The following is a 576,716-nucleotide window of genomic DNA, read 5'->3' on the forward strand; positions in this document are numbered from 1 at the left end:
TTAAAAATGTGGAGGCACTACCTCCTTGGCCGAAAGTTCACACTCATGTCAAACCATAGTGGGCTCAAATATTTGTTTGGGCAACCAAAGTTGATTGTTAGGCAAGCTAGATGGCTGGCCACACTCAACGAACTTGACTTCGATATTAAATATATAAAGGGCAAGGAAAACAAGGTAGTTGATGCCTTGAGCAGGAGAATCCAAGTTAATTACTTGGCAAGTGTAAGCTCATATGCAACAAATCTGGAAAAAAAGGATCGAAAGCACTAGTGAACAGACATCAGAACAAAACATACCAAAAAGTAAAGGAAAGGTTACGACAAGGCGGTGAGGATGGAGAATACCACCTCACTGAGGACAACTTAGTCAGATTCAAAGGCAAAATCTATGTGCCTAACAGTGATGAGGTAAAAAAGACTGATAATGAGATAATTACATGTTAAACCCTATTTAGGCCACCCGAGGTATCAAAAGACCCTTACAAGCATTAAAAGATACTACCACTGGCCAAATCTAAAGAAGGAAGTAGCAGACTTTGTGGAAAAATGCATGGAATGCCAACAAGTAAAGGTTGAATGCAAGCACCCGGCAGGATTGTTACAGCCTATCCCTATTCTGGAATGGAAGTGGGAAGTAATCTCTATGGATTTCATTACAGGATTGCCCAAAACAGCTAAGTAGCACGATGCAATCATGGTAGTGGTGGATAAGATTAGCAAGGTAGCTCACTTCGTGGCAGTCAAATCCACCAATTTTGTTAGTGATATAGCACAAATTTTCATAAAAGAGATTGTGAAGCTACATGGCATCCCCAAGAAAATTGTGTCAAATAGAGATGCTAGATTTACTTCTAGGTTTTTGAAGGAACTGTTTGCAGGTTTGGGAACAAAATTAGCATTCAATACTGCCTATCATCCACAAACAGACGGTAAAACAGAGAGGACCAACGGATGCATTGACCCAAGAAATGGGAAGAATATCTTCCACTTGTGGAATTTGAATACAACAATGGGCACCAAGAATCCATAAAGATGAGCCCCTTTGAAGCATTATATGGCAGGAGATGTAGTACTTATATTAGTTGGAGTGATCCAGTTAACAAGGTCCATGTAGGACCTGATATGCTTAAAGATATGGAACAACAAGTTCAGATCATAAGGCAAAATCTGAAAGTGGCACAGGATAGACAGAAAAGCTATGCAGATAAGCATAGGGTTCACAAAGAGTTCCAAGTTGGAGAACATGTTTATCTGAGAATTAAGCCCAAGAAGAGTTCCCTAAGGATGGGGACGTGTGCCAAGTTGGCACCACGGTATTGTGGACCACTTGAAATCCTTAAAAGGGTAAGACTGGTAGCATATAGACTGGCTTTACGTCTATCAGTTAGAGCTCATGATGTTTTCCATTTTTCTTTACTTAAAAAGTATATACAAGATTCTAATCATGTGATTGATTGGTTTTTGCTACAGGTGGAACCTGTAGGAGAGTTCCAACCAGAGCCAATGCGCATTTTAGACCGGAGGAGTCTCATGTTCTAGAACTGAGCCATAAAGCAAGTCAAGGTACAGCAGAAGCACTTTGGGTTAGAGGAGGCCACATGGGAAATGGTTGATGCCATGAAAGTTGATTATCCCTTCTTGTTTGATGGTTAAAGGAAATATGTGTAATTATAAATATTGTATTGAGTTGTGTGTATAAAGCTCCATAAAACAATATGTGTTGCAATTTGACGCTATGTTGCATATGGGAAATTGAACATTGAGGGTGGCATTCCCTCAAGGGGGAGGGATTTGTGACAACCCCACCCAAAGTCCTCGTATAAGTTTCATTGTAAATGTATTGTAAATATTTTGCAACATTTAAAATAAAAAAGGGGACTAATTCAAGGGACACATATTCCAGAGCTGGGGAGGTGGTCGTTTGCTTGGGACGTAATGGTTTCTTGTGCAAAAAAGAAACCTGAAACGCAGGACATCCATTAAAGGTTTCTTGGTGCATGAATTGATGAAGGAGCTCCTGAAATTAAATGAGATGCAAGAGGAAGTATGCAGGCCCATGTTTCTTGAGAAGCAACCACAAGAAAAATGATAAAAATTTTATGGAGGGACTGTGCATTGTAGGCCAGCAAGGACACAGTAGTAATAGTGGACGAGGGAGAGACCAAGAAAATCTAGAGACATAGGATTGAACAGACACATTCGAAAGAGATGAGATGAGGAGATACAGAGATAGATGAAGAGTGGTAATGAGAAGAGGACTCGGCAAGAGCTTCCAACAAGCAGCGTTGAAGAGAAGAGAAGAGAAGGGGATTGGCTCTCGATCCCTGGAGGTTGTGGGTTGAGTTGCTAGTCTTTGGAGCCCTGTAACAGCTTGGGGTCCCTGGAGGTTGTGGGTTGAGATAGGATCCCTAGAGCCCTGTAACAGCTTGGGTCCCTGGAGGCTATGGGTTGAGACAGAGGTCTTTGGAGCCCTGTAATAGCTTGGGTCCCTGGAGGTTGTGGGTTGGGATGGAATATCTAGAGCCCTATAAGATCTTGGGTCCCCTAGAGGTTGTGGGTTCAAATAGCAGACTCTGGAGCCTTGTAACAACTTGGGAAGAGCCCATCATGGAGTCGTAGCAGAGGAAGATCATAATGAAGACTTGTGGTTACCGTCCTAATGGAACAATGGATTTTGGACTCCCTAGAAGGGGGTGAATCAATGTGTGTACACTTGGGGGTGAGGTTGGGCACCTCTGGAGTTCTAGTGTTGACCAAGCAAGTAGTTGTCAATTGGTGGGATTAACGAAAGAAGCCCTCTAGAGTCCCTGATTCAGTGGCAGTTGGTGTGCTAGTCCCAGAAGCAAGCAATCCCCCCCAGACTCAGGAATTTGGCTCAGGGGCGACGACTGCGAGTAAGTGCGGTTGTAGTTGTCTACAGTTGGGTGGAGAGTCCTTGTCCCAGACTCAGTTTCCCAACAAGTACAAATATAAGTATCTGTGTATGTCGTTTATCTTCTAATGAATCAAGTCGAAGTATTATAGATGATGATTTTGGATTCAGGGACTTCACTTTGTTGATTATGCTTGCATATGTGGTACATCTCTATGGGGATAAGTTATTGATATGTATATACATATATGTGTTGATCATATAGATGCATGTGTGTGTGAAAGTTGAAAGCAAGAATGCGTTAAATGATTGCTAATGGTAGTCACATAAAATCTGATGCATAATAGGCATAACAACCTGCATGATAACAAAGGGTAAGCCACCACGCCAAGTTGACCCTGGACCTACATAAATGTTTAATAGTGTGGAAAGCACCACATAAATAACTTATTACAAAACTTGTTACGTGTCATGACCGAACTATGAGAGGTTGGATTACTTGAAAAATAGTGGGTTCTGAAACCCCTTATATTAATATGAAGATTACATGGAAGATCCTCTGCATAGTAGGGTTTATATTCGCTTATATGTCATTTGTGCCATGTTACAAGTTGTGTTGCATGGAAAACAATGCATTAATGATAAGGGGAGTTGTCCCCTGGAACCAGTTCAGTCGCCAGCTTTGCCTGAATGTTCTTCAGCCTGGCATTTTAGCAGGTTGGATACCTATTGTTGGCGTTGTAGGGTGGTTGTCGAGGCACCCGAAGGCTTCGTGTAGTGCCATGGAGCTGCGTGCAGGCTCGACACAGGGTCTAATATCGTCAGTGTGTGGTGGGAGATATAGGAACCTCTTAGGAGTCTGCACCAAGCCCGTGGTAGGTAAGCCACGCAGGAGCACATATGTTGCCTTGGGTGTCATTCCCTCCTAGTGGGAAGGAAAGACTCGCGGGCCAGGAACCGATTGGAGAATCTATCACCCAAGATTAGAAGGGATAATGTCGTAGAAAACCCTGAGCAACCAAGGACATCATCATGAAACTATGAAGCACGTCTGGGAGTCTATAATATTCATGAAATAGAGCCATAGTCAGCAAGACTGGCTCAAGGAAGCCTGTGCGGCGGCAAAGCGGGTAGTCGGGGAGGTTGCAGAGATCTCTGTCTAAGACACTGCGCGATGTAGATCGAGATCCCTTGACCGAGTCATGGCAGAAATGAGGAGGAAGGCCTTGTTGCAGTATAGAGGAGTGAGGCCATGAACCTATAGGAAAAGTATGGGCTAACCTTATCCTTTGGTTAGTGAAAACCCTAGTCAATGGAGGGTTCTGATTGGTCGAACCAGATTCCCCCTCACGTGATTGGTCAGAATGACGGGGCATAAAATTCGTAGAGCCGAAAATTCGAAGCTCTAGAGCGTTGTGGAATGATTTCTTAAAGGGCTCCAGGTTCGAGGGTTCCCGTTTACTAAGTAAAACCAAGTGCAAACCTAGTTGTTGAGGAATCCCTCATTCTCCTTAAACTGGACATATGACGACTCATCGTTAGAGTGGAAATTACATCAACATGATGTCTTGAAGGACACGTGGCAATCACTTTGGGACTTTTGGGTACCCAAGGGAGCCACACACAGTGACACTTGTGATCAGTGGTTGTCATTGATGTCAACCCAAGCAGCATCAAGCACTACCCTGATCTTGCAAAGGCATTTTTACTTGACAAATTACTCTATTTATGAGTCAAGAATCTTCTAGATGGATTCTACTCTTCGAGATGTTTCCATTGATATATGGCATGCCAAGTAATTCTTCACGGTTTGAGAGATATTCATGTTTGACATTAGTAACCTAGTTAGTGGGCTAAAAACCTATGGGATTGTGGCATGACGCTCATAATTGGTTGTGGTAATTGAATAGTCAATAATTAATAAATATTTTTTTCTCCTAAAATCCCTCCAACGTTCACTTGTTGAGGACTCTCTCAACTCAAGACATTCATATAAATAATGACCCTCATATTCTCCTCTAGTAGGAATTTTGTGACTTCAAACCGGTCATCGTGGAATTTTCGCTATAAATTTGTTTCTGCGAAGCTTTAGAAGCTGAGATTAAAACCCATTTGAGCTGAAATCTTGATGAACCCCGTGACCGAATTTCAGATATTGGTTCGCTATATTTTAGGAGATAAGATCTGAGCAAGTTAGGGTTTTTGCAGGCTCCTTAATTCCATGTCAAACAAGCGACGTTGGGAAACTCGTCATAACTTTCTCTCTAAGCATTGGATTCAAATTTTGTAAATAGTCACAGAAAGAGGATGGACTATAGTTTTTTGAGTAGCGATTTCAGGGCTGAAGGTTGCAACAGTGACATGGGGAACTTCGTACAAGTTCGCTCTACTAAACCGGTCTATAATTCGGTCATCGTGGGAGATTGGTCATAACTCTTTCTTGAGGAATCCAATCATGATCAGACCTATGGGGTTGGAAGGAAGACTCAGAGGGATACCATGAAATGAAATTTCAGACCCTGGAGATCCGAAATTACATAGATACAACAGATTCAATGTCGAGCTCCTAGAAGGCAAGAAAATGCATGCTTTCAAGGATCACTGTAGTAAGGACTACACATCAATAGTCAAGGGTAAGTCTCCTACTGCAAGGTATCTATGATTATTGTTTACATTTGAAATATGAGTATCATCTCTGACATATGTTTTTTCAAGACGATGTAAGTACATACAAGGTCTCGGTTATATCTCTATGTCTCTATATGTCACAATTAGTTTTGATACCACATTTCGAATGCCCTATTCTTGATACTAAACATTTGATGCTACATATTCTTGATGCTACACCAAGTCTGCTAAATATATATGATGTTGTAAGTTCATGTTACTTTTCTTGTCATAGTTGATAGAATGGTCTTTGTTGTTGTACTTAGAACTTGGTTCATCACAAGTCTAGGGTATGTAATCAGTTTTTATTGTATATATACTTAGGTCAGTTTTGGATATAGTCTTGCATAGAGTCCAGGCCTATATCAAGAGTGGGATTCTTTGTCTACTGTTGCAACAAGTCAAGAACAAAAGTGACAAGCACACTTCAAGTACGCAATGTAATTTTAATTTACATTTATTCATTATTATGCACTTACATGTGTTTTGCAGGTAGAGGTAAGTTGAAGGGTATTTTGTTTTGTTTTGGGATTAGTTTCACCAGGCAAATTTTGCATGCAAGTAGAAGAAGATTCAAGTACAACTTCAAGCAAGAATTCAAGAGAAAAAGTATCAAATCAAAGGAATAATTGCAGTGGGACATCCTTTGAATACATGATAACCATTTGTATATTGTGAAGAAGTGTCAAGGCCAAGAGTCATCATTGTAGAGTTGTAAAAGAGTCATTTGTAAAAGTGTCATCATTGGAAGATTCATTATTGTAAAAGAGTCAGTCTGCCTAGATTCGAAAAGGCATTATTGGGAGGTATAGGATCCTCTGTTGGGATGATGTCATGGTTGGGTTGCAAGTCATAGTGTGATTGGGTGTTCGGTCAAAATCATTGTAAATCATATTGTATCATGGATCGTTGTCCCTGGTAGGAGAATCCACACTCTTGTCTCATTTCAGTCATTATAGGGTGGCAGGGAGGTACTAGGTTGGTGCATGAAGCCGCCTACAAGTTGGAGCCTGTGAACACTTCAGGTTAGTAGGTTGGTCTAGGATGTTGGGGCATCCATTCAATTGGCTACTGAAGAAACCAGGGCATTAGGGCATCCTTCTAGTGGGAGTTAGAGAAGAATGTTTTTCTAGAATTCTAGGAAGTTGTTGCTTTCATTTCAGTTGGGGTTGAAGATTAAAGAATTTATTAGAAAAGCGTTCGGTGGTTTTTGACCCGGAGGGGGTTTTCCACCTAAAATTCTTGTGTCTATTGTGTTCTTTTATTTACTGTTATTACTGCATAAACATTAATAATAATTGAAGATTAACTAATGCTTTGAAAAGATTTAAAAGTGCTAATTGCTAAGGAATACTGATTCACCCCCCCCCCCCCCCTCAGTGTTTCCAACAATTGGTATCAGAGCTTGGTTCCTTCAATAGCAGTCTAACAACTGGAAGGAGATCATGGAGTATACTAAGAATAAAGTTCCTTTGTTCAATGGAAATAACTATGCACTTAGTGGAATAATGCGGGTTCATTTGCTAGTGCAAGGATACGAAGTATGGGAAATCGTTGATAAAGTCTTCACACCAAGGATGAACAAGGTAAGAAAAATATGGTAATTGATGCAAAGGCTAAAGATCTTGTTATCAGTGGGCTTATCGAATCTATTTATCTTAAGGTATTGAGTTGCAAAACTGCTAGCGAGGTATGGGGCAAGCTTGAAAATAAATATGCAGGTGACTCAAAGGTGAAAGAAGCAAAGCTTCAAATTTTCAGGGCAAAATTTGAGCAACTCAAAATGAGGGAAGATGAAGATATTGTTGCATACTTTCAGTGTGTTGATGAAACAACAAATACATTGGAAGGTTTGGGAGAACTAGTTGAAACAAATTTTTTTTTTTTTTCTGAAAGATCCTCAAAACCTTTCCAGCAAGATTTAACCGTAAGGTATTTGTCTTGGAAGATAGATCAAATCTGACCAATCTCAGCATAGATGAATTGCATGGAATTCTTACGGCATATGAAATGAGGATTGAAGAAGAGGATGACACATCTCACTTAGAAACAACATTTTCCGCATCCAAGAAGAATAGTAAGGACAAGCAGACTCCGAAAGAAAAAACTTGCAATTGTAAGGATGAGGAAAAGGAAGAAGATGAAGAAGAATTCTCAAATAAAGAGTTTTCCTACTTCACGCGGAAAATGAGAACAGGTACGGGAAAATTCAAAGGTAAACTTCCATTAATATGTTTTGATTGTGGTGAATGTTATCACCCCAAGAAACTCTCCTAGGTTGTATATCAGAGATGCTCGGGAACATTACAAACTCAACATAAAATGTTGGATAAATGGTGGATGAATGAAAGAAATGCTGCATATTCAAGCCAGATAACCACTTCTACTATGCTTAACCCCAGACATGGGTGAACACCCCCAGACTACAAGGCTTTTAACCACCAATTACTCACAATTTTAAGAAAAATGTGATGATGGAGAAGACTAACCACACCAGTAGATGCACAGGACCATGTGATGGCTGGCTGCAACGAGTTAAAAGATCTGTAAATTTGTTCCCTAATACATAGATAGGATGACAGCTCTCTGGCATTAAACAAACAGAAACCTGCAAACAAATTCAACGATACATTCTAAATCCTAACACAGAGGTGGGATGACAGCCCCTCTAATGCTAAACGTTAACAACACATGAATAAATGCAAACAGGCACAACCTGGAACAAGAAGAAGAAGTGGAAAGTGAGCAATTAACAACAAAAGAAGCTTGCTTTAGCTGAAAATGAAGGCTCGACACTACAGGTATCATAGTAGTTACAATATCCAGAAGTTGAACCTTACAGCAAAATAACACTCATCAATCTATTACCTTCTGTTTCTGGGTATATATAGAGGTTATTTACAAAATTGCTCTGTTAGGCAATGCGTGGAGGTGTCTTAATGGACCACCAACCACATTTACAATCAAACATGGGCCTCTGCTGCAATTCTGAGTGTTTTAATGGATGATCTAAACCTTCTCTGGCATTTTGTGGTCCTTCTTGGGCAGATGTAGTAAAATATGAATGAAACCATACCCTTTGATTGCTTTTAACTGCTTGAGGCAGTCCTGTTTGTCCTTCGATCATCCTGTCTTTAATTGTAGTAGCTGAGAATTTAATGTGTAGGTCGCCGGATCATGGCCTTCTTCCTTTTTCGGCAATAGAAAGCAATCGGGAGCATGGAGACTTCATGGTAGATGAGGAGCAAGACAAAGACTGATAACAACCGTTGGATCGTAGAGATCAATGGCGGAGATCGCTGGCGGGAGGAATCGGGAAGAAACAGGCGGAGTGAATATGAGCCGTTGGATGGCAGAGATCAACGGTGGAGATTTGATCAGAGAGGCTATCGGGCGGGTAGGCAAAAAGGAGGATCGAGGGCCATCCGATCGCGACATGGACGATCGGACGGTTGACGGGCGACGGAGGTAATCAACAATTAATGGGTGGGGGACCGTACCGGAAGAGTGGTAAGTGGTTTCCCCGCACCTCTTTCTGGCGTCGGGCGGTTTACATACATGAAGGCGTGATCCAACATATTTGTGACACGTGGCAATCCAAAACCACTGCCCCCGCGGGTTATCGCGTGCGCGGGTCGCGCGATCGGGGAATGCGTCAGCCGTCGAATCTGCGATGGACGGACGGATGATAAGGAAGGAGCGCGAGGTTTAACGCGCGGGTTGGGGTGACGAGGACCGTAAGATCCTGGCAATCAACGGTGGAGATTTCAAAAGTGACAGAGGGTTAATAATGGCGCGGGTTCATGATTTTATTATATGTGTGCGGTTGTATAATCCATGGATTCATAGTTTTAGCTCTGCGCCCGGGACCAAAGAACAAGGTTATGGGGAATTTATACAGAAAAAACAAAGGCAGCAGGGTCATGGGTTTCAGAAGGTTTAAACAGAATTTTAAAGGAGGAACGCAGATAACAGAGGATGTGAAGATAACCAAAAATAGAAGGGGAAGAAGCCTAAAAGAAACGTTGCAAGCTCCCTATCCTGCAATAACACATGACCGAGTTGAAATTTGATCATCCAAATGCCTAAACCTGTAGCAGAGCTAACATTGGCTCCTTCTGGGGATGAGATCCTCCCTGTGAGGTCTTAAGAACTTGCAGACCACTGCCTTCATGCAAAATCAGCCTTAAAAAACTATGCCTAGTATCCATTAGGCATGGAGTCAACTAAGCCTACCATAGAAAACCGGTAAAATAACATAATTACAATCACTAAGGCTTGAGAGCCTTAAACATCATAAATATTCAAAAATTGGCCAACTGATGGGCCATCAAAATTGTTGCCTGTCATCTGGTTCATCATAGATCAGCAAGACAAGATTTATTTGATCATCTACCTCAAACAATTTAGGACATTTGAGCTTAAGAGGTAGATATTGATCAAATTTCATTTCCCCTCTGTGTATTTTCCTCCTTGGATGTTCTTCATGGGAGCCTGTGTACACCTGTTGAATAATCATTGCTGCTGTGTACTTATCTTTATCATCTGTGGCCTGCACAATTAATATGAATGGTGCACCAATATGTTCATGTGTAGGGGACACAGAGACATTATCTGCTCTTGAATTTTTCTTTGAACAATCCTCATCCAAGGAGGAGTCCCAAAACTGTACATTTTCTTCCTCTGTCATTTGATAAGCTGCCTTTTCAATCTGAGTGAAGGCCACCTGAGCAGGTTTCAGAATATCAAGATTGAGATGATCAACTTCAACCTTGAGCATTGAATTTTGTTCTGCCTCAGTGTTTCAGCGGCAACTTTGAGGGATTGTTATTTGAGCAAACAGAGAAGCAAAAGATGATGGGGAGCTTTCCTCTCCCTCTTTAATCACTGGATTGGGGAGAAAAGCAGGCTGGAACAATGGCAGATCTGCATAGCCAAGTGAAGATGTGCTGGCCTTAGGCTCAAACTCTTGGAGGAAGGGATCTGTTGTTGGCTTCCACTGCTCGTCAACTTGTTGCTCTGCAGCTACAAAAAATTGCTGAGCAGTGCCTTTGGATAATGCTTCTTCAAAAGCAGCCCTTGTTAGGAAAGGTGCACCTTCCAAAACATGAACCTCCTCCTCATGTTGCACCTCTTCCATGACTATATTTTGACAAAGGGTCTTCACCCTTTGATCTTTGTTTACATATCTGTTTCTTTGCAAAATCTGCAAATGTTCATGTGCTCCTTTACATGGATATGGAGTTGGAAAAGAAAAGGAACAATGAGCTCCTACTTCATCAAAATGCTGCTCAACCTTTAGCTTGGAAACTTCAGAGGCCAAAAACTCTATCATCCTGGTTAATTCATTAATCTCAGGCTCATAGGATGATGAGGATTCACCTCCCTGACTTCTACTTTCAACATCACCTTCAAGTCTCTCTGCAGCAATGATGTTTTCTTCTACTTCAAAGGCTGCAGCGTGCATATCAGCCAAAGAAGTGCATCTTTTTTCTCTTAACAGTAGGCAGAATTGAGAATTGAAGGTATTAGCATAAGTAAGCATAGCAGAAGTAAGGGTGGGTCTTACTTCAGCTGGCATTCTGCTGTATATATGATTAAATCTGATGTTGAAATCAAACAGCAGCTCACCATCTTCTCTCTGCAAGTTCCCAAATTCATCATGATAAAAGAGCAGATATTTATTATTTCCCCAGTGCTTTAAAAATACATCATCTAGGGCCTCAATGTCTGCAATAGACCTAGGGGTAAATCTCTAAACCATTTTCTATCTTCCCCATCTAGGCTTTGAACAAAAACCCTCATCCAGACACCCTCTTCATTGATATCTAGGTTATCAGCATAGCTGTAAAAGGACTCTAAATGTTCCTTAGTTGATATTCCTTCTGCACCAGTAAACTTAGGCATGAATTCTTGATAATCTCCTACAGGCGTGACATTCAAAGGGGTAGGAAAGACTATGGGTCCATAACTAGCAACAACTATTCTTTCAATCTTTGTAAGGGCTTGCTGGTTTTCCATGACTGAGGCAGAGTAACAGAATACTGGTGGACTGAGTGGAATGAATCAATGAATGGAATGGAAAAAACAGAGGAATACGATGGACAGCATGGAAAACTTCTTTCTTTGAGCTGGAATCTGAGAGGGAAATGAATGACTAAGGAGCTGTATGAATCTTTGAAGGTATTTCTACACTGGCAGAGATATATAAAAATTCTTTAAGGCTTACCTGACCCTGCTGCTCCTTTCTGCAAAGTCGTTCTTCTATTTAACGGTCTTCTCAGGATCAAGCATTGGTTAGTTGCTGATTTTTGAAGATATCTCTGAACATACCTCACCAACTGCGCCAGAACTTCAATGTGGAGTCGCCAAACAGATGATTACAACCAGAAACTGTGTTCAAACCTTGTCTGTCATCAAAGCTTGAAGCTGTGTCGTTCTCCCAGGGAAGCTGAGCTTCGATTCTCCTTTCCCCGGCAACGACGCCAATTAATGTTATCACCCCAAGAAACTCTCCTAGGTTGTATATCAGAGATGCTCGGGAACATTACAAACTCAACATAAAATGTTGGATAAATGGTGGATGAATGAAAGAAATGCTGCATATTCAAGCTAGATAACCACTTCTACTATGCTTAACCCCAGACATAGGTGAACACCCCCAGACTACAAGGCTTTTAACCACCAATTACTCACAGTTTTAAGAAAAATGTGATGATGGAGAAGACTGACCACACCAATAGATGCATAGGACCCTGTGATGGCTGGCTGCAACCAGTTAAAAGGTCTATAAATCTGTTCCCCAATACACAGACATGATGACAACTCTCTGGCATTAAACAAACAGAAACCTGCAAACAAATTCAACGATACATGCTAAATGCTAACACAGAGGTGGGATGACAGCCCCTCTAATGCTAAACGTTAACAACACATGAATAAATGCAAACAGGCACAGCCTGGAACAAGAAGAAGAAGTGGAAAGTGTGCAATTAACAGCAAAAGAAGCTTGCATTAGCTGAAAATGAAGGCTAGACGCTGCAGGTATCATAGCAGTTACAATCTCCAGAAGTTGAACCTTACAGCAAAATAACACTCATCGACCTATTACCTTCTGTTTCTGGGTATATATAGAGGTTATTTACAAAATTGCTCTGCTAGGCAATGCGTGGAGGTGTCTTAATGGACCACCAACCACATTTACAATCAGACATGGGCCTCTGTTGCAATTTTGAGTGTTTTAATGGATGATCTAAACCTTCTCTGGCGTTCTGTGGTCCTTCTCGGGCAAATGCAGTAAAATATGAATGAAACCATACCCTTTGACCGCTTTTAACTGCTTGAGGCAGTCTTGTTTGTCCTTCGATCATCTTGTCTTTAATTGCAGCAGCTGAGAATTTAATGTGTAGGTCGTCGGATCATGGCCTTCTTCCTTTTTCGGCAACAGAAAGCAATCGGGAGCATGGAGACTTCATGGCGGACGAGGAGCAAGACAAAGACTGATAACAACCGTTGGATCGTAGAGATCAATGGCGAAGATTGCTGGCGGGAGGAATCGGGAAGAAACAGGCGGAGTGAATATGAGCCATTGGATGGCAAAGATCAACGGCGGAGATTTGATCAGAGAGGCTATCGGGTGGGTAGGCAGAGGTAATCAACAGTTAACGGGCGGGGGACCGTATCAGAAGGGCGGTAAGCGGTTTCCCCCACCGCTTTCCGGCATCGGGCGGTTTACCTACATGAAGGCGCGATCCAACAGATTCGTGACACGTGGCAGTCAAAAACCACCGCCTCCGTGGGTTATTGCGTGCGCAGGTCACGCGACTGGGGAATGCGTCAGCCGTTGGATCTGCGATGGACGGACGGATGATAAGGAAGGAGGGCGAGGTTTAACGCGCGGGTTGGGGCAACGAGGACTGTTAGATCCTGGCGATCAACGGTGGAGATTTCAAAAGCGACAGAGGGTTAATAATGGCGCGGGTTCATGATTTTATTATATGTGCGCGGTTGTATAATCCATGGATTCATAGTTTTAGCTCTGCGCCTGGGACCAAAGAACAGGGTTATGGAGAATTTATACAGAAAAAACAAAGGCAGCGGGGTCATGGGTTTCGGAAGGTTTAAACAGAGTTTTAAAGGAGGAACACAGATAACAGAGGATGTGAGGATAAGCGAAAATAGAAGGGGAAGAAGCCTAAAAGAAATGTTACAAGCTCCCTTTCCTGCAATAACACATGGCTGAGTTGAAATTTGATCATCCAAACGCCTAAACCTATAGTAGAGCTAACAGTGAGGTTGGGCATTTTGCAGCCAAATGTCCTCACAAAAATGATGTTGTTACGAAAGGAAAGAAAAGTCCTAGGAAATTCAAAAAATAAGAAAAGAAGAAATGGTTTAAGAAAAGTTTCTTCTCCAAAAAAGATAGCTCCTCATCCGAAGGAGACAGTGGTAATGAAGAAGAATTCAAAGAAAGAGTATTGTTTATTGCCAAGCACAATAAGCAAGAGGCACCTGGCGAAGAAGGAGACGAAGAAGAAGAAATGACTGAGGTTGAATTTTAAAACGAAGTAATTAGGGTTATCAAAGAGCTCAAGGTCGAGAAGAAGCACGTCAACACTCTTAAAGATGAATTAAAAACAGAAAGGGAACAGGTCCTAAATCTTAAAATCAAGGTTGAAGAATACAAATGAATTTGAAGAATCGCTAAGGAAATAATTAAAGGAAAACAACAAGGAAATAGAAGCATTGGAAGCTAAAATCGTTTTTTTACGAAAGGAAGTAAAAAGTGGACAAACTCTTGAAAACTTTGCCAACAACTCAAAGACTTTGGATGAACTCATCAACAACCAACGATCATGCAGTGACAAGACTGGTCTTGGTTACAAAGAAAAATTCGAAAAGGAGTCAAGTCCTTCTATGACAACTAAAGAAGATGGATATGGAAAATCTACCAAGCAGGTAGATCTCCCAACTAGAACAAGAGGTCAAGGTTCGCAGGATGAAACTTGGAAGACAATTCCTCGAAGAAGATTTCCTCTCAGGTATCAACCTATCTTTTATGGTCATTGTTATTCATGTGGAAAGTTTAGACATAGAGCTATAGAACGTCACATGTATGTTTGGAATGAATATAATTACAAGAGATCCTTCAGAAATGGATATTCCAGAACTCAGCATAATATCAACAAATTTGATCATTTGAGAGATGATGTCAAATGTTACAAATGTAACAATTTTGGACATAAGGCTAGGGATTGTGAAGTTCCAGACATGTACAACTATTATTGGCAAAACCCTAGAAGAAAATTTGCAGGATCACGAGATAGACACCAAACGAAATCTCTATGAATAACATCGAATGTTACAAATGTCATAACTATGGACACATAGCTCGTAACTACAAGTACAAGATGGAATCAACCATGAATGAAAGGCTTGATGATGAGAATAAGAAGGTTTGGAAAGGAAAACAGGTACACGATGAACAAGTACAAGATGAGCAAGAAAAGCAAGAAGGCAATAAGGTCCCAACAGTTATGCTTTCATGATTCGTAACGGATTGTGAGGAATCAACAACTGCTTCAGTTAATGACTCAAGTCAAGATGGCTCGTTAGATGACTCACTATTTTGAACAATCTGGCATGTTGACTCCTTAATGTTTGTAGAGGAGGAGTCTATGCAACAGTATATGGCACAAGTCTACGATTCACAGGAAGGTAGTTTGAACAAGATGGCAGTTTCATTATAGGTTAAGAGGAGCAAAAAAGTTGAAGGATTACAGGTTATCAGGAACAAGGCAAGATTAGTCTGCAAAGGATATGCATAGGTTGAAGGAATCAATTTTGAATAAAGATTTTCTCTCGTTGCCATAATGGAAGCTATCAAGATGTTTCTTGCTTATGCTTGCTCGAGAAAAATCAAGGTCTACCAAATGGATGTTAAGTCAACTTTTCTAAATGGTGAATTGGAGGAAGAAGTTTACGTTGAAAAATTCGAAGGTTTTCTGCTCTCTGACAAAGAAAACTACATTTGCAGATTAAAGAATGCACTATATGGTCTCAATCAAGCTCCTAAGGCTTGGTATGCTTGTCTTGATAGGTATCTACATCAACAAGGATTCAAGAAAGGAAGTGTTGACAACAATCTCTATGTGAAAGTGGATCAAGATAACCTAATGATTATCAAGGTATATGTGGATGATATAATCTTTGGAAGCAATGATGACAGATTAAGTAAAGACTTTGCAGCAAAAATGCAAAGTGAGTTTGAAATGTCTATGCTTGGTGAGCTTACATACTTTTTGGGGCTTAAGATTTCTCAGCATGATAAAGGAATATTCATATATCAAACCAAGTACATCAAGGAAATGCTCAAAAAATTCCAGATGGAAGATTGCAAGTTAAGATTAGAAGTTTCGTCAAAGGATGTGGACCAAATGTTGTATAGATCCATGACTGGTAGTCTCCTATATGTGACAGCCTCCCAACCTGATGTGATGCAGGCAGTTGGACAAGTAGCAAGATTCCAAGCAGCACCAAAAGAATCTCATATTATTGTTGTCAAAAGAATTCTTTGATATCTTAAGGGCATAACGGAATATGGTTTATGGTATTGCAAAGAAAATGATCAGGTTATCCAAGCTTATACAGCTGCAGGTTGGGCATGAAGTGTTGATGATCGTAAGAGTACCAGTGGAGCAACATCCTATCTAGGTGGTTGTCTTGTTTCATGGTTAAGTAAAAAGCAGTCTTCAATCTCGTTATCCACAATAGAAGAAGAATATATCGCGGTAGTAGCTTGTTGTACACAAGTTCTCTGGATAAAGCAAACTTTGCAAGATCTTCAAGTCAAGTTTGATGAGCCTATTCCCATATTTTGTGATAACCCCTGCGCCATAAGTGTCTCCAAGAATCCTGTGTGCATTCCAAAACGAAGAACCTTCCAATTAAATATCATTTCGTTAAAGAGCAGGTCGCCAAAAAGAATATCAAGCTTAAATATGTTGGCACAAAGGAACAAATTGCTGACATCTTTACCAAACCATTACCTCATGAAGCATTTGAGTATCTTTGCCAAAATCTTGGGATTCTCCCAAGTTTTCATTAGACTCTTTCTCTTATCTACTCGAGTGGAAAGGGGGAGTGGAGGTGTGTACAGGTCCGTAGGATGACTATTTGTCAGGGGGAGTTACCCTTTGCCATTGATGACAAGGGGGAGAGAAGGTAGTAGGAAGAGGTGTCATGATCGCAGGGGGAGTACTTATGTTGCCATCAATGCCAAAGGGGGAAATTGTTGATCAATGGTTGTCATTGATGTCAATCCAAGCAGCATCAGGGCTACCCTGATCTTGTAAGAGCATTTTGACTTGACAACTTACTCTATTTTGAGTCAAGGATCTTCTATATGGATTCTAATCGTCGAGATGTTTCCGTTGATATATTGCGTGCCAAGTAATTCTTCACAGTTTGAGAGATATTCATGTTTGAAGTTAATAACCCTAGTTAGTGGGCTAAAACCCTATGGGGTTGTGGCATGACACTCATAATTGGTTGTTGTCATTGAATAGTCAGAAATTTAATAAATATTTTTTGCTCATAAAATCCCCCAAACGTTCACTTGTTGAGGACCCTCTCAACTCAAGACATTCATATAAATAATCACCCTCATATCCTCCTCTAGTAGGGATTTTGTGGCTTCAAACAGGCCATTGTGGCATTTTCGCTATAACTTTTTTTTTTTTGCAAAGCTTTAGATGCTGAAACTAAAACTCATTTGAGCTGAAATCTTGATGAAACTCGTGACCGAATTTAAGATCTTGGTTCACTATATTTTCGGGTTTTTGTAGGCTCCCGAATTCCATGTCAAACAAGCGACATTGGGAAAATCGTCATAACTTTCTATCTAAGAATTGGATTCAAATTTCGTAAATAGTCACAGAAGAGGACAAACTGTAGTTTGTTGAGTAGCATTTTCAGGTTCGAAGGTCACAACAGTGACATGTGGAACTTCGTACAAGTTCGCTTTACTAAACCAGTCTATAATCAGGTCATTGTGGGAGATTGGGCATAACTCTTTCTTGAAGAATCCAATCTTGATCAGAGCTGTGGGGTTGGAAAGAGGACTCAGAGGGCTACCACAAGATGAAATTCCAGAACCTGGAGATCTGAAATTACATAGATACAACAGATTCAATATCAAGCTCCTAGAAGGCAAGAAAAAGCATGCATTCAAGGATCACTGCAGTAAGGACCACACATCAACAATCAAGGGTAAGTCTCCTACAACAAGGTATGTATGATTAGTGTTTAGATTTGAAATATGAGTATCATCTCTGACATATGTTTTTGCAGGACAACGTAAGTACATATAGGGTCTCGGTTATATCTCTATCTCTATATGTCACAATTAGTTTTCATACCACATTTCGGATGTCCTATTCTTGATACTACACATTTGATGCTACATATTCTTGATGCTACACCAAGTCTACTCAATCTATGTGATGGTGTAAGTTCATGTCACTTGTCTTGTCATAGTTGATAGAATGGTCTCCTTTGTTGTACTTAGAACTTGGTCCATCACAAGTCTAGGGTTTGTCATCAGTTTTTATTGTATATAACTTTAGGTCAGTTTTGGATATAGTCTTGCATAGAGTCCAGGCCTATATCAAGAGCGGGAGTCTTTGTCTATTGTTGCAACAAGTCAAGAACAAAAGTGACAAGCACATTTCAGGGACACATCGTAATTTGTATTTGTATTTATTCATTATTATGCACTTACATGTGTTTGCAGACAGAGGTAAGTTGAAGAGTATTTTGTTTTGTTTTGGGATTGGTTTCACCGAGCAAATTTTGCATGCAGGTAGAAGAAGATTCAAGTACAACTTCAAGCAAGAATTCAAGAGCAGAAGTATCAAATCAAAGGAAGCATTGCAGTGGGACATCCTTTGAAGGCATGACAGCCATCTGTATATTGTGAAGAAGTGTCAAGGCCAAGAGTCATCATTGTAACGTTGTAAAAGTGTCATCATTGGAAGAGTCATTATTGTAAAAGAGTCAGTCTACCTAGAGTCGAAAAGGCATTATTGGGAGGTATATGAGTCTCTGTTGGGATGATGTCATGGTTGGGTTGCAAGTCATAGTGTGATTGGATGTTTGGTCAAAATCATTGTAAATCATATTGTATTGTGGATTTTTGTCCCTAGTACAGGAATCCACACTCTTGTCTCATTTCAGCCATTATAGGGTAACAGGGAGGTGCTAGGCTGGTGCATGAAGTCGCCTGAAGGTTGGAGTCTGTGAACACTTCAGGGTGGTAGGTTGGTCTAGGATGTTGGGGCATCCATTCAGTTGACTACTAAAGAAACCAGGGCGTTGGGGCGTCCTTCTAGTGGGAGCTGGAGAAGAATGCTTTTCTAGAATTCTAGGAAGTTTTTGCTTTCATTTCAATTGGGTCTGAAGATTAAAGTATTTATTAGAAAAGCATTCAATGGTTTTTGACCCGGAGGGGGTTTTCCACCTAAAATTCTTGTGTCTATTGCGTTACTTTATTTATTGTTATTACTGCATAAACATTAATAATAATTGAATATTAACTAATGCTCTGAAAATATTTAAAAGTGCTAATTGCTAAGGAATGTTGATTCACCCCCCCTCTCAGTATTTCCAACAACTTGGACCTCTCGCAGGTTGACACGTGGTGTGGATGACATCGACATGACATCACCCGGGCAATGATTAGACCCCGGAGGTCAGAAACCTTGTAAACGCATGGTTGATTGTACTGGGGAACCACAAGTACCAGGGATTGTCAGTTGACGATGAACTGGTTGACAGAGAACTTCTCTGTCACTTGGGGCCATTAACTCGAAAGTAGTCAGATATAGGTGTTGGGGTTGTGGGACCCACAAGAGCAATGACAGATAGCATCTGGAGTGTCACGTGGCATCCTGGAACACCGAAAGCCTATAACCATCACGAAAAACAATATTGGAAGGTCAGATTCCGGGGGGGTGTCTTAAGTTGAGAGTTGAGACGTCATGAGGGCCCCCGAAGTTGCGACACGTCAACCAAAAGATCGAAATTCCAGAGGGGACTCTGAATTGCAATCTCAAGGTGCATTGGGGTCCCGAAGCCCTACCAAATTAGTCAGTGGAGAATTATTTATTATTATTACCCAATCCCTCAAATGTGAAACGAAGGGGTCAGATATGTTACATAAGTCCTACAACCTTGGATTGCAACTTTGACCTGCAATTCTCGACCCTTGCTGCAAAAACCCTAGTTCACACGTGTGGCTAGAAGATGGATGAATTTGTCTCCTTTCTCCTTCGCTTGACTTATCTTCTCTTCCTTGTCAATTCGATTTGTAAAGGAGACCTTTCTTGACCCAAAACTCAGCGCTTGATGATGACTGCAATATTTATATTTCTGTTGGAGTAGATGATGCCCTATTCCTCTCACACGCGTGAACAATTTGAGCCCAAAAACAGTCCAAAACTTCATTTCTCCTTGTCCTCTTCTTTGCCAAGAATCTTAGCTTCTTTTTCATCGTCTATCCTTTCTTGATTGATTGGTAAGTGCTTTCCAAGTGAGGTTGAGGTCACTTATATATAGGCTTCTTCCAGAGCCCTAATGAGATGACTTGTCCTCTTTTAGTAGGCCGATGTCTCCTTGAAGGATGATTTGTTGCTTGTATGATTGACAAGGTCTGGGAGGGTCTTTGAGTCTAAATCTGACTCAAATAAAAAATTTCTTTACAATATGTAATATGCCCAAAAGGGTCTTGCATACATGACAATGATTCAATTGACTTGTAGACTCCATAACAAGCCCTAAGAGCACTCAATGGGTGTTTGTCCTATAAATCAAATAAACTTGAGCATGAAACCCATGCCTCAAGAATGACAACAATAATACTATTTTTCTTTTTACATCAAATACATAAAATCATGATTACATATGTCATTATGAAGACCAAACCTAGCTACATATTTCAACAATCGGCTGCACTGGTTTTCCCTTCAGGTTTTTTCCGAGAACGTTAGTCTAAAAATATTAGTGTCATTTTTATTGTGTGTGCATCTATTTTCTCAGTTCTAACATTTTATTTAGCTTCCGCAGAATTTAATTGTGAAGAATTGCAATGTAATTTATTAGTTATTTGCCATAATAAATAAACTGCATAATTAATCAATTAGAAAAATAAATTTCAGTTACAGCAATTTAAGGAATTTTCACAAACACCCCTACTCTATGATAATCTCTTGATGCTCAAACTAATGAAGAATTTAATCATCCATGAGCATGCCAAAGAGACACATTGCCAATTCATCAAACAATATGTAGAGAATGGAATTATTAAATTAGTGTTATTTCACCAAAGACCAAATTGCAAGCATTTTCACCCAATCTTGGGATACTGAAAAGAAGTGTCAAATTTCAATGTAAACCTGTAATAGTTAGTTAAAAGACCATCAAGGAAAGGTATTAAAGTTGATGTCAAATTATAATGACCAATAATATTTCATACAGTTATTAATAAAATCAATTCCATTTTAAATTATTTTTAGCTTTAAGCTTTACTCCACTTTAATGTGTCATCATTTTTTCTATGGAATTGAATATGTACTTCTCTCATTCCTAGATAATGCAGCCTTTCTACTCAATATGGTAGAATTGTATGGAGAGTGGCAAGCAGTAATAAGGGTATGAATCAGCCAGTTACCGATTATCCTAGATTTAAAAAAATAAGGGTATGAATCAGAAGTATGCCTTTCGCCTTTCTCCTCGTGTTTTTCTATCATTCACAAATTCCAGGGAAAAATCTCCCCCCCACTGCACCAAATGAAAGATGATTGTAGGCCAGTGGGGTGGGGAAAAGTCGGGTCAAAGGTTATTTACCAATCGGCTGATCCAACCTCCTGGATGTCAACTCTTTACATATTTCATTACAAACCTGAAAGAGTCGAGCCAGAGGTAACGCTCAAGGATAGAAATTTTTGTTTCCACTTAACTGATAAAGGACTTCGTAGATAGAAGGGTAATGTAAAGCTTGTGTAAGACATGTGAAAGACAATCTCCAGAATGCTTTGTTTATTTGTAAAGATACCATGACAACATTTCTAAATTTAGATTTCAACCTTACAATATACTTAAACCATTAACTTCATTGACATTTTCCAATTTCATAAGATGCAGCCATGACATTACAAATGTTGATTTTCCTTCCTTTTATGCACACTCTTGTTTTTCTTGTTTTTGCAGAAAGAGGAGTGTGCATACTAAATCTACAATCTGAACCTTAATTTTAATATCTCTTGCCATCCATATACCTGGTAGCATAGCATTGCCATTACAATTCATTTTAAAACATGAATTGAAAGGTTAAGATTTGAAACCATTCAAGCAATTGACACTAATGTCATATACCTCTTTGATGCTCGCAGTTATGCCCAGTGGAACCTCAGCAACGTTTCTCAAAGGAACTTCAATCAAGCAAAGGGCTTTAAAAAATAGCAGTAGCTAACTACATCTGAAACTAAGGGAAAGATCCCTTGTCAAATGCTGGTAATTTTTTTCTGGAATATCACAATTCACATATAACATACACAGACAAACAGAAAGCTTTCGTTGCTATATTTATCATTTACTTTCATGTTCTTGATGACTGAATTGCTGGTAATTCCATGCCATAACTGTCTGAATTGTCTCCAAGGATCTCAGCGCGTATCCTCATAAGCAGCCTTCCAAGGTGATTCATACCTTCTCCTTCTCGACCACCTCCCCAGAAGAGGTCATGAGGAGAAGCTTCAACTAGAACAGATCCCGCAGTTGAAACTAAAAACGAAGACAAATGGGAATAGGTGGAAAACTTGGACTTTAAAGCCCTGTACATAATATCAACCTTAACAGAGCCCCAATTGTGCCGTACCTGCATCACTAAATGAAAAATGCTGTTAAAGAAACATAGTAAAAACCATAAGAAATCAAAAAGTAACATCATAGATGGAACAAGTTTACAAAGCAAAGTGGAGCTGTCATCAGGAACAGAGACCCACTAAACAAATCCTTTATATAAAATGTGGAAAACTTAGATTCCAGATTGCTGTCTGTATCTTTACAAAACTGAAACATAGCAGGATAAACCTTTCAATAAGGAAATTTTGTTCACAAATTCTCTCATGAACAATCAAGTCATATGGCGTTGTCCTTGTGGGACTACGGTATTTACTTCTATGTTTCTTCTCTTACGCAAACCACTTATTCAAAAAGTAAGTCCTTATTTAAAACAAGTAATAAAGCAATCTAATCTCTTCTTTTGTGTCTTCAACAAATAAAGCAATCTCTTTTCTTGTTTCTCTAACTAATAAAGCGATCTAATCTCTTTTTTTATTTCTGCAGAGCACTACGGATGCACTGGGCATTGAAGCCAAAATGATTTTATAACATCATAAATTACAACAAAGCATGATAACCCTGTATACACACAATGTACAACAAATATGGGTGTGGAGTATAACTCTCCCAAAATTATAATAATGATTAATTGCACAACTCTTTAAATATTAGGAGAAGAAATTCAAAGAACCTACTACATCCTAGTAGGATGATCATAAATCAATGTGTAAAAATAACTCTATTGACCTCTTATATTTACTAGTTCTCATTCATTGCCCATGTAAGGCCACTCCTAGAGTGAGCTACCATTTACATATCAATTTTACCCTAGTATACCTCATTAGGAATCTAGGATAATTACCTATATGACATAGTGCCCCATTTTGAAAATAGTAGATGATTTTATACAGGATGAAACCAAGTAATAGGATCTTCTTAGAATTTTGCTTTTTCGTTTCTGTTGTTAATTATCAATACCGTCCCTAATAGATTCTTTCCGATGTCAATTTTTAATATTATGGAGTTGCATCATCTTTTTCTTTGATTTTAAGCATTGTAATAACTTCACCAATATTTTTTGTAGCTATTGATCCTTGATAATAGCTTGTTACATGATCGTTCTTTGCTCTCACATTCCATGAATGTTAGTGACTTTGCCCTAGGCTCCCTTGGAAGTGTTGATGTGCACCTCCTCTTCAATGTGCAACTCCCCCCCATTTTAACACTATCTTGGTAATGAGGATGTTGGTATCGTTTCACAATTGTAGAATTTTATTTTTTGTCTTCTCACTTATCTTTAATCTTTTTTTCTAACTTCTTAACTCGTTCTATCTTCCGCACCCTAGGTCCCCTTGCAAGTGTTGATGTGCACCTCGTTTTCAATGTTAAGGTATTTCAGGTAAACTTGACTTGGTCATAGAGTCAATTTACCATTGGCAGTTTTCAGGCTCCATGTTTTGATAACCCATGATTTTTCCCAAGGAATTTTTATGTAATGTAGCCCAATGTTACTTGGGAGCGGGAGCGGGGAGCGGGAGCAGAAGCGGGAGCGGGAGCGACCATTTTCAGAAGCTCCCGGTTTGGGAGCGAATCCGGGAGCGATTTTTTAAAAATATATATATATTTTATATTTTTTAATTTTTGATACATATATGTCAACAAAAACATGTAGAATGATGAAATAGACATAAAAAACATAAAAAAACATAAATTGATCATTGAACCATATCACATCAATCATCTAGAAATTATAATCGTCATCAACCATGTCCACAAGTTAGTAAAATACATATTACAACTGCAACATATTGAGTCTTATAAATCATGATTCATCAAATTCAATATTAAAGTTTCAACTTCAAGCTTTCAGAATTGAAAATTCAATAACATTTATCATCATTGATCACCAAAGTTGTACTTGTAAGCCAAGTTTAACCATTACAAGAAGTAATATCGAAGATATTTCTAAGTCCTAACTTCTAACTGTTAACATGATATGAAATGTAAAAAATTTATAAAATGAAACATGAATAATGAGATGAAATGAAACAACTTTAGTCTTTCACAAAGCATCATATTCATAATTCATAATCATTACCAATGAGTTATAATTGCCAAGGCCCAACTTCAAACTTCAAATTTTCATTGTCACAGTGATATAATGTTTACAAAAAATATCATAATGTCATAATGATATGAAAGAGTCAAGAGTCAAGAGTCAAGGACTCAAAACTCAACAGTTATGAAAACTAAAGTCTAATAGAAACTACAAAAGACAAGTAAACTGTAAATCTACAAGTGGCCCTTGCCACGAGAGTCTCCAGGAGTATAAGTAGGTCGTGGTGGTCTTCTAGGAGTCTCCCGCACAGACCGACGACCAGAACTAGAGCCTCCACGCGAGGGTGTCGATGCCGATGGAGGTGGCGACAGCAATGGAACAAGACTCGGGCCCCGAGCACTGCTACTGGATGGTGGAGGTGGAGGTGGCATGGCTGCTGCAGCTGCTTCATTTTCATCCCTTACAAGCTCCTCTTCTAGTTCTTCAATATGTACAATGCCATCCTCCAAATTGTCGTCCTCAGGGTGATTGTCCCAAATTTTATATGTGGGATCTTCATTAGCCCGATCACAGTAATGGCTCAACAACCTCAAGTTGTAGTGGACATAAACCAAGCTTTCTGCTCGGTTTTCATTGAGTCTGTTTCTTTTCACATTATGTATATAACTGTAGGTGCTCCAACACCTCTCTGCAGAAGAAGAATTTACAACCTGTGAAAGAACTTTTTTTGCCAATTTTGGCAAAAGTCCGTGGCCGCCATATGTTTCCCACCATGTGAGAGTATCAAATTTATCTCTGTCGTCCATTGCATGGAAGTTACCATACAAACCAATGCCACTGAGGTATTTGCCTATTTCAAGGCGCACAGCTGCACATTCCTCCCTGTCAGGTATCAATTTTTCTAATGCTTCCAAATATCCTCTAGTTACCTCTTGATCTAAGTGGGGTTTGGTCCTAACCCCACCCCCTGCTGCAGGTTTGCCCAACCAAGATGAAGAGTAGTATTTTGGCGTAAGGATATACGCCAAGCAATGTAGTGGAACATTAAGCTTATTCCACCGTTCACACACACAATCATGAATTAGTTTGTACAAGTTGGGATCTTTATTATGAACAATATCTTTTATTTGCCCCAACATGGTATCCATTTGCTCATACACCTCGCCAATCACTGGTTTGTCTGTATCTGCAAACCGAATCATGTGATAAATTGGCTTGGTGAAATCCAATACCTGCCTCACACTTGTCCAAAACTGCCCATCAAGAGCGGCCTCCTCCACCATTTCAAAACCTCCCATGTCAGTTGCGTTTGTAGCCCTTTCCTTTAATACCTGCCAATGTGGACTTGATACCATGCTAGCTAATGCCTCTCTTACCTTCACAAGGCGCCTGAAGGTGAGGTAATAGCTACCAAATTTTGTCTTCGCAATCTTCAGCAACACCAATCTCGAGTGATTGCGGAAAAGGCCATGGGTATTGCTATGATTTGTAATAAATTTTATCATTTGTTTGCCTTTCTTGTACAAATCACCAATCCATTTGTATTGTGCATTTTTGTTTTTGACAATATCATGCAACAAAAGGTTCAATGTGTAAACCAAACATCCAGACCAAAATATGTTGGGGTATTTATCCTCAATAATTGCTCCCGCTGCCTTACAATTAGCAGCATTATCAGTGATGACTTGGATGACAATGTATGGGCCAATACGCTCAATTGTTTCAAGTAATGCTTCTGCAATGTTGATAGCGGTCTTGAACTTGTCTGAGTAATCATGTGCAACTAGAAAGATGGGACCACTAACAGACACAGCAAGAACACTTATCAATGGCTTGCCTTTTACATTTGTCCATCCATCAGATACAATGGACACCCCATAGTCAGTCCAAGAACTTGTCATTTTATTCAAAGAATGTGATATTTTTGCTTTTTCATGATCAAGGCCAACGGTTCTTGCCTTGTCATAACCAGGGCTCTTGTATCATTTAGGGGCATCATTTATGGCAGAAACCATTTCGTTCCAATAAGGTGAGCGTAGAACATTGAATGGTATCCCACATGCATAGAGAAACCTGTAAACTTTTGAATCCACATCATTCCTACACCCCTCATCAAGGAAATCTGATATGGTTCTACGGCGTAAAGATGATGACCCTGTGCCTCCATGTCCATATCCACTGCCTTGGGAGGATGCTGAAGGAGTTCTTTGTGAGCTTGGTTCAAAGAAACCCCTTGATCTTTTTGTTCTGTATTGGGCTTCCTCCTCTTCCTTTATGTATTTGGCTCTATCTGCTGTTGACACCGCTGCACAAGTTTTGATTCCTATTTGTTTCTCTCCATCCCATGGCCTTTTCCCGCAGAGGTGTCTTCTAGCACGGGTGTATGAACCTGTGTAATCAGTGTTGCAATGGGGGCAATGAAATTTAGTGGTTCCACCCCCTCTCCCTGTTTCAGCCCTTTGAACATATTTCCACAGTGGAGTTTGGTCTTGTTTAGTTTTTTGAGGGTCATGTTCACCCTCCTCCACCTCCTCCTCACTGGGGTTTTCACCCATTTGACTTCCTCCGGCTTCTTCATCCACCTCTTCAGTTTCAGGCCCCCTCCATTTCCTACTCTCCACCACCATAATAACCATAAAAGGGACCAGGAAGAGGAAAATGCCAATAAATATCCCCAGGTCCATGGTGTTTGATGTTTGTAGGGTTTGAGTCTTGAATCTGCAAATTAATTTAGTTTATTGGGATTAATTCATTTAATTTAATTTAAATACATGATCTTTAAACTCAAACAGCTAAATTAAACTAACCAAATTAACTACCTAACCAGCTAAACTAACTAAATGATTAAGTTACTTATCTCTGCAGGCTTGCTCCTCGCTCCTTGGCACTTGCTCCTCGCTCCTCAGCTCTGGCTCCTTGCTCCTCAGCTCTTGCTCCTTGCTCCTTTGCTCTTGCTCCAGCTCTCAATCTCTTGCTCAATGAAGTTGAAATGAAATTTTTTTGGCCCATTGGGCTTATAAAATAAAAGAAATTTTCTAAATTTTTTTGAAATTTCGGGTCCGGCGGATTTTTTTTCCGCCGACCCGCTCCCGGCTCGGTTGAAATCGCTCTCGGAGCGATTTTTAATGCCCGGGAGCGATCAGGGAGCGATCGCTCCCCGATCGCTCCCGGGCATTAAAAATCGCTCCGGGAGCTCGGGAGCGATCGCTCCCTAAGTCGCTCCCTGACAGACCAGGGAGCACAAATTTTTTTAAGGGAGAGCGCTCCCGAAAATCGCTCCCGTCCGGGAGTGATTTTCGGAGCGCGCTCCCGAGCCGCTCCCGCCCGGAGCGCAGTTCGGGAGCGGGTTCGAGGGGGGGGGGGGGGGGGGCGCTCCCCCGCAACATAGATGTAGCCTATTTAAAAGTGTGAAGACTCTATTGTAATTTTCCTTTGGTCCAGGAATAGTAGATCCATTATTCAACTGGTTTTCCTGCAAGGGTTTACATGGTAAATATATTGTGTCCATGTTGTTAATGTTTATGTGTTTATGATGTATTTAATTCTCTCTTATTTCTACTAGTAACTAGTATCAGAGTCATGGTTATTGCGATAGAAAATATGTGTGAAGAAAATTACTTGTTGATTGTTGCATGAAAAGAAATATTTGTGGCAGAATCCACCTAGTGATCGAGGTGAAGAGGGAGCAAATACCATGCAAGGAAAGATCATGAGTTTTGACTCAAGAGGAGCATTTGATATTCATTGTTGAACTTCACATGGGTCAGCAAAGGAAGTGTACAAAAGTAGACTTGCTGGCATTGTTACTGCAAATTTAAATAAGAGGGATATGAGGTCAAGTTGAAGCTGCAAAACAAGAGCAAGAGCAACAAGCAGGGGTGTGAAAATGCACCTTGAATTCCAAGATTTAGAGCCTAATGAAATGTTGTTGCTAAGAAACCAAGAGTTGAGAAAACTGGTTTAGTGGGTTGTTGGGATGGATCTGTCGGATATCGTGTGGATCTGGAAAGTGCAAATGGTGTTGGAACTGTTAGAAAATCAAAAGGCAAAAAATATTTTTTTACTTTCATGATAATTTGTGATAATTTTAAATTATGTTGTCTTCTTTAATCTTCTCTTCATCAAGCAACTATCAAATCAAAAGGAACATGAAGATCACATGAACAATAGAACACCATACGTTGGCTCTCAGCCAGGGCAAAACCTATTTTCTAGGGGAAATCCCAATCAAACTCTTCTTCTATTATAGAACCAAATCAAAATGACACAACCAGTACTTGATAAGGACTTCCACCATACACCAAGTCAGCCCTCAGAAATATCTTCTTTCAAAAGAGTCAAAGTCTTTCTTCAAAGTCTTCTTTCAGATGTATCCTTTGCAGAGTCAAAGTCTTCCTTCAAAGTTTTTCCAAGAGTCACAGTCTTCCTTAAAAGAGTCAATGTCTTCTCCTTCTGAAGAGTCAAAGTCTTTCCTTTTGATGGTTAGTTTAACAAGTCAAGGTCTTCCTTCAAAGAATCAAAGTCAACGAGTCAAAGAGCCTTTCTGCAACTTGACAAAAATTTTGGCTTCCCACTTCGGGTATGCAACTCGGCCTGCAGTTTTCAGTCCTGCAATTCGCACAAATCCCAAGAAAATTTCTCATGTGTGAGATAGATTAGGTCAGAATTAGGGTTTTTTCTTTCTTGCTTGGATTCTTCTCCTTTCTTCTAGTCTTCGCTCTTGATTTCCTTTTGTTTTGGGTGCAAATCAAACTTAGAGTGATTGATGCCATAATAGGTCGAGTTCTCCTCTAATATATTCTCATCTTGAGTGATCGGATGGGCTTCTTTTGGGCCGACTTCACTAGCAGGGATGACTTGGTGTTGGGAGTCCAAAAATGACACTTTAAAAAAGAAATTAAATATTTCTTACTTGGTACAATGTGCCCATAAGGGTCTTGTTGCACACTTTTTTTCAAAGGAAGCAGATATGCCAAAAAAAAATCAAAGGATCAGTTCATCAATCATCAGTTTATTGAGTCATTGTAAAAATGTAAATGATGCTAGTAAGACCGTGTATGTATGTAACAACCTAGGTAAGCATATTATTTTAGCAAGAGTTTCATCCTAGGAGGTTTTTCGTCTCATTGACTCATCTGTGTTTCTAAACATGGATGGTCGGCAGAGTTTTTCCCTCCAACCTCACCCCAAAGCACAGATGGAATTCTTCGTCAATGTCTTAGGTGAGTCCTATTGTTTTAGTCGAGTCTTATGTAAAAGTGGTTTGAGAATAAATTAAGCTAATTGGCTAAATTACTTTATTACAAATCACTTGGTCCACTAGATCATATTGTGTCGCAGAATTAGGTGTGTAATTTGAGGGTCTATACCGAATGGGTGTTCCCCCTTTGAAAATTGAATTGTAATTATCTTATATAAAAAATATTTTAGTGCATGGTCCCTCGTACTTGGACACCATGACTAAAATATTAGAAGGTGGAAACAATTATTAATCCCCTCAAGTGTCAATTAATTAAATTTTCTGGCAAAAATTATATTAAAATCCTAAGCCAAAAATTTAATTAATTAAAGTCAAAATTAAAGTCTTAAAGAAATTAAATTCTCCAATGTTGGAATTTCTAAGTCTAACTGTTAGAAATCCTTCCTGTACTTTCTGATTTATTTCTTCCTACTTGTTCTGTTAATTAACAAGTTATTTACCATGTAAACACTGAAAATAAATACAAGTACAAACTCAACACATACAGAGCATCAATTGAAGGAAAAAAACAAGCAACAAGTGACATCGTTATTTTTGGACTAATGTCCCCGGAAAAACCCAACTCAAGAAAACCGGTGCAGCTATCTGAGGGTTTTATTATTAAGCAGTTTCAGAATACAATTTGGGTGCCAGAATTGGCTCATCCAACAGAGAATTCCCTCGGCAGTAGTACCTCTCAGTCAGAGACAGGTATCAGCCCCAATCTGCCCCACGAAATCTTCCAGCATCAACCTCTAAGGTCTGCGTCAGCCTATCTGGCCCAACGTTATCCTTTCTGGGCTCCGCATCAGCCTCTGGAGCCTCTGTGCCTCTCACAATGGCCCTCCGCAGGCTCTACACAGCTCCTGGCTGCCTCTACGTGGCCTCTAGCTGGCTCTATGTCAACCCTCTCCCGACTTTTGCATTGATGCTCCCAGTACTATCTCTGCCTCTCTGCTACCGCATTCACTGCCCCTTAGCTGCAACTTTGATCACTCCTTCGATTTCTTCAGCAAGCCATGTCCCTGAAAATCGAATTCTTGATCAACTTGCTGTGTTCTCCAAGTGACCCTCAAGCCTCCTCTTATATTTTTCTCGTTGACATTTCAGTGGTCGAGATTAAGTCCCTAATCAACGTATAAGATTAGATCTGCCTTGATCCATGACTTTTGGACCATTCTAACTCAATTTTATATTAATTCACATTAATATTTTATTTTCCCTAAGTTTAGACTTAGGGACTCCCTTAAAAATATCAATTATTTTAATATCTCCCAAATTGGTTAGATTTTGCCCAAACCATTTCTGGGTATTGGAGATCTCATGTGCTTTTAGCCTGTCCACCAATTTTCGTGTCTAGATCACATCCGATGCCCCAAATCAACACTCCCTCTTAGCGAGGATTGTGCTCTAGTAATACTCCTCACTAAGCATCACCCTAATCATCCGACATCGCTCCCTATGCTGATGCTAGGCTTGTTGCCCAACATCCTCTGCATTGATGCATCATGTACTACTACCCATGGCCCTGCCACTACCACTGCTGCATATGTATGACAACTCCCTTTGCATTTGTGTTGCTTCCCATGACCCTGTCACTGCCATTGCTGCATCTGCACTGCAACCCCTCTCATCATGTTGCATCGTGCTGCCCATAGCACTACCACTACTAACTGCAGCACTACAACTCAGTTACTGGGACATAAGTAACTGATCTCCCAACTCTGGCATTTCCGTTAGGCTAGAAACACTCCCGATGCTGAAGCTCCCTCTGTCATTGAAAAGTGCTCCCTCTCTGACCTCTGCGCTGTTGCAACAACTCTGTGCATCTCGTACCGCTGCCTCATGCTATCTTGGGACTCCTGTACTGTAGCTCCCTCTGTCGCTCCATCCGCATTCGTCTCTACCGACATCCGCTAGTCCTGCTACTCCTCTTCGTAGCAAGGTATAATCCAAGAAGTTGGGTACCTCGAGGATCCTGCCCCTCATTGCTTGTAGTCTGTTTGACTACAGCTCGATGTCTCCCCACTTCCTCTCAAGTGGCGTATGAGCACTCATGGCACAGTCATTATCTGTCTCCACTTCTTTCTCCGCTCTTGCTGGCGCTACCTTGGTCTTAGAAGCCTCTCCCTTGCTCTTCTTCTTCGGACGCTGGCTCGCATAGTGAACCAGTTCCCCACAGTGGAAGCATTTGACCTCGGAGAGGTCCTTTCGTTTCTCTTGCTTTCCCTCAGATGCTAGGGCAACATTTTCCTCTTCCTCCTTCTTGGTTCTAACCCCCTTGCCGCTGCTTCCTGCCTTGGTTAGCCTTTTGATCTCTTCTTGATGAAGAGCCGCTCACAGTTCCTCCCAATCTGGAAGGGTCGACTTGTCCAGTATGCTTTGGACAAATACCTCCCAATCCTCTAAGATTGCATTTAATGCAGTCCTCACCATCATCTCCTCATTCGACGTGGCCCCTATGGAAGTCAGCTAATCCCGGATCTCCTTCAATCGACCAAGGAAGGTGTCTATCTATTCTCCCTTCCGCATCTGGTATGACCGCATCTGATTTTCTAGTAGCATCTTCTTCTGCATGGAAGTATGCTGATACAATTTTGTCAAGGCCTCCCACATCGCATTTATCATGTCCTTTTCGGCAATATGTGGTACTACATGGTCCTTGACTCAGTCAAGGATGATGCTCTTGGCCCTCGCCATTGCCTCCTGGTACTTTTCGTTCTTAGCCGGGTCAACTGGGATTGCTATCGTGTTCAAGGCAAAGTGCTTGAGATGATTCATGTCTAGAACGGACAAGATCCTGGACTTCCAAACTATGAAGTTTTAGGCTCTATCTAGTCTGTCCTGATCTCTTACCCCATTCACTACCATTTCGTTGCTCCTCTTTCGACTCTTCCGAGTCTCTCTACTTCCCTCCAGGAAGTTCTCGGTGTGATTCCCTCTGAGCCTCGATTTCCCTCCTGGAAACCCCTCTGCTAATGTCGAGATGCCCCCACTCCGATCGTTAGTGCAGCTGCACCACTGATCTAGATTTCTTGGCTAGAAATCCTCGGCAGCAACTCCCTGGTCTTGTCTTGTTAGGTACTGTTCTGACCACAGTACCCCACCAGCTTCACTCCACAACTTACCCACAGCCTCCTATGCCCCAGCAAACAGAAGGTTAGAGCCTCTAAGCTCTATGCAATCCCGACACCAGCAAAATCCACACCTCCTGGCCATGGGTGTCAATCCTTCCCCACTGAGAAAGATGACCGGGCACTGTGTAGGTTAGGTCTGCCTCTCTCTTCCACTGTGCTGATCCTCTTTCCGGCTCGAACTGATGACGCAGACACTGTGTCACCCCTTCCTTGTTGTTTTTCCACTAGGAACAACTTCTGTCACTCGGGACAACTATTTCTGCTGTTGATGCTATGCTCGGCCGATGCCCTTAGTTATCCTATGATCTGCAACCATGCTCTGATACCATGTTGGAATTTCTAAGTCTAACTATTAGAAATCCTTCATGTACTTTCTGATTTATTTCTTCCTACTTGTTTTGTTAATTAACAAGTTATTCACCATGTAAATACTGAAAATAAATACAAGTACAGTCTCAACACACACAGATCATCAACTGAAGGAAAGAAACGAGCACACAAGTGACACCGATATTTTTGGACTAATATCCTCGGAAAAACCCAATGCGGGAAAACTGGTGCAACTATCTGAGGGTTTTATTATTAAGCAATTTCAGAATACAATCTGGATGCCAGAAATGGCTCACCCAACAGAGAATTCCCTCGGCAGTAGTACCTCTTAGTCAGAGACAGATATCGGCCCCAATCTGCCCCACGAAATCTCCCAGCGGCAACCTCTAGTTTCTGCGTCAGCCTCTCTGGCCTCTGCGTCTCCCATGCTGGCCCTCCTCAAGCTCTGCATAGCTCCTCGCTGCCTCTACGTGGCCTCTCGTTGCTTTTGCGTGGCCTCTCGTTGCTTCTGCGTGGCCTCTAGCTGGGTCTACGTCAACCCTCTCCCGGCTTCTGCGCTGATGCTCCCGGTACTATCTCTGCCTCTCTACTACTACATTCACTGCCCCTCAGCTGCAACTCTAATCACTCCTTCGATTTCCTCAGCAAGCCCTGCCCCAAAAAATCGAATTCTTGATCAACTCGCTGTGTTCTCCAAGTGACCCTCAAGCCTCCTCTTGTGCTTTTCTCGTTGACATTTCAATGGCCGAGATTAAGTCCCTAATCAACGGCTAAGATTAGATTTGCTTTGATCCATGACTTTTGGATCATTCTAACTCAGTTTTATATTAATTCACATTAATATTTTATTTTCCCTAAGTTTAGACTTAGGGACTCCATTAAAAATATTAATTATTTTAATATCTCCCAAACTAGTTAGATTCTGCCCAAACCATTTCTGGGTATTGGAGATCTCATGTGCTTTAGCCTCTCCACCAATTTTCGTGGCTAGATGCATCCGATGCTACCCCAAATCAACATCCACGTGGAAACATTCGTGGGTATCAAAGAAATTAATTTTTGGAGGTCCCCCACCAAGGAAATATTAAAAATTTCAAGAAAAATTGGACCCTTGGACCATGTTGGTTAAGTCAAAGTCGATTTTTTGAGGAAATTGACTCAAAATAATTAATTTTGAGCTAATAAAAAATGGGTTAAATGAGAAATTCGAAAATTCCTCAAAAACAGTGGAGATTAAGAGATGATCAAATATTTTTCGACACCCGATATTATTTTGACAAGGATCAAGCCAATTTTTTCCACTTTGAGGATTTATTTATAAATTAAGAGTCATTTGTGTCTTAATCCATTAGATGTTTGGCTAAGAAAATTCTGCAGAAAAATTGATGTAACCCTACTGTGCCGCTAGGAACATTATTTGAATCATCATAAAGACTTTGGGGTGCAGTTCATAGTGTTTGTTGTCTACTGATTTGTGGTACGTGCTAGGTATGGGCATTCCTATATTTTGCTTAAATATTTTTTGAAATTTGTTTTTCATTAGATGGGGGTAAGATCATTCTATTGGTAGATTTTGGGTTTATCTTAGTTGATCTGATTCACCATATGTCTAAACAAGCTTTCTTGAAGAAAATATATAGTGTTTGTGTTAATTTGGGGTAGCATTAGATGTGCTCTAGGCCTCAGATTTTGCAGGGAGGCTTGGGCACATGTATTCCAAAGAACCCTTAAAGCGTTTTCGGAATTCCACCTAGAAACAATTTTATTAAAATAATAATTTTTTTTTAACGGGCCCCTAAGTCTAAACTTCGGAAATTAAAAATATTAATGGGTATTAATCTAATTGTGGGTGTAACTTCTAGAAGAAGACGAGGATCAATCTAAAATGATTTTAGCCATTGATTAGATTTTAATCTAGGTCATTGAATGTCAATGAGAAGATTATTTAAGGAAGCTTGAGGGTCATTTGGAAAACACACTTAGAGATCAAAAGATCGAATTTCTGAAGTGAGAAGTTCTCAGGAGGAAATTCTGATTGAGTAGATTTCTTGCAGTGAGGGGCAGTGAGTATCTGGAAGAAGGAAGTTTTCCTGGGCCGAAGAGTACGAGGCAAAGAGAGGGCAGAACGACATCCAAATAGAGGCATATATTGACCCACGCAGAGCTGACGCGGTGGCAGCGCAGGCCTTAGAGGGAAATCGAATTCCTGTTGAGGAAATCGAGTTTCAGTAGCTAGGAGTCAGGGTGTGATATTGGGAGGCAAAGATTCGGATTTTTCAGCCAGTAGAGGGTCTAGATAAGGAGTAACATGATACCCAACAGGGGTGACGCAGGAACTACGTGGGAGTGATGCAGTTCTGCGTAGAGGGTACGTAGAGGCTCTAGTTCAGTGCGATCAGACTTAGATTCTCCTAGTGACAGGGTGAGAGCACTTCACCATTCGTTTTGTTCAGTTTCTCTCTGTATTGGATTGCTAGTTGAGCATCTAAGAATTGCACTCAAATTTACTATTGCATAATAATAAAACCCTCAGATCTGCGGCACCAGTTTTTCCGCATTGGGTTTTTTCGGGGACATTTGTCCAAAAACAATGATGTCATTTGTGTTGTATTTTCTTCTTGCTCAGTGTCTTGCTTCTGCATAGTATTTAATTAAGTGAAGGTTGCAATATATATGTTTCGATATTTGCCATAGGAAACTGCAAATAATTTGGTTGATTAATTTAACAAATAGAAGAAACATTATCAATTGCTGCAGTAGGGATTCCAGTTGAGGAATTTTCAAAGTTTGCAGGGGCTCCAATTTCACAAGTTGTGGACGTAGGCTCACCTTGTTTGGACTCTGAATCATAATTTTAAAAATCGGTCGGCATGAACCGAAAACCGATCAAACCGGTCGGTTCAATAGGCAACCAGGTCGAATCGGGCAAAAAACCCAGTTTAAGGGCTGAATTCACCAAAAATACACAAAAACTGGACCATATCGTCTAGTTTATGGTCAAACCGACTAGTTCCATCATAAACCGGGCGGTTTATTGCCAGGCCAGCTACAAACCCCACAAAATGCAGTTTTGTGAGTTTTGACGTTGCTTCGAGGGAAATTTGGGGTTATTTTCCTCCAAAAATAGCTCCTCCAAGAAAAGCATGCCTACCCTCTCATTTGCGTGATACATCTCAACCCTAGGAATGTTGGCAATTAATGGTAATGCAAAATTCTTAAAGCAAAAGTGATATTTCCTTTATTTTTCATTTTCATCCTTTTAGTTAAATTTTTAACATTACCATGAAATGGCTCAGGATGTTTGAGAGTGGTTTCGACCTCATTGGATTTCATATGGAGAAACTAGAATTTTAGATTTCACTCAAAATTCAACAGACTTAATGGTTTTCAGGATTTCATGGTTTGGGGGTTTGCAATGTTTCCATTTGATTCTATCATGCATGAGGGTATGAGATTGGCATTTGATCAAGAGCATGAAGCCCTTTAAGAACCTTGATGTTGGTGGCATTGATTGTTGAACTTTGTTGATGTTGGTGGTATTGATTGTTGAACTCCTCTACCATGGCCTTAACAAGAATGTACCCTTCACTCAAAGGAAAACAACTGGTTAGGCATGCTAATCTTTTTCTACCACATTATAAGGTTGAGGAGATGAACCCTTCACTCAAACCAAAATCATTGATTAGGCATGTTAAATTTTTCAATTTCTATCATGTTTGAAGGTTGAGAAATCCAAGTCTAAAGACTTTGAGCTAGATGATGTTTATGTATCTCTTGTTGATGATCCCATTTCTAGTAGTGTTGAATCAATGATGAGTTTCATGAGTGACCATGTTGATCAGTGATTTGTAGTTTTGATGTCTATTTTTGCTACTACTACTACTACTACTACTACTACTACTAAAGTTGTAGAGGAGTTTTAGGAGTCCTCAAACTCTGAGCCATATTATTTATGTAGCTCATGTTGATGATCCCTTCTCTAGTAGTGGTGATGAGTTTGATCATGATGAGGAGTGATCATGTTGTTGATCACTGATATGTAGACTTGTAGTAGGTCAGTGGCCCCATAGCTTAGAGCATTATTTTCGGACTCTAGAGGTCATTTAGAGCCTCATTGATTATGTATTTTGTTGTTGATATGTATTGCACTCGGTGCCATTTTGATATATTCACCTTTATATGGTATATAGATAAGCAAACCTTGCATATTTAATCTTTTGGTTTGGAATCATGGTTTTAAATCTTAAAAATAGTTTTTTGATTAAAAATTAATTATTTCATGTATTTTTTTAAATATCGGTTCATTTAGTTCTAACCAATCTTGGTTTGAAACCTGTTTTATGAGGTGCACCGGTCCAATCACCAATTTCGGTTTTTAAAACTATGCTCCAAATATTTATATGGTTTATTTAATTTCTCTAAGGATGTAGCTTGCATTAATTCTTAGAAATACACTTAGCCATTTATAAAAAAAATTCTAAAAAAAAAAAATTCTCAAATTTTTTTCAAAAGCCTTGTATATTTGTACATTTGTAAATTATTTTTTCTAACTGGGGTTTTGGTGTTTCAAGATTGTTTGTATATACTGGGGTTTTGGGCATTTATAAATTTATTTTTGCAGGCGTGATCAAGCAAGAACAGTTGGAATAGAGCTAGATCTAGGTCCTTGAGGGTAAGATCTAGTCTCTAAAAAATTTTGCAAGGTCAGCCGTTGAATAATTTGCAATAAAATTCAGATCTTAAACAAATTAAATTTTTCAAAGCTGGGGTTTCACGTTGTTTAGGCTCCTAAGCCTAGATCAACCCTCTCCAAGGCCAATGTCCTCCTCTCAATCCTCTGTGTCATCCTTTTAACCCCCTGCGTCATCGTTTTTCAGCCCTTGAAGGCTGGTCATGAGCACTAGGGCCCTCGGCCTCCCTTTCTAACGCAGCTGCAAGCCTTAAGGGCTTGTTTGCCCTAGGCAGTAGCCTCCTAAGGCCTTGCGACCTCCTCTTTAGGCTGGACGGAAGCCCTTAGGTTTAGCCATGGGCCTTTCTTGAGCCTATCCTCCTCCTCTTCTGGGCCCTTCCTTGGCCTCTTGGCACTAGCCGCTACCCCTTTCAGCCTTTTCCTCTCTTCTTTGGCCCTCTTCCTAGCCCTAGCTTGCTCTCCTTCATCCTTAGTTAGCCTCTGATTTTTTCTAGGATTGAATACTTGGAGGTTTTGCAGAGAAATTGGCCCAAAAATTTGTGTTTTCAAGTGGCATCATCATTGGAAAATTTTGGGCAAAGTTGGAAAGTGATATTCAAGGCCTAAGGCCTAAGGGTTTGATCTTCTAACCCTTCTTACCTCACTGTTTTTCTTCAGCAAGTAAACTAATTCATAGCAGTGGTAAAATTTCATTTAATTTAGCCTAAAATCTATTCATAAGTTGTTTGACACATTAAGGAGTTAATTGCATGAGTTGGGCATTCTTCATTTGGCATAAATTCACAAGTATTGGTGACTGTCATCTCTGCATAATTGAATAATCAGATCTGATATACACTGAATATTGCATTATAAGAGCGCTAAAATTCATAAATTTACATTGGCAAGTCATTAGGTAGCTCATTGGTCATTTTATCTTTCATATTACTTGGCAATTTCTTGGTTTGAAATGATTTGTCCACTGCTGCCCTAAGGTTAATAAGTGCTAACAATTCTGAAGTGCTACTGCAATTATTGTTTATTTGGAATCTAACATTTATTTGTCTTGTGTTAGCTATAAGAATTGTCAAACTTTGCACTTGAATCACTCACATATGCTCTAAATCCTCTAATCTTGTTGATGGTCTAAGTTGGTATTTTGGTTCAAGCATTGTTGAGAAGTTATTTGTGCTCTAAATTAAGAATTTCATGCATCTTAAGAAGTTTTGGTAATTCTATTGTCTATGTTGAGCAATCTGGGTATCTTAAGTTTTGTTTGAGCATATTTGGCATTTTCTAAGAGCAAAACTGTGGCATAATATTGTTGATTGAATATCTTAAGTGATTGGCATCTTGTGGATTTGACATTGGCACTAAGTTAATTGGCAATTTCTTGGTTGCCAGATTGAATTTGATTTATAAGTACTATTGTCTTTAAAAAATCATCATAACTTAAGTACTTAAACCTTAAGCAATCTTAACTAAGAATCTCACTCATTAGCATTGCATAAACATTCTAGGCTTAACTTGCACTAATAATTTACCTCCAAGCATAAGCTTGGTTGATAGACTCCTAGGACAACCCTTTCTCATTTAGCTTGAGGGATTCATCCCTTTTAGTGGTTAACACAGTGGCCTTGCAGTCATCAAAGCCACAATTTCTGTAGCGTTGGAGGCATTGGGTGGTTGGAACACAGAGGGACGTATCGTTGACTAAGTCTCTGCGTGCTTCCCGTTGGCTTCCTTCCCACAACCTACTCGAAAGACTGGTCTCAAAACAGTTAAGGGGGAGGTTCTCATATAATTTAAAAGTAACCAAGATCCTTGCATTACAAATAGATCTTAGGACTTGCATAGTGTTGTCGCACAGATTGTCCAGGCAGCGCGACAACGCTCAGACCGGAGGATGTCACCCTGATCCCCGATCCCTCCGTTTAAGCCGTCTCCCTGAAGCAGGCTAAGGGGGGTAGACCCTATGGAAAAAAGGAAGACCAACTGGGAACCAGTTGGCTTGGGAAATGCAGCAGGGGGAAACAAGCACTTGATTAGATTTTTAAATGCTTAAGACCAGTGCCTTATGGAGTTAATGAAAACCAAGTAATTAATTAGTTGCTGCTGCTTATGAAGTAATTTAACGGTCGCTTGAAAATATTTACAAAATATCAAACATGTAACGACCATTATATAATCCAATCAATGATTAATTTTACGAGATGCAAGATATTCAAAAGATGCACAAAATTCTAGCAATTAAATTTCAAAAGATCAAATACTTTAAGCAACCACGAAATTTAAATGCTAACCAGCTTCAAATAGTTAATCTCCAGATATAAACATTTAAGCACATTTAACTATACCACAACAGAAAAAAGACTTTAAAAGGAATTTCCAATTTTTAATTAGTCTTTTTTCAAAACTTTTTAATTTTTAAATATTTTTGTTATTATCTTTTTTATTTTTTCATTAAAATATAAACTAGATTCTAAAATAAAACAAGACTAAACAAAAAAAAACTAAGGATTAAACTTTCTATGCTTTTTTGGGATTTTTTAATTATATTAAATTTCTAAATTTAAATTCTAAATTAAATAAAACTCAAAATTATTAAAATCTAATTCTAAAATCAAATCCTAAACTAAACTAGGACCAAAATCTAATAAAACAAAATCTAAGTATATAACAAAATGAAAATCTAATTAAAAAAAAAAAAAACAAAGTCCTAAACTAAACTATGCACTAAACTAAAAATAAAACTTAAATCTAATCTAAATCTAATGCTAATTTTATAAAATTCAAAACTAAAAAAATAAAAAATCGAATTTTTTTATTTTTTTTAGATTTGTGAATATTAAAAACACACTTCATAAAAAAAAGAAATACGCTATCCTACCCTAATCGAAATATATATGAAACAAGCGAAGTGTATTGTTGGTTTACTGCAGGTTTGGCATATGAGGCAGCGTGGAGAGCTTCAATGGCGGAAAGTGAGGGTTGAGCCGCACGCAGGCAGAAGTGATTGGACGACCAGCAGATGGGCAGCGAACGTGTGACGGAGTAACAGTTCAAATGGACGCGGATTTTGATTGATAAAACGCAGGTTTAGGAGCCACGACGGAATGGGAACCAGCGCAGATCTGGAGATGGCGTGGGGCAGAAAGGATGGTTGCGTGAAGGAAATAAGGGATGGACTTAATCGAACACCACACAGGTGGAGAAGATGACTGCGTGGAGGGGAGCTGAGGTTTTCGGATGAGGAAGAGAGGGAAGACCTGGCAGCGTAGAGGATTTTTGAAGGCAAGAAAAACTGTAATTTCCTTGCAGGTGGATGCTGGGCGGCGAGCAGAGGCTGCGGGTGCTGGACAGCACTGCGTGAGGGGTAAATGAGAGTGAAGGCAGCGCTGGGGTGTGACGACTGCGCAGGGAGATTGAGACTGATAGCAATGGTGTTTGCGTGAGGAAGAAGGGAGCAGCGGGGCTAACGGACAGCGTTGGAGCAGTCACGTGGATGGAGGATACACAGAGAAAGGAAGAGATGCAGCGTGAAACCCCACCAGGCAGCCAATCGATCTAAAAAATCGATCAAAAATTTCACCAGAACTTAAAATTATTTTCCAGAAATCTTAAAAAAACTTTTAAACCGCTCTGCTTCAGATTTCTCAATGAAAACTTTCGAATGACAGTTCCCAGATTTAAAATATTCCAAAAAAAACTTGGACTGCAGGAATAATGCCTCTGCAAGAGATGACTCTAAGGCCAGATCTTACCCTCCAGGGCCTAGATCTGGCTTCAAAATCAAATTTCGACTTCAGATCTGCAACCTGCAACCTAAAAACAAACAGCCAGAACCCGAATATGCAAAAAATAAATGAAGCCCTAGAAACCCTAAAAACCAGCTAAATAATTACAGTAATTACAAACTGAAGGCTCTAAGCAGCCAGATTTATCATTATGCCACAGAAATATTTTCAGAATTTAAATTTAACGTGAGATGCTTCAGAAAACCCTTCATGCATTCAAAGAAAAATTCAAATGATAAGCCCGGGATCAAAACTGGTTGGGCTCTTTAGAAAATGCAATCCGAGAGTTGGCTGGTTCAGCCGAGAACTTCCCCGAACGCCTGGTAATCTCAAAAAAAGGATTTCTTGCACAACTTAATTCAACCATTAACAAAGAGGGAGAAAACGATACTAAAATCCAAATCTAATGGAGATACCTACCATCATATTCAGAAATTTAACTACCATTCAAACCCTAGCGATTAAACAAGATACCTGCATTTAAAATCACTCTTCATAAAGCTATCGTCCATGGCTGAAATTAAAAATCATGCACAGAAATAAAACATCTTACAGCATTTGCGGAAGAGTAACACCAACAAGATTTCAACCCCAAAGTCTTTCTTTATTGCACAAAAAATGACTACAAGAGAGCTTTCTTTAGCCAAGACTCACAGATCGAATGATCTCAAATGACCCCTGACACCCTATTTAAAGGAAAATTTCCAACGGCTAGTTCGAGTGATCCATGTCAAAGTGATCTCAACCGTCGATGAGGATCAAAATCTCTTTTAATCTCATCCGTCGAAATTTCAAATGCATTTTAATATATTAAAAAATTGAAATTTTGCATTTATTTCCTCAAAACTTTGACTTATTATTATTTTATTTTTCAAATTTTTATTTATTTTTTAATTTATTTTTAAATGTTATTTTATTTTATTTTTATTTTTTTAGTTAGTTTTTTATTTTTTAATATTTTTATTGGACCCTCGAACCTAGCCTTTGGAAAAATCTCCTAGGACCTAAGACTTATGAGAGGATAAAACATCTTCTAACCCTCAAGACACTTTACATCATGACTTTTACAATTTTACATCTCAAGGGGGGAAACCCATTTGACATAGACCCTCATAGACTACCCAGTCTTGCGACACAAATATAATCTAGCAGATCAAGCAATTTGTAATAACCTAACCAAATAATTAGGATTATTTCCAAATTACTTTTACATAGACTCAAAGCACACTAGGATTCCCCTAAGATTCTAATGACAAAATCCATTCCGACTTTGGGGTTAGGCTAAAGGAAAACTCTGTCGACCATGGGTCGGTGAGACAAAAAACCTTCTGGAACGTAGATCATCACTAGAAGATTAGGTTTACCTAGGAAAATACATACATGACACAGATCTGCTAAGATTATTTACAATTTACACATGCAGACTAGGTTTACAACATAACATGATTGGGCTGATGATAATAGTCGAATGGCATGGACATATCGATCAAGCGCTATCCCTTTCGTGAAAAGGGGTGTACTGCTATGGGTAGTTGACACGTAATGGTCAACATCTGGCTCTACTTGGGGACACGTTGCTGCATTGTAGGAATGTGAGAATCCAGAATCTGCACCCACACAACACACCACAAAACATAAGTAGCGTCCATCCAAAAATCATCATATAGCATTAAGCACAGGAAAGATATAAGCTTTTCATTTATTAAATATCTAGTAACATGAAAAGTAAATCTAATCCTAAAACAGAAATGAAAATGCTGAAAAAAACAAGGAGTAGGGTTAGAAATACAGAGGATGTCCCATGGCATCAGATGTGTTCAATATAGTGTATACTGAGCATTTGCCTGCTTTCAGGCAAATCTGTCGGCTGCTTATCGGATGTGCCACGTCCAATTCTGCATACGGTAGGACTTTTTCCTATCCGAAAATCAAGTTGCTCGCGGACATCTGATGTGTCAAATCGCCTTCTCGTTCTCTTTTTTTTTGCGTTTTTTCTTTGTGGCAGGCTGTATCACTGATGACGTGGAACTTTCTGCTTCAAAGCTCTCAGATGAAGTATGTAAGATATGCATGACATGTCTTTCTTCATTTCGCATCTAATCTTTATCGTTTTTAATTTTATCTGGATCACCTTCAATTAACCACTTTTCAATCGAACCAATGACCTCCTCATAATAAGATGGAGCTTGTTGCAGCAGATAAGGAGGCTTCTGATCTGTTGACGTTTCCTGGTTTCTTTCATCCTCTGACCGCTGTTGAAATTTTTGTACCTGTATTGTAATGGCATCCATCTGGCTAGAGTGTTCAAGCTTCATAGCACTGATTTCCTTGGCATGGTCTTCTTCCATATCTTTTATTACTTTATCGTTCTTTTCCTTTATGGTCATCAAGCAATGTTGCATAGAGTTTATCTCTTTCTTATGATTTGCTTGCACGGTAGCCAACTGATTATTATGATCGAATGTCATGATAGTCATTTCTTCATCCATAGTTAATAACTTGTTTTGCATAGAATTAATTTCCCTATCATGATTAGCTTTCATGGTTTCCATTTCCTTATCTCGCTTTTCCAGGTGGGTGTATAAAGTTCTCATATTGTTGGCGTAATCAGTTACAAATTTTTCTTGATTGATCTCCATATTTTTTACCAGCCGCATTAGTTCTTCTATAATTTGCTTCTGATTTTCCCTTTCATTGTCGACACTGATTTTACAATTTGTCCCTGCTTTTCCACTATCATAGATTTGATCTGGAATGGTACAAGTGGATGGCACATTCTAATATGAAGAATTGTCTTGAAATCTTTCATCGACAGTTGGACCCTTCATACGATTACTTTCATTCTGTTGCACCATTTTAGGGGCACAAGGCGAGCTACCTTGATAACCATATCTATCTTTAAAAGCATTGACAATGTCTTGTAAAGAAGTAAAAGAATCTTCAGGACAATTATTAAACCAATTCAAAGCATCACCCTCTAAAGAAAGGACAAATAGATGCATTTTGACATCTTCATGATCATACTGAGGAGATCTACAATATATGATCATTATACGAGTAAACTTGCATAAATGCTTTCTAACAGCGACTGAATCACCACCCGAGAACAAAGGTAATTTAGAAATGGCCACTTTCGGAATATCATGGAGAAAATCAGTAAAATGACATGGGGTAAACGAATAATCCATGATGAATAATGAGGGACCAAATGGATGATAGAAAGAGATCTCTGCTCAAGAAAATCAAGAGATGAAAGAAGTGGAGTCGCCACTTGAACATGAATCTAACTCTAGGATCCAAAAAGCAACAAACAAGCAGATATGAGGGAGGCTTCTTGTCTGGGAAAAAATAAATGAAAAGAAATGGAGTCGCCACCCAAACAAGAAACAAACTGAAGAGTAGGTGCTAAAGGTACGATTAAACAATATGACAAAAGATAAGGTGATGAAAAGATCAAATGACGCCAAAGAATGTTGGCCGTTTGACAGGCTAATGAGTGGCGGAAAAGATGAGATGATGCCAAAAAATGTTGACTTTGTCGGCTCAAATGAGAGATGAGAAAGATGAAAGATGAATATCGAATAAACCAAGGACAGAAAAAACTCTATCCCTGGCAGCGATGCCAAAAAATGTTGTCGCACAGATTGTCCAGGCAACGCGACAACGCTTAGATTGGGCGCTGTCACCCTGATCCCCGATCCCTCCGTTTAAGCCGTCTCCCTGAAGCAAGCTAAAGGGGGTAGACCCTATGGGAAAAAGGAAGATCAACTGGGAACCAGCTGGCTTGCGAGACGCAGCAGGGGGGAACAAGCACTTGATTAGATTTTTAAATGCTTAAGACCAGTGCCTTATGGAGTTAATGAAAACCAAGTAATTAATTAGTTGCTGCTGCTTATGAAGTAATTTAACGATCGCTTGAAAATATTTACAAAATATCAAACATGTAAGGAGCATTATATAATCCAAGCAATGATTAATTTTACAAGATGCAAGATATTCAAAAGATGCACAAACTTCTAGCAATTAAATTTCAAAAGATCAAATATTTTAAGAAACCACGAAATTTAAATGCTAACCAACTTCAAATAGTTAATCTCCAGATATAAACATTTAAGCACATTTAACTATACCACAATAGAAAAAAGACTTTAAAAGGAATTTCCAATTTTTAATTAGTCTTTTTTCAAAGCTTTTTAATTTGTAAATATTTTTATTATTATTTTTTTAAATATAAACTAGATTCTAAAATAAAACAAGATAAACAAAAAAAAAACTAAGGATTAAACTTTCTATGCTTTTTGGGGATTTTTTAATTATATTAAATTTCTAAATTTAAATTCTAAACTAAATAAAACTCAAAATTATTAAAATCTGATTCTAAAATGAAATCCTAAACTAAAGTAGGACCAATATCTAATAAAACAAAATCTAAGTATATAACAAAATGAAAATCTAATAAAAAAAATAAAAATCAAAGCCCTAAACTAAACTATGCACTAAAATAAAAATAAAACTTAAATCTAATATGAATCTAACGCTAATTTTATAAAATACAAAACTAAAAAAATAAAAAATCGATTTTTTTTTTGAATATTAAAAACACACTTCATAAAAAAAAGAAATACGCTATCCTACCCTAATCGAAATATATATATAAAACAAGCGAAGTGTATTGTTGTTTTACTGCAGGTTTGGCATATGAGGTAGAGTGGAGAGCTTCAATGATAGAAAGTGAGGGTTGAGCCGCACGTAGGCAGAAGTGCTTGGACGACTAACGGATGGGCAGCGGACGCGTGAGGGAGTAACAATTGAAATGGACGCGGATTTTGATTGATAACACGCAGGTTTAGGAGCCACGACAGAATGGGAACCAGCGCAGATCTGGAGATGGCGTGGGGCAGAAAGGATGGTTGCGTGAAGGAATGATCTAAAAATCACCCTTGAGTGATCTCAGTTAAAGATTTATTGAATGAAGGTATTACAGACTCGTGCTAGTGTGTGTATGTTATTTTAGGCAACGGATCAATCAGATTGCAAAATACACAGACACTGGAAAATGGAAAAACAACAAGAGAAACACAGTAAGCAAATGCAAGAACACAACAATTAATAAGGAGTTCACCCTATCCTCCAGGGCTATGTCTCCGATTCAACTTTCATGGCGGCCTTCTTTTATTGTGTCTTTAAAGCAGAGAATTACAATAAGGAGCTCAATTTGAGTCTCCAAAACAGAAATGATGCTTGGCAGGGTGGTTCTTGGATCCCCCAAGGTGCACAGACTCTTTTCCTTTCCAAACCTTGACCTCTCTGGTCTTTAATGGAAGGAGCCCAATGTGGTGCTCAATTCCCGACAGATCCTCTCAAGGATTGCTTGAACTTCTCAAGCTTTCTGTCTACTCGATGCTGGCTTATGCTGCAGGTTAGCTCGGCTCTCTGTCTTTCTGCTTCTTGCTTTATTGTCTCTTTTGTCTCTGTTTCCTTCTTTCTCCTCTCTTCTATCTCTATTCTTTGTGTGTTCATGGCTTAAAGCCAATCTGTCTCATGACTGCTCACTTCCTCTTCCGCCCCCGTCGGATCGCCTGTTGCTGCTCGCTTGGAGTTCCCTGTCTCTGCGTCTTCATCAATGGCTCACAGGGAGTGGCCACTTGTCCTCTTACGAACGACGCCAACTCTTCCTCAATGGTTCGGTTTTCTTCGATTACACAGTGGAACGAGTCATCTGCCAACTCAACCGTCAAACTGGACGTCAAACTTCTTTGTGTCGCGGCTTAATTCCCCATCAAATTTGGTTCCTCTATAGGGTGCAATCTCCACCGTCAGATCTAGAACCCCCAGATCCTACGACATTCACTCATTTCACGCGATTGACTTGCTCGACCGTTAGCGCGCGATGAGCGGCGGTTTTCTTTCTCCTTCGCTTGCCACGCGTCGGGCACTGAATGGAATCGCTCACTTTTCTCCAAATCCACTTACCGCCCGAGGGTGCCCCTGATATACTGCCGATTTTGGAGCGCGGGACCCGCCTTTCGCCTTAGCGCTTTCCCCACGGTTTTCCTGGCTTCCATGCGACCGAATGCTTCGGGGCTTTTCCTTCTCGAGGGGTTTTTCCCAGCAATGCATGATTCGCGCTTTAGAAATGGCCTCCGTTTCCCAATCTGGGCTTCCCAAGTGCCAGTTCTACCTCCTACGCGGTCTCCATGGGCCTCGGTCAGCGCGCTTTGACCGAGGTCCTCGTCATTCCTTGCTGGCTGCAAACTGCCATTGTCCAGAGGTCTTCCTGATCACTTTGTGCTCATAATTCAAAGTCTGTCCTGTTTTGATACAGCCATGGCTCTGTAATAATCTTCATGGATCCAATTCGGATCACGGCCTTCCCACTGAAGAAGCTTTTGGACCACCAAAAGTTGGTTTTCAAGCATCGACTAAGTGAGGGTACAACTGTCTCACTTGTCCAATCTCTATCCACTTTGCACTGCTCGGCTTTGAACCTTTGAGCCCAATTCTGAGGTACTCAACATCTCCCCTGCGCGTCGTCCTCACCTTCCTATCCAGAACTGTGTCTTCCTGCAATTCATTAAGATATTCAGGTAGCAGGTCATCAATAGAAGGCAATTGACTCTGCTCTTCGGGATCCTCAATCAGTGAGGGTTCAAACAATCTCAAGCAATTTGCATTTACGACTGAGTAGATGTGCATGTAAGCTGGCAGATCAAGGCGAAAAGCATTCTCACCAATCTTCTCAAGTATCCTGAAAGGTCCATACCTGATGGGCTTTAGCTTTTTACCTTCACCTTGCATCCTGTCCTTGCTGATGTACAGCCAGACTTGGTCACCAACTTGGAAACTATGCTCCATCCGATGCTTGTCATGCCTTGCCTTGTATTTGGCTTGGCTCTTTTCTAGCTATTCCCGTACTGCCTGGTGGATCACCTGGATCTGTTCAATGAACCTAGTTGCCCTATCCACATCACTGTGTCCCTCGACTGTGGTGTCTTTACCAAATACAAAATCCAAAGGAGACCTTGGTGTGAAACCAAAACAGGTGTCAAAAGGAGATCTTTGTGTAGAAGAATGTTTTTCTCTGTTGTAAGCATGCTGCACATAACACAAGTGTTCATCCCAAAGCTTAGGATGTTTGCTGCAATATCCTCTGAGTAATTGGATCACTGTCCTGTTAACTACTTCAGTCTGGCCATCAGTTTGTGGATGAAAAGTTGTGCTCTTCTTCAGTTTGGTGTCCATCAGTTCCCACAAACTTGACCAAAACTTCCCCACAAATCGAGTGTCTCGATCAGATAAAATGGAAGTGGGTAATCCAAAATGAACCCATACATGTTCAAAAAATAGTTTTGCAGTTTGTTCAGCTGTAATCTGTTTATTACAAGGTATCAAAATACACATTTTGTTGAACCTATCCACAACAACATATAGATAATCATGACCTTTCCTAGATTTAGGCAGTCCTCCAACAAAATCCATGGAAACACTTTCCCAAGGGTGAGAAGGAACTAGTAATGGAGTGTACAAGCCTAGTTTTCTATTGCTGGGCTTGCTTTTAGCACACATAGTACACCCTCTTACATATCTAGAAACTGTCTCATTCATTTTTGGCCAATAACAAAATCTTTGCCGCTGTGCAACTATTTTATTTATCCCAAAGTGACCTGATATCAGAGAAGTGTGTGCTTCTCGAATGATCTTTACTCTTTCAGTTTGTGGAATGCATAACTTCCCACAATGGTATAAGAGTCGGTCCTTTACATGATAGTCTAATTCTTCTACTCTTCTGCCTTCACTTAAAGTTGCATATACATCTTTAAAGTCTATATCTTGAGCATATTGTTCAATGTAACTCTCATGTAACAAGGAATTATGATTAACTATAGTAGATGCACTTATAATGGGTCTAGATAGCATGTCTGCAACTTTATTATGTATGCGCTTTTTATATCTGATGACTAAATGAAACTGTTGTAGAAACCCATCCATCTATAGTGTCTTGATTGCTGCAACTTAGTTTGGGAGTGTAGGTATTGAAGTGGTTGATGATCAGTATGTATTACTGTCTCTTTTCCCATTAAGTAATGTTTCCACTTTTTCACACTCTGTACTAATGCATACAATTCTTGATCATATGTAGGATAGTTAACTACTGCAAAATTAAATGTCTCAGAATGATAACATATGTGTTTACCGTGTTGTGTCAACACTGCTCCCATGGCACAATCACTGGCATCTGTTTGGATCTCAAATGGTCTCTGAAGATTAGGCAGTGCTAGTACAGGCATTGTACTAATCTTTTCCTTCAAGGTGTCAAAGGCTTTCTGTTGTTTGCCTCCCCACTGAAACGTGTTTCTCAATCCTATTAAAGCATGTAAGGGAGCTGCAGTTAAGAAAAAGTTAGAAATGAACTTCCTCCAAAATTGTGCCGCCCCTAAGAAGCTTCTAATTTCTGTAGCAGATTTGGGTTTAGGCCAGTTCACAATGACTACCACTTTAGAGGGATCTATCTTCAATTCACCACCCCCTTCTATATGACCCAAATAATTCAGAGATGTTTTGCCAATTTCACATTTTGAGAGTTTAACATAAAGTTTTTCTCTTTTCAAAACATCTAGTGTCTGCTTAACATGCTTTAAGTGTCCTTCCCATGTTTTGCTAAATATCAGAATGTCATCCAGATACACAATAACAAAATCATCAAAAAAACCTCAATGAAATGTGCCTTACCAGCAACACATCTATGTCCTGGTGCCCATGGCCCCTGACATGTGAAGCACAATCGTTTCTTCTTCAGCTCCCTCTTGACATCATCGTCAATCTGCACTCGTCTTGGATTCCCCTTTGGAGGTGGAATCCTCACATCCTTCCCCTTAGACTGGAAACTTTGTCTCTGAGGGTAAGGTGTCTGGGTCCTGGGTAAGACATCCTGTAGGTCCCAGGTCCTGCTGATAGCATCTTGAAGGGTGGTCGGTCTAGCGGATCTTACTAGACACCGAAGTGGCTCTGCTAACCCCTCAACATACATATAGATCCTCCGTGCTGTGGATAGATCTGGGACCATCGCTGAGACCCTCAAGAAATCTGCAATGTAGGTCTCTGGGCTCCCTGTCTGTTTGAGCCTTGTTAGCTCAACAAAATGCTGCTCTGGATCCCTCCGATCAAATCGCTCCATCAATCTCCTCGTGAACTCGGCATATGTCGTCACCATGGAGTGTCCTAGTGTAACCATCCCATGAAACCACCAACCCTGGGCCCCACCATCCAAATGCAATGTCGCCACCTTGATGGCCTCTGTCTCCGACATCTGGTTAAGCTGGAAATAAATGTCCAGCTTCTCCACCCAAGACTTTGCCAAACTGTTTGATAAGCCATCAAATGTAGGCAAGTGGAATCTACTCGTTGCACGGTGGGTGTCACCATCATGATAATGTTGGTACCCTCTGTGATGGTCGCGGGGTCTACTATCCTGCTGGAGCTTAACAAAATCACGGAATGAGAGGGCTTCCTTGAACTCCTGCCCATAGGCCTGGTACTTTGCAAAATAATCAACCATGTGTCCAGGCTCTGCCTCCTGCTGGGCTACGGCCCCCATGTCTGCTCCTAAGAAACTGGGCATGGTAGAGCGTGTAGGGGCATGTGAGGCCACCTGCTGTGCAGTATCACGCTGGGCTAGCAAATGGTGGGATGCACCCGATCCCTCACAAACCTGGAAAACCCGTGGGCTCTCACGCTGTCTGGCCTCTACTGCCGTGAATCTCTGCTCCATCACCTCAATCTGTCTTGACAGATCCTGCACTGATTTGAGGAGCATATCCACAAATCTCTTCCCATCATCATCTGCCATTGGAGCCTCCTGCTCTCCGTCCACCACCGGCTTCTCCTATTCTGTGTCCACCACCGGAACACAGTCTCCCTCTCCGTAGGTATTCTCCAACCTACGCCCAGCGTCTCTGTATCTCTGTAGTGACCCATCATTAATATAGAGAGCATGAGAATATTAGCATGCATACGATGCACGCATATGATAGCTACATATGCATGTATCGCATGCACTGCACTAGTAGCTATATTCTAAATTACCTAAAATATTAAATATCTTGACACCCCTTCATATAGAAAAGTCGCATTCACTCATTAACACATATTACTTAATGCCTCATGATTAATGAGCGATTACCAATGATATTAAGTTTAAAAGTATAAAGTAAAAGGGTTATAAAGAAAATAAATGTAAAGAATTATGTAAATTCTTAAAAATCAGGTTATATAATTATCTATTTGAGCAATTTTTAAATAGAGTATGTGAATGAATTATTAAAGAGATAAATTAAATCAAAATAAAGCCCCTATGTATGAACTTAGGACTTTTTAATTAAACATATAAAAATCTTAATCAAAGTGAAATGGCACATGTCAAAATATCCTTAAGAAAAGATACGACTCTGCATGTTGGGAGGTGTCGTTGAGAAGGGAAGCGGTGGGCTCATAGGTGGAGAGAGCAACCACCGCTAATAAATGGTACATAAGGAGAGGCCGAAAGGGAGGAGGGGGGTCCGTGTTCTTTGCCTGAGAGGCTATTTGCTGTGAGTGGGAAAAACTGATTCGGGTGCTGTTGGAGGAGGAAGGAGAAATTTATACATACTGGTTATGATTCGGAACTATTGAGCCTTGCTTGTTTTGGAAGTTTCTGGGCACGGGGGAACGGTATGCATCGGTTGAGAAGCATACTGGATCGAGTATCTAGGTATATTTGGTTTGGCTGGGTGGTTTTCGTCATTCGGTAATGAGAGCGCTGGAGCAGTTCTGAAGCACCCTCACCGCAACAGCCGTAGCAGGCCAGGTAAGTACTTCATCAAATCAATAATACCATTTCAAACAGTTCAGTAATCTTTACAGTTTCACAGTTCAGTAATCTTTACAGTTTCACAGTTCAGTAATGGCTCTTTATTTAGTACGGCCACTACACATGGTATCAGAGCGTTCGTTCAAACCCTGCGACCTCAGAGGCCCTACGCAATTTTGTGGTTGCTTCGATTCACTGCACAAATAGTCATCTTTTGTAAATACAGTGAATTTCGATCCCGAGAGCCGTGGTTTATTGTCCCGAGAATAGTTCCGTGAAAGTAATATCCATTTGCCGGATGATTGTTTCGATTCACAGCATAAATGATCATTTTCAAGTAAATTTGGTGAATTTAGAGCCCGAGGGTTGCGCTTTGTTATCTTCATGAGCATTCCGTGTCAATTTCCCAGAAGATTGTTTCGATTCTCAGCATACGTAACAATTTTCAATAACACATTGGTGAATTTTGCGACCGAGACCTGCAGCTCTGTTAAATTAATGTCAGTTTGCTTGAAGATTGTTTCGATTCTTTGCATACGTTATTATCCTCAGGGCTAAGTTGCAGGAAACGTGGCCCTAGGGGGATTTTCTCCAGGGGAAACGAAACGAAACGCGTTTCCCCGTACCGTACGGCCTGGAAACGCATTTCCGGCCGTACGGCCACGTTTCCCAAAACGGAAACGTGGCCGTACGGCCGGAAACGCGTTTCCAGGCCGTACGGGCCACGTTTCCCCCAAAAAAACATTTGTTTTTAAATTTTTTTTTTTCTAATGTAGATCTCTTACATTTGTTTGCCCTAGTGTTGATATGCAGTTCATGGTAATGTTAAATTCTTAAAGTAAAAGTGATATTCTCCTTTATTTTTCATTTTCATCCTTTTACTTAAATTTTTAACATTACCATGAAATGACTCAGGATGTTTGAGAGTGGTTTCGCCGTCATTGGATTTCATATGGAGAAAGTAGAATTTTAGATCTTACTCAAAATCCAGCAAACTTATCTGTTTTTCAGGATTTCAGGATTGGGGGGATTTCAATGTTTCCATTGGATTTTATCATGTACTAGGGTATGGAACTTGTATTTAATCGAGAGAACAAAGCCCTCTATGCAGGGGAGACTCCCAATAATCAAGAGAATGTAGGGTACTAGGGTATGAAACTTGCATTTAATCAAGAGCACTAAGGTCATTCGACTATGTAGGAGGAGACTCCCAATCAACCACGAGACAAAAAATTAGAAATTTCTCGTGGCTGATTTTGGATATTTCTATTTTCATTATGTGATTATTCATGAGTAAATGTGATGTAAATTTAGATACTTATAGTCTATGCATTGACAATTGACAATTTTATCATAATGTAATAAATTAGAATGTATCATATATGCTTTATGATTGCACATATTTCTTAAATTCCATATATATATATATCTATATATATATATATATATATATATATATTCGCGTTTCCCCGTTTCCAAAATTTGGGGAGGTCGCGTTTCGTTTCGCTTCCCGTTTCGGAAACTCGTTTCCGTTTCCCCGTTTTGTGCAACTTAGCCTCAGGGACATATTGGCGAATATCAAGGATTTCTGGCAAAGGTTATGGTTCGTGTTGGAATGCCGTTGAAGATCTTTGAATCAATGTCAATTGAAGGAGTCAATAGTTAGAATCCCATCAACCGACATAGCCGGTTTATGCGCAGTCGTTTCCGGCTTACTCTCATGGCAAGTGAAAGGAACATCATTCGCTTCCTACGCCCGTGACAGTTCAATTGTTTATCGGAATTCAATTCTATTCGTCGAGGTTTTCTTTCTTTCTTTCAATGATTCTTCTCTAACAATTATCTGTTTCTCGAGTTAAATGTAATGTAATTAGTATCGGAAAAGGAGGCTTTAGATATTTGAAGTTTGAACGGTTCGTTATTTACATATTCTGTTTACCATGATAAACCTTAGAATTCAGCCCGATTAGATATTAAAGCGCTGGATAAGGTTTTCATGGCCAGTGACAGATGGACGGCCAACAATTTTCTATCACCGTCCTCGAGAGAGAACATCTTAACATGCCAACACGTTAAAACCCCAACAATGGTGATGAAGGAGGTTCTGGTAGGATTGCACACAGAACGGGCGTGCGTGCGTGCTTTAAGAATGGCGAGAAACAAGGTTTCAGCGAGAACCGAAATCGGGATGCAAATCTTTAGGGCGTATATGCTATTTTGAAGGTGTCTGTCTTATATTTTTCGAAATGTTACCTGCCAACTGCCTCCGTTTGGACTCTTATGGAGGAAGAGGACTCCAGTACCCTGCCCTTTCTTCGTCAGACTCTAAATATTATGGATTGCCCTTGAAATTGAATAAATTTTTCCGGAGAAAGCGTTTTCTTGTTTTGTATATACGGCATTTTAACCTCCGGACGTTGAAATCCAACCGTTACCAGTCGGGAATCAGTTACCCACAATATAAGTGCTACTATGAGGATGCCGAGGACTATGTTGATGACGAGGGCACCGGATCGAATTTAAGTGGGGTCTTCATCTTTATAATTTTTACAGTTGATTGTTTTGGACTGACATGGCTGCTGCTTGCCTTATCTTCTTCGTCCTTGGTCTGGCTCCTGGTATCGTTCTCGGAGGATCCACACTGGCCTTTTGCCCGTGCCCTTCTCTACCTGAAGTGGCCTTTGTATGGCCGGAAAAATGCATGGCTGCTGACTTTGGGTCATCTGAAACTCCCGTCTTTCACCCTTCCAGGGTTAGTGAGGTATGTATTCGTGCATTTTCATTTGCCTTGTGGGCATAATTTATACCAGTCTTTACTGAGAAACGTTGGTTAGAGCACACTGTTCGTTTCTGAATTCTAGACATTAACCATATGTACTCTTCTATCCCCTGCAAATACTGGTTTTATTGTGGATTGATGCACTCATAGTCTATAGATTTTAGATCGTGTTAGTTTTATTAATGAATGTTGTATTTCATCGACAATGATTTCCCTGTCATAAAGGGTGGCACCGTTGTGACATAGCGATGGTTAGTGACACATGATTCTGTTGTATCTAGAGATACATGCTTCAAATTAGTCATCTTCATTCTCATAGAGCAATATAAGGGGTTCATTTTAGTTGTTCCCTTGTTCCTATGCCTTATCATATTGAAAGATACAGATAGTATGAGGTAATAGCTATCTCTTCTTGATTCACCTATGTTTCTGTAATTTCTCAGTGGGTACATCCAGATTTTACCATCTTTTGTCTGGGTTATTTGTAGCTTCACATTGCATTCTGTAAGTGTGGTTTGAACTATATTTAGACTGAATTTGCAGACTTATAAGTGTATTGAAGGACATGGTGAACTAGCTACTGCGGGTCTACTTTTAGTCTCCTGGAAAATTAATTCACCTGGTTTAGGGTCATTTTGGACAACCTTTTTAAACAGGTGAATTTGTTAAGATTGAGGTCTGTTAGCCTTGTATCAATTTGACATGCTTAATAAATTTCTACCTTGCTAAATTAAAGTACTCCATTTGGCAGACTTCTAGAGAAAGATTCATCAATTGAAAAGGGAGACATGCCTTATGGTTGCAAAATTAATGAGTTAAATTAAAAATATTGCGTATACTCCATAAAATAGATAAAACATAAAAAGGTCAAACATTTTCCATAAAATTATTATTATTATTTACAGTGTATAATATTTCGAAGGCAATACAGATTTGCCAAGGATTTAATGTTGCTGCAATAATATGGTTTTTAAAAGTATACTTTGTTACTCTTTTTTTCAGGTTAAAATTAGTTGGACTGAATCAAACTTTATGGACTTATCATAAAAGAGTGTTCACATAATAAGCTGGACAAATTCTAATTGAACTTAATATCTTAATCTGCTGGATGTGGTAAGCCACCCCTTACTAAGTACAATATAAATCAGGTAAAGTTATTTTCTTTAAACTAGCTAGAAGAGAGGAATAATTAGAAAAAGTAAAATGGAATTGTCATTGACCGTTAAAGGGATGACATTTAGAACCAGCAGAGGGCAAACACAGCATACCTTATAACCCCAAGAAAATTAATTAGAGTGGCTTGATATACATGTTGAGTTTCTTTTTTAGCTTAAAAAAAATAAAAAAATAAAATAAATAAATAAATAAATATTGTGATTTTCAGAAGCTTTTTGCTGACAAAACTCTTCAAATTTCAAATAGAGTTCTGATCCCCCAGAATATTGTTCAAGCCTGCCAAAGCAGCAACCCTCTACTGGGGATTGAAACTTCCAGTTTATCTTGTCAGTCATACAAATCTTTCAAGGATCCAGTAGATGAAATCCAGGAGAGATTACAGCTTCTGAGTCTTAACGAGATGCATAAGTGTAGTGTAAGTGAGAGACAGGAGATAAGCCCTTTTGAAACAAAGGACAAAACTGTCCCAGGTGAAGAATGCCGTGATTTGGTCCTATACGAAGGCTCTTTTGATCCATTGAAAAAGAGGAAGATTCGGCCAAGAGTGGTTTTGGATTCAGAAACAATGAGAGTTTGGAATTTGTTGATGGGAAAGAGAGTGATTGAAGCAAACAATACAGATGATCCAGAAGACAAAGAAAGACACTGGGAAATGGAAAGGCACATTTTTAAAGAACGGGCTCAAAATTTCATAATTTGCATGCCTCAAGTACAAGGAGATCGTCAATTTTCACAGTGGAAAGGATCAGTCGTGGACTCTGTTGTTGGGGCATTCCTAACTCAAAATGTATCTGATCATCTTTCAAGTTCAGCATTTATATCGCTTGCTTTACGGTTCCCTCATATTGAAAACACTGAAGTTGCTCCATATGATGGCAAGGAATTGGAGAGATTCAAGCCAAAGGACGCATTTTGCCGGACTGCAAATGAAATGATATCAATTGGCGATGAAGTAAACCATGAACACTGTTCTACCTATTATGATGTAAGCCATGGCGTGGATTGCCACAACAGGGCCTTGTCATATCCAAAAGCGGGGCCTTTGGATGGAGCCAAAATTAGCGTTGGTTTTCTTGACAAATACTGTGTTGATTATGGTGGATATAATGATTCTTCAGAATCCATTATATATGATTTCCTTGAGAATTTTTCTCAAGAGGGGTGTCATACTGATGCCATCAAGGAACGAGGGATGAACAATGTTCTTGCAGGGAGAATAAAACGGTTTGTTGAGATGCTTCACACAGACGTTGGCAGCATTGACCTAGAGTGGTTGAAGGATCTTCCACTTGATCATGCAAACTGGCCTTTCCTGCCGTTAATGATATGGACTCCTTGATGCTGTGAATTCCTTGATGATATGGACTTCCTGATGATGATAATATGGACGAGATTAACTCCTTGAAGAGTTGAACAAAGAGGAGTTGACGTATTCTCTAGAGATAAGTACTTTCTTGAATATTTTGATATTATGCTTTTAATTATTATTAGTCTCTTGTAATTGTAAATTTTGCTTGGATGGATTCGTTTTTATTATTATTTATGCTCCAATAACAAACAATTGGTAATGATGTTTATATTCTTACAACTTCTAGATATTCATTTTAAATGTTTAGTCACCCTCCTTTATAATTACTAGGGGACTCACTCCTCTGTACCTGTCAACCACGTAGATATCCCTCTTTGATAATTGAGTTTGTATAAAGTTCTTCTATGAGACCTTTCTTCAAGTTAGTATGAAAACTTCTGTAGGTGTTTTCTTAAATAGTTTTTACTTCAGAAAATATATATATTCAGTAGACAATTAAACCTCTAAAGAGTCACATATAATATCTTCCTTACTCAAAATTACCCCAGCTGTTATACATAATTTAGCCATATTATTATCACAATACCACAGTAAAAGATGTAGGATTCCCTCCTGTATATTCTCTTAATTTCTGGTAAATTTCTGAGTTGTGTGAAGGTTACAGTGATCCCCTTTTTGCACATCGGTTGTTATCTGTAAGCTGTAGTTCGTGTATCATGGCATTGCTTGAAACGAAAATGGAAACAAAGGCTGATAAAGATAATCTTTGTTACAAAACCATATTGGTTCCTATTGTGTTTTAAACTGTTTGAGTCCTTAAACAATTTCAAAGGCCAGTCATTTAACCCTGTTAAAGCTACTGGAATATGGATGGGGTTTGAAAAAAAAAAAATTACCAGATATATCTAATGTTATGATAGATGAAGCAAAATCACCAATTTCATATTTCTTGATCTGCCTTTGTCAAAGGTGGCTTTGTTTGAAAGAAAGTAGAATCAGCTCCCCAAATTACAAAATTTGCGAAATATGGTGTTGTGTAACTTGTCCAGAGTTGACATATGCCTTCATAGGAGTGTGCCAAAACATGAAGTTTTCTATCTGGTTAGCAGGCCTACCACAAAAAAGTCTATCTTATCTGAAGTAAAGTCATGAACAAGTACAATCATAGGTGCTGCTGACGATATTCTCGAACCAAATAACATTCTAATCTACTTGCACTGTGATCCAATTATTTATACCAAGTCCAGAGATGTAAATTATACAAAATTGAGAATAGGAATTGTGCTTAAATCGCAGGAGTCAGGTTATTATTTTTCTAGGGTTCTTGATATTGTAGAGCACAGTGGACTGGCATTAATTTTTTTTGTAGCAGGACATGATTATGTGCTTATCTGGTCAACTGACATTGACAAGTGTCTGATGCTCCTAGAGATATTGTCAGTAAAATAAAAAGTAGGCTTCTCAAGAACGTGCAAACCTTGTTGGCCTTCCAATGGTCATGTTTGCAACGATTGCCATATTTTGGAATGTTGATGGAAGCGCATGTTCTGCAAATTTTGATGGTTATTCTGTTTCACCGGACTGGTTAGTCCTTTTTCCTCTGTATCAGGTTCAGATTGTGACAGAGGTGTGGGTTCGAAGAATGTCATATCTATATCTATCGATATTCAAATATTTTTCAAGGACGTTAAAGCCATATCATGCCCTTTTTATTCTGCATTTTAATATTTTGCAACACAGTGGTCAGATATATAATAGAAGGTTAATATCAGGAATATTAGGATGCAAACAGGTTTTATTTCCATTTTTGATTTGTTGCATTCAGACAATCTAAAGTGACGTGTCTCAGCTTTCAATTGAACTCTGATGAACAGTTTTTCCACTATACTTCCAGTTAAATGATAACAGAACCAGACAATTGAGCTCAAGCGGTTATATATACCATTCACAATTATTCAACAAGGAATACACTGCTATTAAACGCCATGTGATGAGGAACTAACTCAGAATTGCAAACAACCATTAACTCATTCATATAGAGGCATATAAATAACTGGTATAATGCATAGAACTTAAGTTCGGACCCTGGAATGTGCGCTGGCAAAAGATCTGGAAACAGTAGTTCACTTGGCATGAATATCAACTCCTTGGTAGTGAAACAGTCTATAGGAACGGATACTACGCAACATTCAGACCTAATTTAGCAATAAGATAAGTGATGAATACAACCTGAGCAAAGGTTCCATGAGCATAAATTCAACCTATAGGGCCAAGGTGTTGAAAGAGTACTACCATTTAAACATAGAGCAGTGTTCGGTGTATTATTGTTAAAGGAAATGTTGAGTACAAAATATGTTCCCAAAATGTGTTGCATACCATACTTTGAGCTAGGTATTTCAAACAATTTATACATAAAAGAACACAACAAATAACAGTATTGTTAAAAATAAGGAATTGAGATTTGTCTTTACTAATGACTGTCGGTATGATGCATTTTGTTACCAAGTAAGACAATAACCCAGTTAGTTGTTACTGGAACAAACACATACAGATCAATGAATGTTTGGAACATAACGATATGTGCTCGTAAGATCAAATATCAAGTGTCAGTTAGCAATCTAAAGTCATGAGTTTTATGCACAAACAATACACGAAAGAATGATTATAGTGTAATATGAAAGCTAATGACATGAATAGATTATGGCAAGGTATGTTATACTTTAGATGACATGTATGAAATATACATAAGCTATGTGTTTTTGAAAATAGTAATGCACATGTTATAAATGCATGGACAAGTGTTTATGATTGCAGATAAAATCCGTTACCAATGACCACGTGATGACAGAAACTTCAGAACAATTAAGGCTCAAAAAGATTCCATGATAGGGTATTAACCCTGATTCTACTGGGAGGGGTGGAGGTGTTGCCCACCGTTTATCCTCCGAACCCTGGAGTCATGGGAGGACTGTGCGAGTCACGCTCCCCTAGACGTGTGATGATGACTGCCAGATGCCTACTAGGGATCAGGTCGGTATAGCCAACGCTGTCACCCTTGGAGTTTATGAATGGTAAGGTCAGTATAACTGACGCCATGGCATACTCCAGTAGAGGACGGATAGGATGGGAGCGGAAGAGATTAGGAAGGATAGGATGATGTAGTGATAGCCTGGGGGGCCTGATGAAGTAAGACATGATCATTAAGTTATAAACCTAAAAGTATTCAAAACGCCAATTTTATAGTGTTCTCTCATTAAGTAAAAATTTAACCTCAATACGCAAATCCGAACAAGAATGTACTAATCACTATTATAAGTATTGAACTCTAACTTCGGGACGAAGTTTTCTGAAGGAGGGGTGTATGTAGTGACCCATCATTAATATAGAGAGCACGAGAATATTAGCATGCATACGATGCACGCATATGATAGCTACATATGCATGTATCGCATGCACTGCACTAGTAGCTATATTCTAAATTACCTAAAATATTAAATATCCTGACACCCCTTCATATAGAAAAGTCGCATTCACTCATTAACACATATTACTTAATGCCTCATGATTAATGAGCGATTACCAATGATATTAAGTTTAAAAGTATAAAGTAAAAGGGTTATAAAGAAAATAAATGTAAAGAATTATGTAAATTCTTAAAAATCAGGTTATATAATTATCTATTTGAGCAATTTTTAAATAAAGTATGTGAATGAATTATTAAAGAGATAAATTAAATCAAAATAAAGCCCCTATGTATGAACTTAGGACTCTTTAATTAAACATATAAAAATCTTAATTAAAGTGAAATGGCACATGTCAAAATATCCTTAAGAAAAGATACGACTCTGCATGTTGAGAGGTGTCGTTGAGAAGGGAAGCGGTGGGCTCATAGGTGGAGAGAGCAACCACCGCTAATAAATGGTACATAAGGAGAGGCCGAAAGGGAGGAGGGGGGGTCCGTGTTCTTTGCCTGAGAGGCTATTTGCTGTGAGTGGGAAAAACTGATTCGGGTGCTGTTGGAGGAGGAAGGAGAAATTTATACATACTGGTTATGATTCGGAACTATTGAGCCTTGCTTGTTTTGGAAGTTCCTGGGCACGGGGGAACGATATGCATCGGTTGAGAAGCATACTGGATCGAGTATCTAGGTATATTCGGTTTGGCTGGGTGGTTTTGGTCATTCGGTAATGAGAGCGCTGGAGCAGTTCTGAAGCACCCTCACCGCAACAGCCGTAGCAGGCCAGGTAAGTACTTCATCAAATCAATAATACCATTTCAAACAGTTCAGTAATCTTTACAGTTTCACAGTTCAGTAATGGCTCTTTATTTAGTACGGCCACTACAATCTCCGACCTCTATAACAGATATAGGGTTTCTCCCCCGGTGTCATAGATTGCTAGCTCCACAGGTTGAGCTAGATCTATGCTCTGATACCACTGTAATATCCCTTATCAGGAATATACCCCAAACACAAGCAAACTCCAACCAAAGATGGACTGGGAGGGCATTTACCAGATATGTCGCCTCTAAAAAGAGGACGAGATCCAGAGGCTACCTGGCCCTCTCCAGGCTCTGTCTAAGAGTATAATAGAAACACGCAAGTGGTATAATAGCCGAGAATGCTCACAGAGATACAAGTAACAATGGTACTATATATATCAAATAAACCATAAACAAATACACAAGAAATGCAGAAAGAATGCTAAGCCATTTTATTATATTGAGTAATAAAATGAGTACAGGAGGTGATCAGGAAGATGGCACCTCTACTTGCACAAGGCAAGTAAAGAAATACACTCAGAATAGCAAAGGAATGGCCCCTCTCTGATCTGCGTCCAAGCTGCTGGGAAAACTGCTGCTGCTAGAAATCAAACGAGGATTTGGGACTACTCCCGTCCTCGGAAAAAGCTAAAACTCTGGAATCGGACTCTATTCAAGAAATCCAAAAAAACCTAGAAAGCTTTTCTGGACTGGCCAACCCCCAAAAATCACCCCCTTGGGGTTCTGTGCAGTTCCTCATTGCTCTGTGCTGCCACTGAATATAACCCTCCGAAACTCAGCCCGGAACTCTGCCAAACTCCTCCAATATGCAAGAGCTAATCTCTTGCTCAATCCCTTGGCTCAAATCCTCCACAAACCCTCAATCCAGACTGCTCCCAAAAAAAACTACGTCCTTCTCCCAGTGCTGCACAGTCGTCCAGATCACTGATAAAACCACTGCTGAAATGCTAAAGATATTGTTGCTGAAATGCCAACGAAAATACCTTGCCCGAGCAGGCACTCGAAGTCCCCCGGGGCTAAGGGTGAGATCTCCGAACCAATGTGGAAAAAGTCGAAGTCAGGATTAATTCGGCAAGGGTCCAAAAGTTGAAAAACTCGGCAAAGTCGGGAGTTTTTCGAAAAAGTCAGCAAAAAGTCAGCAAAATTAAAAAAGCACAAAATTATTCATTTTTTTTAATTTTTTTAACATCTAGAGTATCCACAACATCAAATAAATGCATTTCCACATAAACATGTAAAGAAAGCTAATATATAATATGTATATGAAGTCTAGTGCCACATCACATATCAAAATAGTGAATCAACTCCTGAATTTTGAGTCCTGTCTGAGTCTCAACTCTCAAGAGTCAAAATATCAACAAAAAATATAATAAATGTACATCATGAGTCATCTAAAAGTCATCAAGTAATCACTAATCAGTCACTGAGATCCTCTTCCCCTTTTACGGGAATAGGGAATGGCTTTGCCTTTTCCTCTAGAGGAAGAAGACCCTGCCCCTGGGGATACAAAATGAAATGGACTCAATCGTCCTCTAGAAGCTGATGGAAGAGGTGGCCTCTGTGCTACGCTGCCGCTGCTGCTACCCACCCTAGATGGTGTCACCTCCTCCTCAGCATCCTCATCCAGCTCTGCTACTGCCTCCTGACCCTGATGTTGCTCTGCCTCCTCCTCCTCTATCTCTGGCTCTCCCTCCTCTACAACTGCTACATCCTCTAGATCCACACCTAACCAATCCGGGATCGTGTCCAAGATTGGCCTCTCAGTCTCGACTCTCCATGCAACGGTGGTATCAATATTGTCCAATGAGATGGCTTCCACATCAGTAGGTTTCTGAAGCTGTCTCACCCACAATCGAAGATTGTAGTAGACATAGAACATGTCATTGAGGCGTTGGGATTCCAATCTGTATTAGGGTCATAGATTGTAAATTAGTACTTAGAAAATTTAAATATTAAAATTAATCAAACGAATTCAAAAAATTTAATTTGAAATCTTTTTAGTTTTTACCTGTTGCGCTTTTTGGAGTGTATTTTGTCAAATACACTCCAGTTGCGCTCACAACCAAAGGAACTGCATATTTGGCTGAGCACTCGAATGGCAAGCTTTTGGAGATGGGGTACTCTGGCACCATAGCTTGTCCACCAAGCATCTACAAGTTAAAAGAAAAATGAGAAACATAAAAAAAAACATTGAAATTCTAAACTTGAAAGTTTGAAACAAACTGAAGCTTACCTGGCATTTTAGTCGTCCTATTCTTAATAGCCATGTTAAAACCAAATGTGCCACCTCCCATCCTATAGACCTCCATTTCTTTAGAAATCTCCTCACGTTCTTGCTCAGATGACACCATCCTCTCGACACAAGTGAAGAATCCATCCATCACCTCGGCATCAAATCTGAAACTACAAGCATAAGAAAATGCAGGGTTGAGGTAGACACCTGCAGCATGAATGGGGCGATGGAGGGTATTGTTCCATCGCTGATCAATCACTCTCCATATGACCTGTTGTTTCTCTAACCCCTCGTCTCCCTTCTCTGCATAATAAGCACGGATGGCTTCTTTGGCCCTATCCATGGCCTCATATAAGTAGCCCATTGCGGGCTTCTCTCCATCAACCAACCGAAGAACCTTTACCAAAGGTTCTGAAATGGCACACACCTCCTCTACTCCTGCCCAAAAGCTCTGATCATATGAAACTAGTCTGCATATGCCCTCTCCCTCCGGTTTGCGGCTAATAGATAAAGAACGCCAATCTGCTGAGAGAAACATGCTCTTCACCTCCCACATAGAATTCAACAGAGGCTGAAGAGATATGAAAGTAGTGGCAAATCGTGTAATGGCAAGCCGCACCAACTCTTTGTTGTTGGTGAATTTTCTTATCAAGCTAAGCACAGATGAATGACTATAAATAAATTTTGTTATGCTCTTGGATGATTCAACAATATCCCTCACAGTAGGAATTTTACCTATATCCTCCAACATCAAGTCAATGCAATGAGCAGCACAAGGTGTCCAAAACAAGTTAGAATACCTCTCCATAAGCATCTTGCCAGCTGCAACATAATTTGCAGCGTTGTTCGTTATGACTTAGACAACATTGCTTGGGCCTACTTCCTGGATGAAGAGGTCCAACAACTCACATAATAAACGTGCATCTTTAATTTGTGCAGATGCATCAACAGATTTCATAAACATTGTCCCCTTGGGACAACTAACCAAGAAGTTGAGAAGGGTCCTACCCTTCTGGTCAGTCCAACCATCTGACATGACTGTGCATCCAGTGTGCTCCCATGATGCCCTAAACTCTGCCAATCTAGCAGTGCACTCAGTCTTTTCATCTTGAAGAAGAGGGCCTCTCAATTCTGCAAAGGTGGGGGCTTTGTACCCCGGGCCAACGACAGCAACAGCATCAAACATAGGCTGGTAGAATGGGTTTGTCTTGGAAATGTTGAAAGGAACATCACTCCATAGAAGACACCTACTGACCAACTTGTCAGCTTCTGCCTTTTCCTTTTTTTTCATTGATGATCTGATCCCAGGTTTTGAACCAGTTGTTGTTCTAGGAACAAAAAAAGATGAGATAGAAGGATGAGTACCCATGGGTGAGGAAGGTGATGCTGCTGTAGAAGCATTGCGACTCTCAATTCCCCCCACTCTTAAGCCCCCTACAAGTTGTTTTGTTATTGCTGCCCTGGTGTCTTTTCCCTCCTCTTTATCCATCAATGATTGAATGGCCCGTCGGATGATTTTTGGAGTTGTGTTTTTGCAAAGTTCAACATTTTGCCTCGAAATTTGTCCCAAATGGAATTTTAATCTGTTGATGCCTCCTGACATATGCTTGCCACACAACTTGCAAGTCAAATACATTCTATTGACCCCCCCAGTTTCGGGTGTAGCATCAGGCTCACCAAACTCCCACATAGAATACAAAATCCTCGGCATTTTGTTTTAAACTTTGAGCTGGAATTTAAAGTTTAAACATGGGCACAAAAAAAATTGAAACAACTTCAATTAGCAATGATCCATCAAAAACTAAAATAGTAGCAAATTAGCAATGAAAAGAATGCAAAGAAAGTGGTACTGTCACTGTGATTTCAATTTTCAGCCCTTGTGTATATATTTTTTATTTATTTTGTGAATATATATTTGGGATTTTACTTCACTGTTTTCGCATTTTCTTTGAATGGAAAGAATGCATGAAAGTGGTACTGTCACTGTGATTTCAATTTTCAGCCCTTGTGTATATATTTTTTATTTATTTTGTGAATATATATTTGGGATTTTACTTCACTGTTTGCTTGCAGATTTGAAGGGTAGGGCGTAGATCTCTTAAACAAGTTTTTACAGGTGGATATGGCCTCATAAGAAGAGAAACAAATTAATTTTTTAAAGGGCAAGCCCTCCTCCTCCTTTGTGGCCTAAGTTATCAATTTTTTTTGGGAATTTTTGAGGGCTGCAGACCTTTCCTAGTCTCTCTACGAAGCCACAAGCCTTCTAAGGCTACCCTCTGCTACTATAATGTTTTTTAAATTTTTTGCAATTTTTAATTTTTTTTTTGAGGTTATTAACTTTGACATGCCACTATCTTCACCACTGAACTATGAACCCATTGACAATAATCCAACTGTGTTTTAACTTTTTTTTAAATACTTCCATTTCAGGCTTCTAGTACTTTTTCAATTAGTTGTGGGTTCAAAACTGGTTATTTAACTGCCATGATCAGTTCTGTCTAATTAAACAGATAAACACTACTATTATGAGCCAACCGATAGCCAAAGCAGTGAGAAAAGTCTTGCAGAGATGGAGGGCTGTCCAAATTATTTGGACAGAGCATTGATGCCCTAGTTAGGGTTGTTTCCAGCTCATAGAATCAGCCTAAAAGATCTGCTCCTGAGACCTGGTTTAGTGGTCTATACTTATGCAAAAGAGAGAGCCGAGACCCTACAAGTGGAGACATAAATCTTTGTGGTAGACTTGGTAACCTTAGGGTATTTGCACAGGTGCACCGTGAGCAGAAGACGACAGATTGGTGGGTTGATCATGCAAGGAAATGTATGAGGTAAATTTTATGGTGAACCGTGAGACCACAGGCTCTTTCAGAAATACGTAAGTTTCCAACGAAAATTTTCAAAGTTCCAAACCCACAAAATTGAGAAATCAAAAGCAATAAATATTAAATATTAAACAGGAAAGATTTATTATTTAACATTGGATCTACGCTACCGGCAATGTTGAACTGGAAGTTGGAACTTGGAACAGTTATCCAACGGCAGATTGTTCAAACTTCAACGGTCAACCTTGGCAAATGCAGCAACGCTATCAATGATTCAATCCGGCTCCTCTCCACGCTTGCACGATGCAAACCCTTGTTCTCTCAGTTCTCCAAACGCAATGAAAAACGCACAAACCAAATCGCAAAAACTAAACCGAGTTATAACCATTTGCGGCATTTTATCAGCGAAAAAAATTTCACGCCGATTTTTTCGATCGACTCGCGATTTAATCGGGAGTATTTCGAAAAAATCGCGATTTTTTCGTTTATGAAAAAATCGCCAAAAAATCGGCCGATTTAATCCTTTCGCTGAAAAAATCGCATTTTTAGGAATAAATCCCGATTTTTTCGGGACTTTTTCCACACTGAGTCCGAACGGAGACACTCAATACACTAAACAGTGCTGCAGACTAGCTAAACAGCCAGTGTGCTCTAAGCCAAAATGACAATCACAAATGCACATAACCGAATGATCAAAATGAGGGGGTTCCTCTCTCTTTTATAGCTTCTGCCTCTCTCAATCCCAATGCTTACCTTCTCTTGCGTGATTCCCCTTTTGCCACATGTTCCTCCCCTCCTGTGCAGTCCCTCCATGTGTCTGCATGGGCTCCATTTCTGCGTCCCCCTTTTGGCCCCCTTGGCTCTCCCTTTAAGTCACAACGTTGTGCTACTAGGGAGTGACTTTTATTCTAAAAATGAGTTATGTCCCCCTTTCTCACTTTTTTATTTACAAAATAACTATAGAAGGCAAAATTTGGCAAAATCGAATATTCCAATTAGCTGGGGCTAATTAAGAATATTACAGTCTCCCCCAGCAAAATGTTGCTTGTCCTTAAGCAACTGAAGTGATGGATGCTGTAAGATCTTCTCATTCTCCCAAGTGGCATCCTCATCCGGCAAATTCTTCCACCTCACCAAGAATTCCCGGACCGTCCTGCTCCGCAGTTGCCTCTCCCTGGTATCAATGATAGCCTCTGGCTGCAATACCAAATGCCCCTCATCATCCATAGGTGGTAGCTCATCTGTCACTGTTACCTGCTGCCCCAATGCCTTTTTCAGGCATGATACATGAAAAATGTTATGAATCTTGCTGCCTTGGGGTAGCTCCAACTCATATGCAACCTGTCCAATCCCGCGTATCACCCTGTATGGCCCATAAAAGCAGGGCTTGAGCTTTTCAGCCCCCTTCTGCTTCAGTGACGACTGTCAATATGGTTGTAATCGTAGGTAGACCATGTCCCCCACCTCGAACTGCCTCTCTACCCGACCCCTGTCGACATACAGCTTTTGCTGGTTCTACGTTGTAGCCATGTTATTCTTGAGAGCTCGGAGAATATCCTGACTCTCTTGGATCCAAATCTTGGCTCTAGGAGCCTTGCTGTCACCAAACATCACGTCAACAAAAGATAAAGGATGATACCCATATAAGGCATAGAATGGTGACATACCAATGGATATGTGATGTGAAGTATTGTAGCAATACTCCCTCAGATGCAGCCACTTCAGCCATGCTTGCTGCTGCCCACTGACATAGTTACGCAAGTAGCCCTCCAGCCACTTGTTAACTATCTCTATCTGCCCATATGTCTGTGGGTGATAACTGGTACTCGGAGCCAACTCCGTCCCCACCAACCGGAAAATCTCCTGCCAAAACTACCCATGAAACGGCTGTCCCTGTCACTGACGATGGTCTTAGGAAGACCATGTAGCCTAAAGATCTCCCTGAAGAATAGCTCGGCCACCTGTGCTGCTGTGTAGTGTGCGGATATGCAAAGAAATGCGTGTACTTTGTTAGTCAGTCAACGACGACAAAGATACAATCCTTGCCCTGTAATGTGGGCAATCCTGTGATGAATTCCATCAAAATGCTCTCCCATTTCCCCTCCGCAATGGGTAGCGGCTGCAATAAACCCGCGGGATGGCTCATCTCTCCCTTGTTCCGTTGGCAAACATTGCACTCCCTGATATGCCAGAGTACGTCCTCCTTGATGCCCTTCCAGGAGAACCTCTCTCTAATGGCCCTGTAGGTTTTGGTAAACCCCTGATGGCCTACCGATAGTGAATCATGTGATGCCTGGAGTATCTTCTTCTTGAGCTGAGACCCCTCAGTCAAGAAGATCTGATCCCTATAATAGATGATTTCATCGATCACCCTGACCTGTCATCTGCCACCTGCCCGTCCAGAATCTCACATGCAAACCTGTCCTTGGAGTACTCTACTAAGAGTCGAGCCCTCCAGTCTGTATCCAAGCTCATAAGAGACAACGTGGCTGGTCTACATGAAAGGGCATCTGCTACCACGTTGTTCTTACCCTTGACATACTCAATGTCAAAGTCATATGCTTGGATCTTACTGATCCACTTCTGTTGCCTCTCCTGCAACTGCTTCTGCTCCAAAAAGAACTTGAGGCTGTTGTGATCAGTCCTCACCTTAAACCTGTTCCCCACCAAATACTGTCGATACTTAGCCAATGCATGCATGATGGCCAGCATCTCCTTGTCGTATATAGAATACAACTTCTCGTGCGGAAGGAGCTTCCGGCTCTCAAAGGCTATAGGGTGACCTCCCTACATCAATACTGCGCCGATCCCCTCTCCCGACACATCACACTCCAAAACAAATGGCTGCGTAAAATCTAGCAATGCAAGCACTGGGCAGCTGCTCATAACCTCCTTGAGCCTGCCAAAGGCTCGCTGCGCTGTATCCGACCAACTGAATGCCCCCTTCCTCGTCAAATCTTTCAGGGGTGCAGCAAGCTGTGAGAAACCTTTGACGAACTTCCAGTAGTAAGTACAAATGCCAATGAATCCTCGAAATTCCGTCACGTTTCTCGGCTCCAGCCAATCTCTGATGGCCCTAATATTCTCCTCGTGGACCCTTACTCCGTCCACTCCAATGATGTGTCCCAAGTATAACATCTCCGTCAACCCGAACTCACATTTGGAGACCTTGGCATAGAATTACTGCTTCTCCAAGATGCGTAATACTATCTCAATATGCTGGAGATGCTCCTCCCACGTCCTGCTGTAAATGAGTATATCATCAAAGAACACCAACATAAACTTCCTCAAGTGACTACGGAAGATGTGATTCATGCAAGACTGGAATGTAGCTGGGCCGTTGGTTAGCCCGAAGGGCATCACCAAAAACTCAAAGTGCCCATAGTGACATCTGAAGGCGGTCTTGGGAATGTCCTGCTCCCTCATGCGAACCTAATGGTACCCTGATCTCAAATCAATCTTTGAGAAGAACCGTACTCCTCTCAACTCATCCATCCTGGGTATGGGGTACCTGTTCTTCAGTCTCCTCTTGTTCAGGGCCTTGTAGTCAATGTAGATCCTCAATGTACCGTCCTTCTTCTTCACCAAGACCATAGAAGAAGCAAAAGGACTCATACTCGGTCAGATGTGCCCAAGAGCCAGCAACTCCTGAATGGCCCGCTCTATCTCGTCTCGATAGGCCTTAGGATGCCTATAGGGGGTAGTAATCACTGCCTATATGCCCTGCTCAAGCTCAATAGTGTGCTAAAACCCCCAGTCCGGTGGTTGACCCGGCGGAATCTCCCCAAATACTATGGCATACTAGTCAAGGATGGCCTGTATCTCCGGGTGCATTGTCTGCCCTGTAGTCCCTACCTCCGATGCACGCAACTCTACTGCCCACTCTATGTCTCCCTTCCGGAAAACTGCCTCCATCCGATGAGCTGAAACAATCTGAGGCGGATACGTATGTTGTCCCCGTATTTTCTCATGCCTCCCTGTCTTCTCATCATCCCACTCCATCTCTAGGGTCTTCCAATCCGTCGTGACCTTCCCTCGAGTGATGAGCCATTGAACACCCAGTATCATGTTGGTGTCCGGAATATCGACCACGAAAAAGTGGTCAGTCAATGTGTAGGTGCCCATCATCACTGAAAGCTCTGGAACATATCGAGCACATGTCATGGTCTAATCTCCTGGGACCAAGACTAAAAACCCATCGAAGCTCTCTGTCTGTATGCCTCTCTGCTCAACCATCTGTGCATCGATGAAGTTGTGGGTCGCCCCACTGTCAACCAAAACTGACACTCGCTAGCCACGTACCGTCCCTCGTATGTGTAGCGTCAGATAATTGGGAACTCCTCGCAATGCGACAAGGGCCCCTCCAGTGGGTGCAAAAGATGCACCACCTGCTGCTGGCGGTGGCGGTGACAAAGGTCCCTTTCCATCATGGCTATCTCCTGCCTCCACATCATCCTCATCATCCTCTTCTCCACTGCTCTCGGAGAAAACCTCAATGAAATGTGCCTTGCCAGCAGCACATCTATGTCCTGGTGCCCATGGCTCCTGACATGTGAAGCACAACCGCTTCTTCTTCAGCTCCCTCTTGACATCATCGTCAATCTGCACTCGTCCTGGATTCCCCTTTGGAGGTGGAATCCTCACATCCTTCCCCTTAGACTGGAAAGTCTGTCTCTGGGGGTAAGGTGTCCGGGTCCTGGGTAAGACATCCTGTAGGTCCTGGGTCCTGCTGATAGCATCCTGAAGGGTGGTCGGTCTAGCGGATCTGACTAGACCCCGAAGTGGCTCTGCTAACCCCTCAACATACATATAGATCCTTCGTGCCGTGGATAGATCTGGCACCATCACTAAGACCCTCAAGAAATCTGCAATGTAGGTTGTTAGGCTCCTTGTCTATTTGAGCCTTGTTAACTCAACAAAATGCTGCTTTGGATCCCTCCGATCAAATTGCTCCATCAATCTCTTGGTGAACTCGGCATATGTCGTCACCATGGAGTGTCCTAGTGTAACCATCCCATGAAACCACCAATCCTGGGCCTCACCATCCAAATGCAATGTCGCCACCTTGATGGCCTCTGTCTCCGAAATCTGGTTAAGCTGGAAATAAATGTCCAGCTTCTCCACCCAAGACTTTGCCGAACTGTTTGATGAGCCATCAAACGTATGCAAGTGGAATCTGCTCGCTGCACGGTGGGTGTCACCATCATGATAATGTCGATACCCTCTGTGATGGTCATGGGGTCTACTATCCCACTGAAGCTAAACAAAATCACAGAATGATAGGGCTTCCCTGAACTCCTGCCCATAGACCTGGTACTCTGCAAAATAATCACCCATGTGTCCAGGCTTTGCCTCCTGCTGGGCTACGGCCCCCGTGTCTGCTCCTAAGAAAGTGGGCATGGTAGAGCGTGTAGGGGCATGTGAGGCCACCTGCTGCGCAATATCACACTGCTCTGGCAAATGGTGGGATGCACCCAATCCCTCACCAACCTGGAAAACCCGTGGGCTCTCACGCTGTCTGGCCTCTACTGTCGTGAATCTTTGCCCCATCACCTCAATCTGCCTCGACAAATCCTGCACTGATTTGAGGAGCATATCCACAAATCTCTTCCCGTCATCATCTGCCATTGGAGCCTCCTGCTCTACATCCACCACCGGAACACAGTCTCCCTCTCCGTAGGTATTTTCCAACCTACGCCCAACGTCTTTGTATCTCCGACCTCTGTAACAGATATAGGGTTTCTCCCCCGGTATCATAGATTGCTAGTTCCATAGGCTGAGCCAGATCTATGCTCTGATACCACTGTAATATCCCTTATCAGGAATATACCCCAAACACAAGCAAACTCCAACCAGAGATGGACTGGGAGGGCATTTACCAGATATGTCGCCTCTAAAAAGAGGACGAGATCCGGAGGCTACTTGGCCCTTTCCAGGCTTTGTCTAAGAGTATAATAGAAACACACAAGTGCTATAATAGCCGAGAATGCTGACAAAGATACAAGTAACAATGGTACTATATATATCAAATAAACCATAAACAGATACACAAGAAATGCAGAGAGAATGCTAAGCCATTTTATTATACTGAGTAATAAAATGAGTACAGGAGGTGATCAGGAAGATGGCACCTCTACTTGCACAAGGCAAGTGAAGAAATACACCCAGAATAGCAAAGGAATGGCCCCTCTCTGATCTGCGCTGCCGCTGCTGCTAGAAATCAAACAAGGATTTGGGACTGCTCCCGTCCTCAGAAAAAGTTGAAACTCTGGAATCGGACTCTACTCAAGAAACCCAGAAAGCTTTTCTGGAATGGCCGACCCCTGAAAATCACCCCATTGGGGTTCCGTGCAGTTCCTCACTGCTCTGCGCTGCCACTAAATAGAACCCTCCGAAACTCAGCCCAAAACTCTGCCAAACTCCTCCAATATGCAAGAGTTGATCTCTTGCTCAATCCCTCGGTTCAAATCTTCCACAAACCCTCAATCCAGACTGCTCCCAAAAAGAACTGTGTCCCTCTCCCAATGTTGCGAAGTCCTCCAAAACACTGATAAAACCACAGTTGAGATGCTGAAGATACTGCTACTGAAATGCCAACGAAAATACCTTGCCCGAGCAGGCACTCGAAGTCCCCCGGGGCTAAGGGTGAGATCTCCGAACGAAGACACTCAATGCACTAAACAGTGCTGCAGACTAGCTAAACAGCCAATGTGCTCTAAGCCAAAACGACTATCACAAATGCACATAACCAAATGATCAAAATGAGGGGGCTTCTCTCTCTTTTATAGCTTTTGCCTCTCTCAATCCCAATGCTCACCTTCTCCTGCGTGATTCCCCTTTTGCCACGTGTTCCTCTCCTCATGCGCAGTCCCTCCATGTGTCTGCGTGGGCTCCATTTCTGCGTCCCCTTTTTGGCCCCCTTGGCTCTCCCTTTAAGTCACAACGTTGTGCTACTAGGAAGTGACTTTTATTCTAAAAGTGAGTTATGTCCCCCTTTCTCACTTTTTTATTTACAAAATAACTATAGAAGGCAAAATTTGGCAAAATCAAATATTCCAATTAGCTAGGACTAATTAGGAATATTACACCTTATCCTTTGCTCTCTCACTAATCCTTTCATCTTGTTCATCCACACCATTAACACCTAGACGTTTAAGTTGGTTTCGTATTTGGGTGGCGACTCCACTTATTCATCCATTCACAAAAGCTTATACTAGATGATATCTTGGTAGCTTGCTTAACCCCACTCTCAAAGCTTGATTGAACAAATTACATTCTAGTAAGCATTCATTTTTCTCAGACAAGGAGCTCTCCTTGATATCCATCTACCTGATCCTTGACTAACTTTTTGGTTTTTTGCCTTTTGGATCTTAGAGCTAGATTCATATTCAAGTGGCAACTCCACTTCTTCCATTTCTTACAAGAATTTCTGCTAGAAGCTCGCTTCTTGTGGATCTCTTGTTTTTTTTGAACAAGGATCTCTCTCTCTGACATCCATTAGCTTCCTTTTCCCCTTAAGAAAGTCATCATGGATGACTTGTCCGACCCTTGTCGTTTTACTAACACTTGAGGCTATCCTCATGACCTTTCAAAAAAAGAATATGAGATTAAGAAATTAACAGAAATCGTTAAAATTTGTGAGATGAGCAAAGAAATCAATTCGCTGATATAGAGAATCGCATGAAGAAATTGCAAGAAAATGAGATGCAGTATGAAAATGATCAAGAAGTGTCATTTTGTAGACCTTGTGACCACTTTCATGATGAATCCACTTGTGTCATCGCAATCCTAATCCAAGATAGTGGAAGAACAGGAACAAGTGATCAAGGGGATCTTATATGGAAATTAATTCAAAGGCTTCGAGACATGCAATTCAGTCAAGCTCAGTTGATAAGAACTATGGAGCTTAATCAAGAGAAATTGTTAGCAGATCACTCCAAGGAAATGAAACCTTTCCACGTCAGGTGAATGGTTATTGAGAAAAGGCATGATGAAGAGCCAAGTTCCATAAAGAAAAATCATAAGAAAGATATAAGCTCTATTTAGGACAGGGAAGCCAATCTTCAAAACAAATTATTAGCCATAGAAGAGCAGCATGTTGAGTATCTAACAACCATGGAAATCAATCATTCTAATAAGATGGCCACCATGCAAAGTTATTTGGTCACCATGGAAGCAAATCACAAGGAAGAAATTGATTCTATTCAAGCGAATCATAATAAAGTAATAAAGGACATGGAAATCGGTTTTCAAAGCAGGTTGACAACTATGGAAGAAAAACATGATGAGGAGCTAAAGGTCATGAAAATTAATCACTCCAATCAGGTAGCTACCATTGAGGAAAAGTGTGCTCAAGAGATGTCCAATATGTAAAATCATTTGATTGCCATGAAAGCGGATAATGACAAAGTAATACAAGATATGGAAGATGGTTAGATATGCCTTCAGAATAAGTTGTTGATCATGGAGGAAAACCATGCCAAAGAAATCAAAGCTATAAAGGTTGAACGCTCTAACCAGATGGATACCATCATAATTGAAAAGACCAATCTTCAAAATAAGTTGCAAATGATGGAAAAGATACAGGTTTCGGGACTTCAACTCACACTGAAAGATCTAAGGGGGAAGCACAAAGGGTTTTTCATGACTCATAGGTCTCCTAGTCCTCGAGAGCAGTTCTCATCTCATTGCGAAAAGGTCACTTGCCCCATTCAAGACAAGTCAGCTGGGATTACCATGGTTGAAAAGGAAAATTGGAAAGATCAAGCCTATGTGTCTCCATTTACAAAATATATCCAAAATAGAATTGAGCGTGCCTCAAATTTTTCATCCAAGCAGTTTCAAGATCAAGAAAGAAAATCTACGTTAGTCCCATTATTAGCGTCACTGCCTGCCGGAGACAAAAATAAAAAGCAAAAAAGAAGAAGCAAGAGGTTTGATGCATCCGATGACCGAGAGCAACTCGATATTCAAATAAGTCAAAGTCCTAGTATTTTCAGACTTCAACATGGCACATCAGAGAAGCAACCCACCAACCTGCCCAAAAGTCAGCAGATGCTCAGTATACACTATGTTGAAGACATCTGATGCCATGGGGCATATTTGTATAGTATCTCTGACCCTACACCTTTTTATGCCATTAATTAGTTTTATTTCACGCATTTAAGTTATATGTTCTTTATATTCCAGTTTGTTAGAGTAGATTTTTCTATTCTAGTGGGATTTAGTATATATGCATGATGATTTCTATTTTTAATAAATACCTATTTGATGCACTTCTATTTTCTTGGATGCAGGATTTTGGGTTCTCACGTTACTTCATGGAAGCGACGTGTCCCCATATGGAGCCAAATGTTGCACACTTTTTGTAGAAGGAAGCAGATATGCCAAAAAGAAATCAAAGGATCGGTTCATCGGTCGTCAGTTTATTGAGTCATTGTAAACCCATTATGCAAATTTATAATGAAAATGATGCTAGTAAGGTCGTGTATGTATGTAACAACCTATGTAAGCCTATTATTTTAGCAAGAGTTTCATCCTAGGAGGTTTATCGTCTCACTGACTCGTTTTTGTTTCTAAACACGGATAATCAGCTGTTGAAATTTGATGACTACAAAAAAGTTTTCAACAATCCCAACCCGGTTTTAATTTCACCTTATCACTCTCATTCAGTTAAATTCCCTTTCCCATAAACATACATTCAACATATAGAATTCTGGAAATGAAATTTTCAAATTAAAACACATGGCACTGTCAACACATGCTCAAAATAAATATGGAAGTAACTAGGCCAGCAACACACATAAAAATACACAGATTTTTGGTCAACTTAAACCCAGGCAAAACCCCTTCAATCTTCTCCGTGGAAAACCTATTAGAGAACTCTTCAAATTTATTTATCTTTCAAGTTTAGGAAAAATACATTTGCACACAAAACAAAGCAGCAAAATACAACTTATCTATTTATCCCAAAACTCTTTGAAAACCATGCCCACTTTGCCTCAATTTTCGTGCCCACTTGAAGCTGAAAATATCTACTGTACGGATACGACTGTAAGGATTTAAAAAAAAATCAAAAACTTTTCTCAAACGGCATGTAGCTCACAGCATTCAATGTTGTTCGTACTATACTTTCTGATGTCTTCTAAACCTTGATTTCCATGCCCAAATTTGCCCAAAAATCACTCCTTCAGCGTGTTGCAACAAATTTCTCCTTTAGAACGTTTCTCCAGCTCTCAACCTCCTTTCTCCAATCTACTCATGAAGAATGAATGCAATCTCTCTTTTCTTTTCCCCTTTTGTTTCCCTAAATGACTTTTGGGCAACCCTAAGATCTAATGGCTCAGATTCATTTAGATTAAGGGAAGAGAATAAATGTGCATTTAAATCTCACTTTCTATTTTTTAACTCATCCATTAAATAAAGTACCCACATTGTACTTTATATCTAAAGTCACTTTTCACTCTATAATTTGTCATTGACTTTACCACTTATAAAGTCACTTTCACTTTATAAAGTCACACTTAGGAAAATAATTATTTTGGATATTTTTCCCTAGGTAGAAACTAACCCATGGGAGACCACTTATCGAAGGTATATTAAAAATCAACACTCCCTCTTACCGAGGAAAGTGTTTCTCACCACACCCATTTTGTCCCTGAAATGGACATGCTTGCCTGTTGGCAAGGACTTCGTGAGAACATCGACCGCTTGCTCATTTGTTGATATATACTCCAACTTCACTACCCCTTCTAAACATTGTCCCTGATGAAATGATATCTGATGTCAATGTGTTTTGACCTGTCATGAAACACTAGATTCTCTATGAGTTTAATTAACAATTTAACTCTGATTATCGCAGTGAATAATCATCGGTCTCAACTCCGGATCAAATAGGCCATACAACAACTTGTGAAGCCAAATGCCCTCACAACTAGCCTGGCTAGCAGCCATATACTCAACCCAGAAGAGCTCAAAGTAACTGACTTTTTCTTTCAAATGAACCATGACACAACTGTCGAACCCAATCCGAAGCAACAACCTAAAGTGCTTTTCCTGTCAAAAGCACAGCCTACCCAATCTGAATCTATGTAACCTGCCAACCTCACTCCATCTCCCCGCCTACAGTCCAGACCATAATCAACAGTCCCCTACACGTAGCGAAGAATGTGCTTTACAGCTACCCAGTGCACCTTCTTGGGCTCAACCATGAACTGGCTAAGTGTGTTCACTGTAAAGCATATATCTGGCCTAGTGTTGACCATATACATCAAGGACCCAATAAGCTGCCTATACAATGTGGGATCCACCAAACTAGAATCTGAAGCATGAAGATCCTTCCAGTTGGTGACCATAGGTGTAGACATGGGTCTACAGTCTACCATGTGAAATTTGCTCAACACATCCACAGCATATTGCCCCTGCCCTAGAAAGATATGCCCCTCCTCCTGCTACAACTCAAGCCCCAAAAAATAATGCATCAGCCCAATGTCCTTCATCTTGAAGTCCATAGCAAGATCCTCCTTGCAACCACTAATCAGTCTCTTTACCCCAGTAATGAACAAGTCATCAACATACAACACAAGAATGAGCAGATCATCCCCTACAACAATGTAGAATAGGTTCAGATCTGCATCACTCTTCGTGAAACCCATCTGCTGCAAGTAAGTATCAATCCTTGAATACCAAGCACTCGGAGCTTGATTAAGTCCATAGAGTGCTTGCCTCAATCTGCATACATGGGTCTCCCACCCAAGTACCTCAAAGCCCTGTGGCTGCTCAACATACACCTCCTCCTCTATAACTCCATTCAGAAATGTGGTCTTCACATCCATTTGATGGATCTGCCAACCCATTTCTGCAGCAATAGAAATAATGCACCGGATAGAAGTATACCCAGCTACGGGAGCGAAAATCTCATCATAGTCAACTCCCTCTATCTATGAGAACCCTCTAGCCACAAACCTCGCCTTGAACTTCTCAATGCTGCCATCCGCAGCATGCTTGATCTTGTAGAGCCACCTGGAAGTCACAACTGACTTGCCCTCAGGCCTAGGCACCACTTCCTAGACATTGTTCTTAATGATAGAGGCATACTCCTCCACCATAGCCTCTCTCCATACCTCCTGGCTAGCAACCTCCTCATAGCTAGTAGGCTCAAAGTCAACAATGCTGGTAGCCTTAGCTACATAACCGCAAAACCGCTCAGGTGGCACACTCTCCCTATTCACCCTCTTCGGAGGACCAACAGACTTCGCTTCCTTCAAGGTGTATTGAAGCCAATTGGGCCTCCTCTTCCCTGAAGAAGCTTCCCCATAGCGAACCTCATCCTCTGCCCCCCAGTCTAGTGAACCTGAAGGTCTGCCAACTGACCCTGGTTTGCCTGTACCAACGCCTGTCCTTAAAAAACCTGTACCAACACCTGTGCCTATGTTAGCTGAAGTGCCATGTGAACTATGTACCAGTGGACTCCTGTTAAATTTGGACAACTAGGTCCAAACTCCATGTTCTGATGCTCAGATTAAGAGGCTAATATTTTTGTTGGATTCCTCTTTCTGAGAGGTGTAAAATCCATATAAAAATAGTCTTAATCCGATGAGCAGAACTTATATTTTGAATTTATTATTCTTAATAAATTATATGTGCAAGGTCAGCCAGTTTTGTAATGTAGGCTCACATGCCCAACAGATGTGTCACACACCCTCATTGATGGATATATATACAGGAAAAGTTGGAGAGAATTTGAACACAACACAACTCACATCTTCCTCTCTCATCCCAAAAGTACGAGCTACCTGGAGGACGAATTTCAGCCACACGTGGGAAGGACGAAGAGGATTTTTCTGCTGCTAGGGTTTCTGCTGCTAGGGTTTCGCAGAAGTTTGACCAGCGTTGACTTTGGTCAACGCTTGGTCCAAACAAGCTGAAAACTTGTGGGAGGTTCGATTTTTGAAGGCCGTACTACCTGGCACAAAAATCGAGGTCAAAGGGTTGACCGTTTTGCTACTGCATTGACTTTTAGCTTGCTGCCCCTGCGTTGACTTTTCAGGACAGCGTTGACTTTCGTAGAACTGACTTGGGTTGACTCATCTACTGGTTGGAGGGTTGTTGTGACACATGCTGGGCTGGCTGACCAAAGGAGACTTTGCTGGTTGAAGCATCCTGTTGACCGCCGAAACGAACACATACATTTTTCTTGTTTCTGATTTGTCTTCTGTAAGATCTGCTTATATGTTCTATCTGCATTTTGCTTATCTACTTGTATGATTGCTGTGAGAAAAGTGAAATTGCTCTTAGCATAGAACATCTACAAAACTTTACATGGTATCAGAGCTGAGGTGAAGACAAACTCTATCTATAGCAATCATCATCGAAGGAAATGGATTCCTCTAAGCTTGAATTCAGGGAGAATGACAAGCTGACTGGAAGTGATGACTTCCATGCCTGGAAGATGTTATTAGATCTCAAATTAGAAGATCATGATCTCCTAGATCATGTGACAGAGAAGATTCAAGAACCTCCATCAAATGCCTCTGCTGCTGTTAAACACAAGTATAAGAAGGGAGAAATCAGAGCAAAGATGTTGATCAGGGAATCCATAAATAAGAGTCTGGTTGCCTACGTGTCTATTCATCATCTTCGTTTTGGTATAAATAGATGAGGATTTTTTATCATTTTGGACATGTATTCTTGATGTGATCTCCTCTCCACGTCTTGGGTTTTGAGAAGGAGAGTCACAAAAGGAATACGCTGCCCTAGTTTGATGATGCCCTAAGCCGCAGTCTCATAGGAACAAAGAACAGCCGCAGTAGAGTCATAGATCAGTGGGCCGAAGAGATCCAACGTATATGAAGCCAAGCCGCACTCTGGTATATAGAACAACTGAAAAGAATTACACGCAGTCAATGAAGGTCACGTATACGCTGGAGCTAATATGCCGGTCACAACTCTAATGCACAGGTCATGTCACATATATATATTCATATACGCTGAAATACGTTCTGAAGAAACATGTGGAGACCACGCACTTGGAACGCTGTCATATATCACAATCATATAATACGGGGAATGAAGATATTTATTGGAATGCAGTCAGGATGGAGGCAAAGATGCGTAGACACATATATATCACGCAAGCCCTAGATCTGGCAGCGTGGTTTATGCTGTAGCACGTAGACATATAATACGCTCTTCGAAATCCTCATTTGTATATACGCATAGCATCACGCAGCTCATACGTTGTAATGGAGGCAATATATACGCACAACATTACACTGTCCATACACTATAATGAAGGCAATACGCACAGCATTACGTTGTCCATGGAAACCTTTATACACAGTTAATGAAGCCACAGTAAGACCCTATGTGCATTCATGGAGAACGCAGTCATGAACTAATATGCGGTTCTAAGCCGCCCTAATCAAAGTCAATGGATGCCTTTATATTGTCGTACATAGAGGATCACATACGCCGTTCATCAAGGAGAATATACGCTGGGCAGTCATGCGTTGAGCAGTCATACGCTGGGCAGTCAACGCTGAACAGTCTGGTATATACACAACACAGTCATGAACTGATTCGTTGTTTTAAGCAGCCGTAAGACAACGATGTCTGAGTTAATGTTCTGCCTGTACTGTGAAGGATTGAACATAATAAGGCGTGACCGTAATAATACGACTGAAGGAATTGTTCTGAGCATAGACTTGATCTAGTTATGAAGGTATCTCGGGTTCGACGCGGGGCCTGAGGAGCTGATGTGAGTCCAGCAAAATGGTCTCCACGATTTGGGTGGACGTCGAGATTTGGTCTCACGTCAAGTTCAGATCCAAATATTTCAGAGATTGGAACTGACAGGAGTGGTTAAAAGATTGCTTTAGCCTTATTGAGATATCAGCGACATTGGTTCTGAGATATATCAGCCAACGGCTCTATGACCATGGCCATCGAATGGCATTCATATAAAACATGGAGAGCCGACCAATCTGATAGCACATGGAGCACATGAAAGAATCCATATGATACAACTATGATTTGATCTTAGGCAATGATGCGCATCAAGTTCATGGATGATCATATAGGAAAGTTCGATATTTAGATGTAAGCAACCATCGGTTCTAGAAATAGACACCTATGGAGAAAGTATTGGCACATAAAGGACCGATCTTTGAATGTATATCGCATAGGTATAGAGCCGCAGGTTTAACATATGCATGACAAGAGGACGCAGTCTCGACATATCTGGAAATGAAGCGACACAGTCTCGGATACTCCTGATTTGTTTGGAGAGCAGTTATTGGATGAATGTCCGTCCACTATAATAATCAGCCAAGGGAATGAAGCTGCATGCAAGATAGTGAAGCCACAGTCAGGTTGTCAAAGCCGCAGTAAGGGTAACGATGTCATATCACAGTCATGGAATGTATGCATAATATATACGCTGTCTAACATATACTCTGTCATAAGCAAATTATCTATACATGATGTATGTGTAACGTACTGATATAAGCTTCAGAAGCATGGATACTATACATGATATACGCAGACATAAAGACAGTTGTCAAAGGTAAATGATATTTGCATCATGGACAGCACAATGTTGCATGAACCATGGGCAGCATCATGATGAATGCAGGCATGGGCAGCATGAAGCATGATGAGATCATGGACATGGGCAACATGAGATCATGGAAATGAAGGGCAGCATGATGATGGATAAGATCATGGACATGAGCAATGTGATTAGTGAAGTATGGTGCAGTATGAGTGGTACAGCAAGAGAACCAGATGCAGCATGATGATAGGTGAATGAGTCACCTTAGAGAATCAGTTGAAGCAGAATGTCTTCAACTGATCTCATTGTTATAGAAGATGATCTATGCTTAGATCTAGACAAGTTAAAGTCTTGACTTCTGTTGTAATTGTACTATCTCTCTCTCTCTCTCTAGGAAAGAGGCCATCATGGCTCAGGGACACCCTCGAAGATGCTGAGGGTCATGCTGCCCCAAGGGGAACATTCCGAGAAAGCAAGAAGCCGTGTAGATACCAAGGGTATCTAGCTGCCATGAGTACTATTATACAATCTGAACCTGGATCTTTTGAGGAAGCCATCAAGCATCAAGTCTGGAAGGATGCTATGCATGAAGAATATGAGGCTATTATGAAGAATGATGTCTGGGATGTGGTCCCGAGACCGAAGGACAAATCTGTTGTCACCGCTAAATGGCTCTACAAGATTAAACATGGATCTGATGGGAGTGTTGAAAAGTTTAAGGCAAGATTTGTTGCCCGTGGCTTCTCTCAAAAGAAAGGAATTGACTATGACGATATATTTGCACCTGTGGCTCGATATACCACCATCCGATCCATCATAGCCCTTGCTGCTACGCAAGGATGGAGTCTTCATCAGATGGATGTCAAGACCGCTTTTCTGCATGGTGCAATAAAGGAAGAGGTGTATGTAGAACAACCTCTGGGATTTGAAGTTCAAGATCGAGACACTTATGTCTGCAGGTTGAAGAAACCCCTCTATGGGTTAAAGCAAGCACCCAGAGCTTGGTATGAGAGGATGGATAGTTACTTGATGAAGCTGGGCTTCACTCGAAGCAATGCTGATCCAAACCTTTACTTTAAGGTTGAGGAAGGAAAGCCTCTCATTCTAGTGCTGTATGTGGACGACCTCTTCCTGACAGGTGATGACCCTCTCATTCATCAATGTAAGAGGGAGCTTGTTGCTGAGTTCGAGATGAAAGACCTAGGACTGATGCACTATTTCCTAGGCCTGGAGGTCTGGCAGAGACCTGGAGAGATTTTCCTTTCTCAAGGAAAGTATATTGTGAAGCTTCTGGAAAGATTTGGGATGGTGGACTGTAAGTCCGTGTCGACATCAATGGAACTCAACTTTAAGAAGTTGAGTGGCAGCGCTGCAGGGCCTATCTTGGCCAATCCTACTGAGTATCGTCAACTCATAGGAGCTTTGATGTTCTTAGTGAACACCCGTCCGGACATATGTTTTGCAGTGAATACTTTGAGTCAACAGATGGTTGAGCCTCATCATTTTCACTGGGTTGGTGCCAAGAATCTTTTGAGATATCTTCGGGGCACGATAAACCATGGGCTGAGATACACTGCCGGGAGTGTGATACTCCGGGGATATACTGATGCCGATTGGGCTGGCAGTGTGGTGGATCGTAAGAGCACATCTGGATGCTGTTTCAATCTTGGTTCTGCTTCGATCTCATGGATGAGCAGGAAGGAGAAGTCGGTGGCTTTGAGCACCGCGGAGGCCGAATACATTGCTGCTAGTATGGCCTGTTGTGAAGCAGTTTGGTTGAGGAAGCTCTTTAGTGAGCTGTTCCAACATGTGCTAGATACCACTGTAATACTCTGTGATAATCAGAGTGGGATTCGTATGACTGAGAATCCTGTGTTCCACGACCGATCCAAGCATATTGATATCAGGTACCACTTTATCCGGGATATGGTACAGCGAGGCGCCGTAAGGCTCGATCATATAGGAACTGATGAGCAGGTCGCGGATATTCTCACTAAGCCCCTAGGGAAGGTCAAGTTCCTAACCTTCCGTGAGTGTCTTGGTGTCGTGGAAAGACCCTATGATGTGGGTCCTGTTGGACGATGAGCTCTGGGAGCTCTGGGGGGCTTTGGGGATAGCTTCTCGGAGCTATAAGCACTCATAATGCTTCTGCCCCACCCTTGTGATTATTGAGCTGGTTCGCCACTCATTTAATCTGTGCCCCGTATGCATCCTACCCATTGAGTTCAGGGCTCATGGGAAGTACCTCTCATTTGGCCAATGAGGTGTGGAAAAGCTAGAGACTATTAGCAAAGACTGATGGACGCATCAGAGATTGCCGTACTCTCTATCTAGGATGGCATGGTCCAACCACTTGATCTGGGATCAAGATTTGTGAGGTCTGGGACCTCTGGACTGATTATGTCAGTCAGGGAATGATGTCTTTGTGACTGACCCACTTCTGTTCTGAAATAAAGAAGCCAGCAAAGCAAGTTTCGGCGGGATGACTCACGATGTTAATTGCACTAATAGATGGAGTTCTCCCTAGTTGAGAGGGAGTGTTAAATTTGGACAACTAGGTCCAAACTCCATGTTCTGATGCTCAGATTAAGAGGCTAATATTTTTGTTGGATTCCTCTTTCTGAGAGGTGTAAAATCCATATAAAAATAGTCTTAATCCGATGAGCAGAACTTATATTTTGAATTTATTATTCTTAATAAATTATATGTGCAAGGTCAGCCAGTTTTGTAATGTAGGCTCACATGCCCAACAGATGTGTCACACACCCTCATTGATGGATATATATACAGGAAAAGTTGGAGAGAATTTGAACACAACACAACTCACATCTTCCTCTCTCATCCCAAAAGTACGAGCTACCTGGAGGACGAATTTCAGCCACACGTGGGAAGGACGAAGAGGATTTTTCTGCTGCTAGGGTTTCTGCTGCTAGGGTTTCGCAGAAGTTTGACCAGCGTTGACTTTGGTCAACGCTTGGTCCAAACAAGCTGAAAACTTGTGGGAGGTTCGATTTTTGAAGGCCGTACTACCTGGCACAAAAATCGAGGTCAAAGGGTTGACCGTTTTTCTACTGCATTGACTTTTAGCTTGCTGCCCCTGCGTTGACTTTTCAGGACAGCGTTGACTTTCGTAGAACTGACTTGGGTTGACTCATCTACTGGTTGGAGGGTTGTTGTGACACATGCTGGGCTGGCTGACCAAAGGAGACTTTGCTGGTTGAAGCATCCTGTTGACCGCCGAAACGAACACATACATTTTTCTTGTTTCTGATTTGTCTTCTGTAAGATCTGCTTATATGTTCTATCTGCATTTTGCTTATCTACTTGTATGATTGCTGTGAGAAAAGTGAAATTGCTCTTAGCATAGAACATCTACAAAACTTTACAACTCCCTAAAGAAGTGCTCGGTGAGCTTGTCACTGGTGCCCCAAATGTCACTGACACTGAAGTAGCTCATGTACCAGTCAATCCAGAACCCCGAGGTCCTGCTCCTTGTCTTGACCTCCCTGCTGAGGAGAAGTCTGTGACTCTTTCTCATCATAATCTCGTGATCTCTGATAGGCCCTCTCCTCCTCGAACTTCACATCCCTCCTAATCACCACTCTCCGTTTAGAAGGAACGAAGATCTGATAGGCCTTCGAAGTCTCGTTGTAACCCATAAAGATACCCTTCTCTGCCATGGGTTCCAGCTTCGTCCTCTGTTCCTTGCGGATATAAGAATATGTGAGACATCCAAAGATACGAAGATGTTCCACATGAGGCTTCTCTTCAGTGAAAGCCTCCTCCAGAGTCATATTCCCAATACTCTGTGAGGACTCCTATTCTGAAGATAAACAGCAGTATTGCAGGCCTCAGCCCACAAAAACAAAGGCAACCGCTAATCATGAATCATTGCTCTAGCAACCCCAACAATAGCTTTGTTCTTCCTTTTAGACACCCCATTCTGCTGGGGGTTGTAAGGAACCGTGAACTCTCTCCCAATGCCCTCTTGTGCATTGAAGTCAAAAAACCCACCATCGGTGTACTCACCACCATTGTCTGACCTCAAGATCTGAATCTTCCTGCCTGTTTGCTTTTCCATAAGAGATTTGAACTCTTTAAAGCGACTTAAGACCTCACCCTTGGTCTTCAAGAAATATATCCAAGTCCTCCTAGAGTAGTCATCAATGAATATAACATAATACTCATAACCACCTGTTGACCACTACGTGTCAACGGCCCATAGCAGTACACCCCCTTTTTTTCGCAAAAGGGATAACACCTGATCGATCTGTTCGTGCCGTCCAGCTATCATCATCAGCTTGATCATCATCTTATAACGTAAACCTAGTCTGCATGTGTATAATGTAAATAATCTCGGCAGATCCATATCGTGTATGTAATTACCTAGGTAAACCTACTTTTCTGGTGACGACCTACATTCCAAGAGGTTTTTTGTCTCACCGATCCATTCTCGGATGGTCGACAGAGTTTTCCTTCAGCCTTACCCCAAAGCCGGAAGGGATTTTGTCACTGGGATCTTAAGGGAGTCCTAGTGTTCTAGATTGAGTCTATGTAAAAGTGATTTGGGAATAATCCTAACTATTTGGTTAGGTTATTTTATTACAAATTGCGTGATCTACTAGATTATATTTGTGTCGCGAAACTATGTAGTCTATGAGGGTCTTTTGTAAATGGGTTTTCCCCCCTTGAGATGTAAAAAATGTAAAATTCATGATGTAAAGTGTCTTGAGCGTTAGAAAAATAATTGATCCCCTCATAAGTTAATTAATTAAATTTTCTGGCCAAAAGTAATTAAAATCCCAAGCCAGAAATTTGATTAATTCTGGGTCCTAGGTAAATTTAAATTCTCCAAAGGCAAAATTCGTTGGTCCTTAAAAAATTAAAGTTTAAGGGGTCCAGGGACTAAAGTAAATTAATTATTTTGCTAAATTTTAAGCCTTTGGTCCCTGGGGTTAAGTCAAAGTCAAAATTTTGAGGAAATTAATTCAAAATTTTAATTTTTGAATTAATTAAAATTCATTTAATTGAAAATTTCGAATTTCCTCAATAATTTAAAATTTCGACGAATGAGATTAAAAGAAATTTTAATCCTCATCAACAGTTGAGATTTCTTTGACAAGGATCACTCGAAGTAGCCGTTGGAGGATTTATCTTTAAATAGGAGGTCATTTGTCAGTCAGTTCATCCGATCTTTGAATCGTGTACTAAACGAAAAGCTCTCTTGTAATCTTTTTTATGAACAATAGAGAAAGACTTTGGGGTTAATTTCTGTTGGTGTTACTCTTCGTGGAAATACTATAATATGTGTCATTTTCATGCATAAATTTCTTTTTAGCCATTGATGATAGCTTTCTGAAGAGTGATTCGAGTATAGGTATTTTGCTCAGTCGCTGGAGTTTGAATGATAATTTAAGTTTTGAATATAATAGCAGGTATCTCTATTAAATCTGAATTTTATTATCGTTTTCTCGCTCTATGTTGATGGGTAAATTGAGTTTTGCAGGAAATGCTTGATTATTAGATCATCGGGTGTTCGGGGAAGTTCTCGGCTGAACCAGCCAACTCCCGATCAGTGTTTTCTGAAGAGCCCAGCTTAAATTTGATCCCAGGCTTATCATAAGATATTTTTTTTGGGTGATGCATGAAGGGTTTTGAGCTCATTACCTCCTTTAAAAAAAAAATTGTGCTAAATCATTAGATCTAGCTGTTGAGAGCCTCAGATCATGAGATCCGGGAGCGGAGTCGGACTCACACTCCCTAGATCTAATAGATCTTCCATTTATGTACATAGATCTGTAAAATTATTTTCAGTTTTCTGACTTAGGTTTCTTTGGGTCATTGTATATATCGTTTGGGTGTTTTTCCTGTTTATCACAGCTACAGATCTGAAGAAAATTGTGCAAAGTCCAGATCTAGGCCTTGGAGGGTAAGATCTAGATCTCTTGGGTTCAGCAACATCATTTTTTACAGGGATCATATCCAAATTTTGCAGTCCAAGGGTTTAAATTTAGTCATTTTCATATTTGGAAATTTCGTGTAGTTTCATTAGCAAATCTGAAGCAAGTGGATTCCATTAAAAAAAACTTAATCTGGAGAAATTTTCAGGGGTTTCACTGATAAATCTAAGCATTAAAACATATTGGTGTGAAATTCGTTTTTTTGATGCAGTTCCTTTGCTGCCTGGGGTTTTCTGGAAAAATTTTGAAACTTCCTTTTATTTTTCATCTGAGTTTGGGTTTTTTTTTAATTTCTTTTAGGGATCTGGAAAATTTTGGGTTTCTGCCTGAGCTCTTTCCATCATTTTGTTTGTTCCTTCATGCAGCCACCAACATTGCCCTTCCATCCACGCAGTCATACCCACATCCATCTACGAATACACGATCCCTCACGCAGCTCCTTTCATCGCACTTCATATCGCTCCTTCCTTCATCTCGCTACCTATGTTGCTCCGTCCAGCCTCCTTCACCCGCAGCTCCTCTGCGTATTCATTTCCCTGCCTTCATCCCTCTAACACTGCACCCGCCAACCTGTTTTCATAACCCTCACTCGACCTCCATAACCCTCACATATCCCTATCAGTGTTGTTAAAATCGCGATTTTTTCGTCCGCCCGATTAAATCGCGATTTTTACACCAAAAAATCGCCAACTTTTTTTTATAGCGATTTTTTCGGAAAAAATCGCGATTTTTTCCAAAAAATCGCGATTTTTAATGAAAAAATTGTGGAGGGCGCGGGCAGCGGGCTTTTATATGGCAAATTCGATTTTTTTTTAATTCATTGTGCTGTCGCCGCGCGGAGGAGGAGGAGAAGAGGTGAGGGAGAGGAGCTGAAGGGTTTCCGTCGGATTTGGGAGCGAATCCAAGCGTTTTTAGGAGGAATCCAAGACAAGATCACCAATTTGTCCATAAAAAAGGTATGTAGATTAATTTTTTTTTGTTTTGCTTCTATAAAAACTTTGTTTTTCATTGTTTTTAAAGAATTTTTTGAAATTTTTCATTGATTTGGGATGGGTAATTTGTTATGACTATGAGAACCAATTTTTTATTTTTATTTTCTCATTTTTTTTAAACATTGTTTATTTTTTTTGAATTTTCATTGTTTTTTGGCATTTGGTTGGGTAACTTGGGTTTAGAAATTGGGATTTTGGAAATAATTAACTTGTAATTTTGTAAATGCTAAATTGTAATTTGTATTTTGTAATCCTAAATTCCTATTTCCTAATCCTTATTTTTCCATAGGTTTGCAAATTCAAAAACAAACATGCCAAGGAAATTGGATCCTTTCTGGGAATATGGTGACCCTAAAACTCCGAATGATAGACAAAACTTGTATTGCAAGTTGTGTGGAAAGGAAATATTCGGGGGGGTGTACAGGTTGAAGTTCCACCTTGCACAAATCCCTGGACATGATGTGGGGCCCTGTCTAAATACAAATGCTGAAATTATCCAAAAAGCCATGAGAGCATTGGGAGAATTAGAGCACACTAGAGAGGCCAAAGAAGAACTCAAAAGGCAACTAAAAAGGTCAGCTGAAGGAAGTGGGCCAAGTGGCACTGGTTCTACTGCAGCGTCAGTCAATCCGATAGCTGCATCATCATATTTTGTTCCTCGAACCACACCTGGTTCACAACCAACTATTGGTTCAATGCTAAAAAGAACTGAAAAAGAACAAGCTGACAAGTTGATGACAAAATTTCTCCTCTGGAGTGATATTCCTTTCAGCATTGTAAGGAATAATCCATTTTTCCAACCTACTGTTGATGCTATTGCCAGTGTTGGCCCGGGGTACAAAATCCCTTCTCTTCATGATTTCAGAGGCCGGCTTCTTCAAGATGAAAAGCGTGACTGCACCCAAAGATTGGAGGATTTTAGGGCATCATGGGCACAAACAGGATGCACTGTTATGTCAGATGGTTGGACTAACCAAAAGGGGAGAACCCTTATAAACTTCTTGGTTAGTTGTCCCAAGGGGACTATGTTTATCAAATCTATTGATGCAACTCATCAAATCAAAGATGCAAGAACTTTATGTGATTTGCTGGATGTGTTTATTTTGGAGGTGGGTGCAGAAAATGTTGTCCAAGTCATAACGGACAATGCTACAAATTATGTTGCTGCTGGTAGAATGCTTATGGACAGGCATCCTACTTTATTTTGGACACCTTGTGCTGCCCATTGTATTGATTTGATGTTAGAGGACATAGGGAAAATTCCCTTTGTCAAAGAGGTTGTTGACTCATAAAAAAGCATCACAAAATTTATTTACAACCACACATCTGTGCTTAGCTTGATGAGAAAATGCACCAACAACAAAGAGTTGGTGCGCCCCGCCATTACACGGTTTGCGACGAGTTTCATATCTCTTCAATCCCTCTTGAATTCTATGTGGGATTTGAAGAGAATGTTTCTTTCAGAGAAGTGGCGTGATTCGCCAATGAGCCGCAAACCAGAAGGAGAAGCTGTGTGCAGACTAGTTTCATACCAGGAAGACTTCTGGGCGGGAGTGCAGGAGATGTGCGCTGTTACTGAACCTTTGGTAAAGGTTCTTCGGTTGGTTGATGGTGAGAAGCCCGCAATGGGCTATTTGTATGAAGCCATGGATAGGGCCAAAGAAGCCATTCGGTCCTACTATGATGATAAGGGAGATGATGGGTTTCAGAGACAACTCCTTCTATGGGCAGTCATTGATGAGCGATGGAACAACACACTCCATCGTCCCATTCATGCTGCTGGGCTTTTCCTGAACCCTGCATTTTCTTATGCATGTGGGTTTAATTTTGATGTTGAGGTCGTGGAAGGATTATTAACCTGTGTCCAGAAGATGGTGAGAACTCCAGAAGAACGTATGGAGGTCTCTAGACAAATTGAGCAATATAAGTTGTCAGGTGGCACATTTGGCTTTGAGATGGCTGTCATTGATAGGACGATTAAAATGCCAGGTATTTTTTAGTTTGTACTTTGTAACTTTGTTTCAAATTTCATTATCTCTTCAAATTCCATTTTTTTCTTATGTTTATTTAAAATTTTATTTGTAATTTTGTTGTAGACGCATGGTGGAAGATGTATGGTGTCAGAGTACCCCTTTTGCAAAAGCTTGCCATACGCGTCCTCAGCCAAACATGCAGCTCCTCGGGATGTGAGCGCAATTGGAGTGTATTTGAAAAAATACACAACAAGAAGCGCAATAGGTTAACACTTAAACATTTAAAATATTGCAAATTTCCAAATAAATTTTTGAATTCATTAAAGTTTTAAACAATATTTTTTTTATAATATTAATTATTAATTATTATTTCATGAACTTTGTACAGGTTGGAGTCCCATAGACTTAATGACATGGTCTATGTCTACTACAATCTTCGATTGTGGGTGAGACAACTAGAGAAGACACCTGATACGGAAGCCATCTCATTGGATGGGATTGACACCACTGCTGAATGGAGGGTTGAGACCGAGAGGCCTCTCATGGATGCCACTGAGGATTGGTTAGTGCAGGATGAGGGGGAGGAGGAGGGGGAGGAGGAGGAGGAGGAGGAGCAGGAGCAGGAGCAGGAGCAAGAGGAGGAGCAGGTGGAGGAGGAGGAGCAGGAGGAGGAGGTGACACCGCCTACCCGGGCTACCACTACCACCAGTAGAGGACGTGGTCTCCGTCCACCTCAGCCTCCTGTAGCTGCTACTACTAGTTCTTCAGCTTCTAGAGCACGTCAGACTCCACTGCCATTTCCACCAGCACAGGCACCAGCTTCTACATCTAGAGGGAAAGAGAAAGTTGTGCCATTTTCTCGCAAGAGGGGCAGAGGAAATCAATAGGATTAGACTTTCATTTTATTGTATATGACATTATGACATGATGAGATACATTATCATATTTTTTGTTGATATTTTGAGGCTGAGTTGGGACTCAGGACTTACTATTCAGGACATGATTCAATGTTATGTGTGATTTTAGCGCTAGAAATGATATTAAACATCTTATATATTAGTTTTTTTATCATATTTATGTGTCAATGTATTTATTTTATGTTGTAGATGGTTTAGATATTAAAAAAATTGAAAAAAAATGAATATTTTTGTGCCAAACGCTTTTTTCCCGCTTTTAACGATTTTTTCCGCTTTTTTCCCGACGCCGATTAAATCCCGCTCGCGCTTTGTGCAACATTGATCCCTATACCCTCATCACTACTAACCCACAACGTGCTGCCTCCTCTATGTTACCCTGCCTGCAGTCCATCCTTCTCAGCGATCCACACACCAACCTCACTACCCTTCCTCATTTCTTCTCCCGCTGGCCATTCTCTGCTCTCTGTGCTGTTTCGATCCCTTATCTGCAGCCATATGCTTCATCCTCACTCTCCACGCTGCTCCACCTGCAAACACACTCAAGATGGCATCTCTTTGTCCTGATCTGCGCTGCCTTCTCCATTGTTTCGCTACCAAGAAACCCTCGACGTCATCCTTGCTCCTTGCCCCTTCCATCGTGTTTTCCTCAACCTGCACCTGCACACGACAAACAAAAGGCTCTTGATTTTTTTTACTTATGTATGCATTAGTCACTTTTAGGGTTAGTTCCATGTATGTGTCAGTAGGTTGTATAATTTTTCTTTAGTTTCGATTTTGTTTTGGTTCTCATTTTTTTTTTAATTTGATTTTGTTTTATTATATTTTGATTTTATTTGTTCTCATTTCATTTTTTGTAATGTATGACTTTTGTTTTTAAAAAAAAACTTTAAAATCTAAAATATTTAAAAATCATAAAATTTAGTTTTTTTAAAAAACCCTAAAAGTTAAAAAATCTAAGAACATTAAAAAATTTCTAAACATTTAAAATCATAAAAAATTTTAATAAAATTCTAAAAGATTTGAAAAATATAAAAATCTTAAGAAACAATAAAACATTAAAAAAATTCTAAAAATCTTAAATTTTATGATTCTTGGATGGTCAAGGGGTGATAAATCATATTGACTGTTGGAAAAGGTTAATTAATCCTAGATCTGGGCAGTTGATGAAAATCATTTTAAATCTAGAATATCTTGCGCATTTGTATTGATTATTCATGGCTGTTATTATTCGTCACATATTGGAAAATTGTTCTGGATAGCTTGTTTTACTTAATCTGCGGTTAATTGAATATAAAGGAACTGGTCTATAATTGTTGCTATCTTGTGGTCGTGTCTCGGTTGCATTAGCATTTAATCTATTCATTTAAGTTAATCGAGTTTCATTTACTTTCGTCAAAATTGTCCATCATTAAAATCTCCTAGAGTCTCTTTCTTCATAGGTTATTTCATCCATTTTCCTAGGGACTACCCCCCTTGACTTATCTAGGAGAGAGTCTAAACGGAGTAAGGATTTAATAGTGACAACCCTTACTCTGACACTCTGTGCGACAACATTTTTAGCGCCGCTACCGGGGAACTTTTATTCTCGGCGTTTCAACGACATTTCCTCATCATTCTTCTCATTTCTCATCTTTTCATTTCAACCGACAACGACAACATTTTTTGGCGCCGTTGTTGGGCATAGAGTTTTTCTGTCCTTGGTTTCTCGACATCATTTTAATCATCTCATATTTTCTGTCATTCATTAGCCTGTCAAGCGGCACAACATTTCCTGGCGTCATTTGATCTTTTCATCGCCTATCTTTTGTCATCTCATTAATCGTTTCCTCTGCACCTTTAGCACCTGGACATTTCGGTTTGTTTCTTGTTTGGGTGGCGACTCCACTTCTTTCATTTTTTACAAGAATTTCTACTATAAGCTTACTTCTTGTGGATCTCTTGATTTTCTTAAGCAGAGGTCTCTCTCTATCATCCATTTGGTCTCTCATTATTCCTTCAAGCAAGTCATCATGGATGATTCGTTTACCCCGTGTCATTTTACTGATTTTCTCCATGATATTCTAGAAGTGGCCATTCATAAATTGCCTTCGTTCTCAGGTGGTGATTCAGTTGTTGTTATAAAGCATCTGCGCAGGGTTTCTCATACACTAATCAAATATTGTAGTTCTCCCTAGCATAATCATGAAGATGTCAAAATGCATCTATTTGCCTTTTCTTTAGAGGGTGATGCTTTGAATTGGTTTAATAATTGTCCTGAAGATTCATTCGCTTCTTTACAAGACATTGTCAATGCTTTTACAGATAGATATGGTGATCAAGGTGGCTCGCCTTGTGCCCCTAAAATTATGCAACAGAATGAAAGTGATCTTGTGAAGGATCCAGCTGTCGATGGAAGATTTCAAGACAATTCTCCATATCAGAATGTGCCATCCACTTGTACCGTTGCAAGTCAAATCCATGATAGTGGAAAAACAGGGACAAGTTGTCAAATCAGTGTCGACAATGAAAGGGAAAATGATAAGCAAATTATAGAAGAACTAATGCGACTAGTAAAAAATATGGAGCTTAATCAAGAAAAATTTGTAACTGATTACGTCAAGGATATAAGAACTTTATACACTCACCTAGAAAAACGTGATAAGGAGATGGAAATCATGAAAATTAAGCACTTTGATCACGTAACCAACATGCAGAGTCAGCATGCTAAGGAAACGGAAACCATGAAAGCTAATTATGACAGGGAAATTAATTCTATGCAAAACAAGTTATTAGCCCTAGAGGAAAATATGACGATCATGGAATTCAATCATTCAAATCAAGTGACTGCCATGGAAGCAAGCTATCAGGAAGAAATAAGTTCGATTCAGAACACGTTGTCAACTATGGATGAAGAAATGACCATCATGAGATTCGATTATAATAATCAACAGGGAAATCATAAGAAAGAGATAAACTATATGCAAAATTGTTTCATGGGCATGAAAGCAAAGAATGAAAAAGTAATAAAAGATGTGGAAGCTGGTCAGATATGTCTTCAGAATAAGTTATTGACCATGGAGGAAAACCATGACAAGGAAGTCAGTGCTATGAAGGTTGAACACTCTAGCTAGATGGATGCCATAACAATACAGGTACAAAAATTTCAGCATCGGTCAGAGGATGAAAGAAACAAGGAGATGTCAATGGATCAGAAGCCTCCTTATCTGTTGCAACAAGCTCCATCTTATAATGAGAAGGTCATTTGTTCCATTGAAAAGTGGTTAATTGAAGGTGACCCGGATAAAATTGAAGTGGATAAGAATCAGGTTGACGCTCACATGGTTAATCCACCAGTCATAGAAGATCAAGTTATAACCCATGACACCTGTGAGACAGATCTATTATTCTAGACAGCACAGATGCAGAATGAAGAGAGGCATGTCATGCATATCTTACATACTTCATCTGAGAGTTTTGAAAAAGAATGTTCCACGTCATCAGTGATACAACCTGCCATAAAGAAAAGACACAAGAGAAAGAGAATGAGAAAGCGATTTGATGCATCAGATGGCTGCGAGCAGCTTGATTTTTGAATAGGAAAAATTCCTACCGTATGCAGAATTGGACATGGCACATCCGAGAAACAGCCGACGGATTTGCCTGAAAGCAAGCAAATGCTCAATATGCACTATATTGAACGCATCGATGCCATGGGGCATCTTTGTATTGTATTTCTAACATTATGCCCTCTTATTTCAGTGTTTCATTTTGTAGTTAGATTTGGTTTTTCATGTTGTTAGACTAGTTAATAAATGAAGAGCTTATGTCTTTCCTGTACTTAATGTTATATGATGATTTTTGGATGGACGTTACTTATGTTTTGTTGTGCGTTGCATGGATGCAGATTCTGGATTCTCATATTCCTCCAGTGCAGCAACGTGTCCCCAAGTAGAGCCAGATGTTGACCACTACGTGTCAACGACCCATAACAGTACACCCCCCTTTTTTTCGCAAAAGGGATCACGCCTAATCAATGTGTTCGTGCCGTCCAACTATCATCATCAGCATGATCATCATCTTATAATGTAAACCCAGTCTGCATGTGTATAATGTAAATAATCTCAGCAGATCTGTGTCGTGTATGTAATTACCTAGGTAAACCTACTTTTCTGGTGACGATCTACATTCCAAGAGGTTTTTTGTCTCACTGATCCATTCTCAAATGGTTGACAGAGTTTTCCTTCAGCCTTACTCCAAAGCCGAAATGGATTTTGTCACTGGGATCTTAGGGGAGTCCTAGTGTTCTAGATCGAGTCTATGTAAAAGTGATTTGGGAATAATCTTAACTATTTGGTTAGGTTATTTTATTATAAATTGCTTGATCTGCTAGATTATATTTGTGTCGCGGAACTAGGTAGTCTGTGAGGGTCTTTTGTAAATGGGTTTTTCCCCCTTGAGATGTAAAAAATGTAAAATTCATGATGTAAAGTGCCTTGAGCGTTAGAAAAATAATTTATCCCCTCATAGGTTAATTAATTAATTTTTCTGACCAAAAGTATCCTAAGCCAAAAATTTGATTAATTCTAGGTCCTAGGTAAATTTAAATTCTCCAAAGGCAAAATTCGTTGGTCCTTAAAAAATTAAAGTTTAAGAGGTCTAGGGACTAAGGTAAATTAATTATTTTGCTAAATTTTAAGCCTTTGGTCCCTGGGGTTAAGTCAAAGTCAAAATTTTGAGGAAATTAATTCAAAATTTTAATTTTTGAATTAATTAAAATTCATTTAATTGAAAAATTCGAATTTCCTCAATAATTTAAAATTTCGACGGATGAGATTAAAAGAAATTTTAATCCTCATCAACAGTCGAGATTGCTTTGACGAGGATCACTCGAACTAGCCATTGGAGGATTTATCTTTAAATAGGAGGTCATTTGTCAGTGAATTCATCCGATCTTTGGATCGTGTACTAAGCGAAAAGCTCTCTTGTAATCTTTTTTATGAGCAATAGAGAAAGACTTTGGAGTTAATTTCTGTTGGTGTTACTCTTCGTGGAAATACTATAAGATGTGTCATTTTCATGCATAGATTTATTTTTAGCCATTGATGATAGCTTTCTGAAGAGTGATTTGAGTACAAGTATCTTGCTCAGTCGTTGGGGTTTGAATGATAATTTAAGTTTTGAATATAATAGCAGGTATCTCTATTAAATCTGAATTTTATTATCGTTTTCTCGCTCTATGTTGATGGTTAAATTGAGTTTTGCAGGAAATCCTTGATCATTAGATCATCGGGAGTTCAAGGAGGTTCTCGACTAAACTAGCCAACTCCCGATCAGTGTTTTCTGAAGAGCTCAGCTTAAATTTGATCCTAGGCTTACTATAAGATATTTTTTGGGGGTGATGCATGAAGGGTTTTGAGCTCAGTACCTCCTTTAAAATTCAAAAAAAGTTAATTTTTTCTGTGCTAAATCGTTAGATATCGCTGTTGAGAGCCTTAGATCATCAGATCTGGGAGCGGAGTCAAACTCACACTCCCTAGATCTGATAGATCTGCCATTTATGTACATAGATCTGTAAAATTATTTTCAGTTTTCTGACTTGGGTTTTTTGGGTCATTGTATATATCGTTTGGGTGTTTTCCTGTTTCTTGTAGCTGCAGATCTGAAGAAGAAAATTGTGCAGAGTCCAGATCTAGGCCTTGGAAGGTAAGATCTGGATCTCTAGGGTTTAGCAGCATCATTTTTTGCAGGGATCATATCCAAATTTTGCAGTCCAAGGGTTTAAATTTATTCATTTTCAGATCTGGAAATTTCGTGAAGGTTTCATTAACAAATCTGAAGCAAGTGGATTCCATAAAAAAAAAAAAAAATCTGGAGAAATTTTCAGGGGTTTCACTAATAAATCTAAGCATTAAAACATATTGGTGTGAAATTCGTTTTCCGGATGTAGTTCCTTTGCTACCTAGGGTTTTCTGGAAAAATTTCGAAACTTTCTTTTTATTTTTCATCTCAGTTTGGGTTTTTTTTTAATTTTTTTTAGGGATCTGGAAAATTTTGGGTTTCTGCCTGAGCTCTTTCCATCATTCCGTCTGTTCCTTCACGTAGCCATCAACATTGGCCTTCCATCCATGCAGTCATACCCACATCCATCTACGAATATGCGATCCCTCACGCAACTCCTTTCATCGCACTTCATATCGCTCCTTCCTTCATCCTGCTGCCCTGTAGCTGCCTACATTGCTCCGTCCAGCCTCCTTCTTCACCTGTAGCTCCTCTACGTATTCATTTCGCTGCCTTCATCCCTCAAACGCTGCACCCGCAAACTTGTTTTCATAACCCTCACTGGACCTCCATAACCCTCACATATCCCTATACCCTCATCGCTGCTAACCCGCAACGTGCTACCTCCTCTACGTTACCCTGCCTGCAATCCATCCTTCTCAGCGATCCGCATGCCAGCCTCACCACCCTTCCTCATTTCTTCTCCCACTGGCCATTCTCTACTCTCTGCGTTGTTTCGATCCCTTATCTGTAGCCATATGCTTCATCCTCACTCTCCACACTGCTCCACCTGCAAACACACTCAAGACTACATCTCTCTGTCCTGATTTGCGCTGCCTCCTCCATCGCTTCACTACCAAGAAACCCTCGACGTCATCCCTGCTCCTTGCCCCTTCTGTCGTGTTTTCCTCAACCTGCACCTGCACATGACAAACAAAAGGCTCTCAATTTTTTTTACTATATGTGTTAGTCTCTTTTAGGGTTAGTTCTATGTATGCATTAATAGGTTGTATAATTTTTCTTTAGTTTCGATTTTGTTTTGGTTCTCATTTCTTTTTTAATTTGATTTTGTTTTATTATATTTTGATTTTATTTGTTCTCATTTCATTTTTTTTAATGTATGACTTTTGTTTAAAAAAAAAAAAAAAAACTTAAAAATCTAAAATATTTAAAAATCATAAAATTTAGTTTTTTTAAAAAATCATAAAAATCTAAAAACATTAAAAAAATTCTAAACATTAAAAATCATAAAAAAATTTATAAAAATCTAAAAGATTTGAAAATATAAAAATCTTAAAAAACAAAATCTTAAGAAACATTTAAACATTAAAAAATTTCTAAAAATCTTAAATTTTATGATTCTTCTATGGTCAAGGTGCGATAAATCATATTGACTGTTGGAAAAGGTTAATTAATCCTAGATCTGGGCAGCTGATGAAAATCATTTTAAATATAGAATATCTTGCGCGTTGTATTGATTATTCATGACTGTCATTATTCGTCACATATTGGAAAATTGTTATGGATAGCTTGTTTTACTTAATCTGCGGTTAATTGAATATAAAGGCACTGGTCTATAATTGTTTCTATCTTGTGGTCGTGTCTTGGTTGCATTAGCATTTAATCTATTCATTTAAGTTAATCGAGATTCGTTTACTTTCGTCAAAATTGTCCATCATTAAAATCTCCTAGAGTCTGTTTTCTTCACAGGTTATTTCATCCATTTTCCTAGGGACTACCCCTCTTGACTTATCTAGGAGAGAGTCTAAACGAAGGATTTAAGAGTGACAGCCCTTACTCTGAGCGTTATCGCAGTGCCTAGACACTCTATGCGACAACACCACCCAAAGACACATGAGACATACGACCACTAACATCAATTTGAATCAAGTCTAGTATACCTATAGATCTATTGTCGTTCGCTGGGATGGTAACTTGGTGCAACTGCCCAAAGCACACCCTCTGCAGAACTCATAATGCTCGACACTTAAATCAGGAACTCCAATAGTGATCTTCCTCAGTACTCTCAGAGCTCCATGATGCATATGCGTCGTCGTCTGGTGCTATAAATCGCACAAGTCTCTACTATTGGTGGTACTAGTGTGTGTTGGCATTATGATACAAGTGTTGTCCTTGATGGCAACTCACTCAGAAGCAGGTGCAAGTGATGGCAACTTAATCAGAGGACAGATCTTAGTACAACCGGACAAGAAAGAGATATACGCAGGTTCATTAAAGAAAATCAGCGTATACACGCAGGTTGGTTTCAGTAAAAGCGCGTACATGTGAAAACGTACCTTTGGTCTGTGGCGGTTAGTCCTTGGAAGTTGTGCCTATGGTTTTGGACCATGGTGTCTCGACAGACGTGTCAATCCCTAGTTTTGAAGTTGATGGTATTGTGTTACTATGGTTTTGGACCGTGGTATTGTGAAGGGCCTAAGGCTATATAAGGAGAAGATCATTAGGCAAAGTGATGCAAGCAAGGTGTGTCTGATGAAGTGAGAAGATCTGGTATTGTTGGTTATCTGTTCGAGACGCTTGGCAAGGGTCGGATCTGACAGCGAAGGTATAAGTAATTATTTCTAGATCTGCACGCGGGTTGCCTTTGGAGAAAGCGCGTATACACGCGGTTTTGGTATAGCGAAGTAGCGTATGCATAATAAGATTTGATATTTCAGGTTGCTGTTGATTCTGGTGGTTGTTGCAGAGTTCTGGGCTCTGGTTTGTGTTCTGTGTTCTTGATGACAGGGTTTCAGTGATTCAGTATTGGGTGATTTAGAGAATTATGATGCAAGTATAAGTTGATGATTGTATTACAGCAGTGTTTGTTTTGTACTCATGGATCCAGTCTGAAAATTGATGAAACGTGGTCCCTGTAGGAAAGAAGGTTGTAGCCTTCTGTAGGGTCAGCACCTACGTACTAGTAAATGGATCGGCTAGTACAAGAGCTGAGGGGGTTGTAGCTCCCTTCTAGAAGTAGTTGGAAAACGAGAGAGGGTTGTAGCCCTCTGCAGGTTGTAGCCTGCATACTGGTAAAGGACTGCACCAGTACATTGTAAAAGAAGTTTCTTATTAAAGAAGAAAGAGACGAATTGCAGCAGGTGGTTTTCACCCACATTGGGTTTCCACCTTATATCATGGTGTTCATGTGTGTGGCTTTTATGTGATGATCTGTTCTGTTATACTGCACCTGTTTACTGTCAATGTGGTTAATAATGTTCTGATGCATTTACTGAAGATAAGCTAACTGAATCATAAGATTTCTGGATATACGTTAGTTGCTTTAGACACAATAGCGTGTACACGCGGGTTCACTTAACTGAAGTAGCGTATATGTTTCTGAGCATGAAATTTGAAAAGTTTTATTGATCTGATGATACTGATTCACCCCCCTCTCAGTATTATTTCCAACAATTGGTATCAGAGCAGGTCCTTCAGAGGAAGCTTGATCGCTTGAAGGAAAAGATCCATCAGAATGGCTAATCCAGAAAGAGAGGCACACATCAGGCCACCAGTCTTTGACGGGAACAATTTTACCCACTGGAAGATAAGAACCACTGCATATCTACAATCACTTGGAGCAGAAGTTTGGGGAATCGTAGAAGGAGGATACAAATTCCCATCAGCAACTCCTACAGATCCAGCAGAGAAAAAGCAATATGAGCTCAATGCCAAAGTTGTTACTGTCTTATTGAGTAGTTTGACACAATCAGAATTTATGAAGGTCATGCATTTCAAATCAGCTAAGGAAATATGGGACAAAATCGTTACAAGCTACGAAGGAGATGATCAGGTAAAAAGAGCAAAGCTTCAAACTCTCAGAATCCGGTATGAAAATCTTAAGATGCATAGTAATGAAAGCATAGCTAATTATTTCCTGCGTATGGATGAGATTGTAAATTGTATGAGGGATCTGGGTGAAGAATTTAAGGAAGTTGTCTTAGTTGAAAAGGTTTTGAGATCTTTGTCTTCTAAATTTGATTCCAAAGTGTTTGCCATAGAAGAAAAAGAGAACGTGCAGAAAATCACCATGTCACAGCTTCACGGGATCTTAACTGCTTTTGAAATGCGAATAGAGGTACCATCGGAAGCCGCATTCGAAGCATCAGAGGAAGAAGATGAGGTAAATTTTGTCAAGAATCTTGAACGGGGAACTGGACGGTTCAAAGGTAAGCTACCTTTCAAATGCTTTTTATGTAGTAGAGTTGGTCACTATGCTGCTAGATGCCCTCATAACAAAGGAAAGATATCTGAAGAAGATGGTAGAAGCTATTATACCCATATTAAAAGTTCATTCAATGATAGTGAAGATATTAGAAGTCTCATGGCACATGAAAAGAAGAATGCTTCATCCAATAATAGCGAAGATATTAAAAGTCTCATGGCACATGAAAAGAAGAATGCAGAAACTGAAGAAGTTACCAAATTAAACGAACAATTGGAGACAGAAACCAGGGTAAGGGAGCAATTGCAGGATATAGTAAAGGATCAGAGCATAACTATTCAAACACTTGAATCAAAGATCCTCTCTCTAAAAGAAGATCTTAAAAAATCAAGAGAACAGAACAGAGAAGCTCTTGAAGATCAAGAACATGAAGTGATCAAACTAAAGTGACAAGTGGAAGAAGGAAGAAAAGCTGAAGAAGACCTAAGGAATCAGTATCTGGAAAAGGAAGAACAACATCAAGTTGAGGTAAATATCTTGAAAGGTAAATTAGAAGAAAAGGATAAGCTTTTACGATTTCAAGATAGTACTAAAGTCTTGGACGATATTCTTAATAGTCAAAGGTCTCCTGCTATCAAAACTGGTCTTGGTTTTCATGAATATGTTGAAGGTAAATCTAGTTCACAAGGTGAGGCAAGAAACTCTAATGAGAAATCTGAAATGCTGAACAAGGAACAACCAAGGAAAGAAATTCCTCAAGGAAGATCCTTTACTCCTAACTATGGAAGTGATAGACGATTTATTTCCTCCTCTGAATAATGTTGAATGTTATGTATGTCATAATCTTGGACATGTTGCAGCCAGATGTAGAAGTAGAATGGTTCAAGACCATTACAAAAGATCATCGCATCCCAGGTATTTCAGAGGATATTGCTTTGCCTGCAATGAATATGGACACAAAGCAATTGATTGCAATAGAAGGAACGTGAAATATGTAAGATGTTATACATGCAACAAATATGGGCATAAAGCAAGGGAATGCAGGAGCAGATTTCAAAATTCAAAACAAGAGGACCATACATCATCACAGTTCCAGGAATTGAAGAAGACAGAATTAGAGACAGAAAGGTGTGGCATAACTCAGTCAGCTGACACAACAGACACAGAGGAATCTGAAAGTGATGAATTTCAGTATTCCATCTTGCATACGCTGATATAATGAAGACAAGTCGCGTATATACACGATTTACAGGCTGCAAAGTCGCGTATATGTAGAAAGGGCAGCAGAACAGACCCAGGAAATGTTTCAGTCATGGTTGGCTCAGGCTCAGGGGGAGCATAAAGGGCAGCAAAACAGACTCAGGAAATGGTCATGGTTGGCTCACGCTCAGGGGGAGCATATACTTCAAATAATTCATTGTTGGCATTATGGTTAGAAGTTGCTGATGAAACTAAATGATACATCTTGTTGTTTGATCAAAGGAATGGTATTGCAGGCTTATGCGTATGGTACAGATCATATATGATAAATGATAGTTATTGCTGGTCTTAGAACCTGCATCTGCTCAGGGGGAGCATGGATGGATTGATACAACTTGGCATATACAAAGGAGAGCCAAATCAGAAACTTCAGCATGTACTCAGGGGGAGTATGGACAGCAGAAGGTATACCAAAGAAGAGAATATCTTGGTCCGCCCTTTGCCCTTGATGTCAAAGGGGGAGAGTGACTTGGTGTGGTGGTTGCCATCAAGTCCAAAGGGGGAGATTGTTGGCATTATGATACAAGTGTTGTCCTTGATGGCAACTCACTCAGAAGCAGGTACAAGTGATGGCAACTTAATCAGAGGACAGATCTTAGTACAGCAGGACAAGAAAGAGATATACGCAGGTTCATTAAGGAAAATCAGCGTATACACGCAGGTTGGTTTCAGTAAAAGCGCGTACATGTGAAAACGTACCTTTGGTCCGTGGCGGTTAGTCCTTGGAAGTTGTGCCTATGGTTTTGGACCATGGTGTCTCGACAGACGTGTCGATCCCTAGTTTTGAAGTTGATGGTATTGTGTTACTATGGTTTTGGACCGTGGTATTGTGAAGGGCCTAAGGCTATATAAGGAGAAGATCATTAGGCAAAGTGATGCAAGCAAGGTGTGTCTGACGAAGTGAGAAGATCTGGTATTGCTGGTTATCTGTTCGGGACGCTTGGCAAGGGTCGGATCTGACAACGAAGGTATAAGTAATTATTTCTAGATCTGCACGCGGGTTGCCTTTGGAGAAAGCGCGTATACACGCGGTTTTGGTATAGCGAAGTAGCGTATGCATAATAAGATTTGATATTTCAGGTTGCTGTTGATTTTGGTGGTTGTTGCAGAGTTCTGGGCTCTGGTTTGTGTTCTGTGTTCTTGATGACAGGGTTTCAGTGATTCAGTATTGGGTGATTTAGAGAATTATGATGCAAGTATAAGTTGATGATTGTATTGCAGCAGTGTTTGTTTTGTACTCATGGATCCAGTCTGAAAATTGATGAAATGTGGTCCCTGTAGGAAAGAAGGTTGTAGCCTTCTGTAGGGTCAGCACCTACATACTAGTAAATGGATCGGCTAGTACAAGAGCTGAGGGGTTGTAGCTCCCTTCTAGAAGTAGTTGGAAAACAAGAGAGGGTTGTAGCCCTTTACAGGTTGTAGCCTGTGTACTGGTAAAGGACTGCACCAGTACATTGTAAAAGAAGTTTCTTATTAAAGAAGAAAGAGACGAATTGCAGCAGGTGGTTTTCACCCACATTGGGTTTCCACCTTATATCATGGTGTTCATGTGTGTGGCTTTTATGTGATGATCTGTTCTGTTATACTGCACCTGTTTACTGTCAATGTGGTTAATAATGTTCTGATGCATTTACTGAAGATAAGCTAACTGAATCATAAGATTTCTGGATATACGCTAGTTGCTTTAGACACAGTAGCGTGTACACGCGGGTTCACTTAACTGAAGTAGCGTATATGTTTCTGAGCATGAAATTTGAAAAGTTTTATTGATCTGATGATACTGATTCACCCCCCCTCTCAGTCTTATTTCCAACAATTGGTATCAGAGCAGGTCCTTCAGAGGAAGCTTGATCGCTTGAAGGAAAAGATCCATCAGAATGGCTAATCCAGAAAGAGAGGCACACATCAGGCCACCAATCTTTGCCGGGAACAATTTTACCCACTGGAAGATAAGAACCACTGCATATCTACAATCACTTGGAGCAGAAGTTTGGGGAATCGTAGAAGGAGGATACAAATTCCCATCAGCAACTCCTACAGATCCAGCAGAGAAAAAGCAATATGAGCTCAATGCCAAAGCTGTTACTGTCTTATTGAGTAGTTTGACACAATCAGAATTTATGAAGGTCATGCATTTCAAATCAGCTAAGGAAATATGGGACAAAATCGTTACAAGCTACGAAGGAGATGATCAGGTAAAAAGAGCAAAGCTTCAAACTCTCAGAATCCGGTATGAAAATCTTCAGATGCATAGTAATGAAAGCATAGCTAATTATTTCCTGCGTATGGATGAGATTGTAAATTGTATGAGGGATCTGGGTGAAGAATTTAAGGAAGTTGTCTTAGTTGAAAAGGTTTTGAGATCTTTGTCTTCTAAATTTGATTCCAAAGTGTCTGCCATAGAAGAAAAAGAGAACGTGCAGAAAATCACCATGTCACAGCTTCACGGGATCTTAACTGCTTTTGAAATGCGAATAGAGGTACCATCGGAAGCCGCATTCGAAGCATCAGAGGAAGAAGATGAGGTAAATTTTGTCAAGAATCTTGAACGGGGAACTGGACGGTTCAAAGGTAAGCTACCTTTCAAATGCTTTCTATGTGGTAGAGTTGGTCACTATGCTGCTAGATGCCCTCATAACAAAGGAAAGATATCTGAAGAAGATGGTAGAAGCTATTATACCCATATTAAAAGTTCATTCAATGATAGTGAAGATATTAGAAGTCTCATGGCACATGAAAAGAAGAATGCTTCATCCAATAATAGCGAAGATATTAAAAGTCTCATGGCACATGAAAAGAAGAATGCAGAAACTGAAGAAGTTACCAAATTAAACGAACAATTGGAGACAGAAACCAGGGTAAGGGAGCAATTGCAGGATATAGTAAAGGATCAGAGCATAACTATTCAAACACTTGAATCAAAGATCCTCTCTCTAAAAGAAGATCTTAAAAAATCAAGAGAACAGAACAGAGAAGCTCTTGAAGATCAAGAACATGAAGTGATCAAACTAAAGCGACAAGTGGAAGAAGGAAGAAAAGCTGAAGAAGACCTAAGGAATCAGTATCTGGAAAAGGAAGAACAACATCAAGTTGAGGTAAATATCTTGAAAAGTAAATTAGAAGAAAAGGATAAGCTTTTACGATTTCAAGATAGTACTAAAGTCTTGGACGATATTCTTAATAGTCAAAGGTCTCCTGCTATCAAAACTGGTCTTGGTTTTCATGAATATGTTGAAGGTGAATCTAGTTCACAAGGTGAGGCAAGAAACTCTAATGAGAAATCTGAAATGCTGAATAAGGAACAACCAAGGAAAGAAATTCCTCAAGGAAGATCCTTTACTCCTAACTATGGAAGTGATAGACGATTTATTTCCTCCTCTGAATAATGTTGAATGTTATGTATGTCATAATCTTGGACATGTTGCAGCCAGATGTAGAAGTAGAATGGTTCAAGACCATTACAAAATATCATCGCATCCCAGGTATTTCAGAGGATATTGCTTTGCCTGCAATGAATATGGACACAAAGCAATTGATTGCAATAGAAGGAACATGAAATATGTAAGATGTTATACATGCAACAAATATGGGCATAAAGCAAGGGAATGTAGGAGCAGATTTCAAAATTCAAAACAAGAGGACCATACATCATCACAGTTCCAGGAATTGAAGAAGACAGAATTAGAGACAGAAAGGTGTGGCATAACTCAGTCAGCTGACACAACAGACACAGGGGAATCTGAAAGTGATGAATTTCAGTGTTCCATCTTGCATACGCTGATATAATGAAGACAAGTCGCATATATACATGAGTTACAGGCTGCAAAGTCGCGTATATGTAGAAAGGGCAGCAGAACAGACCCAGGAAATGTTTCAGTCATGGTTGGCTTAGGCTCAGGGGGAGCATAAAGGGCAGCAAAACAGACTCATGAAATGGTCATGGTTGGCTCACGCTCAGGGGGAGAATATACTTCAAATAATTCATTGTTGGCATTATGGTTAGAAGTTGCTGATGAAACTAAATGATACATCTTGTTGTTTGATCAAAGGAATGGTATTGCAGGCTTATGCGTATGGTACAAATCATATATGATAAATGATAGTTATTGCTGGTCTTAGAACCTGCATCTGCTCAGGGGGAGCATGGATGGATTGAACTTTGCATATACAAAGGGGAGCCAAATCAGAAACATCAACATGTACTCAGGGGGAGTATGGACAGCAGAAGGTATACCAAAGAAGAGAATATCCTGTTCCGCCCTTTGCCCTTGATGTCAAAGGGGGAGAGTGACTTGGTGTGGTGGTTGCCATCAAGTCCAAAGGGGGAGATTGTTGGCATTATGATACAAGTGTTGTCCTTGATGGCAACTCACTCAGAAGCAGGTACAAGTGATGGCAACTTAATCAGAGGACAGATCTTAGTACAGCAGGACAAGAAAGAGATATACGCAGGTTCATTAAGGAAAATCAGCGTATACACGCAGGTTGGTTTTAGTAAAAGCGCGTACAAGTGAAAACGTACCTTTGGTCCGTGGCGGTTAGTCCTTGGAAGTTGTGCCTATGGTTTTGGACCATGGTGTCTCGACAGACGTGTCGATCCCTAGTTTTGAAGTTGATGGTATTGTGTTACTATGGTTTTGGACCATGGTATTGTGAAGGGCCTAAGGCTATATAAGGAGAAGATCATTAGGCAAAGTGATGCAAGCAAGGTGTGTCTGACGAAGTGAGAAGATCTGGTATTGCTGGTTATCTGTTCGGGACGCTTGGCAAGGGTTGGATCTGACAACGAAGGTATAAGTAATTATTTCTAGATCTGCACGCGGGTTGCCTTTGGAGAAAGCGCGTATACACGCGGTTTTGGTATAGCGAAGTAGCGTATACATAATAAGATTTGATATTTCAGGTTGCTGTTGATTTTGGTGGTTGTTGCAGAGTTCTGGGCTCTGGTTTGTGTTCTGTGTTCTTGATGACAGGGTTTCAGTGATTCAGTGGTGATTTAGAGAATTATGATGCAAGTATAAGTTGATGATTGTATTGCAGCAGTGTTTGTTTTGTACTCATGGATCCAGTCTGAAAATTGATGAAACGTGGTCCCTGTAGGAAAGAAGGTTGTAGCCTTCTGTAGGGTCAGCACCTACGTACTAGTAAATGGATCGGCTAGTACAAGAGCTGAGGGGGTTGTAGCTCCCTTCTAGAAGTAGTTGGAAAACGAGAGAGGGTTGTAGCCCTCTACAGGTTGTAGCCTGCGTACTGGTAAAGGATTGCACCTGTACATCGTAAAAGAAGTTTCTTATTAAAGAAGAAAGAGACGAATTGCAGCAGGTGGTTTTCACCCACATTGGGTTTCCACCTTATATCATGGTGTTCATGTGTGTGGCTTTTATGTGATGATCTGTTCTGTTATACTGCACCTGTTTACTGTCAATGTGGTTAATAATGTTCTGATGCATTTACTGAAGATAAGCTAACTGAATCATAAGATTTCTGGATATACGCTAGTTGCTTTAGACACAGTAGCGTGTACACGCGGGTTCACTTAACTGAAGTAGCGTATATGTTTCTGAGCATGAAATTTGAAAAGTTTTATTGATCTGATAATACTGATTCACCCCCCACTCAGTATTATTTCCAACAGTGTGAGTGCTACTAGATGTGCTACTCACCAATGCTCCTGTCGACTAAAAAATGAACCTGTGTAGTTTCCAAGAGCGGACTCCAATCACTGTGGCCAAAGTGATTGAAGCTCCCCTGGGATGCATCAATACCTGCCCTCCTGAGAAAGTGACGTCAAACCCCTTCTCCTTCATAGCAGACACTGAAATAAAGTTCTTCTTCATTCCCGGAACATACAAAACATCCATGACCTTCAAAGGAGGCAAAGACTCCCTCTCAAAGGTCACAGTCCCCACACCAACAGCTCTCACAGTGCAGTTATCTCCTAGTACAATCTCAATATCAAGTGCCATCTTTGCATGCTCTGAAAAGAACTCACGTGCACCTATCATATGGCGAGAAGCCCTCTGTCTATGTACCACACATCAGATGATGTACTCCTACTAGATGTAGAAATAATAAATGCAAAGTCCTTGTCAAACTGTGAAGCAAACTACTCCACCTCTACTGAAGTTGCAATACCCTTCTTCTCCTTATTCTTCCTCTCAGGACACGTAGCAACATAGTGTCCCATCTTCTAACATGCCCAACATTTGACTTTGGACATATTTGTATCTTTCTTCTTCATCTTCTCCTTTCCCTTAGCCCCATCTAATGAGGCCCCTTTCTTGGCCTTCCCTTTGTTCTTCCCCCTAGTTGTCAAGGCTACATCCTCCTTATCTGCTATCTTCACCTCACCACTACTAGTTTTCTGTATCTCATGTTGCACACAATCATCCCAGAATTTGTCCCAATTGGGAAGATTCTCCCTAGAGGTAACAACATCTCCAAAGACCTCCTAAGATTTAGGAATTCCCGCTACAACTATCCTGACTAACTTTGTGGGTGCAATTGCCTCACCAATTGCAGTCAAATCATCACGTACCTGTTTGACCCTGCCAACATAATGAACTACTCTTTCAGCCTTTATCATCTTGATGTTCTTCAATTGTTCTTTGAGTACCATCTTCCCGCTCTCATTGGTACTCTGATAGAGAGTGGTTAGAGCTGTCCACATCTGATATGAATATGTGTTTCCTCTCACCTGAGGAACCACATGATCCTTTAGACTGTCCATCAAAATCCTTTTTGCCTTTGCATTATTTTTTGTGAATTCAGCAAGTTCATCTGTAGCAGTAGGAGGTACAACCACTTGCCGCACTCTGTCCCAAACTGTTGTCTCCTCAAATACTGCCTAAATTTTGTCTTTCCAAATGGCATAGTTGGATATCCCATCCAGTCTGTCCTCTATCCTTAAGAACATGGCCATGACTACTGTCCAAAATTTACAAAACCAAGAAAATGAAGAAATGAGCTTTCTAGCACACCTTGTTGTACCAAAATATCAGTTTGTTGTACAAAGTGAGTTTGTTGTCCAAAAATTCAATTTGTTGTCCAAACCACTATTTGATGTCCCAAACTATTGTCTGTTGTTCAAACTGCAATTTTCAGCGTGTAGCTCTGATGCCATGTTGAAATTTGATGACTAAAACAAAGTTTCCAACAATATAAACCCGGTTTTAATTTCACCTTATCACTCTCATTCAGTTAAATGCCCTTGCCCATAAGCATGCATTCAACATATAGAATTCTGGAAAGGAAATTTTCAGATTAAAACACATGTGACTGTCAACACATGTTGAAAATAGATATGGACATAACCAGACCAACAACACACATAAAAATATACATATTTTGGTCAACTTAGACCTAGGGAAAACCCCTTCAATTTTCTCCGAGGAAAACCTGTTAAAGAGCTCTTCAAATTTATTTATCTTTCAAGTTAAGGAAAAATACATTTGCAAACAAAACAAAATAGCAAAATACAGCTTATCTCTTCAGCCCAAAACTACTTGAAAACCATGCCCACTTGAAGCTAAAAATATGTACTATACAAATACGGATTGTAATGTACAAATTTCGTATGGATATCTGTACTGCTATATGGACTGTATGGATTTTTCAAAAAAAATTCTCAAAAACTTCTCTCGAACAACTTGCAGCTCACAGCATTAAATGTTGTTCGTACTGTACCTTCTATTGTCTTCTATGCCTTGATTTCTGTTCCCAGAAATCACTTCTTCAGCTTGCTGCAACAAATTTCTCCTTCAGAACTTTTCTACAGCTCTCAGCCTCCTTTCTCCAATCTGCTCATGAAGAATGAATGTAATCTCTCTTTTCTTTTCCCCCTTTTGTTTCCCTAAATGATTTTTGGGCAACCCTAAGATCTAATGGCTCAGATTCATTTAGATCAAAGGATGAGAATAAATGTGCATTTAATTCTCACTTTCTATTTTTTAACTCACCCATTAAATAAAGTACCCACATTGTACTTTATGTCTAAAGTCATTTTTCACTTTATAATTTAACATTGACTTTACCACTTATAAAGTCACTTTCACTTTATAAAGTCACACTTAGGAAAAGAATTAATTTGGACATTTTTCCCTAGGTAGAGACTTACCCATGGGAAACCATTTGTCCAAGGTACATTAAAATCAACATCACTACTGTAGCAAACTGATATTACTTCTTCTACTTGTTAATCCATGCAAATTATTTACTATGTTCTACTGTAAATATCGATGTAAATACAAATGCAACCTTCATTACTTAAAATTATAAGCGGAAACAAGAAACTAAGCAAGAAAGAAATACAAAACACATTACACCATTGATTTTGGACAAAAGTCCCCGGAAAACCCCAATGCAAGAAAATCATTGCAATACTTGATGGTTTTATTATTAAGCACTAGTTTCTGAATACAATCTCTGGATGCCTTGCAGACTATCTAGTACAGAGAATATCATTAACAGATGAATAGTGAGAAGTACCTCACACTATCACAAGGCGATCCCGACTGATCCAGCCACAAAATGGCTTGCCCCTTGCTACCTCCACATAGTCACTGCATTAGCCCAGCATCACAATGTCTAGGGACAACGTCACTCCCTCTACTGATCGATTTGCCTCCCAGGAACTTTGATTTCCACCTCCCTGTCTCACACCCCGGCTTCTGGCTTCAAAAACCGATTCCTCCAACAAAAATATAGACCTTCTCAAGGCTCTGCGCTGCCTTTCCCGGATCTCTCTTTGCCTCCTCTGCTGAGTATTCCTAGATCAGGAGAAACTTCCAACCGGAACTATCCCTGCCCCTTACTGCAAAAGATCACTTCAAATTCTCTTCCTGGCAATTTTTGTGCTTCAGAAATTCAATCTTCTGATCTCCACTCGATGTGTCTTCCAAATGCCCCTCAAGCCTCCTCTTATAATCCTCCAGTTGAGAATCAAAGGCCCAAATTAGATCCTAATCAATGGCTCCGATCATTTTGGCTTGATCCTCATCTTCTTCTAGAAGTTTCACCCATAGTTTGATTAATACCCTTTAATTATTTTAATTTCCTAAGTTTAGACTTAAGCACCCATTAAAAATAATTAATTATTTTAATAAAACTGTCTCCGGATGGAATTTCCCAAAAAAACTTCTGGGTATTGCGGAATACATGTGTCAAAGCCTCCCTACAAATTTTGAGGCTTAGAGCACATCCGATGCTACCAGAAAGCATCATCCAATAGGTGTGTCTATTCATAATTCGTTGAAACCCCTCATTATGTCTATAAATAGAGGGTGAGAACATGTGTTTTGAGCATCCATTTGTGAGCAACACTCATACAAAGGAGCTCTGAAATAGAAGGCAAGCCACAACTAGATAAGGAGGCCGAGGAGCAGGGTGAAGGAGGCCAAGGGACAGCATAGGCAATTCTGTGGTGGAGGTCGAGTGCTATAGGAGACAATAGGTTGTCTCAAGGACTGTTTTCTTGTTGTTTCAAGGCCGGATTACAGAGCTGTGTGGGTCAAGGAGACAAGGAGCATAACAGGGTTGTCTTAAGGTTTTTTGGGTGGAGTTAAGGGAAGTTGAAGACCTACAGCTGTTGTTGTGCTAGACCACACGCCATAGCCAACAGCTGGGCTATTTCAAGGGCAGTGTTGAGGTATAAGGCTAGATTGGTATAGCATAGGTGTGGAGGAGCCTCTCCTTAGAGGACTGCAACCGTATAAGGCTTAGTTGTTGACTGTGTGAAGGGTGGAGGGGCAGCGTTGTGTGCCCTAACCAGAGTTACAGTGATAGCAGGTGCAAATGTGGAAGACAACAATGTTTTGTGGAGGAGTGTTGGGTCAAAGTATTTGACCAGAATTGGATCATAACATAGCATTCTGTGGGAGCCAATTAGAAAGACTGACTTGGAGAGTTAGAAGCCTTTCTTAGGAGCAGATCTCGCAGTGACGTGATTGGGTACCATTGATCTAATTGGAGGGCAATGTGTTGGCTACCCAAAGTAGCCCTAGAGCAGCAGACAAGAAGGACGTTGTTGGTGCGTGATTGGTTGAAGTATTGCAGCCTTATGTGTACCTCTTTGATGGATGAAAGAGGCTATTAGAAGGCAAATTGGAGCTCAGGTATTGGCCAGCCTAGAGAGTAGTTGATAAGCCCGTGTACATGCAACAAAAGTGACTTGCAACATTGTTAGGAGGCGGCCCTCTTGGAGTCTCGATGTGTAGTGGCCTTGATGGACTAAGGCACTATTAGTGAGCACTACAGGAGCAAAGCACCACCAAGACAAGATACAACATCGAAGTTGCACAACGAAGTTTGTCATTGTATCTTGTATACTATAGAATGTTGTATTATTCAGATTTGGTGTAATATAACAAAGATTGGGATTGTACAATATTGTACAATTTTGTTAAAAACCGTGTCTATTTGTATATATGTGATTTATTGCTTTATATTTCCATTGTGCAAAGTAGTTTATGGTTGAAATTCTTGGTTTGATAGCGTTAGTGATTTTAAGGCTCTAACCTAGACCCAAGGTCGTGGAAAATCAACACACTTATCCACCAATGATTATCAACATAAGATGCAAATCAAAGCTACTCAAGAATATTCTTATGCTAGTACAATGTCAATTTGATCTTAGGTGCCCAATTAACTTTACTTATCAACAAGATTAGACTCAGACTTTTGAGTGTTTTCAGGTGCAAACTTAGACGATTCTTATATCCAAGACGAGATAAGCGAATTTTAGATTTCCAACAACTCAAATCAGCAACAATACTTCAGAAATTTTAGTACTTATTTATCTTATGACAGCAGTAAGAGAATCACTTTAGATCATGAAATTTACCAAGCATGTGAAACAGTAAATTTTCCAATGATTAGCAAATGTAAATTTATGATTTCAACCCACTTTAGGATGCAATATTCAGAAAGTTTTCAGATCTAATTTACTTATTACAACAGTGAGTAAATCAGAAAACCAGCAAGATATTAGTGCTTGAACAAATGCCAAATTTAGCCCCAAACTTGGAAAAAAGTACCAAAACTGAAAATTTGAAATTTTGAGCCTTTAAGTGGTGCATTATTCAGAAAAGGTTTCAGATCTGATTCAGAGATTATTGCAGAAAATTCCAAAAGCAAATTTCTAGATCTAGGCTAGATAACCAATGCCAAAGTGGCCAAATTTTGAGAAAATTAAATTTTGCAAATTTTGGATTATTTTGACCAACTTAGATGTGTTTTAGAGCACTTATCTCACTGTTATAAAATAAAAATTACAGCAGTAGCAAAACAATGAAAAGATAGGGTTTAGAGAGAAAACCCTAGGCCCAAGGCCTTGAAGATCCCTTGGTCTAAATTTGCTGAAATTTTGGGATGAAGTTGCCACCTAAAAAACAAATCTTTTGGGGTCCAAAACCTGCAAAACCACCAAGTATTCAGTCTGGAAAAATAAAAAATGAAAATAGGGTATATTAGGGCCAAGAAGGGCCAACGCTAAGCCTAATAGGGCTAGTGTTGAGGGATAAAGGGGATAGAAAGGTAAATGAGCAAGGAGAAGGCCATCAATGCTGGAGGGATAAGGGCCTACAAGGCTGGACGACTAGGGCTAGAGGGTGAATTAGGGCTTGAAAAGCCCACGGCTAGCCCAAAGGAAACCGTTTAGGGTGGAGGAAGGATGCCGAGGCTTCCTGAGGCCACGACTAGGCCAAAAATGGCCTAGAAACCCCAACATAGGGCTAAGGAGGGAAGGCCGAGACCCATAGGGCTTACGGCCAGCCCTAAACAAGGCTAAAAGGGTGACGCAGAGGCTAAGGAAGGGGATGTCGACCTTGGAGAGGCCAAATCTAAGCCCGGGTGGGCCTAAAACTCGAAAACCCGGCTTCAAAACAAAATTCTTCCTTCAGCTTTGAATTTTTCTAAAAATTTTCCAATAGCTGGCACTGCAAAAAATATTCAAAGACTAGATCTTACCCTCAAGGGCCTAGATCTAGCTCTACTTTAGCCTTTTCTCTTGACTTCACCTGCAAAAATGAAAATAAAACACCCAAACCCCAAATATATACAAAAAATCTTAAAACCCCAAAATGTCAATTAGCAAAAATAATTTACAAATTATTTTACAAATATACACATATACAACGGTTTTGAAAAATAAAACTTTGAGAAAATAATTTTTATGGAATTTTTTCTTTGATAAATGGCTAAAAATGCTTTAAAAACCCCATGCACACTATAGCCTTAGCGAAGATTAAATCCACCACATAAATATTCAGGATCCAAGCAAAGTTGATCTCTGCCCACAGTTTGTGAACTTAGAGACCAAGGACTAAAGTACATGCAAACACTATGTGTTTATCTCAAGACAATCCGTTAAATCATATGTCGAATCAAATCACCTAAAAGATTAGCCCAAAACTATCAATAGAATAATTTTATCTCCATCTAATGAAAAAACAGATCTTACCATTTATCAACACAACGTAGGAAAGTCCGTAGTCAGTACATACCACAAATCAATGGACATGGACACTTCGAATTGCACCCCAAAGTCTTTATTATGATAGAAATAAAAATTCCCGGTGAGACAATAGTTTACACAAATGCTTTAGTAACAATTTCTTAGCCAAAATCAGATGACTAGAGAGACAAATGACTCTCTAATTTATAGATAAATCCTCCAAGTAGAAAATAATGGCTAGTTTCCTTGATCCTTGTTAAAATAATCTCGGCCTTTGAAAAATACTTTATCATCTTTTAATCTTATCCGAGTGAAAATTCCACAACCGGGAATCCCTACTGCAGCAACTGATGATATTACTCCTATCTGTTATATTCTTTTAAACAAATTACTTGTAGTTTCCTATGACAAATATCATAATACATACACTGCATCCTTCACTTAATTAAATATTATGCGAAAACAAGAGACTAAGCAAGAAAGAAAATACAACACAATGGACAATGTTATTTTTGGACAAATATCCTTGGAAAAACCCAATGCAAGGAAACGGTGCAGCAAATCTGAGGGTTTATTATTATTAAGCGATAACAAATTCTTAATACATCTCTAAATACCTCTCTGGTTATTCAGTTACAGAGAGAAATATTGGAAGAAAGATTTGTGAGATTACCTCACACAATCACTAAGAAAATTTCGGCTGATCTGGACACTGGATGAGGTGCCTCTGGAAGGCCCTGTGCAGTCCTCACGAAGTCCCTGCGTCAACCTCTCTAGGCACTGCGTCACCTAGTTTGTTGATCGATTTGCTGCCTAGAGTTTCTTCTCTCAGGCTCCCGGCTTCTGAAACTGACTCTCCCCAACAAAATCTCGGACTCTCTCTCACCCTCTGCGCTGCCTCTACGTGGCCATGCGTCAGCCTTTGCGTCTGGGCTACTGGATCACTCTTTGCGTCTCTCTGTTGATGATTCTTTGGCTGAGAAAATCTCTCTCTCTCCGGATGCTATCCCTGCCCCTCAACTGCAAGAAATCTACTCGATCAGAACATCCTCCTGAGAACTTCTCATTTCAAAAATTCAATCTCTTGATCTCTCTGTGTGTTTTCTAAATAACCCTTAAGCTCTTTTAAATAATCTTCTCGTTGACATTCAATGGTCCAGATTAAAAGCTAATCAATGGCTAAGATCATTTTAGCTTGATCCTCATATTCTTCTAGAAGTTACACCCACAATTAGATTAATACCCATTAATATTTTTAATTTCCTAAGTTTAGAATTAGGGTCCCATTAAAAAATATTAATTATTTTAATAAAATCGTTTCTGGGTGGAATTTCCCAAAATGCTTTCTGGGTTCTTTGGAATACATGTGTCCAAGCCTCCCTGCAAAATTTGAGGCCTAGATCACATCCGATGCTACTCCAAATCCACAAGTCGTTGAAATTTTATTTTTGAGGAATTTTCAAATTTAGTATTTAATTCCATTTTAATTAGCTCAAAATTAATTATTTTGAGCCAATTTCCTCAAAACTTTGACTTTTACTTAGCCACCAAGGCCCAAAGGTCCAATTTTTCTTGAAATACCCAATATTCCCTTGATGGAGGACCTCCAAAAATTAATTCTTTTGATACCCACGAATTTTCCATTTCAAGAATTTAATTTTCCTAAGACATTTTAATTTGACTCTAATTAATTAAATTTCTGGCTTAGGATTTTAATTTAATTTTGCCAGAAAATTTAATTAATTGACACATGAGGGGAATAATTATTTTTTTCCACCCTCTAATATTTTAACTATGGTGTCTAAGTATGAGGGACCATGCACTAAAATATTTTTACATAAGATTTTTTACAATTCAACCTTCAAAGGGGGGATACTCGTTGGGCTTAGTACCCTCAAATCTGCGACACAATATGCTCTAATAGACCAAGTGATTTGTAATAAAATAATTTAGCCAATTAGCTTAAATTATTCCAGATCACTTTTACATAAGATTAGAACACTAGGACACTAAGACTTCGACGAAGAATTCCACCCTAGCTTTAGGGTGAGGTTGGAGGAAAAAACTCTGTCGACCATCCATGTTTAGAAACACAAATGAATCAGTGAGACGAAAAACCTCCTAGGATGAAACTCTCACCAAAATAATAGGTTTACCTAAGTTGTTACATACATTCACGGTCTTACTAGCATCATTTGCATTACATAACTTGCAGAATGGGTTTACTATGACACATAAATTGTTGATAGATGATCCGATCCTATTGAAAAAATTGGTACTTTCCTCCTTGGAACTTTGACAAAAATTGTGCAACAAGGTGCTTATATATTTTTGTTGCGTGTCTATTTCATTTTGCACACAAACTGTTCAAAGAAATGTTTGTACACAAAGTGTTTGCTAAAATGTGTCCAAGAGAAATTTAATAGTTTGTTGAAGTTGTGTTAGCAAATTCAAGGAGAGGACCATTACAAAGAGAACTAGGCTTCCTCGCACCTACATCCCCACAAATTCATATACTTGGATCCCCCTAGGGTCTCTGGTACTCGAGGACTCCAACAATGAGCCAATACAATCCCCATCACCCCCCTCACCATAAATCATCAACTCCAAGAGATCTTGACCTCATTGGCTTCATCTTCAGAAATTTCTCTCTCCTTGATTAGTATCAAGTTGTCCAATTCCTATCTTGGACACTCTCACTTTGTATCAATGTACCTATGATGATGTTATATACACTTCCTTTTTGGACTTAGCTAGACTTAGTGCTTAGTCTTGTCAAACATTTACCTAGACTGTACTTTCAGTTTTCTTATATCTTTCTTTCTCATTATATAGGAGCGGCTTTTGCACTCCCACGTTGTATTCACACCAGATGTGTTATCACTCTGTAATTTCTTAAGGTTGTGAAAGAAACCCAGAGGTAACCACAGAACCACTTTTAAGCTTAGAAGCTAGCCCTTCTAAACTCAGAGAGGGATCTCTCTATTGGATTTAGATTTGTTGTTGTGGGATTTTAGGCTAGTTATTAGGTTCAGAGTTTGGTTTTTTGAAATGTTTGGTTGAAACTGCAAGGAAAGGCCATTGGGCAATGGAGTCAAAGTCTTAGGGTGATCAGATACAAAAATATCATAATAGATTTGAAACAGGGCAAGGTAGGCAAGCTATTGGATCTTTGAAGCTTTGTGGAGTGAAAGGGAGGAAAAGATTCAGATTCAATTAAACATAGAGCATTTTAACATGAATTATATATTTAATCTCAGTTTGAAAACATATAGATTGCTTATAAGTTAGGACATAGTGTAATTAAACAAGTTCAGCCCTTCATCTTCTTTTAAACAATACAAATAAGAAAGACATATGAAAACAGAGATATAACAAGTTTACAAGAGAAAAAACATCACCAATTTGCCTGACACATGAATCCTGGAACGATCTTTTGTATTAATGAAATGATCACTTTTAGCTCAGTGAACAAATTTACATCAAAGTATGTTTTCTTGATACAAGTCCCAACATTTGTACTTCAATTTATGAAGTACTTATACAAAAATTATCAAAAATATCTTGATTGGAAATATCAAGATTTTTACAAAATATCCTAAAACAGTTTACAAAAATAGAACAGAAATGTAGGCAACTAAAATGATGTAGTCCTCTGGCACTATCTTCGAGGATTGTTGGTGATGACTCGACCTGAAAAAATGTTGCTTTGTTGTTGAAGGTGAAAAATTGTTTTACCCAAGTAACTGGCACAATTTGTCCCATCTGTCTTCATCTGGAGTGGAGAATTTAACAAGCTTCTTGTAGGTTTCATCCACCTCAGTGTACTTTTGAAAAGTAGGCTTGACAATGAATAAGTGTTTTATCTCATGTTTGATAAGCAAGTCAAAATCCAAAGCTTCCATGAAGGCTTTTCCTGTGATGCTTCCTTTGATGGTGGAAAACTTTGACTTATCCCTGGCTATGGTATATAACTTATGGTGATAATCTTCTATCTTGATCAACTTATCTCCAATTCCTATCAAACCTGGCAGCCCCTTCTGATTTAGTACATTGAATTTCCTGTGGAACTTCTGAATATTGGACTCTAAGTTGTGGCACTTGTTTCTAGCTGAAGCATCAGGTTCCTTTTTGTAAGGACCCTCCTCACTTCCAAAATTGTCTCTATCCTGTCTTCAATCTCAAACTCCTCCAATTCTTCTTTGGTCTTCGAATTCAAAATCTTGATTAAAGCAGTGGCTTCACCTAGCTTCTATCCTAAATCTTCTTTCACCTCTTCAATGACTCCTTTAGATCTCTATACTAATTCCTCCTGCTCAAAAATAATCTCAATAGAGGGCCATATTTCAGTCATGGCCTCATTTATTTCTATCCAAATGTTTTCCTTTGCCTGTGCAAGTGTTTGTGCCATTGTAGACTCATTCTCCAACTGTTCAATTTTCTGGGTTAATTTATGAGTCTTTTGCAGCTCTGCTAGGTACGCACTGTCAATTTTCAACTTCTGCTCCTGGAGATTATTTAGCTGAGTTTTCAGCTTCTCAATTTCTTGTCCTCTAATAGATAGGTCATCCATTTCTTTGATTAGTTCTTCTGATGAATTTGTAGATTGTGCCTCCGTTGAAGTTTCTAAATCTTCCAGTTAGAAACCCTCCATGCACTTTACTGATTTATTCCTACGTACTTGTTCCATTACTTAACAAGTTATTTACAATGTAAATACTGAAAATAAACGCTAGTGCATGCTCAACATATTACAGATCATCAACTGAAGGAAACATAAACAATCACACCAAATGACACTGTTATTTTTTTACCAATGTCCCCGGAAAACCCCAATGTAGGAAAACCGGTGCAGCTATCTGAGGGTTTTCTTATTAAGCAATTTCAAAGTACAATCTGGGTGCCAAAATCGGCTTACCCAACAGAGAATTTCCTTGGCAGTAGTACCTCTCAGTCTGAGACAAATGTCCCAACTGAAACCCCGGATAAATCTTCTGGCAGCTCCTCAGCTTCAATCTGCCCCAGAAACCCCAACATCTGCCTTTCTGGACTGCACCAGCCTCTCTTTGCCCAGCGTTGGCCCTGTGTCACCCAGAATGGGCCTGCGTCAGCCTTCTAGCCCTCTGCGTCAACTATGCTGGCCTCTTTGAAGCACTGCGCAGCTCCTGGCTACCTCTGTGTGGCCCTGCGTGAGCCCTGACTGCTACTGCGTCACTCTCTTTGGCTCCTGCGTTGATCTCCCAGCACTATCTCTGCCTCTCTGTCTCTCTGTACTCACTGTCCCTCAGCTGCAACTCCAATCACTGATTTTATCTCTCTTAGCAAACCCCGCTCTAGAGAATAGAATGACTGATCATCTGGTGTACTCTCCAAGTGACCCTCAAGCCCCCTCTTATACTTTTCTCGTTGACATATCAATGGCCGAGATTAAGTCCCTAATCAACGGCTAAGATTAGATCTGGCTTGATCCATGTCTTTTGGACCATTCTAACACAGTTTTATATTAATCCACATTAATATTTCAATTTCCCTAAGTTTAGACTTAGGGACTCCATTAAAAATATTAATTATTTTAATATCACCTGAACTGTTTAGAATTTACCCAAACCCTTTCTGGGTATTGGAGATCTCATGTGCCCCAAACTCTCCACCAAATTTCGTGGCTAGAGCACATCTGATGCTACCACAAATCAACAACCTAAACTATGATGGCTACTGAAGTGGATGCCCCTAGTGCCAATGTAGATGCAATAGGAACTGTTGTCAATGGAATGGCTGCCAACTGTGTTGTTTGTTCTCTCTCCTTTAACAATCTCTCCATCTCAACCTCCATTTCTTTGATCTGTCCACTTTGTTCAATAATAATTTTGAACATGTCTTCCTTTTCCTTCTCTAACTGTCCAACTTCCTTAGTATGTGGGTCTTCTGTGGAGGGAAGCTTGAGCTACTTGCTGAGTGTTGCAATATTAGCATTTTTCCTTTTGATAATCTCCTCTGCAGCTTTAACGTTGCTGGGATCATATCCCAGTTTAATTACTAGATCTTCTAAAGACTTGATTTTTGTGTCTTTAGCCAGAGAAGAAATTTTCTCTAATTTGAGCTGGGACTGAATGTTGTTGACTGAAGCTTGCAGCCTAGAAGCTGCCATTGCTGAAGTTGTCAAGGTCGAGTACAACATCTCCCCTATTTGCTTATGCAGGTCTATTTGATCAATTGGATGAATTTGATCAGTATTGAAGGAAAAGATTGATTTCTTGTAATCTTCTAGAGTTTTTGGGAAAGGGTCCTTGCCCCGTAGGAAGGCTATCTACATTTTCTCTTTCTTTGTGTCAAAGGCAGAGTGTAGCCTATGTTGTGAAGATGACTATGTATAAGTTGTATCTTTTAGCATCTCATTCTTCTTTTCAATTTCTCTTTACTTGGCAAATATATTTGGTTCAGCTTGGTCATGAACCAATTCCCCTTACTAAGAGGTATCTAGTGGCTCTTGGGAGGCCGAAGAGGATGGAGATCCTACAAAAATATCTTCATTCCTGGTAGAAGTATGGGGGCCTGTCAAAATAATAGTAGACTGTACATTTTCCTCTTGAAAGGATTCTTCTGTTGGATTGGTCCTTTGTCTCTTCTTGTAAATCAAAAACTCTTTCTCCTAGATTTCTGTGACTGCAGGGGAAACATCTTCCCTTGGCCTCTTGTCCTGCTTCTCTTGTGGTGTTGGATTCTATGTTGTAGTTGTTGAGAGAATATGTTCTTCTGCTTCCTGCAAAGTATTCTCCTACCATTGATCCCTGTTCATGTATTTTCAATCTCTAGCTTGGGAGTGTGAGTGTAGGGAGTAGTCTTCTGTTCTACTCTCAACTTTCAAATTATTCCCAAGGGGTCATATGACCAAGTGAAACTGAACTTAAAATTCATCTGGTTGAGGAGGATATCTGCTTCTTTAGCAGTTGCCCTGGTATTGCAGATGAATGGGCCCACCTATGTTTTTATTTTAAATTGGGATTTCTTCTTGGCTGCCACAAAATGCAACTCATCCATGTTGATCATTTATCTGATATTCTAGTGAGAAGATTCTCATTGGAACAAACTTTGGTAACATGTATGGTGGCAACTCACACCCATAGACCCTGATTTCTGTGTAATTCTAGTACAAGTACCAGTCACCTGTTTTGGTCTGCTCGCTAAGATGAAGAAATCTTTTGATTTCAGGTCCTATCCTTGGCTCAACATTACTGTTTAATAGGCAAGATACTGTATATAAGAATTGATCAACATACTCAGTGAAGGTAAATTCATTGGAATGCTTCCTTACCAAGGAAGTCCAATGAATTACTAATTGAGCATTCCCTTGCTTATCCAATTTTTGTAAGGGAAACTGAAACCTGTCTGCCTGATGATATAAAAATAAATAGACTAGAACTGAAGCATACTTGAAGGTTCCCTCTGTAGAAAACTTCAGGAACTGCTCATGGATTGCATCTGCTAGAAACTCACTGTAGTTGAAGATGATGGAGGGTTTCTCACTTGTTGAAAAGACTGACAAAAAACCTATGATGGCCTCATCAACCCACTAATTGGATTGATAGCCCAGTAAACATGAAACAATGGAGATAATTTGTTTGGTCATCTCAGGGAACATGGAGGATGAATAGGGGGGATTTTCTTAGGTAATTGGGCATCCTTAGGGAGAAATGTTTCAAAAATCTTTGCTCTGTGTGGGAAGGTGAGGTTCTTGTAGAATTCCATGAGGGAATCTACTGTAAAAGGTTTCAGAGGGGCAAAGTTTTGAATTTGGAGCATTTGGGAGATGGATTCAGAGGTGATTGTGAAAAGGATGTCATTATTTTGGGCCACAATTGCCCTCTGACTGGGAATATCAGAAATGACACCAAGAAATGAATTCAGGGAAGTGGTAGGTCTGAGGGAAAATGAATTGGGGTAGGGAGGAGTCCCACAGACCCAATTCATCACTGAGGTCAATGAATTTCTACTTTAACCAGTTGTGGAGTTCATAGAGGTCAAACTCACAACTGGTTTCAACAATTTTATATTCCTGATCTACTAGGGGTTGATGGTCCAAATCAATGACAGGGGGTAGGAGGGGGTTTTCTTCTGTAACTTTAGTTTTTCCTTTAGGAGCCATGTTGGAAGGGAAATGAACCAGAGGATTTAAATTACCCGAGAATCAGCAGAATGAAGACTGGTGGCTAGGCAATCAGTTGCACTGGTAGTTTGCTTGCTGACGAGGTCACAGTAGCAGTGTAGTTTGTTGGCTGGGTGTTGTAACAAGCTCTGGTCTCTAATGTCTCGGAATAGCAAAGGGAAAGATGAATAAACGGGTTTTGGCTTGATTTATAAGCGAAAATATCTTACCATTGTGATTAGGCCGTTAACGGAGCGGGTCTTTTATCGCGGGATCAGTTACATAACGGGTGCAACGGGGGTTCCATGCAACAACAATGCATTGGAGTGAAGTGGGGACAGGATGCACCATTTGGCGAAAGGGGAGTGACGTGGGAGAGCGGGGGTCAACAATCATATTAAGCAGATTTCGAAAGGGGGGAGCGATAAATGGTTTTAGGCGGGGGGGTCCGAAATGCACTTGGAGGAGACATGTAGCAGAAATGGTTTTGGGGGAAAAACCTTTTGGACCCCCCCTCGGTTAACCGTTGGAGGGGCGAGGGGGAGGGGGGGGCGGTCCGAACTCATCACTCGTCGTTGATCTGGGTGGGTGAGATCGTGGCCTTTTAGATCTGCGCCAACTTTATTACAAGCGACAAAAGGTGTCGCGTCAAAAAAAACTTTATTAAATTTCTATAATCGCAGTTTTAACAATGTGATTAACCAGTTAACTTTATTTAACTATTTTAACCATGATTACATTGTGGTTAAACATTTATTTATTCTAGCTAAATACACTTTATTTAATCAATCTAATCACGCTTAAATAGTGTGATTAGACCATTAAACCTATTTATCTATTTAACTCAAATGGGGCATTTTAACTAGCTGCACATTATTTTGATTCTCTGAAGGTATTTTTCATGCATATTTTTTATTTTTTGAAATGCAGTGGCATTTAAATTTGCTCACTTATTGGGGTATTTTCATTTTTTCTATGTATTTTTTTATTTCTTTGATTTTTTTTACCTATATATATATATATATTTTCTTTTGTATCCCCTTTCTTTTCTTTTCTTTTTTTCCATTTTTCTTTTTTCTATTTTTCTTTTTCTTGGAAATAATTTGCAGAATGAAACATTATTTACAATATGTGATATAAAAATCAACAGATAATAATCAATTGATCCTATAAATTATAAGACCCTAATAGGATGTATTCTTTAATCATGCTGACCTAATTTTGTGGTCATTTGTTGGACATTAATAAAATTATCTTATCTTATCTAGCTTATCTCATTTATAAACCGCTTACCTGGAGGATTTACAGTTTGGAGGTGCAGCAAATAATCAACGACCAGAACTTTTCTTAGGAGTGAAGGAACTTATTATGTTAGAGTCCAGGTTAGCTAAGATTCATTTTGGGCTTCTAACATCAAATCTATATCTCTGTTAGACTGAACAACTGGTGTACCATACGTTAATAATTTTTGTGGGGTAATATATATAGAGGCAATTTCAATTCAGAAAAAATAAATTAAAGCCTCAGTATTTAAAGATTGTCAAGAGAAAGTCAAAAAATAAGGTTTTCTTATTCAGAAAAATATAAGGCACTACACATTGTCCAGGATTGAAAGCAAATGAAAGAAGGGGATAAGACAGAAATAATCAAGAAAAAGAAGGAGAAATAGTCTATTAATGTTTGGATTTTATTGATAGTGTAAGCAGCATTGCAAGCCTGTAATGACTTACCAAATCAGGCCGTTGCCTTTCCAAAGACCTCCCCATTTTCGCAGCTTCTTCTGGGCTTTCTGCAGATCTAATTCTTTTAATGCATTCTTGTGCTATAGAATCGTGTACACCTTCAAATTTCTGTGCCTGAAGGATAACAAAAGGATATTGACCCTCACATTGCAAGCATAAGTTTTCAAGAAAATGTACATATAGGTAGATTAGCAGAGAGATAAATAAACAGATAATCAGAAAATGTATAGCTAGAAGTGAATAAAACTGACTCTGTAAGTATCAATCTCAGACCTGATAGTAGTGCTCAACACTTTTCCAAATGATGTAATCTCCATTTGAATCAGGCATGCTAATAGGATGTGGAGAAAAATTAGAGAATGATCCATAGACATCCCAAGCCCGGTAAAAGCAGATTATGCTTGGTCCATTTGATGTTGAAACTGTGATAGGATTTACAATAGAAGTTGCCTCCATGGCAGGAATAGTCGGCACCAAATCAGGTATAGGTTGAAGGTACCCACTTATTAACATGTCAGGCCCAATCTATAACATAAGATGTAAACTGGAAAAAGTTCAGATTATTGCAAATAGATGAGAAAAAAAATCAATACAACAGAAAGCAACAAACCTACTGCATAAAATGCAGATAAATGGAATTGAATTGGATGAAACTCAATCTATTCATTTTCCACACTTCATTCAGTATACAATCAAATTAATAACTAATTAACCTGCTGAAATGAGACATCCGTCAAATTTAGTGCTTGTGTCATTTCCACCATCCCTAGTTCACCGACCGGAGATGGAGCAGTTACTCCTCCTATAATCTTAGGGGCAACAAAGGCAATCACCTGAGAGAACAAAAAGCAAGAAGGCGGAGCAGTTGCTCCCCCTATATTTCAGAAAATATTACCATTATCTAGAAACTCAACATAAAATAATCATCAATCAAGTAGAGTGTCATCAATTAGAAATGGTCAAAACAAGTTTTATGGATAGTCCTAAGTTTGCCAAAAGTTGAAGATGAATATGAACCAAACAATTATCATAAATCTCTTCCCGAACATCAAGATTTAAAAGACCTTCCCTGTTACCATAGATCACATAAAACCCTGCACATAATTCTTTCAAAACATATCTATCAATCAAAATAAAAAAAGTTTGAGATTCTTACAAAAGTCGTGAGACTAAATCAACAGGAGTACATCACATTATTCTAGATTGAGAATAGCCTAAAGAGTAAAAGATTCTTCTAGTGAAATCAGGATTATATCTCATAAAATACTGAGAAATCACCGATATAAATAGCCTAATTATTTTGCTTAAAACTTCTCTGCACCTTTGTAGATATTAAAAGTTCTCACTTATGTTTGGTGCAAAGGGTGATGACTCAGACTGATGCTAGCTGGTTAGTGTATACTATAACTGTGTTTTTAATATAAAATTTACTTGATCTTTTTCCTTGCTCTCATAAACTTGGTTCCTGACATCATTCAATCCTGATGCATTACCTCTTCCTAGGTACCATGTTGTAAACTGCTAATGTAGGAGAGTTTATACTAAGGGAAATCTAGTCAGGGAGATTGACACTGAATGCTTCCCTTTGAGATGGAAAGGGTTGCATACTAGGTTTATGTTCCTAGTTCCAGCACAATACATTTTATAATTGAACGATAACTCTTCACTATGGGCTGCGATTTCTAAATAATGAAGAACGTGACCTATTTCATGTTAGCTTTTGGGGTTACTCCAAAAATGTTATCACCTAGATAGGAGAGTGCAAGGTTTCCTAGTCACTTGGTGATGCTCAACAAAAATATGGATGGCTCAATTTGAGTGGATGCTTTACCTACAATAGAGTACTAGCATAGTGCATTTACCTAGAAGGTTCTTATCATGTGGCATGATCGCTAACGCTTTGGGTGCACACACTGGAGGAGTTTGTTGCTTGATAAGGAAAGCTGCCTACCTAGGAGAATGAGTGTTAGGCACCTAGAGGAGGGCACTTAGCCCTAAGAGCATGGGACCATGTGACATACACCTTGAAGGTTCCATCTTGACTTGAGGACGCATCAGTTGAGAGCCATACATCATGGAGGTTGGTTGTGGAACCAAACCCATATTTGGGGAGAAGCAAAAGAGAAAGTAACTACCTTGGCACACATGTTGAGGAGTGTTAGGCACAAGAGGACATAAGGCACACAACTAGAGAATAAGCACCTTGCATGAGGACACTTACAACAAACCACATTTAATAGGGATCATTGAGCTAACAACTTGTTAGATTTGGCACCAACTCGGAGGAGGGGCACTGGGCCCAAAGGGGCATCATGCTTGGAGGGAAAATCTTGGGGGTTGGGCAAACCCTAGTGAGACATTTTTAAATCCTTGTTTGGTGGAGCACTCCATTTGGGGTTGCCATATTGACATAGGGCAATGGCTATTTGTGTAGACCTAGTCCATGTTTTATGTTTCCCTTTGTCATTTCTAACTATTGATGTACCTATTATTCTATCTTTGTAATTGACTTCAATAAGTCTTGTAGGGAGCACTACCTAGGCTTCGTAATCTAAACTGTTAGGAAAAATACTGAGAGGGGGACGGGGTGTTGAATCAATATCACTTTAACATCCAATTTCACATTCAGAATTTTGTATGCCACTATTATTCATGCCACCCACATGTGTACGCAACTTTAGTGAAAGAAAACAGTGTATGTTTAGATTAAATATTTTTTCAGAACTTCCATCAGATGCTTAACTTAATCATTGCATTATTAGTTCATTAGCCATCCAATATGCAGTAAATAATAGATAAATCACAGCACATAAGCAACACATCAACACATATGAACACCGAGATTTTAGGTGGAAACCTAATGTGGGAGAAAACCATCGTTGTTTTCGTCTTTGTCTTCTTTCTTTATTATAAAGAAAATATTCATTATATCTTGTATTGGCGCAAACTCTTGCCAGTACGCAGTCACCCACCTGCAGGAGGCCACCTCCACTCATTCTCCAACACCTACTGGAAGGGAGCTACAACCCCCTAATCTCGTTTATTGGCTCCTATCAAAAGGGATCTCTTACCCCTCACTAAAGGTTGCAACCCTCAGCACCTTGTGGACCATGTTTCAAAATATTTCACATTGGATCCACCTATGAACCAATCATCAAAACATGTAGGTCACCTTTCGTCAAATTTCCATACAGGGCCCACACCAACAATAAGCCCGAACCATAATACTGAATCACTAAATCTGAATCACTAAAGCACTGTAAACCAATTGAATCACTGAAACATCAATCCACTGAATACTGAAGCAAACCAGTCACTGAAATGAAACTCAACCAATGCAACCAGATCAAATCAATGCAATACCAAATAATAATGTCACATGTCAACAATTCAACCATTCACTGATTAATCACATTATTAGATACCAATCAGTCATCACAGGAACAATGTGCAGTCACTGCAAACCCTGATCATTATTAACTTCAGAATGTATACGTGACTATTTTGAATTATACCTGCGTATATACACACTTATTGTGCATAACACCTGTGTACAGATCCCAATTCTCTAAATCCAGAAACACTGTTAAACTAAATCAATGTATAAAACACTGAATTGCTGAAATACTGAGTCACAACACCAATTAATCACTCACTGAATGCAATATCATCATTGATCAATATACCAAGTGACAACCTATTCAAGCCTGTTGACCACTACTGGTCAACTTCCCATGCGGTACGCCCTCTTTTCTTGGCAGAAAGAGATAGCACCTGAACGACGTGTCCGTGCCAGCCTACAGTCATCAGCAGCTTGATCATTTCCATTGTAAACCCAGTCTGCATGTATGAATTGTAAATAATCTAAGCAGATCAGAGTCATGTATGTAAAATTGCCTAGGTGGACCTAACTTTCTATGATAATCTATGTCCCGGAAGGTTTTTTGTCTCACCGATCCATGGATCGGCAGAGTTTTCCTTCAAACCTGACCCCAAAGCCGGGATGGATTTTGTCATTAGAACTTTAGGAGAATCCTAGTGTGTTAATCTGCTAGATTCTAGTTGTGTTGCAGAACTGGGTGATTTATGAGGGTCTGTATTAAGTGGGCTTGTCCCCTTGAGATGTAAGTTGTAAAAGTCATGATGTAATGTGTCTTGAGGGTCGAAAAATGTTTTAAATCCCCTCGTGAGTCCTAAGTCCTAGGTCCTGGGTGATGTTTCCAAAGGTTTAGTTCGTTGATCCATTTAAAAAATGAAATAAAATAATAAAAAAATTTAAAAATTTAAAAAAAAGAAATAAATAAAAAATAATAAAAATAATTTAAAAATTTTAAAAATAATAATAAAATAATAAATAATAAAAAAAAATTTAAAATTTTAAAAATAATAATAAAAAAATAATTTTAAAATTTTAAAAATAATAATAAAAAGTTAATTGAATAAACCGACGGATGAGATCAAGAGATGTCTTGATCCTCATCAGCGGTCGAGATCATTTCTACATGGATCATTCGAACTAGCCGTTGGGATCATTTCCTTTATATAGGGTCTTAGCTGGTCATTTCAGATTCATTCGATCTGTGAGTCTAAGACTGAAGAAGCTCTCTTGTAAATCTGTTTCTGGTTAATAAAGGAAGACTTTGGGGTCCATATCTTGCTGGTGTTACTCTCTTGGAATGCTGTGAGATCATTTCATTTTTTGCATATGTTATTTTCAGCCATTAATATTAGCTTCTTATAGAGTATTGTGAGCACAGGTATCTTGTTCACTTGCTGGGGTTTGGGTGCTGTTAGGGTTTCTGAAGTAATGGCAGGTATCTCCATTACTGTTTGAGATCTAGCAACATTTTTGCCCTCTTTGTTGACGGTTGTTTTGAGCTGTGCAGAAAACATTTTCTGAAGGAATTTTGTGGGCGTTTGGGGAAGTTCTTGGCTGAACCAGCCAACTCCCGCAAGCATTTTTTGCTGAGCCCAGTTGGATTTGATCCTGGGTCTATCATTCGGTTTATTTATTTGATTTGCATGAGAAATTTTCTGAAGTTCTTCACAGTGACAAATCTGAAATTTTCGTTTCGTTAAAATATTTCCGTTCTTATTGCTGAATCTGGCTGTTAAGGGGCCAAATCTGTGAATTAATCAGTTGTCTTAGGGTTTCAATTTTCTCTGATCCAGGGTTTCAAATTTTTTGCTTTATGCAATTTTTATCAGGGTTTAGGGTTTTTAGGTTTCATTTTATCACATAAAAAATTTGGAAAATCATTTTTGCCAGTTTCAGTTGTTTTTCATGTTATATCTTAAGATCTGAATTTTTCAAGTCGAGATGCGAATATGATATCTAGTTAATGGTCTAGGATTCTCGTGGTGGTTTAATGCATTTATCTTTTTTCAAAATTCTCAGTCGCTGGATATCGTTTGGTTATGTGATTTCGCTGATACCTTTTGATGACAAATGATTGCTGTTCACGGTTTATTTTTTCTATATCTAACAAGTAATCATTTTAACAATAATCTCTTAAGGCACTGGTCTGCTCAATTAATCAAATCATTTTAGTGCTTTTTATATCGTATCTCGTGTCTCCCAACCAACTGGTCGACAGTTGGCCTCATCATCTCACAGGGACTACCCCCCTTAGCCGCGGGAGACAGGCTTAAACGGAGGGATCGGGGATCAGAGTGACAGCCCCCGGTCTGAGGGTTGTCGTGTCAATCCGCGCGACAACATTTTTTGGCGCCGTTGCCGGGGAATACTTTTTCTCGGTGTTTCAAACGACAAATCTTCCTTCTCATTTTTATCTTTTCATCTAATCCGGCATCGCCAACATTTTTTGGCGCCGTTGCCAGGGACAGAGTTTTTCTGTTCCTGGATTTTCATCGACATGCATCTTCTCATCTTCTCATCTCTCATTTGAGCTGGCAGATTCAATATTTTGCATCTTTTCATCACGTATCAGCAGTACCTCTTTGGTTTGTTTCCTGTTTGGGTGGCGACTCCATTTTCTTATTTTTTCCCAGACAAGAAGCCTACCGCATATCTGTTTGTTGATTGCTTCTCGGATCTTAGAATCAGATTTGTTGTTCAAGTGGCGACTCCATTTCTTTCATCTTTTGATTTTCTTGAGCAGATATCTAGTTCTATCATCCTTTTAATCCCTTATCATTCATGGATTATTCATTTAAGCCATGTCGTTTTACTGAACGTCTCCATGATTTTCCGGAAGATGCCATTCCTAAGTTACCTATGTTTTCAGGTGGTGATCCAATCGCTGTTAGAAGGCATCTAGGCTTGTTTGATCGCATCATGATCATATATTGCAGATCCCCTCAATTTAATCATGAAGATATCAAAATGCGTCTATTTGTCCTTTCTTTAGAAGATGATGCTTTGAATTGGTTTAACAGTTTTCCTAAGGAATCCTTCACTTCTTTAGAAGACATTATTGATGCTTTTAAAGATAAATATGGTTATCCAAACAACTTGCCTTCTGCCTCTAAAATTGTGCAGCAGAATGAAAGTAATTTAATAAGAGGTCCAACTGAAAGATCCCAAGACGATTCATCATGTCAGAATGTGTCATCCACCAGAAATATTGCAGTTCATGATAGTGAAAAATCAGGGACAAATGACAATGAAAGGGAAGAGCAAAAGCAAATTTTACGAGATCTAATGATGCTGGTGAGAAATATGGAAATCAATCAAACTAATTATGTCAATGATGTGAAAACTTTATGCACCCATCTGGAAAAACGTAACAGGGAGATTGAGGTCACGCAAAGTCACCATACTAAAGAAATTGAGGCCATGAAAACTAAATATGAAACAGAAATTGGAAACATGCAAAGCAGGTGGTCAGTCTTAGAAGAAAATATGGTGACCATGAAAGCTGATCATGATAGGGAAATTGACTCTATGCAAAATAAGTTATTCACTATGGATGAGGAAATGACTATCATGACATTCAATCATAACAATCAGTTGGCTGACATGCAAGCGAATCATGAAGAAGAAATAAATTTCATGCAACATTGCTTGATGGACATAAAAGAAAAGAATGATAAAGTAATAAAACACATGCAAGAGCATCATGCCATACAAATCAGTGCTATAAGGGATGAATGCTCTAGTCAGATGGATGCCATTAGAATACAAGTTCAAAAGATCCAACAATGGTCAGATGATAAGAGAAACCAAGAGCCTTCTCATTTGCTGCAACAAGATTCATCTTATTATTGGGAGGTTGTTGATTCGATTGAAAGATGGTTGATTGAGGGTGATCCAGACAGACTTAAGAATGATAAAGATCAGATGCAAGATGAAGAAAGACATAGCACGCATATCTTACATACTTCATCTGATAGCTTTGAAACAGAAAGTACCAGGTCATCAGTAATTCAACCATCCAGAAAGAAAAAGCGCAAGAGAAAGAAGATAAGACGAAGATTTGATACATCAGACGGCCGTGAGCAGCTTGATTTTCGGATAGGAAAGAGTCCTACCATATGCAAAATTGGACATGGCACATCCGACAAGCAGCCCACAGATTTGCCTGAAAGCAGGCAAATGCTCAGTATGCACTATATTGAACACATCTGATGCCGTAGGGCATCCTTTGTATCGTATTTCTAACCCTACTCCTTGTCTTTTCAGCATTTCATTTCTGTTTTTAGGATTAGATTTACTTTTCATGTTATTAGTTAGTTAATAAATGAAGAGCTTTTATCTTTCCTGTGCTTAATGTATATGATGATTTTGGACGGACGCTACTTATATTTTGTTGTGTGTTGCATGGATGCAGATTCTGGATTCTCACATTCCTACAGAGCAGCAACGTGTCCCCAAGTAGAGCCAGATGTTGACCACTACTGGTCAACTTCCCATGCGGTACGCCCTCTTTTCTTGGCAGAAAGAGATAGCACCTGAACGACGTGTCCGTGCCAGCCTACAGTCATCAGCAGCTTGATCATTTCCATTGTAAACCCAGTCTGCATGTATGAATTGTAAATAATCTAAGCAAATCAGAGTCATGTATGTAAAATTGCCTAGGTGGACCTAACTTTCTATGATAATCTATGTCCCGGAAGGTTTTTTGTCTCACCGATCCATGGATCGGCAGAGTTTTCCTTCAAACCTGACCCCAAAGCCGGGATGGATTTTGTCATTAGAACTTTAGGAGAATCCTAGTGTGTTAATCTGCTAGATTCTAGTTGTGTCGCAGAACTGGGTGATTTATGAGGGTCTGTATTAAGTGGGCTTGTCCCCTTGAGATGTAAGTTGTAAAAGTCATGATGTAATGTGTCTTGAGGGTCGAAAAATGTTTTAAATCCCCTCGTGAGTCCTAAGTCCTAGGTCCTGGGTGATGTTTCCAAAGGTTTAGTTCGATGATCCATTTAAAAAATGAAATAAAAAATTTAAAAATTTTAAAAAAAAGAAATAAATAAAAAATAATAAAAAATATTTAAAAATTTAAAAATTTTAAAAATAATAATAAAATAATAAATAATAAAAAAATTTAAAAATTTAAAAAATAATAATAAAAAAATAATTTAAAAATTTAAAAAATAATAATAAAAAGTTAATTGAATAAATCGACGGATGAGATCAAGAGATGTCTTGATCCTCATCAGCGGTCGAGATCATTTCTACATGGATCATTCGAACTAGCCGTTGGGATCATTTCCTTTATATAGGGTCTTAGCTGGTCATTTCAGATTCATTCGGTCTGTGAGTCTAAGACTGAAGAAGCTCTCTTGTAAATCTGTTTCTGGTTAATAAAGGAAGACTTTGGGGTCCATATCTTGCTGGTGTTACTCTCTTGGAATGCTGTGAGATCATTTCATTTTTTGCATATGTTATTTTCAGCCATTAATATTAGCTTCTTATAGAGTATTGTGAGCACAGGTATCTTGTTCACTTGCTGGGGTTTGGGTGCTGTTAGGGTTTCTGAAGTAATGGCAGGTATCTCCATTACTGTTTGAGATCTAGCAACATTTTTGCCCTCTTTGTTGACGGTTGTTTTGAGCTGTGCAGAAAACATTTTCTGAAGGAATTTTGTCGGCGTTCGGGGAAGTTCTCGGCTGAACCAACCAACTCCCGCAAGCATTTTTTGCTGAGCCCAGTTGGATTTGATCCTGGGTCTATCATTCGGTTTATTTATTTGATTTGCATGAGAAATTTTCTGAAGTTCTTCACAGTGACAAATCTGAAATTTTCGTTTCGTTAAAATATTTCCGTTCTTATTGCTGAATCTGGCTGTTAAGGGGCCAAATCTGTAAATTAATCAGTTGTCTTAGGGTTTCAATTTTCTCTAATCCAGGGTTTCAAATTTTTTGCTTTATGCAATTTTTATCAGGGTTTAGGGTTTTTAGGTTTCATTTTATCACATAAAAAATTTGGAAAATCATTTTTGCCAGTTTCAGTTGTTTTTCATGTTATATCTTAAGATCTGAATTTTTCAAGTCGAGATGCGAATATGATATCTAGTTAATGGTCTAGGATTCTCGTGGTGGTTTAAAGCATTTATCTTTTTTCAAAATTCTCAGTCGCTGGATATCGTTTGGTTATGTGATTTCGCTGATACCTTTTGATGACAAATGATTGTTGTTCACGGTTTATTTTTTCTATATCTAACAAGTAATCATTTTAACAATAATCTCTTAAGGCACTGGTCTGCTCAATTAATCAAATCATTTTAGTGCTTTTTATATCGTATCTCGTGTCTCCCAACCAACTGGTCGACAGTTGGCCTCATCATCTCACAGGGACTACCCCGCTTAGCCGCGGGAGACAGGCTTAAACGGAGGGATCGGGGATCAGAGTGACAGCCCCCGGTCTGAGGGTTGTCGTGTCAATCCGCGCGACAACAAAGCCAATCAACATTGTCAGACACAGATCATCATGATCAAGGCATCATTGACAGATAGCAGCAAATAGAACAGACATCATCAACTGTCAGCAGCAATTCAAACTGTGACCAAATTCAACTTAGAATGTATAAGCGATTGTCTTTAACCAGGTCTGTGTATATACGCGCTTATCAAGCATAAAACCCGCATATATCTTTCAACATATTGAATACCAAAACCCAAATCAAGAAGCAATCTAAACAAATTATTTCAAAATATATACGCGACCACTGCGAGGCATACCCGCCTCTGTATGCAACTACAGAGACCCAAAATTGTGTACAGATCTTTAAATTACTAAAACAAAACTTTGCTACAAACACAACACATATTCCGCATAGCTTACTGTCAAAATCATATATCACTGTAAGCACAATCAGATCATACCATCATTATAACCACAAATCTAGTGTTGTTAACTACACAACCATAAACAGATTATTAGTGTTAAATGCATTTTCAGATCTCTCATATCTGAGGCTTTTCTTTGCTCCTTGGTGCACACCTGTTGCAAATCAAATCATACATGAATAATCCATCCAATGCACACCTAACTCCTTGATCTCCATCTCCTTATATAGTTTTTGCCTTTGCCAATACCACAGGAAAATCCCTTCGTAAAGTTGTTAGTATTCGTTGATGGGATCAAATAGACGTTGTCGCCACAATTACTATGGGCAGTTACCATGGTAATGACCCTTGGTATCCAGTTTTCCATGGTTCGGACTATGTACACGACTTTTGTTCACAAGACCTACGTATGTACGCGACTCTTCTTCACAGGGGTCGCGTATATTTTTCAAACTTTACAATTCCCATCTTTTCTCAAGTGAAACATGTACCAAGGCTACCAACATATATCCTCATTTCTGAAATACTTGTACCAACATTCCTGAAATTTGCATTAGCTCTATCACCATCATATTATAGCCAAGTTGACATCATGAACACATTTATCAACCAGGTTGCCATCAAGGACAACACATTAGCCATAATGCCAACAATCTCCCCCTTTGGACTTGATGGCAACCACTTTGGTGTTTGGAAACCACCTACAAACACCAAGTCTTCTCTCCCCCTTTGACATCAAGGGCAAAGGGCGGAACCAGTTTGAATGAAGTACTTTCCCTTGTAGCGCTCATCACTATAAGTTTGATCTACTGATATGAATCATGAAATCTGCATACTGACCATGCTCCCCCTGAGCATATACTAGACCTTCTAAATATATACAATAAAATTACAGGGCTTTATGACTCAAATACATGGCTATCCATAAACAAATATGACCTTTCCTATCACCAATGACTCTATGCTCCCATGATTACATCAATCACCCAACATAATGGGGTTACACATTTGACCCAATAGCCCATACATGATTGAATTTTACAATGATTACAACATGGGTCTTTTCATGACCTTTACATCAAGAGACATACATGACATCTATAACCATAAATAGGAATCTCAACAATGAAGTATCCTTTGTAGCAAAACCATGATATTCATCAGCAACCACCATGCACCATATAGGTATCTATAATCAACAACATAAATGTCATAATGACAGCAGCATGAACATCCTCTTCATCAAGAAGCAATGTAAGATAAGACAGTGTAGCATCAATCTCTCCAATATCATCAACATGTGACCAAATATGCAATGCTTCCAAGCATCACTAAGCAATTATAGCAGAAGCATAAGATTGTGCAATTGAGCTCTGTCAACAACTCATCCCCTTGACCTCATGTCATCAAGGTCAACATGCTCTCTCCACATATAGGAGGAGCCACAATCCTCAAGTAGCAAAGACATATCAATCTCTTGTACCACAACACCATAGGTAGCATATACATGCATCAACAACATATGTGTAAACGACGAGAACTTAAAGTATCATAAGTCATCAAGTAGAATAGAACTAATCAACAGCATAACCAACATCTTCAGTGAACATAGCATACATATCTTCCTTATCACGTGAATTAACAACTTCACCAAATGCAACTCAAGCAATCCAAGCATCCATGACATAGAGACAGAAGCATGCATTTCAATAGTGAGCAATCAAGTAAGACCAATGGCAGAAGCAAAACTCGTCATAGGCAACACCATGTAATAAGGAGTGCTCAAGAAACCATAATGCCAACAATGAACCATTAGAAGCATAGAAGATGCTCCCCCTGAACCTATGCCAACTTATCATCTTCAAATTTGATCATACCATATCCTTCTCACCAATCAGCAAAGAGGCAGATCAACAACAGTAATAAATCTTTGCAATAATTCATCACTTATCATGAATAGCATAAGGATATCATCAACAAACGGTAGCAAACGATATCAAAGTCAGAATGCCAATGATGAACTGATGGAAGCATATGAGAAGCTTACTCTAAATTTGTGCCACTTCTTTCTCATCAATGAGAATCATAGGCAATTGTCTAGATCGAAAAATGTGTATACACGCGACTGTCCTTCATGAGGAACGCGTACAAAATGTAAAATATTGATTTTTCACAACCATTGCTCCCCCTAAACATGTCATGTTTGTTCCTGATCATTGTTACTTCATCAAATGCAATATAAACATCACCAAAAGAATATCAAAACAACATAAGCAATCATCATCAAGATACACATGCATAGCTCCCCCTAAGATCATACACCATTGATCATGTCTTCATGATAGTCATCTTCTGCTTTCCATGATGTTATGTTCCTCACATTTACTCCTGTAGTCTCTGTTAGAAGTATACATCATGTACAATGGACTTCAGTAGGGACTATCTTCCTTTACTCTGAATCTAAAGAAGAGGAGCTAGACCTCTTATTTCTGCCTAGATTCTTCTTTAGCACATATAACTTGTCTGCATTTCTGAATCCTTTAGCTATAACCTTTCCAGTGTCTTCTTCTATAACTTTGCATTTAGTTGATGTAAACACAATTGTGTGTCCTTTATCAACTATTTGGCCTACACTTAGAATGTTTTGCTTTAGCCCTTGAACTAATAATGCATCAGTTACTTTTGTATGCTTATCAAGTTTGGCTCTACCTTTTCCTAGAACTTTTGTTGGTGCACTATTTCCAAGAATAACTTTACCATCTTTGTTTTTCTTGAGAGACACAAACTTGTTCTTATCTCCAGACATGTGATGAGAGCATCCACTGTCTATGTACCATTCATCTTCTTCTTCAAATGAGCACAGAGCAAGGCCACACTTAACTTGTTCTTCTTCCTTTTGCTTAATATGAGAAGTGTTGGTGGATCCATCTTTCTTAGGTCTTTTGGTAACAATATTCTTGTTTGGTTGCTTGCCTTGGAGGAAATCAACTTGTTGTCTGTGTGAATCCATTGACTTGTTCCTGCATTCTTTTGCTACATGCCCAAACTTGTTACAAGTATAACATCTTACATGACCAGAAAAGGGAGCAGAAGAATCATAATATTTATGTTTCATATTCCTCCTATTGCAATCAATAGCTTTGTGACCAAACATGTTGCAAGCAAAACAATATCCCTTAAAGAAACCTGAGTACCTGGGAGTTAATGATCTTCCTGTGAATTTGCTTTTGCAATTGGCTGCAAAGTATCAAAAGTTATGACAAATAAAACATTCAACATCATTGTCTAGAGGAGAGAATCGATTGATACTTTTATAGTTAGCAGCAAATGATTTCCTTTGAAAATTTTCTTTCTTTAGTTGTCAGTTTGGTTGACTTCTTAATTCTTTAGTTGTGAGCTAGATTCTCTTTTTACAGTTCATGAAAACTAAGACCATATTTAATGGAGGGAAACCTTTGACTACTAAGAACATTCTCCAATATCTTTAAGCTATATTGAAATCTCAATTGCTTATCCTTTTCTTCTAACTTACCTTCTAATATAATTACATCAACTTCTTTTCTCTTTTTGTCTTTTCAAGTTGAGTTCTCAACTCGATGATCTCCTTTTTAAGCTCATTTTCTTGTTCCTCAAATACTTGAAGTATCTCCTCATATTGTTTGTTTGACTTTTCAAGATTAGAATTGACAGAGATGATTTATGCTTCAATTCCTTCGCAATAATTGGTTCTTTCTCTGAGCTCTTTGATTGTTGCATCTTCTCATTTCTTGATGCCTCCTGCAAATTTCTGCATTTATTTCTTAATGAAGTTGCTTCATCCTCCAAATTTTGATACTGCTTCCTCATTCCTTCGTCGATTTTGCTTCCTTATTTCAACTAGGTCTTTAATGTGACAATATCTTCTTTGTAGGCACACTCCTTTTCATCAAACTATTGTAATAACTTTCATCTATTTTTATCTGAGTCTTTTAATCTCTACTTCTGGGTCCATTATTTTTTAATTTGTTTTCTCTTTAGAATGATTACTTTCACTTCTACCCATGAGAGCAATTTCAGTTGATTCATTGTTATCTTCACTATCATCATTATTACACAAACAAGGAAATAGACCACAATTAGAACAAAAATCAGTATCTGATAATTCTTTGTCACTGTCTTCACTATCTTCTTCATTATTGATGAACAGAGAGCGTGGTGCTCCTGAATCTGAATATTTGTTGACATCTATCAATATAGTTTGTCCTTGATCTATAATTGTTGAAACAGCTACTGCATCTAATATAATGCTTTCACTACCACAATTTTCCCGAATTGACTTCTTCCTTTGAGTTGTCTTCTTTTGCTTCTTTCCCATTGTCCCTAATCCACTCTCAAGCAGTTAAGCTTCTACTGGAGCGACCTGCTCTGATACCAATTGTTAGGAAAAATACTAAGAGGGGGGATGAATTAATATTTTTAATTCACTTTAACTTCCAATTTCGCATTCATAATTCTATACACTATTACTATTCATGCAACCTGCATGTGTACATGACTTTAATGAATGCAAATTGTGTATGTTTAGATTACTTATTTTTTCAAAACTTCCATCAGATGTTTAACTTAATCATTGCATTATTAGTTCATTATCCATCCAGTATACAGTAAAAAACAGATAAATCACAGCACATAAGCAACACATCAACACATATGAACACTGAGATTAGGTCGAAACCCAATGTCAGAGAAAACCGCCATTGTTGTCGTCTTTGTCTTCTTTTATTATAAAGAAAATATTCATTACATCTTTGTATTGGCGCAAACTCTTAGTAGCACGCAGGCATCGACATGTAAGAGGCTACAACCTCCACTCGTTCTCCAGCGCCTATTGGAAGGGAGCTACAACCCCCTAATCTCATTTACCGGCTCCTACCGAAAGGCAGCTCCTCCCCCTTCACTGAAGGTTGCAACCCTCAACACCTTGTGGACCACGTTTCATAATATTTCACATTGGATCCACGTGTGAATCAATCATCAAAACATGCAAGCCACCTTTCATCAATTTTTCATACTAGACCCACACCAACAATAAGCCCGAACCAAAATACTGAATCACTGAAGCACTGTAAACCAATTGAATCACTGAAACATTAAGCCACTGAACACTGAAGCAAACCAATCACTGAACTGAATCTCAACCAATGCAACAAGATCAAATCAATGCAATACCAAATAATATTATTACACGTCAACCATTCAACAATAAGCCCGAACCAGAATACCGAATCACAAAATATGAATCACTAAAGCATTGTAAACCAACTGAATCACTAAAACATCAAGCCACTGAATACTAAAGCAAACTAATCACTGAACTAAATTTCAACCAATGCAACCAGATCAAATCAATACAATACCAAATATTATCACACGTCAACCATTCAAACATTCACTGATTAATCACACTATTAGATACCAGACAATCATCACAAAACCTGTGAAAATTCCTACACTCAAGGAACCCCTACTACAGTAAATTTGAATCTACTTCACCTACTTGATTTTTTAACGTACATTATCAAGTTATTCTTTGTAATATTCCTAATTAGCCATGGCTAATTGGAATATTCGATTTTGCTCAATTTTGCCTTCTATAGTTATTTATAAATAAAAAGGTGAGGAAAGGGGGACATAACTCACTTTTTGAATAAAGTCACTCCCTAGTAGCACAATGTTGTAACTTAAAAGGGGAGCCAAGGGGGCCAAAGGACCACGTAGAGAAGGGGGGCCACGTAGACACTTGGAGGCACTACGCAGATGAAGAAGGAGCACATGGCAAGAGAGAGGCTACGTTGGAGGAGGTGGGCCTTAGGGTTTTGAGAGAGGCCAATGCTATAAAGGAGAGAGGAGCCTCCTCATTTGGGCATTGGATTATGTTTCATTTGAGCTAGTCATTTCGACTTAGAGCACGCTAGCTGTTTAGCCTGTCTGCAGCACTGTTTAGTGCATCGAGTGTCTCCGTTTGGAGATCTCACCCTTAGCCCCAAGGGACTTCGAGTGCCTGCTCGGGCAAGGTAGTTTCATCAGTATTTTGCAGGAGGAGCGATCTCTGGAGTTGAGGAGGAACTGAGCATTTTGATGACTGCACAGTCTTGAGAGGGGAGGACGCAGTCTCTTTTGGTAGGAGCTCCGGATTGGGTTTATGTGGAGGATTTGAGCTTGGAGATTGAGCAAGGGATCAGCCCTTGCATATTGGGGAATTTTGGCAGAGTCTCGAGTAGAGTTTTGGAGGATTCTCTTCAGGGGCAGCGCAGAGCCTTGAGGGATAGCGTAGATCCTCAAGGGGGTGATTTTCGGGGGTCAGCGATTTTAGAAAAGCTTTCTGGGCTTTTCTGGGTTTATTGAACAGAGGCTGATTCCAAAGTTTCAGCATTTTCTGAGGAGGGGAGCAACCCCTAATCCTCACTTGATTCCAGCAGTAGCAGTAGCACAGCAGTTCTCTGGCAGCTTGGACGCAGTTCAAAGAGAGGCCATTTCCTTACCATTTTGAGTGTATTTCTTCACTTGCCTTGTGCAAGTCGAGGTGCTATCTTTCTGATCACCTCTTGTACTCTTTCCATTACTCAGTATAATAAAATGGCTTAGCATTTCTCTCTACATTTCTCGAGTCTCTGCTTATATTCCATGTATACATTATTGTATGTTGCACTACTGTTATTTTTATCTCTTTGAGCTTCCCGGCTACTATACCACTTGTGTATTTTTCTCCTATATCTTAGACAGAGTCTGGAAAGGGCCAGGTAGCCTCCAGATCTCGTCCTCTTTTCAGAGGCGACATATCTGGTAAACGCCCTCCCAGTCCATCTCTGGTTGGAGTTTGTTTGTGTTTGAGGGATACCCCTGATAAGGGATATTACATTCTTCTAAATACTAAAGCAAATTACTTCTACAGCCTACACTAATTAAATGTTTGATCTCATGAAACAGAAAACAGAGCAAAGAACAAGATACATTGGACACAATAGTCCCCAAAAAAACCCAATGCGGGAAAACCAGTGCAGCAGCTCTGACGGTTTATTATTATGCCGGAGAAATATCTAAATGCAAATCTACGATGCTCATCTAGCAATCCTTTACAGAGAAAATACTAACAGAAAATCTGAGTGAGTTTTATCTCACTTCACCCGACAAAATTCCGACTGATCCATCAACAAGACTAGCTAACCCCGGCTACTTCTGCGCTGGCCCTGCATAGGCCCTACGTCAGCCTTTCAAGCTCTGCGTCAGCTCTTCTTCCCTCTGCGTCAACTATCCCGGCTGTTCTGGCTTCTGCGTGACAGGCAACTTTCTCCTCTGCGCTAGCCCTTCTGGGTCTGTGTCAAGGCAGCGTGGGCCCAGACTGGCCCAGCGACAGCTCTCCTAGCTATTGCGCTGCCTCCGCAAGCTCTCTCCGCCTCTCCAAAAAGTCCTATCGGATTCTCTCTGCCCCTCTGTTGCTGAATGATCACCTAGTTCGAATTTCTCAGCTTCCTAGCCCCAGAAATCGAACTCCAGATCAATTCGTTCTCTCCGTGTGTGTTTCCAAATGAACCCCAAGCCTCCATCTTATACTTTTCCTGTTGAGTCTTCAACGACCGAGATTAAGTCTCTAATCAACAGCTAAGATTAAAACATGACTTGATCTGCCTTCTAGATCATTCTCACCCATATTTTGATTAATACCCATTAATATTTTAATTTCCTTAAGTTTAGACTTAGGAACTCCATTAAAAATTTCAATTATTTTAATAAAGAACAATCTGGCTGGAATTTCACCAAATGGTTTTTGGGTTCTTTAGAACTCATATGCCTTAGCCTCTCCACCAATTTTCAAGGCTAGAGCACTTCCGATGCTACCAAATACTAGCAGTCCCTCTTAGCGAGGAAAGTGCTCTAGCAACAATGTCCACCTACATGATGCTCTGTTTCTGAAGCACCTCTTTTCTGCACTGTTGCCGCCACCAACACTATGTTGCTACTACTACTGTACTTCTGTCCATGACACTTCCACTGTCATTGTTGCATTTGTACTATAGCTCCCTCTCAAATGTTGCATCTACTATGCTGCTAGCACTGCCACTGCTAAAATTGCAACTCAGTTGCTGAGAGAAGCAATTGAAAAACATCCAAAATTAAAAGAACTTAACTGTGTTCGGCATAATACAATGAATGTTGGAATCTGGCTGCTACTAATCTCTGACCCTCTGAATCTTCTACGTTGCTGCTGACTTCTGCACTGTGCCAACTGCACTGTTACCAACCTTTCTCTGCGTTGATCAATCTCTGGTCCCAAACTACTGCATTTGTCCTCCAAACAATCCGTTGCATCACCTGACACTAAGTCCATCTCGCTACTGCTGAATCTTGGGCTCCCGTAGCAAGGAATCGAGCCAAGAGGTGGAGTCCTCAAGGATCCTGCCCACATGTAGTCCTCCCAACTACAGCTCAATATCGCCCCATCTCCCTCCTGGAGATGCGTGGGCATTCTTGGCATACTCTTTCTCGTCTATCTTCGCGGCTGCAACCTTTGGATCATGCTTCTCATCCTTATCCTTTTGCTTCAAAGGACACTGAGAAGCAAAGTGACCCATCTGAAACATTTCACCTTCGAAATGTCCTTCCGCTTCTGCTTCTGTTGTCTCTTTGATGCTAGAGTTGTGTTCTCCTCCTCCTCCTTGGTATTTGTGCCACTCCCACTGCTACCATTGAGGTTGACCTTCACTAGGTCCCTCCTTAACTCCCCCTGTTGAAGAACCGCCCACATCTCCTCCCATAAAGGTAGTTTTTCCCTACCCAATATGCTTTGGACAAAAACATGCCATTCATCCAAGACTCTATTCAGGGCTATCCTCACCATCGCGGTTGGCTGAGGAGTGGACCCTACTGCAGCAAGCTGGTCTCTAGTGTCCTGAAGACATTGAAGATAGAGGTCCACCCCTTCTCCTTTCTATATCAAAGTTCGCTGCAACTTCTGCCTTAAATACATGTTCCGCTGTTCAGAAGAACCTTCATATAGAGACGACAAGCCTTCCCACATCTCCCAGGCACTATCCTTTCCCTGCAAGTGTTAGACGACATGATCTCAAGCTCCATCAAGAATGAGCCTCTTTGCCTTCCCCTGCTCAGCCTTGTACTTCTTCGTTTGATCGTTGTCAGCAGGAACAGCTACAACACTTTTGACGTAGGCCTCGAGATCATATTCCTCCAGAACAACTAAGATTTTGGTCTTCCATATGACATAGTTGGAGGCTTCGTCCAACCTGTCCTGATCTTTGAGCCCATGCGATGCCATCTCACCCAACTGTCGAACTGACTCCTCTAGTCACTGCTTAGCACTGCTCAACAAGTGAGAAATTCGAACTTTCTGGCGGAAATTTCTCTGAGGAGAAAATTCTCCTTCTACGTGTCTTCATTCTTTTCCAGCGGATTTCTGCCCCAGCAGAAACTGCACCCTTCAAGCACTGCGTTGAGGCTTTGCGTCACTCCCTCTACCTCTGCAAACTCATGAACTAGAAATCGTACCTCTCTGTCGTCTCACTCAGAGAGAGATTTCCTCGGATCTGCTTCCCAGGAAGGATTGCGCAATCCCTTCAAGGGGATTCAAATTGTTGCCAAGTGCAACTTTCAGCCTCACTGCTCAGCACTGGATCTGCTCTTCCTGTTTCAAAATCAATCCTCTGATACCATGTGAAAATTCCTACACTTCAGGAACCCCTACTGCAGCAAATTTGAATCTACTTCACCTACTTGATTTTTTAACATACATTATCAAGTTATTCTTCTAAATACTGAAGCAAATTACTTTTGCAGCCTACACTAATTAAATGTTTGATCTCATGAAACAAAAAACAGAGCAAAGAACAAGATCCATAGGATACACTTATTTTTGGACACAATAGTCCCCAGAAAAACCCAATGTAGGAAAACCAGTGCAGCAGCTCTGAGGGTTTATTATTATGTAGGAGAAATATCTAAATACAAATCTAGGATGCTCATCTAGCAATCCTTTACAGAGAAAATACTGGCGGAAAATCTGAGTGAGTTTTACCTCACTTCACCTAGCAGAATTCTGGTTGATCCGGCAACAAAACTAGCTAACCCCAACTACTTCTACGCTAGCCCTGCGTCAACCTTTTGGGCTCTACGTCAGCCCTGCATCAGCTCTTTTGCCCAATTCGTCAGTTATCCCGATTGTTCCAGCAGTTCCCAACAGTCTCGGCCTCTGTGTGACAGGCAGCTTTCTCCTCTGCGCTGGCCCTTCTGGCTCTTTGTCAAGGCTATGTGGGCCCAAACAGGCCCAACGACAGCTCTCCCGGCTACTGCGTTGCCTCCAAAATCTCTCTTAGCCTCTCTGTCAGTATTCTTCGAAAAGTCCTTCTCCCGGATTCTCTCTACCCCTTTGCTGCTGAATGATCACCTAGTTCAGATTTCTCAGCTTCCTGGCCCCAGAAATTGAACTCCAAATCAATTCGCTCTCTCCGTGTGTGTTTCCAAATGAACCCCAAGCCTCCATCTTATACTTTTCCTGTTGAGTCTTCAACAACCGAGACTAAGTCTCTAATAAACAGAGAAGATAACATGACTTGATCCGCCTTCTAGATCATTCTCACCCATATTTTGATTAATACCCATTAATATTTTAATTTACCTAAGTTTAGACTTAGGAACTCCATTAAAAATATTTATTATTTTAATAAAATACAATCCGGGTGGAATTTCACCAAACGGTTTCTAGGTTCTTTAGAACTCATGTGCCTTAGCCTCTCCGCCAATTTTCAAGGCTAGAGCACTTCCAATGCTACCAAAAACTAACAGAACCAATGTGCAATCACTGCAAACCCTGATCATTATTAACTTCAGAACGTATATGCGACTATTCTGAAGCATACCCACATATATACGTTCTTACTGTGCATAACACTTGCATACAGATCCCAATTCTCTGAATCCTAAAACATGGTTAAACTGAATCAATGTATCAAACACTAAATCACTGAAATACTAAGTCACGGCAGCAACTAATCACTCACTAAAGGCAATATCATCACTGATCAATATACCAAGTCACAACTAATTCAAGCCAATCAACACTACCAGACACAGATCATCATGATCAAGAATCATTGATAGACACCAACAAATAGAACAGACATCATCAACTGTCAATAGCAATTCAAATCCTGATCAAACTCAACTTACAATATATACATGATTGTCTTTAACTAGATCTGTGTATATACGTGTTTATCAAGCATAAAACCAATGTATATCTTTCAACATACTGAATACCAAAACGCAAATCAGGGAGCAATCTAAACAAATTATTTCAGAATATATATGCAACCAATTCAAGGCATAGTTGTGTATGTATGAGACTACATAGACCCAAAACAACATACAGATCTTTAAATTACTGAAATAAAACTTCTCTGCAAACACAACACATATCCCGCATACCTTACTGTCAATATCACATATCATTGTAAGCACAATCAGATCATACCATCATTATAACCACAAATCTAGAATTATTAACTACACAACCATGTACAGATCATTAGTGCTAAAATCATTTTCAGATTTCTCAGATCGGAGTCTTTTCTTTGCTCCCTGGTGCACACTTGTTACAAATCAAATCGTAGATGAATAATCCAGCCAATGCACACCTAACTCTTTGATCCCAATCTCTTTATATAGCTTTTGCCTTTGCCAATACTGTTAGCGCTTGAAATTTCACCTCAGGCTGAGAAAGGTAACTCCAAGGCAACATCAAACCACTTAGCCTCGTAGCTAGCCCTACGGGGCAAGAGAGGGCTCTCTCCGGTCTATCTCGATAGAGATCTTCAACGGGTGAGATAACCAATGAGGAAACATTGATTTTAGGCTAGTAAACTGATAAAAGGTTTGATTTGGGATTTTTAGGGTTTTGGTGGAAAGTTGGGGAAAGGCAATTTTGGGTGCGGGGATTGGACACAGTTTTTGCAGGGGGTTCTTTGGGGCAAGGTAGGAGACTGTACTGATGCCTTTGAATTAAGTGAATGGATAGGAATGACCAGTGAGGAGCTAAAGAGAGCAAGAAACCTTCAAGGGTTCTCTTTAGACAGATAAAAACATAAATATTAAGCAAACTTAAAAGCAGAGCATGGCAATCATGAATTCTACTTTAACACTTCATTTGCTTAATTTGCAGAAAGAAAAGTAAGAGGATGAATCACATAACAAACTTACAAGTACAAAGAGAAACACACCATCAATACATGTAACCACAGGAATCCCAAAAAGGACTACAAAACCCTGGTCTTTCTTCCTTTGCCAAAATTGCAGAGATACAATGATTAATACAATAGAAGCTTCTCCCTCAAGAGTCCAACCTCTCCAACCTCTGAAAATGACTAAGAAAATACATAATATAGGCAAGCTAACACCTTTCCTTGCCTCTAGGGGTCGAGCTCATCCTTCTAGGAGTTGTTTCAACCAATTCTAAACTGAGCACTAAAATCTAGGCAGTCAAAACAACTTGCCTCTATAAGCTAGGAAACCAATTCATTCATTAAATGTTTGCTATTTCATGAATGAATCTTCTAGAATAGGTAAATAAGTGTCATGTCAACATGAAAATACATTAATTACATCAAAGAGGGTGAAAAATCCCATCACAAGTCAAAACTGGTCAAAGCTGGGCGAATTCCTGAGCTGTAGATGAAAAATTGGCAAACTTTCCCAACAGGTCGCGCTACTTTGGAGCTGCTTTTGAGGCACTTCCAGGTGTCCAAATGAGGCAAAAGTGGGCTTGTTGGAAAGGTCTGGATGTCTACTTTCCAACCCAAGTGGAATTTCTGAATTTGGTGGCCATTTGCCCCTCCAAAATTGCAATCTCCCAAGACTGCTTCCTGTGTGTCAAAAAGGTGGCAGAAAGTCATTTTTTGCTTGTTTTTTGACTTTCTGGAGGCCCAAAACTTGGTGAAATTTCTTGGCAATTGCTGAGCAAGTGTATCTTTGCATGACAAATCCAAAAATGCTGAGTTTTCCCAAAAAGGAGTTGCCCAACGAAAAGGTCGCGCGCGGCGCGCGACCTGTTGGGGAGGAAACCCTGTTTTTGGCACAAAAAATTCACAATTGACAAAATTTTCTCCAAATTTCTTGAAATTTGGGTTGGGAGTCCCCAATCAAGTACCATGCTCAGTCAAAAAGGCTTTAGCAAAAATTTGGAGTGCATCGGGCCTTTTCCGTCGTTTTAGTGCCTTGGCCAACCTCCTTGGATCTGGCGATTGCAATTTTGACATTTCTCTAAAACCATGACACCTGTGCAAAAAGTGAAGGAGGTTTTTCTTCCTTGGCCTGTTGTGGACAAAAACCTCTCTCAGTTTTCCAAAATTCATCTTTGGTTTCTCTGAAACATCTTTTGAGTGAAACTTGTCCCGATGTGTGAAACAAGGAATTTCGTAGAAATGAAGCGAAATGAAGGGGATAGGGGGCTTTTAAATTCTTGGGGAAATTTTTGGGAGTGGGGAGGGATGTTAGGAAGCAGGGGAAAGTGGAATCTCAGAGATTGAGCGAGGGGAAGGGGTCCAAAAGGGCAAAACACAGGCCAAACCTAGAAAATTGCCAAGTTGTAGCTAGAAACTAGGGTTTGTGCAAAAATGAGGAATTTGGGGGATCTCAGTGATGGAAAGTGTTTGATAAGGTACATGAAGGATAGGGGAAGGTGTATGAACATCTGGATACAAGTTTTGCTAATGATTTGACCATTCAAGAGAAATTAGCTTTCAAAACCCTAGGAGAGGGAAATGACCTTGCCTAGGTGCAACTGAAGCATGAATAAGCTGTAAAATGACCCTATGGAACTTGACATGATGATGACAACCCTCTGAATGATGATAGGCTCAGCTGAATAGTGACATAGATTGGCATTTGGGCAACTTTGAAAAGAGTGAAAGCAAACCCTAGACCTAATGCCTAGTGACCAAATTTTGCTTGAAAACTCTTTGAAATGACAAAATTTGACCTTGACACTCTGAGACCACTTTGTAAGAGCATATTTGATCACTGGAGGAAGGCTGGAAAGACTGACACTAACATTGGCTCCAATGGGGATGGTAGCTCCTTGGAGGTGCCAAGAACCGCAGATCTCTATAAGAGCTAGACAGTGCCTTCATCCATTGGGCGATGGAGTCATTATTTGACAAACAATACAAGACTTTGACTCATTTATTGACTGAAACTTGATTCAAACCAACTCAATTATGAAACCTACATGACTGAAAACTGACTCATAAATGACTCATGATTGACTTAACAAAAACAAGAACTTACAAAGCTTATTGAAGGGCAGCAGTCCATCAAGATTTGAAATCATGATGACAACCACCTGTGTTTCTTACAAGACAATATACATCAAACTATATCAAAATGCCAATGCAACCAATCAAGAAGATGGCTTCTTGACTGATTCTTCCTATCAGAACTTCTGGTCAACAGTACAAACCTATCACTGGGCATCCAAAAACATAGTTGACCATGGCTGCAACAAAACACTGTAATAAACACTTTCACTGTTGGCTGCAACAAACTTGCTAGAGGATCGTAAAAAACATGAAGATTTGCCATTGCCACCTCCTGCTGAAATATCAAGGTTTCTTTTGTTTCAAATTCTGATCTGCCTTCATCATGTGCTTCAGTAAAAGTATGCTCATAGGCTTCAAAAAACTCTGAAAAAATGGATGAGCAGATCTCTTCTTGGAAAAACATTTCAGCACATGAAACATATGAAGAGGAATCTGAATGGAAATCATGTATGCTATGATCTTCTGTGGTGTGAATGTGTTGTAGGTCATCTTCATATGATATCACAACCAAATTATCAAGTTCCTTATTACATTCTTCAATATTATCAAGCACAGTATTATCATTTACATCGTCTGCCACAAATTCACTCAAAGAAACTTTTTCACTTGCTTGAGCAAAGATCTCACCTTGCTGTTCATGAGCTGACTGAATGACCTCCTCATGAAGACTCGGTTCTAATGACAGACTGGCAGCACGACTGAGAACATTTGAATCCATACCGTTGTCTATGATCTCAACAGTAGAGCTCTCTTTGATGGGCTTCAGCACAAGATATTCCTGGTCATCATAATCTAAATGTTGTTCTGAAGTAGTTGTCCTAACATTATCACATTCTGCAATCTGGTCTTCTTCTGTGGGCAGATCTGAAACAAGCTCTTCTCTTTCATCATCTTCCACTATATGACCATCTTCAGCCTGCTGATCTTGACAAGTATCCTCTAAGATTTTTGTGTGCTGCTGAAATGGATTCTCATACAGAGCCTCCATGATCTCACCATTCATAAAATTATCATCTTCATAATATTTCTCAAGGCTTTCAATAAAACTATAAGCATGCTTGCAACAATCTTGAACTAAATTTAATGATGGATAAGAGTCCTTATATCGTTCAATGAGCATAGCATGAAAATCCTTTAAACAGTAAATACAAGCAGGCGGCAAACTTTCATACCATGATTGGGCTTCACCTTCCAGAGTGGCCAGGAATATCTTCATCAAGAAATCTTCAGGAAAATCCACCTTCAACTTGCGAATATGCATATGAAATCTAACTAGATGTAAAGCTGCATCCTTCTTACCATCATCATTAAATGTACGCAAATTCCTTGACCACTCTACCTTCGGAATTTTATTCAGAAAACCTGGAATGTGATCTCGGCTCAAGGGAGCATATCTTCTTGTGATTCGGTCCATCTTGAAAATCTCACAGCTACTAATCTCTCTGCAGTGAAGTCACCATGAAGCATTGATCTCTAGAGTTTTCAATGAAGCAGTCGCCAGTGAATGATTTCAGCCTTGTCAGTGTCTGATCGTTGTCCACCATCAACAATCAGATCTGAACTTGATACATGTACTGGGGTAATTAACAAGTTAGATGTCACGTTTACAAGCTAGACCGGAGATTGACTGAAGCAGCGTTTATCTACTTTCGCTTATGCAAAGCAAAAGCGTTTCGAAGGCTACCTGGCATAACTTCAGGCTCCGTTTGTAGCTTATAAAACAAATGACATCAACAAGCAAATCATTTGTTCTCCCCAGTATGGTCGCCAATATGTTAGCGCTTGAAATTTCACCTCAGGCTGAGAAAGGTAAACTCCAAGGCAACATCAAACCACTTAGCCTCGTAGCTAGCCCTACGGGGCAGGAGAGGGCTCTCTCCGGTCTATCTCGATAGAGATCTTCAACGGGTGAGATAACCAATGAGGAAACACTGATTTTAGACTAGTAAACTGATAAAAGGTTTGATTTGGGATTTTTAGGGTTTTGGTGGAAAGTTGGGGAAAGGCAATTTTGGGTGCGGGGATTGGACACAGTTTTTGCAGGGGGTTCTTTGGGGCAAGGTAGGAGACTGTACTGATGCCTTTGAATTAAGTGAATGGATAGGAATGACCGGTGAGGAGCTAAAGAGAGCAAGAAACCTTCAAGGGTTCTCTTTAGACAGATGAAAACATAAATATTAAGCAGACTTAAAAGCAGAGCATGGCAATCATGAATTCTACTTTAACACTTCATTTGCTTAATTTGCAGAAAGAAAAGTAAGAAGATGAATCACATAACAAACTTACAAGTACAAAGAGAAACACACCATCAATACATTTAACCACAGGAATCCCAAAAAGGACTGCAAAACCCTGGTCTTTCTTTCTTTGCCAAAATTGCAGAGATACAATGATTAATACAATAGAAGCTTCTCCCTCAAGAGTCCAACCTCTCCAACCTCTGAAAATGACTAAGAAAATACATAATATAGGCAAGCTAACACCTTTCCTTGCCTCTAGGGGTCGAGCTCATCCTTCTAGGAGCTGTTTCAACCAATTCTAAACTGAGCACTAAAATCTAGGCAGTCAAAACAACTTGCCTCTATAAGCTAGGAAACCAATTCATTCATTAAATGTTTGTTATTTCATGAATGAATCTTCTAGAATAGGTAAATAAGTGTCATGTCAACATGAAAATACATTAATTACATCAAAGAGGGTGAAAAATCCCATCACAAGTCAAAACTGGTCAAAGCTGGGCGAATTCCTGAGCTGTAGATGAAAAATTGGCAAACTTTCCCAACAGGTCGCGCCCTGATCCTGAACAGGTCGCGCTACTTTGGAGCTGCTTTTGAGGCACTTCCAGGTGTCCAAATGAGGCAAAAGTGGGCTTGTTGGAAAGGTTTAGATGTTTACTTTCCAACCCAAGTGGAATTTCTGAATTTGGTGGCCATGTGCCCCTCCAAAATTGCAATCTCCCAAGACTGCTTCCTGTGTGTCAAAAAGGTGGCAGAAAGTCATTTTTTGCTTGTTTTTTGACTTTCTGGAGGCCCAAAACTTGGTGAAATTTCTTGGCAATTGCTGAGAAAGTGTATCTTTGCATGACAAATCCAAAAATGCTGAGTTTTCCCAAAAATGAGTTGCCGAACGAAAAGGTTGGGGAGAAAAACCTGTTTTTGGCACAAAAAATTCACAATTGACAAAATTTTCTCCAAATTTCTTGAAATTTGGGTTGGGAGTCCTCAATCAAGTACCATGCTCAGTTAAAAAGGCTTTAGCCAAAATTTGGAGTGGATCGGGCCTTTTCCGTCGTTTTAGTGCCTTGGCCAACCTCCTTGGATCTGGCAATTGCAATTTTGACATTTCTCTAAAACCATGACACCTGTGCAAAAAGTGAAGGAGGTTTTTCTTCCTTGGCCTGTTGTGGACAAAAACCTCTCTCAGTTTTCCAAAATTCATCTTTGATTGCTCTGGAACATCTTTTGAGTGAAACTTGTCCCAATGTGTGAAACAAGGAATTTCGTGGAAATGAAGCGAAATGAAGCGAAATGAAGGGGATAGGGGGCTTCTAAATTCTTGGGGAAATTTTTGGGAGTGGGGAGGGATGTTAGGAAGCAGGGGAAAGTGGAATCTCAGAGATTGAGCGAAGGGAAGGGGTCCAAAAGGGAAAAACACAGGCCAAACCTAGAAAATTGCCAGGTTGTAGCTAGAAACTAGGGTTTGTGCAAAAATGAGGAATTTGGGGGATCTCAGTGATGGAAAGTGTTTGATAAGGTACATGAAGGATAGGGGAAGGTGTATGAACATCTGAATACAAGTTTTGCTAATGATTTGACCATTCAAGAGAAATTAGCTTTCAAAACCCTAGGAGAGGGAAATGACCTTGCCTAGGTGCAACTGAAGCATGAATAAGCTGTAAAATGACCCTATGGAACTTGACATGATGATGACAACCCTCTGAATGATGATAGGCTCAGCTGGAATAGTGACATAGATTGGCATTTGGGCAACTTTGAAAAGAGTGAGAGCAAACCCTAGACCTAATGCCTAGTGACCAAATTTTGCTTGAAAACTCTTTGAAATGACAAAATTTGACCTTAACACTCTGAGACCACTTTGTAAGAGAATATTTGATCATTGGAGGAAGGCTGGAAAGACTGACACTAACAAATACCATAAGAAAATCCATTTGTAAAGTTGTTAGTATTCGTTAATAGGATCAAATAGATGTTGCCACCACGATTACTATGGGCAATTACCATGGTAATGACCCTTGGTATTCAGTTTTCCATGGTGCGGATTAGGTACGCGACTTTTGTTCATAGGACCTGCATATGTACGCAACTCTTCTTCACAGGGGTCGCGTATATTTTTCAAACTTCACAATTCCCATCTTCTCTCAAGTGAAACCTATACCAAGGCTGCCAACATATATCCTAATTTCTGAAATACCTGCATCAACATTCCTAACATTTGCATTAGTTCTATGACCATCATATTATAGCCAAGTTGACATCAAGAACATATTTATCAAGCAGGTTGTCATCAAGGACAACACATTAGCCATAATGCCAACATAAAAAATGTTGACCCTGTCGCCTACACCTACCTATAAGTTAGTGAGAAAAGCCTTCAACCCCACAAGGTGTGGATGGTGGCAGGGAACTCAGAGAAGGGGTTGTCACACTCTCTCCGTTTGAGCTATCTCCTAGGTTAGCTAAGGGGGTTGGTCCCTAATGAAAAGTTAAGTTAAAATATGTGAGTTTCTAAGAGAGTATTATAGTGAAAAATGGGTTACTTTTAAGTATTTATGAGTAAATATGATGTGAGCAACTTCAAATAACAATGTCAATCATTAAAATGAGAAAAACCATAAAACCAGTGCCTTATAAGAAATTTTCTCAACATTTTAAAGATATATTTGCTCAAAGTAAAATGCAATGCTCTATAAAGAGAAAGTAAAGTAACCCTGAAATGTAAACAAAAATTGTTAGCACAAGATATGCAAGATACAAAATGTGTTTGAGATAATCAACTTTATGAATCAAAACATGTGAAACATATCTTGCCAAAACCCAAAAATTAGTAATTAACTTGGAAATGTAAAAGAAAGGAAGTGCTAAACCAAGGCATCAATATGCAATTAGACTTGAAGCATGAAAAGAAAGCACTTGTTTGAAAATATTACAATACTTGCTTTTGGAATAGACTTTGCATATGAAAACTCAAACCATCAAGAGACAAGTAAAATAAATGTAATGGAAAATACTCTTGGTTAATTTTATCAATTATCTCTACAACAAGATTACAATTTAACTCTTCAATCCTCAGACTTCACCCTCGCCCAAAGATATGGATCTCACAGTGAAGAGTCAGTAGAGGAGTAGAGGGTCCCTAAGATGTCTACTTCAACCAACTTATGTTAGAGGTAAAATTTTAATAAGGTTGGGGCCTTCCTATACTAAAATGCCTAGATGAAGTGCAAATTGTGTTAATTCCCCAAATTAAACTAATGCTACATGCAAATGCTTCAAAGAGAAATAGTTTGCAAAACTTGAGAGGTTAGAATGTAAATAAGCTCATATGTGTTTGCACCATTGAATGGAAAATAAGCAAGTAAAATGGAATAGATTGCTTTAAGCTACAATTGTTTCAAATAAATGATAGTGCTCCAATAATTTCCATGACATATAGCATAAATTGACCAAGTAGTGAAGCATATACTTGACGAAATTATGAAACAATTAGAACTTGCTAGAGTATGAAGTGTTTACACATAAAATGAGATTTTCTCAAGTTTACAATTTGGAAGCTTATTCATGTAGGAATTTAAATACAAGATTAGTAAAATTTGCATGTGGAGTGAAATGTGTTGATTTTAAGCATGCACAATATGAAATTAAAAGTTAGAAAGCTAAGAAAAATTAAAAGCAAGATTAAACCACCCACAAAAATCCCTCCTCTAAATGAGGAAGGGGGATGCCATAGGAAAAAATCCCAAGCTCCCTCCAACAATTTTTTTATCTTTTATTAGCGCTTGAAGCGGGTAAAAATGCCTCTACGAGGGTTGCCCACAATGTGAGAGAGATCTTTACACAGATAGAAATCTAACAAATTTAAACTCTCTCCCAAAAAATATAACAACAAAAAACTTGAAGATGAAAAAAACTCTCCCAAAAGAGATTCACAAGGCTCAAAAGGCCCATGGCCTAGATGAATTTGCAACTCACTCCCAAGTGCTTACCGCCTCCCTAGAAATTGGTCTTTGAATAGCGTGAGGGGTTCCTGCATACACACGAGTGAGTAGTTTCCCAAAACTTCCCCTAAAGCTCCTTGTTGCCCAATGCTCAAGCCTATGGGCTACAAAACACAAAACCAATTGTCAGTGTGAAATTAGAAAAAAGAAACCAAAACTAAAATTAGAATTTAATATACAAAGTACTAGCTCAAGTAATGGGAGTGAAGCCTCATACTTGCCTAGCTTTGGAAATGACTCTTGAATAAGAGATATAACTTTGAAAGAACTAGAATCAAAGAAGTATTTTGAATTTAAATGGATGATCAAGTAGCTATAGAGTAAGAAAACTCTCTTTTGCTCTTCATTGAATGAAAGACTTGGAGCAAAAAAAATGGCAGAGTCTTGAATTGTTGTGACTCTAGGAGTGAGTTGATCTAATTGAGATTTCTTCCACTTCTAGATAGATTCCTGCACACAAAACAAACGATCTTTCTTACACACTTGAACAAAGATTAATTTGCAAAGGATTAGAGCAATATAATGAATAAGATAAACCAAATATTCCTCCTAAAATGAATTGGCAAGCTTATCCTTAGAATACTACTCTAAATCAATAATATGTGCAGGATAATTTGCACACATCAATCCAAGCAAGATGGCAAGTATAAACTAATATTAATTAAATATGCAAAAGAAATTAAACACAATAGCAATAGCATGAAAGGACATCACCTCAACACCAAGAGAACACCAGCCAAATAGCCCCAAAGTGTTGACAAAATGGCAGAGTTTCCTCATGCCCAATAGCTCATAACATGATACAATATGAGAGCACATAGTCTCATTATAAAGAGTTGAGAGCAAATCCCAAGGAAGAATGCATGTGAGAACTGAACTTGGGGCAAATCCCAAGGAAATATAAGTCAAGTTCGATGTGGAGAGAATAAATACACCAGAGCAAAATCGAATTCCATATGTGCACCTCAAGGGAAATCGAATTCCATATATGGCATAGTAAACATATCTGTGAGTAAACCAAAGCAATGAGATAACTGCAGTCAAACCAAATCAAACTCGTACCAAGTGTTGCCACTTCAGATGATGATCCCAAAGATGCTTTGCGCGGATCCCTAGGAACTGTGTGATTTCCTCAAGTGAAACTCGTAATCCTCCTTGTGTAGTGCTAGTGTAGAAGCAACTCGAGCTAACAATGAGGGAAGGTTCCACGAAATCCTCAGTCTAAATATTTCGTAGAATCCTTCAGTACACGAGGTCCTCTAATAAATTTGATTTTCCACATGTGCAATTGTTGCTTTATCTCTGGGAAAATCAATTTTATGAAATAATGATATATTTATGACGCAGTGCTCAATCATCTTCCACATGTCCATTGACTCAACTCTTTGACTTAGGATAATTTCCAAGTCATTTCCACGTCATTCTGTCAAATGGAATGATTTATTTCTCTCTATTTTATTTAATTCTAGCCTAATTAAATGCCACAATTTCCACTAAACTTAGGAAATGTGGGTTTTGACGGTCCAAAATTATTAACCCGTTAAAGTGCGTCATGGTAGAAATTTGAGGGTGAGAAGTGTAATTTTTATTATTCATACCCCATACAACTTCTCTAGATTACACTTATTACAATTTAAATGCAATTTTATTTACAATTTTTTACTTGCGAAAAATCTAAAAAATTAAAATATGACTACCTAGACCTAACCAAATTCCACGAAATTGTTTGTGTGATCTAGTATGGTAATATACATTGACTCTAGACATTAAGATGTGTTAGGGGCTCAACCTTCAAACCGTCACCCGGGCTTTAGGGTAAAAAGAGAGTGAAAAAACCCAAAAAATTATCCGCCTTTGAAAAGAAGGGATAATTAACCAGATAAAAAAAAAGCACTCCAAGGTGTACTCATTTGTTGATCGAGTCTCAACATCTTAGGTCTGATACACACTCAAAACTCATCATTACTAGTATCACTTATTACAATTCCCTGCAGGGTGTGGAATCTGGGTACATGAAATATGATGAGAAGATAGAAGTAGAGTTAAAAAACTCTGTTGACTGATGATATTTGATGGTACAAGTGTCCTTTGGATCATCTTTGGGCATGGAGTCTTCATATAATCATTAGGTGTCACTTCAGTGGTCAACAAACCCTAAAGGAGACATGAATGAATGCTAGCTCTAGGGATGAACCAACGTCTTAGCATTTGTGTGATGCGAGAGAAGGCCACCCACAGTTTATGTGACTTAAGCCCTGGAGCAAGAACATGGAGTGCAAGAGTAGAGGAATCTTGGAGCTTCATGTGATGTTTAGCTTCAAGAAGACTTGGAGATTGGTGTGATACCTAGCTTGAATAAGTCTTGGAGCTTATATTGATCTACTCAATTCCATTGTAACATTGTCTAGAGGTCTTGCTACTTGTGTGATGCAAGAGAAGAATACCTAGGGTTTGTGGGATGCAGATGTGTAAGACACTTGGAAGGCTAGTGCTAAAGTTTGTCTTGGATCCTTTGCACTTCTTGTACACAAGAAGGCATAGAGTTTGAGTAATGTAAACTTTCGAGTAGGACATGAGCTCCAAATGACTCAAGAACACTGAAACTTATGAGATGTAAGCTTGGAAATTCTCCTAGAAAACTTGTTTCATGCAAGTGGGAGACCAAGGGTGGACTTGTTGTTGGGTTCTTGGAGTGGCTAGGAGTTTTGTGTGATGCCTTGCTAGGCCATCATTGCTAGGGCTTGTTGTTGATGGTGGAAGCCCTATCTAGGGTTTGGATGCAATTAGTGCCCTATCTTGTAATAAGTGGATAGGAAACTTGTACAAGCTTGCGATGCACTGATGTTAAGTACTTGTATATTTATTCTTTTGTAATATGAAGTGTACCTTTGTTGTCCAAACACTGTGCATTTCAGATCTGAAAATCAGACTTATGTTTTCCCTGTTAATGAGTAGTTTCTAGGACTGTTTGGTATGATAATTTATCAAGAACAATTAGCAGATTCGTTGAGTGATTTAACAAGGAAAAAAGGAACTTGATGTAGGAGCATCCGGACTTAGCCAGCAATGTGATTGTATGTTCACATGTTGTGGCTAACATGAGATGAATTTCATTGACCTGAGTGGTCAAAATCAGTTTTAATAGAGAGAGTTGGATCTCTCGAATTTATCTTTACTTCAATTATTGTAATAATTAAACCATGGTATTATTTTTAGAATAGGAGATAAGTTGTTAGGATAGGTGTGTATCAGAGCTTGAGAATAGGGATTTAATAGTTGAGCTGATAAAAATAGAGATTGAGTTGTCAATGTTGTTAGGATAGGATTCGATCCATAAAGGAAAGGGAAAAAATGTAATGATAGAGAGGGAATGGAATAGAAGAGTGAGGAAGCGAGAGATTGAGAAAGAGAGATAGGGTTTGCGAGTGAGCCGAGAGGGCCAAGACTCTGTAATTTCTATTTTATTGAAATAATTGTTTAAGTGTGGCGTTGCGTATTATTCCTAGTGAAGAATTTCTCTTGAATCTATATATCGGCGTTCTCGACCCAAATCGGGTATTATTTTCTGTTTATGCATTTTATTGATAAGTCACAGTCAGTTAGCATTAAGGGTTATTCCAGGCTTAAGCGCTAAACCTTTGTTAAAACGTATTTATTAAAAGCGCGTATTAAGCACGTGAGCAATATTCCCAAGTGGTAAGTGGTATCTCGCGCGCTTAAAGAATGGTAAATGGTATTTCTCAAATTCACACGATTAACCTAAGCTGGTGACACATAGCATGGGAAAACCACTTTTCTCGCGCATTCTCGACCTGATATCGATCGTGCTAGACAGTGCGCGATATTGCGCAGTAGCCATTGGATCGGACGGGATAGATCGACGGTGGAGATCGGTCGGGCTAGTTGGCGCATGATACGTCGCGATATCCGTAGGATTGGGTAACAAATCAACGGTGTAGATTGAAGCGCTCGGGAGTGGAAAAGTCAAAGTGGGACCAGTGGTGATTGGTTAGCTTGGCGGGACCCTCAAGAGGAAATACACGTACAAATTATGTTTAACGCGCAGCTAATTGGTTTTTAAGTGAACCATTAGTCTAATTGTAAGACTACCACATCAATTTTGGTAACCATCCACATCATTTGGTATCAAAGCACAAGGATTAAGTCTGCTACAGTAAACATGTCACCTAGGAGAGGAGTTGACATAGGTCAAGGGAGACTTGTAGTGAATGCAGTTCTGCTGAAAGAGATTCGAAACTTGCGCACAAGGATGGAGACAATCGAAACTGCTCAAAGGAGAGCACCTGATGAAGGAGATGCCAGTGCTGTAGAGGAATCTTCTGAGGAAGAAGAAGAGGATGAAAGTGAAGCTGCCAAAGTTCTCAAGATATTGGCTAAAGCAAGTGGAAGACCAAAGGTGGAAATACCTTTATATGACGGGAATCTCAATGTAGAAGAGTTGATGGACTAGATCAGTTCATTGGACAAGTATTTCGACTATGAGGAGGTTGATGACAAAAGGAAGGTGAAATTTGTAGTTACCAGATTGAAGGGGAATGCAGCGATCTGGTGGGATGAACTACAAACATCTAGAGCAAGAAAGGGGAAGCCCAAGATCAAACAATGGGATAAAATGGTGAGTAGGTTGAAAGGTAAATTCATGCCAAAAGATTATCAGTTAAATATTTTCAAATAGTTACAGAATTTGAGACAAAAGGGAATGACTATCAAAGAATATACAGAAGAATTTTATAAGCTGAGCATTAGAGTAGAACATGCAAAGGATGACGTAGAAAAGGTAGCCAGATACATCAATGGTTTGAGATATGACATACAGGATGAAATCGGCTTGCTGAGTTTGAAGACAATTGAAGATGCCTATCAAGCAGCTTTGAAAGCAGAGGAGAAGATGTTAAGGAAACAAAATCAGGAACAGAGGAAAAAGTTCAGCAAGAGGTAGAGGAATTACCAGATCAAGATTTCAGCACCCTCAGGGTGAAGCAAGAGGTTCAAGTAGTAGACCACCACAGAGAGGAGACTTTAGTAGAGGAAGATTTGCACCCAGAGGAAGAGGCCGAGGAAGAGAAATTCGGTGTTATACATGTGGAGAATGGGGACATGGATCATGGGACTGTCCTCATAATAAAGCAACAAATCAACGGAATGTGAATGTGGCTGAAGCAAAGGAAGAAAAACCTCAAATTGCAAATAACGAAGAATCACCCGAAGTAGGAGAATCTTTGTTATTGAAAAGGGTATTTCTTAAAGCAGAGAAAGAGACAGGAGAACCAGCTCAGAGAAAGAGTTTATTTAGGACTACATGCAAGTCCAAAGGAAAATGCTGTAAAGTGATAATTGACAGTGGAAGCACTGATAACCTGGTTTCTACAGAAATGGTGGACAAGTTAGGATTAGTGAAAATAGTACACCCTACTCCTTACAAAGTATCATGGCTGCAAAAAGGACATCAACTTATTGTGACAGAACAATGCAAAGTAGAAATCCAGATTGGTACTTATAAGGATGTGGTATTATGTGATGTAATGCCAATGGATGTATGCCATGTATTGCTGGGAAGACCTTGGCAGTTTGATCGGAAAGCCATTCATGATGGTAGAAGAAACACCTATACCTTGGAGAAGGATGGAGTGAAGCATACATTGTTGCCATTAAAGGATGAAGCAGACAAAGGAACAACTGGAAATAGTGTTATGCTGATGAGTGGAAAGGAGCTATTGCAAGAAGTTGGAAAAGGTGAAGAAATGCATTTTGTTGTCATAGGGAGACCTAAGGTAATTTTGACTTCCACAAACTTAAATGATTTATCTGAAGAAATCAAAACTTTGTTGAATGATTTTGCTGATATTATTGTGGATGAGCTACCAAATACATTACCACCAATCAGGAGTATTAGTCATCACATTGATCTAATACCTGGAGCAAGTTTGCCAAACAAAGTAGCATACAGATTGACTCCTCAGGAGAATGCAGAAGTTGGGAGACAAGTGCAGGAGTTGTTGGACAAGGGATTGATCAGAGAGAGTCTTAGTCCATGTGATGTGCCAACAGTGTTGAGCCCAAAGAAAGGTGGTGAGTGGCGCATGTGTACAGACTCCAGAGCCATCAACAAAATCACAATCAGGTATCATTTTCCTTTACCACGAATGGATGATTTGATGGATTGTTTAAGTGGGTCAAAGTATTTTACTAAAATAGATCTGAAAAGTGGATATCATCAAATAAGGATTAGAGAAGGAGATGAATGGAAGACTGCATTTAAAACAAACAGTGGGTTGTATGAGTGGTTAGTGATGCCTTTTGGACTCACTAATGCACCCAGTACATTCATGAGGTTGATGAATGAAGTCTTGAAGGACTATGAAGGCAAGTTTGTCATTGATTACCTTGATGAAATTTTAGTTTGCAATCGAAACAAAGAAGAACCTTTGGAGCATCTTAAGCTGGTTCTAAGAACTTTGCAAAAAGAGAAACTGCTGATAAATTTGAAGAAATGTAGTTTCATGAAAAAAGAATTAATCTATTTGGGATTTGTAGTTTCTAAAGAAGGTCTGAAAATGGATCCAGAGAAAGTCCAAGCGATTTGGAACTGGCCTATTCCAAGAAACACATTTGAGGTAAGAAGCTTTCATGGTCTTGCAAGATTTTATAGAAAAATTATCAGAAGTTTTAGTCAGATTTGTGCACCAATTATTGAAACAATCAAAGAAACTAATCATCCATTCAAGTGGACAGAAGCAGCAAACCGAAATTTTAAGTTGCTGAAGAAGAAAATTACAGAAAAACTAGTTTTAGCTTTGCCTGATTTTGGAAAACTTTTTCAAGTTGAAACTGATGCTAGTGGAGTTGCAATTGGAGCAGTTTTAAGTTAGGAATAGAGACCAATAGCATACTTTAGTGAGAAACTAAATGAAGCTAAGAAGAAATATTCTTCTTATGACAAAGAATTTTATGCTATTGTGCAAGCTTTAAAAAAATGGAGACATTATTTACTACCAAAAGAGTTTGTATTGTATTCTGATAATCATGCATTACAGTTCATAAACAACCAACCAAAATTAAACCAGAAGCATGCCAAGTGGGTAGAGTTTTTACAGAGTTTCACTTTTGTGATAAAACATACAAGTGGTAAGTTGAACAAAGTTGTTGATGCTATAAGCAGGGTAAATTTCACTTTGCAAGAATTAAGAGTTAGTGTTGTAGGATTTGAAGAAATGGTTGATATGTATAAAGATGATGCAGAATTTAAAGATATTTATGCAGTTGTACAAAATCCAGCAATTCATAATAGAAGCCAGTGGTTAGATTATCTTATCCAAGGAGGTTTACTGTTTAAAGGTAACAAATTGTGCATTCCCAAATGTTCTATGAGGGAAAACATAATCAAGGAGAAACACAGTGGAGGGTTATCTGGGCACTTTGGACAAGACAAAACCTTTGCTCAGGTAAATTCTTTTTACTACTGGCCAAAGATGCAAACTGATGTTAAGAAATTTGTTGAGAAATGCAGGATATGTCAGCATGCTAAGGGGAGAAGCCAAAATACAAGATTGTACCAGCCATTACCAATACCAGACCGACCATGGGATGCAGTTGGTATGGATTTTGTTTTAGTATTACCTAGAACCCAAAGAGGAAATGATTCCATTTATGTTGTGGTAGATAGATTTTCTAAAATGGCACATTTCATTACATGTAAAAAGACTAGTGATGCAACAAATATTGCTAATCTGTTTTTTTTCAGAAGTTGTAAGGTTACATGGATTGCCTATAAGTATTGTGTCTGATAGGGATACAAAGTTTGTTGGGCATTTCTAGAGAATCTTTGAAAGAAACTAGGTACCTTAGTTTTAGCTCGGCATATCACCCTCAAATAGATGGACAGACCGAAGTGGTAAACAGAAGCTTGGGAAACATATTGAGAAGTTTAGTGTACCAAAATCCTAAGTAGTGGGATCTAGCACTTGCTCAAGCTAAGTTTGCCTATAATGACACTCCAAACCGAAGTACTGGGATGAGTCCATTTCAAATTGTTTTTGGGATGAATCCAAGAGGTGTGTATGAGCTCAGAAATTTGAGCAAACAAGAGACAAGAAGTGCAAAGGCTGAAGAGTTTGCAGAGCAGATGCAGAGACTACAAGAAGATGTCAAAGACAGATTGCAAGAAAGCAGTGGCAAATACAAGCAGAGAGCTGATATGAAGAGGAGAGAAAAAGAATTCCAAGTGGGAGATCTAGTGATGGTGTACTTGAGGAAAGAAAGATTTCCTGTTGGGACTTATAACAAACTAAAACTGAAAAAGATAGGGCCATGTAGAATTGTGAGAAAATTTTCAACCAATGCTTATGAAATTAAGTTGCCAGAAGGGATTGGAATCTCGCCTATCTTTAATGTTGCAGATTTGTACCCATACAAGGAGACAGAGTCAGAGATACAGGATGAACCTGCAAAAGATGAAGAACAGACTGTACATTGGGAAGAACAAATGCCTAAAATAGTCAAGAAAGAGGTGGAAGTTGTTCTGGAGAAAAGAGTAACTAAAAGAACTAGAGGACATGTTTATTTTAAGTAATTTGTCAAATGGAGGGGACAGCCAATGGAGAATGCCAGTTGGTTGACAGCAGCAGAGTTGCAGAAGTATGGAGTAAACCCTAAAAGTCTAATGGATGATTTTTTTCTTCCCCGAGAGTCTGACGCAGAAACATCCGGGCTTAGCAAGCAATGTGATTGTATGTTCACATGTTGTGACTAACATGAGATGAATTTCATTGACCTGAGTGCTCAAAATCAGTTTTAATAGAGAGAGTTGGATCTCTCGAATTTATCTTTACTTCAATTATTGTAATAATTAAACCATGGTATTATTTTTAGAACAGGAGATAAGTTGTTAGGATAGGTGTGTATCAGAGCTTGAGAATAGGGATTTAATAGTTGAGCTGATAAAAATAGAGATTGAGTTCTCAATGTTGTTAGGATAGGATTCGATCCATAAAGGAAAGAGAAAAAATGTAATAATAGAGAGGGAATGGAATAGGAGAGTGAGTAAGCGAGGGGTTGAGAGAAATAGGGTTTGCGAGTGAAACAGAGGTCAGAAAAATTGTTGTAATCAAGCCGAGAGGGCCAAGACTCTCTAATTTCTATTTTATTGAAATAATTGATTAAGTGTGGCGTTGCGTATTATTCCTAGTGCAGAATTTCTCTCGAACCTGTGTATCAGCTTTCTGGACCCTAATCGGGTATTATTTTTTGTTTATGCATTTTATTGATAAGTCACAGTCGGTTAGCATTAAGGGTTATTCTAGGCTTAAGCGCTAAACCTTTGTTAAAACGTATTTATTAAAAGCGCGTATTAAGCACGTGAGCAATATTCCCAAGTGGTAAGCGATATCTCGCACGCTTAAAGAATGGTAAATGGTATTTCTCAAATTCACGCGATTAACCTAACCTGGTGACACGTAGTACAGGAAAACCACTTTTCTCGCACGTTCTTGACCTGATATCGATCGTGCTAGATAGCGCGCGATATTACGGAGTAGCCATTGGATCGGATGGGATAGATCGACGATGGAAATTGGTCGGGCTAGTTGGCGCACGATACGTCACGATATCTGTAGGATTGGGTAACAAATCAACGGTGTAGATTGAAGTGCTTGGGAGTGGAAAAGTCAAAGTGGGACCGACGGTGATTCGTTAGCTTAGCGGGACCATCGAGAGGAAATACACGTACAGATTATGTTTAACACGCAGTTGATTGGTTTTTAAGTGAACCATTAGTCTAATTGTAAGACTACCACATGAATTTTGGTAACCGTCCACATCAAAACTAGAGGGGCAGATTTAGGATTTTAATAAATCTGTTGTTATCAAGTATTTTTCAGATATGATTTGTGAAGGTGATTAAGCCCTTAGGACTGTGAACCTTCACCCCATGAAATGCATTGTTTTGGTTTTGTTTTCAAGTGCTTCTTAGCGATTTTGGCTAGACAAAAGTGAAATATGCTACTATAATTAATATTTCTAATTTAGAGATAAGACTGAAAGTTCATGTGAAACAAATTCGGGAATTTCAAGTCTTGAGCTAAATTTCTGAATTTGTCTTAAGCATGGATTCTCAAAATTTCCACGTGACTTTTGAGATTGCCTTCTTGCTTGTTTGAAGGCCAATATATTACAGTCGTTGAACCTGGCAGAGGTTGTTGGATCGCGAAACCTTAATGTGCTTGAGATGACCACTTGAAACCGTGAAGGGTTTGAAACTTTGATGGGTGAAAACTTTAGTTGCTCTTGTGATGAGAACGTGTTAACTTTTCACCTGCGATAGATGGAAGATATACTTCATTGATGGCTAGTATGTGATTTATTTTCAGCCAGTGTGATGCCCAAGAGGACCTGCAATAGGTGGTAGATTTGTTTGAGGAGAAAATCTACTACCCAAACCTAAAATTTGCCTCAAATTTTCATTTTCCCCTTTCTTTTTTACCTTTTTCCAAAAATTGGACCCTGTTACCCACCATTTTGTGGGTAATATCCCTAGGAGAATTTTTTTCTCCAAGATGGTCCTCAGTCGGTAGCCAACAGCCCCTTACAGCCACCAACTAGCTCATTGTGCCATTTTCTCCGCCACCTGAGCCAGCCATGTGGTCCCTCGCCCATCTGCCATGATTGTATGTTTGAAGGTGGGCCTCCCGAATCTAAAGGTATGCCTTATCATTTGGAAATTGAGTATTGTAGTTTGCTTATCATGGACACTTATGGGCATGGATTAATGGGGGGATTCGGTGGAAAGAATGGGCTAGGTCTATGCTTTTGTCCCCTAGACCCCTTTTAGGAATTAACCTTGGATTCTAGTCCCGTGGGATCTCTTTTACTGACCATTTGGTTCCAGGGATGGTATTTCACGAGAAACCCCGATTTTGGTTGTGGTATCGCTCCCTTATCCGCTTATATTACCCTCTTTCCATTCATTATTACCCCATTCATCATTTCTCTCGTCTAGTCCACATTCCTCCATTAGGTCCACATAGGGTTAGCTTGCCCCTTCCCCTTGCCCACACCATGGGTCATGGTCTGGAATGAAGCTCGGAGCTTGATGCAGCTAAAAAGAAAGATAAAAGCATTTATGGCCACATTCAATAGGAAATTTACCACGAAATGCAACAGATGGTCTGGACGAATACATGTAGCACATGGGCAAAAGCCAATACATGAGCTCTACCCCATCATCATGGCCATCACCCTGGTTCCTACAGGTTCTATGAGCCTTCTTCATCGTATAGGAACCCATGATTGTCCCAACCCCTGGTGGGTGATGAACAACCCCACCTTAAAAGAAGGAATTCACTGCTATAGATTATACATCATGCTCTAACCCCTTGAGCCCCGAGTAGTTAATCAAACAAAATCATAAAAATGCAAAAGGCATAAAAAGAAGGGTGGAAAAATCAAGTTCGAGGCACCTCATGTACCACGATTGCTCCCTCCTACACATTATGAACCCAAGCGTGGGCTTCCCTCTTATTGGCTACCCTTGTAGGGTTGCACCCCAAAATGTGACCCAGGGATGCCCCTTCTCATTCCCTACTTCATTCACCTATCTGTCACATGCCACCACCTCTTGAAGGACGTATCTTGACTATATTATCCCCTTTAGAAGTAGAAACCACCTAATAGGATTATTGGTTAACCCCATTTGGAGTTTAGGGGACATTGGCACATCCAGAAGCCCATTATAGAAGGACGGGCCATTATGAAGTCCTCACCTGTGGTCCATGATTAGGTAAGCTCATTTACTCGATTTCTCTAATGCAATGGATCTTATGTAGGATTGCAAATGGTTTCCATCTTGGGTTTGGTCTCCCTATACGAGGTCCTAATCCTCCAAAGGGTTATATTGGCACATTTAGGCTGAGCGTTGAGAGCCATGGGCCTCCACAGTAGCAAATTGCACTCCATGGATCCCCATAACCATTCAGAAATTGTGCGTGGTTTACTTATCGGATGAGGAGGATGCACCTAATCCATCATGCCTAGCTGGCCCCAAATCTACACCATACACTTGGCAGATGATCCAAGACTTGCACGATGATGTGGCATCACCTACACCATCATCCTAGCCCTTTTAGGCGATCTACGAGCATCTTCGATTTGTTTGGAGACCCATGAGGACACTTGTGTGCCCCCCATGTCATTTGGAGCACCACAGGTAATTACAAGTGGCCAACCCCTTGTCCACTGCTTTTAAAGGTCCTATTCTTCATTGTGGCACCCATGGACCTCATTAGGCCTCTTAGAGGGCCCTACGACATGCATAGATTATTATTTGACCTCTTGAGAGGCTTACTTTTTCATTTATGAGATAGTTTGGTGGGCTTGTCACCAAAAGTTGAATTATTAGAACATTATTTTATTTTGGGGGCTTATGTAGGCCAAGGAGGCTAATTCAAACTCTTAAGTTGTGTATAAATACAAGTGAGATGAGCTCATTTGCTCATCATCACATTGATTTGGATCTCTTATCTCTCTTGAGATTTTCGCACTTTTTTCTAGAGGATGAATTGGAGATTTATGAATGAGTTTTGATGTGTTGATATTGGTCTTTCATCTCTTGGAGCTTCTCTATTCTCAATTGTGAATGGTTGGATATACTCTATTACATGTAAGTACATGCTTTTTTAATGTTATTGTTGTTTACTTTTGTCATATACTTTTGCAACTTTTTCAGCATGACTGAGTTAATGTTCTCCAACAAGGGTAGCAATTCGAGCTTGTTTAAATTGTGAAAATTTGGAAGACCCAAATTTCTATTGCAGCGACTGATTATGTTTCTTCTATTTGTCAAATAACTGAACAAATTATTTACTGTGTTCTACGGTAAATATTGAAACTAATACACTGCAGCCTCCACGAATTAAATTAATATGCGTTAACAAGAATTTGAGCAAGAAAGAAGTAACAGACAAGTGACACTTATTTTTGGACCAATGTCCCCGGAAAAACCCAATGTGGGAAAACCGGTGCAGCAGCTGAGGGTTTGTAATATTATGCAGTAGTTTCTAAATACAATCTTTGGATGCCTCACTGGCTATCTGATATAAAGAATCTGACTGACAAAGAGATGAGTGAGATATACTTCACACTATCACTCGCGATCCAGCATGTTGATTTGGGGTAGCATCAGATGTGCTCTAGGCCTCATATTTTGCAGGGAGGCTTGGCCACGTGTATTCCAAAGAACCCAGAAAGCGTTTTCGGAAATTCCACCCAGAAACAATTTTATTAAAACAATTAATATTTTTTAGTGGGCCCTAAGTCTAAACTTAGGAAATTAAAAATATTAATGGGTATTAATCTAATTCTCGGTGTAACTTCTAGAAGAAGACAAGGATCAAGCAGAAATGATCTTAGTCATTGATTAGCTTTTAATCTGGGTCCTTGAATGTCAACGAGAATATTATTTAAGGAAGACTGAGGGTCATTTGGAAAACACACCGAGAGATCAAGAGATCGAATTTCTGAAGTGAGAAGTTCTCAGGAGAAAATTCTGATAGAGTAGATTTCTTGCAGTTGAGGGACATGTATTGCATCCGGAGAGAGACATTTTCTCAGCCAGAGAATCATCGGCAGAGAGAGGCAGAGTGATCCAACAGCTCTCACGCAGTGGCTAATGCAAGGCCACGCAGAGGCAGCACAAAGGGTGAGAGAGAGTCCGAAATTTTGCAACAGAGTCAGTTTCAGAAGCTGGGAGCCGAGGTGTGAGACTAGGAGGCTGAGAGCAGTGACTCTAGGCAGCAAATCCATCATCTGGTTGGGCAATGCAGTGCCTAGAGGGGTTGACGCATGGACAGCATGAGGACTATGCAGATGCAGCGCAGGGCCTGCCAGAGACACCTCATCCAATGTCCGTATCAGCCGAGATTTTTCTCAATGATTGTGTGAGGTAATCTCACAAATCTTTCTGCCAGTATTTCTCTCTCTATAACTGAATAACCCTTGAGGTATTCAGAGATGTATTCAGAATTTGCTACTGCTTAATAATAATAAACCCTCAGAACTGTTGCATCGGTTTTCTCGCATTGGGTTTTTCCAGGGACATTTGTCCAAAAATAACGGTGTCATTAGTTAAGAAGAGTTTCGGCGTAAATCACATGAAGAAAACCTTTTTCGACGCGTTTTGAACCAACTAGTGTGGTTCATCGTCAAAACAAGTTGAGGAGTCAAATCATGGCTACCAATATATAGGGAGAGCAGATCATCCAAACGGCTAGGTTGACTAGGTTGACCATCAACGACTATTTAAAATGGCTAGATTAAAAATAATATTAAAATATTAATAAGTCAAAGGTAATAGAATAATTAACTAATTGTAATATATAAGTTATTATATTTTATTTTATTAATATATTTTTCATAGGTTAATAAATTAATTTAATTAATTTATAATTTATTTAATCATATAACCATTAGGGAAAAGTAAAGGGTTTTTTTTATAGAATGTTCTACTATTTTATTTTATTTATATATTAAATTACCTAATTCTAATTTATTTAATCAATATAACTGCTAGGGAGGAGGAAGGGTGAGATTTGTATATTCGAAATAAATTTACTTATTTATTTATTTATATCTATTTTTATTTTATTTTTTTAATCCCAAGGGATAAGTAAAGGCTTTTTTGATAAAATTATGAATTAATGGAATAAATTATTTATTTATATATTAAATTACCTAATTCTAATTTATTTAATCAATAGAATTGCTAGGGAGGAGTAAGGGGGGATTTGTATATTAGAAATAAATTTACTTATTTATTTATTTATATCTATTTTTTTTATTTTTTTTTAATCCCAAGGGATAAGTAAAGGGTTTTTTGATAAAATTATGAATTAATGGAATAAATTATTTATGAGTATTGGTTAAAATCTCTCTCTCTCTCTCTCTCTCTCTCTCTTTCTCTTAAACTAGGTAACAAATAGGATTAATAATATTAATAAAAATTTTGATAAGGAAATAGTAATAAAAATTAGAACGAGCTTCAATTTCTTAATACAAGAGGGACAAGAACAGGACAATAAGTAAAAAACTTAACTAAAAGGAGAAACCCTAAGAGGAAGGACAAGACAGCGCTAAGGAGAAGGAACCGGGAAAATATGAGGAAACCTTGTCAAGACTAAGAAGAAAGGGAGGGATCCAGCAACGACTGATCTTCCAACCATCATCTCTATTGAGATTGTTAGGCCTTTTTTCAATTTCAATCGCTTCCCTGAATTTATGGTGATGGAACTGCGCAGCCTTGGTAATAACCTTGGCCTCCTCAATAAAAATTTTGATAAGGAAATAGTAATAAAAATTAGAACGAGCTTCAATTTCTTAATACAAGAGGGACAAGAACAGGACAATAAGTAAAAAACTTAACTAAAAGGAGAAACCCTAAGAGGAAGGACAAGACAGCTCTAAGGAGAAGGAACCGGGAAAATATGAGGAAACCTTGTCAAGACTAAGAATAATGGAATAAATTATTTATGAGTATTGGTTAAAATCTCTCTCTCTCTCTCTCTCTCTCTCTTTCTCTTTCTCTTTCTCTTTCTCTTTCTCTTTCTCTTTCTCTCTTTCTCTTTCTCTTTCTCTCTTTCTCTTAAACTAGGTAACAAATAGGATTAATAATATTAATAAAAATTTTGATAAGGAAATAGTAATAAAAATTAGAACGAGCTTCAATTTTTTGATAAAATTATGAATTAATGGAATAAATTATTTATGAGTATTGGTTAAAATCTCTTTCTCTCTCTCTCTCTCTCTCTCTCTCTAATTATTTATGAGTATTGGTTAAAATCTCTCTCTCTCTCTCTCTCTCTCTCTCTCTCTCTCTCGATTAATAATATTAATAAAAATTTTGATAAGGAAATAGTAATAAAAATTAGAATGAGCTTCAATTTCTTAATACAAGAGGGACAAGAACAGGACAATAAGTAAAAAACTTAACTAAAAGGAGAAACCCTAGGAGGAAGGACAAGACAGCTCTAAGGAGAAGGAACCGGGAAAATATGAGGAAACCTTGTCAAGACTAAGAAGAAAGGGCAGGGATCCAGCAACGACTGATCTTCCAGCCATCATCTCTATTGAGATTGTTAGGCCTTTTTTCAATTTCAATCGCTTCCCTGAATTTATGGTGATGGAACTGCGCAACCTTGGTAATAACCTTGGCCTCCTCAATACAAACATGATGCTTGGTCTTCTCTACATGCTCTGCTAACGCTTGGTGTCATTAGTGTTGTATTTTCTTTCTTGCTCAGTCTCTTGTTTCCGCATAATATTTAATTAAGTGAAGGCTGCAGTGTATATGTTTTGATATTTGTCGTAAGAAACTGCGAATAATTTTGTTGATTCATTTAACAAATAGAAGAAACATTATCAGTTGTTGCAGTAGGGATTATGGTTGTGGAATTTTCACATGGTATCAGAGCTGCAAGTGAAGCAAGAAGAGCAGTGTCAGAGTACCCACCGCTGAGTGTTGGAATTTCTAAGTCTAACTATTAGAAACCCTTCATGTACTTTTCTAATTTACTTCTGCCTACATGTTCTGATTAATTAACAGGTTATTTACCATGTAAATACTGAAAATAAATACAAGTACATGCTCAACACATTACAGATCATCAACTGAAGGAAACAAAACAAGCACACAAGTGACACCATTGTTTTTTGATCAATGTCCCAAGAAAAACCCAATGCGGGAAAACGGGTGCAACGATCTGAGGGTTTTAATTATTAAGCAGTTTCAGAATACAATATGGGTGCCAAAACCGGCTCACCCAACAGAGAATAATCTCGGCAGTAATACTTCTCAATCGGAGACAGATGTTTTAGCTAAAACCCCAGATAAACACTCCGACAGCTCCCAGCTCCAATCTGCCCCACGAAAACCCTAGCGTCAGCCTCTACGGACTGCGTTAGCCCTCTCTGGCCCAGCGTCTGTCCAACGTCACCCTAGCTCAACCTGCGTCAGCCTCTGGAGGCACTGCGTCAACCCTTAGAGCCTCTGTGTCACACACGCTAGCTCTCTGAGGCACTGCGCAGTTCCTGGCCACCTCTGCGTGAGCCTTGGCTGGCTCCGCGTCCCTCTCTACCGACTTCTGCACTAATCCTCCTGATACTATCTCTGCCTCTCTACTCTTGTATTCACTGTCCCTCAACTACAACTCTGATCACTCTTTCAACTTCCTCGGCAAACCCTGCCCCAGAAAATCGAAATCTTGATCAACTCATTGTGTCCTCCAAGTGACCCTCAAGCCTCCTTATATACTTTTCTCGTTGACAAATCAACGACCGAGATTAAGTCCCTAATCAACGGCTAAGATTAATTCTGGCTTGATCCATGACTTTTGGACCCTTCTAACACCGTTTTATATTAATTCACATTAATATTTTATTTTCCCTAAGTTTAGACTTAGGGACTCCATTAAAAATATTAATTATTTTAATATCTCCCAAACTAGATATCATTTTTGGGATTCCACTGCGTTAAGTAAGTCATTCACGTATGACCATTTCCATGAGAGGTAGTCGTAATTGACTAATTTCTCATGCTTTTTGAATAGTTCACTTAGCACCCATTGCATCAGGTGATGCTCACAAGGGTGAAGAAGTGGGATTGAAACTAGTGAAATGAATCACATAGCGTCAATCATCACTTCCGGGACTTGCACCCGGTAACCAGGACTTCTCGGGAGGTCACCCATCCCAGATCGCCTCTGGCTCAAGCGCACTTAACTATGGAGTTTTCCCCACAATCAAGCCCACTTAGCTTGCTACCCCATTTGCAAAACCTTAGCAAGTATTGTGCCTCATGAACCATTCAACTAGAGATCCATTCAACTTACTTAATGCAGTTGAATCCCAAAAATGATATCTAATATAATGCATTGTGTAAACCCGCTAATACTTAAAATCTCCCAAACTGTTTAGAATCTTCCCAAACCATTTCTAGGTATTAGAGATCTCATGTGCTTTAGCCTCTCCACCAATTTTCGTGGCTAGAGCACATCTGATGCTACCCCAAATCAACACTCCCTCTTAGCAAGGACTGTGCTCTAGTAATACTCCTCATTAAGCATCACCCTGATCATCTGGCATCGATCCCTGTGCTAATGCTCGGTGTGTTGCCCAATATCCTCTCCACTGCCGCATCATGTACTGCTACCCATGGCCCTGCCACTACCACTACTGCATCCATACGGCAACCCCTCTCAACATGTTGCATCGTGTTGTCCATAGCACTGCCACTGCTAACTGTTGCACTGCAACTCAGTTACTAAGAAGTAAGTAATTGATCTCCCAACTCTGACATCTCTGTCAGGGTAGAGACACCCACGAAGATGAAACTCCCTTTGTCGCTGACAAGTGCTCCCTCTTTGACCTCTGCGCTGCTGCAACCACTCCCTGCATCTCACACCATTGCACACCTCTTTGTGCCATCCTGCACTAGTGCAACACTCCCGAGCCTCTCGCACTGTTGCAGCCTGCTAGCCTCGCGCTATCCCGAGAATCTTGCACTATAGCTCCCTCTATCGCTCCATCCTCATCCGTCTCTACTGACATCCGCCAGCACTGCTACTCCTCTGTGGGGCTCCCATAGCAAGGTATAGTCCAAGAGGTTGGGCACCTCGAGGATCCTGCCCCTCACTGCCTGTAGTCCGTCTTACTACAGTTTGATGTCTCCCCGCTTCCGCTCAAGTGGCGTGTGAGCACTCATGGCACAGTCATCATCTGTCTCCAATTCCTTCTCTGCCCTTGTTGGTGCAGCCTTGGTCTCGAAAGCCTCTCCCTTGCTCTTCTTCCTCGAACACTGGCTCGCATAGTGACACAGTTCCCCATAGTTGAAGTATTTGACCTTGGAGAGGTCCTTCTTCCATTTCTCCTGCTTTCCCTCAGATGCTAGGGCAGCATCCTCCTCTTCCTCGTTCTTGATTCTAATCCCCTTGCCATTGCTTCCCGCCTTGCTTAGCCTTCTGATCTCTTCTTGGCGGAGAGCCACCCCATTTCCTCCCAGTCTGGAAGGGTCGCCCTGCCCAGCATGCTCTAGACAAACACCTCCCAGTCTTCTGAGACTGCGTTCAGGGTTGTTCTCACCATCAATTCTTGATCCGGCGTGGCTCCTATGGAAGTCAGTTGATCTCGGATCTCCTTCAATCGACCGAGGAAGGGGTCGATCTGTTCTCCCTTCTACATCTGGTATGACCGCAATTGATTTTCTAGTAGCATCTTCCTCTGCACGGAAGTATGCTGATACAACTTCTTTAGGGCCTCCCACATCTCATTTGCCATATTCTTCTCGGCAATGTGTGGTACTACATGGTCCTTGACCCCGTCAAGGATGATGCTCTTGGCCCTCGCCATTGCATCCTCATACTTATCGTTATCAGCCGGGTCAACTGGGACCGCTATTGTCCTCAAGGCAAATTGCTTGAGACAGTTCCTCTCTAGAACGGATAAGATTCTGGCCTTCCAGACTACAAAGTTTGAGGCTCCATCCAGTCTGTCCTAGTCTCTTACCCCGTTCACTGCCATCTCGCTGCTCCTCTACTTCCCTTCTGGAAGTTCTCGGTGTGACTCCCTCTGAGCCTCAATTTCCCTCATCAGCCTAATCATGTTATATTGTAAACCCAATCTGCATGTGTAAATTGTAAATAATCTCAGCAAATCCGTGTCATGATGTAATTGCCTAGGTAAACCTAATTTTCTAGTGATGATCTACATTCCGTAAGGTTGTTTTTGTCTCACCGATCCATGATCGGCAGAGTTTTCCTTTAGCCTAACCCCAAAACCGAAATGGATTTTGTCATTAGAATCTTAGGGGAATCCTAGTGTGCTAGATCAAGTCTATGTAAAAGTGATTTGGGAATAATCCTAACTACTTGGTTAGGTTATTTTATTACAAATTGCTTGATCTGCTAGATTATATCTGTGTCGCAGAACTAGGTAGTCTATGAGGGTCTATATCGAATGGGTTTTCCCCCTTGAGATGTAAAAATGTAAAAATCATGATGTAAAATGTTTTGAGGGTTAGAAAAATAATTTATCCCCTCATAAGTCCTAGGTCCTAAGAAATTTTAAATTTTCCAAAGGCTAAATTCGAAGGTCCTTTAAAAAATTAAATTTTAAGAGGTCCAGGGACTAAGGTTAAATGATTATTTTGCTAAATTTTATGCCCTTAGTCCCTAGGGTTAAGTCAAAGTCAAATTTTTGAGGAAATTAATTCAAAAAATTAATTTTTGAATTAATTAAAATGCATTTAATTGATAATTTCGAATTTCCTCAATAATTTAATTTCGACGGATGAGATTAAAAGATTTTTTGATCCTCATCAACGATCGAGATCGCTTTGACAAGAATCGCTCGAACTAGCCGTTGGAAGATTTGTCTTTAAATAGGAGGTCAGTTGTCAATTGAGATCATTCGATCTTGGAGTCGTGCTAAGGAAAACTCTCTTGTAATCGTTTTTTCATGTGCAATAAAGAAAGACTTTGGGGCTAATTTCTGTTGGTGTTACTCTTCATGGAAATGTTGTAAGATGTTTTATTTTCATGCATAGATTTATTTTCAGCCATTGATGATAGCTTATTGAAGAGTGATTTAAGCACAGGTATCTTGTTTGGTCACTAGGGTTTGAATGATAGTTTAATTTCTGAACATAATGGCAGGTATCTCCATTAGGATCTGAATTTTATTGTCGTTTTCTCTCTCTATGTTAATGGTTGAATTAAGTTGTGCAGGAAATCCTTGATTTTGAGATCACCAGGTGTTTGGGGAAGTCTTCAGTTGGACCAGCCAACTCCCGGATAGTATTTTCTGAAGAGCCCAGCTAGTTTTGATCCCGGGTTTATCATTAAAACTTTTGTTGTGGATGCATGAAGGGTTTTCTGAAGCACCTCATCTTAAATTTAGAATTTTAAAAAAATATATATGCGTGGCATACTGACAGATATGGCTGCTTAGAGCCTTTTAACTTGTGAATACCGTAATTATTTAGCTGGTTTTTTTTATTTTTATTTTTATTTTTTAATTTCATCCTTGCGTATGTTATTTCTGGGTGTTTTGTTTTTGTCATTGCAGGTTGCAGATCTGAAGAAAAGATTTTGTCTGAAGCCAGATCTAGGCCCTGGAGGGTAAGATTTGGCCTCAGAATCAGCCCTTGCAGGGGTATTTATTTCAGATCTGGAAATCGTTTTTGTGGGGTTTTCATCAAGCAGATCTTAAGCAGGAAAGTTTAATTTTTTTTAAGATTTCTGAAAGAAATTTAAGGGTTTTCCAAGCCATTTGTTTGCTGCTGCCTCGGGTTTCATTTTCACAGAAAAATTTCGAATTTTTTTTTAGGGTGTACACAGACCAAAACTCTCTCTTTTTCTCTTTCAAAACCTGCAAACAAGGGGTTGCCTTTCCATCCCCACGCATCCTCCTTCATTCGTCCACAGCACCATCTCTCTGCCTGCATTTTCCTCACTAATCCCTCGCGCTATTCCCATTCATTCAATCTGCATCGTCCTCTTGTTGTCCATCTGCTCCATGGCTTCCATTCGCTGTTACGTTTCCCTTTATTGTTGTCCGAACAAGCATCCTCACCTTACCAACTCCGCGTGCCATCCCTCACCCTTCACTCTTGCCCACCTGCATGCTGCCAGATCTGAGTTTCACATCCACGCAGCTCCTAAACCTGCGTTCCAACCCGCAGCCACGATTTTCCTTACGCAACCCAAATCTCCTGCAAAAATTCCTACGCAGCTCTACACTACCCATCCACTAGCCATCCCACGCTGCCCTCGGCCTCCAACGCGTTTTCCTTCCACATTCAACCTGCAAATAAAAATTCTCACTGCTTCCAAACGCATTTTCGTTGCTTACACTGTGCCTCGGCCTGTCCCTTCCCTCCTCTGTCGAGCCACCATTCTCTCCATACCTCACTCCCTCAGCCTCCTGCGATTCACTCGATTATCCCTGCCCACGCAAAGCTTGCTCCCTATCTCCGCGCGTTGCTCCCTCGCCGCTGCGGCTATCTGTGTCCCCTCTACCTGTGAGTTCCACTCTAATACGCTGCCTGCTCATCCACGCCGTCCCTTCATCGACCAAACCTGCAAACAGTGAAACATTTTGGCTTTCACACATTTAGTTAGGGTTAGCATTATCAGATTGCATTCGATTTTTAGGATAGCGTATTTTTTTATGAAGTGTGTTTTATTATATAAAAATACAAAGTTTTCGATTTTCATTTCACAGTGATATATTTGATATGATTAAGTTTTTAGCTTTAGAAATAGATTTTTATTTTTTTTTAATATACTTTTGATTTTCTTTAACTTTTAGTTTTAGCTTTGGATATATTTAGGTTTAGTTTTGTTTTGTTTTTTACTTTGATTTTTTTATCTTTAAAAAATAAAAAATAATAAAATAAAAAAATTTGAGCAAATTGGATGTGAAAAACTTTTTTGCATTAAATATTGCCTAGCATATTAGGAAAAAGATTTTCTAAATTTGTGAATTTGGTGCTAAAGTAAAAAATCTAAAGGAGAATTTTTGTGGTATTCGTGTGCTTAAATTTTTATCTGGAGGTTAACTATTGGAAAGTAATAAATTTCCTAGATTTGGAATTTCAAGCATAATCATTCTTAGGTGGTCAGCTTTTAAATTTCATGGTTATTTGAAGTATTTGATCTTTTAAAAAAATATCACTGGAGCATTGCTAAGTCATTAAAATTGGCCGTTATTGCTTGAATATTTTAATGCTCATTATATGCTAGACATTTCAAGCAGTTGTTAAAAGGTTTGTTCACATTTCTATTTCCTAAACAACAAACCAATTACTCAGTTTTCACTTCATCTAGCGAAGGCACTGGTCTTAAGCATTTAAAGATCTAATCAAATTTTAAATATCGATCAAGTGCTTGTTTGCCTCGTTGTGTCTCCCAACCCAGCTGGTTCCCAGTTGGTCTTCCTTTATCCCAGAGGGTCTACCCCCCTTAGACTAGGGAGACTGCTTAAATGGAGAGATCGGGGATCAGGGTGACAGCCCCCATTCTGAGCGTTGTCGCCGTGCCTAGACACTCTGTGCGACAACACTCTCTATTTGGAAGCAGGTGTTTAGAAAACCTGCCCACGAAACCCTCTCCAGCAACACTGAAGCACCGCATCAGCCCTCCTGGCCTCTACGTCAGCCTCAGAACCCTCTGCGTCAACCCTCTGAGGCAGTGTCACAGGGTTCGTCGAACCTAAAGGTTGAGGTCCGAAATTCGTCGAATTTCAAAAAAAAATCTTAAGGTTCGTTTAAGTTCGGTTCCTGCTGCGTGCATTAATTTTATAACGGCATTCATATTGTTATTACCCTAAGGTTTAGGTTCGAGAAGGTTCGGTTCTTGCTACTGTGTCCTAACTTGTACAGTATTCCACATAATCGTCCCAATCTCCCAGTGAACTTGTGTGCGATTTCCGAGTCATGGTTCAAATTTGTTTGCTTACGCATTAACATTATTATAATTCTACAAGCATTATAATATATTGCAATATCAAAATCTGCGTACATACATTATAATGTGTTAAAAGCATTATATTATAAGGCGTAAATATTATTATAATTCTATAAGTATTACAATATTACAATGAACTCAACGTACATGTATTACAAGCAATACAATATGTTAACACATTACAATGTATTGAACTCAGCTTATATGAGGCATTACGATAGGCTAATGTATATTTTTTATTATTATTATAATAATAATAAAGATAAGTTAACCTAATTTAAAAATTATATATTTTTACAAAAATTATTTTTAATATATTTTAAATTATATTACATTAACGAAATTAGGGTATTGTTATTTTAAATATTATAAAATAATATAACGTATATTTATAACAAATTATAAATTTATTGATATAGTATATGATAAAAATTATAAATATATATTAATTATAAATGAATATAAAAGATTTATGTAATTTTAATTATTATATATATTTTTAAAATTATATACATGAACGAATTTAATGGCGAACCTCATTCGAACCTCATCGAAAAATTCGAACTCGAATCGAACTTAATTGTAATCAAATTCGAATTCGAACCCGAACCATGTGAAATTGCTCTGAGGCACTGCACAGCCTCTGGGACCCTCTGCGTCACTCCTGCTGCCCTCTGCTTCGATGACGCAGGCCCTCTGGCCTCTGCATTGTCTCTGCTGGGCTCTACGTGCCTGCTCTTGCTTCTCTGTCTGCCTCTTTGCCTATGCGCTGGTCTCTCGGCACTATCTTTGCCTCTCTATCCAGTACTCACTACCACTCGTCGATGATCACTGATTCGACTTTACTTAGCAAACCCCGCTCTAGTAAATCGAATGACTGATCACTCTGGTGTGTTCTCCAAATGACCCCCAAGCCTCCTGTTGACCTCTACTGGTCAACTACCCATGCAGTGCACCTTCTTTTTCTTTGCGAAAAGGGGCAGCACCTGATCAGCATGTCTGTGCCATGCCATCATCAGCAGTTTGATCTTTCTGATTGTAAACCCAGTCTGCATGTATTAACTGTAAATAATCTTAGCAGACATGAAGTCATGTATGTAATTTGCCTAGGTGGACCTAACTTTCTGATGATAATCTACGTCCCGGAAGGTTTTTTGTCTCACCGATCCACGGATCGGCAAAGTTTTCCTTCAAACCTGACCCCAAAGCCGGGATTGATTTTGTCATTAGAACTTTAGGAGAATCCTAGTGTGTTGATCTGCTAGATTATCGTTGTGTCGCAGAGCTGGGTGTTTTGTGAGGGTCTGTATTAAATGGGTTTGTCCCTTAAGATGTAATTTTGTAAAAGTCATGATGTAATGTGTCCTGAGGGTCGAGAAATGTTTTAAATCCCCTCATGAGTCCTAAGTCCTAGGTCCTAGGTGATGTTTCCGAAGGTTTAGTTCAGTGATCCATTTTAAAATGAATTAAAAAAATTAAAAAGTGAATAAAAATAATGAAAAATAATAAAAAATTAAAAAATCAAGCAAAAACCCTAACTAATAAAATAATAATATTTTAAGTTAATAAATCGACGGATGAGATCAAGAGATGTCTTGATCCTCATCAACGGTCGAGATCATTTCTACATGGATCACTCGAACTAGCCGTTAGGATCATTTCCTTTATATAGGGTCTTAGGGAGTCATTTGAGATCATCTGATCTGTGAGTCTGTACTGAAAAAGCTCTCTTGTAATCTGATTTTCTGATTAATAAAGAAGACTTTGGGGTCCAAATCGTGTTGGTGTTGCTCTCTGGAATTGCTGTGAGATCTTTAATTTTTTGCATATTTCAGTTTTTTCAGCCATTAATCATAGCTTGTTTTTAGAGTAGTGTGAGCACAGGTATCTTGTTCACCTGCTAGGGTTTGAGGGCTGCTAGGGTTTCTGAAATAATGGCAGGTATCTCCATTATTTCCTGAGATCTAGCAGCTTTCTCTCTCTCTTCGCTGATGGTTGCTTGAGATGTGCAGGAAAACATTTTTTGAAGGAAATTTTGTGGGCGTTCGGGGAAGTTCTCGGCTGAACCAGCCAACTCCCGCAAGCACTTTCTGTGCAGAGCCCAGCTGATTGTTCCCTGGGTTAATCATTTAAAGTTTCTTTTCTGTTTTACATTGAGAGATTTTCTTTCTGTTCACAGTGAAGTTCAAATTTCTTTCTGATATTCTGAAAATTTTCTGTTATTATGGGTAAATCTGGCATTTCAAGGGCCACAATCTGTAAATTATTAGGCTGATCTAGGGTTTTAAATTTTGTTTATGTATAATATAGGGTTTTATTCCTTTTTTGTTTTGCAGCTGTTCAGCCAGCAGATCCAAGCCAAATCGAAATACCCAGCACTGAGCGAAGTTTGCAGTGAGAAGTGCTGATCGAAATCGTTTCTTTTCTTCTATTGCTGTCAAAACTCACGCATGCGTTATTCCCTTTCGGTTTCGCATAAGACGGATCCCTTTTTACTATGACTGTAATCACTGCTACATCAATTTCTAACTGTTTTGATCATATTTTGGTTCTGCAATCTTGTATTTGAGTTAAAGCGCATCCTTTGGAAAGCATCTGAACGGTTCTGCGTAGAAGATCCTTTGGGTTTCCTACGATCAGGGCGGGTTTCTGTGGCCATGCCGAGATTAAATGCTGCCTCATCCGCCGTCCAGAAATGAAAACCGCAGTCCTGGTCTCATTCGTTGATGCCAGCCTCACGAAATCGTAGCAATTCCATTGCATACGGCTTAGCAGTTCCAGATACATCAAAACGAAGGCCAAGAAATGCACACAGGTATAAAGTATGAAGATACAGCAGTTAACGTGAATGCGGTTTTCCTCAAAATCCACTGCATATGGTAAGAAAATCGTGGTTTCTTGTTGCCGTCGAAAACCCCGTGTCAAGAGCTGGAACAACACTCTGCGTTCAAGTGAAAATGGTAAATCCGTCTGCACTCTTCAGTCTCCGGCCTTCGAAACCTCTGCGTATTATCGGTAAGCATCAAATGATTTTTCATTTTCCCTGTCACCTTTAATCGCACTGAATTTTTTTTAACGTATTCGGCCATCGACTACCATTTGAGAATCCTTCTGTCGCCTTGGTGTATCGTATTATGCTCAGTGTGGTTACGTTTAGGTTTCCGTAGGTTAGCAATGGTTTAGTGGAAATTCGATTTCATTTTAGTTCCGTGTTCGATTTTGAGTTATATTATTCAAATGGCTACGTTTTGGTTTGTTTTAGACTAGGGTTTAATTAGAGTTGCGTTTTTATTTTATTTTAGATTTTAGTTTAATTAGACTTTGGTTTAAAAAAAAATTTTAAATAATTAGATTTTAATATAAAGTTCCGTTTTGAAAATGTGAAAAATAAAAATAAAAATAAAAAAATATGAAAAGGTTCATTTTATTTTTAGGTTAGATTTAATTTAGAATAAACTTTTAATTTTAGATTTTGATAGTGCTGTTTTAGTCTAGGAATTAAATTTTTAATTTAGGCTTAGTTTTATAGTTTAGTTTTAATAATTTCTAGATTTCATTTAAAAAAAAAAAAAAAAAAATTTTGAAAAATATAAAAATTTTGTGGAAAGTTATTTTGCCAGATTCAGTGGTTTTTCGCGATATATCTTTCATGCTGAGATCTGAAATTTTCAAAGTCGAAACACGAAATCCAATGTCTGGTTAATAATTCATGATGCTCACGGTGGTTTTAGGCATTTATCTCTTCAAAGCTTTCAGTTGCCGGATATCGTTTTGGTCACATGATTTAGCTGATGATAGATGGTTGCTGTTCATGGTCCATGTTTCTTTATCATTTAAAAAGTAATCATCTAAACATTGACTCCACAAGGCACTGGTCTGCTAAGTTAATCAAATCATCGTGTGCTTTTTTACATCGTATCTCGTGTCTCCCAACCAACTGGTCGACAGTTGGTCACACTATCTCGCAGGGTCTACCCCCCTTAGCCGCGGGAGACAGGCTTAAACGGAGGGATCGGGGATCAGAGTGACAGCCCCCGGTCCGAGCGTTGTCGTGCCAATCTGCGCGACAACACCTCCTGTTATACTTTTTCTGTTGGTCCTTCAACGGCCGAGATTACATCACTAATCAACGGCTAAGATTAGATTTGGCTTGATCCATGTCTTTTGAAACCTTCTAACCCAGTTTTATATTAATACCCATTAAGATTTATTTTTCCTAAGTTTAGACTTAGAAACTCCATTAAAAATATTAATTATTTTAATATCTCCTAAACTGAGTAGAATCTGCCCAAACCATTTATGGGTCTTGGAGATCTCATGTGTTAGCCTCTCCACCAATTTTCATGGCTAGAGCACATCCGATGCTACCCCAAATCAATAGCATCTACGGATATTGACAGGCTTTCCTCTAGGCTCGAGGAAGAGTTTGCCATGATTGTCGAGATGCCTCCAGGGGTGTGGTGGGGTGATCTAGAGTTGTAGCTTCAGAGAGCTACAACATGGGCAAGATCCTTGAGGAGTCCACCTCTTGGATCAAGACCTTGCTACGGGGGCCCATAGTCAGCGGTAACAGGATGGACCAGTGTCAGGTGGTGCAGGCATGTGCCAAAGTGACAGATGCAGTGGCTAGTAGCAGTCAGATACTGAATAGTGCAGAGCTAGTGTTGGCAGCAGTGCAGTTGGCACAAAGCAGAGTCAAAAGCAACGCAGAAGCTTTAGTGACAACACAGAGTCTAGCAACAGTGAGAAATAGAGAAACAGATGCATCATACTAAACACAGTTAGTTCAGTATTTTGGATGTTTTTCCATTGTAGATGTAGTAGCGGCAGCAGCAGCAGATGTTGCAGTGGCATCAGCAACAGAGTTGTAGTGCAGATGCAGTAGTTGACAACAGTTTAGCATAGTCAACAGTAGCACGGATGTAGCGTGTTGACTACTACGTGTCAACGACCCATAGCAGTACACCCCCTTTTTTCGCAAAAGGGATAACGCCTTATCGATGTGTTCGTGCCGTCCAGCTATCATCATCAGCTTGAGGATCATGTTATAATGTAAACCCATTCTGCATGTACATGATGTAAATAATCTCAGCAGATCTGTGTCATGTATGTAATGACTTAGGTAAACCTACTTTTCTAGTAACGATCTACACTCCGGGAGTTTTTTGTCTCACCGATCTATTCTCGGATAGTCGACAGAGTTTTCCTTCAGTCTTACCCCAAAGCTGGAATGGATTTTGTCATTGGGATCTTAGGCAAGTCCTAATGTTCTAGATAGAGTCTATGTAAAAGTGATTTGGGAATAATCCTAATTATTTGGTTAGGTTATTTTTTTTCTAAGACAAGAGTGTTTTTCGTTTCTCATTCACAGGCTTAAAAATTACAGAATTATGATACAAGTCCCAGACATAGTCAACGGGCACAACCGGGGATCACCAAACCCTAAACAATGGGCTGCAATCCTAACAACAAACAACCCACTAACAAACAAGCTCCCGAACACAAAAGGAGAAAAGACTCAAAACAAAGAAAAAAAAACGGGTCCGCCCGGGGGTTAAAACCCGTGCGACAGAGAGATCCGCCCTTCAGGAGCCAACACGTAGTACTTCGAAAAGCACGAAAGATAACTCCACTAACTAGCTCGACGTACTAGAGCCGTTGATCTCCCTCCCCTAATCCGATGACTGAGGAGAATATCGCACGGCGAAGAAGCACGAGGATAACCCACGTGATATGGGCGGTATTCTCTCTCCGTCTGCTGCCATGTGTTGATTGATGAATGGCATCGGAGGAAAACCTTGTAAAACCACTTTAGGGCTCAGATGCACGCGATAAACCACAAAACCGCTTTACCTCTTATTCCTTTGTGAACGAAAACCACTTGTTCTTCGCCTCCTACCATCCAAAAGAAAGCCTTCAAAACATCGCGATCGGGAGCAGAGGCTAGCTGAACCCTGGTCCCCCATCCTCTTCCCAGCCCTACTTGAGAAAAATCTCAATGTCAGCGCGAGCCAGACTGTAGCATTCTTCTCTCAAGTTCCCTGCAGGCATCGTTTCCCATTTGTAAAAACTGTATTCATCTTTGCAGAGCACCCCTTCATTTGCCAGTCGGTCCGCCACTCTGTTGGCATTCCTGCGCACCTGAGCAAAGCTTAGGGTTCTCAGGATTCTCAGATGTGATCGAATGCGCCGATAAACCTGCAACAGTCTCCAGTGGTGCGAGACTTTCTCAGGGTCTGAGCCATTAGCAATTCTTTTTATAGAATTGATTGTTAATTCAGAATCAGCTTCTATTATGGCGTTCCTCATGTTGAGATTTCTCAGAATCTCTAAACCCTGTTCTATGGCCATTAGTTCCGCCATGTTGTTGGTAGCATTCCCTAAGTAGCTGTGAAAGATGACTATTAAATTCCCCTTGTCATCTCTGATGGCACCTCCATACCCTGCTTCCCCTGGGTTACCTTTCGAGGCTCCATCTGTATTTAATTTTAAATACCCGGGGGGGGACATTAGAAGTCCTGCCTCATAGTAGTGCGGGAAGGAATCTGGATTGAGCTCTGAGGGACCATCTTCTGTAGGCCCAAAAGATGAAGAATTCGAGCGTCCTGATGAGAAGGCAGATTCTCAGGAGGGTGCTTCTGAAATGTATTAATAGTCTCTTTGAGCTGCCTGAGGAGCTGATTTATGATGATTTGGGGCGGGCTGGATTTGTCCTTGAAAATTCTGTTATTGCGTTCTTTCCAGACATTCCAGATAAGGAAGCCTGGGATCAGGGTCCAGGCTGAGTTGACAGTCTCATTCTCTGAGAGTTTTTTCCTCCAATTCCTTAAGGTTTTGGAGATGTCGTTTTCATCTCTGTCAGTTTGTCTAAAGATACAGGCTGCCTAGTTCCATAGGGTAGAGGTGAAGGTGCAGAGGCTGAGAAGGTGATCCCTCGTTTCTTCCTGGATACCACATAACTGGCATCTGGAAGGTCCTACAAAACCTTTCTTTCTGAGATTTTCCCAAGTCAAAATCTTTTTGTGATGCACCATCCACATAAACAACTTGATTTTCATCCATTGAGGGTGCTTCCATAGGTCCTTCCAAGTGTTATCCAGGTTTGAAAAATTGTATCCAGTGACCACATCTTTGGCTTCTTTGAGGTTGAAATTGCCCTCACTGCTTCTTCCCCATCTAAGTTGATCTGGGGACGACGAGATCAAAATTTTCCTTTTTTCCAGGATTTTGGCAAGAGTTTCTGTTTGGGTCTTCAGAGGAGATTCTTCACTATTAATTGGTACTTTCCAAGTTCTCCACTTGCGACTGTTTCTAGTTTTATCCCAAAAGTCACTAACCTTTTTTATTCCTTTGTTGACAGTTTCCTCTCTGAGAATGTCCAGTCCTTCTCTACTTAAGTTGGATTCCTGCTGCCAGCTATCCTCCCAAAACTAGGCAAGGTTTCCATTCCCAATCTCCCAGAAGCTGTGATTCTGAACTAAAGCTCTGTTCTCCCAAGCATTATTCCAGATGTGAGAACCCCTGATGTGCCCTGTCATTCTAATCAAGTCCCCCTCTCACCAGTTTTTGCATATTTCTCCTTCCAGAGCTTGGCCCATGGGTTGCTAGATTCCTTCAGCCATCTCCACCAAAGTTTGGCCCCCAAAACGTTTTTAAGAGTTTCCGGGTCATGGAGACCAAGACCCCCATGAGCTTTGGGCCTACAAAGTTTGTCCCAAGAAACCAGTGCCCATTTCTTCTTTTCCTCACCTTTTCCCCATAGAAAGTCTCTTTGCATGTTCCTGATTTGCTAGGCAACTCCACTAGGGATAGGAAGAGCCGACAACATATAGATTGGAAGAGACTGCAGGACCGTCGTTGTGAGAACAAGCCTGCCAGCAAGGTTTAAAGATCTGCTTGTCCACTTGCAGATTTTGTCCTTTAGTTTATTGATCAGAGCTTCCCAAACCTCCTTGCTCTGAGGTTTGTCAGTGAGAGGTATTCCCAGATATTTGGAGGGGAGATGGTCTCTCTGAAATCCGAGAATTCTGGAGAGGTTTCTCTGAATTGCAATATTTGTATTGAAAAAAAACACTTTAGATTTAGAGAGACTTACCTCTGTACCAGCCGCTAAGGCAAAATCTTGCAGGATTTGTTTGTAGGCTTTGGCTTCTTTGACCGTTGGTATGCCCTGTAACATAGTGTCATCTACAAATTGCTGATGAGTTAACGTGTTCCCTTCCTGGGTAAGCTTGAGACCCTGGATAATGCCCTCCCTTTTGGCAGAAGTGATTGCTTTGCCTAATCCTTCCATCATGAGAATAAAAAGAAATGGTGAAAGCGGATCTCCCTGCCTGAGGCCTCTCGAGGGCCGAAAGGATTTGGAGGGAGAGCCATTGAGGAGGATGGAAAAGTTGGCTGAAGTTACCAAAGCCATAACCCATCTAATCCAATTCTGGTCAAAGCCATAAGCAATTAGAACTTCTTTGATATATAACCAGCTCAGTTTGTCATAAGCCTTCGCTAGGTCCAGTTGAATGATCATCCCTACTTGCTTATTATTCTTGAGAGAGTGGACAATTTCATGTGCTTGAATGATGTTGTTAAGAATTTGCCTTCCTTCCACATAACCAGTTTGCTCCTCTGAAACGAGTGTTGGTAGGAGGGGCTTTAGTCTGTTTGCAATAACTTTGGAGATGATTTTGTATATCACATTACAAAGGGCTATGGGCCTGAACCGATCTGGAGTCATTGCCTTATCCTGTTTAGGGATGAGGGCAATGAAAGAGGTATTTAGCGCTTTTAGGATTGTTTTTGAAATCCTTGAGTCCTCCACCACTTCCAGAATATCCTTTTTGACTATTTCCCAGCTTGCTTTGAAGAAGTCTACGTTAAAACCATCCGGTCCAGGTGCCTTCCCATTATGCATCTCATTTATTACTTCTTTTACCTCTTCTTCTGATACTGGTTTGTTGAGATTGAAATTGTCTTCCTTGGACACCAGTTTTGAAATATGCTTCGTAAATTTCTTGATAGCTAGTGATCTGTTTGAGATAGGCTCCTCTGCTATTTTTTGAAAATGTTGTACCAGAACGGACTCCATATCTTTGTGTGTATTGAGCTCTCTTCCTAGTGGATCTAAGAGCTTTGTGATCTGATTATGGGCCTGGTGTTCCATGGTAGATTTGTGGAAAAACCTTGTGTTTCTTTCTCCTTCTTTGAGCCATTAGACTCGTGATTTCTGCTTCCAGAAGATTTCCTCCTGCTGACATCTGGTGTCCCATTCCTATTGTAGTGAGTCTGCTTGCAATTTCCTATCCTCAGTGAAGCCTTCCTTGATAAGAGTTTGGTTGATATTCTGAAGCTTTTGTTCCACTTCTCTTTTGGCTTTAAAAATGTTTCCAAACTCACTTTTGTTCCAATCTTTGAGTCTAGTCTTGATGTGCTTGAGTCTCTGTTGCAGCATGAACATTTTTGTGCCTTGAACCGGTAAATCCTCCTTCCACCACTTATCAATGTTGGATATGAAATTAGGGTGAGTAAGCCAAACATTTTCAAACCTGAAGGGTCTGTTCCTTGGAGTGCCAATAAAAGAAGCTTCTAGCTGAATTGGCCAGTGGTCCAACCCTCCAAAAGGTAGGATAAAAGCATTCAAGTTAGGCCCCGAGAGGAGGAGGTTCTCCGAGATTAGGAACCTATCTAGTTTTGAAGCAACCTGTGAAGCTCCACCCCTCTTATTGTTCCAGGTGAAGATCCCATTTGTTGTTTCTAAGTCCACTAGCTTCAACTTGATGAGGAATTCTGAAAGGCAATAGAATCCTTGCCCATTAGTCTAGTGCCTCACTTTTTTTCTGTAAGAGATTTGATCATGTTGAAATCTCCACCCAGAATCCAGGGTATTGCTGGGTGTCTCTGTCTAAGCTCCTCCAGTGAGGTGAGAAGCTTGAGTTTATCGTCAAGATTTTGAGGACCATAGACATTAGTGACCATATAAATATCCTTGTCACCTAAAGGTTGGATAATCATTGAAAGATAGTTCCTAGATGCTTCCGCATCCAAAATGTCAAATTTCTGGGGATTCCAGAGAGTGAGAATCCCTCCTGCTGTATTATTGGCTTTTACTTCTAGGTATTCATACTTACTGAGCCATTTACTATGTATCTTCCGGACTTTATCTATTGAACATTTTGTTTCCTGTATGAACACCATATCTGGGTTTTCTTCCTTTATTCTACTGCTGAGATTCCTCTGCTTTCTTTTACTTCCTAGACCCCTGATGTTCCAAGTTGTGAGCTTCATGATGATGGGTTTTTGAATGAGTAACTAGTAAGATCTTTCATCTTACCTGAGTTGATCATGAGCTTTCCACACTAATAGCAGTTCATTTTGACTCTTTCTGCCTCTTTTCCTACCTAGGTTCCTAGCCGAGTGTCCTGGTATTTCCTCCATTGATTTGACCCCTCCCTGGTCCTGGCTTTCATGGTTTCTTTTGTTTCCTGAGGTTTTTATCTGAGATCGCCAGAGGAAAAGCTGTTGCACTCTGTCAAACTCCTCTTGTGGTAGGGAGTCTATCCCTTTGCTAGTTCCCTGGTTTAAGAATTTCTCCAGGTCAAGATTCTCCCTCTCAAGTATCTCATATAGTTCTTGGTCCTCAGTCCCAACTTCACTGGGGGTCATCTCTTGATCCCTGCTTTGTTCCATGCTGTTTGGTATGTCTTCCTGTAGTTTGTTGTTATCCTGTATTATCTCCATGCTGTCTTCCTTTTCTGTCTCTTTAGGATGATTGTCTAGCATTACCTCTTTCTCACTCGTCCCCCCTTCTTCTTCTAAAATTTCAAAACTATTGCAATTTGCTACTTTGTTATCACCCTGTTTTTTCTAATACCTTCTTCCCCCACCTTTCCCTCTACCTCCTATCTTGGTGAATCCTTCAGGATCTTTGTGTATGTTGGTCCTCGGATTCTCCTCCCGCTTGTTATGTGGGCAATCTCTGAAAAGGTGTCCGTGTTCATGACATTTCCGGCATCTAAAAGGGACATGTTCATAGTCCACCGCCTGAACCCATTCCTCATCATATACTTCTAAGACCACTTCATCCGGGAGTGCTCCCGATAAATCCATTTCCACACATATTCGTGCGAAGGAAGTGTATTTCCCTCTCAGAGTTGCCTCTGAAATTTTTAGAAAATGTCCTAATTTATTTCCTATAGCTTTCAAGGATTCAGGCAGCTAATAATCTAGAGGTAGGGAGTAAAGTCTTATCCATACCGGGACCGAAGTGAATGTCTCCCGCTCCGGGACAAAGTTCATAACCCAAGGTCGCATATAGAGTCCTGCAGCAGCATAGAAATAAGGTCCTCCTTCGAAAACTCTGTCTTTATCCTCTAGGCTGTTGAAAACCACTGTGAAGAAGCCCTTGGACCCTAGATGAAGAGTTATATCCCCCTTTGGTTTCCAGTTGTTTCTGATCCAAGTATACAGATTCTTCTCTGTGGGCCATAAGCCCATAAACTTACAGATAATAGCATAAGTCGTCATATGCTCTCTGTGCTCCTGCAGTGCAGGATCATTCAGAACCACCCTAGGTTTGGTGGCAGTCTTGGGCTTACAGGATCCCTCTGCCGAGTTGTACCCTTTTTTATTCTGACTGTTGTCCTCTGGAATCTTCTCCCTTCTGACCATCCCGTGAGTTTCTTCCTGAACCTCCTCTTTGCTGCTTTCCGGTTCTGTTGAGTCTATATTTTTTTTTCCTTTCTCCCAGGGTCGCCTGAATCCGTTCGAACTCTTTTCTCTGCTTTTATTTGAAACAACATTGTTGTAGGAGGGAGTGGAGCTCCCTCCTCCTGGCACCTCCATGGTTCTCAGCTCGCTTCTCCTGTTACTTCCTGCTCTGAACCCTAGCTCCTCCTCATCATCTCCTAGTGCTTCATCGACCTTTCACCCTACTTAGGTTATTTTATTACAAATTGCTTGGTCTGCTGGATTATATTTGTGTCGCAGAAATGGGTAGTCTGTGAAGGTCTTTTACAGATGGGTTTTCCCCCTTGAGATGTAAAAAATATGAAAATCATTATGTAAAGTGTCTTGAGAGTTGGAAAAATAATTTATCCCCTCATAGGTTAATTAATTAAATTTTCTGGCCAAAAATTAATTAAAATCCTAAGCCATAAATTTAATTAATTCTAGGTCCTAGGTAAATTTAAATTCTCCGAAGGCAAAATTCATCGGTCCTTAAAAATTAAATTTTAAGAGGTCCCTGGACTAAGGTAAATTGATTATTTCGTTAAATTTTAAGCCTTTGGTTCCTGGGGATAAGTCAAAGTCAAAATTTTAAGGAAATTAATTAAAATGTATTTAATTGAAAATTTTGAATTTCCTCAAGAATTTAAAATTTTGACGATGAGATTAAAAGAAATTTTGATCCTCATCAATGGTCGAGATTGCTTTGACGAAGATCACTCGAACTAGCCGTTGAAGGATTTATCTTTAAATAGGAGGTCATTTTGAATAAAAACATTTTTGGAAGAAATCACATCAGAAGAATTAGGTCGACGCATTTCGAACCAACCTATGTGGTTCATCATCAAGACAAGATGAAGAATCAGATCATAGTTGTAGGTTAAATAGGGAGATGGGCCTTCTAACAGCTAAAAGGAAACGGCTATGTTTGACTCGGCGAGGAAAACCTAGAAAAGGAGAAGCCATTTTTAGTTAGTTATATTGGAAATTTTTTTACTACTATTTTTATTATTATTATTATTATAAGTAAACTAAGAGTCAAATAATAGATATTATTTTAATGGAATTTAAACTAATAGTCAAAGGGTAGAATAATAATTGCTAATAGGTAGGATGTACATGTCAACTCGGCTTTCAATTAACAAGAAATGATTCTTATTTGACTGCCCTCTTTGAGATCCTGCTACAGCGCTCGGCGATCCTGCTTCGCGGCCACCTGGGCCTCGGCCTCCTGCCATGGCCCCTCCAGATCCTCCTTCGGAGGGGGTGGACCCTCAACGTGCCTTCTCAAACCTGGTGAAATCTCTTCCACCGCAACGCCCCAGGCCTGCTCTCTCAAAATTTGTTAAGAAGCTGGATATGCTTCAAGAAGTTCAGCTACCTCTAGTCTTGCCCCGCATGGCCGCTCTGTCTCTTGCTGAAAAAGGTCTGATAGGTCAATTTAAAGGCCTCTGGCCTTCTCCTAGAACTGTTCAGAGATGGGTAGAAAGAAATTGGTCTGACAAAATTCAAGGGAAAATCTCCATCAGGTTTTGTGGGAAAGGGCATTTCACATTCCACTTTGAATACAAAGAGGATAAGGATTTAATTTTCAAAAACGGGCCCTATTTCATAGACTCCAGGGGCCTATACCTCAACAAATGGACCCCAGACTTTGACCCTAAACTGGATGTCCCCAGTGTTGTTCCGGTTTGGGTCCATCTCCCCCATCTCCCACTCCACTGCTGGGGAGATGAATCTGTGCGTGCCATCGGGAATGCAGTTGGCAAATATATTGATCGTAGTGAACTGAAAGAAAACATGCAGGCCTGTGCGAGGATCTATGTCGAAGTGGATCTTGGCAAAGGACTCCCTGAAGCTGTAAAACTGAAAGTGGACGAGTGGAGCCATATCCAGCAGCTGGACTACGAGTAGATACCATTTAAATGTAAGGTATGTCACGAATACGGCCACTTTTCCAATAGATGTTCTAAACTTGTTGATGCAGAGAATGGCGATCAAGAAGATCAATGGGAAACTGTCAAAAAGAAGAAGTCTGCCCCGTCGTCCAAAGCCCCCCTTGAATCTGGCCCTCCAGTTCCCTCTACACCTCATCCCTCTTCATCCTCCCCTCCCTTGTCTGCCCACCCCCCTCCAGATCCGCCCCTCCCCTCTTCATCTAACCCCTTTCTAGTCTTATCTTCCCTGGAACCTCCTTCCGTGGATCCCTCTCTCCCCCCCTTGATCCTCTCCGAAGCTTCTGATCCTTCCCCCCCTGGCTATCCCTTCGCAGGCTTCTCTTGACCCCCCTCTTACCAGGCTTACCAGAAGCTCCTCTAAAGACCATGGATCTTCCAGCGAATCTTACAAGAAACCTGGACCGGGTAGAAAATCGGCCAAGCAGCATAGAGACGAGAATGCTCAGAAAGACATAGCCATGGGCACTCAAACCCCTATAGAATCTTTTATCCTGGGGCATCATGAGAAAGAGACAAATCACAAAGATCAAGAGAGGCGAGCACCTCTCCGCACGCCAAATACCCAATGATGAAAATTCTATCTTGGAATAGCAGGGGATTAGGGCACCCCTCCAAAGTTTCAGCCCTCAGAGAACTTATACACAGTGAAAAACCAGAAATCTTATTGATTCAGGAGACAAAGCAAGACCAGCAAGAAATGAGAGGAATAATAGATCAGCAGAAGCAATACAAAGGCTGTACCAGTGACTCAAGAGGAGCATCCGGAGGAATTGCCACTCTCTGGGATCATAGTAAATGGAACTGCACATCAGTAAATCTTCATCAGCATTGGATCAGAATTGTTATGGAAAATAGAATAGACAATCAAATTGCAATCATTTGTAATGTTTACACCCCCAATCACTACAGAGAAAAGGAATGTTGCTGGGATGATCTTAAGGCTAGCATTGATGGTGAAACAAACTCAAATATTATTGTAGCAGGTGATTTTAATCTTATCTTACATGCCAACGAAAAGCGGGGAGGCTGCTTTTCACCTGATCCCTTCAGAAGCCGTTTGGAAAATATCATTCAAGACCATGAATTAGTGGACGTTGCACCAAAAAACCGCAGGTACACTTGGAGCAACCGCAGGCTAGGCATTGGTAACATAATGGAAAGGCTGGACAGGTTTTTAGTTAATGTTTCGTTTCTTTCCTCCTTCTCAGTGGGATACGCTAGCATTCTTTCCACTTCAGCCTCCGATCACTATCCAATAATCCTCACTCTGGAAACCCACTGCCCCCTTGGGCCCATACCGTTTAAATACAGTCCTCTTTGGAATTGTGTCCCAGCTGTCCAAGAAATTGTTCAGGTAACTTGGAATCAGCACGTTGAAGGCTCTCCAGGTTTCATATGGGAAACCAAACAAAGAAGAACCAAGCAGGCTATCAAAGAATGGGCAAGATCTAATTATAAGGAGCCTGAGGAGACCAAAAAGAAAATCAAGAATGAATTAGACAGCATCCAAAGAACGATAGAAGAACATGGCCTATCTCAGGAGAATAAGGAACAAGAAAGTGTTCTCTATACACAGTTGTGTCATATAAATAGGTAAGAAGAATTAATATGGTGATTAAAGTCAAGGCAACTCTGGCTGCAAGGCGGCAATAAAAATACAGCTTTTTTTCACAAACAGGCCACGGCACGAAAAATCAGGAACAACGTAAGCTCTATTTTAGATGCTGAGGGCAATCAGCAAAACACCCAAGAGGCCATTAGAAAGGCTGCCACTAAATATTACAGAGAACTTCTAACTGAAAAAAAGGAGAAGAGGATTATGCCGATTTCCTTCAATACTTACCCAATGGAATCACCAAGGAAATGAATGACAGCCTGAATAAGGAAATTGATGAGGAGGAAATCAGAAGAACGATTTGGACTCTGCATCCTGATAAGGCTCCTGGCCCTGATGGATTTCCCATTTGCTTCTATAGGGCGTTCTGGGGACTAATCAAAAAGGATTTGACTAAGATGATCAGATGGATCCAGCGAAAGGGTAAAATAGGAGGATATACCAATGCCACTTTTCTGGCTCTCATCCCTAAAGAAAACCGGCCCACCTCCTTTTCTCGGTTTCGACCCATTTCCCTCTGCAATTCCTCCTACAAGATTCTGTCCAAAATCTTAGCCTCTCGCCTTAAACCCCTCCTCCCCTCTCTGATTTCAGAAAACCAAGGAGGGTTCTTGGCCAACAGGCAAATAACTGATTCCATTCTCCTAGTTCAAGAAGCCATTCATTCGAGCCTCTCTAGGAAGGAGAAAGGGTTTATCCTCAAGCTTGACCTTGCCAACTCCTTTGATAGAGTTAGGAACTCCTTCCTTATAGTTGTCATAAAAAAGATGGGCTTTGAGTCGCCCTTCATTAGCCTTATCATTGCTTGCATCTCTGGGCCCTGAATCTCCCCTCAGGTTAATGGTAGACCGGGTGAAGCTTTTCAATCCTCCCGGGGTCTCAGACAGGGTTTCCCTCTTTCCTCTTATCTTTTTATCCTTATGGCTGAATCCTTTAGTCAAGCTTTGGACTTCAACATAAGGGTGGGTCTCATCACTGGAATCAAATTTGGGAACGGAGTCAAGAATATCAACCACTCACAGTTTGTCGACGACACTTTGCTAATTGGAGGAGCCTCCAACACTATAGCAAGGAGGTTCAAGACTCTTCTTGACAAATTTATGGGGTATTCTAGCGGTTTGGTCAATCAGTTGAAAAGTTGTATTTATGGATGGAATGCAACAAATCAGGTCATTCACAATATTGCAAATATCTTTGGAGTCCCTTGCAACTTTGAGTGGTCTCATTTCTCTTACCTGGGCATGCTAGTGAGTCTAGGACCTTTGAAGGCAGGAACTTGGGACATCATCATTGACAAGGTGAAGCGGAAAGTGCAGCAATGGGGTTCTGTTTGGCTCAACCCAGCAGGCTCCCTCATCCTTCTTAAATCAGGTATTCTTCTCTTCCCCTTTATCATTTCTCTCTATACCAAGCCCCAGCTTCCTTTCATTACAAAATGCAAGTTATCCTCTGCCAATTCCTCTGGCAAGGAGGGAAAAATGACAAAAAGAAATTCAACTTAGTCAATTAGAATCAGGTCATTCAATCCGAGGACAGAGGAGGTCTAGGTATCAGATCCCCCAAATTTCTAAACCTAGCCTTTGGAGGGAAGATTGCTTGGAGGCTTTTAACGGGTCCTTCTGCCTGGTGGAAAAGGGTTCTGGAAACTAAATATTTGAGCTTCCCCAGACAGCAGTTGCTAGATTTCGATATTCCCAATAGAGACTCTTCAAAAATCTGGCGTTTATGTAAAAAAGCTATTCCATTCATGGCTCAGAATATATCCAAAGTTCCCAAGGGAGGAGCCAGTATTAATATTGGAGCTGATAAAACACTGGGACAGCAGCCAATAAATAGTCATGAAGAAACCACTCCTATTCTCACCTTTTTTAATAGCATTGGTATCCATTATCTGGATCAAATTTTTTGCTGGGATCCACTTTCTCATCTCTGGCTTGGGTGGTCCTTTCTTGATATCCCCAATGATCTTAAAGCTAGCCTATCTACTCTGCAATCTCTCCTCCACAGCAAAGCTCCCGTCAAAAAGAATGAGATGGATGGATTTCGATGGGACCCAATTGGATCAAATTACACTGTCCAAGCAACATACCAGCACATCTGCTATAGCACTTTCCCTATGCCAATATGGAATCATTGGAGAATGGTTTGGAAGTCAGAGGCTCTTCCGAAAATTAATTTTTTATTTGGACCCTTCTAAAAGGGAAAATCCTAACAGCAGAAAATTTACAAAAGAGGGGAATCAATGGTCCCTCTCGTTGCCCCAACTGCTATGCTGCTGAAGAATCTATGCAACACCTCTTTGTCGACTGTCCCTTTGCTATTGATTGCTGGAAAAAGTTATCACCCAATGATAATTTCCCCTGGAGTTCCCAGCACTCCATAGGTGAAGTGATTCATTTCTGGAAAAAGAACTGTCCTTGGAAAAATAAGAGGAGCAATTTAGTGAAGAGGGTCTGGAATACACTCCCCTACACCATGTTATGGAGTATCTGGCTAGCAAGAAATCGGAAAATCTTTAAGGACAAGAACTCGGCTACAAGGATCATCTGCAATAAGGCTAAGAGTCTCGCTCTTGAAACTATTTCTGTCAAATCTCAAAGCAACATCGATGCAACAATGTATAGTGTTGAAGAACGGAGTTTTATTAGCTATATTTTGGATAAAAATAACGGCATTCAGAAAGGCAATATAGTGAAAGACCAGCGTAGCCAGGAAACCCATAGATGGAAAATCAGGTTAAAAGAGGAGTTTGCAAATTGGTTGCAAAACTGCAACAGTTACTATCTTTTTTTGAACGGAGGATCAAAGTCAAACCCAGGAGTTGCTGGAGCGGGGGACTGATCTTCAATGCCAATGGGGACTGCATCCTCTTCTATGAATGGGGTCTAGGTTGAATCTCTAATAACAGGGCAGAAGCGTTGGCCCTATATCAAGGGCTAATCCAGCTCAACAGACTTGGTATAAGAACAGCAAAAATCTTCAGAGATTCTTCGGTGGTTATTACTTTAATGGCTCAAAATAAAGAATCACCTAATGTTCTCCTACAGCAGGTCATTCAGCGCTGTCAACTCTTGCATCAGACAATGGTTAACTTGCAGTTTCATCATATCCTTCGCTCTTTCAATAAGCAAGCTGATAGGCACGCCAACAAGGCTTGCGACAGGACAATGGGCAGTTTACTATGCAATGCCGAGGAGACTCAGCAGCCTTTGCCATGAACCATATCAGTTTATTCTGCAACAAACCTGATAGCTCTGACAGGTGGAAGTGGACTCAGATTTTCCAGATATACAGCAAGATTATGATCACCATTGGGATTTGGCTCAGATTCGATTCTCTAATTCCCCTAAATTCAATCAGTAACCCCGCCGATTTCTATCTAATCGATCTCACCCTTCTGACTCCTCAGGACAGCCTCCTAGAACTCCCGCGCCATAGCCCTGTTCTCCCTTTTATTCCCATGCTCGGTCTTCATCCTCCCCGTCCTTCTATAAATTACCCCTTCTTCTTCCTCTATTCAGCGCCCTTCCTCTTATCAGTTCCCCTGTTCTATCGTTCTCGGCATTCTTCCCCGAGACCCTATCTCCCTCTAGCCTTTGTTTCTCGATGGATCTCTGATGTCCCGGTCGTGACCTTTGCTTCCTCCTCTGTCCGACCCCATCTGCAGAACTTCATTACCTCTTTCCGCAGCCTCAACCTCATCTTTCCAATCTCTGCAATGGCACGCAGTGAGGACTGCCTCCACTGTGCGGATCTTCAAGCAGAGCTGGAGGAGATAAGAGCTCAACAGAAGATCTTAGACAATCAACAGAGGATCTTAGATGCAAAAATCGACAATCAGAACCGTATCATCAACGACAAGTATCAAGCGGAAATCAATATGTTCTTGCACAAGGTCTCTTCTTTACATGAGCAGTTTAACCACCTGTCTAACAGGTGCAGCCATGCGGAAGAGTCCATTGAGGTTCTGAAATATATGATGGACAAGCGCAACACTGTTGCCCCAAGTTCCTCAAGCGCCAAGCACATCGATGTGGATGAAAAGCTGGAGGAATCCACAGCGCGGCACATCAGTCACATTAACATAGATTAGATATGTTTTGCAAATGTCAATTTTTGTTGTTTCAATTTGTAAGAGTTTATTTCTGTCTAGACTTTCTCAAAGCCAGAACAGGCAGGATTAAGGAGAAAATTCCTTTTTGTAACTCCTCAGATCCTGGTCTACCTCAGCACTTCATGTACCTCAGGAGTCCAAGCTCCCACCTTTTTCTTTTCAGATATTAATACAGCAACCGACTTTGTAAAAAAAAATAATTGCTAATAGGTATATTATCAATTAGATAGATTTTAACTAATCTAAAAACTAACATAGTGGTAAAATAAACAAATTTTATTATTATAATATTATTTATATTTTATTATTATTTATTTATTTCATAAATAAGCATTCTTTAATATTTATATTTTATTATTATTTATTTATTTAATAAATAAACATTCTTTAATATTTTATTATTATTTATTTATTTAATTTATAAACATTCTTTAATAAATAAATGTATGTATTAAAACCATAAAAATGATGAATTTAAATATATTTAAATAAGACAAAAATTATATATATATATATATATATATAGATATAGATACAGAATACGAGAGAAATACCTTAACCTAAGGAGAAGGAGACCCAAAAAAGCAGAAATGGGAACGAGAAGAGTGAAATAGAAAAGGAATCAGACAAGATAGGGAAAGAATCTAGGAGGAAAGGGCAGGAACCCAACAACTACTAATCTTCCATCCGTCATCCCTATTAAGATTACTAGGCCTCTTCTCAATTTCTATGGCTTCCCTAAATTTACGGTGATGGAAATGAGAAACCTTCGCAATGACCTTAGCCTCCTCAATGCAAATATGATGTTTAGTCTTCTCTGCGTGCTCTGCTAAGGCTGAAGAGCGAGTTCTATTGTGCTTAATATCAGCAATGTGCTCCTTAATCCTTTGATTAATAGACCTCCCTGTTTCACCAATGTAAGATGTTCCACAGGAACACGGGATGATATAAACACCTTTCATATCTTTCGGGTCCATCGGGTCCTTTACCGACTTTAAGGAACTCCTAATGGTGTTAAGGGGTCTAAAGGTTGAGAAGTCATTTGTCAGTCAATTCATCCGACCTTTGAGTCGTATGCTAAGTGAAAAGCTCTCGTGTAAATTTTTATTCGGATAATAAAAAAAGACTTTGAGGTTAATTTTTACCGGTGTTACTCTTCATGGAAGTACTGTAAGATGTGTCGTTTCTCATATGTAAAAAAAATTTAGCCATTGATAATAGCTTCTGAAGAGTGATTTGAGTACAGGTATCTTGCTCAGTCATTGGGGTTTAAGTGATAATTTAAATTTGAATGTAATAGCAGGTATCTCTATTTATCTAAATTTTATTATCATTTTCTCGCTCTATTTTGATGGTTGAATTGATTTTTGCAGGAAAGTCTTGATTTTCAAATCATCGGGCATTCGAGGAAGTTTTCAGTTGGACCAGCCAACTCCCGATCCGTGTTTTCTGAAGAGCCCAGCTTAATTTGATCCCGAGCTTATCATAAGATGTTTTTTTACTGGTGATACATGAAGAGTTTTGAGCTCAGCACCTCCTTTAAACTTTAAAAAAATATTTTTTTTATGTGCGAAATTGATAAATCTGGCTTTTGAGAGCCTTAGATTATCAAATTTGGGGTCGGAGTTGGACTCATACTCCACAAACCTGATAAATCTTCCAGTCTTGTACATAGATCTGTAAATTATTTTTTGGTTTTCTGACTTGGGTTTTGTTGGGTTTTAGTTTTATCATTGTATATATCATTTGGGTGTTTTTTATCGCCTTGCCGCTACAAATCTGTGGAAGAAATCTATATAGAGTCCAGATCTAGGCCTAGGAGGGTAAGATCTGGATCTCTAGGGTTCATCAAAATAGTTTTCTAGGGATATTATTCAGACATTTTGTAGTCCAAGGGTTTAAATTTATCTAGAAATTTCGTGAAGGTTTCAGAGTCAAATCTGAAGCAAGTGGATTCAATATTTTAATTAAATCTGGAGAATTTTCTATAAGGGTTTCATTGATAAATTTTAAGCAGAAGTATAGCATTTAAATCTGGGAATTTTTCTTTGGTTTTTTGGCTAACCGTCTGCTGCCTGGGTTTTCAGTTTCTCTGTTTCCTGAGGTTTTTTCTAACAGAAAATTTCGAATTTGTTCATGTTGTCTACATCCTAGGGTTTTCTGGAAATTTCAAATATCTCATTCATTTTCCCAAACCCTCCTCTCTGCTGCTCGATTTTGCAGTCTCCTCCTGTGATTTGGATCTCTCTGCCTGCTCCATCCCTATGTTGCCTCAAATCTGCAAGCCCTAGCATCCTTCAGAACCTGAGATCCCTCTACATAGCCTTTCCTCTGCCTACGGCTTCCTCATTTGCAACTCTATTCACCTTAAGCCCTCATCCCTACGATTCCATCCGTCCCTCCTCATTCTTCAACCCACAGTCCATTTCCAGCTACTCTCATCTGCTCGCAGCTCCATCCTCGTTGTTCCGCAGTCTTCAGATCTCCTCCCTCGAGCTCTTTCCACGTTGTCTCCTCTTCCCCCACCCATTGCTACAGCTCCTCCATACTTCTGCTACCTCATTCCGCATCTATCCATCGTTGTCCACGGCTTCTCCTCCTGCACGCTGCCTCCTCCATCTGTTGCGTCCATTCCTCTGCTTCATCCAGTCCATCAAACCCGTCAAGCAGACGCCCTCCTCTCTGTTTGCTACCGTCATTCCCTTTGCGCAGTCTCCAAGCTTTCCCCCTTTCCACAGACTCCAAGCTCTCCCCGCCGTCAAGTTCCTCTGCTACCGCCAGACCTGCATAACACAACAACACGCATTCGAATTTTTTTATTTGCTACGTATGTGTATAATTAGGGTTAGTGTATGTACATTTTTTAGTTTCATTGAATTTTGACTTAGGTTTGATTTTATTCTTTGGTTTTGGATTTCTTCTTAATATTTTTATTTTTCTTATTTCGATTCGATTTTGTTTAGATTTTATACTTTTATTTCATTCTTTGATTTTATTTTGTTTCATATTTTTTCAATTTCTTTTTTATGATTTTGATTTTAATTTTTATTCACATTAAAAAACATAAAAACATTAAAAATCTCTAAAATAAAAACATAAAAATAAATTAAAAAATCAAAAATTCCTAAAAATCTAAAAAATCTAAAAATTTTAAATTTTAAATTCTCTGGTAAAGAAGGAATTAAATTAAAGGGATTTGCGCTTTTACATTAAATATTTTAGTGTGGCCTATGGCCCATTAAAATCTTAAAATTTTAACCCTTTGATTCAGTTCGACTTCTTTATTTATCACTTTGAAGTTATTGCCTAAGGAATAATTGAAACCCAAATTTAAAATTCCCTTAGTGTTTTTTTCCAAGGAAAAATGCATAATTTTCATTAGAGCAATGCTTTCACTACTATCAGCAGGTAAGTCAATCCAAATGTTATGAGCATTATATTTACATATTTCCTTCATTAAACTTGAAGGGTCAAAAAACCATCACTGTATTTGCAATGTTAAAGACTGTAGAGCAAAAATAAACAGAAAGCAAAAAAAACTAGGATGATCATATTGATCAGTCCTGTAGGTGAACCGCCTCTTCGATGAAAGGCCTATGGTAGATCTGGAAAAAGTCTCCATCCCTGTACTCCTGAATCATCCACTGTCCTCTGGTCAGTTGTGCGGCCTCTTTGGAAAGAAGATCAGCGACTTCATTCCTTTCCCTGTAGATATGAGAGCAGACAAAAGACTCAAACTGTGATTTCAAATCAATGGCTTCCTCCACCAAGTCTTTGAGTGTGTGCAAGTGACAGTTATAGATCCCATTTATCCAGTTTATGATGAGCTGAGAGTCTCCAAATATTTGAATGTTGTGGCAGTGTTTTTCCTTGGCAAAGAGAAGGAGGTGTCTGAGACTGTTTAGTTCCACGAAGTTGTTAGTGCCTCTCCCTAGTCCCACTTTTATTTTGAAGCTCACAGACTCGTTTAGGTGTAGGACTGCTCCTCCTTCGCAGCCCTCCGGTTGGGCCGAGCCATCAAAGTCCGCCCAAGGCTGGCCTCTGTCTATTACTTTTGGGATTATTATCCGAGGGGGGCACTGTGTTTGATCCTCAGGGATAGAGTTGTAAGTGGCCAAAATGTGGTTGCAGACAGTCGCTCCCAATATGTCTTTGTCCTGGAAGATTCTATGGTTCCGGACAATCCAAATGCCCCAGCAGATAATGGGAGGCAAGTTTTTTAGTTTCTAATTGGCTGTGTTAGACCACCAACTCTGCTAGGCCTCATTAACATTGTGGCCAGTCCAGCGAAGAGGAACAGTGAGTGTTGTGGTAATTATTCCCCAGATGTCCGCCGAAACAGAGCAGTGGAGGAAGAGGTGATCGGTGTCCTCGATCGTGGTTTTGCAAAGGCTGCATCTAGAAGGGCCATGGAAATTATGATTTGTCAGGTTTTGATCTGTAGGAATTTTATTTGATAGTATAGACCAAAAGAGAAGCCGCGCTTTATGAGGGGCTTTCAGCTTCCAAATGGAGCGCCACCACCAACGCATAGTTCCGGTTTCTCGAGATTCCATGATGGCAGCGAACCCAGCCTTAGGGGAGTAGTTGCCAGTGGGGGCCTTAGCCCAAATTAGCAAATCTTCTTTTGCAGTAATCTTAATGTTTGCCTCCTCCAGTGCCCCCACGAACCTCAACCACTCCCTGCTCCATCTGTCACTTATGCCCAAGTGTTCAAAAGCCCGCCATTGCATATTTGAATTCTCAGTCCGCCCCTCCACCTTGATGTGTGCTAGGTGTGAGTATCCAACGTCCCTGAGTTCCTGCCTCATTTCTTGTGGCAAAATGTGGGCATTACCACTTCCTTCCCAGGCATCAACCCCAATTTTGATTTGGGTGTCGTCCCCCACCCTCCAAGCCAGGCCTTGTTTGATGATATCAATGGAGTGTGTGATGGCCTTCCATATGTTTGAGACTCCCAATTGGTTGTGGCTAGGGCTGCGAAGCCAGTCTGAAATTGTTTGTGGATAAATGTATTTATTGTAAGTCACGTCCATCCAGAGGTTGCTCGAGGTAATTATTTGCCAACCCAGCTTTGCTCCAAGGGCCTTTGCAAAATCCTGGGGCTCCTTAAGGCCCCAACCTCCCCATTTCTTAGGTTTTGCTATCCTCTCCCACTTGACCCAGGCGAAAGTTTTACCTGTTGTTTGGCCCCACCAAAGGAATCTGCAACAAATCTGCTTGATTCTGCGATGAATGCCTTTTGGGATCCAGGCCAGGGACATCCAGTAGACTGGAATAGCCTCAAGGACTGATTTGATGAGGGTGAGTCTGCCAGCCCTAGAGAGCCACTTCTGCTGCCAGATGTTTATGCGGGCTTCAATTTTTGCAAGCATCCATGCCCAATCTGCAATGCGGTACCCATTTGGCTTGAGTCTGAAGCCCAAGTATTTCAGACCATCCTCCAGCTCCTATCTTACAAACCCGAAGTGTTGGGAGGCAAATCTTTGTTCATTTGGGAGACAAGAACTGAAAATGATTGTTGATTTGTCAAAATTCAGCTCCATTCCTGTAGCTTTACAAAAGAGAGATAAAATTGACTTGAAACTAGAGGTATCCCTATAGGATCCATTTAGAAAAATTAGAATATCATCAACAAAGAGAAGGTGAGAAATAGTGGTCCTGTCATTGATTTCCACTCCTCCCAGAGTGCCATTGATCCTTGTTGATTTTATGAGTCTGCTGAGTCCTTCCATTATCAGAAGAAATAGCATTGGAGAGAGAGGGCAGCCCTGTCTGAGTCCTCTTTCGGCATGGAAGAAGTTGGAAGCAGCCCCGTTGATTAGGACACTGAAGGAAACAGAAGTGAAACAGCTCCCCATCCACTTGATGAATTGGTGAGGGAAACCAATGTGTGTGAGCATGAGCTGAAGATAAGTCCAATTAACTCTGTCAAAAGCCTTGGATAAGTCGATCTTGAGGATGGCCGCTTTTTTTGATAGGGTTTTGATGGAGTGGAGCATTTCCTGGGCGGTGCCTATAGCCTCCTGGATGTGGCAGTGTCTAAGGAAGGCAAATTGTTCCTTTGAGATCATCCTAGAGAGGATTGGTTTAATGCGGAGTGCGATTATCTTGGAGGTAATCTTGTAGATGCAGTTGCATAGGGAGATGGGTCTGAAGTCATCAAAGGATTGAGGCTTGTCCACCTTGGGAATGAGGGCTATGAAGGTGGAGTTGAAGGCTTTCGACATTGTTCCCGAGGTTCTACAATCTTCGGTGGCCAGAAGGAGGTCCTGACCGATGAGCTCAAGGAAGGTGATGTAGAATTCGATGGGCCATCCATCCGGCCCAAGACTCTTGTCTTTGCCAAGACTTTTTAGGGCAGCCTCCAATTCCTCCAAGGTGATGGGCGTATTCAGCGTCTCCCTTTCTTCTTCCTCGACAAATCGAGGGACCGCCTCTGCCACCCAAAGGATTTCCGCTATGTTTGCATCTCTTGGGCTCTTGTAGATGTTTGAGAAGTGTCGAACCCCTAAGTCCGCTAGTTGTGCGAAGGTGTTGGCTTCTCTCCCATGTTGGTCCTTTAGAGCCCAGATTGTGTTGACACCTTGCTTGCCTCTGGCGAATTGTTGAAAGAATTTTGTGTTTTCATCTCCAGCTTTTAACCAAATAGATCTACTCTTTAGGTGCCAAGTCTCTTCGGCTCGTCTCAAGAGTTTAATTTTTTCCTTCTCTAGGTTAATGAGTTGATCCTTAGTGTGGAGAGAAGCATAGCTTGTCAACCCCAATGATTCAAGCTGAGCTAGTTCTACCTCAATCTTGACCAACTTCTCCTCGTCCTTTTTTTTTTTGGAGTTGACCCAAGCTATTGTTTTTCCTTTGAGACAATTGAGGTTGTTTGAAATGACTGAAGCAGGAGACAACCCAGCTTCCCTACTGTAGTGGGTCCAATTTTCTTTAACCAAATCCTGGAAACCATCCTCACCAATCCAAGCAGCATTGAATTTGAAGGGGGAGCCTGGCTTCCTAGCTGCGTCTTCAATTTCCAGGAAAATCGGGGAGTGGTCAGAACAACCCCCAGAACCAACCCAATGCCTGATTCGGCCAAGATTGTTTAAGAGGGACGACTTGATAAGGAAACGGTCTAGTCGACGGGCAAGGGCGTTCTCCCCTATTCTGCGATTCCTCCAAGTGGGCATTTTGCGGGCAAAGTCTATGCTTATGAGGTCATTGTCATCCAACATTTTTTCGAAAAAGCCTGTTAGGACATCAGATTGAGCCCTGTGCCCCAAGATTCTGCAAGCCCCAAGGAGAAACTTAGATCCCCCCCAATGATAAGGTTCTCTAACTGCATGAAGTCCGCCTGAAAAAGGCTTTCCCAGAAAGACTCTGTGATGGCAGGGACCGTAAATATTGTAGATCCTCAAAGTGATATTGAGTGAGTTTGAAATAATGTCTGCTCCCAAGAAGCCCTGCCCTCCCTAGACATTAGAGATCTTGACTGAGGATTTGTTGAAACCCAGAGCTAGTCCTCCCGAGTGTCCTCTCGCATCCAAAAAGAAAAACTCCCAGTCAGGCAAAATCTAGGCCCTGGAGGGTAAGATTTGGATCTCTAGAGTTCATCAAAATCATTTTCCAGGGATATTATTCAGACATTTTGCAATCCAAGGGTTTAAATTTTTTATTTTTTTCAGATCTAGAAATTTCGTGAGGGTTTCAGGGTCAAATCTGAAGCAAGTGGATTCAATATTTTAATTAAATCTGGAGAATTTTCTATAAGGGTTTCATTGATAAATTTTAAGCAGAAGTATAGCATTTAAATTTGGGAATTTTTCTTTGGTTTTTTGGCTACCTGTCTGTTGCCTGGGTTTTCAGTTTCTCTGTTGCCTGAGGTTTTTTCTAACAGAAAATTTCGAATTTGTTCATGCTGTCTACGTCCTAAGGTCTTCTGGAAATTTCAGATCTCTCATTCATTTTCCCAAACTCTCCTCTCTGTTGCTCGATTTTGCAGTCTCCTCTTGTGATTTGCATCTCTCTGCCTGCATCTGCCTGCTCCATCCGCATGCTGCCTAAAATCTGCAAGCCCTAGCATCCTTCAGAACCTTAGATCCCTATCCACGGCCTTTCCTCTGCCTACGGCTTCCTCATTTGCAGCTCTATTCCCCTCGAGCCACATCCCTACGATTCCATCCGTCCCTCCTCATTCTTCAACCCGCAGTCCATTTCCCGTTGCTCTCATCTACTCGCAGCTACATCTTCGTTGTTCCGCAGTCTTCAGATCTCGTCCCTCGAGCTCTTTCCACGCTGTCTCTTCTTCCCTCGTCCATTGCTACAGCGCCTCCATACTTCTGCTACCTCATTCCGCGTCTATCCATCGATGTCCGCGGCTTCTCCTCTTGCGTGCCGCCTCCTCCATCTGCTGCGTCCATTCCTCTGCTCCGTCCAGTCCATCAAACTCGTCAAGAAAACCTTCTCGCCCTCCTATCTGTTTGTTGTCGCCATTCCCTTTTCGCAGTCTCCAAGCTCTCCCCGCCGTCAAGTTCCTCTGTCGTCGTCAAACCTGCATAACACAACAACACGCATTCGATTTTTTTTTATTTGTTATGTATGCGTATAATTAGGGTTAGCGTACATACATTTTTTAGTTTCAACGAATTTTGACTTAGGTTTGATTTTATTCTTTGGTTTTGGATTTCTTCTTACTATTTTTATTTTCTTATTTCGATTCGATTTTGTTTTGATTTTATACTTTTATTTCATTCTTTGATTTTATTTTGTTTCATATTTTTTTCAATTTCTTTTTTATGATTTTGATTTTAATTTTTATTCACATTAAAATACATAAAAACATTAAAAATCTCTAAAATAAAATTAAAAAAAAAACATAAAAAAAAAATTAAAAAATCCTAAAATCCTAAAAATTTTAAAAATCTAAAAATTTTAAATTTTAAATTCTCTGGTAACGAAGAAATTAAATTAAAGGGATTTGCGCTTTGACATTAAATATTTTAATGTGGCCTATGGCCCATTAAAATCTTAAAATTTTAACCCTCTGATTCAGTGCGACTTCTTTATTTATCACTTTGAAGTTATTGCCTAAGGAATAATTGAAACGCAAATTTAAAATTCCCTTAGTGTTATTTGGTGATTAAATGCATTTTTGATATTTCTCTATTGCAAAGTGCGATAAACGTTTTAAATCATATTGACTTTGGAGAAAGTTAATTAAATTCTAGATCTGGGTCATTAATCAAAATCATTTTAAATCTGGAATCTCTTGCATGATACAGTTTTGGGCATTTATATTGATCATACCTGATTGTCACCATTCGTCACATATTGGAAAATTGTTCTGGATAACTTGTTATTATGTATTCTTTGGTTAATTCATCTTTAAAGGCACTGGTCTATAATTATTTCTATCTTGTGGTCGTGTCTTGGTACATTAGCGTTTAATCTATTCATCTGAGTTAATCAAGACTCATTTACAATTCATCAAGTTGTTCATCCTTAAAATCTTCTAGAGCTTGTGTTTCACAGGTTATCCTCATCCATTTACCTTAGGGACTACCCCCCTTGACTTGTCTAGGAGAGAGTCTAAACGAAGTGAGTAAGGATTAGAGTGACAGCCCTTACTCTGAGCGTTGTCGCGGTACCTAGACACTTTGTGCAACAACATAGTGCAAATCAAAGTTGCGCAATAGTTGGTCGGCAGTAGATCCAGACATCAGCAACGCAGCACGAGGTGTTGCAGAGTCAGAGTGATGCTTCAGTTGGGCTCAGCACTAGAGCACATTCCTCGCTAAGAGGGAGTGTTGATTTCTGGTAGCATCAAATGTGCTCTAACCTTAAGATTTTGTAGGGAGGCTAGGACACACGCATTCCACAATACCCAGAAATCGTTTTGGGAAATTCCACCAAGAAAAGGTTTAATTAAAAATATTAATTATTTTTGATGGATGCTTAAGTCTAAACTTAGGAAATTAAAATAATTAAAGTGTATTAATTAAACTAGTTTTGAATCTTCTAAAAGAAGACGAGGATCAAGCCAAGATGATCTGAGCCATTGATTAGAATCTAATCTGGGTCGTTGATTGATCAACGAGAAGATTATAAGAAGAGGCTTGATGGGCATTTGGAAATACACATCGAGTGAGATCAAGAGATCGATTTCTCAAGAGAGCGGCACAGCAGCAGGAGAAGTCATTGAGGAGATTTCTTGCAGTGAGGGGTAGGGATAGTTTTCTGGTTAGAGAGTTTCCTGATCTGGGGATACATTTCAGAGGAGGCAGAGAGAGATCCAGAAGAGGCAGCATAGAGCCACGCTGAGGCAGCGCAGAGGCCTTGAGGAGATTCGCAAATTTGCTGAGGAGCAGATCAGATCCAGTGCCAAGAACCGGGGTGTGAGACTGGAGGGCCAGAGGATAGAGCATCCAGCTAGCAGATCGATCAACCAGAGGGAGTGACACAGTCCCTATCAGTTGTGACGCAGAGCAGCACAGTGACTGCGCAGAGGCAGCTTGGGGCTAGCCATTTAGTGGTTGGATCAGTGTTGGATCTCCAGTGATAGTGTGAGGTATTTCTCACTAATTCTCTGCCAATCAAATTCTCTGTATCAGATAGCCAGTAAGGCATCCAAAGATTGTATTTAGAAACTACTGCATAATAATTAAAACCCTCAGTTGCTGCACTGGTTTTCCCACATTGGGTTTTTCCGAGGACATTGTCCAAAAACAATGGTGTCAATTGTGTGTGTGTTATTTCCTTCTTACTCAGTACTTGTTTCCACAATATTTTATTTTGTGAAGGTTGCAGTAGATTTGATTTCGATGTTTACTGTGTAACACTAAATAACTTGATTCAGAAATTAACAAGCGGGAGAAATCTAATCAGTTGTTGCAGTAGGGAATCGGGTAACCGATTTTTCACAGACTGAAATCTTTTGAAGCAGTTTGAGTGAAATTTTCAAGGCAATTTGACCAAAATTTGAGGTAGACTGAATTCTGAACAGTCTATTTGACCACAATTTGACAGAGATTCTAATCTGTTTGATCGAGATTATCTGAGGCAGTTTGACTATAGTTTGACTGGGAAATTTAACTGAATCTATGGACAATTTGACTGAGCTTCTGGGTAGTATTAGGAGGCTGAAATTCATCCTGTTTGACTCGAGGTTGACCAAAGTTTGTGGGGAGCTGTAGGAGGCCGAATTTAGGCATGTTTGACCAAGTTTGACCTGTGTTGATTCCTTGGTCTAGGTTGACCAAGTTTGCCTTGAAATTATCAGATTGTACTTTTTCTTAATTAAACAATTTCTCCTTGAAAATATTGTTGGGTTTTCTCCCGAGTTTGGGTTTCCTAGGTGAAAATTTTTGGTGTCTACTGTGCAAGGTCTTTCTACTGTGATCTTTATTGTTTCCGTTGCATCTATTGTTGAACTTTCGAAGTGTAATTGCTTTTAATGATGTTCTGAAATATGCTAGAGTAAGCTTGTATATCATTTGACGTAATTATCAGTGGCAGAAATATGTCCTTGTCTAAATTAGCACTAGAAAATCAACAACATCCTTACAAAAGGTAAATACTGCATCCATGTTTTTAGAACAAGATCAACATGAATGGTATAAATGGCTTTGTGAAAGGAAAAAGGATTTCGTTATATTTTGGTCCACTTTTACAACAATTTTGATCGCATATTATGGGGATATTAAGAGCAATACATTCTTTAGTCAATTGGTAAATCTTCGACAAAAAGGTCTAATGATAGAGCACATTCAACAATTCCAAAAGTTGAGCCTTAGGGTAAACAACGTTTAAGAGAATAATTTGTTAGACCATTTTATGGAAACTTTAAAGGAAAGCATCCAACATGAGGTGTGTCTCTTTGAACCTAAATACCTAGAGCATGCTTTCAGTCTAGCGAAGAAAGTTCAAAGAAAATATGGCCACCAACAACTATATGAAACATGCTCCCTCTCCTAACCTCACTCAATGAAGAAGGTTGACACTTTAGCAAATGGATGAAAGAAGAGAAAAAGGGATATGTTTCAATTGTGACAAAAAGTACCATAAGGGGCATAAATGTGGCAATAAGAAGGAATTTTATATAGATTCTGAAGAGGAAGAAGATCAAGAATTGGAACCATCACAAGACCTAGAGCTAAAAGAGACTACTCCAACAATATCTTGTCATGCATTGGTTGACATCGATACTCCACAAACCCTCAAGATAAAAGGAGGTATCAAAAAGAAAATGCAAACAATGCTGATTGATTCTGCCAGTACCCATAACTTCATCAATTATAAATTAGCAAAACTTCTCAATTGTTTCATGTATCCACCACCAAAGTTTCAAGAAACAATTGCAGATGGGGGTACCATAAATTTTTTAGGGAAGTGCCATAGTATTAAGGTTAGTATGGGGAAGTATTTATTGGATAGTCTCATGATTGCAATACAAATGGGTGGTGTTGATATTGTTTTAAACGTCCAATGGTTACTATTGCACAGTTTTGTCGAAGTTCCAACGAAGCGGAGTACAAATTTTTTCAACATGATCGGATCATCTATCAGCAATTTATGTGTCATTATAAACCCATTCCGCAAGTTATGTAATGTAACTGATGCTAGTGAGACCGTGAATGTATGTAACAACCTAGATAAGCCTATTATTTTGGCGAGAGTTTCATCCTAGGAGGTTTTTCGTCTCACTGATTCATTTGTGTTTCTAAACACAAATAGTCGGCAGAGTTTTTTCCCTCCAGCCTCACCCCAACGCTAGGGTGGAATTCTCATCAAAGTCTTAGGTGAGTCCTAGTGTTTTAGTAGAGTCTTATGTAAAAGAGATTTGGGAATAATTTAAGCTAATTGGCTAAATTATTTTATTACAAATCACTTGGTCTATTAGATCATATTGTGTCGCGGATTAGGTATGTAATTTGAGGATCTAAGCCGAACAAGTATTTCCCCTTTGAGGGTTGAAATTGTAAATCTTATGTAAAAAATATTTTAATGCGTGGTCCCTCATTCTTAAAAACCATGGTTAAAATATTAGAGGCTAGAAAAAATAATTAATCCCCTCATGTGTCAATTAATTAAATTTTCTAGCAAAATTAAATTAAAATCCTAACCCAGAAATTTAATTAATTAGAATCAAATTAAAATGTCTTAGGAAAATTAAATTCTTCAAGTGAAAAATTTGTGGGTCTTAAAATAATTAATTTTTGCAGGTCCTCCACCATGGGAATATTAGATATTTCAAGAAAAATTGGACCCTTGGACCTTGGTAGTTAAGTCAAAGTCAATTTTTTTAGGAAAATAGCTCAAAATAATTAATTTTAAGCTATTAAAATGAAATTAAATGATAAATTTGAAAATTCATCAAAAATAAAAATTCACCGGCTAAGATTAAAAGATGATCAAGTACTTTTCGACAACCAAGATTATTTTGACAAGGATCAAGGAAACTAGCCGTTATTTTTCACTTGGAGGATTTATCTATAAATTAGAGAGTCATTTGAGTCTCTAATCATCTGATTTCTGGCTAAGAAATTGTTGCTAAAGCATTTGTGTAAACTATTGTCCCACTGGGAACTACTTTTTCCAATGTTGCTTGGGAACGGGAGCGGGAGAAAAAACGGGAGCGAGAGCGACCATTTTCAAAAGCTCCCGGTTTGGGAGCAAATTCGGGAGCGATTTTTTAAAAATATATATATTTTTTAATTTTGATACATATATGTCAACAAAAACATGTAGAATGATGAATTAGACATAAAAAACATAGATTGATCATTGAACCATATCTCATCAATCATCTAGAAATTATAATCGTCATCAACCATGTCCACAAGTTAGTAAAATACATATTACAACTGCAACATATTGAGTCTCATGAATCATTATTCATCAAATTCAATCTTAAAGTTCCATCTTCAAGCTTTCAAAATTGAAAATTCAATAACATTTATCATCATTGATCACCAAAGTTGTACTTGTAAGCTAAGTTTAACCATTACAAGAAGTAATATCTAAGATATTTCTAAGTCCTAACTTCTAACTGTTAACATGATATGAAATGTTATAAATTTATAAAATGAAACATGAATAATGAAATGAAATGAAACAACTTTAGTCTTTCACGAAGCATCATATTCATAATTCACAATCATTACCAATGAGTTATAATTGCCAAGGCCCAACTTCAAACTTCAAATTTTCATTGTCACAGTGATATATTGTTTACAAAAAATATCATTATGATATGAAAGAGTCAAGAGTCAAGAGTCAAGGACTCAAAACTCAACAGTTACGAAAACTAAAGTCTAATAGAAACTAAAAAAGACAAGTAAATTGTAAATCTACATGTGGCCCTTGCCACGAGAGTCTCCAGGAGTATAAGCAGGTCCTGGTGGTCTTCTAGGAGTCTCCCGCATAGACCGACGACCAGAACTAGAACCTCCACGTGAGGGTGTAGATGGAGGTGGCGACAGCAAAGGAACAAGACTCGGACCTCAAGCACTGCTACTAGATGGTGGAGGTGGAGGTGGAGGTGGCATGGCTGCTTCATCTTCATCCCTTACAAGTTCCTCTTCCAGTTCTTCAATATGTACAATGCCATCCTCCAAATTGTCATCCTTTGGGTGATTGTCCCAAATTTTATATGTGGGATCCTCATAAGCCCGATCACAGTAATGACTCAACAACCTCAAGTTGTAGTGCACATAAACCAAGCTTTCTGCTCGGTTTTCATTGAGTCTGTTTCTTTTCACATTATGTATGTAGCTGTAGGTGCTCCAACACCTCTCTGCAGAAGAAGTATTTAAATTTTACAACCTGTGAAAGAACTTTTTTTGCCAATTTTGGCAAAAGTCCGTGGCCGCCATATGTTTCCCACCATGTGAGAGTATCAAATCTATCTATGTTGTCCATTGTATGGAAGTTACCATACAAACCAGTGCCACTGAAGTATCTGCCTATTTCAAGGCGCACAGCTGCACATTCCTCCCTGTCAGGTACCAACTTTTCTAATGCTTCCAAATATCCTTTAGTTACCTTTGGATCTAAATGGGGTTTGGTCCTAACCCCACCCCATGCTATAGGTTGGCCCAACCAAGATGTAGAGTAGTATTTTGGCGTAAGGATATACGCCAAGCAATGTAGTGGAAGATTAAGCCTATTCCACCGTTCACACACAAAATCATGAATCAGTTTGTACAAGTTGGGATCTATTATGAACAATATCTTTTATTTCTCCCAACATGGTATCCATTTGCTCATACACCTCGACAATCACTGGTTTGTCTGTATCTGCAAACCGAATCATGTGATAAATTGGCTTGGTGAAATCCAATACTTGCCTCACACTTGTCCAAAGCTGACCATCAAGAGCGGCCTCCTCCACCATTTCAAAACCTCCCATGTCAGCTGCATTTGTAGCCCTTTCCTTTAATACCTGCCAATGTGGACTTGATACCATGCTAGCTAATGCCTCTCTTACCTTCAAAAGGCGTCTGAAGGTGAGGTAATAGCTACCAAATCTGGTCTTCTCAATCTTCAACAACTCCAATCTCGAGTGACTGCGGAAAAGGCCATGGGTATTGCTATGATTTGTAATAAAATTTATCATTTGTTTGTCTTTCTTGTACAAATCACCAATCCATTGGTATTGTTCATTTTTGTTCTTGACAATATCATGCAACAAAAAGTTCAATGTGTGAACCAAACATCCAGACCAAAATATGTTGGGGTATTTATCCTCAATAATTGCTCCCGCTGCCTTACAATTAGGAGCATTATCAGTGATGACTTGGATGACATTGTATGGGCCAATACGCTCAATTGTTTCAAGTAATGCTTCTGCAATGTTGATGGCGGTCTTGAACTTGTCTGAGTAATCATGTGCAGTTAGAAAGATGGGACCACTAACAGACACAGCAAGAACACTTATCAATGGCTTGCCTTTTACATTTGTCCATCCATCAGATACAATGGACACCCCATGGTCAGTCCAAGAACTTGTCATTCTATTCAAAGAATGTGATATTTTTGCTTTTTCATGATCAAGGCCAACGGTTCTTGCCTTGTCATACCTAGGGCTCTTGTATCCTTTAGGGGCATCATTTATGGCAGAAACCATTTCGTGCCAATAAGGTGAGCGAAGAACATTGAATGGTATCCCACATGCATAGAGAAACCTGTAAACCTTTGAACCCACATCATTCATACACCCCTCATCAAAGAAATCTGATATGGTTCTACGCTTTAAAGATGATGACCTTGTGCCTCCATATCCACTGCCTTGGGAGGATGCTGAAGGAGTTCTTTGTGATTGTGAGCTTGGTTCAAAGAAACCCCTTGATTTTTTTGATCTCTATTGGGCTTCCTCCTCTTCCCTTATGTATTTGGCTCTATCCGTTGCTGACACCGCTGTACAAGTTTTGATTCTTATTTGTTTGTCTCCATCCCATGGCCTTTTCCCGCAAAGGTGTCTTCTAGCACGGGTGTATGAACCTGTGTAATCAGTGTTGCAATGGGGGCAATGAAATTTAGTGGTTCTACCCCCTCTCCCTGTTTCAGCCCTGTTAACATATTTCCACAATGGAGTTTGGTCTTGTTTAGTTTTTTGAGGGTCATGTTCACCCTCCTCCAGCTCCTCCTCACCGGGGTTTTCACCAATTTGACTTTCTCCAGCTTCTTCATCCCCCTCTTCAGTTTGGCCCCTCTGTTTCCTACTCTCCAGCACCATAATACCCATAAAAGGGACCAGGAAGAGGAAAATGCCAAGAAATATAGCCAGGTCCATGGTGTTTGATGTTTGTAGGGTTTTGATTCTTGAATCTGCAAATTAATTTAATTTATTGGGATTAATTAATTGAATTTATTAATTTAATTTAAATTCATGATTCTTAAACTCAATAAACTAAATTAAATTAACTAAATTACTACCTAACTAAATTAAACTAACTAAACTAACTAAATTACTAAGTTACTTACCTCTGCAGGCTTGCTCCTCGCTCCTCAGCACTTTCTCCTCGTTTCTCCTTGCTCCTTTGCTCTTGCTCTTGCTCCAAGCTCTTGCTCAATGAAGTGATAATGAAATTTTTTTAGGCCCATTGGGCTTTTAAAAAAATAAAAATAAAAAAATAAATTGGATTTTTTTTGGCATCCGCGGATTTTTTTCCTCCGCCGGATCGCTCCCGGCGCCCGTCGAAACACTCCCAGAGCGATTTTTTAATGCCCGAGAGTGATCGCTCCCAGGCGTTAAAAATCGCTCCGGGAGCGACAGAGCGACCACTCCCTGCAACACTCCCGAAAATGGTAGGGAGCGCAAATTTTTTTCGGGAGCGCGCTCCGGAGCCGCTCCCGCCCGGAGCGTGATTCGGGAGCGGGTTCGAGGGGGGGGGGGGGGGGGGGGGGCGCTCCCCCACAACTATGACTTTTTCTATAATAATAAAGACGTTGGGGCAAGGTTACCTGGGAGCGAGAGCGAAAACGGGGAGCGGGAGCAGGAGCAACATTTTCTGAAGCTCCCAGTTTGGGAGCAATTTTTTATTAATATATATATATATATATATATATATATTTTTATTTTTTATATTTTGATGCATGTATGTCAACAAAAGCATGTAGAATGATGAATTAGATATAAAAAACATAGATTGAACCATATAACAACAATCATCTAGAAGTTATAATCTTCATCAACCACGTCCACAAGTTAATAACATAGTAACATACAACATATTGAGTCTCATGATTGATCAATCTTAAAGTTTCAAGCTTTCAAAATTCAATATATAACATTTATCATCATTGATCACCAAAGTTGTACTTGTAAGCTAAGTGTAACCATTACAACAAATAATATCTAACATGAAATGAAATGTTATAAAATGAAATGAAATGAAACAACTTTCAACTTTCACGAAGTATCATATTCATAATTCATTACCAGTGAGTTATAATTGCCAACTTCAAACTTTACAAAAATATCATAATAAATATGAAAGAGTCAACAGTTATAAAAACTACTAGAAACTAGAAAAGACAAGTAAATCTATTATCTATTGCTAATGCTTGGGCCTCTTGCCACCACAAGAAATGTCTAATTTTTTAGTCTTGTTGGAAAATCTAGATATTTGTCATTAATATCACCCTCTAAGCATTAATATCCAGAGGTATCTTTGTCATTACCTCTAGATCTATATAGGGATCTTTGTCATTAATAATGTCAAGTCAAATTTTTGTTTGAGTTATGGGTACATTTTTAGTAGGGTCATGATAGAGGAGTTCGACAACCAATGTCACTAACATCAAGGTACATATAGAGATTGGTGGTCTTGATTAAATACGAGTTTCATACCCTAATACATGACAAAATCCAATGGAAACATTGCAATCCCCCCAATCCTGAAATCCTGAAAAATTGATAAGCCTGCTGGATTTTGAATGAGATCTAAAATTCCACTTTCTCCATAGGAAATCCAATGAGATCAGAACCACTCTCAAACATCCCGAGTCATTTCATGGTAATGTTAAAAATATAAAAGGATGAAAATGAAGATTAAGGAGAATGTCACTTTTACTTTAAGAATTTAACATTACCATGAATAGCATATCAATACTAGGGCCATAGTCTTGATCATTAGGCTGCCCCACTCAAAAATTATTTGTTTCTTTGAAAAAAAATTGCATTTGGAATGTTACTACAAAAAAAATTGCAAAAAAGACTAGGGAGCTCCCCCAATCGCTCCCTAAAAACAAGGGAGTGTTTTTTTTAAAGGGAATGCGTTCCTGAGATCGCTCCCCCTTCAGGGACGATTTCGAAAGCACGCTCCCGAGCAGAGAGCGAATTGGGAGCGGGTTCGTGGGGGGGACGCTCCCCCGCAACCCTGCTTTGGGGTGCAACTCGAGGTGTCCATGTTCATTGATTTGTGGTATGTAGTAACTACAAGATTTCCTATGTTGTGCTAATATATGATTATTTTGAGATAAATACTTAGTGTTTGCAGGTACTTCAGTCCTTCGTCGCCAAGTTCACAAACCGTGGGCAAGGATTAATTTCTCTTGGATCTTGAATATTTATGTGGTGGATTAAATCTTCGCTAAGGCTAAGTGAGCATGGGGTTTGAAGCATTTTTAACCATTTATCAAAGAAAATAGCGATAAAAAATTTATTTCTCAAAAAAAAAAATCAAAACCCTTGTTTATTTTTATATTTGTAAAATTATGTTGTAAATTATTTTGCTAATTGGGGTTTTGGGGTTTTAAGTTTTTTGTATATATTTGGGGCTTGGGTGTTGTATTTTCATTTTTGCAGGTTGAATCAAGAAATGAAGCTAAGTAGAGATAGATCTAGGTCCTTGAAGGTAAGATCTAGTCTCTAGAAAATTTTGCAAGGCTACCCACTGAAGATTTTGCAGCAAAATTCAGATCTAGAGGGAAAAACAATTTTGAAGCGAGGGTTTCACTTTTCAGGCCTCTCGGGCCCAGATCCTGCCTCCTCTAGCCCAGCGTCAGCCTCTTAGGCCCCTACATCAGCCTAATAACCCCTTGTGTCAGCGTTTCCGACCTCTTGGAGGCAGGTTGTAGCCTCCAAGGGCCTCAACCCTCCTTCCTAGCCCCTGCGTTGGGGTTTTGAGGCCTTAAGTGGCCTGGTCGTGGGCTTAAGGAGCCTTAAACCCCTCTAAGACCCTGGACGGTTGCCTTAGGGCTAGCGACGGGATTTTTAGCCCCTAAATCCTGGTCGTTTGCCCCTTTTTGGCCAACGTCCAGCCCTTTGAGGCTCTCCTCCCCTAGCGTTGCCCTTTTTTGGTCTCCTCTGCCTCCTTTGACCCCTGATCTTCCATCCTAGCCTCCCTAGCCCTCTAAGATAGCCCTATTGGGCCTAGCGTTGGCCTTCCTTGGCCTATTTTGCCCTATTTTGCCCTAGTTCCATATCTGAAGTTTTCAAGACTAATTCCTTGGTGGTTTTGCAGGAGAAATTTGCTCAAAAACCTGTGTTTTCAAGTGCAAGATCATTGGAGAAATTTTGAGCTACTTGGGCAAGTTGATCTTCAAGGCCTTGGTCCTAGGGTTTCATCTCTAAACCCTCACTTTGCCTCTGTTTTATTACAGCAGTAATAACAGTGATATAATAGCCCTAAAATCACATCTGAATTGGTCAAAATCACTTAAAATTGCAAATCTAAAATTTTCCTAAATTTTGGCCATTTAGGCATCATAGGTCTAGCCTAGATCTAAAAAATTGCTTGCTGGAATTTATTGCGTAAATTACTTAATCAAGTATGCAATTTTTTGAATCGCACATCTAACGAGGACTCAAAATTTGATTTTTTCAGTTTCAGTAAATTTTTCCTTTTTTGGGGCTTATTGGGCATTTGGTTTTAGCATCATTAGTTTGTTGATCAATTGGTTTGTTTACTATTGTAATAAGTTGTTTTATATCCAATATATTACTGAATACATCATCATAAAGTGTGCTAAATACATAAATTTATATTTGCTAGCCATTGGAAAATTTTATGCTTTATATGTTGGGTAAATGCTATGATCTAAAGTGACTTCATTGTTGCTATCATAAGTCTAATAAAGTGTTAAAATTTTCTAGAGTATTACTATTGATTTGATTTTTGAGATCTAATGCTTGTTTGTCTCGTTCTACGTTTACAAAAAAATTATGAATTTTGCACTAAAAGCACTCCTACACTTAAGCTCTAAATCTCTAATCTTGTGATTGGTATAAGTTGTGTTGACCACTACCGGTCAACCGCCCATAGCAGTGCCCCCCCTTTTTCTTTGCAAAAAAGGTAGCACTTGATCGACATGTCCGTGCCATCCTGCTGTCATCAGCAACTTGATCATTTTAATTGTAAACCCAGTCTGCATGTATGAATTGTAAATAATCTTAGCAGATATGAGTCGTGTATGTAAATTGCCTAGGTGGACCTAACTTTCTAATGGTAATTTGCGTCCCAGAAGGTTTTTCGTCTCACCGATCCATGATCGGCAGAGTTTTCCTTCAGCCTGACCCCAAAGCCGGGATGGATTTTGTCATTAGAATTTTAGGAGAATCCTAGTGCGTTGATCTGCTAGATTATAGTTGTGCCGCAGAACTGGGTGGTTTATGAGGGTCTATGTTAAAGGGGTTTTCCCCCTTAAGATGTAAATTGTAAAAGTCATGATGTAAAGTGTCTTGAGGGTTAGAAAATGTTTTAAATCCCCTCATGAGTCCTACGTCCTAGGTCCTAGGTGATTTTTCCAAAGGCTAAGTTCGAGGATCCATTTTAAAATGAATTAAAAAAATTAAAAAATTAAATAAATAAATAATTGAAAAATTAAAAAATTAAAAATTATAAAATAAAGCAAAAACCCTAAAAATAATAAAATAATAATATTTTGAGTGAATGCATGCAAAGTTTTATTTTTTAAAAGAATTAACAAATTCGACGGATGAGATTAAGAGATGTCTTGATCCTCATCAACGGTCGAGATCATTTCAACATGGATCACTCAAACTAGCCATTGGGATCATTTCCTTTAAGTAGGGTGCTAGGGGTCATTTGAGATCATTGGATCTGTGAAGCTTGTGCTGAAGAAGCTCTCTTGTAGTTCATTGCTGTAAGATTGTTCTATTTTTTCTGCATAATTTTATTTTTAGCCATTGATGATAGCTTAATGAAGGTTGATCTAGGCACATGTATCTTGTCTGATCTTTGGGGTTTGAATAATAGTTTAGATTCTGAAATATAGTGGCAGGTATCTCCATTTGATCGGGGTTTCTCTATTTTTTTCTCCTTCTATGTTGATGGTTGATTTTAAGCTGTGCAGGAAATCCTTTTTTTTAGATTACTGGGCGTTAGGCGAAGTTCTCGGCTAAACCAGCCAACTCACGGGTTGTGTTTTCTGAAATAGCCCAGCCAGTTCTTGATCCCGGGCTTATCATCCGAAATATATTTTTATGAATGCATGCAGGGTTTTCTGAAGCATTTTACATTAAAATTAAATTTTAGATAATATTTCTGCTCTTAATGCTAAATCTGGCTGTTAAGGGGCCAAAATCTGTAAATTACTCAGTTGATCCGGGGTTTCAAATTTTGCTTTATCACAGATTTTATTAGGGTTTTGTTTTCTTGTAATTGCAGGTTTAGGGTTTTGAGAAATTCTTCAGGGTTTCTGGAGCGGGAAAGATTGAGATTTTTTGAGGTCAGGCTATTGAGTTTCAGACATTATCATTATCATTCAGCTGCCATATCAGCATAGCTTCCCTGGATCCATGCGTCCACCCTTCATTCCTTATGCAGTAAAAATATCCGCATCTATCTCAACCAAAATCCTCTCCAGCTCACCTCTGTTTCACTCTGCAGCTCCTCATTTGTCAGAAAACCCAACATATCTGAGCACATCATAGGCTTTCAAAGACTTAGCCGCACGCCTCCACACTCAAATGCCGTTATGAACATTTTTGTAAGATCCCGGCACCTTCAGCTTTCCACATAATAAGTGCAGGGCCTATCGTTTCACCTGGACAGCGACTTTGGTGACCTCGTTTCTTAAAATTGACCCGCAATCATTCCGATTTGAATAGCATACGGCAGTCTCAAAGCTAAAAAAGTTCCCACGCGTTTATTTTATCATCACCATTCGGTCGCTGGAGGCTTCACGCATCAAAACAGTGGCGAATGTGTACGCAGGCATAACGTATGAAAACGTCAGGTAAGAGACGCAGTGTTTGGCAGCCTTCGACGTGATCCATCTTTCGCCAGGTAGCAGATCTGATCTCAGTCGAGATTGTTCCATTTACAAGCAAGCGCTCAGATTTCTAGATGTGCGATAAACATTTTTCTCCATTGAATGCAAAAGGTATAAATCGAGACGCATCATCGCAATTTGTCAAGTAAGCTTCAAACCGGTTCAGATCTCTGTCCGCTGCCGTCGACTGTGTTGTCGCGCGGATTGACACGACAACCCTCAGACCGGGGGCTGTCACTCTGATCCCCGATCCCTCCGTTTAAGCCTGTCTCCCGCGGCTAAGGGGGGTAGTCCCTATGAGATGATGAGGCCAACTGTCGACCAGTTGGTTGGGAGACACGAGATACGATATAAAAAGCACTAAAATGATTTGATTAATTGAGCAGACCAGTGCCTTAAGAGATTATTGTTAAAATGATTACTTGTTAGATATAGAAAAAATAAACCGTGAACAGCAATCATTTGTCATCAAAAGGTATCAGCGAAATCACATAACCAAACGATATCCAGCGACTGAGAATTTTGAAAAAAGATAAATGCTTTAAACCACCACGAGAATCCTAGACCATTAACTAGATATCATATTCGCATCTCGACTTGAAAAATTCAGATCTTAAGATATAACATGAAAAACAACTGAAACTGGCAAAAATGATTTTCCAAATTTTTTATGTGATAAAATGAAACCTAAAAACCCTAAACCCTGATAAAAATTGCATAAAGCAAAAAATTTGAAACCCTGGATCAGAGAAAATTGAAACCCTAAGACAACTGATTAATTTACAGATTTGGCCCCTTAACAGCCAGATTCAGTAATAAGAACGGAAATATTTTAACGAAACGAAAATTTCAGATTTGTCACTGTGAAGAACTTCAGAAAATTTCTCATGCAAATCAAATAAATAAACCGAATGATAGACCCAGGATCAAATCCAACTGGGCTCAGCAAAAAATGCTTGCGGGAGTTGGTTGGTTCAGCCGAGAACTTCCCCGAACGCCCACAAAATTCCTTCAGAAAATGTTTTCTGCACAGCTCAAAACAACCGTCAACAAAGAGGGCAAAAATGTTGCTAGATCTCAAACAGTAATGGAGATACCTGCCATTACTTCAGAAACCCTAACAGCACCCAAACCCCAGCAAGTGAACAAGATACCTGTGCTCACAATACTCTATAAGAAGCTAATATTAATGGCTGAAAATAACATATGCAAAAAATGAAATGATCTCACAGCATTCCAAGAGAGTAACACCAGCAAGATATGGACCCCAAAGTCTTCCTTTATTAACCAGAAACAGATTTACAAGAGAGCTTCTTTAGTCTTAGACTCACAGATCGAATGAATCTGAAATGACCAGCTAAGACCCTATATAAAGGAAATGATCCCAACGGCTAGTTCGAATGATCCATGTAGAAATGATCTCGACCGCTGATGAGGATCAAGACATCTCTTGATCTCATCCGTCGATTTATTCAATTAACTTTTTATTATTATTTTTTAAATTTTTAAATTATTTTTTTATTATTATTTTTTAAATTTTTAAATTTTTTTATTATTTATTATTTTCTTATTATTTTTAAAATTTTTAAATTTTTAAATTTTTTTTATTATTTTTTATTTATTTCTTTTTTTTAAATTTTTAAATTTTTTTATTTCATTTTTTAAATGGATCATCGAACTAAACCTTTGGAAACATCACCCAGGACCTAGGACTTAGGACTCACGAGGGGATTTAAAACATTTTTCGACCCTCAAGACACATTACATCATGACTTTTACAACTTACATCTCAAGGGGACAAGCCCACTTAATACAGACCCTCATAAATCACCCAGTTCTGCGACACAACTAGAATCTAGCAGATTAACACACTAGGATTCTCCTAAAGTTCTAATGACAAAATCCATCCCGGCTTTGGGGTCAGGTTTGAAGGAAAACTCTGCCGATCCATGGATCGGTGAGACAAAAAACCTTCCGGGACATAGATTATCATAGAAAGTTAGGTCCACCTAGGCAATTTTACATACATGACTCTGATCTACTTAGATTATTTACAATTCATACATGCAGACTGGGTTTACAATGGAAATGATCAAGCTGCTGATGACTGTAGGCTGGCACGGACACGTCGTTCAGGTGCTATCTCTTTCTGCTAAGAAAAGAGGGCGTACCGCATGGGAAGTTGACCAGTAGTGGTCAACATCTGGCTCTACTTGGGGACACGTTGCTGCTATGTAGGAATGTGAGAATCCAGAATCTGCATCCATGCAACACACAACAAAATATAAGTAGCGTCCGTCCAAAATCATCATATACCTTAAGCACAGGAAAGATAAAAGCTCTTCATTTATTAACTAACTAATAACATGAAAAGTAAATCTAATCCTAAAAACAGAAATGAAATTCTGAAAAGACAAGGAGTAGGGTTAGAAATACGATACAAAGGATGCCCTACGGCATCAGATGTGTTCAATATAGTGCATACTGAGCATTTGCCTGCTTTCAGGCAAATCTGTGGGCTGCTTGTCGGATGTGCCGTGTCCAATTTTGCATATGGTAGGACTCTTTCCTATCCGAAAATCAAGCTGCTCACGGCCGTCTGATGTATCAAATCTTCGTCTTATCTTCTTTCTCTTGCGCTTTTTCTTTTTGGATGGTTGAATTACTGATGACCTGGTACTTTCTGTTTCAAGCTATCAGATGAAGTATGTAAGATATGCGTGCTATGTCTTTCTTCATCTTGCATCTGATCTTTATCATTCTTAAGTCTGTCTGGATCACCCTCAATCAACCATCTTTCAATCGAATCAACAACCTCCCAATAATAAGATGAATCTTGTTGCAGCAAATGAGAAGGCTCTTGGTTTCTCTTATCATCTAACCATTGTTGGATCTTTTGAACTTGTATTCTAATGGCATCCATCTGACTAGAGCATTCATCCCTTATAGCACTGATTTGTATGGCATGATGCTCTTGCATGTGTTTTATTACTTTATCATTCTTTTCTTTTATGTCCATCAAGCAATGTTGCATGAAATTTATTTCTTCTTCATGATTCGCTTGCATGTCAGCCAACTGATTGTTATGATTGAATGTCATGATAGTCATTTCCTCATCCATAGTGAATAACTTATTTTGCATAGAGTCAATTTCCCTATCATGATCAGCTTTCATGGTCACCATATTTTCTTCTAAGACTGACCACCTGCTTTGCATGTTTCCAATTTCTGTTTCATATTTAGTTTTCATGGCCTCAATTTCTTTAGTATGGTGACTTTGCGTGACCTCAATCTCCCTGTTACGTTTTTCCAGATGGGTGCATAAGGTTTTCACATCATTGACATAATTAGTTTGATTGATTTCCATATTTCTCACCAGCATCATTAGATCTCGTAAAATTTGCTTTTGCTCTTCCCTTTCATTGTCATTTGTCCCTGATTTTTCACTATCATGAACTGCAATATTTCTGGTGGATGACACATTCTGACATGATGAATCGTCTTGGGATCTTTCAGTTGGACCTCTTATTAAATTACTTTCATTCTGCTGCACAATTTTAGAGGCAGAAGGCAAGTTGTTTGGATAACCATATTTATCTTTAAAAGCATCAATAATGTCTTCTAAAGAAGTGAAGGATTCCTTAGGAAAACTGTTAAACCAATTCAAAGCATCATCTTCTAAAGAAAGGACAAATAGAAGCATTTTGATATCTTCATGATTAAATTGAGGGGATCTGCAATATATGATCATGATGCGATCAAACAAGCCTAGATGCCTTCTAACAGCGATTGGATCACCACCCGAAAACATAGGTAACTTAGGAATGGCATCTTCCGGAAAATCATGGAGACGTTCAGTAAAACGACATGGCTTAAATGAATAATCCATGAATGATAAGGGATTAAAAGGATGATAGAACTAGATATCTGCTCAAGAAAATCAAAAGATGAAAGAAATGGAGTCGCCACTTGAACAACAAATCTGATTCTAAGATCCGAGAAGCAATCAACAAACAGATATGCGGTAGGCTTCTTGTCTGGGAAAAAATAAGAAAATGGAGTCGCCACCCAAACAGGAAACAAACCAAAGAGGTACTGCTGATACGTGATGAAAAGATGCAAAATATTGAATCTGCCAGCTCAAATGAGAGATGAGAAGATGAGAAGATGCATGTCGATGAAAATCCAGGAACAGAAAAACTCTGTCCCTGGCAACGGCGCCAAAAAATGTTGGCGATGCCGGATTAGATGAAAAGATAAAAATGAGAAGGAAGATTTGTCGTTTGAAACACCGAGAAAAAGTATTCCCCGGCAATGGCGCCAAAAAATGTTGTCGCGCGGATTGACATGACAACCCTCAGACCGGGGCTGTCACACTGATCCCCGATCCCTCCGTTTAAGCCTGTCTCCCGCGGCTAAGGGGGGTAGTCCCTATGAGATGATGAGGCCAACTGTCGACCAGTTGGTTGGGAGACACGAGATACGATATAAAAAGCACTAAAATGATTTGATTAATTGAGCAGACCAGTGCCTTAAGAGATTATTGTTAAAATGATTACTTGTTAGATATAGAAAAAATAAACCGTGAACAGCAATCATTTGTCATCAAAAGGTATCAGCGAAATCACATAACCAAACGATATCCAGCGACTGAGAATTTTGAAAAAAGATAAATGCTTTAAACCACCACGAGAATCCTAGACCATTAACTAGATATCATATTCGCATCTCGACTTGAAAAATTCAGATCTTAAGATATAACATGAAAAACAACTGAAACTGGCAAAAATGATTTTCCAAATTTTTTATGTGATAAAATGAAACCTAAAAACCCTAAACCCTGATAAAAATTGCATAAAGCAAAAAATTTGAAACCCTGGATCAGAGAAAATTGAAACCCTAAGACAACTGATTAATTTACAGATTTGGCCCCTTAACAGCCAGATTCAGCAATAAGAACGAAAATATTTTAACGAAACGAAAATTTCAGATTTGTCACTGTGAAGAACTTCAGAAAATTTCTCATGCAAATCAAATAAATAAACTGAATGATAGACCCAGGATCAAATCCAACTGGGCTCAGCAAAAAATGCTTGCGGGAGTTGGCTGGTTCAGCCGAGAACTTCCCCGAACGCCCACAAAATTCCTTCAGAAAATGTTTTCTGCACAGCTCAAAACAACCGTCAACAAAGAGGGCAAAAATGTTGCTAGATCTCAAACAGTAATGGAGATACCTGCCATTACTTCAGAAACCCTAACAGCACCCAAACCCCAGCAAGTGAACAAGATACCTGTGCTCACAATACTCTATAAGAAGCTAATATTAATGGCTGAAAATAACATATGCAAAAAATGAAATGATCTCACAGCATTCCAAGAGAGTAACACCAGCAAGATATGGACCCCAAAGTCTTCCTTTATTAACCAGAAACAGATTTACAAGAGAGCTTCTTCAGTCTTAGACTCACAGATCGAATGAATCTGAAATGACCAGCTAAGACCCTATATAAAGGAAATGATCCCAACGGCTAGTTCGAATGATCCATGTAGAAATGATCTCGACCGCTGATGAGGATCAAGACATCTCTTGATCTCATCCGTCGATTTATTCAATTAACTTTTTATTATTATTTTTAAAATTTTTAAATTATTTTTTTATTATTATTTTTTAAATTTTTAAATTTTTAAATTTTATTATTATTTATTATTTTATTATTATTTTTAAAAATTTTAAATTTTTAAATTTTTTTTATTATTTTTTATTTATTTCTTTTTTTAAAATTTTTAAATTTTTAAATTTTTTTATTTCATTTTTTAAATGGATCATCGAACTAAACCTTTGGAAACATCACCCAGGACCTAGGACTTAGGACTCACGAGGGGATTTAAAACATTTTTCGACCCTCAAGACACATTACATCATGACTTTTACAACTTACATCTCAAGGGGACAAGCCCACTTAATACAGACCCTCATAAATCACCCAGTTCTGCGACACAACTAGAATCTAGCAGATTAACACACTAGGATTCTCCTAAAGTTCTAATGACAAAATCCATCCCGGCTTTGGGGTCAGGTTTGAAGGAAAACTCTGCCGATCCATGGATCGGTGAGACAAAAAACCTTCCGGGACATAGATTATCATAGAAAGTTAGGTCCGCCTAGGCAATTTTACATACATGACTCTGATCTGCTTAGATTATTTACAATTCATACATGCAGACTGGGTTTACAATGGAAATGATCAAGCTGCTGATGACTGTAGGCTGGCACGGACACGTCGTTCAGGTGCTATCTCTTTCTGCCAAGAAAAGAGGGCGTACCACATGGGAAGTTGACCAGTAGTGGTCAACAGACTGCGCGTCAAATCGAAATTTTTCTTACTGCGTTCATACCTCCCACGGTTTTATAAGTTTTTTGACTTAGTTATTTTTTATGCAATCGTTGAAATGCAATATGTGTTTATCATAAGCGTGAGTCAATTCGGTATGCGTTATGTTTTAGATTTTCATTTGGTTGCATTTTAAACATTTAGGGTTTGAGTTCTTTTTTTTTAATTAGCTTTTGTTATTTAATCTTTTTTAGGATTGTAAAAATTTTGTTTAGAATTAATTTTGTTTGATTTTAGAATAATCTTTAACTTAGATTCTATTTTAGTTTAGGTTTGTTAGGTTTTATTTTTATTTAGATTTTAATTTAGTTTTGCTTTAGTTTTAGATTTACTTTAAAAAAAAAAAAAATCATAAAAAAATTTTGTGGAAATCTTCTTTTGCCAGATTCAGTTATTCTCGAGAAATTATCGCGTTATATCTTTTGTGTTGAGATTAAAATTTTCGATTTATGCTAGTCTGCATACGAATGACCATCTTAAAGATTTAGCTGCATAAAGGTGATATCTGGTTGATGATTCATGATTTGCGTGGTTGTTTAAAGCATTCATCTCTTCAAAATTCTCAGTTACCGGATATCGTCATTGAGCTTTGGTCATTATAAGAACGTTGTTGTTTTAACTGATATCTTGCGTCGTTCTAGTTATTTGATGATAAATGATTACTGTTCATGGTTTATAATTTTACATTATCTAGCAAGTAATTGTTTAAACATCGCTCTCATAAGGCACTGGTCCGCTAAATTAATAAAATCATTTTAGTGCTTATCATATCGTGTCTCCCAACCAACTGGTCGACAGTTGGTCTTCGTCATATCATAGGGTCTACCCCCCTTAGCCGCGGGAGACAGGGTTAAACGGAGGGATCGGGGATTAGGGTGACAGCCCCCGGTCTGAGCGTTGTCGTGTCAATCTGTGCGACAAGTTGTTTTAATACTTGAAATCTAATCAGCATCATTGTGTTTGATATCTAATTGAGGCATTGTTAAGAAATCATTAGATAATTGCTCTAAGTTAAAGATCATAATCTTAAGAGGCTTTGATATCTTGGTTGTTTATCTTAAGCATTTGGCATCTTAAGTTTTATTGGTTATTATTCTAAGTAAGCATTTCAACATTGGTCATTGGCATATCTAAAGTAATCATTTCTAAACATCTTGTTGAATATTGTTGAATATTCGCACTTGTATCTTTAAGCACATGTCTTGTCTTAAGATTGTTATCTAATCATTGTTAAGTACGTTCGCTATAAGATAATTCACACTAAGTATTTAACTAGCATAAACAATCTTAACTTAAAAAGACTTCACTCAATCTATCTTCCATAAGCATTCTAGGATCTAGTCTGCATTAAGAACTTACCTCCTAGCATAAGTTAGGTTGATAGACTCTTAGGGAAACCCTTTTCCAATTAGCTTGAGGGATTCAACTCTTCTTAACGGTTAACACAATGACCTTGCAATTGTCAGAGCCACAGTCTTTGTAGCGTCGAAGGCACTGGGTGGGTGGAACACAAGGGGAGGTATCGTTAATTAGGTCACTGCCTGCTTCCTGTTGGAAAATCAAAGTAATTATATTAGGGTTTGATTCTCCTTACTTGATAATTACTTGTGAGTATGTTGGGTTCTTTTACTTCTTTATTATCTTATCTTTCATCAAGCAATTACCATATTATGTGTGTATGAAGATCACAAAACAAGAGACACAAGATATAGGCACATGCCAAGACAAAAACGCCTTCGAGGGGAAAACCCAATCAAGATACTTCTTCCTTTCAATAGTATCCTTTAAGACTCTTTACCCTAGACCAAGACCAAACTTTCCTTCCACACCAAGTCAGCCTCCCAAATCTTCGACAACTTCTAGCAACTTCGACTAGGCAGCAGCTTCCAACAACAGAGAAATACTAGGAGACTTCAATCTCTCAATCCAGACCACGAAACAGAGAGAGAGAGGCACCAAAATTTTGATTTTCTTCCTCTCTATAGACTTCCCCAAACTCGTACTTCTTTCGACCTCTCGACAACAAACTTCGCACTTCTCCAATTCCTCTTGAAATAACGAACTTGCTTGAGAGTTGATGCTTTAAATGACTTCAACCTCCTTGTATATATAGGCTTCATGTGGGTCAAATTAGGGTCCTTCGCCGACTTGATCTCTCTTAGGCCAACTTGATGTGGAGGATACATAATTCATATTTGACTCAATATAAACCCTTTTTACGTGATTCAAAAGCCCAAGAAGGGTCTCTTTGAATGTACAATGACTCTATAAACTCAACATTAATCCTAGGAGTCCACAATGGGAACTTTGACTAATATAGTTGTTGGAAATAATACTGAGAGGGGGGGGTGAATCAGTATTATTAGATCAATAAAACTTTTTCATTTCCATACTTAGATACATATACGCTACTTCATTCAAGGGAACCCGCGTGTATACGCAGCTGTGTCTAAAGCAACTAGCGTATATCCAAAATACTTATGATTCAGTTAATCCATTAAATGTTGATCTTTAGTTAGTGCATCAGAACTTCATTAACCATATGAACAGTAAGCAGGTGCAGTAACACAGAACAGATCATCACACACAAGAAGCACACATGAACACCATGATATAAGGTGGAAACCCATTGTGGGTGAAAACCACCTGTTGCAATTCGTTTCTATCTTCCTTTATTAAGAAACTTCTTTTACAATGTACTGGTGCAGTCCTTTACCAGCACGCAGGCTACAACCTGCAGAAGGCTACAACCTTCTCTCGTTCTCCAGACTCTCCTGGAAGGGAGCTCCAACCCCCTTTGCTCTTGTACTAGCTAAGATACTAGTACGTAGGCGCCAGCCTACAATCTTCTCTCCTCCAGGTACCACATTTCATAAATTTTCAGACTGGATACTCCTGAAGCACAACACATAATCTGAAGGCCACGTTTCATCAAATTTTCATACTGGACCCATAAATATCATTGAAGCACAAAACAATCAATACTCGCATCATCAATCTCTGAATCACTGAAACACTGAAGCCCTGTCAACAACACAGTCACCAGAACACAGAGCAGAACTCTGCAATAACAATCAGAACCAACTATACCATCAAAATCATGCATCAGACTCCAGAGTGCATACGCTACTTGGAAGTGCCGAACCTGCGTGTATACGCAACTTCATCAAGATGAACCAGCGTATATGTCATTAATCACTTATTCATAACTTTGCTGCACTTCCTGACTTCAGACATAACCAGATCATGACATATACAAAGATAATATATGTGTTAGCACCCAGATCTAGTCCATCAGATCTCATAAATATGAGTCATTATGATCTTGATCCAATATTAGTTCTCATCCATCAATACTGAAGCTAAACACAATCAGCCAAACAAGATATGCAGAATACTGACACCTTTAAACTGTCATCAGAACCCTTCAACAACCAGAACCACCTGTAACTTCAAATATCATAGCTCAAAAGGTATACGCTACTACAATGAACTCAACCTGCGTACATACGCTCTTACACCAAAGCCAACCCGCGTACAGATCTATAAATATTCAATCATGACTTGCAGCGATTTCAAACTTAAGTTATACCCAGTTCAGATCATTACATGCGTCAGTATACAGATCTAGAATAAACATAATTAATCATATAGAGATAGTTCATTTCAAACCATTTGATCCCGATCTATCCTTAGATCTTGTTCTCCATCAACCGGTGAGATCCCTCCTTAGCTCAGATCAAGCAATGCATCATCAACCCATAACCTGCATACTAGATCTCATCCTTCATAAGATATTCAAGACTTTTCGGATGCCCTTGCCTAATGATCTTCTTCTCCTTTTATAGTCTTAGGCCTTGCTCAATACCACGGTCCAAAACCATAATAAATCAATACCAAGAGCCCAATACTTGGGATCAACACACTTGTCGAGATACCATTGTCCAAAACCATAGGTTCAAATACCGAGGACTAACTACCACGGATCAAAAGTAAGCTTTCCGACATGTACGCGCTTTTCCGTGCATAAAACTGCGTCTATACCCTACTTGGTATATAGCGAACCTGCGTATACGCGACTTGGTATATAGTGAACCTGCTTGTATACCCTACTTGGTATATAGCGAACCTGCGTATACGCGACTTGGTATATAGTGAACCTGCGTGTATACCCTACTTGGTATATAGTGAACCTGCGTATATATATTTTCTCTTCATACTTGTAGTCTGATCATCAATTCCTTGTTGCTATCCTTCTGCACTATGATTTGTTATCAGTGTGATTTGCCATCAAGGACAGCACTTGTCTCATAATGCCAACAATAATGATGACCCAAGCATGAAACCCATGCTTTAATAAGTCATTGTTACAATAATAAAAAATATTTTCTTTATTCTTTTGACAAGTACATTATTGAAGACTAAACATAGTTACATTTTCTAACACTTCCCGTTGGCTTCCATTTCACAACCTACTCTAAATATTGTTTCTCAAAACAGTTAAGGGAGAGGTTCAACTTAGACTGGGCATATAATTAAAACTAACCAAGATCATTGCATCACACATAGATTTTAGGAATTGCATATCATATAGGATAGTCTATCATATTAAGCAGCAGGTGTCCATCCCATTACTTGGTTTCAATTTATAATAAGCAAGAATTGTGACTCCATAAAGCACTAGTCTCATACTTGAAATCTAATCTAATCATTAATCTTGCTAAAATTCTAGTGAGTAGCTAGGTCACTCATCCGTGTCTCCCAAGCAAGTTGGTTCCCAACTTGTTTTCCTTCATCTCATTTCCATACAGACTAACCCCCATAGCTTGTTGTTGGGAGACAGCTAGAACAGAGTGGGCAGGGATCAGAGTGACAGCCCCCGCCCTGAGCGGTTGTCGCGGTGCCTGTACAATCTGGGCAACAACATTTTTTGGCGCCGTTGTCGAGGATAAATTTATTTTGTCCTCATCACTTCAACAACATTCCTCCTAATCTTTTAATCATTCTTCATTAGCCCGTCAAGCGACACAACATTTTTTGGCACCCTTATTGCATCATTCTTCATCTTCTCATGACCTTATCCTTAGTACTCAAACTAATCCTTTCATCTTGTTCATTCACACTTTTAGCAACTAGACATTTAGGTTGGTTCCCTATTTGGGTGGCGACTCCACTTATTCATTCATTTACAAGAGCTTATTGTTACTTTCTAGTAAGCATTCATTTTTCTCATATTAGAACCTCTCTCCGGTTTCCATTTGTGTTTCATCAATCCCAATAAAAAATCCATGGATTATTACAGGCCTTCCAACTTTGCCAACATCCAAGGATATCCACATGATCTGCCGAATGAGTCTACTATGTACAAACTGCCGATCTTTCAAGGAAACAATACAGTCAATGTCGAAACTCATATAAATAAGTTTAATCAAGATACACTCATGTAGCTGCATACAGTCACGAAGATGTTAGAATGAAATTGTCCTATCGTTAGAAGATGATGTGCTAGATTGGTTTCATGACAAGCTTGATGATTCTTTCAATTCGTTGCAAGCTCTCATCAGTGCCTTTAAGGATAAATATGAAAAGGACAAACTTATCAGAGAATTGACTCAAATAATTTGGGACATGCAAATAAATCATGAGAAGGAAATAAGAGCCTTAGAAGAAAAGATAAAAATCATTGAATTTAAGCAAGAAAGATTAAGGATGTATCGTCAAAGAAACATGGAAGAAAATCATACCAAAGAAATCACTGCTATAAAAGTTGAGCTAATTACAATTCATGATCGACTGAATAAAGTAGAAGAGTTTCAACGCAAGTCAGATAATGAAAGAAACAAAGAAATCACAACGGATAGCAAGCCTCCTAGTTCACTGGAACAATTCTCGTCATATGTCAAAGAAATCACTCGTCCCAATGAAAGCAGTTTGACGAAAATTACTACAATTAGAAAGGAGTTCAAGAACTATCAGGATGCTTATGTGTCACCTTTGACGAAGTATATTCAGAATAAGATTGAGCATCAAGACAAAGGATCTACATTGGTCACATTAAAATCCTCATTGTCCATTGATAAGAGAAATAAAGGGAAAAGTTTGATGTATCTCGTAGCCAGGAACAACAAGCCGAGCAAATAAATCAGAAGCTTGGTCTCTCCAAATTCAGCATGGCACGTACAAGAAACAACCCACAGACTTGCCGAAAAGTCAGCAAATGCTTATTATGCACTACATCGATGACATTTGATGCCACAGGGCATTGTTTTGTATAGCATCACTAACCCTGCTCCCTTTTATTTCATGTCATTAGATATTTTTATTTCACGCATCTTTATTATGTCTTTCATATTTCAGTTTGTTAGTAGATTTTTCTATTCCACCGATATTTTCTATATATATGCATGATGATTTCGATTTTGAATGGATATCTATTTGATGGACTTCTGTTTTCTTGGATGCAGGATTTTTGGATTCTCACGTTACTTCATAGAAGCAACGTGTCCCCATCTGGAGCCAAATGTTGCACAGTTTTGTCAAAGTTCCAAGGAAGTGGAAGTACAAATTTTTTCGATGTGATTAGATCATCTATCAACAATGTTGACCACTTGAGTGGCACCTGATGATTATATGAAGACTCCATGCCCAAGGATGTACCAAAGGACACTTGTACCATCAGATATCATCAATCAACAGAGTTTTTAAACTCTACTTCTATTCTCTCAACATCTTTCTTGTACCCAAATTCCACACCCTGCGGAGAATTGTAATAAGTGATACTAGTAATGATGAGTTTTGAGTATGTAACAGGCCTAGGGTGTTGGGACTCTATCAGCAAACGAGTACACCTTGGAGTGTTTTTTTTATCTGGTTAATTATCCCTTCTTTTTCAGAGGCGGATAATTTTTTGGGTTTCTCCACTCACTTTTTACCCCAAAGTTGGGGTAACGGTTTGAAGGTTGAACCCGAACACATCTTAATGTCTAGAGTCGATGTATATTACCATAATAAATCACACAAAAAAATTCGTGGAATTTGGTTAGGTCTAGGTAGTCATTTTTTAATTTTTTAGATTTCCGCACTGCGAAATTGCAATAAAAATTGTATTTGTAATGTAATAAGTGAGGTCTAGAGAAGTTGTATGGGGTATGAGTAATGAAATTTGCACCTCTCACCCTCAACTTTCTGCGAAGACACACTTTAAGAGGTTAAAAATGTGTCTTGAACCCTCAAAACCCACTTTCCTGAAGTTTAATGGGAAATCTGACAATTAATTAAGCCATAAATTAAATAATGGAAAAAAATAAATATCCACACATGCTAAATGTTATGGAAATGAAGTGGAAAATTATGGGGAAGTTAAAGTGAAGTCCAAAGCTGATGTGGACTCCTAAAATCAAGGAAAGGACATGTGCTCAAATAAAATCGAATTTTTGGCATTAAATGAGAAAGTTGCTTACTTGGAAATTTGAATTTGTGAAGTTAATGCACATTTGGGAGGATTTGGAAGAATATTTGGTGGATATTTTTGTGGGAAATTGTCCCCACATGGGTTACCACCCATATACACTTGTCATTCCATCATAAAATTCGAATTTGGCACATAAGAGAAGAAGAAAATGATGTCCACTTGCTAGAATTCGATTTTTACACTTGGCATTGGAGCTCCATTCAACAAATTCGAATTTCTCTTTGGGATTGTCACCTCATGCCACTTGTTTAATCACTTCTACATTGGAATTGGCTCCCATAGTTCTATATAATAGAGCCTCGAGCTCTCATTTGTAGGAATTAAAAAAGAGCTATTGTGCTTGGGGAATCATTGCTCTTATGTACACTTATGTTCTATTGCAATAAAAGACTTTGGGGTTTCACATATTGTTAATTTTTGGTATGTTCTATGCTTAAGAGCAATTTACTTCAATTCCTTAATTAGCCCAATATCAATATTCAGTTTAGCAATCACATCAGCATGATAGTAAAATGCAGATAGAACATACACATAAACAGTAGACGATAAGAAGACACAAGATGTGGCACCAGCCAGGGACAAACCCCAATGTGGGGAACCCTTGATCAATTCTTCTTATATTCTTCAATAGTTCAACAGAGAGAGATAGGACAAATTTACAAATCTGATAATTTATAACAACAGCAGTAAAGCCTAGACTAGAAAAGTCAATGCTGATCAAACAGGATGGAAATCTTCCTCTAAGTAGCTCGGTCAAGCCCAGTCAACTTCGGCCTTCAACAGTAAGCTCAATCAGCCCAAAACATTGCTCATAATTCTGATTTCATTCCACTGTTGATTGTTGTTCTGGTTAGGGTACTTGTTGCAGCCCTAAACTCCCTTGACAGTCTCCAAACAGTCCCTAAGAGAGTTGCGGCATACCCTTGAGGAGTTCATCAATCCAGCAACCCTCCACAAAACACTGTTGCAACATTGTTTGCACTGTTGTTTGCTGCACTCCTGGTTAGGGCACGTCCTGCAGCCCTAGTTCCACCACACAGTGAGCAAACAAGCCCTTGTAGGGTTGTGGTCCACCTTGGAGACCTTCCTCTCATGCCACGCTGCCTCCTAAAGGTGTTGTCCACCCATGACAGCCCTTAACACAACCTCCAGCTGTGTGCTATGGCCTGCGGCCTAGCACAACAGCTTGTTGTAGCTTTCAACCTTCACAAATGTCACCCAAACAATCCCAAACAGCAGTGTTATCTTCCTCATGAACTTGGCCTAGCTGACTGCACTTGCCAGCACCCAACCGCATGCATATCCAGCTCTATGCTGACCTGTCTTCAACAAATTTCTTCTCCTTGTGGTTGCGGCTTCCCTGCCTAGCAAACACACCTAAACCCATGCCCTAGAGCAGCCTCTTTCACCACGCTGTCACCTACAGCAAACTGAAATTCCCACACTGTCCTTAAGGCTCCTTCTTGTTGCGGCTAGGGCTTCCTCTTTGCTGCGGCTAGGGCTTCTTCTTTACTGCGTCTAGGACTTCTTCTTGTTGCGGCTAGGGCTTCTTCTTGCTGCGGCTAGGGCTTGAGATCCTTCTTTCCACCAAGTCCTCCTTTGGAGAAGACATACCCAAACGAGTGGAGAGAGAGATCATGAGATGATATGATGAAATAATGACTTGATGGTCTCCTCTTTTTATATGCAACGTTGAGGATGAGCTGGGGGTTAAAATGCTTGTTTTGCTTGCTGGCCGACCTTGACAATTTGTCAATAATACAAATAAATTCATATCTTCATTTTTACATGTCAGAATCGGATGATCTTTAGATCAATCCTACACCTCTCGGAGAGAGGAATCCAAGAAAAATATCAGTTGTCATAAATAAGGTGACTCACATGGAGTTTCGCCCTAGTTGCCAATTTTAACATATATGAAGTGTTGTTCTTCTTGAGCAAGGTAATATCTTGATCATTGTGTTTCATTTTCTACTTATGTTATTGTATTCATTAGTTTCCATTATGCTTTTAGAGATTTGTTAATATGCAGCTATCTCACATTGACATTTGGTTTTGAGAGTTTTCTCTAGATAACATTTTAATTGATTTTCCAATAAATCTCTAAGATCTCTTTATCATTGTATTTCTTTTAACCCATGTGGATCTAATGTTTATTCGAAGTTGTGTAAAGATGTCTCTTGGATCAAGCCTCAAGCGTGAGGGGAAATTCTTGGAGGAATCATCCCACTCTTGAGCATTCATGGAAGAACCCACATTTGTCATTTCCCAAGGCCTCATCTTACTATTCTGTGTGGCAGGGATCCTTGGCTTTTAACTTGTGTTTCAAAATCCAATTTCAATTAAAACCATTTGTCTCAATTGCTTGCGCTAATAACGATTTTATTTCGCTATTGAAGAGCATGCTGAAAATTAGGCAAGATTTGGAGTTTTGCTCCAATTCCTTAGTCTAAATTTTGTAGATTATATTTGTTAACTTTTTTCTTTGCTTTACACTAAGTTTGAGTGTTGGTTTTATAGAAAATTCAGATCCATTTATGGACTATGCTCACCTTTTGCGTTGACAGGATTGAGGAAGTTAAAGTTTGAAACTCTAACTATTTGTTGTAGGACCCCAAGAGCATTTGAAGATCAACTTTAGGGAGGCCGTGGGCAATCTTAGATAGCAGCAAATTAGCTTGGTCGTGGGCCTTTGTGCACTTGTAATTTTCAGATTTCAAGAGTTGTTTATTGGCCATTGTGGTTGCCACTTCTTGGAAGGAGATCTTGGTTCCTATAGGCTTCTATTTTGTAATTGTCTCTTCTATCTTTTGGGCAACCCATTAAAGGGCCTTCTACTCATTGTAAAAGCTAATAAAAGATCTATTTTCTTGAGGGAGCTTGGGTTTTACCCATGGCATCCCTTCTCTCCATTTAGGGAGAGAATTGTGTGGGTGAATTAACTTTTGCATCTTCTCGTTTTCCATTTTAATTACATGCTTAAAATTTACACAACCTCATTCATCACATTTTTATTTTTGTTCAAATAAGTTTGCTATAATTCAACTTAAGGTTTTGCATTCTCCATTTTATATGTTGATTTGAGCTGCAAGCACTTTACTTTAAACAATCTACTCTTCACATGTTCATTAACTTAATTTTTTATAAGTCATTTTAATTTCATATTGCAAATTCAAGTCCTCCTCCATCATTGCCCCTTTTTGGTCTCCTTTACCTCCTTTAACCCCTGATCTGCCATTCTAGCCTCCCCAACCCTCAAAGCTAGCCCTATTGGGCCTAGCACTGGCCCTCCTTAGCCTATTTCCCCTAGTTCCATATCTGAAGTTTTCAAGACTGATTCCTTGGTGGTTTTGCAGGAGAAATTTGCTCAAAAACTTGTGTTTTCAGGGGCAAGATCATTGATGAAATTTTGGGCTACTTGGGCAAGTTGATCTTTAAGGCCTTGGGCCTAGGATTTGATCTCTAAACCCTCATTTTGCCTCAATTTTATTACAGCAGTAATAACAGTGATATAATGGCTCTAAAATCACATTTGAATTGGTCAAAATCACTTAAAATTGCAAATTTAAAACTTTCCTAAATTTTGGCCACTAGGGAATTTTAGATCTAGCCTAAATCTAAAAATTTGTTTGCTGAAATTTACTGCATAAATTACTAAATCAAGTATGCAATTTTCTGAATCACATATCTAAATAGAGCTCAACATTTGATTTTTTCAGTTTCGGTAAATGTTTCCTATTTTTGGGCATATTGGACATTGGTTTTAGCATCTTTAGCTTGTTGATCTGTTGGTTTGTTTACTGTTGTAATAAGTTGTTTCAAATCTGATATATTACTGAATACATCATCATAAAGTGGGCTAAATACATAAATTTACATTTGCTAGCCATTGGAAAATTTTATGCTTTATATGTTGGGTAAATGCTATGATCTAAAGTGACTTCATTGCTGCTATCATAAGTCTAATAAAGTGCTGAAATTTTCTGAAGTATTACTGCTGATTTGATTTTTGAGATCTAACACTTGTTTGTCTCATTCTATGTTTACAAAAAATTCTAAATTTTGCACTAAAAGCACTCCTGCACTTAAGCTCTAAATCTTTGATCTTGTGACTGGTATAAGTTGTTTTAATACTTGAGATCTAATCGGCATCATTGTGTTTGATATCTAATTGAGGCATTGTTAAGAAATCATTAGATAATTGCTCTAAGTTAAAGATCATAATCTTAAGAGGCTTTGATATCTTGGTTGTTTATCTTAAGCATTTGGCATCTTAAGTTTTAATGGTTATCATTCTAAGTAAGCATTTCAACATTGGTCATTGGCATATCTAAAGTAATCATTTCTAAACATCTTGTGGAATATTGTTGAATATTCGCACTTGTATCTTTAAACACATGTGTTGTCTTAAGATTGTTATCTAATCATTGTTAAGTACTCTGGCTATAAGATAATTCACACTAAGTATTTAAATAACATAAACAATCTTAACCTAGGAAGACTTCACTCAATCTATCTTGCATAAGCATTCTAGGATCTAGCCTGCATTAAGAACTTACCTCCTAGCATAAGCTAGGTTGATAAACTCTTAGGGCAACCCTTTTCCAATTAGCTTGAGGGATTCAACTCTTCTTAGTGGTTAACACAGTGACCTTGCAGTCGTCAGAGCCACAATCTCTGCAACGCCAGAGGCACTGGGTGGGTGGAACACAAGGGGAGGTATCGTTAATCAAACCACTGCCTGCTTCCCGTTGGCTTCCATTTCACAACCTACTCTGAAGATTGTTTCTCAAAACAGTTAAGGGAGAGGTTCAACTTAGACTAGGCATATAATTAAAAATAACCAAGATCATTGCATCACACATAGATCCTAGGAATTGCATATCATATAGGATAGTCTATCATATTAAGCAGTGGGTGTCCATCCGGTTACTTGGTTTCAATTTATAATAAGCAAGAATTGTGACTCCATAAGGCACTGGTCTCATACTTGAAATCTAATCTAATCATTAATCTTGCTAAAATTCTACCGAGTAGCTAGGCCACTCATCTGTGTCTCCCAAACAAGTTGGTTCCCAACTTGTTTTCCTTCATCTCATTTCCATAGGGACTACCCCCCATAGCCCACTGTTGGGAGACAGCTAGAACGGAGTGGGCGGGGATCAGAGTGACAGCCCTCGTCCTGAGCGGTTTTCGCGGTGCTTGCACAATCCGAGCGACAACAGTTACCATCATTTGGAATGATGACCTTTAATTTTCAATATCTCTTCATAAGATTAAAATGCAAAGAAAGTGATTTTAGAGGTATCCAGGGGAAACCCTCTAAAACATTAAGCTCAAATGGAATGACAAAATTACTAAAAAAGGGGAACCAAGGTGTAATGGCACCATTGTGTTCACTAAATATTCAAACGTGAATATCATCTATGTCAGAGGATCTCCATAAAGTTATCAACAATCATTCCAAGGTATTTGGATCAATGCCTAAGGGTCTTCCACGGTTCCACCTGCTGGAGATCATGACTATGTTATTCATTTGCAGTCTGGAAGTGTGCCAAAGGTAAATAAGAAGGGAAAATCATACTAGAAGCAGAGACAAACCTTCAAACAAGGATTAAGCAGTCGAGTAATGCAACAATTGTGGAGTACCTCATCAAACATAGTAATGTAGCAGCGAAAAATATGACATGGGAAGATGACTTATTCATGGAGAATCACTATAAATTAGTTAAGTGTTGAGGAAAACACTTTTTTGAAGCGCAAGGGCATATTAAGCCCTATATAAGCCCCATGTAAACCTTAAAACCCCTTATTAAGACCTAGATATTGAGTGACTACATTTCTATTGTTATATTGTTATGTAGGCTAGGACCTTTCATGGTCTCATTTTATTATAATTGTACACTTTGTCTCACACACACACTAAGGAGACCTAGTCTTAGGATCATCAAATATTGTCTTCTACACTGCATTCATTGTAAAGGGAGGTTTCCCCCTCAAAGAGGACAGTAATTATTGGTTTCTTACCATTTTTAAGGCGCGAGGTTCATAACATCATCAGACATTTATTGATCATAAATCATAGAAAACGAGAATCATAGGGAACACCCGTTAGTGGTGATCACAGTCATCCTTAAAGTGAGGGAAAAGGGTGCCAACGTGACAGTGGTGACTCTTGTGAGTTCCACTTGTCTTGTCATCTAGTGAAGACTTTGCACTCAGGGTGATAGATAAAGTGGTAACAGGGAGCATCACCCAATGCAAAGACAGCTAAGTCAATAATTCAAGCTAATTTGAAGTTGGTCATTATGACTAATGCTCAAAGGAGATGGTGTTGAATTTTATAGCTATGGTCGGACTTCATATTAATGTATTTATTATTGATGTATTATATGATCTTCATGCTCATTTGTAAAATCAAATTATTTCTATTAAAAGACAAATTTAAATTTTATCTTTGGAGCCCCAAGTTGTTCAAGTCGGCCCTCTTCTCCTCGAGTCGGCTCAGCCTCCTATGCACCCATTCGACCTAATGATTGTCTATATATTGAAGTCATTTGTACTCTTCTCTACACACAATTCGTTCTGAGCATCAAGCAATGTATCTCTGGGCATACAAAGCAAGTTAAGGATCGGATCAAAGGTATAGAAGGCAAGACGAGTCACTTATAAGGACCAATTTTTTGTCTGTAGCAAATCTCTTGGAAGGGCTGAGATTTTCTGGGATTTGTCTTTGTGCTAGATGGCCAAATTTCTGTGGAACCAGGAGGCTGAAGATCTCTGACTATCTCAGAAAGAAGACTGAATTCTGTGGTTCGTATCTGTGGTAGAGGACTGAAAATCTGTGATACATATCCTGTGCAAAAAGGCTGAATTTCTGTTGATAATCTCTGTGCAATAAGGGCAGAGTCTTCTATCTCTGTGATTTCAAACAGGGCGGACTTGGACACTTGGTGGATGCTCTCACTGGTTAGATTATCCATAGATTTGACTTTGATGTCTCTCTTGCTGAATTGATTCTATAAGGAAAGGATTGCTGGGTATTCCCCCATGTGGGTTTTCCCAGGGTAAAATGATGTGTTCTTGTGTGGCTGTCTCTTTATGATCCTAATATTGTTGATGTCTTCTGTATAATTGCTTAATGATGGAATAATGAGTAATAAATAAGTGTGTAAATCCATTAGAAATAATTATCTGTATAGAAGACACCCTAAAAATCAATAGAAGGGCCATGCATGAATGACCTACTATACACAGTTAATCTCAAAAATGATATTTAAAAAACTATAAGCTTATCCATAAGTTCCAGAAGTAAAAGCACATTAATCTATGGATAACTACCAAGCCAAGATAAATTGATGTTGTAAAACTACAATGTTCAAAATCTCAAACATTCAGGGATGAGAAAAGAAATAGGCACAATCAGAATAAATTTAATATCTTGAGCACCACATTTCTAGATGTGCATAAGGCATCCAAGACAGCAACTTGCCTTGTGAATAACACCAAATGCAATAGCTGGGGCCGACAAAGCCCCTCCGCACTCCCATAATACAGAAAGAAAGCCTCTGTCATAGCAGTAATCCATGACAGCTCTTGGTGTTAGAATGTCGAATTCCACAACTTCCACACCTTTCGATGTGAGTCTCCTTTGAAAGTCCCTACGAGCTCCCCTTTGTGTTGCTACTATAGTTTGAGTAGAAGATACATCCCAAAGATTTGCATCTTCAGGTAGATTCAAAGTTCTTGACATAACAATCCGAATCGGTAAATGTCCACCTTCCTGTCTAGTTGTTAAACGTGGATCTGATAACAAGATAAAGATAAAATTAACTGCAAATCCATCTGAACCATTTCTTTATAAATGCCGCCTTCTAAGCAAAAAGTGACTTTACAATAGCAAATTAATCTGAAAAATCCAATAACTTACTATCACGACGCACAGTATTTCCTCCAACAACAACAGCATCGCTTCTACTGCGTGTTTCAAAGACTTGCTTGCGAGACATTTTACTACTCACCCATGCTGCATGCCCCGTGCTAGCGGCAATCTTACCTGTTGATTGTTGAACAACTCAAATTCAGCTTGGCTGGAGTTGAAAACATATCTGGTTTTCTAATTTGATTAAAGCATGCAATAAGTGCCAAACCTCTCACGAAACTTTTAGCTGGGGTTAAAGACATATGTGGTTTTCTAATTTGATTAAAGCATGCAGTAAGTGCCAAATCACGAAACCTTTGTCCACTAGATAAAATAATAAAGATAATAACAAATAAGCACGAATAAAGGTCTCTGCAATATCCAGAAAACTGTCAATTCACTTCTAGAAAACTAAAAAAGCACTCATTTCACAAAAGAGGAAAGCAGCTCACCATCCAGTGTCATTGCATATTTGAGAACTGAAAATGGGATCTGATATGCCTCTCTGTAAAGCAATGACGCATTTACCAATTGGCAAGCCTTCACAGCTTCCTGTAATAATATGAATTAATTGTAAGCTGATTGATATGCACTATTAAGAAACTGTTCTGAATATAAATATGTATCAGGTAGGATGTGTGATAATGTAAAAGGTAATAAAGTTGATAATATTTCTTTGTCAAACTCAAGAAAGTTAAACTCTAAATTTCTATGAAGATGAAGTTGAGACCATTAATGCAACCAAGGCTATACAATAAACAAAGTCTTCTACGAATAACACAACAAACATTATAGAAGAAGCAGCAAGAGCTGATGGAGAACAGAGCACCAAAGTGACAGAGAAAACGAAAATATACATGCTATAGGTGAACCTATCATGCATCAGGAAGAACTAGTTCAACCATAACCAAACAATGCGAACCAATGAAGCTTATTGATTATTAAGGGAAAAGAACAGACAAAGCCTTAATGACAAGATCTCATCTTTTGAGAAGATGCTATACCATGGACACATCCTTGCACATTATAAAATATTAAAATCAGATATCCATTCAATTATTCCAAAAACATTTTGGACAGTTCAGCATCATCCTTTGTGGACTGGTCATTTGATCCATCATGGCATGCATTCATGTCAAACATTAACATTTATAAGCTAAACTAAGTGTATTCTTGAAAGCACATATACTTCAGAATTTTCCGAATCATCCTCAAATTGCACTCAAACTCGTGGCATCATGAAAATAGCAACTGGAAGCAGAATAAGTTGGTGTACCTATCCTTTGAAGGTAATGCAATGAATAGGGAAAGAATCTTCCTATGAATCAAAGAAGTCTCCCTAAAATTTTGATACAGATTGGGATGCATCCATATGTATAAAACAAAAAAGGATGCAATAAAGGATATGCCATATACAGAAATACATCTAAAAACATATACGGAAAAAAATACCATGAAACAATTGACAAGCCTTCAAAGCTTCCTATAATATTATGAATTAATCATATTATGATTGATATGCACTATTAAGAAACTCTTCCCAATATAAATGTGTATCGAGTAGAATGTATGATAATATTATCGTAGAATGTATGATAATATAAAATATAATAAAGCTGATAATGTTTATTTTTCCAGTTCAAAATTCACAAGGAAAATTTTAAGGATGGAAAATTTTCTTGAAGTTTAAAAACATTGGCGAATCTCACTAATCCCTAATATGAAAACTATAAAATGTTTATTGATATATTTGTAAAATTATTCAAATTTATAATGATTTAATATATAGTCTCTATATAATGTTGGCGATTTTTATGGTAAAATAATTTTATATTCTAAAATTTGGGTGAATTGTCTTTTATAAAAATTGGAAATTGGCGAATCCTTTTTTGGAAAAAGCATGGAAAATTAGCCCACTGGGCAAAGATTAGCCCCTAAAGAAACTTGAACTCTAAAGTTCAAGGAAGATGAAGTTGATACTGTAAACCCCCAGATTTGCCTATGCAACTGGAGGATTAAGAGAAAGATAACTTTCATCAAGCCAGTAGTCATATACAATTTTCACAAAGATCAAAGACAGGTTTTCCAAGGATCAGAATTTATTTCAGAGGCATATGCATCAGTTTTGGGGAAAATTGTTATTTTTAGCAGTCCTAGTTTGAAGGTCTAAAAGTTAGAGGTGATTACATATTTGGGATCCTTGCAAGCTCACAATACCAATGACCTTTTTTCGAGTGACATGCAAGACACTGCTATTTTTAGCAATTAGGGTTTCAAGACTGATATGACAATTCTGAACATATATTTAAATTCCTTGTAGAAAATTGAATCCAATGAGCCTGATTTCATTGACATACAAGATGTTGCTATTTTTAGCAGTGTCTATTTTTAGTTGTGCTATATTTGGCAGTGATCTCCTAGCAGTTCCCTATATTTTTTCGTCTTTCCAGTTTTTTAGGAGTTGGACTACTATTTTTAGCATGCCTATTATTGGCAATGCTATTACTGGCAGATGAGGATGCCATGCACTTGGTTTTAGTGTGACACGTGGCGGCATCATTATTCCAATGAAACCCTAGGTGCCTCCTTTAAATTGACAGTGAACGAAAAAAAAATTACATGCTTCAGTTCTGTTTTTAGTGGATGACTCATCAATTGTTTTTGGCAAAGAAGGGTGCCTTGGTCAATTGATTCCTTCTTGCCAACTTTGGAAACCAGAAGATTATTTGTAGCAAAGACAACCTCATGGATTAGTGTGAATGGGAAAAAGAAAATTTATGGGATGGAGTTTGTTTTAGAAATTTTATTTATGAAAAAATCCACTTGTTTTGAGTAATGTCAACATTACATGGAGAATTTAAGGGTAATGGATGAGATGATTACTTTTAGAGGTCAACCTCATCTTAGTGGGAGTTTTGAAGATATTTATGGCTGTTCTGTGATTATTTTCAGCAGTTTACTTCACTTGTGACAGACACATTACAGCATTTCGCATAGTCAACTCACCTTTCCTGGGAATTGGGATCATTATATAAGCAGGGTGAGTGGCATTGTGAAGCAAAGTTTATTCAGTGAGCAGCCAGCAGCCTTCTCACTTCCAACTTCTTTTCTTTTCTTGCTGCTTACACCCTTTGTAAAGCATATTATTGCAGCCAGTCTTGTATTTTGTCTCTATGATGCAGACAATATTTTGGCTCATACAATGATGGAGTTTGACTATGCAGTTTCTTCTAAACTCTTAAAATTCGTTGGTTCAATAATCTAGTTTTGTAGAGTGGAGTGGGTGGCCTAATTGCCCTTACTTTGATTGTATTGATCACTTAAAGCACACATTCATTTTCTTTCCTTCTTTCATGTTTAGCTGTTGCAAATTGGCATTCTCTCACATTATTTAACCATAGGCATTCTTATGTCCTTGGTTGCTTGTATGCGTACCAAGAACCATTATTTTATGTGTTGATCTTTCATACTAAAACAGATTTTTCGAAGTGACTGATAGTGCATGAACACAAAGGAAACCCCCCTGTGATTAATCGTGACTTTGGGTGAATTACTCATAGTTGTCTCTCAGGTTTGCACAGTGCAGATCTCAATGATAACAAATTGGCATTGTTGTTATAGACATTGTCACTCCTCATATACTACAATGACAGTGGTAATTTATTGATTTATTTTATTTGAACTCACATGGAATTTACTAATGTATGATAGGATCATACTAACAAACAAAAATCTCTGAGACTCAATCATACACAAGGCATTGTTCTGGGCCTTAGCGAACCTAAACATCTATTCTAGAAAACAACAGTGGATCACCACCTAACAACATCCATCGGTGACTCCTTTGACTCCTTTGAGAAAGAGCATGATTGATAATAGATGTTGAATATATACAATAGGTGCAGGATACTTTTTTGCAATTTTGTTAGATTAAGGGGGCATAATATGAACTATTCCTAAGTTTCATGTCCGATTTATCAAGGCATATTGTTACACCTCAGATTCTCTGCAGTGAGGCCTAAACTTTTTCCTGATATGTGATTATTATAATGAGCCAAAAGTGTGATGATTTTGTTGTATGCAGCCATGAAGAGATGATTCATGTATAGGTGTTGGTCATTGATAGCCTGGATCCCCTCAAGTCAATAGAAATGGCTGGTCCTTTTAGTCCCCATTCTCATGGTACTTGGTTTTATTGCTCTAAACTATCCCATCATGGTGGCATCTCCCAAGTCGAGCAGTTATGTCTTGTGTAAGTATTTGGGCATCCTATAACTTTATAAGATCAATCTACTAGGACATACGATTCACAGGAACCTTAGCTACTAACCTATTTTATTTGTTTTGTAAAGGTGATTGTGCTTTGTAAGGGTTGTCACACCCATGGTTTAGCATACCTATTTTACCCCACATAGACCCTCTTTTGCTTATGTATGTACCACACTTTGGCCATTGACCCTTGGAAGTGATTCTACTCATGCTTATTCAAGTTCATGTGTCCCAACATAGTCTCATAGTTCTTGAGGCATATCACATATATTGAGGCATTGGTCACATTCTTTGAGGCACAAATGGGCTATTTGCATTCACATGGACACCCTCTACACTTGTCATCTTGAAGATACTAGAGCGCTCTCATCCTTTTGGCATTTTTGAGCTGATTTTTATCCACTAAGAGGGTTGACCCGTGTTGAACTTTGTAGCTATGGTCGGTCTTCATAATATATTTTCATCATCGATATTTATGTAAAGCATGTTCTTCATGCTCAAAAGAAAAAATTTATTATTGTATTTTGTCAAAAAGAAATTGTGAATTACAAGTTTTGGTTTAAGGCTCCTCAAGAAGACCAAGTCGACCCTCCCTCTTATTCAAGTCAGCTCTGTTGATTTGGGGTAGCATCGGATGTGCTCTAGCCATGAAATTTGGTGGAAAGACTAAGGCACATGAGATCTCCAATACCCAGAAAGCGTTTAGGCAGATTCTAAATAGTTTGGGAGATATTAAAATAATTAATATTTTTAATGGAGTCCCTAAGTTTAAACTTAGGGAAATTAAAATATTAATGTGAATTAATATAAAATTGTGTTAGAATGGTCCAAAAGTCATGAATCAAGTCAGATCTAATTTTAGTCGTTGATTAGGGACTTAATCTCAGCCGTTGATCTGTCAACAAGAAAAGTATGAGAGGAGGCTTGAGGGTCACTTAGAGAACACACCAAGACATCAAGATTATGACTTTCTGGGGCTGGGTTTGCTGAGAAAGTTGAGAGAGTGATCTGGAGTTGCAGCTGAGGGGCAGTGAATACAGAAGTAGAGAGGCAGAGATAGTGCCGGGAGGATCAACGCAGCAACCGGGAAAGCTGACGCAGAGGGCAGAAGTCGAAACTATCGGGAACAGCCAGAACTGCTGGAACTGCCGAGAATGCTGACGCAGAGGGCAGAAGCCAGAACTGCCGGGAACAGCCGGAACTGCCAGGAACTGTCGGAACTGTCGGGAAAGCTGACGCAGAGGGCAGAAGCGGAACTGTCAGGAATTGCCGGAACTACCAGAAACTGCCGGAACTGCCGGGAACAGCCGGAACTGTCGGGAACTACTAGGAAAGCTGACGCAGAGGGTAGAAGAGGTTGACACAGTCCCTAGAAGCTGACGTTGGGGTTTTTTGTGGGGCATATTGGAGCTGAGGCGCTGTCGGAGTGTTTAAACTTTTTCCGGGGTTTTAGCTGGAGCATCTGTCTCTGAAGGAGAGGTACTACTGCCGAGATTTTTCTCTGTTGGGTGAGCCAGATTTGGCACCCATATTGTATTCTAAAACTGCTTAATAAATCAAACCCTCAGATAGTTGCACCAGTTTTCCCGCATGGAGTTTCCCCGGGGACATTGGTCCAAAAATAACGGTGTCATTTGTGTGCTTGTTTCTGTTTCCTTCAGTTGATGATTTGTAATGTGTTGAGCATGTACTTGTGTTTATTTTCAGTATTTACATGGTAAATAACTTGTTAATTAATCAGAACAAGTAGGAAGGAATAACTCAGAGAGTACATGGAGGGTTTTTGTTAAAATTGGCAACTAGGGCCAAACTCCATGTGGGTAATCTTATTTATGGCAGTTGATATTTTTCTTGGATCCCTCTCATCGAGAGGTGTAAGATTGATCTAAAGATCATCAGATTCTGATAAGTATTCATGGAGTTATGAATTTATTTGTGTTATAAGACAATTCGTCAAGGTCGGCCAGCAACCAAATAAACCCCACATGTGCTCAACGTTTTAGTATAAAAGGAGATGACTTGAGAGTCATTTCACACACACTTCGATCTTGATTTCTCTCCACTTGTCTTAGGTTTTAGTGGAAGAGAAATCTAGGAGTGGAAGCCCTAGACGTTGGAGAAAGAGAGGCTGCCCTAGACACACATGGAAGGCTACCCTAGACGCAGATGCAAGGCTGCCCTAGACACACATGGAAGGCTACCCTATAAAGGCTGCCCTAACGCAGACCTAAAACAGCCCTAACATTGGATGCCCTAATGCAATCCTAACGAGTGCAGATTTTAGAGAAGAAGAGTTGCAGCTCTTAGTCATTGCATGAGGCAAGAAGGATGGCTTGAGGTGACACATTGGAGCAGTGTTACCATGCAAATCAGGGCGCAGACTAGTGGTGAGTTTCATGATTGTTTTATGCATGATATTCAGGGGTATATCTCTATTTATAGGGACACGGTAAGGGACTATTACAGCAGCTGTTGGGAGAGAAAGGACCTCCTAACTAGGTCGCAGTCATCTCTAAGGACAACAAGGCAAACAGGGGTATTCTCCCGATACGATAGGCTTGTTGGTGTGCCCCAACCAGTGAAGTACATGCACAGAACCCTAGGCAGAAATCAGCAGTAGCATGCAGCGAATTGAGGGTTGTTTGTGCACTGATAGTTAGATGCATGGGACAGCAGGCAACTAGTACAACAGTGCTAATATATGGGACAGCAAGGTACATAGTGCTGTCAAGATATATGGGACAGCAAGGTACATAGTGTTGTATAGATACATGGGACAGCTGTGACATGGCAGCAAAGGCACATGGATAGCAGTAAGCATTGGGACAGCAGCAGGCAACTAGTACAACAATGCTAATATATGGGACAACAAGGTACATAGTGCTGTCAAGATATATGGGACAACAAGGTACATATTGTTGTATAGATACATGGGACAACTGTGACATGGCAGCAAAGGCACATGGACAGCAGTAAGCATTGGGACAGCAGCAAGACATGGTGCTGCAATAGCAATTGGGACAGTAGCAAGACATGGTGCTGCAATAGCAATTGGGACAGCAGTATCGTAAGCAAGGTGCAGCAAGCACATGGTGGCAAAACAAGGTGTAGCAATGGCACATGAGGTGTAGCATGATGATGAGATGCAGCACAATGATAGGTGAAGGAGTCACCTTGGAGAATCAGTTGAAGCAGCATGTCTTCAACTGATCTCATGTATCATCTTCTTAGAGATGATCTATGCTCTTATCTAGATAAGTCAAAGTGTTGACTTCTGTTGTAAATGTACTCTCTCTCTCTCTCTCTCTGTGCTGAACTATAAAAGAACATGTAAGAAGAATTGATCAAAGGTTTCCCCACATTGGGGTTTGTCCCTGGCTAGCGCCACATCTTGTGTCCTCTTGTCTTGGCTTGTCTTCTGCAATTTATGTTTATGTTCTATCTGCAGTTTACTTTAATGCTGATGTGATTGCTAATCTGGAAAAGATATAGAGCTAATTGTGAAATTGAAATAAATTGCTCTAAGCATAGAACATACCTAAACTTAACAATTTCTAACTGTTAGACTTAGAAACGTCAACATGATATCAGAGGGTGGTTGTAGATCACAGGAGAACTAAGAACATCAGCCGAGCAGAGCAGCAACAACAGAAAACAGTTGTCTCTAGTGACAGACGTTGTTCCTAGCAGCAAAACAGCAAGGAAGGGGTGACGCAGTGCCTACATCATCAAGTTTATTCCAAGAAGAGGCTGCGCAGAGGCTGAGGGAGGCAAAGACAGGCTCACGCAAAGCAATGCATAGGCCAGGAGGGCTGACACAGTTGGCTTAGGGAGCTAGTTTGTCAGTGCTGGGACTGCAGAGAGCCTAGGAGCTCTCACCTTCAGGTTGTTGGGGTTTAGAAGGTTGTGGATAAGTTGCAGAGTGGAGTTGGTGGGGTATTGTTGTCAGAACAGTACCTAACAGGGCAAGGCCAAGGAGGAGGGAGTCGCTACAAAGGGTTTCTAGCCGAGAAATCCGGATCAGTGGTGCGGTTGCACAGACGATCAAAGTAGGGGGCATCTTGACATTGGCAGAAGGATTTCCAGGAGGGAAATCGAAGCTCGGAGGGAGTCACATCGAGAACTTCCAGAAGGGAAGTAGAAGAGCAGCGGAATGGCACTACACGGAGTAAGAGACTAAGATAGACTGGACGAAGCCTCAAACTTCGTAGTTGGGAAGGCCAGAATCTTATCCGTACTTGACAGAAATCGTGTCAAGCACTTCGCCTTGAAGACGATAGCGATCCCAGTTGACCCAGCTAACAATGACAGGTATGAGGAAGCAATGGCGAGGGCCAAGAGTATCATTCTTGACAGGGTCAAGGATCATATAGTACCACATATTGCCGAGAAGAATACAGCACGGGAGATGTGGGAGGCCCTGACCAAGTTGTATCAGCATACTTCCGTGCAGAGGAAGATGCTCCTAGAAAATCAGCTGCAGTCATACCAGATGCAGAAGGGAGAACAGATTGACACCTTCCTCAGTCGATTGAATGAGATCCGAGATCAGCTGACTTCCATAGGGGCCACACCAGATCCAGAGTTGATGGTGAGAACAGCGCTGAATGCAGTCTCAGAAGACTGGGAGGTGTTTGTCCAGAGCATACTGGGCAGGGCAACCCTTCCAGATTGGGAGGAAATGTGGGCGGCTCTTCGCCAAGAAGAGATCAGGAGGGTGACCAAGACGGGAAGCAGCAGCAAAAGGATCGGAATCAAGAAGGAGGAGGAGGTGGATGCTGCCCTAGCATCTGAGGGTAAGCAAGAAAAGCTGAAGAAAAAAGACCTCTCCAAGGTCAAATGCTTCCATTGTTGGGAGATGGATCATTATGCGACCCAGTGTCTGAGGAAGAAGAGCAAGGGAGAGGCTTTGGAGACCAAGGCAGCACCAGCAAGGGCAGAGAAGGAAGTGGAGACAGACAATGTCTGTGCCATGAGTGCACACACACCACTAGAGCGAAAGTGGTGAGACATCAAGCTATAGTCGGGAGGACTACAGAAGACGAGGGGCAGGATCCTCGAGGTACCCAACCTCTTGGATTATACCTGGCTACGGGAGCCCCAAAGAGGAGTAGCAGGACTGGCGGATGTCGGTAGAGACAGATGAGGATGGAGCGATAGAGAGAGCTACAATGCAGGATTGCCAAGACAGTGCGAGGCTAGCCGGCTACAACAATGCAAGAGGCACGGGAGTGTTGCACCAGTGCAGGATGGCACAGAGAGGTGTGCAACAGTGCGAGATGCAGGGAGTTGTTGCAGCAGCGCAGAGGTCAGAGAGGGAGCACTTGTCAGCGACAGAGGGAGCTTCAGCATCAGGAGTGTCTCTAGCCTGACAGAGATGTCAGAGTTGGGAGATCAGTTACTTACTTCTCAGTAATTGAGTTGCAGTGCAGCAGTTAGCAGTGGTGGTGCTATGGGCAACACGATGCAGCATGATGAGAGGGGATGCAGTGCAAATGCAGTAGTGGCAATGGCAGGGCCATGGGCAGCATCACACATACAGAGGGAGTTGTCGTACAGATGCACAAGTGGCAGTGGTAGAGCCATGGGTAGCAGTACGAGATGTAACAGTACAGATGATGGGCAGCAGGCCTAGCATCAGGGATCGATGTCGAACGATCAGAGTAATACGCAGTGAGGAGTATTGCTAGAGCACAGTCCTCGCTAAGAGGGAGTGTTGATTTGAGGTAGCATCGGATGTGCTCTAGCCATGAAATTTGGTGGAGGGGCTAAGGCACATGAGATCTCCAATACCCAGAAAGAGTTTGGGCAGATTCTAAATAGTTTGGGAGATATTAAAATAATTAATATTTTTAATGGAGTCCCTGTTGTCGCACAGACTGTCTGGGCAACGCGACAACGCTCAGACCAGGGGCTGTCACCCTGATCCCCGATCTCTCCATTTAAGCCATCTCCCGAAGCTAAGGGGGGTAGACCGTATGGGATAAAGGAAAACCAACTGTGGACCAGTTGGGTTGGGAGACCAAGCAAGGCAATTTAGCACATGATTGATTTTAGAAATTAATGTACCAGTGCCTTATGGAGTTAATGATTAAACGATTATTTATAAAATGTTGCAGAAATATGAACCTTGTAAAACAATCATTTATCATCAAATAACCCAAGAAAAGATTAATTTTGCCAAATGCGAGATATTCAATAGATGCATAATGTTCTAGCAAATAAATTTCAAAAGATCAAATACTTTAAGCAACAACAAAATTTAAATGCTAACCAGTTATCACTTTCATATAGCTAATCTTCAAATGAACATTTAAGCATGTTTAACCATATAAAAATGATAAATATTAATCCCACATCAAAAATCTATTAGCCTTAGCGAGATACACCAAAATTTGGAAACGTGACAAAATATGCTAAGACTAAATGCGACAAAAAATATTTCAAGAATTTTTTTTTTTTAATGCTTAAAATCAAAATCATAAAATAAAATTCTAAAATGAGAACAAACCAAAAAAATAAAAAATAAAATAAAAAACTTTTTATGATTTTTTTATTTTTTTATTATGATATAAAGTTCTAAATTTAAAATTAACATAGAACAATACTAAAATTAAATTAAAAAAAATCTAATTCTAAACTAAAGATTAATAAAATCTAAATCTAAATAAATGAATATATACAAAATCAAATGTATACGCAATACTTAACACATTAAAACGTAAAAATGTCTAAACTTAAAACCTAACAGTATAAAACAAAAATGAAAATCACAGATACGCTAAACTAAATCCTAAAGAGATAATACATTCATAAATCGAAATCAAAATTTGCTGAGAGTTTGATGTGTGCAGCCCTGGGGAGCTCGACGACTGAAGTAAGGTGAAGATGCGGGGAGAGAGAAGCGACTCGAGGGTTTCAGAAATGCTGCAGAGGAGGGTCGAAGAGGATGAGCGAAGACGAGGAGGATGGGGCAGGACGCAGGCAGAGAAGGCAGCTGCGTGATGGAGGGCTGCACGATGGAGCTGAGGGGAGCTGATTTGCTGCAGGTTGGGACGCTTGACGGCGGAATGGCACCAACAAATCAGCGTGAGGAGCTTGTATGGCAGAATGCTTGCAGGTGGAGTGTGGAGCTGGAAGTTAGGAGTTGCGTGTGGCAGCTTGGAGAGAAGGGAACGCGGGTTCTGGAGCAGCGGAAGTAAGAGCGACAGAACAGAGGGGACAGCATAGGAAAGTTTGCTGCAAATGAGGGTTGGATGGCAGAGAAAAATATGCAAGTGGATAGGCGGCGGATTTGAGGGCATGGAGAGAAGATGAGAGCCACGGTTTAGCGTTGAAAAACATGGCAGCGTAGGAGATTTCTGCAGGTTAGAAGGCGGAGGAACAACGATTTTTTTTTTAATTTCGAAAACTTTTCCTGAAAAAATGAGACCCTGGGCAACAGAACTGTACACCTATAAAAACTAAACTGGTTTTGAGGCCAGATCTTACCCTCCAGGGCCTAGATCTGGCTTCGAGATTGAAGCTCACCTTCAGATCTACAACCTGTAATCTGAAAACAACGAAAACAAACAGCCAGAACCTGAAAATGCAAAAAATAAATGAAACCCTAAAAACCCTAAGAACCAACTAAATAATTACAGTATTTACAAACTGAAGGCTCTAGGTAGCCAGATTTATCGTTATGCCACAGAAATATTTTCAGAATTTTAAACTTAATGTGAGGTGCTTCAGAAAACCCTTCATGCATCTGCAAAAAAAGTCTAAAGATAAGCCCGGGATTAAAACTGGTTGGGCTCTTTTAGGAAACGCAATCCGGGAGTTGGTATGTTCAACCGAGAACTTTCCCTAACGCCCGGTAAACTCAAAATTAAGGATATCCTGCACAGCTTAAATCAACCATTAACATAGAGGGAGAAAACAACAGTGAAATTCAGATCAAATGGAGATACCTGCCATTATATTCAGAAATTAAACTATCATTCAAACCCCAGAGATCAGACAAGATACCTGTGCCTAAATCAATCTTCATCAAGCTATCATCAATGGCTGAAACTAAATTTATGTAGAAAAATAAAACATCTTACAACATTTCCAAAAGAGTAACACCAGCAAGATTTTCAACCCCAAAGTCTTTCTTTATTGCACAAAAAATGACTACAAGAGAGCTTTCTTTAGCACACGACTCTCAGATCGAATGATCTCAAATGACCCCTGACACCCTATTTAAAGGAAAATTTCCCAACGGCTAGTTCGAGTGATCCATGTCAAACTAATCTCAACCGTCGATGAGGATTAAAATCTCTTTTAATCTCATCTGTCAAAATTTTGAATGCATTTTCATATATTAAAAAATTAAAATCCTGCATTTATTTCCTCAAAACTTTGACTTGTTATTATTTTATTATTTTATTTTATTTTTCAATTTTTTATTTATTTTCTAATTTATTTTTTTAATTTTATTTTTTTTTAGTTATTTTTTTATTTTTTAATTTTATTATTTTATTTTATTTTTTAATTTTTTAGTTATTTTTTAATTTTTTAATTTTTTTATTATTTTTATTTTTTATTTTTGGATCCTCGAACTTAGCCTTTGGAAAAATCACCTATGACCTAGGACTTGGGACTTAGGACTTATGAGGGGATAAAACATTTTCTAACCCTCAAGACACTTTACATCATGACTTTTATAGTTTTACATCTCAAGGGAAAAACCCATTTGACATAAACCCTCATGGACCACCCAGTTTTGCGACACAAATATAATCTAGCAGATCAAGTAATTTGTAATAACCTAACCAAATAATTAGGATTATTTCCAAATTACTTTTACATAGACTCGAAGCACAATAGGGTTCCCCTAAAGTTCTAATGACAAAATCCATTCGGCATTGGGGTTAGGCTGAAGGAAAACTCTGCCGATCATGGATCGGTGAGACAAAAAACCTTTCGGAACATAGATTATCACTAGAAAATTAGGTTTGCCTAGGCAATTTACATACATGACTCAGATCTGCTAAGATTATTTACAATTTACACATGCAGACTGGGTTTACAACATAACATGATCGGGCTGATGATGACAGTCGAATGGCATGGACACGTCGATCAAGCGCTATCCCTTTTGCGAAAAAGGGGGTGTACTGCTATGGGTAGTTGACACGTAGTGGTCAACATCTAGCTCTACTTGGGGACACGTTGCTGCATTGTAGGAATGTGAGAATCCAGAATCTGCATCCACGCAACACACAACAAAACATAAGTAGCGTCCATCCAAAAATCATCATATAACATTAAGCACATGAAAGATATAAGCTCTTCATTTATTAACTATCTAGTAACATGAAAAGTAAATCTAATCCTAAAACAAAAATGAAAATGCTGAAAAACAAGGAGTAGGGTTAGAAATACAGAGGATGCCCCATGGCATCAGATGTGTTCAATATAGTGTACACTGAGCATTTGCCTGCTTTCAGGCAAATCTGTCGGCTGCTTATCGGATGTGCCATGTCCAATTCTGCATATGGTAGGACTTTTTCCTATCCGAAAATCAAGCTGCTCGCGGCCGTCTGATGCATCAAATCTTCTTCTCATTCTCTTTCTTTTGCGTTTTTTCTTTGTGGCAGGCTGTATCACTGATGATGTGAAACTTTCTGCTTCAAAGCTCTCAGATGAAATATGTAAGATATGCGTGACATGTCTTTCTTCATTCTACATCTGCCCTGTCAAGGGTGATGGATCAATCTCACAAGTGCCATGAGTTATAACTTGATCTTCAATGACTGGTGGATTAACCGTGTGACCATCAACCTGATTATTAATTTCCCTTTTATCCAAGTCACCTTCAATTATCCACTTTTCAATGGAACAAAGGACCTCATAATAAGATGGAGCTTGTTGCAACTAATAAGGAAGATGGAGCTTGTTGCAACTAATAAGGAGGCTCCTGATCTATTGACGTTCCCTGGTTTCTTTCATCCTCTGACCATTGTTGAAATTTCTAAACCTGTATTTTAATGGCATCTATCTGACTAGAGTGTTCAACCTTCATAACACTGATTTCCCTAGCATGGTCTTCTTCCATAGTCAATAACTTATTCTGAAGACATATCTGATTAGCTTCCATATCTTTTATTACTTTATCGTCCTTTGCCTTTATGGTCATCCAGCAATGTTGCATAAAGTTTATCTCTTTCTTATGATTTTCTTGCATGGTAGCCAATTGATTATTATAATCGAATTCCATGATCGTCATATTTTCCTCTAAGCCTGATAACTTGCTTTGCATAAAATTAATTTCCCTGTCAAGATTAGCTTTCATGGTCTCAATTTCCTTAGCATGCTGACTTTGCATGTCGGCTACGTGGTCAGAGTGTTTAATTTTCATGATTTCCATCTCCTTATCACGTTTTTCCAGGCGGGTGCATAAAGTTCTCACATCATTGGCGTAATTAGTTTGATTGATCTCCATATTTTTTACCAGCCGCATTAGTTCTTGTATAATTTGCTTCTGATTTTCCTTTTCATTGTCGACACTGATTTTACAATTTGTCCCTGCTTTTCCACTATCATGGATTTGATCTGCAATGGTACAAGTGGATGGCACATTCTGATATGAAGAATTGTCTTGAAATCTTTCATCGACAGCTGAACCTTTCATAAGATTACTTTCATTTTGTTGCACAATTTTAGGGGCACAAGGCGAGCTATCTGGATAACCATATCTATCTTTAAAAGCATTGACAATGTCTTGTAAAGAAGTGAAAGAATCTTCAAGACAATTATTAAACCAATTCAAAGCATCACCCTCTAAAGAAAGGACAAATAGAGTCTATTGAGGAAGTCTACAATATATGATCATTATACGAGTAAACTTGCTTAAATGCTTTCTAACAGCGACTGAATCACCACCTGAGAACAAAGGTAATTTAGAAATGGCCACTTCCGGAAAATCATGGAGATCATCAGTAAAATGACATGGGGTAAACGTATAATCCATGATGAATAATGAGGGACCAAATGGATGATAGAAAGAGATCTCTACTCAAGAAAATCAAGAGATGAAAGAAGTGGAGTCGCCACTTGAACAATGAATCTAATTCTAAGATCCAAAAAGCAACCAACAAGCAGGTATGAGGGAGGCTTCTTGTCTGGGAAAAAATAAATGAAAAGAAATGGAGTCGCCACCCAAACAAGAAACGAACTGAAGAGTAGTTGTTGATATGACAAAAGATAAGGTGATGAAAAGATCCAAATGATGCCAAAAAATGTTGACTCTGCCAGCTCAAATGAGAGATAAGAATGATGAATGTCGAATAAACCAAGGATAGAAAAAACTCTATCCCCAGCAACGGCGCCAAAAAATGTTGTCGCGCAGACTGTCTGGGCAGCGCGACAATGCTCAGACCAGGGGCTATCACCCTGATCCCCGATCGCTCTGTTTAAGCTGTCTCCCGAGGCTAAGGGGGGTAGACCCTATGGGATAAAGGAAGACCCACTGTGGACCAATTGGGTTGGGAGACAGAGCAAGGCAATTTAGCACCTGATTGATTTTAGAAATTAATGTACCAGTGCCTTATGGAGTTAATGATTAAATGATTATTTATTAAATGTTGCAGAAATATGAACATGTAAAACAATCATTTATCATCAAATAACCCAAGCAATTGCCAAATGCGAGATATTCAACAGATGCGCAATGTTCTAGCAAATAAATTTCAAAAGATCAAATACTTTAAGCAACCACAAAATTTAAATGCTAACCAGTTATCACTTTCATAGAGCTAATCTTCAAATGAACATTTAAGCATGTTTGACCATATAAAAATGATAAATATTAATACCACATCAAAAATCTATTAGCCTTAGCGAGATACACCAAAATTGGAAACGTGACAAAATATGCTAAAGACTAAATGCGACATAAAATATTTCAAGATTTTATTTTTTTTTTAATGGTTAAAATCAAAATCATAAAATAAAATTCTAAAATGAGAACAAACCAAAAAAACAAAAAACAAAAAAAAAAAAACAAAAAAAAACTTTTTAGGATTTTTATATTTTTTAATTTTTTTATTATGATACAAAGTTCTAAATTTAAAATTAACATAGAACAAAACTAAAATAAAATAAAAAATATCTAATTCTAAACTAAAACTTAGATTAATAAAATCAAAATCTAAATAAATGAATATATACAAAATCAAACGTATACGCAATACTTAACACATTAAAATGTAAAAATGTCTAAACTTAAAACCTAACAGTATAAAACAAAAATGAAAATCACAAATACGCTAACCTAAATCCTAAAGAGATAATACATTCATAAATCGAAATCAAAATTTGCTGAGCGTTTGATGTGTGCAGGCCTGGGGAGCTCGACGGCTGAAGCAAGGTGAAGATGCAGGTAGAGAGAAGCGACGTCGAGGGTTTCAGAAATGCCGCAGAGGAGGGTCGAAGAGGATGAGCGAAGACGAGGAGGATGGGGCAGGACGCAGGCAGAGAAGGCAGCTGCGTGATGGAGAGTTGCATGATGGAGCTGAGGGGAGTTGATTCGCTGCAGGTTTGGACGCTTGACGGTAGAATGGCACCAACAAATCAGCGTGAGGAGCTTGTATGGCAGAATGCTTGCAGGTGGAGCGTGGAATGAAACAGCAGGAGAGTGGGGCGTGGAGCTGCGTGAGGCAGCTTGGAGAGAAGGGAACGCGGGTTCTGGAGCAGCGGAAGTAAGAGCGACTGAATGGAGGGGATAGCGTAGGAAAGTTTGCTGCAAATGAGGGTTGGATGGCAGAGAAAAATACGCAAGTGGATAGGCGGCGGATTTGAGGGCGTGGAGAGCAGATGAGAGCCACGGTTTAGCGTTGAAAAACGTGGCAGTGTAGGAGATTTCTGCAGGTTGGAAGGCAGAGGAACAACGATTTTTTTTTTTTAATTTCGAAAAATTTTCCTGAAAAAATGAGACCCTGGGCAGCAAAACTGTACACCTGTAAAAACTGAACTGGTTCTGAGGCCAGATCTTACCCTCCAGGGCCTAGATCTGGCTTCAAGATTGAAGCTCACCTTCAGATCTGCAACCTGTAACCTGCAACCTGAAAACAATGAAAACAAACAGCCAGAACCTGAAAATGCAAAAAATAAATGAAACCCTAAAAAACCCTAAGAACCAGCTAAATAATTACAGTATTTACAAACTGAAGGCTCTAGGTAGCCAGATTTATCGTTATGCCACAAAAATATTTTCAGAATTTTAAACTTAATGTGAGGTGCTTCAAAAAACCCTTCATGCATCTGCAAAAGAAATTCTAATGATAAGCCCGAGATTAAAACTGGCTGGGCTCTTTTAGGAAACGCAATCCGGGAGTTGGTTCAGCCGAGAACTTCCCTTAACGCCGGGTAAACTCAAAATTAAGGATATTGTGCATAGCTTAAATCAACCATTAACATAGAGGGAGAAAACAACGGTGAAATTCAGATCAAATGGAGATACCTGCCATTATATTCAGAAATTAAACTATCATTCAAACCCCAGAGATCAGACAAGATACCTGTGCCTAAATCAATCTTCATCAAGCTATCATCAATGGCTGAAACTAAATTTATGCACAAAAATAAAACATCTTACAACATTTCTAGAAGAGTAACACCAGCAAGATTTTCAACCCCAAAGTCTTTCTTTATTGCACAAAAAATGACTACAAGAGAGCTTTCTTTAGCACACGACTCTCAGATCGAATGATCTCAAATGACCCCTGACACCCTATTTAAAGGAAAATTTCCCAACGGCTAGTTCGAGTGATCCATGTCAAACTAATCTCGACCGTCGATGAGGATTAAAATCTCTTTTAATCTCATCTGTCGAAATTTTGAATTCATTTTAATATATTAAAAAATTAAAATCCTGCATTTATTTCCTCAAAACTTTGACTTATTATTATTTTATTATTTTATTTTATTTTTCAATTATTTATTTATTTTTTATTTTTTTTATTATTTTTATTTTTTATTTTTGGATCCTCGAACTTAGCCTTTGGAAAAATCACCTAGGACCTACGACTTAGGACTTATGAGGGGATAAAACATTTTCTAACCCTCAAGACACTTTACATCATGACTTTTACAGTTTTACATCTCAAGGGGAAAACCCATTTGACATAGACCCTCATGGACCACCCAGCTCTGCGACACATATAATCTAGCAGATCAAGTAATTTGTAATAACCTAACCAAATAATTAGGATTATTTCCAAATTACTTTTACATAGACTCGAAGCACACTAGGATTCCCCTAAGATTCTAATGACAAAATGCATTCCGGCTTTGGGATTAGGCTGAAGGAAAACTCTGCCAATCATAGATCAGTGAGACAAAAAACCTTCTGGAACGTAGATTATCACTACAAAATTAGGTTTGCCTAGGCAATTTACATTACATGACTCAGATCTGCTAAGATTATTTACAATTTACACATGCAGACTAAGTTTACAACATAACATGATCGAGCTAATGATGACAGTCGAATGGCATGGACACGTCGATCAAGCACTATCCCTTTTGCGAAAAAGGGGGTGTACTGCTATGGGTAGTTGACACGTAGTGGTCAACAGTCCCTAAGTCTAAACTTAGGGAAATTAAAATATTAATGTGAATTAATATAAAACTATGTTAGAAAGGTCCAAAAGTCATGGATCAAGCCAGATCTAATCTTAGTCGTTGCTTAGGGACTTAATCTCGACCGTTGATCTGTCAACGAGAAAAATATAAGAGGACGCTTGAGGGTCACTTGGAGAACGCACCAAGAGATCAAGATTTCGACTTTTTGGGGCTGGGTTTGCTGAGAAAGTTGAGAGAGTGATCTGGAGTTGCAGCTGAGGGGCAATGAATACAGAAGCAAAGAGGCAGAGATAGTGTCGGGAGGATCAGCACAACAACCAGGAAAGTTGATGCAAAGAGCAGATGCCGGAACTGCAAGGAACAGACGGAACTGCCAATAATTGTTGGAACTGCTGGGAAAGCTGACACAGAGGGCAGAAGCCGGAACTGCTGGGAACAATGGAAACTGTCGGGAATTGTCGGAACTGCCGGGAACAGCGGAAACTGCCGGGAATTGTCGGAACTGCCGGGAAAGCTGACGCAAAGGGCAGAAGCCGAAACTGCCGGGAACTGTCGGAACTATCAGGAAAGCTGACGCAGAGGGCAAAAGACGCTGACAAAGTCCCTAGAGGCTGACGTTGGGGTCTTTCATGGGGTAGATTGGAGCTGAGGAGTTGTCGGAGTGTTTATCCGAGGTTTCAGCCGGAGCATCTGTCTTCGAAGGAGAGGTACTACTGCCAAGCTTTTTCTCTGTTGGGTGAACCGGATTTGGCACCCACATTGTATTCTAAAACTGCTTAATAAATCAAACCCTCAAATAGCTGCACCAGTTTTCCCGCATTGGGTTTTTCCGGGGACATTCGTCCAAAAATAACGGTGTCATTTGTGTGCTTGTTTCTATTTCCTTCAGTTGATGATCTGTAATGTGTTGAGCATGTACTTGTGTTTATTTTCAATATTTACATGGTAAATAACTTGTTAATTAATTAGAACAAGTAGGAAGGAATAAATCAGAAAGTACATGGAGGGTTTCTAACTGTTAGACTTAGAAACTTCAACAGGCTCCGCCTCACGAGGCACCTATTTGGACCCCATCCAGTGCATATAAATAGACTATTTGATCTCCATCCTGTTGACCACAATTTTGTCAACACTCCGAGAAAGCAATGTACAAGGAAGTCGGGAAAATTTTCCAAAAATCAAAATCATCAATCAGCATGAATATTTCATTGTAAACCAAATTTCAACAAGTTCTATTGTAAATGATGTTAGTATGACCATTTAATTATGTAACGACACCTAGGTAAGCCTCTGATTTTGGCAAAGGATTTCATCCTATGAATTTTTTCAACCTCCCAGAATTATGTGAGGCTGTAAACACGGCGACATGCCTAATCGGAAAAGTTTTTTTTCCAACTTAAACCCCAAAGCTAGGGTGGAATTCATTGATAAGGTCTTATGTGAGTCCTAGTGTTTATCGAGTCTAATGTAAAAGTGTGTTTAGGAATAATTTTCGTGCACGGTCCCTCACAGTCAAACACCATGGCTAAATTATTTTATTATAAACACACTTGGGTCCATACTAGATCATATTGTGTCGCAGAATTGGGTAAATTATTGAGGGTCTACGTCTAAAGGTGTTTTCCCCTTTCCAGGATTAATATTGTAATTATTTTGATGTAAAATATTTTAGTGCATGGTCCCTCGCAATCAAAAACCATGGCTAAAATATTTGAGGGTGGAAAAAATTATTGAATCCCCTCTTTAGTCAGTTAATTTATTTTTCTAGCTAAATCAAATAAAAATTCTAAGCCAGAAAATTAATTAATTTTAAGTCAAAAATAATCATAAAGAAATTAATTTCTCTCTAAGTGGAAAATAATCAAAAATTCGTGGGTCAAAAAGAAGCCAAATTTTGGAGGTCCTCCACCAAGGGAAAAATGGATATTTTAAGAAAATTTGAGCGGGCCTTGGTGGTTAAATCAAAGTCAATTTTTTGAGGAAATTAATCCAAAATATTAATTTTTGGATTAATAAAAAATGGTTTTCAAGATGATCAAATTATTTTCAACAGTCGAGATTATTTTGACAGGGATCAAGCCAACTAGCCATTAGTTTCCACTTAGAGGGGTTTTTCTATATAAAGAATTTATTGAGCTTCTATTTCCCATCTTTGGATGAGGTAATTTTGTAACACTTGTACTGAGATGTTGCTCTGCTGGAACAGTTTTTATCATAATAAAAAGACTTTGGGGTTCAATTCATGGTGTTCTTCTATCTGTTGATCTGTGGTATGTGTTAGCTATGAGTTTATCCTATATTGTGCTAAATAACTTTTTATTGTTATTTCATTTTTCGGTGATAAAAACATTCTATTGGTACGAGTTATTTTAAGTGATCTAATTCACTATATGAGTTAACAATTTATCTTGGGAATTCTTATAGATATTTACAGGTACGCTAGCCCTTGGGCTCTATTGTCGCCCAAACTGTACAGACAAGATGCGACAGAGCTCAGGATGTGGGTTGTCACTCTGATCCCTGCCCTCTCTGTTCTAGTTGTCTCCCTACAGCATGTTATGGGGGGTAGCCCCTATGAAATGTGAATATGGGAGACTTGTTGGCAATCGACAACTTCGGGAGACACAACTGAATGGTCTAGCAACTTGGTTGAATTAGCAAGTTAAATGTTTTGATTAGATTATTGTGGAAGACTAGTGTCTGAAATGGAATTAATTACTTGCTTAAGACATTATTTACCAAGTTACCGGATGAACAATTGTTACTTTAAGGATGCTTCACTATCCTAAATGAGATGCAAATCCTACAATCTAGGTGAGATGCAGAATTTTGGTTTATTTTAAGTTATATGCCTATTTTGAGTGTATCCATCCTCTTAACTATTTTGAAAATAATCTCTAGAGTGTTGAATTTCCACGACCTGGGGTCTAGGTTAGAGTCTTAAAATCACTGTCGCTACCAAACTGAGAATCTCAACCATAAACTACTTTGCACAGTAGAAATATAAAGTAGTAAATCACATATGCACAAGTATACACAATTTTTAACAAATATTGTACAATAATGTACAACCCAATCTTCGTTATATTAAACCAAATCTGAATAATACAACAGTCTATGGTATATAAGATAGAATGACAAACTTCGTTGTAGCTTCTATATCGTTTCTTGTCCTGTCGGTCCTTCACTTCTATACTGCTCACTAGATGCCCCTTAGTCCTTCAAAGGACAACATATCGAACTCCAAGAGGGCTGCCACCTAACACTACTGCAAGTCAATTATGTAGCATGTACACGGGCTATCCAATCTGCGCTCTAGGTAGGCCTAATTCTCGAGCTCCAATCTGTCAGGTTAGCAGTCTCTTTAGTCCATTAAGGTACTACACTTTGGCACCAAAGTTCACCCAATCTTCAGCTCCTCTTCGTCACTTCAAAATAGCTTGTCTAGGGCTACTTTAGGCTATCAACACGTTACCCTCCACCAGACCAATGATGCCCAATCCTTCACTGCGAAATCTGCTCCTACTTGGGGATTCTTATTGCGTAAGACAATCCCAATACACGGCTCCCACAGCCTACTCTAATTCTGATCCAAATCTGGTCAACTCCTTTGACCCAACACACCTCCAAACACTGTTGTTATGACTTGCTGCAATGCTGCAACTCTGGGACTGGTTAGGGCACTAACCACAATTCCTAACTATCCAACAAAGTAGCCCAAAATTACTCCTTATTGTTGCGGTTGTCCTCCAAGGATATGTTGCCCTTCATATTGCTCTTTTAGGGTAGTTTTCAGCCCAAAACAAGGGACTATCTCCCTAAAAGTACTGCGGCACCCTATAACACCCTAACTAGGGCTACGGCAGCCTCTTGGCGAGGACTTTCCACCCTCCAATAAGTCCCCAAATAGCCTCGTTGTCCTTGCCTTGGTTGTGGCCTACAAGAACAGGGCCTCAACCCTCCCACCAGCAACTTTGTCATCAAAACAAACCCCTGAAACAGACCCTAAACCCTCATTGTTTCAGACCTTCTCTTGTTGCGGCTAGGGCACAAAAATCTCCTCCAACGAGCTCTCTTCCTAAGGTATGTGTTGCACTTGTTGGATGAGGAATAGTCCTCCACTTCACCTCTATATATACACATAAATAGGGCTCCACGAATTTAAGAAGAGACATGTCTTTTGGATGAATTTCCTTCAAGCCTGCATGACTTCACTGTCCATTAATTAATTGTCAACTTCAAAAATTTATATCTTCGTTTCTAGAGCTCCGATTTGAGTGATCCTTGGAGCGTTGGAATTGGCACGCCAAGCTCTATCACCTCAAATTTTCTCATGATCAAATTCTTCATGGTTTTGGCCCAAATCCCAATGGATGCAAAACCCTAACCATGGGTTCCAAGCCCACAAGTGACCCTTGTGGTGCTTTGCCCTCCAAACCCCAAACCATAAGGCTTGGAGTACATCCCAAGCTACACAAATCAACACTCCCTCTTAGCAAGGGTGGTACTTCCATGACTAGGAAGTATCTCATCATCATCATCACTGCTCGCAACACTTGCCCCAACTCTTGGCGCTCACAATTGTAGCAATCCCTATACAGTGAACTACGCCCTTCTCGGAAGTGTCACTGTCACTGGAAGCATCTTGCTTCTTCTTCTTCTCCTGTATCACTTTCCAATCTCTCCATGATTCCTTCTTGGCAGTTGTAGGAGCATCCTTGCTCCCCACTGACCACGCACTCTTCTTGGGTTGCAAAGTCTCCTTCTGAACCTGCAAGCTCCCTCTCGAACTCGACTCCCTCTGGGTCTTTGGAACCTGTACCTGCCCCTTTGAAGCCTGCACCTGCACCTGCACTTGCTCTAGCTTCTTTGGAACCTGCACCTGCTTCTTTCCATGATCCATAGGCTTGCCCGTCAACCTTTAGAGACCATGATCTCTAACTCTAAGTACAATCCCATCGGACTTGGAGCCTTTGGGCCTGAGTCTTGCCTTCCCATCCTGGAACAAGACCTCAAACCCTTTCCTCTTGATCATCGAGACAGAAATCACGCTATAGCTGAGTCCTGGTACAAACAGTACATCCTAGACTCGCATCACACATCCTGTCTCCATCCTAAATGGCACAACACCTAATCCTCAGATCACCAACTGACTCTTATCGCCCAACACCATGTGAACCTTCGAGTCCCATTCAGCTAGAGTCTCAAAAACATCCTGTGACCCTGTCATATTCTTCGTCGCACCACTGTCCACGTACCATCCATCCTCATTGATAGTACCCTGCAAGAAATGAGAAATCATAGCAAAGTCCTCTTCCAATCTCCTGGTGAGATCATCTATCTCAGTTGAAGTGGCAACACCGATGACCTACTTTCCTTTCCTCTTCTCATCATCTCCCTTCTTCTTCATCGAACATCTCAATGAAAAATGACCCATTTCGCCACAGTTGAAACACTTGACCTTACTCAATTCCTTCTTCTGCTTACCCTTCATTCGCGCTACAAGTGCCACATCATCATCAAAAGACTTCTTCTTTGGATGAAGATCCTCGTCTCACAACTCTTCCTGAATGAAGTCATCCCACAGCCTATCCCAGTCTAGCAACTTCTCTCTGGCAATGATTCCTTTGATGAAGGGCTTCCATTCCTCGGTGAACCCTTTCAAGGCAATCCTTACCATATCTCCATTTGAGATAGTCACACCGATGGTAGCAAGCTCATCTTTGACCTGAGACAATCTCGTCAGATACGAGGTCACGCTTTCACCCTTTATCATCTTGGTGGACTTCAACTTATCCTCCAATACCAGTACCCGGTTCTCGTTCTTATTCTGGAACAAATTCTGAAGAGCCATCCACATCTCATGTGCATTGTTCTTCCCGGACAAATGAGGTATTAGGGCATCCTTCACACCATCTAGAATGATCAATCTCGCTCTCGCATCCAAATCTTCATATATTCGCAGCTCCTTACGGTCGGCTGGCTTCTTGATCTCTTTCATGACGTACTCTCAAATCTTGTTGACCTGCAAGACCAACTTGATCCTTTCCTTCCAAGTAGTATAGTTGGAAAACCCCTCCAACTTGTCCTCATACCGAAGACCTGCCTGCAACTTCGACATTGTAGTGAGCCCTTCACTTATAATGTGACCTGTCGTCACTTGTCGCCTACACCTACCTACAGGTTAGTGAGAAAAGCCTTCAACCCCACAAGGTGTGGTTAGTGGCATAGAACTCAGAGAAGGGGATGTCACACTGTTCCTGACTCTCTCCATCTAAGCTATCTCCTAGGTTACCTAAGGGGGTTGGTCCCTAACGAAAAGTGATATGAGGTTCTAGGAGGAAAGTTAATTTGGATTACTTGTCAAAAATAACTTGTTTCCAAGAATTGAGCAAGCATATAAATGCGCAAATTTCAATGATATATTCAAAGTATAGACTAGTGCATTCAAGTAAATAACAATAGCTTGCTCAAAAAATGAAATCAAGATACAATGATAGACAATTCAAATGTTAGACCAGAATAAGCATATGAACACCAATTGCAACTATAAAGGAAATAGTACTTTGGAAGAAAATGCCCCAAATAACAAGATACATCAATTACTCATGAGCATAATGATCATCAAAGCAATAACATGAAATAGAACTACACCAATGATCAATATTCTAAGTACAAGAAAATTAAATTGTTGCAAAAGTAAAGGACTCACAATACTTGCATCATAAATGCTTCTTGAAATGAAAAGAATGATATTTGCAAATGAAACTCAAAACACATCAAGATAACAAAATGGGAAATTGCAAGTAAAATGATGATGTATTAACATGAGATGCACTTATACTAAATTTGGATGCAATTAGTCTTGGTTATTTTTAATCTAAAATGCCTAAGCTAAGTGAGAAGCCCTCTTGAGCTCTTACCAAAGGGTAAAAATTGGGGTGATTGTAAGAAAGGGGGGCAAGGGCACGAAGGTGTCATTAACATTACCCGTTCCCTGAGTCTTATGAGTCAGCATGTGCCTTCGTACCTACAAGGGGACAAGCCACCTTCATCACTGCAGGGTCACAACGTTTTTACCTTACTTCATACCAGATGGAAGAACTTTCCAAGAAATCATTTTTTCCTAGACTTTCTATCAACCAAGCTTATGCTTGGAGGTTAATTTTAGTGGGACTTTGGAAGCCTGTAAAATGCAACTAATTTAATATGCCTACTATGTCATGCAAGTAAATTTGCAAAAGTTAAGTAAATGATAGAAATTGCCTTAAACACAAGATTGCATACACATATAGGATTTGTGAAAAAATATTTGCTTTGCCTTATGATAGATTTGTGATTTACCCAAAAGCAAATAAGACTTGAGATATGCCTTGCATGTAAGTAAATAACAATGCTTGTGATTAAGTGAACTCAAAATCGATTAACTTTTGCAAATTTACTTGCATGACATAGTAGGCATATTAAATTAGTTGCATTTTACAGGCTTCCAAAGCCTCACTAAAATTAACCTCCAAGCATAAGCTTAGTTGATAGAAAGTATAGGAAAATATGATTACTTGGGAAGTTCTTTCATCTAGTACGAAATAAGGTAAAAGCGTTGTGAACCTATAGTTATGAAGGTGGCTTGTCCCCTTGTAGGAACGAAGGCACGTGCTGGCTCGTAAGATTCAGGGGACAGGTATCGTTAATGACACCTTCATGCCCTCTATGAAAAATCTATTACTGCAACAATTGATTTATTTACCTACTTATTTTCCAATAAGTTATTTACGAAATCCCTTCAATAAATATTAAAATAAATTCTACTACAGATATCACACCATTATACAGAAACAAAACACATGCACAAGAATCAAACACATCAACACAGTTATTAACTTATTTTTGGACAATTGTCCCCGGAGAAACCCAATGCGGGAAAATCGGTGCAGTAGAGGAGGATTTTATTAATCAGTTTTTCTTGAGTACAACTAGGGTGCCAAACTGGCTCACCCAACAGAAATTAATCTTCCGGCACCTCCCCTAGGCTCAACGTCAGTCCAGCCAGCCTTTGCGCAGCTCCCAGACCCTCTACATCAACACTTTGCCTCATTGCGTCAACACTTGGCCTCTCTGCATCACCCACGCAGGCCCTCCAGTGACTGCGCAGTCCAGCTGCCTCTGCGTCTTCTTAAGTGGCTCTGCGTCTACCTCTCTAACCTCTGCGTTGGTCCTCCGGCACTGTCCCTGCCTCTCTGTTACGTACTCGCTACCTCTTGCTGCAGTCCAGTCTTCTAATTCGAATTTCTCAACAAACCCTGCTCCAGAAATCGGACTAACTAGTCTCTCAGTATATCTCCAATTGACCCTCAAGCCTTCTCTTATACTTGTCATGTTGATGAATCAATGGTCGAGATTCAGTCCCTAATCAACAGCTAAGATTAAAATAAACTTGATCTTCGTCTCTTAGAAGCTTCTCATCCTTATCTTTATTAATACCCATTAATATTTTTAATTTCCTAAGTTTAAACTTAGGAACTCATTAAAAATATTAATTATTTTAATAACTCTTCTTCCGAATGGAATTTTCCAAAACGATTTCTGGGTCTTGGAGATCTCATGTGCTTTAGCCTCTCCACCAAATTTCAGGGCTAAAGCACATCCGATGTTGCCCCAAATCAACACTCCCTCGTAGCGAGGAATGTGCTCTAGTAATACTCCACAACTGAACATTACTCTGATCATTCGGCACCGGTACCTGTGTTGATGCTTGGCTTGCTGCACAACATCCTCTACACTGCTGCCTCCTGTACCGTTGCCCATGGCTTCCATCACTACCACTACTACATCTGCACTGCAGCTCTCTTTGCATCTGTGTTGATGCTGATCCTTGCTCCCAACACTGCATCTTCACTGCAACTCCCTCTACATCCGTGCTGCTGCTGGTCCTTCCTCCCAACACTACATCTGCACTACAACACCATACCCATTTCCGCTACTGAAATGGATTCTTTATCATCCCCATCTTCTCCCTGAAATAAGCAAACTTTGTTCTTCCATGGGCCTTGGTAAGGATGTCTGCCACCTGTTCTCCTGTAGGAGTGCAGTTCAACTGTACAACTCCTCGTTGGACACAGTCCCTGACAAAGTGACACCTAATATCAATGTGCTTTGACCAATCATGAAATACTGGATTCTCAAAGAGCTTGATGCAACTCTGATTATCACACATGATCCTGGTCGCTTCCATCCTTCTTCTGAATAGGTTCACAAGCAATTTTCTAAGCCATATGGCTTCGCACGAAGTTGTGCTAGTGGCCATATATTCTGCTTCAGCTGAGCTCAGAGCTACGGATTTTTGTTTCCTACTGCACCAGGAGGTCATCCCCGATCCAATGTTGAAACAGTACCCAGAGGTACTTTTCCGATCCACTGAACTTCCAGCCCAATCTGCATCAATAAATCCACTCAATCTGATATCCTTACTTCTGGTGTACAAGAGTCCATAATCGACTGTTCCCTGTATATATCTGAGAACATGTTTGGTTGTTGCCCAATGAGCCCTCTTCGGTTCCACCATGAACTAACTGAGGGTGTTGACAGCGTAACAAATGTCTGGCCTGGTATTGACCAGATACATCAGGGACCCTATGAGCTGCCTGTATAAGGTGGGATCAACATCTTTGTCTTCTGATGCATCAATTTTCTTCGAGTTGGTGATCATTGGAGTAGCCATCGGCCTACAGTCCCGCATCCTGAATCTCTTCAGGATCTGTATAGCATATCTCCCTTGCCCAAGGAAGATTTTACACTTCTATTGCCAAACTTGCAACCCTAAGAAATAATGCAGTTGTCCCAAATCCTTCATGTCAAACTCTGTGGCTAGATTCTTCTTGCAGTCCTCGATGAGCCTGGATGATCCTGTCAGAAAGAGATCATCCACATATAATACTAGTACTAGAGGCTCATTCTCTACAACCATATAGTAGAGATTGGGATTTGCATCACTCTTGACGAACCCCATCTTCTGCAAGTAGTTATCAATTCGACCATCCCATGCTCTAGGTGTCTGAGCCCATACAAGGCTTTCTTCAATCTACATACATGGAACTTCTTCTCATGTGTCTCAAAACCTTCTGGTTGTTCAATGCATACTTCCTCTTCTATCACCCCGTTCAAGAAAGTCGTTTTGACATCCATCTGATGAATCTCCCATCCCATCTGTGCTGCAAGAGATATCACGGTTCTAATAGATGTATACCTGGCTACTGGGGCGAAGGTCTCTTCATAGTCTATTCCTTCCTTCTGAGCATACCCCTTAGCCACGAACCTGGCTTTGTATTTTTCCACACTGCCGTCTGCAACATATTTAATCTTGTAGATCCATCTCGAACCTACCACTGATTTGTCCTGAGGCCTAGGCACTACTTCCCAGACATCGTTCACCATTATAGAGTTGTACTCCTCCACCATTGCATCCATCCAAACTTGATGTTGAGCGGCTTCCTGAAAACTGGAAGGCTCCCCATCCTGAGCTACTAAGGCCTGATATCTATCTGGTTGTCTTCGCTCCCTTTTATTGTTTCTCGATGCTCCAATGAAATCTTCTGCATCCCGTAGAATCTGTCGGAGTTCCCAGCTTGTTCTTCCTCTGGTAGCAGGTGCATCTATTAGCTCCTCCTCTTCCTATGATTCTTCCTATTTTGAAGGAGAATTCTTGGCTTCCACTGGTTGAAGTGGTTTGACCAATGGCTCATCTTTTGACTGCTCCTCAGAAGGCATTTCTCGAGATTTTCTGAAGGCCCTATCTTCCATCAACTTCACATGCATCGAACTATTGTCTTCCTGCTCCTTGGAAGATAGATTTTGTGTGCCTTAGCGTTCTCGCTATATCCCACTAGATATCCTTTCTCTGCAATTTGATCTAACTTCTTCCTCTTCTCCTCGGGTATACGGCAATACGCTAAACTCCCAAATATCCTGAAATGGCTAACTTCAGGTGTCTTCCTAGTGAAGACTTTCTCCAGAGTAATCTTGCCCAATGCCCTATGAGGAGTTCTATTCTGGACATAGACTGTCGTGTTGCATGCTTCTGCCCACAGGAATTTTGGCATATCCTGATCATACATCATGGCTCTAATTGCTTCCACGATAGTCCTGCTCTTTCTTTCTACTACTCCATTCTGCTCCGGATTGTAAGGAGCTGTCCACTCTCTTCTGATGCCTTCCCTGGCGCAAAAATCGATGAAGTTCTTATCGAAATATTCTCCACCATTGTCTAAGCACAAAACTTTAATTTTCTTCCATGTTAGATTCTCCACCAAAGCTTTGAACTCTTTGAATCGACAGAACACCTCGTCCTTCGTTTCCAGAAAATAAATCCAAGTTTTCTTGGAGTGATCATCAATGAAGGTGACAAAATATTTGACACCACTAAGAGCTTTAGTGGACATTGATCCATAGATATCTAAGTGTATCAATCCTAGTACACTCTTGGCCCTGTTTTTACTTCTAGGAAATGTTGCTTTGGCATATTTGCCCAGAGCACATCCTCTGCATACATCATCTTGTTCTGTACTAAGATCTGGAACTCCTATTACAGTTTTTCTGAGAATTCTCAGAGCTCCATGATGCAAATGCCCCATTCTTTTGTGCCATAGTTCATTCAAGTCCTTGTCTCCATTACTGTCTATCAGCGCCATTGGTGATTCTAGCTGTAAACTGTACAACCTGTTACTTCTGATTCCGATCTACACTTTCTTTTTCCAACTCGGGTGTTTGACATATACTTTCTCCTTAATGAAGAAAACGTCATAGCCCTTGCTTTGAAGTTGTGATACGGAAAGTAAGTTCATCCCCAGTCCTGGCACATGCAGCACATTGGTAGCTCGGAACTGCTCTCCCGTTTCTATTTGAAAAACTATGGTACCCTTCCCTACTGGAGTACACTTTGCCTTATTCCCCATGGTGATCTAAAAATTCATCCTTTCCTCCTAATAATCTGAGAAACATTCCCGGATTCCTGTCATATGCCAAGAGGCTCCACTGTCTATATACCATACCTCTGATGATGCAGAGCTTGTTACACAAGCAACTTCTTCTTCCAATCTGGAAGCCAGCATAGAGAAATCGAAATTACTATCTCTTGTGCAATTTTCTGAAAATTTGCACAAGTCTCCTGACGTAGATGCCTTTGCATCATGATCTTGACCCATAATTGATTTTCCCTTCCTGTCTCTGATTCTTTGCTCTGATACCATGTGAAAATTCTATTACTGCAGCAACTGATTTATTTTACCTACTTATTTTCCAATAAGTTATTTACGAAATCCCTTCAGTAAATATTAAAATAAATTCTATTGCAGATATCACACCATTATACATAAACAAAATACATGCACAAGAATCAAACACATCAACACAATTATTTTTGGACAATTGTCCCCAGAAAAACCCAATGCGGGAAACCGGTGCAACTGAAGAGGATTTTATTAATCAGTTTTTCTTGAGTACAACTAGGGTGCCAAACTAGCTCACCCAACAGAGATTAATCTTCTGGCACCTCCCCTAGGCTAAGCGTTAGTCCAGCAGGCCTCTGTGTAGCTCCCAGACCCTCTATGTCAGCACTCTGCCTCACTGCTTCAGCATATGGCTTCTCTGCGTCACCCACACAAGCCCTCCAGTCACAGCGCAGTCCAGCTGCCTCTGCGTCTTCCTGAGTGGCTTTGCGTCTGTCTCTCTGACCTCTGCGCTGGTCCTCCAACACTGTCCCTGTCTCTTTGTTATGTACTCGCTACCTCTTGCTGCATCTCAACAAGCCTGCTCCAGAAATCAAACTGACTGATCTCTCTCAGTATATCTCCAACTGACCCTCAAGCCTTCTCTTATACTTTTCCAGTTGATGAATCAAAGGCCGAGATTAAGTCTCTAATCAATGGCTAAGATTAAAATAGACTTGATCTTCGTCTCTTAGAAGCTTCTCATCCTTATCTTTATTAATACCCATTAATATTTTTATTTTCCTAAGTTTAGACTTAGGAACTCATTAAAAATATTAATTATTTTAATAACTCTTCTTCCAGATGGAATTTTCCAAAACAATTTTTGGGTCTTGAAGATCTCATGTGCTTTAGCCTCTCCACCAATTTTCATGGCTAGAGCACATCCAATGCTTTCCCAAATCAACACCCTCACCCCCTCTTTCTTATAGTCACTCCAATTTTTACCCTTTGATAAGAGCTCAAGAGGAGGACTTCTCACTTAGCTTAGGCATTTTAGATTAAAAATAACCAAGAATAATTGCATCCAAATTTAGTATAAGCGCATCTCATGTTAATACATCATTATTTTACTTTACTTGCAATTTCCCATTTTACTACCTTGATGTGTTTTGAGTTTCATTTGCAAATATCATTCTTTTCATTTCAAGAAGCATTTATGATGTAAGTATTATGAGTCATTTGTGAAAATTTCTGAGTCTAACAAACCAAAAATCCTACTGCAGTAAACTGATTTGCATTACCTACTTGAGTTCTTCATTTTAACAAGTTATTTTCATAAATATTCAAAAAATATTAATGTAAATACGTTGTAGCCTACATCACTATACAGATCAAGTACTGAAAAATAAATGAGACAACCACACAAAGGACACATTTATTTTTGGACTAAACATCCCCGGAAAAAGGCAATGCAAGAAAACCAGTGTAGCAGCTCTGAGGGTTTTTTATTATTAAGCAATAGTTCTGAATACAAATGTTGGTTGCCCTCCCGGTGAACCAGTAACAAAGAAATACAATGGCAGAAAACCTGAGTGAGTTTTACCTCACTTTGCCCGGCAGATTCTGGCTGATCCGACAGCAAAACTGGCTAGCCTCGGCTACAACTGTGCTGCCCCTTCGCAATAATTGCGTGGGCCTGCGTGGAGCTCTCTCAAGCTCTACGTCAGCTCTTCTGCCCACTGCATCAGCGTTCTCGGCAGTTCTGGCTATCAGCGTGGAAGACAGCTTCCTCCTCTGCGTTGGCCCTTTTGGCTCTACGTCAAGACCACGTGGGCCCAAACTGGCCCAACGTCAGTCCTCCTGGCTACTGCGCTGCCTCCACAAGCTTCTCTCCGCCTCTCTGTCAGTATTCCCGAACTATCCCTGCCCCTCAACTGCAAGATCTCCCCAATCGATTTTCCTCCTGAGAACTTCTCACCTCAGAAAATTGATTTCCTCTCTCTCTCTGTGTTCTCCAATTGACCCCAAGCCTTCCTTTATACTTTTCCTGTTGAGAAATCAACAGTCGTGATCTAATCTCTAATCAACGGCTAAGATTTAATTAGACTTGATCCTCATCTCTTAGAGGCTTCTCACCCATATTTTCATTAATGCCCATTAATATTCTAATTTTCCTATTTAGACTTAGGAACCCCATTAAAAATATTAATTATTTTAATAAAATACAATCCGGGTGGAATTTCACCAAACGATTTCTAGGTCTTGGAGATCGCATGTGTTCTAGCCCCTCCACAAAATTTTGAAGCTAGAGCACATCCGATGCTACCCAAAAAATCAACACTCCCTCTTAGCGAGGAATGTGCTCTAGCAATACTTCCCAGTAGAAGTATCACACTGATCCATGGCATCAGTCCTTTGCGCTGCTGATGCTTGGCCTGCTTTCCTTCATCCACTGCGTTGTTGCAATCTGTACTGCTGCCCATGACACTGCCTGTTGATTTTGGGTAGCATCAGATGTGCTCTAGCCTTGAAATTTGGTGGAGAGGTTAAGGCACATGAGATCTCCAAGATTCAGAAATCGTTTGGAGAAATTCCACCTAGATGGGGAGTTATTAAAATAATTAATATTTTTAATGGGTTGCTAAGTCTAAACTTAGGAAAATAAAAATTTTAATGGGTATTAATAAAGATAAGGGTGAGAACCTTCTAAGAGACGAGGATCAAGTCTGTTTTAATCTTAGCCATTGATTAGAGACTTAATCTCGACTGTTGATTCATCAACAAGAAAAGTAAAAGAGAAGACTTAAGGATCATTTGGAGACACGCCGGCAAATACTCAGTATCCCAAGGAAAATCAATTCTCAAAGAGAAGGAGATTGATTTCAGAGGGAGAGTTGCAAGGTGGAGGAAGAGGAGGGCATTGTTGATTTTTCGTAGCATCGGATGTGCTCTAGCCATGAAAATTGGTGAAGAAGCTAAGGCACATGAGACCTCCAAGACCCAAAAATCGTTTGAAGAAATTGCACCTGGATGGAGAGATATTAAAATAATTAATATTTTTAATGGGGTTCCTAAGTCTAAACTTAAGAAAATTAAAATATTAATGTGTATTAATATAATATGGGTGAGAAAGTTCTAAATAACGAGGATTAAGCCAGATCTAATCTTAGTCGTTGATTAGGGACTTAATCTCGGTCGTTGAATCGTCAATAAGAGGCTTGAGGATCAGTTGGAGATACACCAAGTTGATCAGTCAATTTGATTTTCTAGGGCAAGGTTTGCTGAGAAATCGAGTCAATGATCTGTTGTAGCGAGGGGCAGTTCGGCAGAAGACCAAGAATACATAGCAGAGAGGTAGATATAGTGTTGGAGAAACAGCGCAGAGGCAGCCAGAGCTAACGTAGAGGTTTGGAGGGCCAGCACTAGTGACGCAAGAGGCCGAGAAACTGACGCAGAGGCTAGCAGAGCTGACGTTGGGTAGAAAGAGTTGCGTTGTGGTGTCTTTGTGGGGCAAACTAAGAGCTAAGAGGAAAACACAGAGCCATAGAGGGTGACGCAGTCCCTGGAGGATGACGTAGTTCTAGAGAGAAGATTGGAGCAGCTTTCGCTGTCCAACTGAGGAACAGTCGAAGTCACCGTAGGATTGTTCATTTGGTTGCTGATCAACCGGAATATCTGTCTCTGGAGCAAGGTATTTCTGCCAAGGAAAACCTCTGAAGGATGAGCCATTTCTGGCACCCTAGTTGTATTCAGAAAACTGCATAATAATAAAACCCTCATATCTGTTGCACCGGTTTTCCGCAATTGGGTTTTTCCGAGAACGATTGTCCAAAACTAACGATGTCCCTTGCGTTGTCTAAGTTTATTTCAGTCGCTGATCTATATATTTGTGAAGGTTGCTATTGTGTTTATTTCGATGTTTATGTAATTAAATAACTTGTTAATGTAAAGAACAAGTAGGAGATAATAAAGCATAAATAGTAGTAAGGGAATCCTGATGTGTTAGATTCAAAAAATTTCACATGGTATCAGAGCGAATGTAGATCACAGGAGGACTAAAGACACCAGCAAAAGAAATCTGAAAAATTTGCAGCAGAAACAATTGTTCCGAGAGACAACGTTGTGCTAGAGCTGAAGCGGCAAGAGAAGTGATGCAGTGCTTAGAGAGTGACACAAAGGCTCACGCAGAGCCTATGTCAGCGATTCGAGCCAAGGGTAGGTCCAGTGCAGAGACAGAAAGAGGCAAATCAGGCCTACGCAGTGCCCGGTCATCTTTCTCAGCCAGGAAGGATTGACGTTGTGGCCAGGAGGAGCTGATCCAGCTCTCACTGTGATTACGCAGAGCTAGAAGGGCTCGGATTCTTCAGTTTTCGAGGCTAAGGGAGTTGTGCGGATTGTGATTTGAGGAGCTGGTGGGACGTTGTTTCTGTCGGTACAGAACAGTGACTAAGGGGATGGAACCAAGCTAGAGGTAAGCACTACCTCGACGGATTTCTAGCCAAGAAATCCATATCCGAGTTGCAGTTGCAAAGGAGGATTGGAGAGGAGCGGTTCGACAGTTGGCAAGAGGATTTCCAAGAGGGAAGTTGAGACTCAGAGGGAGTCTAGGAGCAGAGATGGTCGTAAATGGATTGAGGGATCAGGACAAATTGGACGGGGCTTCCAATTTGTCATCTAAAAGGCCAAGATCCTGGCAATCCTAGATAAACATTGCATCAAGGACTATGCCTTGAAAACCGTAGTTGTCCCAGTTGATCCTGATTCTAATGAGAAGTATGAGGAGGCACAGGCGAAGGCAAAATGCAAGATTCTAGACGGGGTCAAGGATCATGTCATACCACATATTGCTGAGAAGAACACAGCAAGAGAGATGTGGGAAACCGACCCTAACCACCTTATACCAGGGCTCTTCCGCACAGCGAAAAATGTTGTTAGAGAATCAACTGAGGTCATATCAGATGCAGAAGGGAGAGGAGATAGATCCCTTCCTCAGGTTGCAAGAAATTCGGAACTAGCTTACTTCCGTGGGGTCTACAATGGATCCAGAGTTATGGACAGGACTGCTCTGAATGCAGTCTCCAAGGACTGGGAGACATTTGTTCAAAGTATTTTGGGCAGAGTGACTCTCCCCGGTTGGGAGGAAATGTGGGCAGCTCTTCGGCAGGAAAAGATCTGGAGGTTAACCAAGGCGGGGAGTAGTGGTAAGGGAGTTCGAGTCAAGAAAGAGGAGGAGGAGGATGCGGCTCTAGCATCTGCAGGACAGCAAGGGAAGAGAAAGAAGAAGGATATCTCCAAGGTCAAGTTCTTCAATTGTGGGGAGCTAGGTCATTATGCATCCCAGTGTCCCAGGAAGAAAGGCAAGGGAGAAGCTTCCGACTCAAAGGCTGCTCTAGCAAAGGCGGAGAAGGATTTCGAAATTGATGACAATTGTGCCATGAATGTTCATGTGCCTCTAGAGAAGAGGTGGGGAGAGACAGAGTTGCAATCAAGGGGACTACAGAACTGGCGCAGGATCCTTGAGGTACCCAAACTCTTAGATCACATCCAGCTACGGGAGCCCTTAAAAACAGTAGCATGTTGATAGGTGTCGGGTGGAGCAAAGTGTAGTGGAGCAGCAAGGCAGGGCTAGAGTGAAGAAGTCTACAGCAGCGCAGCAGAGGTTGCAGCAGTGCGAGAGGCACAGAGGTGTTTGCAGCAGTGCAGTGGCAGCAGAAGGAGCATAAGATAGCACCAAAGGTAGCTTCAGCATCACGAAGCTTCCAGACTGACCGAGATGTCAGTATTCGGGAAAATTTAGTTACTTACTTCTCGGTAACTGAGTTGCAGTGCAGCAGTTAGCAGTGGCAGTGTTATGGGCAGCTTGATGCAGCATGTTGAGAGGGAGCTGCAGTACCGATGTAGCAATGGCAGTGGCAGTGTCATGGGCAACAGAACAGGGAGCAGTAGTGCAGTGGATGTAGGGCAGCAGACCTAGCATCAGCACAGAGACCAATGGAGAGGATCAGTGTGATGTTTCTATTGTGAAGCATTACTAGAGCACATTCCTCAATAAGAGAGAGTGTTGATTTTTGGTAGCATCAGATGTGCTCTAGCCATGAAAATTGGTGAAAGAGCTAAGGCACATGAGACATCCAAGACCCAGAAATCGTTTGGAGAAATTGCACCCGGATGGAGAGATATTAAAATAATTAATATTTTAATGGGGTTCATAAGTCTAAGCTTAAGAAAATTACAATATTAATGTGTATTAATATAATATGAGTGAGAAAATTCTAAATAATGAGGATCAAGCCAGATCTAATCTTAGTCGTAATTTAAGGACTTAATCTCGGCCGTTGAATCGTCAACAGGAAAAGTATAAGAGGAGGCTTGAGGGTCAGTTGGAGATACACCAAGTTGATCAGTCAATTAGATTTTTTGGAGCAGGATTTGCTGAGAAATCAAGTTAGTGATTTGTTGCAACGAGGGGTAGTTTGGCATAAGACCAAAGATACATAGCAGAGAGGCAGAGATAGTGTCGGAGAGACAGCGCAGAGGCAGCCAGAGCTGACGCAGAGGTTTGGAGAGCCATCTCTAGTGACACAGGAGGTTGAGAAACTGATGCAGAGGTTTGGAGAGCCAGCGTTGGTGACACAGGAAGCCGAGAAACTAACGCGGAGCTGACACAGGCAGACGCAGAAGCTAGCAGAGCTGACGCTGGACAGAAAGAGTTGCGATGTGGTGTTTTCGTGGGGCAGACTAAGAGCTAAGAGGTAGACGCAGAGCCATAGAGGGTGATGCACTCCCTGGAGGCTAACGCAGTTCCAGAGAGAAGCTTGGAGCAGCTTTCGCTGTCCAACTAAGGAACAGTCAAAGTCACCATAGGATTGTTCATCCGGTTGTTGACCAGCCAGAATATCTGTCTCCGGAGCAAGGTATTTTTGCCAAGGCAAATCTCTGAAGGGTGAGCGATTTCTGGCACCCCAGTTGTATTCAAAAAACAGAAATAATAATAAAACCCTCATATCTCCTGCACTGGTTTTCCCGAATTGGGTTTTTTCTGGGGACGATTATCCAAAAATAACGGTGTCCCTTGTGTTGTTTGAGTTTATTTCAGTTGTTGATCTGTATATTTGTCAAGGCTGCTATTGTGTTTATTTCGATGTTTATATGATTAAATAACTTGTTAATGTAAAGAACAAGTAGGAGATAATAAACCAGAAATAGCAGTGAGGGATTTTTGATGTGTTAGATTCAGAAATTTTCAAAGGCATCAGCAGCAGTCAGTGACTGAGGAGGAGGTGACGCAAGGGCATTGAGAGACAGCGCAAAGGGAGACGCAGCCCTCACGCAAGCTGACGCAAAGGGACGCAGAACCACGCAGAGTGACGCAGAAGTGGGAGAAGGGTCTCCAGTGTGTCATAAAGTTTCCAAGGGAAAGTCTCACGTGTTTTCTCTCAGTTTCTCTGTAAAATCATTCCTTGTAAAGCGATTATTGCTAAACATTAATAAAACCATCATCTGTTGCACTGATTTTCCCACATTGGGTTTTTCCGGGACAATTGTCCAAAAACAACTGTGTTGATGTGATTGGTTCTTGTGCATGTATATATTTTCTCTGTGTAATTATGTGATAACTGCAGTAGAATTTATTTTAATGTTTACTGAAGGGATTTCGTAAATAACTTATTGTGAAGAATAAGTAGGTGAAATAAATCAGTTGTTGCAATAGAATTTCAGGTTAGAAATTTTCACATGGTATCAGAGCAGAGATCTGGCAACAGGAGAGAAGAATCGACTATGGGTCAGGAGCATGATGCAGAGGCATCAACTCAAAGGGACTCACGCAGATTTCCAGAAGAAAGCACGAGGGACATGGATCACGATTATTCTATGTTAGCTTCCAAACTGGAAGAAGAAGTCGCTTGCCTAGCAAGCTCTGCCTCCTCTGAGGTTTGGTATATAGATAGTGGAGCTTCCTGGCATATGACAGGAATTCGAGAATGTTTTTCAAATTATCAGGAAGAAAGGATGAATTTTCAGATCACCATGGGAAATAAGGCAAAGTGTACCCCCGTAGGAAGAGGTACTATAGTCTTTCAAACCGAAGCAGGAGAGCGGCTTCGAGCAACCAATGTGTTGCATGTGCCAGGATTGGGGATGAACTTACTCTCTGTATCTCAACTTCAAAACAAGGGCTATGACGTTTTCTTCATTAAGGAGAAAGTATATGTCAAACACCCAAGTTGGAAAAGGAAGGCCCAGATTGGAATCAAAAGTAACAGGTTGTATAGATTACAGCTAGAATCTCCAATGGCACTGATAGGCAGCAATGGAGATAAAGATTTTGTTAAATTATGGCATGTTCTATGCTTAGAGCAGTTTACTTATTTTTCTTCTTATTACCTACAGATTAGCAATAATATACATAAAGTAAAGTGCAAATAGAACATTAAATGATCGACAGAAAACAAGCCAAGACAATAGACACAAGATGTGGCGGCTAGCCAGGGACAAACCCCAATGCGGGGAAACCCTTTGATCAAATCTTCTTTTATCTTCAATATTTCAGCAAAGAGAAACAGTACAAAATCAGAATTCTGTAATTTTATATCAGCAGCAACAAACCCTAGGTCAGTGAAGTCAAACTTGGTCAAACGAGTGGAAACTGACCTCCAATATGTTTGGTCAATTTCTGGTCAGCTAACCCTCGAATAGCCTGAAGAAACAGCCCTTGAACAGCGCTGAAAACACAGTCAAACTACAGTTGACTGAAGTCAACTTGCTGCCCCAAACTAGGGCAGTCAACACCAGTCAAACCAGAGGTCAGATCACCTCGGTTTTCGTGCCAAAATCTGTGGCCTGCCTAGGAGAGGCAGCCACACCAAATCCGCACTCCTAGATGGTCAACGCTTGGTCAACGTTGGTCAAAGAGATGACCTGCAGCCCTTGCGTCCTTCTTCCTGCGTCTGCCTTGCCCTACTGCGTCTTCTTTTCCAGCCACACGTGTGAGAGAGAGAGAGGCTCCTTTGATGCATAGGAGAGAGAGAAGATGAGTGATTGAATGAGTTCCAAATGACTCAACCTCTCTTCTATTTATATGAAACGCTGGGCATGTGTGCCACACACTTAGCTGCTGGCCGACCTTGACAATTTGTCAAGTAATTAGAAATAAATTCATATCTCCATAAATACTTGTCAGAATCGGATGATCTTTAGATCAATCCTACACCTCTCAATGAGAGGAATCTAGGAAAAATATTAGCAACCATAAATAAGGTGACCCACATGGAGTTTGGCCCTAGTTGCCAATTTTAACACTCCCACTCAATTAGGGAGAACTCCATCTACAATCTGTCTTATCGTCGCTACTATCCATCCATCAAATGCACTGCCCTGCACAGCTTGACCCCTGCTTTTCTCTACTCTGCTTGAACTATGAAAAAGAAGAAATGATCGAGGATGTATCATACCATCCTTCACTGACCCGAAGTCAGTCTCAGAGTATGTACCACTCTCACTGATCCCAGATCAGTATCATTGATCCCAGACCAATGGAGGTCATCCTAGCATAGGGAGTACAGTAGATACAATGATGCGTCCATCGATAGTACTACTATGGTCCCTAGCCTCATTTCCCTGGTCATTAATCAGATGAGAGGTAGTACCCATGAGTCCCAGACTGCATGGGTAGGATGCCTCGACAGGAGAACTAATCATCCTGTCCACAGGAGAATGAATCATCCTGTCCAAGGATGCCACAGAGAACTAATCATCCTGGCCCACAGGAGAACTAATCATCCTGTTCCACAGTCGCAACGGAGAACGAATCATCCTCGCCCACAAGAGAGCTAATCATCATGTTCCACAGTCGCCACAGAGAATGAATCATCCTGGCCCACAGGAGAACTAATCATCCTATTCCACAGTCGCCACGGGGTGTCACAAGGGAAGGTTGAACCTTTTACCCTGTACATAGTGCGCCACCAGGGGATGGTGAGTCGCCCTGTGGTCACATGTCGCTCCAAGAAGTACCCCGTGCCCCCCTGAAGCTCCCAGAGCTCAATACGTCATACTTGACCCTCATAAGAGGGTCTCTGAACGACACCAAGTCGTTCTGGGAAAGTCAAGAGTTTGACCTTTCCCAGGGGCTTTGTCAAAATGTCAGCGACCTGTTCATCTGTACCGATATGTTGGAGCCTTATTGCTCCTTGTTGCACCATATCTCGAATATAGTGATACTTGATATCGATATGCTTGGAGCGATCATGAAATATGGGATTCTCTAATAAACAAATCTTGCTCTAGTTGTCACACAGGATCACAGTGGTATCCAATGTAAATCCAAACAGCTCACTAAAGAGCTTTCGCAACCAGACTGCCTTACAGGAGGCCATACTAGCAGTAATGTACTCTACCTTGGCGGTGCTAAAAGCCACCGACTTCTGCTTCCTACTCATCTAGGATATCGAGGCAGATCCCAAAGAGAAACAACACCCTGAAGTGCTCTTTCGATCCACCACACTGCTTGCCCAATTAGCATCGGTATATCCAAGTAGTCTCACATCTCCGGCAGTGTATCTCAACCCATGAGTGATCGTGCCACAAAGATATCTCAACAGATTCTTGGCACCAATCCAATGTGAGTGGTGAGGCTCAACCATATGTTGACTCAATGTGTTGACTGCAAAGCATATATCCGGACGGGAGTTCACCAAGAACATCAATGCTCCGACGAGTTGACGATACTCGGTAGCATTTCATAAAACAGGTCTGGCAGCACTACTGCTTAACTTCTTGAAGTCAAGCTCCATCGGGGTAGTTATGGGCTTGCAGTCCACCATGCCGAATCTCTCCAATATTTTCACCACGTATTTTCCTTGAGATAGGAAAATCTCCCTTAGTTTCTGCCAGACTTCCAGTCCTAGGAAATAGTGCATAAGTCCTAGGTCTTTCATCTTGAACTCAGAAGCCAACTCCCTCTTACATTTGTGAATGAGAGGGTCTGCACCTGTTAGAAAGAGGTCGTCAACATATAGCACCAGTATGAGAGGCTTGTCATCTACAACCTTAAAGTAAAGGTTAGGGTCGGCTTCACTCCTAGTGAATCCCAGCTTCATCAAGTAGCTATCGATCCTCTCATACCACACTCGGGGTGCTTGCTTTAGCCCATAGAGGGCCTTCTTCAACCTGCACACATGAGATTCTCGATCATAAATCTCAAATCCTTCGGGTTGCTCCACATAGACCTCCTCCTTGATCGAACCATGTAAGAATGCAGTCTTGACATCCATCTGATGTAGGTTCCATCCTTGCGAAGCAGCAAGGGCTATGATCGAGTGGATGGTGGTATATCGGGCAACAGGTGCAAATATCTCGTCATAGTCTATACCTTCCTTCTGGGAGAAGCCACGAGCAACAAAACGAGCCTTATACTTTTTCGCACTTCCATCAACTGCATGCTTTATCTTGTAAAGCCATTTTGAAGTGACAACTGCTTTGTCCTGGGGTTTGGGGACCACATCCCAAACATCATTTTTCATGATGGACTCATATTCCTCGGTCATAGCATCCTTCCATACTTGATGCTTGACAGCATTTGTGAATGACGAAGGCTCATTTTGGATGATCGTGCTCATGATGGTCAGGTATCCCTGATACTTGTCCGACTTCTTACTTTCACGGAAGGTTCCTCTGGGTACAATGTGTCCTTCAGCATCATCAAGTGACCCCCTAAGCCATGAAGGCCTCTTCCTAGAAGAGGAAGGCTCTTGCGGAGGAGGATCAATAAGATCCATAGGTTCTTCCACGTCGGGCATCGTCTCATCTTCCTTTCCTTCAGTTCCCCGGTGTCAGTTTCTTTAGATATTCTTAGAGTAGGAAGATTGTCTACTTTGCTAAGAGCCATATCTTCGTCAAAGGTGACGTCATGGCTAATCTCGACTTCCCTTTGACCAACCACAGAGATTCTATAGCATTTAGTATTTTCGCTATAGCCCACGAAGATTCCTTTCTTTCCAGATGCACCCAATTTATTCCTTTTCTCCTTCAGCACACGAAAATATACAGGGCTTCCAAAAATTCGAAAATGAGATACATCAGGTTTCTTACCAGTGAACATCTGTTTGGGAGTCTTGGAACCCAATGCTTGATGAGGGCATTGGTTTTGTACATATACGGCGATATTTGCATCTTCGGCCCATAGAAACTTCGGAAGTCTTTGATCATGGAGCATAGCACGGACAGCTTCCACAATTGTACGATTCTTCCTTTCCGCCACACCATTCTACTCAGGAGTATATGGTGTAGTAGTCTCCATCTTAATGCTAGCCTCATTGCAAAAGTCATGAAACTCATTGGATTCATATTTAGTCCCATTATCAGTCCTTAAGGTCTTGATCTTCTTTTCGGTCTGATTCTCGATCAAGGCTTTGAAGTGCCGAAACCAAGAGAACACTTCATCCTTCTTTTTCAAGAAGTATATCCAAGTCTTGCAAGAATAATCATTTGTAAAAGTGAGGTAATATAAAATCCTCCCAAGGAGTTCACAGGCATCATACCGGACATGTCTGAGTGAACCAACTGCAATATATCGGAGGTCTTGCTTTGGCTTGAGGGGAATGGTCCCCTTTTGAGCTTTTCTTCGGCACATCCTGGACATACACCTTCTTGCTCTAATCTAAATTCAGGGATCCCAATTACCATTTTTCTCACATCGGGTAGAGCTTTCTAGTGAAGGTGAGCAAACCTCTGATGCTACAGTTCGAACTGAAGGGATGTGTCACAAGACATGACACCCAGCGGACTTCCTCTGACCTGATATAATGAATCAACTCGAAACCCAAGAGTGAAAGCATCTTTAAAGTTCTTTTTCCATACACGTACCTTGCCATCGCTGAAGGCCACCTTGTAGCCTTTGTCCTCCATTGCCGAAATGGACACCAGGTTCTTTTTGAGATCAGGTACATATAATACATCTTGTAAATGGATTGTATTTCCCTGATTCAATTGAAGAGTGACATTTCCTACACCTTTCACGGGATATTTTGAATTGTCCCCAAGAACAATTTCCAAGTTGGTCTCCTTCTCTACCAAATTAGAGAGAGCTTCTTTGTAACCAGTGAAGTGCCTTGAGGCACCACTATCAATAAGCCAATTTCCCAGCGAGTCCGGGGGAGCAGTAGTAGAGAGAGCCGCTGGTAGATAATATTCATCTTGCTTATTGTTAACAGTGTTAGATTCATACCTGGAGTTTCTTGCCTTCTTGAAGGGTTGTCCTCTTCCTTGATTTCCGACATTTCTTTTGCCTCTGCCATTTGACCTGCCATTCCTTTGGTTGCCTTGAGAGTGATTTTGATCATCGTCCCGGTGTGAGTCCCTTTTATCAGGGCACTCCCTTGCATAGTGGCCCGTTTTATTGCAATTGTAACATCGTCCTTTTCTTCCACCCTTCGGTCCAGCCTTTCCTTTGAATTTAGACCCATAATTGTTTCTTCTTTTAGCATGAGAAGAAAAAGCAAAGGGATGACCTTTAAGTATGGGCATTTCTTGCTCTTCCATCCTTGTTTCTTCTTGAATGCATCTAGCCATCAATTCCTCAAATCCAGGAATTATGTTATTGTTGAGAAGAGTAGTCCTGAATATATACCATTCAGATGGCAGTCCTCCAAGAGTTGTGAGTGTCATTTCTCTGTCAGGAATTACTTCCCCAATAGATAGGAGATCGTTCTTGATCTCGGTGATCCTTAAGAAATATGCTTGCGTACTCTCATCTTTGCCCTTCTTAATTTCCTTTAGCTTATTTCTAAGGAACAAAACTTGATTTGCATCGTTAACTTTAAATAAACTCACCAGTCTATCGTAGATTTCCTTGGAGGTGGTCAGCTCAGAAACATAGGCCACCAGGCTCTTGTCGATAGAGTCCCGGATGATATTCCTTGCTTTGACTTCTCCCTTGGTCCATTTGTTCCTCGCAGCAGCGGATACCTTTGATGGAGGCTCAACAATTCTGCCTCTCACATGGTCCAACACTTCCTGCTCTTCTAATGTTAGATCGAGAGACATCTTCCACCCGTGATAGTCAGACTTCTCACGGAGTTTGTTTTCAGGAGGGAAGTCTGTTGAGGACCCCATGATTTCTTTAAGATAGCCTTGCCAACCTTCTCTTTAGTGATTGCTCTTGCTCTTGCTCTTGCTTGGGCTTTGTATTCACCTCAGCTCTAATACCATATTAAATAATAGTATGTTCTATGCTAAGAGTAGTTTACTTATTTTTCTTCTTATTACCCACAGAATAGGAATCACATATACATAAAGTAAAGTGCAGATAGAACATTAAATGATCGATAGAAAACAAGCCAAGACAAGAGACACAAGATGTGGCGGCTAGCCAAGGACAAACCCCAATGTGGGGAAACCCTTTGATCAAATCTTCTTTTATCTTCAATAGTTCAGCAGAGAGAAATAGTACAAAATCAGAATTCTGTAATTTTATATCAGCAGCAGCAAACCCTAGATCAGCAAAGTCAAACTTGGTCAAACGAGTGGAAATTGACCTCCAATATGTTTGGTCAATTTCTGGTCAGCTAACCCTCGAACAGCCTGAAGAAATAGCCCTGAAAACACAATCAAACTACAGTTGACTAAAGTCAACTTGCTGCCCCAAACTAGGGCAGTCAACATTGGTCAAACCAGAGGTCAGATCACCTCGGTTTTCATGCCAATTGCGGCATGCCTAGGAGAGGCAGTGACACCAAATCCGCACTCCTAGATGGTCAATGCTTGGTCAACGCTGGTCAAAGAGATGACCTACAGCCTTTGCATCCTTCTTCCTGCGTTTGCCTTGCCCTACTGCGTCTTCTTTTCCAGTGACGTGTGAGAGAGAGAGAGAGGCTCCTTTGATGCGTAGGAGAGAGAGAAGATGAGTGATTGAATGAGTTCCAAATGACTCAACCTCTCTTCTATTTATATGAAACGTTGGGCATGTGTGCCACACACTTAGCTGCTGGTTGACCTTGACAATTTGTCAAGTAATTAGAAATAAATTCATATCTCCATTAATACTTGTCGGAATCGAATGATTTTTAGATCAATCCTACACCTCTCGATGAGAGGAATCTAGGAAAATATCAGCAGCCATAAATAAGGTGACCCACATGGAGTTTGGCCCTAATTGCCAATTTTAACATATTTGAATGAACTATGGCACAAGAGGATGGGACACTTACGCCATGGGGCTCTAAGAAATCTCAGGAAAACAGTATCAGAAGTTCCAAAATTAAGTATTGAAAGAGATGATGTATGCAGAGAGTGCACTAGGAAAGTATGCCAAAGCAGTGTTTTCCAGAAGTAACAATAGAGCTCAGAGTGTTCTAAGATTGATACACTCAGACATCTGCGGACCTATGTCCACAAAAACTCTTAGTGGTGCCGAATACTTTGTCACCTTCATCGATGACCATTCCAGGAAGACTTGGATCTACTTTCTGAAAACTAAGGATGAGGTTTTTGGTCGATTCAAAGAGTTCAAGGCTGTAGTAGAGAATCTGACAAGAAAGTGTTGCATTCAGACAATGGTGGAGAGTACATTGACAAGGACTTCACCGATTTTTGCGCTAGGGAAGGCATCATAAGGGACTGGACAGCTCCCTACAATCTGGAGCATAATGGAGTAACAGAAAGGAAAAACACGGCTATTGTGGAAGCAGCTAGGGCAATGTTGTATGATCTGGATATGCCAAATTCATGTGGGCAAAAGCATGCAGCATGGCAGTATATGTCCAGAACAGAACTCCACACAGGGCATTGGGCAAAATCACTTCGGAAAGAGTCTTCACCGGAAAGACACCTGAAGTCAGTCATTTCAGGATATTTGGGAGTTTGGCGTATTGCCGTATACCCGAAGAAAAGAGAGAAATTAGATCAAACTGCTGAGAAAGGATATCTTGTGGGATATAGCGAGAATGCTAAGGCATATAGAGTCTATCTTCCAGGGAGTAGGAAGGTAGTAGTTCAGCGGAATGTAAAGTTCATGGAGGACAGAGCTTTAAGGAAATCCCAAGAAATGCCTTCCAAGGAGCAGTCAAAAGACGATCCATTAGTCCAACCACTTCGACCAGCAGAAACTAGTACCAACAATTCTCCTAAAGGCAAAGCTTCAGAACAGGAGGAATCTTAGGAAGAGGAAGTGCTAATAGATGTAGCCACTACCAGTGGAAGAACGAGCAAAGAACTCCAACAGATTCTATGGGATGCAGAGGACTTCATTGATGCACCCAGGAATGATAAAAGGGAGCGAAGACAACCAGACAGATACCAAGCCCTAATAGCTCAGGTTAGGGAACCCTCTAGTTTTCAGGAGGTCGTTGAGCATCAAGTTTGGGTAGATGCTATGGTGGAGAAATACAGTTCTATAATGGTCAATGATGTCTGGGAAGTGGTACCTAGGCCTCAGGATAGGTCAGTGGTAGGTTTGAGATGGATCTACAAAGTCAAATATGCTGCAGACGACCATGTGGAGAAATGCAAAGCCAGGTTTGTGGCTAAGAGGTATGCTCAGAAGGAAGGGATAGACTACGAAGAAACCTTCGCCCCAGTAGCCAGGTATACTTCCATTAGAACCATGATATCCCTTGCAGCACAGATGGGGTGGGAGATTCACCAGATGGATGTCAAGACAGCGTTCTTGAACGGGGTGATAGAAGAAGAAGTTTACATTGAACATCCAGACGGTTTTGAGACGCATGAGAAGAAATCTCATATATGCATATTAAAGAAAGCCTTGTATGGGCTTAAATAGGCACCTAGAGCATGGTACGGTCGAATTGATGGTTACTTGCAGAAGATGGGGTTCGTCAAGAGTGACACAGATCCTAATCTCTACTATCTCGTCGTAGAGAATGAGCCTCTAATCCTGGTGTTATATGTGGATGATCTTTTTTTGACAAGATCATCCAAGCTCATCAAAGACTGCAAGAAGAACCTAGCCATAACATTCGACATGAAGGATTTGGGATAGATGCATTATTTCCTGGAGTTGGAAGTTTGGCAGCAGAAGGGTGAGATCTTCATTGGACAAGGGAGATACGCTACAGAGATCTTGAAGAGATTCAGGATGCAGGACTATAGACCTCACCAACTAGAAGAAGATTAATGCATCAGAAGATAAAGACGTTGATCCCACCTTGTACAGGCAACTCATAGGGTCCCTGATATATCTGGTCAATACCAGGCCAGACATTTGTTACGCTGTCAACACCCTCAGTCAGTTCATGGTGGAACCCAAGAGAGTGCACTGTGCAGCAGCCAAACATGTTTTCAGGTATATACAAGGAACAGTCGAGCATGGACTATTGTACGCCCAACGCAATGACATCAGGCTGAGTGGGTTCACTGATGCAAATTGTGTTGGAAGTTCAGTAGATCGGAAAAGTACAACTGGGTATTGTTTATCAAGAATGACCTCCTGGTGTAGTAGAAAATAGAAATTCGTGGCTCTGAGCTCAGCAGACGTAGAATATATGGTAGCTAGCACAACTTCATGCGAAGCCATATGGCTTAGGAAATTGCTTGTGAATCTATTCAGGAGAAGGATGGAAGCGACCAGGATTTTGTGTGATAATCAGAGTTATATCAAACTCTCTGAGAATCCAGTATTTCATGATCGGTTGAAGCACATTGATATCAGGTGTCACTTTGTCAGAGACTATGTCCAACGAGGGTAGTACAGTTGAGGTACACTCCTACAGGAGAACAGGTGGCAGACATCCTCACCAATGCTCTAGGAAGAACAAAGTTTGTTTATTTCAGGGAGAAGATGGGGATGGTGAAGAATCCATTTCAGTTGTAGAAAGGAATAAGTATCGGGAGTTGCAGTGCAACAATTAGGTGTGGCCATTCTATGGGCAGCATGATGCAACATGTTGAGAGGGAGTTGCAGTACAGATGTAGCAATGGCAATGACAGTGTCATGGGCAACAGTACAGGAAGCAGCAATGCAGTGGATGTGGGGCAGCAGGCCAAGCATCAACACAAAAGAACGATGCGGGATCAGTGTGATGCTTCTATGGTGAAGCATTGCTAGAGTACATTCCTCGCTAAGAGGGAGTGTTGATTTTGGGTAGCATCGCATGTGCTCTAGCCTTGAAATTTGGTGGAGAGGCTAAGGCACGTGAGATCTCCAAGGCCCAGAAATTGTTTGGAGAAATTCCACCCAGATGAGGAGTTATTAAAATAATTAATATTTTTAATGGGTTCCTAAGTTTAAGCTTAGGAAAATAAAAATACTAATGAGTATTAATAAAGATAAGGTGAGAAGCTTCTAAGAGACGAGGATCAAGTCTGTTTTAACCTTAGTCATTGATTAGAGACTTAATCTCGGTCGTTGATTCATCAGCAGGAAAAGTATAAGAGAAGACTTGAGGATCATTTGGAGACACACCTGCAGATACTTGGTATCCCAAGGAAAATCGATTCTCATGGAGAAGGAGATCGATTTCAGAGGGAGAGTTGCAAGGTGGAGGAAAAGAAGGGCATCAACAGCAGTCAGTGACTGAGGAGGAGGTGACGCAGGGGCATTGAGAGAGCGCAGAGGGAGACGCAACCCTCACACAGGCTGACACAAAGTGACGCAGAAGTGGGAGAAGGGTCTTCAGGGTGTCAGAAAGTTTCCAAGGGAAAGTCTAAGGTGTTTTCTCTCAGTTTCTCTGTAAAATCATTCATTGTAAAACAATTGTTGCTGAAGATTAATAAAGCCCTCATCTGTTGCCCCAGTGTTCACACATTGGGTTTTTCCGAGGACAATTGTCCAAAAACAACTTTGTTGATGTAATTGGTTCTTGTGCATGTATATATTTTCTCTATGTAATTATGTGATAACTGCAGAAGAATTTATTTCAATGTTTACTGAAGGGATTTCGTAAATAACTTATTGTGAAGAATAAGTAGGTGAAATAAATCAGTTGCTGCAGTAGAATTTCGGGTTAGAAATTTTTACACTGCCACTGTCACTGTTGTATCTATACTACAGCGCCCCCTCAATATGTTGCATCATGTTGCCCATAGCACTGCCACTACTAACTGCTACACTGCAACTCAGTTGCTAAGAAGTAAGATACTAAAAAGACACCCAAAAATTGACATGTTGGTCAGTCTGGATGCCCCTTGACGATGAAGCTACCACTGTTGTTAATCTGTGCTGACCCTCTGACGCTACTGCGCTTTTGTTGTATCTGCTTTGTGCCCCTCCTGCACTGCTACAACACTCCACTGTGTTGCTTCAGACTTTGGCACTCTAGCTCTGCCATTGTTGCTCCATCATCCCTCACACCAACTAACTCTTATCATTCTGCTACTGTCATTAAGGACTCCCGGAGCCGTATGTGATCCAAGAGTTTGGGCACCTCAAAGGATCTTTCCCTTACTATAGTCCTCCCTAATACAGCTCAATATCGCCCCACCTCCTCTCTAGAGGTGCATGAGCACTCATGGCACAATCATCATCGTCCTGTCCGTCAGCTTTCGCTGGAGCAGCCTTTGAGTCAGAGTTCTCTTCTTTGCCCTTCTTCCAAGGGAACTGCGTGGCGAAATGATCCATTTCTCCACATCTGAAGCATCTGACTTTAGATATGTCCTTTCGTTTATGTTGTCCTTGTTGTGCCACTGATGCGAGAGTCGCCTCCTCCTCTTCCTCCTTGACTTTGATCCCTTTGTTGCTGCTTCCTGCCTTGGTCAACAGTCTGATCTCTTCCTGTCGAAGAGTTGCCCACATCTCCTCCCAATCGGGAAGAGAAGCCTTGCCCAAGATGCTTTGGACAAAGGTTTCCCAGTCTTCAATGACTGCATTCAAGGCAGCCTTGACCATGAATTCAGCATCTGGTGTAGACCCTACAGAAGTTAGTTCGTCACTGATCCTCTGCAACCTAAGAAGGAAGGGATCAATTTCTTCTCCCTTGTGCATCTGAAACTGTCTCAGTTGACTCTTAAGCAACATCTTCCGCTGAATGGAAGTTCCCTCGTACAATGTGGTCAAGCCCTCCCACATTTCCCTTGTTGTGTCCTTCTTAGCAATATGTGGGATCACATGATCCTTGAACCCGTCCAAGATCATGCATTTTGCTTTTGCCTGAGCCTCCTCATACTTCTTGAGAGGATCAGCATCAACCAGAACAACAACCGTCCTCAAGGCATCATCCTTGATGCGATTTTTATCCAAAACTTCTAGGATCCTGGCCTTCCAGATGACGAAGTTGGATGCTCCATCCAACCGGTCCTGATCCCTCAGTCAATTAACGGCCATCTCTACTCAAATGAATGTCGAACTTGTTCTCTTCTCCCTCTTTCGTTGTTGCCCTAGCAAAACTCAGATCTGGATTTCTTTGGCGCTATAAATCCTCTAAGGAACAAGCTCCCTCTGAATTTCGATTTTCTTTACGGAAATCCTTTTGCTAACCAATGTCGAACCACCCCTCTGATCTCTCTTTGCTGCTACTCAGCACTGAATCTAGCTTTCTTGGCAATAAATCTTTTGAGGAACTAATTCCCTCTACTTTGCTTCTGCCCCACTAGGTATTGTTCTGCACCAACAGAATCAGCACCCTACCAGCAACTCTAGATGAAATTTGTGTTGCACCTCTAGCCACGGCAATCGGAAAAACAAGACTCAACACTCTCTACGCTGGCCCAGTAACCACTGCGCTGCCTTCTACAGCAACAACGTCACCCAATCAGGCTGAAGCAGGGTCTGCGTGAGCCTCTCTTGGTGACAACGTCACCCCTCCTCTGCTCTCTCGGCCAGAAATTGCAGTGTCTCTTGGGACAATTGTCTTCACACAGATTTTCCTCTGTCCTTTCGCCGATGGCTTCAATCCTCCTTGATCTCCAATCGCTCTGATACCATGTCAAAAATTTTGAATCTAACAAACCAGAAATCCTACTACAGTAATTGATTTGCAATACCTACTTTTGTTCTTCATTTTAACAAGTTATTTTCAAAAATATTCATAAAATATTAATGTAAATACACTGCAGCCTACATCACTATATAGATCAAGTACTGAAAAATAAATGAGACAACTGCTCAAAGGACACTTATTTTTGGACTAAACGTCCTCGGAAAAGCCCAATGCGGGAAAACTAGTGCAGCAGCTCTAAGGGTTTTCTATTATTAAGCAGTAGTTCTGAATACAAATGTTGTTTAACCTCCCGACAAACCAGTTACAGAGAAATATAATGACGGAAAACCTAAGTGAGTTTTACCTCACTTCACCCGGTAGTTTCCGGCTGATCCGGCAGCAAAACTGGCTAGCCCCGGCTACAACTGTGTTGCCCCTTCTTAGTGTGAAAATTTTTGAATCTAACAAACCAGAAATCCTTCTGCAGTAAACTGATTTGCATTACCTACTTGTGTTCTTCAATTTAACAAGTTATTTTCATAACTATTTAGAAAATATTAATGCAAATACGCTGCAGCCTACACCAATATATAGATCAAGTACTAAAAAAATAAATGAGACAATCACAAAAAGGACACTTATTTTTGGACTAAACGTCCCCGGAAAAACCTAGTGTGGGAAAATCGGTGCAGCAGATATGAGGGTTTTATTATTAAGCAGATTTTTGAATACAACTAGGGTGCAAAATTTGGCTCACCCAACACAGAATAAACCCGGAAAAAGTATCTCTATCCGAAGACAAATATTTTAACGGATCCAGCAACTGGATGAACAAACCCCACAGGTGACTCCGTTGTCCCTAGTGTTGTGCAGCGATGGCTGCTCCCAGCTTTGCACTGGGACTGCGTCACCCTCCTAGTGAGCCTTCGCGGCTCATAAATCGATCCACTGAATTGATGTCCAATCTGCCTCAGAGAAACCCCAGCGCTGCCTCTGCGTGACTACATCAGCTCTCCAACTTCTGCGTCACCCTCCTGGAGCTGCGTTATCTCTCCCTGGGGCTGCTTGTCTCTCTGTTATGTATTCTCGGCCTTGGACGAAAGTCCCGCTGCCGAACTGCCCCTCTGCACTAGAAGCTTACTCCGAAATTCTCAGCAAACCACGCCCTAGAATTTCGATCTAGCTCAAGTGTTGCTCTCCCTATGTTTGTTCTCCAATTGACCCCAAGCCTTCCTTTATACTTTTCCTGTTGAGAAATCAACGGTAGTGATCTAATCTCTAATCAACGGCTAAGATTAAATTAGACTTGATCCTCGTCACTTCAAAGTTGTTCACTCATATTTCCTAAGTTTTAACTTAGGCACCATTAAAAATAATTAATTATTTGAATAACATGCAGTCTGGGTGGAATTTCTCCAAACGATTTCTGGGTCTTGGAGATCTCATGTGTTGTAACCCCTCCATAAAATTTTGGAGTTAGAGCACATCCGACGCTACCCAAAAATCTACACGCAGTAGCTACGTGAGCCTGCGTTGAGCTCTCTGAGGCTCTACGTCAGCTTTCCCGGTTGTTTCGACAGTTCCCGAGAGTTCCAGTTATCTACATGGAAGGTAACTCCTCTACGCTAGCCCTTCTGGCTCTGCGTCAAGACTGCGTGGGCCGAGACTGGCCCAGCGTCAGTCCTCCTGGCTACTGCGCTGCCTCCACAAGCTTCTCCCCACCTCTTTGTCAGTATTCCCGAACTATCCCTGCCCCTCAGCTGCAAGATCTCCCCAATAGATTTTCCTCCTGAGAACTTCTCACCTTAGAAAATCGATTTCCTCAATCTCTCTTTGTGTGTTCTCCAACTGAACCCAAGCCTTCCTTTATACTTTTCCTGTTGAGAAATCAACGGTCGTGATCTAATATCTAATCAACGGCTAAGATTAAATTAGACTTGATCCTCGTCTCTTAGAACCTTCTCACCCATATATTCATTAAAATTTAATACCCATTAATATTTTAATTTTCCTAACTTTAGACTTAGGAACCCCATTAAAAATATTAATTATTTTAATAAAACACAATCCGGGTAGAATCTCACCAAACGATTTCTGGGTCTTGGAGATCTCATGTGTTCTAGCCCCTCCACAAAGTTTCGGAGCTAGAGCACATCTGATGCTACCCAGAAAATCAACATCATGTACTTTTGCAACAAATTAATTGTCTTGTACTTAGAATATTCATCATTAGTGTAGTTCTATTTCATGTTAATGCTTTGATGATCATTATGCTCATGAGTAATTGATGTATCTTGTTATCTGAAGCATTTTCTTACAAAGTACTATTTCCTTTATAGTTGCAATTGGTGTTCATATGCTTATTCTGGTCTAACATTTGAATTGTCTATCATTGTTTCTTGATTTCGTTTTTCTAACAAGCTATTGTTATTTTGAATGCACTGGTCTATACTTTGAATATATCATTGAAATTTGTGCATTTATATGCTTGCTCAATTCTTGGAAACAAGTTATTTTTGACAAGTAATCCAAATTAAATGTTCCTCCTAAAACCTCATATCTGTTGAAGTTTCTAAGTTTACTTAGTTTAGAAACCCTTCGTGCACTTATTCTGATTTATTCCTACCTGTTGTCGCACAGATTGTCATGACAACGCTCAGACCGGGGGCTGTCACCCCGATCCTCGATCTCTCCGTTTAAGCCTGTCTCCCGCGGCTAAGGGGATAAACCCTATGGGACAATGGATGACCAACTGTGGACCAGTTGGGTTGGGAGACACGAGGGGAAACAAGCACTTAATTGATTTTATTAAGTTAATAGACCAGTGCCTTATAGAATTAATGACTGAATGATTATCTATCAAATGTTGGAGAAAGATGAACTCATTAACAATCATTTACCATCAAATAACTCAAACAAAGATTAACTTTTACCATATATGAAATAATTGATAAATGCTCAATGGCTTAACAATATTCCAGCAATTAAAATTCGAAAGATTAAATGCTTCAAATAACCACGTAATTTTAAATGCTAACGAGAGATCACATTCATATAGTTAATCTTTAAATGATCATTTAAACATGTTTAACCACATGAAAATGATAAATATTAATCCCACATCAAAAATCTATTAGCCTTAGCGAAATACACCAAAATTTGGAAACGTGACAAAATATGCTAAGACTAAATGTGACTCAAAAAATATTTCAGGAAAAAAAACACTTTATGATATATATATATATATTTTATGAAATTTTAAGTCTAAAAACAAAACCAAGATCTAAATAGAATCTAATCTAAACTAAAGTCTAAAAAATAAATAAAAAAACTTTTTAATCTTTTATTATTATTATTATTTTTATTTTTTTTTAATAAAACTAAACTTTAAAAAAAAAAACCTATATGTTTAAATTAAAGCCTAAATAAACAAAATTTAAATTTAAACTAAAAATAACTAAACCCAAAGATAACACCTAAAAATAAAACTAGAACTTAAACTAATTAAAATCAGAAGTAAATAAAAATCTAACTCTAAAATTATATATCAAAATGAAAATCGATTTTATTTTATTTTTTTTATGTATTAACATAGTTCATAAAAATAAAAAATAATAATAAAAAAACATACACTCACCTAAAACCAAATTAATCTAAACCAAAACCTAATTCACATGAAACCAAAACATGAATAATTAAGATCCAAATCTAATCGTATAAAAAAAAGGGAGAAAGTCAAAAAATGCATTGAGTTTTTATTGTGCAGGTTTGGACGTTCGACGTCGGCAAGAGAGCAGCACACTGAAGAAGAAAACTGGACGAGGCAGCGATGAAGAAGATTCGTGGAAGAGCAAGGAAATACGCAGGTGGTTTTGCTTGCAGGTAAACAGAAATAGGAGAGCGGTGATGGGAATGCTAGGCAGCACGTTGAAAATGCGTGGATCAGGAAAACGTAGCACAGAGAGAGAGTGCTACAGGGCAGCGTGAATGGTAGCAGCAGTTTGGCGTGGAATGGAGACGCAGGTTGAAGAAGGGCTTCGAAAGAATGCTGTTGCGTGGAAGAAGAATGAGCTGTTAGCAAAGGATTAACGCTTTGACAGCAGCGAGATGGGTATGGCGATGATAAGGCTGGATTTGGCACGCAGGGTGTTAGCGCTTGAAATTTCACCTCAGGCTGAGAAAAGCAAACTCCAAGGCAACATCAAACCACTTAGCCTCGTAGCTAGCCCTACGGGGCAGGAGAGGGCTCTCTCCGGTATATCTCGGCAAAGATCTTCAACGGGCAGAGATAACCAATAAAGAACACTGATTTTAGGCTAGTAAACTGATAAAAAGGTTTGATTTGGGATTTTTAGGGTTTTGATGGAAAATTGGGGAAAGGCAATTTTGGGTGCGGGGATTGGACACAGTTTTTGCAGGAGGTTCTTTGGGGCAAGGTAGGAGACTGTATTGATGCCTTTGAATTAAGTGAATGGATAGAAATGACTGGTGAGGAGCTAAAGAGAGCAAGAAACCTTCAAGAGTTCTCTTTAGACAGATGAAAACATAAATATTAAGCAAACTTAAAAGTAGAGCATGGCAATCATGAATTCTACTTTAACACTTCATTTGCCTAATTTGCAGAAGGAAAAGTAAGGAGATGATTCACATAACAAACTTACAAGTACAAAGAGAAAGAGAAACACACCATCAATACATGTAACCACAGGAATCCCAAAAAGGACTGCAAAACCCTGGTCTTTCTTCCTTTGCCAAAATTGCAGAGATACAATGAGTAGTACAATAGAAGCTTTCTCCCTCAAGAGTCCAACCCTCCAACCCCTGAAAATGACTAAGAAAATACATAATATAGGCAAGCTAACACCTTTCCTTGCCTCTAGGGGTCGAGCTCACTATCCTAGGAGTTGTTTCAATCAATTCTAAACTGAGCACTAAAAACTAGGCAGTCAAAACAACTTGCCTCGATAAGCTAGGAAACCAATTCATTCATTAAATTTTTGCTATTTCATGAATGAATCTTCTAGAATAGGTAAAGAAGTGTCATGTCAACATGAAAATACATTAATTACATCAAAGAGGGTGAAAAATCCCATCACAAGTCAAAACTGGTCAAGGCTGGGCGAATTCCTGAGCTGTAGATGAAAAATTGACAAACTTTCCCAACAGGTCGCGCCCTGATCCTGAATAGGTCGCGCTACTTTGGAGCTGCTTTTGAGGCACTTCCAAGTGTCCAAATGAGGCAAAAGTGGGCTTGTTGGAAAGGTCTGGATGTCTACTTTCCAACCCAAGTGGAATTTCTGAATTTGGTGGCCATTTGCCCCTCCAAAATTGCAATCTCCCAAGACTGCTTCCTGTGTGTCAAAAAGGTGGCAGAAAGTCATTTTTTGCTTGTTTTTTCACTTTCTGGAGGCTCAAAACTTGATGAAATCTCTTGGTAATTACTGAGCAGGTGTATCTTTGCATGACAAATCCAAAAATGCTGAGTTTTCCCGAAATGGAGTTTCCCATCGAATAGGTCGCGCGCGGCGCGCGACCTGTTGGGGAGGAAAACCTGTGTTTGGCACAAAAAATTCACAATTGACAAAATTTTCTCCAAATTTCTTGAAATTTGGGCTGGGAGTCCCCAATCAAGTACCATGCTCAGTCAAAGAGGCTTTGGCCAAAATTTGGAGTGGATCGGGCCTTTTCCGTCGTTTTAGTGCCTTGGCCAACCTCCTTGGATCTGGCGATTGTATTTTTAACATTTCTTTAAAACCATGACACCTGTGCAAAAAGTGAAGGAGGTTTTTCTTCCTTGGCCTGTTGTGGACAAAAACCTCTCTTAGTTTTCCCAAATTCATCTTTGATTGCTCTGAAACATCTTTTGAGTGAAACTGATCCCGATGTGTGAAACAAGGAATTTCGTGGAAATGAAGCGAAATGAAGGGGATAGGGGGCTTCTAAATTCTTGGGGAAATTTTTGGGAGTGGGGAGGGATGTTAGGAAGCAGGGGAAAGTGGAATCTCAGAGATTGAGTGAGGGGAAGGGGTCCAAAAGGGAAAAACACAGGCCCAGCCTAGAAAATTGTCAGGTTGTAGCAAGAAACTAGGGTTTGTGCGAAGATGAGGAATTTGGCAGATCTAAGGGATGGGAAGCATTTAATAAGGTACTTTAAGGACAGGGGAAGGTGTATGAACATCAGGAAACAAGTTTTGTCGATGATTTGACCGTCCAAGAGAAATTGGCTTCAAAACCCTAGGAGAGGAAAATGACCTTACCTAGGCGCAATTGAAGCATGAACAAGGTGTAAAATGACTCATTAGACATTGACATGATAATGAAAACGCCATGAATGATGATAGGCTCAGCTGAATGATGACATGGACAGACATTTGGGCAATTTTGAAAGGAGTGAAAGCAAACCCTAGACCTAATGCCTAGTGACCAAATTTTGCTTGAAGATTCATTGAAATGACAAAATTTGACCTTGACACTGTGAGACCACTTTGTAAGAGAATATTTGATCACTGGAGGAAGGCTGGAAAGACTGACACTAACACAGGGTAAGCAGATGAATGAGTTTGATGGATGAGGTAGTAAGCAACTGTGTGGAGGAGAAATGGCAGCGCAAGTCGAATTCGAAGCTTGTTGCGTGGATAGCAGGGTGGAAGAGTTTCAGAAATGGAGCAGCGTAAAAAAAAAAGATCGATTCCTTGCAGGTTGGAAAACTGGAGAAAAGGTGAACTCGTGATGGCAAGATAGCGATTGAGGGTGAATGCAGGGAGCATGGATGAGTAACTGAAAGGAGAAGATGAGGACGCCAGAGGGATGGTTGGACGAAGCAGATTGGACAGCGCGCAGGCTAGACGTGAAGGAGAAACTGCGTGAATGAACACAGCTTGCCTTAAAACATTTGGAATTTCTCAACCACTGAAATGAAAACCAGGGAACTTAGAAAATTCCACAAAAATTGCCGGATCTAAAGTTTGAAACCCTCGAACAGCAGAAAGGTGACCCTGCAAAAAACTGGTTTCTAGGGCCAGATCTTGCCCTCCAGGGCCTAGATCTGGCTTCAAAAAAAAAAATCAATTCGTCTCAGACCTGTAACCTGCAATGGCAAAACAAATACCCAGAGATAATATATGCAAGGATTAAAACTAAAACCCTACAAACCAGCTACAATATTTACCGTTTTATGACTCTATAACAGCCAGATTTGTCAGTAATCCACAATAATATCTTCAGAATTTCAAATTTACTATAATATACTTCAGAAATCTCTCATGCAATTCAAAAATAGATTTAAATGATAAACCCATAATCAAAACTAGTTGGGCTCTACAAGAGAATGCTTTGCGGGAGTTGGCAAATCATCTTGTCCCACAAGAGAGCGAATCATCTTGTTCCAGCGCGCACCACCAGGGGAGGGTGAGTCACCCTGTGGTCGGATGTTGCTCCAATAGAACTGCAAGCCCCCCAAAGCTCCCAGAGCTCAATGTATGCAGGACCATTTTACAAAGGTCTCTCGACGACTCCAAGTCATTCGGGAAAATCACAAATTTGGTCTTTCCACGGGGCTCTAACCTGAACATCATCTTAATGCGATGGAGCCTCCTCGATCATCGACTTACCATAGATAAGGCAGTATTCGATGTCTATCTGCTGGAGCAATTGTCAAATACGGGATTCCTCAATAATCGAATCCCATCTCTGGTTGTCACAGAGAATCACAATGGTATTCATCATGTGTACAAACAGCTCATTGAAGAGCTTCAGCAACCAGACTGCCTCACAGAAGGCCATATTATCAGCAATGTATTCTGCCTTGGTGGTGCTCAGAGTCACCGACTTCTGCTTCCTGCTCATCCAAGATATCAAGGCAGATTCCAAACAGCACTGAGAAGTGCTCTAGTGATCCTCCATACTTCCTGCCCACTCATCATTCGAATAATCATGTGGTTTCATATTTTCGGCAGTGTATCTCAATCCATGAGAGATTGTGCCCTGAAGATATCTTAGAAGATTCTTGGCACCAATCTAGTGAGGCTCAACCAAATATGAGCTCACCATGCTAACTGCAACACAGATGTCCGGACGGAGGTTCTCCAAGAACATCAACGCGAATGAGTTTATGAAACTCAGAGGCATTTCCCAAATCTGGTCCGACATCATTACCATATAACTTCTGAAAGTTAAGATCCTCGAGGCAGTCACAAGCTTGCATCTTATCTTCCCACATTCAGAATCCAACTCCCTCTGTCTCCTATAAATGAGAGGGTCCGCACCTGTCAGACATAGGTGCCGGTACGAGAGGTTTATCATCCACAACCTTCGAGTAATGGTTTGGATCGGTTTCACTCCTTGTGAATCTCAGCTGCATTAGATAGTTATCAATCCTCTCATACTATGCCCGAGGTGTTTTTCTTCAAGCCATAGAGGGACTTTTCCACCTGTATACATGAGATTCCTTGATCATGATTCTCAAACTCCTCGGGTTGTTCCAAACCTGTGAACCTGCTGCATGAGGGGAATGGTCCCCTTATAATATTTTCCTTCAGTACATGTACCTTCATGCTTCTTTTTGAATTCAGGCATCCTAGTCACCATCTGACTCACAGACCTCCGGTGCTAAGTCAATGGACATGGTCCCCAGTGGACTTCCTGCAACTTGATACAACCCTGAACTCAAAAACATCTTCAAAAGATCTATTTTCAAAACACGTACCTTTCCATCGATAAGTGCCACCCTGTAACCTTTGACTTCCATTTCCGAGATGGACATCTGGTTCGATCAGGTACATAAAAGAGATTTTGGGGTTCCTTGCTTTTGTGGAAGAGTCGACTATTTCCTTGATGACCTGCATTACCAGTGATTCTTTTGATCATGGAAGATGTCCCAGGAATGATTGTTATCTTCATCAAGAGATGTGTCTCTGCCATTCAGACACTCCTTCGCATAACGGCCGAACTTATTTCAACAATGCATCTGCCTTTCCTTCCACCCTTAGATCCGAACTTCCCAATGAAGTGATCTTAAGATGGACCATCAGAATCTTCCGCTGCGCCATTCTGATAACATTATCTGCTTTGACTTCACCCTAGGTGAATTATGAGGAACCCATTGTTCCTTTTGTCTTGTCCCAACTGTCTTCGGTGATTGCTCTTTCACTCTTGCTTGGGCATTGTCTTCACCTCAGCTCCGATACCATGTTAAGATTAGGTATGTTCTATGCTAGAGCAATTTATTTAAATTTTCACAGTTAGCAATCACATCAGCATTACTATAAACTGCAGATAGAACATAAATATAATATGCAGAAGACAAGCCAAGACAAGAGGACACAAGATATGGCGCAAGCCAGGGACAAACCCCACAATGTGTGGGGAAACCCTTGATCAATTCTTCTTTTATCTTCAAAGTTCAGCAGAGAGAGATGGTACAAATACATTTGAAGTCAACACTTTGACTTGCCAAAATAAGAGATCAGACATCAGAGGTATTTCATCATGAAGATGACAGGATAGTTCTGATGACAAGGACTACAGATCTGAACTCAAGTGAAGGCACACTTCTCAGTCCTCATACTTCAACTGATTCACCATGCTGCATCCAACCATGCTGCATCCATCACTATGCTTATCCATGCCTTAGAACAGCAGTATTTAATACGTTGTTACAGCGATTTCCATGCTGCTCCTTTACATCGATCTTCTCCTTATGACTATTTTTCCTTTAAGATCGAGATCATAACTATGCTTAGATCATTACTGTACCTTGAAATATGTCAAGACAATATATGCTATACCGAGACCATAATTGAGATCTTGACTGCATCTGGAGGTATGCCAAGACAGAGTGTTCTCTGTTGGATAACATCATTACATATATACTGAGACCATGACTGTGTTTTCTTCCTACACCGAGATCTTCATGAGATCGTTCATTATGCCAAGACAAGGATCATTGAGAGGCTTTACTTCTGAGTTACCCATCCAAGAAATATAGGACCACTGTACTCATCCGAAGTACTGAACCACTACACTTGTCTGAAGTCCTGAACCACTGTAATTTCCTCTGAAGAATATCAGATGAATCCTAGTTCTGTGTGATTGTAATTACCCCGAAGTTTCAGAGATATTCGAGATTCCTGTACTACTGTACTTGTTATGATTATGTCGAGAATGTATACCGAGACTGCTACAGGAATATCTGCATCAAAGATATGTCGAGACCAAAGATATGCTTGGAGAGAATGTCGAGGTTATCAGCGGCAAATCCAAACCTTTATCCGCGGTTGCTTCTGAGATTGAATACCCTTCATTGTAATGTCGAGGTTGTCATGATTATGCCGAGAATGTATACCGAGACTGCTACAGGAATATCACCTAGATCTTATGCCAATACAGTATTCTTATCCGAGATCTGTCTCATCGATCCGAGTTTTGTGCCTTCAATTCATAGGTATCCCAAGGTGAGATCTCTGCTCCAGAACTTAAATCAATTTTGCGTCATTATTAATGCATCAAGATCTGGCCATGACTGTGCCGAGAGTATCTATCCCAAAATGCATGTCAATATTGTATCTATATCCGCAAGTTTCTCTGCTCTATCCATTTGATAACTTCACCTTCAAATCACAGGTATGCCGAGTGTAGATTAGCTTGGGTTCTTCTGCTCCTTATACCCATCTGAGGTAGCAGTTGAACCCTAGATTTATTTCTCCATTTATGCAGATCTCTGCTCCTTCAATCACCTGAAAATTCAGAGAGGAATGCGAGTTTTTCCTTATCTTCTTAAGCTACGTCAACAAGTCTCTATGTACAGCGTATAAGGTCTCCTCCTGAACAGCGTATAAGTAATTGACTGCATTGGATCAGCTAGGGCATCATCTGCAGCTAGGGCTCCTTCTTAGGCCAGCGTATTCTTTTGGTTCTCTCCTTCTCCAAAAACTCAGACGTAGAGAGGAGATCACCTCAAGAATACGTGTGTGCAAATGATATCAAATCCTCATCTATTTATACCAAAATGAGGATGATGAATAGACACGTCGGTTGGGCTTCTAGAGCCTACATAAGTGTTGGTCGGCTTGACTATAATTACATAAACAAAATAAATTCATATCTCCATAAATACTTATCAGAATCAGATGATCTTTGGATCAATCCTACACCTCTCGACGAGAGGGATCCAATAAAATTATCAGCTGCCATAAATAAGCTGACCCACATGGAGTTTTGCCCTAATTGCCAATTTAACATATCTGCCCATAAAGCATATTTGATTTTGCTATCCCATGATCTCTTATTATCTCCTACTATCTTCTTGATAATGGTTATGAGATTCTTGTTACTTGATTCAGCCAGACCATTACCCTGAGGATAGTAATTTGATGAATGAGATAAGATAATGCCATATTTGAAACAGAAAGATGAAAACTCTGAAGAACTAAAAACCTTGGCATTATCAACAGTGATCTTAGCAGGGACACCAAATCTAGTAATGATATTATTTTCAATGAAATCCATAATAACCTTTTCAGTGGCATTCTTAGCAGGAATGGCTTCAACCCATTTAGTGAAATAATCAATAGCAGTCAAAATCCATGAGTAGCCATTGCTAGAATTTTCATGGAACTTCCCGATGAAGTCCAAACCCCAATGTTGAAAAGGTGCCTCTACAATGACAAGTTGTAGGGGCAAGGCAGCAAGCTTTTGTTTCCCAGTGAACAGTTGACAGGCTTGACAAGTCCTAACGAACTTATGCACATCAAAAAAGATTGAAGCCAATAATAACTAGCTCTCAGAATTTTGTGGGCGGTAGTTCTAGCAACATAATGACCACCACAAAATCCTGAATGAAACTCAGAGATTAATTTCTTGGACTCAATTTCATCAACACACCTAAGCACTATGCCCTCAGGATTTCTCCACCCAAGGCCATCCTTCATAAGGCAATACCTAGTGGCTTTTAGTCTAAGAGCCCTTCTCTTATGAGGAGCTAAATGTTTAGGACATGTAAGATTCATCAAGTAATAAACGATGTCCTTGTACCACTCATGTTCTCCTAATCTTTGCAACTCGGGCGAAGATAGATCACTAAGACAAAACAAACCAAGAGTCTTTTCGTTACCTTCAGTCAACATTTGAGCCAAACCTTGGCCTTTGACTAGCTTGGTGGGTCTGATCTCTAAATCATATTCTTGCATTTTAGTAACCCATCTAGCGCGAGTCCCTAAGCAATCGGTTTGAGTTAATATATCTTTAACAATAGAATGTGAGACGAAAGCAATGATTTTAGAATAACCCACATAAGTTTTGAAGTGCTTAAGAGACTTGACCAAGGCATAAGCTTGCTTTTCCATGGTATTGTACTTCAATTCGGAATTTTGAAGCGCTCTACTCATGAAAGCAATAGACTGCTCGTGACCCTCTTTATTTTTTTGTAACAGTACACCAGCAATGGTATCTTCGGAAGCGAAAGAAAAAATCATGAAATCGTTGGAATAATCGAGACTAACTAAGACAGGAGCTCTTGCAATAGCGCATTTGATTTCTTGAAAAGCCCTTTTGTCGTCTTCTTGCCAAACAAATTTTACATCTTTCTTCATAAGACTTTGAATAGGCTTAGCTATTTCTGCGTAATTTGGAATAAACCTTCTAAGAAAATTTGTCTTTCCAAGGAAAGACTAAAGGGATTTAAGATTATGAGGAAGAGGAATCTTTTGGATTGCTTCAATTCTTTCAAGATCAATCTTGATTCCATCCTTAGAAATGATATGGCCAAGTGATTTCCCTTCAGTTACTCCAAAAACAGACTTAGCTGGATTCAAAGAAATCCCGTATTCTCTACATCTATCGAAAACCTGCCTAAGATGATTTATATGACTGATACCATCTTTAGAAAATACAGTAAGATCATCTTGGTAAATCTCAATAAATTTCTCGATTAACCCCTTGAAGGCATAATCCATAGCCCTTTGAAATGTAGCCCCAGCATTGGTTAATCCAAACAGCATTCTAATGTACTCAAAGGTACCCCATGGTGTGGTGAATGTGGTTTTATGACGATCTTCCTTTTTAACCCATACCTGATTGTACCCAGAAAAGCCATCTAGCAACGACATCATTCCAGAACCGGTTACTCTTTGCAATAAAGTCTCCATGTTTGGCAAAGGGTAATTATCTTTCTTGCATGCTAGATTAAGATTCTGAAAATCGACACAAAGCCTTATCATACCGTTCTTTTCCCTAAAAATCACCAGATTTGAACACCATGTCAAATGCCTTGTTTGAGCGATAATTCCTGCTGCAAGCATTTTCGCAAGCTCTTTCTGAACCAAAGGGGCTAACTTAGGATTAATCTGCCTAAGTTTCTGGTGAAAGGGTTTAGCATTTTCATCTTTTAAGGGGATAGTATGTTCCATGACATCTTCCCTATAGCCCTTTAATTCATCATAAGAAAAAGCCAAAACATCTCGATACTCGCGAAGTAAATTAGTTAACTTTTTTCTTTCCTCCACACTAGTACCTTTACCAATTTTAACAATCTTTGGGTTCTCAGAAGTACCAATGTTTATCTCGAGATATTCGCCTGGGTCCATTTTATTTTCCTCTCTCAACTTCATGGCATCATGACGATCAAAGTGTTGCTCTAAGGCAACCACATTCCTAGGAGTAGGATTTATGATATGTTCATGATTTAAAGATCCATCCTCCTCAGAATCTATCCGGAAATCTTCAAACTCATCGAGACTATTAAAAAAAGGAATGACCTATTTCTCATCATTAAAGACTTGCCAATGCTCTGAGTTATCTGGAACAGATGGTCTAAATATTACTTCCATTTTGATCTTATCCTTAATTAGCTCATCAAATAACTGGAAAGTAGTAGTAGCTATGGCAAGTTCATCTACCAAACTATTTTTCTCTCTTGGGATAGCTTCGAGGTCAAGGGCATCAAACTGCTCCATAGTATCCCACACAGCGTTTCGATAATTCTTTAATCTTTGATTTTTGCATGTGAATTTATTTTTAAGCTGCATGATAATTAAATCAGAATCCCCCTTAATGCTAAGCAACTTAATTTTCAAAGACTTTGCCAATTCAAGTCCCAACAATAAAGCCTCATATTCAACGACATTGTTGGTTGCTTCAAACTCTAATCAATAGGCAAACTTGAAAATGTGATCAAGGGGAGACTTAAGCACTATTCCAGCACCCTTACCATGCCTAGACGATGCACCATCAAAGTACATGTACCAAACTCTATCATTGAGATCCTTAATCTTATCATCAGGAGGAATTATGAAATTAGACATGATAGCGTAATTCCCAATGTCAGGTTGCTCTTTAATTATCTTGTTGTAAGGTCTCTTCGGATCTTCAACATGGAATTTTCTTTCGGGCTCTCTATTAAGTCTTACAAAACCATCACCTCTAGGAGAAGGAATCATAGCATATGACCAATTCATTTGAATACTTCCTCCTAGATCAGAGGCCCACTTTCTGGATAAAAGCATACCCCAGGCATCAGGCACATCAACAACAACTATATCCATAACAATCATTATGTCCGGGTAAACTGATAGATGAACTTGTAAATCTTTGATCAAACCATGCATCTTTTTAGAATCCATGGCACATATATTATAGTAGGGTCTAGAAACTCTTAAGTTAAGCTGTTCCATGACCCGTTTAGTCATTACACAAGCTGATGCACCAGAATCCAACATGCAATTATTCAATTTATATCCATTAACTAACAAGGTGATAGAGAAAGGTTGGTGATCTTTGTTATCTGCATCTAAACTTTGCAAATATATGGGAGCATCGTGATAGTCAACTTCCCGAGTCTTCTGTTGAGAAATATTTACTTGAGGACCCTGAATAGCTTTTAGTAACTTGTCTCTTTGGGAAGGGATTTTAGCAATCTTGGAGACAGGAACCCAGATTTTCGCATTGTTAAACCAACTTCCCAAATCGACATCTAATCTAGAGTTTAAACCAAGGTTAAAAGTTCGAGGGGGAATTTGATTCCCGCTCTGATCTTTATCCCTTCTCTGATAGGTTAAACCTTTATCTCTAGCAATTTCCATGATTTGCTCTGGAGAGGGTTTTTCACCATATAACCTAGCCAAAATGTCATCTTCATTTTCAAGGTTATTTATACTAAAAGCTGATGAAGGATTCATAACGTCACGACTATTTTCCTTGACCTCTATCCAATCATCCATAGACAAAGGAAACTTGTTACCTACTACATTTATTTGATCACCTGCCCCAAACATTCCATTATATAAAATTCTTCTAACGATGGGACAAGTGGCCTCTTCATGAAGAGCATCACAAACCCAACAGTAAGGAGGAGCATTATCGACCAAATTAGTTAACGGATTAGGAGGTCTCTGCTCACTAGATTGACCCTTCTTTTGCCAATTGTTATTTCTATTATTATTATTTCGAGGTTGGAAATTTTGCGTTTGCATTCTTTCCATTTGGATCAACCTATTTTGCAAAGTAGCTATCTCCTTATTATGATTAATTTCCATGGTTTCAATCTTTTGGAGCAATTTGAGAACAAGTTCGCTTTCAGGCTCTTGAACTGCTTTTCCTTTAGGTTCTTTTAGTTTCATAGCAGCCCTATCGAAACCTGGGATCTCAGACTTCCCAGATGCTGCCTTGTCCTTTTCAAGCTCTATACCTAAGGCTTGGCAATCCCTATAATCATTAAGTCTAGCACGCCTCAATTCATAAGATGGCTCAAGACTAAAGGCATCAATGTAAAAATCTCGAAGAGATTTGTTGGTAGGTTTATAGTCTTGAGGTAATTCTTTAATAATATCATTAAACCTTTTATTAAATTCTTCAGCGGTTTCATTCTCTCTCTTTTTGATTATGCTGATAGCTTTCACAAGGTGTCTTCCTTCTCTCTTATCTCCATACTTTTCCTTAAAGGCATTAACAATCGATTGTAAGGAATCAAATGAATTTTGAGGCTTTTCTGTAAACCAATCTAAAGCATCACCCTCCAAGGTCAGAACAAAAAGGGTCATTTTAACATCTTCATGATTAAAATCAGCGGCCCTTGCGTACTTCCCCAGCCATGAACTAAAAGCTTTCAGATGTGAATTAGCACTAATTGCGTTATCTCCCTGAAAGATAGGCAATTTATCCATTCCATGCTTTGGAATATCATTGGGATAACCCTGAATGTTAGCAAAGTTACACGGGGCAAATATGTCCATGATGTCGTGCTCAACCGGGCTAGTAAAGAGCAAGCGGATATCAGAGAGGGCTTCCTGTCCGAGGTTAACAAGAAGTGTACGAGAAGAGAGTTTGTGTAATCGTACCCTAAGAGCCCTTTCAGGATCAGGAGCAGGATTGCACAAACTACTTGGATGTCTTCTAGTATACACTCTTGTAGATGATATATGAAGTGGAGTCGCCACCCGGACAGAGAATATAACACGGAAAAAACTCGAAAGGAGAGAGCTAAGGACAAGAAAGGACAAGAGGAAAGAAACGAGACGAATGTCGAAGGAACGAAGGACAGAAGAAAAAAAAAACTTTGTCCCCGGCAACGGTGCCAAAAAATGTTGTCGCACAGATTGTCACGACAACGCTCAAACCGAGGGCTGTCACCCTGATCCCCAATCTCTCCGTTTAAGCTTGTCTCCCGCGACTAAGGGGGGTAGACCCTATGGGACAATGGATGACCAACTGTGGACCAGTTGGGTTGGGAGACACAAAGGGAAACAAGCACTTAATTGATTTTATTAAGTTCATAGACCAGTGACTTATAGAATTAATGATTGAATGATTATCTATCATATGTTGCAGAAATATGAACTCATTAACAATCATTTACCATCAAATAACTCAAACAAAGATTAACTTTTACCAAATACGAGATAATCGATAAATGCTCAATGGCTTAACAATATTCCAGCAATTAAAATTCGAAAGATTAAATGCTTTAAATAACCACGTAATTTTAAATGCTAACCAGAGATCACATTCATATAGCTAATCTTTAAATGATCATTTAAGCATGTTTAACCACATGAAAATGATAAATATTAATCCCACATCAAAAATCTATTAGCCTTAGCGAAATACACCAAAATTTGGAAACGTGACAAAATATGCTAAGACTAAATGTGACTCAAAAATATTTCAGGAAAAAAAAACACTTTTTATGATATATATATATATATATATATATTTAATGAAATTTTAAGTCTAAAAACAAAACCAAGATCCTAAATAAAATCTAATCTAAACTAAAGTCTAAAAAATAAAAAGAAACTTTTTAATCTTTTGTAAATTTTTATTATTTTTTTTTATTTGAATTTTTTTTTTTATAAAATAAAACTAAACTTTAAAAAAAAAATTCTAAATGTTAAAATTAAAGCCTGAATAAACAAAATTTAAATTTAAACTAAAAATAACTAAACCCAAAGCTAACACCTAAAAATAAAACTAGAACTTAAACTAATTAAAATCAGAAGTAAATAAAAATCTAACTCAAAAATTATATAACAAAATGAAAATCGATTTTATTTTTTTTTATTTTTTATGTATTAACATAGTTCATTAAAAAAAAAAAACATACGCTCACCTAAAACTAAATTAATCTAAACCAAAACCTAATTCACATGAAATCAAAACATGAATAATTAAGATCCAAATCTAATCATATAAAAAAAAGGGAGAAAGTCAAAAAATGCGTTGAGTTTTTATTGTGCAGGTTTGGACGTTCGACGGCGGCAGGAGAGCAGCACGCTGAGGAAGAAAACTGGACGAGGCAGCGACGAAGAAGATGTGTGGAAGAGCAAGGAAATACGCAGGTGGTTTTGCTTGCAGGTAAACGGAAATAGGAGAGTGGTGATGGGAATGCTGGGCAGCACGTTGAAAATGCGTGGATCAGGAAAACGCAGCACAGAGAGAGAGAGTGCTAGAGGGCAGCATGAATGGTAGTAGCAGTTTGGCGTGGAATGGAGACACAGGTTGAAGAGGGCTTCAAAAGAATGTTGATGCGTGGAAGAAGAATGAGCTGTTAGCAAAGGATTAACGCTTTGACAGCAACGAGATGGGTATGGCGATGATGAGGCTAGATTTGGCACGCAGGGTAAGCAGATGAATGAGTTCGATGGATGAGGTAGTAAGCAGTTGCGTGGAGGAGAAATGGCAACGCAGGTCGAATTCGAAGCTTGCTGCGTGGATAGCAGGGTGGAAGAGTTTCAGAAATGGAGCAGCGTAAAAAAAGATCGATTCCTTGCAGGTTGGAACACTGGAGAAAAGGTGAACTCGTGATGGCAAGACAGCGATTGAGGGGGAATGCAGGCAGCGTGGATGAGTAACTGAAAGGAGAAGATGAGGACGCCAGAGGGATGGCTGGACGGAGCAGATTGGACAGCGCGCAGGCTGGACGTGAAGGAGAAACTGCGTGAATGAACACAGCTTGCCTTAAAACATTTGGAATTTCTCAACCACTGAAATGAAAACCAGGGAACTCAGAAAATTCCACAAAAATTGCCGGATCTGAAGTTTGAAACCCTCAAACAACAAAACGGTGACCCTGCAAAAAAATGGTTTCTGAGGCCAAATCTTACCCTCCAGGGCCTAGATCTGGCTTTAAAAAAAAGAAAAAATTCGTCTCAGCCCTGTAACCTGCAATGGCAAAACAAATACCTAGAGATAATATATGCAAGGATTAAAACTAAAACCCTACAAACCAGCTACAATATTTACAATTTTATGACTCTATAACAGCCAGATTTGTCAGTAATCCACAATAATATCTTCAGAATTTCAGATTTACTATAATATACTTCAAAAATCTCTCATGCAATTCAAAAATAGATTTAAATGATAGACCCAGAATCAAAATTGGCTGGGCTCTACAAGAGAATGCTTTGCGGGAGTTGGCTGGTTCAGCCGAGAACTTCCCCAAACGCCCGTTGTTCTTCACAATCTAAATTTCCTGCACAGCTCACTTCAACTATCAATAAAGAGGGAAAAAACAGTAGTAAAACCCAAATCCAATGGAGATACCTGCCATTATTTCCAGAAATTTTATTACCGTTTAAACCCTAGTAAGTGAACAAGATCCCTGTGTTCAACATCACTCTTCAACAAGCTATTACCAATGGCTGAAAATGAATTTATGCAGAAAATGAATGAAACACCTTACAACATTTCAAGAGAGTAACACCAACAAGATTTCAACCCCAAAGTCTTTCTTTGTTGCACAATAAAAAGTTTACAAGAGAGCTTTCCTCAGCACAAGACTCACAGATCCAATGATCTCAAATGACCCCTAACATCCTATTTAAAGGAAAAATTCCCAACGGCTAGTTCGAATAATCCATGTCAAAATGATCTCGACCGTCGATGAGGATCAAAATATCTTTTAATCTCATCCGTCGAAATTAAAAATTAAAATTTTGCATTTGTTTTCTCAAAATTTCGACTTATTTTATTATTTTATTTATTTTATTTTTTTAATCTTATTTCATTTCTTTTTTAATTTTTTTTTTTAATTTTATAATTTTTTTTAATCTTCTTTTTTTTTTTAGATTTCTTAAATTTTATTTTTTGGATCCTTGAACTTAGCCTTTAGAAAAATTACCTAGGACCTAGGACTAGGGACTTATGAGGGGACTAAAACATTTTCTAACCCTCAAGACACTTTACATCATGATTTTTACAATTTTACATCTCAAGGGGGAAATCCCATTTGACATAGACCCTCATAGACCACCTAATTCTGCGACCAAATATAACCTAGCAGATCAACGCATTAGGATTCCCCTAAGATTCCAATGACAAAATTCATTCTGGCTTTGGGGTTAGGCTAAAGGAAAACTCTGCCGATCATGGATCGGTGACACAAAAAACCTTCCGGAATGTAGATTATCACTAGAAACCTAGGTCCACCTAGGCAATTTACATACATGACTCATATCTGCTAAGATTATTTACAATTTACACATGCAGACTGGGTTTACAACGTAACACGATCAGGTTGATGATGGAAGTCAAAAGGCATGGGCACATCGATCAAGCACTATCCCTTTTGCGAAAAAAGGGGGTGTACTGTTATGGGTAGTTGACACATAGTGGTCAACACTACCTACTTGTTATTTTTCTTTAACAAGTTATTTACAAAGTAAATACTAAAAATAAATATCAGTGCATGCTCAACATATTACAGATTAGCAACTAAAAGAAACAAGAACAAACACACCACATGACACCATTATTTTTGGACCAATGTCCCAGAAAAAAACCAATGTGGGAAAACCGGTGTAGCTATCTGAGGGTTTTCTTATTAAGGAATATCAGAGTACAATCTGGGTGCCGAAACTGACCTACCCAACAGAGAATTTCCGTAGCAGCTATACCTCACAATTTGAGAGAAATCTCCTGGCTGAAACCCCGGAAAATCCTTCCGCCAGCTCTTCAGCACAAAACTATTCCTGCAACCCTAGCGTCTGCCCAATCTGGACTATGTCAGCCCCTCTCTGTCTCACGATGGCCCTGCGTCAGCCTTTCTAGGCCTACGTCAGCCCCAAGAGGCCCTGCGTCAGCTCTGGGAGCCTCTGCATCAACTACGTTGGCCCCTCTAGTGCTCTGCGCAGCACTTGGTTGTCTCTGCGTGGCCCTGCATGAGCCCTTGCTGGCTCTGTGTCACTCTCTTTGGCTGCTACGCTGCTCTCCCAGCACAATCTCTGCCTTATTTGTTTCTCTGTACTCAATGCCCCTCAGTTGCTCTCCCGATCACTGATTCTATCTCTCTTAGCAAACCCCGCTCTAGAGAATAGAATGACTAATCATCTGATGTGTTCTCCAAGTGACCCTCAAGCCTCCTCTTATATTTTTCCTGTTGACATCTCAACGGCGGAGATTAAGTCCCTAATCAACGGCTAAGATTAGATCTGGCTTGATCCATGTCTTTTGGACCACTCTAACACAAATTCATATTAATACACATTAATATTTTATTTTCCCTAAGTTTAGACTTAGGGACTCCATTAAAAAATTTAATTATTTTAATATCTCCTGATCTGTTTAGAATCTGCCCAAACCCTTTCTGGGTATTAGAGATATCATGTGCTCCGACCTCTCCACCAAATTTTGTGGCTAGAGCACATCTGATGCTACCCCAAATCAACATAGCATGGTACAGCAAGGCTGCAAATGGGACAGCAGCCGAGTATGGTGCTGCAAACTCATTAGACAGCAGCAAGGTACAGTGTGCTAGTAAATGGGACAGCAAAGGGATGCTAAAGCAAAGTGGGACAGCAGTTGTGACATGACAGCAGCAAGCATGGCAAGCGTGGACAGCATGGATAGCAGTGGCAAGCATGGTGCTGCAAGCACATGAGACATGTTGTATGACAACATGGTTCAACAATGGCACATGGGACAACAGTGCAGCATAAGGTGCAGCAGTCATGAGGTCCAACATTGTGATGATGGGTGCAGCACGGTGAGGTGCAGCATGATGACAAGATGCAACACAATGATAGGTGAAGGAGTCACCTTGGAGAATCAGTGGAAGTAGCATGTCTTCAACTGATCTCATGTATCATCTTCTTAGAGATGATCTATGCTCTTATCTAGATAAGTCAAAGTGTTGACTTCTGTTGTAAATGTACTATCTCTCTCTCTCTGCTGAAATATTGAAGAACATATAAGAAGAATTGATCAAGGGTTCCCCACATTGGGGTTTGTCCCTGGCTAGCGCCACATCTTGTGTCCTCTTGTCTTGGCTTGTCTTCTGCGATTTATGTTTATGTTCTATCTGAAATTTACTTTAATGTTGATATGATTGCTAATCTGGAAAAGATATTGAGCTAACTGTGAAAATTGAAATAAATTGCTCTAAGCATAGAACATACCTAAAATTAACATTTTGAGATAGTACATAGTGTTTGCAAGTGCTCAATTTTTGGTCTCCAAGTTCGCACACTGTGAGCAAGGATCATCTTGCTTCGATTCCTAGGTTTTATATGGTGGATTAAATCTTCGCTAGGGCTATAGTGAGCAATAATTTTTCTGAAGCGTTTTAGCCATTCTTTAAAGAAAAATTATTTTAAAAATTATTTTCTCAAAATTTATTTAAAAACCCATGTACAATTTGTAAAATAATTTTGTAATTTTATTTTTAAGTGTAAATTAATTTTCTAATTTGGGTTGGAGTTTTAGATCTATTTTGTATATATTTGGGGTTTGGGTGTTTTTATTTTCATTTTTGCGAGTTGGATCAAGCGATCAAGTGAGAGAAGAGCTAGATTTAGGCCCTTGAAAGTAAGATCTAGTCTCTAGACAATTTTGCAAGGGCGTCTACTGAAGATTTGACGGCAAAATTTAGATCCGGAAGAGAAAAAAAATTGAGACATGGTTTTCAGTTTTTGGCCTCCTCTTGCCATTTCAGCCCTAGATCTATCATTTCAGCCCTCTTATCCCCACAAATTGACTTTCCTTGGCTTTGTTTTATCTTTCTTGGCCTCTTTTGCCCAAATATGCACTAAACCCATATTTGAAATTTTTTAAGGCTAAATACTTGGTGGTTTTGCAGGTTTTGAAACTCAAAAATTCTGATTTTCAAGTGGCACCTAATTTTGGGTCACTTGGGCAAGTATTTCTACAAGGCCTTGGGCTTAGGGCTTGACCTCTAAACCCTTGTTTTACTTCATTGTTATTACAGTAGTCAAATCAATAACAATTAAGCCCTAAAATCACGTATTTAACAATCAAAATCACTTAAAATTGTACAATCTTAATTTTCATGAGTTTTGGCCACTTGTGTGAAAATTCTATCACTGCAGCAACTGATTTACTTTTCCTACTTATTCCACAATAAGTTATTCATGAAATTACTTCAATAAACATTAAAATAAATATTGCTACAGATATCACACCGTAATACAGAAACAAACATATGCACAAGAATCAACACATTGACACATTTATTTTGAACAACATTCCCCAGAAAAACGCAATGTGGGAAAACCGGTCTAGCAAGGGAGGTTTTTATTATTCAGCAATTCTTCAGTACAACAAGGTGCCAAACTGGCATACCCACAGAAAGAAATAATTCTCCAGCACATCTCCCAATCCCAATGAAAGCCAGGCTGACCTCTGTGTGGCTCTCCAACCCTCTGCGTCAGCCCTGGGCCTCTCTGCGTCACCCACGCAGGCTCAGCTAGTGACTGCAGTCTTCTGCTGCCTCTCCTGCCTTAACGCTGATCTTCAGTGGCTGATCCCGCCTCTCTGCTCCGTACTTGCTGCCTCCTGACTGCTCACCATACCACTAGTTCAATTTCTCAGCTAACCTCGCTCCAGAAATTGAACTCACTGGTCTCCCTCAGTGTGTCCTCCAAGTGACCCTCAAGCCTCCTCTTATACTTTTTTCGTTGACATATCAACAGTCGAGATTAAGTCCCTAATCAACGGTTAAGATTAGATCTAGCTAGATCCATGACTTTTGGACCATTCTAACATAACTTTATATTAATTCACATTAATATTTTATTTTCCCTAAGTTTAGACTTAGGGACTCCATTAAAAATATTAATTATTTTAATATCTCCCAAACTGTTTAGAATCTGCCCAAACCCTTTCTGGGTATTGGAGATCTCATGTGCCTTAGCCTCTCCACCAATTTTCGTGGCACATCCGATGCTACCCCAAATCAACACTCCCTCTTAGCGAGGACTGTGCTCTAGTAATACTCTTCACTAAGCATCACTTTGATCATCTGGCATCGATCCCTGCACTGATACTAAGCCTGCTGCCCAACATCCTCTGCACTGTTGCATCATGTACTGCTACCCATGGCCCTGCCACTGCCACTGTTGCATCCGTACTGCAACTCCCTCTGCATCCTTCTTATTATTACTCCCATTTCTGCTACTGAAATGGATTCTTTACCATCCCCATCTTTTCCCTAAAGTAGTAAAACTTAGTCCTTCCAAGGGCCTTGGTGAGGATGTTTGCCACCTATTCTCCTGTAGGAGTGTAACTCAACTATACAGCTCCTCGTTGGACACAGTGCCTAACAAAGTGACACCGGATATCAATATGCTTCAACCTATCATGAAACACTGGATTCTCAGAGAGCTTGATGCAACTCTGATTATCGCACATGATCCTGGTGGCCTCCATATTCCTTCTGAATAGGTTCACAAGCAATTTTCTAAGGCATATGGCCTCACATGAAGCTGTGCTTGCCGCCATATATTCTGCCTCAGATGAGCTAAGAGCCATGGACTTCTATTTCCTACTGCACCAGGAGGTCATTCCCGATCCAATGTTGAAACAGTACCCAGAGGTACTTTTCTGATCCACTGAACTTCCTGCCCAATCTGCATCAATAAATCCACTCAATCTAATATCCTTACTCCTGGGGTACAAGAGTCCATCATCGACTATTCGCTGTAAGTACCTGAGAACATGTTTGGTTGCTGCCCAGAGCACCCTCTTCGATTCCACCATGAACTGACTAAGGGAGTTGACAGCGTAGCAAATGTCTGGCCTAGTATTGACCAAATACATCAAGGACCCTATGAGCTGCATGTATAGGGTGGGAGCGACATCCTTGTCTTCTGATGCATCAATCTTCTTCCATTTGGTGATCATTGGCATAGCCATAGGTTTACAGTCCTCCATCTGGAATCTTTTCAGGATTTCTGTAGCATACTTCCCTTGCCCAAGGAAGATTTCTCCCTTCTGCTGCCAAACTTCCAACCCTAGGAAGTAGCACATTCGTCCCCAATCCTTCATATCAAATTATGTGGGTAGATTCTTCTTGCAGTCCCCAATGAGTCTGGATGATCTTGTCAGAAAGAGATCATCCACATACAATACTAAGATTAGCTGCTCGTTCTCTACAACCAGATAGTAGAGATTCAGAACCGCGTCACTTTTGACAAACCCCATCTTCTGCAAGTAGCCATCTATTCGACCATACCATGCTCTCGGTGCCTATTTCAGCCCATACAAGGCTTTCTTCAATCTGCATACATGAGACTTCTTCTCATGAGTTTCAAAGCCCTCTGGTTGTTCAATGTATACCTCCTCTTCTATTACCTCGTTCAAAAATGTCGTTTTGACATCCAGCTAATGGATCTCCCATCCCATCTGGGCTTCAAGAGACATCACAGTTCTAATAGAAGTATATCTGGCTACCGGGAAGAAGGTCTCCTCATAGTCAATCCCTTCCTTTTGGCTACCGGGAAGAAGGTCTCCTCATAGTCAATCCCTTCCTTTTGAGCATACCCCTTAGCCACAAACTTGGCCCTGTATTTCTCAACACTGTCGTCTGCAGCGTATTTGATATTGTAGATCCATCTTGAACCTACCACTGATCTGTCTTGAGGCCTTGGCACCACCTCCCAGACATCGTTTATCATTATGGAGTTGTATTCCTCCACCATCGCATCAAGCCAAACCTGATGTTGAGTTGCCTCCTTGAAACTAGCAGGCTCTCCATCCTAAGCTACTAATGCCTGATATCTATCTGGTTGTTTTCGCTCCCTCTTATTGTTTCTTGGCGCACCGATGAAGTCCTCAGCATCTCACAGAATCTGACGAAGTTCGCTGCTAGTTCTTCCTCTACCAGCAGGTGCTTCTATTCGCTCCTCCTCCTCATCCTGAGAATCTTCTTGTCCTGAGGAAGGATTCTTTACTTCTATAGGTTGAAGAGGCTTAACCAACGGCTCCTCTTTCGACTGCTCCTCGAAGGCATCTCACGAGATCTTTTGAAAGCCCTGTCCTCCATGAACTTTACATCTCGTCGTACTACTACCTTCCTGCTCCCTGGAACATAGATTCTGTATGCCTTAGCGTTCTCGCTATATCCCATCAAATATCCCTTTTCTGCAGTCTAATCCAGCGCCTTGCTTTTTTCTTCGAGTATGCCACAATATGCTAAACTCCTAAATATCCGGAAATGACTAACTTCAGGTGTCTTCCCTATGAAGACTTTCTCTAGAGTAATCTTGCCCAATGCCCGATGAGGAGTCCTGTTCTGAACATAGACTGTTGTGTTGCATGCTTCCGCCCACAAGAATTTTGGCATATCCTAATCATACATCATGGCCCTAGTTGCTTCTAGAATAGTCTTGTTCTTTTTTTCTGCTCCGGATTGTAGAGAGTTGTCCACTCTCTTCTGATGCCCTCCTTAGCGCAAAAATCAGTGAAGTCTTTATCGACACATTCTCCACACTTATCTGAGCGCAAAACTTTTATTTTCTTCCCAGTCAGATTCTCCACTAGAGCCTTGAACTCCTTGAACCGACAAAAAACCTCATCCTTGGTTTTCAGAAAATAAATCCAAGTTTTCCTTGAGTGGTCATCAATGAAGATAAGGAAATACTCGACACCACTGGGAGCTTTGACGGACATAGGTCTGCAAATATCTGATTGTATCAATCCTAGAACACTCTTGGCCCTATGTTTGCTCCTAGGAAATGTTGCCTTGGCATACTTTCCTAGAGCACATCCCTTGCATACATCATCTCGTTCCGTACTCAAATCCGGAACTCCTGTTACAGTGCTCCTAAGAATTCTCAGAGCTCCATGGTGCAAGTGACCCATTCTTCTGTGCCATAGTTCGTTCAAGTCCTTGTCTCCATGACTGCCTATTAGTGCCATTGGTGATTCTAGTTGTAATCTATACAACTGATTACTTTTGATCCCGATCTGCACTTTCTTTTTCCAGCTCAGGTGTTTGACGTATACCTTCTCCTTGATGAAGTAGACGTCATAGCCCTTGCCTTGTAGTTGCGATACGGAAAGTAAGTTCATCCCCAATCCTGGTACATGCAGCACATTTGTAGCATGGAACCGTTCTCCCGATTCTGTCTGAAAGACTATGGTACCCTTCCCTACTGGAGTACACTTTGCCTTGTTCCCCATGATGATTTGAAATTTCATCTTCTCTTCTCGATATTTTGAGAAACACTCCCTGATTCTCGTCATATGCCACGAGGCTCCATTGTCTATATACCATACTTCTGATGATGCAACACTAGTCATACACGCCACTTCTTTTTCCACCCTGGAAGCTAAGATAGAGAAATCGACATCTCTTTCTCTTGTGCAATCTTCTGAAAATCTATGAGTCCCCTGATGTGGATGCCTCTGCATCGTGCTCTCAACCCATAACTGATTTTCCCTTCCTGTCTCTGATTACTTGCTCTGATACCATGTGAAAATTCTATCACTACAGCAACTGATTTACTTTTCCTACTTATTCCACAATAAGTTATTCATGAAATTACTTCAATAAACATTAAAATAAATACTACTGCAGATATCACACTATAATATAGAAACAAACATATGCACAAGAATCAACACATTGACACAGTTATTTTGGACAACAGTCCCCGGAAAAACCCAATGCGGGAAAACCGGTGCAGCAAGGGAGGTTTTTATTATTTAGCAATTCTTCAGTACAACAAGGTGCCAAACTGGCTTACCCACAGAGAGAAATAATTCTCCAGCACTTCTCTGAATCCCAGCATCAGCCCGGCTGACCTCTGGGTGGCTCTCCAACCCTCTGTGTCAGCCCTTGCTTGGTTGCGTCAGCCCTGGGCCTCTCTGTGTCACCCACGTAGGCCCAGCTAGTGACTGTGCAACCTTCTGCTGCCTCTACGTCTGCCTCTCCTGCCTCAGTGCTAATCTTCAGTGGCTGATCCCACCTCTTTGCTCCGTACTTGCTGCCTCCTGACTGCTCACTAGACCATTGGTTCAATTTCTCAGCTAACTCCACTCCAGAAATTGAATTGACTAGTCTCCCTCAGTGTGTCCTCCAAGTGACCCTCAAACCTCCTCTTATACTTTTCTCGTTGACATATCAACGGCGGAGATTAAGTCCCTAATCAACGGCTAAGATTAGATCTGGCTTGATCCATGACTTTTGGACTATTCTAACACAGTTTTATATTAATTCACATTAATATTTTATTTTCCCTAAGTTTAGACTTAGGAACTTCATTAAAATTATTAATTATTTTAATATCTCTCAAACTGTTTAAAATCTGCCCAAACCCTTTCTGGGTATTGGAGATCTCATGTGCCTTAGCCTCTCCACCAATTTTCGTGGCTAGAGCACATCTAATGCTACCCCAAATCAACAACGTGGGCATCTTGGATTTGACCTAGATCTAAATTTTTGCTTGCTGAAATTTTCCGCATAAATTGTTGAATCAAACCTACAAAATTTTCCGAATCAAATACTTAAAGAGGGCCAAAATTTTGTAATTTTCAATTTCCAACAAATTTTACTATTTTTGGATATATTGGGGATTGTCTTGAGCATTGTTGGGTTCCTGATCTGTCCTCTGTTTACTACTGTAATAAATATATCAGATCTGAAATTTCTGAATCACATCCTCTAAATCACCCTAAAAAATAATTTTTACAAGTTTTGGTGAAATTTTACTATTTTTGGACATCCTAGGCACTGTTTTGGGCCTCATTAGTTGGTTGATCTATGATCTATTTACTGTTGTTATAAATATATCAGATCTGAAATGTCACTGAATACTTCATCATAAAGTGGGCTAAACAAGTTAATTTACATTTGTTGGTCATTGGAAAATTTTTATGTTTCGTGGTTGAGCAAAATTTCATGATTTAAAGTGGTTTTCTCTTTGTTGTCATAACACTAATAAAGTCTGGAATTTTTGAATTATCACTGCTGATATAGATTGTCATAAATCGAAAATTGGGTTATCTCATCTTGGTCTTAAAGGTTGTCTAACCTTGCACTTAAAATCTAAAGTTAATCTTGTTGATAGAGCTATCTTGGGCTTTGAAGTTTGAATTGGCATAATATCTTGTGTTGATAATCATTGGTGGATAAGTTGATTTACTTAAGCATCTTGAGGATTGACTTATAGTTGAATTTTGCACTTGTATCGTTAAGCACTCATCTTATATTAAGATCATTTTTCCCATTGTTGTTAAGTACTATTCGCATAGAGTAATCATAGCTTAAGTACTTAAGAAACTCCAACAATCTTAATTCAAGATAACTTCACTCATCATCTTGCATTTAGCGTCCTAGATCTAACTTGCGTTAATAATTTACCTCCTAGCATAAGCTAAGTTGATAGAGATATAGGGCAACCTTTTTCACACTAGCTTGAGAGATTCAATTTCTCCTAATAGTTAACACATTGACCTTGCAGTCGTCAGAGCCACAGTTTCTGCAACGCCAGAGGCACTGGGTGAGTGGAACACGGGGGGAGGTATCATTAATCAGGCCACTGTCTGCTTCCCGTTGGCTTCCATTTCACAACTTACTTTGAGAATTGCTTCTCAAAACAGTTGGGGAAAATGTTACATTTAGACTAGGCATCTAATTAAAATTTACCAAGATCACTGCATCTCACATAGGTCCTAGGTCTTGCATATCATATAGGTTAGTCAAGCATTCAAGCAAGGGATGTCCATTAGGTCATTTGGTTCCAATTTATAGAAAGCGAGAATTTGTGACTCCATTAAGACACTGGCTTCATAATAGAAAATCTAATCTAATCAATAATCTTGCTCAAATTTAACCAATTGGCTCTAGGCCACTCATCCGTGTCTCCCAAACAAGTTGGTTCCCAACTTGTCATCCTTCACCTCATTTCATAGGGACTACCCCCCATAGTTTGTTGTTGGGAGACAGCTAGAACGGAGTGGGCAGGGATCAGAGTGACATCCCTCGTCTTGAGCATTGTCACGGTGCCTATACAATCCGGGCGACAACAAGAACAAAACTTTTAACAACCATAACTTTTGATATGTAAGTAGGATTTGGATAAAATTTATATCGCTAGATAGCTCTCAACGAGCCAGATGCGACGGTGATACTAGTTTGTAGATTCAAGAGAGCTGATAGTTGAGGAATTTTGTGACCCCATTTCCATGACTGGACTATGGAGGTCAGGTTGAACGAAAGTAACTCCTTCCACTAAGCTGGTTTAAGCTAAGGTGAGTGTGGGGAGGTGTTACATGTATTTTTTGTAAAACCATAAATTTAACATAATACAAAGAAGATGCTCAATGAGTAAGTTTGACACCAATTCTCAATGGTATCAACATAGTATCATGAACCCCTCCCATGATACATCATAGATATAAATTATGTTGATTTACATGGTTACTTTGCATTTAAGCTTTGTCATGTTGATTTGGGGTAGCATCGGATGTGCTCTAGCCACAAAATTTGGTGGAGAGGCTAAGGCACATGAGATCTCCAATATCCAAAAAGGGTTTGGGCAGATTCTAAACAGTTTGGAAGATATTAAAATAATTAATATTTTTAATGGAGTCCCTAAGTCTAAACTTAGGGAAATTAAAATATTAATATGAATTAATATAAAACTGTGTTATAATGGTCCAAAAGTCATGAATCAAGCCAAATCTAATCTTAGCCGTTGATTAGGGACTTAATCTCGGCCATTGATTGTCAACAAGAAAAGTATAAGAGGAGGCTTGAGGGTCACTTGGAGAACACACCAAGAGATCAAGATTTCAACTTTCTGGGCTGCGTTAGCTGAGAAAGTTGAAAGAGTGATTTGGAGTTGTCACTGAGGGGCAGTGAATACAGAACCAGGGAGGCAGAGATAGTGCCGGGAGGATCACAGCAATAGCCAGGAAAGCTGACGCAGAGGGAAAAAGCCAGAACTACTGGGAACAACTGAAACTGTCGGGAACTGCTGGAACAGTTGGGAATGTTGACACAGAGGGCAGAAGCCGAAACTGCCAAGAACAGTCGGAACTGTCGGGAACTGCCGGAATAGCCAGGAAAGCTGAAGCAGAGGGCAAAAGCCAGAACTGTCGAGAACAGCCGGAACTGTCGGGAACTACCGGGAACACTGAGGCAGAGGGCAGAAGCCAGAATTGTCGGGAAAGCTAACACAGAGGGCAGAAGCCGGAACTGTCGGGAAAGCCAACACAGAGGGCAGAAGAGGCTGACGCTGGGGTTTTTCGTGGGGCAGATTGGAGCTAAGGAGCTGCCGGAGTGTTTATCCGGGGTTTCAGCCAGAGCATCTGTCTCCGAAGGAGAAGTACTACTACCGAGATTTTTCTCTATTAGGTGAGCCGAATTTGGCACCCAGATTGTATTCTGAAACTGCTTAATAAATCAAACCCTCAGATAGCTGCACAGGTCTTCCCGCATTGAGTTTTTCCAGAGACATTAGTCCAAAAATAATGGTGTCATTTGTGTGCTTGTTTCTGTTTCCTTCAGTTGATGATCTGTAATGTGTTGAGCATGTATTTGTGTTTATTTTTCAGTATTTACATGGTAGCTAACTTGTTAATTAATCAGAACAAGTAGGAAGGGATAAATCAGAAAGTACATGGAGGGTTTCTAACTGTTAGACTTAGAAACTTCAACATTGTATCGGAGCGTAGTTGCAGATCACAGGGGAACTGAGGACATCAGCCAAGCAGAAAACAGTTGTCCCAAGTGACAGAATCTATTCCTAGCAGCAAAACAGCAAGGAAGTGGTGACGCAGTGCCTGCGTCATCAAGTTCGGGCCAAGAAGAGGTTGCACAGAGGCTGAGGGAGGCAAAGACAGGCTCACGCAAAGGCCAGGAACGCTGACGCAGTTGGCTTAGGGGGCCAGTTTATCGGTGTTGGGATTGCACAGAGCCTAGGAGCTCTCACCTTCAGGTTGTTAGGGTTTAGGACGCTATGGATAAGTTGCAGAGTGGAGCTGGTGGGGTACAGTTGTCAGAACAGTACCTAACAGGGCAAGGCCAAGAAGGAGGGAGTTGCTACTGAGAGTTTCTAGCCGAGAAATCCGGATCAATGGTGCGGTTGCACAGACGATCAAAGTAAGGGGCATCTCGACATCAGCAAAAGGATTTCCAAGAGGGAAATCGAAGCTCAGAGGGAGTCACATCGAGAACTTCCAGGAGGGAAGTAGAAGAGCAGCAGAATGGCACTACACGGAGTAAGAAACCGGGATAGACTGGACAGAGCCTCAAACTTCGTAGTCTGGAAGGCCAGAATCTTATCCGTACTTGACAGAAATCTTGTCAATCTCTTCACCTTGAAGACGATAGCGGTCCTAGTTGACCCAACTGACAATGACAGGTATGAGGAAGCAATGGTGAGGGCCAAGAGTATCATTCTTGACAGGGCCAAGGATCATATAGTACCACATAATGCCGAGAAGAATACGGCACGGAAGATGTGGGAGGCCCTAACCAAGTTGTATCAGCATACTTTCGTGCAGAGGAAGATGCTCCTAGAAAATCAGCAGCGGTCATATCAAATGCAGAAGGGAGAACAAATCGACACCTTCCACAGTCGATTGAAAGAGATCTGAAATCAGCTGACTTCCATAGGGGCCACACCAGATCCAGAGTTGATGGTGAGAACAGCCCTGAATGCAGTGTCAGAAGACTGGGAGGTGTTTGTCCACAGCATACTAGGCAGGGCGACCCTTCCAGATTGGGAGGAAATGTGGGCGGCTCTTCACCAAGAAGAGATCAGGAGGGTGACCAAGACGGGAAGCAGCAGCAAGGGGATCAGAATCAAGGAGGAGGAGGAGGTGGATATTGCCCTAGCATCTGAGGGTAAGCAAGAAAAGTAGAAGAAGAAGGACCTCTCCAAGGTCAAATGCTTTCACTGTGGGAAGCTGGGTCATTATGTGACCCAGTGTCTAAGGAAGAAGAGCAAGCGAGAGGCTTTCGAGACCAAGGCAACGCCAGCAGGGCAGAGAAGGAAGTGGAGACAAACGATGATTGTGCCATGAGTGCACACACACCACTTGAGCGAAAGTGGGGAGACATCGAGTTGTAGTCAAGAGGACTACAAAAGATGAGGGGCAGGATCCTTGAGGTACCCAACCTCTTGGATTATACCTGGCTATGGGAGCCCCGAAGAGGAGTAGTAGGACTGGCGGATGTCAGTAGAGACGGATGAGGATGGAGCGACAGAGAGAGCTATAATGCAAGATTCCCAAGACAACGCGAGGCTAGCAAGTTGCAATAGTGCGAGAGGCACGGGAGTGTTGCACCAGTGCAGGATGGCACAAAGAGGTGTGCAACGGTGATAGATGCAGGGAGTTGTTGCAGCAGTGCAGAGGTCAGAGAGGGAGCACTTGTCAGCGACAAAGGGAGCTTCAGCATCAGGAGTGTCTCTAGCCTGACAGAGATGTCAAAGTTGGGAGATCAATTACTTACTTCTCAGTAACTGAGTTGCAGTGCAACAATTAGCAGTGGCGGTGCTATGGGCAGCACGATGCAGCATGATAAGAAGGGATGCAATGCGGGATGCAATGCAGACGCAGTAGTGGCAGTGGAAGGGCCATGGGCAGCAGCACGGATGCAGAGGGAGCTGTCGTACAGATGTAGCAGTGGCAGTGGCAGAGCCATGGGTGGCAGTACGAGATGCAGCAATACAGATGATGGGCAGCAGGCCTAGCATCAGGGACCGATGCCAGATGATCAGAGTAATACTCAGTAAGGAGTATTGTTAGAGCACAGTCCTCGCTAAGAGGGAGTGTTGATTTGGGGTAGCATCGGATGTGCTCTATCCACAAAATTTGGTGGAGAGGCTAAGGCACATGAGATCTCCAATACCCAGAAAGGGTTTGGGAAGATTTTAAACAGTTTGGGAGATATTAAAATAAAATATTAATGTGAATTAATATAAAACTGTGTTAGAATGGTCCAAAAGTCATGGATCGAGCCAGATCTAATCTTAGCCATTGATTAGGGACTTAATCTCGGCCATTGATTTGTCAACGAGAAAAGTATAAGAGTAGGCTTGAGGGTCACTTGGAGAACACACCAAGAGATCAAGATTTCGACTTTCTGGGGCTGGGTTTGCTAAAAAAAGTTGAGAGAGTGATCTGGAGTTGCAGCTGAGGGGCAGTGAATACAGAAGCAGAGAGGCAGAGATAGTGCCAGGAGGATCAGTGCAACAGCCGGGAAAGCTGACGCAGAGGGTAGAAGTCGGAACTGCCGGGAATAGCCGGAATTGTCGGGAACTGTTGGAACTGCCAGGAAAGTTGACGCAGAGGGCAGAAGCCGAAATTGCCAGAAACAGCCGGAACTGTCGGAACAATCGGGAAAGCTGATGCAGAGTGTAGAAGTCGGAACTGTCGGGAACAGCAGGAACTGTCGGAAAAGCTGACACAGAGGGCAGAAGCCGGAATTGTTGGGAATAGCCGAAACCGCCGAGAACTGTCGGAACTGCGGGGAACGCTGACACAGAGGGCAGAAGTCGGAACTGTCAGGAACAGCCAGAACAGAACTACCGAGAAAGTTGACGCAGAGGGCAGAAGAGGCTGACGTTGGAGTTTTTCGTGGGGCAGATTGGAGCTGAGGAGCTGCCAAAGTGTTTATCCGGGGTTTCAGCCGGAGCATCTATCTCCGAAGGAGAGGTACTGCTGCTGATATTTTTCTCTGTTTGGTGAGCCAGATTTGGCACCCAGATTGTATTCTAAAACTGCTTAATAAATCAAACCCTCAGATAGCTTCACCGGTTTTCCCGCATTGGGCTTTTTCGGGAACATTAGTCCAAAAATAACGGTGTCATTTGTGTGCTTGTTTTTGTTTCCTTTAGTTGATGATTTGTAATGTGTTGAGCATGTACTTGTGTTTATTTTTCAGTATTTACATGGTAAATAACTTGTTAGTTAATCAGAACAAGTAGGAAGGAATAAATCAGAAAGTACATGGAGCGTTTCTAACTGTTAGACTTAGAAACTTCAATATGTCCTTCTATAGTAGCTACTAGAGGTGCACAGTTACAATCTAAAGTTTTCCTATGTCAATATTGACTCTTCTTGCAGGAGTTAATGACACTGCTTCACTCTAATTCAGAGTAAACAAAGAAAAGCATTAGATGTCTCATGTTTAACTTTCCATATAAAACAAGTTTTCTAATGTATTATAATGAGGAGTTCCTTTTAGAAACCCATTATGGCCTCCATTTATATATTGGTATGCAAGTATGCAAGAGAGAAGATTATTGAAACTGTTCATATATCTGTACACTCATTTCTATTAACTAATTAACATAAAGCACAAAATTGTGGGATACGGATCAAGTTTGACCATGTTTCCAATAAAATACAGTAAAGTCAGCGAGTGAAGAATTTACACTAATCACCTAAAAGAGATAAGGATAAAGTACAAATATAATACATGTTCAATAGACTAAATCTTATCATATCTTGTGAGTTATAGTAACAAATTATTTCAGGTGGTCACTTCTTTTTCTAGGATATTTGCTCTAAACCCCCATTGTTTTCCACTGAATCTCAGGAGCCTTTTGATTCATTGATTTTGCAACAACAGTTCAACTGCAGCACCTTGCATAATCAGAGCTACAGTATGCATCAATAAGTTTGCTCACTTGTATTGAACCTAAGAAACTCATTGTCAGTCTAATAGGACTTGAGGACAGCAGAACAATAGAGATAAACTTGAGAAACCTAAGAAAAGAAAACCAGATCAAGAGACAGTTTTGCCAAGGGTCAGAAATTAAATCACCTCAATGCTTCTGCCTTGCAAATTTTCACCAAGTACATTCACCTCTATACCTGCATCTCTCAGTGCTTTAATTGCTTTTCCTCGGAAGTGTTGCAAAGGATGTCTAAGACCAACGACCACTTTAGAAACTCCTCCCTGAAAACCAAATAGCAGATCCCCATCATGAGGAAAATTGCTGAAATTCAATGCTCTATTCAATAACATGGCCAAAATCATAAAGTAAAATTGATCTGTATCAAGAAACCTTAGCATTTAAAAACTGCCACATTGATTCCCATCAAGATAACTTTGTGTTAAACCAACATTATGGCCAAATATCATGTGAAACCAACTTTCAAAGGAAAGACCAAATTAGGCTCTAGTTAAAACTCTCAAATCCATAGCCTATAGACCCATGTCAAGAAAGCCAGATAGGATTGAAAGAAGCTTATTCATTTGCAGAGAGGACCAACCATAATGACTCTTCCTAGAAGTGAAGCTAATCTGCCTCAAGTCAAGCTGCAAAGCCTATGCAGAAAAATATATCTACTGAAATTTTTTCTTAGACATGGAAAAAAACAAATCGGGATATGTATAAGCCTTCAGGAAACATGTTTAGAACGTAAGTCTTTTTAATGTTTCTATACATATTCAAGAATTCATGTAAAATGAATATATCTGAAGTAGTCACTTTGCTTACTCCCTCTGCCGCTAACCTGCCTACCTGTCCCATCTTCAAAAGAGTCAAAGATATAAGCTTAAATCTAATATATTCAGACAATGTTCATATAAGAGTATGCTATTTAAAGTTGAAAACAGCAAATGAATCAAGCTGGGAATATATATTTAAGAGAGAAAGAGCCAATGGTTTACAAATAGCTTTTGAGCCTATCTCTAGTATCGGAACTAATAAGCCTAGTGCAGACACCCCAGCCAGGGATACAGAGGGCATTAGGTCAGTACAACCACTTCCTCCCATTTTGGTAAGGGACAACTCACCATGATCACAAAGCCATACCCATTCCAATCTGTTCCAGCACAAGAACGTATCTGTTTCTAGATCAAATGGTCAGACAGCCATTACTAGTTAGTTTATTCACTTTGCCATTAGATGCAAGGAGAATTTCAAATGATCATTCCTGGGCCCCTTCCAAGATTACCCAGTATTGTCCCTGTTACCGCAAAATCTAACACCTTAGTGTTGGCCCACACTAGATCCCCAACAACAATGGGATCCACCACCACCATCACCTTAGTAGCAAATTCCCCTATTGTTTTGTGGGCAGATGTTATCCCCACAAGGGAGGCTTCCCCAATAAGACTTAGAAGTAAGATGACTAAGGGATCCTAAGCCAAATGGCTCTCTAAAGAGCTTGTTAATTAATTAAAATCCCAAAATAATCTTCAATAACGTATGGCCCCGACTGAAATGAAATGGCAACATCAAAGAAGCGATGGTTCGAGATAGGCAATGGAGATGCTCAAGTAGATTATCAAACAAGTGCCGCTTTATATATATATATACATATAAAGTGGATAATGGAGGATCAGTAATGAATTTTTGGGCATATGGAGTCAAACAAGGAGTGAGTCAATAGCTAAACACATTTATATGACATTTATTAAGAAGCCTCAAAAAAAACCCAATCTAACAATTGGAGCAAAATGGAAGATAATATTCACGACAAAATAACACTATTCATCCAAGCATCACTTAGTCAATCCAAAAAAAGTTCATCCATCCAAAACATATCTTCCCCAAGACAATTCGCTTCACTTAAAATATCCAAAGCCAAATATTTACAAGGAAAAATCACAAAAATTTCATCTTGCTATGGGATTTCATCCCCAAAATTCCATGAGAAAATTGTTGAGTTTGGGTAGCATCGAATGTGCTCTAGCTCCAAAATTTGGAGGGGCTAGAACACATGAGATCTCCAAAACCCAGAAATCGTTTGGAGAAATTCCACCTGAATGAGGAGTTATTAAAATAGTTAATATTTTTAATGGGTTCTTGAGTCTAAACTTATAAAATAAAAATATTAATGTGTATTAATAAAAATATGGGTGAGAAGGTTCTAAGTGACGAGGATCAACTCTATTTTAATCTTAGACTTTGATTAGAGATTAAATCACGGCCGTAGATTCATCAACAGGAAAAGTATAAGAGGAGGCTCGAGGGTCAGTTGGAGATACACTAAAGAGATCAAAGTGTTTGATTTTTTTGGGGCGTGGTTTGCTAAGAAAGTTGAGCTAAGTGATCTGAGTTTTAGTGAGAGGGGCAATTCGACAAAGGGACTTAAGTCCAAGGCAGAGAATACATAGCAGAGAGCCAAAGCAGCAACAGGGGAGACAGCGCAGCTCCAGGGAGGGTGACGCAGAAGCTGGAGGGGCTGACGCATTCCTTTAGAGGCAGCGCTGGGGTTTTTTGTGGGGCAGAGAGAGCAGCATTTCAGCGTATCAACTTCTAAGCAAGGGAGGCTCACTGGGAGGGTGACGCAGTTCCAGCGCACAGCTTGGAGCAGCCATCCTTGCCCAACACTGGGAACAGCAGTTGTCAGCTGTGGAGTTTGATCATCCAGTTGCTGGAATTGTCAAAATATTTGTCTTCGGATAGAGGTAACTGTCAGGTTTATTCTCTATTGGGTGAGCTGGATTTGGCACCCTAGTTGTATTAAGAAATTTTCTTAATAATACAAACCCTCTTTATGATGCACTGGTTTTCCCGAATTGGGTTTTCCGGGGACGATTGTCCAAAAATAACGGTGTCCCTTGTGTGATTGTCTCAATTTATTTCAGTTCATGATCTATATGTATGTGTAGGTTGCAACAGTGTTTTCATCGATGTTTAAATAATTAAATAACTTATTGAATGTAAAGAACAAGTAGGAGATGATAAACTAGTGATTACAGTAGGATTTCTGACGTGTAGATTGAGAAATACTCACAAAAATGAGGTGAGAGCTCTCTCCATTAATAGGAGAGTGTGATGTCCCCTCTAATTAAAATTTCCAGACAGCTGCATCAATTTTGCAATTTTGCATAATGTTATTAAGTTTTGAACTCACAACTTAGGAGAAGTGGGTAAATGCATAGGAGGAATAATTTTTATTTAAGAAAGAACCCCATTATAGGAGAAAGGATAAAATCGTGGCATTAGTGGGATGTGGGGGCCACTCCAAAGGGAAATACGCACCCCTTGGAGAGTTCGATTTGGAGAGAGAAAAGGGAAGAAGGGAGTTCGATGTGGTGGAGCCCACAAGGGAAGAAAGGGCAGCAAATTACAAATAGAAGGAGAAACACTCATTTTGGGACTTTTGCTCATTTGACAACCAGACCATTGTTTGCTCAAACTGTTCAGCTGAGTCAACAAAGTGTTGTTCAGCACACGAGATCTCCAAGCGGAAATCTCACCCTACCTTCGGTGGACTTCGAGTGCCCTCCCTAGGAGGAGTTCCATTTCAATTGCAGAGTTGTTCCAGTGATTATTCAGGGAGATTTGTGGGTCTTTCTCAATGGTCTGGACGCAGGAAGGGAAATACACACACCCAGAGGAAGGCAGTTGTGGGGCAGCGTTTTGTTGGGTCTTTCGAGAGAGGATCAGACTCCAATTTGCTGGACTTTTGGGGGTTGATTGGACATATTTCTGGAGGGCTTTTGTTGTAGTTTCATCACCCATCACTAGTGACTACGTGGGCTGTTGATTTGGGGTAGCATCGGATGTGCTCTAGACATGAAAATTGGTGGAGAGGCTAAAGCACATGAGATCTCCAAGACCCAGAAATGGTTTGGACAGATTGTACCCAGTTTGGGAGATATTAAAATAATTAATATTTTTAATGGAGTTCCTAAGTCTAAACTTAGGAAAAATAAAATATTAATGGGTATTAATATAAAACTGGGTTAGAAGGTTCCAAAAGTCATGGATCAAGCCAAATCTAATCTTAGCCGTTGATTAGAGATTTAATCTCGGCCGTTGAAAGACCAATAGGAAAAGTATAAGAAGAGGCTTAAGGATCAATTGGAGAACACACTGAGGGAGACCAGTGAGTTCAATTTCTGGAGAGGGTTAGCTGAGAAATTCGAACTAGTGGTTCGGAGAGCAGCAAGAGGTAGCGGGTACAGAACAGAGAATCAGGAACAGCACCAGAGGACCAGCACAAAGGTTAGAGAAGCAAACGCAAACCCGCTCAGGCAAACGAAGAGGCAGCAGAACTGCGCAATCACTGGAGGGCCTGCGTGGGTGACGCAGACAAGCCCAGTGCTGACGCAGTGTCTGGGAGCTGCGCAGAGGCCATCAACCCTAACGCTAAGACTGGGAAAAGTGTTGGAGAATTTTTCTCTGTTGGGTAAGCCAGTTTGGCACCCAGTTGTACTGAAGAATTGTTGAATAATAAAAATCCTCCTTTGCTGCACCGGTTTTCCCACATTAGGTTTTTCCGGGGACAATTGTCCAAAAATCTGTGTTGATGTGTCTAATTCTTGTGCATGTATTTTTTTCTGTATTATGGTGTGATATCTGCAGCAGAAATTGTTTTAATGTTTACTGAAGGGTTTTCATAAATAACTTATTGAGAAATAAGTAGGTAAAATAAATCAGTGGTTGCAATGATAGAATTTTCACATGGTATCAGAGCAAGTAATCAGAGACAGGAAGGGAAAATCAATTATGGGTCGAGACCATGATGCAAAGGCATCTATGTCAGGAGACTCGCACAGATTTTCAGAAAATTGCACAAGAGACAGTAATTTCGATTTCTCTATGTTGGCTTCCAGGCTGGAAGAAGAAGTGGCTTGTGTGACTAGCTCTACATCATCAGAGGTATGGTATATAGACAATGGAGCCTCTTGGCATATGACGGGAATCCGGGAATGTTTCTCAGATTATCAGGAGGAAAGGATGAATTTTCAAATCACCATGGGGAATAAGGAAAAGTGTACTCCAGTAGGGAAGGGTACCATAGTTTTTCAAACAGAAACGGGAGAGCAGTTCTGTGCTACCAATGTGCTGCATGTACCAGGATTGGGGATGAACTTACTTTCCGTGTCGCAACTTCAAAGCAAAGGCTATGACGTTTTCTTCATCAAGGCAAAAGTATACGTCAAACACCCGAGCTGGAAAAAGAAAGTGCAGATCAGGATCAGAAGTAATAGGTTGTACAGACTACAACTATTATCACCAATGGCACTAATAAGCAGTCATGGTGACAAGGATTTGAACGAACTATGGCACAGAAGAATGGGACATTTGCACCATGGGGCGTTGAGAATTCTCAAAAACATTGTAACAGGAGTTTCAGATCTTAGTACAGAACGAGATGATGTATGCAGAGGTTGTTCTCTGAGAAAGTATGCCAACGTAGCATTTCCTAGACGTAAAAACAGGGCCAAGAGTGTATTAGGATTGATACACTCAAATATCTGCGAACCTATGTGCACTAAAGCTCTTAGTGGTGCCGAGTACTTCGTCACCTTCATTGATGACCACTCAAGGAAAACTTGGATTTAGTTTCTGAAAACAAAGGACGGGGTTTCTGTCGATTCAAAGAGTTCAAGGCTCTGGTGGAGAATTTGACTGGGAAGAAAATAAAAGTTTTGCGCTCAGATAATGGGGGAGAGTATGTCGATAGGACTGTGAAAATTCTATCACTACAACAACTGATTTACTTTTCCTACTTATTCCTCAATAAGTTATTTATGAAATTACTTCAATAAACATTAAAATAAATATTGTTGCAGATATCACACTGTAATACAAAAACAAACATATGCACAAGAATCAACACATTGACACAGATATTTTGGACAACAGTCCCTGGAGAAAAAAAACAAAAACAAACAAACAAAACAAACAAACAAAACAAAACAAACAAACAAAAACAAAAACAAAAAAAAAACAATGTGGGAAAATCGGTGCAGCAAGGGAGGATTTTATTATTCAACAATTTTCCAGTACAACAGGGTTCTAAACTGCCTTACCCACAGAGAGAAAAATTCTCCAGCAGTTCTCCCAATCCCAGTGTCAACTCGGCTGACCTCTGCATGGCTCTCAGACACTCTACGTCAGCCTTGGGCCTCTCTATGTCACCCACGCAGGCCCAACTAGTGACTACGCAGTCTCCTGCTGCTTCTGCGTCTCCCTGGAATGCCCTGCGTCTGCCTCTCCTGCCTCAGCACTGATCTCCAGTGACTGATCCCGTCTCTCTATTCCATATTTGCTGCCTCTAGACTGCTCACAAGACCACTGGTTCAATTTCTCAGCTAACCCCGATCCAGAAATTGAATTGACTGGTCTCCCTCAGTGTGTTCTCCAAGTGACCCTCAAGCCTCTTATAATTTTCTCATTCACAGATCAACGGCCGAGATTAAGTCCCTAATCAACGGCTAAGATTAGATTTGGATTGATCCATGACTTTTGGACCCTTCTAACACAGTTTTATAATATTTCACATTAAAATTTTATTTTCCCTAAGTTTAGACTTAGGGTCTTCATTAAAAATATTAATTATTTTAATATCTCCCAAAATATTTAGAATCTGCCCAAACCATTTCGGGTATTGGAGATCTCATGTGCTTTAGCCTCTCCACCAATTTTCGTGGTTAAAGCACATCCGATGCTACCTCAAATCAACACTCCCTCTTAGCGAGGACTATGCTCTAGTAGTACTCCTCACTGAGTATCACCCTAATCATCTGGCATCGGTCCTTGTGCTGATGCTAAGCCTCCCTGCCCAACATCCTCTGCACTGTTGTATCTTGTACTACTGCCCATGGCTCTGCTACTGCCACTGCTGCATCTGTACGACAACTCCCTCTGCATCCGTGCTGTTGTTGGTCCTTTCTCCCAACACTGCATCCGCACTGCAACTCCCTCTGCATCCGTGCTGTTATCACTCCCATTTCTGCTTCTGAAACAGGTTCTTTACCATCCCCATCTTTTCCCTAAAGTAGTCAAACTTTGTCCTTCCAAGGGCCTTGGTGAGGATGTCTGCCACCTGTTCTCCTGTAGGAGTGTAGCTCAATTGTACAGCTCCTCGTTGGACGGAGTCTCTGACAGAGTGACACCGGATATCAATATGCTTCGACCTATCATGAAACACTGGATTCTCAGAAAGCTTGATGCAACTCTGATTGTCGCACATGATCTTGGTCACCTCCATATTCCTTCTGAATAGGTTCACAAGCAGTTTTCTAAGCCATATGGTCTCACACGAAGATGTGCTTGCTGCCATATATTCTGCCTCATATGAGATCAGAGCCACGGACTTCTATTTCCTACTGCACCAGGAGGTCATTCCTGATCCAATGTTGAAACAGTACCCAGAGGTACTTTTCCGATCCATTGAACTTCATGCCCAATCTGCATCAGTAAATCCACTCAGACTGATATCCTTACCTTTGGTGTACAAGAGCCCATAATCGGTTGTTCCCTGTAAATACCTGAGAAGGTGTTTGGCTGCTACCCAATGTGCCCTCTTTGGTTCCACCATGAACTGATTGAGGGTGTTGACAGCGTAGCAAATGTCTGGCCTGGTATTGACCAGATACATCAGGGACCCTATGAGCTGTCTGTATAGGGTGGGATCGACATCCTTGTCTTATGATGCATCAATCTTCTTCCAGTTGGTGTTCATTGGCGTAGCCCTAGGTCTACAGTCCTCCATCCCGAATCTTTTCAGGATTTTTGTAGCATACCTCCCTTGCCCAAGGAAGATTTCTCCCTTCTGCTGCCAGACTTCCAACCCTAGGAAGTAATGCATTTGTCCCAAATCCTTCATATCGAATTATGTGGCTAGATTCTTCTTGTTTTCCCCAATGAGTCTGGATAATCCTGTCAGAAAGAGATCATCCACATGCAATACTACAATTAGCAGCTCGTTCTCTACAACCACATAGTAGAGATTTGGATCCGCGTCACTCTTGACAAATCCCATCTTCTACAAGTAGCCATCTATTCGACCATCCCATGCTCTCGGTGCCTGTTTCAGCCCATACAAGGCTTTCTTCAATCTGCATACATGAGACTTCTCATGAGTCTCAAAGCCTTCCGGTTGTTCAATGTATACCTCTTCTTCTATTACCTCGTTCAAAAATGTCGTCTTGACATCCATCTGATGAATCTCCCATCCCATCTGAGTTGCAAGAGATATCACGGTCCTAATAGATGTATACCTGGCAGCCGGGGCGAAGGTCTCCTCATAATCAATTCCTTCCCTTTGAGCATACCCCATAACCACAAACCTGGCCTTGTATTTCTCAACACTATCGTCTGCAGCGTATTTGATCTTGTAGATCCATCTTGAACCTACCACTGATCTGTCATGAGGCCTTGGTACCACCTCCCAAACATCGTTCACCATTATGGAGTTGTACTCCTCTACCATCACATCTAGCCAAACCTGACGTTGAGCTGCCTCCTTGTAACTAGCAGGCTCTCCATCCTGAGCTACTAATGACTAATATCTATCTGGTTGTTTTCGCTCCCTCTTATTGTTTCTTGGCGCACCGATGAAGTCCTCTGCATCTTGCAGAATCTGACAAAGTTACTTGCTAGTTCTTCCTCTGACAGCAGGTGCTTCTTCCTCCTCATCCTAAGAATCTTCCTAACCTGAGGAAGAATTCTTTACTTCTGTTGGTTGAAGAGGCTTAACCAGCAACTCCTCTTTTGACTGCTCTTCGGAAGGCATCTCATGAGATCTTTTGAAAGCCCTGTCCTCCATGAACTTTACATCTCGTCGAACTACTACCTTCCTGCTCCCTGGAAGATAGATTTTGTATGCCTTAGTGTTCTCACTATATCCCACCAGATATCCCTTTTCCGCAGTTTGATCCAGCTTCTTCCTCTTTTCTTCGGGTATGTGGCAATATGCTAAACTCTCAAATATCCTGAAATGACTGACTTCAGGTGTCTTCCCTGTGAAAACTTTCTCTAGAGTAATCTTGCCCAATGCCCGATGAGGAGTCCTGTTCTAAACATAGACTATTGTGTTGCATGCTTCCGCCCACAGGAATTTTGGCATATCCTGATCATACATCATGGCCCTAGCTGCTTCTACAATAGTCATGTTCTTTCTTTCTGCTACTCCATTCTGCTCCGGATTGTAGGGAGTTGTCCACTCTCTTCTAATGCCCTCCTTAGCGCAAAAATCAGTGAAGTCCTTATTGACATACTCTCCACCATTATCTGAGCGCAAAACTTTTATTTTCTTCCCAGTCAGATTCTCCACCAGAGCCTTGAACTCCTTGAATCGACAGAAAACCTCATCCTTAGTTTTCAGAAAATAAAGCCAAGTTTTCCTTGAGTGGTCATCAATGAAAGTAAGGAAATACTCGGCACCACTGAGAGCTTTGACGGACATAGGTCCGCAGATATCTGAGTGTATTAATCCTAGTACACCCTTGGCCCTGTGTTTGCTCCTAGGAAATGTTGCCTTGGCATACTTTCCTAGAGCGCATTGTTGGAATTTCTAAGTCTAACCCGTTAGAAACCCTTCATGTACTTTCTAATTTATTCCTACCTACTTGTTCTGTTAATTAACAAGTTATTTACCATGTAAATACTGAAAATAAATACAAGTGCATGCTCAACACATTATAGATCATCAACTGAAGGAAACAAAAACAAGCACATAAGTGACACCGTTGTTTTTGGACCAATGTCCCCAGAAAAACCCAATTCGGGAAAACTGGTGCAGCTATCTAAGGGTTTGATTTATTAAGCAATTTCAGAATATAATCTGGGTGCCAAATCTGGCTCACCCAACAAAGAAAAATCTCGGCAGTAGTACCTCTCTACTCGGAAGCAGATATTCCGGCTGAAACCCCGGATAAACACTCTGGCAGCTCTACAGCTCCAATCTGCCCCACGAAACCCCAGCATCAGCCTCTAGGGACTACGTCAGCCTCTCTCTGGCCCAGCGTTAGCCCAGCGTCACTTTGGCTTGGCCTGCGTCAGCCTCTGGAGGCACTGCGTCAGTCCTCTAACCCTCTGCATCACCCACACTGGCCCTCTAAGGCACTACGCAGCTCCTTGCTGCGTTTGCGTGAGTCCTGGCTAGCTCTACGTGAACCCTTGGCTGCTTCTACTTCCCTCTCTCCAGCTACTGCGTTGATCCTCCTGTTGCTATTTTGCCTCTCTGCTTCTGTATTCACTGCCCCTCAACTGCAACTCTGATCACTCTCAACTTTCTCAGCAAACCCAGCCCCAAAAAGTCAAAATCTTGATTTCTTGGTGTGTTCTCAAAGTGACCCTCAAGCCTCCTCTTATACTCTTCTCGTTGACAAATCAACAGCCGAGATTAAGTCCCTAATCAATGACTAAGATTAGATCTGGCTTGATCCATGACTTTTGGACCATTCTAACACAGTTTTATATTAATTCACATTAATATTTTATTTTCCCTAAGTTTAGACTTGGGACTCCATTAAAAATATTAATTATTTTAATATCTCTCAAACTGTTTAAAATATGCCCAAACTCTTTTTACGTATTGGAGATCTCATGTGCCTTAGCCTCTCCACCAATTTTCATGGCTAAAGCACATTCGATGCTACCCTAAATCAACACTCCCTCTTAGCGAGGACTGTGCTCTAGCAATACTCCTCACTGAGTATCACCCTGATCATCCGGCATCGGTCGCTGTTCTGATGCTAGGCCTGCTGCCCATCATCCTCTGCACTGTTGCATCGTGTACTGCTGCCCATGGCCCTGCCACTACCACAGCTACATCCGTACTGCAACTCCCTCTACATCCGTGTTGTTGCCCATGGCCTTGCCACTACCACTGCTAACTGTTGCACTGCAACTCAGTTACTGAGAAGTAAGTAACTGATCTCCCAACTCTGACATCTCTGTCAGGCTAGAGACACCCTCGATGCTGAAACTCCCTCTGTCGCTGACAAGTGCTCCCTCTCTGACCTCTGCGCTATTGCAACAACTCCCTGCATCTCGCACCATTGTACACCTCTATGTGCCATCCTGCACTAGTGCAACACTCCCGTGCTTCTCGCACTGCTGCCTCACGCTATCTTGGGAATCCTGCACTGTAGCTCCCTCAGTCGCTCCATCCGCATCTGTCTTCACTGACATCGCCAGTACTGCTACTCCTCTTCGAGGCTCCCGTAGCAAGGTCTAATCCAAGAGGCTGGGTACCTCGAGGATCCTGCCCCTCATCGCCTGTAGTCCGTCTGACTACAGCTCGATGTCTCCCCACTTCCACTCAAGTGGTGTGTGTGCACTCATGGCACAGTCATCGTCTGTCTCCACTTCCTTCTCTGCCCTTGCTGGTGCAGCCTTGGTCTCGGAGGCCTCTCCCTTGCTCTTCTTCCTTGGACACTGGGTCGCATAATGACCTAGTTCCCCACAGTAGAAGCATTTGACCTTGGAGAGGTCCTTTTTCTTTCGTTTCTCCTGCTTTCCCTCAAATGCTAAGGCAGCATCCACCTCCTCCTCCTTCTTGATTCTGATCCCCTTGACACTGCTTCCCAACTTGCTCAACCTTCTGATCTCTTCTTGGCAAAGAGCAGCCCACATTTCCTTCCAATCTAGAAGGGTTGCCCTGCCCAGTTTGCTCTCGACAAACACCTCCCAGTTTTCTGAGACTGCGTTCAGGGTTGTTCTCACCATCAATTATTGATCCAGCGTGGCCCCTATGGAAGTCAGCTGATCCCGGATCTCCTTCAATCGACCAAGGGGTCGATCTGTTCTCCCTTCTGCATTTGGTATGATCACAGCTAATTTTTTAGTAACATCCTTCTCTGCACAGAAGTATGCTAGTACAATTTCTTTAGGGCCTCCCACATCTCATTTGTCGTTTCCTTTTCGGCAATATGTGGTACTACATGGTCCTTGACCTCGTCAAGAATGATGCTCTTGGCCCTCGCCATTGCCTCCTCGTACTTGTCATTATCAGCTGGGTCAACTGGGATAGCTATCGTCCTCAAGATGAAGTGCTTGACACGATTCTTGTCTAGAACGGATAGGATTCTGGCCTTCCAAACTACGAAGTTTGAGGCTCCGTCTAGTCTGTCCTGGTCTCTTACCCCGTTCATTGCCATCTCGTTGCTCCTTTACTTCCCTCCTCGAAGTTCTTGGTGTGACTCCCTCTGAGCCTCGATTTCCCTCCTAGAAATCCTTCTGCCAATGTCAAGATGCTCTCACTCTGATCGTTAGTGCAGCTGCACCACTGATCTGGATTTCTCGGCTAGAAATCCTTGGTAGCAACTCCCTCCTCCTTGGCCTTGCCCTGTTAGGTACTGTTCTGACTACAGTACCCCACCAACTCCACTCTGCAACTTACCCACAGCCTCCTAAACCCCAGCAAACTGAAGGTTAGAGCTCCTAGGCTCTACGCAATCCCGACACCGGCAAATCAACTTCCTCAGCCAACTGCGTCAGCCCTCCTGGCCTCTGCATGGCTCTGCGTGAGCCTGTCTTTGCCTCCCTCAGCCTCTGCGCTGCCTCTTCCTGGCTCAATCTTGATGACGCAGGCACTGCGTCACCCCTTCCTTGCTGCTACTCTGCTAGGAACAACTTTTGTCACTCGGGACAACTGTTTTCTACTGTTGTTGCTCTGCTCGGCTGATGTCCTCAGTTCTCCTATGATCTGCAACCACCCTCTGATACCATGTTGGAATTTCTAAGTCTAACCCATTAGAAACCCTTCATGTACTTTCTGATTTATTCCTACCTACTTGTTTTGTTAATTAACAAGTTATTTACCATGTAAATACTGGAAATAAATACAAGTGCATGCTCAACACATTACAGATCATCAACTGAAGGAAACAGAAACAAGCACATAAGTGACACCGTTGTTTTTGGACCAATGTCCCCGGAAAACCCCAATGTGGGAAAAACGGTGCAGCTATCTGAGGGTTTGATTTATTAAGCAGTTTCAGAATATAATCTGGGTGCCAAATCCGGCTCACCCAACAGAGAAAAATCTCGACAGTAGTACCTCTCTACTCGGAAGCAGATATTCCGATTGAAACCCCGGATAAACACTCCAACAGCTCTACAGCTCCAATCTGCCCCACGAAACCCCAGCATCAGCCTCTAGGGACTGCGTCAGCCTCTCTCTGGCCCAGCGTTAGCCCAGTGTCACTCTGGCTTGGCCTGCGTCAGTCCTCTGGCCCTCTGCGTCACCCACGTTGGCCCTCTGAGGCACTGTGTAGCTCCTTGCTGCCTTTGCGTAAGCCCTGGCTGGCTGTGTGTGAACCCTTGGCTGCTTTTGCGTCCCTCTCTCTGGCTACTGCGCTGATCCTCTCAGTGCTATCTCTGCCTCTCCGCTTTTGTATTCACTGCCCCTCAACTGCAACTCTGATCATTGTCTCAACTTTCTCAGCAAACTCAACCCCAGAAAGTCGAAATCTTGATTTCTTGGTGTGTTCTCCAAGTGACCCTCAAGCCTCCTCTTATACTTTTCTCGTTGACAAATCAACGGCCAAGATTAAGTTCCTAATCAACGACTAAGATTAGATCTGGCTTGATCCATGACTTTTGGACCATTCTAACACAGTTTTATATTAATTCACATTAATATTTTATTTTCCTTAAGTTTAGACTTAGGGACTCCATTATAAATATTAATTATTTTAATATCTCTCAAACTGTTTAGAATCTGCCCAAACCCTTTTCGGGTATTGGAGATCTCATGTGTCTTAGCCTCTCCACCAATTTTCGTGGCTAGAGCACATCCGATGCTACCCCAAATCAACACGCATCCCCTGCATACATCATCTCGTTCCGTACTCAGATCTGGAACTTCTGTTATAATGCTCCTGAGAATTCTCAGAGCTCCATGGTGCAAGTGACCCATTCTTTTGTGCCATAGTTCGTTTAATTCCTTGTCTCCATGACTGCCTATTAGTGCCATTGGTGATTCTAGTTGTAATCTATACAACCTATTACTTTTGATCCCAATCAACACTTTCTTTTTCCAGCTCGGGTGTTTGACGTATACCTTCTCCTTGATGAAGTAAACGTCATAGCCCTTGCCTTGAAGTTGCAACACGGAAAGTAAGTTCATCCCCAATCCTGGTACATGCAGGACATTTGTAACACGGAACCATTCTCTCGATTCTATTTGAAAAACTATGGTACCCTTCCCCACTGGAGTACACTTTGCCTTGTTCCCCATGGTGATCTAAAAGTTCATCTTCTCTTCTCGATATTCTGAGAAACATTCCCTGATTCCCGTCATATGCCACGAGGCTCCACTGTCTATATACCACACTTTTGATGATGCAGAACTAGTCATACAAGCCACTTCTTCTTCCAACCTGGAAGCCAACATAGAGAAATCGAAGTCTCCTTCTCTTGTGCAATCTTCTGAAAATCTGTGTGAGTCCCCTGACGTGGATGCCTCTGCATCGTGGTCTCGACCCATAACTGATTTTCCCTTCCTGTCTCTGATTACTTGCTCTGATACCATGTGAAAATTCTATCACTACAGCAACTGATTTACTTTTCCTACTTATTCCTCAATAAGTTATTTATGAAATTACTTCAATAAACATTAAAATAAACATTGCTACAGATATCACACCGTAATACAGAAACAACCATATGCACAAGAATCAACACATGGACACAGATATTTTGGACAACAATCCCTGGAAAAAAACCAATGTGGGAAAATCGGTGTAGCAAGGGAGGATTTTATTCTTCAGCAATTTTCCAGTACAACAGAGTGCCAAACTGGCTTACCCACAGAGACAAAAATTCTCCAGCGCTTCTCCCAGTCCCAGCGTCAGCCGACCTCACCTCTGCGTGGCTCTCAGACACTCTGCGTCAACCCCTGATTGACTGCGTCAGCCCTGGGCCTCTCTGTGTCACCCACGCAGGCCCAGCTAGTGACTGCGCAATCTCTTGCTGCCTCTGCATCTACCTGGAATGCCCTGCGTCTGCCTCTCCTGTCTCATCGTTGATCTCCAGTGGCAGATCATGTCTCTCTGTTCCGTACTTGCTGCCTCCTGACTGCTCACTAGACCACTGGCTCAATTTCTCAACTAACCCCGCTCCAAAAATTGAACTGATTGGTCTCCCTCAGTGTGTTCTCCAAGTGACCCTCAAGCCTCCTCTTATACTTTTCTCGTTGATAGATCAATGGTCGAGATTAAGTCCCTAATCAACAGCTAAGATTAGATCTGGCTTGATCCATGACTTTTGGACCCTTCTAACACAGTTTTATATTAATTCACATTAATATTTTATTTTCCCTAAGTTTAGACTTAGGGTCTTCATTAAAAATATTAATTATTTTAATATCTCCCAAACTTTTTAGAATCTGCCCAAACCATTTATGGGTATTGGAGATATCATGTGCTTTAGCCTCTCCACCAATTTTCGTGGTTAGAGCACATCCGATGCTACCTCAAATCAATAAGGACTTCACTGATTTTTGCGCTAAGGAGGGCATCACAAGAGAATGGACAGCTCCTTACAATCTAGAGCAGAATGGAGTAGTAGAAAGAAAAAACAAGACTATCGTAGAAGCAGCGAAGGCCATGATGTATGATCAAGATATGCCAAACTTCCTATGGGCAGAAGCATGCAACGTGGCAGTCTATGTTCAGAATAGAACTCCTCATCGGGCATTGGGCAAAATTACTCCTGAGAAAGTCTTCACAAGGAAGACGCTTGAAGTCAGTGATTTCAAGATATTTGGGAGCTTAGCATATTGCCGCATACCCGAGGAAAGGAGGAAGAAGGTGGATCAAACTGCAGAGAAAGGATATCTAGTGGGATATAGTGAGAACGCTAAGGAATACAAAATCTACTTCCAGGGAGCAGGAAGGTAGTAGTTCGACGAAATGTGAAGTTCATGGAGGACAGGGCTTTCAGAAAATCTCGAGAAATGTCTTCTGAGGAGCAGTAAAAAGAGGAGCCATTGGTCAAACCTCTTCAACCAACGAAAGTAGAGAATTCTTCCTCGGATCAGGGAGAATCACAGGAGGAGGAGGAGCTAACAGAACCACCTGTTGGTCGAGGAAGAACGAGGAGGGAGCTTCGTTAGATTTTGCGAGATTCAGAGGATTTCATCGGTGCACCAAGGAACAATAAGAGGGAGCAAAAACAGCTAGATAGATATCAGGTATTAGTAGCTCAACATCAAGTTTGGTTGGATGCGCTGGTAAAAGAGTACAACTCCATAATGGTGAACGATGTCTGGGAGGTAGTGCCAAGGCCTCAAGACAGACCGGTGGTAGGTTCGAGATGGATCTACAAGATTAAATACGCTGCAGACGGCAGTGTGGAAAAATACAAAGCCAAGTTTGTGGCTAAGGGGTATGCTCAAAAGGAAGGAATTGACTATGAAGAGACCTTCGTCCCAGTAGCCAAGTATACATCTATTAGAACCGTGATATCTCTTGCAGCACAGATGGGATAGGAGATTTATCAGATGGATGTCAAAACGGCTTTTCTAAACGGGGTGATAGAAGAAGAAGTTTACATTGAACAGCCAAAAGGCTTTGAGACACATGAGAAGAAGTCTCATGTATGTAGATTGAAGAAAGCCATGTATGGGCTGAAACAGGCACCTAGAGCATGGTATGGTCAAATTGATGGCTACTTGCAGAAGATGGGATTTGTCAAGAGCGACGCGAATCCAAATCTCTACTATATGGTTGTAGAGAATGAGCCTCTAATCCTAGTATTATATGTGGATGATCTCTTCCTGACAGGATCATCCAGGTTCATCGAGGACTGCAAGAAGAATCTAGCCACAGAATTTGACATTAAAGATTTGGGACAGATGCATTATTTCCTGGGGTTGGAAGTTTGGCAGCAAAAAGGGGAGATCTTCCTTGGACCAGGGCTAAGTTGCAGGAAACGTTGCCTAGGGGTCCGTTTCCGGCCGGAAACGAAACGGAAACGCGTTTCGGCATACCGTACGGCCTGGAAACGCGTTTCCGGCCGTACGTGCACGTTTCCCGAAATGGAAACGTGCCCGTACGCCAGAAACGCGTTTCCAGGCCGTACGGGCCCCGTTTCCCCAAAAAAATGACTTGTTTTAAAAAAAAAAAAAAAAAAAAAAATCTAATTAGTTTTTAAATTTTTTTAGGGTTTCTAAGCTGTTCTAGAAACCATTTCTAAAGTTATAAAAGAGCAGTGCCTCTCATTCTCTCATCACACTATTCAGCAAGGAGTTTCTCTTGGAGATTGGCAGTTGTTTCAGTAGCTGGTGTTTTAAGCAGTGAGCAAAGTAGATTTCAGCAGCGGGAGAAAGAGATTTCAGCAACAAGAGAAGGAGATTTCAGCAGGAGATTTCTGTAGCAGCAGATTTGGCTCAGCTACAGCCATATTTCTCTTCTCTTTTCTGGCATTTCCGGGTAGTTTCAACCACAGAAAATTAATTTGGGTAAGCCACATTCATTTTGTTAGTTTTTTCTTACTATTTCTTCAATTTTTCTAGGGTTTATGCAGCTAAATTGCTGAAAAACGTTTTTTATTTATAGATTTGTTTTTTAAATTTATTTTTGCAGCAGATTTGGCTCAGCTACAGCCATATTTCTCCTCTTTTCTGGCATTTTAGGGTAGATTCAGCCACAGAAAATTAATTTGGGTAAGCCACATTCATTTCTTAGTTTTTTTCTTACTATTTCTTTAATTTTTCTAGGGTTTATACAGCCAAAAATATGAAAAACGTTTTTATTATTTACAGATTTGTTTTTTTAATTTATTTTTGCAGCAATGGCTTCCAACCAAAGTGCAGCTGCAACTTCAAACCCTAGGGCCAACCCAAGGGCTGAATATTATCCTCTTTGGAGGCATGTGACGAAGCTTCAAAAATGTGGAGGTGGTGGCTCATGGGAATGGCGATGCACTCTTTGCAATAATACGTACAAGGGCTCCTACCCAAGAGTGAAGGCGCATCTGTTGCATGGAGGAGGACAGGGGATTCTGGGTTGCACAAAAACATCAGATCCGTTGGTAAGGAGGGCATATCAAAGAGAGCAAGATGAGGCGGATGGTACTAAGAGAAGGCATGATGAGCATACTCAGGCTACATCTAACATTGAGCCAAGGATTGTAGTTGAAGCAAGAAAGAGGAGAGCTGGTCACACTCAAGAACATGAACAAGCAGCACCCAAACATACCAGAGGCTGAGGGGCATCCCAATCAGTTTAGGATAGCAGAATTGCTAGATTGGTGAATGTGCAAGCAAGAGAAGAAGCTGATTCCAGAGTGGTCAGGTGCATTTATGCATGTGGTATCCCATTCAATGTTGTTAGCTCTCCTTACTGGCAAGATATGATAAGGGCAGTTAACAAAGCTCCTCAAGGGTACAAGGGGCCCAACTATCAGAAAGTCAGAACCCAGCTTCTCAAAAATGAGAAGGAACTTGTGGAGGACGTTTTAGCTCCAATTCGTTCTTCCTGGAGTAGCTCTGGGGTTACCATAGTCTCAGATGGTTGGACAGATATGAGGCGCAGACCATTGATAAATATCATTGCCACTTCCCCCAAAGGAGCAATGTTTATCAAGGCAGAAGACTGCTCAGGAGAGGTGAAAGATGCACAGTTCATTGCTGATGTTATTATAAAAGCTATTGAACAAATAGGGGCTAACAGGGTGGTGCAAGTTATCACGGATAATGCACCAGTTTGCAAAGCTGCAGGTTTAATTATTGAGGGGAGGTATGACCACATCTTTTGGACACCATGCATTGTCCATAATCTGAATCTGATCTTAGAGGAGATCGACAACAAAGTTTCCTGGATAAAGGAAGTCACAGGGGAAGCAAGGGAGATTATCAAATTCATCACCAACCACCACCAGTCTCAGGCCATATTTCGAGAGTACTCCAAATTGGAGTTGTTAAAAGTTGTTGAGACAAGATATGCCTCAAACTTCGTGATGTTGCGCCGCCTTGTTGAGGTTAAGCATGCATTAGTTTCTATGGTGGTGAGTCAACTTTGGATTGAGTGGAGACAAGCAGATTCAGAGCGGGGATCTATGGTGCGTAGATTGTGCCTTGATGAGGATTGGTGGAGCAAGGTAGATTTCTTGCTAAAGTTCACAACCCCTGCATTTGAGCTTCTCCGGAGTGCTGACACTGACCAACCTTTCTTGGGAGAGCTATATGATGGCATGGATTCCATGGTTGAGAAAACTATGGAAATCATTTCGCAGGAGTCTCCACAACTTTTGTTTGTTGATGATCATTTTGCTGGTTTGATCAAGAAAATCATTGTTGACAGGTGGAACAATTTCAATACACCATTGCACACTTTAGCACATGCTTTGAACCCCAAATTTTATGATGAGGAGCTTATTGCTAAAAGCAATGGGAAGAGGAAGGCACCCCATAAGGATAGAGAGGTGGCTACTGGGGTGAAAAAAGCACTAATGAGAATGTTTCCTTCTCATCTACATAGGGAGGTAAAGGAGGAATTTGCCAGTTTTGCTGCAGGAATAGATGATTATGCAGATATATCAGCTTTGGAGGAGAGAAGCACCATGAATCCAGTTAGGTGGTGGATTTGTCATGGAGCAAATGGTGTACATTTGCAAAGCCTTGCCATTCGTATTCTTTCACAAGTGGCAAGCTCTTCATCAGCAGAAAGGAATTGGAGCACTTATGGTTTTATTCATTCTGTGAAGCGCAATAGGTTGGGCTCACAGAAAGCAGAGGATCTTGTTTATGTGCACTCCAACCTTTGCCTTGCATCTCGTAGGGGTCCAGAATACAACAGTGGTCCTTCTAAAGAATGGGATGTGGATGCAGAAAATCCTGATTTGGATCTCTCTCTTGCTGCCCTGAATATTGAGGACGATTCTGGAAGTGGAATTGGTGCATCATCTTCTTCAGCACCACCATCCACTGTTGAGCATTCTGCTGCTTCTATTTTTGATGAGGATTGTTATGATGAGGATTAGTCTATTGTGACTTGTCTCTATAGTTCTTGCAGCCTTATAGTCTTTATTGTACTTGCAGCCTCATATACTAATATAAATAAAGGCTGATTTTGGATTTTCCAGTTCCTATATTTTTATTTTCATTATGTGATGACTCATGAGTAAATGTGATGTAAATTTAATCTTAATGTTAAAATGTTTAAGTAAATGTATCATTAATGCTTTATGATTGCACATATATATATTAATAATTTTTAAATGTTTTTAATATATATATATATATATATTATTATATATATTCGCGTTTCCCCGTTTCCAAAATTTGGGGAGGTCGCGTTTCGTTTCGCTTCCGCGTTTCCCCGTTTCGTGCAACTTAGGACCAGGGAGATATGCTACAAAGATTCTAAAGCAATTCAGGATGGAAGATTGTAGACCCATGGCTACTCCAATGATCACCAACTGAAAGAAAATTGATGCATCAGAAAACAAGGATGTTGATCCCACCTTATGTAGACAGCTCATAGGGTCCCTGATGTATCTAGTCAATACCAGGCCAAACATTTGTTACGTTGTCAACACCCTCAGTCAGTGCATGGTGGAGCCGAAGAGGGCGCACTGGGCAGCAACCAAACATGTTCTCAAATATATACAGGGAATAGTTGATTATGGACTCTTGTACACTAGGAGTAAGGATATCAAATTGGGTTGGAAGTTCAGTGGATCGGAAAAGTACTTTTGGGTACTGTTTCAACATTGGATCGGAAATGACCTCCTGGTGCAGTAGGAAACGAAAACCCGTAGCTCTGAGCTCAGCTGAGGCGGAAATATAGCTGCAAGCACAACTTTGTGAGAGGCCATATGGCTTAGAAATCTGCTTGTGAACCTATTCAAAAGAAATATGGAAGCGACCAGGACCATGTGTGGTAATCAGAGTTGCATCAAGCTCTCTAAGAATCCAGTGTTTCACGATCGGTCAAAGCATATTGATATCCGGTGTCATTTTGTCAGAGACTGTGTCCCACAAGGAGCTATACAGTTGAGCTACACTCCTACAAGAGAACAAGTGGCAGACATCCTCACCAAGGCACTTGGAAGAACAAAGTTTGACTATTTTAGGGAAAAGATGGGGATGATAAAAAATCCATTTCAGTAGTAGAAACGGGGGGGATGTTGTAGTGCAGTAGCAGTCAACAATAGCACGGTGCAACATGATGAGAAGAGGTTGCAGTGCAAATGCAGTGTTGGGAAGAAGGACCAACAGCAGCATGGATGCAGCGAGAGTTGCAGTGCAGATGCAGTGTTGGGAGAAAGGACCAACAGCAGCACGAATGGAGAGGGAGTTGTCGTACGGATGCAGCAGTGGCAGAGGCAAAGCCATGGGCAACAGTACATGATGCAGCAGTGCAAAGGATGTTGGGCGGGGAGGCCTAGCATCAGCACAGGTACCGGTGTCGTATAGTCAAAGTGATGTTCAGTATGGAGTATTATTAGAGCACAGTCCTCGCTAAGAGGGAGTGTTGATTTGGGGTAGCATCGGATGTGCTCTAGCCATGAAAATTGGTGGAGAGGCTAAAGCACATGTGTTAAGTTATGGTATGTTCTATGCTTATAACAGTTTACTTCTTTTTCTTATTATATTCCACCGATTAGCAATCACATGTACATAAAGTAAAGTGCAGATAGAACATTAAACGATCGACAGAAAACAAGCCAAGACAAGAGACACAAGATGTGGCGGCTAGCCAAGGACAAACCCCACAATGTGTGGGGAAACCCTTTGATCAAATCTTCTTTTATCTTCAATAATTCAGCAGAGAGAAATAGTACAATAAATCTTATTCATATCAGCAGTAGCAAACCCTACATTAGTAGCATCAGCATATCAAACTAGGGCAGACCATATCTCACAAACCGACAGTCGGATTGACTTCATTCCACCACCAAAAGTTTCGGCTTCCAGAGGAGGTTCAGATGAACCTACAGCGCAGTTCAGATGAGGAGATCTTCTAGGCCACGCAAGTCAATCTTTACTTCTGCAGTTGCAGCTTCAGTTTCAGCAGTTTCCGGCTTCAAACTAGGGCAGTCGATATCTTGCAAACCGTTCATCGGATTGACTTCATTGCACCACCAAAAGTTGCAGCTTTCAGAGGAGGTTCAGATGAAACTACAGCGCAGTTCCAAAGAGGAGATCTTCTAGGCCACGCAAGTCAATCTTTGCTTCTGCAATTGTAGCTTCAAATTCAACAGCTTCCGACTTCACATGTGTGAGAGAGTGAGACCCATTTCAGCGCAGTAGAGAAGAGACTCATATCTGCGCAGTAGAGAGAGAGAGATGTGATGAGATGAGTGAGTTCAAATGAGGAAAAGTCCTCTTATATTTATACACAACGTTGGTGGGTGAATAGATGCGACTGTTGGGCTTCTGAGCCTACATGAGTTGTAGGTCGGCTTGATAATAATTCCATAATCAAAATAAATTCATATCTCCATGAATACTTATCGGAATTGGATGATCTTTATATCAATCCTACACCTCTCGACGAGAGGAATCTAATAGAAATATTATTAGCCATGAATAAGATGACCCACATGAAGTTTTGCCCTGGTTTCCAATTTTAACACTCCCTCTCAACCATGGAGAACTTCATTTGCAATCTGTCTGTCGGTCATTACTATTCATCCATCAAATGCATTGCCTTGTACAGCCTGACCCTTGCCCTGCTCTGCTCTATTTTGCCTGTTCTGCTTTGTCTTGTTCTGCCTTGCACTGATCTGTACTGTTTTGTTCTGTTTTGCTCTGCTCTTGCATTGTTTTGTTCTACTCTGCTTTTGTCCGAATTATGAAGAAGAAGAAATGATCGAGGATGTATCATACTGACTCAAAGTCAGTCTCAGAATATGTACCACTGATCCCAGACCAGTCTCAACCGACCCGAAGTCAGCATCATAGTATGGTACAACTCCTACCACTGGTCCCAGACCAGTATCATTGATCCCAGATCAATGGAGGTCATCCTAGCGTAGGGAGTACGGTAGTTACAACGATGCGTCCATTGGTACTACTATGGTCCCTAACTTCATTTCCCTGCTCATTGATCAGATGAGAGGTACTTCCCATGAGTCCCAGACTGCATGGGTAGGATGCCTCGACAGGAGAACTAATCAATCCTGTCCTCACGGGAGAACACATCAATCCTGCTACAATTGCCATGGAGAACACATCAATCCAGGCCTCACAGGAAAACACATCAATCCTGCTACAATTGCCATGGAGAACACATCAATCCAGGCTGCCATGGAGAACACATCAATCCAGGCCTCACAGGAGAACTAATCATCCTACTACACAGGAGAGCGAATCATCCTGTTCCACAAGAGAGCGAATCATCTTGTCCCACAAGAGAGCGAATCATCTTGTTCCAGTGTGCACCACCAGGGGAGGGTGAGTCACCCTGTGGTCATATGTTGCTCCAGTAGGAACCGCAAGCCCTCAGAGCTCCCAGAGCTCAATGTATGCAACATGCAGGACCCTTGTACAAGGGTTTCTTGCCGACTCCAAGTCGTTTGGGAAAATCACAGATTAGATATTTCCTCGGGGCTTTAACAAGGTGTATCAACCTGTACATCATCTTAATGTGATGGAGCTTCCATGCTCATCGACTTACCATATCCCAGATGATGTCTATCTGCTGGAGCAATTGACGAATACGGGATTCCTCAATAATCAAATCCCACCTCTGGTTGTTACAGAGAATCACAGTGGTATCCAATATAAATCCAAACAGCTCACTGAAGAGCTTTCGCAACCAGACTGCCTCACACGAGGTTATGCTAGCAACAATATATCCTGCTTCGGCGGTGCTCAAAGCCACCGACTTCTGCTTCCTGCTCATCCAGGATATCGAAGCAGATCCCAAGGTGAAACAGTACCCGGAAGTGCTCTTACGGTCCACCACACTGCCTGCCCAATCAACATCAGTATATCCAAGTAGTCTCACATCTTCGGCAGTGTATCTTAATCCATGAGAGATTGTGTCCTGAAGACATCTCAGAAGATTCCCGGCATCAATCCAATGAGGCTCAACCAAATATGAGCTCACAATGCTAACTGCAAAACATATGTTCGGACGGAGGTTCACCAAGAACATCAATGCGAATGAGTTTTTGAAACTCAGTGGCATTTCCCAAGTCTGGTTCGACATCACTACCATATAACTTCTAAAAGTTAAGATCCTCGAGGTAGTCACAAGCTTGCAGTCCATCATACCGAATCTTTCCAATATATTTACCACATATTTTCCTTGAGATAGGAAAATTTCCCTTGGCTTCTGCCACACTTCAAGTCCTTGGTCCTTCATTTCAAATTCAGAAGCCATCTCCCTCTTACATTTGTGAATGAGAGGGTTTGCACCTGTTAGAAAGAGGTCATCCACATACAACACCAGTATGAGAGGCTTGTCATCTTCAACCTTAAAGTAAAGGTTAGAATCAGCTTCACTCCTAGTGAATCCCAGCTTCGTCAAGTAGCTATCGATCCTCTCATACCATGCTCGAGGTGCTTGCTTCAGCCCATAGAGAGCCTTCTTCAACCTGCATACATGAGATTTTCAATCATAAATCTCAAATCCTTCAGGTTGCTCCACATAGACCTCTTCTTTGATATAACCATGCAAGAACACGGTCTTGACATCCATTTGATGTAGGTTCCATCCTTGTGAAGCCACAAGGGCTATGATCAGGCGGATGGTCGTATATCTGGCAACAGGTGCAAATATCATAGTCTATACCTTCCTTCTGGGAGAAACCACGAGCAACAAAACGAGCCTTGTGCTTTTCCGTACTTCCATATGCTGCATGCTTTATCTTGTAAAGCCATTTTGAAGTAACAATTGTCTTATCCAGGGTCTGGGAACTACTTCCCAGACATCATTCTCCATAATAGACTCATATTCTATGGTCATAGCATCCTTCCATAGTTAATGCTTGATGACATCTGAGAATGATGAAGGTTCATTTTGTATGATCGTGCTCATGATGGTCAGGTATCCCTGATACCTGTTAAGTTTCTTACTTTGATGGAAGGTTCCTCAGGGTGCAGCATGTCCTTCAGCATCATCAAGTATCCCCCTAAGCCATGAAGGCCTCTTCCTAGAAGAGGAAGGCTCATGTGGATGAGGATCAATCGGATCCATGGGTTCTTCTACATCAGGCATTGATTCATCATCCTTTTCTTTCGGTTCCCTGGTGTCAGCTTCTTGAGAGCTCCTCAAAGTTGGAAGATTGTTCACCTTGCGGTGAAATTTTCTTCAGGAGTCTTGGAACCCAATGCTCGATGAGGGCATCGATTATGTACATATACGACAGTGTTTGTAGTTTCATCCCATAGAAACTTCAGAAGTCTTTGATCATGGCCCGGACAGCTTCCACAATTGTGTGATTCTTCCTTCCCACCACACCATTCTGCTCAGGAGAATGTGGTGTAGTAATCTCCCTCTTAATGCCAACCTCAGGTATGCCTGAGTAAACCAATTGTAATATATCAGAGGTCTTGCTTTAGCTTGAGGGGAATGGTCCCCTTTTGAGCTTTCCTTTGGCACATCCCGAACATACACTTTCTTTCTCTACTTGGAATTCGGGCATCCCTGTTACCATCTGTCTTACATCGGGTAGAGCTTTGTAATGAAGGTGGGAAACCTCCGATGCCAAAGTTCGGACTAAAGAGTTGTGTCACAAGACATGACACCTAGCGGACTTCCATCGACCTGATATAATGAATCAACACTAAACCCAAGAGTAAAGGCATCTTTAACATTATTTTTCCATATACATACCTTGCCATTGCTGAAGGTTACCTTGTAGCCTCTCTCTTCCATTGCCAAGATGGACACTAGGTTCCTTTTGAGGTCAGGTGCATTTAATACATCCTAGAATTTTTAGCCTTCTTGAATGCTTGTCCTCTTCCTTGATTCCCAGCTCTCCTCTTACCTTTGCTGTTGAATTTGTCATTCCTTTGATTGCCATCAGAGGGATTTTGATCATCATCCCAGTGTGAGTACTTTCTATCAGGGCACTTCCTTGCATAGTGACCTGCTTCATCGCAGATGAAACATCGTCCTTTTCTTCCACCCTTAGATCCATCCTTTCCTTTTGATTTAGACCCAGAATTATTTCTTCTCTTAGCATGAGAAGAAAAAGCAGCAGGAGGACCTTTAGGCATGGGCATTTCTTGCTCTTCTTCCCTTGTTTCTTCTTGAATGCATCTAGCCATTAATTCCTCGAAACTAGGAATTACATTATAGTTCAAAAGAGTAGTCCTGAACACATACCATTAAGATGGTAATCCTCCAAGAGTTGTGAGTGCCATTTCTCTGTCAGTAATAGTTTCCTCAATAGATAGGAGATCGTTTTTGATCTCGATGATTCTTAAGAAGTATGCTTGCATACTTTCATCTTTACCCTTCTTGATTTCCCTCAGCTTATTTCTAAGAAACAAAACTTGATTTGCATCATTAACTTTAAATAAACTCACCAGTCTGTCGTAGATTTCCTTGGAGGTGTCTAGATCAGAGATGTAGGCCACCAAGCGCTTGTCGATAGAGTCCCGGATGATCTTCTTTGTTTTGACTTCTCCATTTTTCCATTTGTTCCAGGCAGCAGCAGATGCATTTAATGAAGGCTCAACAATATTGCCTCTTACATGGTCCAGCACTCCTTGATCTTCAAGGGTTAGATTGATAGACATCTTCCATCCGTGATAGTCAGCTTTCTCACGGAGCTTGTCTTCGGCAGGAAAGAGTGTTGAGGACCCCATAGTTCTTTTAGGATAGCCTTGCCAATCTTCTCTTCAATGATTGCTCTTGCTCTTGCTCGGGCTTTGTCTTCACCTCAGCTCTGATACCATGTTAAGTTATGGTATGTTCTATGCTTATAACAGTTTACTTCTTTTTCTTATTATATTCCACCGATTAACAATCACATGTACATAAAGTAAAGTGCAGATAGAACATTAAACGATCGATAGAAAACAAGCCAGAACAAGAGACACAAGATGTGGCGGCTAGCCAGGGACAAACCCCACAATGTGTGGGGAAACCCTTTGATCAAATCTTCTTTTATCTTCAATAATTCAGCAGAGAGAAATAGTACAATAAATCTGATTCATATCAGCAGTAGCAAACCCTAGATCAGTAGCATCAGCATATCAAACTAGGGCAGACCATATCTCACAAACCGACAATCGGATTGACTTCATTCCACCACCAAAAGTTTCGGCTTCCAGAGGAGGTTCAGATGAACCTACAGCGCAGTTCAGATGAGGAGATCTTCTAGGCCATGCAAGTCAATCTTTACTTCTGCAGTTGCAGCTTCAGTTTCAGCAGTTTCCGGCTTCAAACTAGGGCAGTCGATATCTTGCAAACCGTTCATCGGATTGACTTCATTCCACCACCAAAAGTTGCGGCTTTCAGAGGAGGTTCAGATGAACCTACAGCGCAGTTCCAAAGAGGAGATCTTCTAGGCCACGCAAGTCAATCTTTGCTTCTGCAGTTGTAGCTTCAAATTCAACAGCTTCCGGCTTCACATGTGTGAGAGAGAGAGACCCATTTCAGCACAGTAGAGAAGAGACTCATATCTGCGCAGTAGAGAGAGAGAGATGTGATGAGATGAGTGAGTTCAAATGAGGAAAAGTCAACTTATATTTATACACAACGTTGGTGGGTGAATAGATGCGACTGTTGGGCTTCTGAGCCTACATGAGTTGTAGGTCGGCTTGATAATAATTCCATAATCAAAATAAATTCATATCTCCATGAATACTTATCGGAATTGATGATCTTTATATCAATCCTACACCTCTCGACGAGAGAAATCTAATAAAAATATTATTAGCCATGAATAAGATGACCCACATGAAGTTTTGCCCTGGTTGCCAATTTTAACAACATAAGATCTCCAAGACCCAGAAATGGTTTGGACAGATTGTACCCAGTTTGGGAGATATTAAAATAATTAATATTTTTAATGGAGTTCCTAAGTCTAAACTAAGGAAAAATAAAATATTAATGAGTATTAATATAAAACTGGGTTAGAAGGTTCCAAAAGTCGTATCAAGCCAAATCTAATCTTAACCATTGATTAGAGATTTAATCTCGGTCGTTGAAGGACCAACAGGAAAAGTATAAGAAGAGGCTTGAGGGTCAGTTGGAGAACACACTGAGGGAGACCAGTCAATTCGATTTCTGGAGCGGGGTTAGCTGAGAAATTCGAACTAGTGGTCTGGAGAGCAGCAAGAGGTAGCGGGTACAGAATAGAGAGTCAGGAACAGCACCAGAGGACCAATGCAAAGGTTAGAGAGGCAGACACAGAGGCAGCAGAACTGTGCAGTCACTGGAGGGCCTGCATGGGTGACGCAGAGAGGCCCAGTGCTAACGCAGAGAGGCAGGAGTTGATGCAGAGAGTCTGGGAGTTGCGCAAAGGCCAGCAAGCCTGATGCTAAGACTGGGAAAAGTGTTGGAGAATTTTTCTCTGTTGGGTAAGCCAATTTGGCACCCAATTGTACTGAAGAATTGCTGAATAATAAAAATCCTCCTTTGCTGCACCGATTTTCCCACATTGGGTTTTTCCGGGGACAATTGTCCAAAATATCTGTGTTGATGTGTCTAATTCTTGTGCATGTATTTGTTTCTGTATTATGGTGTGATATCTGCAACAGAATTTGTTTTAATGTTTACTGAAGGGTTTTCGTAAATAACTTATTGAGAAAAAAGTAGGTAAAATAAATCAGTTGTTGCAATGATAGAATTTTCACATGGGCCTGCGTAGAGGCTTTCCTTGAGCGACATGTAGGAGTAAGAGGGTGGAGCATTCAGAGCTAAGTCGAGTTCGGTTTGGAGGAGACACCCAAAGGATGAGGAGACACCCAAAGGATAATTTTGTTAGCATTTGGCAACACTTGGGAGGGAAAAGCAGTGACTTCTTTAAGTGAGCCAAAATTCCCAATCTTTGGAGGAGCATGTGGAAATTGGGGGTAATTTCAAGGGTTAAAACCAGACCAAACCCTTTCTGGGTTTTTGTGGGTTTGGTGAGAGTAGACAGTGGCTAATTTTACAGAATTTTTTTAGCACTAGAAGTGGGTCAAATCTCTAGTTCTTCTAACCAGCAGTCCAATTCCATAAGGGCCAACGCAGACTTTTGGAGGAGAGTCATTCTACAGCATTTGGACAGTTTATTTTTCATCACCTGGGGCTTGTAGCTTTCCTTGAGCAAGCCCAGGTGCATTCCTTCCATTTCATATTGTACTCCTACTATATAATGAAATTGACCCATTTTGGCGTGTTTATGTAGCATTTCTAGTTATCTAATCGTGTGTGAAATTTGTTGTGTTGAATGTGTTGTATTTGCTTGTTTACCACTGTTAATATCCACTAGGAATATTAAACAGAGAACCTCAACTCATTATTATAATAAAATAATATTTTCTAGGCCAAACTCCCCAATTTTAGCCTGAGGAGAGGCAAAGGCCTTCTTCACCACTGAATGAATCTAAATCAAAGTAAAATGGGGCTTCTTGCACAATCTATCATTATACCCCATTTACTAAACCATTTGTTATTTTGCTGCATCCAAGTTTTTTTGCTCTTGCACAATCTATCATTAAAGACAACCTTAGGCCATCTACCCTCTTCCATTTGCTCAATTTTTTTTAAATACCTTATGACTCGCACTATAGCAATTGCTTCAATAGGATCAGTCCCTGTTTCACTTAATGAAATATCATAAGGAACTGCACTTTTAATCTTAAATTTGTTTGTAATCGAACACTTCTGAATTTTTTCAATTTGTCTCCACTGCATGTCGGATGCACTGCTGGCCCATAGTTCACAACCATAGAGAATCACTAGAAGCTCAAAAAGAGTTTGAATGGTTTTCCAGTCCCATAACTCTGCCTCTCTACACCTATTTTGAAAAGCATAAAATGTTTTCCAACCCCCCAAAGTTCTTTTCTTTCTACAACCATTCTAGCTTAGATTTATGTTGAAGTCAATTCCGAGGTATTTGTAATCCGCAACTTCTTCCAGAATGTTGCCTTCAAAGTAGAACTTATGTTGGTTATGTTTTTTCATAAAGAAGACCACTACTTTCGTTTTGCTGATATTGACTTGCATCCCCACACTTCTACAAAAATGTTCAAGGGATAGTTAAGTGTTCTTGCAAACCAAGAACCGATTTAGCAATCAGAATAAGGTCATCTACATACAAAAGAAGCCTTATAACAAACTTGCCCAAATAGATACCATCACCCCCTTGCGAATTTAACCACTCCCAAGTTCGTCGATATATGAAGTTTAAACCAAAAAGGGTAGGAGACAGTGAGCAACCTTGCTTGACCCCAATATCGCTTCTAAAACTTTCAGAAATGCCTGGTGAAATTCTAATTTTGACTTTCACCTCTTCATACAGCCTATGCACAGCTGTTCTCAAATGTTTAGAAACCCCATGTTTCTCCACTCTGTGCCAAAGCTTATCCCTAGGAACCAAGTCAAAAGCTTTTCTGAAATGAACAAAAAACTTTTTTCTTTTTCTCCCACACTTTTTCAAAAAATTTGAAATTTCTAAAAAATATTTAAAAAGTAAAAGTTTAAATTTTAAAAATATGCTCGTCGTTGGATTAAGCATAACCTTCCATTTTCATTACTGATACACGGAGATCATTCGAACTCTAATTGACGGAAAATTGAGCCAAAAAATATTTGAAAAAACAATTCAAATTTACTTGCACGAGAGCAGCGACAGAACTGTCGTCGCCATGGCAATCTCCAGGCTCCAAATTCAGATAAACGGCAGCCCCCTTGCTTAGCTCCCGGGCCTTTTCAAGAGCCTGTATTTCCGCAGGTTTGGTTCCTTGGGCATACAGAAAACCTTCCCCGACAACCTTAGAACCGCGGGCAATTACGCATCCTGCATTTGGATGCGGGGCGGTGATACCAGCTGATTTGTCTGCGAGCTTTGCGGCTCTCAGCATATGACTGTTGTCCAGGCTGCTGCATATGACCGGGGGCGCAAAGGCCCTCATAGCCAAGGCCATTTTTCACAGATGGACATGGATGCGAGTTGATAATGGCCACTTGTATATTTTTTAAATTTTTACTATTTAGATAATCATGTTAATGAATTTAAATAAATTAAATATATTTTTTCTGAACGCGAAAAAGTGCCCAGATCGCCTTAGTGATCGAACGCTGCGTTTAGAGGTGAAAAAAGTGTGTTGTTCTCCGTAGGGATCGAACCGCGTTTAAAGCTTTGAATAAAAAAAAATTGATCTCGTTTAAAAGAGTCCTTTTTACAATTTGCATTATAGACTTCCATTGCGGTAAATGGTCCATGGTAAAAATAATTTAATTCAGTTTTAATTTAAATGTGGAGTGAGATTAATGAATTTGAAGGAATTATTGTTATTTTTTTAATTAAAATTAATTTTTAAAGTATTTTTTATTTTTTTTTATTTTTTTTTGTGAGAGGTAGGCTCATTTTTTTTAAAAGTTTTTGAGATAATGTTTTATGCTAGAATTACATCAAAATTTATTTGTCGACGGGTTTCGAACCAGTGAGTGTGGACGTTTCGAACCAACAAGTGTGGTTCATTGTCAAGACAAGATGAAGAATGAGATCATGGTAGCAAGTTAAATAGAGAGACTGACCATTCAAACGGCTACTTTTGACCAAAGGAAACGGCTACAATTGACTGGGCTTAGTTAATTAGGTGTTATATTGGGTGGTTGGGTAGGTTGTTATGTTCCTCACCCACGTTCAAATCTCCACTAGTGATATGATGAGCTATAATGCATTGATAAATCTTGTTGTAATGACTTCGCACCTATGAATATTGTTGTATTGGCTTTGAGCTCTTTGAACTCTTAAGTGAGTATACCTATGGGTTGGCCTGGTACCAGCAACCTCACTCAAGTTGAGAGGGAGGCTAATTGGTTAAAACTATTTTGAGCTTTATTGTCTATATTGGAACATATATGTTTTGTGAGCATATATATATATATATATATATATATATATATATATATATATATATATATGATCATATTATTATAAATATGATTAGAGACGTGATCAAAAACACTCCTAATGAAATTGTTAAGCTCTGAAATATAAGTATATACAAAGCTCTCATCAAAAGGAAGAAGATGTCATATATTAATAAGAGATGAGCATCTTCTCCACCTTTCTAAAGTTACGCCCATAAAGTTTTGGTGAAATGTGCTTGTTCGTAAAACTAAAGATAATCATTTGATCCCTTTAGAAAATTGGGACAACTATCTTAAGAAATTGTATGACTCTCTGAACACCATAGGCACCATCATAAACACTCCTCTAAGGAAGATATCTTTCCTTTGGAAGACGTTGAGCCTCGGATTAATAAGCTCGCTAATAAGAAAGCTAAAGATATTGAAGGATACCAAGTTAAGATCTTAAAAATGAGATCTATCCTCATTCCTCATCTCCACAAGCTTCTCAATTTGGCAGTAAAGCATGGCTTCCCTAAGCCTTGGACACAAAGCCCTATTGTGCCTATCTTTAAAAATGGGGACAAAAGCGTTCCCTCTAACTACAGGACCATTATGATTAGCCACACCCTAGCCAAGCTATATGGGCTCATTTTGGAAAAGAAGATTAGCCTTTGGCTTGAAAACCATGGTAAAAGAGCTAAAGGGAAAGCTAGTTTTAGGAGACATCACTCAACTATCAACCATCTTGTCACTCTCAGGATCATTGCAAAGGAATGTCACAATAGTAAATTCGATCTCTTCTATTGTTTTGTGGAATTTAGAAAAGCTTTCGACACTGTTCCTCGGGATAAGCTATGGGAGAGACTTGAAGAGATAATGGTTCCTCCTGAGTTGAGGATTGTTGTGATCCGCCTCTACGAGATTGTTGTTGTCAAGCTTAAGACCAACGAAGGGTGGTCTAAAGATATTAAATGCAATATTGGGGTTAAGCAAGGGTGTCCCCTATCCCCTACCCTTTTTGGCATTTACATCGATAAGCTAGAGGAGTGCTTAGAAACTGCAGGTTGTAAGGGCACCGACTTTGCTGGTATAAACATTACTCTTCTCCTTTATGTTGATGATATCATTCTTCTTGCAAAAAGTAATGACGACTTAGACAAGCAGCTTAAGACTCTTCATTTCAACTGCTCCAAGATGGGTATGACAGTTAATACTGACAAGACTAAAGTCATGACCATTAAATCCAAAAATATCACCCATGGTAGTTTCGTCTATGATAATCATTGCTTAGAGCATATTTCTTCTTATAAATATTTGGGTATTGACATTCCTCATCGGCTCAACTGGAATTATAGCATCGAGAAAAGGATTATTGGAGGTTGGAAAGCTTATTATGAACTTGAAAACAATTGTAAGTCAGTCGATCTTTGTATTTGGAGTAAAAAATGGTTCCTCGTTAAGACTCTCATCGCCCCTATTGTCTTATACGGATGCGAAGTTTGGGGTTGTAGTATATCCAGAGAGTTGTGGAGAAAGATTGAGATTATTCAAAAGGGAAATACTCCCTATCCTATCCTCCCCATCGAAGTTGACATGTACCCTATTGAAAGCACAGTTATGTTTAGATATTTGATGTATAAGAAGAAGCTTTACAACATGGAATCCAAGAGGCTTCCAAAACTTGCTTCTAACTTTAGTCAAAACCCCCAAAATCACCTCAAGCACGGGTGACATAAGGATGCCCAGTCTTGGCTCAATCATTGGGGGGTAAAGGAGGAGATCATCATGGGAAGCAAGGATAGTGTCAAATATACTTTTACCTCCAATTTTAAGGATAAGTTGTGGGATGATAATGAGATGGAGGGTAAAAGGATGCTAAGATACTATAATGAGGTGATCAACCCTACCCTTGATAACCATAATTATCTCTTTATGCTTACCAACACTAAGAAAAAAATGAACATCACTAGGATAAGAACTAATTCTCATGAGCTTCAAAGTGAAATAGGGCCGTGGTCTACTCCCAAGTCTCCCTGGAACGATAGAATCTATCATATTTGCGATACTAAGAGGGTGGAAGATGAAAACCACTTCCTTTTAGACTACTTGACTCTTACTCACATCCACTCTCAATTCCCTAACATCTACCACACTTCCAATCTTCTTGACTTGTTAAGCCAACCCAACTATAGTGATTTTGGAGCACTTCTTTCCCTTCTTCTTTATCATAGATGCAAGATTTTGAAGAATCACAATTAGATTATTTTTATTTTATTTAGGTCTAATAAACTGCATTGGTCTTAGTGGACATTAATCATCATCATCATCATTATTTTTAATTTAATTTGTTTAAAAATGTAATAAATTAATATGCTCTAGAGAAATTGGAACCTAGAATGGGAAAATTTGTTCAGGTCACTAACTTGATTGGCTACGAGGATCCCTCTATGTCACACTCCCCAAGGTGCCCTCCAAGCTATAAGCTTCCCAAGTGCCCTGAGGTGTGCGACACCGACGTGCTTTTATTGCAATGGCACAACCAACTTACAACTACCAACACCTAGACTACGCCTCTAACTTATGCACTTTTGTAGCGAGATAGATAGGTTATACTTGCGGAATTAGTATGCAATCAAATCTAAATAAAAAGCCACTTCACTTAACTTTGTTCTTCGATTTAATTATGTGTGTGTGTTGTTATACAATTACATCTACTTCGCAATATTAACAACAAATTCATAACCATGCATAACACTTGTACACAAATATGGCAAGAAGGGGAACTCCCAAACAATTTTCCAAACTACACTTTCAATTATGTTGTTACAATAGAACTTGGGTTCGGTTGGGTCGAGCTCTTAATTAGCTCACTACCAAAACACAATAATACAATTTTACAATAACTAAGTTGTAACCCTCGATGTACAAACCACAAGCATACAAAATAATGCAGCTATGTCCCTTCAGTCTGCAATGCAATCCCAATACCCCACAACGTACCAAAAAAATCCGCAGCAATATATCTTCATCCCCAACTTTCAAACAAACTTTCGTATCTCCATTCCTCGGCTCATTGTAAGGCACCAGCTCCCATTATAGTCTTTGCTTGTCATGTTCTTCTTCGCATGCTCTGCGTCTTGGGTATATAAGGTGTGTGTGGTGAGGTTTCTTCCTAACTTGGCATCCATCTCTTCAATATATACGAGTCATCCATTTTTGGAAGGATGCGACTCTCCAAAGGTTGTGATGGTTGGGTGTGAGCAGACTTATCTTCATTGAGCCGACCATACATAGAAGCCCCAAATTTCATTACATTTACTTCAACTCGTCCCTTCTTTATGGTTGCTCCAACTCACCTTTAGTTGTTGCAACTCGTCAACTTTAGTTATGTGCGCCTTGTCTCACCAACTTGTTCGTTCTCTCCTTCACATCTCGTCCACTTCGGTTAACTCGACCCGTCGCCTTCGCAACTCATCTACTCATCTACACTTTTATCCGCATATTTCACTAGCTCATCTCACCGAACTCGACTCGCCTTGAATATCCTTGAGCTCCTAAGTATGAGTGTCTTACATCCTTCCCCACTTCAAAAAGGTTTTCGTTCTCGGTAACGCGCCCCTCAGCAACCTTCTTCACGAAGGCCCAAATATTTTCCTCTTCATTATGAACAAACTTCGCATCAATTTTCTTCATCAATATGGAAGAATCATCCATCTCCCAATCATATAGGGAAGATTCTCTCACCTCATTGTTCAAGTTTATCCTATCGAGCAATCTTTATGAACTCTTTTAACTTCTTAAGGCTCATCAAATTGCATGACTCCTCCCTACTCTCTCATTCAGAAGTCCATTCCCTCCATCTTTTGGTGGCAATGTATCAAGTTGCGATTGCTACCATGTCAGTCATGGAATCTCCATGTGTTGTGAACTCTGTTACGATACTTGAACTCAAATCCGACATTTCTCTGCGCACTGATATCCCGCGTGACTTTAACTGATTGGGTGATCATTCCAACCATCGCCTCCAACTCATGAGAATGCACCTCTTCATGTTGTTATCAGTTGTTTCTTCAACACTCTCATCACATTCTCAACCTTAATACTATTGTCAAGAAATCCTCCACATTGTCCAAGTGTTGCACATCTGCATAAGCATCTCGAACAAAGGCACTTCATGCTCATTATCATGCAAAAGACCTTCAATTGAAGCCCACTCATCATCTCCATGTCTACACCCATGAAGAAATCTTCACTCCTCATCTCCTCTCAGATATGTTGTTCATATCTCCATGAAGGAGGCAAGTCTCTACTCACCTCATAATCTCATCCATGTATTTCCCCAAGTCTTCATATCAACAGTCTTCATAGATGTCCAAGTGCTCCTCCAAGAAGGTTCTTCATGGAACAATAAACCATCACTCATCCCAAATCATATTGTAATGGATAAGCCTCTTTAGACTAAACGCGTGCCTCAAGTGTCCCACACCAAGGCGTCATCATAGTTGCAACCATCGCTTAATTTCACTTCTATCTCCATCTGTCAAGTACACTCCTCATGGACACATCCCATACTATGTCCAAAGGTACACACCACATATTGTATAATAGTCAGGATTCACAAGTCATATCATAGGGTAAATTCTAAGCTAGTTGGGGTACACTGGTCCAAGTGCATTATCTCATGAATAATGTGGGGAAATGAACAAATTGTTGAGGGTGTTGAAGATGCCCATGGCATGAAATGGTGCTCTGCACATGATGGAAGTCCCATGCCGCTCAACACTTCATCTTGGGGCGTCAATATGATCCTATGGTGGACTTGGGCCCCAATTAAGTTGACCAACCCTTGATAAAACCATCTGTTAATCACATATAATGTCTAGTGCTACATCCTCATCGTCAGGTACAATAATTCATTAGTGCATCTAAGTGAAATAATCTTGTTAATCAAGGGCACATTGAGAGTTCATATTGGCCTTTCCTTCCAAATTTGGGGCTTTAACCTCGTAATAGTGTTACCTTACTAGGTAAGAGTGGTGGATAAACAACCCTATTAGATGTTCCCAACCCCTAAGGGGAAAGACATGTCCTTGTTACATCCTTCAATTGATAGGTGGCATAAGAATGATGATGAAATTTATGGAGTCATAGTGGTCTTAGGGGCCAAATGCCACAGGTACAAGAATCTCAATAATGAGGGATGTCCACATATTGGGTGTATAGATGTAGGAGGGAGCAATCATGGATACACGAGTTATATAAGCCTTTGTTTTTCCACCCCTTTTTATTTTCCTTTTTCCTTTTCTTGATTTTTCTTTGTATTATTGCTCGGGGCTCCGAGAATTAGAGCATGCTATGTATGATGTGAAGCAATTATTACCCCCTTAAGGTGGGGCAATTCATTTCCCACCAGGTGTTGAGATGTGCTTGGGTTCCTTAATGATGTGGAGGCACTCATGGGGCCTTAGGAACCAGGGTGATGGCCATGATAAGGGGTAGATTGTTGAATTTTCTAATTCTATATGTTAGAAAATTAATCTGTATTCTATTGGTTTATTTCTTCTACTTGTTTAAATTCAAACAAGTTATTTAAAACATTTAAATACCGAAATAAACACAATACAATCACAACATCTATAGATCATCAACTGAAATAAAAGAAGCACACAAGTGACAATGTTATTTTTGGACAAATCCCCGAAAAAACCCAATGCGGGAAAAACGGTGCAGCTATTCAGAGGGTTATATTATTATGCAGTCTTTGTGAGTACAACTGGGTGCCTAACCGGCTCACCCAACAGAGAAAAAAATACATGACAACAATACCTCTATATTCGGAAATAGGTATTCAAAAAACCTATCCCATGAAACACTCTTCGACACAAATGAAGCTCAGGGCTAGCCCTTCTGGCCTCTGCATCAACCTCCTGCTAACCCGCATCAGCCCTAGGACTGTGCCCTCTGAGACATTGCGCAGCCTCTGGGATCCTCTGCGTCACTCCAGCAGCCTCTGCGTGGATGACGCAGTCCCTCTGGCCTGTGCGTTATCTCTGTTGGGCTCTGTGTGGCCTGAATTAGCTGCTCCTCTCGCTCTCCCTGCTTCCACACTAGTCTCTCAATATTGTCTCTACCTCTCTTTCCAGTACTCACTGCCCCTCGTTGTTGATCATTGATTCACTTTTTCTTATCAACCCCGCTCTACCAAAATGAATGACTAATCACTCTGGTGTGTTCTCCAACTGACCCTCAAGCCTCCTCTTATACTTTTCTCGTTGGTCCTTCAACGACCGAGATTAAATCTATAATCAATGGCTAAGATTAGATTTGGCTTGATCCATGACTTTTGGAACCTTCTAACCCAATTTTATATTAATACCCATTAATATTTTATTTTTCCTAAGTTTAGACTTAGGAACTCCATTAAAAATATTAATCATTTTAATATCTCCCATACCAGGTACAATCTATCCAAACCATTTTTGGATCTTGGATATCTCATGTTCTTTTGCCTCTCCACCAATTTTCTTGGATATAGCACATCTGATGCTACCCAAAATCAACACTCCCTCTTATCGAGGATTGTGCTCTAGTAATACTCCTCTCTGAGCATTGCTCTGATTATATGGCACCATTACCTGCTGATGCTAGGCCTCCCCGCCCGACATCCTCTACACTACTGCATCCTGTACTGCTACCCATGGCTCTGCCACTGCCACTTATGCATCCGTACAGCAACTGCCTCTGCATCCGTGATGTTGCTAGTCCATCCTCCCAACACTGCATCTGCACTGCATCCCCCTCTCATCATGTTGCAACGTGCTACTGCATACTACTACTGCACTACAACTCAGTTATTGAGAAGTAAGTAACTGATCCACCCAACCACTGACATCCCTATCAAGCTAGAAACACTCCCGATGTTGAAGCTCTCTCTGCCGCTAACAAGTGCTCCCTCTACTAACCTTTGCGCTACTGCAACAACTCCCTGCATCTCACACCGTTGCACACCTCTCTGTGCCATCCTGCACCGTTGCAACACTCCCATTCCTCTTGCACTTTTACAGTCTGCAAGCATCGTGCTGCCCGTGGAATCCTGCACTGTAGTACTCTCTACCGCTTCATCCGCATCCGTCTCTACCTACATTCGCCAATCCTGCTACTCCTCTTCAGGGCTCCCGTAGCAAGGTATAATCCAAGAGTTTGGGTACCTCAAGGATCCTGCCCCTCATCGTCTGTAGTCCTCCTGACTACATCTTGATGTCTCCCCACTTCTTCTCAAGTGGCACATGAGAACGCATGGCACAATCATCATCCTCCTCGACTTCTTTCTCTGCCTTCGTTGGCGCTGCCTTAGAGTCAGAATCCTCTCCCTTACTCTTCTTCCTCGGACACTGGTTCGCATAGTGACTTAGTTCCCCACAATGGAAGCACTTGACCTTGGAGAGGTCCTTCTTCTTCCTATTCTCCTACCTTCCAGCAGATGCCAAAGACGCATCCTCTTCCTCTTCCTTCTTGATCCTGTCCCCTTTGCTGCTACTCCCCACCTTGGTTAGTCATCTAATCTCTTCTTGACGAAGAGCCGCCCACAGTTATTCCCAATCTGGAAGACTCGTCCTGCCCAGTATGCTCTGGAAAAATGTCTCCCAATCCTTGGAGACTACGTTAAGTGTGGTCCTTACCATCAACTCCTGGTTCGACGTGGCCCTTATGGAAATCAGTTGGTCACAGATCTCCTTCAACTGACCAAGAAAGGCATCTATCTGCTCTCCCTTCTACATCTGGTATGACTTTAGTTGATTCTCCAGGAGCATTTCCCTCTGCACGGAAGTACGCTGGTACAATGTCTTTAAAGTGTCCCACATCTCCTTTGTGGTTTCCTTCTCGGCAATATGTGGGACCACATGATCCTTGCCCCCATCAAGGATGATACACTTTGCCTTAGCCATTGCCTCCTTGTACCTTTCATTAGCTACCGGGTCAACTGGGATAGCCATCACTCTCAAGGAGAAGCCCTTGATACAATGTTTGTCTAGAATGGACAAGATCCTGGCCTTCCAAACCACAAATTTGGATGCTCCGTCCAACCTGTCCTAATCTCTCAGCCCATTCACGACCATATCGCTACTGTTTTATGTCGACTCCCCCAAGTCTCTCTACTTCCGGCCTAGAAGTTCTCGATTTGACTCCCGCTGAGTCTCTCTACTTCCCATCTAGAAGTTCTTGGTTTGACTCCTCCTAGTCTATCTACTTTTCGTCTGGAAGTTCTCTTCTGGACTCTCTCTGAGTCCCAATTTCCTTCCTGGAAATCCTTTTGCCAACTGTCAAGTTGCCCCTCTCTAATTGTCTATGCAACTGCAACATTGATCCGGATTCCTTGGCTAGAAATCCAACTTGGCAACAACTTCCTCTACTGTTCTAACTACAACACCTCACCAGCTTCGCTCCCACAAACTACCCGCAGCTTCCTTTGCCCCAACAACTGAAGGTTTGAGCCTCTTGGCTCTGTGCAATCCCGGCACCGGAAAAATAGCTCCCTCAGCCAACTGCATCAACCTTACTGGCCTCTGTGTGAGCCTCTCTTTGCCTTCCTCAGCCTCTGTGCTGGCCTCTCTCTAGCCCAGACTGATGATGCAGTCCCTCTGCATCAACCCTTCCTTTGTCGCTTCTGCAAGGATCAACTACTGCCACTCAGGACAGTTAATTCTAATGCAAATACTCTGCTCAGCTGATGCCTTCAACTCTCCTGTGATATGCAACCACGCTCTGATACCATGTTGAATTTTCTAAGTCTCTCCGTTAGAAAATTAATTTGTATTTTGCTGGTCTATTTCTTCTAATTATTTAAATTCGAACAAGTTATTTAAAACATTTAAATACCGAAATAAACACAATACAGTCACAACATCTACAGATCCTTAACTTAAAGAAAACAATCACACAAGTGACATCATTATTTTTGGACAAATGTCCCCAGAAAAATGCAATGCGGGAAAACTGGTGCAACTATTCAGAGGGTTATATTATTATGCAGTATTTCTAAGTACAATTGAGTGCCTAACCAGCTCACCCGACAGAGAAAAAAATACATGACAACAATACCTCTATATTTGGAAACAGGTATTTAGAAAACTTGTCCCATGAAACCCTCTTCGACACAACTGAAGCTCAGCGCTGGCCCTTCTGGCCTCTACATTAGCCTCCTACTAACCTACGTCAGCCCTAGGACCCTCTACATCAGCCCTCTAAGGCATTGCACAACCTATGGGACCCTCTGCATCACTCCAGCAGCCTCTACGTGGATGACGCAGTCCCTCTGGCCTCTGCGTTGTCTCTGCTGGGCTCTGCTTGGCCTTAACTGGCTACTACTCTTGCTCTCCCTGCTTCTGTGTTGGTCTCTCAATATTGTCTATGCCTCTCTGTCCAGTACTTACTACCCCTCGTTGCTGATCACTGATTCACTTTTGCTTAGCAACCCCGCTCTAGCAAAATGAATGACTGATCACTCTGGTGTGTTCTCCAACTAACCCTCAAGCCTCCTCTTATACTTTTCTCGTTGGTCCTTCAACAGTTGACATTAAATATCTAATCAATGACTAAGATTAGATTTGGCTTGATCCATAACTTTTGGAACCTTCTAACCCAGTTTTATATTAATACCCATTAATATTTTATTTTTCCTAAGTTTAGACTTAGGAACTCCAATAAAAATATTAATTATTTTAATATCTCCCAAACTGGGTACAATCTGTCCAAAACATTTTTGACTCTTGGATATCTCATGTGCTTTAGCCTCTCCGCCAATTTTCATGGCTAGATCACATCCGATGCTACCCCAAATCAACATAGAGCTCATGTTTGGCTCTCGCCCACATGCTAATTAATGTCTCAGCCATCTTTTGCATTTTGTAATATTCTTTTTCTTTTGTTTCTTGCTTGTGACCATGATATGCTTTTAATTTTTTTTCTTTTAATTGCATCAACCTCTTGGGAAATATTTCCAAGCTCGACCTAGATATGTGGACAAGGGAAGGGGGTTGTGTCAATGCCTTATGAACCTAGTGGTCATGTGGACCTATAGAATGAAAATGATGAAGTAGGGTTTATAATGTGCGGAGGTGAGTGTTACATGACATTTTTTCACTATCCTTGTACTCCGTCTATGATACTGGAGAACCTCTACAGTGAACCTGACATGCTTTCCCATCATGAAGAAACTCCCAGTATGTCCCTCTTCATGAGCAGAATAATTCCCCTTTGCATCATTTCCCAAGAATCTTCCTTTTATCCCAGTTTACAAGACTGACGCTACTGACCAATTTCCTCCTCACGTCGATTCGGAGAGATTAAAACTAGCCCTTGTGCTGTACGGAGCGACTGAGCCCTTTTCCAGTCATGTTGATCCTATTTTGGAAGGTTTTTAAATAAGGAGTCGAAGCTTCCATGTCTAGAAGCTTTGTAACGGAAGTCTGGTAGATGGTTGGGCCAGATGGAGCTGAGGAAGTCAGTTTGGGCTACTTTCCCCTATTAGGTTGGAACGATATCAAGAGATAAGACCTTCTCCCATGATGAGAGGAACCACCTCCCATCCATCCAAGTTATATAAACCTCTCTTTTTCCCAAGCAAAAGCTAGTTGGAGTTTTGGAGTAAGTTTGAATAATCAGCAAGCCATCTATAGGTTGTAGCTTTCTAGTGTATGTTTGAGGGAGAATAGTGTGGTTTTGGTTTGGTTTGAGACTAAAGGGAAAGAGGCCTTAAAAATCTCATTGTTGAGGCTATCCATGAAGTGCTAGTAGAAGTGTGGGAACCCGGATACATCGGAGGAGACCATAAATGTCAAGGCACCAGTCGTAATCTCTTTCTGATCCATATAAATGCAACTATTGATTGATTTCCTACATGAATTGTCATTCTACATCTTTATGGCTTAATGTTCCTTGACCTATTAAGTAGGCTGAATACAATATTGTATGCTATCACGTTTGTTGTTGTTGTTGTTTTCTTGTTTCAGGTATTCGAAGGAAGGAAACGAAAGATAGTTGGAGTAAGGAAGCAGGATCATCACCAAGTAGAATAGTGTTCTAAGAGGTAGGCCCTCTTAATTGATTCTAGCTTAAGGAGATTTTCCATAGATTGTTTGTTTGTGGCTAGACCCTCTCTCTCGGGCTAGAGGAATTGTTTGTGTCTGCACTGAGAATTTACCTGCAACACAAATTGGTGACTCCACTGGGGAGCCATTCCTTCTGTTTGATTGATTGTCATTTTATGGTTTTGTGTGAACTTTTCTAGTATCACCGTTTCCCTTTAGTGTTCTTTGCTTTGCTTGGTTTATTTCTCTGAGCCTAAAATTTACTATGGCAAGTCTGGTCTTAGCCTTTGAATTTTTTTTTCCTTGAATACTCGGTCAATGCATTTATTTTTCTGACAGTCGTGTCGATCAACGCGAGTTTCTCAAAAATAGTTGCGACGACCCCCTTTTGGCACGTGTTGTCAGTTGACTGATTCCTGTAGGTTAAGATCATGGTTTACCCTAGATCATAGCAAGTGTGTCTTGCCCTTTTGATTTCTATCTCTCAGCTTGTTTTGACTGTGTTCTCCCTAACTGGAAAGCTCTTTTAGCTTGGTTTGTATGCTTGGTTGATTTACATTTTCTTCACTTGGTTTCTTGAGTTCTTGGATGGTGTGTAACCCTAGGGCATCTAGGTCGTCACCCATTCACTTGTTTACGTGCTCAGCAAGTCAAGTAGATAGTCAAATTTTCTCCTTGCATTTCATTTGATTAGTCCTTTTGTTTCTTTGATTTCCATTTAACAAGTTTGAAAAGTTTCGTTTGGTGTTTGAACGTCTCTTTTCGGGCATATATCACATTGCTCATCTTGTTTTTGGTTCAATCTTTGCTTCATTGTTTTGAAAAGAATTATCTTTCGTGCTTTATGTTTGCTTGTGATTGATCGTGTTGGAAATGTTTCATTGAAGTGTTTGTGAAATATTCATTTCATTATTTCATTGAAAAATACATAATTCTAGTTTGTTGAATCAATGTGTTACGTTAGTTAGCATCATTGAAGGCTAGAGTTGCATCGTCACTTGCATTTGAAAAGAAATTAATTCTCTTCACTAGTGAAAGGGCTATTTGAAGTGCATTTGATAGGAAAGTTAGGAATTGGAAAGAGTTTTTTCATCAGTTTTTTTTCAAAAGCGAAATAATGAAAAAGTCATTTTGCTTTCAATTTCTTGTTTTGTTGCATTTGAGTGTGTTTTCTACTCTCATTAGTGTAGACAATTCATCGAATTGAAAGGGTCTCGTCTCATTTAGTTGCATATTGGTGTTTTTCGAGTCACATCGATAAGGCCTGAAAACCGAGACATAATTTCAAGATCAACTCTAAAATGTACTCAATTAACCTAAGGCACATTTGAAATCTAACGATAAAATTTTAGAAGGTTTAGGCTAGAGACGTGTTCCGACGTCTTAAAACCTAGCAGCTTTTATTCTCTTCGGCACTAGATAGCGCTAGTATGTACTAGTGCTCCTCGTACTGTCGAGTATATAAAGGGAGACCCCACTAGGTTGTAATCCTTTATCCATAGGAAGTCGAGTTTGCTGCCTTGTAAATGCGATACACCGAACACAACATTCGAGTAAAATTTACCTGCACCACAAATTGGCGACTCCACTGGCGGTTTGAAACGAGCTCGAAAGGACAAGCTCTCGGGTGATCTTTTATGTTTAGGGAGTCAAAAAGATCAAAATGAGTACTTAGGATGATCTAGGTAAAAAGGATTACCAGGTAACCATGAACTGCAGAATACCTCCCAGTGAACCGAGAAGTACAGGCAGGCAATCCCACCGCCTGGGGGGTAGAGTCTAAATGTTTCTATGATATCTGGCACAACCAATGTGAGTGGCTCACAAACTCACATGGTTAGGATGAACCAACCCTCTTGGGGTGCCATTTCAAATCCTGCTGGTCCTGTTGGATCAAGTAGTGTCCAATACCAACAACCCAATGTTGGTTCGTCTCGGTCAAGTCATGTCCAATACCAACAACCCAATGTTGGTCTGCTTGGGTCAGATAACATCCAGTACCAGCATCCCAATATGGCTCGAGGTCAGTACCAACCTCATATGTTCCATATGGTTCATAAGTGATGGCTAATCCTCCATACATCCCTTAGCTTGGACCTTGTGTCCAGCCTGGTTCGTCCGCCGTGCTTGGTGGGTATGGCGAGATATAGTTCAAGAACTTTCAAGTTGTCATTCCAAGAACTGTTCAAGTACCTTTGCAGAAGTAAGGGAAAACCTCATTGCAGCAAGGGCCATCCATGCAGCAGCAAGGCCAAACTTCATTGCAGCAAGGGCCATCCATGCAACAATAAGGCCAGATGATGCCGCAGTAGGGACAACTGCAACAACCACAGGGAAAACCCCCTGCAACAGTTACAACAAACCATGCAGCCGCAAATGCAATATGCACCGCAATCCTCCCAGCCTATGCCTTCACAAGGTCAACCTCTGCAGCCGCAGGGACAACCTTTACAGCCGCAAGGTCAACCCTTGCAACAACAAGGTCAACCCGGGCAGCAACAACCCTTATACTCATATCAATAGGGTCAACCCTTGCAAGGGCAAGACCACGGTCAAGTCCTACAACAGCAGACGCAGAATCCTTGTGTACAAGGGCAACAGGTTCAACCTCCTTTTGTCCAAGGACAGCAAGTCCAAAATCCTTATGTCCAAAGGCAGCAAGTGCAGAATCCTTACATCCAGGGGCAACAGGTACAAAACCCTTATGATCATGGACATCAGGTGAAATATCCATACGTCCAAGGTCATCAAGCTCAATTGTCTTTTAACTAGTATGTTGCTTATCAACAGCCTCTGGCCGAACAGTTTCAAGACTTTCAAGGTCAGAATCCTCCCTATGGGCAAGGTAGCCTACAGTGGGGGAAAAATCAAATTCCTTATGGACAAAATCCTCCATTATGAGGACAAAATACTTACCAGAAAGGATGCGCCTCGCTAGTTGGGCCCCCTTATTGACCTCAAATGCCTTTCAATACCCAATTGTCATTCTTGGCTACGTTGGAATTGCTAGATGTGTCTAGACTCACGAATGACCTAATCCTTCATTCGTCATACTGGCCTCCAGTTCCATCCAAGATTCTGAGCGATTGTCCAAAGTTTGAAGGAAAAGCAAAAGAGGATCCTCAAGCCCATGTGGTGACATGTCACCTCTGGTGCTCCTCGAATTCCTACGTTGATGATTCCATTCGTCTTCGTCTTTTCCAACAAACTCTTATAGGGGTTGCAACTAAATGGTATATCAAGCTATCTCGAAATACTTATCATGACTTTAACACTCTCGCCATGGCCTTTCTCACACATTTCCAGCTACCGGTTCACTATGAAACTTGCACCCATTTGTTAACTTCGCTTAAGAAAGACACTATGACTCACATCTCCGATCACATCAATGAATGGAGAGATAGGCGCTGCATGATCAAGTTTGAAATTGTTGATCAGTTGTTGACCGAGTGGTTCACCAAATCAATTGTCAACAAAATTGCTAAGGACATTGCTATGGGTGGATGTGTAAATGAGGAACAAGCCATTGCGTGTGCCCAGTATCTAGACCTTGTCTATTCATAGTCCGACAAATTATATGATGTGTTACCTGATGCGCCCAAACCATCCTCTGATTTGACGACATCTAAGTCTCAGGCTACCCCTCTTGTTGATGGAGTAATTGGTTCCGTGAATCAGACCCCTACTAAATCTTCTTCCAAACAGAAGTTGGTCTCCAACACTGCTCCGAGTGACTCCTCTCACAATTCATCCGGCCTTAGTAAAACCTCGTAGGTTCACGCTGTCCATTCTACCGTAGCGGATAAATCCTCTAAAGGTAATAAGAAAGGCAAAGGCAAGGGTAAAGTTGATGCCCCAAAACAGGGTCCTCCTAAGTCGTTTGTTGGCGATGCTTCCCAACGGAAACCCAAGTACCCATGCCTCATCTGTGAGGAGAATCACTATACTAAGGATTGTCCTAGACGATCTGAAGTTAATCGTTTTCTCAAAGGGACCCCAGTTGTCTTGAAAGAGCCCTTTCTATCCAAACAGACTCAAATGGTAGACCACCCTCAGTCATCCGCTTCCTCGGGATCACAATTGTTCATGATGAGTACCCTAATCAACGTGGCTACTAGGTCAAAAGATTATCAAACTCCTACCCCATCAACAGGGAAAGAAAAAGAAGGTACCCCTTCTTCTTCTGCCCCGTCCAGTTCTGTTCCTCTCCACATAGAGCGACCTAATTATGATTCCGCCATTCAACTGCCTTCTCGAGGTGTACTTCGAAAATCCTCGTACAATCCGAACGCTCGAGCCATTCAACATTATAACATTGTTGAAGATTTGGCTCAAGTGCCATCAACGATGTCTGCTCTCGAGGTCCTTCAAAGTTGTCCTTATCAGCAAAAATCGTTACCGTCGGCTATTGGGGGTATTGATCCAGCTGACTCTAATCTCATTTGTTTTGACCTAGAAAACCATGTTCCGTTTTTACCTCATCAAATTGCCTTTCTCATTTAGGTAATCATAAATGAGAAAACCATTCATAGGATCGTCATCGATGAAGGTGCTTCTACCTGCATCATGTCTATAGCTTGTTGGAAGGCAATTTGTTCTCCTACTCTGAACAAGTCCTCTAACACTCTAGAAGCTTTTGACGGGCATGATTTGCGACTATTCGATGTCCTTCCCAACCTTGCCATTACTTTGGAGGGAAAGATGGTACACATCGAAGTATAGATTGTTGACACTAATCTTAACTATAACCTTCTACTCGGACGAAGCTGGATCCATGCCATGCATGCTGTAGCCTCCTCCCCTTTCTGTGTGATTCATTTTCCCCATCAAGGGAAGATAGTGACAGTCGACTAACTGTCCTTCTTTGCCTCTTCCTCCTCGGATGGCAATGTTTCGTATGTCAAGCACACAGGTGCTCCTTATGACAGTGTGGGGGAAAGACTCTTTAAAGATCCTGCCTTGATGGGCATCTTTCTGCTCCCACCTCCTCATGCTTCCTCTCTCAACATTATTTCGATCAAGTTTGATCCTTGGGTCATTCCTTCGCCGGATCTTGTTGATACATGGGGCAAGGTTATGTCGTTAAGTCCCGCCAAAATTGATTATGTGGAAATTGTTTCGGCTTCACCTTCAGTATCCTCTGATCATCCTGCTTTGAGGACATCTCTCGATGCCTATTCTCAATCCCCATGGCTTGGTTCTTCGGAATCTCCCGACCCCTTAGGAGAGACTTTCCTTTCTGACGAAAGTATCATGGAAGTAATGTCTCTAGAGGAAGTACCTTGGAATGACATTCATCATTGTTCCTCGTTTTTGCCTGGCCTGACGGTCATGTCTACTTGTCTCGAGGAGTTCTCCTCTCAGTTCCCGTCCCTACCACTTCAGACGCTGATCATGACTCATGAAGTTTGGTTGGAAGGGAACATGGGTAACATTACCCAAACGATGCCAATTGATATTTCTGTCAAACCTGGTGTCGTTGAAAATGTCCATATCAGGGTAACTTGTTCTCCAGAAGAGATCAAGATCTATACTCATCTATTCCAAGAGTTCTGGGATGTTTTTGCGTGGTCATATGAAGAAATGCTCGACATTGACCCAAGTATAGTCATGCACGAGATTCCAACTTATCCTCATGCCTGTTCACCAATGGCTTCGTCCAGTGTACCCTAGAAAAGTGGTCACCATTAAGGGTAAAGTTGAAAAACTTCTGAAAGATGGATTTATTTATCCGATCCCTCTTACGGATTGGGTGTCGAATATTGTACCGGTGACAAAGAAACAAGGCATTATTCACATTTGCATCGATTACTGTGATCTCCATCGTGCATGTCCTATGGATAATTACCCCACTCCCTTCATTGACTAAATCATTGATGAATGTGTTGGGAGCGAATTCTTTTCCTTTATGGATGGTTTTTCTCGCTACAACTAGATAAACATTGTGCCGACTGATCAAGATAAGACAACCTTTATCTATCCGTGGGGGACCTTCATGTATAAAAAGCTCCCTTTTTGCCTTAAGAATGATGGGGCCGCATTTCAGAGAGCGATGTATTATGCGTTCCACGACATTTGAAACATCATTCAACCTTACTTGGATGATCTCCCTGCCCATTCTAGTAAACGTCATGATCACCCTGATCATCTCTCACAATTTTTTCTTCGTTGTAGACACTACAACATCTGATTGAATCCGCATAAATGTGTCTTCTGCGTCGAATCCAGACTAATCTTCGGCTTTCTCATTTCGAAAGAGGGCATTCACCTTGATCCTCTTAAAGTCAAGGCCATAGTTAATTTACCCCTTCCATCTTCATTGCATCAACTGCAAAGTCTGCAGGGAAGAGAAAATTTCCTCTATCGTTTTGTACCGAACTATGATGATCTAGCTTTAGGGTTCACCCGATTTCTCAAGCAAGGAACCCCATTTGTTTGGGATGAGGCTGCTCAAAAGTCTTTCGATGACCTAAAGACTATCCTCATAAATGCTCCTTTGCTACATCCCCCAAACTATCATTTCGATTACTTCCTTTATCTAGTTGCAACCTCTAGTACCATCACTATGGTGTTGGTAAAAGATGATGACGAAGGCAATGAACATGTTATTTACTACCTCAGTCGCAATCTCCTCGACACTGAAATGCGTTATGCTCATGTCGAGAAGTTGCCTTTAGCCTCCGTACAAATTGTTCAGCGCTTTCAGCATTACATTCTACTCCACACAACCACTGTGATTTCAGAATGCAATTCCATGACCTACATCCTGACTCGTCAGTTGCTGGGGGATAAGTATTCAAAGTGGATTGTTATCCTCCAAGAATTTGATTTGGTGTTTACTACTGCCAAATCTAAGAAATCACTGGTCTTCGCTGAGTTGATTTGCTTCCTTCCCTCCGCTTCTCTTCCTGCTGGTGCCGACGAGTAGCTCGTGGACGAGACTCTTTTCTTAATTAGCACTCTCGAGCCCTGGTATGGTGACATCATCGTATATCTCCAGACATCCACCTTCCAATCTGCGTTGACCAAGGATGATCGTCGACGCATTCGGCATCAACCTCAACCTTACCATATCATTGGAGATACTTTATACCATGTGAGTGTCGATTCAATTCTTCGCCACTGTCTCACTCTCGAGGAGGCTGGGAGAGCCTTGAATGACTACCATTCTGGCACATGTGGCGGTCACCTGTCTGGATATGCTACTGCTAAAAAAATACTTCACACTAGTTATTTTTGGCCCTCTATCTTCAAGGATTGCATCCTTGCCATTCGTAAGTGCCATGAGTGCCAAATTTATCAGTGTAAGATGTGTGCCCCACCCACTCACCTACACCTTGTTATTACCGTCGGTCCTTTTACCAAATGGGGCATCGACTATATGACCTGTAACCCTCATTCGGCTAGGGGGCATGGGTATATTATCGTTGCTGTGGACTATTTCACCAAATGGGCTGAAGCGATGCCTACATACTCTGCGGATGGTAAAACGACGGCTCAATTTCTATTCAATCACATTATTTCCAAGTTTGGAGTGCCTCAGGCCATTGTCACTGACCATGGCTCCCATTTTTGAGATTACATGATGGCTAAGCTGACTTCTATGTTGGGCTTGCGCCACAATGGCTCAACCCCGTACTACCCTAAGGTCAATGGCCAAGTTGAAGTTGTGAACAAAGTTTTGGTTACAATGCTTCAGTGCACCATTGGGATGCACAACTCAAATTGGCATCTCATGTTCTTTTCAGCTCTATGGGCTTACCGAACCTCGACCAAGGATGTAACTAGATTCACACCGTTCCTCCTAGTCTACGGTCTGGAAGCAACTTTACTGATTGGGTGAGAAATTCCATCCCTCAAGCTGGATGTTGAACTTCTCCCCAAGACCTGACCTTAGGAAGAACGTCTCTTATACCTAGAACGACTTGATGAGACTCGCTGTCTTGCTTCTTTGGTCATCGAAGCACAAAAAAAATGGGTCAAGTCCCATTTTGATCAGTCTGTCTCCCCTCAAGCTTTTTCTGAGAGCGGTTTGGTTTTTCTGTATGATCAGGATAATGATAAGATGGGGGTAGGCAAGTTCGAACCCATGTGGCATGGACCCTACATTGTTATAGTGTGTTATAGAAAGGGGCCTATGAGCTCATTAACTATGAGGGCAATCCCTTAGACAAGCCTCAGAGTGGGCTTTATCTCAAAAAGTACTATGCTTAAGTCATCTTGCATGGTTACTTTTGTACAACAGTGTGTTATTCATTTTTGTACAACATGGTTTGGTGTGTTGTTTTGCAAGCAACTTTCTTGCTTATTATGTTTTTGCATGCTTTGTAAATGTTGGTGTCTCCTCACATCAGTTTTTCTAATGGTGCTTGCCGTAGTACCCGAAATATATCATCCATGGCATAGGCCATTTATGACCCCCATGGTGAGTTGATTGATCTTCAAGGTATATTTGTAGGTTGAACAACTAATAATATCGTTGAGTATAGCGCAGTTATTGAATTGTTGTCAGAAGCCATCGCTCTTGGCATCCGAGAATTGGTTGTCAACCTCGATTCACAGCTTGTCGTCCTTCAACTCAACAGGCAATATTCCATCAAAAACCCTCAGATATTGAGAATGTACCTTTGTATTTGTCTACTAGAAAGATATTTTGATTACATTACATATCATCATATTCCTAGACACATGAATACATTAACAAATGCATTAGCCAATTATGTGTTGGATAGACATTTGCAAAACATGTAAAACTTAAAAAACCAAAAACATTTGTATCATAGTAAGCAAGGAAGTACATCATATATATACATATAGATATATATATATATATATATATATATATATATATATATATATATATATATATATATATATATATATATATATATCTATCTATATATATATATATATATCTATATATATATATATATATGTATGTATGTATGTATGTATGTATGTATGTATGTATGTATGTATATATCTGTGTGTGTGTGGGTAAGTTTGTCATACATCAAAACCTCAAAAAAATAATACGTGTGTTCAAAATACACCCGTGGCTCGCAGGCTTTAAAAATGTGGAATGCTAGACCTATGCACTAAACAACATGATGATCATGATAGCATGTAATTGCTCGGACTACGCGAGTCAGCAGTCGACGGATCCAATCTGATACCTCCACCGTATGCCTTGATACTAGCGTGGGACATCACCCATCCGGGCATACTCTGGGATCCCATGGGTCAATCCCTTGAGATTTCGAACGATCTCCTCCTTGTTGTCGCTTCCGTCTTGATAAGGAGCGACCTTGAACTGCCAAGCAACGCGCCTCGCGATCAAGGATATCCTGACAAAGCGTTCTGGTCCAACATCTACATTCATACAATCAAAATGTCATGAACACATATATCTCAAAAACAATAAAAAACATCAAAAATTCAAAGTGTTTGTTTTTTTACCTCCATCATCATAATCCTCCCCCTCTGGGAGTGGCATATCCAGATCTCCGCAAAAGTCGGTACCGCTGTAAGGCCAATCCTCCACTACGATCAGTTGTTGTCGTAGCCACGAGAAAAAGGCAGGCTTATAGGACATCTATTGGCTCCCGGTAATCCTGGGGATCAATGCACTCCAACGAACCATCCATGTGTCTCGTGGCATCGGCTATTCCACCTCAGCCAGCTGGTAGTGGAATAGTGGAACCTGCTCCAGGAAGAAAGTCACTAGCACAGACCTGTAGAAAAACTGCTTCAGGTTTCCCGCCTTAGCTTTTGATAGCTGGCGCTTCATGTTAACTTTCATAGCTTCTGCCCAGTTGAAAATAGTGGGTGCGTACAGTCAATAGCATATTGAAACTTTGACTTGTTGGTCTCATGTTGCGCTTGGGACCCAGCCACTCTGTTGATAGTCAGTAGTAACACTCTCAGCACAAGATCCCGAACAATCATAATCTCGATCTTGCCACTTTTTGACTTGAGTGCTTCAGGGCAATGTTCTGCAAGTAACATGGTCATACTTGCCCCAATCGGCCTTGACCCATATAGATTGTCTGGCTCCCCTCTTCAGGACAATCCTGTGATGAAATAAATGTCTGAAGTTTCCAACTCCATCTCTTGGTCACTGATCATGAAAATTTCCCGATTCACGTCCCAGAGACTGATCAGATACTATAGCAATTCGGGTTCAGGCCGAAGACCTGGTGTAAGGAAGAATTTGAGGAGCCCACAGTTCATCAAAGCATCCAACCAATTTGGGTCAGCCATTTCTTGGGTGTCAATATCCTCATGCTCGCGTTCCTTCCAATCCACCATTTTTCACGATTTTTTCCCTGCAAAAACCATATAATCAAGTTAATAATCATCTTTGTCTAGAGAAATTTAGATTCAAATGATTAAATTGAGCAAAAATATGAAAAAATTTGTTCATGATGCCGACGCAATTAAGACTCTTAGCAATCCCCAATCGGCGCAATTCCGTGCCTGGAAATCGCGCCAATTGAGGGTGAATATATTTTGCCAAAACCTCCTCATGAAATCCAAAAAATGGATAAAAATAGGTGAAATAAGTATGAAAATGGAGCTTAAGGTCTTGGCTCTTACCTGCAACTGACGGCTCGGCGAATGACCTCCTTTTATTCATTTTTTTTCATGAAATATTAGGGCTTTTAAGTATTTTTGACCTATTTTCCCTCAAAACTGGATAATGCATTTACCTTTTTGTGTAGCGACAGGTGACAAATTGTCAATGATGGTACTGGAGTCACATTTCAGCTCTTTTCTCGACTTATAAAACTCAAATGAAAAGATCGCCGAGTATTTTTCCCTTTTTGACTTGTAAAAGAGAATAAAAATGGGGGGTCCACTTTCAAGCTCTTTTCCGACTCTTTAAACACGAAAATATTTCCGAGCTCTTGTCGTTTTGAACTCGTTAAAGGTTGCGAAACATTATTCACCCAGTATATGTTTACCCCTTTTTTGGGCTGGGATGAACTATTTACGAAAAAGGTACTCCTTGATTGAAATGGTCAAGCGGTTCTCTCAAGTATCGTTTTCTACCTTTTCGGGCTCGAGAGACACAAATGTACGAAAAGGGACCATGTGGAGTTTTCTTTTTCGTGTCTTTTTCAAACTCTCTAAACATGAAAAAGATACCGAGTTACACCTTTGTCGGATTCGTTAAAACATTAAATGACATTAGATTCATCGCCATGATGATTGTGAACTTCTCCTTCCTAGGGATCATTAAACTTACTAAGTTAGATTCGTCCGAAGGATGAACTTACAGTGCAAGCACATGCTATCCCCTTCAAGCTTGCGATAAAAAATAATTGGGGTACTTGCCAGAAATGGTGGGGGGAAATTGGAAATTCTATCAGTCGTGTCGGTAGCTCACTCTTGAACATGACACTTTCTGCTTCGTGTTAGGTTGGGATATCCTCCTTTTCATCATTGACCTTCCTGGGTTGAGCTGTTCATTTTCTCCTTCCATTTGATCTCTGCCACGTCATCATGACCACCAATCCTATGGATCCAAAACCGACCAAACTCCGGAATTGTGTCGCCGATATGTTCAAGAGTTAGTCCTTCTGCAGTTACACTTACTCTTGATTCTCTATATCATCTGAAATCATTTGCATCCCTTTGTATCGTGTGGATGATGTGGAATACATCATGGCCCTCCTTCGACAAAGTCACTTCCTATCGACTTCAGCTCATTATCCAGGAAGTTGACCGAGGGACTCCCTTCTAGTACCTTAGAGTTTGCATGCCCTAATGGCAAGTTATTCGCACTCGATGACAAGCTCACATCATTGGCTTTTGATCGGGTGATTTCATGGGTGTTCGACATCAATTCCTTTATTCACATTTTGTGAACTGTGCTGTCGATACCTTGAGATCCATTGTCATTATTGGTGGTTTTCTCTCACGCTTGTTAATGGGTAACATCATTGACAGGTAATCAAGTGACTTCTTAGCATGTTCGACTTCAACACATTCATTCACATGTTAGGATTTGTACTTTGATCGGGTCGTTTGGAGCGCAAGACCCTAGGATCAGATTACAAAAGTCCAGGTTGCGAGGCGATTTGACATGATCATGTTGATATACATGTCTCCTTCAGATGGATGGCTACGACCATACCATGCTCCTTCTCATTATTGGATGACTGCAACCATACCTTGGTTTTGTTATGATCGTTTCTATTATATGGTTGCGCCCATGCCATGGATCCATTTACATGATCATTTTCTGGATGGTTGCGTCCATACCACGATTCATGTATCATTTCTCATATTTTTCAGTGATGTATATGTATCTATGCTTGCTTGCAGGTTTTCCGATGACAAACTTTGGTTCCCCGCTTCCACTTGTAAAGCATTTCATTCCTCACTCTAGTTCAACCTTCATGCTTTAGGGGGCATCTGCTACATGACATTTTGTCACTATGTCTACGATCCTAGAGGACCTCTACAATGAGCGCAGCATGCTTTCTCATCATGAAGAAACTCCCAATATTTCCCTCTTCATGAGAAGAATAATTCCCCTTTGCATCATTTCCCAAGAATATTCCTTTTATCCCAGTTTACAAGACCGACGCTACTAACCAGTTTCCTCCTCGCGCTGATTTCTAGAGTTTAAAACTAGCCCTCGCACCATACGAAGCGACTGAGCCCTTTTCCAATTGTGCCAATCCTCTTTTGGAAGGTTTTTTAAATAAGGAGTCGAAGCTTCCATGTCTAGAAGCTTCGTAATGGAAGTCTGGTAGATGGTTGGGCCAGATGGAGCCGAGGAAGCTAGTTTGGGCTCCTTTCCCCTATTAGGATTGAACAACCTCAAGAGATAAGACCTTCTCCCATGATGAGAGGAACCATCTCCCATCCATCCAAGCTATATAAACCTCTCTTTTTCCCAAGCAAAAGCTAGTTGGAGTTTTGGAGTAAGTTTGAATAATCAACAAGTCATCTATAGCTTTTAGATTTCTAGTGTATGTTTAAGGGAGAATAGTGTGGTTTTGGTTTGATTTGAGACTAGAGGGAAAGAGGCCTTAAAACTCTTATTGTTGAGGCTATCCATGAAGTGCTAGCAGAAGTGTGGGAACCTGAATACGTTGGAGGAGACCAACAACGTCAAGGCATCGGTTGTAATCTCTTTTTGATATATATAAATGCAACTATTGATTAATTTCCTACATGAAGTGTCATTCTACATATTTATGTCTTAATGTTCCTTGACCTATTAAGTAGGATGAATACAATATTGTATGCTATCATGTTTGTTGTTGTTGTTGTTTGCTTGTTTCAGGTATTCGAAGGAAGGAAACAGAAGATAGCTGGAGTAAGGAAGGAGGATCATCACCAAGTGGAATAACGTTCTAAGAGGTATGCCCTCTTAATTGATTATAGCTTAAGGAGTTTTTCCATATATTGTTTGTTTGTGGCTAGACCCGCTCTCTCAGGCTAGAGGAATTATTTGTGTTCGCACTGAGAATTTACCTGCACCACAGGGAGTGAAAAGTGTGGAATGGGAAAATAGGACTACGCTACCAAAATCAGGATTTCCCAAGTAGTTCCCTTGCTAAATCCATAGGTAAATAAGGGAGATCCCATAGGACTAGGATTGAGGATTGAACACCCATTTAAGGTGAGGGAATAAAATCACAATCAAAGCCCTTCCTTCTTCCAAGTCACCCAATAATCCATGCCAAAAATGCCCAAGAAAAACAAGCATAAGAACCCAATTGCAAAATGAAAAACATACCTTTTGGGTTGGATTTCCCACCTTATAACATATGATCCTGATAGGTGGCGAGGGGACATACAACTAATGTAGGCATAAAGATAAAATGGCATAATACATCAACTACATTGGTGTTTGTCAGGGGTTGTTGGATGTTGGATGAAGAGATTAAACATGTGACAAATGGAAATATTAACAAGTATAAGGTAATATTCGTGGCTAGGAACTTCTCTCAGTAAGAAGGCATTGGTTATGAAGAGACATTTTATCCAACAACAAGGTATACAACTATACATTCATTGATCTCTTTGTAGCATCGATGGGATGGAATTTACATCAAATGGATGTCAAGATTGCATTCCTTAATGGCACAATTGATGAGGAAGTCTATATAGAGAAACCCTTGGGATTTGAAGTCAAAGATAGAGAGACTTATGTTTGCAGGTTGAAGAAGGAATTATATGGCCTTAAGCAAGCACCAAGGGCATGGTATGCCGGGATGGATGCATACCTACAAATATTGGGCTTCACAAAGAGTTTTGTTGATCCAAATTTTTACATCAAGGTTGTAAAAGGTAAACTGGTGATTATTCTTCTGTATGTGGATGATCTTCTCTTGACAGGTGTGGAAGGTCAAATATAAGAATGCAAGAAGCAGTTACCATTAGAATTCAATATGAAGGATCTTGGGTTGATGCACTACTATTTGGGACTAGAAGTCTAGCAGGTACCTAATGAGATCTATCTAAGTGGAGGGAAGTATGTGATCGAGATGTTGAAGAGATTTGACATGATGGATTGCAAACAAATGACAACCTTGATGATTACAAACTTGAAAAGACTAAGGAGTTCTGAATTGAGCCTGGTGGATCCAAACAGGTATAGACAATTGATTGGCTCACTGATGTACTTAGGCTGACATCCATTTAAATATTCTCACCTCAAAACTATTAAAAACTATTTAAAACCCTCATTCAAGCTCTTCTACTTTCATCATTCAAAGAAGTCCTGATGATGGATCCCTGTTGGGATTTGAAACGTTGACGAAAAATGGTTTTTACTGTGGGTTCTCCGGTTACTAAGTTAGAAAATATAAACTGCAGAGGTCTTAAATCCAGACATATGTTTCGCTGTAAATGTTTGCATTAAATTCCAAGTTGAGCCAAAGCATGATCATTGGATAGCAACCAAGCACATTCTGAGATATATGCAAGGTATAATCCACTATTGCCTAAAATATGAAAGGAGGGATGATGTCCACTTGATTGGATATACAGATTCCGACTGGGGAGGAAGTGAGAATGATGGAAGGAGCACTACAAGGGGATGCTTTAGTTTGGGATCCTCCATGGTCTCATGGATGAGCAGGAAGCAAGAATCTGCTGCTTTGAGTAGTGCTGAGGCTGAATATATTGCAGCCTATGAAGTAATCAGGGAAGTTGTCTAGTTGAGGATGTTATTTTTCGAATTGTTTGAAGGAACAATGGACCCTACAATGACACATTGTGATAACACCAATTGTATAATATTTTTTGAAGACCCAACGTTTCATGGAAAGAAAAAGCATATAAACAAGTATCACTACATTCAGAAGGTAGTACAAGATGGTTTTTTGCAGCTACAATATATCTCCATCAATGAGCAAGTAGCTGACATATTAATAAAATCTCTTCCTAATAAGAAGCTTGTATATTTGAGAGACAAGCTTGGTCTGGTTGATATATCCTCCCTATTTGAGAGGGAGATATAGACACATCATATTGTCTTCACTTGGGAGGATAAAATAGAGGATTTGGTAAGCATATGGCATCTGATACTCTTTGAGGATGAGGTAGGGCATCCAAGATAAGAGTAGGCTAAAACCGATATTCTTTAAGGGTTGGATATCCAAGATAAGAATAGTCTAAGAAGGCCATACTCTGTGAACACCCGGGTGGAGTATGTGCCTTGAGAGATAATGATGATGGTGTCTATAAATGATTGGTCTTTCCAACATTAGGCTTTGATCTTGTGGAGAGATATAGTTTTTAGTCAACTCTTTGCTTTATTACAATGTTGGTTGTTATGATGCTAAATAGATGGGTTAGCAATTTGACTGTTCTTATGATATCTCTTCAGATTGAGAATGTCCCAGTACCATTTATAAATACCTCCCTAGTTAAGAGGGGGTGTTGAAAAATGTGTAATTAGGTTTGGTCTTCATAAATATGAAATATAATTTTGATTCTTGTATGTTGTAAAATGAAAGAAAAAGTATTAGTGTTATTTTTTAGGCATGGGTTTCTTTTCCCCTTGGAAAAATCGTAATTTTATTCATAAGACAAAATTACATTTTGTAGATGCAGAAAAGCATATGCATATGGCCTGTATCTATTTTCACAGGATACAAGACAAACAAAATAGTAAAAGGAATAAAAAATTAACTATTGTTCTTTTCTCCCTTTCTTTTTTTCCACCTTTTGCCAACCTCCAGTGTTGGGAGTGGTCGTTACAATGGAAAGCTGATTTTCAGTGGGAGTGTCCTTGTTAGATTCGGATCCTTCCGATCCATGAGTTCGCTTGATGCCAATTATTTCCATTCCTGTTAGTTGAGGTGCTTGATGCTACATTGGGTTGTTGGGGTCTTCCTCCTCCTTTAGTGTGATGTTTTGGTCCTATTTTAGGCATGGGTTTCATGCTCAAGGTATTTTATTTTATAGGTTAGCCACCCATTGAGTGCTTCTAGGGTTTGTCCTAGGTCATGAAGTCAAAAGAGTCATTGTCATATGTTGAAGACCCTTTCGAACACATTGTAACTTATAAAAAGAATTACTTTCATGATTAAAAGTATTAAAATACCTCCCAAGGTCAAGTTGGCTTGGAAGCTAAGAAATAAACCTATTTTGAGGAGCCATGTCCACCTTAGAAGCTTATATAAAGGAGGGAACTTGACCTCATTTGTTCACTCGCTCACTTCTCATCATCTAGTCGAAGTAGAAGGACAAGAAGGCTAGTGAAGAAGGAGAAGGATGAAGAAGAAGCGTTTTTAGGTTCATTCTCTCTCACATGTGTGAAGGAAGGCCAGGGTTTTTGCTATTGGTTGGGTTTATGTTGCTGCAAGATCGAAATTGAGGAAAGTGTAGGAAGAAGGTCAGTGAAAGGCTCATTAGGCCATCCTCAAGCCCTAGAAGAAGGAGAAAGTCAAGCAAAGGTCTGAAGATCCCTTGAAAGGCTAGAACGAGTTCACATGTGTGACAACAACTGCTGCTGGGAGGCCAAAAATTTAAGACCTGCAGTAGAGGTCGAAAAACTGTAGCTAGAAGTCGAAGTTGTGTTGTTGGAAGAGATTTGAATAGGTTTTATTTGGACAAAGGAAGCACATCATCAGTAAGGTCAGACTTGGTCTTGGTCTAGAGGTCTTGGAATTCGTCAATTGAAGAATCTGTAATAAGAGAAGATATTTACGGGTTTTCCTCTCAAGTTGGAGAGCTTTTGGCCCTCACTTGTAGCCTATATCCTATGTTCTTGTGTACTACTATTCTTCTTGTTTTGGTAGTTGTTTGATGATAAGAATAAACATAATATAAATAGAAGAAGCTAAAACGTAAGAAAAAATAAAAAGATATCACAAGCAATTATCAAGTAAAGAGAAATCATCTTAACTACTGCTCCATAGATTTCTCAACAATCAGTTTCCACTCTCTGATAAGTGAAAAAGCGTAAGTTAGGTAGTGTTCCAATTTTGAAATTCCTTTTCCATTATTCAACCTACTAATAAAAAGCAACCATTAAATAGTCTCAAATATCTTAGTCTACTTGGAATATAACATTTGTGCAATTCATGGGAAAGCATAACATGTGTGGAGTATATAAATGTAAGGTGACAACACATTGCTAAGAGAAGGCAAAGGATGCATGACCAGCTACCATGTAATTCAAAAAACTTATAACTTCTATGTCCACCAAACATTTATTGTTTAATGGGATAAAAATTTACAAGCCACTCTTATATTTCATAGATAAGTTCAAGCACTTTCTACTTCCAAGCATATAGAGAGGTAACAAGGTATGACAAAAGAGTAATTGATTGTGGGGTGGCCTATCATTATACATGTCAAAATGAATTAAATGAATAGGTATCTTTCAGGTTATGCAATCCCTCCAATGAATGTGATGTTACTGACTTGTTCGATTGACTTTTCTCTAAGCACCTCACCTCTCAAAGAGGGCAATAATGGTAGTAAAAGGTTGACTATGGACATTAAAGCAAGGCCATTAAATGTGAAATATGATACCATCACCTAACTCACTTACCTAGCCTATGAAACTTGGCAAAGTAAATGTGACACTAACTATTTAGGAAAGATGTGGGGAACTTATAAGTGGTGAAATTAAGAAAATAGAAGTGCAATTGCCCAAATAGTAGACGGAAAAAGAAAAAGTAGTATATTGACAAGGGTTTCAAGTACATAAGGAAAGTTCCAAGTTAATCCCCAAAGTTGATGGTAATATTTGGATAAAGTTATCTTGTGCAAGAAGGGAAAATGACAAACTTGCCAATTTTATAGTGAGGATATTGAAGTCCTCATAACCACGACCAATTTGAAATGATGAGATGAGTAAAAATGAACATGATGTAAGATTTTGGATTTATGAAGTAATCGTGATAAAATAAATTAGTACTCTAGAGGTATTTGTGAATGATACAACCATATGGAAAAATGGTTGTGGAATCATAGTCGTAAAATTATCAAGATAATCATGAAGTTCATTGTTAGCAACTATAGAAAGTATGTTGACATGTGATTAAAGATATAATAAACCAATGAGTTCCTATTGAGTGTGATGATAGTAAGGGGTGTCTCTCTCAAGTGAAAAGCTCTCTTAATATCATCATATCAAATGAATGATGATATGATCCCTGTTATTCCAAGGTGTTAATATAGGGGTTTGAGAACTAAAAACACTCGCAACTAGTTTAGGATAGACTGAGGGAAATGTTTAAAGGTTCAAATGATCAAGGACAACAACAATCTACCATCTAGTGAAAGAAATAGGCTATGTAGACTAATGAACAAATCTTAGCATGGATTCAAAGGAAGTTTGGTAGAAATCATATAAAAATACTTTGAGAAAGATATTTACAAATTGGAAAAATAAGAGAATCTACTAACAAAGGATGTACATGACTGATCTGCACTAATTATTTCATGAGTGGATTGAGGTGTCCTGAGACTTCATATAAAGTAACTTATCAAGTTGTGTCATTAGCATCATAAGAATTTATTGTCAAAACATACTAATCACAAAAATCTTTTTGTGGATCATAATGGTAGTAGTAATTCCAAGTGCTTCAAATTGTAAAACAAGGAAAGTGACTAACAAGGAAAAAGTGAAGGGAAATAATACCTAGTGTGACTTGAAGAAGGTTGAATATATGATCAAAGAGATTAAGTGATATTCAGATGGAAACTCGATGAGATAAGAATTGTTTTTGAGGATGAACAATGATAATTACCAAGTGATGGGTAAATCACCAGGGATCAACAAACCCTTTGTACAAGTGTACTAAGCATGATAGAAAACTTAAATCATGACGACCTAGTGTTTATGTGTTATTGGTTGTATTTGTCTTAAATGGGTAAGCACAATATGTAAATTAACATAAAAAACCATTGGATTAAGGAAAGGTGGTAAAGCCTGTAATAGCGTACTGATGAATTCCACTTAATTTCCCTAGTCAAGAAAAAATACATGACCATAGATTAAAGGTCAAAATGATGAGGGTTACTTAAATCATTGAGGAAAATATGTGAACACTTGAGCATACTGATGAGGGAATATCCCTGCTAAGTAAATTTTCAACTTCCTTATTTAAAGAATAAGAAGTGATGATCTATCCCTAACCAATAGACATAACCAAAATATATCCTAGATGGATGTTTAATTATATTGTTACATGAATCAAAATGAATGGTCTTTGTTGTTTGTACATCTTAATGAATTTGACAGATTAATCATGATAAGAATGCTTATGATTTTGTTTCTCTCCATGTGATATATGTTGAGATGATTATCATATTTATGGTGTTAAGCTATGTTGTTATATTAACATGTGGTTCTATTAATGATGTTTATGTAAAATTTATATTTGATAAATATATGTTAATGTTATAATGCTATGATGAAATTCACGACTTTATGGCATGTGGTAATTGTATGCAATATTAATGGTGAGAATATAACGATGCCATGCATGAGCGTGCAATTCCTTATTATTGAGGTTGTTTTGATAACAATGATGGTGTATTCTCATGAGCACATGTAAGAATTATCATATGGGTGTTTTAAGAATATATAGCTAATGCATTAGTTGCATGTTGAGAGGTGGCGCCTGATAGGGATTCAACCATTGGACCGAGAGGGCCAATTTATTTGATGAACTCATGGGAGCATATACCTATGAGGAATATTATGTAACACCTTGTGGGTTGGGAACAAAATCAATCAACTACTTATGCCAATGTTTATTTTGCCTTGTATAAGTCTCCATGGGTTATGAGACCATCTTGAGAAGGTCAAGTGCATGATATTGAAGTTGTGATGTCGAAGTCCAGAAGTGGGTGTGGGATTTTGATGCCTAGGGATATACCTTGTAGGAGTTGTGGAGGAAGTTTGGATTAGCCTTTCGAGATTCCTAGGGTACGTGAGTATCAAACCAAATGCTTGCCTTGGTGCAGATGAGGCTTGAGCGTTGGGGCTCTGGTATAAATCGATGGGGTTTTAAGCCTAGTTCAAAAATTTGGGAAAGAAGAGCTTGAGAGTACTCGCGCTTTCCCCGATGTTGTGATGTAAATTTAGATTCTTGTTGTGGTCACTTTGGTGGCCCTTATACTAGTTACAACCAAGGTTGTTGGATAGGAGAGAAGAAATAAATAAATAATAGATTATATGATTAAATTTAACTTTAGGATGAAGTTCTTTGATGAGGGGAGTATGTAATACCCCCATATTATCAAATTAATACACAATAATATTATTATTAATAATAATAAAACAAAACAAATAAAATATCAAATAATAAAAAAGTGAGAATTATAATTAATAAAAATAAAAAATAATGTGAAGTTCCAAATAAATAAACAAAGGAAACTATAAAAATACTAAGAATAAAGTCAAATTAATAAAAAGTAAAAGAATAAAATAAGCAAGAGTTAATTATGGAAAAAACTAAGTTAAGAAAAAATTAAGACAAAATATATAATTTTGCATAATGACATATGGATTATATGCATGAAGTTTATCTTCCCATTTTTTAAACAACTTGTTCTATTTAACGGATGAGAAGGAGGAGGTGAGGCATTATTCTTTTCCTAGAAAATTCTAGGATAGAAGGATTCACTATATAAAATAGTTAATTGAGGGCTTGAGGGTGGCCAACTGTCGAAATATATTGTGTAGTTGAGCCTACAATTTGGTGGAGAGTTGTCCCCTAAATGTTGGTTGCGGTTAGATGGATCTAAATAGCGTAATGGTTCTGAAATTTCCATTAAGATAATTCTTCGTTCTACAGGTAAGTCCCTCATCTCTCGTGGATTTCATAGATTTTATACTAACTAGTTGAAATCTTCCTCATGTTGATGATTAATAGCCTTAATTTATGTAGATAATTTGCATGTTTTAATTTTGGGTCATTACAACCAAATAGAGTAAAATTTTAAATTGCATAATATTATGAATGATCAACAAGAAATTCACATAACAACTTTGAACTTTGAGATAAAGCCCTATCTGTTGAAGGAAATGTAACTAGGTTCGGTCTTCATAAATGTAATTTTGATATTTGTATATATTCAAGAAAAGAAATATTATTTTTATAATATATGTCAATGAGTTTCTTGCTCATTGAAATAGGTCTAGCACAAGTTAAAGTGTTGTAGGTGAGTCAAATAGTCCAAATACAATGTTGAATACCTTAAGGGCATGTTGCATCATGTATATGTTTGTATAGAAGTCAAAGAACACTCCTCCAAGAAAAGTCAAGTGTCCTCCAAAGCAAAGGCACCATCAAAGAGTCCCCTCCAAGCAAGTGACACCACCAAAGAAGCCATCTGAAGTAAGTAGCAAGTCGGCCTACAAACAATCCTAAAGTTAGCCTTCTAGTTGGCCTAAAAGGAGGGACAATCCTCTATATATAGAGATTGTCCACTCCACTATAATGCACAAAAATAGCTCTGAAATTAGCGAAGTTAAGGAGATAAGAAAAGAACGAAAAAGGACGAAGTCAAGGAGCCTCTAGTGCAGCGAAGTAAAGGGAAGCATAAGCAAAGGTTGGAGGTTGGTTTCTAGAGAAAATACAGTCACACGTGCAAGGAAGAAGAAGGTTTCCTGCGGTCATAACAATAGAGACTCACAACCAAACATATCTCATCATTTGGGCTAGAGACATAGGTCTAAAGGGTCTCCCACTCAAGTGAAGTATCAAGGAAGAAAAGCGAAGGTAATAGGGTTGTTCTAAATCCTATTACAATCACAGTGTGAGGAGAAGGAGACTATATTTGTTGTCATAACAACCCTCCCATTACAGTCATACAAGTTTGTTGGTTGGTGAAGAGAAGGAAGGGATCATAATAAGGAAAGGGTCTCATCAAAGGTATCTCTTCTAGAGCAAGTGCAACAAGATCTAACAACAGTTGGAAGAAGGATGAAGTGCTGGAAAATGAAGTGCCAAAAGAAGGAAGTGTCAGGGAACGAAGTGCAGAAAGGAGGAAGGACTTGACTTGTGCTTGGAGGACATTCTAGTTAAGGGTCTAGTGTTTGGCATTGATCAAGGGTATTGTTCTTATGTTTTTTTATAGAATTTTGTTGAGATACACACACATTAATTAATAAGAAGAAGAAGATTAAGCTAACAAGAAAAGTGAAAAGACTCCACAAATTGTTTTCAAGTCATATTAAACCTAATTGCCCTAGATTCTTCAACACTATCAATGGTATTAATGGTTAGTTAAAAAGAAGACAAATTCTTATCATTATACTTGGGGTTTGTTTACAAAAGACTCATAAGCACAATAGGAAAAAGTTTGGGAACAAGACTAATTTAGTCAGTTGACAAGAATCAAACAATATGGTGATATTGAATATTATAATTCAGAATTTCAAGTTTTAGCCATAAGAGTGGATAACATAAGTGAATAGCATTTGATGGAATCTTACATCCATGGACCAAAAGAAGATATTAAACAAAAGCTTTTCTTAAAACATTCAAAAAAGGCCATACGATTTTCTCGTCATATTAAAGCCAAGAATAAGACTACACACAACTCTACCATGGGAGCATACTCAGGAAGTAGAGATTGTTTGGGGTTCATATGGCAACCATACCTTAACCTACTCAAATATCACAAAAGGAAATGGAGGAAGGAAGAGAAAAAGGACTATGGTTTGATTGCAACAACAATGGTCAAAAGGGCATAAATTTCAAGAAACAAAATTGTTTGCCTTGGAAAATAATGATGAAGAGGAAATGGAGGCATCTACACATAGACATGAGGAGTAACTTGTTAACTTAAAATAGCAGGAAATAGAGATAGAAATTGTGCACAAGATTGACTCAGAAAGGTGTGAAATATCTTTCCATGCATTGGCGTGTTTGTCGGCTCCTCAAACCCTAAATATTATTGGTTGCATTAAGAAGAAAGGGTCACATTGCTTATCAACTCAGGTAGTACCCATAACTTCATTGATAAAAGTTTAGCATAGTGCCTCAATTGTTTTTTATATCCAGTGACAATCTTTCTAGTTTTAATTTCCAATCGAGGAAGTATTAGTTGTGTGGGAAAAATACACAATATTATAATGAGTATGGGAGAATATAATTTGGAAACCCCAATGTATGCCATCCAATTGGAGGTGTTGATTGTTGTTATAGGGATTCAATGGTTGGGAACATCAAGAAAACTTTCTACAAACTATAATGAATTATTCATGAGATTTGAATCAGAAATTATTAAATATGATTTTAAAGGGTTAAAATCTAGACCTTCTCAAGTCATAAACTCCCATGGAATGGAAAATATCCTAAAAAGGGGTATCAATGGAATTATGGTTAAATTGTATTCTAAGGAAGTTAAGCGGGAAGATGAAAATATTCCTAAGGAATTAAAATACACCTTGGAAAAGCAACATAGGGTCTTCCAAGAAATTCCTAAAGGTATACCTCCATCTAGAGATCATGAAGTGCTCCTAATAAAAATTGTTGAGTATATATTATATTCTTTGCATGACTAGAGTTAGGTGTTGTTACATTCCGTTGGGCATAGTAGACCCCTACACGGGTCTCGGGGTAGCACCCTGATGGAAGAGAGATAGAGAGAGTAGACCCACCCATGTTTTTGCGTATGGTTTTACATATGATGGTTTCTTCCATAATATTTTGTAGATTTGGTCAAGGGAACTAGGCCCCCTACACGAGGTTCGAGATAGTGCCCTGATGGAAGAGAGAGAGAGAGAGAGAGAGAGAGAGAGAGAGAGAGAGAGAGAGAGAGAGCAGATCCACCCATGTTTTTTCTGCATGGTTTTACATATGATGGTTTTTTCCATGTTATTTTGTAGATTTGGTCAAGGGAACTATGATTATGTTTTAATCCAAGGTTAATAAAATGGGGGTTTATGAATATTTCAACATGTATATAATGTATTGTAACATTTAAAATAATACAATGAAAAAGCAATTTGGTTTTCCTGGTTTTGGGTTTTAGGACAAAAAAAATTGTGTATATTTTTGTTCTCACCATCACATATTTCCTGTTTTTAAGAATTCATTTGTAGTTAATTTTTGTACAAGGTTAAAACCTTCAAAAATCATTATAGATGCCCTTATAAAAAAAAGGGAGATTGAGAAAAAAGTGCAATACATGCTAGATTTTGGTATTACTTAATAGATTAAGAGTTCTTTCTCAACTCCAAAAGAGATGGTGAGAAAAAAAAAGACAATTCATGGAGGATGTGTCTTAATTATATAGATCTAAACAAAATCACCATTAACGATAAATTGCCTATCCGAAATACTGATGAGATATTAGATGAACTTCATGGAGTAGCTTATTTTACAAAGCTCAATCTTAATCATGATACCTCCAAATGAGATTAAGAACGTTAGAGATTCCGAGAAGAAATTTTAGAACACTTGAAGGGCACTATGAGTTCTTGGTCATGCCTATTTGGTTGTCTAATGCTCCTACTTTTTGAAGTTTTATGAACAACAAAAATTGACACCATGTTAGAAAAATTGTGTTGGTTTTCTTTGATGATATTCTTATTTTGGGAAAAACACATTAAACATCAAAGAGAGGAGCTAACATGGACCCTCAAAAGATCCAAACTATTACAAAATGGCCTATTCCTAAGAACATCAAGAGTCTTAGAGGATTTTTGGGACTTGAAGGATATTATTGAAAATTTGTTAAGAGGTATGCACACATTGTAGGCCAACTCACGTCTCTCTTGAATAAAAATTCATTTGTATGGAATGATGAGGCTACTTTGGCATTTTCTCTCTTAAAGAATGCCATGTCTTCTACACCAATATTGGCAACACCAGATTTTGGGAAAACATTCATAGTAGAATGTGATACATCAGGGCAAGGAATTGGAGTAGTGTTGACACAAGAATATAAACCATTGGTTTTTGAAAGCAAACAATTCAAAGGAAAATATCTGGTGAATTCTGTTAGTGTCCTATATTATAGTAGTCAAAAAACAGGTTTTGTCTTTTAAATTTATTTGGAAAATGTGTAAAGGTTTTGCTATGATCTCTTAGAGATCAAACTATTGGTCTTAGTAAAGAATGAAATATTTCATTATTAATGTAATTATGTTAGAGTGTGTGAGAGATTAGCTAAAAATAGTTATGGATTCCCAAAAGATTGAGTCAAGTAAGTCTAGGGTCGATGTCTCATACAAGATCATGAGTGAGGTCATAGTGAGTTTCTTCTCATCATTGCCACAAATTAGTGGGGTCAGGATAGTCAGTTAGGTTGTCAAATCATATTGTGCCATGACATCACCACCAGTATAATGGTCATGAGACATGCGCTGCGCTTCTTTCAGTTGCTGCGCTTTCATGATTAAGGCTCCAAATCACAATGATTGTCTTTGAAAGTCAGGTTTGGTCATCTTGGGAGTTAAAAAAATTGTTTTAGCATCTAAAATATCAGATATCCATTCTTTTTTCTATCAAAAGCTTGCTAGAAATCGTTTGAAGTTCGTTGCACTAAATCTGTAGGGGAGGTGCTGCGCTCAGAGACAATCGTTGCGTTTCTTCAAGACAAAGGGTTATCACCACTTTCAGGTTCAATTTCCTCATTTTCTTGGATGATTCGTTTTGGATGTTATCTAATTTGTCCTTACCATTCGAAGAAAACACACAGATAACCTAGCAAACTTCAAACTTTTAACTTGTTGCATTTTCTTTGTTATGGCTAAAAAAATACACTGCGCTTTCACACAATCGTTGTGTTTTCTATTTTGTTTGCATCAAACATTCAAAACTTTGCTTGCGCTCCATATTCTGAAGCATAACATTCCATTTAAGTGGTCAGGAGCATCACATATCATTGTTGTTGCCCTCAATGATCAAGATTTTTTTTTACCCCATGCGTTGCGCTTTCTTGTTGCACCTGTGTTTTTAATTTTCCATTGTAAGCAAAAAGAAACAAGTTGGTGCTTTGGGTCTGAGAAATGAGTTTTGTTGTTCGAGTCTGGTAATATAGGGATTTTCATTCTAAATTTTCCATAAAACCCTTATCTAAATCCCTAATTTTATAAGTTGCTACCTTATTGCTATGCTCAATTGGAAAACACTAAAATTGCATTGAAAACCCTATAATTCATCTATGTTGTAAAGTCATGACAAATCTAGAGAGAAAGAAACACAAAGGAGGAGCCATAGTTAGGTTTGAATGTAACAACCCTGGTGAAAATTCCTTGTAATATATATAAATACCATGGATGATGGAACACGTATTCCAAGTTGAATGTTGGGCAAGACATCCTAGGGGGTATTCATTTGTCTATTTATGGCTAAGGAAATTGGCAAAGGCAATGACAAAGGCTTTGGAAAGGCGAAATGGATTTTTTTGCACATTTATTTATGAAAATAATGGAAATTAGGAGAAAAGGAAGGTGAAAGGTCACAAGTTGCATGTGAGGAGGAAAATGAAGGAAAATAATGAAAAATGAAGAAAATAGAGGCCACGTTAATAAAAAGGATTTTGAGGATCAGTTGGAAAGCTCTTGGCTCAAGCTTGGTCAATGTAACCTTTTGTTAGTTTTGTTTTGGAGCTCTCTCATTATTCTCTCTTTATTTCATACTCTTGGAGACTTATAGTTTTCTTTGAGCACTCTTGGTGGGTATGGCATACTTGGATTCTTGGAGGAAGAAGGCAAAGGAAGAGCAGGAAAGCACAAGAAGGCATCGAGATCAGTAGCTACATCATATTTTCTTGCAGTTACCAAATTGCATATACGATTTCTTCACTAGTTTTGGCATGCATGGCATATGCATGTGGTTTATTGGTTGTGATATGTCATTGGCATGGAGGATGCCTGAGATTGAAAGTGGATTTCCCAGCCTTTCCATTTCCTCAATAGCCATGGCAATTGTGGGTTTATTTTCATTGTTGTTTTTTTGGTTGGTTCTCATGTTTCCTTAGCTTGGGTTGAGTTACTAGTTCCTGGATGCTTGGTTGGACAAACACTTTGGAGCCCTATAACAACTTGGGTTGAGTTAATAGTCTCGTAGCCTTGGTTGGACAAACGATCTGGAGCCCTTGGTGGGTTGAGTTACTAGTCCTGGAGCCTTGGTTGGACAAACGCTCTAGAGCTTGGCAACAACAGTGGGTTGAGTTACTAGTCTTGGAGCCTTGATTGGAACAAACACTTTGGAGCCTTGGATGGATGGGATAGAGACCGCTCTGATGATGGTTTTGTAATGTCCAACCATGAGGTGGAATCACTATTTGATGGGTTGAGGTGGATGGTCTCTGGAAGCCCTAGATGACTTTTGATTGATGTGTTCTATGTGATCCCACATTCATGCTTGGAATATGGCACAGGGGTGAATGGCTAAAGAGAGATTTGGCTCAACCATTCTACGGTTGAATGGAACATGGAAGTCCCATCCCGGGTTTGGAAATTGTATCATTAATGAAAGGTTATTTCTCCTTGTATTTCTATGAGTATTATACTGGATTATATGTGGTTTACATGGTTGTGATTTCATGGGCATTTATGTCCCTATTATGTCGATTATATATGTGTTTTATGACAACAACTATGTATGGTTCTCATCATATTTTTACTTGTATATGACTGAACAATGTATCTATGGACTAATGGATGGAATAGAAGTTAATATGATAAGGCATCAATGCTTCATGGTGAATCTCAAATAAGTATGAGACCCTTATGATCAGATCTGTTATTTGCACTTGTAGTTTACATATTCGTGATATGTTTGATGAAATTCCTGTCATGGCTAGTAGGGGTCCAGTCGAGGTATTAAACAAGTATTTGCTTTAGTATTATTATTTTCATGTTATTTTACTGTTCTGAAGAGATGGTTCAATTCTGGTTTAGTGACATGGGCCTAAAAAAGTGGCTCAAATCCTGGGGACGCTGACATAACATTGACTAAATGAGTTTCTAGATGCTAGAAGGCAAGCCTGTGAGAGCAACTCTAATTTTCTGGACATTGTCATGCATATAGCATGAGAGCGACAGAGGCTTAAGTTGTCCAAAAGCTCAGTGGGACCCAAAGGCAAGCTGTCTAAAGTGTTGGATTGGTTCATGAGGGTCTTGAAGCTGATGTTGAATGTCTGTATGGTGTGTTTCTATCGATTCCACTTCCTTAACGTGAATTAGGAGGTCGAATCATATCATAGTGGCCTCTCGTCGCATGCTTACCTCGACTGGTTAGTTTCTTGGGTAGACGTGGGAGGAGGGTGTTACAGAGTGGTATAAGAGCATGGTTGTAATCTCCTTTGGTTGTGGGTTGATCATGCTTTCATGTTGGTTGCATATGAGTAGCTTATGCATGTAGTCCATGTGCTTGTTGCATTTGCATGGTGTTGATCATGGTTGTAGTGATGTCGCCATGTGAAGGTTGAAGGTGTTTCCATGGAATATGTCTTCTAGTGTGCATGGTTGAGTATGCAATGTTAGGCACGTCAGTGTTCACATGTTATAAAATGCACATGATGTGGTTGTTGTTGTCATTCATGAGGTCATGGTTTGTATAGTTGATATGGTGATGCATTGATGACTGGACTCTAGCTAGAATGATGTGTATATGGTTTGATACACATTTGTTATATGTTTATATGCAGTTGTTATGCATGTATGGTCTTGGTTATAGTTATGCATGAATAGTAGGTGAAACATGCCTTGTGAAGTCATTGTATGCAATTTAGGTCATCATGATGCTATTGATTGTTATGATGCTAATGTGTTGGCTGAGATAAAGCAGGAGATGCAGATCATCATAATGAGGTTGCAACATTAGACTTTGGGATAAGAGTAGATCGTCATATAGGTTTGCATGTTGGGCATGCAAGTAAGTAAGTTAAGGATATTTATATGCATTAGGTTTATATACATTAGGTTTATGTACATGTATTTTGATGTTATGGTTGCATACATGATAGATGATAGTTGGTTAGTATAGTCATATGCACATGTGTCAGATAGTCAAGAATGATAGTAACTTGTGGTTGTATGCATTTCTATTGTTGTTTTATGTTAGATAACTTGATGATTAGGTTATATGTTGTTGATGAGCATGATATATGGCTTATTTTTGTTATATGTTATTAACTTGATGATTAGGATTATTTCATTGAGATCTTGATGTTGTAATTTGGATTGGTCATATGCGTGATGGTTATGTTCATTGCATTGAAGATATTGATGTTATATGTATTGTGTTAACCTGGTTTGACCTGTGCAGATGGTTAGGGTTATGAAATTCAGGTATGAGTTAATATGATGTGATATTATGTTGTGCTAATTTGGATTGATTGTTCAAACAAGATTGCCTCCCCTGAGATACATTAAGATATGAACTCATTTATGTCATATACCTTGTGCTTCACTGTTTGATTATGACATCTATTTGGTGTTTGAGTGTTTGGTGTCTAGTTGATTTATTTAACATGGTATGTTTGCAAGTTGGTTGAATGTTTGATGAATTTCATAATATGATTATGTGTTCCAATGATCTTGTTTTAAGATGGTTGTACTAATACATATGTGTCAAGATAGTTGATATGTACTTGCATGTAAGTAGGTGATAGTTGTAGCATTATGTCTAATGACTATGAGTTGACTATGGATTAGGACATGATTGCTAGTCCTAGTAAAGGTTGATTCCAAATTGATAGATATGATTGTCTTGATATTTGGAACATGTGGTTGACATGTGTGAGTAGCTGCAGGAAACATGCTTGGTATTAGTATGACTAGGTAATAGTTTATATGTTTATATAACTAACAGTTGGGTGATGTGGCAATACATAGTAAGCTTCGATTTCAATAAGGTAAAAAAGGGTAAAGGAAATGAATTGGACAAGAATTCCATTGGATGTGTTTGAAAACCATAATTCCAAATGAAAGAGTGCCTTGCATACAAGAAGTATTCTTAACCTTGATTTTGTTTGACATTATGTGGATATGTGCTATAGTCATGAACATGTGCTTGACAGGTATATTAGTCAGTCTCTAGTTACAGGTGGATTTGTCAATGGAATTGGAGTCCCTTGAGAGATGGCATGTATGTGTTTAGTCGAAAGAAAAGTGTTTGACACATCAAGGTAAGGTAACTAGTGTATTGTTATATTTATTTATACACTAATATTTATGTGTTTATTGCAGTATGATGCAGGAGATTTCATGGCAAAGAGATTTCCATGAAATTTTAAAGAAGGCTTTGGTGGAGCTTTCCTTGGGAACCATGGGGATTGAGTCATGGTGTCTATGTTTAGTCTTGTGCTTTTGGCATTTTGTGATTGTTGCACTTGGTTTGCGATTTTGCATGTGTCTGGTGCATAGATATGCCACTTTGTTGCGGTGTTGTGTTGTTATGGTTTTCTTCTTGGTATTGTCTTTTATGTTTTGAGTCTTGGGAATTGGTTGAGAGAGAGGAAAGTTAATGGAGCTTGGGGAGAGTTGTGTGGTACTCAAAAAGTAATGTAAGATTCAGATGAAGCTCGGTGCATGAGTAAGCGTAGCAGAAGGTAAGGCTATGACAGTCGGTAGGATTGGTTGGGTTCATTGTGGTAAATGGACAATGGCAGTATCGACATGAGAAGGATAACCAAAAGAGGTAAAGTAAATTGACTTGAGGTGTCAGATGGTTTGACCAAGTTGGGAATGATAGTTCTTAACGTTGTGCATGTTGTGCACAAATAAAGAAATTCTCTTGACCTAGACCTTGTGTTACTTGGTAATCATGTTATGATCATGATTATATTGATGTTTATATAGGTATACATGTATGTATGTATGTTGTTGTCCAGCAGGTAACACTAAGGGATACAACAATGAAATGAAAGCAGTGTGGTCCATGCCAAGACAGTAGAAGCAAGGTTGCTTGGTAGATACAATGTGGTTTGGAAGTGTGGTACTATTGTTTTGAATATGTTGTATATGTTGTACATGTTGCATATGTGGTGTTGTGCGCATGCGGTGTTGTGTATATATATTTTGTGTAGATGTTGTTTATGCAATGTTACGTATAAGATGGTACAAATAGTGTTGTGTGAATGTTGCATATGCAGTGCTGGGTATAGACGGTGCTATGTACATGATGGATATGTGGTGTTCTGTGCATATGGTGTTGTGCACATGTTGGATATGCATTGTTGTGTATGGTGTTATGTACATGTTGTATATGCAGTGCTATGTACATCTGGAATTGTGTGCATGTTGTACATATGATGTTGTGTACATGATTTTACAAGTGGTGTTGTGAGCATGTGGTTCTGTGTCCATGTTGTACAAGTGGCGTTGTGTGCAGGTAGTGTTGTGTACATGTCGTGCATGTGGCGTCGTGTACATGTAGTGTTGTGTACATGTGGCATTGTGTACATGTAGTGTCGTGTACATGTCATGCATGTGGTACTGTGTACATGTGGTATTGTGTACACATTGTATAGGTGGTGCAGTGTACATTTGGTGTTGTGTACACATTGTGTAGGTGGTGTCGTCTACATGTGATGCTATACACACATTGTGCAGGTGGTGCAGTGTATAGGTGGTATGGTGTACATGTTGTATATGTGGTACTAGTGTACATGTGGTATTATGTGCATGTAGTACATGATGTACTACAGGCATTCGACACTATGTATGTGCATTGTGTAGTCGTGGTATTATGACATGTGTATTCATTGTGTTGTACTATGTGTAGTACATGTATTTTGTTATGTTGTACGCTAGGTGTAGGTACATGTATTATGTGGCGTTGTACATCGCGTATAGATGTATGAGTTGTGTTGTATATCAAGTGTATGTGTATGCATTTGTGGTGTCACACATTGTGTGTGGATGCATGTCTTGTGATGTACATTGTGTACGTATACGTGTTGTGTTGTGTTGTACACTAGGTGCAGGCATATGTATTGTGTTGTGTTGTACACTAGGTGCAGGCGTATGTATTGTGTTGTGTTGTACACTGGGTGTAGGTGTATGTGTTGTATGTCAGGTGTAGATGCATGTATTTCATGGTGTGGTATGTCGTGTGTGGTTGTATGTGTGGGATGTACACTATGTGTGTGTGCACACGGTTGAGGAGAAGGCACTGGGTGTTTGTCAGGTGCGGAAACCAATCCAGAGTGTGTATGAAATAAGGACAAAGGTGGAAGCCAAGGATTGATTAAAGGATAAGTATCAATATTTTATTTCAGTTTTATTATGCATGTGATTTATGATTCTAGTCTATGACAATTACATGTGATCTATGATTATGGTTTATGATGGTTACATGTGATTTATGATTTTGATCTATGATGGTTGTGTTTCGAGCTAACCTTATGTGATATCCTATACTTGATGATTTGGTCAAAGATGTTATTTTGACTTGTTGTGATAGGAAGTGAACATCATTGCAAATGTACCTTATTGACGAGCTACCGTGAGGTATGATTTGAAGTTATTTCAATTTATTTTGAATCTAATGGAAATTATGTGCTTGGAATAGGAATGCATAAACATTACCGGTTGAGTGGCTGAAATCGATTGCAAGAATTATCAACAACAAAAGGAATTGGAACAAGCAACATTATGCTGGTAAAGCACTTCAGGAGTAGGGCCATTTTCAGACACTGGTACCCAACAGTCTCAATTGATTTCCATGAGCATGTTATGACCAATATGATGATTTTAAGGCAGGAATATGCCATGGCTTTTGTATCTTCCGATGTGAGGAAGCCTTGCCAAGGGATGGACTGCCTAGAATGGGGGTGCCAACGGAACTTGGGAGGTGAGTGATTGCATGAAAGGGGTTACCAAATTTCCTGAGGGACTATATTGCAGAGAATGGAAGGTCATAGATGGATTTGTTTTGGTCATTAGCATTACCAGATGGAATCAGATGCACATTAGGAGTGCACCATGGAACAATGAGTCGGTAATTGTTCACTGAGAGGACAAGTGGCGTTGGATTGTAGCGCTGGACATTGAATGCAGATTTGACTTTTTAGTGGATTCTGGACTTCTTGGGAAGGAGTTGAATCCTAGTATTACTTTGAGGTTGGAGGTGTGAGCCTTTGGATTCCCTTGTTGTGGATTCAGGCATCGTATCCTTTTATTTGCTAGTTGAGAAAATGTTCATATGTGTATATGTGTGTATTATTGTAAATATTGTATCGAGCTGGATTTATAAATATCCATAGACAATATGTTTATTTGTTGGTTGAAGCAAATGCGTATGTGTATATATGGTTATTGTAAATATTGTAATGAGCTATGTTATAAAGCTCCAGTAAGTGGTATGATTGTCATGTTTCAGTAGTGGTCATTGTAAATACTGCATAGAGTTGTGTTATAAAGCTCCATGGGCAATATGTTTTGTTTTCAACAGTCTTGTTGGTTATAGGTGTCATTGAACACCGAGGACGGTGTTCCCCCAAGGGGGAGGGTTCAGTAACAACCTTAGTGAAAATTCCAAGTAATATATATAAATACCAAAGATGATGGGACACACATTCCAAGTTGAATGTTGGGCAACACATTATAGGGGGTGTTCATTTTGTTGTTTATGGCTAAGGAAATTGTCAAAGGCAATGGCATTTTTGGCACATTTATTTATGAAAATAATGGAAATTAGGAGAAAAGGAGGGTGAAAGGTCACAGGTTGCATGTGAGGAGGAAAATGAAGGAAAATAATGAAAAATAAAGAAAATATAGGCCTCATTAATAAAAAGGCTTATGAGGATCAGTTGGCAAGATCTTCGCTCAGGCTTGGTCATTGTAACCTTTTTTTAGTTTAGTTTTCGAGCTCTCTCATTATTCTCTCTTTCTCTCATACTCTTGGAGACTTAGAGTTTTCTTGGAGCACTCTTGGTGGGTGTGGCGTACTTGGATTCTTGGAGCAAGAAAGCGCAAGAATGCATTGGGATTAGCAACTACATCATATTTTCTTACAGGTATCGAGTTGCATGTATGATTTCTTCACTAGTTTTGGCATACATGGCATATGCATGTGGTTTATTGGTTGTGATTTGTCATTGGCATGGAGGATGGTCGAGATTGACAGTGGATTTCCTATCCTTGCCATTTCCTAGACAACCATGGTTATTGTGGGTTTATTTTCATTGTTGTGTTTTTGGTTGGTTCTCATGTTTCCTTAGCTCGGGTTAAGTTAATAGTTCCTGGAGCCTTGGTTGGACAAACGCTCTGGAGCCCTGTAACAACTTGGGTTGAGTTACTAGTTTCGTAGCCTTGGTTGGACAAACACTCTGGATCCCTTGGTGGGTTGAGTTACTAGTCCTGGAGCCTTGGTTGGACAAACACTCTAGAGCCCGGTGGAAACTGTGGGTTGAGTTACTAGTCCTGGAGCCTTGGTTGGAACAAACACCCTTGAGCCCTGAATGGCTAGGATAGAGACCGATTTGATGATGGTTTAGTGATGTCTGAATGTAAGGCAGAATCATTGTTTGATGGGTTGAGGTGGATGGCCTCTCGAATCCCTGGATGAGTTTAGATTGATGTGTTCTATGAGATCCCAAATTCATGCTTGGAATATGTCACGGGGGTGAATGGCTGAAGAGAGATTTAGCTAAGCCATTCTACGATCAGGTGGAACGTGCAAGTCCCATCCCTGGTTTGGTAATTGTATCATTAATGAAAGGTTATTTGTAGTTGAATTTCTATGACTATTATACTGGATTATATGTGGTTTGTATGGTTGTGATTTCATGGGAATTTTTGTCCCTATTATGTTGGTTATGTATTTGTTTTATGACAATAGATATGTATGGCTCTTATCATATTTTTACTTGTATATGAATGAACAATGTATCTATGGAATATTGGATGGAATGGAAATTAATGTGGTAAGGCATCAATGCTTCATGGTGAATCTCAGATAAGTATGAGACCCCTATGCTCATATCTATTCTTTACACTTGTAGTTTACATATTCGTGATATGTTTGACGAAATTCCTGTCATGGCTAGTAGGGATCCCATCGAGGTCTCAAACAAGTATTTGCTTTAGTATTGCCATTTCCATGTAATTTTACTGTTCTGAAGAGATGGTTCAATTTTGGGCAGTGACCTAGGCTTTGAGCCTAAAAAAGTGTCTTAAATCCAGGGGACGCTGGTATAGCATTGAATAAATGAGCCTCTAGATGATGGCAGACAAGCTTGTGAGAGCGACTCTAGGTTTTTGGATGTTGTCATGCCTATAACATGAGAGCGACTGAGGCTTAAGTTGTCCAAAAGCTCAGTGGGACCCAAGGGTAAGCTGTCTAAAGTGTTGGATTGGTTCCTAAGGGTCCTAAAGCTGATGTTGAATGTATGTATTATGTGTTTCCATTGGTTCCACTTCCTTAACATGACTTAGGAGGTCGAATCATATCGTAGTGGCCTCTCGTCGCATGTTTACCCCAGCTGACTGGTTGCTTGGGTAGATGTGGGAGGAGGGTGTTACATTGAGTCTTGAGATCTTGCTTTGATAAAATCAGACCCAACAATTAGAGTTACATTTGAACAAACTGGTTGCATCAGGTTTTTTTCTGAAGATCCAGGGTTATAGTGTGCAACTCACCAAAGAGTTTGCCTTGAATTTCATCGGGGTAGATGTTAAGATTGGAGAGTTGAGTTTTCCAGTGTCAGATGTCACCATTTCAGCTGCTACAGAGATTCCTCTACAAGGAGAATAGTGGTTCAAGGGCATGCCTCTAGACATAATCAACTACAAATATTTCTTAAAACCAAAGTATAGAAACAAGGGATATGGAGCTATTGTACCAAGAGAATACCTACTTGAACCTTACATCAAAATTCTGAAGGTAATCCTGAGATACTTGACTTGTGAAGGCATATTTGGGAGAATCTATTAGTATCATTTTAGGTTATTGATGCATTTCACTATAAAAAGCCTTTTGAATCTACCTTTCTATTTATTCATAAGCCTTAGTAAGATGGCATATAAGGTTCAAGGTAAGCAAATCCAAGTGGAGCCAAGTCTTTTCCATTTCTCTTTGACTAAGTTTTTGGTGGTAGAAGAACTGAAGAAAAGAAATCAATCATGACAAGCATTCTTAGATTCATGAAAGTTGGAAACTGAGTTACTAACTAGCCCTTGGAGTAAAAAAGATACACCTTCATTTATAGCAAGAGATGTGAAATCATCAGTTAAAAGTTCAACAAAAAATGCCATCAACTTTAGTTGATCCGCCAGGAAAGAAAAAGGGTAAAAAGCTTCACTTTACTCCTAAGGTAATGGAGGTTCCCAAGAATTTTCTCACTAGAGATACTGCAAAGAAATTGACTTTGGAACAAACACTTGAGCAACCAACTAAAATTTTAGTATGAGGGGATATTGTTCCATATGATAAGGATAAGGAGATCTTAGAACTGCAAGAACATATGAAGAAGGCACACTTGGTTATTGCCCAACTAGAACATGAAAATATGGATTTGAAGTAGTTTTCTTTAGAAAGGACACCTAAGATTGGTGAAACAGAACCAATGATAGAGACATCTCCATCTGTCACCAAGTCCAAAAGTAAAGAGAAGGTAGTAACAAAGGACATTCAAAAGTTATAGGCTCCATCAACAAGAGTTCCTGTGACGAGGTCTTCAGCAAGAAAGTTGTAGCTACCGAAGGAAGATTCATTGCAAGAAGAGAAGAAGGTTGAGGTAGATGAAGGAAAGCATACTTTCCATAGGCCGAGGATGTAGTTGAAGAAAGCCCATAATGAGATTACTAGGCTTAAGAAACAATATGAAAGGGTTAGGCAAAATATATATGACCATTTGAACATGTGTGAGCCAACATTGTCAAATGCTAAGTATATGTTGAGAAGGAATCTGCCCTTACACATGCAGCTCAAGAAAATTTGTAGACAAAACCTCACCTTGAGGAAGGAGCTAAGGGCTGCTAAATGAAATTTGTAGGAAATACAAGAGAAGGATAGAGGAAAGCTTGATTTATTGGTTGAGGCAACCAAAGTCTGAGTCTTGAAGCAGGTAATTGAAACAATTTTATTTTTTCCCTTTTACCCAAGTATACTAGTTGAATGGGGTTGGATAAGGAGGTTGAGAGGTTTATATTTTTCATGAAGTCATTTTAGGAGCACAATTAGTCAGATTTATGAAGGTTGTGAATTTTTTTTTTTTTTTAGGGAGCAGTTCACATAGCAATGCTGAATTTTTGACAAAGCATAAGGGTTTGGTATAGATGTGAAGTTTTGGTATATTTTTGGTGAGTGGGAACTTGAAAAGGGATTTTAAGATTGTAAGCATCATCAACAGGTTGTTTATTTTATTCAGAGACCTCAGCACTAGTAAGAATTATGAAGGAAAAATTTTGTTGCGCTTTTACTATAGGTGGAGTTTTTGAAAGATGGAAGGTTTGCAAAATGAAAGGAGGTTTCTCAAGGGGAAGTTGATGATGTCCATGTTATTTTATATATGCATGACTCATTCAGAGGCTCAGAAAGTGGTCAAAACAAGTCAAACCATCAACTCGTTGGGCTTCTGTGCTACTTTTCTGCTGGAGTAGGAAGTAGTACAACACTGGCACTGCTCTTCCACATAGTCAGCCCTTTGACCGTAAATTTTGTGTCTAAATATTATGTAGTTAATTTTTATGGTCATGCTTAATATTATAAGATGTCTAAGAGCTTTGAGACTTTTTTTAGGCATTTCATTCAATGTAATTTGGTTGAGAAATGTTTGATCAAAATTGTTTCCTAGTTTTTAGAGAAGCAGTTATATATTTGCTGCAGTAGGGAGAAACATAAATATTTTTGGGGAATTCAATTCCTAAAGGAAGGAATGACCTATTTTTTATTTTATTTTTATCTATTTATGATGTAATTTTGATGAAGCAAAGGTTTGGTCAGGTTTAGGAGAAAAAACATTGTGCTTTGTACTTTTCCTGTCAGACCAGGAGTAACTCCAGTTTGGTAAAAAACTGATACGATTTATTTCATTAGGTAGCTATTGTTATATAAAAAGAATGTGACTGCTCAGTTCATCTTCTGATGACTGTTCACATTCCAAATTCACCCAATCGCAGAGGATTAGGTGTCAACATTCCCCCCCTTAATCTGAAGGGATGTTGGTGAGTCCAAGCATCATTATGAACCTTTCAAGCTTTTCTTTTCCAAGCGCTTTGGTGAAGATGTCTGCAATTTGCTCATTTGTGGAACAATGACGGAGATGGATTGTTTTGGCCTCAACATGATGTTGGATCAGATGATATTTAGTATTGATGTGCTTTGTACGATCATGGAACTTTGGGTTCTTGGCCAACTTTATTGTAGAGGTGTTGTCAATCATTAGTGGAGTTGATTGTACTTGTTTTACCTGCAAATCTTCAAGAATTTTCCTGAGTCACACAATTTCTTTCATTGCTTTAGCTGCTGCCACGTATTCTACTTCTGTTGTGGAATCTGCTGGAACTGATTGTTTGCGTGATCTCCAAGAGACAACTCCTGATCCAAGACTCATAGCATATCCTGAAGTAGATACCCTAGTTTCTTTTTCTCCATCGAAGTCTGAATCAGAGTATCCAATCAAGCTGAAGTCGTCCACCTGTGTATACTTGATTCCAAGGTCTTCAGTTCCCTTCAAGTACCTTAGAACTCTTTTTGCAGCAGACCAATGTCCCTCACAAGGCTTTTTGCATAAACCTAGAGAGGATTCCAACAACAAATGAAATGTCTGGTCTGGTAGTAGTGAGGTAGATGAGACTTCCTACAAGCTGTCTATACTTTGTTGCATCCTCAAATTCCTTTCCTTCAATAGATGTGAGCTTTAAGTTTTGTTCCATTGGAGTAGAAAGAGGATTGCACTCTGTCATGCCAAATCTGTTTAACAAATCTCCAATGTATTTCTTTTGAGAAAGAAATATGGATTTTGGATGTTGGGTTACTTCAATGCCAAGATAGTAATGAACATAGCCCAAATCAGTCATTTCAAAACTTTTCCCCAATTCCTTCTTTATGGATGCAATGTAGCTTTCATTGTTCCCTGTCATTAAAAGATCATCTACATGTACCACAAGATATACAACTGTTTTGCCAACTTTCTTGACAAATAAAGTTGCATCATCAAGATCAAAATGATTGAAGTTGAGTTTCAGAAGATGCTCAGTTAGTTTTTCATACCAGGCTCGTGGTGCTTGCTTGAGGCCATACAAGGACTTCAAAAGTTTGCATATTTTTTGTTCATGTCCTTTCACAGCAAATCCTTCAGGTTGGGACATAAAAACATTCTCTTTTAGATCTCAATTCAAGAAGGCAGTTTTTACATCCATTTGATGGACTTTCCAACCATTCTGAGCTGCTAGTGCAAAGAGTGTCCGGATGGTGGCCCATTTTGCTGTGGGGGCAAAAGTTTCCTCATAATCGACCGCTTCCTTCTCTGCAAAACCTTTTGCCACAAGCCTAGATTTGTTCTTGTCAAGTGAGCCGTCAGCTTTGTACTTGTTCTTGTAGACCCACTTGTAGCCAATTGGTTTGGTTCCAAATGGAGGATCAACCAGCTTCCAAGTGCCGTTATTTATGAGGGCATCGTACTCCTTTTGCATCGCTTCTTTTCATTCATCATGAGAAGCAGCTTCTTTGAAGGAAGTTGGTTCAAAATCTGTAGACAAGTTCAATTCACAATCTTAAGAAACATCCATATCAACAGGTGAATTAGAGTCATCTACATCACCTCCATTTTGTCGGTTTGAATTTTTGGTTCCTGTTTTTCCAATTTCATCAGGATGAACACTTTCAAGTGTCTTTGTCAGCCACTTTGGGGGACCTTTCTGAGATGGTCCAGGCTGCTCTGTTGATTGAGTTGGGACTGAATCAAGATTGAGTCTCCCAATTCTATCAATTACATCACTTAAAGCATCATCCGTTGTTGGAGTTTCATTCGGGGGAGAGTGTTCTTCAGAAGAAGATTCCACATGTTGATCTAGTATAGGAATCCCCCCTTCAAGATGTGGAATCTGATTATCAAATTCTTGAAATGATTTTGTTTTTGCGAATCTATCCAAGCGATCAAGTTGCCGCTCAACAACATTGTCAGATTTGGATGATTCAAGAAAAATTACATCTCTAGATACAACAAACTTTTATTTACTTCATCATAGAGGCAGTATGCTTTGGAGGTGTTTGAATACCCCAGGAAGATACACTTACGACTTCTAGCACCAAGTTAGTTTCTATGTACCTTTGGTATCAAAGCATAACAGGTGGAACCAAAGATCCTGAGATGTTTTACTGAAGGAACATGTCCATACCATAATTCATAAGGAGTCTTGTTTCTTATAGCATTAGATGGACATCTATTCTTTATATATGCAGCACATAGAACAACATCAGCCCAAAACATTATCTTTACATTTTTGAAGAAAAGCATGGATCATACCATATTCAAGATTGTTCTATTCATTATTTCAGCTACACCATTCTGTTGGGGATTATAAGGCACAATTGTTTGATGTTTGATCCCATGTTGGCGAAGATGGTTTTCAAATTCATTTGATGTATATTCTTTTCCATTATTAGTGCGAATAGACCCAATATGAGATTGTGCATAATTTTCAATCCATTTATGAAAATTCTTGAATGTTTGAAAGGCATCAGATTTGTTCTTCAATAAATAAACCCAACACATTCTGGTGTAATCATCAATAGATGTCATGATATATTTATTTCCATTTGCAGAAGGAACAGGCATTGGACCACATAAATATGAATTAATGAGTTCAAGCTTCCTATGTGCTCTTGAATGTGAATCATGAAAAGACTGTTTGTTATGCTTTCCTAGAATGCAAGCATCACATTGCTTATGTTTCCTAGGAATTGTAGGCAAACCAGCAACACCATTTTTCTTCAATAAGCGGATACTGTCATAGTTTAAATGTCCAAATCTAGCATGCCATAATAAACTTGATGGAAGTGTACCTTCTTCATGATGAGAAATATATGAGAAATGTTGTGCATGAGCAGAGGTTCCTTGCAGTTTGAGAAGCCTTTCTTCTTCTATTCCCCTCATGACAAGTGAGTGGTCAGAAGCTTTTCTTACCTCAAGCTTGCCATCAAATATATGAATGGAGTGACCTTGCTGGCGGATGTGGATCAAGGACAACAAGTTTCTCTTGAGTTGTGGGAGATATAGAACATGATCCAGAAGAAAGTTTGGAAGACCAGGTAGTTTAAGCCTGATTGTGCCAAGCCCTGATGGCTTGATTTTTGACTGATCTGCAAAGTATACTGCTCCATCAACATTGTCAGTGAAATCTTCAAAAAAATCTTTTCTATGAGTCATGTGACAGGTTGCTCCTGAATCAAGCAACCAATCATTTTTCGAAGAAGCAAGTGAAGCATTAAACAAATCTTCATTTACTCCAATGTTACATTATGCCTCAATATAGTGAGTGGATTCAGGTGCTTTACCTTTGTCTGTATCATCAGTTTTACCTTTCTGTTGGTTTCTTTTCTGCTCAATTTTGTCCCGTGGTAGCTTGCATGTAGAGGCATCATGTGATCCATTTCTTTTGCAGCGATTGCAATGCAGATCTGCCTTTTCTCCTTGAGAATGTCTGCCCCCCATGCCTCTGAAATATCTTCCTTTTCCTCTTCGTCCACCTCTTCCTCTTGTAGAATCTTGAGCAGAATGATTTTCTTTATGAGAAAGGCACACAATTTCTTCAGACGATTCAGGGGCTGTCTTCTTTCCAAAAGCTTTCTCTCTTTCAACAAACTTTTTCACAAGAGAGTCAAAGGTTATATCTTTGAGATTTCCATTTGCTTGCAAAGACTCAAGATAATTGAAGTAAGTAGGATAGAGTGCCTTGAGAAAAGCAATAAGAGGGATATCTAGCTCAACCTTAGTGGATTTGATATCATGCATTATAGACTTTACTTCAGATGTAAGAGCAAGATGATCATTATTTTTCAGTTCAAGAGTGAAGAGTTTAATCATGAGCTGAACAACTTCAAGTGCAGAATGTGAGTCATAGAGTTCTTTCAACTTTTGTAAAGCTTCAAAGGCAGTTGAATATGATGAAATATGGCGACTCACCTCTTCATTTACAGATGCTGCGATTAATGCATAGGCTTTGCTGTTCTTATTTTCCCAAATGACGAGCTCTTTGTCTGAGGTAGGCTGTACTGGGTCATTGTCTCCTTCTCCGGCACACACTCCTTTCCACAACTCATTGAAGATGAGGGTGTGTTTTATCATCCGGGACCATTCAGGACAGTTCTCCTTGCCGGTGAGAACTATTCCTACCATAGAGATGATTGAATGCATTCTGTAAAAAAAAAACTTCTGCTGATATACAGTGAAATTGTACTCAAAAGGGCAAAAAGATTTCAAATACTTTATGCACTATGTTTCTTCAAATCCCTCCAATGTTTATAAAAGCATCCTCATATAATATATCCAACATATTCCATACTCAGTTCATATTCCATTCAACGCATTCTAATGGAAGCCATTCAATATATACCATTCAATATATATACTGGACCATTCTACGCATACACAGACTTGGACGGTCATATCTATAAACCCACAACGTTTCCCCGGATGCGCACCACGTTAATACTCAAAAAAGCGTTAATATCATTCAAGCCAAACGCACCAAACTGAACACCAAACTGAACTGAGCAGTAATTTAAAAACTGCGCATTTGAAACAACACCATTCAAAACTTTATTTGAAACTATATCCGTTGTGCCAACATTATACTCATTCAATCGAGGGGAGGACTTTTTCGAATGAAACCAGAGGTGGTGCATATCATGAATATGCACCCATCCAATAAGAAGCTACACCATTCATGAATATGCACCGCACTAACAAAACTTTAATACAGAGATAGATATTTATAAACATAATAGCAATATAAATACGGCGCCATACCACGCTTTCGCTGCGCTACCATTCAACACAACATACTATTCAACACTGCATACTATTCCAGAAAGTTAAAAAATTCTAACTTCGCACTACAAATATTTATGAATCACGTGGACAAGTACGAGGGAGCTTTCCGTGACCGATCCGAAAATTCAAGCCACCAGCAGGAACGCCCTCAGTGGTAAGGCCTATTCCAAGGACGCCGGCTTCCAGGTACACATGGAAACGTATTTGTTTGAAATAGCATTCAAAACAACGGCAACAACAGCAAACGTATTTGTTTGAAATAGCATTCAAAACGTATGTTCATTGAAGATACACAGTCAATTCAAGCGTTCAATGTAACACCGCAATGATACACAGTTAATTCAAACGTTCATATCATGATTTCCCATGGCAATCCAACGCAACACGGATTGTAGTCAAACGTATACAAAAATGCAGTAAAACGCAATACCAATTCACCTTTGTCAGCCTTCCGCTCTGGACAGAGGCGTTCTTCAAAAAACGCAGACGCACCAAGTAATCATTCACCAAAGTAATCCTTCAGAGGACAGAGGTGTGAGGCAATGAATTACAACGCAGAGGACAAAGGCGTTCAGTGGGCAGTGCTCAGACCAGCGTACAAACCACAGTAGCAAAAAATTAAGGGAGTTACAACTATTTTGAGAACTAGCTCTGATACCATGTCAGACCAGGAGTAACTCCAGTTTGGCAGAAAACTGATACGATTTATTTCATTAGGTAGCTATTGTTATATACAAAGAATGTGACTGCTCAGTTCATCTTCTGATGACTGTTCACATTCCAAACTCACCCAATCACAGAGGATTAGGTGTCAACATTTCCAATATTTTTTCAGTGAATGAAGAAGATTGAGGTCTGATTTTAGAGGGATTCCCATGTCAGTTTCTAATGGTGATGTGCTTTCTTATGTTGTAAGTTTCCTCTCGTTTTATCATCATGCTTGAATGTATGCCTTCATGCTTGGCTAAGCAAGGATTTATCTAAGAACTCACTGTTAAAGTGCTCTATTATAACTTACTGAACAATTAATGTTTTGCTTCTTTAATGACATTTAGAATTTATCCTTCAGTTAGATGCTTTATATTTCATTTTCCCACCATTCCTCTACTCACCCCTCTACAACTAATTTGATTAAAACACCAGAAGGATTTCCTACCTTTCTCCTGTCAAAAGATTCCTCATCTCTTCACCCTCTCACTGGAAAATCAATCAGCTTAACATGACTCCATTCCCAAGGGATTTTCCCTCTTCCCTACCATCAAATTGTTAAACCTTATTTTACCTCTGATCCTAATACCTAACCTAAGACCTAGTGACTGAAGATTCATATAGAGAGAGCCCTATTTGAAGTTAGAAGGGCTAGATTCTAGTTTCAAAGTGGTTTTTGGTTACCTTTGGTTTCCTCTCCTCAACCTAGAGGAATTACAGAGGGTTAATGTTGTAGACCTTGCCTTGATAAAAGCATACCAAAATTTGAAGGAATATCAACAATAACTTTATCCATGACTAGGCTTTTTGCTGGAATTTGAGAGAGATACAACCAAATACTTGATTAAACCCAAACATTTCACGTTACTTGAATCAAAGGAAAAGGGATCTTGTTATGTCCTCACTAAGCTTATCCATAATAACCTTTGGCATAAAATTATGTGATGCACCTGAATCTAACATTACATTATGTAGAATCAAATCATGCACATTCAAGCTGAAATAGAAAGGTGGGACATCTCCATCAACTTTTGGACCAAACAGAAGTTCGGGATGGTCATCATTCAAGTTAACACTATCTAAAACATTTCCTATCCTTAGTGCTTTGACAATTTGACTCTTGTACGTCTCATTCTTCATCAGTTCATTAAATGGAATATATATTTTGATTTTAGATATTTCATTTTCTAAATTGAAATAATATTGACCTTTCTCTACCTCTTTGATGATTGTGTCTTTCTTTTCAGGAATCTCTTTTGGACGATCAACTTTATTATGGATGGAAGTAGGTGCATCAACTTGGCCTTTCTTTGGAGGATTTATTGGAACCTTTCTTTTTCTCAAGTTATACTACCTTTGTACCTCCATTATTGCATTTTGGTAGCCCTTCTTGTAATCTTTTGATTCCATATGCATGATATCTTATTGTGGCTGAAAAACAAGTCTTGTTCTTCTTTTGTAAAAAAAATATTGTCCTCTTCTTCAGCAAAATAATGAATCTGATCTTGATCTTTTGTTGTCTCTTCATCTTCTACAAAATTCTCTTGGAAAGGAGGTCTATTTTGTTGTTGATCTCCTTTATTTCTTTGTTCTCTTTGCTTTATTTGAACTTGAAGCCTCCGGGAATTTTGATTTCTTACTTGAGGAGGGGGTTGTTTTTCTCTACGAATAGTTTTTTTTTTCTAAAGTCAATCTTTCCACCAACTTTTCCACTATTTTCACCATGGCATCCAACTTGCTATTTGATGAAGATGAAGCCTCCTCTTTAGATACTCTTTTTTCATCTTTCATTTTAGCTTTTTTGTTCAATAGATTCGCTTCCACTCCAACAACATTTTTCTGCATATCCTCCAAAGTGGATGGAATCCTTTCTCTAAACTGATTGGAAATCTTAGCATCAAAGCCATCTGGGTAATAAAGCAAATCCAACCTTGGAGGGTGTTTCATTTCAACCGATATTGAATTGTACACTTGATTAAATCTTGCTCAAAAATCCTGAACTGATTCTCTTGGAGCTCTCTTCAAGTTGTCATACTCATCTAATATTTGTAGAGGGTTCTTCTTAACTTCCCATATGGCAAGTAAAAAAATTTCAAGCCGCTGGAAATTGGCAATACTCACAACTGTTAGACTTCTAAACCATTTCTTAACACCTCTCCCGAAAAACTCTGAGCAAAAAGTCTCAATTTAGCATCCTCATGTTCTACCTCTTCTAGGTCTATGAAATCATTCAACTTATCAAGGTGTTGTTGTGCTTTAATAACTCCTGTACCATCGAACTGAGGCAATATCTGACCATAGTTTTGTGAAAATCATGTAGTGGACCTTGTAGATTCAATGGAGCATAAAGAGCAACCATGATTGTCTGAGATGGATTTATGCTGAATTTGTGATTTGAAATGAGGATGAGGGAGGTAAGTAGACTGTTGTTTGAATAATTGATGAAGAAGGAGGGGTAAAAGCAATGGAAACAACAAGAGCATAACACAATGGGATATTTTGTGGAGCAGAAAATATTACAACAGAAATAGGTCGGACAAAATGCTGAAATTTGGAGGGCTTAGAAGCAACTTCTTGCAGTTGATAGACAAGATGTTATAGCTTATGAAACTGTGTCCAAATATCCTTGTCTTCTTCTAATACACTTTCTTTCAAAGAAAAGGAATAGAGGATTCTAACTTTGCTTGATCAAAAACTGTTTATGTTAGACTATTCTTTTATTTAGATATGAATTAACTCTATTCAAACTTCAAATCAAATTGAGTGTGGTCCACTGATTCGACTATTTCTAGGAGGGAAAATGATCTTTCTATGACACTGGTGTCTGTTTCTTTTGCAGGTTTCTTCTTCCTAAATAACTTCTCTGGACTAGTCAAGACCTCATGTGGATTAGGATTTGGATGATGCCTAGTATGTACTCTTCTTGAAGCCAGATTTTCCTACAGGAAATGATTGCAGCTGGTTCTAGAATAACTAACAGTTGGGTAAAGATTCATCCTATCAGTCTCTAGTTCAATGTCACCCTCAGGAACCAGATTTGTCTCTACTAACATATTTTTCCAGGGAGGTTTTCAAACATTGCGTTCCCCGGCAATGACGCCACTATGTTAACACTGTGTAATTCCTCTAAGCTAAGGAGAGGAACCCAAAGGTAACCAAAAACCACTTTGAAACTGGAATTTATCCCTTTCAGCTTCAGAGAGGGCTCTCTCTATATGAATCTTCAGTCACTATGTGTTAGGCTAGGTGTTAAGATGAGAGGGAAATAAAATTGAACAATTTGATGGTAGGGAAGAGGGAAAATCCATTAGGCATGGAGTCATGTTAAGTTGATTGATTTTCCAGTGAGAGGGTGAAGAGATGAGGAATCTTTTGACAGGGGCAAGGTAGATAATCCTTCAGGTGTTTTTAATCAAATTCGATGTATAGGGGTGAGTAGAGGAATGGTGGAAAAATGACATATAAAGCATGTAACTTAAGGATGAATTCTAAATTTCATTAAAGAAGAAAAACATTAATTGTTCAGTAATTTATAACAAAGCACTTTAACAAAGAGTTCTGAGATAAATCCTTGATTAGCCAAGCATGAAGACATACATTCAAGGAATATTATAACAAGAGAGAAACTTACAACATAAGAAATAATGTTACCACTAGAAACTGATACAGGAATCCCTGTAAAATTAGACCTCAGCCTTCTTGATTCATTGAAAAATACCAGAATAGTACAATGCACAATGTTTTTTCTCCTAACCCTAACCAATCATTTGTTTCATAAAAATTACATCATAAATATATCAAAAACAAGTTATTACTTCCTTTAGGAACTGAATTCCCCAAAAACATTTATGTTTCTCCCTACTGTAGCGAATATAGAAATGCTTCTCTAAAAACTAGGAAATTATTTTGACCAAACATTTCTCAAACAAATTGCGTTGAATGCAATGCCTAAAACAAGTCTCGAAGCTCCTATACATCTTAGAATATTAAACATGACCATTAAAATTAATTACATAAGATTTAGACACAAATTTGCGGTCAAAAGGTTGACTGTGTGGAAGCGCAGTGTTAGCGCTGCGTTACTTCCTACTCCAGCAGAAAGGCAACACAAAACCGCAACGAGATGATGGTTTGACTTCTTCTGACCACATTATGAGCCTCTGAATGAGTCATGCATATAAAAAATAACTTGGACATCATCAACTTCCACTTGAGAAGCCTCTTTTCATTTTGCAAACCTTCCATCTTTCAAAAACTCCACCTATAGTAAAAGTGCAACGCCTGTGTGAAAGCGCAGCAAAATTTTTCCTTCACAATTCTGACTAGTGCTAAGGTCTTTGAATAAAATAAACAACTTGTTGATGATGTTGATAGTATTGAAAGCCCTTTTCAATTTCCCACTCACTAAAAAAATGCCAAAACTTCACATCTCTACGAAACCCTATTGCTTTGTCAAAAACTGCAACATTGCTATGTGAATTGCTCCCTTTGGAAAAAAAATCACAAGCTTCAGAATTTTGATTGACTATGCTCCCAAAGTGACTTCATGCAAAATATAAACCTCTCAACCTCCTTATCCAACCCCATTCAACTAGTATACTTGGGAAAAAGGGAAAAAACAAAACTTTTTCAATTACCTGCTTCAAGACTCATATTTTGGCTGCCTTTGCCAACAAATCAAGCTTTCCTCTATCCTTCTCTTATATTTCCTACAATTATTGTTTAGTAACCCTTAGCTCCTTCCTCAAGGTGAGGTTTTATCTATAGATGTTCTTGAGATGCCTGTGTAAGGGCAGAGTCCTTCTCAACATATACTTAGCATTTGACAATGTTGGCTCACACATGTTCAAATGGTTATATATCACTTTCCTCGACCTTTCATCTTGTTTCTTAAGCCTAGTAATCTCATTTTGGCCTTTCTTCAACTGAATCCTAAGCCTATGGAAAGTATGGTTCCCTTCATCTACCTTAGCCTTCTTCTCTTCTTGCACCGACTCTTCCTTTTGTAGTTGCAACTTTCTTGTTGAAGATCCGATCAGAGGAACTCTTGCTGGTGAAACCTCTAACTTTTGAATGTCCTCTGTTACTACCTTCTATTTACCTTTGGACTTGGTGATAGATGGAGCTATCTTTATCACTAGTTTTGTTTCACCAATCTTAGGTATCCTTTCTAAGGAAGTCTTATTCAACTCCCTATTGTCATGTTGTTGTCGGGCAATAACCAAGTGTGCCTTCTTCAAGCTTTATTGGAGTTCTAAGATCTTCTTATCCTTATCATATGGAACAATATCCTCTGATATGGTATCTAAAATTTCAGTTGTTTTCTCAAGCGTTGTTCCAAATGAAATTTCTTTGCAGTATCTCTAGTGAGATGCTTCTTGGGAACCTCCACTACCTTAGGATAAAAGTGAAGGTTTTTACCCTTTTTCTTTTCTGATGGATCAACTGAACATAATGGCTTTTTTACTGAACTTTTCACTGATGATTTCACATATCTTGCTACAGATGAAAGTGTATCTTTTTACTCCAAGGGCTAGTTGGTAACTCAGTTGCCAACTTTGATGAATCTAAGAATGCTTTCCATGATTGATTTCTTTTCCTCAGTTCTTTTACCAACAACAACTTTGTCAAAGAGAAATGGAAAATACTGGGCTCCACTTGGCTTTGCTTACCTTGAACCTTATCTACCATCTTACTAAGTCTTTTGAACAAATAGAAAGGCAGACTCAAAGGGTTTTTTCTAGTGAAATGCATCAATAGCCTAAAATTATACTGATAGATTCTCCCAAATCTGCCTTCACAAGTGAAGTATCTCTCGATTACCTTCAGAAGTTTGTTGTGAGGTTGAAGCATGTATTCTCTTGGTACAATAGCTCCATATCCCTTGTTTTTGTACTTTGGTTTTAAGAAATCTTTGTAGTTTATTATGTTTAGAGGCATTCCCTTGAACCACAATTCTCCTTGTAGAGGAATCCTTATGGAAGCTGAAATGGTGATATCTAACACTGGAAAACTCAACTCTCCAATATTAACATCTACCTTACTGAAATTCAAGGCAAACTCTTTGGTGAGTTGCACATTACAACCTTGGATCTTCTCACAAAACCTGATACAGCCAATTTGTTCAAATGTAACTCTAATTGTTGGGTCTGAGTTTATCAAAGCAAGATATTGAGGCTCAAACCTAACTATGTCTCCTCCTTTGTGCTTATTTCTGTCTGGAGTTGTCATGACTTCACAACAGAGATGAATTATATTGTTTCTCAATGCAATTTCAGTGTTTTCCAATTGAGCGCAGCAATAAGGTAACAACTTATAAAATCAGGGCTTTAGATAAGTTTTTTATGGAAAATTTAGAATGAAAATACCTATATTAGCAGACTTAGGAAACAAAACTCATTTCTCATAGTAGCAATTTGTTGTTTTTTACTTACAGTCGAAAATAAAAAATGCAGGCGCTATGAGAAAGCGCAACATATGGGGGAAAAAGTTTCTTGATCCTTGAGGGTAGCAGCAAACAAATGTGAGGCTCCAGACCACTTAAATGGAATGTTAGGCTTCGAAATATGTGCGGAAAGAATTTTTTTTAATATTTGATGCAAGCAAAACAAAAAACGCAATGACTATGTGAAAGCACAACATACTTTTCATGCATAAAAAAGAAACTGCAACAAGCTACAAGTTTGAAGTTTGCAAGGTTATCTATGTGTTTTCTTCGACTGGTAAGGAAAAATTAGATAACATGTAAGAGAAATAATACAAGAAAATTAGGGATTGGATCCTGGAAATGGCGATAACCCTTTGTTTTCAAGAAACGCAAGGACTGTCTCTGAGCGCAATGCCTCCCTTGCAGATTTAGCGCAACGAACTTCAAACAATGCCTAGAAAACTTCCGATAGAAAAAAGAATGGATATATGGTATTTTAGATGTTAAAAAAATTTCTTTAACTCCTAAGGTGACCAAACCCGGCTTTCAAAAGCAATCATTGTGATTTGGAGCTTTAATCATGAAAGCGAAGCAACTGAAAGAAGCACAACACAAGTCTCATGACTATTGCACTGGTGGTATGTCATGGCACAATATGATTTGACAACCTAACTGGCTATCATGACCCCACTAATTTGTGCCAATGATGAGAATACAAGACTCACTATGACCTCACTCATGATCTTGTATGAGACATCGACCCTAGACTTGACTCAATATTTTGGGAATCCATAACTATTTTTACATAATATTTCACATACTATAACATAATTACATTGATAATGAAATCTTTCATTATTTACTAAGACCAATAGCTTGATCTCTAAGAGATCATAGAAAAACCTTTACACATTTTCCAAATAAATTTAAAAGACAAAACTTGTTTTTTGTCTACTATAATATAGGACACTAACAAAGTCAACATATGAAAAAAAATGGAAACAATTCTACATGAAATAAAAAATTGGTGTCAGTATCTCATTAGGGGGCACTTTAAAGTCAATACAAACCATGATAGCCTAAAATAATTTTGAAGAAAATATTGTCATTAGAGGAGAAAAAAAAATTGGTAGCAAAAATGCAAGGGTTTGATTTTGAAACAATCTACAAGAAGGGGACGAATAATGTGGTAGCAAATGCTCTTTCTCAAATAGAAGAAGCCTCGAGTTTGTATTCTATTAGATATTTTATTCTATTATGGTTGTTAGAAACTTACCATGAATGGAAAAATGGCAATAGTGCTAAAAAAAAATACAATGTATAAAAGAAGGAATGAACTCCATGGAGCATTCAGACTAGAAAGGAGATATACTTTGGTACAAGGATATAATTTTTTTATGCTCTCAATCAAATTTGAAGCAACAACTATTAAAGGATTCCCATGACTCCTGATTGTGGAACATGTAGGACTCCTTAAAACATATCAAATGATTAAAAATATTTTTTGGGGGAAGAAATGAAGAAATATATTAAAAATTTTGTAAGTGAGTCCCATCTTTGCCAAAGAAATAAAAGAGAGATAGTAAAATTTTTAGGGTTACTTCATCCATTACACATATCTAATCAGAGATGGCAAGAGATATCAATGGAATTCGTTACAGGGTTACAAAATATGAGGGTGAAGATTCATTTTTTGTGGTCATTGACGGACTCACAAAATATGCACATTTTCATTGAATTCAAAGTACATATACAACACAACAAGCCAAGCAGCAAAAAATTTCATGAAAGAAATTCATATACTTCATGGTATTCATAAGGTAATAGTAAGTGACAAACATCCAAAATACATAGGATTTTTTGGAAAGTATGGAATATGGGTGGAACAACACTAGCATTGAGTTCATCATATCATATCATCCACAAATATATGGTCTAATAGACATAGTTAACAAATGTTTAGAAGGTTATCTACGATGTTATTCTTTATATTAGAAATCTCAGTGGATGAAGTGGCTTCCTTTGGTATTATAGTGGTGTAATACTACCTATCATACCTCTACTAAACTAACCCTATTTGAGGATTTTTATGGATATCCAACTCCTAGTATCGCATATGTTTTGCAAGTTAAGCCCAAAGGACAAGAAATCAAGGCATTGTATGGAGAAAAATAAATAAACTTTGACAATTCTTAAGTAAAACCTTCAAATGGTGCAAAATAGGATGAAGCAACAAGCAAATCAACATCGAAGTGAAAGACAATTTCAGGAGGGTGACTGGGTGTTCCTGAGACAACAACCTTATAAGCAATATACATTGAAACAAAGAATAAAAAATTAGCTCCAAAATTTTGTGGACCTTACAATATTATTTGCAAGATTGGATAAATGGTGTATGAGTTAGATTTTCCTTCTTCTCACATTGATAAGGTTTTTCATGTATCTTGCCTAAAAAAGGTTGTGGGGTAAACTATGCAAGTGCAAACAAAACGTCTAGAATTAGCTGAAGAAGGGAAGTAAAAAAAGGTTTACAACTCGAAGTGGATTGTAATTATTGGTTGATGCAGGTGGATATTGGTGGCCACCTTCCTGTTCCACCTAGATCTCTAGTTGGTTTCATCTGTTTCCTTGATTATAACAACATTTACTATTTTTAGCATTAATTCTGGAGCTATTTTGACCCCCTAATGTCTTTTTTAGGTCAGTAGTAGGCTCATATCCATAGGTATAGCTACGAACCTGTGGAAAATGTTGGAGTACTCGGAGAGATCTTTCCAACAAGGTATCATATGTGCCAAACAAATATCATATGACTAAGTTACGACCCGGGAAGTTGGCGACCCAACTAACCCAACGGGGCCCACAAACTCTTGGCGTTCCATCTCCTGTGGTTAGGGTTTTGGTTGTTTAGGGCTTTCTCGTGTTGTTCAATGATAAAAATCCCCTTGAGCCTCATTGTAACATCGTTTAGAGGCATGTAGCTGCCACATATCTTCTTCGAGATATTTTACCATCGCCCGAGCTAGTTTATTTCCATTATGTATGTATGCATATTTCAGTTCTTTGATATTAATGAAATGAAGTTTTATTTTTCCTACATCTCAGTGTTTATGTTTATATTTGTGTTATTTTTCATTCTCGTATAAGTATAGATGAGTGGTATCAGAGTGGTTTGCTCTTTCTTTATTTTTATTTACATGTCCCTAACGAGGTTGGATATAAGGAGTTGGGACTTGAACCTTTGCAAGACCAGCATCGCAAACCCCGATGACCTCCCATGGTGAAAGAAAATAAAGATGGGGGAGCAAGACATCCTTTCAAAATATTTCTCGAAGAAGCCCTCGAGCTATAGGTAGGAAGTAATTCCAATATGTGGAGAATAACATAGATATAGAGTAAACATATTCAACTATTTCTTTTTGGAATTCATTAATGAACTGCTCCGGGAGTTGTTACTGTGTTAGTTGCTTATTCATGGAATATCGGAATATCATGGAAATCGGGTGGTTGGGTTCTCCGCTTTATACTGGAGATCTGAATGACCCTTTTTGTCTTGTCTCGTCCTGAAATGAATAAAGCTCCCCAGCTCAGTCCAGAGGAACGCGATGATGGATAACTTTGCCCCTATCCTTCGAAAACTAACCATATGAGATGCATCTTCATCCAACAACCACTCTGGAGGGGCCACTCCCTTTAAGGTACAAGTCAACTTTTAAATTCCAATATTTGAAGGCCAGATAAATGTAGGCATCATAGATAGATCGATAAATCTGTGGTAAGGATATTTTTTAGTTCATGACTTTTCCAATCGAGAAAATATTACTTTTGAACTCCTCAAAGATTCCCCCAATGTCAAGGACTGGTGGGAAACCTACTGTGAACACAAGGACGAGACTGAACCCTCATTATTTTCAGCCACACCCACTTAGAATTCTTTCTGAGACACCATCAAGGAACAATATTACCCTGTTGGGAGCTATGAATATAAATACATAAAGTGGACCACGTTGCGACAGGGAAGGGACCAAGATGTGTTGAAGTTCACAAATAGTTTTCATACCCTTCACACAAAGTTTGGTATCAAGGATTCTCAATGACATTTGGTACTCAAGTATCGTGACTTTCTACACAAGTACATCCAAGATGAGATGGAGTTCCTGGATATCTCCTCACTTGGCGCCTCTTATTGATATGCTGTCAAGATCGAGCAGAAATTTAAACAGAAGAAGGGAGACATGCCTCCAAACCACAAAACAAAAGAAAAATCCAAGGTGGGGTGACCCTTGAAAACCCCTTGAAGCCACAAGAAAAGAACAACACCACGAAGACAAAGAGGACACAGGGAAATGGTGCGAGTTCCATAAGAGCCCCACTCACAACACAAGTGAGTGCTAAGATAAGCAATCACTAGTGGCCAAGCTGAAAGCTTTTGAATCAGATGCATCTTCCGACCCAGATTCAAAAATCAACAAGGGGAACGACAAAGGCAAGCAGATTATTAGTGTGGATCACAGGGCTACCATTGCCACCATCAAGATCCAGAAGATTGAGCTTGAAGATCCAGAGGAGGGGGGCGACTCTTCCACTCACAAATGTGGGTGAAGGGTTCTCCATGCAGTTCATTGTCGACAACAGAAGCCAAAAGAATCTCATTTCAGCAGAGGTCATTAAGTGATTGGGCCTACTGAAAAAACAACACCCATTGTCATACACCATTAGGTGGCTTCACCAAGGACGTGATCTTCATGTCAGCCAACAACGCCACCTTCCCTACAATATCAAGCCCTTCATAGATGAGGTACTATGTGATGTTTCGCCTCTTGAAGTTTGTGATGTATTATTAGGCAAACCATACTTGTGGAAGTGTCATGTTGTGTATGATTCTAGGCCTCACACTATTATTATTTATTTGGGAAATAAGTTATATAGGGTACCGTAGGTAGCACCACCTACCGCCATGTATTTGATCCCTGCGAAGCAATTAAGTAATATTATTTCCTAGACCAGGAAATTTATCTTCCTTATGATTCACCCTCATGGAAAGAGGAATATTTTGACCACATCCACCGCCTCCAGACATGGATCCTCCACACAACAACAATAAATGGACAAGGTCGTGGAGGATCCTCATGTGAAAATGTAAGGTGAGGTGAAAATGTACTCCTTGGGAATCCATTTCCATGGACTACATGTCGAGCCTTCCTTCTACTAAGCATGGCAATCACTGCATTTTCTTGGTCGTCGATAGATTCTATAAGATGACCATTATGGCAACCTATAAGAAGAGTATCACAACAGAAGCCACTAGTAATCTCTTCTTTGAATGAGTGTGGGTACACTTTGGGATCCCACTGTCCATTATCTTAGATCGCGACAGAGGGTTCCTGACTACATTTTGGTCAAGCCTCTGGTCAATGCTAGATACCAAGCTCACTAAGTCCACGACCTTCCACCCCAAAACTGATGGCCAAACAGAGGGCGTCAACCAGATGATTGTGCACATTCTGCATATGTACAACTCGAAGCATCCACACACATGGGATGAAACCCTTTCCTATGTCTAGCACAGTTACAACAGAGATCTCTATAGCTCCACTTTCCATAGACCCTTTCAGGTTGGATTGGGATTCTAAACACTATGTCCCATTGACGTGGTCATACCATTTGCAACTACTTCGGTAGATTCAACTCATGTGTAGGCCGAAGCTGACAGGGCTAACAACTTCATTGAGTGCATTTAACACATCTTCCAATAGGTTCATGGCATATTGGGCATATTCAATGCTAAGTACAAGAAAAATCATGATCAATATCGAGTGCCACATAAGTTCTAGGTGGGTAACAAAGTTTGGTTACACCTACAGAAGGAACACCTTGTTGGGCCCCACTACAAATTTTTCCCACTCCAATATGCGTCGTACACCATCACCAAGGCTATAGGGGACAATTCATTCAATCTCATCATTCTATTGTTCCTTAGCCTGCACCCAATATTCAATGTGAACCGGTTGCGACCATACTTTCCCCCATTGTTGGACAGATCCGATGTTGCTGAGCAGCTGACACTAACAAAGCTCAAACCTAGCTACATCAAATAGGCCACAAATGATAGGATCATGGACACACAGATCAAGAAAAATTTCTAGCAGAGGATCAATCTCTATCGAGTCGTCAATGTAGGCCAACTCCTTCACCAGAGCAAGTGGTTCACCAGGGACCAGGTTCAAAAGAAATTTCCTCACCTCATGGAGGCTATGCACGTAATGGGGACCATTGCTTCCTAAGGGGGAGGACTGATCCAGGTGGATTTTGGTGGCCACCCACCTATTCCACCTAGACCTCCAATTGGTTTCATTTGTTTACCTGATTATAGCATCATTTACTATTTTTAGTAGTTTTTCATGTCCTGAACTTCCAGAGTTATTTTGAACCCCTAAACGACATTTGTTGAGGTTTGCAGCAAGCCCATAGCCACAAGAAGATACCTACAACAAATCTTGTAGTGCTCTAAGAGATCTTTCCAACGAGGTATCGTATGCGCCAAACGAAGATCATATGACCAATTTAGAACCTCGGGAAGTTGGTTGCCTAACTAACCCCAACGGGGCCCACAAACTCTTGTCATTCCATCTCCTGGGGTTAGGGTTTTAGTTGTTCAGGGTTTTCCCTTATTGTTCAATAATAAAAAGGACTTGAAGCCTCATTGTAACATAGTTCGAAGGCATGTTTACGCCACATCTCTTCTTAGAGATAGGCTACCATCACCCGAGCTAGTTTATTTCCATTCTGTGTTTAAGCATATTTTAGTTCTTTGATATTGATGAAATGAAGTTTTATTTATGCTACATCTCAGTGTTTATGTTTGTATCTTTATTCTATTGCAGTCCTATATAAGTCTGGATCATTGGTTTTTTATCACTTTTAAGGGCCAAGGTTCATAGCAAGGCACATTGATTATACCTCCAATTAAGCCAAATTGTTGTTCTCTATAGTTTTGACCTAGATCTCAAATTTGCAAGGAAGGTAATGTCAATGCTATTAGTATTTCTATTACTTCATTTAATTGTTTTAGCGTGTGTATACATGTATTCTACTTGATCTCTTGTGGGAATGACAATTTTGCAATCTCATCACGCTGCAATGGCTTTTGATAAGGTTTGCAAGTGTATCGATTTTTTAAATTGTCATACTTGCATTCTTCCAATTATGTTTTTCTAGCTTCAATGTCAATTTTTTGTATACACACTTTTATTTATCTTTTACTATATATATTTAAAAAAAAAGTGTGACTACAACTTGAGCAATTATAGATAGGCATATCACTAGAACTTTCTTTTAAATCACTATTCAACTGATGTTGAAAGTATATTTTCTTGTTGTTCCTTGTTTCCATGAAAAAACATAGTCGTTTTTGTCTTTTTATTCATTCTTCTTATTTTGATGATTTGAATTCTTGGGTTGCAACATTTTCATTTTAATTTTGTTTTCCCAATTTTAGCTACATCTATATTAAGTGCAATTATTTCTCATTTTAGAACAATATTTACTCTAATTTTTATTTATTTATTTTTTTATACTTTGAAGAGAGATATGTTTCCTCTTTCTATCTCTTTTTTTAGGAGACAACATTGGTTTGATATTAATATTTGTATCTCTTATTTGTTGCAATGGTTCAAGTTGAAAACACCTTATGTTTGTTGAATGCAGGTTAACATTAAATATTTTTGATGTTCTTTGTTTGAATATAATCTAGTTAACATAGTTGTTGTCTTAGACAATCATATGCATATATCTACATCCAAAATATAGGCCATCTAGTCATAAACAAAAAGACCACTTTTTGTGTTTCCTTTTTCATTTGGTTATGTGAAATGCACAATATATGCTTGTCAGTTTCATACTCTTGGCACATATTTTTGTATATCAATTTTAATATGTTGTTCTACACACCTAATTGTAAAGGAGTCATTATGCATTATTCCATTTGAAAATTTTTGTACCATTATGTGTCAGAAGAAAGGTACATCATATTGAATTCACTATAAGCACTATTGAATTCATGCACTTGTTCAAACCCACTTAATAGAACCTTGTTTTCTATGTCCATTATTGTTCTATGATTTCATAATTCACAACATCTTGATTTCGTTCTTGACTATGGATGTTATCAATTTTTCTTTTGCACAACAATAGCACAAAATGTCCAACAAGAGTGCTGTCATCATGAAATGATATGTCATATGTGTTATTGCTTCAAGCTGAATTGGGATGTAAGTATGGCTTCATTTGTCTCTTCGACCAAATTCTTATTGATATTTTGAACCACTTTGACCACCAGTGTATCTAGAAAATGTCTCCACAAAGGCCTCTTCTTCCGGTAATATAATAATTGAAGTAAAATTTGACATTCGTAGAAAATAAATCTCATGATTATTAACATTATGTATTTCCATCTATGTGTTGGGTGTGGAGCCTGATTATCTTCTGTATTCAAAGGTATCGCTGCATTGGACCCCAGTTCATAATGGGGCGGCAACGCTACCCGTAAAATATTCGCTGCAAGGGGGGTCCTTGTAAAATGTTGTAATTTCGTAGTCAATCTGGGCCGTTCATTAGGCAGAGATTTGACGGTAGAAGTTATGTTTAATTTAGGTTTTTTTGCCCTAGAAGGCAACCCCTCGCTATATATGAGCGAATTGTATTGCGTCTATGTACATCTGTATTCTAAATGAGGAAGAGAGAGGAGATTGAGAGCGAAGAGGGAATTACAGCGGATCTATTGTAGGTTCTATCTCTTTAGTTTGCTGGATAATATAAAAGGAAGGACTGGATGTTTTTCTGTGGACATAGCCCAAACTGGGTGAACCACATATATCTGTGTCTCTTTTGTTTTATGCGTTTTCTATTTTTATATTTCTGCAATATTTTATGTGTTCCATTGCTCTGTAATATATAATTTTCTAACAACTAGTATGAGAGCCGAAGGTCTATTTGGCTATTAAACTCGTAGGAGAGAAAGGTTCCTGGTTCGAGTGGGAGAAATGGCGGAAGATGGTAGGTTTAGGGTCGAAAAATTCAACGGTCAAAACTACCAGATGTGGAAGATACTGATGGAAGATTATCTGTATCATAGAGATCTGTACCAACCATTGAGCAGAAAGGCAAAGAAGCCGATAAGTATGACAGGCACAGAATGGGATATTCTCGACATAAAGGCACTTGGAACAATACGACTGTGTCTAGCGGCGTCGGTAACGTTTAATATTCCAAAGGAAACAACAACAGAGGGTTTAATGTCGACATTGGCCAAACTATATGAAAAAACCTCGGCCTCAAATAAGGTATTTCTTATGAAGCGTTTATTTAATATGAAAATGACAGAAGGTGGATATGTTGCTGATCATTTAAATGAATTTAATACAATTACCAGTCAGTTAAGTTCTGTAGGGATAAATTTTGATGATGAATTTAGGGCTCTGTTATTTCTGTGCTCATTGCCAGAAAGTTGGAATGGTTTAGTTATGGCCATTAGTAACTCTGTCTCTGGATCTAGTACTTTAAAGTTTGATGATGTTATTGGTGCAATCCTTAGTGAGGAAATGCGACGGAAAAGCTCCAGTGAGACATCAGGTAGTGCTTTGACTGCAGAGACTAGGGGAAGAAAAATGGAAAGAGGAAAGAGCCCGGGATATCGCAGTAAGTCAAGAAAAGGTATATCCAAGTCTAGATCGGGGATAGTGTGCTGGAAATGTAGGAAGAAAGGACACCTGAAGAAAGACTGCAAGTCTCGGAAGGGAAAAGAAGGAGACGCACAACAAGAAAATAATCATGAAGCGAATGTAACAGGTGATGTGTTGCAAGATGCTTTGATTCTTCTTTTAGAAAATATTATTGATGCGTGGGTGGTAGATTCAGGGGCCTCATTCCATGCAACACCTGATAGGAAACATTTTCATGATTATGTTCAAGGATATTTTGGATAGGTTTGATTGGTGATGATAAACCCTGTAAAATCACTAGAATGGGTACAATTTTCATAAAACAACAGAATGGAAATCAATGGCTATTGAAGGAGGTAAGGCATGTTCCAGATTTGAAGAAAAATCTTATTTCAACAGGGCAGTTGGGAGGTGAAGGTTGTGTGAGTACTTTTACAGATAAAACCTCGAAGGTCACTAAAGGATCCCTGGTAATAGAAAAACGAGAAAAGGTTGATACATTGTATTTATGCAATGGTATTTCTAATTATGTTAATGCTTTAACCTCTATAGGAGAAGATACAAAATTGTGGCATCATATGCTTGGGCACATGAGTGAGAAGGGGATGCAAATTCTTCACTCAAGAAATTTGTTGCCAAGTTGAAGCATGTTGATTTAAAATTATGTGAGAATTGTGTTTATGGAAAACAGAAGAGAGTCAGATTCCTCAGATTTGGGAAAGAAAAGAAGAGCGAAAAATTAGAGCTTGTGCATATAGATGTACGGGGACCTGCTCAGGTATCATCTCTTGGTGGCTCTCATTATTATGTTACTTTTATTGATGATGCAACCAGAAAAACCTAGATTTATTGTATTCGAAATAAATCTGATGTATTTGATACTTTCAAGAAACGGAAAGCTTTGGTTGAAAATGAGAAAGGAAAAAGGTTGAAGTGTCTCAGATCAGACAATGGAGGTGAATATTGTAGCAAAGAGTTTGATAGGTACTGTTCAGAGAATGGAATTCACAGAGAGAAGACAGTCCTAGGAACACCACAAGAAAATGGTGTGTCAAAAACGATGAACAGGACAATCATGGAGTGTGCAAGGTGCATGAGATTGCATGCAGGATTGCCTTTACAATTTTGGACAGATGTTGTAGATACTATTGTTTATCTAATAAACAAAGGGCCTTTAAGTTCCTTGGATGGTGGTATTCCAGAGGAGGCATGAACAGGTGAAAAGGTAAACTACTCTTTTTTAAAGACTTTTGGTTGTAAAGTCTTTGTCCACATTAATAAAGAAAATAGAACAAAGCTTGAGGCAAAATCAAAGAAATGTACCTTTATTGGATATGGTGTTAATGATTTTGGTTATTTCTTTTATGGTTATGAAAAACACAAAATCATTAGGAGCAGAGATGTCATATTCAATGAAATGGTTTTGTATAAGGATCAGTTGTAGGAAAAGAAACAAGAAAAAGAAAACAGAGAATGCACAGTGCTTGACAAGATCACAGAAAAAGTGATGGTGCCTGAAAATCATAATGATCAACATCCAGAACAACAACCACAACAGCAACAAGCACCTCAAACACCTGAAAGTGGTGTTAGAAGATCTACCAGGATAAGTAGACCCCCTGAACGATACTCTCCTTCATTATATTATGTATTGTTGACTGATTCTGGTGAAACAAAATGTTATGAAGAAGTAGTACAGGTAGAAACCAGGAAGAAGTGGGAGCAAGCCATGAAAGAAGAGATGGAATCCTTAGCACATAACCAGACTTGGGACTTAGTCAGGTTGCCTGCAGGTAAAACAACATTGCAAAATAAATGGGTTCACAAGTTGAAGGAAGAAGATGGAGGTAGAAAAAGGTATAAAGCTAAACTTATGGTGAAAGGGTTTGCATAGAAAAAGGGTATATACTTTGATGAGATATTTTATCCTCTTGTTAAAATGACTTCAATCAGAATATTTTAAGTCTAGTAGCAGCTGAAAATTTTCATCTTGAGCAGTTAGATGTAAAGACAACCTTTATCCATGGGGATTTTGAGGAATAGATATATATGCAACAACCACAAGGATATGAGGTAAAAGGGAAGGAAAAACTAGTGTGCAGGTTGAAGAAGAGCTTGTATGGCTTAAAATAGGCTCCAAGGCAATGGTATCTAAAATTTGACAGGTTTATGTCTGAACAAGGTTATACTAGATGTCACTTTGATCATTATGTTTATCTCAAAAGGCAAAATGATGGTAGCGATATTATATTGTTATTGTATGTAGATGACATGCTTGTTGCAGGTTCTAACATGCAGGAAATAAATGTGCTCAAAAGAAAATTGGTGAACTCATTTGCAATGAAGGATTTGGGTGCTGCAAAGCAAATCCTTGGTATGAGAATAACTAGAGACAGGAATAATCGCAAATTAACATTGTCTCAAAGTGAGTACATAGAAAAGGTGTTGAAAAGGTTTAATATGCAGAATGCAAAACTAGTTAGTATACCTTTGGCTAGCCATTTCAAATTAAGTAAGGAGGAGTGTCCCAAGACTCAGGAAGAAATGGCTCATATGTCTAAAGTTCCATATGCATCAGCAGTTGGAAGCTTAATGTATGCAATGGTCTGCACAAGGCTTGATATTGCACATGTAGTGGGAGTTGTAAGCAGGTACATGAACAATCCAGGAAAAGAACATTGGATGGCGGTGAAGTGGATTCTCAGGTATTTGAGAGGTACCACAAATCAAGCATTATGATTTGGTGGTTCAAACATTGCTATACAGGGATATGTTGATGCAGATATGGCGGGTGATAGAGATAACAGGAGGAGCACAATAGGGTATGTGTTTATTGTAGGTGGAACAACTGTCAGTTGGGTCTCAAAACTGCAAAGTGTTGTTGCACTCTCAACAACAAAAGCAGAGTATGTTGCTGCTACAGAGGCTAGTAAAGAAATGATTTGGTTACAAAGGTTTCTGGATGAATTGGGTAAGAACCAGGAGTTGGGCAGGTTATACAGTGACAACCAGAATGCCATACATCTTGCAAAGAACTCTGCATTTCATTCCAAGACTAAACATATACAACTCAAGTACCATTTCATATGGTCAACGTTGGAAGATGGGCAATTGAAGCTGGAAAAGATACACACTAGCCATAATCCTGCAGATATGTTAACAAAAGTTTTAACTAGGGAGAAATTGAGAATCTGTTCAGTTTCAATTAGTCTTCAATTATGATGAAGAAGATGAGAAACAACTAGGTCCAAAGTGGAGTCATTGTCTAACAAATGAAGCAGCGGTGGAGTTGCTATAATTAGTCTCCAAGTGGGAGATTGTTGGGTGTGGAGCCTGATTATCTTCTGTATTCAAAGGTATCGTCGCATTGGACCCCAGTTCGTAATGGGGTGGCAACACCGCCCGTAAAATATTCGTTGCAAGCGGGGTCTAGGGGGGCCGCTGCGACCTTTGGGAGCACCCCGCCCCCCCGCACCCCCCCCCCCCCCCCCCCTCCGGCGGGGGGATCGGGGGCAGCGCCCCCCAAGCTAAAAATAGATGTAAAATTGGCTTGTAAAATGTTGTAATTTCGTAGTCAATATGGGTTGTTCATTAGGCAGAGATCTGACAGTAGAAGTTATGTTTAATTTAGGGTTTTTTGCCTTAGAAGGCAACCCCTTGCTATATATGAGGGAATTGTATTGCGTCTATGTAGATCTGTATTCTGAATGAGGAAGAGAGAGGAGATTGAGAGCGAAGAGGGAATTACAATGGATCTGCTGTAGCTTGTATCTCTTTATTTTGCTGGATAATATAAAAGGAAGGACTGGCTGTTTCTCCATGGACGTAGCCCAAACTGGGTGAACCACGTATAGTTGTGTCTCTCTTGTTTTATGCGTTTTCTGTGTTTATAATTCTGCAATATTTTATGTGTTCCATTGCTTTGTAATATATACTTTTCTAACACTATGATTTTATGTTAAATTCATGTTCATAAGATACTAGTTCTCCAATATCATTTTTTTAAGAAAAATTCAAATTGTTGTATTATACCTTCTATCAGTTCTATATATGTATATTTATTATGTCATAATACTTGCAAATATTCAAAGAGACAGTCTCTAGGAGAATATGCAAAGTTGTCCATGTTGATTAAATTGTATTTTCCTAAAACAATGGTAATAGCAAGCCTTTGATGTAAAATAAACTCATTTTCTCTAGACATATGCATTTTTTCTTCTTCTTTTATGCTTTGAGTTTCAAATGCACACATTTGCTCCTATTTACTTCTAACTTGAAGAAAAACGTACAATAAATACAATAATTTTTTTGCTTGCTAAGGAACAAGAACCAACCACGGTTGACATATACATATTGGTGAAATGTGCATACCTTTTATTCAATGTCTATTGCTAGAATCGACAAAGTTGATCAAAAAAACTTAGTCGTATGTGCTTTAACTCTAAATAATATCTTTCCTTACAAGTAAACATGAAAAATATTACAATAACAACTATTTCAATATTCCATTATTTTAAAAATGTAAAAAATAGATAAATACTATTTACAGATTTTCAAAAACTCAAATGAAAAAAAATCTAAAGAACATAATATAAGACATGGAAAAAAAATAATATTATAGCAATCAAACCATGCATAAAAAAACAATACTTAACTAATAAAATATACTCATTTTCATATACATTATGAAAATTTATTTCACACAATATTTTTTTCACATATTCAAATTCCAAACCAAACCATAAAAAAGAAAAATGGAAAACAACAAATGTTGAGCAAAAATTATATATATATTTGTAAGTTTGGTAGGACTTTCTGATTTTTGAGTTTTGACATGTCCATTTGTCACCCAACTATGGGAAGGGTAGCACAAGATTCGAACGCAAGATCTCCGGTTCAGTGAGACTTCATTCCACGGCCATCGCCACTTAAACTACCCCAGGCAGACGTTGAACAAAAATGACATATAAATCCACTGTTGAAAACTTATAAATATTGGAAATCCAGTTTAAAGCTCTCGTGATTCCTTTTCTCATGATCAACATCTATTAACCTATCTTATTGGACCTTAGGTCATCCATATCAAACATCTTAATATGGATACCAAGATTCTTAACAAAATAAACATGCATTATGAATTGGCATTTCTTTGGCTGCTAAAAATAATGGGAAGGAAAACTTGTGTTTTTTATTAGAAATTTGAAAACTATTTTTTTTTTTATTTATTTTTATTTTTTTAATATGAAATTTAATGTATTAGATGTTAACATTGCATGATTTAGTTGTACGAGGAGTATTTGTAGAAATTGAATTTATTTATGAATTAAAAATTAATAATTTTATCAAATCCAAAATTGCAAAGATTGTCTTAATTAGATTTTCGTGATGGTAAACCAAAAAAATAGAAATGGTAGAATCTTAATCTTCTTTAAATTTATTCAAAACACACTTATTTTGATAATAAATTATTAAAGTGTGAATTTGGTGGAACTCATGGATTAATATTTCTTCATGGTTTCATTAAGAGACCATAGTGTTTTTCATGATTCCACCATCTCTAAGAAGTTTTTGCATCTTTTAGTAGAAATCATAGCTCTCTTCATGATTCCACATATCATACTCTTCATGGTTCCACATATCATAGTTATTGTGATGACTCCACCATTCCAAAAAGTTATGAGGTTTTTGAATCCAAGACGACTTCAAGAAATTTTAAACTAATCAAATTTATGAAAACCATAAAATTTTATTTATTATCACCATCCACATCTACTAACCTTTTTTGAAATAAAATTTATGCATATCAATTATTCCATTTAATTCACAGTACCAACATATTTCTCATGATATTTTGTGATATTGACTAATATTAGTGAGTTGTTTTCCCCACCACTCTTTAAATTGCATCGTCAACCATGAGCCTTCAATACAAAGTCTAATCTTAAGACGACTAATGACCTCCCCTACTTAAGATAATAGATATCAAGTCTAACTCATAACTACTTGAATTAATCCTTTAAAACTCATATCAAACCTTTATATATATATACCCAATCACCTTTTATGAAAATCATGGATATTCCCTCATATAATTTAAACCACATCCCATATCAATGATATTTTCCAATAGTTTACCCACAAGGACGACATATTACTAAATGCAACTATTATCCACACATGGTCACATTCACAACTCGATCATTTTACTATTGGAATGTGATTATTTACTAGTAGTTCCCCCTAAAGGTGCAAAGGTACGCCTAAGGAACAAAATACTTGAGAAGATTATTTTGAAAAACTAAATCACTGAATATAAAAACTCTTATTTTGAGTAGAATAAATATTAGATAAAATATCTCTCTCTTTTTTTGAAGAAAATTTTATTACGAAGAGCAACCTTCTACTTTAGTGCTTTCTTATGTGATGATGGAAAGTTTCAATTCAAGCATTACACAACTATTACAAGAAAACATTCTTTCTTAGATTTATAAAATTGTCACGTTTACATCAGTGCATTGTTAACGTTGTGTCAAGATAGCAGTAGTTTAAACAACTTGCAATGTTGCTTTTCACTATTCAAAAAATGAAGAGAGCCTCCTCATTTCGCAGACAACCTAGACAATATGATGTAAATGTTCTTGAGAAAATAGGGCATTATAAGTCCCCTTGAAATGAATTGCATTCAATTGTGTAAATAAATGCTTCTAGCAGCTTAACAAGAAATATACTATTGAAACTTCATAAAAAATATGCAACATGGTTCCCACATTGCAAGTTACCGTCTACTGAGATTTATGTCCTTTCTTCATAAATCCTTTTGGGATTTTATGTCCTTTCAATCCTTTGTGGGAGAAACCAATTCAAAAATCCTACCCCAAGGACACAAAATATCAAGGATGAATTTGTTCGAGTCCTCAACATCCAGTAAAGAAATTACCACTTAACCTTGTGTCCGACCCTCAAGAAACACATATCCCACTCCATCCAAATATGAGGCACCTGTTATGACACAAATATGTAGAAGCTTTGAAACAACTATTGCTTCTTCACTCAAAAATCCCATACAACAACTTCAAGGCAATAAATTATATGATAATACTGAAGCAACTCCTCCCAAGTAAATAATAAATATCCTACTCCTCCTAAGTAAATATTGGAAGAGAGAATAGACGAGGCAGTCTAAAAGTGTAAAAACCTCCCAACTTACTAGGAGGCCATTAAAGACGAGGAGAAGGAGCCCTTGAAATTAATAAAACAACTACACAATGAGAATATAGGAAGCAACCATAGAGCCAAAAGATGGAAACTCTCCAGATCCATATAGGGAATTATAATCTCTTGACAATAGTTGAAGGAGCCTCCACAACAATAAATAAGAGATTGTAGCATCATCTCCTAAAGGAAGAGAATAAATCGCAATGACACCACTGACCAATAATGGAATTGTAGCATAATTCTCTTTGTTATTCTCCTTCTAATCAAAGAAGGAAATAACATCACCATCACACCACTCAGATGAACTCCTCTCAGCACAGACACATAGACCCTCCAATACAAGATCCTAGCCGATACTGCAATCCTCAAAACTCTGAAGGTTCAAAACTACTTGTTGGTTGTGTACTAGTGAGTAAGAATGCCACATTCATTTTCCCCCTCCATCACTATTTATTCTCTGTGTACTATATGTATATAAAATCAATGAATTGAAAACATGAAATATGATTTAGTGATCCCTTCTCTTCCTTGGTGGTTTGGAAGAAGCAACTTATAGATCAACTATGCGTGACTTTGAAAATTTTTGATGTGACATTTTAGAAGCTCTCCTTGAGTCTATCCAAAATTTCCTCCACAAAATTCAACCTTACCAGACTGATATTTTCTATCAAAAATTGAGCATATCACTCCAACATTTAATGTGTTGACCCTACCTCAAATTTCACACCCTCGCTCCTTGAAATGCGGGCATGTACTTGCCTTGAAATTGTCATTGAAGCTGTTATTGAATCTCAAGTTTTGTGCCACCAATATCTCCTTTTAGCTTGGGTTGCTTGCCATTTTGATTCTTGGATTTTCAAGCTTTAATTCTTGTTGGAAAATGTGCAATTCCTACCTTGAACTCAAAGTTGGAATGAATTCCTTTTCCTTAGAGTGCGTGTTTCTCCTCAAGCCTTAAAACTCATTTTGATCTCCTTCTCTTGCTACATGTTCTCTTCTTTTGCAAATGTCTTCTCATCTATCATAGCCTCCTCCTCCTTTTCAACTATCATAACCTCTTCCTTCTTCTTAGCTATCACAATAATCTCTTGAAGCTATGTTAGCCTCCTCTTGAAGCTCCCTCAACCTCCTCTTGAATATATATCAACCTCCTCTTCTTTTCTTCTCCTTCTCCAACTCTATACTTGAATAATGAGAGCTCTCCTTTACCTATTCTCCCTTTTTAGTATTTCTAAATGAAGTGAAGCCCTAACCCTATGATCAAGGCATAAGATTAGATATCAAATCTCCTTGACTAAGGGTGTAGATCTAATCTCCCATTGACCCCCTTTTCATGTCCCCCCTTCATTAATGACTTCCCTAGTCACTTTATAACTTGTTGTACCATATACTTTTTCTCATAAAGTCACTTTAATGTTATAGAGTGACTTTAATATAATAAAGTACTAAGTACTTTTTGAACTTTATAAAGTGACTAAAAGTCACATGACTTTAATAACTCAAAAGTCACCTGCTAAAAAGGTGTCTCATGTGTTTTCCTAGGCCAAAGGAAAAAAATAACTAGGAAACACTTCCTTGGTACACTTTTTCTCAACACTCTCTCTTTCCAAGGAAGTTGTTTATCACCACTCCAAAAGTCGGCGATCATCCCGATTCGTGTGCACCTCCTAAAGATCCTGAAGCCTATGGTGTGGCTCCTTGCTGAGGAGCCTATTGTTCTACTTGATCATCCTTTTGAGACCTCCTCAAGGCCTCTCCTCCTCATATCTCACTTCCCTCCTTAGGATAACTTCCTTTGCACAAAAATGTATATGTGGTAGGCCTAGGAAGTCTCACTATAACCCACGAGAATACCCTTCTCTATGGTGGGTTCCAGCATCATCCTCTTCTCCTTGGGACGTGTGAATAAAGGCACCCAAAAATCTTGATGTGCGGAATATCAACCTTCTTCCCATAAAAAGCCTCCTCAAGAGTCTTACTCCCCAAGACTCTGTGTGGAATCTTGTTCTGCAAGTACACTACAATGTTACATGCCTCGACCCATAAGAAAAAAGGTAGCCTATGATCATGCAACATAGGTCTCGTTGCTCCTACTATGGCCCTATTCTTCCTCTATGCCACCCCATTCTTCTAGGGGATAGAAGGAACTATGTACTCCCTTATAATGCCCACACTCCTAAAAAAATCCATCTCATTGGAGGTATATTCACCCCCATTATATGTCCTCAAGACCTTGATCTTCTTCCTGCTTGGTTCTCCATAAGAGCCTTAAACTCTTGGAACCTATTGAAAACCTTACCCTTGGTCTTCATAAATAAAATCTAGGTCTTCTTAGAGTAGTCATCAATGAAAGCAACATAGTACTAAAATCCTCTCAATGATACACGAGGCATAGGAACCCACACATCAGAGTGTATCAAATCAAGAATACCTACTAGTATGTTATCACTGCTCAAGAAAGGTGTCTTAGTGTGCTTGCCTAAAGCACACCCCCTGCACACATAATGATGCTCAGTGTTGGGCTCATATAAATATGTAACCATCTCCATTAGCATCCTAAATGATCCATGGTGCAAGTGGGTCATCATCCTGTGCCAATAATCGCACAAGTCATTGCGACTGGTGTGCGTCACTAAGGCTTTGGTGGGTTGAAACATAAACCTGTAAAGTTTCCCACTGCAAACTCCAATCACTCCAGTACAAGTGATGTTGGATCCCTTGGGATACATAAGCACCTATCCATCTTGAAATACCACTACATACCTCATGTCCTCAATACTCGAGACTGAAATCAGGTTCTTGTTCATCCCTAAAACATATAGAACCTCTATCACTTTCAAGGGAAGCGATGACTCCCTCTGAAAGGATACAATCCCCACTCATTTTGCTTTGACCTTGAAGTTATCTCCAAGCACCACCTCCAAGTCTACATCATCCTCAGTAAGACTCATAAAGTGCTCCCTCACTCCAGTCATATGGCAGGAAGCTCCACTATCAACAAAATAAACACTGGAATATGTGACACTAGTGGCAAGGCTCACTACTAAAGAAAAGTCCATATCAAATCTTGTGGAAAACTCATACACTTCTACCAAAGTTTGGTGTGTCCTTCTGCTTACTCTTCTTGTTGGGATACTAAAATACATAGTGACCCATATTCTTACAAGCAAAGCATCTCACTTTTCTCATTGAAATTCTATGAGATAAACGATAAAATACTCCTTCTAGACTAGTTTTCCCCTTCTGGGTTTTTACAGGGTTAGAGAGTGACCAAAAACAAAATGTTCATTTATGTGTGTTTGCATGTGTAATTATTTTATCAACTGATGTAAAAGTGAATGTAGTGGTAGCCTAGGAGTGTTTTGGTTGCAATTTAATATTGGAGTTTTAACTCAGTAAATGAATATGGGTTTGGGTAGTAAACCATATGCAAAGAAAACTAAAACCGAAGGGGCTACAGGGACCTAACATTTCTGAAAAAGTTTGATGGTGTATTGATGTGGGTAAATATTGAGAGACCCACCAAAATTCCAAGAGACACCACGAGGGGCATTGGGGTCCCTAACATAGGGAACCCAAATATCCAATATATGAAAAACATAAATTTCTAAATATAAAAAATATATACTTTTTAATGTGTAATTAATTGCACATCTACACAATTAAACAACAACCTCCATAATCCAATTGGAAAATAAACAATTTATAAATTGTCATTACTATATTTCCGATTATCAATTAATTAATAGTAAGTATTTGTTAAGAGTAATAACCATTAACCACAACTCTTCATCAAAGGGTGTGAATTCAATAAAAATACTCAACCTTAAGCTTTGTACCAATTCACCTTTCACCTCTTGGATTCATTTCTATTTTCAGTGACCTACCTTTTAACATGGCCTTATGGCTCACTTGGTCATTTGAACCACAACAAAAATAAACATCTAAGAAAGAGATGAAATATTCATACTTTAAGTAGTGTTATGGTAAGGCAAATGACATAATATAATAATAATTCAAGAGCAAAGGGAAATAATAGAAAAATTTAAAGTAACATGAAAAATATAATTACAATATCTAGAATGATATTAACAAAGTTCTAAATAGATTATGATGAATGTTGTAGATAAATTCACCTTGAAAAATTATTTAGGTTCCTTTTTGGAATATATAACTCAACCTTTCCAAGGAATTTGTGTATTGTTTCATGCAAAATTATCAAGGCAATTAATTGCCACAATTTCCTCCAACACTTTGTACCTATTTTTTAGTTATAATGGAATAGACCTTTGTTTCATAGTGTCGCCCATATGATGTATTTAGTGGAGATGCTCAAGTATTTATTTTCTTCATTTATACATATTGTTCGAGTAAGTTAGTTCATTAGTCGAAGGTCTTCGAAAATTCATAGTTTTACTGTCATACAAAGGGTCAAACTCACAAAAATTTTCACTGTTATGAGTTTGACTAACCACTGCCTGGGAAGTCATTATGAAAGTGGTTTTTCATTTGGTCATCAAGGTCTTTATCATTAATGGGAAGGGGTGTTTGAGTTTGAAATCTTTCATTATGATTTTTGAGTCAGAATTTTGGGGGTTTGTATGTCAATTTAGCCTATGATCATTGTTTTCATAGTCTAGGGGGTCATTACATGGGGTTTCCATTTATCACAAGTTAAAACCATAGCAGTCAAGTTTTATTTGTTAAAGTTTTATAGGTCTATTAGTGGTGTCTATTATATCCCCATGTTACCATTCCCATGTCCATCATTCACGATTTATCATTCACCTTTATGTACTCCTTCCATGCGCCATTTATCATCATTTCATCCATCAATTCACACCTCATCATCATGCCATTATACCCCCCCCCACCAAATTCATAATCCATCCTCATAATTCATAATTCATAATCCATGTGGAAGAAGGTCGATGCGCAACCGTTGCGCAAACTAGGATCAACCATTTTGGAAGCTTGCAAATAGGGAAAGGAGAACTTAAAGGATTATACACCATCACATAGACATTTAAATCCTACCCCTTTGATCCATTTTTCCAAAGGAGGTGTGCAACCATACAGAGCATGGAGGGCTACTTGGATTCGCTGCACAGTGCTGCGCAAAATACCCTATTTTAGCCATCATTTTGAAACATTGTTTCCGAACGCATAGTAAAATTTCAATAAAAATGAAAGAGGTTTTTCTCAATCACAAAACAATGAACAATAACCTCTTCCATTTTCTGCACAGGTGTAACATATCAAGAGTTTCGAATGCATATTCAAAGCTCATTTTTCGCAATTCGTAAATTTCATGTTTTAAGTTATTATTTTGCAAAGAATTTTATAGGAATATGGGGAATAATTTAGAGAAAATGAGAGAGGTTTATCTTCAAAAAATTATCATATAAAATAACCTCCTTCAGTTTTTACACAAGTATTTTTTTTTGGGAGATATACCCAAAACATTGTCTCGTTGCGCAGGCGCTGCTTAAACCATACCCACACTATTACACACATGCTGGAGGGAAGTCACCTGTTAGGCTTTCAAGGGATTGACATGGAGCACATGTGGGATCCATATCACCTCCTCAGTATTCTGCCATGTGCCAGTTTCGAAAGCACAAAGTACCTGTCCTTTTGCAAACTCGTAAATCAACCTTTGTGCTTTTTGCTATTTTCACTTCATGTTGATCAAAACAACAACAAAAACGCTTTTCTATTTTTATTTTCGAGGAAAATGACTTTGAAAAACAACCTCTGAGATCAAAGATGCATTGAATTTAGACATTATGATACCTTATGTATGTTCTATATAAGTTGATTAATGGATATGGAAAAGTTTGTTGTTGGTTTCACTATTGCCAGGAAAACTATTGCAGTTTATTCTTGTGATTTGTATTAATGCAGTTGCTTGATTGTTGAAGATATTCCAGTTGAGTTGGAGAGATACTTATGGTACGAATGGTTCAGAAAAATGTTTCTTCTTAGTTTATATGTTGTCATGTTGTGTTATCTTCTTAAACTGATTTGAAGGTGTATGGAACAATTGCACTTGAATTCATTTCATATGCTCATGTATAATTGTACCAAATATTTTAGTTTGCAAATGGAATATGTATACCTTTGAAAGTTTTGTATTTTCTTCTTGATAGTAATTTATCTAAGTTACAGTAATGAAATTTCATTTATTCTACTAGTTTTGATGAATGTCTTGATACCCCCATCTTCACTATCCTACAATTTAATGTTCATCCTGAAGCTGTACTAATCAAGCATTTGTACATGAAACTAGTTGGAAAATACATCAACATGTTGGACTAGGGAGGTCATGATCACATCACTAGTTTTTCCTAGAATCCTCTACCACCCCCATACCAAAAATTAAACATTTTCAGAACTGGTCTCTGTCAAAGATCATATTCAAAAGTTTTATCTCTGAGTTTGCTCAGTGAGGGAGCCCCCTCAGGTTGAAGAAGACCAGTCTATCAACCAAAAGAGGTTTGTGGTTACCTCTGAGTTTTATCCTTTCAGCCTGGAGAAAAATACAGAGTGATAACACATATTATTCATGTTTACATTCTTAAAGAACCAAAACTTTCAGGTTTGTGGTGTATCATGAATATCAAGCTCTAAAAATTTGATATCCACTGCGTTGATGGTGCTGGATATCGCCAACATACAGGGGGTCTCCCCGATGTGAAGTCCCAATTAGACCTCACAATGTTTGGAGTAGAAGCCCCATCCAGAGTATCGACCCGACCACCATAACACAAAGGTTCATGTTGGTTCAACGGATAACATAAGAGATTATATACGTAAACCTTGAATAAGCAAGACGACATTATGAAGCACCAATTGCAAGATGTAAAAGGAAACCTTCATGAGGGGAGACAAGAAGTGAGTCTCTAAGAGGAAAGTAATAGTACTATCCTAGAAGAGGCATATGGTAAAATGGAAAGATTCGTTAGTGAAATAGTTCACACAATGATATTAAAGCGAATACAACACACATTCAACAAGATGAGAACCGAATTCACCGAAATAGTTCAATTTCTCCAGTACATATGAATACAACATATATTATAAACATCCCAAGAATAGTCCTAAAACATTTGCAATACATGCATGAAAATGTGTTGGTTCTTAGAGCTTCAATTATAAGGTGAAAGATCCAGGTACATCAATTACAATGGTGAACACTAGTTCTAATAGTGGAACATTAAGTCATTCCTTGCTTCTCCAAATAATAGTTTTCTCTCCTATGCCAAGTAGAGAAGCCAATACTAGCTCTCCAAAGCTTAAGCCTCCAAAAGCCCTTTGCTTGAGTTATGAGGTTTCTTTTATAATAAGGGGAATGACCTTTCATATCCCCATGACTCTTGAATTACCCTCATGACTCTTGGACTTCTAATGTGTCCTTTGGACTTCTAAACAACTCTTGAACTTCCAATGTCTTTTGGAATTTTCTATATGACTTTTGGAATTCTCCTAAAGACATTTTGTCCATATATGACTAAATGACTTTCCAAATTCCACGTATGACTCTTGGACTTCCACACATTACATTTTGTATTTTACAATGATTACAATAGTATATCATGACTTCCACATCATGATATGATGAGACTTGACATGTCACTATCTTTGATGATTGGGACTGATAGTGACTGATGACATGGACTTTCTCCAATGGTGACATAGCTGCCACTCTGTCTTTTCTCTTTGTTTATTTTTCGATTGTAGCGTTTCCTCCTTCCAAAGGGGCTTCAATCTTGGAGTCTTTGGGGTGATTCGATCATCAAGATTTAAGTGTGTTCTTGGTTCTTTTCTTGCTTCCTTTATTTATCCTCTTTTCTCGATCTTCCTCATGTGTGCTTTCCATGAGGTCCCTAGAATACCTGTTTCTACAATCACTCATGACGAGCAACTATCAGTCTAAAATTCTCCTACTATACCATGTTTTATGCATATTTTCTTGTTTATGCCTTTTTAGTGTGCTTAAAATGATAAAATAAGCTTTAGTGCGCATGGGCTCACTCTGAAAGGATGAAGGACTGGGGAGGAGGATCTTCGAGGCTTCGACATGCGCTCATGCGCCCAAGGGGAGAAAGTAATAAAGGCAAAGCGCATGTCGCAAGTAAAAAGGACAAAGGGAAAATATTTAAGCTTTCCAAGTGCGTTATGTGCTAAAGGGAGAGAGGGAGGGCGCAGGGTGCAGTCCTAAAGGCTGATGGTTGAGGATTCTTACCTTCAGGGTGCGCTCATGTGCCTAAGAGGTCTCAGGAATGGTGCAGGGTGCACTCTTGAAGGTTGAAGGCTAGGGCTTCTTGCCTTCACGGTGAGCCAATGGGCTCAAGCAATTCAGGAGGGCACATAAGAGAAGGTTGAAGGAATGAGCTTCAGGTCTTCAGGGCACACTAGTGTGCTTAAGTAGGGCGCACTTATTCGAGTCAAAAGAGTGTGCTCAAGGAAGACTTAGTCATTTTTGGAGGGCGTAGTTCAGAATAGGGAAGGGTATTTGTGCTTCTGAAGTGTGCCCAACTCTCAAGGAGGGCCTAGGGCACACTTTTGAATAGTGAAGGGTCTCCCATCAAGGCTTCAAAGTGTGCTCATGTGATATTAGCCTTAATGGGGTCGTTTTGTAACCGAAATTAAGTTTGGATGATTGGTCAAGGGGTGAGCAAGATGAGTTTTAGAAGTAAAACCATATGCAAATAATACCAACTCATCGAAAAAAATTAGACATGCTTGAACAATGATAAATATACATCAAAACACGACTTTTTACACATTCCACAAGTACCACGAGAGAGGTGTCTGTGATTGCAACCCAAAAGTGTCGTTTTACATCAACAAAGATGTTATGACCATGAAATGCACCTAAAGATGTTATAATCAATGTGACAACACTTGATACCATTCAAGCATACTTGAAACTCATAGAATAACATGAGATGACATTTGATGATAAAGGAAACACTAGATACGACGGTGATAGTAGGCTCCAAAATTTGTATGAAGTGAAGTTTTGGAGGGTGTTCTAGTAGTGAAAACACATTGGAAATGCACATGAGCATAGTTAAAGCGGGATTGATTTTGTATCATGGCCATACAAGGGCTTCCATGCTTTCTAATGATATACCTTAATATGTAACTTTTTGGGTAAAATATTCTTAGGAAAAATAGAATATTGCTCTCAATATCTAAAACAAGAACTAAAATTGGACCAAAACACAAATACAAATAATACAAGAAAATGACAAACTAACCAAGTACATTTTACATACACCATTAGAAGAAGGTATGGCCATTTTCTCACGGTTGGAGCGATTAGTGGAACTCCCCTCACCACCTTTCCATCTCTTCACACTACTCTTGGAAAATTTGAGGTTGGGCATGAACTTCAGGTTGCTTATAAAGCCCCAAAAGTTGAATCCATTATCAAAATTTTCACACATGCTATTGTATGATATTTTATCAATGTCATTGTCAACAATCACAGTCTTCCAAGATCCAAACTCAACACCTAAAATTGCACTTATTTTGTGCCCATTTGTTCGTTCTAAAGAATCTCCACTGTGACGATCATCTCTTATTCTTGACAATTTGTGAGCCATGTCCACAACAAATTTAAAATCCTTGATGCTCGCTTCAAAGTCTATAAATCCATTATGATGTTTATTCAACACACATGCTCTTGAATTTTCTAAGTCTATTCGTTAGAAAATTAATCTGTATTATGTTGGTTTATTTCTTCTACTTGTAAATTCTGAAAAAGTTATTTAAAACATTTAAATACTGAAATAAACACAATAGGGTCACAACATCTACATATCATCAACTGAAAGAAAACAAACACACAAGTGACACGTTATTTTTGGACAAATGTCCCCGGAAAAACCCAATGCGGTAAAACCGGTGAGGCTATTCTGAGGGTATGTTATTATGCAGTATTTCCTTAAGTAGAATTAGGTGCCTAACCGGCTCACCCGATAGAGAAAAAATAGATTGCAACAATGCCTCTATATTCGGAAACAGTTATTCAAAAAACCTGTCCGACAAAACACTCTCTGGCGACTCTGAAGCTCAATGCTGGCCCTTCTGGCCTCTGCGTCAACCTCTTGCTGACCCACATTAACCCTAGGACCCTCTTTGTTAGCTCTCAGTACTGTCCCTGCCTCTCTGTCTAGTACTTATTGCCCCTCGCTGCTGATCAATGATTAACTTTTTCTTAGCAACCCCGCTCTAGCAAAATGAATGACTGATCACTCTGGTGTATTCTCCAACTGACCCTCAAGCCTATTCTTATACTTTTCTCGTTGGTCCTTCAACGATTGTGATTAAATCTCTAATCAACAATTAAGATCAGGTTTGGCTTGATCCATGAATTTTGGAACCTTCTAACCCACTTTTATATTAATACCCATTAAAATTTTATTTTTCCTAAGTTTAGACTTAGGAACTCCATTAAAAATATGAATTATTTTAATATCTCCCAAACTGGGTACAATATGTCCAAACCATTTCTGGGACTTGAAGATCTCATGTGCTCTAGCCGCTCCACCAATTTTAACGACTATAGCACATCCGATGCTACCCCAAATAAACACCCCTCTTAGCAAGGACTGTGCTCTAGTAATACTCTTCACTGAGCATCACACTAATTATTCGACACCGGTACTTGTGCTGATGCTAGGCCTCCCTACCCAACATCCTCTGCATTGCTGCATCCTTTACTGCTACCCATGGCTCTGCCACTGCCACTGTTGCATCCATACGGCAGCTCCTTCTACATCCGTGTTGTTGCTGGTCCATTCTCCAACACTGCATTTGCACTGCACCCCACTCTCATCATGCTGCATCATGCTACTGCACACTGCTATTGCACTGCAACTCAGTTACTGAGAAGTAAGTAACTGATCCACCCAACTTCTGACATCCCTGTCAGGCTAGAAACACTCCCGATGCTGAAGCCCTCTCTGTCGCTAACAAGTGCTCCCACTACTGACCTCTACGTTGCTGCAACAACTCCCTGCATCTCGCATCTTTGCACACCTCTTTGTGCCATCCTACACCGTTGTAACACTCCTGTGCCTCTCGCATTGTTGTAGCCTGCTAGCCTCGCACTGCCCGAGGACTTTGCACTGTAGCACTCTCTGTCGCTTCATCTGCATTTGTCTCTACCGACATCCACCAATCCTACTACTTCTCTTTGGGGCTCCCATAGCAAGGTATAATCCAAGAGGTTGGGTACCTCAAGGGTCCTGCCACTCATCACATGTAGTCCTCTTGACTACAGCTTGATGTCTCCCCACTTCTTCTCAAGTGGCACATGAGCACTCATGGCACAATAATCATCCTGCTTGACTTCTTTCTCCACCTTCACTAGCGCTGCCTTAGATTCAGAAGCCTCTCCCTTACTCTTCTTCCTCGGACACTGGTTTGCATAGTGACCCAGTTCCCCACAATGGAAGCACTTGACTTAGGAGAGGTCCTTCTTCTTCCTCTTCCTTCTTGATCCCGACCCCTTTGTTGCTACTTCCCGTCTTGGTCAGTCATCTAATCACTTGTTGACGAAGAGCAGCCCACAGTTCTTCCCAATATGGAAGACTCGCCCTGCCCAGTATGCTCTGGACAAATGTATCCCACTCCTCGCAGACTACGTTAAGTGCAGTCCTCACCATCAACTCTTGATTTGGCATGGCCCCTATGGTAGTCAGTTGGTCACGAATCTCCTTCAACGATTGAGGAATACATCTATCTGCTCTCCCTTCTGCATCTGGTATGACCTTAGATGATTGTCTAGGAGCATCTTTCTCTGCATGGAAGTATGCTAGTACAATGTCTTCAAAGTGTCCCACATCTCCTTTGTCGTTTCCTTCTCTGTAATATGTTGGATCACATGATCCTTGACCCCATCAAAGATGATGCACTTTTCCTTAGCCATTGCCTCCTAGTACCTTTCATTAGCTATCGGGTCAATTGGGATAACCATTACTCTCAAGGCGAAGCCCTTGATACGATGTCTGTCTAAAATAGACAAGATATTGGCCTTCCAGATGACAAAGTTGGACGCTTTGTCTAGCCTGTCCTGATCTCTCAGCCCATTCACGACCATCTCTCTGCTCTTCTTTGTCGACTCCTCCGAGTCTCTCTACTTTCTGCCTAGAAGTTCTTGGTTCGACCCCTGCTGAGTCTCTCTACTTCCCATCTGGAAGTTCTCGGTTCAACTCCTTTGAGTCTCTCTACTTCCTATCTAGGAGCTCTCTTCTAGACTCCCTCTGAGTCTCGATTTCCCTCCTGGAAATCCTTCTGCCAACCGTCAAGTTGCCCCTCTCCAATCGTCTATGCAACTGCAACACTGATCCAAATTCCTTGGCTAGAAATCTTCCTCAGAAGAAACTTCCTCTACCTTGGTCTTGCCCTGTTAGGTACTGTCCTGGACATAGTACCCCACCAACTTCGCTCCTGCAAATTGCCCACAACTTCCTTCACCCCAGCAACTGAAGGACTGAGCCTCTAGGCTCTGCGCAATCCCAGCTACAACAAAAATAGATCCCTCAGCGACTGCGTCAACCCTCCTGGTCTCTGCGTGGTTCTGCATGAGCCTCTCTCTGCCCACCTCAACCTTTACGCTGGCCTCTCTCTAGCCTAGATTGATGACGCAGTCCCTCTACGTCAACCCTTCCTTTGTTGCTTCTGCAAGGATCAACTACTATCACTCGGGACAACTAATTCTGCTGCAAATGCTCTGCTTAGCTGATGCCTTCAACTCTCCTGTGATTTGCAACCATGCTATGATATGCTCTGATACCATGTTGAATTTTCTAATTCTATGCGTTAGAAAATTAATCTTTATTCTACTGGTTTATTTCTTCTACTTGTAAATTCTAAACAAGTTATTTAAAACATTTAAATATCGAAATAAACACAATACAATCATAACATCTACAGATCATGAGCTGAAAGAAAATAAACACACAAGTGACACCATTATTTTTGGATAAATGTCTCCAGAAAAACCCACTGCGGGAAAATCGGTGTTGTTATTCTGAGGGTATATTATTATGCAGTATTTCCTTGAGTACAACTAGGTGTCTAACCGAATCACTCGACAAAGAAAAAATAAACAACAAAAATACCTCTATATTCAGAAATAGGTATTCAGAAAACCTGTCCCACAAAACCCTCTCCGGCGACTCTGAATCTCAGCGTTGGCCCTTCTAGCCTCTGCGTCAGCCTCCTACTAACCTGCATCAGCCCTCTGAGGCACTGCGCAGCCTCTGGGACCCTCTACATCACTCTAGCAGCCTCTACATGGATGACGCAGTTCCTCTGGCCTTTGAGATATCTCTGCTGGGCTTTTCTTGGCCTGAATTGGCTGTTGCTCTCGCTCTCTCTACTTCTGCACTGGTCTCTTAGTACTGTGGCTGCCTCTCCATCCAATACTCACTGCCCCTCGCTGCTGATCAATGATTCACTTTTGCTTAGCAACCCCGCTCTAGCAAAATAAATGATTGATCACTCTGGTGTATTCTCCAACTGATCCTCAAGCCTCTTCTTATAGTTTTCTCGTTGGTCCTTCAACGACCGAGATTAAATATCTAATCAACGACTAAGATTAGATTTGGCTTGATCCATGAATTTTGGAACCTTCTAACCCAATTTTATATTAATACCCATTAATATTTTATTTTTCCTAAGTTTAAACTTAGTAACTCCATTAAAATAATAATTATTTTAATATCTCCCAAACCGGGTACAATCTGTCCAGGCCATTTTTGTGTCTTGGAGATCTCATGTGCTTTAGCCTCTCTACCAATTTTCATGGCTATAGCACATCCGATGCTACCCCAAATAAACACATGCAACATTGATGTGAGAGTGTCATATGAACTACAACTTAGACTACCCAATTTTTGGATGCAATAGTTGTATATCATCAAGCCTCAACTCAACCACATCTTTGGTACCCCACAAATTGGCAGAAGTGGAGAAACTTCCTTTTCATTGTTGTTTAGTAATATTCTTGCACGTATCATGTTCTATATTATTTTTAAGAGATCCGCTTCTTGAAAGAAACATAACTAGATCATATCTCTCTCTATCATCCAAATCCACCCACTATAGGCTTCGATTGTCATCCTTTTTTATCTAATCTTGTAATTCCTTCTTAATGTTGGCAATTTGATTACCAATCACTCAAATAAATTGCATATACCTTGTAGGGGCATCTTTCCTTTTAATATGCCTTATTTGTCGAATTTGTTACTCTAATGGCCCTTTCAAAGTCCTCTAACTGTTTAGAATAAGAATTGTGATCAATTAGTAGTTAACAATGTAATCACCATCTAAAGAAAATATCTAATATGTAGGAAAAACACAAACAAGCATGGAATAAGCACAACAGGTTGGTTCCCTTGGAAGTCACCTACAATTTTGCAGTACCAAGAGTAGTGATCAGCTCTCTCTTTGTATCTCAATCAAATTGACCAATTCCACATCAGCGAGATTAGACTTTCCAAGACTTTGATCGTGCAACCATGTTCTATAAGTAGATTCCATTATGCAATACATTAAGGGTAACTCAATTTCAAATCCTTGAACTAACATATGTAAACTCGGATATTCCATAAATTATCGACAAGAACAGATAATCCAAATAATAGGGAACCATGGTAGGCCATGTTTTGGCAGTAGTTTAGTCCAAGGTTATGGGAGTTAGATTCGACAAAAAGTCAACCAACTTGGGACTTAGGAAACTCGATGAATCCGTAAAATTTGGTAATAGAAAAACACTCAAAATAAAAGAAGTTTGTCCTAGAGACAAAATAAAAGTTTTTCTGAGTTTTGGGTGAGTTTCAGTTTAAAAATGTGTCTCAAGCTGAGTTTTCACCAAATACTCGTTTCCCCTTCTCTTCCTTGGTGGTTTGGAAGAAGAAACATGTAGATCAGTCGTGCGTGACTTTCAAAATGCTTGGCGTGACCACCAATAAGACAACTTCTCACAAATAGAGAATTCACCATACAACTCCTCAATAATGAATTTTAATGTGTGTTATTGACAGTCACCCGCAATCGAAAATTCACCATCGATGAAAACAAAACATAATTAATCTATTCTATCTCAATTAATAAAGGTTAGGTATTGCACGTTATCTCTATGCGATTAAAGTTCGGGTTATCGACTAGAGAAAAGAAGTTGCTGTATAGCCGGGAGAGAAGCAATGCGCACTCAGTGAAACCAAATAATTGAAATTGTTATTTGGGTATCCCTGATATTCAATTCAAACTTAAAATTCTTTAGTTGGATAATCCTGAAGAGAACACAATGAAAGAAAACTCCATGTGGGCATTGAAGGAACATGCGAAAGATTTAATGAAAAATAACTAAGTAAACAAATATTTCCTTTCAATATTCATATCAATCAATTCCTTTGACATCGCAATGTATGATAATTTTGAGGCTCGTACAACATATTAGTTCTTTGTCTGTATATGAAAACTTAGATAGTCAACTTAGATGAAGCACCCTTCCTACAGTTATACAACACACCTAAAGCTATGCAATTTTGATTCCTTTCAGCATACAATGCCTCTTAGGGTTAGAATTCGATACTCTTCAACTTCTCATTGGTATGCGCCTCGTTGATTAATTTGTTTTTCCAAGAAAAAAAGGAAAAATGGTGAATAATGAAGAATGAAGAATGATAAGACGACATTAGTCATTGTAGAGACGACATCAATGACGTGTGATATTGCCTTGGAAATTTAGAAAAAGTACAAATAGCATTTAATGAGGTCCAAAAGCAGTTAACATTACTGATGGAAAAGATATTACAAAGAGACAACAAGTTTGAGGAAAGCACCAAAATAATTGACGACCATAACAAATGACTTGATCAATTAATGGAGAAGGTGTACATGCAAATAGTCCAAACTATTCAAGGACCAAAATCCAGCCCGCAAGGTAGGATTGTGCATGAACCTGCTGATCCACCTGAATATGTTTTTCAGGTAGCCAATATTACACTAAATTTCCAGAAAGGGAATACCAACGGATTAAAAACGAGCTTCCAGAATACGATAGTAAAGACCATAAAGGTGTTATTGTCTGGGTTAATAAAATGGAAGCCACTTTTTAATCGAACCCGCCAATAGGCGAACAAGAAAATATCATAACCGCATCCAACAATTTGGAAGTAGAGGCATATGATTGGTTCCTATGGTGGTTTGGAAAATGCGACGTTTGTAACTTTGTTCCTTTCATTGGAAGACCTTCCTGGATTCCTTGCTAAAAATATTCTACGACAAAGAAGAATATGATGTCTAAGAAAAAATTGTTCATCTCAAGCAAAGAGGGTTTGTAAGCGAATACATTCATGAATGGAAAGTATTAGCTACAAGACAAAGAGGATTTACTAATGAAAAACTACTTAAAATGTATAGATGTGGACTTAAGGAGTATATCCATGCATAATTGAAATTATACAAACCTAAAACTATCGAAGAAGCTAAACATGTGACAAAGCTTATTGAACAAAAACATAAATTCAAAATGTCATCATTCAAGGAAGACGAAGACCAGCAACAATACTCTAGTAAAAAGGAGTTAAAAAAATGTAGGTATTGTGGAGAGAAATAGATGTAAGGACACATAATATGCCTTAACAATAAATTTTATGCTTATGAAGTTGAGAAAGAGTCAAACTAATGAGTCAGATAAAAGGATAAAAAAGAAAAATAATTGTCGCAAGTGCGGAGAAAAATGGATGCCAGGACATAAATGTGAAGACACACCCTTACACTACTATAAAATAGTAGATGGAAGACAAGTTGAAATACAAGAACCCAATGAAGAAATTATTGTCACACACAATGAAGGTTCAAATCCTAAGGAACCATCATTGGTTGCAATCTCATGTGTCCAACAAAATCAGGATGAAGAAAGCAATTCTTCAAGGGGTCAAAAACAAGAAGTCACTGCAAAATACATTCCATCACACCTTCGAATTAGAGGAACTAGTCTCCAAGAAGAAAGAACATTAAGCCTACTACTCTACCAAAAAACATGACAAGGAGGTTACACCCTAAAACCCTGAAGCTTAAAGGGATCATAAGAGGGAGAAATGTCAATAAACTTGTAGATTTTGGAAGTACTCATGATTGTATAAACATTGATCTTGCTAAACAAATTGATCTTTGTATATGCCTGATCAAGGACATAATCATGGCTATCGCCACTGGGAAAAAATTCGAAGAGATAGGAGAATGTCATAAGGTTTCAATATAGATATAAGAACTAAAACTACAAATAGATTTATTTTCCCAGCACTCAAGGAAATGGATATAGTGCTAAGTGCAGAATGGTTAATACAATTAGGGAGCTATACTACAAACCTTGAAGAACAGTACATGGAGTTTAATTGGAAAGGACGACATTATAAATTATATGGTGTTACAACTTCCAACTTCAAGGAAGGTGAAAATACACATGAGGATTTCAGACACAAAGAAATCCAGAATAAAAGATGTCATTTCATAGCAGCGCGTTCAAGGGGGTGGCAATGTTAGGAATAAAATATTCATAAAAAACATTAATTAAATAATTTTATGAATAATAAATTAAATAATTTAACTAATTAATGGCCCATTAATTATGAAAGGGAAAAGGGTCAAAAGATGTGACCACTCGCCTTCGTGTCTAGTCAATGCCTATATATGCACACTGCCATGAAGGATTGTGATCACCATTCAGTTTTTTTTATCAATAACACAATTACTTACTTACTACATTGTCTACACATAATTATAATTGCAACTAGCGTTATGTCTTTTACAGAAAATGAACCAAAATCAAGGATGTCGTCCACCTATCCTAGCCATTGGAGGATGTAAAAGTCAAAATTAAGGGATGTTGAGCCAAATAAGGAGGTCATTCAAGGTTCCAAACATTTCTAAAATTATTCCAAGTCAAATCAAGAAATAATCCAAGGGAATAGTGCATCTTCGAGGAAAATGTACTCCTATGTTTGATCTCACTTTATTTATTGGGGTTTTATGACCCATTTTTTAGCTTGGAAAATCATTTCCATTCCTTGTGGAAGTGCCTTGAATTATGGTATAGGCATGGGCCTTCATTTAAGGTGTATCTTGAAGGATAACAAGCATTATTTGAGATTTTGTATCTTGAAGGATAATAAGGTGTATCTTGAATTTTATCCCCTTTATTATGAGGGTTTTAAGCAATGTAATGTTAATTTGACTTACTCTCCAAGCATATTATGGATGAAAAGTCACCTAAATTTTGGGAGCTAAAGGAGGAGAGATGTTAAGAGCCTCATCTATAAATATAGGCCTCTCCCTGCTTAGCAAATCATTGTGAATTATTGAGATTATTTTCCAAAATGTGAATTATTTTCATGAAAGTTTTGGAATTCATCTTAAAGTCTCTTTTTGTTGGTTCATTTCAAATATTTTTCTAAGGCAATTAGTGGATAGCTAAAGATTACTACAAGGCTAATTGAATCAATTAATTTGAAGGGAAACTTTGTCACTTATTGATGTGAAATTTTAATATTGTTGCAGTTACTCATTATTTTTCTCCTATCAAATTTAATTATTTGTCTTCTGCAATTTCTTTGTGACAACTACTAAATAAAGCACTACTAAAACTTCATAGAAAATTAAATAAACCACAGAAACTAAGAAAATATTGCACACACACAAATAATGAACACTAATATTTGTGGACAAATGTATCTGGAAAAACCCCAGTGTGGGGAAAACCAGTTTTGCATATGATTATTTTATTTGTTCTTCAACAAAATTTTGTGATTCAAAAATTAAAATTGTTTGTCATAAATTAGCAAACCTCCAGAAAATTATTTCTTTGACTTCTACAAGTCAATTTGGCTTCCTGGAGACAACTCGGCCCCTCTGATCCAATCCGGTTGTCCTTTAAAGTCTCGAACTGGTCCTCACTTGCGGCCCTGGCAACTCGGCCTCACTCGAAAACTCTCACTGGCTAGAAATAAACTTAGCCTCCTCTTTAATTCGACTTCTCTTGGAAAACTTGGCTTCTCTTGTGCAAAGTAATCACTCTCGAAAATTTTTCCTGGATTTGGACAAATCGACCTCTCTGAAGCAATTCACATTGCTAGGAAAATCAACCCTCTCTTTAGATAAAATCAACCTCCCTGTAACTCTAAAAAACTATAAATCATTGTGAAGAATTATCTCTGGCAACTTTGTCTTCAATCACTGTTGATCTTGATCTGTTGGTGCCCTCACATTATCACTACACCCTTGCTATCACTGCAAATCTGTGTATATAATTATGCTCTCTAAATGTCCGTCAATTTCCTCTTATAATCTCTCACTGAGCAACTAACAACCACGATCTCATCTCATTCGATGGCTAAGATCATCTTGACCCCATCACATGAATTTTCTAGAAGTCACTAGAGGAAAATCCATTTACCTCAACATTGACGGTGCCAAATTCCACTAACAATCAAGGCGGTCTCCCCGATATGAAGTACCAATCAAACCTCATACCGTTTGGAGTAGGAGCCCCAGCCAAATAATAAGGTCAATTGTCATAATCTTAAATATTTTCCTTAGCTACAATAAACGACGCAAGATAAATGCATGTACTTTCTAGATAAACAAGTAAGTTAACCTTGTGATGTATTCAATTGCAAAGTGTACAATTGTTCTTTCACTGAAAATGAGGGAAAGCGAGTCTTTAAGAGAAAAGTAATAGTACTATCCTAATAAATACATGCATATATCTAAAAGAATCATTAATAATTTTGTGAAAAGTTCACAAAGAAATAATGATCATGAAAGCAAAATACACAGCTCAAAGATGCATACTAAATCCAATGAAATAGTTCATTTTCATTAGTATGTGGAAACATAAACATACACTGCAAATAATGGAATAATAGTCTTACAATCATTCATGACATATGCATGAAAGTGTGTCAGCTCCAAAGCTTTCAATTATAAAGTGAAAGTCCCAAGATACACCATTATAATGATATAACATTAGTTTCAATAGTGGAATGTTAAGAAACTACTTGCTTCTCAAAAGACTAATATTCTCTCTTATGCCTAGCCTGAGAAGCCAAGGTGAAAAGTCCTTTTCTTAAGCTATGAGGGTATACATATGTTAAAATTAGAAACTAAGGCCAAATTCCACCTTAGGATAACTCATATGATGGAGATGATTATTGCATTGGATTCCTCTATTCAAAATGTCCAATTTTGATATAAGTATCATCTCATTCTGACAAGCAGAAATGGAATTTTGAATTTATTCTCTCTCATGCACAAATTGTCAAGGTCGACCTCAGTCAAATGTAGGCCCAAGAAGCCCAATAGATGTGTCTCCATGCCCTCAACAAATTGTATAAATAGGAGTAACCTCTCTCCTCATTTTTACGTCACTCATCACATCATAGATCTCTCTCTCCTCTCTTGATTGGTTCATACAACTTGGGGACAACCTCTCTCTTCTTCGCACGTGTGGCAGGAGGGAAAATTTTCCTGGGGCAGAACATGCCGAATTTCAGAGGATCAGACCAACGTTGACCAGGGCTCATTTGACCTCCGTTGACTTCAGTTTTCACGGCATAATTTTTATCTTTGGAGGCCACATATATTGGCACAGAAATCGAGGTGTTTGGGACAGATTGACTAGCGTTGACCTCAAGTTGACTTTAGATTTGACAACAAAAAATTACAATAGTGTTTCTCTCTCTTTTGACTGGGTTTGACCGAACTATTTTTGGCTGAATTTGACTCTCCTGGAAGGTCGAATTGGACAACTGTTGATTGAGCTGCTTGGAGGAGATTTTGATGCTAATTTGACCAAAGTTAACTTTTTGGTTAGGGCTATTTTTGACTACTGATTTTGATAGGGTTGTTTTGTTTATTTATTGGGCAAGTGAATTTGATCTATCTACTCTCTCTCTTTGTTGAACTATTGAAGAATAAGAAGAATATTTGATGAAATGGCTTTCCCCACATCAAGGTTTTTCCCTGGCATTTGCCAATATTGTGTCCTCTTGTCTTGTCTTGTATTCTATACATGTTTTATGTTTTATTTGCATTTACTGTCACTGTATTTAAGCTAATGTAATTGCTACTGGAAATTGGAAATTGTCGTTGGGTTGATAAGAAAAATTGAAGTAAATTGTGCTAAATAATATAACATACCATTTTTATCTAAAATTAACATGGTATTAGAGCTCAAGTGAATACAAAGCCCAAGCAAGAGTGAGGAAAAGGAACTACTAAGGGAAGTTGTTGGACAAGGACTTGGAACTAGTCCCAATGACGACTACATCTTACTTCAAATCCGAGGACAAACTTAAGGACAAATCTGACTATCATGCATGGAAGATTTCTCTAGATTTGATTTTGGAAAAAAATGATACCATGGACCATGTCAAAGGAAGAGTAGTGCAGCCTCCTTCAAATGCATCCGCACCTGCACAAACAAACTACAAGAAAGGTGAGGTCAAATCTAAGAAAATAATGCAAATCAAGTTCTCTTCCTCAATAACAATTTGAAAGACATCAAGATGGATAGAGGAGAATCCATTCAATCCTAATTCATGAGGATTACCGAAATCAATAATGATCTCCTATCTATTGGAGAAGTCATTGGTGACCGGGAGCTCACTCTCATTGCACTTGGAGGCCTTAGAAGAGAATGGGATGTGTTTAACACTACCATCCTCAACAATGACATGATTCTAGTATTTGATGAATTGTTGGATAAATGCACTCTAGAAGAAATAAGGATGATGAAAAGAGACAAGCCCTCATATGGAAACAATCCTACCACCTTCTCTGCTCATACCGAGAGGAAGAACAATGTTGGTCAAGAAGATAAGGTCAAGGGTTCAAGTCAGGATTCAAAGAATGAAGAAAAGGAAGATGCTTCAATTGTAACTGGTTTTTCCACTTTTCTAGAGAGTGTCCTCACAATAAGGATACTCCAAGAGATGATTTCAACAATAACAACAACTACAAGGGCAGTGACAATCAAAGGAACACCAGGTTCAACAACAAAAGGAAAAAGGAATGCTCCCACTGCTTAAAATGGAAATGGTCGTCCTCCCAAGAAGTCAAGAAACTCCAGGTATGAATAAGTTGATGTTGTAGAAAAGAAAAAAAGAATTTTGTATTATTTCTTCCCTCACCACCGCCTCTCGTCTAGATACATTGGATCATTGGTTGATTGATAGTGGTGCCTCAAGGCACTTCACTGGGTACAAGGAGGCCCTCTCAAAATTGATTGAAAAAAAGACAATTATGGAGATTATACTTGGGCATAATGCCACTTATCCCATGAAATGAATTGGGACTATTAGTCTTCACTTAAATCAAGGTCAAACCCTTCATTTACAAGAAGTGTTGTCTGTACCTGATCTGAAAAAGAACTTGGTCTCCATTTCTGTGATGGAATACAAAGGTTTCAAGGTGACATTCATTGATGGGAAGGTTCGTGTTTATCAAAGGAACCCAAGAGATGCATTTACTCTCGAATTTAGGGTTGAAGGTCTTTATCAGGTTGGAAGAAGTCTGTTGGGAGCAATGACTTGTGATACTTCTCTTTAATCTGAATTATGGCCCTGAAGATTTGGTCACCTTCATTACAAAGCCTTACCCGATGGAAGGAAGATGGTCATAGGTATGCCCAAATTCAACTTAGATCATGAAGGAATATGTCAGGGTTGTGCAGCTGTAGAACATAAAAGGGGACCATTCCAAGAGTCAAACTATCGATATTCTTCAACTAGTCCATTATGATCTATCAAGGATGTTGCCCTGACATCTTTGGGTGGATATTTGTACTATGCAATTTTTTTGGATGACTTCTCTTAGAAAACATGGATCTATTTCTTGAAGAAGAAAGACAAAGTGTTCAAATGGTTCCACTCTTTCAAAGCCTTGGTCTAGAATCAAATAGGGAAGAAGATCAAAATATTGAGTACCGATAATGGGATCGAATATAAGTCAAATGAATTCATTGAATATTGTAGAGAAGATAGGATTAAGAGGGAGACCACTACTATATACATTCCCGAGAAAAATGGAGTTGTGGAAAAGAAGAATTGTACTATCATAGAAGCAACCTATGCCATGTTTCATGACCAAGGTCTTCCAAAGTTTTTATGGGGAGAAGTTGTCAACACAATTGTGTGTGTTCAAAATATATGCCCTCATCAAGCATTGGACTTCAAGACACCCGAAAAAGAATTCACCAGTAAGAAACCTGATGTTTCTCATTTTATAATTTTTGGTTGTCCTGTATATTTTCATGTGCCAAAGGAGAAAAGAAACAAACTAGATGAATCTGGGAATAAAGGAACATTTGTGGGCTACAGTGAAACTTCGAAGGCATATAGAATCTATGTGCCTGGTCAAAGGGAATTTGAAATCAATCATGATGTCACTTTCGATGAAGATTCTTCCCTTTGGAAAGTACACGATCTTTCTATCCCTAGGAAGGCAAAATATGATGATGATGCAGGAAAGCAGGGTGAACCTTCGTCTGATGAATTGATGCCCGATGTAGAAGGTCTAATAGATCCCATTGATCCACCTCCTAGTGAGCCCACTACTTCAATAAAAATACCTTTGTGGCTCAAAGATACTCTTGAAGATGCTGAGAAACATATTGCACTGAGGGGGACATTTTGTGAAAGCAAGAAACCAAACAGGTACCAAGGGTACTTAGCTGCCATGAGTACCATTGTACAATCTGAGGCTTGTACATTTGAAGTAAGCGTTAAACACCAAGTTTGGAAGGATACGATGAACGAGGAATATGAGTCGAACATGAAGAATGATGTCTAGAATGTGGTTCCTAAACCTAAGGACAAGTTAGTGGTCACTTCAAAATGGCTCTACAAGATCAAACATATAGCTAATGGGAGTGCTGAAAAGTTCAAGGCCAGATTCGTTGCTCGAGGCTTCTCTCAAAAGGAAGGAGTAGACTATGATGAGATATTTTCTTCGGTTGTCTAATATACCACCATCCATTCAATCATATCCCTTGCTGCCTCGAAAGGATGGAGCCTTCACCAGATAGATGTCAAAAATGCCTTCTTGCATGGCTCGCTCAAAGAGGAAGTCTATGTAGAACAACCTAAGGGATTTAAAGTTCAAGATCATAAGACAAATGTATGCAGGTTGAAGAAATTCGTCTATGGGTTGAAGCAAGCCCCTAGGGCTTGGTATGAGAGGATTGATGGCTATCCTATGAAGATGGTATTTACAAGGAGCGATGTCGACCCAAACCTATACTTCAAGGTTGAAAAGGACATACCTCTCATTATGATCGTTTATGTGGATGACCTCTTTCTAACAGGTAATGAATCTATCATTCATCAATGCAAGAGGGATTTGGCTTTTGAATTCAAGATGAAGGACCTAGGATTGATGGACTACTTCCTAGGACTGGAAGTCTGGAAAAAGCCAGGTGAGATTTTCCTTTCTCAAGGAAAATATATTATGAATCTACTTGACGGATGTGGGATAGTGAACTGCAAATATGTACCTACTCCGATGGAATTAAACTTCAAGAAGCTATGTGGAAGTGTTACCGGGCCCGTATTAGCGAACCCCTTCGAGTATCATGAACTTGTGGGGGGCCTGATGTTCTTGGTCAACTCCCGTCCTGACATATGCTTCGTTGTGAACACGTTAAGTCAATTTACGGTCAAGCCTCATCACATTCATTAAATTCCTACTAAGAATCTCTTGAGATATCTCCGAGGCACAATCCACTATGGACTGAGATACACTACCGAGAACTTGATGCTACACGGATATTCAAATGTTGACTGGGCTGAAGTGTGGTGGATCGTAAGAGCACATCTGGGTGCTACTTATCTTTGGGTATGCTTCAATATCTTGGATGAGTAGGAAGCAGAAATCGGTTACTTTAAGCACTACCGAGGCCAAATACATTAATGCAAGTATGGCCTGTTGTAAAGCTGTTTGGTTGAGGAAGCTCTTCAGTGAGCAATTTGAGCACGTGCTAGATACCACGATGATCTTTTGTGACAACCCAAGTAGGATTTTTCTATTAGAGAATCCTGTGTTCCACGATCACTCCAAGCACATTGATATCAGGTACCACTTTATCTAGGATATGGTACAACGGGGAGCAATAAGGCTCCAACACATCAAGATGGACGAACATGTCACAGAAATTATCATAAAGCCTTTGGGGAAGGTCAAATTATTAACCTTTCGAGAGAGATTTGGAGTCGTGGAACGACCCTCCTATGAGGGTACCGTAGGAGTTGGACACTGAGCTCTGGGAGATCCTAGAGGCTTGGGGTACTTCTTTGAGTTATGTGCAACCATAGGGTGAGTGGTTCACCTTCCCCTAGTGGTCCGCTATGTACAAGGTGAGTATTTCACCTTCCCCTGTGATACCCCATAATGGTTGACATGTGTATAGGGTGAGTGGTCCACCTTTCCCTATGATTGCAGACACATGTATGTAGGGTAAGTAGTTCACCTTCCCGTACGATTGACATATGCATAGGATGAATGGTTCACCTTCTCTTGCCGATGCCCCAGCACACATCCCAACGATGGAGTTTGTGACTCATGGGAAGTACCTCACATATGGACAATGAGTTGGGAAAATATGGTTAGGGACCATAACACTACCAATGGATGCATTGCCATAATCCTTATGACTAGGATGCCTAGTGTTCAACAACTTGATCTGGGATCAAGGACTGACTCTTGTGACTCACTCTCAATCACTTATTCTTCATTATTACTTCATGGTTTAATAGAGAAGAGCAAAGTAGTGATGACATAGATGGTACATGATGACAGATGGATTTTCATGTGGAATTCTCCCTAGTTCAGAGGGGTGTTAAAATTGGAAACTAGGGCCAAATTCCACCTTAGTACAACTCATATGATGGAGATTATTATTGGATTGGATTCCTCTTTTCGAGAGGTACAATTTTGATATAAATAGAATCTCGTTCTCACAAGAAGATGTGGAATTTTGAATTTATTCTCTCTCATGCACAATCGTCAAGGTCGTCCTTAGTCAAATGTAGGCTCAAGAAGCCCAATATATGTGTCTCCACACCCTCAATGAATTGTATAAAAATGAGTGAACTCTCTCCTCATTTGGACATCACTCATCACATCATACATCTCTCTCTCCTCTCTTGATTGGTTCATACAGCTTGGGGACAACCTCTCTCTTCTTCGCATGTGTGGCAGGAGGGCGAATTTTTCTGGGACATAATAGGTTGAATTTAAGAGGATCAAACCAATGTTTCCTAGGGCTCATTTGACCTTCATTGACTTCAGTTTTCAGGGAAAAATTTTGATCTTTGGAGGCCACATTTATTGGCACATAAATCGAGGTGTTTGGGATAGTTTGACCATCGTTGACTTTAGATTTGACCACATAAAATTACAACAATGTTTCTCTCTCTTTTGACTGGGTTTGACTAAACTATTTTGGGCTGACTTTGACTCCGAATCAGACTACTATTGACCGAGCTGCTTGGAAGAAATTTTGTTGTTGATTTGACCAACGTTGACTTTCTGGTTAGGGATACAATTGATTGTTGTTGATTGTTGATTTTGACAGGGCCATTTTCTATATGTATTGGGCAAGTGAATTTGATCTATGTACTCTCTCTCTCTGTGCTGAAGTATTGAAGAATAATAAGAAGATTTGATCAAAGGGTTTTCCCGACATTGGGGTTTTCCCCTGGCATCGGCCAAATCTTGTGTCCTCTTATCTTGGCTTGTCTTCTATACATGTTTTATGTTTTATTTGCATTTACTGTCAATGTATTTAAGTTAATGTAATTTCTACTGGAAATTGGAAATTGTCATTGGGCTAATAAGGAACATTGAAGTAAATTGTGCTAAAGAATATAACATACCATTGTTATCTAAAATTAAAAACATATAGCAAATGAGGCGACTTTCCACCTCCCTTTTGACTCTTGAGCTCCCCTCATGACTCTTGAGCCTCCATGTGACTTTTCGAATACCTATGAGACCTTTGAGCTTCTACATGAATTTTCACATTCTACATGTGACCCTTGGGCTTCCACACATTTTTCATCTTTCCATTTTTGAAAATTACATAGTTACATTCCACAAATGATGTGGCAAGATACAATGACACATAAGACTCTTATGGTGACACATGGAGAAGCCATGACTTGACGATGGTGACAGGGAACTTCATTGTAGAGTAGCAATGCCAAGATTTTCTCCTTGATGCTATCTTTGCATATTCATGGCATATCTTACATGTGCTTCATCTACATCCCCTAAGAGGTTGGGATGATATAGAGGCTTCCATGTGATATTAGTCTTCATTCCTTTGTTGAAATCTAGTGTCCCTTCGTCACTTTACTTGATGATCTCATTGTGTTTGCAGCTTCACAAGTGTCTTCTTGTATCTTATCCTTGGCATCTTCCTTGAGCATCATCTTGTCATGTCAAAATAATAGAACATGCAAATGGAATCACTCATGACAAGACTACATCAGTACCAAAATACCCTAGTCTATCATGTTTATCATGCAACATACTGACTGAGTTGGGGCAGTGTGCAGGATTGAGGAGGAGGCTTAGGATTGCCTAATGCATGGGAGCAGGAGGCAGGGATGAGGGTCTAAGCTCTATGGTTGCGCAGTGCACAATTTTTGAGGGAAAGGGAAGGATGATTGCATAGTCGAGGGAGGAAGGGATGGCATGTTTACTCAATGTGACTACGAAATGCGTAGTTCTGGAAGGAAGGGTCAGTGGATTGCGTGGTTGAGGACTACAAAGGATGAGATAGGGTTGGACTGTTGACTACGAATGTGTAGTGCACAATGGAGGCCTAATTGGGAAAATATTGCACAGTGAGCGGAAGCAGTCCACAATGACTGAGCACTGTGATTGCATAATGCATAGTTGGTGTAGGCAGTGACTTTGCAGTGCACAGTTCTAGGAGGCAAGGATGGTTGAGTGAGGCTTGTGACTATGTAGTGCACAATTCAAGGAGATGGGATGATGTGTTCTTGGTCAGACAAGTAGCAAAGATAAGAGAATTTCAAAAATTGACTAAATGTGGGATTAGTAAGATAGAAAGATGGGATCAGAGAATGCACAAGGCTTGAACATGATCACACACTCATAAATGACAAAACACATAACAACGAGACACTCAACACTCAAAATCAACATGCATCCATTGAAACGACAACAAAATCACACTTACCTACAAGTGTGACCCTTAAAATACACTTTGCAACACAAGTGTCAAATGTGAAAAGAAAGTGTACAATACTTTAAGAATGAGTCTGATGAATATCCCTATGATAGATAGAATCCATTAATGCAAGAGAAAGCATTGGAGTTTCCTTTTGAAAGTGTGTTATGACTCTATTTTTCCAAGAGCGACACTTCCCTTAACAAAATATGACACTTGGAATTCCTGTAAAAGGGACCTAGAAACTTGGGTGATGAGCATGGGATGATATTACAACTAGAAACGATAGTTCATGTGATCAAAGTAAGTCTCCAAAGTTTGAATATAAGCCAAAATTTGGAGGGTGTTGTAGCAATGACAACACTTGGTGATTCACTAGAAGAATCCCAACTTCTTTGTCCGCGTCTATTTTTATGCACATGATCTAGTCTTTCAGGAAATATTGATTCATTGTGTGGATTACCTCAACTTCCCCATTTATCTTGCTTATGGATGTAGCCTCTCCCATTCCCATTCTCAGCTAAACACATTAAAAAATCCTACCATATCACAATTTTTCAATATGCGAGAAGGGTAATATATAGTTGCAAGTTTTAAATGATCATAATTTTAGTTCATCCCTAGTGTTGCTCTGTTGCTAGTAGGCATGTTCAGTACCCCAAAGGAGTCACTATATGATCTGAACTGGATCCATGAAGAAAAATCAAAGAACCATGACTGTATCAAATCACGACAAAACTTCAAATTCAAAAAGCATGGAGTGATCAGAAAAACCTCTGAACAGTGGCTGTTGGCAGCCATCGTGGAATGATGAGGACCTCGGTCAAAGCACACTGACCGAGGCCCATGGAGACTGCGCAGGAGGCGAAACTAGCCCCTGGGAAGCCCGAATCTGGAAAAGGAGGCAGTTTCTGATGCGCGCTTAGCGCTTAGCGCTAATCGCGCATCGCTAGGCAAAACCCCTTGAGAAGGAGAGGCCCCGAGCGCTCGATCGCATGGGAGCTAGGAAAACCATGGGGAAAAGGTTAAAGGCTAAAGGCAAGACTGGCATTCCAAAAACCGGTGGTATTTATCGGGGGCACCCTTTGGCGATAAGCAGATTTGGTGAAAAAGGAGCGATTCCACTTAGTCCCTGACACATGGCAGGTGGAGGAGAGAGAAAACCATCGCTCATCACGCACTAACAGTCAAGAAAGTCAATTGCACGAAATGAGAGAATGGTGTCAGATCTGGGGGCTCCAGATCTAACAGCTAAGAACGCACTCGATGGAGAAACCAGAATTGACGGGGGATTAAGCCGCGATATGTAAGAATTTGAGGTCCAATTTGACGTGGAGGTGGCGGACGAGTCATTTCCCGACGTAACCGAAGAATCGAACCGACGAGGAAAAAGCTGGCGCAGTTTGTTGGAAGACAAGTGGCCACTCGCTGTGAGCCGATGACCATGACGTAGAGACAGGGGATTCCAAGCGAACAACAGCAGGTGATCCGACGGAGGCAGAAAGGAAATTGAACAGTCGTGAGGCCGATTGGCTTTAAAGCCATGAACAGACAGAACAGAACATATATAGAGAAAAAGAAGGAAACAAAGACAGAGAAAGAAAAAGTGAAGAAGACAGTAAAGCAAGAAGCAGAAAGACAGAGAGTCGAGCTGACCTGCAGCATAAGGCAACATCGAGCAATCCCTGAGAGGATATGTTGGGAACTGAGCACCACATTGGGCTCCTCCCCTTAAGACCAGAGAGGTCAAAGAGCTGGTAAGGAAAAGAGTCTATGTACTCTAGTGGCTTGGGGAATCCAAGAACCACCCTGCCAAGCAATTTTATTTCAAGAGACTCATATTGAGCTCCTCATTGTAATTCTCTGCTTTGAAGACAAAAATAAATAAGGCCACCACTGAGAGCTGGACCAGAGATGTAGCCCTGGAGGATAGGGTGAACTCCTTATTAATTTGTTGTGTTCTTGTATTTGCTTACTGTGTTTCTCTGTTGTTTTCCATTTTTCCAGTGTCTGTGTATTTTGCAATCTGATCGATCCGTTGCCTAAAATAACATGGAAACACACCAGCACATGAGTCTGTAATACCTTCAATTAATAATTCTTAACTGAGATCACTCATAGGGTGATTTTCAGATCAAGTGGTATCAGAGCCTTAGGCTGTAAGGTTAGACAAGCTTGTGTTGGTTTAGCTGTTGAATGCTCACTAGATCAAAGCTCAAATTAGGAGAAGGAGAGTTGGTCGAAAATATTCCTGAAATTGGGAGAGTCTATCCTCGGAAGACACTGTCAGAGGAAGGTTCTGTGGGGCCAGACCCTCAATTCATAGAAATTTTTCTATCCATAAAGTCCATTGTAGAAGAAATGTATAGGGACTTTAGAAAGCATAAGGAGGAAGATTCATCAGGCTTCAAACAAGACAAAGAAGAAGATGAGTCTCACTTCCATGACCACTCCAAAGGAAAATGGAAAGAGGAAAGCTTCCTCACCCCTCCTAATAGCCCTGTGCATAACAAGAAGGCATTTTTAATCAAGCTAGATGTTAAATTTGATTTGCCTATATATGATGGAGAGTTAAATGCAGAGAAGTTGGACAATTGGAATAGACAAATTGATGTTTATTGCAGAGTACAGAACATTGACTCGGACAAGAGTAAGATTCAGCTGGCAAGCCTACGCCTGAAGGCACTACCTTGGTTTGGTGGGAAGGAAAAACCCAAGATGACATGAAAGGACATGGTAAGACCATATCTGTCTGGAGTGAATTTGTTTCTGCAATAAAAAAGCAGTTCTATCCATTGGCCTACATGCAACATGCCATGATGAGTTGGAAAACTCTTCGGCAGTTGAAAGGGCAAAGTGTACAAGGGTACACTCAAGAATTTAGAAAGAGAGCATTGATTCTAGGAATCTCATTAAACTCACCAGAGACAATGTTGAAGTACATTGGTGGTCTACATAGCTACATGAGGCATACCATCCTCATGTTTAATCCCACTAGTATAGATGAGGTATCTGTACAAGCTACTCATCTAGAAGCGAGAGGAAAGAATGGAAATCTAGAAGTTGGGGGACCATCCCAACCCACTATAAGCAAGAGCAAGGAGAAAAGAAAGCAGAAGTGGAAAGCAAGGAAGGCTAACACTGCACAGAAAAGCAAAGCTTCATGCACTCACTGTAAAAAGGATGGGCATGATGATGAGCATTGTTGGATTCTGCATCCAGAGCTGAGGCCTAATAAGTTCGAGGGCAAGAAGAAGAAGACTGCTGCAATTATTCAAAAATATTTGGGGTCAGAATTGGGAGATGAAACAACCATTGCAGCTGTTAGTTTCAGTCTTTCCAGCCTTCCTCCAGTGATCAAATATGCTCTTACAAAGTGGTCTCAGAGTGTCAAGGTCAAATTTTGTCATTTCAAAGAGTTTTCAAGCAAAATTTGGTCACTAGGCATTAGGTCTAGGGTTTGCCCAAATGTCAGTCCATGTCATCATTCAGCTGAGCCTATCATCATTCAGAGGGTTGTCATTATCATGTCAGTGTCAAATGAGTCATTTTACACCTTATTCATGCTTCAGTTGGGCCTAAGTAAGGTCATTTCCCTCTCCTAGGGTTTTGAAGGCAATTTCTCTTGGACGATCCAATCATCGGCAAAACTTGTTTCCAGATGTTCATACACCTTCCCCTATCCTTCATGTACCTTATCAAATGCTTCCCATCCCTTAGATCCTCCAAATTCCTCATTTTTGCACAAACCCTAGTTTCTAGCTACAACTTGGCAATTTTCTAGGTTTGGCCTGTGTTTTGCCCTTTTCGACCCCTTCCGCTCACTCAATCTCTGAGATTCCACTTTCCCCTGCTTCCTAACATCCCTCCCCACTCCCCAAAATTTCCCCAAGAATTTAGAAGCCCCTTATCCCCTTCATTTCGCTTCATTTCGACAAAGTTCCTTGTTTCACACATCAGGACAAGTCGCACTCAAATGATATTCTAGAGCAATAAAAGATGAATTTGGGAAAATTGAGAGTGGTTTTTGTCCACAACATGCTAAGGAAGAAAAACCTCCTTCACTTTTTACACAGGTGTCATGGTTTGAGAGAAATGTCAAAAATACCGTTGCCTCAGGAGAATCAAAGGCACCTTTGAAGTGACCTTGGGAAAATCAAGTTTTCTCCTAGACACAAAGAGATTTCCAATGAGCTATCATGAGCTCAATTTGGGGTTGAGGAAGGCATTCAAAAGTTGACTGCAACAGCACTCTTCCTTGAGGCAGCCTCATTTGGCACTTTTTGACCAGTCTTGGGAGATTTGATTTTTGATAGGACACATCAACTCCAAATTGAAAAATTCTAGTTGGGTTGGAAAGTAGACTCAAATACCTTTCCAACGAGCTATCATGCGCCTGATTCTGACACCGGGAAGGCCTCCAAACGCCTCCTGCAAAAGCGCGACCCGTTGGGTGGTGCGCGACCCGTTGAGAGCTCTTCTGCAGTTCAGAAAATCAACGTGCGCGACCCGTTGGGAGGGGCACGACCTGTTGAGCCGGCCTGCTGCAAACTTTAAAAAATTTCCCTAATCTTCTTCCAAATCACCAAATTTGCTCGAGGTAGGTGCTCTAAACATGGATTCATTGCTGTTATGAATGGTGAATGTCATGGGCATGCTTTTATGATCAAAATTTTGCAAGTAGAAGGACATTATATGGCTGCTATGTTCATGATCAAATTGTGCTAGGGTTTGTGTTGTTTCAAGTTTCTTTTCCCCTTTGTTGGCTTCCCTCCTTTCCCTATCACTTACACTCACATGTTCATCTGTTTTCCCATTTATTTTACAAATGAAATGTAAATTTTTCCCCATCCCTAGCCATTAAAAATGAAAACCCTACCCCTTTCCCAAAGCATCAAAAACTCAAACCCTACTCTTGCTTCACCATATGCATGCTATAAACATAAAATTTCTTGGTGAATATGTGAAAGGTTTTGTAAATAAGTTTCCAAATGTCCCCTTGTTACATACATGTATTCCCTTATGTTCACTGTTTATACATGTATTCCTATATGCAGTGATTTTGTAAATGTATTCCCTAAATTCCCTGTTATTCATATATTCCCAAATTCCTTGTGCAAGAGATCCCTCCCCTAACATTTCCCTCATGTCATTGTCCCCTTGAAACAACATAGAATTCAACACTTTTTACAGGCAGAGACAGCAGTACAGTTTGTCCACTTTGCTCCTAAACTATGTCAGAAACCGAAACTTATGAGAAAAGTGATGACCAATCATCAGCTTCAGAGATTGAGGTACAGAGGAGGCCTCATAAGGGTGGTAAGGGTGGACATCATAAGAGAGAGGAGCCCACCTCTTTGACAGATTTACAAGTTTATCCTATGGCAATCTCATGTTTCCAGTACAGTTGGTCAAGGCACAAAAAACGAGAAAGAGGCCCAATCCACTCCGTATCTTGGCTGAGGCATCCCTCAAAGATCATGGCACTCACTAGCATCAGCTACAGCACAAATCCCAAATTTTTTTGAGAATTTTGGGTAATTTTGGTATTTTTTGGAAATTTACAGGTTTTGGCTTCTCAACGGGTCTCACCCCCGGTGAGACCATTTGTCATCGTAGCTCCGTTTTGCAAAAACTCAGCATTTCTAGATTTTTCATGCAAAGTTACATATGCCTATGGATGGACTTGAGTTTTTATGGGGTTTTGGGCCTCCAGAAGGTCAAATTACATGCAAAATTTGACTTTCTGCCCCTTTTTTGAGTTGCAGAAGTAGTCTTGGGAGAATTGACTCTTGACTAGAAAAATGACCTCCAAATCCAAAAATTCCAGTTGGGTTGGAAATTAGATTCAGAGACCTTTCCAACGAGCTATCCTGCACCTAATTCTGACACAAGGAAGGCCTCCAAACAGAGCTCCAAAGTGCGCGACCCGTTGAGGAAATGTGCGCGACCCGTTGAGGAAACTTTGCCAGATTTGACCAGTTCAGCCCAGAAAACGCAGTTTGGCTCCAGTTTGACTTTTTGAGGTGGATGGTGGTCCTCTTGGATGTAATTGTGACACTTTTTGGATACTTTTACTCTTGTTTAACTCTTCTAGAAGATTCTCTCATGTAAAGGGTAAAAATTGAATGTATGAACTGGTTTCCAAGTTTATAGAGGCAAGTTGTTTTGACTGCCTATTTTGTAGTGCTTAGTTTAGAAGTGGTTCAAACGGCTCCTAGGATAGTGAGCTCGACCCCTAGAGGCAGGGAAAGAGGTTAGATCATCTATATTATGTAATTTCTTGCTCATTTTCATGGTTGGACTCTTGAGGGAGAGGCTATCATTGTATTATTCACTTGTATCTCTGCAATTTTTGGCTAAGGAAGACCAGGGTTTTGCAGTCATCTTTGGAATTCTTGTGGACTCATGTGTTGATGATGTGTATCTCAATGTTATTGTAAGTGTGTTTATGTGAATCATTTCCTTTCCTTTACTGCTGCATATTAAACAAATGAAGTGTTAAAGTATGAATTCATGCTAGCCATGCTCTGCTTTTAAATTTGTTTAATTTCAATGTTTTCTACTGTCTAAAGGGAATTCAAAGTCATTGTTTGCTCTCTTTAGCCCGTCATCTTTCATTCCTGATCATCCATCTTAGTTTAAGGCATCAATACGGTCTCCTACCTCGCCCCAAAGAACCCCCTGCAGAAACTGTGTCAAATCCCCGCACCCAAAATTGCAATTCCTCAATTTGCCACCAAAAACCCAAAAAACCCCAAATCAACCTCTTTAATCAGTTTACTAGCCTAATATCAGTGTTACCTTGTTGGTCATCTCATCCCATTGAAGATCTACCGAGATTGACCGGAGAGAGCCTTCTCCTGCCCCGTAGGGCTAGCTACGAGGCTGAATGGTTTGATGTAGCCTTGAGGTTTACCTTTCTCAGCCTGAGGTGAAATTTCAAGCGCTAACATACTGGCGACCATACTGGGGAGAACAAACTTGTTTGTGAATTGATGTGTGTGTTTCATAAGTCTTAGACGGAGCCTGAAGTTACGCCAGGTAGCCTTCGAAAACGCTCTTGTTTTACATCAGCGTTAGTAGATAAACGCTGCTTCAGTCAATCTCCGTGAGCTTGTGAATACAACACTTCATTTGCATTTTACCCCAGTACATGTATCAAGTTCAGATCTGATTGTTGATAGTGGACAACGATCAGACACTTGAAAGGCTGAAATCATTCACTTGGCGACTCTAAATCATTTTCAAGATCAGATCCAAAGGCTCCACTGGAGGATGATCCCGACTAGCAGAAACATGAAAGGAGAATATGGACAGATCAGGTACTCAAGTTCGAATTTCATCCAAGATATTTTGTTCTTTGTTCTAAATTATTTCTCCTCTTTTCCTGAGAATGTAAAAAGGGCTTTGCAAAGTATACTGTATTTGAGACAAGATCCCAGGCTTGCAGTTGCTTCTTTCCCTTTGAAGATTGTGAATACCAAAGATTTGCATACCTTTGAGCTTGATCAAGACCTTTCTTCTAAATTTTGTGATGACCATCTTCAAGTTGATGAACCTCAAGCGACCAAAACTAATTCTATACCTGCTGTACATACCTCTACACCTTGTAAAATTCCAGATCGGTATAAACCTCTTGTCTTACCTTCTTTTCTTCATGCTTTCCCCAAAAACTATGATTTATACTTTCCGATGTTTGATGGTGAATGTAAGAATGTCAACGCTGAGCAACATGTCCAGAATTTTGAGAATTTTCTAGATCTTTTTGAAGTTGATGATGAAGATGTTAGTATAAGGCTTTTTGCTCTTTCTTTGCAAGCCAAAGTCAAGAGTTGGTTTAAAGCCCTGCCTGATGCGAGCATCTCAGATTTCTAGCAGTTTGTCAAAGTTTTTCTCGACAGGTGGATGATCGGGCAGAACCTTTTCTTGATTGTAGAAGAGTATAACCAGCTGAAAAGATTGCCAGGGGAGACAGTACAACAGTTTTCAGCCAGATTTAACCAAGTTTATTATTCAATGCCAGTTGATATAAGGCCTACTACTAGATCTGCTCTCTTGCACTACCCGGGCGCCTTTGATCCAGAGATGGAGTTTCAGCTGAGAGAAAGGGATATTGCAACACTTCACGAGATGCAAAACAGTGCAGTAAGTGTAGAAGCACATCTGCTGATTCGAAGGGCAAGGATGAAGGAAGAAGAGATGAAAAACATAGATCTGGCCGAATCAACATCTCTAGAGGTAAAGCTTGACGTTTTGGTAAGTGCAGTGGAAGAGATGATGGACAAGATCAACGCAAGAAATACTTCTGATGTTCAAGCCCGTGGCTCACTGATTGAAGAAGAACAAGTTGCTGATTCAAATCATTTTCTTTTTGATGCCAATTGTTATGGATCTGATAATGATTGTCTTATTAATCATCTTGGAGAAGAGAGATCTGTTGATATGACCTGCATGCTTGATGATATGTTTTATACCGATGGTTTGCCTCGGTTTGATCAGTATGATGATGATTATGTTCTCCAAACAGAAGCTAATCTTGCAGATGAACCAGCAGCTAGTTTGTGGGAGGAAGAAGTTCATTTTCAGCAGCTCAAATATAATGATTACCCATCACATATCATCTATGACAATGACGAGGAAAGTGCAGCAAATTTTGAAGTAAGTGAAGGATCTTTACCTTTTTGTTTTGATTCATGTCAGTTCATTAAAGACAACTTCCATGAAATTAGAAATCAGCTGTCAACAAGTCCTGATCTAGACCATCTTGGAGGCAATAAAAACCTTGTTCCAGACTTCTCATATTCAGATTTGCAGCCCCCAAATGCCATTGGTTTTCAAGTTGCAGATGAAAGCATGGAAGCTGACATATTTGATCAAATGATACAAGAAGGTGACTCCGTACCATTCTGTTCTGAATCATTTCAGTTTTTGAAGGGTAGATTGCATAGTAAGTATTCAAATGAACAACCTATAACAAATCAGCAATCTCTCAGTGTAAATTTTGAGGATGAGACAGATGACAAAATTCTTGAGCAGCCTGTAGCATCATATTTGCAGCTACCAAATGAAATTGAAAGGCAGATTACAGATGAAGCTGTGGTAGCCGAAATACATGATTTGATGATACAGGAAGATTCTATACCCTTTTGTTTTGAAGCATTTCAGTTTATAAGGCAGAATTCTCATAAAATCTCTCAAGAACAAGATGAACAGCTAGAAGGATGTCATACATTTTCAATGGATACATTGCAGCAGTCTTTTCAAGTTTTTCATGATCCAATAGCTGATGTTTTGGATAAGGTTTGCAGTCAAAGTATTTCTCCATTGACCACATGTGAGCTTGAAACATGTGCTGATATGAATTTGATCCGGCAGTCAGTTTCTTTGTCAATTTCAGCAGAGGTCTCATCACAAGGCTCAGATCAAAGTTTTCATTCATGGTATGAGGAAAAGAGAAGTAATCCATTCGATGAGTTAAGTCCCAGTGTGCTTGAATTTCAAGATCCTTATGCAGTGTTTTTGGAGGCGGACAGAGAATTTATATCATTCAATGGATCTGTTTCTAAGTTGTCATGGGAGTTTCCTTTCAGTAGTTCTCTCTTGTTGGTCATAAGTGAGAACTTGCTGAGATTTCAAACAGCAGATGAGATACTTACTTGGTTGCATTGGTTGTTTCATTTCACTTGATCAGGTGATGAATGAAACTGTTAGAGTAGGTTGTGATGAATAAGCTCCACTTTGAGCATCATTTTCAGTTGGTCGATTGTGTTTAAGTATTGAGTCAGTTTTTACTTGGGTCATGAGTCCTTTGTTAGTCCATTTTCAGTCTTGTTGTTAAGTTAGTTTGAGTCGGTTTTCAGTCATGCATTTCAGCTTGAGTTTTTGACTCCATTGCCCAATGGCTAAAAGCACTGGTCTGCTCTCCCAGAGGTCTGCGATTCTTGGTACCTCCAAGGAGCTACCATCCCCATTGAAGCCAATGTTAGTGTCAGTCTTTCCAGCCTTCCTCCAGTGATCAAATATGCTCTTACAAAGTGGTCTCAGAGTGTCAAGGTCAAATTTTGTCATTTCAAAGAGTTTTCAAGCAAAATTTGGTCACTAGGCATTAGGTCTAGGGTTTGCCCAAATGTCAGTCCATGTCATCATTCAGCTGAGCCTATCATCATTCAGAGGGTTTTCATTATCATGTCAGTGTCAAATGAGTCATTTTACACCTTATTCATGCTTCAGTTGTGCCTAAGTAAGGTCATTTCCCTCTCCTAGGGTTTTGAAGGCAATTTCTCTTGGACGGTCAAATCATCGGCAAAACTTGTTTCCAGATGTTCATACACCTTCCCCTATCCTTCATGTACCTTATCAAATGCTTCCCATCCCTTAGATCCACCAAATTCCTCATTTTTGCACAAACCCTAGTTTCTAGCTACAACTTGGCAATTTTCTAGGTTTGGCCTGTGTTTTGCCCTTTTCGACCCCTTCCCCTCACTCAATCTCTGAGATTCCACTTTCCCCTGCTTCCTAACATCCCTCCCCACTCCCCAAAATTTCCCTAAGAATTTAGAAGCCCCTTATCCCCTTCATTTCGCTTCATTTCGACAAAGTTCCTTGTTTCACACATCAGGACAAGTCGCACTCAAATGATGTTCCAGAGAAATAAAAGATGAATTTGGGAAAATTGAGAGAGGTTTTTCTCCACAACATGCCAAGGAAGAAAAACTTCCTTCACTTTTTACACAGGTGTCATGGTTTGAGAGAAATGTCAAAAATATCGTTGCCTCAGGAGAATCAAAGGCACCTCTGAAAAGACCTTGGGAAAATCAAGTTTTCTCCTAGCTTGGTGGGCCAAAGGAATTTCTTGATGGGTAAAATGATAACTAGACACAAAGATATTTCCAATGAGCTATCATGAGCTCAATTTGGGGTTGAGGAAGGCATTCAAAAGTTGACTGCAACAGCACTCTTCCTTGAGGCAGCCTCATTTGACACTTTTTGACCAGTCTTGGGAGATTTGATTTTTGACAAGACAAATCAACTCCAAATTGAAAAATTCTAGTTGGGCTGGAAAGTAGACTCAAAGACCTTTCCAACGAGCTATCATGCGCCCGATTCCGACAACGGGAAGGCCTCCAAAATCCTCCTGCAAAAGCGCAACCCGTTGGGTGGTGCGCGACCCGTTGAGAGCTCTTCTGCAGTTCAGAAAATCAACGTGCGCGACCCGTTGGGAGGGGCGCGACCCGTTGAGCCGGCCTGCTGCAAACTTTAAAAAATTTCCCTAATCTTCTTCCAAATCACCAAATTTGCTCGAGGTAGGTGCTCTAAACATGGATTCATTGCTGTTATGAATGGTGAATGTCATGGGCATGCTTTTATGATTAAAATTTTGCAAGTAGAAGGACATTATATGGCTGCTATGTTCATGATCAAATTGTGCTAGGGTTTGTGTTGTTTCAAGTTTCTTTTCCCCTTGGTTGGCTTCCCTCCTTTCCCTATCACTTACACTCACATGTTCATCTCTTTTCCCATTTATTTTACAAATGAAATGTAAATTTTTCCCCATCCCTAGCCATTAAAAATGAAAGCCCTACCCCTTTCCCAAAGCATCAAAAACTCAAACCCTACTCTTGCTTCACCATATGCATGCTATAAACATAAAATTTCTTGGTGAATATGTGAAAGGTTTTGTAAATAAGTTTCCAAATGTCCCCTTGTTACATACATGTATTCCCTTATGTTCACTGTTTATACATGTATTCCTATATGCAGTGATTTTGTAAATGTATTCCCTAAATTCCCTGTTATTCATATATTCCCAATTCCTTGTGCAAGAGGTCCCTCCCCTAACATTTCCCTCATGTCATTGTCCCCTTGAAACAACATAGAATTCAACACTTTTTACAGGCAGAGACAGCAGTACAGTTTGTCCACTTTGCTCCTAAACTATGTCAGAAACCGAAACTTATGAGCAAAGTGATGACCAATCATCAGCTTCAGAGATTGAGGTACAGAGGAGGCCTCTTAAGGGTGGTAAGGGTGGACATCATAAGAGAGAGGATCCGACCTCTTTGACAGATTTACAAGTTTATCCTATGGCAATCTCATGTTTCCAGTACAGATGGTCAAGGCACAAAAAACGAGAAAGAGGCCCAATCCACTCCGTCTCTTGGCTGAGGCATCCCTCAAAGATCATGGCACTCACTAGCATCAGCTACAGCACAAATCCCATAATTTTTTGAGAATTTTGGGTAATTTTGGTATTTTTTGGAAATTTACAGGTTTTGGCTTCTCAACGGGTCTCACCCTCGGTGAGACCCTTTGTCATCGTAGCTCCGTTTTGCAAAAACTCAGCATTTCTAGATTTTTCATGCAAAGTTACATATGCCTATGGATGGACTTGAGTTTTTATGGGGTTTTGGGCCTCTAGAAGGTCAAAATACATGCAAAATTTGACTTTCTGCCCCTTTTTTGAGTTGCAGAAGCAGTCTTGGGAGAATTGACTTTTGACTAGGCAAATGACCTCCAAATCCAAGAATTCTAGTTGGGTTGGAAAGTAGACTCAAAGGCCTTTCCAACGAGCTATCCTGCACCTAATTCTGACACCGGGAAGGCCTCCAAACAGAGCTCCAAATTGCGCGACCCTTTGAGGAAATGTGCGCGACCCGTTGAGGAAACTTTGCCAGATTTGACCAGTTCAGCTCAGAAAACGCAGTTTGGCTCCAGTTTGACTTTTTGAGGTGGATGGTGGCCCTCTTGGATGTAATTGTGACACTTTTTGGATACTTTTACTCTTGTTTAACTCTTCTAGAAGATTCTCTCATGTAAAGGGTAAAAATTGAATGTATGAATTGGTTTCCAAGTTTATAGAGGCAAGTTGTTTTGACTGCCTATTTTGTAGTGCTTAGTTTAGAAGTGGTTCAAACAGCTCCTAGGATAGTGAGCTCGACCCCTAGAGGCAGGGAAAGAGGTTAGATCATCTATATTATGTAATTTCTTGCTCATTTTCATGGTTGGACTCTTGAGGGAGAGGCTATCATTGTATTATTCACTTGTATCTCTGCAATTTTTGGCTAAGGAAGACCAGGGTTTTGCAGTCATCTTTGGGATTCTTGTGGACTCATGTGTTGATGATGTGTATCTCAATGTTATTGTAAGTGTGTTTATGTGAATCATTTCCTTTCCTTTACTGCTGCATATTAAACAAATGAAGTGTTAAAGTATGAATTCATGCTAGCCATGCTCTGCTTTTAAATTTGTTTAATTTCAATGTTTTCTACTGTCTAAAGGGAATTCAAAGTCATTGTTTGCTCTCTTTAGCCCGTCATCTTTCATTCATGATCATCCATCTCAGTTTAAGGCATCAATACGGTCTCCTACCTCGCCCCAAAGAACCCCCTGCAGAAACTGTGTCAAATCCCCGCACCCAAAATTGCAATTCCTCAATTTGCCACCAAAAACCCAAAAAACCCCAAATCAACCTCTTTAATCAGTTTACTAGCCTAATATCAGTGTTACCTTGTTGGTCATATCATCCCATTGAAGATCTACCGAGATTGACCGGAGAGAGCCTTCTCCTGCCCCGTAGGGCTAGCTACGAGGCTGAATGGTTTGATGTAGCCTTGAGGTTTACCTTTCTCAGCCTGAGGTGAAATTTCAAGCGCTAAAAACAGCCACCGGTATAAAAGGTAAGAATTCTGAGGCATCTACTAATAATTCTGCTCAATCTGTTATTGATGAAGAAAATGAGAGAAAAAGACATGAGCTTTTCCATATTCGAGTTGTTTCCAAATATCAAAAGATTGATACTTTGTTTGATAGTGGCTCACAGTTAAATTTAATTTCTGAAGCAATTGTAAAGAAATTTGGATTAGCAACTACACCTCACAAGAAACCATACCCATTAGGATGGTTGAATGATAAAGCACAACTACAAGTGACTAGACAATGCAAAGTCAAGTTTTCTTTTGGGTCAACATTTGTAGATGAGGTTGAGTTAGACATAATTCCTTTGGATATATGTGGAAATGTTTTAGGAATTCCTTACTTGTATGATAGAAAATTTATTTTCTATAGAGCTGAGAACAAGTATCTACTTGTTAAAGATGGAATCGAATACTTTGTAAGAGCTCATAAGCTCAAGAATAATTATACTCTCATAAACTCAGGGCAGATGAAAAGAATGATAAATTCCTGCAAACAATTCTTACTAATGGTTGTAAAGGAAAAGAAACCTGATAAAACCAATGTATTTGAGGGCTGTAATGCTAAACAACAAGCTAATATAGAAAAGGTTGTTTCAGAGTATGATATCTTATTTCAAGAACCTAAAGGTTTGCCACCCAAAAAGGAAATAGTACATGATATTATTTTGCAGCAAGATGCTCCATTGCCTAACATTGGAATGTACAGGTTGTCTGCTTTAGAGAATGCTGAAATCAAGAAGCAGGTGCAGGAGTTGCTTGAGAAGGGGTTCATCAGGCCTAGCACATCACCATGTGGGTCACCAATCATTTTGGTGAGAAAGAAAGATGGCTCATGGAGAATGTGCATTGACTACCGAGCACTAAATAAGATAACAATAAAAAATCGTTATCCCCTTCCTCGCATAGATGATCTTTTAGATCAATTGAAGGAAGTTGTTTATTTCACCAAGCTAGACTTGCACAGTGGATACCATCAGGTCAGAGTTGCAGAACAAGATGCATGGAAGACTGCTTTCAAAACAAAGTAGGGATTGTATGAGTGGTTGGTTATGTCTTTTGGCTTAACTAATGCTCCTGCTATTTTCATGAGATTAATGAATGATGTACTCAAACCTTTTCTTGATGATTTTGTCATTGTGTATCTGGATGACATTCTGATTTTTAGTAAAACATGGGAAGAACACTTAAAGCATGTTAAGCAGACATTAGATGTTTTGAAAAGAGAAAAACATTATGTTAAACTCTCAAAATGTGAATTTGGCAAAACATCTCTAAATTATTTGGGTCATATAGTAGGGGGTGGTGACTTGAAGATAGATCCCTCTAAGGTGGCAGTCATTATAAACTGGCCTAAACCCAAATCTACTATAGAAGTTAGAAGCTTATTAGGAGCGGCACAGTATTGGAGGAAGTTCATTTCTATCTTTTCCTCAATTGCAACTCCCTTACATGCTTTAACAGGATTGAACAAGGTGTTTCAATGGGGAGGAAAACATTAGAAAGCCTTCGACACCTTGAAAGAAAAGATCAGTACAACACCTGTACTAGCACTGCCTGATCTGCAAAGACCATTTGAGATCCAAACAGATGCCAGTGACTATGCCATGGGAGCAGTGTTGACACAACACAGTAAACCCATATGTTATCATTCTGAGACTTTTAATCCTGTAGTAGTTAACTATCCTACATATGATAAAGAATTGTATGCATTAGTTCAGAGTGGGAAAAAGTGGAAACATTACTTCATGGGCAAAGAGACAGTAATACATACTCATCATCAACCACTTCAATACCTACACTCCCAAACTAAGTTTCAGCAATCAAGACATTACCGATGGATGGGTTTTCTACAACAATTTCATTTAGTCATCAGATATAAAAAGGGCATACATAACAAAGTTGCAGACATATTATCTAGACCCATTATAAATGCATCCACTATACTTAAGCATAATTTTGTGCTACATGAAAGCTACATTGAACAATATGCTCAAGATATAGACTTTAGAGATGTATATGCAACTTTGAGTCAAGGAAAAAGAGTAGAAGAATTGGATTATCATGTAAAGGACCAACTCTTATACCATTGTGGGAAACTATGCATTCCACAAACTAAGAGAATAAAGATAATCAGGGAAGCACACACTTCTCTGATATCAGGTCACTTTGGGGTAAGTAAAACAGTTGCACAGCTGCAAAGATTTTGTTTTTGGCTAAAAATGAATGAGACAGTTTCTAGATATGTACGAAGGTGTACTATGTGTGCTAAAAGAAAGCCCAGCAACAGAAAAATAGGCTTGTACACTCCATTACCAGTACCTTCTCATCCTTGGGAAAGTGTTTCCATGGATTTCGTTGGGGGACTGCCTAAATCTAGAAAAGGTCATGATTATCTATATGTTGTTGTGGATAGGTTCAACAAAATGTGTATTTTGATACCTTGTAATAAACAGATTACAGCTGAAAAAACTGCAAAACTGTTCTTTGAACATGTATGGGTTCATTTTGGATTACCCACTTCTATTGTATCTGATCGAGACACCCGATTTGTGGGGAAGTTTTGGTCAAGTCTGTGGGAACTGATGGACACCAAACTAAAGAAAAGCACAACTTTTCATCCACAAACTGATGGCCAGACAGAAGTAGTTAACAGGACAGTGATCCAGTTACTCAGAGGATATTGCAGCAAACATCCTAAGCTTTGGGATGAACATTTGTGTTATGTGCAGCATGCTTACAACAGAGCCAAACATTCTTCTACACAGAGATCTCCTTTTGAGACCTGTTTTGGTTTCATACCAAGGTCTCCTTTAGATTTTGTCTTTGGTAAAGATGCCACAGTTGAGGGACACAGTGATGTGGACAAGGCAACTAGGTTCATTGAACAAATCCAGGAGATCCACCAGGCAGTATAGGATAGCTGGAAAAGAGCCAAGCCAAATACAAGGCTAGGCATGACAAGCATTGGATGGAGCATAGTTTTCAAGTTGGTGACCAGGTCTGGCTATATATCAGCAAAGACAGGAGGTAAGGTGAAGGTAATAAGATAAAACCTATCACGTATGGACCCTTCAAGATACTTGAGAAGATTGGTGAAAATGCTTTTCGCCTTGATCTACCAGCTTACATGCACATCTACTCAGTCATAAATTCAGATTGCTTGAGATTGTTTGAACCTTCAATGATTAAGGATCCTGAAGAGCAGAGTCAATTGCCTTCTATTGATGACCTGCTACCTGAATATCTTAATGAATTACAAGAAGACACAATGTTGGGCAGGAAGGTGAGGATGACGCACAGGGGAGATGTTGAGTACCTCAGGATTGGGTTCAAGGGTTCAAAGCCGAGCAATACAAAGTGGATTGAGATTGGACAAGTGAGACAATAGTACCCTCACTTAGTCGATGCTTGAAAAACAACTTTTGGTGGTCCAAAAGCTTTTCAGTGGGAAGGTCGTGATCCGAATTTGATCCATGAAGAAAAATCAGAGAACCATCATTGTATCAAATTAGGACAAAACTTCGAATTCAAATAGCATGGAGCGATCAGAAAGACCTCTAAACAGTGGCAGTTGGCAGGCAATGTGGAACGATGAGGACCTTGGTCAAAGCATGCTGACTGAGGCCCATGGAGACTGCGGAGGAGGCGAAACTAGCCCCTGGGAAACCCAGATCGAGAAAAGGAGGCAGTTTCTAGCAGTTATCAGCCAGCGTGGAATGACGAGGACCTTGGTCAAAGCGCGCTGACCGAGGCCCATGGAGACTGCGCAGGAGGTGAAACTAGCCCCTAGGAAGCCCGAATCGGGAAAAGGAGGCAGTTTCTGATGTGCGATTAGCGCTTAGCGCTAATAACGCATCGCTGGGAAAAACCCCTTGAGAAGGAGAGGCCTTGAGCGCTTGGTCGCATGGGAGCCAGGAAAACTGTGGGGAAAAGGTTAAAGGCTAAAGGCGGGACCTGCGCTCCAAAAACCGACGATATTTATCGGGGGCACCCTTGGGCAGTAAGCAGATTTGGTGAAAAAGAAGCGATTCCACTCATCACCCGACACGTGGCAGACAGAGGAGAGTGAAAACCACTGCTCATCGTGCGCTAACAGTCAAGCAAGTAAACCGCACGAAACGAGCGAATGGTGTCGGATCTAGGGGCTCCAGATCTAACGGCTGAGAACGTGCCCGATGGAGAAACCAAAATTGACGGGGGATTAAGCCACGATATGTAATAATTTGAGGTCCGATTTGACACAGAGGTGGCGTATGAGTCATTTCCCCATGTAACCGAAGAAACGAACCGACGAGGAAAAAACTGGCGCAGTTCGTTGGAAGACAAGTGGCCACTCGCTGTGAGCCGATGACCATGACACAGAGACAAGTGATTCCAAGTGAATAGCAGAAGGTGATCTGACGGAGGCAGAAAGGAAATTGAACAATCGTGAGGATGATTGGCTTTAAATCCATGAACAGACAAAACAAAACATATACAGAGAAAAAGAAGGAAACAAAGACAGAGAAAGCAAAAGTGAAGAAGACAGTAAAGCAAGAAGCAGAAAGACAGAGAGCCGAGCTGACCTGTAGCATAAGGCAGCATCAAGCAATCCTTGAGAGGATCTGTCAGGAACTGAGCACCACATTGGGCTCCTCCCCTTAAGACCAGAGAGGTCAAAGAGTTGGTAAGGAAAAGAGTCTGTGCACTCTAGTGGCTTGGGGAATCCAAGAACCACCCTGCCAAGCAATTCTGTTTCAGGAGACTCAGATTGAGCTCCTCATTGTAATTCTCTACTTTGAAGACACAATAAAAGAAGGCCACCACTGAGAGTTGGATCGGAGATGTAGCCCTGGAGGATAGGGTGAACTCCTTATTAATTTGTTGTGTTCTTGTATTTGCTTACTGTGTTTCTCTGTTGTTTTCCATTTTTCCAGTGTCCGCGTATTTTGCAATCTGAACGATCTGTTGCCTAAAATAACATGGACACACACCAACACATGAGTCTGTAATACCTTCAATTAATAATTCTTAACTGAGATCACTCATAGGGTGATTTTCAGATCACTATAGGAATATAAGCATTACTTTTCTACCAATGAGCCTATTCAATACCCCAATGAAGTTACTTACTTCACCTCTCTACGTAGGAAGCCTTTCTCTTCTTTCACTCCTTATTTCATTTTCAATATGCTCATTGGAATTTTATCGACATTTATATCGCCAGGGTGGAAGAGGGATCCTGACTTATGGAGAGAAAGAAACGTTATTCCTTCAGAGACTGTTATATGCCTATGAAATTAGTATGCTTCCTTTTAGTTTTCCCCTTCTCTTCTCTACTCAATTGGATTGGCATGTAAAACACCATTCAATTACAACACCAAGTCAAGGAATGAATATCCTAAAATAGATATGGGTATCATGGTTCTACTTATATCTTTCCATTTGAATGGATCGTATTTTCCATTTAGACATCATTGACCTTAAAGATATCATAACCAAGCAAAGAAGAGGGACCGAAAGTTAACCAAGTGTTGTTGTATGTCACAAAGCCCTTTAAAACTTTTGCCACATTTGTTAGAACCAGACAAAACACTTTCGCAATGGGTTTTATTCAAAAGAATGACATAAAAAAAGGACTATGAAAAAGACACAACACAATATCAACGAGACAAATCAAACAAAATGAACAAGGAAAGAAATATGTACATAGGTAGAAACACAACCCTAGGCTGCTATTGGAAATAATGCTTGAGATCTTGGCCATTGACAGGAAGAGAGTCCATCTTCCCATCTAAGGATTGAAGATGATAAGTATGGTGGCCAAGCTTATCATGCACAACAAAGGGTTCGATCCACAAGGATTGGAATTTGGTGTGTTTACCTTTCTCTTCATGGGCTTTATCCCACTTCAATACTAGGTCTCCCACACTGAATTCCTTGTTCCCCACAAATTTCTTGTCAAACCAGTGCTTGATACAGTTTTGATGCATAGCAAAATTTTCTTTTGTTTTCTTCCTTTCTTCGTCTAACTTAAGAAGGGTGCCCATGTTTATTTGAAAAATAAGACATTATTTACCTAGGAATTCTTGAGAAAGTTGAAGGGTTGGGAGATATATGTTTGGAGCAAGGATAACTTCTTTTCCAAACATGAGAAAGTAAGGGGAATTCTTCAGAGAGGGTTTTGGTGTGACACAATCAACCCACAAAGCATTCAACAATGCATTATGCTAGTTCCTTTGCTCAAAGTAAATGGTTTTCTTGATGATATGAATCAAATTCTTATTAGTAGACTCAACTAAATTGTTTCCCTGAGGGTAGTAATTAGATGAGTGCTTTAAAACAATACCATTATCTAATGCCAAATAATAAATTTTTAATGATGAAAAACAAGTTTCATTATAAAAAATAAATGACATGGGAACACCAAACCTGGTGATGGTATTCTACTTGAGGAAGTGGATGACTTCTTACTCATTCACTTATTTCAATGAAACTGCTTCAACCCACTGAATATAGTATTCTATAGCAGTTAAGATGTATCAGTGTTGCTTTGATGAATGAGGAATTTTTTTTCCAATAACATCCAATCACCATTGTTGAAAAGGCTCTTCAACGAAAATGGGTTGCAATGGGGTGGTTGACTTCTTATCTCGACCAACACATCTTTGACCTATGGAACACCTACGTGCATAGGCATGTGCATCCTTAAATAACATGGGCAAATAGTGATGAACCTGCATGACTTTATTAGTAGTGTCGCTTGCATAGTGTCCACCAGTTGTCCCGTCGTGAAGGTCTTTCGATACTTTTTCTAATTCTTGTTCTTCCAATCATTTGAGCAGGACACCATTGTGGTGCTTCTTAAAAAGCATACCATGTACAAGTTAATATGATAAAGCTTTAAGTTGAGTTTCCTTCTTCTATTTAGTTGATAAGTGTGAGGGAAAGGTGTCATGCTCTAGATATTGACGCACATCAATGTACTAATACGTGGTTGTGTTTGTAGGGGTAGCTTGCTCGATATTTCACATTTCAATTTCTTGTTCCCACCCAGAATAATCCTCTTCTGTTGAATTAACTACTTTTTCTGCAAGTTGACAGAGACCATGGCCTTTTATTGTATGAACTGGCTTCAATTCTAAATCATATTCATGAAGGCATGTCATCCATTTTTCCCTCCTCTCACCCAACTCTTGATGTAGGAAGAGCGATCTAACTGTTGGGTAAGGCACAAAGATAACAACATGACTTTTAAAGAGGTAAGGCCTAAAGTGCTTCACCGCCTTATATATTGCATAAGCTTGCTTATCGATGGCAGGATAGTTCAGTTCATATCCCTATAATCCAACACTCATAAATGATATGGGCCACTCATTTCCTTGATTATCCTTTTGAGTAAGAATGATTGCAAGATATGTGTCAGAAGAAAAAGTATACAACAATAAATCCTTGTTAAAATCTAGACTATATAATGTTGGGGCATCAAAGATTGTTTGTTTAATCCAGACGAAGGCATCTTTCTCCCTTTGATCCCACTTGTAGACTACATCCTTCTTAATCATCTCTTGTAATGGCTTAACAATCTGTGCATAATCCGAGATGAACTTTTGAAGAAAGTTAATTTTCCCCAAGAAGGATTGCATGGCTTTCTTATTCACAGGAAAGGGAATCTGAGCAATAGTCTCAACCCGCTCTAGGTCTATTTTAATTATGCTCTTAGCTATGATATGCCCTAAGAGGTTGTCCTCAGACACTCTGAAGATGCTCTTCTTTGGATTTAAAGATATTCCATATCTCCGACACTGCTCAAATATTTGCCTTAGATTATGAAAGTGATATGATATTTTCTTTGAAAATACTGTAACATCATCCACATGCAGCCACACTTTGTCCAATCAAACCATGGAATGTGATGTCCATAGCCCGCTGAAAGGTGGCACCAAAATTAATATGTCCAAAAGGCATCTGATCAAATGCAAATGTACCCCATTTAGTCCTAAAAGTAATTTTAAACCTGTTGGGTTTTGCTACTAGAACTCGGTTGTATCTAGAAAATCCATCTAACAGTGAGAACATTTTTTACGCAAATACTGTCTGAAGTATCTGTTCCATAGATGGAACAAGATAAATATCTTTATCTGAAGCTCACTTCAAGTTAAGGAAATCAAAACATAAGCCTACCTCTCCAGAATTTTTTCTAACAGGAACCAAGTTAGAGACCCAATTAGAATGACAAACTTTGAATATGATCCAAGCATCCAACAATTTTCTCATTTCTTTCTCAATGAGGGTTCAAGCTTAGGATTAAATTTTCTTAACTTTTCTTGAAACGGATTTACCCCTTCCTTAATGGGTATCACATGTTGGATAATTCATGTATCAAAAGTCTTAAAATCATCGTATTTCCACGAGAACACATCTAGGTACTATTTAAAAATATGGAAAAGAGGCTTGTTGCTCTTGGGAAGAAAACATGTATCGAGATTCACATACTTTGGATATTTTGGTACCCAAATTAACTTGTTTGTACGATGATGTAGAATTGTGGGTCTTAGCATTGGTTGGTCCTTTAAAACAATTTTGCAGGCCATAAAGACTTTTTTAAGTTACCGCACCCTTGGGCATGGGTTCCCTTTATGTACCTAAGCTGATTCCTAGAAAGCCTTCTTTTGCTCATATTCATCTATCATTTCATCTTTAATCATGTCAGTATTGGCCATAAAATCTAGTATATATTGGTCATTATTGAAAACACGAAAATTAGTGACATTACCGGGCACGGATGGCTTATAAATAATATCAATGGAAAAACCATCTCTAAGTGGTGATAACCTAGGAACATGTGAACTATAGGTACAAAATTGATATTAAAATATTGAAAGAAAGAAACAATATGTCTTGCTGGTAATTTCTAAGATTAGGTGACACATAATGAATAATATTTTGTACATGACGCGTGACAATATTTGAGTTGCTTATTACCTTAAGCACTTCCACTTTTAGATCTATGGCTTTCTTTAAGTTTGGAAAGTGCTTCATATTCAGTTATGTTATTTGTGCACTCAAATTCCAATTGGCATGAGATCAGATACTTGTTTTTCCGTGGGTCGATCAAAATACAACCAACTCCATAACCCTCCCGTGTTTGCGAACCATCAAAATATAAATTCCAAATGTTAGTAGCAATAAGATTATTTCCCACACTAGTACTATTTACATCTATATTACGAAAATCATTAGCACAAGTTGGATTGCAAGGAAGGAGTTCCAACTATGTTTCTAGTGGTACAAGAGATGGCTATGCAAAATAACATCCATGATCAACTTCTAAAAAACAATTTCCAAAAATTACTTGCGCATAACTAATAGGCTCATTAGGATATTCAAGTGTCATGATGGTATGCTTCATGAAAGGCTCACTCTTGACTCATATCTAATTATTCTTTCCCTTATAAGGAAGCCACAAATGTGGCCAGTTAGTTGCAAAGTATCCTTGCAAATTGCTAGACCAATCTCTTCTTAAAAGAAATCCATAAGCTTTGGCAATGTCCACAATGGAAATATCAATACATTGGTGAACTCTATGATTAGATGATAAACATATTATAACATTGTTAAGTTCACCAATTGTTTGTACTAAATATCTATCTAATTGTATGATTATGGTGTTAATCTTTTCCCATTTAGCATTGATTTTCTTTACCAAAGATAAAGGCATGACATTTGTAGAGGCCTCAGAATCAACTAGGAAATTACGGACATTATAATTAAAAATATCGAAAGTTAAAAGAAAAGGGGGGCAAGCGGATCTAGAATTTACATTAGTTGCATAAACGATCGATTCGAGAATAGTAGGAGACCTAACAGATAAAGCTTGAGAAGCAAAAACCATTTTCGCTAACGGAGGTTGAGACGCAAATGCTTGAATTAGCAACTCGTGTTGCCCTGCCAATTTTGCTAGCTCAAATATGGAAATATTTTCACGAGCTTTCTTAATGTCTTCAAGAACATTGTAATCTATATCTTCATCTTAGGTAGGTTGTGTTGAAGTGGTAGTTGGTATGACCTTGTTTGATACCACAGGAGTGACAAACTTGTTCTTATTATTTCTGAAAGCATTCTTTCGAGACTGTGCATATATGGACTTATTCTAGGTACTCTGAGCAAGATTACTAGGAGGTAAAATATTTCTCAGTAATTTCTCTCTCACATCTTGCTTAGGCACCGATCCTTTGCTCCTAAAAATGTATATCTTAGCAAGTTGCTGATGAGGAGCATCACACATGGGGAGCTCACTAACACCTTTTATCAGTGTTTAAGATAATATCAAATGTGAAAATTGAATCACCCGCATTTTATTTTTCCCTTGTCGAGGATGGTTCTTTAGTCTCTTAAGTCTTCCCTTAATGTTCTTCTACTAACAAGCTTTCTATAACATTGGCAACCATAACATTCATGTTTTGTTTCCACTAAAGACATGTTTTCTCTGAATGTGCTTCTTGATGAAAAGTATAGTAGTTATCCATGCCCATGTTCTCAACATTGAATAAAACATTATAACTTTACACAGACTTAGTCGGTTGATTGAAATTCTTCTTAAGAAACAACTTAAAAGACTTGTTATTTGTAGAAGCCTCACTTGAATTCTTCTTGAGTTCATATACTTAATTAGTTAACAACTTCAAGGATTTAGTCAAGTTTTCCATGCTAAAGTGATCTTTCTCTTTAGTATTAGTGGAAGAGGCTTGGGAATTTTTCCTAATGTCTTTGGAGTCCTTTGATTTTCCCTAATCAACAAGGACCTCGATAGACCTTAAATCCTTTTCAATGGAAATTACTCCTACAAAATTAAGAGCCAATGTATCCTCTTTGGCAAGATTAACAAAAATAGAAATGTTAGTAGGTAAGGTAGTAATATAATAATCTTTAGTAATTGAATCATGTGGTTGCACATCAAGGGGAAATTTATTCAAAATATGTGTAAATATTTTATTAAAATACTTAACTTTTTCTTTATCCCCCATCTTAATGTTTCTAAGTTCTTTAAGTAACATGGATGGAGTTTTATCATCAACAAAATTTTCTAAGAATAATTGTTTAAACTCCCTCCAATTATGGATTAAATTAGGTGGAAGGTTATGATACCAAACTGATGCTCTACCTTCTAAAGTATATGGAAATAATCTATAAGAAACATCATCAAAACATACCTCTAACATCCGTAGATGCAAGTAGAATTCATCAATGTGATCTTCGACCTTCACTTTCTTATCTGGATCATAATTTGTAAGCAGTTTTTCCAAGTGTTTTGGTAGCGATTAAGATTTCCAATAAGCGAAAGAGGCCCTTGGGCCATCCAATATAATTTGTCATCAGAAATGTCTTCGTTATCCTCCTCCTCCTCACTCTCATATTCTGAAGACTCCTCTCCTTCATCGTTCAAATTCTCATTATTATCCGGCTGTTCGTAGTCTCTAGGTTGTTCTTCGTCGGAAAAATGAAAATCCTCCCCATATCCTTTCAGGTCTTCCCCGATAGGTGGTAGGAGGTCTCCTTGATTAATGGAATCTTCAAGTGAGAAACAAAAAAATCCTCAATAGTAGAACCAATTCCTCCACTAAAGAAATTAAAACACCACAGCAGGTGGTATCAATCTTCAATTGCTTATTAGGAAGAACATATGCGACAATAAGTAATCCAATAGCTCTAGCAAACCGACGAGTAATGGGATTAAGTGTCCTGAGTTGGCTGTAAGTAACTTCATATGCATGCTCTGGACCTTAATGAGGGGACTCTCCTTTCTTAGATATATGAGTTGGAGTTGGACTCAGACAATTACTACCTTGCACCAAAGGTTCTTTGTGTGAATGTGGTGAATTATTAGCCATAAAAAGGCTTCCCTCCTTCTAGCACAAGAATTGTTGACAGTGCTAGATGCCGCCAACAATCAAGGGGGTCTCCCTCTTATGAAGTCAGAATTAGACCTCACACCATTTAGAGTAGGAACCCCAACCGGATAATAAGTTTAGTTGCCATAATATTAAAGATTTGTCTTGGTTGCAATAACCAACATAAGAGAAACACATGTACTTTCGAGGTAAAAAAGTTAGCCTTGTGATGTATTCAATTGCAAAGTGTATAATGTTTATTTCACAGAAAGGGAGAGAAAGTGAGTCTTTAAGAGAAAATTAATAGTACTATCCTAATAAATATACACATATATATCTGAAAGAATCTATAATAATATTGCAAAATATTTCACAAAGAAATAATGATCATGAAATCAAAAGACGTAGAGTTCAAAGATGCATACTAAAGCCAACAAAATAGTTCATTTTCATTAGTATGTGGAAACATAAACATGCAATGCAAATAATGAAAGAATAGTCTTACAATCAATCACGAGATACACATGAAAGTGTGGTGGCTCCAAGAGCTTCAAATTATAAAGGGAAAGTCCCAAGATACACCATTACAATGATATAACACTAGTTCCAATAGTGAAACATTAAGCAACTACTTGCTTCTCAAAAGACTAATCTTTTCTCCTATACCTAGCTTGAGAATCCAAGGTGAAAAGTCCTTTGCTTGAGCTATGAGGATGTATATATAACAAATGAAGTGACTTTCCACCTCCCTTGTGACTCTTGAGGTTGCCTAATGACTCTTGAGCTTCCATGTGACTTTTCAAATTCCTATGAGACCTTTGAGCTTCTACATGACTTTTCACATTCTATGTGTGTCCCTTGGGCTTCCACATATTTTACATTTTTCTTTTTTTGAAAATTGCATAATTACATTCCACAAATGATGTGGCAAGATATAATAACACATAAGACTCTTATGGTGACACATGGAGAAGTCATGACTTGGCGATGGTGACATGGAACTTCATTGTAGAGTAGCAATGCCAAGATTTTCTCCTTGATGCTATCTTTGCATCTTCATGAAAGATCTTACATGTGATTCATCTTCGTCCTCCAATAGGCTAGGATGATATAGAGTCTTCCATGTGATCTTAGTCTTCATTCCTTTGTCGCAATCTGAGACTAAAACACATATCCAAGCTACATAAACTAACACTCCCTCTTAGTGTGAAAGGTGTTCTGCATAACACCCCTCTTGTCTCTAAAGAAGATGAATCTCACCTTCCCAAAAATCCTTTGTCAGTATATCTACTACCTGCTCATCTGTGGGTATATATTGTAGCTGAACAATCCTACTCTACACACAATCCATAATGAATTGGTAATTGATGTCTATATGCTTGGACCTGCCGTGAAACATTATATTCTGAAACAACCTAATGAAACTTTCATTGTCACAGTGTATGATTGTTGTCTAACCCTTCTGACCAAACAAGGCTATCAACAACTTCATAATCCATATGGCCTCACATTTATCCATGCTCATTGCTATCTCTGCCTTTGTAGAACTCAATGCCACAAACTTTTGCTTATAATTGTACTAAGAAACAACTCTTGATCCCATGTTGAAGCAATGCCCTGAGGTGATTTTCTAATTGATTGTATTACCTACTTAGTCTATGTTAGTAGATCCAACCAACTTGTTAGCGCTTGAAATTTCACCTCAGGCTGAAAAAGGTAAACCTCAAGGCAACATCAAACCACTTAGCCTCGTAGCTAGCCCTACGGGGCTGGAAAGGGCCCTCTCCGGTCTATCTCGGTGAAATCTTCAATGGATGAGATGACCAATAGGGTAACACTGATTTTAGGCTAGTAAACTGATCAAAAGGTTGATTTGGGGTTTTTAGGGTTTTTGGTGGCAAATTGAGGGGATGGCAATTTTGGGTGCGGGGATTGGACACAGTTTCTGCAGGGGGTTCTTTGGGGCAAGGTAGGAGACAATATTGATGCTTTTGATTGAGGTGGATGGTCCGAAATGACAGGTGAGGAGCTAAGGAGAGCAAACAATAACTTTGAATTCTCCTTAAATAGTAGAAAACATTGAAATTAAACAAACTTAAAAGCAGAGCATGACAGTCATGAATTCTTACTTTAACACTTCGTTTGTTTAATGTGCAGAAGGAAAAGAAAGGAAATGATTCACATAACACACTTACAGGTACATAGAGAAACACACCATCAATACATGCAACCACAAGAATCCCAAAAAGGACTGCAAAACCCTGGTCTTCCTTAGCCAAAAATTGCAGAGATACAATGAATAATACAATGATAGCTTATCCCTCAAGAGTCCAACCTTCCAACCTCTGAAAATGATTAAGAAAATACATAATATAGGTAATACAACCTCTTCCCTTGCCTCTAGGGGTCGAGCTCATCCTTCTAGGAGCTGTTTCAACTAATTCTAAACTGAGCACTAAAATCTAGGCAATCAAAACAACTTGCCTCTATAAGCTAGGAAACCAATTCATTCATTTAATTTTCACCTATTTCATGAATGAATCTTCTAGAAGAGATACATAAGTGTAAAAGTGTCATAAAAGTACATTAATTACATCAAATAGGATAATAATCCACCCCAAAAAGTCAAACAGGGTCAAACTGCGTTTTTCTGAGCTGTACACTGAAATTTGGAGAAACTTGCCTGACGGGTCGCGCGCCTTTGGGACCACTTTTGGGGCACTTCCAGGTGTCAAAATTGGGCAAGAGTAGGCTTGTTGGAAAGGTCTATGAGTCTACTTACCAACCCAACTAGAATTTTTGAATTTGGTGGTCATTTGCCCCTCCAAAATTGCAATCTCCCAAGACTGCTTTCTGTGTCTCAAAAATGTGGCAGAAAGTCATTTTTTGTTCCTTTTTTGACTTTCTGGAGGCCCAAAACTTCATAAAATCTCAAGTCCATTGATGAGCATATGTAACTTCTCATGAAAAATTTGGAAATGCTGAGTTTTTGCAAAATGGATTTGCCAGGATGAAGGGTCGCGCGGGGGGTGAGACCTGTTAATGGAGAACACCTGTAAATTGCCTGAAAAAACCAAAATTTACCAAAAATGCTCAAAATTTCTTGGGATTTGTGCTGTGGATGGGATATTTAGTGCCTTGGTCCTTCAGTGAAGCCTCGACCAAGATATGGAGTGGATCGGGCCTTTTTCTCCTTTTTTGTGCCTTGGCCAACCGCCTTTGGAACATCTTCATCTTCGCCTTGTACACATGCATCCGCGCCCAATAGTGGTTTTTCATGTTCCGGAGCAGGCTCAACTTCTGGTGTTGACTCACGATCATCACTTTGCTCATAGTCGGTTTCGGTTTCTGACATGGTTTCAGGGGCAAAGTGACTGAAATGTACTGCTGCTTCTGCTTTGAAATCTCCTGTTTTAACTGTTTTGAAATGTTGTTTCAAGGGGACAATTAGCACAAGGAAAATATTAGGGAAGGGAGACTTGGAAGGGAAATTGGGAAAAATATAGGAAACAGGGAGTTTAGGGGAAGAATTATGACATATACATCATCATACAATTTCATTTGCATGGATATTATGAGAGGTAGGGTTAGGGTTTGATTTTTATTTCTTAGGGAAAAGGGGTAGAGTTTAGGTTTCTTTCACAAATTTGGAAGGGAAATTTACATGGAATGGCAAGGAATAAGAAATGGGAAATGGGGAGAAAATGATAACAAGGGGATACCTTAAAACAACATATAAACCCTAGCCATTTTTACAATTTTAAACCAAAGCAGAGTGGAGCTTTTCATTTGCAAATGAAGTCGTTTGAGAATGCAATCATGATTTCCTTTAACCATGGCAAGCGAGAATTGTTTAAGATTGAGGGCCTACCTTACGAAGTTTGGCGATTTGTGGCTCCTTGGTGAAGTTGCAGGCAGTTTTACAAAGAGGGCGTTGACGGGTCGTGCGCCTCACCCAACAGGTCGTGCGCCTCTGACAGGTCACGCCTGTTATAAATTTGCACTGTCGGAGGGCGCCTGACGGGTCGCGCGCCTGGTCTGACGGGTCGCGCGCCTGTCCAGCTCTCAACTTCGGCCAATTTCTCACCCAATCTCTCTTGCAAGTGTCTTAGATGCACAATGAAGCTCGATGGAGGGAGATTGGGACTTTTATAACCTTATTTGAATTAATTTCATGCCCAAACCCACTTTATAATGTTTTTCCTTGACACTTTATAAACTTGACTTTTTGGTTTCCTTTTATCCTGAAATTGACTAATTTGATGCTTTTGCTCGATACTTTTTGCAGGGATAACATCTGAGGGATCTTGGCAAGGGAGCCAAGGTTACATGCTGTCCTTTGAAGCCTTCTAAAATTTCATCACTTTTTACAAAAAATTGAAAACTGACCTTGGCTTTAAAAACAGGGTTTTTAAATCCAAGGTGAAAATTAACTGTACAAAATAGAAATTTGCGAAGAAACATTTTGAAAATTATCCCTCTGGCTTGCTGAGCACTTATTGACCTTTAGAGACATGACCTTATAAACAAACTTGACCAAAACCCTAGACCTAGGAATTTGACCTCAAGACAAGACAAGACAAGCCTGAAAGAGATTAAGGACTGAAATGACTTTGATGCAGCAATGCCAAGAGGGGGACAAAGACACCAGCTCCTCCATCAGGGTTATGGCATGCCTAATGGGATGCAAAAATTGACACTGATGAGACACCTACTTATGCAAATGCCAAGAGTTTTGATCGTTGATGGAGGGCTACTAGACCGACTCTAACACAACCTAACACCATCACCTCAAGGATATCTAATCCCATACTCGATAGTGCCATGTAAATATCTAAGCATGTCTTTTATCGTTATCCAATTTACTCTCTTCGGTTCTACTGTGAAATAACTGAGAGTGTTTATTGCATAAGATATATCTGGTATGGTGTTGACCAAATACATGAGAGAGCCAATTAATTGTCTGTATAAGGTGGGTTCCATATCCTTCTCCCTAGATGTGTCTACCTTCCTCCAATTTGTGATCATGGGTGTAGACATGGTTCTACGCTCCTCCATCCCGAACCTCATTAGGATATCGATGCATTATTTCCCTTGTCCAAGGAAAATCTCACCATCTGTCTGCCACACCTCCATGCTTAGAAAGTAGTGCATGAGCCCCAAATCCTTCACCTTGGACTTAATTGTAAGATCCCTCTTACACTCCTCTATGAGCCTCAGTGGATGTGTTAGAAAAAATTCATCCATGTACAAGACAAAAATGAGAAACTCACCCCCAAAAACCAAGTAGTAGAGGTTTGTGTTCACTTCACTCTTCATGAAGCCCATGCCCTGCATGTACTTGTCAATGCATTCATACCATGCTCTGGTAGCCTACTTGAGCTCGTACGAATATATCTTCAGCCTGCACATGTGTGTCTCTCTATTGTGTGCTACAAATCCCTCTGGTTGTTTGATTCCATACCTCCTCTTCCAACTCGCCATTTAGGAACTGATTCTTGGCATCCATCTAATGGATTTTCCCTCCCATTTGTGCCACTAATAAGATCACAACCCTGATAGAGGTGTACTTGGCCATATGAGAAAATGTATCCTCATAGTTTATCTCCTCCTTTTGAGAGAACCCTTTGGTCATGAACCTCGCCTTGTATTTTTCGATGCTACCATTTACATCGTGCTTGATCTTGAAGATCCAACGTGATCCAACCATTGTTCTATCCATCTATCTAGATACAACCTCACACACATTATTTTGCATGATTGAGGAATATTCCTCAACCATCTTATCCTACCACACATGTTGTTGTGCGACCTCTTAATAGTTGGAAGGCTCGCTATCAACTGATTGACTGACTAATTCCATGCAACCAATGTACCTCTCTAGTTGTCATTGTTTTCTATTACCTGTCCTAGGAGCTCCCACAAACTCCGAAGCATCCTTGAGTGTTTGTTGAATCTCTTGGTTCCTCATACCAACTACAGAAGATGGAATATCCACCTTTATATCCTCCTAATTCATCTCCCTGATCTGTTGCTTCTATTGCTCCATACTTTGCAAAGTTTCAAGAACACTTGCCCCTGACCTTGTGCTCATATTGGTCACTTTACTAGTGATTTGTTGCCTCTCATCCTGTTTCTCAACTATAGGATATTTTGTTGGCTTCTCACTCTAATCATCAGCTACTAACAAATCTCTAGACCTCCTATATGCCTTATCCTCTAGGAACTTGACATCTCTCCTTATTATAATTTGTCTAGCCCCTTGAATGAAAATACAATATGCCTTTGGGGTCTTGTTGTACCCCACAAAGTACCCCCTCTCTGCAGTATGATCTAACTTCGAACATGTGTCTCCTAGAATGTGAAAATACATTAGGCTACCAAATATCCTGAAATGACTGACCTCTGGCCTCTTCCCTATGAATGCCTCCTCTGGTGTCATCTAACCCAATGCTTTATGTGGAACCCTGTTTTGAATGTAAATTTTTGTACTCATGCCTCTACCCATAAGCATCATGGTAGATCTTGGTCATACAACATAGCTCTTGCTACCTCTGATATAAAATGACTATTCCTCTCAGCAACCCCATTCTGTTGCGAGTTGTAAGGAACTATCCATTCTCTCTTGATTCCTTCCCTGGTAAAGAACTCTTGGAACTCCATTCTTGTGTACTAACCTCCATTTTCTGGTTGAAGAACCTTGATCTTCCTACTTATTACATTTTCCACTAGAGTTTTGAACTCCTAAAAGTAACTAAAGACCTCATCCTTGGTCTTCAAGAAGTATATCCAGGTCTTCTTAGAGAAATCATTGATAAAAGTAGTGAAGTACTTGTATCCCATGGGAGACTTTGTAAACATCAACCCACATATATCTAAATGCACTAAGTTAAGAATACCCTTTGATCTGGTGTCACTCCTTGGAAAATTTGCTTTCACAAACTTCCCCAACACACATCCTCTATAAAACATCATCATTATTTGTGCTGACCTACAGAACACCTGTCACCATCTCACGAAGAAATGCAAGTCTCCATGATGTATGTGGCCCATCCTTTTATACCATAGCTCCCCATGATCCCTCAGGTTACTATTGCTAACTAGTTCCTTAGGAGTGTCCATATGCAACTTGTAAAATCGACGACTCCTAAATCCAATCACTATAAGTGATATCCAATATTTGTGCCCAATTAGCACCTACAACCCTCTATAAAGTACATCATACCCTATATCATGAAGGATAGTTTTGATGAGGAAAATGTCCTGCCAACAGCTAGAGGGTATCCTCGGTGTGAAGTCCCAATAAGACCTCACACTGTTTCAGATTGAAGCCCCATTCAGTATGTAGGCCCTGTTGCCATCATGTTGTTTCCTTCATGGCTATCGAATGAAGAAATGTTATAGTGAGGACATGAAATAAATGATTGGATAATAGGAATGAGGACAACACAATATTTACAACCTCTAGAACAGGATATAAGAATGCAACAACAAAACAATAAGAAGAAGCATGCCACAAGAAGGATTAGTGAGTTAAAACCAACTCAGACATACATAAATAAGAAAGTTCCAGAGGTTAATTCCAAATCATTTTACAATAAGTTACTGGAATAGCATGAAATAAGAAAGAAAGTATTCAAAGTGAACATGCAAGCCATGAGCCATGAACTAGTTCATTAATATATCACCCACATGAAAACACACATACACACACGATGGAAATAACAAACATCTGGTACAACCATAATGAAGAAGCATGGGAATCAATGCCGAAAGAGGAGAAATTCTTATTAATGTCGCTACAAATACATGTCCTGCAAACCATCAAATCCAAATAGTGGAACAAGGGTTGCACATACCAACTTCTAAAGAAAAACCCTAGCCTCACCACAAATCACTCTACTAGCTGCTAAGAGTTGAGTACCTCTAGCACTTCAAGCACAAATAAACTATCTAATGCTAGTCCTAGATCAAGTACTAAAGTAACCTACAAATGAGGCATGAGGGTATATTTATAGGAATGAGGCAATTATTCACCTTCTATGACCTTTCACCTACCCTCACAACTCTTGAACTTCCTCACAACTCCCTCATGTCTAATGATTATTACATGCTTAATCGATATCCTCATAGAAGTTAACATTATGATAAGAAACGTTTACATTATGATAGAAGAGAAGTTACGAGGAGAATAAATAAGTTTCTTGGAAACCCTAGAGTATTCATTGCCAATTTTGTTGTTAGGTCACGAGACAAATTTGCATTGTTCACTTGTTGTATTGAATGACTATTTGCTTGCCACTGCGCCCCATTTGCATCCAACCAACTTTTGATGATGTGCCTTTGGTATTTCCAACTAGTTCTAGAAGCTTATATGGATCCAACTTTATAGCTTGTCGAAACCCCAGATCCACAACCTCTATGAGAAACTCTAGCTTCCTCCACATAGGTCAACATTCTCGTTCCCTTTCTTCTACCTACAACCAAATCACATGATCCTATATATTGCAGTGAAACAACAATACTAAATACATAACATATGAATTGAAAGCAAGATATTGATTTGGACCCCTGTGCAATCATTTTTGTACCGCAACATTATCAATGTATGTGGAAGCATTAATAGTGGTCCCAAGGTGACTGCAGGATATTGCTGCAAAATATTCTTTTTATTTTTCACACCAAGTACTGGGTTTCTTCCTTGGTCCTTTTGCAAAAGCTAGGTTTCTGTCATGATTGTAAAAACATAGCCATAAATGTCCCTTTGTGTAAGGATTAAATTCAACTCTCTTAAAGACACCTTATCTGTTAATGAGCTAAGCATATAAGTCTCGTTCAAAAATCATCATCCTCTTGCGGTGAAGGAGGTATAAAGTAACTACCAAATCCTTTTCTTAATGGAGAGTTGGATTTACTATCGTCAACAATATGTCTTATCAAACCATACATAGGCTCCATGCTCAATCCTTTTTTAATTTTGACTAGGTGACCAAACAATGGAATTGAATCAGATGTGACCACATTTAATCTTTCATAGACATACTCATCAAAGGTTTAGTGTTGATGGTTGAAGTTGGGTCAAGTTCTTTACTCATTCCAGCTTCACTGCCAAGAGAATAATGAGTGGTTGTTAATGAATTTCTATATTTTCCCACCTGGGAAACAAATCTTACATCTAATTTGTGAGGTTGCATCGATTATGATGGATGATATGAATGCTTGTTCTAGTATTCCTTCAAAAGGGCATCTGCAAAGGCTTCTAAACTTTAATTAACCCTATGCCACAAGTTTCTTACAATTGGTCATGGATTTCATGGCATGATGTGTGTCTTTCACTTCAAGCATGAATTGGTTTCACCACCCCTCTACATAGTAAATTGTAACATTTGGTCACTTAAACATGGGTGTTCCTCACAACTAGTCCGATGCGGGAGAATCCAACTCGAATTTTGGTGTTAGTCACACTTTAAGATTACAATCTTATTGAGTGATCAAAGTGTGATATGTGATTTGCATGCTACAGTGTGGGTCACAATTTATAACCCAATTGTAAGTTTTGTTTCTAACTAGAAAGACAAGTCACAAGGTAATATGTTTCTTAGGTTCACAATTACGATTTGCGACCTGGAGACCAAATTGCAAAATTGGCTTGCAGACATGGTCTCATTTTCAATTGTTAGTGACATTCATAGGTCCAAAATTCAAGGGAAATTTAATATGGAATTGCACACTGTCGATGCGACTTGTAACTAATGAGTCCCCAAAGTGAAGTGGCCTGATTATGAGCTTTGTTAATGGAGTAGGTTGCATCAGGTAGGTGGTTGTCAATGACCATAATGTGCGAATTGCAACCATCATATAGTTCATCAGTTTGAGGCAATAGTTCTGCAATGATTCATGAGGGACGTGTAAATATTCTAACGCATGGCTAAAAGGATTAAGCATGGAGGGACTACATGACAAAGCCTAAAGGAATCATGTCAGTAAGCAAACTTGCAAAGCTTCACAATGTGACCTCTACAATAACACTGACAATTATAGCACAACAATATTGAAACAAATATAATCCCTTAATCAAGAAAATTCAGACCATTAATTAATGCATCTTTGTCAGTCATGCATCAATCAAGTTATGGGTTCACAGAAATCAGTTGGATTTTGGTAGCAAATAAAAAGGGTCATCGCAAACCTAGAGTAAAACCCCCAGCGCAGAAAGGGTAGGTGATGGGATCAGAGGGAATGGAGCTTGGGGATGAAAGAGATGAGGGCATATTTATGTCAAAATTCAATCAAGGGAGGAAATGTAAACATATTTTGATGGAGAAATGATAAAAGTAACACGTGGAGGAGATACAACACTTAGCAAGAAGCAAGAAAGTGGGCAGACGTTATTTAACAATAAGTGATAGTTTGTAAATGATGGCTGGAGCGGAGAATTTGCTTGTCCAATGCTAAAGGTAGAGTGAAATGGCAAGGATGGATGACCTTTTCTATAACTTGTGGCACATGAAAAGGTATTTGAATCTAGTAATCGTGCACTAGATCTATCGCATGCGATGGATATAACAAGGTTGCAAATTCTCAATCGCATTTTCAAAGGCACTGCAAACTAACAATGGGAATCACGACCTACATTTCTGTGATTTTACTAGATTTCATGTCTAACTCATCTTATATATCGCATGGTTGTTGACAATGATGCAACATTGGTTCACTTTCTAGGTATATTGTTTTGCATGTTCGCATCCCTGGGCATTCTTGAGTATGTGCTCATTGCAAATGAGTTAATATAATAATGGGACGCCACCTTATTTTCATCATATCTATATGTTGTGACTTTGACGACCTTGTATTATATTGACTATGTGTATTGCAACCTTCAATATCCTTTCAACATGTATGATGCCTACTCTGTGCGCCACCAAATATAGTTATCACCACATCTGTATCAATTTAACACCAATCCCTTCATGTCCATCATTCTTAAGCCATGTTTATATTCTAGTTGTGTTATCCATATGTGCTGACGTAGATAAAATTCCCTCATGGCTATCATTGTCAAGCACTATTGCGCCATAATAGCATGCAACCTTTTGGCCTTTCCAACATTATCTATCGTTGCCTTGAAACACATTTGACAGGCCTTGATTGGTTACCAAAGGGTGCAAACATAATTATTGGTGCGTATCCATCATCCCTCACATTTATTAGTACAACTGCGTGCCTCTTCTGTAAACTCCCTTTTTTTTTAAATGGAATTGAAATATGACCTTCAATTTATATATGTCTCCCAATAGTGATGCATTATCTCTATGGAGACTTCCTCATCGGGTTTTACCTTAATTCACCCATTAATCATTAATGTAGCATGTTGGTGTTGTGAACATTCCTTGAAAGACCATAACACATGGTACAATGTTCCTTATATGTGTTGACACGGTGTTAAACGAACTCGTATCCCGCCTTTCATGCTGAATACTCAACCTTGCTATGTGTTAGCACTCGATCAATTCTTTTAAACTTATATGCCATATAGAAAGAAATAAAGAAAGAAAGTATTTTAACATCTACGAGGCTAAAGATAGCCTATGGGACAGATTGCTTATTCATCTGTTGGATGTATTTGGCCTTTTTTCTGTGAAGCTTCAAAATAAATGCTCCCAACTTCTTGACAAACCCCTCGCTAAATAGATTATCCCAAGAGCTAGCTCCTAGAATATCTGCATAACTTTCCCTGTTGTCTTTGAAGACTCACATTCTAAAATGAAATGTTTTTCTGTTTCCACTTTTCCGGAAGAACAAAAAATGCATACTCTTTCCTCCCACACTTCTTTTGGCCTTTTCCAGTGCCCTGTTTCACAACGGAGTTGATGAGAATTAGTCCTTAACTGAGCATTAATATTTTTGTCTCTCCAAGAGATATTGGCCTTTATGTATGCTTTTGGTTGATGACTATGAATGGGATTAAACACATCAATATACAACTTTTTCTTTCTTCCTAGCTCCTTATCCCAAGTACGCTTGTGGAACTTTTCCAAAACAAAAGATTTTATCTATTTGTTGTTTATGGGACACGTGTTCAAGCAAATACCCCATTTACTAAACCATTTGTTATTTTTCTGCATCCAAGTTTTTTTTCTCTTGCACAATCTATCATTAATGACAACCTTAGGCCATCTACCCTCATCCATTTGCTCAATTTTTTTAAATACCTTATGACTCGCACCATAGAAATTACTTCAATAGGAGTAGTCCTTGTTTCACTTAACAAGATAGCATAAGGAACTCCACTTTTAATCTTGAATTTGTTTGTAATCAAACGCTTCTGAATTTTCTCAATTTGTCTCCACTGCATGTCGGATGTACTGCTGGCCCATAGTTCATAACCATAGAGAATCACCTGAATCACTAGAAGCCCAAAAAGAGTTTGAGTGGTTTTCCAGTCCCATAACCCTGCCTCTCTACACCTATTTTGAAAACCATAAAATGCTTTCCAACCGCCCAAAGTTCTTTTCTTTCTAAAACCATTCTAGCTTAGATTTTTGTTGAAGTCAATTCCTAGGTATTTGTAATCCGCAACTTCTTCCAGAATGTTGACTTCAAAGTAGAACTTATGTTGGTTATGTTTTCTTTTCTTAGAGAAAACCACTATTTTTTTCTTGTTGATATTTACTTGCATCCCCACACAGATTCTCAATGGATAGTAAGTGTTCTTGCAAACCAAGAGCCGATTTAGCAATCAGAATAAGGTCATCTGCATACAAAAGAAGCCTTATAACAAACTTTCCCAAATAGATACCATCACCCCCCTGCGAATTTAACCACTCCTCAAGCTTGTCGATACATAAACTAAAAAGGGTAGGAGACAATGGGCAACCTTGCTTGACACCAATATCACTTTGAAAACTTTCTGAAATGCCTGCTGAAGTTCTAATTTTGACTTTCACCTCTGCATTGTCAAGTGATGTGCAAATTGCATGGTGAATTAATATGCATTTGGTGTTGTCATAATGTATTCCTTCGCAATTATTTTGATGTCAAATAATATATATATTATTTTGTTGTGTGTCAAGCTTTGACCAATTTCGAAGAAAGTCCTTATCTCTTCTTTTAGTTTTCCTTTTTAATAGGCCCAAATGTTTGGTGGCCAAAAGAAAAGATCTACAAGACCATACCACAAGAAGATAAGAATTTGAACACCATGTCATCTCAATGTTGATGCAATTAATAAATCTTTGACAACTCAAGGTATTAGGATCTATGGCCTCTCTTATTTGAAAAACAAGTGTCAAAGCAAGCATGTCGTTCTTCTAGGGCCTACATGAGTGATGCAAAGGTGAGTATAACAACTTGGATGGCTATCTTTAGATGTGTAATTCATAATAATAATTTCAAACATAAGCAAATTTACCTCGACAAATAAATTCTGCAACAACTCAAGAAAGATTCTCAAATGACTATATAAATGAAAATGGCTAAGATGTTCAAATGCCTTCTCACAAGAATGATATGCCGTGCAATAGTGGAGTTATGAAGACTCGGTCTTGCGTTCATAAACAAACATTTCTTCAAGCCCGTTTAGCCCTTAAACATATGAATTAACTTAATGATCAAGGTGGAGTTATCATGTAAAGATATTATATCATGATGCAAGTGCAATGTAATTTTGAAGAGAATGCACCTGTAGAGGCATATGGATTGAGTTAAAGCATGAATGGGATTTCCATTATGACAAACTAAGGTTTCAAAGGTGCCTGAGTAAAGTAGCATTTTGAAAATTCTAATGCAAATAGAATGAAGTTGTGGTCATCAAGGCAATTTCCTTTGGCCTACTATAGTCGCATGAGACTTAGAATGCATCATTAAAGCAACAAAAATCCCGGACCCTAATGCATTAATGAGGTCAATATCTAAGATGAAACATGAGGAATAAGTGCAATATGCATCATGTAAGCAGGTGCATCAACAGGGTTTGATGTTAATTGGGGTATTGAGAGAGACCAGTTTGAAAAATGAAAAAAACCCTTGAGGGCTTAGAAAAGTAGAGGGGGGCCCAAAATTTTAGTGATAAGTGAATTTTATGGTGTTGTAGTGGCGGATACAACAATTGGCAAACCACTTGTAGAATCCAACATCTCTGCCTACGTCCCTACAACAGATAGAGCCTTGTTAATGATGCGAGGAAGTATTGAACCAGATACAATGGGTACCCCTTGGGTTACTTAACCTTTTACGGATATTCCCTTCCTCTGCCTCTCAGCTAGGCCCTATTGGTTAAAACAAGAGATCACACGTGCAAGTATTCAATGATGACACAGAGAACATGGGAGATGGATTGTTGCATTCAGAAATTTCAAGTGAGTTTTTGATGTTGCTTCACTATAAATATGCGTATTCAGTAACCCGATGGAATCACTCAAGAAATCACAAGCATCGCTTCGCTGCCAACAGACTTGTTTAGTACCCTGGCAAGGTTGCTTGCATAATCTATTTGTGCTGGAAGCCTTTCTCAATCCTTTACCCTTTATTTGATTGATTTTATTTTGTATGCACATTGGCATAATTTATTAGGTGTTCTTTTCACCGGGGTGCATGAGGGATCCTGAGTTATCTTACAAGCAAGAGAGGTTTTTCCTTGTTTTCAGAAACTAAAATATTTTTATGATATAGTTTTTCCCTCATGCCATATTTCCACGTCATCTCTCCAACTGACTACATTTAAAACACATCATGGAATATGTAGGACCATGCTAGATATATCATTCAAGTTACATATATAGGTCATAAGACCTAATTAGGGTTCCCAACGGGCACCTGTTCATATTTTCCTTGTTAATGAGTAAGACTCGTAAAAAGTATCTTTAGGATGCAGTGTTGATAATCATATATATGAGTGGATGCCTCTTGATGAATGCATGAAATCATCAATCAACTGCGACAACAAGATCATCATTGAATATATCATTGGTTTGACTAGTTGTTCTAGTATTAACAAACTGGTTGCTCAACATGTAAGATTGTTTTGATTTTAAAAGATGGGGATGAATCATATAGATGAGTCTCATGGAAGGGATGAGTTATGTGGTTTCTTCGCTCGCTTACAATGGAAGGTAAGATAACACTAGCCTATACATGATCACAATCTGCACCGACTAGGCAAGAACCATGAGGATTTGAAACAATGGGCAGTGTACTATTTTCAACAAACAAATTAGAGTACAAGAGGTGGTGCACATTGGTTGATGGAATATGAAAAGATTTATTTGAAGAAACATCACTTAGACCAGAAACTTTCAAAACTAAGCTTTCATTTGGCATGATGGTGCTAAAAGGAGAATCACGTGAGGAAACCCTGATCTAACCTAGTTCAAAGATCTCATCAGGATTGTGAGAACTTGACATAACTATCAATGGAAGCTTAAGTGCCTCAACTTCCTGATGAGTCCTTGAACATTTATAAGGTTGATCATCAAATTTTGGTGGTTTAGTGAGATCAACAAGTGAATATGAACGACCATTATAAGAAGTACCAGTTTATATGTTGTTAATAGGATGAGAATCGCTAAAGCCACTAATATAATCAGATATGGTATCCAAAACACGAGACTCTTTAAGGATTAAGAATGAAGATGAATTGATTGGAGGAATTTCTTGAATCTTTCGAAACATAGAATCCTCCTGTTACACAGTAATTTGTCACCGCCTTCCTGTCAGTCACCCTGCTGTGCCAAGAATTCACAATCACTAAGTTCCTGCTTTCTGAACTGGCCCAAAAACCCATTTTTCTAAAGTTTTGTTCATCAGCGCGTCTGTTCCTAAAATATCCGCGATGACTGGCGCCCTGTAGTGTATTCCGTGTGCTGCCAGTGCGGAAGGACATCACTTTTCCGCGCTGGTCGACAGCGCGCCTATCCCGTGTACTTCCGCGCTGACATGACTGTCCCAGTTATTGAGACGCAGCGACAGCACGACAGTTTCCTAATAATCCGCGTTGATCCAGTTTGGGCGAATTTGTTCAAACAGCCAGCCTTCCAGATAATTCCAGGCTTGGTTGTTAGCTTTGTGAATATCGACTCCTTTCTATGGCATGTCTGTTCGACCCTTTGCAACAACTTCCCTTGAAGATAAGCTCACCCTTCCACCCTTTTAGGAGACTCCTTCTCCTATATAAACTCTCACCATTACCATGAGAAGCTAGTTAGACATAGCTTGGAATAGCTTGGATTGTACAGAGCTTGTAGTGCTCAGATTACTGCTACTATAGGTTTGGTGTGCTAGGTGTGGAAGTGATTGATTGCTTAGGGAAGGTTGTTTTATGTTGTTTGTGTGTGAGAGAGAGTTGTTTCTCTTGGGAGAATCATCCTCAAAGGTGAATGCTTGAGACACATGCTGACTGGCCCCTCCTGAGAAGGTTACCGACGTCAGAACATTTGGTTGTACTCTTCTCTATTCTGATTAATAATAGATGACTGCTATTATTGTTCCATTCCCATTTGTCTATGCAATGGTTAAATGTGAATTACATCTTTTCTGACCGATGTATGGTTGCTTTTACTAGATTTCACGCTTGCGTTTGTTTCCTCTTCGTGTGTGCAGGTATCTATTCGCGGAGATCGCGGAGGATTGTGACCAGCCGAAGCGAAGGAGCGAAGGCAACATCTCTTCGTCAAACGACAGCGCAGGAATCCAAGTAGGTGCTCTTTACCTCTTGTTTAATCGTAATTAGGAACATGCATAGCAGCATTGTGTGATTGTTGCTAGACCCCTGCTGGGCTAGTAGGGATCGCCTCTATCCGTAGAGGGGATTTACCTCTCCAACAATTTGGCGACTCCGCTGGGGATCAGCCTTTTTGTCTCTTGAGTCCACTTTTGTGTTTGACTTTGATTGGTCTCTTTTTCAAGTTTTTGGGATTGTCTCTCTGCTTATAAACTTTCTGGGTACTTCTGGGAAGTATCTTAATTGTTAAAAGACTCTTGCCTTTGGTTTGGGAAGTTTTTGCTTTGGCCTTGCTTGTTTTTGCTCTCAGCGCGTTTTAATTCAGAACAGTCGCGCTGACATCGCGACCCTGTTCCTTTGGTATCCTTTCCATCGCGCCTGTACGTCTAACAGTCGCGCTGACCTCATTTTCAGAGACAGCGCGCTTTATTCGTGTCCTTCCGCGCTGACATCGCGCCCCCGCTTCTTTGTGATTTGTGTCATCGCGTCTGTGTGGCTTCTTTCCGCGCTGACCTCGTTTTTATGAGACAACGCGCTTTATCCCTGTCCTTCCGCGCTGACGTCGCAAAGTTGCTACAGGCCCCCTCCTGTCAGCGCCGAGTTGCTGAAGGCTACCCGCGCTGATCCTGTAAAGTTTATTTTTGACCAAATTGGCCTCCTGAACCTCGTGCTGTGACTATCCCTTCTTCTCTCCACCTGTTTTGTGACTTGCTTTTCACTGTCTGAACTCTGAACTGCTTGATTGCGGAGCTTGGTTCCATAGGGTTCCGTTTTTGTTCAGTTTTCTAATTTTGCGAATACCTTCCCTTGTGCTTTCGCTGCTTGGTTCACGTTTCCCTCATTACTTTTATAGTTGCTGGATTGTGTTGAGTCTCTAATCGACTGGTTGTGACTCTCATCCTCCGGGTGTTCGCTTTTCTCCATTGATTTCGCGCTCTAGCCCTAGGACATCTAGAGGCCGTGTGTGTGTCAAGCCTACCGTAGGAATCTTGTTTGCTTGTTTGACCAGCCGATTTCAGATTTGTTTATGCACTTGTTCAGTGATTGTTGGAGTGTTTTGGGTTGTGTTTCCGAGTGGTTTTCGCTTCCTCCTTACTTGCAATCCTTGCTTGTCTTGCCGAGCTTAGATCACATAGCTCGTGCAGAACTTAGTTTTCCTTTGATTTGGAAGCTTTTGTTGAGTGTTTTGGGAACTTTGTGTGCTTTCATTAAGTAATTTGCTTGGTGTTCCGGTTCCTCCAAATTCATTTAGATGCTTTGTGCCATTGAAAGGAAATCAAACTAGTAGCTTTGCTTTAAAAAATTGAAAAGGAAAAGAACATTTCGTTGATTTGCATCTTCAAAAGAAAAAGTTTCCTTTCCTCGCTTTAGTTGCATTAAGTTGCTTGTTTGCTTATATTTGTTTTGTTTGGTCAAAATTCTTTGCCCTCTCATAGCTAGAATTCATCGAACAAAATGAAATTCTTTGGCATGTAGTTTGCATCTAGGTAATTGTGAGAGAACATACGATAGAGCTTGAAATCGAAACTTAATCTCAAGATCAACTGTAAAATGAACCAAATGAATCTAAAAACGCATTGGAACTAAACGCAAATATCTAGAGGTCTAGGTTAGAGACGTGTTCCGGCGTCTTTAAACATAGTCACTATTGTTTCACATTAGGTTGGGTGATTCCTCCTTCTGTGACTCGATAGTGGTCTAACACGGACTGTGCTCCCACGTACCGTTGCGTATATAGGGAGACCCCATTAGGCTTTTATCCTTTATCCATAGGAAGCCGAGTCTGTCACCTTGTGAACCGTAACGCACCGAACACAGCATTCGGGAAGATTGACTGCAGTACGGAAAGTCCTTGGCTCTCATACGATTGCTGAGGTGTATAAGCAGTTTTACGGGTTGCTTGGTAAACCTTATACCTAGAGTCTCCAGAGCAGTCACTTTTGATCCTTTTCGGACTCCCTAAATGAAAAGGTGCCTGTGAGCGTCTTGTCACTTCGTGCTCATTAAACATTCGAAGGAGACTGGAGTCATCTTTTCGTCCTTTTCTTGACTCTTGAAACATGAAAAGGTCAAGTTTGGTTCTTGTGTCTTAAAATTAATTTGGCCACAATAACATCACCTGTTTTAGATCTTGTGTGCGATAGTTTTGAGTAGGGTTTTATCATTAGTTTCCTTTAGGTTTTCTAAGGGGTCTGGTCATCCTGGCTGACCCATCAACTCCCGGTCCAAGTGATCAAGGTTCTCCATCCTCTGTTGCTCCAGAGGTACCAGTTGTAAGCGGTACTCTTCCTATTGTTCCGAGTATCCAGCCTATCAACGTACGTGCCCTAGGCGACGAAGATTACATAGAAGATTGGAATCCTATCTGGGAGCCCGATTATACCCCTCGTACCCCTCTTGGTATGTCGTCTCCAATGTCTACTTCCCCCATGGATGAGACAGCTTCCAGCACCGGTGAGACGCCCGTGGTGACAGACATCGAGACCCCGATCCCGGCTTCCTCTCCCCTCCCTCCACGATATCAATCAGTGAGGGATAGGATAGCCGCTAGAACGACTTCTACAACTATTTGGGATCCTAGTATTATTGCCTCCACCGGGCCCTTTGTTTTGCAGCCCCTTAGTACACCCCTTACGACAGGGCTTAACACGCCCGTTACCTCAGTTCCCACTCAACCTACCGTCTGTGTAGCACGTCTGACTCCGGTTGTCAGTGCTGAACTGGCTTCCTCGTCTGCAAACCCTCAAGCTGGGCCCTTTTCTGGTGGCATTCCAGGATCGGGGCCGTATGATGCTTTTGGGCAACCCATAACGGACCCAGATTACGAAGGTCCCTTCTTTTACTATGATGAAAACGGTGAGTACCTCGAGAACATTTCAGTCCTTCCTCATCGTCCTTTCGAAGAAAACGAGGAACCGTTGAATGTTACGTATGATCCCGCTACTCACACCCTCTATGGGAACCGGGATCCTCCCACACAACCCATAGGACCACCCAATCAAGGCCAGCCACTCTATGTGCAAACCCCTCAGGGGCAACCACTTTATGGCCCGCCTTACCCAGGACAATCTGGGGGCCCACAGGGTCAACCTTACCAGGGACAACCCACGGGCATTGGAGGTCCGTCATATTCGCATCAGAGTCAACCTACTGGACAACCAGGGCAGCCTTCCATTCAGCAAGGCCAACTCGGTTTCCAGCAAGGGTACCCATCTGGACAAACTGGGTCAGTTTACAATCCTCAAAATCAACCAGTGGTCCAGCAGGGGTATCCTCTTGGGCAGGGTGGACAACCCTATGTTCAACAGGGCCAACCTACCGCTCAATTCACGAATCCTTCTGGGCAAGGGGGGCAACCTACTATACAGCAAGGCCAACCCTCTGCTCAGCCCATACACCAAGGAGGGCAGCCTGCCATGCAGCAAGCCCAGCCCTCTTCTCAATCTGTTCACACTGGGGGGCAAACGGGCCAACCGTCTATACAGCAAGGTCAACCCGTTGTCCGCCCTAATCGTCAACCTGGACAAGCTGGCCAACCTCGGCGTCAACCAGCGATCCAGCCAGTTCAGTCATCCGTTCCGCAAGGACGACCCTTGGTGGCGCATGGACAACCTGGTGCCCAGCAAGTCTATCCTGCTGGCCAACTAGGTCCATCTCAAATCCGACCGAGTCAACCTTCGGGACATATGGTTCAACCCCAGCCGGTTCAAGGACATTACCCTGGGCCTCAAACTCAAACAGGTTATCAACCCTCTTACCAAACGCAGCCTGCCTATCAGGCTCCGTATGGGACCCAGCAGTCATATGGCTACCAGCAACCCCAGGGGAAAAATCAGTATGCTCCTTATCAAAATTATCAGCAACCACAGGTCACTCCTTATCAAAATTACCAATATGGTGCACCTGCCGGGCAAGCTGCTAGTACATGGGGAGCTGGGGGGCAGACACAGGGACAACCGTCCGCATATGGCCAAAATCCATACGGACAGAACCCCTACGGACAAACTCCCTATGCGCCAGGCCCTTTTGGACCGGGTCCATCGGGACAAAATTCTTACGCGCCAGGCCCTTTTGGGCCGGGCCCGTCCGGACAGAGTTCGTGGGGGCAACCACAATCTGGGTGGAACCCTAATGTCGCCTCGAATCCGCAGCCACAGATGTCCTTTAACCCGCAGCTACCATTTTTAGCAACGTTGGAACTACCTGATGTGTCCAAATTAACAAACGACCCTATTTTGCATAATCCGTATTGGCCACCGGTTCCAACCAAAATACCAGGTGACTGTCCAAAGTTTGACGGCAAAGCCGGGGAGGACCCTCAGGCCCATGTAATGACTTATCACCTTTGGTGCTCATCTAACTCATGGCTTGATGATTCTATCCGGCTTCGCCTCTTCCAGAGGACCCTCACTGGTTCAGCTGCTAAATGGTACATTGAACTCAATCGCGGCATGTTTTCGGATTTCAACTCGTTGGCTATGGCCTTTTTAACTCATTTTCAGTTACCCATTCGGTACGAGACTGGGACCCATCTTCTCACGTCTCTCAAACAGGATACGGCTACGCACATCTCCGATCATATACATGAATGGAGAAGGCGCCGTCGCTTGATTAAATTTTGGATTCCTGATCAACTCCTGACCGACTGGTTTACGACGTCCTTTGTTCCTAAAATTGCCAAAGATATCGCAATGGGGGCGTGTGTAACTGAGGAGCAAGCAATCGCGCGAGCTCAGTACCTTGACTTAGTGTATTCTCAGTCAGGTACTTTGTATGAGTATTTGCCAGACGCCCCGAGGCCTGGACAACCCAAAGCTCCACCAAAGCCTTCTGTTGATGGAGTTATTGGTTCTGTAAATTCATCATCTAAGAAATCGGCCGCGAACCCTGGGAAGCAGAAACAGACCGCCTCTCAAGAGAATGCTTCTCAGGGCCAATCTATTTCTGGGAACACCTCCGAGGTAAACGCCGTTCAGTCCACCGCGGCAGACAAATCCTCGAAAGGCAAAAAGAAAGGGAAGGCCAAAGATAAATCTGGACAGCCCAAGCAGAACCCTCCTAAACCTCCCTCCGAGGAAGGAGCCAAACGGAAGCCTAAGTATCCTTGTCTCATCTGCGAGGAGGATCACTACACCAAAGATTGCCCCAGGCGGTCCGAGGTTAGTCGGCTTTTGAAAGGTGCTCCAGGGCCTCCTGCTGTGCTTAAAGAGCCTTTCCCGTCCCAGCAGACGCATCAGGTGGCAGATCCTTCTCAATCCTCTTCCTCGTTCGGTTCTCAAGTGTTCATGGCTGGAACCATCCCCATCCATGTTTCGACTCGAGCGAAAGATTATCCATCTTCAGCCGGGAAAGAGCCGGAGGTTCCCTCCAACGCTCCTCCGTCCAGTTCTGGTCCCCTTCACATCGAACGGCCCAGCACCGAGACGATCCCCCGACCCCCTCCCAAAGGTGTACTCAGGAAGTCATCTTATAACCCCAATGCTCGTGCTGCCCAGCATTATAGCATTGTCGAGGACTTAGCTCAGGCTCCGTCTGCTATGTCTGCATTAGAAGTCCTCCAGAGCTGCCCCTCCCAGAGGAAGTCCTTGCTATCAGCGATTGGTGGCATAGACCCGGCAGATTCGGATTTAATTTCTTTTGATCTCGAGGGTTTCACGCAGAGACTGCCTCATCAGGTGGCCTTCCTTATACAGGTTCTCATCAACGGCAAAACGATCCATCGTACAGTCATTGATGAAGGTGCCTCAACCTGCATCATGTCGGTTGCTTGCTGGAAGGCTATTGGTTCTCCTGCTCTGAGCCAGTCTCCTACGACCCTGGAGGCTTTCGATGGAAGAGAATCTCGTCCGTATGGTATCCTCCCGCGATTGCCTATCTCTTTAGAAGGGAAAACGGTAGAAGTAGAGGTTGAAGTCGTTGACGCTAATCTCACTTACAACCTCCTCCTTGGACGAAGCTGGACATATGCCATGCAAGCCGTGGCTTACTCCTTGTTCCGTGTCGTTTGCTTCCCCCATCAAGGGAAAATCGTCACGGTGGACCAGCTGTCCTTTTTTGCTTCCTCTTCTGAAGGGAATGTGCCATTCGTAGAGCATACCTCCAAGTCGCTAGTGAGTGTGGGTGCTGGATTATTCAAAGATCCCTCCTTGATGGGAGTCTTTCCCCTCCCACCTCCGAATCTCGCCTCCGTTAACATGATTACAGTGCATTCTGATCCATGGGTTCTCCCTCCCTTGAATCAGGAAGACTCTTGGGGCGAGATGATGTCGTTGAGTCCTGCCGAGCTCAACTACATCGAGATTGTCGCTGCATCGGCTCCACCTCCTGAACCTGCTTTTCCGAGCAGTGTTCCCGATTCATATGACCACTTCCCTTGGTTGGGAGAAGAGGCCACTTCGGATCCCCTGAAGGAATCATTTCCCTCCGACGAGGCTATCATTGAGACTATGTCTCTCGAGGAGCTCCCTTGGTTAGATTACCACCATCGCTCTTCGTTTCTCCCTCCTCATTCGGAAATGGTCGCATGTCTCGAGCGGTTTGCTTCATGTGTCCCATCCCCGCCTCTCCAAACCCCTGTTCAGTTATATCAAGTGTCTTCGGAAGGCAATATGGGTAACATTACGCAAACCCTGGCTATCGACATCTCTGTCAAATCAGGGATTGTCGAGAATATTTTCATTGGAGTCACATGCACTCCTGAGGAAGTTCAACTTTATACCGCTTTATTTCGTGAATTCCGTGATGTTTTCGCATGGTCTTACGAGGAAATGCCCGGCATTGACCCCAGTATTGTGGAGCACGAAATCCCTACTTATCCCGGCGCTAAGCCTGTTCGTCAGCGTTTACGCCCAGTGCACCCTCGAAAGGCTGCAGCCATCAAGGCCGAAGTTGAAAAACTCCTTCGAGCTGGTTTCATCTATGCCATTCCCCTCACGGAATGGGTATCCAATATAGTCCCTGTGAATAAAAAGCAGGGCACTATTCGGGTCTGTGTTGACTATCGCGACATCAATCGCGCCTGTCCAAAAGATAACTTTCCTACGCCTTTTATTGATCAGCTTATTGATGACTGCGCAGGAAGCGAAATTTATTCATTTATGGACGGCTTCTCTGGTTACAACCAGATCAACATAGCCCCCGCAGACCAGCATAAGACTGCTTTCATTTGTCCTTGGGGCACCTTCGCTTACAAGAAGCTACCTTTCGGTCTTAAAAATGCCGGTGCCACTTTCCAGCGTGCGATGTCGTATGCTTTTCATGATATCCGACACATCGTACAGCCTTACCTGGATGACCTTCCAGCTCATTCAGCTAAACGTCAAGACCATCCATCTCATTTACGCGAAATCTTTCTCCGCTGTCGACACTACCGTATTCGACTCAATCCGCATAAGTGTGTCTTCTGCGTAGAATCTGGCCGACTGCTCGGGTTCATCGTCTCCCGGGAAGGTATCCGTCTGGATCCCCTTAAGGTCGAGGCCATTTTGAATCTTCCTCCCCCTGCCTCTCTACAGCAGTTACAGAGCTTGCAGGGAAAAGCTAATTTTCTCAGACGATTCATTCCAAATTATGCCGAGGTGGCTAAGGGTTTCACACGGTTATTAAAGCGAGATACGCCCTTTCGCTGGGACGCTATCGCTCAAGAATCTTTTGAGCGTCTTAAAGACCTTCTTGTCTCAGCTCCGCTCTTAAGACCTCCGAATTACCACCGTGACTACACCCTTTATCTGGCCGCCGCCGATACCACCATCGGCATGGTTTTAGTGCAAGACGATGATGCTGGCACCGAGCATGTTGTATATTATCTTAGCCGCAACCTTCTGGATACGGAAACTCGCTATGCATATGTCGAGAAGTTGGCATTGGCAGCTGTCTGTGCCATCCAACGATTCCGTCATTACATCTTGTTGTGCACAACGACCGTGATCTCTGATTGCAACCCCATGACCTACATTTTGTCACGTCAGTTGTTGGGGGGCAAATACTCGAAATGGATCGTAATCCTCCAAGAGTTCGACTTGGAATTCACTGCAGCCAAGTCTAAGAAATCTCTGGTCTTTGCTGAACTGCTCTGTTCCTTACCATCCCAGTCTGCACCATCTCGCTCAGAAGAGCATATTCCGGATGAAACACTGTTTCTCATCAGCACCCTCGACCCGTGGTACGGGGACATTATCATATATTTACAAACGTCTTCGTTTCGTCCCAACGTATCGAAAGATGCTCGACGACGAATTCGCCACCAAGCTCAACCATATCGCATTTTGGGCGATACCCTGTACCGCCTCGGCGTTGATTCTATTCTTCGCCGATGCTTAACTCTCGAAGAGGCTGAGCGAGTCTTGAATGACTGCCACTCCGGCGCTTGTGGCGGCCATATGTCCGGATATGCTACCGCCCAGAAGATCCTTCGTGCTGGTTCTATCTTCAAGGATTGCATCCTTGCTGTGTGTGCATGTCACGAATGCCAGGTCTACCACCGGAAGATGTGTGCACCTGTTGCACCACTGCACCCTGTCGTAACCGTAGGTCCATTTGCCAAATGGGGCATCGATTATACGTCCTGTAACCCTCGTTCGGCCGGGGGGCATGGGTACATTATCGTTGCTGTGGATTATTTCACCAAGTGGGCCGAAGCGATGCCTACATTAAACGAAGATGGTCACACAGCGGCGCAATTTTTATTCAATCATGTTATCACTCGTTTCGGAGTCCCTCAGGCTATTGTTACAGATCACGGAAAGCATTTCCGAAATCATATGATGACGGAGCTAACGACCCAACTAGGCTTGCGCCAAGATAGTTCGTCACCATACTATCCACAATCTAACGGTCAAGTCGAAGCCGTGAACAAAGTTTTGATCACCATGCTTCAACGCACCGTCAATACGCACAAGTCTAACTGGCATCTTATGCTTTTCCCAGCCTTGTGGGCCTACCGGACTTCTGTGAAGGATGCCACCGGTTTCACCCCGTTTCAGCTGGTTTATGGACTGGAGGCTACCCTTCCCGTCGAATGCGAGATTCCTTCATTAAAATTAGCTGTCGAGTTGCTTCCCAACACCACTCCGGTGGAGGAACGGCTTCTTTACCTGGAACGGTTAGACGAGACTCATCGTTTGGCTTCTCTGGCTATCGAAGCACAGAAGAAGAGAGTCAAGGCTCACTTCGACCAGAATATTCATCCTCGTTCCTTTGTTGAGGGAGATTTAGTACTGCTCTACGATCAAGCTAAGGATAAGCTGGGGGCAGGGAAACTCGAATCTATGTGGTTAGGTCCCTACATCGTGAAAAGAGTTTTACAAAAGGGCGCATATGAGTTGATTGATTATGAAGGAAATCCTCTTGACAAGCCCCGCAACGGGCTGTATCTGAAGAAATATTATGCATAACTTCGCACACTCACTTTGTATATACGTGTGTTTTGTGTTTTTCGTGCATGAGTTCGTTTTTGCTTTGGTATAAAGGCGTGTTTGCCTCTTATTATGTTTTCTTTTTCCTGTGCAGATGTCTAGTACACCTTATGTTGGTTTCGCTGATGGTGCCTGCCGCAGCACTTGCAATTTGTCTTCAGCGGCGTGGGTGATCTACGATCCTCACGGAGAATTGTTAGACCTTCAGGGTGTCTGCCTAGGTCGTACCACTAACAACGTTGCCGAGTACAGCGCTGTAATTGAATTACTTGCCGAAGCAGTTGACCTCGGCATCCGAGAACTAGTGGTGAACCTGGACTCCCAGCTGGTCGTCCATCAACTTAACGGGCGATATTCCGTCAGAGACCAGCGCATACTAAGGTTATACCTACGTGTAAGATTGTTGGAACGGAACTTTGATTACATTACTTATCAACACATTCCAAGACGATTAAATACGTTGACTGATGCATTGGCAAATCATGTGTTAGATAGACATTTGCGTAACAGATAAACATCATACAGGAAAACATAGATAGCATAGTAAGACCATGAGCATATGTAAATAGATCATTTCAAGCATAGTTTGCATATGTGTGCTTTTAAGCTTGCATTAAAAAATATAAAATCCATGGGTCATGTGTCATGCAAATTCATACATAAGATCACAATTGTACTGAACAATTGCATAACATAAACAAGACATCATCACATGTAACAATGGTCCATCTAAAAAGCCGGTATGTATATATATATATATATCGTGTGGCGCACTAAGGCGCTCAAAAATAAGTGTACATGTCCAAAATCTCAGTACATCTGAGTCATGTGTCTCAAAATAACAGTGGAAATAAAACCTAGGTAACTATTGAGCCGGATGATGCTCTCTGTAGTACACAGCTGCTCGTGCTACCCGCCTCAGAAGGCGGTGCACCCTGGGTTCCACCCCCACTGTATGGATTTGATGCTCTAAGGGGACCTCTTCGACCCCCTGGTAGTCAGGCACTCCCTCCAGCAACCCCTCAAGGTTGCGAGCTACAGTCTCTGACGTGTCAACCCCTGGAGGGACTAAGGCCAAGGCCCTAGCCCCCTGTCCTTCTCTCCGTGCCGTGGCAGCCAGGCCGATCGGTCTAGTAGGCCCCACATCTGCATACCATGACATTTATTAAGACATGTACATAAAAAATTCAAAAACATTGCAAAACTCAAAAGTCAAGTGTTATACCTGCATCATCCCACTGTTCACCTGGGGGCAGCACCATATCAGGGTCATTGCGGAAATCCATGCCCGCGTATGGCCAGTCCTCCACGAAGATAACCTGCTGATCTAGCCAGTCCCGGAAGAATGCTCCCCAGCTATGTGGCCGGCCACCACCTCCGCGTGGCATGATGCGAGCCCATCGTGTGGCCCTCGTCTCCCGAGGATCCCTAGGAGCATCCACGGCCATCGTCTGCAGCCGCATGGCTGGCACTCGCTCTAGAATGAGCGGGACCAGGATAGACCCGTAGCCAAACTGCTTCGTCTCCCCGCGACGACAGTTGCTCAGCTGCCTCTTCATGTTGTTGGTCACTGCTGTGGCCCAATCAAACACTGTAGGCTCAAGGCAATCGAGAGCTAGCATGAGGTGGGTCTTCGAAGCCTCGTGGTTGGCCATGCTTCCCGCTGCCCGGGTCACCATGAACAGGATGGTGCGAAGGACTATGTTTCCCACTGTGGGGATTGCTACTTTCCCACTCCGCGTCTTCTCAGCCTCCGGGCATACTCGAGCCATGAGATCATCTAGAGGACCGCCGCCAGGTCGTTGTCCCTCTATGATGGGCCTCGCACCCCGGCGTGACAACCCAGTCAGAAAGAAGATATCCATGTGGTCAAATTCAATATCTTGGCCTCGGATGGTGTTGTGGGGAAAAGTATCCGACTCGGAATGACCCTATCCCTACTCTAAGGGTGATAGTTCCTTAGCAACAACTGAAAGTAAAGCTTTGATATTTTTCCTTTATGAAAGTACAGAGAAGGAAGAAAAGATTGACCAACCGATGTCTTTCGCTTTTGTCGATCCTGTCTTCTCTCTTTGCCTCTTGTTCCCAGCTCCTTGCTCCCTTTGCCAGCCCAGCTACACAAAGATCCTGCAAAAACAAGAGAGGGAAACTACAAGAAACATGTACTCATAACTGATGCATGGATTAGAATGAATCAAATATACAGATAAAAACAATACATCATTGCAATACAAGTATATAGGAGAACATCAAAGCTTTATTGATAGAAGAAAAAGGTTCTGAGAAGGTTACAACCATAAATGGCTCCAATCCAGCAGCACCTCCCCAGCAGCAAGAAATCTCCTCTTCCCCTCTATAAAAGCAATCACCCAATAGCTCTAACTGTAAACCAACAGCACTTCCTTGCTTTGCACAAAATTCCAGCCTCTCTAGACCTCATAGAAGAGCTCTATATATAGGAGATTTGGAGAAAGGATGAGTCAGCTTGAGACTGACCTAAAGCTGCCTTGTGTCCTCTCCCTCTTCAGTTAAACTTCAGTTCTTGAGTCCACTTGGAGATCCTTGCTTCCACATGGAGATCAAGTACCTCTTACTCATCATAGGGCGAATTCCTTGAACCAAGTGTCAGTTTGGAAGCTTCCTGGGCAGTTGACACCTTGTAGAATGACTGTGCCACTTGGCCAATCTCGCCCAGCGCAGGTAGCCTTCATTGGTTTTGACTTTCAGCGCAGGTACAAGGAGGAGCAGTTGACATTCAGCGCAGATGCTCAGTGGAGCAGCTGACATGATCCAAAAATAGCCTGTTTTTTAGTGTTTTCAGGTGGAGAACTGATAGGAAGTGCTGTGGTTTGCTGACCTTGTTCCTCTAGGGGTAAGAACAACATGTTTAGGGACTGAGGATCCCCGTAATTAATGACATTTCATGCTCCATGCTGCGAGGCACAAAAATGTCTATAACAGTTGCCCCCTAAAGTATGACGTCGTTTATCGGGTGAAATGCTTTATCCAGAGGGTCCGAAGTTCATTCAAGTGCTGAGAGGTGCCCTGTAATACAATACAATACAATATATTATTTTTCATTCTGTTTTCATGATCTAGCTGAGGCGGGCATTCCCATGCTCAGCTTTATAAATACATTTTGGTACATAGAACAGACGATCGTCTGATGGTAGACTGATAATTTTCTGCTGAAATTATCATCCTTTGAATAGGATGATCATCTGCTGCAATGATGTACATGACAAATGCTTTTATATTTCCTGAATATGTATCGCAGCCCGGATGGATGAAACTAGATCCGGGGTCTTCAAACTCATTCGATCTTCACTCTAAGTACAAGTCGATCCATGTGAGAATTTCGCTGAAGTCGAACATGGAAAGACATCGCTTGATTACCGGTCAATGATGAAAAACCGTTAACAAGCGCGAGAGGAATCACCGATAATGATAATGACCCTCAAGGTACTGAAGTACAATTCACGTGGCGTGAATAAAGGACTTGGCGTCGAACGCCACGCAAAATCTTCTGGTCGAAGGTCATTGATGTATACCTGTCGCCGGAAGTGAGAAACTTGCCATTGAGGTATGCAAGCTTCAAAGTACTGATGGGGTTGTTCCTAGATCAACTTCTTGGATAATGAGCTGAAGTCGACAAGAAGCGATCCGTCAAAGGAGGGCCTTAATGAATCCCACATCAATGACACGGAACGGAGCTAATGATTTTAGTGGAGGTGAAAACAAACTGTGACATATGATTCAGGGTGGCGATCATGAATGGATGAAGGATAATGTATGGCAGTGGATGGGACACGGTTGACACTTTCAGAATGACCTCTCTTGAACATATAATGACACTGATGCGATGGATCAGTAGCATTACCCCAAAATATGGATGGTTTGGCGAAGACCATGGTGATGAGACCGGTGAATGAAACAACCCAACCCGATGTGGTACGGAAGAAAAGTGTCATGTTCAAGAGCGACTTGCTACCATTAAGCTTTGATGTTCTCCCAATTTTTCCCCAATCATTTCTGACCAGTACCTCTTTATTTTTGTCAAGCTTGAGGAGGATAACATATGCTTGTTCTATAACCTGCCCTTCGGGCAAGCCCATCGCTATGATTTAACGAGCTTAGCGATAGGGAAACTCGTTCTCGTCTAAAGACAAGTTTGTCGCTATTTAATCATTTTAACGAGTCTAACGACAAGGAAAACTCGGTCCTTTTCATTTTTAGAGAGTCTGAAAAGGTATAGAAAGTTAACTCCATAATTCCTTTTTCGTCATCTAATCCCTTAAGTCCGAAAAAGTATAAAACAATACAGAAGGGATGGGTGTTCGGTACTTTTAACGAGCCGAACAAGACAAGCGCTCGATCTTTTTGTGTAATAATCCCTCAGGTCCAAAAAGATTAAAGTCTAAAAGAGGGATAGCTCTTCCGGTCCCTTTAACGAGCTGGAAGGCCAGAACTCGGCAAACTTTTCATATTTTACGAGTCAGAAAAGAGCTCAAAGATGACTCGTCTTTTGAGGAACGAGTGATAAACAGGGATAGCAACTGATTCCAGGTACAAATTGGAATTTTCCAATCACGGCAGTGTCACGAGGATGGCCAGGTGAAATCACTCTTCGCCGTTGTTCCTCAAAATAGGTAAACAATCATATGGAGGTGAACGATCGGCCAAATGAAAAGTGGAGGTGACGGTGCAAACACGACCAGGGCTTTTATGGCAGATGAGGTTACATACACAATGGTTATTTACCGGGATGGGTTCATTTTTTAATGAGCTTGAATGCGCCAAAACACTGCTCAAACTTATGTTTATTTTTTAACGAGCATGAACTATGTGCTAAAACTGCTCGGAGATAAGTTTGCATGCCCCCAGCATAATAATGCAAATCGAGGTGCATGCCCCCCAAGCTTCATTGCATTCAACTCGGTGGTTGGAATGAAGGTTTACATTTGAGAAAGGGGATTTGTTTCATTTTTTGATGAGGTTGACACAGTAAAAGAACTATCCTCATGACTCCTTGTTTCATTTTTTAACGAGGTTGACACGAGATAAGAACCGTCCTCGGAGCCCACTGTATTTACAGTATTTCCATTAGGGCGATGATCCATGCTGACAAAATGTTTAGGAATCTTCCGAATCCATTAGATATAGAAGATTTCATATTGTAGGTTTCCATTGTGGCCACTTTCGCCAGATCACTTGCAGGCGGTAGGGCAAAAGTACCCATTAAGGCAGGGTCTTTTAGGAGACCTACTCCAATATTTTGAAGCGAATGATTGCTTCCATGGATCATTGGAATGCTTCCCGTAACTTGTGAACTGTCGGGGAGGAAAGTTTGTTGGTCGATGACTGTAATTCCTCCTTGAAAGGGAAATGAAATCTTCCTGAAGTAGGTCGACACAACTGCGGCCATGGCATATATCCAGGGCCTTCCTAGTAGGATGTTGTAATCGAGGTTTCCATCAATTACTTCAACATCAATTCCTACTGTTTTGCCCCTAGTTCAACTTGCAAGTTACTTAAAATCCCGTATGGAGTGTATGATCGTCCATCAAATGCTTTTAACGTCGTCGACGATTTCGACAAGGGTGGTGAGCCTAAATTTTTCCAGCAATTCATCGACATAAGACATGTAGATGCCCCCTCATCAATAATTGTTCGATGAACAATTTTGTTGAGGGCTTTCACTTGAATAAGGAAAGCTAGTTGAGCTGGCAACTTAGGGTCATATCCTTTATGATCAAAGGCCACAAGATTGGAATCCCTTGGGCCAATCCCACCTATTGCTGATAATAAAGTTTGCTCTTGGGAAGGGCAATTTTGCGGTACCTCAAGTGTCGACATAGCGGACGGCGATTGGGCCAGGTCCTCTATTATATTATAATTCTGTGCTACTTTGGCACGAGGATTAAATGTCGATTTGTGTACTACTCCCTTTGGCAAATTTATCATTGGTTCAGGAATGATGGGTGGCACAACTTTGGTCAAAGTTGTCGTCGAACTACTAGGTTGTTCATTAGCCTTGTTATTCGACAGCCGTGGATTCCCGTAATCTTTATTCCTTGTCAAGGCATTATTCTGCTGCTTTGAGGTAGACAACATAAGCACTTGGGATCGGGAAGCATTTTGATTAGCAACCAGATTTTGACCTGGATTAGGAAACAGATCAGTCAACACAGCTGAGGTTTTCGAACTCTTAAAGAATCTTTTAAGCTCAGCTTTGTATGGACAATCTACTGTCCAATGATCCTCATCGCATATATGACACCCCGAAGGGGGTTTCCCTTTTCTCCCTTTCTTTTTCTTCTTGCCCCCTGGTTGCTTCAGTTGTTTGCCCTTGTCGTCTGACACGGCACTTACTTCCGAGGCAAGAAGTTCTTCATTTGCATTTTGATTCGAAGTCTTACGGGCTTTCTTAGACGAATCCCATGTTGACTTTGCGTTTGCAGTGCCAATCACACCATCGCCGGCATGAGAGTCACTATTTGATCCAGGAGGGGGAGGAATTGAAAATTCTGGTCTGGGGGCGTCAGGTATCTTGTCATAGAGCGTGCCAGACTGAGTATATACTAAGTCTAAATACTGGGCACGAGCAATAACCTGCTCCTCTGTTACGACTCCCCCCTTGGCCACATCTTCCGTTATAGCAGGAAGTAGCGACTTTATAAACCACTCAGCTAATAGCTGATCTGGAACATAAGTTTTCACCATTCTGCGACGACGACGCCACTCATGTATATGATCTGATATATGTGTGGCCGTTGTCTGCTTGAAATTGGTTAGGATCTCTGTTCCAGTTTCGTACCTTATAGGTAACTGAAAGTGTGTTAAGAAAGTCGTGGCTAGGGAACTAAAATTGTCGAAAGAGGCTCTAGGTAATTCAATATACCATTTAGCCGTCGGACCAGTCAATGTCCTCTGGAAAAGGCGAAGCCTTATCGAATCATCATTCAAGGTATTCGACGAACACCACAGATGGAAAGTCATCACATGATTCGACGGGTCTTCGCCAGGATTTCCATTGAATTTAGGAATGTCCGAAGGAAGTTTGTGAGGAATCGCTGGCCACCAATGGGCATAGGCGATTGGATCGTTCGTCAATCGGTGTAAATCTGGTAATTCTAGGGTCGCCACGAATGGCAACTGCTGATTCAGGTTTGGCGAGGCGTACCCAGGATACGATGGAATCGCCTGAGCAGTAGGTCTTTGCATACCAGCATAATGCAACTAATGTTGATAGGACTGATATGGTTGGTGGGCTTGGCCACTGTAAAGTGGTTGATTTAACCCGTTCTGAATATAGGGTTGCCCACTATTCGCAAAGATCTGTTGCTCAGATCCCTGGTACACCTGTTGAAACTGAGGTTGTTGGTATTGCACCATCCATGGTTGTGAAGCCATGTTTTGCTGTGCGATACTAACCGACGGACCAAGATGCGGGGTTATGGTTCCCGTTCGTATCTGCGTCGTCCCGGCAGTTGGCGATTGTGGTTGTGTTGCAGGGTCAATGGGTTGTTGCATTACAACTTTGGGTTGACATACAACAGGCATCGATTGAACCTGCGACACGGTTACAATTGCTGGCGTCGTCGGGATGCTAGACATAGGTACACATTGTTGCATGGAATATACAACTCTCGGTTGTTGGGGCAACATAGGCACCCAACCACTCGTCGTAACTTCAATCAAACCTGAATGCGGTTGAAAACTGCCGTATGGGTATCCTCCCGGAGGGGGAAGTGAAAGGGCATATTGCCCCCCATACGGTAACAATCCGGAGCTCAAGGGTATAGATTGCCTTTGAGGACTGGATGGTCCAAACTGATTTCCAAAGGGATCAATTTGTCTAGTTTCAACATAAGAATTATCGGGTATTATACCGGAAGAACAAACTGGAACAGACCAAGTTGTCGTAATAGTCCCTAGGCGGACTCCTTCTAGCTGTTGAGAGCTAGTCGGGACAGCTGGTATGCCGACAAACATCGTCGGAGTGACAGCAGGAGCTTCTGCTGTCACTGTGTCATTTGGCACAGTCCTAGATGTTGACGGTTGCTCAGACATTTTAAGTCTATCCAATAAACTGCCTAACGATTCTACAGGAACTTCCACTGGCGATGGACAAACTTCTGATGTAGAAGTAAAAAGAGTGATGCCTACTCCAAAATGACTTGGAGTATTTGCTTGCTGGTCCTCTACGATTTCCTCTATTACAATCAGACCAGGAGGAAGAGGAAGACCGTCAGGTCCGTAAAAGATTTCTGGTGCCGAAGAAGGGGTTGCTTCGACAGCGACAGTTGTTTGAGCAACAAGACTCTGTGGACCGGTTTCAGATGGAACTGGTTCAGTTATGCAAGTACTTGTTCTCAGACCAGGATCAGTGAAACTGTCCTTCTGTGGCCGTTGAACTTCTTCAATAGAGGCAGGGATCCCAGAAATATCAGGAGTGACCAGAATCTCAGATGTTGTTGGAACTGTTGTTCTAACTTTAATGGGAGATTTTGACCCGGTCAAGCGAGTTTGCTTTGTCCGTACTACTCTCGATTCCGGTGACAAAGACGGTTGACTCGCGAGTCTCCTCGAACGACGGAGTTTTAATTGACTTTCCTCCACGGTTGCGGATTACTTGATCAACTAAAATACAAAAAGGGGAATTATGTTTTCGTATTGAATGAATTTTATTAGACGCTTTTAGACACAACTTTGCTTTTTCATGTTTTAAGAGTCGAGAAAAAGCTAAAGATGACTCTAGTCGCCTTCGATGTATTAACGAGCCCGAAGTGACAAATGCTCGGTTGGACTTTTTCAGTTATAGAGTTTGAAAAAGGCCAAAAGAAACTGCTCTGGAGATCTAGGCAGAGGGTGTGCCAAACCTTTCGCGAAACCACAGAATACGTTTTACGGTACGGGTGGTCGATCTTCGTGAATGTTGTGTTCACTGCATCGCGATCAGTAGGGCGGCCGACACGGCTTCCTAAGGATAAAGGATAAATGCCTATAGGGGTCTCCCAATATACGCGACGGTACGCGGGAGCACAAGTCCGTATTAGTGCTATCGTCCCTCAGGAGGAATCACCCACCTTCGTAGAGATCGACAGTCACTACGTTTAACGACGCCGGAACACGTCTCTACCTAGACCTCTATTGTGAGCGTTATGTTACAAAGCATTTTTAGATTCATTCAATATATTTTAAGTTGATCTTGTTTAGCAGTTTGTCTTTCAGGATCACCACGAGATGTATTGGTACAAATTCCTAAATGCAGCTAAAATGATAAGCAAGCTTTACAATCTTTTTAGCTTTGAAAATCCTAATCTACTGAGGGAAAAGAAAGACATCAACTTTTCACACAGATCATAGAACACACACTAAATGCACTTTTTCCTAAATCAACATGCAAACTGTCAATAATGCACATGCACAATGCAGATATTTCTTTTCTTTATCCTTAATGTTGATGTAAGACAAAAAGGAAACTGTTGTATAACTTTGAATCTAATTTCAAGCGAAAGTAAACAAGCTTGTCCAAAATCAAAAGACACCTTAAGATCGACTTGTTTAGACACTGGAAATGTATAGATTCAAACCACAAAATGAAAAACAAACAAACTCAAACAGCCATGAACAGTAATAAAACTAGCTCTTAAGATCACAAAGACACTTTTACAGTTCAGGATCTAAGAGGCCACAGCTATACTGGTTTGCTTTTCACAATGGGAAACTGTAACTGAAACAAGAAATACTGAAAGAACAATCACAGTTTCATCACACAACTGAGGCGGAATAATGTCAAGGAAAGTTGGTTTACAGCAAGTACAAATGACAAGCAATCAGCAGCAAAACAACAGTGAAAACAGGGCCAAGACTCAGTAGGAAACCTCAGCAAGACACTGGCTAACTAGTCCAGCGCAGGCTCTGGTCTGTCAAACTGACTTTCAGCGCAGTTCCCGAAGGGAGTACTTGCGCTGGAATGTAGACTGCCTTTGGGTAGCCTGCACTGAGACACGAGAGTTGCGTTTACAAGGGTTTCCGGGTCATAAAAAGCTCAAAAATTCACTGTTTTTGCTGAAATAAAAAGCTATAGGTCAAGTACAAGCTAAGGGATGATCAAGAGGATGAAAAGCTATCACAAAGAGCACAAGAGTCCTTGTGGATCAGCTCTTCAAATCATAAACTTGCTCAGAAACTGAGCCAGAGCAGCTGCCCTCTACTTTGCAATTGAAGGATTCAATTGCAGTTCGATTTGGTGCTCTCCTTGTTTATGAGATGAATAGCTAGAAACACAACTAACCAACAAGATACTAGCTCCCCAGCGGAGTCGCCAGTTTGTTGTGGGGAAAAGTATCCGACTCGGAATGACCCTATCCCTACTCTAAGGGTGATAGTTCCTTAGCAACAACTGAAAGTAAAGCTTTGATATTTTTCCTTTATGAAAGTACAGAGAAGGAAGAAAAGATTGACCAACCGATGTCTTTCGCTTTTGTCGATCCTGTCTTCTCTCTTTGCCTCTTGTTCCCAGCTCCTTGCTCCCTTTGCCGGCCCAGCTACACAAAGATCCTGCAAAAACAAGAGAGGGAAACTACAAGAAACATGTACTCATAACTGATGCATGGATTAGAATGAATCAAATATACAGATAAAAACAATACATCATTGCAATACAAGTATATAGGAGAACATCAAAGCTTTATTGATAGAAGAAAAAGGTTCTGAGAAGGTTACAACCATAAATGGCTCCAATCCAGCAGCACCTCCCCAGCAGCAAGAAATCTCCTCTTCCCCTCTATAAAAGCAATCACCCAATAGCTCTAACTGTAAACCAACAGCACTTCCTTGCTTTGCACAAAATTCCAGCCTCTCTAGACCTCATAGAAGAGCTCTATATATAGGAGATTTGGAGAAAGGATGAGTCAGCTTGAGACTGACCTAAAGCTGCCTTGTGTCCTCTCCCTCTTCAGTTAAACTTCAGTTCTTGAGTCCACTTGGAGATCCTTGCTTCCACATGGAGATCAAGTACCTCTTACTCATCATAGGGCGAATTCCTTGAACCAAGTGTCAGTTTGGAAGCTTCCTGGGCAGTTGACACCTTGCAGAATGACTGTGCCACTTGGCCAATCTCGCCCAGCGCAGGTAGCCTTCATTGGTTTTGACTTTCAGCGCAGGTACAAGGAGGAGCAGTTGACATTCAGCGCAGATGCTCAGTGGAGCAGCTGACATGATCCAAAAATAGCCTGTTTTTGAGTGTTTTCAGGTGGAGAACTGATAGGAAGTGCTGTGGTTTGCTGACCTTGTTCCTCTAGGGGTAAGAACAACATGTTTAGGGACTGAGGATCCCCGTAATTATTGACATTTCATGCTCCATGCTGCGAGGCACAAAAATGTCTATAACAGATGGTGAACTTCCCATCCACCGGGTTCCATGCCCTGATCAGTAGCTCGAGGAGATCATGTTGAGCTCTTAGGCGCGGTGTGAGGAAAAACTTCATGAAACCGCAAGCCCGCATGGCATTGCAGCAATCCACATTTGCCCAAGCAGCTATATCTTCGACCTCGTGCACTCTTTCCTGCCATTGGAAAGCCATTACGTCCTGCACAAGCCATGAAAAGAAATTAGAAGTGCTGGCATGGAATTTTTTACGTTCAAAATTGAAACAAAAATTTTTTCCGCGCCAGCGCGGCTGTTTTAAAAACAGCCGCGCTGGCCATGGCAGCCCTTTGTTATTTTTCAAGGTCAGCGCGGAAGAACATGGGTTTTCCGCGCTGACCCGAAGTTGGCAGCGTTTTGTCCTAATTCGGCCAGCGCGGACCCGCGTGGGATATCCGCGCTGACCGAGAGCGCATCCATGCGCCAAGAATTCGCCCAATTGGGCAAATTCGACCGCTAAAATCCTATCAAATATGATCAAAATGCAGGGCAAGGAGAGGAGAACCTACCTGGAAGAAGCGGTTCGGGAAATGGTGTCCGTACGGGCTGGAAATCGCTCCGTCAACTTTCTGGCTTCTCCACGTCCTTCACGCACCATAGAAATTACTTCAATAGGAGTAGTCCTTGTTTCACTTAACAAGATAGCATAAGGAACTCCACTTTTAATCTTGAATTTGTTTGTAATCAAACGCTTCTGAATTTTCTCAATTTGTCTCCACTGCATGTCGGATGTACTGCTGGCCCATAGTTCATAACCATAGAGAATCACCTGAATCACTAGAAGCCCAAAAAGAGTTTGAGTGGTTTTCCAGTCCCATAACCCTGCCTCTCTACACCTATTTTGAAAACCATAAAATGCTTTCCAACCGCCCAAAGTTCTTTTCTTTCTAAAACCATTCTAGCTTAGATTTTTGTTGAAGTCAATTCCTAGGTATTTGTAATCCGCAACTTCTTCCAGAATGTTGACTTCAAAGTAGAACTTATGTTGGTTATGTTTTCTTTTCTTAGAGAAAACCACTTTTTTTTTCTTGTTGATATTGACTTGCATCCCCACACAAATTCTCAATGGATAGTAAGTGTTCTTGCAAACCAAGAGCCGATTTAGCAATCAGAATAAGGTCATCTGCATACAAAAGAAGCCTTATAACAAAATTTCCCAAATAGATACCATCGCCCCCCTGCGAATTTAACCACTCCTCAAGCTTGTCGATACATAAACTAAAAAGGGTAGGAGACAATGGGAAACCTTGCTTGACACCAATATCACTTTGAAAACTTTCTGAAATGCCTGCTGAAGTTCTAATTTTGACTTTCACCTCTGCATTGTCAAGTGATGTGCAAATTGCATGGTGAATTAATATGCATTTGGTGTTGTCATAATGTATTCCTTCGCAATTATTTTGATGTCAAATAATATATATATTATTTTGTTGTGTGTCAAGCTTTGACCAATTTCGAAGAAAGTCCTTATCTCTTCTTTTAGTTTTCCTTTTTAATAGGCCCAAATGTTTGGTGGCCAAAAGAAAAAATCTACAAGACCATACCACAAGAAGATAAGAATTTGAACACCATGTCATCTCAATGTTGATGCAATTAATAAATCTTTGACAACTCAAGGTATTAGGATCTATGGCCTCTCTTATTTGAAAAACAAGTGTCAAAGCAAGCATGCCGTTCTTCTAGGGCCTACATGAGTGATGCAAAGGTGAGTATAACAACTTGGATGGCTATCTTTAGATGTGTAATTCATAATAATAATTTCAAACATAAGCAAATTTACCTCGACAAATAAATTCTGCAACAACTCAAGAAAGATTCTCAAATGACTCTATAAATGAAAATGGCTAAGATGTTCAAATGCCTTCTCACAAGAATGATATGCCGTGCAATAGTGGAGTTATGAAGACTCGGTCTTGCGTTCATAAACAAACATTTCTTCAAGCCCGTTTAGCCCTTAAACATATGAATTAACTTAATGATCAAGGTGGAGTTATCATGTAAAGATATTATATCATGATGCAAGTGCAATGTAATTTTGAAGAGAATGCACCTATAGAGGCATATGGATTGAGTTAAAGCATGAATGGGATTTCCATTATGACAAACTAAGGTTTCAAAGGTGCCTGAGTAAAGTAGCATTTTGAAAATTCTAATGCAAATAGAATGAAGTTGTGGTCATCAAGGCAAGGTTCCTTTGGCCTACTACAGTCGCATGAGACTTAGAATGCATCATTAAAGCAACAAAAATCCCGGACCCTAATGCATTAATGAGGTCAATATCTAAGATGAAACATGAGGAATAAGTGCAATATGCATCATGTAAGCAGGTGCATCAACAGGGTTTGATGTTAATTGGGGTATTGAGAGAGACCAGTTTGAAAAATGAAAAAAACCCTTGAGGGCTTAGAAAAGTAGAGGGGGGCCCAAAATTTTAGTGATAAGTGAATTTTATGGTGTTGTAGTGGCGGATACAACAATTGGCAAACCACTTGTAGAATCCAACATCTCTGCCTACGTCCCTACAACAGATAGAGCCTTGTTAATGATGCGAGGAAGTATTGAACCAGATACAATGGGTACCCCTTGGGTTACTTAACCTTTTACGGATATTCCCTTCCTCTGCCTCTCAGCTAGGCCCTATTGGTTAAAACAAGAGATCACACGTGCAAGTATTCAATGATGACACAGAGAACATGGGAGATGGATTGTTGCATTCAGAAATTTCAAGTGAGTTTTTGATGTTGCTTCACTATAAATATGCGTATTCAGTAACCCGATGGAATCACTCAAGAAATCACAAGCATCGCTTCGCTGCCAACAAACTTGTTTAGTACCCTGGCAAGGTTGCTTGCATAATCTATCTGTGCTGGAAGCCTTTCTCAATCCTTTACCCTTTATTTGATTGATTTTATTTTGTATGCACATTGGCATAATTTATTAGGTGTTCTTTTCACCGGGGTGCATGAGGGATCCTGAGTTATCTTACAAGCAAGAGAGGTTTTTCCTTGTTTTCAGAAACTAAAATATTTTTATGATATAGTTTTTCCCTCATGCCATATTTCCACGTCATCTCTCCAACTGACTACATTTAAAACACATCATGGAATATGTAGGACCATGCTAGATATATCATTCAAGTTACATATATAGGTCATAAGACCTAATTAGGGTTCCCAACGGGCACCTGTTCATATTTTCCTTGTTAATGAGTAAGACTCGTAAAACGTATCTTTAGGATGCAGTGTTGATAATCATATATATGAGTGGATGCCTCTTGATGAATACATGAAATCATCAATCAACTGCGACAACAAGATCATCATTGAATATATCATTGGTTTGACTAGTTGTTCTAGTATTAACAAACTGGTTGCTCAACATGTAAGATTGTTTTGATTTTAAAAGATGGGAATGAATCATATAGATGAGTCTCATGGAAGGGATGAGTTATGTGGTTTCTTCGCTCACACAATGGAAGGTAAGATAACACTAGCCTATACATGATCACAATCTCCACCGACTAGGCAAGAACCATGAGGATTTGAAACAATGGGCAGTGTACTATTTTCAACAAACAAATTAGAGTACAAGGGGTGGTGCACATTGGTTGATGGAATATGAAAAGATTTATTTGAAGAAACATCACTTAGACCAGAAACTTTCAAAACTAAGCTTTCATTTGGCATGATGGTGCTAAAAGGAGAATCACGTGAGGAAACCCTGATCTAACCTAGTTCAAAGATCTCATCAGGATTGTGAGAACTTGACATAACTATCAATGGAAGCTTAAGTGCCTCAACTTCCTGATGAGTCCTTGAACATTTATAAGGTTGATCATCAAATTTTGGTGGTTTAGTGAGATCAACAAGTGAATATGAACGACCATCATAAGAAGTACCAGTTTATATGTTGTTAATAGGATGAGAATCGCTAAAGCCACTAATATAATCAGATATGGTATCCAAAACACGAGACTCTTTAAGGATTAAGAATGAAGATGAATTGATTGGAGGAATTTCTTGAACCTTTCGAAACATAGAATCCTCCTGTTACACAGTAATTTGTCACTGCCTTCCTGTCAGTCACCCTGTTGTGCCAAGAATTCACAATCACTAAGTTCCTGCTTTCTGAACTGGCCCAAAAACCAATTTTTCTAAAGTTTTGTTCATCAGTGTGTCTGTTCCTAAAATATCCGCGATGACTGGTGCCCTGTAGTGTATTCCGTGCGCTGCCAGCGCGGAAGGACATCACTTTTCCGCACTGGTCGACAGCGCGCCTATCCCGTGTACTTCCGCGTTGACATGACTGTCCCAGTTATTGAGACGCGGCGACAACGCGATAGTTTCCTAATAATCCGCGCTGATCCAGTTTGGGCGAATTTGTTCAAACAGCCAGCCTTCCAGATAATTCCAGGCTTGGTTGTTAGCTTTGTGAATATCGACTCCTTTCTATGGCATGTCTGTTCAACCCTTTGCAACAACTTCCCTTGAAGATAAGCTCACCCTTCCACCCTTTTAGGAGACTCCTTCTCCTATATAAACTCTCACCATTACCATGAGCAGCTAGTTAGACATAGCTTGGAATAGCTTGGATTGTACAGAGCTTGTAGTGCTCAGATTGTTGCTACTATAGGTTTGGTGTGCTAGGTATGGAAGTGATTGATTGCTTAGGGAAGGTTGTTTTATGTTGTTTGTGTGTGAGAGAGAGTTGTTTGTCTTGGGAGAATCATCCTCAAAGGTGAATGCTTGAGACACATGCTGACTGGCCCCTCCTGAGAAGGTTACCGACGTCAGAACATTTGGTTGTACTCTTCTCTATTCTGATTAATAATAGATGACTGTTATTATTGTTCCATTCCCATTTGTCTATGCAATGGTTAAATGTGAATTACATCTTTTCTGACCGATGTATGGTTGCTTTTACTAGATTTCACGCTTGCGTTTGTTTCCTCTTCGTGTGTGCAGGTATCTATTCGTGGAGATCGCGGAGGATTGTGACCAGCCGAAGCGAAGGAGCGAAGGCAACATCTCTTCGTCAAACGACAGCGCAGGAATCCAAGTAGGTGCTCTTTACCTCTTGTTTAATCGTAATTAGGAACATGCATAGTAGCATTGTGTGATTGTTGCTAGACCCCTGCTGGGCTAGTAGGGATCGCCTCTATCCGTAGAGGGGATTTACCTCTCCAACACCTCCTCTTCACCTGTTAAAGATTCTTGATTGAAAAGGTAATGAATAAGGGATTCAATATCTTCATCTTCTAATTGTGAAACCATATTGTTATGTACCTGATTGCAACCTAAACCAACAGGACAGATATCTAAAGGGTTTATAGAAATGGCTAGTGCCGAAAACTGATCAAATTAATCATTTTACGAAAGGTGAAAAGACTCATATTAAGAGGCATCAATTCCAACCAAATTTGATGCACAACTCAAATCCTACACACTAGTGTCATATTTAAGAAGCAACAAATCAACATGCATGTTATGCTCTGTGGGGTTGATTGTGGCTTCAATATTATCTTAGAGAGCTCCTAGGTCATTGCAAGCAAGTGAATGAGGGAGAATAATATGAGCAGATTCAAGAATAGATTCAGGCAAATTCTTAACAGTCTCATGTTGGGTCTTATGAACAACGGGATGTGTCTTACTAACTTTATTATCAGGTTGTCCAATTTCACCAGGGTGTATGAGAGTTCCAAAAGCAAGTCAACCTGGTTCCTTTTCCTGAAAATGCACTTCATTACCTAAATTATTAATGACATAAATTTTATTTTGAAATGAAGCAAGAGGAGGATGTGGAATTTTAGAAGTGGTGATTTTATCCTCAAAAGTTTGAGACTTTTCCTGAATCACAAAAGTTGGTATGACAAAATCAGGGATAGGATATGGCTGATTTGTAAATTTCATATTAATATAATTATCATCAGAATTAGAATTCAGTTCAGATCCAAATTGTTACAAAGAAAGCTAAACCAATCACTAAAAATTTTCATTCAAATACATCAATTCCATTTCTCTTTCAGGAAATTGATAAGAAATATGAAAAAACCTATCAACAAAATTCTCTAATGACTCTTCTGGTTTCATTCTAAGTCGATTTATCCTTTTAAACACATCTTGATAATCGTACATATCAAAAGCTTGATGCAACTCCCTGATGAGTTTCTCAAATGAATGGATAAAAGTGATTGGTAACGTGTGACACCATTGCCTGACACGACCTTCAAGAATGAGGGTGAATAGCACGCCAATAACATCTTTACAATGTATTCCATTAGAATGACAAAATTGGATAAATTGACACATATGTCCTAATACAATTGTTCGACCCTCACCATCAAGCTTAAATTGTGACAAGTCATGAATTATTTCTGCAGGGATTGAAAGATTTATACTTTTAGAAAAACAACCAAGAATAAATATTTGGGATTGATCCATTTAAAGATATTACGCTAAAATAAAGGCTCCATAGGCTCAACTTGTCATCTGGCCCTCCTTCTAGTGACAAAATATGTTGACATGGGAAAATGTCCTACCAATAGCTAGGGGGTTTCCCAGGTGTGAAGTCCCAAATATACCTCACACGGTTTGGGATAGGAGCCTCATCTGGTATGTAGTCCTGACAACCATCATGTTGTTTCGCTCCTAGTTTTCAAATGAGGAGATGTTAGAGTGAGGGAAAGAAATAAATGCCCGGATAATAGGAATGAGGTCAACCCAAGATTGACAACCTACAAACAGGATACAAGAATGCAACAACAAAACAATAAGAAGAAGCATGCCACAAGAAGGATTAGTGAGATAAAACCAACTCACGTATACATAAATAGGAAAGTGTTATAAATTAATTGCAAAACAATTTACAATAAGTTATTTTCATAGCATGGAATAAGAAAGCAAGGATTCAAAGTAAACATGCAAGCCACAATCCATGAAGTAGTTCATTAACATATTGCCCACACAAAACATGTGTACAAACATGATGGAAATACCAAACAATCGATAAAACCATAATGAAGAAGCACATGAATCAATGTCAAAAGAGGAGAACTTCTCATTAATGTTTCGCAAATACAAGTACATGTTGTGCAAACCATCAATGCCCAATAATGGAACACGGTTTTCTCATCTCATTTTATAAAGTAGAACCCTAGCCTCACCACAACTCACTCTACTAGTTTCCAATAGATGAGAACCTCTAGCTATTCAAGCACATATCAACTATCTAATGCTAATCCTAGCTCAAGTGTTAAACTCCCCTACAAATGAGGCATGAGGGTCTATTTATAGGAATGAGATGATTGTTCACCTTCTGTGACCTTTCACCTACCCTCACAACTCTTGAACTTCCTTACAACTAACCCATGTCTAATGACTATTACATGCTCGATCTATCTCCTCATAGATGTTAACATCATGATAAGAAACATTTACATTATGATAAAGAGAAGTTACGAGGAGAATAAAGAAGGTTCATGAAAACCCAAGAGTACTCATTATCAATGTTATTGTATCGTCACAAGAGAAATTTGTGTTGTTCACTTGTTGTATTGAATGACTATTTGTTTGCCACTGCACCCCATTTTCATCCAACCAACTTTTGATGTTGTTCCTTTGGTATTGCCAACTGGTTCTAGAAGCCTATATGGATCCTGGTTTCTTGCTTGTCGAAACCCTAGTTGCACATCCTTTGTGAGAAACTCTAGCTTCCTCCACACATGTCAACATTCTCATTCCATTTCTTCTACCTGCAAACAAATCACATGATCATATATATTGCATTCAAACAACAATACTAAATACATAACATATGAACTAAAAGAAAAATATTGATTTTGACCGTTGTAGAGTCCTTTCTATACCGCAACATTATCAATGAATGTGGAAATATTAATAGTAGTCCCAATGTGAATGTAAGATCTTACTGCAAAACTTTCCTTTTATTGTTCACACGAATTACTGGGTTTCTTCCTTGGCCCTTTTGCAAAAGTTGGGTTTCTATTATGATTGTAAAAACCTAGCCATAAATGTCCCTTCATCTAAGGATTAAGTTCAACTCTCTTAAAGACACCTTATCTGTTAATGAGCTAAGCATAGTAGTGTAGTTAAAAAATCATCGTCCTCTGGAGAGTTGGATTTGCTATCGTCAATAGTCCATCTTATCAAAATCCATCGTCTCCATGCCCATTCCTCTTTTAATTTTGACCAGGTGACCAAACAATGGAATTAAATAAGATGTGACCACATTTAATTTTTCATAGACATACTCATCAAAGGTTTAGTGATGATGGTTAAATCTAGGTCAAGTGCTTTACTTGTTCCAACTTCACTGTCAAAAGCATAATGAGTGGTTGCTAATGAATTTCTAGAGTTTCCTACCTAGGCAACAAATATTACATCTAATTCGTATGGTCGCATCGATTCTAATGGAAGATAGAATGCTTGTTCCGATATTCATTCAAAAGATCATCCTCAAATGCTTCTAAAATTTAATTAACCCTACACCACAAGCTGCTTACAATTGGTCATGGATGTCATGTCATCATGTGTATGTTGCACATTGGGCATTAATTTTAGCACCGCTATACTTGGTAGCTTGTAACCTTTGGTCTCTTAAACCTGGGTGTTCCTCACTACTAGTGCGATGAGGGAGAACCCAACTTGAATTTTGGTGTCAGTCGCACTTTAAGATTACAGTCTCATTGAGAGATTGAAGTATGATCTATGATTTGCATGCTACAGTGTGGGTCACAATATATAACCCCATTGTAAGTTGTGTTTCTAAATAGCAAGATAGGACCGTCGCAGTTGGGAAATATAGGGAAAGTTTCATGCTAATATGTTGCTTAGTTCACAATTGCAATTTGTGACCTAAAGACCAAATCGCAAAACTGGCTTGCAGACATGGTTGCATTTTCAATTGTTAGGGTTGGTCGCAAGTCCAAAAGGCAAGGGAAATCCCATATGGAATTACACACTTCTGATGTGAATTGCAACTAATGATTCCCAAAATAAAGTGGCCTGGTCATGGGCTTTGATAACAAAGTAGGTCGCATGGGGTAGGTGGTTGTCAGGGACCACAATGTGTAAATTACGACCATCAAATGGTTCATCGATTTGACGCTATAGTTTTGCGATGATTCATGAGGGCAATGTAAAGATTCTAACACATGGCTAAAAGAACTATGCCTAGAGGTACTATGTGACAAAGCGTAGAGGATTCAGGCCAGTAACCGGACTTGCGAATCTTTATAATGCGACCTCTACGATAGCATTAACGGTTATAACACAACAATCGAAACAATTATAATCCCTTATTCGATATTGTTGACACCTAATCATTGGGATTGAGATTGAGTAAACACTTGTAAATAATGTAAATAGAAAATAATGGAAAATAAAGAGCCATCGGGAGGTGAAGCCCAAGAGTCACTCCCTCATGTATATAACCATGAGTAATCTTAATGAAGAAACACAAATCATTTGAGGAGTATATAGCTACAACATTGGACTAAGCATATCATAAATTTTGTAGCATTTGGGCATCCTGCACAATCATTATCATTGATGATGAAGAAGAATTAGAAGCCTCATATATCAAAAGGCCTGTAGACTGGTGGAAAATCTTGTAAAGGGCTCAAAAACATGGTGTTTCTGTTTGAAAGTGTTGCAGAAAGCGATGTGCGCCATGAGAGCAGTTCAATTGTATATGGAGTAGCGTATGGGATTAAACCGGTGGAAGTTCTATATTAAAATGGGAGGAGTCGGGATGACGGTGACATGTATGTTAGTAGAGGGAGGTATGATTTATAGTAATACAATGGTGTAACCTCCAACAACCAGGATAACAGTCATAGTAACACAATGATGCATGCAACAATCATAAAAATTTAGCATACCATTCACACAGGAGCGTTGTTTTCTAAGATAATCTTGTCCCTATCAGCGCTCACATTGTTGAAGTCTATTATGATGTTTGTAGTCTCAGAGCAGCCAAGCAGTATATCGTTGACGCTCACCGGTCTGTATAGATATGCAGAATCTGAGCCTATCAGAAATGAAAATTGAGCAAGAAAAAAAAAACGTATGCATTAAGCGGACAAAAGGCAACTCCTCAGTCTTCTGAAGAATATGTGTGTCTTGCACATAGAGAGAAGAATCATGCTCAAGATTTTTCTAGAGGAAGAGGTGGTCAAAGAGGAAGAGGAAGAAGAAATTTCAGAGGCAGGGGGGGTAGACACTTTCAAGGAGAAAAGTCTAATCTTCATTGCATATGTTGCAATAGAGATGGATCACATGATGCATCCACATGCAAGTTGCCTTGGGATAGAATTGAGCAAGAAAGAAATCAACCCAAAGGTAAAATCAATGACAAAGAGAAAGGTAAAGCACCTGAATCCGCTGACTATGTTGTGGCACATTGTAATATTGGAGTAAATGAAGACTTGTTTAATGCTTCACTTGCTTCTTGGAAAAATGATTGGTTGCTTGATTCAGGAGCAACTTGCCACATGACATTTAGAAAAGATTTTTTTGAATAATTCACTGACAATGTTGATGGAATAGTATACTTTGTAGACAAATCAAAACTCAAGCCATCAGGGCTTGGCACAATCAGGATCAAATTGCTTGGTCTTCCAGACTTTCTTCTGCATGATGTTTTATATCTCCCACAGCTGAGGAGAACCACATCCGCCAGCAAGGACACTCCATTCATATGTTTGATGGCAAGTTTGAGGTGAGAAATGCATCAGATCACTCACTTTTCATGACGAGGATAGAAGAAGAAAGACTTCTCAAGTTGGAAGGTACCTCTGCTCGTGCACAAAATTTCTCATACGATTCTCATTATGATGAAGGTACATTTACATCAAGTCTATTATGGCATGCTCGATTTGGACTCTTGAACTATGACAACCTTCGCTTGTTGAAGAAAAATGGTGTTACTGGTTTGCCTACAATTCCTAGGAAACTTAAGCAATGTGATGCTTGCATTCTAGGAAATCATAGCAAACAGTCTTTTCATGATTCACATTCCCAAGCACATAGAAAACTTGAACTCATTCATTCAGCTTTATGCAGTCCAATGCATGTTCCTTCTGCAAATGGAAATAAATATATGATGAAATTTATTGATGACTACACTATAATGTGTTGGGTTTATTTATTAAAGAACAAATCTGATGCTTTTCAAACATTCAAGAAATTTCATACATGGATTGAAAATGAGGCACAATATCATATTGGCTCTATTCACACTGATAATGGAAAAGAATGCACTTCAAATGAATTTGAAAACTATCTTCGCCAACATGGGATCAAACTGTTGAAATATGACAACAAGAATATGTTGGGTGTCGAGCCTGATTATCTTCTATATTCAAAGGTATCGCCACATAGGACCCCAGTTCAAAATGGGGGCGGCAACGCCGCCCGTAAAATATTCGCAGCCGTCCCCCCCTGGCGGGGGGTTTCGGGGGCAGCGCCCCCGAAGCTAAAAACAGCTGTAAAATTGCCTTGTAAAAGTATAGTAATTTCTAGTCAATCTGGGCCGTTCATTAGGCGGATGATCTGACGATAGAACTTATGTTTAGTTTAGGGTTTTTTGCCCTAGAAGGCAACCCCTCTCTTTGTATGAGGGTATTGTATTTGAGGCTGTGAGATAGATGTGTATTCTGTGAGCGAGAAACAGAGAGGTGAGACTGTGAGAGAAAACAGAGGATATTACAGCGGATTTGTTGTAGGTTGTGTCTCTTCATTTTGCTGGATAATAAAAAGGAAGGACTGGCTGTTCGGGGTGGACGTAGCCCAAACTGGGTGAACCACGTATATCTGTGTCTCTCTTGTTTTGTGCGCTTTCTGTGTTTATATTTCTGCAATATTTTATGTGTTCCATTGCTCCGTAATATATAATTTTCTAACAACTGGTATCAGAGCCGAAGGTCTATTTGGCTAATAAACTCGCAGGAAAGAAGGATTCCTGGTTCGAGTGGGAGCAATGGCGGAAGATGGTAAGTTTAGGGTCGAGAAATTTAACGGCCAAAACTTCTCGCTGTGGAAGATGCAGATGGAAGATTATCTGTATCAGAAAGATCTATACCTACCATTGGGCGGAAAAACAAAGATTCCGACGAGTATGAAAGACGAAGAATGGAACCTTCTCGATAGAAAGGCACTCGGAACAATACGGTTGTGCCTTGCTGTGTCAGTCGCCTTCAACATTTCGAAGGAAACCACGACAGAGGGTTTGATGCAGACGTTGTCGAAACTATATGAAAAACCCTCGGCCTCAAACAAGGTATTTCTTATGAAACGGTTATTTAATATGAATATGTCGGAAGGTGGATTTGTTGCAAACCATTTAAATGATTTTAATACAGTTACAAGTCAGTTAAGTTCTGTAGGGGTAAACTTTGATGATGAAGTTATAGCTCTGTTATTCTTGTGCTCATTACCAAAAAGTTGGAATGGTTTGGTAATGGCCATTAGTAACTCCGTTTCTGGATCTAGTACTTTAAAGTTTGATGATGTTGTCGGTGCTATCCTTAGCGAGGAAATGCGACGGAAAAGCTCCGGTGAGACATCGGGAAATGCTTTGAGTGCAGAGTCTAGAGGAAGAAAAATGGAAAGAGGAAAGAGCTCAGGATATCGCAGTAAATCAAGGAAAGGCAGATCCAAGTCCAGATCGGGGATAGTGTGCTGGAAATGTGGAAAGAAAGGACACCTAAATAAAGACTGTAGATCTCGTAAGGGAAAAGAAGGAGATGCACAGCAAGAAAACAATCATGAAGCAAATGTGACAGGTGAGGTCTTACAAGATGCTTTGATTCTTTCTTTCGAAAATATTACTGATTCCTGGGTGGTAGATTCAGGGGCTTCATTCCATGCCACACCTGATAACAAATACTTTCATGACTATGTTCAAGGAGATTTTGGACAAGTTCGTCTAGGTGATGATAAACCCTGTAAAATCGTTGGAATGGGTATGGTTCTTGTAAAACAGCAGAATGGAAACCAATGGCTATTAAAGGAGGTAAGGCATGTTCCAGATCTAAAGAAAAATCTGATTTCAACAGGGCAGTTAGGCGGTGAAGGTTGTGTGACAACTTTCACAGATAAAGTTTGGAAGGTCACTAAAGGAGCCCTGGTAATAGCAAAAGGCGAAAAGGTTGGTACATTGTATTTATGCAATGGTATTTCTAACTCTGTTAATGCTTTAACTTCCAGAGGAGCAGATGCAGCATTATGGCATCATAGGCTCGGACACATGAGTGAAAAGGGGATGAAGATTCTTCACTCAAGGAATTTGTTGCCGGGTTTGAAGAATGTTGATTTGGACTTCTGTGAGAACTGCATTTATGGAAAACAGAAGAGAGTCAGATTTCTCAGAGTTGGGAAAGAAAAGAAGAACGAAAAATTAGAGCTTGTACATACAGACGTATGGGGACCTGCTCAGGTATCATCTCTAGGTGGCTCTCGTTATTATGTTACTTTTATTGATGATGCAACTAGAAAAACTTGGATTTATTGTATTAAGAATAAATCTGATGTATTTGATACTTTCAAGAAATGGAAAGCTTTGGTTGAGATTGAGACAGGAAAGAAATTGAAGTGTCTTAGATCAGACAATGGAGGTGAATATTGCAGCAAAGAGTTTGATAGGTACTGTTCAGAGCATGGAATTCGCAGAGAGAAGACAGTTCCAAGAACACCACAAGAAAATGGTGTGTCAGAAAGGATGAACAGAACAATCATGGAGCGTGCAAGGTGCATGAGATTGCATGCAGGATTGCCTTTACAGTTTTGGGCAGATGCTGTAGATACTGTTGTTTATCTAATAAACAGAGGGCCTTCAAGTTCCTTGGATGGTGGTGTTCTAGAGGAAGCATGGACAGGTAAAAAGGTAAACTACTCTATTTTAAAGCCTTTTGGTTGTGAGGCCTTTGTCCATATTGATAAAGAAAATAGAACAAAGCTTGAGGCAAAGTCAAAGAAATGTACCTTTATTGGATATGGTGTTAATGATTTTGGTTATCGCTTATATGATTACGAAAATCACAAAATCATTAGGAGCAGAGATGTAATATTCAATGAAAAGGTCTTGTATAAGAAATAGTTGTAGGAAAAGAAACAGGAAAAGGAAAACAAGGAATATGCAGTCCTTGATGAAATCACTGAAAAAGTAAAGGTGCCTGAAAATAATAATAATCAACAACCACAACAACAACAACCACAACAACAACAACAGGCACCCCAAACACCTGAAAGTGGTGTTATAAGATCTGCCAGGATAGGTAGACCCCCTGAACGATACTCTCCTTCATTATATTATTTATTGTTGACTGATTCTGGTGAACCCGAATGTTATGAAGAAGCAATGCAGGTTGAAAGCAGGAAGAAGTGGGAGGTAGCCATGGAAGAAGAGATGGACTCCTTAATGCATAACCAGACTTGGGATTTAGTCAGGTTTCCTGTAGGAAAAACTACATTAAAGAATAAATGGGTTTACAGTCTGAAGGAAGAAGATGGAGGAAAACAGAGGTATAAAGCTAGACTTGTGGTGAAGGGGTTTGCACAGAAGAAAGGTATTGATTTTGATGAAATATTTTCTCCTGTTGTTAAAATGACTTCAATCAGAACTATTTTAAGTCTTGTAGCAGCTGAAGATTTGCATCTTGAGCAGTTAGATGTAAAGACAACCTTTCTCCATGGGGATTTGGAGGAAGAGATATATATGCAGCAGCCACAAGGATATGAGGTGAAAGGGAAGGAGAAACTAGTGTGCAGGTTGAAGAAGAGCTTGTATGGCTTAAAACAGGCTCCAAGGCAGTGGTATCTAAAATTTGACAAGTTTATGTCTGAACAAGGTTATACTAGATGTCACTCTGATCATTGTGTTTATTTGAAAAAGCAAAATGATGGCAGCTATATTATATTGTTACTGTATGTAGATGACATGCTTGTTGCAGGATCTAACATGCAGGAAATAAATGTGCTCAAAAGAAAATTGGCAAATTCATTTGCAATGAAGGATTTGGGAGCTGCGAAACAAATCCTTGGTATGAGAATAACTAGAGACAAGAAAAATCGTAAATTAACATTGTCTCAGAATGAGTACATACAAAAGGTGTTGAAAAGATTTAACATGCACAATGCAAAACCAGTTAGTACACCTTTTGCTAGCCATTTCAAACTTAGCAAGGAAATGTGCCCAAAGACCCAAGAAGACATGGATTATATGTCTAAAGTTCCATATGCATCAGCAGTTGGAAGTTTAATGTATGCAATGGTCTGCACAAGGCCTGACATTTCACATGCAGTGGGAGTTGTAAGCAGGTACATGAACAATCCAGGAAAGGAACATTGGATGGCAGTGAAATGGATTCTCAGATATTTGAAAGGTACCACAAATCAAGCATTATGCTTTGGTGGTTCAAACATCTCCCTACAAGGATATGTTGATGCATATATGGCAGGTGACAGAGATAACAGGAGGAGCACTACAGGATATGTATTTACTGTTGGAGGAACAGCTGTCAGTTGGGTTTCAAAAATCCAAAGTGTTGTTGCACTTTCAACAACAGAAGCAGAGTATGTTGCTGCTACAAAGGCTAGTAAAGAAATGATTTGGTTACAAAGGTTTATGGGTGAATGGGGTAAGGAGCATGATATGGGCACGTTATACAGTGATAGCCAAAGTGCCATTCATCTTGCAAAGAACTCAGCATTTCATTCCAGGACTAAACACATATAGCTCAAGTACCATTTCATACGATCAGTGTTGGAAGATGGAGAGTTGAAGCTGGAAAAGATACACACTAGCCAGAATCCTGTAGATATGCTAACAAAAGTTGTAACCAGGGAGAAACTGAGAATATGCTCAGTTTCAGTTGGTCTTCAAGGATGACGATGAAGATGAGAAACAGCGAGGTCCAAAGAGGAGTCATTGTCCAGCAAATGGAGCAGCGGTGGAGTTGCTATAATCAGTCTCCAAGTGGGAGATTGTTGGGTGTGGAGCCTGATTATCTTCTATATTCAAAGGTATCGCCACATAGGACCCCAGTTCGAAATGGGGGCAGCAACGCCGCCCGCAAAATATTCGCAGCCGCCCCCCCCTGGCGGGGGGTTTCGGGGGCAGCGCCCCCGAAGCTAAAAACAGCTGTAAAATTGCCTTGTAAAAGTATAGTAATTTCTAGTCACTCTGGGTCGTTCATTAGGCGGATGATCTGACGGTAGAACTTATGTTTAGTTTAGGGTTTTTTGCCCTAGAAGGCAACCCCTCTCTTTGTATGAGGGTATTGTATTTGAGGCTGTGAGATAGATGTGTATTCTGTGAGCGAGAAACAGAGAGGTGAGACTGTGAGAGAAAACAGAGGATATTACAGCGTATTTGTTGTAGGTTGTGTCTCTTCATTTTGCTGGATAATAAAAAGGAAGTACTGGCTGTTCAGGGTGGATGTAGCCCAAACTGGGTGAACCACGTATATCTGTGTCTCTCTTGTTTTGTGCGCTTTCTGTGTTTATATTTCTGCAATATTTTATGTGTTCCATTGCTCCGTAATATATAATTTTCTAACAGAATATTCCAATTTAATTTGTCCTCGAATTAAATTGTGAATTAAAATCGAATTTAGTCTTAACAACTACTTGGAAATAATTAATAAATTTATTTTAAATTAATTAGCTGGAGAAATTCAAGTTAGAAGTCTTTCTGAAGTCATGCAAGAGTTATCCCTTAAATTAAGGAGATAAGATTGAATTATATTTGAGTTGTAATTAGTTAACTCAGTTTACTGAGTTAAGTCCAGTTAAATTAGTTCCAAATTGTTTGAGGAACTAATAGTGAGTTAACCGTCAATTGATGCATTAATGCACTCAACTAATGCCACTCCAGTTAACTGAAGATTCCCTCATCAGAAACTCATGCATGTATATTTTGAGAAAGACCCAGTTGAGATTAATGTTCAAGGACAGTGTACTATCAGTTGCATGTGTTTTCTCATGGAGAAAACTCATGCATGCAGTCAAGGATTCATCCTTGAGGATTGCACAGTTTTGAAGGCTAGTTTTTCCACTTGGTAATAGGCTAATCATTCACAAGGAACAACGTAAGGAAATAGGAGCTTGGAGGGAAGAGAGGAAGTCTGGAAAGAAGCCAAGATTGCCTGTGAGCATCTGTGAGGATTGTACTGAGATTTGGCTAGTTGTGAGAGCTAAGGCTTTGTATAATTCCTCTATATTTCCACCATGTATGATAATACAATAGTGTGGGGTTTTTATCTGAGACTTTCCCCAAAGTATTTTCATGTGTATTGTGCCATTGATTCTTCTTCTTCTAGTTATATTGTTCAAGTCTATCTTAAGCTTTCGCAAATTGATAGTAGAAGTAGGTTATAGTATTTTTCTTTGATTTATATTGCATTATCGGGTTAACCTATCACAAATTTCTACATGGTATCAGAGTTGTGAACAATATACTAAGAAGAGAATTCAAAGTTTGAAGTTCGGAGTTGTAGGTGCAAATCGAATTCATATTGTTAGCCTCCTATACAATAGGTTTCATATTTCATGATTGACTGTTTAAATGCCAAATATGTCATCTTTTCATGCTGCAAAGGTTCCATATTTCCAAGAAAATCAAAAATTTTAAAAATGTAAAGAGGGTATGCCCTAAAAGAAAAATCAAAGGGCAAAAAGAAGAATGAATGGGCCAAGAGAAAAATAAAAGAAATGAACCCCAAATCAAAAGGCCAGGAAAGTGTGCTAGCTCAAATGCCACTACTATATTCCATTTTTGAAGAACTATTCCATTTTTGAAGAGTTTCACAGTTAAGGGAAGGCCAAACAGCTTAATCTTGGCTTCCCTAGGTTTAAATTGCTTGTTTTAGAGATAGAGAATAAAAATTTGTCCAAACTGTTTAATCTTGGCAGATTAGTAGATAGGTAGAGAATCAAGGGTGCTCAACAGCTTAATCTAAGCCCCTGGTAGATATAAGGGTAGATTTAGATAAGAGGATAGCTAAAAGAAAAGAAGAAAAGCTGGGTTTGCTAGTTCAAGTGCACCCAAACAAAAAGAAGAGAAAATGCTAGGGAAGTAGGCTGGGTAGGCAGTTTTGAGGTTGCAGAATGAAAATTGTGATCAATTTTGTGTTTCAAAGTGTTAATTTACTTCAGATCACATGTGCAAGGTAGTTTTCCCTTGGAGCAGTTCAAGCGAGGTATGACTAACTTCCCCAAATCATTTACTAATTTCCCCCAGAGATATTAAGATCTGCTTAATATCACTAAATTACTCATCTTATTCCATAAACATTTGATATCTTTTGTATTTATCATTTTCCCCTCTTAAAGCCTAAGTTTTCTATACTTAGCGCTTTCTCCTCAAAATTCATATTAACTTTTGACTTTATTATATAAATCCCATGTTATTTCCCTCCCCTTATTAAAAATATGATAAAGAGCCCCAATATTTACATATCCCCGCCTTTGGTTGAAATATAACCATAAGTATTGTTTTTTGGGAATTACTAAGTTTACTTGAAACTTAGTAAGAACCCTTCTCCGACCTGATAAACCCTCCTCCGATCCAATTAACCCTTCTCCGATGCATCTTGACCCCCTCCGACGCGATATCGCAGTCGGAGATCGCAGTCACAAGTGTTGGCCCCCTCTGTGGTTTCCCCGATGACAACCCGCCGACGCGATATAGCGATCGCCCGTCCGCCGTCCGATCAACCCCCGCATCCAACGGTTTGTATTATATCGCAATCCCATATATCGCTTGCCCATTTCACTGTCGCTTATCGCAAAGCTTTCCTCCCATTTCATCCCCGATGCGATCGCCGATGCGATATCGCTATCGCTCATCGCCGCATTGCCTATCCCATATATTCATGACCCATTGCCCCCCGCCGATGCGATATTGTGATTTCCTCTCAGCCGTTGGATCTGCCTGTGCATGATCCAACGGCCCGAATTCATTCATTTTTATTTTATCAAAAGTGATCGCTCCCGCCCTTTAAAATCATGTTTCTCCCGCTTATAGTCGTTTTTGCCCATTTAAGGGGTAAAAGGGCCATTTCTTCATATTTTCTATTCGGCGCCTCTGTGCGCTCCATCAGCAAAGGGAAGCAAGTCATTCTTTACCCATTTTTGATCGCCTCTGCCCAAATTAGCTCCGGACAGCGAGCTCGGCCTCAGCACAAGCTACCAGTCCACAAATCCTCTGCCATTAGGCAGTATTTCTTCCTTTTTTTGATCGGCCAGCACCGAAACATTCCCAAAGTCCGCAGAAAGTACCGCAACAACTCTTTTTTGCCATAAAGTGGTAGGCAAGGGCGATTTAGCAGAGTTAAAGTGTATCAGTGGGGCAAAAGAGTCCCGATTCAACGAAAATTGTATCAAAGCAGCCAAAAAGAGTATCAGTTAAAGAATATCAGTGGAGGACTTAATGCCAAAGCAGATGAGCATTAAAGAAGATCGCAGCAAGTCAAAGAGTATCAGTGGAAAGTTTAAAGCCATTAAAGGCTCATCAGATCGAGATTAATGCACATTAAAGCCACCTAAGAGCAGCGGATCAGAGATCAAGAAGCAGTTATTGCAGAATGAACAGCACAGAGCCAAAAGGACGCATATTAACTCATGTTTTGATGGAGCTGCCTCCAGCGCAGCTCAAAATAGATATTTTTGCTTTACTTGCAGTAGAAGTTAGGTTAATCGCAGTTATTTCCCGAGATCTTTTATCAGATCTATTTTGTAGATATTTTTCTTATAAATACCTCCCCAAACAATGTTTTAAGGGTTGGTTGGTTGGTTGATTAAGTCATTCTAGACTTGCGTTGTAAGCCTGGGAACTTTTATGATCAAAGATTGTTGGAATGTTTGCTTTTGAACTGGCTGGTTGTGGTTTTAATGGCTGAAGAGCAAAATATGGAATTCTCGTGCTTCCTCATGGTTCAATAAGTCTTTCTTACCTCTGTTTTCAGTTTCTATGTTTAGTATATCATCTATGTATCATGATCTAGATTGCAGGAAAGAAGAATAGCTCAGATGTTACTTAGCTGTACTCTGTGCTCAATTTCTGTGATTTCTCTATGTTTTCTTCAGAATTAGTCATGAATATGTATACTTCATTGATCATGTTTACGCTAGTTCCCTCATTTCTGAATGCTGTTTAGGAATCCTTCATTGCTCCTAGATATTATTCATTCACTTTCCCTCTGTTAGCTGAATGAAAGATTCTTAATTGCCTTTCATTCCCTGACCTCCATTTCATCTTAATTCCAGCTTTGAAGATTGTTCCATGTTTAGCTATCCTGCTCTGTATTCCTCTCTTTTACCAAAGAAAACACACCCGGCAGTTCATATTCATTGACTCCATGCCCAATGGTCTGAACTTCTCACACTTTGCATGCCACCTCTGTTTGAAAACATCACCCATCCCACCAAACTCAAAACAAACTCATGCATATCATAACTAGCCTAAAATCACCCCAAAACAAAGCTAAATTTTAAAGAGAGAGCCCTCTCTGATTGCAGGTAGGCTAGGACCTGCAATCCAAAGATTGGTTTGTGGTTACCTCGATCATATCCCTTAGGAGCCAAGGGACAACCTGAGTGATAACACATATCATACTTCAAGGTTGGCCAATGGCGTTCTATGTCTTGAGACTCGAGTATGCCTTGGAAGGTAGCTCGAATTATATAGCATGGAAAGATATAATGGAGGCTGTATTAGAAAACAATGGCTTGAAGGAATTCATTGATCAAGAAATCCCAAAGCCAACTTCAACTAATGCACAAGAGTTGGCTGAGTGGAAGAAGTGTGTGGCGAAGGCAAGACAGATCACCCTTGAGGGAGTTAGAGACCATATTGTCTCAAGTCTCCATGGAAAGGATACTCCATTTTCAATGTGGAAGAAATTGAAGGACCTCTACCAGAACAGTAGCGACCAGAGGAAATTGGCGCTCAAGGATAAGCTTCGAAGAATCAAGATGGAGAAGGGTGATACTATTTCCACATATCTGAACAAGCTCACCACCTGCAAAGATGAGCTTGGCAGTGTGGGAATAACTATACCTGATGATCATATGGTGAGCCTCACTCTCCTTAGCCTTCCAAAGAGTTGGAATAGCTACCAGGACTTTGTGAATGGAAGGGAGAAATTTCCAGATTGGAAATGGTAGTGGTCGGATCTTATGCAAGAGGAGATAAGGAGGAGCACACAAGATGGTTCTTCATCCAAGAATGATGATGAAGAAAATATGGCCTTAGCAAGTAAGTCAAGGAAAGGGAAGGGGAAGGCTTCCCATTTCAAATTGAATTCTTCTCATGGAAGGAAGAAGGGTGACATGTCTAAAGTAAGATGCTTAAATTGTCATAAGATGGGGCATTATGTGACTAATTTCCCATCAAAGAAGTATAAGAAGGGATCCTCGGAAGGATTGGAAGGTGAGGCATTAGCCTCTCAGTTCGAAATGGACTTTACCCTCATCGCATGCATGGTGTCATCGATGATGGGTTGTGCCTGGTAGCTTGACAGTGAAGCCTCATTCCACATGACCGGTGATAAAAATTTATTCAGTGCCTTGGAGGAGAAAGACCTCAAGATGCGCATAGAGATGGGTGATGACAGAAGGTGTAGTGTTTCAGGAGTGGGCACGGTTGCTTTTCAGAGGGAGCATGGAGCACCTCTCACCTTGACAGATGTGTTGTATGTGCCCGGACTGAAGAAGAACTTGGTATCGATCGCGATGTTGGAGAACAGGCTATGATGTTGTCTTCAGTAAAAGAAAGGTGTTCCTAAGACACATAGCCACGGGTCAGACCAAGAGGATAGGGATTCAGGTGAAGAATCTCTATAAACTAGAGGTAGATGATTGTGCAGCATTGAGTACAAAAGCAGAATTGGTGCAAAGCCAAGACATTGGCGAGTTGTGGCACAAGCAGTTGGGCCATTTGCATCATGGGGTTTTGAAGATAATGCAGTAGATATCTACAGGACTTCCCAAAGGTAAACTTGAGCAAGTTGACACATGCAAAGGTTGTACCTTGGGAAAGTACACCAAGTCTTCCTTTCATGATCGAGACAGTCGAGCAGAGGCTATCTTAGAGCGAGTTCATACTGATTTGTGTGGACCATTCTCGATGACATCCACAGCAAAGCAAAGGTATTATGTGATTTTCATTGATGACTATTCTCGTAAATGCTAGATTTATTTCATGCAGAAGAAGGACCAAACTTTCACAAAGTTTTGTGAGTTCAAAGCTTTGGTCAAGAAAGAGTCAGGGAAGAAGATCAAGGCCTTGAGAAGCGACAACGGTGGAGAATATGTCTCTCAAGAGTTTAAGGAATTTTGTGCAGTAGAAGGAATTAAACGAGAGTTAACGACACCTCATAACCCACAGCAAAATGGGGTGGCCGAGAGGAAGAGTAGAACTATTGTAGGGGCAGCATGGGCAAAGTTGCATGACCAAGGCCTACCACTTCACTTGTAAGCTAAGGCATGCAACACAACGGTCTATTTGCAGAATAGAAGCATGCATCGCATACTTGGGATGAAGACACCAGAGGAATCTTTCTCCAGTAAGAGACTAGATGTGGGTCACTTCAAGATCTTTGGCTCATCGATATATTTCCATGTGACAAAGGATGCACGAAAGAAGCTTGAGCCGACAGTAGAGTTGGGGATATTTGTGGGGTACACTGATACACCTCAAAAATATCAGGTGTACTTTCCTACCAGTCAGAGGACAGTGGTTTGCAGAGATCTCAAGTTTGATGAGCAGAAGGCCATGCAAGTTTCCCTTGAGAGGGAGCTCCAACTACAGTCTGTGGAGGAACTGTTGGTTCCTAAGGAGGAGGAGCCTCAGACTGATGCGGAGCAGCCGCATGCAGAAGTTCTAGGAGTGGAGACATCCACTCAAGAAGAGTCTTCCAGAGATGGACGGAAGTGGACAAGAGAAGCTGACAGATTGTTGGAGGATGCGAGAGAGAATGTGGGAGCACCATCTTCTTAGCGCAAATAGAGGAGGTCACCTGAGAGGTACATTGGATACATGGCCCTTACTAGGGAATGTGTTGAGACCGAGCCATCTTCCTTTGAGGAAGCAGTGTAGTAGTTGATTTGGGTTGATGCTATGGTGGAGGAGTATGACTCCATAGTTCGTAACAGTGTTTGGGACGTGGTTCGAGACCGGATAACAAGTTAGTTGTGAGTTCCTGTTGGCTTTACAACATAAAGCAAGTTGTTGATGGTAGTGTGGAGAAGCATAAGGCAAGATTTGTTGCTCGTGGCTTTTCACAGGGCAAGGGGATTGACTATGATGAGACTTTTTCACATGTCGCAAGGTACTCATCTATCAGATCTATGTTGGCACTATCAGCACAGATGGGTTGGAAGATCCACCAGATAGATGTGAATATTGCATTCCTCAATGTCCAGATTGAGGAAAAGGTGTACATAGAGCAGCCAGAAGGTTTTGAGACCTTTGATTGTGAGTCACATGTGTGCCAACTCAAGAGAGCGTTGTAGAGAGCATTGTACAAGCTAAAGCAAGCACCTCGTGCTTGGTACACCAGGATAGACAACTACTTCACCGGGTTGGGCTTCACAAAGAGTGAAGCAGATGCGAACCTGTACCACATTGTGGTGAAAGGTAAGTTGTTAATCATCGTACTTTATGTTGATGATCTCATATTGACTGGTGATGATCAGTTGATTGTGTCTTGCAAGGAGGACCTTGCAAGAGAATTCGAGATGAAAGACATGGGTCTCATGCATTACTTCCTTGGCATGGAAGTGTGGCAGAAGGATGGGGAGTTGTTTGTGTCTCAGGGAAAGTATGCCAACGAGATACTCATGAGATTCCACATGGATAAGTGCAAGCCCATGCAAACTCCTCTAGCAGGTAACTGGAGGAAGGAGGTTGCTACTTCAAGAGAAGTGGTAGAGGCTACTATGTATAGGCAGCTTGTGGGTTCACTGATGTACTTAATGAACACATGACCAGATTTGTTCTATGCGGTGAACCAGCTGAGTTAAGCGATGGTTCAACCTACCAAGATGTTTTGGAAGGTGGCAAAGCATGTATTGAGATACCTCAAAGGCACATCTCAGTATGGATTATGGTACAGATGAACAGAGGGAGTGAAGCTACAGGGCTTCACTGATGTAGATTGGGTAAGGAGTCCATCAAATCGGAAGAGCACATCATGAGGGATTTTCAACCTTGGATCAACGACAGTTTCTTTGTACAACAAGAAACAGAGGTTGGTTGCACTCAACTCGGCAGAGGAAGAATACATGGCTGCAAGTCAGGCAGCATGTGAGGCCATCTAGATGCAGAAAATCCTAGTTGGTTTGTTTGATCAGAGGATGGATCCAACTATGATCTATTGTGATAATCAAAGTTGTATCAAACTCTCTGAGAATCCAGTATTGCATGATAGGTCCAAGCACATCGACATCCAATATCATCATCTCAGAGACTGTGTAGCGAGGAGGATCATGTTTCTGCAGTATATTTCGATAGAGGAGCAAGATGCTGACATTTTGACAAAGCCATTGTCAAAGTGTAAATTCGAGTTCCATAGAGACAGGATTCGGGTGGCAGATAATCCCTTTCTTATTGAGAGGGAGTGTTGAAATATGGCAACAAGAATATTCCAATTTAATTTGTCCTTGAATTAAATTGTGAATTAAAATCGAATTTAGTCTTAAAAGTTACTTGGAAATAATTAATTAATTTATTTTAAATTAATTAATTGGAGAAATTCAAGTTAGAAGTCTTTATGAAGTCATGCAAGAGTTATCGCTTAAATTAAGGAGATAAGATTGAGCTATATTTGAGTTGTAATTAGTTACTTAGTTTACTGAGTTAAGTCCAGTTAAATTAGTTCCAAACTATTTGAGGAACTAATAGTGAGTTAGCAGTCAGTTGATGCATTAATGCACTCAACTAGTGCTACTCCAATTAACTGAAGATTCCATCATCAGAAACTCATGCATGTCTATTCTGAGAAAGACCGAGTTGAGATTAATGTTCAAGGACAATTTACTATCAGTTGCATGTGTTTTCTCATGGAGAAAACTCATGCATGTAGTCAAGGATTCATCCTTGAGGATTGCACAGTTTTGAAGGCTGGTTTTTCCACTTGGTAATAGGCTAATCATCTACAAGGAACAACGCAAGGAAATAGGAGCTTGGAGGGTAGATAGGAAGGTTGGAGAGAAGCCAGGATTGCCTGTGAGCATCTGTGAGGATTGTACTGAAAGTTGGCTAGTTGTGAGAGCTAAGGCTTTGCATAATTTCTATGTATTTCCACCATGTATGATAATACAATAGTGTGGGGTTTTTATCTGAGACTTTCCCCAAAGTATTTTCATGTGTATTGTACCATTGATTTTTCTTCTTGTTATATTGTTTAGCTCAATATTTAAGCTTACGCAAATTGATAGTAGAAGTAGGTTACAATATTCTGCTTTGATTTATATTGCATTATTGGGTTAACCTATCACAGATTTTCTACACAAACATCAAACAAATATACCTTATAATCCCCGACATGTAGAAATTTCTTTATAGATCAGCTAGCTCTTATACCATGTAGAATTTCTTGCAAATTCTCTACAAATCTACCTTTGAAATCTATGTAGAAAATCTGGCTGTAGAGTAACTCGATAATGCAATATACCAAAGCAAAATACTATAATCTACTTCTACTATCAAACTTGCGGAAGCTTAAATATCGAGCTGAATCAGAGCTAAACACATATAACCATAAGAAGAAGAATCAATGCACATCAAACACAAAATCAGGGGAAAGCCTCAACTAAAAACCCCAATATCTGTATTATCATACAAGGTGGAAATACATCAGAATTATACAAAGCCTTGGCTCTCACAACTAGACAACTCTAAGTACAATCCTCCTGGATGCTCATAGGCAATCAAATCTTATCACAAGCCTTCTCCTCTGCCCTTCCAAGCTCCTATTTCCTTGCACAGTTTCTCTGGGTGATCCTCCTGTTACCAAGTGGAAGACTAATCACTCACACTAATCCTACACCCTATCAGAACTGCGCAATCCTCAAGGAACCTTACCTTGACTGCATGGATGAGTTTCCTTTATAGGAAAACACATGCAACTCATAGTAACCTGTCCTTGACATTTAGCTCAACTGGGTATTTCTCAGAACGGACATGCATGAGTTAATGATGAGAGAATATTCAGTTATTTGGAGTACACTAGTTGAGTGCATGCATGCATCAACTGACTGATAACTCACAATTAGTTCCTCAAACAGTTTGGAACTAATTTAACTGGACTTAACTCAGTAAACTAATCTAACTAATTACAACTCAAATGTAACTCAATCTTATCTCCTTAATTAAGGGATAATCTCCTTAATTTAAGGGATAATTGTTGCATGACTTCAGAAAGACTTCTAACTTGAATTTCTCCAACTAATTAACTCAAGATGAATTAATTAATTATTTTTGAAGCAGCTAGTGAGACTAAATTCGAATTTAATTCACAATTTTAATGCAAGGACAAATTAAAATTGGAATATTCTGGATTCTATTTTTTTATCATTTCTTGTTGCTATTTTCAACACAACAGAACGGAGTCGCTGAAAGAATGAATAGGAAAATCTTAAATATGGTACGTTCCATGATGTTTTTCAAGAATGTAAAATTGATATTTTGGGATGATGCAGTTCTATGTGCTATATATGTAAAGAATAGATGTTCATCTAATGCTATTAGAAACAAGACCCTTTATGAAATGTGGTATGGCCACATTCCTTTGGTAAAGCATCTCAAGGTATTTGGTTCCACCTATTATGCCTTAATACCAAAGGTACATAGAAACAAACTTGGTGCAAGGAGTTGTAAGTGTATCTTCTTGGGGTATTCAAATACCTCCAAAGCATACCGTCTCTATGATGAAATTAATAAAAATTTTGTTGTATCTAGAGATGTAATCTTTCTTGAATTTTCCAAAGCTGACAATGTTGCTGAGCGGAAACTTGACCGCTTGGATAGATTCGAACATGCAAAATCATTTCAAGAATTTGATAATCAAATTCCACATATTGAAGGGGGGATTCCTATACTAGATCAATCTATGGAATCTTCTTCTGAAACACTCTCTCCCCCACATGAAACTCCAACAATTGATGATACTTTGAGTGATGTAATTGACAGAATTGGGAGACTCAATCTTGATTGAGTCCCAACTCAATCAACTGAGCAGCCTGGACCATCTTAGAAAGGTCCTCCAAAGTGGCTTACAAAGATACTTGAAAGTGTTCATCCTGATGAGGTTAGAAAGACAGGAACAAGAAATTCAACCAGGCATAATGGAGGTGATGTAGATGATTTTGATTCACCTATTGATATGGATGTTTCTTTTGATTGTGAATTGAATTTCTCTACAGATTCTGAACCAACTTCCTTCAAAGAAGCCGCTTCTCATGATGAATGGAAAAAAGTGATGCAAAACGAGTATGATGCCTTGATAAAGAATGGAACTTGGAAGCTAGTTGATCCTCCATTGGGAACCAAACCAATTGGCTGCAAGTGGGTCTACAAGAACAAGTATAAAGATGATGGCTCACTTGACAAGCATAAAGCCAGGCTTGTGGAAAAGTGTTTTGCGTAGAAGGAAGGGGTCGATTATGAAGAGACTTTTGCCCCCACAACAAAATAGGCTACAATCCGGAAACTCTTTGCCCTAGCACCTTGGAACGGTTGGAAAGTCCATCAAATGGATGTAAAAACTTCTTTCTTGAATGGAGATATGAAAGAGAATGTTTTTATGTCCCACCCTGAAGGATTTGTTGTGAAGGGACATGAACATAAAGTATGCAAACTTGTGAAATCCTTGTATGGCCTCAAGCAAGCACCACGAGTCTGGTATGAAAAGTTAACTGAGCATATTCTGAAACTCAACTTCAAACATTATGATCTTGATATGCAACTTTGTTTGTCAAGAAAGTTGGGAAAACAATTGTATATCGATATTTTGATGACAGGGAACAATGGGAGTTGCATTGCATCCATAAATAAGGAATTCAGGAAAGGTTTTGAAATGACTGACTTGGGCTATTTTCACTACTAGCTTGGTATTGAAGTAACTCAACATTTGAAGTCTATATTCCTCTCTCAAAAGAAGTACATAGGAGATATGTTGAACAAGTTTGGCATGGATGAGTGCAATCCTCTAACTACTCCAATGGAACAAAACTTAGAACTCACATCCATTGAAGGAAATGAATTTGAAGATGCAACAAAGTATAGACAGCTTGTAGGAAGTCTCAACTACCTTACTACTACCAGACCAGACATTTCGTTTTATGTTGGAATCCTCTTTGGGTTTATGCAAAAGCCTTGTGAGGGACATTGGTCTATTGCAAAAGAGTTCTAAAGTACTTTAAGGGAACCAAGAATTTGGACTCAAGTATACGCAGATGGGCGACTTAAGCTTAATTGGATACTCTGATTCAGACTTCGATGGAGACAAAGAAACTGGGGTATCTACTTCAGGTTATGCTATGAGTTTTGGATTAGGAGCTGTCTCTTTGAGATCACACAAACAATGAGTTGTAGCATATTCCACAATAGAGGCAAAATATGTGGCAGCAATTGAGGCAAAAAAAAAAAATTGTGTGGCTCAGGAAAATTTTGGAATATTTGCAGGTAAAACAAGTACATTCAACTCCACTCATGATTGAAAACACCTCTGCAATAAAGTTGGCCAAGAACCCAAAGTTCCATGATCGAACGAAGCACATCAATACAAAATACCATCTGATCGACATCATGTTGAGGCCAAGACAATCCATCTACGCCATTGTTCCACTAATGAGCAGATTGCAGACATCTTCACCAAAGCGCTTGGAAGAGAAAAGCTTGAAAGATTCATAACGATGCTTGGACTCACCAACATCCCTTCAGATTAAGGGGGGGAATGTTGACACCTAATCATTGGGATTGGGTGAACACTTGTAAATAATGTAAATAGTAAATAATGGAAAATAAAGAGCCATTAGGAGGTGAAGCCCAAGAGTCACTCCCTCATGTATATAACCATGAGTAATCTTAATGAAGAAACACAATTCATTTGAGGAGTTACCTCCTGGCATGACAGATACTTTTGTCATTTGCATTTGTTTGGTCATGCTTGTCTCAAATGTGCTTCCTTCATAACTGGAATTTGAATGTTGTTGCTCCATTTAGATTTACCGCTATGTAGTGCCTTACCTAAACTGGATGCTTATGCGACTTTCTAGAGTCATAGAGATTTTTTTCATTGATTACATTATTTCCATCAAATGGCCATAGTTTATTACAATCTCAATTCCCTTGTGGAGAAATATGCAAAAGAGTGTGATCGAGAGATGAGCCACTCTTCGGTTACACATAGAGGATCTCAAACATAGGTGCTCAGGTTTATCATAAGGAAAGGAACCAGATTTTCGATAGTCTATCCAAGGAAGCAACGCAACAACATTTTGGTACTTGGATGATACAGGAACAGATAAGACAGGAGTTCTATTAGTATTTTCACAGGCCATTCATTGATCATCAACGACATGTGGCAGCATCTATCTGATTCTACACAACACGTAAACGAACCTCTTTTTTGCTTAACCTATTGATTATTAGAACTATAGGATTGTATATATTTATTATGTTTTTGTTTCCAGTTACAGTATGCATCAGTTATTTTTTTAACTTTATACAGTGAAGTAGCAGTCATGGCCACCAATTCTGAGATATGTTATTATTGTAGCATCTACAATATGTAATTTTCAATATTTTATATAATGAAAGTTAAGATTTTTCCTTAGGGAAAAATTATAATCTCTTAGACCATTAATTAATACAATTTTCTCATTCATGCATCAATGGAGCTATTTATTCAAAGAAATCGATTAGATTTGGGTAGCGAATCAAAAGGGGTCATGGCAGACCTAAAGTAAAACCCTTGGATGGTCAAGGGAGCTTGGCGATGAAAGAGATTAGGGCACCTTTAAGTCATAACTCAATTAAGGAAACGTAAACCTGGTTGGATGGAGTAATGATAAAAATAACATGTTAGCCAGATGCAACGCTTACCAATAAGCAAGAAAGTGGGCAAGCGTTATTTAACAATAATTAGCAGTTCGCAAATAATGGTTGGAGGGGAGAATTTTCTTATCTAATGATGAAGGTAGAGTGAAATGGCGGTGATGGATGATCTTTTACATAAGCTTCAACACATGAAAGGAGGTCACATGTAGGAATTACGCGCTAGATCTATCGCATGCGATGGACTTAGGGAGGTCTCAAATTCTTAATTGCATTTTTCAAGGCAATCACACTGCAAACTCGCTGTCGGGCCGAATTGAGCGTGAACGATAGCGATGGGTAGGTGATTTCCTGCAAGTGCGCTTGCAATGCCTTTGAAAATTCGCCTGTTCATTCTCACCATTGAAATCACCTCTCATGGCGTACGTGCCTTACAAAGTGTCGATTCTCAAAGCCGTGAAGCCGACCGCATTGAGCTACTGTAGTGTTTTTTTCCCGCCAACCGATGGATATTAAATTGGAGTGATAACGATGAAATCTGTAATGCTTTTCTTGAAGAATTTGGTGTCCAATCTGTAATTCTTTTGTGGTAATCTGAAAGTGAAAGAGGAATTTGATGTCCAATCTGTAATGCTCTTCTTACCATCAGCAAGTGGAGAAGAATTTGATTCTGAAATTCTCATTTCCTAATGTCAAAGAAATAATTTGATATGATACACATACAAACTAATTGGTATTAATCCCTTGTCAGATGCAATCAACTCTCCATTCAACGACAATTTTCTTTCTAGGTGATACTTCATTTGAAAATCTGTAGGCATCCATCCCCATATCCGCCATAAGATGGATATCCTCCTACACAACTTATTGATCACATGATTATACACAGTACATTCCTTCTAACATGGGTCTTTTTGGATCAGGTTGCAGGGAGCCTCACTCTGTAATGATGATATTGGTCTTCTGCAATGTGCGTGTTGCTGAAATCCAGTATATGCCCTGTAAAAGAAATGGTTATCACATTATACATTAAACATGAATGGACGAAAAACATGGGTTGCTCTAGAAAGGTAAAAGTAGTACCAAATTTATGAGAATATGTATCCCACACATTGGCTCCTCTCCTATCTTTTACTGCACCCTCGTACTGCAAAACAACATACCATTTAATAATGCTTCAGACTCACACTTGTCATCAAGGTAGAGTTGCAAAAAATGATTTAAACCTGGAATGCTGAGGAGGCCATGCCAAATACAAATTCAGGAGGAAAACTCCTTCTGTTGAAATCCACTATCGAGTTTGGACAACATTGGGCTTCTGATCTTTGTAGCATAGTTAACAAAAGAGTGTTCGCTACTATGTATAATGGAGAAGTGCTCATCTTTGGCGTCCGCAATCCAATAATATTGTTTCTTGAATGGATTCCGAAATCAAATCATGACACATTTTTTATTGAGCATTTGGATGCTCTCTTCAAAGAATTTTCAACTTAATGACAATACACGCAAAATTCCTGCGTCAAGCTTTCAAATTTCGTTCCGATTGAATGGATTCCTAAAGCAAATCATGACATATTTTTGCAGTTGTCTATAATGAGATTTTTTGGAAGCTTTTCCGGTGGGTTTTTTTGGTCAAAATCCGTCAGGATAGCTAGTTTCTGTCCCAAGGGTTTTTTAGGGTGCTGAATCCAAATATGCAATTAAAAAACTATTTTAACTGCAACAAATCAAGATTTAACCTCAATTTATTCTGCTAGTCACCGGAATCTCCAAAAAGTCGCATTATAGACAACTCCCATATTTTTTAGTGAGTGTTTGGACTCACTCTTCAAAGAATTTTTAACTAAATGCCAATACATGCAAAATTACAGTGTAAAGATTTCAAATTCCATTCCAACGTGTTTCATGATGGAAATTTCTGGTAATTTCAAACAAATATTGAACAAAATACTCTGTTTCTGCAACATGATCTTTTGCACAGGGAAGCCAAATAAAATTTCTGAGCAAATCAGAGTCTCTCAGCCAAAACAAACTTGTATTAATTTATAAACTGCTTAATACAATTTTCTTCATCTCTCTCTCAGAGGGATTCACCAAAAACAAAATACTCTACCTCTTTTACAAATGATTTTTACACTGCGTGTAAAATCTTCATTCACATTTTACTGCTGTAAAAAAAGCTTCTACATTTACTCCTGTAGAATAAAAATTCTTACATTGATTTACTGCTGTAAAAACATTTTTTCATATGCTATTGTAATACTCAAAAATTTCATAAAATCTCCAGCACACAAACCATTACAAAAAAAATTGTGTATTTCAAAATGTCTTCATTTGAAAATTAATCTTCACTCTGATTTCGCAACGCTGCTCTGGTTCCCCACTGTTGTGCATTGGTTTTCCTGTCTGCATTAGCGAGCCCTCTTCTTCCCTGGTTTTCTATTAGCTGCCGCGAACCCCAATTCTTCTCCTCCCTTGTGCAACAACAATACAAAGTCAACGCATACAACAAAACTATATTGCATACGATTTTATGTGTTGATACATGCCGTATGAAAAATTTAATGTTTTTACCTAAAACTATGACACTTTCATTAATTGCATTAAATAAAAGTCGGCCGTAAAAGTAAAAATAACATTCTGGCAGATTGATGAAGATCCATGTCCGTTGACTTGATCGGACGCATTTCGCACACTTAACTCACACAAACCAATCAAAGTTTAGTGTCCGGAAAATGGGCAGTATTTAGTTCGTACACAGGACACTGATTGTGTCGGAGGCCTTCTGACATAAACCTCTTTGTGCACCAGTGATTTTGCTAAAGTTAATGCGGGCGGTTGGAAATTAATATTTCAACATTCCAGAATAGAGTGCGTAGAGAGAACGTTGTTGTATGGCTCAACGACCAAAGTTGAGACCTGTGGTGATGGATTCTTAGTGAATCCAAGCTTCTATTTTTTGTTGTAGTCCACTGAAAGGCGTTCTAGTAGAAGAGAACCAAGACCAGAACCAAATCCTACTCCAACTGCCTTGAAGACCAGGATGTACTGAAAATAATTAATCCTCATATGAGAGATATATATCTACTCATTTGAATTTTACTGTGAAGATTATAACTAAAAATAAGAAATTTGAATATGCATGGCAAGTTCTATATGTGTGGAAAACGAAGTATTCCCTTATCTACAGAATATATATTTTTTTACTTTACATCTTATGACACAAACGAACTATGGAAAATGTTTTTATGGTTAACAAGTTCTTTATAGAAACTTAATTAATTAAGTATCTCCTTTTCAATTGAAAAATGGCTTCAAACGAATTTATTTATAAATGTGCAAAAAATTAGAGGTTATTCTTCTTTTTTTTCCGTAAGAGAAAATTCATAATTTCATTGAAGAAATTACATGTTGTAGATGCTGGAAGGCATATGCTATAAACGTGGCTGATCTGTCCATTGTCAAAACTAATATTTACAATGAAACCCAATGGGTATACTGTGCTGGTACAAGACCACAATAAAAAGTTCAAAAATATATCACCCACACGGGTGAGTGAAACTGTCCATATTTACATACATTTACTCATATATACTATTTATAAAATAGAATCAAAATTGCAATGAAGTTCATATCAAAATGCTGATATAATTAAGGGTTGTTGCCCCTCTGAAGTCCCCCATCTATGTATGGCCTATGAAAATAGTGATAGATTCCAGCAGGAGCATGTTTGGCAATTATCCACTCTCCTAGAGGGCGATGCGTCGCTTCTTTCGATAGCCTGTCAGCAGTTTCATTTCTTTCCTTGTAGATGTGAGAAACAAAAATCTGATCAAAGAATGTTTTGAAAAAAACAATTTCTTCCATAATAGTTCTCAAAGAGTAAGCATAACAAGCAACTGTGTTGTTAAACCAATCAGTCACAATCTTTGAGTCTCCAAATATTTGAATGTTTCGGCAATGTTTCGGAATGGCAAAGTATAACAGGTGGCGTAAAGATATCAGTTTAGCATGGTTATTTGTGCCTTGTCCCAGTCCCATGCAAATCTAGAAGTAGTGTGATTCAGATAAGTAGAAACATATGCCTCCCCCACATCATGTTGTTGGGAAGCACCATCAAAATAGGCCTAAGGTATTGTTGTGTTTATCTTTCTTGTCGAATGATCCTAGGTCTTTTTTGGCATTCATCATTTGGAAGTTCTTCATAGGCAGCACATATTTGTGGAGGGAGTATATTCCAATTTATCGGCTTGTCTTCAAATATTTTGATGTTCCGCTTGAGCCATATGTACCATGAGACTAGAAGGGGAAAGTTTCTTGTTTTTTCCGTAGCAGTGGTACCCCACCAGATGTCCCAAGTTGTTATGATATCTGCTCCCTGCCAATTCATATTCAAATTTAGAGATTGTAGGACTTGGGTCCAGATGTTTCTGGTAGTCGGACATGTGAGGAAGAGGTGCTGGGTCGATTCTTCTTCTTGTAAGCAAAGGACACACCGTGTAGGGCCCAAGAAAGCTCTCTTTTTCAGATAGGTTCCAGTGGGGATCTTATTTTCTAAAATGTTCCACATCAACAGTTTGGTACGCAATGGAGCTTTTAATTTCCATATAGAAACCCACTAGCTTTTCAAGACCTCCGGTTTTTTATCAACAATGATGGTATCATAGCCCTATTTAGATGAGTATTGTCCAGAATTTCAGTGTGCCCAAATAAGTTCATCCTCTTCATTCTTTAGTCTAACATGTGATTTTGTGAGAGCCTGGATATAGGCTTGCCAAGTTCTGCTCCATTCATTTGGTATGTCCTAGTTCTGCTTAGTCACCCAGGCTTGTGTATGAAAAGTACTGTTCGGTTGATCACCAATCTGCTCAATAAACTTAATGCCCCTGCTGTTTAAGTAATTTATCAGCTCAATAGGTAGCTGATAGGAATTTCCACTGCCAGACCATGGATCAATTCCAATGCGGACTGACGCTCCATTTCCAATTTTCCATAGTAGTCCATCCTTAATAATGGGAAGTGAGTTGAGTATGGCCCTCTAAATCACCGAAATGCCTTTTCTATTCCATGTTGGACTTCTGATCCAGTCTATGATGGTAGACGGCCAGATATATTTGCGTAGGATAACCTCAGCCCAAAGACTTTTTTGCTTTAGTAGTAACCAGCTCTGTTTTGCAGCCAAGGCTTGAGCAAAAGCGGGAAGTAGTTTAAGTCCCCAACCTCCCCACTTCTTTGGGGTTGCAATTTTGCTCCATTTAACCCAGGAAAAAGGTGTGCCCTCCTTTCTTCCATTCCAGAGAAATTTACAGCAGATTTGTTGAATTATGTGAAGGATCCCTCTTGGAATCCAGGCCAGTGACATCCAGTAAACCGGGGTGGTTTCAAGGACTGATTTAATTAGAATTAGTCTACCAGCCCTAAAGAGGAACCTATGACACCAGCAATTTATTCTCTTTTCCACTTTTGTGATGAGCCAGGTCCAATTAGCAATTTTGTATCCATCTAGCTTTAGCCTGAACCCCAGATATTTCAGCCCCTCCATCAACTTTGTAGCTTGAAATGGAAATTTTTGTATGGCTAGTTGTGGTTCCTGCTAAGTACATTCCGATAGGGAGATGGTGGATTTATCTATGTTAATTTCCATTCCCGTAGCTCTGCAGAAGAGATTTAGTATCTCATTCAATGTTGTGGTGTTCAGGACACTACCATTCAAAAAAATCAATATGTCATCTACCAATAGTAGATGTGTTAGATAGTAATGGTCCATTATTTTTAGTCCTCTGAGTCTCCCTCTTCTTTTTTTTGAATCAATAAGCCTACTCAAACCTTCCATAACTAATAAGAATAGTAATGGTGATAAAGGGCATCCCTGCCTTATCCCTCTATCTATATTAAAGGATGGAGTTGCAAATCCATTGATGAGAATGGCAAACGAAACAGTGGAGATGCATCCCATGATCCAGTTGATGAGAGCTGGGGGGAAACCCAAGTGAGTAATAATCATCTTGATGTATAGCCAACTCACTTTGTCGAAAGCCTTTGACAGATCAATTTTGAGTGTGAGTCCCTTGACGTTTTTGTGCTTAATGGAGTGCAGGGCTTCTTGGGCTGAGCCAATAGCATCTTGAATGTGTCTATGGTGGAGGAATGCAAATTGTTCCTGAGAGATGTGGTTGGATAAAACGGGTTTGATATGGTTGGCTATGATTTTACAAATGATTGTATACAGATAGTTGCAAAGGGATATGGGATGGAAGTCGTTAAAAGAGGCAGGTGAATCAGTCGTAGGGATCAAAGCCAAATAGGTGAAGTTGATGGGCGAGTGGATGTGTCCAGTGATTCTACTTTCTTAAATGACTGTCAGCAGGTCTTGTCCCAGCAGCTACAGAAATGACAAGTAGAACTCAACCGGCCAACCATCCGGGAAAGGACTCTTTTCCTTCTTGAACCATTTAAGTGTTCCTTCTAGTTCCTCCATGGTGACAGGTTGTATTATATCCTCCACCGCATCCGGCTCCACAAACCTAGGGAAATGGCCTGCGAGGTTGATGATGTCTGGGAGAGTGATGGCTGCCGGCGCAGTGAATTGATTTTTGAAATGTGTATTCCCCAGCCTGGCTAATTGTGGGTGAGTGTAGACCCATCCGTCTTGCCCACAGGGCAGCTGCCAAATAGTATTGGTGGCCTTTTTTCCATTGGCAAAATTGTGGAAAAACTTTGTATTTCCATCTCCTGCTTGTAGCCATATAGCCCTACTTTTCAACTGCCATTGTTCTTCCTTTTCAAGTAGAATCCTTGCCTTTTGGTTTTCCAGATAAGTCAGTTGAAGTTTAGTGTCCTCTGTTAAGTATCCAAGTGCTTGTTCATCAATGAGCTGGGCTATCTGTAATTCAATGTCCTTTAGATTTTGTTTGTCTCTCAACTTCTTCCATCTTGTCCATTCCTCTGTCATAGCCCTGACATTTTTAAGTCGAACATAGAAATCCGCCGCCTTTCTCTGCTCCCTGAGAGGGGGTTGTGTTCTCCAGAACTCAGATACCAGATTGATGAAATCTGGGTCTTTTAGATATCCAGTAAAGAATTTGAAAGGGGCATGAGGCTTTTTAGAGGGACTAGAGATTTGTAGATATATGGGAAGGTGATCAGAAGATCCTCTAGTACCAACCCATTGTCTGTATAAGGGGAGGGTACGGAGGAGATCTTCATGAATCAAGAAATGATCCAATATCTGACCCAGGGCAGCTTCTCCCGTTCTCCTGTTATGCCAAGTGGGTAATTTCTTGTTCATAGGAACATCTACAAGTTTGAAGGTATCCAGTAGAGTGCTCATCTGGTCCGAAATGGGGTCGATCTGTGAATGATGTCCTCAGGATTCCTCGATTCCCAATGAAAGATTTAAGTCACCCCCCATAATGGTGGTGTTTGAGACAATATTGTGTTCCAACAAATTGTGCCAAAATTCCAATATGTTGTGATTTGGGGCATAAATGTTAATCACTTTTAACTGGTGCCCAAGCTCACTCGCAAAAATATCCATACCGATGAATCCCATACCGCCCCAGGAGGATATAGGCTTGACAGTTTTAAGGTTAATACCGATAGCAAGACTGTCGGATCTGCCAATTGCATCCATACCCTAAAAAACCCAGCCCGGGAGGATAGAGAGGAGGGTTTCGGTAATGATGTCGGAAGTGCCAAGGGTTTCCTGTAGGAAGAGGATGTCACATTTGGAACCCAGTAAAAGATGCTTAAGAGCCAATCTCTTTTTGGGGTTGGCTAATCCCCTGCAGTTGTAGGAGAGCCAAATCATTGGAAGACAGAGGTGGAGGGCTCAATTGCTCTAAGTTCCCTTTCAATGGTGTATTGACGGCCCCTCGCTACATCTGCCACCGCCGTCTTGATGGCTGATTTGATCCTGGATGGGTGCCCTCTGGTGGGTTTATTTTTCTTGGTTCTACAAGGGGAAAGACCCAAACCTAAATGGAGGGTTTTAGATCGAGCTCTGGATCTGAGGTTGTAGGGATGTGGTCCCGTCCCAGAAGGGAAGGATGAGTGGAATAATCCTTGTGGGAAGTAGGTGTAGTAGAGAATGTGGGGGGAGGAGGGGAGATGAGGCATGGGATGGAAGGGATAGAGCATATTGCAGTGGACGGAAGATGCAAAGATGTATGTTGTGTAGAATACATAACATCTGAAAAAAGTACAGAGGTTATGGGAATAGATCCATTACCCAGAAGAGTAGGCGCTTCCGCAGTAGATTTAGAGCGAGTCCGTGGAGGTGAGGTCTGAGCCCTTCGCTGATTTTTTGCCTTTTGAGTAGTGCCCGCCGCAGCCACAGGTGGTGCCTGTCCTTATTGTTGTGCTTCCTTGTTCAGCTCCTCTGATATCTGGTGCTTGGTCCCCCGAGAGTTTTTTGATGTCACCGAGGAAAGAAGTGGGCAATCCTTGTATAGATGCCCCACTTTATGGCATCTCCTACAACGAAATGGGACTCCTTCATAGTCCAGAAGTTGTTTGTGCGAGAAGTGTCTCCTATGGAGAGTGATTTTTTCCTCAAGCCCTTCTCTGGTGTCAAGATGTACCAGAATCCTCGCCATAGTCATAATGCCTATCTTTTCATAGGACTGGTCATGCTCAAGGTAAGTTCTCAGTGCATCTCCAATATGCTTGAAAACCAAAAGAGTCCAAAACTGCATAGGCAAACCAGGAAGTCTGACCCATATAGGCCCAGCTCCCAGTTGTTCCCGCTCCAGATCGAAGAGAGGATCCCATCTCTTCAATAGTACAGGGGCAAGCTCGATATGCTAGTAGCGCGATAAAATCCAATCCGTGTATTCCTTCCTATGAAAGCGGAGGGCAAACCATCCTCTGGCCAAAACCCTAATTACAGGAAGTTCTTTCAACAGTGAACCCCATATCTCCATGGTCCATTGATGCAGCCTCTCCACTGAATAGTTCCTACCTCGTACACGACCAACAAGAACTTTCCTCGCCATGTCCATAGCGTCGTCCATAGGAACGTCTTCTCCAAAAGTCAAATTAATGTCAGTGTCCACCGCTCTAAGACACCGGCCCTTTTTGGGCTTGTCCATGCGCTGGCCTGTGGGATGTTCTCTGAGTAAACTTCTGCACGCTTCCGAGGAGCTTTGCTGGGCCAATAAAGCAAGTCGAGGGTTTGGAATGGGAGCACTGAAGCAGCCAGATCGAATCGGGGAATGAGGGTTGTAGCTACATGAACCTGGGTGAATGTAGGACTGTGCAGGATGTGGGAGATTGGAAGGGCCAGTCGGAGCCAAGGAGATGGACGGAGGGTTCATAGGCAAGGAGTGTTGAGGGGGAAGTGGCGATGGGGAGTCAAAAGTGGGTGAAGCCTAAAGGCTAGAGCCTAGGAGATTCAGGGTGGCCGGAGAGAGGGGGGGGCATTCCAAACCGGGTATGTCATCTACATTGACAGCAGGAGGTTTCCATTTACCGGTGGATGGCGGGTGTTGCAGCATCCGAATAGCAGCTGTCGACCGGGGTGATTTATACTACCAAGGGCCCATGACTGGGCCAGCTTGATGAGCCCAAATATCTTGTTCTGGCATTGGGTCCTCCTCGTAATCCACAAGGTCTTCTTCGACCATTGAAACCGACAGTAAATCTGACCGTCGTATGTCCAGGGGAGGGTAAGCTTGCTGAGAGTAATGGAGTTTCGAAAAACATGGGCGTTAAACCATAAAGCAAACGAAAACATCCACCGAAAGACCTGTTGATTTCAAGGTCAAAAAACAATATAGAAAGCCAAAACCGCGGTCAGACCCACGTGGTAAACCACCCTGTATATGCCGTCTCCCATGTCGCTGGTAAAAACTCGACAGTTCAGTTACCCAGATGATCTAGGGTTCCGCCATGGTTAGGGTTCCCGGAGCTTTTTTCGAACTTCTAAGCAATGCTTCTCCCAGGAGGTTCTCTCTCATCATAGAGGTCATCTATTTGCAAGAGAGAAGCCATTACAAAACATATAGTCAAGATTTGAAATGGTCCTTACGCGAACAAAAACAGTTCCATCAGTGTAGCCATATGGATTGATTGCATGATTTGTACGTTGCCCATAAACACCACAAGTAAATGCAACTCTCATACGTCGACGAAGAGATTTAGTAAACAAAGACCAAGGATAAATTTAATTCTCAGTGATTTCAGACTTGTTCTCCCACCAAGTATTCATAGAGTTTCAAGGTCGCTTGCGCCACAACTTACAACTACGCTTATGACGATGCCTCCACCCTTGTCACCTGCAGCCATGCCAATTATACCATCACCTTCTATCCATCATAAGTTACCTATTAGACTATATCAGTTACTTTGGTTTTCTTCATCAACTTCTTCTTCGAGGTATAATTGGCCTTATTAGTTAGTTAGTATAGTGTTGAAACGGCTACAACCACCCTCCAAAATTTTCCTTTCGCTTTGTTTTGGAGTCTCCCTACCAAAAACCTAGCAACTTGTCTTGCACTACCCAGGTACTTGTGTTTTCAGTTGAGTTTATATTTGGCTTTACATCTTGTGTTTGCTAACTTGTCTTGTTTTCTGACAACAAGTTGACCTCCCATGACTTGGTTTGCATCCGGTTCTTACGCTATCTTGGCAAACTGCACAATTCTAGAGGGAAACTAGCCTTGCTCTCAGGAATTGTGCAGAGAAACCTGGCAATCAGCCCTGCTCTCCAAAAATGCACAAAGCAATCTGACAGACAGCCTTGCTCAGAGACATTGCACAGAACATCAAAACATTGGACTTTAGCTAAGGAGTTTTCCAGACCTAGCTGACAACCTATCTTCAGCTGGGAAATTGCATAGTGAATGAGAGGCAGTCAAAGCCAATTAGCATAGGAGTTGCTTGGTTCCCTCCAACATTATGCAATTTCCCCATGCATGTATGGTATCCTTTCCCAAAAAAGCCAAAAGCAAAAAACATCCCTAAAAATAGGGATCTATTTTTAGCACTTGCAGTTACACTCAAGTTGATTTTAGAAACTTTGCGCCACTTGTCACCTTTTCCTAAATTTTTGGCATGTGCGTCATAAACCCTAAATCTACCAAATCTATTTAAACCAGTGCAGCAGATCTGAGGTTTTTATTATTATGCAGTAGTAAATCTGAGTACAATTCCTTTGATACTCAACTAGCAATTTGATATAGAGAGAAACTGGACAAAAAGAATGGTGTAATGCTCTCACCCTGTCACTGGGAAAATCTTAGTGTGATCACACTAAACTGGAGCCTCTGCGTACCCTTTACGTAGAACTGTGTTATCCCCATGCAGTTCTTGCGTCACCCCTGCTGCGTACAAAGCTGCTCCTTCTTTGGACCCTCTGCTGGCTGGAAAATCTGAATCTCTGCCTCCCGGACTCACACCCAAGCTCCCGGGTTCTGAAACTCAATTTCCCCAGCAGGAATTTGATCTCCCTCTAAGGTCGGTGCTACCATTGTGCCAGCTTTTCATGGGTCAGCGTCTGCCTCTCTTTGGACATCGTTCTGCCCTCTCTGCCTCATACTTTCCAACCTAGGAAATTTTTTGTCTTTCGGATACTATCTCTGCCCCTCACTGCAAAAGTTAACTATCGAAATTCTCTAGGCAGCTGCTCTGCTTCAAAAAATCAAACTTTTGAACTCACTCTGTGTGTTTTTCCAAATGACCCTCAATCCCCCTTAAATAATCTCCTCATTGAAATTCAACGGCCTAAATTAGAAGCTAATTAATGGCTAAGATCATTTGTGCTCGATCCTCATCTTCTTCTAGAAGTTACACCCACAGTTTATATTAATATCCATTAATTATTTTATTTTCATAAGTTTAAACTTAGGGTCCCATTAAAAACAATTAATTATTTTAATAAAATTGTTTATGGGTGGAATTTCCCAAAACGCTTTCTGGGTTCTTTGGAATACATGTGCCTAAGCCTCCCTGCAAAATTTGATACTTAGACCACATCCAATGCTATCAAAAATCAACACTCCCTCTTAGCGAGGAATGTGCTCTAGTGACCTGCTGAAGCATCACTCTATTCCATAACATCTAACTCTGCGTTGCTGATGTATGACATGTTTTCCACCAACTACTACATAAATGTTGCATTTTTATTGTTATTGACCCTGCCACTGTCAACACTTCATCTGTATTGCAACTCCCTCTGAATTTTTGCATTCGTGTTGTCGCTGGCACTTCCACTGCCAACTGCCTCTGCACTGCAAACTGTTGTTGCTACTGCATCAACAATGCAAAAACATCCCAAATTAATGAACTAACCATGTTCAGTATGATACCATGTGAATGTTGAAGCCTAATTGATGCTAGTCTCTGCGCTGACCTTTTGAATCTACTATGTTGCTACGAAGCTCTACTCTATGCCATCTACACTACTTCCAACTCTTCTCTACATTGTTCAGTCTCTGGCGCTCCTAGCCACTGCAATTGTCTTTTTGACATTCCTCGGCACCATTCGACACTATTCCATCATGCTACTTCTACTCTGGGCTCGCGTTGAAAGTAATTGATCTGAGAGGTGGGCTCCTCAAGGATCCTGCCCATTTGTAGCTTTTTCGAACTACAGCTCCAAATCAACCCACCTCCCTCCTGGAGATATCTCGACAATCATGGCGAACTCCTCCTCCTCGATATTCATGAGTGCAAACTTCGAATCGTGCTTCTCATCTTTGTCCTTCTTCTTGAGAGGACATTGTGTTGCGTAGTGACCCATCTCACCACACCTAAATCACTTTATCTTCGAGACGTCCTTTTTCCGCCACCACTGCTTCTATTGCCCCTTCGATGCAAGGGATGCATTCTCCTCCTCCTTCTTGGGCTTCGACCCACTATTGGTTCTTTTTTCAAGCTTACACTTAACTATATCTCTCCTCAGATCCTCTTGCTTAAGAGTTGCCCACATCTCATCCAAATTCGGCAAAGTCGATATGCCCACGATACTCTAGACAAAGACTTGCCACTCATCTAAGACAA

General features: G+C 39.9%; 2 protein-coding genes and 1 pseudogene across 3 annotated transcripts; all 3 read right to left on the reverse strand.

Moving 5' to 3' along the window:
* Positions 1 to 21,681: 21,681 nt before the first annotated feature.
* LOC149172517 (riboflavin biosynthesis protein PYRR, chloroplastic-like) lies at positions 21,682 to 362,767 on the reverse strand. 2 transcript variants are annotated; one of them, XM_089424340.1, is made up of 9 exons: positions 362,406 to 362,767; positions 331,789 to 331,923; positions 244,774 to 244,873; positions 244,331 to 244,456; positions 243,893 to 244,206; positions 126,741 to 126,860; positions 126,301 to 126,552; positions 126,016 to 126,141; positions 21,682 to 22,471 (listed from the first exon to the last, which is right to left on the reverse strand). In XM_089424340.1, the coding sequence occupies exons 1-9, from the start codon at positions 362,715 to 362,717 to the stop codon at positions 22,193 to 22,195; spliced, it is 1,764 nt and encodes a 587-aa protein (XP_089280466.1). In that variant the 5' UTR covers positions 362,718 to 362,767; the 3' UTR covers positions 21,682 to 22,192. The 2 variants fall into 2 exon arrangements, with proteins under 2 accessions (XP_089280466.1, XP_089280467.1); XM_089424341.1 differs by having other exon boundaries at positions 22,239 to 22,479.
* Positions 362,768 to 383,934: 21,167 nt separating this feature from the next.
* LOC149172518 (uncharacterized) lies at positions 383,935 to 456,776 on the reverse strand (annotated as a pseudogene).
* A 113,320-nt stretch (positions 456,777 to 570,096) lies between these two features.
* LOC149172519 (uncharacterized) lies at positions 570,097 to 571,044 on the reverse strand. Its single transcript, XM_089426350.1, has one exon. The coding sequence runs from the start codon at positions 571,042 to 571,044 to the stop codon at positions 570,097 to 570,099; it is 948 nt and encodes a 315-aa protein (XP_089282476.1).
* Positions 571,045 to 576,716: the final 5,672 nt, after the last annotated feature.

The sequence above is a fragment of the Pinus tabuliformis genome, chromosome 4_2 (assembly GCF_031772625.1).
Source record: "Pinus tabuliformis cultivar Carrire ecotype Pingquan chromosome 4_2, CPIR1, whole genome shotgun sequence".
Taxonomy (NCBI): Eukaryota; Viridiplantae; Streptophyta; class Pinopsida; order Pinales; family Pinaceae; genus Pinus; species Pinus tabuliformis.

Excerpts from the sequence above, each read along its gene's own strand:
- LOC149172517 (XM_089424340.1), bottom strand. The coding sequence starts at position 362,717 with ATGGCCTTGGCTATGAGGGCCTTTGCGCCCCCGGTCATATGCAGCAGC. Across the intron at positions 126,861-243,892 it reads CATTTGGTGTTATTCACAAG|GTGATTGCCTTTGTTGCCCC; the intron begins GCAAGTTGCTGT and ends TTGTTCTCTCAG. Across the intron at positions 126,553-126,740 it reads CGGATGTCTCATTTCAGCAG|ATTGGGCCTGACATGTTAAT; the intron begins GTTAATTAGTTA and ends CTTATGTTATAG.
- LOC149172519 (XM_089426350.1), bottom strand. The coding sequence starts at position 571,044 with ATGAGCACTCTACTGGATACCTTCAAACTTGTAGATGTTCCTATGAAC.